This window comes from Sturnira hondurensis, unplaced genomic scaffold (genome assembly GCF_014824575.4).
Source record: "Sturnira hondurensis isolate 20B ecotype Veracruz unplaced genomic scaffold, ASM1482457v3 Scaffold0022566, whole genome shotgun sequence".
Classification (NCBI taxonomy): domain Eukaryota; kingdom Metazoa; phylum Chordata; class Mammalia; order Chiroptera; family Phyllostomidae; genus Sturnira; species Sturnira hondurensis.
In genome coordinates this window covers 5,430,661-5,939,319 of record NW_028095197.1, presented here as the reverse complement: position 1 = coordinate 5,939,319, position 508,659 = coordinate 5,430,661, and the positions used below count along the sequence as shown (strand labels likewise).

The window sequence follows — 508,659 nt, the reverse complement described above, 5'->3', positions numbered from 1 at the left end:
AACACGAAGGCAAGCATGAAGATTTACCAACAAGACCTACTTGGGAATCAGAATGTCTGGTTTGTGGTCCCCAGTCAGTGACCTAGTACAAGTCCTAGCATTTCTGGTAATGGCCCCACTTTCCCCATTTACAAATGAACGGATTGAAAGGTGACCTCTAAATCCTCCAATTCTGACATTCACCCAGTTTAAACCGGGTAATCCGATCCCAAAACTTTATTGCCTTTGGCCTTTATTGGGTGTCTTCTGGAATCAGAATGGAGGATTCATAACTGCACTAGATGAATCTTGGTTCCCAAAAGTTACTAAATGGTAGGGGAAATAGAAGCATAAGCACATAACTCCAGGTAAAGTCAGAGGGTGACTTTTTTCTCCCAGTTTATCTGGAAAAATGGACTTTTCGCTGAGGGATTAGGAAACATCTACATTTTCTGGGTAGGTAAAGAGTGTAAGTTCTTGTGTCTAATTCTCCAGACCTATTTTCCCTCCATATCTCCAAAGGAGATAATATATATACTTTGAAAGATGCAAACTCACAGTGAGAGAGTTCCAGAAAGGGGGTGTTAAAATGAGCGAAAAATAACAAATTATGAATTCTGGATTATTTGCCTATGTAATTCAACAGATAATGGACAGCCACAGATTTGTAGAGAGCAGTGAGCTAAGCAAAGCTCTTCATCAGAATTAAAAAGGTACCAGTGAATAAAATGGATTGGAGACTATATGCTACACTTCTGCACTGAGTAATAGAACTCATGCCTGAACTAAAGCAGAAATAGTGACATGGAGACTAGAGGATGGACTGGAGCAAGATTTAGGAGATTGACTCAACAAAATTAAGAGACATGAGCCCTGGCTGGTGTAGCTCAGTGAATTGAGCACGGGCCTGCGAACCACACAATCGAGGTTCAATTCCCAGTCAGGGCACATGCCTGGATTGCAGGCCAGTTCCCAGCAGGAGACTCATGAGAGGCAGCCATACATTGATATTTCTCTCCTTCTCTCCTTCCCTTCCCCTCTAAAGATAAATAAATAAAATATTTTTTAAAAGATTAAGAGACATGCTACATGGAAGGAGAAATCATGAAGAAGAAGCCAAGTTTTGGGGTCTCCTACTAACAGAAACAAGAAAGACCTAAGGTTTATTAAAGCTCTAAGAGAAATAATAATGAGTTCTCCTGGCCAAACTGAGATTAAGATGAGGGCAAATTTTCTAGAGAGATGTTCAGAGGGAATGTGAGCTTAGAGATCAGGAAAGAGATAAAGAGTACACATGTGTAGTGTATTGCTATTCCTTGAACAAATACCCACTGGGAATACAGCAGTACGTAAAAGAGACATCCCCCATAAAACATCACTGTTCTTATAGAGTCTAGATTTCTCATAGATCTCATATATTTCGGCTCCTTGAGGTTAAGGAGAGGTTACATTTATACAGACCTAAAATGACATTTGGCCCTTTGAAGGCAACCACAAGGCTGATGTGGCCCCTGATGAAAATGAGTTTGACACCCCTGTCATAGAACCTACATTCTAGAGGAAATAACTAATAACAATGATGGTGATAGGTGTTAAGAAAGGAAATAAAGCACAAGAAAGACAATAGAAAGTATCCATGGTTGATCTAACTCTCACCCCACGCCCACCCCGCGCCTTCTTCCCCACTTCCTTCCCTCAGGCACATACCTGTACCTTTGTATCCTCTCTCCCAAACTCCAAGGGCCCTTCTTCTGCCTCTGTAACTTGTTTTCTGAGTCCATACAGCCCAGCTGGCTCACTTCCTCTACCTCAGGGGAAAAAATACAAGTGAATATCCACGGTTGAAATTTATAAAAGATGGCCAGGGAAAGGTGACATCTGAGTAAAGACCTTAAGGAAGTGAGGAAATGAGTAGTCATATTGCTACAGAAGAAGACAATGCCAGGCCAAGGCAAGGAAGTATAAAGGCCCTGAGGTGGAAGCTTATCTTCTATATTCTCGGAAAAGTAAGCAGCTCACTCATGACTGGAATGGAGTGAGTAAAGAGGAGAATAATAGACGATGAAGTCAGAGAGGTGACAGGAGGCTATATCATACAGCGTCTTGTAGATCATTTTAAGGACTTTGACTTTAACTCTAAGTGCATTAAAAGCCACTGGCAAGTTATGAGCAGAGAAGGAAAATGATCTCACTTAGCAGGACCACTGTAGCTACTATACTGAGCAAGAAGGACAAGAATGGAAGTCCTTAGTGATTATTGCAGTAATTCAGGCTGGAAATGATTTGAAATGGTTAGGTTCTTGGTACATTTTGAAGGTAGACCATAAGAATTAGCTCACAAATTAGTTGCATGGTGGGGGAAATGAGAAAACTCAGGATGACTTTAAGGTTTTTGACCTGAGTCAAATTCTTGCAAGTTTGGCTAGAAGAATGAAAATTTAGATTAATTAAAACTTCTGAGGATAGGACCCTTTGGAACACTGACAAATAGGGCATAGAAAGAGGAAGCAGAGGAAGACATAGAAAAGTAGTAGCCAGAGAAGCAGGAGAGGAGTTAGAAGACTATGATGCCATGGAGAATTAGGAAGGAAAAATCTTTGGATGGCCTGTGCCTCTCCTTTCCAAAGTTCTAACTCCCTGAGTCCAGAGACAAGCCTTCCCCATCATACAGGAACTTCCTGAGATTCCCAATCAGCCTAAGTCTCCCAATTCAATAATATGTCTTCTTTTTTTTTTTTTTTTTTTGCCTTTTTGTTTCATGTGTGGACCATGTTACTCACCACCTACTCCTGGGCCAGCCTGCTATGTGCAACCCAGCCACCATGGAGGCAACACATCCTTATAAAATGGGAGGAAAAAGAGGGGGAAAAAAGAAACGGAAAGGAATTGGGAACATTACCTGGAAAAACAAATATTTCTTCACCTTCCTAGGAGTGACTCATACTTGTCGGTTCCCAGGTATAAATCCCAGTAGTACTTCAACATGTGGCCAGAAAAGGTTGAACAGGATGCCAGTTCTCTACTACCCCTGCCCTGTGTCTGGCCCATCTCAGTGCAACTGACAATGGTCTAGAAACAGCATTTTAGGCCACAGAGCACCAGCTGACAACCCTCTTTTTTGTACTCTTTCTCCCTCCTTCATACACTACTAGACTTGCAGAGTCTAAGAGCAGAGGCGGGAACGATAGATAACTAGTTCTACAGTCTTTCATTCATTTAGCCATCCAGCATTAACTAAGTTCTACCATGTGTCTGGCACCATGGGTCGACAAACATGCTCTTAAGGAGGGAATTGGACAGATTAGTCATACAGAGAATGATGGTATCTGGCAGATAATCACCTGAGTTTCCTACATAACACATTCCATGCCTGAGGAGTACCGGGGATAGAGTGTTTAGGTGGACTTGAGAATTCAAGGGAGATTTCATGGAGAATGAAAACATTTAATTTAGGCCTTAAAGAACAAATTGAAGGTGCCCAAAGCAATTAGGACAAAGCGGTTTGAGCAAAGGCAGGTATGGAGGAAAGTTCTAGGAAAATTAAGAATCAGTAAGTAGGGCAAAGGGTATATGCGGGAGAACAGAGAAAGACAAGATTAGAGAGACCAACAGGGAAGAGGTTTGACTTGGATTTAACAGTTCAAAGGCTGTAAACAAAGTCATTGGCATCTTTTCTCCTGTGAAATTCAAGAGGAAAGTCAAGATGAATCCTGAGAACTGTGGAGGTCAGGTTGAAACCCTTTATTCCTCCTCATAAGCTCAAGGTTACTATTAAGAACTCAGGTCTCTGGGTCACCTCTGAGGTTTCTTCTGATTCTAAAATCTATGTGATTACCATCATAAGAAGATGCAATTGTCCTAATCACCATAAAAATGATTTCAAATTCCAAAAGCATGAAAATATAAATGCAACAACAACAACTCTAAAATGTTAGGAAAAAACAGATGGTGTGTTATAGAATTGAGCAATGGAAACCTGTATAATTTTGTTAACCAGTTTCACCTCCAAGAAATTCAATAAAAAATAAAATGTTAGAAGAGAGTATAGAATTTTTTTGAGGAAAAACTCTCTAATCATGACACCAAATGTAGAAATCATAAAGGAAATGGTTGACAGATTTTTTGTTTGTTTGTTTGTTTGTTTGTTTGGCAGGTTTGATGATGGCCAAAGACCCCATGCACAAAGTGGAAAGATAACCCAGAAAAAAATATTTGTGACCTATATATCAGAAAAGCATTAATTTCCAAAAAAGAGCCCCTAAAATAAATAAGAAAAATAGAATGACTCAATAGAAAAATAAAGACGTAACTTTGACAAGAGACAGTTTACTAAAGAAACACAAATAGGTTCGATTCCCAGTCAGGGCACATGCCTGGGTTGCAGGCCAGTTCCCTGCAGGCCAACTCCCAGCAGGGGACGTACGAACGGCAACCATACACTGATGTTTCTCTCCCTCTCTCCTTCCCTTCCCCTCGAAAGATAAATAAATAAAATATTTTAAAAAAGAAAGAAACACAAATAGCTAGTGAACAAAACAGCTGGTAAAAAAAAATGTTCAGCATCACTGATAATTTTTAAAAATGAAACAAGACCCCATTTTTCACCTCACAAAATGGATTAAAAGGATTAATTAATCCTTTTCACCTAAAAAGGATTAATTATTTCCAATGCTGGCACAGATGGAGGAATAAAGCATTCTTATACCCTGTTGATGGCAGTATAAATTGGTGAAACCTTTTTGTAGAGCAATTTGGCAATGATTATCACAATATTTTGTGAAGAAAACAAGTTGCAAAGTAATGCCTATTGTATTCATTTTTATAGAAAGAAAACAACTACATAGATAGTTGTATGTATTTATATGCATGAAAGAATAAACACCAAACTATCAGTTTTGGCTCTGAAGAGAGCAAGGCTTGGGACCAAGAAAGGAGGGGAAGTATAAACCATGTAGAAGATGGCAGCCACTGCTGGAAAATACTTCCACAGTCATATGAAAGAGGAAGAACTACCCTGAATTCTCTCTCTCCCACCCTTCAATCTCCTGCCCATGCCTCCCACTGACTGAATTTAGTTAGTATCCAGTGGCAAAGGAGCTGGAAAATAGTAGTAGTTTTCAGAAAAAAAGAAGAGAGAATGAATGTGAAAACAAATATGTTATTGGGTTGTTTATGGAATCAGTGAAGGAGATGGAGAACCAGTATGAAAAACAAGCAAGGCCCTAGCTGGGTAGTCCAGTTGGTTAGAGCATCGTCCCAATATGCCAAGGTTGTGGGTTCAGTCCCTGGTCAGGGCACATGTAAGAATCAACCAATGAATGTATGTGTAAGTAGAACAACAAATCGATGTTTCTCTATCTCCCTTTTATTTATTTATTTATTGTATATGCTATTACAGTAATCCCAATTTTCCTCCCTTCACCCCTTTGCACCCCTTCTGCTCCCCACTTCCACAGTCATTCCCCACACCATTGTTTATGGCCATGTCTCTCTCTCTCAAAAAAAATAAATCAAAAATGGTTAAGATAGCAATTTTTTTAATAAAGAAAAAAGAAAAACAGGGGAACACCTAGTTTAAAAAAAAAGAAACACAAAACAAAGACAAGAAAACTTAGTAAAAAAGCACAGCAGGAAAGTTGGTAAGAGTCGTCCTATAAGAGTAAAAGCCAATTAGTCAATAGTAAATAGTAGCTCAGTGCATTGAGTGTGGGCCTATGAACCAAATGTTGCTGGCCCATTCTAGAGCACATGCCTGGGTTGCCGACCAGGTCCCCATTAGTGGGGCATGTGAGAGGCAACCACACATTGATGTTTCTCTCCCTTTCTTTCTCCTTCCCTTGCCCCCTCTCTAAAATATAAATAAATAAAATATTTTCAAAAATAGTAAAACACAGCCCTGGCTGGTGTAGCTCAGTGGATTGAGCACGGGCCTGTGAAGCAAAGGGTCACTGGTTCGATTCCCAGTCAGGGCACATGCCTGGGTTGCAGGCCAGGCGACAGATGAGAGGCAACCACACATTGATGTTTCTCTCCCACTCTTTCTCCTTCCCTTCCCCTCTCTCTAAAAAATAAATAAATAAAATATTTTTTAAAAAGAGTAAAACACAATTAATTTTATTTTTACAACAGTATGGGTAGACTATCCTGGCACTGAGCTGAAAGAGCCCTGTCCCTAGTAATTACTGAGTTCATATACTGAGGTCTACTATATACCTTGTGCTGCAATGGAAACAAACATTAAATAAGACCTTAGTAATCAAGAACCTTAGGATGACGACAAATACATAAACAGACAATTACAGTGGAGTTAAAGAATCTCAGTGAGCTCCAGGACAAGGCCAGCCATGACACTAAACTGTGCCTTCGTGCAAGATAGAAAAAGGCACCCTCTGTGTTTAGATGCAGTGCCAAGGTGGACAGTTTGGCAAATTGAGTGTAGCAGGATTTCAGCCCTCTCTACACCCCTAAGCCAGGCACTTTTGTGCAAAGCACAAAGTGCACACTTATACATGGCTGCCCTGCTTGAGGAGGTGGAGAATAGCACCTATGGAAGCAGAGTAGAAGTAGCCTATGGGGATGTGCATCTGTGCAGCACGAAGCCCTGGGAGCCCAGCCTCCTAACTCAGAACGTCATTAAAATCTTAATGATTTCATTTGCTTCTGGTGCTATGACAAGGAGTTGGCAAAAAGAACCCCCCAGAAATTTGAAAAGACTCCTTCAGAAAGAAAAATTGACAGATGGTGTTTACAGTACTGTTTTGATTCTTCCATCAGAGTGAATGCCAGATGTTTTCTTCTGGTTTCCAAGGTAGTATATGAGATCTAAAAACTTCCTTTGCCCAAAGATAATGAAACACTGAAATACAGAGTTAAGTGTGAACACACAGGCAAGGAAATTCGTGTCAGGTCAGCAAAGCTTGGTCTATTCCTATTGTGAATGAATCTAAGGCTTATTGCTACCATTCTAGTCTTTCTTATTTGTTTTATAGAGAGAGGGGATAGGAGGGGGAAAGAGAAGGAGAGAAACATTGATTGATTGATTGATTGATTGATTGGCTGCCTCCAAACTGCAACCCAGGCATGTGCCCAAACCAGGAATCTAACTGGCATCCTTTCACTTTGTGAGACGCCCAACCAAATGAACCACAACAGTCAGGGCTCTAGTCTTTTCTTTAAGTCCTGTAACAGCATCAGTAGATTTATCCAGCCACATGACACAATGATATTCAGCCATTAAAAATAATGTTATAAAAGGCAAAATTATAGACATTGTAAGTGATTGCCAGTGGTTTTGTAAGAGGAACAAACAGATGAAGTACAGAGTATTTTTAGGACAGTAAAACTATTCTTTATAATACTGTAACAGTGAATACGCGATACTACACTTTTGTCAAAATCCATAGAACTGTACAACACAAAGAGTGACCTTAATGTAAACTCTGGACTTTAGCTAATAATAATGCATCAATATTAGGTCATCGATTATAACATTAAATATAAGGTGATTAATAATGTCCACCTTAATACAATGTGTTACTAACAAGGGAAACTGTGGGAGTGGCTAGGAGAATACAGGAACTCTCTGTACTATCTGCTCAATTATTTTTCCTGTAAATATAAACTGTTGTAAAAAATAAAGTCTTAAAAGAGGATGTTATAGAATATGCAAATGTAAAATGATGCTTATATAACATTGCTAAGTTTAAAAACAGTTACTAACAGTATACAGAAGGTGGTCTCATTTTTGTAAAATTATACACAACAATAAAATTTTGAACTTGAAATTAGGAAAGTATATGCCAAAATAGTTACACTGTTTAACTCTTCCTGGAAAGATAATGGGCAATTTCTAATTCATTCTTTTTGCTTGTTTATTTAAAAAAAATTTAAGCATTTTTTATCACACAAAATGCATGAATACTTTCTCAGTGTAAATGATTCAAACAATAGGAAGTGAGGACTTCTGGCCAAGATGAAGACATAGATATACCTTGCTTCCTTGTACAACAAAAAGAAGAACAACAAATTTAAAAACAAAAAACAATCAAAACTACCAAAAAATTTTAACTGTATGGGAGTCTGTCAACCAAAGAGTTAAAGAAGAAACATTCATCCAGACTGGTAGGAGGGGCTTGGAAATAGGAAGCCAGGGTGGAACAGATGCAGAGCAAGGTGGTGGACAAGGTGGCCCCACATTCACATGCAAATAAGACAGAAGAAAAAACTGGGAAGTGAGATAGACAGCTCATGCAACCCAGGGTTCCAGTACAGGAAACTAAAGCCTCAAAACCTCTGGCTGTAAAAATCTGTGGGTGTTGCGGCAGACAGAAAAACTGCCAGCCTCATAGGAGAGTTTATTGTAGAGACCCACGGGATCCAAGAACATACACAAGCCCATGCAACTACACACCTTGGAATTAGCACCAGAAGGACCCAATTTGCTTGTAGGTAGCGAGGGAAGTGAATGAAAGCAGGAGAGAGCCAAGCATGCGGCATTGTTCCCTCTCTAACCACTCCCCCACATACAGCACCACAAAGCATCAAAGTGGGTTTTGCTACCCTGGCAAATACCTAAGGCTCCACCCTTTACAATGTAACAGGTGCGCTAAGATAGAAAATATGGCCCAAATGAAAGAACAGATCAAAACTGTGAGAAAAAAACTAAGCAACAAGGAGATAACCAGCCTATCAGATGTAGAGTTCAAAACATTCAAATCAGAATGCTCCCAGAAATGATTGAACTTGCTTGCAAAATGAAGGACGAAATGAAGGCTATACAAAGTGAAATAAAGGGAAGTATACAGGGAATCAACAGTGAAGGGAAGGAAACTGGGACTCAAATCAACGATTTGGAACAAAAGGAAGAAGTAAGCTTCCAACCAGAATGGAATGGAGAAACAAGAATGCAAAAAATGAGGAAAGCTTAGAAGCTCTGGGACAACTTTCAGCCTTCCAACATCTGAGTCATGGGGGTGCTGGAAGGAGAAAAGTAAGAGCAAGAAATTGAAAACTTATTTGAAAAAAAAAGTGAAGGAAAACGTCCACAATCTGGCAAAGGAAATAGACTTCCAGGAAGTCCAGGAAGCTCAGAGAGTCCCAAAGAATTTGGACCCAAATAAGCACACACCAAGGCACATCATAATTATATTACCCAAGATTAAAGATAAGGAGAGAATCTTCAAAGCAGCAAGAGAAGAGACAGTTAACTACAAAGGAGTTCCCATAAGACTATCAGCTGATTTCTCAAAAGAAACCTTGCAGGCAAGAAGGGGCTGGAAAGAAGTATTCCAAATCATGAAAGTCAAGGACCTACATCCAAGATTACTCCATCCAGCAAAGCTATCATTTAGGATGGAAGGACAGATAAGTTGCTTCCCAGACAAGGTGAAGTTAAAAGAGTTCATCATCACCCAGCCCTTATTATATGAAATGTTAAAGGGACTTATATAAAAAGAAGATCAAAACTATGGGACTTCTGGCCAAGATGGAGTTATAGGTAGATACATGTTGCCCCCTCGCACAACCAAAATAAAGACAACAACAAATTTAAAATAAAAAAATAACCAGAACTGCCAAAACATCAAACTGTATGGAAGTCTGACAAAGAGTTAAAGAAGAAACATTCATTCAGACCAGTAGGAGGAGTGGACATAGGGGGTGGAGAGGACTTGTGACAAGGTGGTGGCTGGTGGACTGGGTGAGGAGGCAGCTGGTGGAGCAGGTGGTCCCAGATCTGCATGTGGATGAACCAGGAGGAACAACTGGGGAGCAAGACAGACCATGCAACCAAGGGCAATAAAATCTCAACACTTCTGACTGAAAATAACTGTGGAGATTGTGGCAGCAGGAGAAATTCCCAGCCTCACAGAAGAGTTCACTGGAGAGGCCCACAGGGTCCTAGAATGTACACAGCCCACACACCTGGGAATTGGCACCAGAAGGGCCAATTTGCTTGTGGGTAGCAGGGAAAATGACTGGAAACCTGGGAGAGCTGAGCAAGCAGCACTGTTTACTCTCAGACCCCTCCCCGACATACAGCATCACAACACAGCACCATAGGTTGCCCTGTCCTGGCAAACACCTAAGACCCCACCCCTTACTAAGTAACAGATGCACTGAGACAAAAAAAATATGACTCAAATGAAAGAACAAATCAAAGCTGCAGAAAAAAATACAACTAAGTGAGTCCTGGCTGGTGTAGCTCAGTGGATTGAGCATGGGCCTGCGAACCAGAGGATCACAGTTCGATTTCCAGTCAGGGCACATGCCTGGGTTGCAGGCCACTTCCCGGCAGGGGACACATGATACATTGTGTGTCCTCGGCAGAGGCAACTATACATTGATATTTCTCTCCCTCTCTCTTTCCCTTCCCCTCTAAAGATAAATAAATAAAATATTTTTTAAAATACAACTAAGTGATGAAGAGATAGTCCACCTCCCAGATGCTTGGTTCATCATCACCAAGCCCTTATTATATGAAATGTTAAAGGGACTTATCTAAGAAAAAGAAGAAGATAAAAAATACAAACAGTAAAATGAGAACGAACTCACAACTATCAATAACTGAACCCCCCAAAAACCAAAAACGAACTAAGCAAACAACTAGAGCAGGAACAGATTCACAGAAATAGAGATCACATGGAGGATTATCAGTGAGGAATCAAAGGGGCTGAATGGGGGAAAAGGTACAGGGAATAAGAAACACAATTGGTAAGTACAAAATAGACAGGGGGAGGTTAAGAATAGTACAGAAATGGAGAATCCAAAGAGCTTATATGTACAATCCATGGTATGAACTAAGGGGGGAAATGTTGATAGGAGGGGGGTGCAGGGCAGAGGGGCATAAGTGGGGAAAAATGGGACAACCATAATAGCATAATCAATAAAATATACTTAAAAAACAACAGGAAGTAGCCCTGGCTGGTGTAGCTCAGTGGATTGAGCGCGGGCCTGCTAACCAGGGGATCGTGGTTCTGTTCCCAGTCGGGGCACATGCCTGGGTTGCAGGCCAGTTCCCGGTGGGGGACACATGAGAGGCAACCATACATTCATGTTTCTCTCCCTCTCTGCTTCCCTTTCCCTTAAAAAAAAAAGTAGGAAGTATACTTTAGTACATTGAGGTATGCTTCCCAGATCTCCATTCTTTTCGTTTTAAAGAAAAATATTAAAGAAATATTTAAAGAAGTATTTATTTATTTAAATAAATAATATTTAAATAAACAATATTTAAATAAAATAAATAAATAAAATATTTATTTATTTTTATTAAGAGGGGAAGAGAAGGAGAAAAATAGGTAGAGAAACATCAACTGGTTGCCTCTCTCACGCCCCCAACTGGGGATCTGGCCCACAACCCAGGCACATGCTCAGACTGGGAATGGAACCAGCGACTTTTCAGTTCACAGGCCAGCATTCAATCCACTGATCCACACCAGCCAGGGCAGCCACACTAGCGGTGCTTCACCCTTCTTCTCATTCTTTTTTTTTTTAAACTAAGGTAAAGATGGCCAATCTAGCAATCAAAAGAAATCAAGGTTGGAAGATGAAGGGGCTGAGTCATGATGCATTGCCCAGTTTCTGGGCCATAACCAGTTTCAGACCTAGAATCCAATCACTGAAGGAGAGGCCACATCTCCAGGAGGAAGTACCCTGCAACACCATGGCAAGTATATATGGCAATGATAGCGCCAATCCTTCCACAAAGGCATTCATTACCATTTGGACAGACATACACAGGGGACAGGGGACTATCATCCAAGCAATTGGAGGACTGTTGGACACAGAGCCTGAGATAAAATTGATACTAGGGGACCTAAAACATCATCAGGGATCCCCAGTTAGAGTGGTGGCACATGGAAACCAAGTAATAAATGGAGTCTGGGCCTAGGTTCAGTTTACAATTAATCCACTGTGTGCACATACACATCCAGTAGTAATTACCCCAATTCTCGAATGTATATACAAAATCAACATACGTGGTAGTTAACAGAATTACATTAGTCCCATAACCTGTAAAATAAGAGGTATAGTAATAGAAAGGCCAAATAGAAGCCTCTGAAACATCCTCTTAAACCAGGCAAAATAGCAATAAAAAACATTACCTCTTATGGGAAACAGTGGCAATCGGTGATACTCTTAAATATTTAAAGGATATCAAGATAGTGGTCCCTATCATGTTTGCATTTGATTCAGCAGGGAATTATTCATCTTTTGACAAACCACCCTAGACCATGGTAGAGATGGAGTGCCTGACCATAAAACATCAACCACACTGACCAAATGACCCATCATGTGCTTGGTTTGTAAGACCCATCAAATCTTAAAGTCAGGTGGGTTCAGAAGCAATTTGCCACAAGATGGATATGGTGCATTCAAGTTCAGACTCAAATAAGGCCAAATAATACAAATACACTGCATGAGCAGGTGGCAAGACCCCCAAGTCATTCACTGCTGTTACATTGGCACCTCTCATTCAGCTTATATCTGTTGTCATATATGCCTTTATGACCCAGATAACAGAGGAAGTTAGTTTGGTAGGTGAGCGCAAGTGGAAAATACTGTAGTTTCCTCACATAGCAGTGATCCTGAAAGACTTTGGTGAAAATAAATCCTCCCCATCAGTGAACTTGGGCAGGTGCAGTATCTACTTTTGATGAAAACGGAAGTAGTCTGAGGTTAGATATATTCAGAATTGTAAACAGTGGTGAGTGAATTGGTTGGTTAGAGACCCTGAATGAGAAAGACTGGAAAAGCAAGAATAAGAAGGCTTAAGGAAGAGGCATGAAGTATGAAGATCTTTGTATCACATGTGTCTTAGTTTGCTAGGGCTGTGTCAGTAACAAAGTGCTATCGACTGAGTGGCTTAAACAACAAATTTATTCTCTCATCTGGGGGCTAGAAGTCCAAGATCAAGGTGTCTGAAGTTGTGGTTCCTTCTGAGGCCTCTTGCCTTGGCTTGGAGATGGCTCCTTCCTTGACAGGTCCCCACACGGTCTCTCTTCTGTGTGTGTACATCTCTGGTGCCTCTTTGTGTTCCCAAATTTTCTCTCTTACAGCATTAGGTTAGGGTCCACCCTAACAACCTCAATGTAAACATAATCGCCTCTTTAAAAGGTCTATTTCCATATACAGTCACATTCTGTGTGGTACTGTAAGTTAGGGCTCAAACATGAATTTGTGGGGCAGGGGAACACAGTTCAGTTCACAATATGTGAATGTATATCTGAGACTCCACTACAGAAGAAGCATCACACAACCAAGAAAATGACTTGGCCAGTGGATAACAGTAAGCCTCTGCCACTGACCATCCCAGAGCAGGAACAGTGGGCACATACAGTAGCCAAAGTGGCAGTAATGGAGGCTTTTCATGAGACCAACAACATAGATTCCCATGCACTGAGGCTTCTCTACTTCCCCAAATTGCCTATCAAAGTAAGTTAATCAATTTACAAAGGAACCAAGGTGTACAGAGGTATCTGTTTTATGGCACTCTTACCAGCATTTTATTTTTTGTTGTTGTTCAAATACAATTGTCTCCATTTTCACCAACATGTTAAATTACCAATCTTTTTAATTTTATGAGAAGAATGATCAATGGTCTATAATTGGATTTTAATTTGCATTTCCTTGTGTTGTATATTTCTTTGTAGGGGTTCAGAGCAGGCCTTCCCCAGCCCTGACCGATGTGGCTCAGTAGGTTGGGCATTGTCCCACAGACCAAAAGATCATTGATTCAATTCCTGGTCAGGTTGGGGGCTAGGTTCCTGGCTGCAGCTGTGCGAACGTCAACCGACTGATGTTTCTCTCCCTCTCTTCCTCCCTTCCCCTCTCCGAAAATAAATAGTCTTTTAAAAAAGAAAAAAGAACATCTCTCCCCCAAATGTGCCTAAGAAAATGTACCACTTTGGCATGTGAATTATTTGGAGCTGAAGGTAATCAAGTCCCTGTGGGCTCAGGAGAAACTTTACCATTCTCTTGAAGAATTTAAGTTTGAGGTCTTATTCACAACAAGAGTTATCACTAGAAATGACTTTTTTGTTTTTAAAGATTTTACTTATTTATTTTTAGAGAGAGGGGAAGAGAGGGAGGAAGAGAGGGAGAGAAACATCAAAGTGGATCAGTTGCCTCCCGTGCACATGTCATGACCACGGACTGAACCTTCAACCCAGGCGTGTGCTCTGACCGGGAATCAAACCAGCAACCTTTCACTTTGTGGGACAAAACCCAACCAACTGAGCCACACTAGTCAGGCCCAGATATATCTTTTTAAAATCTATCTATATGGCAGGGCAAACTCCTAATTACTGAACATCTTGCTCTTCTTGTCACCCTGCAATGACTTTTCTCCTTTCTGAAGACCCAAGGCTTCTTATTTCATCCTTAGCTCAAAAGTCATATATAACTCATTTTCTATTTCTGTCTTTGAACCTCTCATATACGTGGGGTTCCTGTAAGAAGGTATGTAACTAAATTTGGTTATTTTAACCTGTCTCATGTTGATTTAATTATTAGCCAGCTGAAAGAAACTTTAAAGGGAGAGAAAAGTTTCTTCTGCCCCCACACTTGCATTTATTAACAATTTGTGAGTTGCTTGCTATTATTCCTGCCCATTTTACTACTGGGTTGTTTCCCTTTTTCTTATGGATTTATAAGAGCTGTCATATATTCTATACATTAATGACCTGTTAAATGTATTAGAAATGTCATTTGCCATTTACATTTTGTGATGTATGTGTTTTTCCCTTTCTTTTTTTACTCCAACACAATTAAATTGATGAATTAAAGATAATCAAAAAGGAGATTGTAAGTTTCCATAAGTGGATTAAATGTTACTGGACTTGCCTTCTGATGATAAACAATTAGAAAACTGGATAAAATATATGGAACAACTGTTTTCAGATACTAGACTATTGAGCAGTATAGAATTATGAACCCTGAAAGGAAAAAAAATGAAAAAGATGAGTTCAACAACACTGGAATGTTGTTCAACAAAAGAAATGTTCAACAACATTTCTACCTAGAATCATTTTCCAGACTTCAGCTCAGGGTGGGGGGACCCTAGCAGAACACAGCAGTTTTGTTGAGTTGAGGAAGCGGAGATCAACTTTGAGGAGACTGAGGCAGCCGCAGAGCAGGATGGGAGAGAAGAAAGAGCTACATGGGGAAAAAAGAACCAGAAATATACATAGAGGTCCTATTGAGTCTGAGGCTGAATACTAAGCCACATGTGAATCGGGTGAAAGAACTTGTCAAAGTTCTTCACTCCATAAGACTGGTGAAAAAATTTGTCAAAGACAAGCAAAGGTGGACACTAAAGTGGTAAAGACATATTTTAATTGGTAATATACTACTGCAATAAAGAAGATAGTCCAAGGTGAACCAAACTCAGCTTTGACTGATACAGAGGTGATGGCACATATTAAAGAGAGAATGAGGGAGTGAGGAAGCAGGGGGAAGAAGGGGGCCTGAGCAAAGTTAGGGAACTGAAAAATTACAAAAGGTTTGGTCAGTGTAAATGCCGATTAAGCCAACTCTGTCTTTTAGCTAACAATTATCTAAGTTAGGATTCTATCTTTCCACAGAGACTGAAAGAGGAAGCCCTATCCTTGCTGATGATTATGTTTCAAAGAAATCACTTTCAGGTTCTTGAGAAAGACACTTTGGAGTTATAAGAGATATGGGTCAATCTCAAAGGGACAGAAGAAAGATTCAAAATTGTAAGCCCTTTTTAGTAAATACTCTGGGAAATAGTAGTCAAGGGCCTATTGTCAGGTGTTCAATAGAATAAATTCTTTTGGCAGCCTTGAGCTCTCTCAGGCAAGTGCTTTAGAGGGAGTTATGTGGCATTATCCTAGGAATGCAGCCCTGAGCTGTTAGAAACCATGTTAGCGCTGACAACTTTTAAAGAGATTTTTATTTATTTATTTTTAGAGAGGGGGAGAGAGGGAGATAAACACTGATGTGAGAGAGAAACATCGATTGGTTGCCTCTCCTGCACATCCTGACCAGGAGTAAACCCATAACCTAGGCATGTGCCCTGACACAGAATCCAACTGGCAACCTTTTGCTTTGTGGGTTGATGGCTCAACAAACTGAGCTACACTGGTCAGGGCGGTGTTCAAGACTTTTAATGTGAGGGAAGGAGGCCAGACAAAATAATTTTTGCTGAGACTCCATATTTAAATACATTAAAACTAATGGAAGGGAAAAAATGTTGAAGGACTAGTATAGGTCAGTGCAGTTTAATAGAGTTAGCCCTGTAAGCTCAAGCAGACAAAACAATAGATGTAAAATTTAAATGGTACCAAATTATAAGTTGTTGTTTTAGATTTATTTAATATTTATTTTATTTTCTTTTACTTCTGCATGCCTGGATTGCAGGCCAGGTTCCCGGTTGGGGATGTTCAAGAGGCAACTGATATCTCTTGCACATTAATGTCTCTCTCCCTCTCTCCCTCCCTTCCCCTCTCTCTAAAAGTAAGTAAATAAAAATATTTTTAAAAAGATGTTGATTAGAAAAACTAGCAAATTTCTTCATTTTTTATTCCTCTTGGTTCATGTTTAGCTCTATTTTATTTCTTCCCCATATTCTTGGAACAGCAGGGAGGAATAGATGAAATAAAGTTCAAGAAAAATTGCTGCTCAGTGGCAGAAAAAAAATGGAATCTGGAAAATCCAATTTTGCTCATGATATTTCATTACAAGGAATACATTATTTTAACCAGATCAATATAACATCATTACTAAAATTGTTCTATCATGTCATTAAACTGCATTTAAGTATAGAAAAAAGATTCCCATGATCACCCTGATGACTCAGGCTTCAGCTTGAGTCAGGTCTGCAAAAGGGAGATAAAGATGCAAATTCGTCATGGAGGGGGGGAAATACTCCTTCAGCCAGAGTAGGTTTCCACCCAGATGCAGTACTTGGATATTGATTGGTGGTCAAGAGTGGGCTGATGTCAAATGGTACTCTGATGTTTGCCAGTCCCCAGGGTATCAGGGAACAGCTGGGAAGGGAGAATTTCTGCCTAGACCTCCATGTTCCAGCCCTCCTCTGACAAAACTGATCCCATTAGCCAGATGGTAAGGGATGGAGAGTGGAAGGCTGGAGAATGGGAGAACTAGCCAGATTAGCCGTGGTTCCTTCATCCAAACAGGGACTCATTAGTCAAAGTGAGGCACAGATGGTCTTCTGAAACCGGAAAAGCCAGCATTTGTGCTGCCTGTCACTGCCAGAACCAATAAGCAGAGACAAGGATCGAATCTTTATGGGTTCTTTATTCAGATGGCCAGCGATCTGAGAAGGTGGCAGGTTATGTACCCTGAAGACCACTGTCTTACATTTCATTTCAAGCCAATGTTTTTTATAAGGAGAAAAAAAGAGTGTAGGTACAGGGTTTGGAATTTAGGGAAAAGGTTAATCAGATAAAAGCTGCAGTCCAGCAATTCTCCTAGCATTTTTTCATCTGCTGACCAGTGATTCTCTAGCTGTGTCCTGGGCAGCAGACATCTCTTCCTAGAACACATGGCTCAAACATCACCTTGATTGCTTGTAGTCCTCCTGGGGCACAAAAGTTGAATTGCTTGTGATGTCCTGGAGTCAAGGTGAGTCATATGTTCAGTTCCCAAAACAACAGCTTTTTACATGCATAATTACTAAGCTTATTAACTATAACTTAAAACTAAAAATTTTCCAACTGTGAGTTCCCCTATTACTTCCCAGTAATTGGAGAAATCCCCAGCATTTTTAATCCCTGTTCAGACAAACTGCTAAAAAAAAAAAAAAAAAGAGGGNCCCTGTTCAGACAAACTGCTAAAAAAAAAAAAAAAAAAAGAGGGGGAGGGAGGGAGGGAAAAACATGGAAGATATGAAAGGTTCTTGCTTGGGCAAAGTGCTACATCTTGACATTCCTTCCCAGATGCACTAGGGTTGCTCATCTCCCTCTTTTACGATTTCCTGAATCAGGTTTCATACTTTGCCTCTTTCTCTGGTCCGTACCCACTCCCATCTGTCTCACATATTAAGGATAATTGGCTGAAATATGATCTATTGGCTGCAGGCAGAAATTTCTCTCCTATGGGTTCTTACTGATTATTTCGGCTGAATTCCCATTAACAGTAGAAAAACTCCATTATTAACATACTCAGTAATGTTAAGACTTGACCTGGGAGCCTGGAATAGTAATTACTGCTTGATTCTGGCCCCATCGTTAAGTAGTTATGAAGGGTGAGAGAACCCTTTGTCACTAGCACTGACTGTGCACTCATAGCAAGAGGTGTGCAAGATCACATGTAAGAGATACCCCTTGACTCTGACCAAGGACAGCGGCTTTACAAAGCACCAGAGGGATAAATGACTTACCAGAGCTACCTGTGCCTAGAATGACTTCCTGGAGTGTGATGGGGCATTGTATTCATCTCCCCACTACAGAGGGTAAAATGTCCCTAACAGTGTAATGTAGGGGGAAAACTGTTGGATTGGGTAGCAATTGACATGGTTTTCATTCTGCCTCTGCCAGTAATTTGCTATGTGGCTTTTGTAAGTTGCTTTACCTCTTTGAGTCTCAAATTCGTCCTCTCTAGAATGTGGATGACACTGTCTGTTTCTCAGGGTTTTCGAAAGGTTCAAGCAGAACAGGGCTGCGATAGTGTTTTAAGAAGCATAAAGGGTTGTAAACTAGAACAGAGTATGAGGTTCCCTGCCAGAGACTTCTATCTCTTGGCTCTGTTTTCCTCAGCGCTGATTTTACTCACAGATAGGCTCGCTCCATGGTATGGCAAATTGATCCCAGCAGCTCCAGCCTTAAGTTCTCCTAGTGCAGTAATCCCAGTATTTTGAAAGCCTTTTTTTTTTTACTAATACCTCCAGTTTGGGCTAGGACTAGATTACAAACTATATTACGATTCAACCCTAGTCAAATGGCTGGGACAGCCTCAGGTCTAACCACATGAATTATAATTAAGAGTAAAATTAGATTCTGTTACCAAATGTAAGGATACTAGAAAGACCAAAACAATATTACAATACCCTGTAAGGTAATGTAGAGAAACTAGAAGTTTGCTTTTTTAAGGATTTTGTTTGTTTATTTTTGGAGAAAGGGGAAGGGAGGGAGAAAGAGAGGAAGAGAAGCATTGATCAGTTGCCTCTCGCACACCCCAAGCAGGGACCTGGCCTGCAGTCCAGGCGTGTACCCTGACCGAGAATCAAACTAATGACTTTTAGGTTTGTGGGATGAGGCTCAACACACTGAGCCACACCGGTCAGGGTGAGAAATTAGAAGTTTTTGATGCAAGAGGGGAACATAAGGCATTTGGGATTGCCACATTGAAGACTTCCTCAAAATGCCCTTTTATGAAAAGAGAGAAGGCTGCCTAGGAATGATACTGCTCCTCTATTCCCTACAAATCCTACTGTACACAGGAAACAATACCCTCTGCCCACGGTGACCAAAGAGATGTGCCTGTCCACTGGTTGGCCAGATGCCTACTGCCTCGCTGTGATCTGGTGAGAGCCTCCGAGAGAAGACATGGTTTCCCTCCTGAAGGCTATTTCACTGGGATCTGGATTAAGCAGGAAAACCACAAAAGGTATAAGTCTGTTAACATATCTGGAACTAAAAATCTGGAACCAGTGAGATAGGGAGAAGTGTGTGTGTGTCTGTGTGTGTGTACACATACATATAACTTCAGAAAATGAATGATGGATTAGAAGAGAGGTGGGAAAGAAAAAAAGAGAAGAAAAGACAAAGTTTGACTTTCTACATAGGTTTCATTCTTATTGCCTTTCTTCTCTTATTACTGCTTTTATTAGTTAAGATATTGACTAGATGGTGACAAAAGTATCAGTGGCTTAATCAAAGTAGTTCTGTTTCTCTTCCAGGTAAAAGTCTGAACTGACAGACCATGCAGGACTGGTTGGGGCTTTGTTCCCTGGAACTCAGTTCTGTCCAACTTGTTATTCCACTCATGGTATTACACTCTGGCCACAGAGTTAAAGTTGACCCACTATTACTACACTGGGAAGAGGAAGAGAAAGTCAAGCTGCTTCCTAATAAAAGTGTGACCTGAGAACTGCCAACAACATTTCCACTCACTTTCCTTTGGGTAGCCAGAATATAGTCACATTGTCATACATAGCTGCAAAAGAGGTTAAAAATGTACTATAGCTGACTGCCAAGCACCTGGCTAAACCTAGGGGGGAATTTATTACTTCATTACGGGCAGATGGGTATATTGCAATCACACTCCTTCACCCTTACAATTAAAGTCAGCTTCTACCCATTATCCCTTGAAACTCTGCATCCATCAAAAATTAGCTTCTGTGATCTCTTTTAAGAGGCCATTCCAAGAAAGAAAGAAAGAAAGAAAGAAAGAAAGAAAGAAAGAAAGAAAGAAAGAAAGAAAGAGAAGCTATTCCTTAACCTCTTCCCTCACTGAGCTTCCATGGTCCTTTGCATACTTTTTTAAAAAATGGACTTGAGAGAGAGAAATATTGATTAGTTGTTGCACTTATTTGTGCATTTATTGGTTGCTCTTGCATGTGCCGTGACTGGAGATAGAACACAGGACCTTGGCATATCAGGATGATGCTCTAACCGAGCTATCCAGCCAGACCCTTTTCCAAAATTCTTATGGCCCTTAGACTGGTATTTTAGTTAGATGGTTTCCCCTACTAACCCATGAATTCAGGGCAGAAATAAAGTCCAAGTCAAATCTCTGCTGTCTACCACACCTATCACATAGTAGGGCCTAAAAAAGGATTGCTGATTTAGTGAACATTCTCTTTTCTGAACTTTTGAGGCAAAGTTAGAAATACAATTATAGTGTTGGGAAATTAGAAACCCCTAAATGGACTTCTCCTATGTAACTATGTTTTTAAATTATAGTTTAACAGAGACATTCCTAAATGCCTGGAGGACTGGAATGAAGGAAGAAAGAAAAAATCAGAAAAGAAGAAAAAAATAAAACAAAACTCCAGGTCTTGGCTGTGATCTGTGTCAGATCACTCCTTCCACCCTTAGCAAAGTTGTTTGCAGCTCTACCGTGACCTCTACTTCATGTGTGCTCTGAGCCTAAACATCAGACAAAGGTGAAAGCTTATGGTCTTAGTTCTCTAAGGATGTGTCCTTCCTTTCCCATGTATATGACTTTCTAGACTATCCAGTATACACAAAAACCTTTCAAAGCCTTTATGTGCCCCCAAATCTCACTTCTAGAATTTCCTCTCAGGCTTTTGGTATATCTATTTTTGCTGCAATGTTTTTTGTTTTGCCTAAAGAACAGCAATTTGTTCATTTGTCTTTCATGTTTTTAGGGAAAGTCCTCTTATATAGTCCCTCTGCCCTGATAGGTTTTTTTCACCTGGTAGGTGAAAAAAAGGGAAGCCCTTTGCATCAGTCCTCAAGTAAAACCCCAGTCAGGTCAAGAAGACAAACTCTAGTCCTTTGTAACAAGGTCTTCCAGAAACAGGTATCCACACTGAAAACATGGGTTGCCCTCTTTTTTAATTTTTCTTTTTAACATATGAGACTGTTTATTTTCTTTTAAGGCAGTGTTTATTTTATATTTATCTCTTTATTTTTCAATTATAGTTTACATCCAAAATTATTCTGTGTTAGTTTCAGATGTACAGCCTAGTGATTAGAAAATTAATTACTTTAGTCCTGGCTGGTGTGGCTCAGTGGATTTAGCACCAACCTATGAACCAAAGGGTCACTGGTTCTGTTCCCAGTCAGGGCACATGCCCGGGTTGGGGGCCAGGTGCCCAGTTGGGAGTGTGATAGGCAGCCACATATTGAGGTTCCTCTTCCTCTCGTTCTCCCTTCCCTCCCCTCTCTCTAAAAATACATAAATAAAATATTTTTTAATTAAGAAAGAAAATTACTTACATTAGCTCTGGCTGAGTAGCTTAGTTGTTAGAGCATCATCTCAATACATCACGGTTGCACGTCCAATCCCCAGTCAGAGCACATACAACAATCACCAATGAGTGTATAAATAAGTGGAACAACAAGCCCAGTGTTTCTCTCTCTCTCTTTCTCTCTTCTACTCTCTAAAACCAATCAATAAATACAACTTTTTAAAAAAGTATGTACTTTACAGAGTAGTCCCCTCAATGTTTTAAGTACCCACCTGGCCCCATACATAGTTACCATGATATTATTGACTATATTCCTTATTCTATAATCTACATCTCTATGACTATTCTATAACTACTAATTTGTACTTCTTCATCCCTTCACCTTTTCCACTCAGCCCCCAACCCCTATCCCCTCTGACAACTGTCAGTCTGTTCTCTGTATCTGTGAGTCTGTTTCTATTTTATTTATTTTCTTCTTTAGGTTCCACATATAAATGAAATCATTTGGTATTTGTCTTTCTCTGTCTAACTCATTTTGTTAAGTATAATACTTTCTAGATCCATCCATGCTGTTGCAAAAAATAAAACTTCATTATTTTTTATGGCCAAGTAGTATTCCACTGTGTATATGTACCACCGGTTTCTTATCTACTCATCTATTTATGGGCACTTGGGTTGCTTCCATATCTTGGCTATTGTAAATGATGCATCAGTGAACAAAGGGGTGCATATATTCTTTCAGGATAGGTGGCTATCTTTAAGATTGCTTTGACCAAATGAAGAGAGTAGAACAAGGGTAAGTAAAAACAACACAAAAATTTCCTACTTGTTTCAGTGAGCTTCCTCCTGGTTAAACATTCACTTGGTTGAGGTAAACTTTTGACTAGCTCCCAGAGATCTGGAAAGGTTGAAACTCTTTTTGCCAGGTTTTTTCAGTGTTTCTGAGGAGAGATGGGCTTCATACACTGCCATTTTCAATAATGCCACTCCTGTCTTCCATGCCTTTTTATTATACTTTATCTCTGTTATTCTCTGGGTGAGTTTCTTAGAATCACCTTCTAATTTGTTAATTCTCTGCTTGTGTTCATTTAAGACAGTATATCTTTTTAATTGAGATTTTTTCTCCTCAATAACTATACCTTTCCAGTTTAGGAAATCCTTCTTAGGATTCCTTATTGATTCATTTATTTTTATTTTTTAACTCTCCATTTTGAAATGATTTTTTAGAGAGAGAGAGAGGAAGGGGGCGAAAGGGAAAGAGAGAGATTGATTTGTTGTTACACCTCTTTATACATTCATTGGTTGATTCTTGTATGTGCCATGACTGGGGATCAAACCTACAACCTTGGTGTACTGAGACAATGCTATAACCATTTTTAAATAAATTTAGATTTATAGATTTATAGAAGTTACAAAATAGCATAGGAAGCACATTCTTTACCCCACTTGTCCTAATTACATAACCATGGTATATTTATCAAAACAAGAAACTATTTTATACAATGCTATTAATTTTATTCATATTTCTCCAATTTTTTCACTAATGTCTTTTTTTATGTTCAGAATCCAGTCCATGATACCATATTACTTCCAGATGTCAAGTCTCCTTAGACTTGCTTCAGTATGTGACAGTTGCTCAGTCTTTCTTTGTCTCTTATGATCTTGACACTTTTGAAGAGTACTGGGCAAGTACGCTGTAGAATTTCCTCAATTTAGGTTTTCCTGATATTTTCTCACTATTGTATTAGAGATAAAAATTTGGGGGAAGAATGCCATAGAGATTAAGGACCCTCCTCATCACATCACATCAGGAAGTATTAATATCAATGTGAATTAATATTATTGAAGTTAACCTTGATCAGTTGGTTAGGATGTATCTGCTAGGTTTCTCTACTCTAAAGGTTACTATTTTTCTCTTCCCATACTCTATGCATTAGAAGTCAGTCACTAAATCCAGCCTACATTTTTTTAATTCTTTTTTAAAAGATTTTATTTATTTATCTTTAGAGAGGAAGGAAAGGAGAGAAGGAGAGAAATATCAATGTATGGTTGCCTGTCGTGAGTCCCCTGCTGGGAACTGACCTGCAACCCAGGCGTGTGCCCTGACTGGGAATCGAACCGCAATCATGTGGTTCGCAGGCCCAAGCTCAATCCACTGAGCTACACCAGCCAGGGCTAGCCTACATTTTTTTTTTAAAGGAAATTAAAGCAAGCTCTGGTAGCTCAGTTGGCTAGATTGTCATTGTGATACATCAAATTGCAGGTTCTATCACAAGTCAGGGCATATAGAAGCATACAGTAATCAATGCATAAATGAGTGGAACAACAAATCAATATTTCTCTCTCAAATCAATAAATAAAAAAATTTTAATTTATAATAAAAAGATAAAAATTGTTATCCATTAGGTAATAAAAAAGTGACTGGTGAGTCTAAGAGTTCTGGTATGAAGGCAGCTGAAGAATTTTTGGAAACTCTAGATGTGCTGATTGTGGGGGAAAATTACTTGCCAGGACAAATATTCAGTATGGATGAAACCTCCATATTCCAGAAACAGATGTCTGAAAGGACTTTCATCTATTAAGGAGGCCAAGTCCATACCAAATTTCAAGGCTTCTAAGGACAGGACGACAGTCTTGCGTGGGGGAAATGTTGCAGGCTACAAATTGAAACTGTTTGTGACCTGGCACAGTGAGAACCCCAGGGCCTTCAGGCATATCAGTAAGCACATGCTGCCAGTATAGTACAGGAACAGTAAGAAGTCATGGATGACCAAGCTCCTCTTCCAAGATGCTCTTCTGAATTGTTGTGCCATGAAATGGAGATGTACTACTTGGAAAATAACATACCTTTCAAGATTCTGCATATTGTTGATAATGCTTTTGGACATTCTCCTTTTATTGGTGGTCTTTATCCCAAAACCACAGTGGTGGTTCTCCCTCCAAATTGCACTCTTAGATCCAATCAATGGGTAAAGGAGTTAAAGCAGCTTTTAAAGCCTCCCACCTCATTGCCCAGGCTATTACTGAAATCGAGGAAGACACTGATACAATTCTAGGAGTATTACAACATCTATGACTGCATCAGGAACCTTGCTTAAGACATCTCTTCTAGAAAGCGACCAGAGGTGATCCCTGAAGATGATTTGCTATTCACTTGACCCAGAAAACCCCACAAAATCATGCAAATGAAGAAGTTCAAATAATCATGTTCACTTTCAAGAACACTCATGAAACTGCCCAGGCCATCAAGGGTATGCACATTTGAAAAGCCACCAAGTATCTGAAAGATGTTACTTTAAAGAAGCAATATGTTCCACTCTATTGATACAGTGCTGGAGTTGGTAGGTGTGCCCAGGCCAAACAGTGGGGCTGGACACAGGGTTGATGGCCTAAAAAGAGTGCTGAGTTTTTGCTTCACACACTTAAAAATGCAGAGAGTAATGTTGAACCCACAGGTTTAGATGTAGATTCTCCGGTCATTGAGCTCAGGTGAACAAAGCTCCCAAGATGCAGCGTAGAACTTACAGAGCTCATGGGAGGACTAACCCATACATGAGCTCTCCATGCCACACTGTGATGATCCTTACTGAAAAAGAGCAGATTGTTCCTAAACCAGAAGAGGAAGTTGCACAGAAGAAAAAGATATCCCAGAAGAAATGGAAAAAACAAAAGCTTATGGCCCAGGAGTAAATTCAGCATAAAATAAATACTAATAAAAGTAAAAAAAGAAAAGAAAGAAAGAAGAAGAAAAAAAGAACTTTGCTTGAGCTTGGGGTGGTGTCACCAACAAGTGTGAGAATGACATCTGGAAGAAGACCCTCAAGAGGTTCATCTGTGATTTCAAAGGATTTGCCAAGCATGAGAAGGTTGCAAAAACCAACAAGGCTATTGGAAATGGAAAGGCTGCTGAGATGGAAAACAACCTGGGTGTGGATGAAGGTGACAGTGAGGAGCTCCTAGAGGTGGTTTCTGCGGAATTGACTAATGAGGAGTTGGAACTGGAACAGGAACATGTAGCTGAAGAACAGACAAGAGAAAAGAAAATCGTGAGAGAGAAAAAGAACCCCCAAGAAAATCCACAATCCACAAAAAGCTTAGTAAAAGCTTTTGCATACCTTATGAAGCTCCTTAAAAAATTGAAAACATGGACTCCAACACTGCAAGTTTTTCATTCATAAGAATGTTTATGCTACATTATCTGCTTACATGCAAATCTGTGATGGAGAAAGAAACAAACCAAGCAAACCCACATGGACATATTTCTGAAAAGAGTGACACTCCTCAAGCAGAGCCTGTGCCAGGTCCTCCAGAAGTTGGCATTGTTACCACAGGAAATGACAGCTCCACGGGTGTTACTGCCCCTGAAGGCCTTCCAGTGGGACAAGCTGTGGAGGTGGGAGACAGTGATGTTGATGCTCCTGATGACCCCGTGTAGGCGTAGGCTAATGTGTGTTTGTGTCTTACTTTTTAACAAAAGAATTTAAAAACTAAAAAAATAACATTAAAAATGTTTAAATAGGGAAAAGCTTATAGAATAAGGGCATATAAAAATATTTTTGTATAGCTGTATAATGTATCTGTGCTAAGTGTTATTACAAGAAAATAGGAAAGTTAAAAATTTAAGTTAGAGAGTTATAATAAAACTAAGGTTATTTTATAATTGAAGAAAGAAAACGTTTTATTATTTTAATTATTACTTTTTTTTAGAGAGAGAGGGGAAGGGAGGGAGAAAGAGAGGGAGAGAAACATTGATCAGTTGCTTCTTGTATGTGCCTTGACCAGGGACCGAATCCACAACCTAGGCATGTGCCCTGACTGGGAATTGAACCAGCAACCTTTTGCTTTGCAGAATGACATCCAACCAACTAAGCCATCCTAATCAGGGCAAAAAAGAAATGCTAAATAAATTGAGTACAGCCTAAGTGTACAGTGTTCATAAATCCTACAGTAATGTCCTAGGCCTTTACATTCATTCACTGACTCATTCAGAGCAACTTCCAGTCCTGTAAGCACTATATAAGTGTATCATTTTTTATTTTTTATACCATTTTGGGGGTTGGCCAAAAAGTCCGTTTAGTTTTTCTCCCATCTTCAATATTAAAATGGCTACACAAAAACTCATCAATTTTGGTAAGTTGTTTTTTAAATGCACACTGATATGACAGCCATCACAATACAATTTAACAAAATTGTTTCAAATGACGTTAAAGACAACTAAGTGCTACTGCAGCCATCTTACACACACACAAAAAAACTAATGTTTTGGCCAATCCAATACTATGTCTTTTTTTTTTAAAGATTTTATTTATTTATTTATCTTTAGAGGGGAAGGAGAGAGGGAGAGAAACATCAATGTATGGTTGCCTTTTGTGCGTCCCCTGCTGGTAGTTAGCCTGCAAGGAACCAGCCTGCAACCCAGGTATGTGCCCTGACTGGGAATCAAACCGCGATCGTCTAGTTCGCAGGCCCGCACTCAATCCACTGAGCTACGCCAGCCAGGTACTATGTCTTTTATATGATTAGTTTAGATACACAAATATCATTTGTTGCAGTTACTTACAGTATTCAGTACTTTAATATGCTGTACAGGTTTTTCACTAGGAGCAATAGGCAATACAATGAATGCAACCTCGGAATGCAGTAGGCTATACCATCTAGGTTTGTGTAAGTATATTCTATTACCTTCACAAAACTATAGAATCACCTAGTGATGCATTTCTCAGAACATATCTGTCATTAAGTGGCCATGACTGAACTTAAGTACACTTATATAAACTGTACAAATCTTTACATATCTGTACACTAGTATAATCACCAATTACTGTACACTAGTAAGATCAAGATATAGAAATTTCAGCCCTGGCTGGGTAGCTCAGTTGGTTAGAATGTCATCCTGGTACACCAAGGTTGTGGGTTCCATTCCTGGTCAGGGCATATACAAAATGCAACCAATGAATGCATAAATAAGTGGAACAATTCAATCTCTCACTCTCTCCCCTTCCTTTCTCTGTCTAAACTCAATAAAATGTATTCCCGGCACACCAGAAGCCTCCCTGGCTTTGCCTCTCAGTAACCACCAAGGTAATGACTATTTTGACTTCTATTACTGTAATATTGTGATATAGTAAGAAATATATATATTTGGTCTTTGTCACTGATTCCTGGCACAAGAGATTCTAAAACTCTTATAATTTCCTAAGTGATAATGCTGACAGGAGCATCTTTTGTTATTTATAATACATCCCTTTCAACAAAACTGAATTTATATTAATGGAATGACTTGATACAGGCCCCTAATGGTTTCCAAATGGGTTGCCAGAGGAACCACCCATGTGTTTTGAGGGTTGGAACTTTCAGCCTCAGCCCCCACAACCTCTGGGAAGTGGAGAGGGACTGGGGACTGAATTAATTACCAGTGGCTAATGATTTAATCAATTGTGCCTGTATAACAGAACCTCCATATAAACCCTAAACTATGCAGTATGGCAAGTGTCAGAATTGGTGGATGTATCCATGTGCCAAGAGGGTGGAACACCCTGAACATCAAAGGGAAGTCCTGTTCTCGGGACCCTCTGGACTCACCCTATATATCTTGATCTGGCTATTCACTTATATCCTTTATAATATCCTTTATAACCAAGCAGTAATGATAAGTAGAGTATTTCCTCGAGTTTTGTGAGCCATTATAGCAAATTACTGAAACCGATGAGATCATGGGAACACAAATTTACTTTTTCTACTATTGGTTAATATTTGAACTATTTCCAATATAGGACTATTATAAATAAAACTGCTTTAAATATTCTTATAAGTGCTCTTTGGTGGCTATGAACACCCATTTCTGTTGAGCTTATAACCAGAAGTAGGACTGCTGGACCATAAGGTACACATTTAGTTTTAATAGGTAGTTCCACAGATTTTTCCAAATTGCGCCAGTTTATATGCCTACTAGCAATAAATATAAGTTCCAGTCATTCTACCTCCTCCCTAATGCTTGGTATTATCCGTCCTTTATTATTATTATTATTAATATTTAAATTAATGCTAAAATACTTTTAATCTGGATACTTGCATAACTTAAAGTTGGTATATTGACAGCACAAAGCTCTCAAAATGTATTACCAATTTGTTCCGAGTCAGGGCAAAGTATCACTATGATTGTTTCCAACTTACAGACATGGCAAGAGACATCAAAATACCAGTCTTTTAAAACGAATTGCAGCCCTGATTGATGGGGCTCAGGTGGTTGGGCATCATCCTGTAAAGTGAAAGGTTGATGGTTTGATTCCTGGTATGGGCACATGCCTAGGTTGTGGGTTTGGTCCCTGGTAGGGGCACATACAAGACGCAAAAGATCAATGTTTCTCTTTCACATCGATGTTTCTCACTCTCTTTCTCTTTCCTTTCCTCTCTCTCTCTCTAAAAATAAGTAAATAAAATCTTTAAAAGCAACTGTGAATTTTTAAACTTCCAAGTGAATCTTCATTTTATCTCCAAAGAAATGGTGAGCTCTGCTGTGAGGTGCATTTAGAGATAGTTCTTGGGGTGTAAGAGGAAGTGTGCCAACCTTGAGGATGAGTCTGTAGCCTCCGATATGGGTAGAGGAAACCAGAATTCAAGCCCAGCCCAGCATGACCTTGAGATTCTTAAAGGAATTCCAAACTCTTGCTCAATGGACTACTGGGTCATCCAGGGCATTGTGAGGCAAGACAGAACTGGAACAGGCTCAAAAAAGGACAATGAGTCACTGCTGACCCATCCACTGTGTGCATGTCTCTGAAGGAATAGGCCTGACCAAGTAAGATGGGGCTGCCTTTTTCCAAGGTGGCATTAGTGGTTAGTGGCAGTGCTGACTTGTGATGGGGGAGGATCCTGTCTCAATGTGGGTCTCTGGTTCAGCTTGGCAAACAAACCCAAATCTCCTTGGAAACAGAACTTCAAATGGGCCAACAGAGCTCCCTGGAGGTATGAGGCCTGAAGCCTGAAGGGACCAGCAGGTAACTGGGCACTGCAGCCTGAGCCTGGTCAGCCATAAGGAAGCATTTCTGACTCCTTGTAAGGTGTTTCTTCTTTGTTTTGCCTGAGAAATGTAGAGGCTGGCAGTTAAATTCCTATAGAATCTCTTGACTATGGAGGCAACGGTGATTTTGAAGAAATCCCCTTGGTTGGTGGTTAATGCCAAGCCTAACTGGAGTGAAAAAGCCAAAGGCCACTTCTGTATGATTCAGAATTTTAACCCAATCTGCCCTGATGGAGATACACCCTGGGCCCTGAGGTAGAGGCAGGCAGTGGTAGTCCCCTATTCCTCGGTTTAGGACTGAAAGGGAGATATAAGAAACATAAATTACGAGGTGAAACCTATTTTATAAAACAAAAGAGATAGTGTGGCCTTCAGGCCAGGGAATCTAAAGGGAAGCGAGGTCGCAGTAGCAAAGGTGACTGAGGGGCTTGTTTCCTGTTGGGGCTGACGAGGGAGTTAGGCGGGAGAGGAGGCCTGGGGAGGGAGGGAGGAGACTGATTGGAGAATGGAGCCTCAGGGCTCTCCAAGAGTGGGGAGAGGGCGGCCAGAGGCGAGGTATTCGGCCTAAGTTGGTTGCTCCGGGCACGGCAGGTTCTCCGCAGGGGGGAATGTATGTCCATGCTAGCGTGGATTCTGGGCCGGACTCCACCTAGCGGGGCCGAGGAGAAGAGGTTTTATCTCTTCCTGCAATATTCAGTCTTTGGCGCCCCGATCCGCGAGCCATAGGTTCGGATCAAAAGGCAACAAGAGGCACCTGGAGGGAGATACCCAGCGGTGGATGCCGGGTAAAGGCGTGGAAGTCCTTCCCGGAGAGAGGTTAGCTGTCCTCACTTCCGGGCATCTGAAGACGGGCGGCCAGGGGTCCAAGGTTTGACGGCTGGAACCCAGATTCCTTTTGCCTCAAGTCACCTACCTCCCGCGGCCACAAGACAACGGTTAGAAATAGGCAGACTGCCGCTAGGCGACATACCTTTACTCCCCTTTGAGCTCTAAACCCCGCCCCTCTAGTACTGGCGGCTTCTTTAGCGACTTGCTGCGAAGTGCGGCTGCGCAAGGGTGACGGACGAGGAGGGGGGAGGGGGTGTTTTGGTTGTAGCTGCTCGCCGTCCTTTCCACACTCGGTCGTCGGGAAGCTTTTCGTCCCTTCTTTCCTTTCCCGTCCCCTTCCCCTTTCCCAGCCTCGGTCCCCCTTCCCTTTTTTCCTTCTGCCTGCCTCCCCTCTTTCTACTGACGCCCCGGGTCCGGGCCATTTTCCGGGCCGGGCACACTAAGGTGCGCGGCCCCGGGGCCCAGTATATGACCCGCCGTCTTTCTTCCCCTCGCTTCCCCCGCCCCATGTGGCTGCGGGGCCGCCGCGGCGCTGCCCACTATGGCCCGGAAAGCAGTTAGCAGGAAACGGAAAGCGCCAGCTTCGCCGGGAGCTGGGAGTGACCCTCAGGGCCCGCAGGTGAGGGCTGAGAGGTTGGAACTCGGGTGATAAGGTGGAGGCACACCGAGGGGAATAAAATTCGCAGATCAGGGGACCGGAACCGGGATCTGAGGTCTGTAGTCGGGGAGGGGTACCGGAGACCGGAGTCCGGCCTATACCGTCCGGGCTGAGCCATCAAGAGTTCACTGGGGAGCAGGTAGGCCGGGGTGAGGAGCTAAAGGGGAACTTGAAAACGGGGCATGTTCTGCGGAAGGCCTGCAGTCGGTAATGGGGCCTGAGTAGACACCAGAATCTGAGCTTTGGAGGAAGGAGGTCCAGGGGAATTGGAAACAGCCTCCCAGAAGATAGGGAAAGGGAGAGTGAAGTCCCCTTACAAGGACTCAGAGAAGCAGGGATGATTTCGTTTCTAATAAGCAGTCTCGCTATGGATACTCAGGCACTGAGCTGACAACTTGGACCCCTAGAACAAACAGTTCCTAAATTTAATCCCTATATTGCCCTCTTTGGAGGGGAAGACCTTGTTGGACACGTACCCGGGCTCTGGTTTCCCGTGCTTTCCACTTCGTTGATGTTTGATTTTCGAATTCTACAACTGCCTGGAGCGCGGGCCTTGTGACATGGGAGCGGCCATTGATCCTGCATCCTGGAAGACCTGGGATGACTCCTTGGGCTGCATAATTCATGCTTTGTGGGGAATACAGGCTGATAGGGAGAAGGGGACTAGATAGAGATGTAGCCCAGGTCAGTATAGCAATCATTCAGCCCCTCATTCCCTTCCCTATCAAGGATAACTTTAGGAATCTCTATCTTTAAATCCTAAAAGGCCTAGTAAACTTTTTGTCCTACTCTCTGTTTCCATTCCCTTGTCTTTTCATTCCTTCTTTCTCATAGGTAGGGTTGACTATGGAGCAGCGTCTTTTCATGTTGGAGGAGTTCAGCTGGACTGTCTGAGTTGAGATTCCTGTTCTTGTATTTCTTTTGTATGTAAATTCGGTAGGATGAGCTCTTGGTGATTTCTCTAATACAGTAGGATCCCTTGTTCTGAAAGAAGGAAGGTAGCCGAAACCCTGATTTCTAATATTGCTTTCCACAGTTTGGCTGGGATCACTCCCTTCACAAAAGGAAAAGACTCCCCCCAGTGAAGAGATCATTAGTGTACTACCTGAAGAACCGAGAAGTCAGGCTACAGAATGAAACCAGCTACTCTCGTGTGTTGTATGGTTATGCAGCACAGCAACTTCCCAGTCTCCTGAAGGAGAAAGAGTTTCACCTTGGGACCCTTAATAAAGTGTTTGCATCTCAGTGGCTGAATCATAGGCAGGTGGTGTGTGGCACAAAATGCAACACGGTAAGTGTCTGGGGGGATGTGCACTTTATCCTAGGCCTTGGCTATATGACTCTACATGCTATAGAACCTCTTACTGCTTGTTTTCCCCATCAGTTTCTCTTGGGAGGAAATTGCTTTACTCTCATTTCTATTTTCTTCTTTCTCTTAGTGACTTCTTCCTCTCTTTTTTGTTCCTTTTCCCACTTCTACATTTCACCTAAATCTTCTGAGTGTGTTTCTGTAGGCCTCCTGCCATATGGACATGCCAATGCTTCTAGAGTTTTTTGGCTTTATTTTTTTCCTGTGTTGCTTTTTAAGTCAGAGGCCTCAATCGAAAGATGTAAGAAAAAGACCTGAGAGGAAAGACTGAGCATTATTCAGGATACATGATTAGTGAAAATCTAGGTGTTAGCTGCTAACCTAAAGGCATATATATGCAGAAGTATTTAAAATGGTACTTGACAAACATTCACTTTTAGCTAATAGAATCTAAAGATGTATGTATTTATTATAAGAATGGGCAGGGAATATGTACATGTTTGCTCTTTGCAAAGTAGTGTGATTGAGAAGGATTCAGAAGAGAGAAAAGTAGGGAAGTATTTTTTACATAGAATGACTTAGAAGACAATCATAAGTGAATGAAGAGAAAAAAATATCAGTAAGCTGTATAACCAGCACAGTTATAGACGTGGATAAAATAATGATGGATATGATTGGAACAGAAGGGTACAAACAGCATGATGTTAGAGGAAGAGTAAGTGAAAAGAGGCAAAGCCTGGGAGTGGGAAATGATCCTGAATGAAGTGTTAGAGAAAATTAGATGAGGCCTATCTGCTCTCTTCATTTTCACTTCACTATGTGAATAGAAAAGTAATGTCATCGTGGCTGGGTAAATTTACCCTGGACAGAAACATATCTTGGATCCAAAAAGATGGTTGCTGTCAATCAAAAAAGTCTTAAGTACTAGAAGTGTATGATTATGAAGGGCACAGGCAATGATTTAAACATGAGTTTGTGTTGTGTGGAGTTTTTTTTTTAGATACTATTTATTTTTAGAGAGCTAGAAGGGAAGGGAGGGGGAAAGAGGAAGAGAAACATCAATTGGTTACCTCTCATACATGCCCCATCCAAGTATTGAACCTGCAACCCAAGCACATGCACGTGCCCATGCCCTGACAGAATTGAACCGGCAACTTTTTGCTATGCAGGACAGTGCTCTATCGAGTCACAGTGGTCAGAGCTAAACCTGAGTTTTAAGGAAGGAAATAATACCATCGTGGTTGGGACCAAGCTTTCATTTCCTTTTCTGTTGAAGGCTCTTTGTCATATAGAAGAAGCCTTACAAAACTAAGTAGTGGCGGCGAGCCTTTACAAAACTTCATTCTTCTAGTCTCTGAGGCTGCCACTCCCAGTTTAAGAGAACTGTTATTGTCACTTGGAGTCGAAAGAGCCTTATTTGGAGGAGTTCATTCCACTTCCCACACATACCAATACAATGTTTTGCTCAACAAGTGTTGCTGAATTGTAAATTGAAGTAATCATCATAGTCTTCTGCTTCTGGCATTTATTATTTTGCAGGTGAGAATAATATTAAGTAATAATTTAAACTATTGTTAATACCTTCCCCTTTCTGTCTTCCTTTGTCCTTATGACCTTAAGCAGGGGCCTATTTTGTTTTTATAGTTAGTGCTTTTATTTTATTTATGTTTGTTTTTATTTTTTGTTTAGCTTCCAGAAACAAAGCAGGGTATCAGGAACACTGTTCTTCTCTGAACTTTGTTGCATTTGGCAAGTGATTCCCTTCCTTGTGCCTTTGTTTTTCTATCTCTAAAATGGGAGTGATGCCCTGGCTAGTTTGGCTCAGTGGATTGAGTGTCAGCCTGTGAGCCAAAGGGTTCCCAGTTTGATTCCCAGTCAGGGCACATGCCTGGGTGGCAGGTCAGGTCCCAGGTGGGCGTTGCTGGAGAGGTGATAAATAAATAAATAAAATGGGAGTGGTAATATCGAGTGTTGAAAAGGTGGTTGTGGACATTTTGGGAATAATTCAAGTGAGCAATACCTTACTCAAAAATAGTATTAGTGATAGTGAAGCCAAAGTCTTTTCCAGTGCTCTTGGCGTTCCCTGGGACTTACCTCAGTTTGAAAGAAAGAAAAATTATTTAAACAATTTTAGGGAAGGAGAAGTTCATGTTGGATTCTCCAGAGTAAATTAAGTTGGGCTATATATGTCAGGGTGAAGGGTCACAGGTTCAATTCCTGGTTCCGGGCACGTGTGGGAGGTGGCTCCGATCAATGTTCCTCTTTCTCACTTTCTCCCTCCTTCCCTCTCTAAAAATAAATAAATAAAGACTTAAAACAAAACCCACAAACCCCAAATGCTAAGTAGCCAGGTCATTTCCAAGTAAACTGGCTTGGAGCTCTAATACTGACATCTCTGTTGAATCAGTGGATCATCTTTTGTGATACAAGCAGCAGAGATATTTTGTAAGCTTTGCTGTAGCTTATTTCCTTGGGTGGGAATTGCCCTGTGCTATGGACTGACACTTAAACTGGAAAGCCAGTAAGCACAGGAATAACAGCATAGATGACTGGCCTATGTTTTAGTCTTTAATAACATTAGTACAGTCATATTTATACTAAAGTATTTTAAGAAAAAAGGTAGTATAACCTTAATTAGAACATGGATCTGAGAACCAGGATGAATAGGTATATTTTCCTTTTGGGGGATTACAAACTAGATTGTGTATAAAGCCAGAAAAGCTAAACTGAATAAGAGAAGTTTGTCAGGCACAAAATGGTAAGAAGTAGTGGAGACGGCAAAGAACCAGAGAAGGAATTCTTGGCTCCAGCCATCTGTTGCCATGTAGCAATTTGGGTCTAGCATTAATAGATTTTTTTTTCTTTTCAAGCAAAACTAGAAGTCTGTATATTTAGGGGAGAAAGTGTCAACCATTTATGAGGTTTTGGGGGGGTGGGATTTGAGACTATGTTTATTAAAGCGGAGGACAGTGAAACAAGGAAGGGCTTAGGATAGAAAAAGCAAGCAAGTGTAGGGGTGCTGCTTTGGCTCTCTGGGAATGTTATAGGAAAGAAGTGAACCTAGGCAGAACTGCTTTGGCTCACTGAGAAGAGAAAAGGGGGGACCTTCAAGACAGGTTCAGGGGGTTAGCACAGGACAAGCTGTCCATTGCTTCCCTGGTTGCAAGTCTCATGGGGTCCCTTGGAGTTGAGGAGATGCACACCTGTGGGGAGGAAGAAGGGGAAGGGAAGGGTGTGGGTGTGCTCCCAGGAGGGAGAGTGCTTTAAGGAATATTGAGAATCTGGTGTGACAAGAGCTTTGTGTGTCTAGAAGAGGCTTGTGAGATTAAGGTTGGAAATGTCCATTAGGATCAAATTGTGGAAGCCCTTGAATGTCAAGCTCAGATTTTATCCTGTGGGGAATGAAGAGATAAGGCCCAAGGATTTTTAAGCAACAGTGACATCATTGGAGTAATGTTTTTAGGAAGAGAAGTTGTATGATGCTAGTGTTGTGGTATGGTTGAGAGATAATGAGCAGCAAAACCAGGACAGTAATGGGGAAAGGGTAAGGAGGGGCCAGATGTGACATCTTAAAGAGAATCTGTAGATAATGACATGCTCACAGTTAATTGACTCAGAACAATAAGTCAAAATTGATACTGATGTCTTCAACTTGGTAAACTGGCAAGATGGCAGGGTGAGAATTGAGCAGATTTGAAGAGAAAATGAATTTAGTTTTGTGCTTTCATTTAGTTGAAGTTTGGGAAAGGAGTAAAGATTGAAGTTACTTGTTTGGGAATGATATATATATATAAGGTATTATTGTTATATTACCTGGTAGAGAAGGTAAGAATGTCATAATCCTTCCCTAAAATTGCAAATTAATTTTTCATTATATGTGTAGTTTTCTGGGGACAGTATGGGGAAGGTGGTCTGGAAAGCAGTCCACAGTTCTCACTAGTTTTTCAAAGGAAATACTGTGAGCCAAAAGTGGCTAAGAACCATTGATATTGAAAGAGAGGCTAAGAACAGAACCTTGGAAAACATCTGTATTTATGGGGCAGGAAGAACTGCTACATATAGGGGAAGCTGGGAAGTTGGAGAAAAACCAGGAGAGTGCCAAAACCATTTCAACAGAGTGGATATTCTGTGAGGGGGGTGGTTTGAGTATAAGGATGGTGATAGAGTGGCAATGTATGCAAGTTTGAGGTATTTAATTTTAGACATGAATTTTATTTCCCATTTGTTGATGCCCTCTAGCCAAAGACTTAAATGCAGTTGCTCATTGCCACTATGGAGAACCTACATCATAGGGAACCATGGGACCTCTCAGTAAGAGAATGTTAGAAAGGTTTTACAAAGATGACTTGGGAGAACGTTAGGAAATAGGAATTTCAGAGGAAGATTCTTTTTTTACTTTCTTTATTGTATTTTTTGCCATTACCATTTAGTTCCCTTATATCCTCTCCCCACTGTAGTCACTACACTGTTCAGGTCCCTGGCATGGACAGCGTAGTATGAAAATTTATTTATTTTTTTAATAAATTTTTATTTATTGGCCCTGGCTGGTATGGCTCAGTGGATTGAGTGCCAGCCTGAGAACCAAAGGGTCACTGGTTTGATTGCCAGTCAGGGCACATGCCTGGGTTGCAGGTCAGATGCCTAGTTGAGGGTAAGTGAGAGGCAACCACACATCAATGTTTTTCTCCCTCTCTTTTCCTCTCCCTTATCCTCCCTAAAAATAAATAAATAAAATCTTTAAAAATTTTTTATGTATGTTGATTTTAGGGGGGGAGAGAGATAAGCATGCATTTATTGTTCCACTTATTTATGTATTCATTGGTTGACTCTTGTATGTGCCCTGACCAGGGATCACATTCACAACCTTGGCATATCAGGACCTCCCTCTAACCAACTAAGCTCTGGCCAGGACCTCATAGGAAAATTTCTTGTGAAATTATTTTCACCAAGACACCAATAGTGGGACCTGATAGTACCAGGCTGGATGTCAGGGCTATTTTTCTCTTTCTCACTATCTCCCAGAGGTATACTGCAGACTTTACAGGTAGACTTGGTGGATCTTTTATTTTATTTTATTTATTTATCTTTAGAGGGGAAGGGAAGGAGAGGAGAAGTATCAATGTATGGGTTGCCTCTCGTGAGTCTCCTGCTGAGAACTGGCCCGCAACCCAGGCATGCGCCCTGATTGGGAATCGAACCATGATTGTGTGGTTTGCAGGCCCGCACTCAATCCACTGAGCTACGTCAGCCGGGGCAGGCTTGTTGGATCTTAATGAAGCAAATGAGTTTAGGCTGCAGTTTGCTGCCAAATGAGAGGAGGAGGAACTTTAAGGAGCCTAGTTTTGGGGGTGAGCTAGAATGAAAGATACCAGGGTTCAGAGAATAGCTATAATATATCCCTGAGTTTACATGGTCAGGTTCCTAAAATCATAAAAGCAGAATGTGAAACTCAGTTTGAGACACTAGGAGAAGTGTGGGAGCTTTGCTCAGACCAATTTTTTTATTCATTCCTCCTTGTTTTTTATTTTCCCAAAGGGATTACAGCCTCTTAGAAAAATGCTGTAAAATGCTTGCAGAATTCCCTGGGCTGTGTCAGATGTAGAGCTCAGGTTAACAGTGTGCTAATCTATATGATCTTTCTATGTTTTGTAGTTAAGATAGTAACCTGCTATTTATCCATTTTTAAATGGCATGTGGTTCTCCTCTGTCTAATAAGAAATGTTCAGATTTATCCCAGAGTTAGTCTTTATCTTATTTTCAGAATATTTTATTCTTTCGAGAGGAAAATTTTTAGCTATGGAAGTGATAGAGTTGTTATGTTGGCAAATTCATTCTGCTGGGGCACATGTGCCAAAGTGTTCTAGATTGAAAATCATTGTGGAAATGCTTCATAAACTCTAATGTTCTACACAAAGTTAATTGATGTCATAAGGCTTTAGGAAAAGCAGCAGTAGGAATAAGTTTATGTCTCTCATATGTGAATGTGCTGGTGTTGGCTGCTCCTTTCTGACTTGTCTTCATCCTGGGAAGGCCTTGCTTGGACTAGCACAGGCTTGAGCCCCAGAAATCCTGTTTCCTTTAGTGCATTACAGACTTCAGGTCACTCTCTGTACATGAGGAAAATAATTAGACAGATATTAAGGCCTGAGCAACAGTCATATGGAAGGATTCAAGAACTTACCGCAGCTTTTCTCAACGAGAATGGTGCTATTTTGGTGATTTCTTCCTTGTCTGGAACTTCACTTCATATTGTTGGGTATTTCACATTCCTGGCTTCTGCTTTATAGATGCCAGCAATACTCCTATTCCCTCACCTGCACCCTCTGTTATTGTGACAGTCAGGCACAGGCACATAGACACATAGGCACCATGCATGCACTTTCAAACATTAATGCCCTCAGTTGACATCCATGCAGAGGTTGAGGTGGGCAGTTTTTCTCTTAAGTGATCTGAGTCTTGTTTCAGGTTTAGTCTGTTTGAAGCTTGGAACATCGGAGAGTGAACAGAGAAGGAACATTGACTCCTGTGCTCAAGGTTTTTTTCCCCAGCTGTATCCTTGATAGACATTATAGTCAGAGTAAGAGGTCTTTACTTCTCAAGCTGACATACGGACATTTTTCCATTGGAATGGGAGCAGTGGCTAGGTCTGGTTCAACATGAGAGTTATACAAATACGAGTTTTTCCTGGTGATAGGAGTACGGCTTTTCTGCCTGATGCTTAAGTAGACTATTCATGTGTTTGTTTCTTGGTCTAGGAGATAAAAGTAAGAAACTGAATCAAAATTGGCAACTGGGTTCAATCCAGGATTATGGTTGGGCTGCAACCTTTGGCTTCTTAATCTGGCTGCTGATTCTACTTGAATGACCTTATTTGTCTTTGTATCCGTGGTCACCAGTCCCCCTCACACATTAGGTGGGGGTGTTCTCATCAGGACATTTATTAAATGTGAGAGGAATTGGAATAATGTTTCTATATTTCATTAGCTGGAATGTAGTGGGACAACTTTGTAGTTTGGGTTCACTTTTATTAAACCCATAAACATTTATTGAACATTAACTGACTCTTCCTGTGTATAGCAAGACATTACCTTGTGTGGGACCTCTCCCACAAAAAAAACCATGCACACACACAAATCTCAGACAGAGCTGGGAGGAACTATAAAGATACTGGAATCCTACCCAATGAGCTCCATTTTTTATCTTATAGCTGAGGAAACAGACACAAAGGAAAAAAGTAATTTACCTGAGATTTGATAATGATAGCTGCCAAATGAAGTTGGGCCCCAATTTTTCTTTACCAGAATTCTTTATAGTTTACTAAGTACTCCTCAAATTTTTTCACTGAAATACCCCCAAAAAGCAGAGAACTGTTCAGTGAGTAGACAGTACTGAGCAATTATGAAATATCTTTGAAGTTCTAAGAATATCTTTTTTAAAAAATATTTATTTATTTTTAGAGAGAGGGGAAGGGAAGGAGAAAAAGTGGGAGAGAAACATCAATGTGTGGTTGCCTCTCATGTGTCCCCTACTGGGGACCTGGCCTGCAACTCAGGCATGTGCCCTGACTGGGAATTGAACTGGCAGCCCTTTGCTTCACAGGCCCGCGCTCAATCCACTGAGCTACACCAGCCAGAGCCCGAGAATATCTTAAATATTCTCGTACACTTTCTACTTTATACTATGTTTATAATTCTCTTAAGGTAAAATACTATGTTAGGGGAAGGGTAGAAATCTTCATTCCTGATTAATGTTCCAGCAATCTGAGGTACCAGTTTTTCCTTTAAAAAGCATACAGCCATACCTTGTATAATACATGAGTCCTGACCTTTGCTTAGCTTAGCTGGGACAGGATACATAACTGCATGCACAGTTTGTTATAATGTAGATGCCTCAGTAGTAGTTCCAACCAGGAGTGCTCCTATAGGAGGAAGTCATTATTAAGGTTAGGGTATTTAGAGATGATTTCCTAGAGGAGGAAGGGGCTTCAACTGATGGAAAGGAAACAGGGGTGTCCATTTTATAGCAGAGTCAAGAACATAAAGAGAATATCGAGTAACTCTAAATAGACCCATTTGGCTGATGTGTAGCGCACAACTACAGAGAAGGAAACTGACTTAGTTGCTGGGGAGTTGGGTAGCAAGGCTGACTAAATCTCCCTTGGGTAATTTTTTTTCTTTGTCCTTTGGTTCATGTCTAGTCTTTAATAATGAATAATCTTGTTAATCACCTTTCTCATCTGAAGAGTTGAGTCACATGCTCAGCAGCATGGCCCTGGTGAATTTAGGGCCTATTCCCACAGCCCTGTAGCTTTGGAGGATAAGGAAACATGGATCGTAGAAAGCAGAGCTTTGCTGCAGATGCCTGGCAGGCCAACTGCCTGGGGGAGATTAGAAAGAGTCTAGTTACTTCCTTGGAAACCTTCCTGTAGAAACCTGTCTTCCCCACCTCCAGGCCTAATCATTTGAATGGCTGCCGTAATGCCAAAGGAATTTAAAAATGCCATGAGCCAAGCATGGCTTCTTTTGCCAGTCTACCTTTTAAATTGATACATGTTTGATTTCTGGTCATGTAGGCCTTTGTTTCTCAAGCATGACCTGGGAACCACCTGCATAACAGTCACTTGTGGTATGTGTTTAAAATGCAATTTCCTGGTACCTGCTCCATGCTGATTCAGGGTTTCCTTCAATGAAACCTAGGAATTGGCTTTTTTAAAAAAAATTTACTTTTAGAAAGAGAAAGGGAGGGAGAGAAACATTGTGTGAGAGATACATCGATTGGTTGTTTCTCACATGCCCCCAAGGGACTGGCTCATAACCCAGGTGTGTGCCCTGACTGGGAATTGAACCTGTTGCTTTTCAGTTCACAAGCCAGCACTCAGTCCACTGGGCCATGCCAGCCAGTGTGGAATTGACTTTTTAAACAAGCTCCCAGGCTATTTTTATGTGAATCATTGACTTAGACTTTATGCTATACAGCAATGATTTTGCCACCTTGTTAAATATAGACCAGTTGTTTGAATCCTTGTATTTTCTAAGTCATATGCAAGGTATAGGTTGGCGTATCAGATTTGATAAACCTGGAAGCATTTCTTAAATATCCATTCAGTAGCTAGTAGGGTGTAATTAAATCTTATTTCTGAACTTTGAGGAAGGCTTGACAAATGATTTTTTTTTTAATTTGCCTGTTCCTAGTCTCAATAACAAAGCTAGAGATTTGCCCATTATTTTTTTAGGTCAGATCTTGGCTTAAGCCTTTAGTTTGTAAGTTTTTGGTCTCTTTTCTAGAAGAGTAATATGGAAACATACATTGGAAATAGGCACTGCCCTCACTGGTGTGGCTCACTGGTGTGGCTCACTGTGTTGGGTGTTATCCTGTAAATTGAAAGATTGCTGGTTCAATTCCTGTTCAGGGCACATGGCTGGGTTGCAGGCCAGGTGCCCAGTTGTGGGTGTGTGAGAAGCAACTGATAGATGCTTCTCTCACACATAGATGTTTCTCTGAGTCCTTTTCCTTCTCTTCCCCCCTCTAGATAGATAGATAGATAGATAAATAAATAAATAAATAGAAATAACTGGGCTTACACCAACAAATTTGATTAAGATTTTATTGTAATTTCATATTGTATATTTGGATTCATAGGTTGAGTCTGGGTCTCGTTTCTTATTAGTTTTGTGCCCTTGTATAAGCCAGATATATTTTATACCTTCTCTCACCTTTAAAATAAATGGAGAGAGGAGCAAAGTCATGAAGAGAATTAGTGAGATGTTAGCACAGTGCCTAGAACGTGTGCTTAGTAAATTGCTGATATAATTAATGGTGGTGGTGAAGGGGAAGAAGGAAATGTGACAATGGTTTAGTGGTTCTAGGTTCTAGCTGTATTTCTGGCCAAATTTGGGTACACTTAAGAAGAGAGCATTATTTCTCTACCCTATAGATGGCTGCTTTCTGTTTGTCATTTACATCCCAAACAGCTTAGACATTTAAAAATAATTCATTTAGATATCATTGCTATAAGAAAAAGTACAATTTATGCGGATCTGGATAGCTCAGTTGGCAGATGCCCCAGGGTTGCAGGTTCAATCCCCGGTCGGGGCATATACAGGGGTCAACCAATGAAGTCATGAATAAGTGGAACAACAAGTCTGTTTTGTTCTCTTTCTCTGAAAATCATAAATTAAGAATTTTTTTAAAAAAAGGAAGTACCATTTATAAATTATAGGAAATTACATTTAATTTCACTATAAAAGAAATATAGAAAAAAGCCAAATACTTTTTCATATTTTCCCTCTGTAGACCCAACTATACAAATTAAACATAAAGTAAAAACCAGTTCTAATAACAAAGTGGTGGAACAATATATATATTGTCACTAAAACACTTTTGAGAGTAATTTGGCATTATGCTTCAAAAGCCTGGTATGTATTATTTATTGAATGGAGAGCCTAAAAATATTATACCTTTTGACTTGATATTTTCAGACTAGGAATTTATCTAAAGGAAAAATCTTTTTTAACAAGATAATTATTGGAAGCTATTTTATGTAAATGCTAACAATCAAATACTTGAATTAATTTATGGTAAATCAAATGTGCATGATATTATACAGATATTAATATAATTGTGAACACTAATAACATGCAAAGCATTTGCTATATTGAATGTAATGAGATAAAATTCTAGCCCTGACTGGTGTAGCTCAGTGGATTGAGCACGGGCTTGTGAAGCAAAAGGTCGCTGGATCGATTCCCAGTCAGGGCACATGCCTGGGTTGCAGGCCAGGTCTCCTCTGGGAGGCATGCAAGAGGCAACCACACATTGATGTTTCTCTCCCTCTTTCCCTTACCCTCTTTCTAAAATAAATTAATTAAAAAATTCTATCTCTGCTGATTATAATGAATAATAATTATACATGTATGTGGTTAAGGTCTAAACAGAAACTTGACAAATAAAAACATTTGAAAAGAGAGGATCCTGAGTGATCTTTCTTGCACTTTTTATTTCTATTGTTGATAAAGTATTATCAGTGAACTTTCATGTTTAAAAAAGGTTACTTCAGCTAGATAAACCTCAGTTTTTCTTAGCCTAAAGCAATGGTGCAAGTGGCCTTGACCAGTTACTGTTCATTTCTTGTCTTGTTTACTGATAAAAATTGAACACAGTTTTGTATTGCACTTCTTTTCTGGGGAGAGTGAGAAAAGTAGGGACTTGAAAATACAGTGATAGGATGTACAGCAAAAGGAGTTTCCCTTCTTGGTCACACAAGTTTTTTGGAGCTCAAAATAGCACTTAAAGAGATATCTTGCTTTTCAGTGGGCAAATACACAACCATATTGTCCTTAAGTATTTGTGCTGTAATGCTCAGGAAGTAAGACTGTAGCTTTACCCAATCCTCTTTGGTATTTCACTAGTTTAAAATTATTGACTGTAATTAAAACTGTTCACCTGTTGTTATTTCCTTAGCATAAATTCCTGAAATTGAACTTGCAGAGTTTACACATCTTTAAATTTTTGATATGTATTGTCTGACCATTTTCTGTTGGATTTCTTGGTCTTTGCTCTCTGCTTTGCTACTCCCTGCCTTCTGGGCTTGGAATAGAAAATGGAGTCCTTTTGATTTCAGTCGTATTTTCTTTCCCCAACTTCCTGTAAACTTAGGCTACCCACTTGCCTTTTACTGTCTGACTCAGTATAGTTTATCTTGATGTCTGTGTGACCTATGTGGATTCGCTTTCCTTTCTCCATTAGGCTCCATCTAAAATAAAATACTCTTGAGTTTTAGAAACTTTGTGAACCCATCTGTGTTATTAAGCCACCTTGATCTTTCTGTGTACACACATTTGCATTTGTCTTCATACACATTCATGCATGCAGAGATGTACTCACTAGTCTTCCTCATTGTAATGGCTTTGCTTTCCTCACCCTCACCCCCACCCCCTCCTCTGTTCTGGAATGTAAACTGCAGGGAGCCAGTGAGCCTCAAGTTTACCTTGTCGTGCAGCTAGTTTCTGGCAGGGATCCCAGTCGGTTAGTGTAGAATAGCCTGTTCTGGGAGGTGTTACTGGAGCTGCATGAAGCCTTGGTCCCTTGTCTGAGAACTTGGGGAGATACTCTGTGGCATCTCTTCCACATCACTGCCTCTTTTGAAGAAGGAAGAGGGCTCTATCCTTCACATGGTGCTTTGTCACTCCTATTATGCAAGGATAAGGTGAGGTAAACTGTTGGTTTCCTAAGCCCTCTACAGACCCAACTACTACCAATTTTTCTATTGCCCTTCTACCAAATATTTTTTAAAATATTTTATTTATTTGTCTTTTTTAGAGGGGAAGAGAAAGAGAGAGGGAGAGAAATATCAATGTATGGTTGCCTCTTGTGGGTCCCCTGCTGGGAACTGGCCTGCAACTCAAGCGCTCAGTCCACTGAGCTACACCAGCCAGTGCTCTAGCAAATATTTTTCATCCAGTGTAGAAGCTTTTCTTAGACTGTGCAAAACTAAACAAAGTTGAGAATAGTATACTATTAGCTATCACTTGCTAAGCACCTATTCTGTGCTGAGCTCTGTGCTAGACACCTTATATTTTATTTTATCTCTTAGCAACTCTATAAGGTGTAGGTAATATTATTCAAGTTTTATTGATCACAAGATTCAGAAAGTTTAAGTGACTTGCCTCAGATCACATAGCTAATAGGTAACCAGTTTGGAATTCAAAGCTAGACCTTCTCCAGCTCCAAAACTGCAGAGGTTGGACTTTATATTCTCTTGGACGTTGATAAATGAAACCTTTTTTTCTCACCTTTTCTGGATGGCAAAAGTGGAGAGATTGGCAAAGGAATGGACTAAGATAATTGTTAAAAGTTTTAGCCAGCCCTCATATTCCACAAGAGAAACTCAGATCTTTGCAGGTTGCAAGGCACTTTACTCTTGTGTCTTATCAAATTCATTGTCCTCAGTGTACAAAGCCAATTCTCTTCACATCAGTGCCTCTCAAACTTTAGTGGATGAGGAGATCTTCGGAAAATCCATATTCTAATTTTGATCTACTCCAGGGCCTATGATTAGGGAGAGAGAGAGAGAAGCGAGCGCACGCACTTGTGTAAGCTCATACAGACTCTCCCCGGGTTATTGTAATTCCCAAACTGGGATCTAGCTGATCTAGCAGCTAACGTATAGATGCATTGTCCTATACAACACAAAGCTATAAATGGACAATTAATTTTGCTTCATTAAACATTTGTTAGAAGTTATTAAAAGGGTAAGAAACCTTTTCTTTTGGAAGGCCTAGTTCACAAACCTCAAAAGCAGGAAATGTCCCTGTATCTCAGAAGGAAACAACTAGGAATTGGAAAGCCACTAAGGAACGGAGGGTGACCGTACTTCCTCTCTTCTGTTTTCTTTTCTCTGTGGAATGGCTTTGGTAGAAAATGGCCACCCAGTCTACTGCCACCAGCTAGCTGTATGTTTCTGAGAGAATTTGAATGACGTAGTCTAATCTAGCCTTGACCGGTTCTCCCTGAGCCAGGAGGCCACCCTGGACAGTGCTGTGATCTGGCGATCATAGCTACAGGGCCCCACACTGAGTGCAGGGACACAAGCGCTCCCTAACATCACTGGGCAGACTTCCTGAAAGGTTACTACTGCATGTGCTTACTATGTAGCTTTGCATTTCAGGGCAGGATTGTAGAACCAAATATCGAATCTTGCTATGTATAATGTGCACTCACAGTTTTGGCCCAGACTTTCAGGGAAAAAACCTTCTGTTTTAAATATTTAAGTCAATTTTTTATTATATTTAGAAACAAAACTGGTCTTATATTCTAGGGTATTATTTTGCATACAGATATTATTATTGCCTTCTATGGAGTTATACTGTTAATACATATGCATACATAAAATAATTTAAAAATTTATATAGATACAGAATTAGTACCGCCCATGTATAATGGGCACCCTTATTTTTCCCTCAGAATTTTGGGCAAAAATGTGCCCATTATACACAGCAAAATATGGTAGATAAATCGTCTGCTTTTAGAATTGGGAGGGCCTTATTAGCTTAATAGGAAAGAGACAAGATTTCAAGTCAGCATGATATGGTCTAAGCTGTAGGTAGAAGGCTATCCTGGGAGCCTTCAAGAGAGGAACTTAACGAGCCTGGACACTGAGGGAATATTCAGAGAGGACATGTCTGACCTGAATCATGACAGATAAATACAGGTTGGCCAGGTTGAGAAAAGTGTAGGAGAATGCATTTCTGTCATTGTGAATAGTGTAAGCATGAAATGGAGCATATATTTCATTGAAGATTTTTGTTTGAATAATAATTAATAAACAGTTACTAATAGAGCACAAGGTCCTTGGCAGAATGTGAAGTTAGAGAAGAAAGGGTAAAATTGAGGAGAGTCTTTTTTTTTTTTTTTTTAATTCCTCACCTGAAGGATATCCTTACTGATTTTTTTTAGAGAGCGAGGAAAGGAGAGAGAAAGAGAGAAACATCCATGTAAGAGAGAAGCATTGATCAGTTGCCTCCTGTATGTGCACCAACTGGGAGTGGAACCTGCAACCTAGGTATGTGCCCTGACTGGGAATCGGACCCTCAACCTTTTTTGGTGTATGGGACGATGCTCCAACCCAACTGAGCCACCTGGCCAGGGCGAGATTGACAAGAATCTTGGTGCCATGCTAAGGAGCTTGGACTTAAATAAAGGGGAACCGTTAAGACTTTTTTTTTAGGTGATACAAGAGGATTCTCCTTTTTATGAAGAGGACTCATTATAGTGTGGAGAAGAGTTTTGATGGTGCCATGTCTGGAAATACAAAAAATACTTGCAGTTGTCCAAAGGAGAGGTAGTAAGCGAAGATGGAGAGGAGGAGCCAACTGTAAGAATACTTTGGAGACAGACTTGGCAGGTCTGGGTCCGGTGATGGAGGAGGGAGAAAGGGAAGTCCAGGATAATTCCAGGTTTGGGTGACTGGGTAGATTGTGGCATGAGGTGAAATGAGCCATTTGGGGAGGTGGAAGATGCTTACTTTTGGACACATTTAGTTTAAAATGCCTCTGGGGCACATCAGCAATGGTACAAGTTAGGCAGGGGGTTTGCCTTAAGCGCTTATATTACAGAATGGGGGTGGTTGTCCCCACCAGGCTATCTCCTTTGTATAATTTTTCCTCAGTCCTCTCTGTCTGGCACTCTTGTTCCAACTACTTCCGTTTCCCTTCATATATATACATGTGCTCATTGATTTTAGAGAGGAAAGGGCATATAGGGAGAGAAATATTGTTGTGAGAAACAATGACCCTACCAGGAACTGAACCAACAACCTAGGCATGTGCCCTGACCAGGAATCAAATCCATGACCCTTTGGTTTACAGGACAGTGTTCCAACCACTTGAGCCATACAGACCAGGTTTCCTTTTTTTTTTTTAAGATTTTATTTATTTTTAGAGAGAAGGAAAGAGAGGAAGAGAAACATCTATGTGTTGTCACCTCTGGAGCATCCCTACTGGGGACCTGGCTTGCAACCCAGGCATGTGCCCCAGCTGGGAATCAAACCAGTGACCCTTTGGTTCGAAGGCCAGCACTCAGTCCACTGAGCCACACCAGCCAGGGCCCAGGGCTCCTTTTTATATTTTAAGTTTCTCCTTTCACAAATCTGTGCAAGCAGTGGGTTACTTTATACAATGATTGGACGTGATTTGGCTTTGCCACAAAATTGCTGGTAGGATTTTAAATCAACTGCCTAGACTAAAAGATAAATAAAGGCAGAAATTATTTCTCTTATTCATACTCACATCCCTAGTTGGTGCTGAATGAAGGAGTGAATCATTAAATCACATAAAAGTGTTGAATAGTAGACTCTGAAATGCTCTTTCTCTAAGACTTTTTTTGTAAAATATTTCTCTGAGTTGAATCTTGAAGAGTGAAAGGGGTTAGATTGGTAAAGAAGTGGAGAAGAGTATTTCAGACAGAAGCAGCAGCGTGAGCGAAGGCATGGAGGCGTAGAACAGAATGGTGTATGTGGCTAGAAATAAGCAGTGCGATATTAACTCTTACCTTGTCATATGTCTCAGGTCACTCCAGCAAACGTAATAACATTTATAGGTATGTTTAATAGTGGTTGTGATGTGTTCTGGGAATTGTGTTTTGTTTGTCAGTGTCTATGCATGTATAGATAAGAATTTGATATCTAAAATATGCCTAAACTGGCAGAAAACTTGTAGTCAGTTTATTTAGGTCCATAGTCCAATGCAAGTTATCTTTTAAGCTGTCTTTGAATCCTAAGCAAAATTTACTGCTTCCTAATCTGTGTTCATGTAGCATATTGTACTAATCTGTTATATTTTCTTATTTTCATGTTTCATTTGACTAGTAGCCCTGCCTATGCCTTTAATAATTCCCAGTATCTAGCATGTAGTAAGCATTAGTTAAATGTTTGGTGGATAATGAAGTGAATGGATGTTTGTACTCAGGGTCAGCCACAATAAGGAGAAGGTGTTTAGTTTATGTCCCTTTTTTCTTACAGCTCTTTGTAGTGGATGTCCAGACAAGCCAGATTACCAAGATTCCCATTCTGAAGGACCGGGACCCTGGAGGTATAACCCAGCAGGGCTGTGGTATCCATGCCATCGAGCTGAATCCTTCTAGAACACTGCTAGCCACTGGAGGAGACAACCCCAACAGTCTTGCCATCTACCGGCTGCCTACACTAGATCCTGTGTGTGTAGGAGATGTAAGTTTCCCCAATAATTGAGATTAGAGATAGCCTTGTTTTTCAGTAGAGTTGGGTAAGTTACATGGGCCCTCCTCCCACAAGCCCTCTGGGAAGGGATAGTTTCCTCTAGATTTCTGCTGATTCTGGGGGCATGGGGCTGAGGCATGGGGGTGGAGAGATTTCAGAAATGGGGACTGGAGAGTCCCCAAAAAATACGGAGAGTATTTTTTGATGAAGGGGCAAGCAGCGTACCTCAAGGGCCAGCAGAAGAGGGTTAGTGTTTGAGTCCAGTTTCTCCTACTGCCCATAGTCAGAAAGCAGTGTTTATTAAGTCATTTGTTGAGTAACTCTGTGAGTTAATTGAGCCTTCTGTGGCCAGGCATTATTTTATACACGTGGAGCTCAGCAGTGGATAAAACAGATAAAGCCTCTGTCCTCTTGAAGCCTGCATTCTAGTAAAGGGAGGCAACATCTAAGCTATGTAAACCAATAAATGCCCAGCAGTATGTCAGAGTTGATAGGTGCCTAGGAGACAAGTAATGGCAGACTAAAGCAGTAGAAAGTGTGTAGAAAATGCTATTTCAGATGATAACCCCACTGATAGAATGACATGTGAGCAGGGAGACTCAAAGGAAATGAGGGTGCAAACTGTGTTGGTGTCTGGAAGAAGTTCCAGACAGAAGGAACGGCAAAGAGGTCAGTTATGGCTGTTATTCCAGGAAGCAAGGGAGAGAGTGTATGGTGAGGCTGGAGGGATTAGAGGTGGGTGATTGTATGTAGAAGCCCCAAATAAGACGTCCACAGATAGAAGTCCGGTGATATGTGTCTATCAGACACACTTATTTTTCCATATGAATGCCAGTTTCACTCTAGTTTTGTACTCCTTAAGACAGAAGTTAAAGTGGGATCATGCCCTGTGGGTTCAAATAGCCAGAGATTGGCATTGTAATTTTAACAGAGGTAGTTTTAGCCAGACTTGTATGCTTTTTGAGAGTGTGCATTGTAATCCTTATTTTACTAATTTCCTTTTTTTCTCTCTCTCTCTTTCTCTGTATCTGTCATTCCTTCACCTCCAAGGATGGGCACAAGGATTGGATCTTTTCTATTGCTTGGATCAGTGACACTATGGCTGTGTCTGGTAAAATTGCCTCTGGGTGGGGAGTTTTGGTGGGGCGGGGAGGGGGAGAAGCTAGGAGTTCAAAAGGGATAGTAGTGTGAATGAAAATAGCCCAGTAAACAGACAACCAGGAGTCAGGAGATCTTGTTTCTAATATTGGCTCTTTCTCTGATTTACCATGTGACCTTGGATAAGACATTTCCCCTCTGTATTCCTGATCTAGAAAATGGAGGTACTGGCATGCTTCATTTATTATTCATACTCTGCTTTGTCATCCCCCCCCCCAAAAAAAAGCATGTGTGATGGTATATTAGCCTAACATCTTTGTGGGCTTCATTTAAATAATGGTTGTTAACATGTTTTGGAAAAGTTGATTGCTTTATAAAGTATTAGGAGAAATTATCATTTTCTGTACAACTAAGTATATAACATTAAGTTTTTTATTGATAAAAACCATACATTATTTTTTTCCCAGTGGTACAATAGTCAGAAAAAAATATATGGGAATGAGTCTAGAGAAGATAACCTAGAAACATATAAATGCTTTCTGGATACCCACAGTAGCCTAGGAGGTAGGCTCAGAGTGCAAACCATTTTTGCTGGGTACTCATGTGTAAAAATATAACCCCCCCCCCATTCCAGATTCCCAAGTAAAAATAATTTTATTGCTAAAGTGCTTCACATGTGTTATCTTCTATAATTTTCTGAATAGTGCCAGAGGGTTTGCATTATCAGCCGCATTTCATAAATGAGAGAATTTAGATTCTGAGAGGTTATTGCTATAAGTTGCTGTGAACCTCACAGATTGTGAGAGATGGAGTCAAAATCTGAATCCAGGTCTGATTTCAAAGCCCATACTTAGAACTCTTAAAGCTAGGGGAACATAAGTATTTCTCCTTTGGATTTTTTAGAAAATATTTTATTTATTTATTTTTAGAGGAAAAGGGAAGGGAGAAGGAGAAGGTGAGAAAGAAACATCAGTTGGTGGCCCTTCACATGCCCCCCTAGCTAGGTACCTGGCCCATAACCCAGGCACCTGCCCTAACTGGGAATCAAACCAACGACCCCTTGGTTTGCAGGCTGGTGCTCAATCCACTGAGCCACACCAGCCAGGGCTCTTCTTTGGATTCTTTGTGAGGCAGTAGAAAGGAGCCAAGAGGAAAAATGAATCTGATGAGCAAGTATGTACTCAGCAATGGTTAAGAAGTTTTTGATTCCCTTTTATTTGTCTCCCCAAGCAATGAGAGGGCAGAGGCTGTAATGTCACATCTGTAGAGACTATATGTCAATACCCTGCACTAAATTTGGTTGTTGGGAGCCAGAATTGTTTTTATTTGAGATCCTCCCATCTCTTCTTTCAGATACCCTGCTAGTGTCCTATGTTTTCAAGCTGATAACTCCCAAGTGTACATTTCCTGAACTAAAACAGCAGGTTTTAAGAACCCTGCGTCTGATATTAGAGACCTGAATTTGAATCCTTCCACTTACTAGCACCAAATTTTGATCAAGTTACTTAGCTTTTTGAGAGACTTGTGTTTCCTCATTTGTAACATGGATAAAGATAATAATATTTTACCGGGTCACTGAGAAGGTTAAATGAGATAATGCATAGTGGCCACCATATTGAAAATGCTCAGTATTTACAAACCAATGCTGATGTTCAGACTTGTTAATGAGCATCAACCTCTGAACATTCTACCTCAAAATCTGTATATTTAATCTCATCATCGCCCTTTCAAAACTTCCCTCCACCACATTGACATGTATTAGTGAGTGCTCCCTCCTTACCCAGCAGCACAGACAGAGAACTAAGACTCATCTTAGGCTCTTTAGTCTCCTTAGAATAATACTGAGCCATGTTGATACTATTTTCTAAAGTATCTCTGTCCATCAATTTCTTTTTTATCTTCTCCATTTGAGTCCTCATGTATCTCTAGAGTTACTGATGTATCCTATGAGGTCCGTCTGGGAAAAGTCCAGCCATTGTTAACATAATGAAAACACTTTACACAACATGGACATAACCTGGCAGCCAAGGAGAGGGGACTGGGATGTGCCTGCATGAACAATGACAACTTGACTGTACTAGTTGGGGGGCGGGGGGGTAGTAAATGCTGTTGAGTGTGGCCATTGCATTCAAAATGACTGAGCGAGTAGAGGAATAAATTTGCATCAAATTTTGCAGTAAGTTTGAATTTAAACATTCCTCCATGGAAACTATTCAGATGATTCAGAAGGCTTTTGGGAGTGATGCAGTGAGTGCAGCACAAATAAAAGTGGCACAAATGTTTCAAAGATGGTTGAGAATCTGTTGAAAGTGATCCACATTCTGGAAGGCCTGAAACAAGCAGAACACCTGAGAATGTTGAACTCTGTGTGGGCTGCAGTCAACAAAGATTAGTGATTGACAGTGTGGGAACTAGAAGCTGATCTGGGGTTCCAAAAACTGTGTCCAAGGTTTTTTTGTTGTTGTTGTTTTAGATTTTATTTATTTATCTTTAGATGGGAAGGGAAGGAGAGAGGGAGAGAAATATCAATGTATGGTTGCCTCTCATGTGTCCCCTGCTGGGAACTGGCCTGCAACCCAGGCATGTGCCCTGACTGGGAATTGAAACTCGATCCTTTGGTTCCCAGGCCCACGCTCAATCCACTGAACTATGCCAGCCAGGGCTGTATCCATGGTTTTGACACAGGTTTTTGGCATGAAACATGTTATGGGAAAATTTGTTCTGTGGCTTCTGCTGCAGTTGCTAATGACTTGAGTCAAACTGCTAGCAATAAACCAGATTTCCTCAAGAAGGTCATAACTGGAGATGAATTGTGGGTCTATGGCTATGACCCGGAAATGAAGGCCCAGATATCCCAATGAAAGTTGCATGGTTCCCCATGCCTGAAGAAGGCATGGCAACATCACAGCAATATGAAGACCATGTTAACTGTGTGTTTTGATTGTGAAGGTGCCTGCTTTGAAGGGGACTGAGGCATCGTTGTCCTTTGTAGAGTGTTTCTTGTATCTTGAATCTTCTTCAATAAGTATCTTTTTCATATTGCATGGATGGATACTTTCTGGACATACTTTGTATATTTTCTTTCTTTTAATTTTGTCTCCTCGAATTTAATCTTCATGTTGCTACCAAATTCTTTAATTTTTTTTCTTACTGCAAAAATAATGCATATAAGAATTTTTTAATCCTCACATGAGGATATATTTATTGATTTTAGAGAGAGGGTGGAAGGGGAAAAGAGAGATTCCTGTATGCATCCCAACTGGGGATCAAATCTGCAACCCAGGTATGTGCCCTAGCTGGGAATTGAACCCGCCACCTTTTGGTGTATGGAATGATGCTCTGACCAACTCAGCCACTCAGCCAGGGCAAGACATTTTAAAAATACAGATAAAGAAAAAGAAATAAGAATTACCCACATTATCTCCACCCAGAGATAATCACTGTTAACATTTTTAAATGTATCTTGCTAATCTTTTTTTTTAGTAGATATTTTTAGTTGGTTAAAATGGGGGGTCATATAGAGATGGACATAGGGGTAGATGTATGGCATATCAAGTATAAAAAATGATAGAATATAAGTATACAAATTGTAAAATTCAACATTTCAGGATACTTGAAGTTTTTCAGGAAAACTTGTGCAGTTTTATTTTTTTAATTTTCACAATAAACCCTGTGTAGTTCTCCAGCTGTTCCCTGGCCTTTTCTAGATTTCATACATGATGAACCCTCTGCTTTGAATTCCTGCCCGCAATCCTTATGATGCAAACAAATTGGATAGTTCTGCCATTTAGATAAAGCATTCAGGAGATTTAAATGTAGAAAGGGCACCTGGTTTCAAAGGAGAGTTGACAAATTACTGGAAAGGAATTTTAAAACTATGATTTTTTTAATGGTGCTTGATATTCTGTTTTATAACTATGCCATAGTTATATTGTTGGAAATATAAATTGTTCTAAATAGACATCTTTGTATATGGGTCTTACAATGGAGCATTATTCCTAGATGGCAACACAGGCTTCTGTGTCTTGCTGCAGATTTCTTGGTTGTACTCAGTTACCACCAGCAATGTATGTAAGGCTCAATTTAAAGAAAAATGTTCTTAGTTTTTTAAGTTCTTCATTACTGTTTGCTAAGGAAAACTGTCTTCTTAAGCATTTAGCTTATATAGAATAGTCATTCTTAATAGATTTGTGGTCCCTCTGGGTCCATGGAAAGCCTTCAAGAAGCCCATGAATCTCTTTGAAGTAAATGTATAATGTGGTATTTTTGTGTATTTTTCTAGAGAGATTCCTAAGTCTCTTGAATGGCTACGAGACTCAGAAAAGGTTAAGTACCAACTGATGTAAAGTGGAGATTCACAAACCCTGCTGCCCAGTAGAAGTCACCTGTGTGTGCATGTCCAAGTGATCTAAGCATTTGGCTTGGAAAATTACTGAGCTTTATCAAAATCTTCTGTGAAAAATCAAGTTATGCTTAAAGGATATACATAGCCCTGACTGGTATGGCTCAGTGGACTTAAGCACTGGCCTGAGAACCAAAAGGTCTCTGGTTCAATTCTGGTGAGAGCATATGCCTGGGTTGCAAGTCAGGTCCCTGGTTGTAGGCAGCTGATCAATGTATCTCTCTCATGCAGTGATGTTTCTCTCCCTCTCTCCCTTCCCCTCTCTCTAAAAGTAAGTAAGTAAATAAATAAATAAAGTTTTGGGTTTTGTTTTTTTTTTCTTACTGGACAAGACATTTTTTATTGATTTTAGAAACACGGGCAGGGAAAGAGAGAAACTTTGATCAGTTGCCTCCTGTATGCATCCTTACTGGGGAATCAAACCTATACCCTAGGTGTATGCCCTGACCAGGTGTTGAACCCACAGACTTTCGGTGTACAGGATGGTGCTCCAACTAACGACCATGCGGCCAGGATTTAAAGGTTATGTTTTAACTAGTACACCTTAGTTGAATCATCCCCTTGGTCTAGCTATCTCTGTTTTTGGGTGGGCAACCTGACCAAGCTTTAGCACATACGAGGATGAGGCACAAAAAAGTAGACTGAAAGAGCCTATTTTTGGCTTCTATGGGACTATCCTTTGGAGAGTTGTGTATGTCTGACATTTGTGGTCTCCTTGACCTACAGGCTCACGTGATGGTTCCATGGGACTTTGGGAGGTGACAGAAGATGTGTTGACCAGAAGTGATTCAAGGCACAGTGTGTCACAGGTCCCTGTGTATGCCCACATCACTCACAAGGCCTTAAAGGACATCCCTAAGGAAGACACAAACCCTGACAACTGCAAGGTCCGTGCTCTGGCCTTCAACAACAAGAACAAGGTATGAGCTTGCCAAAGGTTCCCTGAAGCCTATTACTCTTGTTCCAACTTCTTGGCTTATGTCTTAGTAGAGGCACTTCCCTTTTCCCCTAAGTCATTGCTTGCTGTGTAGCATGGTTCTGAGCCCCCAGAGCACCTCTTGAAGACGAAGGGATGTTGGTGATAAATTAGAAACTCATTCTTTTAAAAACTCAAATTTAAAAAACTCACTCTTTGTATTGAGCTATGCCTTATTTCTCTGGATGGTCCATATTTTTGAGCCAGCCTTTCAGAGTCTCCCCAGGGCCACTCTGATATGACTGTCTCTTATTTGCATATGCCTTTGCAGGAGCTCTATTTTGGGTGTTATTTTCATATATGTCTCTGAGAGTAATCACTTCTTTTCTCTTTGGTATTCAGTTTATTTTTATTTTTCATTGTCTCTTTGAAACACAGCCACCAAATCTTATCTAATCATTGAGTTAGATCTCCTGCGACTGGGGTATTTAGTGTTGAGATGGAGATGTAGAGCCAGAAGATGAAAAAGGCTTCTTCTAAAATCTGAATCAGGCCACAATTTGAAGGGTAGTTCCTTTAGCCTTTTATCTTCCTTCGATAATCATGTCTTAGGGGTGATTTATCTCTCCTAACTTAGACCCTCCACTTATAGAAGCTCTTACACTGAGACTTATAAAACTATCCTTCATGTGTGTGCTTTGTTCCGTCACTGAGGATGTCATGGGAATAATTGCATAGTAAGAGCTCTTTGAACCATGTCGTTGCTAGCAAATGGACTGACTTCTTGGATTCTCTCAAGAAGCAGTGTGAATTTAATAAGCTGTCCAGCTGCATTCCATAGGCTTGATAATGAGATGATACTCCCTGGCACCCCTGCTGGAATCATCATGGGATAAGAATGAAGAATGGGAGGACCTGAACCTCAAGGTTTTCCCTGCTTACCATTGTATATTAGTTGCTACAGATTGGAATATAACCCGTTCTTCATTGCTCTTATAGGAATTGGGAGCAGTATCTCTGGATGGCTACTTTCATCTCTGGAAGGCTGAAAATACACTGTCTAAGGTATGATAAACATGACTTAGTAGTTTTACTTAAAAATGCACCTTATGGTTAAAATATTTTAATTGTCCCTGGGCTTTTTCCTTATTCTCTAAAGTGTCAGTGCTGCAAGGGTCTGGGCATGTGATTCCATGGTGCATGAAATCCTGACTCTTTAGATCTGCCCTGGCTGGTGTGGCTCAGTGGATTGTATGCCGGTCTGTGGACTGATTTCCATTCCCCGTCAGGGCATGTGCCTGAGTTGTGGGCCAGGTCCAGTTGGGGGTGTGTGAGAGCCAACTGATCAAGGTTTCTCTTACACACTGATGTTTCTCTCCCTCTCTTCCCTGTCTCTCTAAAACAAATAAATAAATAATTTTCAGAACAGTCTTTGACTGTGGCTGGGTAGTTAAGTTGGTTACAGCATCATCCCAATATGCCATGATTGTGGGTTCAATCCTCAGGTTACATACAAAAAGCAACCAATGAATGCATAAATGAATGGAACAACCAACCTGTCTCTCCCAACATCAGTAAATAAACACCTTTAAAAAAAAGTCTTCCCCTGGTTGGTGTGGCTCAGTGAATTGAGCACCAGCCTGCAAATTGAAAGGTCACCAGTTTGATTCCTGGTCAGGGCACATGCCTGGCTCCAGGCCAGGTCTCCGGTTGGGGGTGTGCAAGAGGCAACTGATTAATGCTTCTCTTGCACGTGGGTATTTCTCTCCCTCTCTTTCTCCCTCCCTTTCCCTCTCTCTAAAAATCTTTTTTAAAACCCAAGTCTTTTTTTTTCATCTTTAACTTTTTTTACAAGATTTTATTTATTTATTTACTTTTAGAGAGGGAGAGAAACATCAATGTGTGGTTGTCTCTCGCATGCCCCCTAGTGGGGACCTGGCCTGCAACCCAGACATGTCCTGACAGGGAATTGAATCAGTGACCCTTTGGTTTGCCAGCTGGCACTCAGTCCACTGAGCCACACCAACCAGGGCAAGAAAAACCCCAAGTCTTTAAAAGAGGTGCACCCTCCTTGGGGCATGCCCACTGAAAATCTCCTTTTCAAGTGAGTTTTCTTTCTCCTAAACTCTAAGGGTCCCCATGGGACTTGTAGCTAGGGGAGCAATGAGTGGTAGCAGCACATCCTGGGCTAAACCCCTGAGCCTGTCTCCAAGGTCCCCTTTTCTCCAACTTCCCAGTGAGCTAAGAGCAGCCCTGCCTTAGCTCACTCCTTTCCCATAATGTTTCTAGACAGCCAAAGCAGCCCTGTGTAGGCTTGCTCCTGTTGCTGCTTCTATGCTAAGCCCTTCCTTGTTATATTGTCTCCAGCTTTAATAAGTGTACTCTCAAAATCAAAGGGAAAAAAGGCGTTAAAAGAGATCAGAGGGGCAACTTCTTTCCCATTGCAAGGGCTTGCCGAGAGGCTCCTGTAACGAACAGTCCCCCAATCCACAATACATTTGAGCATTTGCTTATGGATTTTTGACTCTGCCATGTTGTGAGTGCTGGAAAACCTAAATGTTAGGAACCACCGGCAATTGAAGATCAACTAAACTAAGATAATCATCTCTAAAATAATCATGTAATGAGAATATGGATTTTTTTTTTAGAGAGAGTGGAAGGGAGGGAGAAAGAGAGGGTGAGAAACATCAATGTGTGATTGCCTCTTACATGGTCCCCCACTGGGGACCTGGCCTGCAACCCAGGCATGTGCCCTGACTAGGAATTGAACTGGCAACCCTTTGGTTCGCAGCCCAAGCTCAATCCACTGAGCTACACCAGCCAGGGCGGAATATGGATTTAACTTGTGATATTTACAAGCAGTTTTTGCATAAAGTGAAGCCTACTTGTGGATCATTTGCCCTCTTCTTGTCCTAGAGGCCTTTGCTACTTTTACTTCTGTGATAAACTCTCAAGAGTTATCAGAGTCTTGGGAATTATTTCTTTATGTTACAGTAGCCTTTGAGCCCCTCTTGCTTGGTACCTTACCTGCAGAAGGCACCCACAGAGATTTGGCAGAATGGGAAGGGTCCAGGGTTAAGACTGGTTGGGGTTACTTGGGGTTGAACCATGAGTTGAACCCTGGGGTTGAACACAATACCATGAGTGTGCTTTCTGTAATGGACAAGCCCACACATTTGGGGAGTTGGGCTGAGGATGACCAGAATTGAGTCCCTTTGAAGAGCAGTAAGAAGGGTGGTGGCTCTTCCTGGCAGAGAAAACAGAGTGGTGCCTTGGTTGTAGTGCCCTGGGGTTATCCTGGGAAATAGCCTGCAGGTTTTGGTTTTTCTCTCTGCTTCTGATTATTTAATTCCAGCTTGACCTTTTCCCCTAACCAGCCTATACAGTCTATATCCTTTTTATAGTCACCCTCTCTTTCTCTTATATACCTAGTTGTGGGGCAGTGTGTTATTTCCTTAATTGGGACTTGTCTTTTTTTTCCCTCTGACTTTGTATCCTTGTATGTGAGGGGAAAACCCCAAAGTAGGTGTCTAAGAACAATGCCCTGCTCTGTGCTCTCTGGTAATGCTATGGATGCATCTCTTTTCTCTCTGTTTTCAGCTTCTCTCCACCAAACTGCCATATTGCCGTGAGAATGTGTGCCTGGCCTATGGTAGTGAATGGTCAGTGTATGCTGTGGGCTCCCAAGCTCACGTCTCCTTCTTGGATCCACGGCAGCCATCATACAACATTAAGTCTGTTTGCTCCAGGGAGCGAGGCAGTGGTAAGAGTCCCTGTGTTTTGGGTTTGTTTGTTTTCCGTTATAGTTAAGATGCTCACATTTCAGAACAGAGAGAATAATGTTTATAATGGGAGTAGTAAGGGAAAGAATAAATAGGCTTTGTTGGAATAATACCTGCAATGCACAGTTTTGAAAGGTTTTGTCACTGTTACAGGAGTAGGTTTTATACCTCATAAGGAAATACTGATGCCACAAATGTCATTCTGCAGTTTTTATGTGCCAAGAGACATCTTTATATCCCATACACTTATTTGATACACAAATGCGTTTTCTCTGTGACCCAGCGTGGTTGGGTGATTTGTTTTAAATTCACACTGTGAGAGACAGTGTTTCTTTGGGTCCTTCAGTTCTAGGCTGTTTGCCACCCTCATAACACAATACCAGATGAAGACCTCTTGTAATTCTTCAGTAGTAGTTTTAAGTCAAATACAAGGAAGTCTTTATTAATGTAATGATTTGTAAATGTGCCTGTCACCCTCAGTTTTAATATAGGTTGGAAACATAATGGAGAAGAGCTTAGAGTTACGAATGGTGACTCCAGGGTGAGCCTAGGGGAGGCAAGGAGGTTCAAGGCTCACTTATAGTCTTAGGCCAAAACCATATGGTTTCAATTCCGCCAAGATGGTGGCGTAGGTGGAAACACTGTGCCTTCTCCCACAACCAAGTTTGAATACAACAAAGGTAGTAAACAAAGACGCAGCCAAAGAACAGAAAACTGAACTATACGGAAGTCCAACACCAACGAACCCTTCAACCAGGACCAGTAAGAGGGGCGGAGCCAGCAGTGGAGCAGGGTCGGGCAGAAAGGATCCCCTGACCCAGGTGACCCAGGTGACCCCCGGCGCAGGCAGCCAGGATAGCATTGCAGACCCAGTGAGGGTGCGGGGCAGGCTGAGCGCGGTCACACATATTGCACCCAGATAAACCAGCAGAGGTGTGAGCAGTGAGACGGACCACACAGCCCCCACGGGAGGAGGCAGAGGGGACCGCCACTGATTTCCTTTAATCCCGCCCTCACATACAGTGTCACAACCCAGCGACTGAGTTGCCCCTCCCTGGTGAACACCTAGGGCTCCACTCCTCATACGTAACAGGCACGAACAGTCCAAAATATGGCTCAAGAAGAACTCAAAGCCCCAGAGCCTATAACTCTTAAGCGACCAAGAAATATCAAACTTCTCAGTTGCACAGTTCAAAACACTGGTGATCAGGATGCTCACAGAACTAGTTGATTATAGTCACAAATTAGAGGAACACCTGAAGGCTAAACTAATTGAAATGAAAGGAAATGCACAGGAAACCAATAGTGATGGAAAGGAAACTGGGACTGAAATCAATGGAGTGGACCAGAAGGAAGAACGAAATATCCAACCAGAAAAGAATAAAGAAACAAGAATTCAAAAAAATGAGGAGAGGCTTGGGAACCTCCAGGACATCTTTAAACGTTCCAGCATCCGAATTATAGGGGTACCAGAAGGGGAAGAGGAAGAACAACAAGTGGAAAAGTTATTTGAACAAATAATAAAGGAGAACTTCCCCAATCTGGCAAAGGAAATAGACTTCCAGGAAATCCAGGAAGCTCAGAGAGTCCCAAAGAAGTTGGACCCAAGAAGGAACACACCAAGGCACATCATAATTACATTAGCCAAGATTAAAATGAAGGAGAGAATTCTAGAAGCAGCAAGAGATAAGGGGACAGTCACCTACAAAGGAGTACCCATCAGACTGTCAGTGGATTTCTCAAAAGAGACCTTACAGGCAAGAAGGGGCTGGAAAGAAGTATTCCAAGTCATGAAATCCAAATCCAAGTCAAGCAATCCAAGATTGCTTTATCCAGCAAAGCTTTCATTTAGAATGGAAGGGCAGATAAAGTACTTCTCAGATAAAATCAAATTCCAGGAGTTCATCATCACCGAGCCCTTATTATGTGAAATGTTAAAGGGACTTATATAAGAAAAAGAAAATGAAAAATATGAACAGTGAAAGGACAGCAAACTCACAGTTATCAACAACCACACCTAAAACAAAAGCAAACCAAGAGGACAGCTAGATCAGGAGCAGAACCATAGAAATGAAGATCACATTGAGGGTTAGCAACATGGGAGTGGGAGGAGGAGAAGGTACAGAAAATAGCATAGACAATAGGTAGAAAATAGATAGGGGCGAGGGAAAGAATAGGGAAAGAATAGTAGGGGAAATATAGAATCTAAAGAACCTGAGACATGTGGTCATAAACTAAGGGGGGGGGATGGTGGGGGAGGGGTGAGCAGGGTGAAGGGGAATGAAGAGGGGGAATAGAACAACAACTGTAATGGTATAATCAGTAAAATAAAAAAATTAAATAAAAATAAAAAATTAAAAAAAATCTTGAGCATCACACGTATCTGGCCTTTCTCTGAGATTTATGGGGAGGTTCCCATTAGGTGTATGGATGGCAGTATGTCATCAGGGTTCTGTGGCTTTTGATTGAGATACACCTGTTACAGGAAAGGTACACAGGGCTACCATGTGAACCTGGTAGAGAAATTTGGGCTGGCAGACTGTCAAGTGCATCCTCCCCCTGCTCATTGCCTTTTACTCTTCTCTGTTAGGAATCCGGTCAGTGAGCTTCTATGAGCACATCATTACTGTGGGCACAGGGCAAGGCTCCCTGCTATTCTATGACATCCGATCTCAGAGATTCCTGGAAGAGAGGCTCTCGGCTTGTTACGGGTCCAAGCCCAGGCTAGCAGGGGAGAATCTGAAACTAACTACTGGCAAAGGCTGGCTGGTGAGTAAGCCCCTACCCAGCGTGTTTACTGGACAGTGAAAGAAGAATTGTCTTTGCTGTATTCCCAACCGCTTCCACTCCCACTGACATACCACTACCCATATACTTTTTCACTACTGAGAGGCACTCCTTGGACCAGAGGCACTTTTCACTTGATTTTGCTTCTGTGTTGGCATATCCGTGGGAAAACAGATCCGGTAAGACATGCTAGTTAACCTAGGGTTTCCCCCCAGGTAATAATAGAGCAGGAAGCAGAAGGAACCTCCTGTTGAGGCAGCCAGTGAATTATTAAAGAGGTTGGTTCCAGCTGTCCCGGGAAGACCTTTGGTTTGTATAATAATTCCTCAGTCTGCTTAGTTCCTCCCCGATAGTCAGTTGGAAAAGTGAGAACCCTAGCCCTGGCCGGGTAGCTCACTTGGTTAGAGCATCATCCTAATATGCCAAAGTCGCCTAATATGCCAAGGTCAGTCAGAGCACATACAGGAAGCAATCAATGAATGTATAAATAAGTGGAACAAAAAAATCATTGTTTCTCTCTCTCTCTCTAACATTAATTTTTTTTAAAAAAATGAGGCCTCTATTCACATTAGCATCAATCTGCTGGCATCAGGTTATAGATATAGGACCCTCTTCCCTTAAAAAGACCAGAAAGCATTCCTGTCCCTTCCTTTCCCCTTTCCTGCGCCGTGGCCTAGAGGTGCTAAAAGAGTCTCTCTCTCTCTCTCTCCCCACAGAATCATGATGAAACCTGGAGGAATTACTTTTCGGACATTGATTTCTTCCCCAATGCTGTTTACACCCACTGCTACGACTCATCCGGAACAAAACTCTTTGTGGCAGGGGGTCCTCTCCCTTCAGGGCTCCATGGAAACTATGCTGGGCTCTGGAGTTAATGACAACTAACTCTCTCCCAAAATGCAGAGATTTACACTAACTTCCATCCTCTGTTTCCTTGTTTTTCTTTTGATTTTTTTTTTGCAATTGTGTGAGGCCCTCATATTTTAGTGGGAACACCAGAGTTTGCCTATGGTTTAGGTTCTTGACAAAAAGAAGTTCTATGTAGAAATCTGAAGGTTTTGTTTGTTTTTTACCTTTTTTCCCTTTTGGTAATCAGAATTTTACTATATTTTTTCTTTTTGGCTTCTCAACCAAACGTCTAGTTCCTATTTGTATTTTTTTTTCAAGTGACACACACTTTCCTCTCTTTGATTTCTTTAGGCTGACATAGTTGTTCTCACCCTTACTTCACTCTTGAGAGGTAGGGCTCCTTTACAATTACGTGGTTGCTGTCAAACTTTCTGTGAAAGTTTGGGGGCTGTGTGTGTGTGTGTGTGTGTGAACTTGTGTACCTGTAAGTAGTGTGTGTTACTGAAAGTACCTGGAGTAAGGATTACTTGTAATTAAAATATTTATAAAAGAAACAACTTTGTCCACAGAGTCCAGCTTTGGGACTAATCTTTATCTTGTTTTTTAAAGTCTAATAACACTGATTATGGAAAGTAAAAACAAAGAAAAATCACCAGGAAAACCTTTTGAATTAGGTTATAGACTTCCTGGGGACTCTTGTGCCAGGATTCCAAAGTGATCCATCCCCTACCTGTCTTCCATCTGTGTGTCCCCCAGGTGGAGAACACTTCTCTTTATGTGTCACTTTCACTTCAACTTCCTGTCTACTTAGCCAGTGGCCACTCCCCTAAAACATCAGTCTCCATCCAAATACAGCTCTGGAGGCTACAGAAAGCTTGGTAGAACATGGTAAAGGGGATCCCCACCCCAACCTTCCTTGCCCTCCCCTCAAACAAGACCTGATCTGGTATCTCAGGGGCCTGGAGCTGGGGGCTTCAAGTAAGCTAAGATTAACATTCTCGGTCCCCTCGGCTTTGGGGAGAAACTTCTCCTTTGCCTTTCTTCTAGTCTCTGCAGTGGGTTTTGCTTTTGATTTCTGAATGGGATTTAGTCCAGGAGGGTGGGGAGAGTAGGTGCTTTATCTGTGTGTAGTGTGTGCTTCATGTGTGGATGCTTGTTTTCTTAGTACAGTGGGGCTGGGGTTGAAGCCTCCTCTCACACTCTGTTGGCTCAGCCCTGAGGTGGTGATGTGGTGGCCTGCAGCCGCCAGCATTGTGCATGTTAAAAGCATTGGTGTGATTAGTAATTGTTCTTCCCTTGAACTGTCTAGTCTTGAGGTTTTTAAACTTGCAGGCACTAACTGTGATGTCCAGTTATTCCTTGCTCTTTATGCATCATGTTGCAGATAACAGCTGTTTCCACCAATAATTTTCTCCATCAGAAGCACATAACTCTGCTTCTGTCAACAGCCCATTCTGAGGAAAGGAAAAGTCATATTTATTCCTGCACTCCAGGTTGTAAATTGCTCTCCTAGATATCCCTCTCTTCCAGCTGTAAGTGAGAAGACTGAAGAGTGTCTTGATGATGGGGGATGGTGGGAAGGGAAGTCAGCGAGTGACCATATCTTGGTGGCACAATGCAGACACCACGGGTTTTAGAATTCTCATCTTCTAACATAGAGAAATAGGTGCTATACAGGGAATTAAGCAAAATGCTGGATGCTGTAGATCTTTTGTCTTAATTTTTTTTCTATTAAACTACAGGCTGTAGATTTCTTAGTTCTCACAGAACTCCTATCATTTTAAACCAACTTGTATATTTAAAAAAAATTTAAGTAGGGTGTTTTGTTTTGTACTGTTGCCTGACCCTCCTCTGTGATGGGTAGTGTGTTTGAGTTTTCTTTTCGAATATGTAGCACTTGACATTTTGCCAAGTAAAAAAATAAACATTATTCCAGTACAAAGTGGTTTGAGTGAGTATGTACAGCCAAGAGGCAGAGGGAAAAGGCCCTAAGTAACTGGTTGGGGTGTTAGGATTGCTTAGAGCAGAAGCAAAACACAAGTATTCCCTTAAGGTTAATGGCAGGTGAAGTGTGCCCTGCCTGGTTTGGCTCAGTGGATTGAGTGCCAGCCTGTGGACTGAAGGGTCACCAGTTCCTTTCCCAGTCAGGGCACGTGCCTGAGTTGCTGGCCAGGTCCCCAGCTGGGGACACGTGAGAGGCAATGAATCGATGTTTCTCTTCCTCTCTTCCTTCTTCCTAAAAATAAATAAATATATATATATTTTTTAACCTTTAAAAAAATTTTCAGAAGGCAGGTGAAGTGCAAACACTAAGACCTTCCTGGTCTTGGTCCCCAGCTCTGGCCCAAATAAAGTTACTCTGGGATCCAGTTGGGGGTAGATGTGTCCACTGGAAGTACTGTGGTGCTTGAAAAAAATATATAGACTAAAGAAGAGGGAGGGTGCTAGTCCTTGCTCTGAATTGCCATGAATTTGAGCAACCGGACCAGATCCTCTTAGATAAACCAGGATTGGTGATAGGCCCTGTCTGCTTCAGTGGAGGGTATCCTAAGAATGATATGAAAAGTGGGTACACAGTGCTCTGGTAACAGGGTTTTTGTTTTTTTTAGAAAGAAAAACATCAATTGGTTGCCTCCCGTAGGCATCCCAACCAGGAATCAAACCGTCATCCCTTTGGAGTATGGGATGACACATGGCCAGGGCAGAGATCATTTTTTCAACGTTGCAACCATAGCTGTCCTTTGTAAGAGGACACAGTGAGCACTGTGAATGATGCTCTTCTCAGAACCTGTTTAGGACTGTAGAGCAAAAGGCAAACTGCTACATCATTCAACCCTCCTCACGGCCATATCTGAAGACCCATCAGGGCGGGGCCACAGAGCAAGGCAAGGCAGTACCTACTTCTCTCACATGGCACTCCTTTCCAGGGCAAGCTGGATATAGCTGCCTTTTGCACCTGACTTTAAGAGACTGGTTCCAAACATGAGTCACACAGGCACCTACCTATGTGATTAAAGGCTGCAAAACAGGAAGGGGGAGGTGAATAAATGGAAGCAATTGAGAGAGCTACCTAGAGAAGGGTCATTTGGGAAGGGATTGGAATTAGCCTTTGCCAAAATGAGGTTTTTAGAATTCTCAGTCCACGGACCAGTCTTTCTTGGGTGGTTGTGAAATGTTCCATGGCCAAATTATTTGGGGGAAATGCGGGTTAAAACAAAGGCATGCTTCTTCACAGCCTCAGGTTTTTGGTTACTATGGGAGACACGTTCATGGAACATGAGCAGAAAAAGGTGCCAGTGTGTGGGGTGGGGTGGGCTGGCCTGGGCCTCTGGCCTCTGTGGAATTTTGGCCCTGCTCCCATTTTCCAGCTGGACTTTCCAGCAAAGTATGTATTACAGAAGGGCTTTGTGGATTTTATGGGGTCCCTCCCTTTCCTGCCAGCAGGCCCTATTCCCAGGCCATGAAAGAATTTCCTTGTTCTCCCTCAGGCCACATGCCTCATTCCATATGGCCTACTTGGCTCCTCCATCATCCTTTGGGCCCTTTTACAGAGGCTTTGGAACCTCATTTCTGTTCCAGGTTCCCTGTGCTGGGCACTGAAGAGTTGGTTAATATTGATGTGGCGCTCCATGTTTCTAACAAAGGTCAAAACTCCCAGTCCAGACTTCTCTGATCCAGCTGCCACTCAGTTCCTCAAACAGGTACCCAGAAATAGCAAGTTAGAATGTCTGGACCCTTTGCTTAGCATTAGGGGTTAATCTTGTAAGAACCTAGGACCTAGGGGTTCTTTCTTTCCTTTTTTTCAGTTGACTAGTGTCTGGAAAACAACAATATTGGGTGGGGGGAGGTTCGGAGAGAAGAAAGAGGAAGGATTACTATTACGTGCTTTTACATGTATTATATGCTAGTATGTTAAGCTGCCTGGAAGCTTTGGGAGGGAAGAAACATGGGTTTCTAATTCTGGAACTGCTGTGAAGACAAAAGAAAATTTGGGCTTCTGCCCCGGCTGTTTAGGCTCAGTGGACTGAGTGCCAGACTGAGAAAGAAAGGTTGCCAGTTCAGTTCCCAGTCTAGGACACATGCCTGGGCCAGGTCCCCAGTAGTTGGCATGTGAGAGGCAACCGCATTGGTGTTTCTCTTCCTCCCTAAAAATAAATCAATAAAATCTTACCCAAAAATGGTTTAAAAATTTTTTGAAAGGATAATAATACTCATTTACTGAGCACAGAGTCACATGTTTACTATATTTGTTGAGCAGTATTCAGAACTGTAAATAACATCCCTAATTCTGTGGACAGGAAGAAAACAAATGATCAAACTACCTTAAAATAACCCCGGCTGGTGTGGCTCAGTGGACTGAGTGTGGGCCTGTGAACCAGAGGATCGAGGTTCGGTTCCCGGTCAGGGCGCATGCCTGGGTTGCAGTCCAGTTCTCAGCCGGGGGCGCATGAGAGGCAACCACACATTGATATCTCTCCCTCCCTCCCTCCCTTCCCCTCTAGAGATAAATAAATAAAATCTATTTTTTTTAAAAAACTACCTTAAAATAAACTTCAGCCCTGGCTGGGTAGCTCAGTTGGAGCATCACCCCGATATGAGGTTGTGGGTTTGAACCCTGGTCAGGACACATATAAGAATCAACCAATGGCCCTGGCTGGTGTAGCTCAGTGGATTGAGCACGGGCCTGTGAACCACACGATCCTGGTTCAATTCCCAGTCAGGGCACATGCCTGGGTTGCAGGCCAGTTCCCAGCAGGGGACTCATGAGAGGCAACCATACATTGATATTTCTCTCCTTCTCTCCTTTCCTTCCTCTCTGAAAGATAAATAAATAAAATCTTTTTTAAAAAATCAACCAATGGATGTAATATGTGTGGAACAACAAATCATCATTTATCTTGCTCTGAGATTAATAAAATAATTAAAACTCAAAAAGAAAAAAAAAAAACTTCCTTCACTCATAACTACTTTTTTCTTAGCTGGTGGCAACTTGGACAGAGAATGAAGCTTTGTTCTCCAGGGCCAAGGCCATTTGCAGATTGCAGAAGACAGCATGGTGGGTATCATGGCCTGAGTTCTGGTGATTTGGGCCCTGCCATGTGTTGCTTACTAGAGAAACACACCTCATCTTCACCACCCCCACTCCCTGTGCCCTTCTTGGTTCTTCTGTTAAAATTATTGTCCCAACCACCATGCTTAAGGTTGCACCATTAGATCTTTTTTACTTTTAGGGGGATGTTATATTACCTGATTAACGATACTATCACTATTCCCTGAAAGGGGATACATGTCATCCCTGCCCCCAACCCCAGTGCCACCTATTCAAAGTATGGACTAAAGGGGAGGATATCAGTTCAATTCTAGTTCTACTGCTCCTACTTCTGACCATGTGGCTTGGGACAAGTTTTCTCTGGATATCAGTTTCTTCATCTCACACAGTGAAGATAGGAGTTCAGTCATCAGATAATTTCCTGGATTTTTAACATCCACAACTATACTGATACAGGGAAGTCTAAGAATAATTTTTAAAAAATGAATCCTTTCCTCAAGCAGTTTGTCCTCCACCAAGGTGAATATCCTAGCAGGTTTGCTAAATTTTTGGTAGGTCTTATTCTCCTAATGGCCTCCAATAAAACTGGGAATTGTAGTGGGTTGAATAGTGTCCCCCAAAAGTTCATGTCCACTTGGAGCCTCAGAATGTGATGTTATTTGGAAATGGGGTATATGCAGATGGATATATAAGGATTGAGATGAGATCATACTGGATTAAGATAGGCCCTAGTTCCAATGAGAGTATCCTTATGAGACAGACAAGGACATACAGACACACAGAGAAGACTATGTGAAGATAGAAGCAGAGGTTGCAGTGATTCAGCTTAAGCCAAGGGATGACCTGAACCCACAGAAGCTGAAAGAGGCAAGGAAAGATTCTCTCTTAGACTCAGGGAGGAGCACAATGGCCCTTAATTATGACACCTTAATTTTGGACTTCTGGCCTCCAAAACTGAGAGAATTTCTGTTGTTTTTAAATCCTCACTTGAGGACAGTTTAGTTTCATTTTTTCCATTGCTTTTAGAAAGAAGCATCGATGTGAGAGAGAAGCACTGTGCCCAGATCAGGGATCAAACCTGCAACCTAGGTATATGTGACCTGACTGGGAATCAAACCCACAACCTTTCTGTTAGAGGACAGCACTCCAATCAGCTGCTGAGCCACACCAGTCAGGGCAAGAGTTTCTGTCGTTTGAAAACCAAGTTTGTGGTAATTTGTTTTGGCAGGCCTAGCAAACTAATACAGGAGCATTCTAAGGAATTTTTGGATACCAATTTTTATAAAGTCACACTTAAGATTTAAGAAAAGAGTTTTTTTAATAACACAAAGATGAACTATGCTCACACAGCAGAGCTAAGACTTGTAAAAGCAAAAATTAAAGCTCAGAACCACACTTGAATTAATTCTGTGTAGGAAAACCTTCTGTCCCTTCTGGACCAAGGCAGTAATCCCCCAAACTGCTCACCTCTGATTGCTTTCTTATCACAAATTATCTCAACATTTTTTAAATGTTCATTCTAGGTCATTTTTTTACAAATCAGATTATAGAGTCTTCGATGCTTTTCCATCCTGAATTTATTAGTCAATAACATGTACAGCTAGCTATCTACCATTCCCCTTGATAGCAGGAAATAACAGATCTAGCTAAGGCTTGAGACATGCATAAATCAAGGGTGAAGGATACATGCATCAATAATAAAGTCAGCATTGACTTTATTTGTTTTTTTTAGATTTTATTTGCTTTTAGAGAGAGGGAAAGGAAGAGATAGAGGTGGGGAAAGTATTGATGTGTGAGAGAAACACCAATTGGCTGTCTCTTGCGTGCCCCCAACTGGGAATGTGGCTCGGAACCCAGGCTTGTATCCTGACTGGAAATCGAACCAGTTACCTTTAGGTTCACAGGCCAGCGTTCAGTCGACTGAGCCACACCAGCCAAGGCTAGTGGCTTATTTAACTGGTGGCTGTGGTCTCTATTAGGAACCCTTAGCCTATAAAAATGGTGTTTATTATGTTGAAAAAATATTGATTATATCCATTGACCCAGCAGTTTCACTTCTGGGAATTTTAGGAAATATACTAGGCAAGCATGTAAAGATAGACGTATAAGGACAGTTGTCATAGCATTAATTAGCAAAAAAACAAAACAAAAAACTTGAAGTACAGCTCCGGTTCAGTGGTTTAGTCAGAGCATTGTCCCCATGCACCAAGATTGCTGATTGGATCCCTGGTAGGGGCACATACAAGAGTCAACCAGTGAATGTATGGATCGGCAGGGCAATGGGTTGATTTTTTTCCCTCTCCTTTCCTCTCATTCTCTAAAATAAATTAATATTAAAAAACCAACCAAGGAATGCATAAATCAGAGGAACAACAAATCGATGTTTCTCTCTCCCTTCCTCTCTATAAAATTAAAACCAAAAAAAAAGGCCCTATCTGGTGTAGGTTAGTGGATTGAGTGCCGGCCTGGAAACCAAAGGGCATTGGTTCAATTCCTAGTCAGGGCACATGCCTGGGTTATGGGCCAGGTCCCTAGAGCAGGGCACGTGGGAGGCAACCACACATCAATGTCTCTCCCTCCCTTCCTCTCTGAAAACGAAATAAATAAAACCTTTAAAAATGCTTTTGGCCCTGGCTGGTGTGGCTCAGTGGATCGAGCACGGGCCTTCGAACCACACGATCGCGGTTCGATTCCCAGTCAGGGCACATGCCTGGGTTGCAGGCCAGTTCCCAGCAGGGGACTCATGAAAGGGAACCATACATTGATATTTCTTTCCTTCCCTCCCCCTCTAAAGATAAATAAATAAAATTTTAAAATGTTTTTAATGGAAGTATGCTGTCTATTAATAGAAATTGGTTAGCTTTGGCTGGTGTAGCTCAGTGGTTTGAGTGCAGACCTGCAAACTGAAAGGTAGCCTGTTTGATTCCCAGTCAGGGCACATGCCTGGGTTGTGGGCCAGATCCTCAGTGGGGGTGCTTGAGAGGTAACCACACATTGATGTTTCCCTCTCTTTCTCCCTCCCTTCCCCTCTCTAAAAATAAATATATATATTTAAAAGCCTACAATAAAAATTCCTCACCTCCCTATCCTTTTGCATAAATTTCAGCATAAATCTAAGCAGAGGCCAGCGAACTCATCCAATCTTCTGAACTCACACTACACTCTCCTTGTCAAATTGCTTTCATCCAAAAAAGAAATTGCTCATAACGAACTCTTTCTGTCAAAATCATTCAAGGTGTAGCTCAGGTCCTAACTCTTCTAGAATGTCTCCCACGATCACCCCCCTCCTCAGAAAACCCTACTTTCCAGTGTCTTTCCAAGCACTGGCAGATACAGAATTGTTCCCAGAGCCCCAGTGTCTTCTGGGAAGACTGAATAAATTTCTTTGGCCCAGTATATTTATCCTACACCCAATAGGGGGAGCCAGAACTTAGTTCTCAAGCTCTGGAGGTACCACCCCTATTTAAACACCATTAGAAGTATGTCAACCCTGCCTGGTGTAGCTCAATGGATTGAGCACTGGCCTGTGAACCAAAGGGTTACCCCTTCAACTCCCAATCAGGGCACGTGCCTGGGCTGTGGGCCAGGTCCCCAGAGGGGTGTGTGTGAGAGGCAACCACACATCCATGTTTCTCTCCCTCTCTCCCTTCCTTCCCCTCTCTCTCAAAATAAATAAAATCTTTTTTAAAAAGTGTGATCAGAGACATGCTCAAAACATGTTTTTAAAGAGGGGGGGTAAGACTGAGCTATAAGCTCAGTCTTGAAGGAGGTGGGTTTTTTTCTGTAATGAACTTTTCAGAGTAGCAGTCCTTGAACATTTATGTGCAGATCTGCTTTACAAAAATCTATGCACACGATCCCAGCAGGACCTCCAAATATACAGGGTCCAGCAGAAATTAACACCTGCTTAAATGTGGTTGGTAGGGTAATCATATGGATATAATAATTGGTAGTTTTAATTTGAACATTTCACCTAAAATATCATATGCTATGCTTGAGTGATATTGTTATGTTACAGAATTACATGCTTATGATTTTGTAGTAGGTTTTGTTGTAAAAAGAGGTGTTATTTGTGCCAGACCATATATAGGTATGCACATAACTTCTCAAAAGTGTGTGTGTGTGTGCTGTTTAAAGCCAGATAGATTTGTTGTGCAAGGAATAAACAGGATATTGCCATTGGCTCTCCAAATTCAATAAACATTGGTTGGAGGAGTTAGGCAGGAGGCAGCTTTGAAGAAGAGCACTGGATCTGATGTTTCTAGTTCAGTCATCTCTAATTGTCACAGGTGGGCACAGGTAACCAGGTTCTTGGTGATCGGGACAAAGAATTGAACCGAACACCCAGGGTTTATAGCAGAGAACATGGGAGCAGGCCAACTCCAAGCAGAGATTGACCTCAGGGACTGGAGGGACTCTATTCTTATAGGGTGGATCCTTCCTGGCTAGTTTTGGCAGGCTTTTACTGTGACAAGTAGTTGTAAAGATACTGCACATGTAGTCTCCCATGGTTTTCCCTGATTGGCTGCCAGGGAAGGGGGTCCCCCTGTACTAGGTTTGCCTCTCCCTTCGCCAGAGAATTATAGCTCTCCATGTTAGAGACTGGTGAAAAGAAAAGGAATTGTTTAGTCAAGTTATGCAGACTTAAGAGTAATGACTTTGTCTTCATCAAAATCCCAAAGTCCCTTAAAACACCGACAAACACACAATCCTTCCTTCCCTTCTTTGCCTGGTCTAGGTACCGTATCTCAGGAAAAGAAATAGCCTCATGGTGATTCTCTGCTAAGTCTGTGCTGGTGATTCTTTGCCAAAGCTGCATGGCGATTCTCTGCTAAAGTCTTGTGGCAGTTCTCTGGTAAAGCCGAGCGGTGATTGTTTCTCACATGGCTGCAGGGGGCTCCACTCTGCCAAAAGTGCGTGGCTCTCTCCCCAATGGCTGCCGCGTCTGGGTTTAAATCCCCACACTAATCTTTCTCTGCAGCCCCATTTCTGACCCCTCCCACAAGGGGCTACACTTGCTAACACTCCCATATCCTTCCAGCTTTACTGAGCTGCCCATAGTGAGTCTGGGCTGGCGTGGCCCCATGGCGTGGAGCCAATTATCTCTAAGCTCTCACACAGGTGCTGTAACCAGGGGGAGTTGCCTCCCAGTTACATCTTGGGTGGAAGTCACTCCCCTCTCCCTGGCTCAAAGAATGGCCACAGCTATTCAGCATATCTCTGAAACCAATTAAAGGTTATAGATATGCTAAATGACCATTCTAGAGGTTATTGGCAAAACTGTTGCTATGCAAAACAACTCAATGGCCCTGCTCCCTGTATCCCACCCCCAGCTCCGACTTGTGGGGGTGAGGACATCCCATATTTTTAATATTTCCTGGACACCCTGAGTTCTGGACCCCATTACAAATCCTTCTTTTGGCGGCCCCCTGGCTGCACCCTCCTACATAATCATTAATCAGCTTTTTGACTGTAGACTGTATATCTCTGGGATGACTATGAGCTCCTGCAATAAGGGATGTGAAAGTGCTTCGAAGTAGAACATAGCTGTAAAGCATTCTTAGGGCTCAACAGGCTGAGCCATCTGTTGGGATCTCACAGTCCCAGGGAGATGGAAGGTCTCCCTCACTTAAAGTCAGTCCAAATAATTGTGACTATTAACTTTGACAAAAGCATCCAGCCAAGCAAGCTTTTACCCACACAAGAACCTGGAGCCTTTTTATGCCTCCTAGCTGCCGTCTTCCATTTTAACTATGGAGAGGTGAGAAGCTTACTTAGCCAGGCTGCCCACACAGGAGGAAGAAGTCATGTGTGGCTTTTTCCCCAAAATCAGGGGACGTGAGTGGCCCTGGAGAGAAGCTCCCTAAGATGCTGGGAGGCAGCTTCTCAAGGAACACTAAGAACTCTGCCAGCTGAACTGATAAAACCGGTGCAAGGACTCAAGGAAAGAGATGTTGGTACTTGTAGGAGATGCCCTCTCAGGCAGAAGTGGCCACTGCTGACCAGAGTTGGGGGTGATGGGCATTAGATTTGTCCTGCAGGCAAGACCCTAGCATTTACAGGGCCATATGGGGTCCATACATGTTTGGAATCAGGTACTGATTTGTGTTTTCCCCGAGATCTTTCCCCTCCCCGGGTCTCAATCTGCACCATCTGCAGCTGGCTGTGAGGATAGTAGTAGTCGTTTCTGTTGGGGCTATTCTTCAGCAGGGCAAGTCCAGGAACCGGTTCAACCTGCTTCTGAGAATCTTGTCTCCACCTCATACTCTTTTGCCTTCGGGGAAGGGAGGTGGAGGAATGAGGGAGGAGGAGATGAAATGCAGCCAAAAGGAACTGTGAAGTCAGGAGATTCCTGGAGAGGTAACTCTGAGGGAGACAAAGGGTCCCCAGGCTTCCCTGAGCTGCCACCAAGTTATCTCTGCACAGATCCTAGAGCAGAGACCCCAGCCCCTCTCTGACTCTCCTATGGTGACTATCTCTTTTAATTCTCCAGGAAGTCACCCCTTGGAGAAGTCTTCCCTGCTCATCAACTTTGTGCAGGTCGCCAGGGACAGTCACCTACTGTCAGGCCTCACGCTCTGCAGACTAGACTCAGTTCCTTGAGGGCAAGGCCAAAATCCTTGCCTGAATCTCCACCAGATGTGTGTGGAGCCAGCGTTGGGCTGAGGAGCAGAGCAGCCCCTAGAAACTTCCATTCACCCATCCAATCTTCTGCTTCCATCAGCATAAGACTGTGAGATAGAGGACTCAAGAGTTAGAAAATTTTAGTTGAAGGTAAATAGTTATAAGCCTAGTAAATGCATATGTTAAAGCTTTTGTTTCAGAAACTACAGATAAGGCCCATCCTGACTCCTGGGAGAGACAGCAGACCTGGGGCACTGCTAGAGATTACCACCCGGGGACAAGTGGAGGCATCCGGGCCCTTATGTTCCAACGAGAGCAACCACCAGCCTCTGGGAAACAACTAACTGCCCAGGGCAAGAATACTGCAGTTTTGTTTTTGTTTTTTTGTTTTAAGATTTTTTATTTATTTATCTTTAGAGGGGGAAGGAAGGAGAGAGGGAGAGAAATATCAATGTATGGTCACCTCTCGTGCATTCTCTGCTGGGGACTGGCCTGCAACCCAGGCATGTGCCCTGACTGGGAATCGAACCTCAGTCGTGTGGTTTGCAGGCCTGCACTCAATCCACTGAGCTACACCAGCCAGGGCTTACTGCAGTTTTTAAAATCTATTTCTCCCTGAATTTCAAAACCACTCACTGTACTTTGTTCTCTGTTATAAAAACGCTGGCTTGAAAAGAAAATGTAAGATGATTTGTTAGGGTGCGAACCCACCATCTTCTCAGATTGCCGGCTGTCTGAATAAAGCTCCCATAGATTTAATCCCTGTCTCTGCTTATTGGGTTTGGTACGTGACAGGCAGCCAGAACACAGGTGTCTTTTCTGGTTTGAAGTTCAGTGCCCTAACTTGCCACTTTCTGGACTCCTATTAAATCTTATGTTCCTGGTGCCTTACTGTGTTGCACACTTTAGGGCCAAATTACAGGGAATTAACAGCATTGTTTGAAATTTGGGTTCTCCAAATCTGCTTTCCTCCCTGCTCACTCCCTCTAGTCTCTTATCAACAGGCTTCTGTGTCCTCTGGCTTCTGATTAAGTTTAGCCCATGGGGACTAGAAGGAGGGAGAAGGGCATGAGATTGTTTATTGGCCATCACACACCCCATCTTCTTAAAAGTAGGGCCTCTGCAGGACCCTCTCAGGTGGCTCTTTCCATGTTGTCTCCCCCTTCCTCCTGTTGTCCCCTCAGGCCCAGTCTTAATCAAGTTTTCCCACTGTTACAGGCCTGGAGTTTTGGAACATCTCTTCCTTGTTGCCTTTATTAAACTCTCCTCAATTATCCATCCGTTTCTTACTGGGACCCTGAAAGATAGCACAGGTACCACTGAAATATGTGAATCAATACCTAACCTAACTCTGTCAGACCTTGACAAGTTATCTAGCCTCTCTGAGGCTTGGTTTCCTCATATGCCGAATACTGTAGGGAGAGGAGGGGTGCTCTGATTTCAGCTCTTGAAATCTTTGGTTCTAAGTGTATGTAGCTCCTGCAAGGCCCTGGCCAGATAGTCAGTTGGTTAGAGCATTGTCTCAATACACCAAGGTTGAGGGTTTGATCCTGGGTCAGGGCACATGTAAGAATCAACCAATGAATGAATAAATAAGTGGAACAACATATCGATGTTTCTCGCACTAAAAATCAGCATAAGCCCTGGTTGGTGTAGCTCAGTGGATTGAGCGCCAGCCTGTGAACTGAAAAGTTGCCTGTTTGACTCCCAGTCAGGGCACATGCCTGGGTTGTGGGCCAGGTCCCCAGTGGGGGTGGGATGAGGGGGTGTGCAAGAAGCAACCAAGCATGTTTTTCTCCCTTCTCCCCTTTCTAAAAATAAGTAAAGTAATTTACAAAATAAAAAATAAATATAAATATAAAAAAAGATGTTAGGGAAAAAGGCAAGAAATACTTCCATCTGTGCTTCATGTGTATTTATTTTAAATATGGTCCTTTCCAAGACATTCTCCAGAGATGAGACAGGCATCAGCTTTCATTTTGTCTCCGGCTGTTTTTATTTATCTTTTCTTGTTAGAAAATGTAGGAAAAAAAATCTCTTTCTCCTGGTGTTTTTTTTTTTCTCAGTCTGTTTCTATTAATCTAGTCTCTCTGCATTTTTCTTCTTTTTATTTGTTTCTCCCCATTAAAACAAAGAAAAGGAAAAAGGCCACATCCCTCAGGACCTACAGAGCAGGGAAGAATCAGAAAGTTCCCCAACAAAGGTGCCTGGCAGGGATCCAAATGGGAGAGGCAGAACTGACTGGCACCTGGAGCTGTCAGTTAGAGGGAAAGAGTCCCCAAAGCTGCAAACTTTTGGCTGCGGAAAAGTTTTCCCAGGCTGAGACCAAGGCTAACAATTAATTTAACTTTCTACTTTGGACTCAATCTAATTTGGGCAGAATCTGCCTAGCTGTGTCTCGTACCACTCAAGTGTCTTGTACCTATGATTTTAGGGAAAACACTAAAAACCAGAAAAGGGGGCTAAGATTCTTTTTAACCAAAATCACAGATGGCCCTCAGATTTCTAGATCTGGAAGGACTTTGAAGGTTATAATAAAATCTTTTTGGTTTACAAATAAAGGAACCAATATCCAGAGATAAAAAGGTGCCCAAGGTCACACAATGCAAGATGTACAATGCTGGGCTCTGCTCTTAAGTGCTTTCCACATATTAACTCATTTAATCTTTATTAACAACCCTATGGAGGAAGCATTAGTATTATTTTATTTTACAAATGAGGAAACAGGCCCAGAGAGGTAAAGCAACTTGCCTGCACCAGAGTCTTTTACTTTACTCTACCACCTCCAGGATTACACTGTAGCTTGATAAATGCCATAGCTTAAAATAGGGGATGGTGGGATTATTTATGTTACAAATTAGAAAATGCTATAAATCAGGGCTTGTTTTGTTGATTGTCAAGGCTTAAGAGTGATGAAGATGCAAAGGCACAGGAAAGGAGATGCAAAGAGCCCATGAGAGAGATGGAGGATCACCCCAGAAACAGCCTTGGATCTCACAGCTTCCAGATGGATCCCATTCCCACTCATACAACCTTTTCTTGTCTTCTCCCTATCAATAAATGGTCATTTCTGGAGGTGGTGGTGGTAGTGGTGGTGCTGTAAGTGCATGCGTGTTTAGATATAATTTATATAAAATAAAGTGCTGAGATATTAAATATTCACTTCATTGAGTTTTGACCTTATACACCCAGCAACCACCACTGAAAATAAGACATATTTCCAACACCCCAGAAAGTTCATTCAAGCCTCTAACCAATACATTTCCACCATGGCTCCCAACCTGCCCTTCCCCAACCACTTTCTGATGGTTTCTTTCAGTAAATGGTATTTCAGTCTTCCAGTTGTTCAGGCCAAAAACCTTTAAGTCATCCTTGACTCATCTTTTTCTCTTACACCCCAAATTCAATCTATCAGCATTTCCTGTCAGGTAGGCTTCAAAATATATCCAAAATCTAACTGCTTCTCATTGACACCACTGCTGCCTCCTTGGTCCAAGCCACGTCCTCTCTCACCTCCCAGCTGGTCTCCACCTTCCTCACATTCACATGTTCACTACAAGTCTGTTCACGCAGCAGCCTGAGTGATCATTTAAGAATGTAAGTTCAGTCCTGGCTGGCGTAGCTCAGTGGATTGAGTGAGGGCCTGCGAACCAGACGATTGCGATTCGATTCCCAGTCAGGGCACATGCCTGGGTTGCAGGCCAGTTCCCAGCAGGGGACACATGAGAGGCAACCATACATTGATATTTCTCTCCTTCTCTCCTTCCCTTCCCCTATAAAGATAAATAAATAAAATAAAATAAAAGAATCTAAGTTCAAAGAAAAAAAGTAAGTTCAGATTATGACACAACTGTGGGTGAAACCCTGCAATGTTTGCTGTCTCTCAGAGTAGAATAGACCCCAGTGTCTATCATTAGGCTACATGGTCCTCTCTACCTTTTGGATCTCAATCTACCACTCCCTGCTGGTGTACCAGGTTCTAGCTAAAACTGCCTCCTTGCTCTTCCCTGAACATGCAAACACATCCTTGCTGGTTTTCCTACTTGAGACACTTTACATGACTCACTCCCTTAGTTCATTAAGGTCTCTGCTCAGTTATCTTATTATAGACAACTTCCCTGACTGCCCACCCAGAATAGCACATTCCCCTGACACTCTGACCCCAGACTCTGCTTTATTGTTTCTTCCTAGCCCTTAAGACTTTGCATTATGTCTGTTTATTGTCTGTTTCTCCCAGCAAAGTGTGCTGATAAAATGTTTAAAACCCAGCTCTCTGAAAAGCATGACTGCACATACATGTATATACAAATATAATTTTATTTATGAAATTGTTACCAGACAGAGGTCCAAGGGGGTGCAATATTTGGCCCACCCAGGGATGCCAAAAACTGTTACAGAAAACAGGAGCCACTCCCAAGGATGGTATACTAATACCTACTGGGCTCGTCTGTCCACGGCCAATTGGAAAGACATCTCTCACGATCAGAGATTTGTGAAAAGGAAAGGTTTTATTTAATGCTATTCAGACCTAATGCCTTCATTAAAATATCAAAGTCCTTTAGGGTATACACCTACACACACACATAGGGCTCCCTTCTCCCCCATTCTAATTCCGGGTACTGAAAATCAGGAAAAGAGCACACGTCTGTTTTTTCCAGGACGCTGGTACTGTCATCTGGATCACCCTCCAGGCAGGATCTTCAATTAATCCAAAGTCATGCGGCACCTTCTCACGGTCCACTGGCAAGAGTTCTTCGAACCCATTTTTCTAGGCAAAGTCTCTCCTGCTTCCCAGGCCACTAGGCCAAAGGGAGCACCCCAAAGCTGCGTGGGCCTCTTCTACCAGAGCTGCAGGGATCTGTACTCTGACCAAAAGCGTGTGGCTTTCTTTTTCACCTGGCTGCAGGGGTCCCCATTCTGCCAAAGCTGAGTGGTACTCTTTCACCTGGGCAAGAGGGGGCCTCACTCTGCTAAAGCCGCATGGCTCTCTCTTACATGACTGCAGAGGTCCTCACTCTGCCCCAAACCATGTGGCTCTCTACTCACCTGGCCAAGAGGGGATCCTTACTCTGTTGAAACCGCGTGGCTCTCTCTCCAATGGCTGCCGCATCTGCGTTTCAATCCCCGCGCCAGTCCCCCTTTGCAGCCCCACTTGTGACTCCTCCCACAATTGGTTACACCTGCCAGGACTCCCATATTATTACAAGTTTACTAGGCTGCCATCGTGAGTCTCGGCAGGTGTGGCCCCATGGCGTGGAGCCAATCAACTCCAAGCTCTCGCGCAGGCACTGTAACTTGGGGGACCTGCCCCCAGTTATGTCTTGGGGGAAGTCACTTCCATCCCCCTGGCTCACAGCATGGCCACAGCCATTTAACATATCCATGAAACCAGTGAAAAGTTATAGATACGTTAAATGACCATTCCAGAGGTTCCTGCAAAACTGTTGCTATGCAAAACAACTCTCAATGGCCCTGCTCCATTTGTCCCTTCTCCCAACTGACACCTAGGGGGGCGGTGAGGACATCTTAATATTTTCTGGATACTGGACCCCATTCCAAATCTTTTTTCTGGGCCCCCCTCTTGGCTGCACCCTGTTACAAAATAACTGACATAAAGGATGTGTAAAACAGTTTACGAATAATTAACAAAAAATATTCAGTATAGCCCTGGCTGGTGTAGCTCAGTGGATTGAGCGTGGGCCTGCGAACCAGAGGATAGTGGTTCCATTCCCAGTCAGGGCACATGCCTGGGTTGCCAGCCAGTTCCCAGCAGGGGACGCACGAGAGGCTACCATACATTGATGTTTCCCTCTCTCCTTCCCTTCCCCTCTAAAGGTAAACAAATAAAATGTAAAAAAAAAAGACTGCCCCCTCTTCAGCTGCCAATTGCAAGTCCAGGTTGTCACTGCTGCTCCTGACTGACTGGTAGGAAATCAGAAGTTCCCATGACCCCCTCTCCTCAGGTTTGATCATTGTTAAGAACAGCTCGAACATTCATTTATGTCTACCAGTTTATTATTAAGGACATTATTTTTTTAAGATTTTATTGATTTTTCAGAGACAGGAGAAGGGAGGGAGAAAGTGGAAAAGACGAACATCAATCTGTCACGCTTGCATTCCCCACCTGGGGATGTGGTCTGCAACCCAGGCACATGCTCTGACTGGGACTCTTTTGGTTCACACAGTCCAGTGCTCAACCCACCTAGCCACACCAGCCAGGGCAAGGATGCTATTTTTTAAAAAGGGTTTTATAAAGGATACAGACAAACATTGAAATGAAAATGTACACAGGATGAGGTCCAGAAGGAGCTGGAGTGTAGGAGTGGAACTGGGGTGTGCCACCTTCCTGGCAGATGGATGCATTTACCAACCCAGAAGCTCATCAGACCTTCCTGAGGTTGGTTGGTGGGTGGGGCTGAGAGTTCTGACTCTCTAATCACGGGGGTCTCCTGGTGACAAGCCCTAACATGAGATACAAGGCATCCCCCACCCAACCTCATCTCATTAGCATAAACTCAGGTAGGAAAGGAAGGGCTTGTTTTAACAAAAGGCATGCCTATCATTTAGGAAATTACAAGGTTTTTAAGAGCACTGTGACAGGAAACAGGGATCAAATATCAAGGCAAAAGTGTAAGAACTTCACTCATTCATCAGTGAAGTGAGCAACCTCCTTTCTAAATTGACTAGTAACTTTTGAATGCTGAAAAAACATAAAATTTTTGTAGTGTTCACAATGTAACAGCTACATCCATGGCACACTTTTAAGTATAATTTACATTATTAACATTTAAAAATATTTTTTATTGATTATGCTATTATAGTTATCCTTATTTTTCCCTCTTTGCCCCACTCTGCCCTACTCCCTCAGGCAATCCCCCCACCATTGCTCATGTCCATGGGTCATGCATGTAAGTCTTTGGCTACTCTGTTTCCTATACTGTACTTTATATCCCCATGGCTATTCTGTAACTACCTATTTGTACTTTTTAATTCCTTTACCTCTTCATCCGGTCTCCCTCACCCTCCTTCCATCTGGCAACCATCAAAATGTTCTGCATATCCATGATTTTGTCTCTGTTCTTCTTGTTTATTTAGTTCACTTTTAAGATTCAATTGTTGATAGATACATATTCTTTGCCATTTATTTATTTTTTAAAAAATATTCTATTTATTTATTTTTAGAGGGGGAGGGAAGGAGAGAGATATCAATGTATGGTTGCCTCTCGTGAGTCCCCTGCTGGGAACTAGCCTGCAACCAAGGCATGTGCCCTGACTGGGAATCGAACCGCGATGGTATGGTTCGCAGGCCCACGCTCAATCCACTGAGCTACACCAGCCAGGGCCCATTTTTTTATTTTTATTTTTAAAGATTTTATTTATTTATTTATTTTTAGAGGGGAAGGAGAGAGGGAGAGAAACATCAATGTATGGTTGCCTTTTGTGCATCCCCTGCTGGTAGTTAGCCTGCAAGGAACCGGCTTGCAACCCAGGCATGTGCCCTGACTGGGAATCGAACCGCGATTGTCTGGTTCGCAGGCCCGCGCTCAATCCACTGAGCTACGCCAGCCAGGGCTCTCATTTTTTAATTTTTTTAAAAAAGATTTTATTTATTTACTTCTAGAGGGGAGGGGAGGGGGGAGAAAGAGAGGGGGAGAAACAGCAGTGTGTGAGAAAACATGGATCTGCTGCCTCTTGTACACACCCAACTGGGCACCTGGCCCACAACCCAGGCCTGTGTCCTGACCCAGAATCAAACTGGCAACCTTTCAGTTTGCAGGCCAGCACTCAATCCAATCAAGCCACACCAGACAGGGCAAAACCTTAATAAAAAAAAAGAGAGAGAATAGTGAATAACTTCCAGCAATCCAGTATATAACAATACACAACTATAGTTAACAATAATGTATTATATACTGGAAAGTTGATTTAATGTTCTCACTATAACAACAACAAAATTGTAACTATGTGAGGCAAAGCATTTATTAACTAACCTTATTGTGGTCAACATTTAGCAATATATATATATGTTTCAAGTCATTACATCACTTTAAGTTTATACAATGTTATACGCTAATTGCACCTCAATGAAGCTGGAGGAAAAAAAGAAATTGAAAAAAAAAAGAAAAAAAAAGAAACTGACATTTTTTCCCTGCTAGATTATAAAAGCCTCTAAGATAGAATCCTATTGTCTCCTATGGCTTAAAATAGTCACAAGCATTTACTTAGTAGGAAACAATAATTATTTATCAAAGGGGCAGCCCAGGGAGAGGAAGGCACAATAGCTAATCTCTCTAGGCCACAGATCCTTCTCTCTCTTTTTTTTTAAGGCATTTTCATGCACTACTGATAAGATGATACATTGGTCTGCCTTTTCTTTTTTTTTTTTTTAAGATTTTACTTATTTATCTTTAGAGGGGAAGGGAAGGAGAGAAGGGGAGAAATATCAATGTATGGTTGCCTCTCGAGACCCCTGCTGGGAACTGGCCTGCAACCCAGGCATGTGCCCTGACTGGGAATCGAACTGCGGTTGTGTGGTTTGCAGGCCCATGCTCAATCCACTGAGCTACACCAACCAGGGCAGATCCTTCTTTTTAAAATAAGGATGAAAGGACAGCAAACTCACAGTTATTAACAACTACGCCTAAAACAAAAGCAAACCAAGAGGACAACTAGATCAGGAGTGGAACAATAGAAATGAAGAACACATGGAGGGTTAGCAACTGGGGAGAGGAAGGAGGAGAAGGTATAGAAAATAGCATAGACAGTAGGTAGAAAATAGATAGGGGGGGCAAGAATAGTGGGGGAAATATAGAATCTAAAGAACTTGAGACACGTGGTTATAAACTAAGGGGGGGGAGAATGGTGGGGGAGGGAGTGTGTGGGTGGAGGGGAATGAAGTGGGGGGATAGAACAACTGTAATGGTATAATCAATAAAATATATTTAAAAAAATAAAATAAAATAAGGATGACTGTCCTGACTGGAGTGGCTCAGTTGGTTGGGTGTCCCACAAAGCAAAAGGTCTCAGGTTCAATTCCCAGTCAGGGCACATGCCTGGGTTGAGGGTTTGGTCACTGGTAAGTTAGGGCACATACAAGAGGCAACCGATTGATGTTTCTCTCTCACATTGATATTTCTCTCCCTTTCTCTCTCCCTCACTTTCCCTCTCTCTAAAAATAAATAAATACCTCTCGCTGTGTGGCTTAGTGGATTGAGTGCCAGCCTGCAAACCTAAGAGTCATTGGTTTGATTCCCAGTCAGGGCAAATGCCTGGGTTGCAGGCCAGGTCCCCATTTGGGGGCACACAAGAGGCAACCACACATTGATGTCTCTCCCTCTCTGTCTCCCTCCTTTCCCATCCCTCTAAAATAAAGAAATAAAATAAAAATAAACAAATAAGTAAAATCTTTTAAATAAGGGTGGCTGCTATGGTTCAGTGGGTTGAGTGCCAGCCTGAGAACCAAGTCACAGGTTCAGCTCTCTGTCAGGGTGCATGCCCAGGTTGTGGACCTGGTCCCCAGTTGGGGTGTGCAAAAGGCAACTGATTGATGTTTCTCTCCCACTTTGATGTTTCTCTCCTTCTTTTTCTCCTTTCCCCTCTCTCTGAAAATAAATAAAATCTTTAAAAAATAAAGATAAGGTTGCCGGTTTGATCCCTGGTTAGGACACATATAAGAAGCAACCAGTGAGTGAATAAACAGAATAATAGATGTTTCTCTCTCCACCCTGCCTCCAAATAATAATAATAGTAATAAGGCTGTTTCCTTGCCTGCCAGGAAGCTGAAGATGAGCTCACAAGTCATTTCCCAAATCAATGACCTATTTCACAATTTTTCCCTTGAGCAGAACCTGGTAAGAGAAATGTCAAGCATTGTGGCGAAAGGCACAATGTTTTCAACTAGAGGCATTTGAGCTTTAAGAAGCCGCCCTGGCTGGTGTGGCTCAGTGGATTGAGCATGGGCCTGTGAACCAAAGAGTCGGGGTTCGATTCCCAGTCAGGGCACATGCCTGGACTGCATGCCAGTTCCCAGCAGGGGACGCACGGGAGGCAACCATGCATTGATGTTTCTCTCCCTCTCTCCTTCCCTTCTCCTCTAAAGATAAATAAATAAAATCTTAAAAAAAAAAAAGCCAACAGGTGTAGTCATTCTGTTCCTGCAAAAGGCCACAGTGAACTATCTTTAGCCTGGAACGGGGCCCAAACTGCTGGGAGATTATTGTTTGGCTGAGAAAATGTCAGAGATGGTCTGGGCTGATGCTATGGGAGGGGCAATGTTTTCCTCAGGCAGGCTTGGGAACTATGTGCATCCTCATCAGAGCAGATTCCTCCTGGCAACTACCATGTATCCATTCTTGGAAGCTCAACAGAAAAGTTGTACTTATATCCATTCGGTAACTTAAGATTGATATGTGAGCACTCAGTGAAAATATTCTTACTTTAGTGATCACAGCTGGCCCATCCTCAGATGGCAGGAGTGGCACCATATCAACAGATCTGAGAGGGTAGCTTCCTCCTCAAACATATCCGCCCCTCCGCCTGTCACTGCACCACGACAGCTAATTCATCAGGGTCTCTAAGGAGACTTTGCTGCTTCTAAAGACATTCTGCTTCTAGTGACATTCCAATGCCTCCTGAAAAGAGCATTTTAGCAGGGATTAGTAACAGGAAGAAATAAATTCCTTAGCCTAGCAGTCAAGACACTATATAATCAGATGTTACCTCTATAATTTTATCCCCAAAGAACTCCTTTCAGCCAGACAGGTCTTTTAGCTTACACTGCATTTACTGTTCACACAATTTCCTGTGCCTGGAATTCCTGCCTGCCTGAAATATCTGGCCACCCATTTCCCTCTAGTCTGTCTCTTCTATTCTTCAGTGGCCATTTATTTATCACCTGCTATAGTGAAGCACTATGTCTGGGAATTTTTTTTTATTGTTCACAACACTCAGAACAGAGAACAGAGCTGGGCACATAATGGGCATATGATAAACTGCAGGTCAAAGTTGCCTACTATTCCTTCTACGTCTAGAATTTGCTCAGTTCTACTTTGGATATGCAGGTGGGTATATATTACTTTCCACATCTCTCTTGCAACCAAATGTAAAACAGAGACTTTTCTAAGATATCTACTGAAGGCATTGGCTTTCATTTTGTTTACTTATTTAAAGATTTTTTATTTATTTATTTTTAGAGATAGGGGAATGGAGAGAGAAGCTGAGCAGTTGCCTCCCACATGCCCCTAACTGAAGAACTGGCCTGCAACCCAGGCATGTGCCCCAATCATCCTGACTGGGAATTGAACTGGTGACACTTCTGTTCGCAGGCTGGCGCTCAATCCACTGATCCACACCACCCAGGGCTAATTTCCATTTAAAAAATATTTAATAAGTAGGTTTACTATGAGTGAGATCCTATATTAGCTGCTAGAAATAAAGACATGAAATGACATAGTTTCATCTCAAGAAGCTTATAGTGTAGTGTAGGAGAGACAAGCAAAAATACTAATGATGCTAAAGAAAATACACACTATGTATGGAATCAGGGAGACGTGGGTTTGAATCCCGACTCTGAAATTTGGTAGCAGTACAATTTGGAATTAACTTTCTGAGACACGATGATGATGATTATACTTCAGAGTTGCCGTGAAAAAGTAATTTGTATAAAACATTTTGCAATGGGCCAGGCATTTTACATGTCCTCAATTAATGTTAATTTTTCTTCCTTTCTTTTTTATTTTTTTAAAGATTTTTATTTATTTATCTTTAGAGGGGAAGGGAAGGAGAGAGGGAGAGCAATATCAATGTATGGTTGCCTCTCGTGAGTCCCCTGCTGAGAAAGGGCCTGCAACCCACGCATGTGCCCTGGCCTGGAATGGAACCTCGATCCTTTGGTTTGCAGGCCTGCGCCGCTCTCATTCCACTGAGCTACACCAGCCAGGGCACAGTGTTCATTTTTGAACAGAGGAGTGAAATGTTTTAAAAATCTAATTTCTTGCCCTGGCTGGGCAGCTCAGTTGCATCGAGTGCATTGTGGGTTGGATCCCATCAGGACACCTACCAGAATTAACCAATGAATGCATAAATAAGTGAAACAACAAATGTCTCTCTCTCTCTCTGAATCAATTTCTAGAAACTGTAAGATTTTCAGGGGAACATAAATCAGCCCACAACATGAAATTCAGACCACCCATGAAATTCAGTCTTTACTGAAAAGTTGTTTTTTAAATATATTTTATTGATTATACCATTACAGGTACTCTATTCCCCCCTTCATTCCCTTCCACCCTGCACATCCCCCCACCATTCCCCCCCTTTAGTTTATAACCACGTGTCTCAGGTTCTTTATCTCCCCTACTATTTTGCCGTCTCCCCTTTTTTCTACCTACTGTCTATGCTATTTTCTGTACCTTCTCTCCTCTTCTCCTCCCACTCCCCTGTTGCTAACCCTCCATGTGTTCATTTCTATGGTTGCACTCCTGATATAGCTGTCCTCTTGGTTTGCTTTTTTAAAAATTTATCTTTAGAGGGGAAAGGAAGGACAGGAGAGAAATTTCAATGTATGGTTGCCTTCCGTGCATCCCCTGCTGGGAACTGGCCTGCAACCCAGGCACGTGCCCTGACTGGGAACCAAACTGCGATCGTCTGGTTCACAGCCTCGCGCTCAATCCACTGAGCTATACCAGCCAGGGCGGTTTGCTTTTGTTTTAGGTGTGGTTGTTAATAAATGTGAGTTTGCTGTCCTTCCACTGTTCATATTTTTCATATTCTTTTTCTTAGATAAGTCCCTTTAACATTTCATATAATAAGGGCTTGGTGATGATGAACTCCTTGAATTTGATCTTATCTGAGAAGCACTTTATCTGTCCTTCCATTCTAAATGAAAGCTTTGCTGGATAAAGCAATCTTGGATTGCTTGACTTGGATTTGGATTTCATGACTTGGAATACTTCTTTCCAGCCCCTTCTTGCCTGGAAGGTCTCTTTTGAGAAATCTGCTGTCAGTCTGATGGGAACTCCTTTGTAGGTGACTGTCCCCTTATCTCTTGCTGCTTCTAGGATTCTCTCCTTCATTTTAATCTTGGCTAATGTAATTATGATATGCCTTGGTGTGTTCCTTCTTGGGTCCAACTTCTTTGGGACTCTCTGAGCTTCCTGGATTTCCTGGAAGTCTATTTCCTTTGCCAGATTGGGGAAGTTCTCCTTTATTATCTGTTCAAATAAGTTTTCCACTCGTGGCTGTTCTTCTTCCCCTTCTGGTACCCCTATAATTCGGATGTTGGAATGTTTAAAGATGTCCTGGAGGTTCCTAAGCCTCTCCTCATTTTTTTGAACTCTTGTTTCTTCCTTCTTTTCTGTTTGGTTGTTTCTTTCTTCCTTCTGGTCCACTCCCTTGATTTGAGTCCCAGTTTCCTTTCCATCACTATTGGTTTCCTGTGCATTTCCCTTCATTTCAATCAGTTTAGCCTCCATATGTTTCTCTAATTTGTGACTATAATCAACCAGTTCTGTGAGCATCCTGATCACCAGTGTTTTAAACTGTGCATCTGAAAGGTTGGCTATTTCTTGGTCACTTAGAATTATAGGCTCTGGGGCTTTGAGCTGTTCTTGAGTCATAATGTTTGGTGTGTTTGTACCTGTTATGTATGAGGGGCGGAGCCTTAGGTGTTCACCAGGGCCCGCCGACCCAGTTGCTGGGTTGTGATGCCATATGTGGGGGCGGGGTATGAGAGGGGAAAAAAGGCGCTTTGCTCTGCTCACCTCTCTCTCAGATTTCTGTCCCCTCTGTGGCTTCCCACAAGCAAATTGGGCCCCTCTGGTGCTGGTTCCCCGGTATATGGGCCTGTGTACCCTTCAGAACCCTGTGGGTCTCTCCAACGAACTCTCTGTGAGCCTGGGAGCCTCTCTCTGCCCCTCAACCCCGAGAAAATCTTTCCAGTTAGTGCTTTCAGGCTCTAATTCCTGTCGCTGGGGCCCTAGCCTGAGCGGTCTGTCTCACTGTTTGCTCCTTTGCTTGGTTTATCTGTGGGCAAATGTGTGAATGCAGTCAGCCAGCCGCCCTGCGCCCACACTGGGTCTGTCTGTCACCACCCCAGGCCTGGGATCCACCAACTGCCTCCGCCTCTGCTCCTGGGTCAGTGGGACCAAAGGATCTTTACAGCCGGACCCTGCTCCACCACTGCCTCCGCCCCTCTTACCAGTCTGGCTGAATGGTTCGTTGTTGTCAGACTTCCATACAGTTCAATTTTCACTGTTACGGCTGCGTTTCTGTTACAAAAGCTTTGCTGTCTTTAAATTTAGTTGTGGAAGGGGGCAGTGTTTCCACCTATGCCTCCATCTTGGCCAGAAGTCCTAAAAAATATTTTTAAAAGATTTAATTTCTTTTAGAGAAAGGGGAAGGAGAGAAAAGGAAACATCAATGTGTGGTTGCCTCTCACACACCCCACCACTGGGGACGCAGCCTACAACCCAGGCATGTTCCCTGACTGGGAGTTGAACTGGTGACCCTTTGGTTCACAGGTCAGCACTGAATCCACTCAGCCACACCAGCCAGGGCAAATACTTATCATTGTCATAGTATGATTATTTTCTGAGAACTTTCATATGCAGTATCTTTCATGATCTTGACAATGCCTTATAAATAGAATTTAGCTCCTCTATCTAGATGCATAAACAGGCTTAGAAAGGGCAAGTTACTAATTAGTAGAGTTAAGAGGGAACTAGACATGTAGAGAAATGAGGCACAATAGTGCTACTAGTGAATCTCTTTGTCTATGCCACATAGGTCTCATACGGTGGCATTATCATTAACTGTTTACTGCTTCTAAAGGTCTGCACATCCACGGCTCAGCTGGCTTTGGGCATAAATATACCTAAGAAACTGATGCTATATCCCAAATTGTCAGTGTCAAAGTTGTAGCTGTACTAATTTTTAGCCAGGCAAAATAACATATAGTCTTTTGGTCAGCAACAAACTCACACCTCTGGAGGAAAGTCTTCATGAAAAGCCAAAGCCTAATCAGAAAATGGTTAATTACATGGAATACAAGTTGGGGAATCTTCGGTGATTCTTATTGCTGATGGGTATTGAGCACCGATCTCTATTCATTAAAGATAGGTATAGGCCAAAGGGCCCAAAATGTCCTATGTGCTGGTCAGGCCAGTCTTTTCCTGGCATGATGTACATTTTTTCTTAAGGTTTACTTTTTTTGGCGGGGGGGGGGAGTATCCATGGACAATTTATTTGGCTAATATAATACAGTACCAACTTATTTTGTGTGGGTCAAATAGGATACAGTTAATTGTCTGCAAATACTAATATTTTTAAGGTTACATTTAATTAAGGTTTACTTTTTATTTATTTATTTAAGATTCTATACAAATCATTCCCTTTCCATTATCATATTCTTTAGGCAGGGCATAATGCATTTGATTATGATAATTTATTTTACTATAAGTGAGTAGTTTAGACTTAAGTGTAATTTACTTTATCTAGGTTGTAAAATTTGTTTTGTAGTTTCATATATTTTAATTCTATTTTCCTAAGCTTCAGCCATCTATTGCTGATTCTGAGATGGGCCTCTTCAAAGAATGAAAACTCAGGCTTCTGAGAATTTCTCCAGTGTATTTCCTTTTTAAAGCTATTTAAAAAAATTACTCACCTGAGGATATGTTTATTGATTTTAGAGAGAGGAGGGGGGAGTGAGAGAGAGAGAGGGGGAGAGAGAGAGAGAGAGAGAGAAAGAAAGAAATATCATATGAGAGAGAAACATTGATATGTTGCCTCCTGACCCTCACTGGGGATTGAACCCGCAATGTTTAGGTGTATGGGATGACCTTCCAACTAACTGAGCCAGCAGGCCAAGGCCTCCAGTGTATTTTCTGTATTATGTTCTGACTTAAGCAAATAAAAACTGGTCAAAGAGATGGCGACATTCTTTGCAGTCACAGGATGTAAAATCAGTTTTAGAGTCAATGTGTGAGAGTCAGGCTGGAAAAAAGGAGTTAGTGATATCCCTTAGGGGAAATTATTGTGAGAGGATGGTCCCATTGCATCCAGGTGACAATAACTATAGACACTGAGGTTTTAGGACTTTAATACTGTTATTTTTTTCTCTGATTCTAGGTCCTAAGTAGGACTTCTCCCTTGATAAATGATAATTTAATGAAAAAAACCCCAGATTTTTAAAATAATTAATTGATTTTGGAGAGAGAGGGAGAGAAGCATCCATTTGTTGTTCTACTCATTTATGCATTCATTGGCTGATTCTTGTATGAACCCTGTATATCCAAAATTTGAAAATAACTTATAAAACTCAATGCCAAAAAAACCCCCAAACCAATTTAAAAAATGAACAAAACATAAGATTATCAGCTGATCTCTCAACAGAAACTTTGTAGGCCACAAAAGGACTGGCAAGAAGTATTCAAAGTGACAAAAGCAAGGACCTACAACCAAGATTACCCAGTATAGCTATCATTTAGCATTGAAGGACAAATGAAGGAAAAGACAAGAAAAAGCTATAGGTCCCTGGCTGGTGTGGCTCAATGGGTTGAGTGCTCGCCTTCAAACCAACACTTGCTGGTTTGATTCCCAGTCAGGGAACATGCCTGGGTTTTGGGCCAGGTTCCCAGTTGGGGGCATGCAAGAGGCAACCAGTCAAGGTGTCTCTTGCACATCATTGTTTCTTTCCCTTTCTTTTTCCCTCCCTTCCCCTCTCTCTAAAAATAAATAAATTAAATCTTAACAAAGAGAAAGAAAAAGAAAAAGCTAAAGGAGTTCATCAGCATGAAATCAGTATGTTAGTCCTGGCTGGTGTGACTCAGTGGATTGAGCACAGGCCTGTGAACCAAAGGGTCACTGGGTCAATTCCCAGTCAGGGCACATGCCTGGGTTGCAGGCCAGGTCTTCAGTTGGGGATGCTCGAGAGGCAACTGCACATTGATGTTTCTCTCCTTTCCCTTCCCTCTCTCTAAAAAATAAATAAAATCTTTAAAAAAAAGTTAATGGGTCTTCTTTAAGAAGAAAAAAAAAAAGACCAAATATATAAAAAATATGTCCCCTGCTGGGAACTGGCCTGCAACCCAGGCATGTGCCCTGACTGGGAATTGAACTGTGATCTTTTGGTTTGTGGGCCTGTGCTCAATCCACTGAGCTATGCCAACCAGGGACAAAAAGAAAATGTCAATAAATACATATCTAGCAACAACTGAATCTAAAAAACTAAATAAATGAAAAAGTGTAACAGAAACACAGAGAACATTTTGACAGTTCCTAGATAGGCAGGTGGTTTAGGAGAAGGGTGAGAAAGGTGAAGAGATTAAGAAATACAAATCAGTTGTTACAAAATAGTCATGGAGATGTAAAGTACAGCATAGGGAATGTAGTCAATAATATTCTAATAACTATGTGTGATGTCAGGTGGGTTTGAGATTTAACAGGACGATCACTTAGTAAGTTACATTATGTCTAATCACTGGGGTGCACACCTGAAACTAACAAAATAATATATATCAACTATAGAAATATAAAAATGATTTAAAAATGAGGAAAAAGATGGGCAAAGGACTTGAAGATATACTTCTCCAAAGAGGACATACAGATGGCCAATAGACATATGAAAAGATTCTGAATGTCACTAATCATCAGTGAAATGCAAATTATAAAACTACACACTTGTCAGAATGGCTATCATCAATAAGTCAACAAACAACAAGTGTTGGAGAGAATGTGAATAAAAGCGAACCCTTGTGCACTGTTGGTGGGAATGCAAACTGGTGCAGCCACTGTGGAAAGCACTGTGGAAGTACATCCAAAAATTAAAAATGGAATTGCCGTTTGACCCAGTGATTCTACTTTTGGGAATATATCTGAAGAAACCTGAAACATTAATTCAAAAGAATATGTGCATGCACCACTATGTTCATTGCAGTGTTATTTACAATATCCATGATTTGGATGCAGCCCAAGTGCCCATCAGTAGGTGTGAGTGGATAAAAAAGTTGTGGTACATTTACACAATATAATACTACTTGGCTGTAAAAAAGAAGGAAATCTTACCTTTTGTGACAGTACAGATGGACCTTGAGAGTATTATGGTATGTGAAATAAGCTAGTCAGAGAAAGATAAGTACCAAATGATTTCACTTATATGTGAATCTAATGAACAAAATTAATGAAGTGGGGAGTGCAGTTGGGGGACTGGGTGTAAAAGGTGAAAGGATTAAGAAAAACAACAACTACAACAACATAAACAACAGACATAGACACAGACAATTCATAGACACAGACAATGGTATGGTGATTACCAGAGGGAAAGTTGGGTTGGGGGTAGGTGGAAGGAGGGTAAAGGGCCCTGACAGGTGTGGCTCAGTTGGCTGTGCATCTTCCAGCAAAGGGAAGGGTTGTCAGTTCCATAATGGGTTGGGGTCCATGCCTGAGTTTGGCTTTTTTTACTAGGTGGGGGCACATAGAAGAGGCAAGGGATCCATGTTTCTCTCTCTGCCTCCCCGCCTCTAAAATAAGGAAGTAAATAAATAAATACAATATTTAGAAAAGAAGAGGGTAAAGGGGAGATAAATGGTGATGAAAGGAGATTTAACTTGGAGTAGTGAACACACAATGCAACACAGATGATGTGTATTATATAATTGTACACCTGAAACCTATATAATTTTATAAACCAATGTCATCCCAATAAATCAAATTAACCCCCCCCCCCCAACACCAGAACCTCTTCCATGTACAAAATTAAAACAGTACAGATTAGGTTGATTACAGTTCCTTTTGACTAGCGTCCTCAATCACAAACCATCTTTCCTACTCTTAAAGATCAGCAACAACACATAATCAGGTTTGTATATCCTTTCAGAATGGTTTTCTTGTACTCTTTCAAGTTTTTGCCTCTCAAGGGCAGTTATTTTTGACTCTCCCACACATTTCTATAAAGCAGGAATACAATGAAGACTACTGAGAAGACTCAATCCTAGTTCACTATCAAAAGGGGAGAGATAAAATACATCTACACATGAATGGTCATAAATTCTGTTTGTTAAAAGGACAGTATGAGCATTCCTTGATCAATTCAGATGAATAACAAAGGCCTCTCCCGAACTGAGCAGGGCTGTTAAAGGTTTTCCATCGCCTAATTTAACCTACAACTAGTCTAATAGTAACTAGCAGGTTAGTCTGTAATTAGTATAGTGCCTTGCACAAAGATCAGTATGTTAATTTCCTACCCATCTTCCTTAGACCTGTTGTGTCCAAAGTGCACACACAGGGTGTGAAAACAACTACAAATATTTACTGAGGATTTACTATGTGAGAAGCAGCTACTTTACATAACCTCCTTTAATTTTAACCACAGGTGAAGTATTGCTACCACAAAGGAAAGCTGAACTGAGAGGTAAGGCCTGCTGGACTCCAAAGTCCATGTATCTAGCCAGCATGGGATACTGCCTTTGAAGATCAAATAGACCAGTAAATCAGAAAATACTTTAAACTCTACAACACTGCACTACAGTTGTAAACCATTATCCCCCGCTCCCCCTTAATTCCTTATGTTAAAAGAGGTCAGACCTTTTTGAGAGGATTATTCATTGGAGAGAGAAAATCTGGTTTGAGCACTAGGCAGAAAACAACTGAATCCCCTTAACCCTTTTTTCACATTTAAAACGGGGATAGTCCTTTTCTCAAAGGGTCGATTACATGACTTAATAAACACAGTTGTATAAACGGCTGACAACGAGTAGGAGTTCAATAAATGTTAGTCTTTTCAGCAGCAAGGGCTTGGGAATGCAGAATTCGATCCCACGTATAAATAAGACAAGCCGCGAGACCCTCCGCTGCTACAGGTTCCGTCTGAAGCCCGGTGGGTGCCGGCGCTACCATGGTTAGCCGTTGCCGTTTTCCCGCTCAAGGAACGGGGCGGCGCGCGAGCGCGCGACTGTGGGTGTGGAAACCCTCCCCCGCGGGGACTACTTCTCACAGCAAGAACCACGCTCAGCCACCTGGCACAAAGCACCCAATGGTATTAGTTTCAGATGCTAGCCCTGTCCGCTTACCCTTTCGGCCTTCCCTCGGCACTAAGTCTTATACGCGCCACCTGTAAAACTGCTAGGGAAGGGCTGCACTGCAGGGAGCCTGTGCAGCTAGACAGGAGTCGTAACCCCCGCGCAACGTTTGTTAACTTCAGTGGTTAGACCACGTCACATGACTTAAGTAGAAAAAGAGTTGGCAAGCCTTGTGAGGTCATCACAGCGCGACGAGTGCAGTATAGAGCATCCTGGGTTCTGTGGATAGTTCTCCTCTGATAACCTCGGGTGCGAAAAATTCCGTAAAACCTTCCTTATTTGCCCCATACCCGCGCCCCCCGACCCCGCTCCCGCTTCGACGCTTTGGGCCTTCCCGGTTCGTGGTGGGGGTGGGTAGAGGAAGTGATTAGTCCGGTGGGCGGACTGATGAGCCGCGCACTGGAGACGCGTGTAGCCCCTCCTTCGCCAGTGACGTAAGATCACGTGACTGGACGGCTTGCTTCGGCCGCCGCCGCCGCTTTGTAAGAGGCACATTGGCAGGTAACGAGCGGCAGCGGTGGCGGCGGCGGCGGCGGCGGGTGCCGAGTGCAGCGAGAACAGCTTTGGTAATTGGCACTCTCTTTCTCTCTTCTTCCCAGTTCCAGGGCTCTCCGTGCTGCGGGGTGCGCTTTCTAGCCTTGCTTTCAGCTGTTTTTCTCTCTAACCCCCTTTTTCCTCCCCCAGCGCCCACCCGTGAGCACCGGGCCGAGCTTCCTACGCCGGCTTCATGTGTCCTCACTATGCCCAGGCCCGGGCGTCTTCCTTCCTCTCCCAGGCCTGTTGCCTCTTGCTTCTTCCTGCCTACCGGGGTCCTAGTCGGCCCGGCCCCACCCAACCCCAGGGGGGCCTTCCCCTCCTCTCCTCTCCTCTCCGGGTTTCTGCCCTGGAGGGAGTGTTTTTTTTTCTCTCTCTTCCACCTCGGTCCCTTTCTGACTGCCCTCGGGAGCTTCCGCACCACGCTGACGCTCCTCATCCTGACCGTTTTCATGCGTGTCGCACATTAGTCCCGGGACTGGACCTTTTAGAGAACAAGTTCTGCGCTCTCCCCCCCCTTTCCCAGTTTACCCGCAGGCATAGTTCAACTTTACTTCTCCTTTTTGCTCTGGAAGGCTTTGGTGTCCGACTTTTGGGATTCAGTTTTCTTAGTACTGGTTCCTGTTGCCACTTTGTAAACTAAAGCGCTTTCTGTTATAATACATTTAAAGATTTCACTCCTTCCTTAGTGTATTGTATTACATCTTTTTTGTTTCGTGTCTGAATCACTTTCTCACTTGGCTGTCCCACCTTTTCCCCTGGGTTATCAACCTAATTAATTGCTCAGGCTTCTGAAATGCCACTACTGTGGTCTCTTATCCTTGTTCTCTCTAGGAGTTGATCCCATCCTCATTCCTGTTTTTTCCTCTTTGACTTAATGCTGTAGTTTTCTACCACCTCAGTTGGATTATGTTTTTACTTACATCCAAGATATATGGTCTGCCAGTATTTAGGTTTACTTTCCTCAGCACCTGTGTCCTAACAATTGAGAGTCTTTTAAACTTTAAGGTCTACAGAACGTATCCAAAGACCATCTTTTATTCGAAGGGCGTATAATTAACATTTTAAGTGAACAGTTATTTTATATTTTCTTTTCTGTTATTGTTATTATTAAATATTTTATTTGTTTATTTTTAGAGAGAGGGGAAGGGAAGGAGAAAGAGAGAAACATCACTGTATGGTTGGGAAACATCCGTGTTTGGTTGCTTCTCCGCACGCCCCTTGCTGGGGATCTGTTCTGCAACCCAGGCAAGTGCCCTGACTGGAAATTGAAACTGCAACCCTTTGGTTCCCAGGCCCACACTCAACCACTGAACTACACCAGTCAGGGCTTCTTTTCTATTATTATAGTACTTTTTAAACCAAGATATGTGCAAGTAGTGTGTTCCTCACTTTTTGTCATGAAATGTGCATCCTTTTTAGTGTTAGTTTATTAAAAGGTGGTTGGAAGATGGACATAATACCTGAGAACTCCTGTATCCTAGGAATTGGGTGCCTAGATTGGGATGGTAGTTTATTTCCTTTCCTAGTCTTAGGGAAGGAGATAAATTGCACCCTCGGGGGTGTCCAACCTGTGGCCTGCATGTGGCTCAGGATGGCTATGAATCTGGCCCGACACAAAATCGTAAATTTACTTAAAACATTACCAGATTTTTGTGATTACATGTCACAATGTAATGTGTGGCCCAGAGATGCCAAAAGGTAGGACCCCTCTGCATGATAGGGTCTTCCAGTACACCAACATAGCTTATTACCATCTTGCCAGGGCCCCTCCTTGGCTGGGGCTATCCTTTCATTTGTTTGAAGGCTTCCCTTATCTATCATTAGGCAGAAATGATTTACTTCCCACAGTGCTCTTCTGCATGCCTCCAGTGAGCTCCTGGTTTTTCGTTATGGCTAGTTCACATGTGTAATGAGATTTCTCCCCACTGCTGTCCAGCTTGTTCCCCACAGCTCTGATTTCCCCTTTTTGCTTTCTTGTTTCCTCTGATCCTCAGTAATTGGAAACAGTTCAGAGAAGGAAGATTTGTGTTATGATTGAAATGTGGCTGTAAATGGTAGCATGGGAATGAGGCCATGGGAAAAAAGCTTGTGGTAATTGCCTCTCCTGCCTGTTTCCTGCTGCTCTGGCCTCTCTCTTTAAATATGGGCTGGACCGGCAGTAGTCGCATGGACCTGCCTTTAGAACAAGGCTGGAACAACAATAACACCTCTGCTTCCCTTTCCTGGTAACAAACTGGTGCAGCCTGTGCAGTGCTCACTACAGTGTCTCATGGTGTTAGTCTGAGTAACTTATTTTTTGAGAAGAAATAGGAGAACATGAAGAAGAATAGGTGTACTTCAATATGCAATGTGTATTGATGGGAACTGGTTAATATCCCTACACCTTTAATTGTATACTACAAGTGGAAAGTGTAAACTAGTCTTGAATATTTGCACTGGTCTTAGCTGAAGCTTTCACTTTGTAAGGGTTAGTTTTGAAGTGTTGATTCAGTATAGTCTTTATTTATTTATTTATTTTAAAAAAGTATTTATTTATTTTTAGAGAGAGGGGAAGGGAAGGAGAAAAAGTAAGAGAGAAACATCAGTGTGTGGTTGTCTCTCATGTGTCCCCTACTGGGGACCTGGCCTGCAACCCAGGCATGTGCCCTGACTGGGAATTGAACCAGCAACCCTTTGCTTCACAGGCCCGTGCTCAATCCACTGAGCAACACCAGCCAGGGCAGTATAGTTTTTTTTAAAAATGACTTACTCTAAGAATTTTTTAAAAAGATTTTATTTATTTATTTTTAGAGAGAGAGGAAGGGAGGGAGAGAGAAAGGTAGAGAAACATCAATGTGTGGTTTGCCTCTCACATGCCTCCTACTGGGGACCTGGCCTGCAACTCAAGCATATGCCCTGACTGGAATCAACCTGCGACCCTTTGCTTTGCAGTGTGGCACTCAATCCACTGAGCCATGCCAGCCAGGGCAAGATTTTTTTGTTGTTAAAGGCTTCTTTTTGGTGTAAGTGTATTATGAAGGATTAATATCTGCTCAAAAGAAGGAGTCTGTGTGAATTCACAGACTGGTGTTTCTCTGCTCTTAAAAAAATTCATCTAATTTCTCTTTGTGAGGAAACCTGTAGGTCAGCAAATACAGTTAGTTCTTAGTTGTTAATTTGAGTAGATTGAATGTCCTTTAAAAGTTGAGCGTTATGGCACCTGTGGTGGTGATGATGCGGTGGCCTATCTTAGAAGCAGATGTTCCCCCCCCCCCCCAAAAGGGAGTGGAAATGTAATTTGAAGGGAGGCAAAAAGTGGGAAGATTTATAAGGAAATACTACCATGTAAACCTGTAGTAGGTTTTGAAACAGTTTTGGTCCGGCTATCTAATAAGTATTTAGGAATAGAATCCTTTTTCTTTTTTGAGTCCAAGAACCAAATTAATCAGTTTTGATTAGACAGTTATGTTAACTGCATATGCTTTTTTTTGTTTTTTGACATTTTTTCCACATTCATCCTACATATTCTGTACATTCTAAATTGATTTCAGAGAGAGAAGAAGGGAGAGAGGAGAGAGAGAAACATCAGTTTGTTGTTCCACCCACTGATGCATTCCTGGGTTGATGTTTGTATGTGCCCTGACCAGGGGGTGAATTTGCAACCTTGGCTTATGGGGATCTCATGCTCTAACCAACTGAGCCACCTGGCCAGGGCTGTCCTGTACTTTTTAAAGGTATTAAGGTAAATTATTTTAGTTTTGAAATGCCTTTGCATAGGTTTTGAAGACCAGGTTTGTGAATTTCTGGCTGATACAGCATGTGTAGTAGAGCAAGTTTCAATTTTCAGATAACTAATTTTCCTGCTGGAGTTATGAGCTAAATTGAATTGGAGCCCAGTTGGAATTATTTTATTATTTTTAATCCTCATCCATGGATGTGTTTATTGGTTTTTTAGAGAGAGAGGTAGAAACATCGATTTGTTGTTATTTATATATTCTTTGGTTAATTCTTGTATGTGTCCTGGACTGGGAATCGAACCTGTAACCTTGGTGAATCTGGGCGATGCTCCGACCTGCTGAAGTAATTGGCCAGAATGTGTGTTCTGTGAAGGATGGGATTTTTCATTTGATACCAGTGTTTGGCATTGTCAAATTATTAAACAAGAATAAGTGGGCTTAAAAATAGACACGTTTAACTGAGATAGCTTAGGAAAAAATGGCCCTGGCTGGTGTAGCTCAATGGATTGAGCGTGGGCCTGTGAACCACACGATCGCAGTTCGATTCCCAGTCAAGGGCACATGCCTGGGTTGCAGGCCAGTTCCCAGCGGAGGACTCATGAGAGGCAGCCATACATTGATGTTTCTCTCCTTCTCTCCTTCCCTTCCCCTCTAAAAATAAATTAATTAATTAAAAAGAAAAAAGAAAAAAATGATCAGCTCTAGGATTGATTGATAAGCCTAACATTAAATAATTTTCCAGACCAAACCCAGTACCCCTCTCCTTTTCTCAAATTAAATAATTAAAATTTCAATTTAGAGTAAGTTTTTGGGTCAGGTTGGCTGGTACTATTTTGCCTAACAAAATACATGGGGAAAACTTGAAAAAATCAAATAAAGTGAAAATGACTTAATAGTTTAACATTTTGTTGTATCCTTGCTCTTTTTAAAAAAAATAATGTATATACTTATTAAAATGTTAGAGAAAAGCTTTATGAGGTATAAAAACACACATAGAGTTTTCAAAAACAAAGTGACCAGGAAGTTGAACATTACAGCTATCATTGTAAGGATATGCCACACCCTCTTCTATTGTGATTTGTCTCATTTATAGGTTTTTGGGGGTGTTTTGGTGATTACAAATTACAGTTGTCTCCTTGTGAACATTCACATTCCCTCTCTTCCACTAAAACAAACAGTTTTCTCAAGATTATGTATGTATTTGGGAGTGGAATTTTGGGCTATGTGTGGGATGTGTGTAGCTTTACTAGGTAATCCCAAATTGTTTTCCATGGTGTTGTACAGTCATTCTTAATTAGGCTCCTCTTTGGAACACAGATAGTTGAATAACTATTTTCTCAGTTCTCTTGAGGGTATTACATAACTGGTATCATTTTAGTAGTCTAGGGAAGAAGTTTAATTCATACATATAGTGGATACTTTGGACATTGGAACTTAATTTTCAAGACTGAATAGTTGAGTTTCATATCCTTGCCAACGTTGGGTATTGCTTTAATTTTTAGTTTTAACCAATACTAGTAGAATGTTTTAATTAATTTTATTTTTTTAAGAGCGAGGGGAAGGAAGGGAGAAAGGGAGAGAGAGAACCATCCATGTGGGAGAGAAACATTAATCAGTTGCCTCTCACATGCCCCTAACTGGGGTGCTGGCCCACAACACAGACGTGTGCCCTGAGCAGGAATCAAACCTGCAACCTTGTGGTTTGTGGTATGATGCCCAAACCTCTGGTGGGATGTTTTAGATAGATTTTTTTTAATGAACACCACATTGCAGGACTTTGCTTTATTAATACAGGTTGCCAACTTCTCTTTTAACTGGAGCATGAAGGCCGTTCAATTTATTGTAGTTATGGATATTCTGGATATATTTCTACCATCATAATCTTCTACTTGCCTGATCTTTACTGTTTTTCTGTCTTTTTTCATTTTTTGTTAATAGTTTGATATATTTTTAAATATATTCATTATGCTCTTACAGTTGTCCCATTACCCCCCTTCGTTCCTCTCTACCCTGCACACCCCCTCCCATCCACATTCCCCCACTTTAGTTCATGTCCATGTGTTATAAGTTCTTTAGCTTCTACATTTCCCATATTATTCTTGTCTTCCCCCTGCCTATATTCTACCTACCATCTATGCTACTTATTCTCTGTACCATTTCCCCCTCTATTCTCCTCCCACTCCCCTGTTGCTAACCCTCCATGTGACCTCCATTTCTGTGGATCTGTTCCTGTTCTAGTTGTTTGCTCACTTTGCTTTTGTTTTACGTGTGGTTAATAATTGTGAGTTTGCTGTCATTTTACTATACGTGTGTTTTATCTTCTTTTTCTTATCTAAGTCCCTTTAACATTTCATATAATAAGGGCTAGGTGATGAACTCCTTGAACTTGACCTTATCTGAGAAGCACTTTACCTGCCCTTCCATTCTAAATGAAAGCTTTGCTGGATAAAGCAATCTTGGATGTAGGTCCTTGCCTTTTATGACTTGGAATACTTTCTAGGCCCTTCTTGCCTGTAAGTTCTCTCTTGAGAAATCAGCTGACAGTCTGATGGGAACTCCTTTGTAGATAACTGTCTCCTTATCTCTTGCTGCTTCTGGGATTCTCTCCTTCATTTTAATCTTGAGTAATGTAATTGTGATGTGCCTTGGTGTCTTCCTCCTTGTATCCAACTTCTTTGGGACTCTTGGAGCTTCCTGGACTTTCTGGAAGTCTATTTCCTTTGCCAGATTGGGGAAGTTCGCCTTTGTTATTTGTTCAAAGAAATTTTCCACTTGTTCTTTCGCTTCCCCTTCTGGTACCCCTATAATTTGGATGTTGGAACATTTAAAGAGGTCCTGGAGGTTCCTAAGCCTCTCTTCATTCTTTTGCAGTTTTCATTTTCTTTCCATTTGGTTTCCTCCAGCTTTTTAATTTAACATTTCCAAGCTTATAAAAGCTGAAGGAGCATAATAATGAACATGTGTATGCTTAACATTTTGTTCATAATAATGAACATGTGTATGCTTAACACCATACTTAACATTTTGCCACAGTGACTTCTCTCTGTCACACACATTATCTTTTGAGGCTAAATAATTTAAAAGTGCAAACATCTTGACATTGATGCCTAAATATTTTCTTCACAAGCATCTTTTTACAATAAAGAGCTTCTCTTAAAAATAACCAGAATGACATTATCACACTTAGGAAAAATGAATAATGTATAATATCAGTAATTACATCTGGTTTAAATCCACATTCAGATTTTCCTAGTTGTTTACAAAATGTCTTTTTTAGTCTCCCAGTCCAATCAGGGTGTCTGATTTATACTATTTTGTATATTGTCACTGAAGAAGCATGGTACCAAGTGATAACCCATTTCTTTAAAAAAGATTTTATTTATTTTTACAGAAATGGAAAGGGAGGGAGAAAAACATGCATCGGTTGCTACTCACATGCTCCCACCTGGGGACCAGGCCTGCAACCCAGGCATGTACCCTGACTGGGAATCAAACTGGCAACCTTTTGGTTCACAGTCTTGCACTCAGTCCACTGGGCCACACCAGCCAGGTCTCCATTTCTTAAATGAATATTTTTTCAGGTGTATTTGTTCAGATTTTGTTAGATTTGATAGATTGATATAATTTGATATCAAAAATTGATAGATTTTAGCAATATTCTAGAAGAATAACAGTCTGCCTCAGTTTCATGCTTTACATAGTTCAGACAGGTAAATAGGGCATGAAGTTTCAGTGAACTAGAGGCAATTATTGATACAGTAGTTGATAAAGTTGCCTTGTAACTGCTGGGTTGTTTGAGGGGACCGCCAATAAACAGGAATTTATTAATTGTATATTCTTACATGTGTAAACTTCAATCAACTTAAAAGTACTCTCTGTTTGACGCAATACACCTATCTTGGTGTTTTTTCCATTATTCAAAACAGTTTTTGAACTCATCAATTTTGCTGTCTTTTTTAATTTCACCTCTTCCACATAGGCAAAACATTTTCCTTTGAGGACTTTTTAAATTGGGAAACAAAAAAGGGCACTGGGGAGAGTTTGGGTGAATAGGGAGGGTGGGGCACAGGGGTCATGCATGGTGTGGGCAGGTGTGCTCGTAAATCACCCATTGTGAAATGGGCAAATGCACTGAGAGAGTCTTAAAAAAAATTTGCTGAAGCTGAATGCAGCCTCTCACACTGTTAGCTGGTACCCTGATAACAGATAGGTTCCTAGAACACTCACCTAGCTGGGAAATGCTGTATAACAAGGGGCCCACCCTCCAGAAGGTAATTCCAGTGTTTTTTGAGTCCTCTCATATGTGACAGATTGGCATCAAAATTAGTATTGGACAGGGCTATGTAATTCCTTCTAGAAGACAAGGAGGCTTTTTGGTATACAGTTACCTCGCCTAAATTGATGGCAGGGAATGTAAAGGAAGACATAGGTTTTAAAAGCCTTAAATCTTTTGTGACTTAAATGTGTGTGGGAAGAAATGTGGGAATTATTAAAAGAATGGCTTAAAGGTGTTTGGGCTCTGGAACACTTGGCAAATATTGGTCACTTGGAAAATTTTGGAAGTTTTCTTTTTCTTTTTTTTAAAGATTTTATTTATTTATATATCTTTAGAGGGGAAGGAGAAAGGGAGAGAAACATCAATGTATGGTTGCCTTTTGTGCGTCCCATGCTGGTAGTTAGCCTGCAAGGAACTGGCCTGCAACCCAGGCATGTGCCCTGACTGGGAATCGAACCGCGTGGAAGTTTTCAAATGAGATTGATTTTGAATGAGTTTCATTATAGGTACAGGTACCTAGTAGGCTGAATATCTGGAGAGAGACAAAGTCTTTGTCTCTCAGTAGGCTTTGGTTTGAAGTTGGAGGCAATTACTAATGCCAGTAGCAAAATTTCTATAGGGAGGGAGAATGTGCTCTAGAATGTAACATTTTGATGTTTCAGGGGTAGAAGGATGTGATGTTGTTGAGAATTTGAGAACAGAGAACAAGGATGGTGTGTCTGAGAAGCCAGGTGAGGAAAGTGATGAAATATAGTGAATGCCAGAGACAGATGAAAGAATGAGAACAGAAGAAGGATTTAGGGGATTTGCCATTCTCCTAGATTAGGAGGAGGCCGTTGGTGACATAGGGAGTAACATTTTTCCTATTGGGGTGATAGAGTGATGAAAACCAGACGGAAAGTTAAGGGGATGTTTAATGGGGAAATAGAGGAAATATGTGTATCTTTTTGAGAAATATAGCTTAAGTGATCATTGTTTACAAGATAGAACATGCAGTTTCCAAGAGTGCTTTAAAGGTAATATTTGTAGGCCTTTGTTTTTTATTGTTTTTCAAGTACAGTTTTCTGACTTTTCCCCCCAACCCTTCCCACCACCCCAGCCCTCCCTGCCTCCCTCCCCCATATAAGCCTTTGTTTTTGACATTAGTTTGCATATAGAGGATAGTTGTGAGAAGGAATAGGATATGAATACTTTCTTAATAGTAGTGGTAGGAAATTTACTTATTAAGGAATTTTGTACTTGGTAATTGAATGAAAACTGAGCCTAGTGTGTAAGTGATAGGTATGTCAACATTAAATGGATTTTCATGACTATGTTTTGATTCACTCTCAGGTAAAACTGACATTTATTATTATTATTTGTTTTTAGAGAAAGGGGAAGAGAGGGAGAAAGAGAGGGAGTGAAACATCAGTGACCTGGCTCTCAACCCAGGCATGTGCCCTGACTGGGAATCCAACAGGGGACCGTTTGGTTAGCAGGCTGGCGCTCAATCCACTGAGCCGCACCAGCCAGGGCTGATATTTATTATTTAAAAAAATTATTTATTGATTTAGAGTGAGAGGAGGAGGAGAGAGAAACATGTTTGTTGTTCTTCCACTTATTTATGCCTTCATTGATTGATTCTTCTATGTGAATCTTTGGCAGGTGGGGATGATGCTCTAACTACCCACCCACCCATCCAGGGCAACTGAATTTTTTTTTTAGTGTATTTTATTTTACTAAATGGCATGATTATGCCATTACAGTTGTCCCACTCCCCCCTTCATTCCCCTCCCCCCTGTACACCCCTCCCCCCACATCCCCCCCCCTTTAGTTCATGTCCATTTGTCGTAAGTTCTTTAGCTTCTACAATTCCCACACTACCCTTGCCCTCCGTCTATTTTCTCCCCTCCGTCTACGCTACTTATTTTCTCTACCTTCTCCCCTCTCTCCTCCTCCCACTCCCCTGTTGCTAACCCTCCATGTGATCTTCATTTCTGTGGCTCCGCTCCTGATCTAGCTGTCCTCTTAGTTTGCTTTCGTTTTATGTGTGGTTGTTAATAACTGTGAGTTTGTCTTTTCACTGTTCATATTTTTATCCTTTTTAGAAAAAATATTTTTATTGATTATGCCATTACAGTTGTCCCATTCCCCCCCTTCATTCCCTTCCACCCTGCACACCCCTCCCCCACCATTCCCCCCCTTTCGTTCATGTCCATGTGTCACAAGTTCTTTAGATTCTATATTTCCCATAGTATTCCTGCCTTCCCCCCTGTCTATTTTCTACCTACCGTCTGTGCTACTTATTCTCTGTACCTTCTCCTCCTCCCACTCCCCTGTTGCTTAACCCTCCATGTGATCTCCATTTCTATGTTTCTGCCTCCCGATCTAGCTGTCCTCTTAGTTTGCTTTTGTTTTAGGTGTGGTTGTTAATAACTGTGAGTTTGCTTTCCTTTCACTGTTCATATTTTTTTATCTTTTTCTTAGATAAGTCCATTTAACGTTTCATGTAATAAGGGTTAGGTGATGATGAACTCCTTGAATTTGATCTTATCTGAGAAGCACTTTATCTGTCCTTCCATTCTAAATGAAAGCTTTGCTGGATAGAGCAATCTTGGATGTAGGTCCTTGCCTTTCATGACTTGGAATACTTCTTTCCAGCCCCTTCTTGCCTGTAAGGTCTCTTGAGAAATCAGCTGACAGTCTGATTGGCATTCCTTTGTAGATGACTGTCCCCATATCTCTTGCTGCTTGTAGAATTCTCTCCATTTTAATCTTGGCTAATGTAATTATGATGTGCCTTGGTGTGTTCCTTCTTGGGTCCAACTTCTTTGGGACTCTCTGAGCTTCCTGGATTTCCTGGAAGTCTATTTCCTTTGCCAGATTGGGGAAGTTCTCCTTTATTATTTGTTCCAATAAGTTTTCGACTCGTTGCTGTTCCTCTTCCCCTTCTGGTACCCATACAATTTGGATGTTGGAATGTTTAAAGATGTCCTGGATGTTCCTAAGCCCCTCCTCATTGTTTTGAATTCTCGTTTCTTCCTTCTTTTCTGTTTGGTTGTTTCTTCCTTCTGGTCTACTCCTTTGATTCCAGTCCCAGTTTTCTTCCCATCATATGGTTTCCTGGGCATTTCCCTTCATTTCAATTAGTTTAGCCTTCATTTGTTCCTCTGATTTGTGACTAAAATCAACCAGTTCTGTGAGCATCCTGATCACCAGTGTTTTGAATTGTGCATGTGATAAGTTGGCTGTCTCTTGGTTGCTTAAAAGTATTGGCTCTGGGGCTTTGATTTGTTCTTCTGTTTGAGCCATAATTTTTTGATCTGGTTGTGCCTGTTACATATGAGGGGTGGAGCCTTAGGTGGGGGCAACCCACCTAAGGGCGGGGCAACCCAGTGTCTGGGTTGTGATGCTGTATATGGGGGCCGTGTCAGAGGGAATAATGGCGCTTGCTCTGCTCTTCCCTCTGCTGCTTCCCACAAGCAAATTGGGCCCTTCTGGTGCTGATTCCTGGGTGGGTGGGTTTGTGTATGTTCCAGGACCCTGTGGGTCTCTCCAACCAATTCTCCTGTGAGGCTGGGAGTCCCTCCTGGTACCTCAACTCCTGCAAGTGTTTTCAATTGGTACTTTTAGGCTTTATTTCCCATTGTTGGGACCCTGGGTTGCATGATTTGTTTCACTGTTCATTTTTTGCCTGGTTTATCTGCCTGTGAATGTGTGTCTAAGGTTGGCCAACCACCTTGTGTGCCTCACTGGGTCTGCTTGTTTCCTCCCCGCGCCCGGGTTTGCCAACCACCACCTCTTCCTGCTGGGACCTCTCTCTGCTGGCTGCCAACTCCACCCCTCTTACCAGTCTGGATGAATAGTTTGTTGTTTTTGGACTTTGGTACAGTTCAATTTTTCTCTGTTCTGGTTGTGTTTTTGTTTCTAAATCTTTGTTGTCCTTAAATTTGGTTGTGCGGTTGTGCGAGGAGGTACTATATTTGAAAAGTTGCTTTTTTTAAAAGATTTTATTTATTTATCTTCAGAGGGGAAGGGAAGAAGTGTCAATGTATGGTTGCCTCTCGTGAGTCCCCTGCTGGGAACTGGCCCGCAACCCAGGCATGTGCCCTGACTGGGAATCGAACCATAGTCGTGTGGTTTGTAGGCCCTCACTCAATCCACTGAGCTACACCAGCCAGGGAGTGAAAAGTTGCTTTTTGGCCCTGGCTAAGTGGCTCAGTTGGTTGGAGCATTATCCTGTACCCCAAAAGGTTTCAGGTTTGATTCCCGGTCAGGGCCCATACCTAGGTTGTAGTTCCACCCCCATGTGTGCATGGGAGGTGGCTGCAGTGTTTCTCTCTCACATCTATGTTTCTCCCTTTTTTCTCCCTCTCTTCCCCCTCCTCTCTTCATTTCCCTCTCCTTTCCTAATCAGGGAACATATCCTTGGGTGAGGATTAAAAAAAACTAATAAAAATAAAAGTTTCTTTTGGCCCAAGTAAAACAGTAATAAGTATATCATTAGAAAAAACAAGTAGGCTTAAAGAAAAACTATTCAAGATTTTATATCCTGGACTTATGAGGACAGTTTAAGCACTAATGAAAAACTATGGGTCTGAGTACTTTTCTTTTTTTAAGATTTAATTTATTCTTAGAGGGGAAGGGAGATTGAGAGAGAAACATTGATGTGTGAGAGAAGCATGAACCATCCCTCGGTTGCTTCTTGTATATGCACGCGCAGAGGCAACCCAGACATGTGCGGTAGACTGGGGATCGAACCTGTGACTCTCTGGTTCGCATGCTGTCACTCAATCCACAGAGCCACACCAGCCAGGGCCATTCGAAACAATTTTGTTAGATTGTATAGCAATTGTCTGACAATTTTGTTAGACAGCTGTCATATCAGTGTGCATTTAAAAACTTACCAAAATTGATGGATTTTTGTGTAGCCATTTTCATATTGAAGATGGACGAAAATACACAGCATTTTTGGCATATTATGTTTTATTATTTCAAGAAAGGTAAACACAACTGAAATGCTGAAAAATTTGTACAGTGTATGGAGAAGGTGCTGTGACTGATCAGATGTATCAGGAGTGGTTTGCGAAGTTCCCAGGTACTATTGACATTTTGGCGAAATAATTCTTTACTGTGGGGCTGTCTGATGCTTTGGAAGATGTTTTAGCAGCACCCCTGGCCTGTCCACTAGAAGCCAATGGTGGGAGTTAGCCGACATACTCAGAATATCCAAATCAGTCAAGTTATTGGTGAAAATGAAAATGTATCTTATCTTACGGGAAAAAAATAAACAGACTTTTTGGTCACTCCAATAGTATAGGCTTTTAAAAAATTATTTTAATTATTTTTAAAGAAAAAGTGCTGTTAGAAGAAGGGTTAAGGTTGGTCATGAATAATGAGGGATTTTTCAAGGGATAGTAGGGCAAAGAATCATAAGGTAGCTGTAAGATAGGATTCTGGGTAAAGACAAGGTTTAGATTCAAGAAATTATGATTGGAGTGGGACATGTCTGGAAACCACCATAAGCAATTAGATACTTTTTTCTTACTGACTTTTGTTAACTGAAAGGGACATGTGAATATACCAAATAATTTTTGATGTTTTGTGATGCTGAAGAGTTCTCCAGCACTCATTTTCCATTGGCAGATTATGTTCACAGAATAGCGGACAGCGTTGTGGTTCCCTTGTCAGCCAGTCCTGGGTGTAGGAGAGTTCAACCTGGTCCAGCTGCTTGTGACCCTGCCCTCAGCAGCTGTGGAGAATAAAAGTATCAGCTTGGTCAGCTCCTGGCATACAGGGCACAAGCAGTTGAGTAAAATCAGTTGCTTCTCACACACCCGGAACTGGGAACCTGGCCTACAACCCAGGCATATTCCCTGACTGGAAATCAAACTGAATACCTTTTGGTTTGCAGTCCAGTGCTCAGTCCACTGAGCTATACCAACCAAGGCATGGGTATTTTCTTTTAAAATATTTTTTAGTTTTTTAATTACAGTTGATATACAATATTACATCAATAAAGTGTATAACTTATGGGTATTTTCTTATTAGAAAAAGCAAGAACACAGATTGGAAGTTAAATAATAAAACACAACTGGTACAAAACCATTACAATGTAGAGCCAAACAGAGCACCTGTGGGTGTGTTAAAGTCTCTTACGCTAGGTGAGATTCTGACTCAGAATGAGACCTTTTGCATCAGATATGAACTATGTGAGTGATGCCAACAGAAGTTATGTGGCTTTTTGTTTCTTTTTAAAGTTTTTTAATTTTATTTGTTTTTTTAGACAGAGTGGAAGAGAGGGAGAGAAACATCAGTCTGTGGTTGCCTCTCATGCACCCTGCAACCCAGGCATGTGCCCTGACTGGAAATTGAACTGGCAACTCTTTGGTTCTCAGGCCGGCACTCAATCCACTGAACCACATCAGCCAGGGCTTCTTTTTTAAGATTTTTATTTATTGATTTTTTTAGAAGGAGAGGAAGGAAGGCAGAGAGAGAGAGATAGAGAAAAACCAGTTTGTTTTTCCACTTAATTATGCATTTATTTGTTGCTTCTTGTATGTGCCCTGACTGGGTACCTATGTGCCCTGATCAAACCCACATCCTTGACATATTGACCAACTGAACTACCTGACCAAGGCTGGTAGTCGTGTGGTATTAAAGAAGAGGAAGCCGAATTGGGTCTGTTGTATATCTGTAATTGAACAGTTAGCCTTGTAGCATAGCATAGTGGGTTAAGAGCCAGATGGCCTGGGTTTGAGTCTTGGCTTTATCACTTACTAGCTATAAATCTGTATGTCTTAGTTTCCTGTTTGCAAAATGGGAGTAATACTAGTATGTATCTCAGAGTGTTGTTGGGAAGATTAGTAACTTAATAGTATGTACACTATGAAGCACTTCATTGGTGCCTGGCACATGATAAACAGTATGTGTTGTTATTATTACTTAACTGGACTTAGCGTTTTGGGAGTGAGTGAATAAGACTACCTACCTGGTTTTGACAGATAGTCCCAGCACCATTGGCTTCAATTGAGTGAACAGCATGGGATTGTATGCACCAGGACTGAGAAATCAAACCCACATACCTAGGTATGTGCCCTCATTGGAAATGGAATCTGCAACGTTTTGGTTACAGGACCATGCTCCAAGTCACTGAGGCACACTGGACAAGTCACTGAGGCATTTTATCTTTGAAAAAGTAGCAGTTGATAAAACGTTTTCTAAAAATGTTCCTCTCCAGAGAAAGTTGTTACAGTTTAATCAGGTTGGTTTATTCTGCTGGTTTACTTTTTTCAAAACAAGATTTTATTTATTTCTTTTTAGAGAAAGGGGAAGGGAGAGAGGAAAAGAGGGAGAGAAACATCAATGTGTAGTTGCCTCTTGTGCACCCCCAACTGGGGACCTGGCCTGCAATCCAGGCGTGTGCCCTGACTGGGAATTGAACCAGAAACCCTTTGGTTTGCAGGCCAGGACTCAATTCACTGAGCCACCCCAGTCAGGGCTCTGCTGGGTTTACTTTTATGTTACAACTAATTTAGGCCATTCTTGTACTTTAAATAATCTAGGAAGCTTTATATGTTAATTTGAATGTGTTGTCAGTTGACTCAAGTAAATATATGAAAATTTAAAAAAATGTTAAAAGAGGTAGTAGCAGGTCTTACCTGTGTCAAAATCTGTCATATCTTTTTAATTTATTTTGAATGAGGTGAGGTAAATGTAGGTTTTAATACTTGGTTGTATAGATTGGTTTCCCAGTGCTTCCTTTAGCTCAAGAACCTGTAATATGAATGTTTGAATTTCTACTGAGTTATTTTTAGAATCTCTTGCTCTTGTCTGTTTCTATTCTAAGAATTCTCTTGGAACTTGTTCCAGGGTAGTGGAACTCTCAGGGGTGGAGAGTGATAGAGGGGATGGAAAACAAGTGTAAACTGAATTCCTGTGGTCTGGCAACTAGGTGCTTATTGCAGAAGCGTTCCCATTTACTATATGTAACTATTTCCAGAAAAGAGGGCATAGAATTTTCCCGTATAACGGTATGTTAGTTAAAGGTGTTGATTTTTATAGTCTAGATTTCATGACACTTTCATTTTCACAGTTCTTTGGTGGCAACAGTTTTTAAGGGTGTTGATAATTATTTTGGTAACATATGCTCTTTTCATGTTTTATAAATTCACAGTCTCTAGAAGTTTTGAATAAAATTCATATAAAAAATTTGTCAGAACCAGCCCTGGCTGGTGTGGCTCAGTGGATTGAGTGTTGGCCTGCAAACCAAAGGGTTTCTGGTTGGATTTCTAGTCAGGGCACATGCCTGAGTTGTGTGCCAGGTCCCCAGATGGGGCACATGGCAGGCAATCAACTCATTGATGTTTCTCTCCCTCTCTCCCTCCCTTCCCCTCTCTCTAAAAATAAATACTGGAGACAAGTGCACTTAAACAACAGTTAAAAAATGAAAACATAAAATGAAAAATAAGAAATAAATAAAAAATTTAAAATATTGTCTGAACCGTACATCCTGTTAACTTGATATGTTTTCTGGACTATTTCTTCAGAGCATTTTTTAAAAATATATTTTATTGATTATACCATTACAGTTGTTCTATTCCCCCCCTTCATTCCCCTCCACCCGCACACTCCCTCCCCCACCCTTCTCCCCGCCTTAGTTTATAACCACGTGTCTCAAGTCCTTTAGATTCTATATTTCCCCCACTATTCTCACTCTCCCCCCTATCTATTTTCTACCTACCATCTATGCTATTTTCTGTGCCTTCTCCCCCCTTCTCCTCCTCCCACCCCCCTGTTTCTAACCCTCCATGTGTTCTTCATTTCTATGGTTCCACTCCTGATCTAGCTGTCCTCTTGGTTTGCTTTTGTTTTAGGTGTGGTTGTTAATAACTGTGAGTTTGCTGTCCTTTCACTGTTCATATTTTTCATCTTCTTTTTCTTATATAAGTCCCTTTAGCATTTCATATAATAAGGGCTTGGTGATGATGAACTCCTTGAACTTGACCTTATCTGAGAAGCACTTTATCTGTCCTTCCATTCTAAATGAAAGTTTTGCTGGATAAAGCAATCTTGGCTGTAGGTCTTTGGATTTCATGACTTGGAATACTTCTTTCCAGCCCCTTCTTGCCTGTAAGGTCTCTTTTGAGAAATCCGCTGACAGTCTGATGGGTACTCCTTTGTAGGTGACTGTCCCCTTATCCCTTGCTGCTTCTAGGATTCTCTCCTTCATTTTAGTCTTGGCTAATGTAATTATGATGTGCCTTGGTGTGTTCCTTCTTGGGTCCAACTTCTTTGGGACTCTCTGAGCTTCCTGGATTTCCTGGAAGTCTATTTCCTTTGCCAGACTGGGGAAGTTCTCCTTTATTATTTGTTCAAATAAGTTTTCCACTCGTGGCTGTTTCTTTCCCCCTTCTGGTACCCCTATAATCCGGATGTTGGAACGTTTAAAGATGTCCTGGAGGTTCCTAAGCCTCTCCTCATTTTTTTGAATTCTCATTTCTTCATTCCTTTCTGGTCGGATGTTTCGTTCTTCCTTCTGGTCCATTCCATTGATTTGAGTCCCAGTTTCCTTTCCATCACTATTGGTTTCCTGGACATCTCCCTTCATTTCAATTAGTTTAGCCTTCATATGTTTCTCCAATTTGTGACTGTACTCTACCAATTCCGTGAGCATCCTGATAAAGAGTGTTTTAAATTGGGCTTCTGAGAGCCCGGCAATCTGTTGGTCGCTTAGAGTTATTGGCTCTGGGACTTTGAGTTCTTCTTGAGCCATCCTTTGGGCTGTTTGTGCCTGTTAAGTAGCAGGAACGGAGCCCTAGGTTTTCACCATAGCAGGGCAACTCAGTCACTGGGTTGTGACGTTGTATGTGGGGGCGGGGTCAAAGAGGGACAATGGCTTCCCTCCGGCGCCCGCCGCCGCGACCCCCACCAGCACTGCAGCCACCACCGTCACCAGGGCTACTCGCCCTGCTCCACGGCACGCGAGTGTGCCACCGCTGTCAGCCCTCCACCACTGGGTTTGCCCCCTGGGGCCTGCGTGGTCCGTCTCACTGCGCGCGAATGTGCGACCTTGGTCAGTCTGCCCCGCACCCCGACTAGTTCTGGGCTGCCTGCGCTCCTAGTTCTGCCCTGCCTGACCCAGCTCTGCTGCTGGCTTCACCTCTTACCGTCCTCGTTGAACGGTTCGTAGCTGTCGGACTTCCGTATAATTCGGTTTTCTGGCCTCTGGGTGTGTGTTAGTTCTCCAAAACTTTTGTTGTATCCAAACTTGGTTGTGGGAGAAGGCACAGTGTTTCCCACCTATGCCTCCATCTTGGTGGAAGTCCTCTTCAGAGCATTTTGGTAACACTTTATTTCCTGTGCTTGTACTTAAATTAGTCTTACCTCTGAAAGATTTTGCTAAATATCTTAAGCGTTAAGACTTTATTTATGAACAGAAATTCAGCTATTCTGACATTTCTGTATTAGAATGGAGAACCATATTGAGAGAAAATAAGCTACTCTGAATTTGTTTAGCAAGCATCCTTAGAAGCATGTTCTGGGGGTCCTCGTTTTTTTCAAAAAATTTTTTTCAAGGATTGCATTTGAAGTGTTTATTACTACAGTGGCCTGTTGATAGTAATAGTGTATGAATATATAACACAGAGCAGTAAACCTTAATTAGAAGAGAAAACTGATTATTCCCAGTAAACAATATTTAAACTTAAAGTGAGCAGTGTACTTTTTATGTTTCACAAAGCATTTGTCAGGAGCCACAGAACTGGGACCATTATTTATAGCCTAATGACCTGTTCATTATCAAATGTGGATTGATTATTGAAATGGAGATAGAAAGTCAATATTTATACTGAGTGAATAAGTAAAGTTTTAATAGTTTTATAAAAAAGAGAGTTCATGGTTTTTCTGACAAGTGAGGATTCAGGTATATTTTATATCAAAATATTTAGTTGGAATAGCAAGACTACACAAACTAAAAGTTTTTTGTGTAAATCAAAAACACTCAATTTTATTTGACTTTGGGTGGTGGGCACCCATTAAAATATACAGATGATGTATCATAGAATTGTACAGTTGAAGTCTATATAATTTTATTTACCAATGTTACCTCAATAAATTTAACTTTAAAAAAAAAACTTAAGTCTTGGCATCCACTCAACTTAGGTTATTTTCTATACCTGCAGATTTTCATCACCAGATGGCACTCCTACTGTAAGAAATTCTCATTGTTTTATATTTAATGTGCCTAGCTTATTTTCATAAATGGGGCCAGTGAGGAATAAACAGTTTAAAAGATAAATGAGAAAATGGTTACATAATTTAACTAAAAAATCTCTAAGTACAATCATATGCCATCCTGAGAAATGCAGTAGTTAGTGAATTTTATCTTTGTGCGAACATCATTGATTGCACTACATAAATCTAGATGGTATAGCCTTGTACAGCAAGCTTGTGCAGCTTGTTATTATATTGAATACTATAGGCATTTGTAACACAATGGTATTTGGGTACCTAAGCATATCACAGGTACAGAAAAATATGGTGTAAAAGATTTTAAAAATGCTGTACCTGAATAGGGCGCTTACCGTGAATGAAGGAGCTGGTTGTTGCTCTGGAGGAGTCAGTGAGTGAGTGGTGAGTAAATATGAAGACTTAGGACATTACTGTACACTACTATAGACTTTAAACACTGTACACTTAGTCTACACTCAGTTTATAAAGCAACATGAGGTTAAACCAGCCATAAGAGAGGATGATGCAAACAGACATGAGATGCACGATGCTGCTGCCAGTGTAATAGGGCGTACTCTTTTATAGCAAACTTAAAATTTCAATTATAGTTGGCATTCAGTATTATTTTGTATAATTCTAGGTATACAGCATAGTGGTTAGATATTTATATATTTATTTTTTTAAAAATAAATTTTATTGATTATACCATTACAGTTCTGTTCCCCCTTCATTCCCCTTCACCGTGCACACCACTCCCCCACCATTCCCCCCCCTTTATGACCATGTGTCTCAAGTTCTTTAGATTCTATATTTCCCCTACTATTCTTGTCCTCCCCCCCTATTTTCTACCTACTGTCTATGCTACTTATTTTCTGTACCTTCTCCCCACTTCTCCTCCTCCCACTCCCCTGTTGCTAACCCTCCATGTGATCTTCATTTCTATGGTTCCACTCCTGATCTAGCTGTCCTCTTTTGGTTTGCTTTTGTTTTAGGTGTGGTTGTTAATAACTATGAGTTTGCTGTCCTTTCACTGTTCATATTTTTCATCTTCTTTTTCTTAGATAAGTCCCTTTAACATTTCACATAATAAGGGATTGGTGATGATGAACTCCTTGAATTTGATCTTATCTGAGAAGCACTTTTTCTGCCGTTCCATTCTAAATGAAAGCTTTGCTGGATAGAGAAATCTTGGCTGTAGGTCTTTGGATTTCATGAGTTGTCATACTTCTTTCCAGCCCCTTCTTGCCTGGAAGGTCTCTTTTGAGAAATCCGCTGACAGTCTGATGGGTACTCCTTTGTAGGTGACTGTCCCCTTACCTCTTGCTGCTTGTAGAATTCTCTCCTTCATTTTAATCTTGGCTAATGTAATTATGATGTGCCTTGGTGTGTTCCTTCTTGGGTCCAACTTCTTTGGGACTCACTGAGCTTCCTGGAGTTCCTGGAAGTCTATTTCCTTTGCCAGACTGGGGAAGTTTTCCTTTATTATCTGTTCAGATAAGTTTTCCACTCGTGGCTGTTTCTTTTCCCCTTCTTGTACCCCTATAATTCGAATGTTGGAATGTTTAAAGATGTCCTGAAGGTGCCTAAGTCTCTTAAGCCTCTCCTCATTTTTTTAAATTCTTGTTTCTTCATACTTTTCTGTTTGGTCCTTTTTTTCTTCCTTCTGGTCCACTCCCTTGATTTGAGTCCCAGTTTCCTTTCCATCACTATTGGTTTCCTGTGCATTTCCCTTCATTTCAATTAGTTTAGCCTTCATTTGTTCTCTAATTTGTGACTATAATCAACCAGTTCTGTGAGTATCCTGATCACCAGTGTTTTGAATTGTGCATCTGATAGGTTGGCTATTTGTTTTTCGCTTAGAGTTATTGGCTCTGGGGCTTTGAGTTCTTCTTGAGCCATATTTTGGACTGTTCGTGCCCGTTAAGTATGAGGAGTGGAGCCCTAGGTGTTCACCAAGGTGGGGCAACTCAGTTGCTGGATTGTGACGCTGTATATGGGGGTGAGGTCAAAGGGGAGCAGTGGTCGTCCCCTCTGCTGCCTCCCGCCACTGGGGCCCATGCCGTTGGTCCCACTACGTGTGAATGTGTGACCTCGGTCATCGCGCACTCACTGGGTTCGCCCACTGGGGCCAGTGCGGTCCTTCTCACTGCTCACTCCTCAGCTGGTTTATCTTCGTGAGAATGTGTGACCGCCTCAGTCAGCCTGCCCTGTACCCTTACTGGGTTCGTGCTGCTATCCCGGCTGCCAGCGCCTGGGTTGGGGGATCTTTCTTGCCTGTCCCCGCTACATTGCTGGCTCCACCCCTCTTACCAGTCCTGGTTGAAGGGTTTGTTGTTGTCGGACTTCTGTATAGTTCAATTTTCTGTGTTTTGGCTGTGTTTTTGTTTACTAAACCTTTGTTGTCTTTAAACTTGGTTGTGGGAGAAGGCACAGTGTTCCACCTACGCCTCCATCTTGGCGGAAGTCCTGCCATTTACATATTTAATGAAGTGATCCCCCCCATTGGTACCCACCTGGCACCATTCACAGTTATCACAGTGGTATTGACTGAATTACTTGTGCTGTGCTTTACATCCCTGTGTGTCTTTTGTAACTGCCAATTTGTACTTTTTAGTCCTTCTTCCCTTTTTACCCAGGCTCCCAGTGCCCCTTCCCTCTGGCAACTATCATTTTGTTCTGTGTATCTATTATTCTATTTTTGTTTTTTATTTTGTTCTTTAGATTCCACATATAAGCGAAATCATGCTATTTGTCTTTATTTGTCTGACATTTCACATAGTCCAGTACCCTCTAGGTTCATCCATATCACTTAGCCAGGCAGATTTTGATTGGATGCTTAATTTTTTTTTTTAATATATTTTTTACAGACTTTATTTATTTATTTATCTTTAGAGGGGAAGGAGAGAGGGAGAGAAACATCAATGTATGGTTGCCTTTCATGAGTCCCCTGCTGGAAACTGGCCTGCAGGGAACTGGCCTGCAACCCAGGCACGTGCCCTGACTGGGAATTGAACTGCGATCCTTTGCTTCGCAGGCCCGAGCTCAATCCACTGAGCTATGCCAGCCAGGGCGGATGCTTAATTTTAGATACTTAAGATTGAATTATAGAACATTAGTGCTTGAGGTGATTTTAGAAATAATCAAGTAATCCCTTTACTTCAGAAATGCTAATATGTTTTACGTTTGTATGAGGCTTCACAGTTTAAAAAATGTGTTTTCATGTGTATTTATTATAACTGAGACCCCTAAACTCAGAGTTCTAAATAATGACAAAAACAATGAACATTCTTCCATTTAATGCAACAAAAACAAAACTCAAACCAACAAATTCTCAGAATTGTTAAACTTAAAAAAGGATGTGAAATATGAACTCACACTGAGGCAGATTCAAATATAGTAAATTTTAAACCATATTGGACATATGAGATAATTCTGGTTAATTGGTTATTTGCTATTATTATGTATGTAAAGGGTAGTACAGTAATATGCCTGTGGCCTTTATCTAGCATTCCAGTTAACAGGACCTATAGAGATGATAATATTAGGATGATAATATTTTTCTACAGATAATGTAGAAAAAACTTGTCAAACCTTTTCTAGCTAAAATAGGTGGGGGACATAGTTTTTCTTGTGATGCTAGAATTGATATGTTGAATTACGGTTAGTCTCTCATTTAAAATTTTTAAAGATTTTATTTATTTAATTATTTTTTAGAGCAGTGGGAAGGGAGGGAGAAAGAGAGGGAGAGAAACACTGATGTGTGAGAGATACATCCAGATACATCAGTGGGTTGACTCTCACACATGCCCCTAACCCGGGACCTGGCCTGCAGCCCAGGCATGTGCCTTTGACTGAATCAAACCTGCAACCTTTTGGTTCATAGGCCCGTGCTCAATCACTGAACCACACTGGTCAGAGTTGTCTCCTTTATTTTAAGATACACAGGTCCAAAAGATAATCTAGAAATGCTAGTATAATATCATTTTATGAACCTGAAATTTATTAATATATGTAAGTAGGGGAGTATAGTACACGTCATGTGAATGCTAGCTTTGAGGTCTCCTCCATAACTGATTGTTCTGGAAAACAATTTCATTTATTGCTTTGGAATCATTGACTGCTAGGATTTGATCTTTCTTAGGTCATTCTTTTTGTTTGGTGTTTTGTTTTCTTTTGTTGTTTTTTAATTTTCTTTTTTAAATTACTATTTTTATTTTTTAAAGATTTTATTTATTTATCTATCTTTAGAGGGGAAGGAGAGAGGGAGAGAAACATCCATGTATGGTTGCCTTTTGTGCGTCCCCTGCTGAAAGTTAGCCTGCAAGGAACCGGCCTGCAATCCAGGCATGTGCCCTGACTGGGAATCGAACCGCGATCCTCTGGTTTGCAGGCCCGCACTCAATCCACTGAGCTACACCAGCCAGGGCTTTTTTTAAAATTATTTTTTTGATTTTGTTTCTTTTTTCCTTTTTTGTTCTTTCATTTTTTTCCTAGTTTCTTTTTTTCTTTTATGTCATTCTTAATTTCTAAAAGTTACCATCTTCATGGGCTCTCTCTGGAGCACACCTTTCTTCCCTGTCAGTCATACATCCTTACTTTTCTCTCCTAAACTCTTTAAGGGTTCCCACAAGGCTTGCATTTAGGAAGCAATGGCAGTGGCAGCTTGTCCTGGGCATACCCCCTGAACCTGTTTCCAAGGCTTCCTTTTCTTTAACCTTTCAGAGAGCGTATAGCAGCCCCACCATGGCTCACTTCTTTCCTATACGTTTCTGCAGAGCCAAAGCAGCAAGCAATCCCTAGGCTCTCTCCTGTTGCTTCTGTCCTAGACTTTTCAGTGAGCTAAAAGTAGCCCTGCCTTGCCTTGGCTCACTTCTTTCTTTTTAAAAATATTTATTTATTTTATCCTCACCCAAGGACGTTTTTCATTGCATTTTAGAGAGAGGAAGGGTGTGGGGGAGATATACATCACTTGGTAGCCCTTCCAGTGTGTGCCCCAACGGAATCAAATGCAGGACCTGGGCATATACCCTGACTGGGAATCAAACCCACAGCCCGAAGCAGACCTGCTTCAGGCATGGTCCCTTTCCAGTGACACTCCCAGAAACTCCATATATATATATATATTTTTTAATTTTTTTATCACAACCACCCACCCATTAGTGTCCCATCTCTTCTATTAGAGACACACTCTGCTCTAGTCAAATTTGATAACATACACTGTCTCTAGGCTTTTGGCCTGACTCCATCCTCACATACACAAAAAAATAAAATAAAAAATTAATAAAGTAAATAAAAGTTATCAGCTTTGAGAGCATGTCATTTAAACAAATTTATCAAACATCTTTTACATTGGCAGCTGCTGAGAAGTGAAGGGAACAAAAAAATATGAGTTTCTGGCCTTGTTATTAAAATTAAGAAGGGAAGTTAAATATGGAAGATAGAGTAGATAAATAAGCTAGCCCTCGCTGGTGTAGTTCAGTGGATAGAGCTCCGGTCTGTGAACCAAAGGGTTGCTGGTTTGTTGCTCCTTCATGGCCTGAGTTGCAGGCCAGGTCCCCAGTAGGGGACGCATGAGAGGCAACCACACATTGATGTTTTTCTCCCTCTCCTTCCCTTCCTCTAAAAATAAACAGAATCTTAAAAAAAAGAATAGATAAGCTAAAATATGAATCGCATATAGGTGTTGTAAAATTAAAGGACAGTTAATATATGAAAAGTATTTGGAAATATAATCCTAGAAGTGTCTAGCCTCTCTGGAATATTTTAAGTGGACTTTGATAGAAACCTAAAGGCTTGTTAGTGTGATTTCTCCTATTTGAATTATTTGTCTTTATACTTCTGTAGTTCTATGCCAAAATTTAGAATGGTTCTGAAACTTTGCATATTAATATTACATGTTTGAGTATATTATCAGGACAGATTGCTCTTTTTTAAGGTAATGTTTTTCAAATATACACTGCTTTTAATTTTTATTAAATATTGAATATATAGGCAGGATATTTAATGTTAAGTATTGATTATAATATATATTCTGATTTCAGATTTTATAATATGACAAACATGTAATAATTTGATCATTATAAAATGTAAACAAAACAAAGAATATCCAAGTACCATCACTTGGTTAAGAAAAAGATGTGTTTGAAGTTCCTAGGGTGCTACTTGCCAGTCCCAGCCCATGAATTAGGCAAAATTAGCCTTTAACTAGATTTTGTTTTCTCCTTGTGTTCATCCTTTCCTTGTGTTTCTTTATAGTTTTAACATGTATTTTCATAAATAATGTTAATTTTGTATGTTTCTTGAATATTAAATTAATGTAACCATAGTGTACATATTCTCCAAATCTGTTTTCTTTTAAAATTTGCCTTAGCATATGTTCCTGAGTTTCTTCAACGAGTATGTGGTCATTATCCATTTTCATTGCTTTATGGTGTTCTTTTGCAGAAAGTTTTCAAAAACAATGTTTGGATTGTATTGAAAAAGTAAATAAAGTGCCCATAAAGATTTAAAGAAAAAGGGTTTTTGGTTTGAATGTTGTGTTTTATCAGTGCCTTTTTTTTCCTTCTTTTTGGCTGAGATGCTTGTACAATTACATCTCTCAGTGGGAAGGGGAGTGTGGTAGCATTGTCTTTTATTTTAACTAATGCTCCTTATTCCTCTGAATCATACACTTGGAAAGCAGGATCAATCCATAGTGTTATCATTTGTATTTTGTAGTTTTTGTTGGGAAGTACCCCTTGTAAACCCAGAATCTTTTAACTTGTGTCAGGGGCTGTGCATGCAGAGCTGCTGGGATGGTGGGGAGTGCAAAGCTGAGAGAAATAATAATTTAGGGTCCTAGTGATGCCCTGGCTGGGTGGCTCAGTTAATTGGAGCATTGTTCTGTACACTAAAAGGTTGTGGGTTTGATTCCCTGTCAGGGCACATACCTAGTTGCAGTTTTCATCCTGGTCAGCGTGTGTAGAGAGGATCGATGTTTCTGGATCAGTGTTTCTGTCTCCCTCCCTTTGTCCCTCTCTAAAATCAGTATACATATCCTGAAGTGAGGATTAAAAGAATAAAAAAGAATTTAGGGCCATAGTGGTTTATCTGGGTAGAGACAATCATAGATACAGAAGTGCATGCTTGCTTATTATTTATAAGAAAAAGCTCTTCAGAAATATGATTAAGAAATTTTTCTTTTCTCAACCAAAAGAATGTTAAAGAAATTGTTTGCAAGTGAGTGTTCTTGCTTTACAGCTTGTAAAATGATTTGTTACTAAAATGGATTGTTCAAACTTTTCACATGTTCCCTGTAGCCTGAAATCTTATGACCATTCTAAATTAAAAATTTCAGCTTGCCATATATTGCCTCTCTTCCTTTCACCTTTTTCTTTAACGTGATATAACATTTCATATTTAGTCATTGGAACTGGATTTCTGTTTTGCTCTTTTCCAACTCCTATCCCACCCTTTGTTTGGAAGCCTTTGTGTTCTGGGGGGTGCAAAGTTCCTGCCAGTTCAGATGCCTTGAAAGGAGGCAGGAGGCCTTGGAGCACTAACATAGCCAAAGCCAAAATCTTAGTAGGTTTATGACTTTGCTTTGAAAAATACTGGTTTTCTGCATAATGCTTTCCCCATTTTAGGCCTTGTCAGTGGAGGGAAATGTAGCTTTTTAAACAGAGGACCTTGGTGAGGAGCCTCCAGGGTTTCCTGAGAGGAAGGATGTGATGCAGCCTCAAGGAGATGGGTTGGAACAGTTAGCACAGCGTAGGAAGCCTCTTTCCTGGATATCTGATCCATTGAATCATCTTGTAATTGGTAGACAGTGTTAAATTCCCAGTTTTAATTTTCAGTATAGTAGGCTCAGCATTAACATTTTTTTTGGTATAAAGTACATTATTTCATGTGCCATATTTAGGCCAGTTGATTCAAGCAGATATTTTTGGCTATAGAGGGTTAATTTGTATCCACTTTGTGTTCTTAAAATGTAGTCCCAAAGGAAGGATATATAGGTTTTCCCACTAATTACATTCATTTAAAACAGCAGGCCTTTAACATTACAATAGTTGAATGGGTTTGTACCATCTCAGCAGATCTTGATGAGAAACGTTTAGAATACATAGGTAGTATGTTGGTTAAATACCAAGACTAGTGTAAATTTCTCAAGGGTCACAAAAGTGTGTGTTTGCCCTAATTGTTCCTTTGGGAGAAAAGCATATGCCATTTGATTTTAGGGGAGCAGGGAGCCCATTTAAAAAAGTTTGAATTCTAAGATTTTGTTTTATGATCAAATTAGGAGTTATATTTCTAATTTTACCTGATCAGGGATACCTTTAAGGTTTTAGTATATTTTAGAGTTCTCCTAAATTTCTTAGAGCGGGGTGTTTAACCTGGGCGCCCATGGGCGTTTAGGGAGTGGAGTGTGGTCTCTCATGGACTGGCTTTGGGGAGGGATATGGTAGATGTATACCTCATGAGATCTCAGGTAGAATTTTGTGTGGATTTGTATTTTTCTGAGGAGAGAGCCCATAGTTTTCATCAAATTGCCTAAGTACTTAATGAATCAAAAGGTAACAGCCATCATATTAGAATGAAATATCTTTAATGAAAGACATTATTGCATAGTGTTATTTTTACCTCTAGTGAGGTTGCAAAATACAAATCCCGCAGTCAGGATTGCAGTAAGCTGGAGAGCAGTCTTTTAGGAAGGAATGTTTTCAAATATGCATTGAAGTTTAAAGCTTATGGGAAAGGCCTCAGTGAGTGAGCAGCTCTTCGCTTGGCCATGTCAGCTGTTCCTTATATAAATGGACTCTTCCAAGTGTAAAATTCAGATTTTTTTATTGTTTTTGTAGGTTATTTCAGCAAAGGATCTATTTATCTTAACCCACTTCTCACTTGACTATTCAGTTAAGTTGTGATCTTGAATTTCTGACATTCCAGCTGCTTTCATGGTAACATGTGGGTTAGTGCCACTGGCTATTCAAGGTTTCTGCTTTCAGTTTCCTCAGTGTCACTGTTCATTTCTTTTTACTTGTTTTCTGTCCATTTCCTCTCATATTTATCTTAGTAGTACAGACCTTTGCCATTTTCTTACATTCTGCCACCCCCCATTCATCTAGTAGTCATTTTCTGCAGATATATTTTTTAAAGATTTTATTTATTTATGAATCAGTGACCCTTCAGTGATTCAGTGATATCAGTGAATCAGTGATATCAGTGAATCAGTGCTCAATTCACTGAGCTATACCAGCCAGGGTTCTCTGCAGATGTTTTTGTTGTATATTTTACTAAAAAAAGTAACCATAGATACAACAAACTCCATTGCCTGTTTCTCCTAATCTATAAATTTAGCTGCTGCCAGACCTGTCCATTTCTTCATTTTGCTGGACTATGGAGAGGAATCCCTTCTCTAGTCCAAGTGAATCATTTTCCATCATTGCTGTCTTAATTTGTTGCCTCTCAATTATCCCCTCTTCAGTTTCAAGACCTCTTTTATTCAGAGAATTAAGCACACATCCCATATGAAGCCTTGGAAGAACACAGGTGACAGGGGTGATACAGTTGTTCTCATGGGGCTTACAGTATAATAGACTTGGTCAGTGTACCTCATCCTTGGAAGATTCTACCGTGATGCTTTGCATACTACCTCTTGCAAGTACAGTTATTACTGTTTGCCATCTCTCTTCCTCCCTTGCGTTGGCTTTTTCCCTCACCATTGTACTGAAACTATATTGGCAGGGGTTACTGGTGATCTCATTGCAGAGTTCAGCAGACATTTGAATCGTGCAGTGATTTAAAGTTCTTGAAAATATAAAAGTTTTTACTTCTGTATTATTTTAAATGTTCATGTTGTTCAACATTGTTATTTAATTTCTTTGAGTTTATGTGACCAACAGGAAAAGTTAAGGAGATAGATGATGCTTCAGAAGGAGGCTGTAAATTCTAGTGTCTTTAGCCACAGGTGGTCTGCTTTGGAGACTGCATTGTCTGTAGCTGGATGCTCTGTGGCTTGTTTTTATAATTAAGAATTTTGCCTCTTTTAGCCTGGCCTCTGGCCTCTGTTTTGCTAGTTTAGGCTTATGAAGGCAACAGTTATTTTATAATTTTTTATAATTTAGTACCGAGTTAGGTTTGTAGGCTCTGTATCTCAGGAAATAAACAGTTAGGATTCACTCTCTTACTTTATGTCTCATTGATCTGTGTAGAACATCTGATTTCTAAAATGGAGATTATGCCAAGTTCTGTAGAGTATTGTTGAGGATTACAGGAAATCATGTATATAAAATATTCATCTTGGTGCTCAGTACATAGTACATTTGAATAAAAAGTTATTGTTTCCCAAAAAGTTCTGTATACCCACAGCAATCCACTACGCTGCTCTCATTCCTGGAGCTCATTCTCCAGAGGCAGTTACTTTCAAGAAACTCCAGAGTATTTCTTCTACTGTTGATGTTTTCCCTCTCCTTCCCTTGTTTCTCAGTTGTATTTATAATTTCTCCTATTCTCCCAGTATTATATAATAATTTTTGGTTAGATCAGTATTATAACCCTGTAAATGTTACAGTTGAGCTATGTTGCCTTTTTTTGGACTTAATAGTGTTTTTTTTTCATAGTTGCTTAGATTTCTATGTAGCCATCATTGATTAACATCTATACTTTATTTCATATGTGCAATTTAACTCCTTAGGATGATCAAAACCATTTTCTTGGAGGCATCTCTGCTAGCCCTCTCTTGTTCTCTTGCTCTGATTAGATTTGGTTGCTCTAAGGCACAGGTGGCAAACACAAGGCCTGCCGGCTGAATCCGGCCCTCCACCTGTTTTATCTGGCCCAGCACCTTGTTCTACCCACCAGCAGTGCCGAGCTCTCGCTGAACTAATAAGTAGTTACATTTACATAGTCCTAAAATTACACTCAGCCCTTTGAAGGCAACCATGAGACTGATGTGGCCCCCGGCGAGAATGAGTTTGATACCCCTCCTAAGGCCTGCTGCTCAGCTCTCATCTTGATCTTTTTTCACTGTCATTTGTGGGAGCTTCCTCTCCTGTGTTGGATCCCCTTGTTATCCACTGATCTGTTTTCTGTCCCTATATGACATTCTGTCTGTTCCAGAATGTAATAAATTTGCGCCTGACTTTTTTTACTAAGGATAATGTATTTGAAGTTCATCCACGTTGTGTACATCAGTAGTTGATTTTTTAAAAAGATTTTATGTATTTATTTTTAGAGGGGAAGGGAGGGAGAGAGGGAGAGAAACATCAGTGTGTGGTTGCCTCTCTCATGCCCCCTACTGGGGACCTGGCCTGCAGCCGAGGCATGTGCCCTGACTGGGAATCTTAACCGGAGACCTTTTGGTTTCACAGCCCATGATTTCTTTTTATTGCTGAATAATTTTCAGTTGTATGGCTATGCTACATATTATTGACTCTTTGAAGGACCTTAGGCTTATTTCCTTAGGACTGTGTTTAAAGGTGCTATGAGTATTTACATCATTTCTGAGAAAAGTGGCCCATGGCTATTCCAAGTTAAAAGGGAGGCTGAGGAATTGAGTGTTTAGTTTTTTGCCTTCTTTACCAAAGGAAGACAGTATGGTAGTATGTCTTGAATAGGTTGGTAGGTAATTCATGGTGTTAATTGTCAACAACTGCTTCTTGGTTGGCTCTTTTTCTGTCTTGTTTTTCCAACAAGAGCTTCTTGAGTTTGAGATACTGCAATATGTGAACTAAACTTGTTTCTTCATTACATTGATTGGTATCTTTGCTGAGTGTAGAGTTCTAGGTTGGAAATTAAACTAAGGTGTTGCATTGTTTTTTAAATTACAGAAAAATATACTTAACATGAAATCATTAAACAGTAACTCCCCATTCTCCCTTACTCCTAATCCCTGGTGACCACCATTCAACTCTGACTATGAATTTGACTATTCTAGATAACTTATATAAGTAATCATGCAGTAGTTTTCCTCTTTGATTGGCTTATTTCATTTAGCATAATGTCCTCAAGGTTCATCCATACTGTAGCACCTGTCAGAATTCCCATCCTTTTTAAGACAATAATAGACAGTTCATTGTATGCACATACCAATTTGCTTATCCACTCATCTGTTGAGAGAAATTTGGGTGGCTTCCACTTTTTAGCTATTATGAATAATGCTGCAATGAATATGGGCATACAACTATTTCTTCAAGGTCCTGCTTTCAATTTTTGGGAGTATTACTGGAAGCGGGATTACTGAATCATAGTAATTCTATTTAAAAAAATTTATTTTGAGTAACTGCCATATTTTCCATTGTGGCTGCACCATTTTACATTCCTCCTAGCAGTATACAGGGGTTCTAGTTCTCTGCATCTTCCCAACATTGTTATTTTTTAAATTTCTTTTTATTATAATGATCACTTTAATGAGTGTGAAGTGGTATTTCATTGTTATAATCATGTTTTGATGACGTATTTAGTTATATGCTTGACACTTAAGTAGCTATTCAGTAAATATTTGTTTAGTAAATAAAGTAAAAATATGTGCCAATTGTTTTGTCTCCTTGGAAGATTTACTTGTTATAAGTGGCTTTTGCCTTTATGTATAGCTTGTTCTTGTTCTGGGACATCACCTTTTGAATTAGATTATTGCTGGGTAAAATCTTGGCTGGATGCAATTTTTGTCTTTGGGTTCAAACACCAATTGCAAATGGGAATAGTAGAATAAACTACATGTAGTAGTAACTATGTCCAGGGTGGGACAAAAGTAGATTTACAGTTGTTCGTGAAACAGTTTATTCTTGTATTTACTAATTACTGTATTATTTTTTATATGAACAACTGTAGACCTAGTTTTGCCCCACCCTGTATAGTGATAAAATAATTGCTGGTTAAAATTCATGGTATTTGAGATTTTTGTTTAGAATTGCTGTACTTGTAAACCTTAGACTTTTAGCTTGTGTTAGTAAGATTGGCATAAGAGGTGCCAGGAAAATCTAAAATCCTAAAGGGTTGTTTTCTTGAATTTGTGTTCTAGAGAACATTTGATATAGCTCAGGTTTACTCCTTATCCCTATATTTTATCCTTGCCTTTTACTGTGGTTTGCAAGTTTTACTCACCATGCCTGCTTTTTTACAGATTTTCTATATTGTACATACGTTATTTTGTATATACTGTGTATGATGACTTCGGTGAGCAATGACCGTTCCCGAGGTGCTCGGGAAAAACCACAGATTTCAGCAACACAGGCAACACAACTACAGAAACAAGTGGTACAGGTAAGTTTGCCATATTTAGAGTTACAGAAATTTAGGAAGTACACAATGCTGTAGTGTTCTCCTTTATAGGAAACCTTAGAGTTTTAAATCTTATTTTTAAAATGTAGGTAGTATATAATAGGAAAGAGGAAATATTTTTGAATCAGGTACAGTTGAATGTTGTTCCTTAACTATTTAATCCTGAGCTTTTTCTTACTACCTGTTAGCATCTGGGCCGTATTTTTTTATTACAGTATGAATCTGTGTCCCTGGAATGTAATATGAAAATCCAAAGTATACAGAGAAATACACGTTGGTGGTACAGTGGTGATCATAGCTGTCTTCCAAAGTATGCAGAGAAATACTACTCTGAAGTAGAGATATATCTGAATTATAAGAGACTTCCAAAACTTATCTTTCAAGTATTCTTACCTGGAAAGAGTGCTTTAATCTTAGAATGTCTTTATTTTATTTATTCATCTTTAGAGAGGAAGGGAAGGAGAGAAGGAGAGAAATACCAATATATGGTTGCCTCTCGTGAGTCCCCTGCTGGGAACTGGGCTGCAACCCAGGCATATGCCCTGACTGGGAATCGAACCTCGATCGTGTGGTTTGCAGGCCTGAGCTCAATCCACTGAGCTACACCAGCCAGGGCTTAATCTTAGAATGTCTTAATTAACAAGATACATTTATATAAAATAATTAGTGTTAGTTACTCCTCAGTTTATTTATATCATTATTTTAAACGATGTGTGACAATCCATATAAAATGCTAAGCACAGTACATGGTATGAAATTGGGCGTTTTAATGTTATTCATTAGATTGGTAAACATTTTTTCAGAGGCAGTATGGAGTGAATAAACAAACTTATGCAGTCCATTATAATTTCAGATTGATGATTTGGCTGTACTTTAATAGCTAACTTCAATGATGTATACCCAAGTGCTCTGGTCATATTAAGGAACAGAGGGAGTGGACTGTACTTAGTAGTTGCATTATATTTTAAAATACAAGGTTAGCCTGTGTTTTGCTGCTATCAACAGACATATATCTCTGTTATTCAGTCCTTCTTCCTAAATATATCTACCTTGATAGGTATTTATTCATAAGTGATCAAATAAGACTGTTGGAAAAACTTGAATTTTTTTGACTAGGCCCTCCCTTTATAGATAAATGCTTATGAGAATGGTTGATGAATGGCCTATTATCAAAGAAGAAATACAAGTTATGAATAATCAGAGGTTCAACCCTGCTAATGAAAGAAATATAAATTAAAACAAAGATATTTTATTTTTTTGTTCATCAGATCACTAAGGTTTAAATGTGTGGTCTTTTGAAGGAGGGCCAAATGAACTGTTGGGATGTAAGCTGTCTCTCTCCCACCCAAATGAAGTCCTTATGCTGATTTCCAGAGGATCCAAGTGTCTGGACTGGAAGAGGGAGGACTCCCTTCCCCCTAAGGGTTGTCATTAAGAGTTTTTCCACGGGCCTTTTGGGGATGGCTCATTTTGTCTAATTAGAGGAAACAACTGCCAACTGAATTGGGGAAAGGATTCCTAGACCCATAGGTTATTAATTTTTATTTTTTGTAAAAGAATGTGAGAATTTCTCAAAGCAATATTATGCATTAGTGAAATTGTTCATGTTTATGTGTACATTAATCCCATTATGGGAAATATATTATAAGAAAAAGCCTTAAAAGGGAGGCTTTAGACCTGGCCATGTATCTTTAGTAGTTTGAGCGTGGTCCCCATACACCAAGGTTGCAGATTTGATCCTGGGTCAGGGCACATGTAAGAAGTAATGATCTGTTTTTGTTTTTTCTTTTAAATATTTTATTTATATATTATTTTTAGAGAGAGGGAAAGGGAAGGAGAAAAGAGTGGGAGAGAAACATCAGTGTGTGGTTGCCTCTCATGTGTCCCCTACTGGGGATCTGGCCTGCAACGCAGGCATGTGCCCTGACTAGGAACCGAACTGACGACCCTTTGCTTCACAGGCCTGTGCTCAATCCACTGAGCTACACCAGCCAGGATGATCTGTTTTTAATGCATCATATCTTAATGATCAGAACATAGGCTTGTCCTATATACAAGTGGTGATTAATGAGTTTTATAAAGTGGTATTTCTCTAGTATCATGTGGAAAGAGAAAATACTTTGTTTTTTAAACATTTAAAATGGTGTATTCTTTGCAGAAAGTTGTTCTAAGAAATTAGAACTTGCATAAGGTGTGATGAAATGGTAACCATTACTCTTATTGTCTATTTCACATAAGATATGAAGTGACTGCAACAATATTTGAAATTATGGTGGGAAATGAAAGGTGTCTGATCAACAGAGAAAGGCTGCAAAATAATACTTAGAATATAGCACAACTTTTAAGAAAAAAGACTAGTAGACTATGTTAATGTTTATCTTTGGGTAATAAGCATAAGGATAACTTAATCCTACTTTATCGGATTTTCTGAACTTTCTGGGTGACAAAGAAAAAACTTGTGGCTTACCATAAAAAGCTGCCAACATGTTCTTTATTATGGAAGTGGCAGTCCTGTTTCATTCTGAATTTTTTAAAATTTATTTTATTTATTTTTATTTAAATTATTTTATTGTTCAATTATAGTTGTCTGTATTTTCTTCATGCCTAATTTTATTTTATTTTTTCATTCCTAATTTTAATAACTTGAATCTTCTCATTACTTTAGTTTTCCTTGTTATTCTAGTTAAAATTTTGTCAACTGTTAGTTTTGTTGACTACACCCTTCCCCAAGGGCCAAGTTTTGGTTTCTTTGATTTTTTCTGTTTTTTTTTTTTCTTTATGTCATCATTTCCTTCTTTAGGAAACTTTTTTTGGAATAATTTTAGGATTTGCCAAAATGTTGACAAATGATACAGAGAGATCTCTTTAACTTTCACAGTTTCCCTTAACATTTTACGTCAGGTATTGGCAGACTTTCTATAAAGGGTCATGTAGCACTTACTTTATGCTCTGCAGGCCACACATCATCTCTGTTTTATGTTGTTTCTTGTTGGTGTTGAACAACACTTTAAAATGTTAAAACCTTTCTTAGCTGGTACACTGTACAAAATCAGATTCCAGATTCTAGTTTGCTAACCTCTGTCTTACATAACCATTTGTTAAGACTAAGGTAATAACATTGGTACAATATTATTAACTAAATATAGATTTTATTTGGATTTCACTGGTTTTTGAACCAAAGCCCATTTTCTGTTCCAGCATCCGTTCCAATTAGTTGTCTGCTTAGTCTCTCTGGATCTGTCAAAGTTTTTCTTTGGTTCGCAGACCCACGCTGAATCCACTGAGCTACACCAGCCAGGGCCAAAGTTTTTCAATTTTTACTTATTTTTCATGACCATCACACATTTGAAGAGCATATTTATCAGTTTTAAAAATAATTACTTCTCATTTTCCAAAGGTGAACAGTTAGTATTTTTAAAAATCATTTTTAATATGTTTTATTGATTATACCATTACAGTTGTTCTATTCCCCCCTTCATTCCCCTCCACCCGCACACTCCCTCCCCCACCATTCTCCCCCCTTAGTTTATAACCACGTGTCTCAAGTTCTTTAGATTCTATATTTCCCCCACTATTCTTGCCCTCCCCATCTATTTTCTACCTACCATCTATGCTATTTTCTGTACCTTCTCCCCCCTTCTCCTCCTCCCACTCCCCTGTTGCTAACCCTCCATGTGTTCTTCATTTCTATGGTTCCACTCCTGATCTAGCTGTCCTCTTGGTTTGCTTTTGTTTTAGGTGTGGTTGTTAATAACTGTGTGTTTGCTGTCCTTTCACTGTTCATATTTTTCATCTTCTTTTTCTTATATAAGTCCCTTTAGCATTTCATATAATAAGGGCTTGGTGATGATGAACTCCTTGAACTTGACCTTATCTGAGAAGCACTTTATCTGTCCTTCCATTCTAAATGAAAGTTTTGCTGGATAAAGCAATCTTGGCTGTAGGTCTTTGGATTTCATGACTTGGAATACTTCTTTCCAGCCCCTTCTTGCCTGTAAGGTCTCTTTTGAGAAATCCGCTGACAGTCTGATGGGTACTCCTTTGTAGGTGACTGTCCCCTTATCCCTTGCTGCTTCTAGGATTCTCTCCTTCATTTTAGTCTTGGCTAATGTAATTATGATGTGCCTTGGTGTGTTCCTTCTTGGGTCCAACTTCTTTGGCACTCTCTGAGCTTCCTGGATTTCCTGGAAGTCTATTTCCTTTGCCAGACTGGGGAAGTTCTCCTTTATTATTTGTTCAAATACATTTTCCACTCGTGGCTGTTTCTTTCCCCCTTCTGGTACCCCTATAATCCGGATGTTGGAACGTTTAAAGATGCCCTAGAGGTTCCTAAGCCTCTCCTCATTTTTTTGAATTCTCATTTCTTCATTCCTTTCTGGTCGGATGTTTCGTTCTTCCTTCTGGTCCATTCCATTGATTTGAATCCCAGTTTCCTTTCCATCGCTATTGGTTTCCTGGACATCTCCCTTCATTTCAATTAGTTTAGCCTTCATATGTTCCTCTAATTTGTGACTATAATCTACCAGTTCTGTGAGCATCCTGATAGTGTCTTGAATTGGGCTTCTGAGAGCCCGGCAATCTGTTGGTCGCTTAGAGTTATTGGCTCTGGGACTTTGAGTTCTTCTTGCACCATCTTTTGGGCTGATCATGCCTGTTAAGTAGCAGGATCAGAGCCCTAAAGTGTTCACCAGAGCAGGGCAACAAAGTCGCTGGGTTGTGATGTTGTATGTGGGGGCGGGGTCAAAGAGGGACAATGGATTCCCATCTGCCGCCTGCCGCTGCGGCCCCAGCACCAAGGCCACCACCCGTCACCAGGCCCACGCGTTTCGTTCCACTGCACGCGAGTGTGCCACCGCCGTCAGCCCTCCACCACTGGGTTCGCCCCCTGGGGCCTGTGTGGTCCGTCTCACTGCGCTCGAATGTGCGACCTTGGTCAGTCTGCCCCACACCCCAACTGGTTCCGGACTGCCTGTGCCCCTAGGTAGGGGGATCTGTCCTGCCCGACCCAGCTCCGCTGCTGGCTCTGCCTCTCTTACCGTCCCCGTTGAACAGTTCGTAGTTGTCGGACTTCCGTATAATTCCGTTTTCTGGTCTTTGGGTGTGTCCTAGTTCTCTAAACCTTTGTTGTGTTCAAACTTGGTTGTGGGAGAAGGCACAGTGTTTCTACCTATGCCTCCATCTTGGCGGAAGTCCTCTCTCTTTTTTTTTTTTTTAAGGTTTTATTTACTTATCTCACTAGTGACTCCTTCCTTGTTCCTTCCTTGATTCTTCAACTGTTCCCTTAAAAATCATTTTGAATTTATGAATTTAAATTTGATGTCCTAGTTATTTCTAGTTATTGTCCTTTTTGAGGTTCAGATTATTCCATTTTTGGCCATTACAAGTGTTTTCAAGTTGGCTCCTGTTTGTTTTATTTTTTTACTTAAAAAAAATTTTTTTTCGATTTTATTTATCTTATTGGGTGAGGGAAGGAGAGAGAGAGAGAATATCAATTTGTGGTGGCCTCTTGTGTGTCCCCTGCTGGGAACTGGCCTGCAACCCAGGCATGTGCCCTGAATGAGAATCAACCGTGATCGTCTGGTTCACAGGCCTGGTTCACAGCTCAATCCACTGAGCTATGCCAGCTGGGGCTTTTTTTTTTTTTTTTAAAGATTTTAACTCTTAAAATTATAATTGACATAGAATATTAATAGTAGTTTAATTAATATTAATTAGTTTAATTAATATTAAACTAATATTAACTAATATTAATATTAGTTTCAAGTGTACAACATAGTGACTAAACATTTTTATCCTTTACAAAGTGATCACCACAGTATGTTCAGTACTGTGCATAATTATAAAATTATTGACTATTCCCTGTACTGCCTATGATATCCCTGTGACTTCCGAGTCACACTCCAGGGTTTCTGAATGCTTTTTGACTTGGTCCTAATAAATCTTTGATAGTTTCTTCATCAACTGGTATGGCAGGGTATTCCAGACTTACCTTGTATACTTCCTGCATTGCATATGGAACCAGCCATTGCTCTAAGGAACTCTGGCATTTTTTAGTGGGAAAAGTTATGTAGAGACCTCAATCTGCTAACTGATGGTATTTATTATTACTGGGTTGGTAATTATTAGAGGTCTCCTCAGAGGACAGAACTGTGAAAAAATGAATTAATGCTGATAGTTCAAATTCAGGACTACTTTTATTTCACATGTTTATCACCTCCGTACTGAGACTGATTTCCTGATAACTGGAGATGGTAAAATTAGGATATCCCCAAATAACTCATTTGGTTTATCCCACTTTATGTATGTAGTACCACATCATGCTTTCCCCATTCTGACTTTGATTTCTCGTGAGCACAGCCTTTAACATTGTAAAAAGAAGTAGGAGAGGCTCCTTTTTCATTCCAGATGCCTTAGTAAATGTTGGTTTGTTTTTATAAAATATCTCGGTCATTGGCATCAGAATTTGCCACACTAAATATAAATGTTCTAAGTTCTTTGCTGGAGCAGCAAGGTATGCACTAATTTCTGTTTCTGTAAGAACTTTCTGGATTTAAGATTTTCAATTTTACTTTAAAGTCAGTTGATAGAAAAATGTCTAATCAAATACTTTGGGCACACACTTATTTCCAGGAAACTGCTTGGTTCAGTTGATTGAGCTTTTAAACCCATAATAGTAGCATGCAGGATAATAACATTTGTATACTGAGGGCCTTGGTCTTTTATCAATATTGATGAAAAATATCCAACAACCAACAGGTACTTGGTGTGTTGATGTGGGTAGTGTCTACAGTCCTTTTACATATCAGGGATCTCATAGTCATACCTGCTTTTACTGCTTGCTCTCTCATAATGTTTCCCTGTACCTGGGAACCATTGCTAGCTGCCATTCCATTATTCCACAACATAGCCACTGATTTTGGTTATCTAGAATAATTTGGTTATCTAGTCACTCTGTTGAAGTTCAGTAATTTGTTCTGTGCTTCTTTGTGCATCATTTTCCCAAGAGAGCCACCTTAAGAGTCTTAAAAGCATATTTTACTTGATAGAGGTGGCCTTTGGGTGAAAAATTACGATGTGGCAGCCAAATAGGTTCACCCCCTGCTTCGGGATACAGCTTTGGTTCTCATGGCATCTGATCAGCCGTCAGGCCATCTGGAAGTTACAGAGGTTCCCCAGCCCCTCCTTTTCAGTTAGTGCTGTGTCTGTATACTTTGTTCATGTGTGCATTGTGTACTGTACTTTCTCCCGTTGAGACGTTTAGTTTTATTTTGACAATAAGTATATGCTTAATAGTCACCATTAATACTTATGTCAGTGTCTCAAGTGTAGTCATTTTGGTTGATTCCTTAGGAAAAGGCTCATAGGAATAATATTTCCTGTGGACGTGGTGGATTTGGTGCTGGAAACAATGAATGTCCTTTATACTTGAGTGTAAAGTTGTTTTGTTGGCAATAGATTCTAGCCTCCTATTTTCTTTACTTGAGGATCTTAAATGTTACTTTATTTTTTTACAAAACTTTCGACAAGTTTATTGCTACTTTTTGTATAAGAATTTCTTTCCCATATAACTCTTTTGACAGTTCTGCCTAGTACCCAACACTTGTAGTGTGTGTTGGATACTAATTATTTATTACCCAACAAATAATTTCACTTTTGAATCCAAATCTTTTACTAGGAAATGTGCAATGTGGGTTGTTATGGGTTGATATTCTCAAGTGTATGATGTGATTTCTTTCACATTTTTAACATTATTTTATTTCCTTTCCAGACATTTTCCTTGAATTTTAGTTTTAAGCATTTGTGCTGTTGCTCCCTTTCTGTCTTCCCGCCCCCTCCCCCTTTAAGAGATTTGTATTATTCATAGGTTGAGGTTGGGTTGGCTTTTGCCATTGTTCGATATTTAATGCTTCCTTCCCTGACCAGTGTGGTATCAGCTTGCAAAGTGAAAGGGCACCAGTTCGATTCCTAGGAATCGAGGAAGAGCGTGCCTGGGAGTTGGTTTGGTCCCTGTTGGTGCCCATACGAGAGGCAACTGATGGGTGTTTCTTACACTGATGTTTCTCTCTCCCCCTCCCTTCCTTCCTCTCTCACAAAATAAATATTTTTTAAAAACTTAACACTTCTTTATCCCCCATTCCTTCTTTTCATTTCTCTTTTAAAAAATTTTTTTTTACTTTAAAATATTTTCTTTCATATTTCTCTTGAAGCATTAACTGTTAATTTTGTGTTTCTTCTAGTACAGTATTCATTTTTACTTCTGAATTAGAAAAACTTAGACATGTCTTAGTCTTTTTATGTCTTGTAGCATTTTCTTCATGCTCAGTATATTTTGGTATGTTTTGAAACAGAAGTTAACAGTTTTACTTTGTTCTCTAGGTAGATTTTTTTTTTCTTTTCTGTGTATGTAGCTCAATTATGATTCTATCCCTAGTAGCTTCTCTTGATGCCTTAGCTGGTTAGTTTTAAGAGTGTATCATGATAACTGCCCCTTTTGAAACCTTTCCACAGTCCTGGTACTTAGGTTACTATTAGGGTTGTTAAAACCCTACAGTGTCATATGCTATCCTCAAATGACCTACTTTTTGGTGAATACCTCTTAACTACTTGGGGTTTTTCTGTTCCTAGATTAGTCAGACACCTAGTGCTTGCGTCTGCTTACTTTGCATGGACAAATTGATACCTGATAGATCTTGTATGTGTTGGCGGTTTTTCTTTTCTTTTTTCTTTTTTTTTGTTGATTGATTTTAGAGAGAGGGGAAGGGAGAAAGAAAGAGAGGGAGAGAATCATTGATGCAAGAGAGAAACATCCATTGTTTGTCTTTGCTTGTGCTTCGACTGGGGACCATACCCGCAACCCAGGCATGTTTCTTGACCGGGAATTGAACCTTTGGCCTTTTCAGTTCATGGGATGACACACAATCAAGCCCCGTGGGCCAGGGCAGTGGTTTTTCTTCTAGTTTGAGGTTTTTGAAGGGTGTCTTGTCACCTAGTTTTGTCATATGTTACTGTACAAGGGATTGTTGTACAACTGTAAAGTTGCAACAGTAGTTCAGAGCAGCAGTCCGCAGTATTTTTGGCACTAGGGATCAGTTTCATGTAAGACAGTTTTTCCATGGACTCAGGGTGGGAGATGGTTTCTGGATGATTTAAGCTCATTACATTCAAACTTACCTCCTGCTGTGCAGCCTGATTTCTAACAGACCTGGAGTGGTATTGGTCTGCAGCCTGGATTTTGGGGACCCCTGGTTTAGAGAACTCTTAATATACCATTTATCATATTTTTAACATAGTGCCACTTTTGCTGTATTATAATCTTTTTTCTGTATTTTCATATCTGTATATACATATACATACATTATTTGTTCTGAGCCATTTGGGTTTATTGAATACATTTTGTATGTATTTCATAAGAACAATAATGTTCTTGCCTTGGCTGGGTGGCTCAAGGCAAGATTGGTTGGAGTATTGTCCTGTCCACCAAAAGGTTACAGATTTGATCTCAGTCAGGGCATATACCTAGGTGGTAGGTTCAGTCCCCAGTCAGGATGAGTATAGGAGGCAACTGATCAGTGTTTCTTTTTCATGTTGATGTTTCTCCTTCTCTCTCTCCACCTTCCACCGCCTGCCTTTCTTCTCTAAAATCAGTAAAACATATTCTTGGGTGAGGATTAAAAAAAGAAGAATGTTCTTTATACAGACACAGTTGCACCATTAAATTTTGTAAGTTTAGCATTGCTGCAATGTTATCTATGGTTCATTTTCTATTTGTGGTGATGTGAAATTGTTACTTATTCTAATAATGACAATTACTCTAGTAATGTTATTTATAGTGTTTCCCCCTCGCATTATAGAATCATTACATGTCCCATTTGTTTGACATCTCTTTAGTCTCCATTAATCTGGAACAGTTTTTAGCCTTTCCTAACCTTCCATAGTATTGACAATTTTGAGGACATATAGGGGAGTTATTGTATAAAATGTTCTTCAGTTTTAGTTTGGTTAATGTTCCCTCATGATTATATTAAGGTTATAGACTTGTGATTAGACTTGCACATGACTGACCTGAGTGCTTCTCAGAGTGCCACATGTGGAGTCACGTGGTATCTGTGGGCTCCTCACTGAAGGTGGTGATTTTGATCTCTCAGTTCAGGTTTTGCCCATTTCCTCTCACTTGCTATTACTGTGTTTTGTCTAGCAACTAGAAAGCAATCTTTGTGGAAATACTTTGAGACCATGTGCAGATAGCCTTCTCATAAAACTTTCCCTGTTAAGATTAACACTTACTATTTTTTCTGAACTAATTTTTACTCTCTTGGTTGCGAAATAAAGATGTCTAGCTCTTCTTAGTTTTTTATCATTGCCATATCAGTAAGTATATTTTTAAAAGTTTATCCTATTCCAGCACCCCTCTATGGGCTCCTGTAGGGTTAACCTTTCTGCTGCGTGCACCTGTTGGGACCTGGTCCTGACTCCCCCCACCTGAGCTGCTTTCAGTCTCAGACACTGTAGGACCCAGCAGTGTCAAATAGTCTGCAAAGATGATAAATTATTTACTAAAATAAAGTTTACCCTTACTAGTGATCTCAGAAATAAAAATTTAAGCTGAGTAGAGAGCATTGATTAAACTGGCGCTTTTTAAAGTTGGAAAACTTTTTGAGGAAGCAGACTCTTTAAAACTGAAGGAGTATAAAATCTTTGCAGATGTTGTACAGAGTATTTTTGAGCAGATGGTATGAAATTCCTTTTAACATTTTTCAATACGTTTACTTTATATTTTTGCATTTATTCTAAGAAACTTATATCTTCTGGAGGTAAATATCCATATATCATGGATGTATATGCAAATTGGGGGGGACTTCTGGTCAAGAAGGTGGCATTGGTAAATAATGCTTGCCTCCTTACACAGGCCCATCAAAATCACAACTAAAATGTAGAACAACCATCACTCAGAAACATCAGAAACCAAGTTGAATGGCAATTTGACCACTATGGAATTAAAGAAACCACATCCATCCAGACTGATAGGGAGGGGTAGAGACGTGGAACTGGCTGGTCCCACATCCATGTGTGGTGGATAAAATTCAGGAGGGATGTCTTGCAAGTAAAGAGTTCTAGCCCCATACAAGGCCACCAAGCCCAGAATTCCTGTGCCAGGAAGATAAGTTCCCATAACTTCTGGCTACAAAAACCAGTGGGGATTGAGTCAATGGAAGAAACTTCTAGAGTCCCAAGCAGTTTCCCTTAAAAAACCCATACACGAACTTCCTCAGACTCAATGCCCCTGCACACTTGATCCTCTGTGGAAGGTGGAGGTTAGTGGTCAGTAGTCACAGCCAGTCGTTGCAGCTGGCTGGCCTGGGGAAATCCATCCCACTGACCTGCCAACAGCAATCAAGTCTCAGCTACAAGAGGAGGGTATATTCAGCCCACATGAAGGGTGCACCTCAAGTACCCAGCTAGGGTGAAAGGGGAAGCTATGCCACTGGACCCTACAGGACGCCTACTACATTAGGTCATGCTACCAAGATAGGGAGTCATAACAGCTCTGCCTAATCCATAGAAACAAACACAGGGAGGCTGCCAGAATGAGGAGACAAAGAAACATGGCCAAGTGAGAGAATAGATCAAACTCCTGAAAAAGAACTAAGCAAAATGGAGATAAACAATCTATTAGATAGAGTTCAAAACACTGTTTAGAGGATGCTTAAAGAACTTAGTAACTCAATAGCATAAAAAAAATCAAGTCAGAAACGAAGGCTACACTAATTGAAATAAAGGACAATTTACAGGGAAACAACAATAGAGTGAATGAAGCCAAGAATCAAATGAATGATTTGGAATTAAGAAAGTAAAAAATGACCAATCAGAACAACAAGAAGAAAAAGTATCAAAAAAAACAAGGATAGTGTAAAGCAGCCTCTGGGACAACTTGAAGTGTTCTAACATTAGCATCATAGGGGTGCCAGAAGGAGAAAAGAAACAACAAGGAATTGGAAATCTATTTGAAAAAATAATGAAACAAACTTACTAAATTTGGTGAAGGAAATAGACATTCAAGTCCAGGAAGCACAGAGTCCCAAACAAGATGAATGCAAAAAAGCCTACTCCAAGACACATCATAATTAACATGCCAAAGTTTAATGATAAAGAGAGAATCTTAAAAGGAATAAGGGAAAGGAAGCTAGCTACCAACAGGGGTGTTCCTATAAGAATGTCAGCTGATTTCTCAAAAGAAGGTTTGCAAGCTAGAAGAGATGGCAAGAAATATTTAAGTCATTAAAAGAAGGGACCTACGACCAAGATCACGCTACCCAGCAAGGATACATTTAGAATTGGAGGGTAGATAAAGAGCTTCCCAGACAAGAAAAAACTAAAGGAGTTCATCGTCTCCAAACCATTATATAAAATGTTAAAGGGACTTAAGAAAATGAAGATTAAAACCATGAACAATAAAATGGCAATAAACACATATCTATCAACAATTAAATCAAAAAAGAAAGTAAGCAATCAAGAACAAAGACATAATCATAGATAGCGACAGCATTTTGATGGTTGCCAGATGGACAAAGGGTGTAGGGGAAAGGGTGAATCATGGTGAGGGGATTAAGGAATACAAATAAATAGTTACAGAATAGCCATGGGGATGTAAAGTATAGTATAGGAAATGGAGTAGCCAAAGAACTTACATGCATGACCTATGTACATGAACAGTGGTATGTGGATCACCTGAAGAAATGGGGTGTGCTGGGTGGAGGGGGGAACATTGGGACAACTGTAATAGAGCAATCAAAATGTAATTTAAAAAACAAGTTAGGTGTAAGTTGGGTCTTTATAGTGTTTATAGTATATAGTGTATATATACTATACTATGCATCCATATGTTATAGATGCACATGTAAATTAGGTTTAAATTCAATCTCTGTGGTGTCTAGGTAGTAATGAAAAATTTGTAAGTGGGCGAAATGCAGGACCTCTCCAGTGGATTGTTGAGTAACCAATAAACATTATGTTCTAGATACAGTGAATTGTGTGTGTGTGTTTCCCTACAAAGTAATCTGTGTAGCATTGTTTTTTATATCAGAAAAAATGCATGATGTCTGTTCAGAAGGTATCCAGCCATTTAATTTAAAAAATAGAGAAATTTATTGAAAAAGATTCAAGATATAAGAAACATTGTACATAGGACAATGACATCTCAGTCCACTTCAAATCACTGTATTTCTAGGGGACTATAAGACACCCGCCCCGCCACACACACCATTTGGGAGGCATAATGGTTGTTAATGCTGCTGTTGAACTCTGTTTACATTTACATTGGTGAAATATGTTATGAAATATTTTGCCACATTTTTTGCTTCAAAATTTTTTTTTCCTATTTTTCTCTAAAACCTAGGTGCATCTTATGGTCCAGAAAATATGGTAGTCATCTTAGGACTTCACACAGTTCTCTTAATTGCCATTAGCTTCCCTGTCTTATTTTCATGAATCTCAAGGATAGTCTGAAATCTCTTCCCTTTCAAAGATTATTTTACTTTTGGGAAAAGCCAGAAATTGGCGGGGTGCCAATTCTGGACTGTAAGGGGGCAGAGTCACGTGGGTGATTTGATGTCTCGCCACAAACTCTGCATAAGACGTGATGCCTGAATAGGTATGTTGTTGTGGTGAAGCTGCCAGTCACCAATTGTTTAGAGCTGTGGCCTTCTGAATCCTCAAAATAGTTTCCATTGAGGAATGTTCAGGCTAAATGCAAAATTCGATGCAGATTTGTTGCTTTACTTGCTCAGTCATTTTGAATGTGCTAACCACAAAGTACACAAACTCACTCAGTGGCATCTACTGCCCCCACTGACTAGTACAGTGAAGTTGTCACTGTTCACACACGCGCATTCCAGTTCAGTTTCCTGGGCTTCAGGTTACATTGAAGTCACAAACTATTTTCGTTATGTTAACAATGGCTGGACCTTTTTGGACAGACCTCATATGTGTGCCAAATAAATAGTTTTGATACTAGATGGTTATGTGTCACTGTAATTCTCTTGTGGAGTATGTGACAATTTTTTAATTCATGGAAATTTAGTTGGGGAGAGCAATGAGTATAACTGCTTGGAATGGAGCAAGGCTGAATGGATATGAGTAACGTTTTTTAATTTTGATTTGAGACTCAAGAGAGTGGAAGATACTGTTATTAGGAAAATGGCTAAAAATTAATCACGTAGGCTTTCAGCACCAGGGGCACCAATAGTTTACTTTCATTCATAGAAGATGGTCTTTGTCAGTATCCAAATGTGTAATGAGGAAGGGTCATTTTTCCAGAGCTCATCTTGTCCTTTGATTTTTCCTTTTTCAGTTATTTTATGCATTTGGTCCTTTTGGCTGCAGCACTGGGACTTCTCGGTTGGTTATGGGTCAGGGAAATGATTATCTAAAGTGCAGGTAGGTGTAGTGAGAGTTTATGTAAGGTCCTTATATACACTGAGTAGCGTTGAGGTAAAATTGACTGTACATCTGGATACTGAGTTTCTGGTGTAGTGTAGCACTGTAGCAGTTCAACTGAGGTCACAACAGGCAGGCGTAGGTTGGGGTAAAGGAATTGGCCATTAGATTGGAGGGAAAACAGGCCAGAGCTAGCTGGGTCTTTTAAAATCACCCACCCACAGGGAATAGAGATTTTTTGAAATGTGTATATATTTAAAGCAGAGAAATAAAATTGTTCATTATTAGCTGTTGTGGGTATCATTCAGTAATTTGAACTGTTTAACTTTTTGAACATGTATCTTGGGAGTTAGAATAGATTTTAGCTAACAAGGTTAACTTTTGAAAAAACAATAAACTGTATTGCAGTAATTTTAGATTTATCAAAAGTTGCACACAGATAGAACAGAGAATTCCTATATTCCCCTCATCTAGTTTCCCTGTTGTCATAATCATGACACCTTTGTCAAAACTAAGAAAGGAAAGGAGTATATTATGATTAACTCACTGCATAAAAGAATAACCTTTTTATACTTAATTTATTATTACTCAAAATAATACAAAATGAAATCTCAAAAATTGAGGATTTTTTAATCCTCACCTGAGGACATGCTTATTAGGTGTTTTTTGTTGTTTGTTTTTTTACAGAAAGTGGAAGGGAGGGAGGGAAACATTGATGCAAGAGAAAAACATTGATCTGGTCATGTCTTGACTAGGTACCAAACCCACAACCTAGGTATATGCACTAACTAGGAATCAAACTGGAAAATGTTTTCTGAAGACATGACTAATTTTGTGTTTGAAAGTTTCTTTTTAAATTTTTTTGTTAAAACCATTTTTATTGTGATTAAAAAGGTAACTTTAAAAATAAATTTTATTTATATATTACAGTCTTTTCTCTTCAGAACTGACTATGATATCTTTTAGAGTTGATGGTGGAGCTTTTTTGCTTTTCGGACAAGGCTGGTTCGGAGCCTGAATCTAGACAGTTGTTTTCACTGCTTTCTATTCTTCCACTTTCTCTTGTCCTGATTATTCCTGTTTCTCCAGGGGAAGGAAAATTCAAATGAGTCAGTGAAGATGAACAAGAACTTCAGGTCATTTGGCCAAAGAAATAGGACCTTTACATTAATTTGATACTTATTTACTTTATGGATATAGGTTCTATATGTTTGAGAAATCTTAATTTGAAATCCTTTTTGTTTTTGTTTTTTTTTAGTTAATCATTATTTCTATTGTAGTGCTGGAGTGCTTGAGAGCTTTTATCTGTTTGCATCAGATTTTGGCATTAACTTATATTTGGTACTCAAATCTTAAACAATTGTTTTTTTCTAGGCAACAGCTGAACAGATGCGCCTTGCTCAAGTGATCTTTGATAAAAATGATTCAGAATTTGAAGCTAAAGTTAAACAGGTATGTTTCTGGCAGAGGAGGTTATCACTTTTGTAATCTATTTTTATTATGTTCTTAAAATATAATTCTAGAGATTTTAATTTTAAAGTATGCTGCTTGCTCAATCTCAACTAACTGTATTTTGAAGTTGTAATTAGATACCTAAACTGGTGGCTAGAACGAAGGAATTGAGTATGTTCATCCTCTTGGCGGTAGAATTTTTGATGTACTACTGTTAAATGTAACAATCAGCTAGTTTTTTGTGAAAGTACTTCGACATCTATACCTATATGTAGAAAGTATATTTAGTTTTTGGCAAATTCTCAGGAAATTTTGTTTGATGTTAAAGAATTAAATTACCCTTTCAAATGTTTTGGTGATGCCACACATGTGGGAAAAATGTAAAGGTAAATTTCATGGTGATGTCTGCATTTAGAACTTTAATGAGAGGACCTTTTGATAACATAATCTTAATTTTATGTATACTTTTTTCCTGATAAGACTTTCCTTTCAAGATTTTAGAAATCAAACCCTTATAAATCTTACCTCAGTCCAGACCTTGGTAGAGATCGACCAATAGTTGTTCTTTGGAGTGAACACTGCATAGGGAACTCATCATAGCTCTTCACTGAGTAAACTCTTTGTTCTTACTTAGAGTTTCTGTCATCAGACTGGTGATAATATATATTTTTTACGATTTTAGTTATTTATTTTTAGAGAGAGGGGAAGGGAGGGAGAAAGAAAGGGGGAGAAACATTGGTTTCTTCGTGAATGCCCCTAACTGGGGACCTGACCCGCATCCCAGGCATGTGCCCTGACTGGAAATTGAACTGGCCACCTATCAGTTTGTAGGCTGGCATTCAATTCACTGAGCCATACCAGCCAGGACTAGTGATGATATTTTTGAAAGGATATAAAAAGGATTTATTAAAAATTATAGAGCTTATTCTTTGGAATGAGATTTATGTACAGTTTGTGACATACTATATTTTATATTGCATTTTACCTGAATATCATAACAAATACCAAAGAAAGAACCTTGGTCCAGGAGTTTAGGGTTCTAAGTGCTAATTTTAGTTCTGTCTCTTACCCAATCACTGAAGGGATTTGGTACTGATTCTTCATTTTAACGGTTGCATATGACAGATATTGGATTAGGCCAGATCACTGGTAAAAGTCTGACATTATTAGTAGATACCCAAAGATCATAAGTACGGGAAGCTCTAAGGGCGTGTAGCACTTCTGTGTAACACAGGGAGAAGATGAGAGAGACAGATGGTGCAGTGTAAAGAGCTGTGTTGATGAGATCAGGAGACCTGGATTCCAGATGGGCTTTGCCTTTACTTAGTTTTTTGACTGTAGGGAAATCACTTCAAATGTTGGGGTCAAACTATTTTGGACTGCGGCTAGTACATAATAGTTGAACGTAGTTAATACACAACAATCATACTTTTGTTAACTCTTAATGGAGAAACCTGTATTGTGTTTAATCTTTTTGTTCCTTGTGATGAAAAATGTTAAGTAGCTTAATTTGTCTTGTTAAAGAGAATGCACCAAGGGTATTTCTTTGATTACTTTGAACATAGCACCCTGTGGAATCTCCTTCAGAACATATGTCTAGGAGTGAGTTTTGTGATAGCCTCAGAACTCTCTGTGAGACCTCAGGTGTTAACAACTTTTTATGTGTGTTGTAATTCTAGTAGTAAAAGTTTTTGTGGGGAACTCTGTCCCTATGGAGAACAGTTAGACTGGATGTTCTGTTAATGGTAGTCACATACACCTGGTCTTTAGAAACATGGAGTCAATCCCACTTAATATTTGCGTAGTTTAGAACTTTGGGAATCCAAGCCGTGAATCTAAGTTTGAGTAGTCAATAGCTGATCCAGAATATTCCAAGGATGTTGTTATATGCATATGTGTGTGCTGCTGATTAATAATCTGATACTGGTCAGTTTGGAGGAGGGTTGATTTGTAGTTCAACTCTGCCAATATTGGTGAAAAGATGTGGGGTGGCCACAAAAAAATAAAAAATGAAAAAAAAAACAACAGGTAAAAGCTCAGAGTGTGGAAGAGACTGTCTTCATGTGGAAGGATTGAATAACTTCTGTCTTTGTGTAGAAGAATCTTAAAATTAATATCAATGTGTTGTTTTGGTGTCTTCCTAACCATTTTTTATACTTTTAACAGCTTATGGAAGTGACAGGAAAAAATCAGGATGAGTGTATAGTGGCCCTACATGACTGTAACGGAGACGTGAACAAGGCTATCAATACATTGCTGGAAGGGAATTCAGACACAGTAAGACTATTAAGTGATGTTAATTGATTTGCGGTGCTAAGATTCGTTTCCAGTTCAATAATGCATTTTAAATTTCACCTTACATGGGGGTGGGGGTAGAGGGGATTATGAGTGCCATTCCATATTTGTTTTAAGATCCAGAAAGAACACTAACCTAAAATGACTTTTTAAAAAAAATTTTTAAAAATATATTTTCTTGATTATGCCATTACAGTTGTCCTATTCCCCCACTTCATTCCCCTCCACCCTACACACCCCTCCCCCACCATTCCCCCCCTTTAGTTTATGACCACGTGTCCCAAGTTCTTCAGATTCTGTATTTCCTGTACTATTCTTTCCCTCCCCCCTATCTATTTTCTACCTACTGTCTATGCTACTTATTTTCTGTACCTTCTCCCCCCTTCTCCTCCTCCCACTCCCCTGTTGCTAACCCTCCATGTGTTCTTCGTTTCTATGGTTCCACTCCTGATCTAGCTGTTAGATTGCTTTTGTTTTAGGTGTGGTTGTTAATAACTGTGAGTTTGCTGTCCTTTCACTGTTCTTTTTTTTATCTTCTTTTTCTTAGATAAGTCCCTTTAACATTTCACATAATAAGGGCTTGGTGATGATGAACTCCTTGAATTTGATCTTATCTGAGAAGCACTTTATCTGTCCTTCCATTCTAAATGAAAGCTTTGCTGGATAGAGCAATCTTGGATGTAGGTCTTTGGATTTCATGACTTGGAATACTTCTTTCCAGCCCCTTCTTGCCTGGAAGGTCTCTTTTGAGAAATCTGCTGACAGTCTGATGGGTACTCCTTTGTAGGTGACTGCCCCCTTATCTCTTGCTGCTTCTAGGATTCTCTCCTTCATTTTAATCTTGGCTAATGTAATTATGATGTGCCTTGGTGTGTTCCTTCTTGTGAGTCCAACTTCTTTGGGACTCTCTGAGCTTCCTGGACTTCCTGGAAGTCTATTTCCTTTGCCAGACTGGGGAAGTTCTCCTTTATTATTTGTTCAAATAAATTTTCCACTTGTGGCTGGTTTTTTTTGTTTTTTTTTCCTCCTTCTGGTACCTCTATAATTTGGATGTTGGAACATTTGAAGATGTCCTGGAGGTTCCTAAGCCTCTCCTCATTTTTTTGAATTCTTGTTTCTTTATTCTTTTCTGGTTGGATGTTTCGTTCTTCCTTCTGGTCCACTCCATTGATTTGAGTCCCAGTTTCCTTTCCATCACTATTGGTTTCCTGTGCATTTCCCTTCATTTCAATTAGTTTAGCCTTCATTTGTTCTCTAATTTGTGACTGATCACCAGTGTTTTGAACCGTGCATCTGATAGGTTGGCTATTTGTTTTTCGCTTAGAGTTACTGGCTCTGGGGCTTTGAGTTCTTCTTGAGCCATATTTTGGTCTGTTCGTGCCTGTTAGGTATGAGGAGTGGAGGCCTAGGTGTTCACCAGGGCGGGGCAACTCAGTTGCTGGGTTGTGACACTATGTGGGGGCGGGGTCAAAGAGGAACAATGGCAGTTCCGTCTGCTGCTTCCCACTGCTGGGGCCTGTTCGTTCTGTCTCACTGCTCGCTCCCCTGCTGGTTTATCTGCACTTAAATGTGTGACCGGGGTCAGCCCGCCACCCTGCGCTCTGACTGGTTCTGCCTGTTGCCACCCCACACCTGGGATCTGTCCACGGCCGCCTGGGCGCCCACGTCAGGGGGTCTTTCCTGCCCCTCTTACTGGTCCCAGTTGAANGTGGGGGCGGGGTCAAAGAGGAGCAATGGCAGTTCCGTCTGCTGCTTCCCACTGCTGGGGCCTGTTCGTTCTGTCTCACTGCTCGCTCCCCTGCTGGTTTATCTGCACTTAAATGTGTGACCGGGGTCAGCCCGCCACCCTGCGCTCTGACTGGTTCTGCCTGTTGCCACCCCACACCTGGGATCTGTCCACGGCCGCCTGGGCGCCCATGTCAGGGGATCTTTCCTGCCCCTCTTACTGGTCCCAGTTGAATGGTTCGTTGTTGTTGGACTTCCTTATAGTTCAATTTTCTGTGTTTTGACTGCGTTTTTGTTTACTAAAACTTTGTTGTCTCTAAACTTGGTTGTGGGAGAAGGCACAGTGTTTGCACCTACACCTTCATCTTGGCGGAAGTCTTTTTTTTATTTTTTTTAGCTTAGTAAAGGTTTGAGGAAATAAATATGTAGGCACACTAGACCTCATCTCTTAATTTAGGAAGGATGCAGCTAAGGACATACCAGGCGGTTGTCAGCCCTAATCTTTTGATTTCTATGTGGAGATTGCAGAGTATTTCATTTGTATTTTTAAATTGAGGATTAAAACAAATAATGATTTAACTAGCTCAGTGGATTGAGCACAGGCCTGGGAACCAGAGGACCGCGGTTCGATTCCCAGTCAGGGCACATTCCTGGGTTGCAGGCCAGTTCCCTGCAGGCCAACTCCCAGCAGGGGATGCGCAAAAGGCAACCATACATTGATGTTTCTCTCCCTCTCTCCTTCTCCTCTAAAGATAAATAAATAAATTAATTTAAAAAAACTTAAAAAAAACAACAAATAATGATTTAACTAAAAAAGGGTACAGAGATGACCACAGAAAGCAGTGCCTTCCTTGTTGGTGTTCAGGCTTAATCAGGTTCTTTTAGGGTTAAAACTGTACTAGAGTCAGGCTGTATAAAAATGAACTGCCATGACAAGTTCAAATGTAGAATGAGTACCTTTTTATTTAATTTGAAACAAGGAGAATGAATTTTATTATTAAATAATTAGATACTTGGGAAAATATTTGCAGTATCTGTAGATAAAATTCCATGCCAGATAACACCAGTCCACGTGTTACTACCAAAACTACCAAATATGTCTGTCAGTTTGTTGGGAAAATATATCATGTGAAGTGATGGAATAAAATTTTGAATAGCTTTTGTTAGTTGAGAGTCTTGTATTTACTGGGTTTTATAAAATATGGGGAATGTGTTTGCCTCATTAGTAATGAATTTGGTGTATGACAGCTCTCTTGTTATTTTCAAAACAAACTAAGGGCTTAATTTTCCTCTTTATAGAAAAATCATTGTGGACAAATGAAGTATTTCCAATTATTAATTGGAGAGCATATTTTCTCTTGTTAAGGTACGATGGAATACTCCTTTCTGTTGCCTTTTCTTTACCTCCAGCCGATTTTATTCTTCATGTAGTAGTCAGGTGAAGTTTTAAGTCTCAAAAGTTGAGTTCTCTCTTTGTGATTTAATTTATTTATTTATTTATTTATTTTTAAATTTTTATTTATTTATTTATTTATCTTTAGAGGAGAAGGAAACAGAGAGAAACATCAATGTATGGTTGCCTTTCGTGGGTCCCCTGCTGGGAGTTGGCCTGCAGGGAACCAGCCTGCAACCCAGGCATGTGCCCTGACTGGGAATCGAACCGCGATCCTCTGGTTCACAGGCCCGTGCTCAATCCACTGAGCTACGCCAGCCAGGGCTTCTTTGTGATTTATTGAGTTTTAACTTCTTATTGGGACTGAACCCAAGGAAGGTGGTTCTGGCTGAATGTTAAATACATAGCGTTTCTTTTGTTTAAAATTATTTATTTATTTATTTATTTAGAGGGGAAGGGAAGGAGAGGAGAGAAATATCAATGTATGGTTGCCTCTTGTGCGTCCCCTGCTGGGAACTGGCCTGCAACCCAGGCATGTGCCCTCCTGACAGAATTGAACTGCGATCCTCTGGTTCACAGGCCAGCACTCAATCCACTGAGCTACACCAGCCAGGGCTCTTTTGTTAGTTTTTTAAAAATATATTTATTCACTTTTGGAGAGAGTGGAAGGGAGGAAGAAAGTGATAGAAGCTTCTTGTTTCTTTCTTCAGTGTGCGAGAGATACATAGATCTGTTGCCTTTAAATTGCCCCCAATTGGGGACCTGGCCTGCAACCCAGGCATAGGCCCAGAGTGGGAATTGAATTGGCGAGTCCTTTGTTTGTAGGCTGGTGCTCAGTCCAGTGAGTCACATCAGCCAGGACTCTTGTTAACTCTTGAACCCAAAAATCACACAGTGGTAGCTGGATCAGGCTTGTTTTCTTCAAAGATCAAAAAATAGTAAATTAGTGCTTAAGTCTAGGCATAAAAGATGTATGCTTGACTGGAGTTAAGAGGATTTAGGGGAAATGCAGAAGCATTGGGAAAGTCTGAGAGACCCTGTTTTGTTTACGATTATTCTGTGGTGCAGCTTTTCTTTATATTACTTGCCTGTCTGTTACCTGGTTGTTGTCTTCAGCATGGCAACCAGCAGCAAGTCTTGTCCTGTTGGCTTTTACTTTGTGCCAAGGTTTTCTGAAACAAAATTATTATTTTGCAAAAATATCAAATGGAACTCTCTATAATATTTTTAAAGATGAGTTTGTCTTTCTAATGTATAGCTGCTTTCACAAAGGAAAACATTGCATATGATCATAAGTACTAAACTTTCATCACAGTGCTACTTGTTTGAGTGACAAAATACCTCTGAAGTGTCAGTCCCTTGCATTAATGTATTTTTTGTTGTTGTTAATTTAATACAAACAACACATGTAGTTCCTGGCAATTATGAAGGGGTAGGAGAATGATTTTGAATGATCTGGCCTGGAAAGCTGTTTTTCTAATTACTAAATGTGTTGTTTGGGAGAACCATTGCTATTGAAGTTCCTTCTGTCTTCCTATTGTACAAGTAGCCAAGTGCAGATGACAAAGATTGAAAGAAGTTCTGTTGAAAATCTTCTGTCATTTGTTTCACTTTGAAAGCCTGTGTGCATGCTTGTAGATTCTTGTGCTAATGTGCAGTATTCTCTTTAGCATTTAGTGTGGTGTAAAACCAGTTGCCCAATAAAGGTTCCTTTCCTACTTTTCCCACAAAGTTTTTGTTAGGTTATGTGGAATCCAGAAACCAAGATTAGCTTCAGGCTATCCTTTGCTGAATGAAATGGAGTGTGATGCTTCTCTATTTCAGATGTTTTACATAGAAAGTCTGTCCCTTTATAATGATTTAGTCTGGCAGGGTAAAGATATTCTAAATTGTACATATATGTACCTTTTGCCAACTCTGTTTTAATACTCTAGGACCTCTTTGTTAACCTAAGATAAGAAGATTATATCCTACATAGTTGTCTTGTTTATTTATAATAGTGAACATAATAAATTGAGTTTGTATACTGGAATTTTTGCTGGAATAAATAAGCTTTATTGTTTAATTGAAAAAGCAATGCAAAGAGATAAAAGGTTAAATCCAATTAAACATACTTACTTATTTCTCATTTTCTTTAATATGTACACAGGCTTTTATTTGAACTAAAAAATGTAATTCTATTTTATATACTATTCACTGAAAGTGTACATCATGGATCTCTTTCTTTGTATACCTGGATAACTCTTAAAATGGCTATGTACGACTCCCTGTATGGATATTCTAGAGTAGATAGTTTCTTAGCAAGATATTTGGGGAATTCCTGTCCCCTCCCTTCTCTCACTCTGCTCATCATTGTCTGTACACAATTGTCAGATTATTTCCTCTGAATAAAGGCTTAGACAAAGAATTGCTGGGTCAACAGCTGAGAGCTAATTGGAATTTGGAGACCGTTGGGAGGTAGACTTCCAGGAAGGTTAGGATAGATGCATGTTTAACTAGAACTAAAGTACCTGATTATTCTGCTCTAACTGTTGGGTGTTGATTTTTAAAATCTTTATCAAACCTTAAAGGTGGAAAATAATTTGTTTTAATTTTATTTTTTAACGTCCTGTTATTTTATATGTAACTAAATATATAAGTTCATCATAGGGTTATAGATATCAAAAATTTTTCTTTTAAAAATGTTTTAAATCTAGCTCCCATTGTTATAGAAATAATTCAGCTATATTTCTAGTTTTAGTTTAATTTCCAGTGCTTATGTTTATTTGGATATACAATGTTAGTAATTTTCTTCAGGTTTTTTTAAAGCCTAAAATAGTTATATAAGGTAGATTATGGGAGAGTAAATGGAAACAAATTGTCCAGTTTTGCAATTGCCCAGTAACACACTGTGATTGATATCTTAATACTTACATTCACAAGAATGTAGTTACATTGATAAGAACATAGTATCTGATTTTTTTCTTAGCGATTTTTTAAAGTAGGTTTACAGTTGTTCATATGGAAGAGAATATAATAATTAATAAATAATGCTACAAGAATAAACTCTGTGTTTTGTATTTTCACAACTGTAAATCTGCTGTTGCCCCAGCCTGTATTTGGTATGACTTGGTTTGGTATCACCATTTCAGGAGAGGTGGGGAAGAGAGGTTATATAAACAATTTGACTTCATTAGAACAAGTCTTTGAGTTTTAAATTTTTGGTACTTAACTTTAATCCCAAATTTTATTTGTTTACCGTTAAAATTATTATTTTTTTTAAATTGAATTTTTAATTTTTATTTTTTAAAAGATTTTTACCTATTTATCTTTAGAGGGGAAGGGGAGAGGGAGAGAAATATCAATGTATGGTTGCCTCTGGTGTGTCCCCTGCCGGGAACTGGCCTGCAACCCAGGCATGTGCCCTGACTGAGAATCGAACCACGATTGTGTGGTTCACAGGCCCGTGCTCAATCCACTGAGCTACACTAGCCAGGGCTGTTTACTGTTAAAATTATTTTGATGGTTACTTTGGATAACTGAATAGGGAAAGTTGTATGTCTGAGATTTTAGGGCATCATACTGTGTAACTTTGTAATCTTTAAGCATCTGTGTTTTTAATAGGTTTAAGTCCTACTACTGAGGTAAGGTTGGGGTAGAGTGGGAACTTGGGAAAATGACATTTACTTTATTCTCGTCATCATAGGAAAAGTCTTACTGGTAGGACAACATGTAGTTATATTTTCAACTCAACTAGTCACTGTAATCTTTTGTATTCTGTATAGCAAAGAAGCTTAGCAAGAGGTTTGCCTTATTTATCATTGGAAAGTAGAAGTATGTGAAAAGAATTAAAATGGTAGGCAAGCAAGCTGCAAGGCATTGGTAATTATATGTTTAACATGCGGACGCTTTTCATAATTGTACACACTTTGAATGACAACTCTGAATAACAACTCTTATCTTTGGTAGACTTCATGGGAGACTGTAGGGGGGAAGAAGAAGAATTTTGGAAAAGAAAGTTCAGAAAACAAAGAGAATAGAGAGAAGAGGAACGAAAGAGAAGTGAGCCGTGGACGTGGAAACAACCGCAAAGGAAGAGGTGGCAATCGTGGGAGAGAATGTAAGTATAGACCTTCCCCCTCAACTTTTTATGATGAAAATTTTTGTACACATTGAAACTCTGAAAGAGTAGGTCAACAAATGCCCACAAATCCACTTCTTCAATGTATCATTTGTTATTACACTTAACACTTGGATTCTAATGAACTTAGTGAACTTAGTAAGTGATGCAGTTTCCTATCAGTGCTAACCTGGGCTGTAGGTAGGTAGGTAAGACTGCCTGCTGTGGTGAATGAAGTGCATCCTCTAATTTTAAAAGAGGATTTTCATTAACTGATAGATGAAGCTGTGTATTCTTCCCCACTTGTGGATACTCATGATATAGGCAAAGGTTAAATTAAGTGGAAAGTTGTTGAATAGGGAAGGTTTTCTTTGTGCTTAACATTCGACTCAGGTTTTGGCATCATTAACTGAAAGAACAACCTGCTGTATAGACATACCAAAGTAGCTAAATTATGAATGAATAAAATGTAAATATTTAACATGCCACCTTGGAGACTTTCTAGGTTATTCCACGGATATTTATTATGTACCTACTATGTCATCAGTACTCTCACAGGCATACAGCAATGAATAATATAGAAATCTTTGTCCTCCGAAAACTTACCTTTTAATGCAGGTAGAGTGAGATGTAACATTTTGTATTAATATATTTTAATGGTGTTATGTAGAAATTATGCTGTGGGGAAAAACAAAGGCAGAGAGATGGGGATTACAGGGAGGGGGTGTGACAGATTTAAGTGAAATAGTCATCTAGAAAGGCCTCACTGACAACTCACAGGACTTAGTCAGTCCCTGAAAGAAGATGAAAGGAACAAGCTATGCCAATGTCACTCATAAAATTTCTGTGTTGTGTAGAATCATTAATGCTGTTCCATATATGAGGAGAAGAAAAGACTGTGTTGGCATCTTCTGGATACTATCCAGTAAAAACCTGTCTCTAACACTAATTTCTTCAATAATTTAATATTTCCTTGGTGGTGTTATTTTGTTATTGTATGCCTTTGCAGACCTTACACCTAACCGGTGAGCAAATGTGTTGTGTATTATATAGTTGAATAACAAAAGTGGCTTTTTGAAGCAAATCTTACTTTAGGGGAAAGCAAGTCTAAATAGAAAAAAAAAGTATGTCATTTAAATTTATTTCTAGAATTTTCACCTGTGATTTAATAAGGAAATGTGCTACCACTCAGTTTTTGAGCAACTTTGGTTTTGCTTTTTCCTCTTTTTTGAACCCCGTGGTTAAATTTTAGCCTTCTAAAAAAAGACTTTTTGTTTTTGCCTTTAATAAGCTATCTGGTATGATTATGTATAAGAGGTGCTTTTTAATTTCTTAGTTAGAGGCGAAGAGAATGGAATTGATTGCAGTCAAGGAGACAAGCCTTCAGACCGTGGCAAGCGAGCCCGCGGCAGAGGTAAGACAATGAGGGGGAAGGAGATGCTTGTGATCGGAAAAGGAGGCAGGCTGTTCGCTGTGCAAGGCACTAAGACATGGCAGTGTGACTTGAAAGAACAGTTCATCTTCTGAAACCTTTTGATTTGTTTACGGATGTCTACATGAATGAAGTGATTGGATTATGCAATTTTGAGGAAACTTGGTTATTTTCAAATGAGTTATGAAGACCCCTTATATGAATAATTTAAAATTTGAATTTCTGACCAAATGTTATTATTTATTTCTCTACATTGGACTTTAAGAAATGTATTTTAGCCCCGACTAGTGTGGCTCAGTTGGTCAAGTGTCATCCTGCAAAGCCAAACCTCACCAGTTCAATTTCTGATGCATGTACATGCCTGGGTTGTAGCCTGGAATCCTGATTGGGGCATGTGTGAGAGGCAAGGGTAGATGTTTCTCTCACATGTTGATGTTTTTCTCCTTCGCTTTCTCTCACCCTTCCCCTTTATCAGAAAATAAATAAATAAAATCTTTAAAAAATAAAAAAAGAAAAGAAATGTATTTTAGCACTGGCCAGGTGGCTCAGTTCCCTGGAGTGTCATCCTGATACGCCATTGTTGTGGGTTCAAGCCCCAGGCAGGCACTTAGTAGAATCAATGAATGAATGCATAAAGTAGAACAACAAATGGATATTTTTCTTTTTCTCTCTCCCTTTCCCCCTAAATCAGTTTTTTAAAACTTTTGAGGAAAAAAAGTGTTTTACCCACTGGTTTTAAATTAAAGTTATTTGCCCATATATTATCCCTTCCCCGTAACCATGTCCTGTTAGTAATCATTTTTTAACATTTATTAATTTGAGATGTCACTAAGCCACTCTAAGAATGTAGTTTCAGCCCTGACCAGGGTGGCTCAGTTGGTTGGGTGTTGTCCTGCTGAGTGAAAGAAAAATTGCCAGTTCTGTTCCTGGTGGGGCATGTGCTTGGGTTATAGGTTTAGTCCCTGGTTGAGGCGTGTATGAGAGGCAACTGATTGATGTTTTTGATGTTTCCCCCCCTCTCTTTTCCCACTCTTCCTCTCTTTCCAAAAATAAATGAATAAAATCTTAATCTTCGTTAAAAAAAAGCAGTATAGTTTTGTATATCTTAGTTTCATATATCTTAAAGTTGTGACTGAATTTTCTCCAGATTACAAGTATGTGATGTAATAATGTACAGACCCTGTTTTCGTTCAGTGCATGAGCTACCTGAATTGACTGACATTATATTTTATCCATTATCCAGTGTGGTTGTGACTCTTCTCCAAATGAGCATTTTATAGTGGCAGAATTTTTCAGAAATATTAAGTGTAGCAGTAATGTAGGTAGTACTATGCTATCAATTCCCGTTGCTGTTCACTCATCCTATAATACTTTACTAAACTTCCACTCGGTGGGCCAAAGGCAAATGATTCCAGACAAAAATAGCCTGGTCTGAAGTGACTCAGTGAATCGAGTGCCGGCCTGAGAACCTAAAGGTCACTGGTTCGATTTCCTATCCAGGCACATGCTGGGTTGCAAGCCAGGTCCTCATTTGGTGGGGGCATGTGGGAAGCAACCAATCGATGTTTCCCTTGTACTAATTTGCCTTGTGCAGTCAAAATAAGATTAGAATTATCGAGCATATTTTAATTGTAATTCTGCTTTCTTGCCTTTTTTTATTTTATGTCCAATTTTTACAGACAAAAATGGAGTAGTTAAGTGATCCCCATGTCCCCTCACTCTTATTCAACAGTGCTTAAGGATTTTAGCCATATTTACTTTGTCTCTTGTCATTTCTTTCTTCTTTTCTCTGCAGAAATATTTGAAAGTATCAAATATATATTTTTGGGTCACTTACCCCTAATTACTATGAAAAATGTAGACAGTTTCATATGTAACGATAATTCTATTTTCACATCTAAAAAAAAGTCATAGTAGATTTTTGTTATCCAATACTCAAACCATACGTAAGTTTCCCTGGGTATTTATAAAATGTCTTTTCATAATTAATTTCTTTGAATCAGGATCCAGACAAGATGTGTACATTACATATTTTAATTCTCTTTAATCTGGAGTAGTTCTTCCCCATCTTTGTACCTCCACTTTTTTTTTGTACCTCCACTTTTTTCTGTTTACATTGATTTATTGTTAGAACCATGTCATTTGTTCTACAGGATGTCATGTTTTACATTCTGCATTTGTATTTTTGTTTCTTGTGTCATTTAGCTTATTTTTCTAGCCCTCATATTTACTGTGATTTATCCTCAGTTTTTTAGGTAAGCGTAGGTGGTATTTGTTGAGTATTCTACAATATATTGCATTGCACCAGAAGGTACTTTTATGCCTTCCTTTTAATTTTTTTAATATATTTTTTAAGATTTTATTTATTTATGTATCTTTAGAGGGGAAGGAGAGAGGGAGAGATACATCAATGTATGGTTGCCTTGTGCTTGCTTCGGCAGCACATATACTAAAAATGTATGGTTGCCTTTTGTGCATCCCCTGCTGGGAGTTGGCCTGCAGGGAACCAGCCTGCAACCCAGGCATGTGCCCTGACTGGGAATCGAACTGCGAACCTCTGGGTTCACAGGCCTGTGCTCAATCCACTGAGCTACACCAGCCAGTGCTTCCTTTTAATTTTTTAAACGAGTTTATATATCGGTGGGTTTAGAATTAGTGTAATTGAAATTTTTTTATTTTTCAAATATTTTAAAAAAATTTTTGTTTAGAGAGAGGGGAAGGGAAAGAGAGAGAGGTAGAGAAACATCAGTGTGTGGTTGGTTGCCTCTCACACACCCTCCACCAGGGACCTGGCCTGCAACTCAGGCATATGCCCTGACTGGGAATTGAATTGGCAACCTTTTGCTTTGTGTAATGACATCCCACCAACTGAGCTGTAGTGCTTAGGGCCATATCTAGGTTTTTATTTTTTAGTTTTTGAAAGATCTCAGTACTGCAATCAGTACTGATCTCAGTACTCCACAGTGCAAATTTTTTTGTGACAAGAATAGTTTGCTCAGGGACCTTACTTTGTCTCTCAGATGTAGAGGGCTATAGCTAGGCCTGCTACTACTTTATTTTTGGTAAAATAGTTTTTGTGGTATTTATCTACATTGTTAGAATTACTTAATTCTGGAGTGTTTTTCTCTCTGTGAGTTGGCCATAATGGAACAAATATTAGATAGATAACATTTACCGTGAGTGTTTGATTGTATGGTAGGCATTTTGCTAGTAATTTACATGGATTTCCTTTAATTTGTCAGTAAAAACCCATTGAGGATTGTTGTCGTGACTCTCGTTTTACAGATTACAGAGGGGACCAGATTATTTGCTCAGGTTTGAACTATTGGATTGGCCAAAAAGTCTTGTTTAGTTTTTTCCATAAAGTAAAAGACATATTTTTCATTTTCACCAATAATTTTATTGATTTGGGTATTTTGAGTATGTCGGCTGTCTTCCTCATGCTTGTTGAGGTTGTTCTCAATTAATGTCTTGGTTTGATCATTGTCAACCTCAGCTGGTCTGTCTACTTGACCTTGGAGCAGCATCCAGCAAGAAATCTACAGCATGAAACTTTGCAAGCCACATTTGACATGTTTGAGCAGTCACAGTGCCTTCTCCATACACTACACAAATCCTTTTTCTGTGTATTTCAGTTGTTTTTCCTTTCTTGAAATAATAAAGTGTAATATGCTGAAAATGTGTTATTTTTTCTATCTTCAGTATGAAAATGGCTGTACAAAAATTCACCAATTTTGATGTTTTTAAATGTACATTGACATGATAGCTGTCCCAATATAATCTAACAAAACTGTTTTCAATGAAGTTAAAGACAGCTAAACACTAGTAGAGTAACTTACAGGGAAACCGAATGAATTTTTTGGCCAGCCCAGTAGTTCTCTTATTCTGGAACAGGGTTCTTCAGGGAGACAGAGTGGCTAGTAGGTGGTTGTCTTGCCTTGTTGCCACTTTCCCTTCTCAAGGATGACAAACTTCTTAATATTAGAGGTGGAGGTAAATAACTTTCTGTTACGAAAACTGGAAGGACTTAACTAGTGGGTAGTCCTGAAACAAAGTCCATTTTCCTAGTGGGGACTATTGAATAGTTTATGAGAGACTGGATTGATAGGAGCAAAATCAAGTAAAATCTTAATATAGGGATGACATGGGCTTGCCATTAAGATCCCTAATTCAGGAGTGTTTACTTTTAAGGAAGGATGTAAAGTGATGGGTAAAGAACTCAGATTGACTCTTTATAAACCCAGTTAGACTTTAAAAAAAAATCTGTCCACCCTCCCCCACATATAACTGACTTACAGAGATACAATTTTTACATCATAACACATATTAAAATATATTTAAACAGGCTATTGTATTAGTCAGTGTTGGGAGGTTTCTTTAAATCACTCAGTATGCACAAAACCACAATTTTTTTTGCTCAGTGACTATTAGTAAAGTCCAGTTTGATAGTAAGTGAATAATGGTTCAAGACTAATAGTTTACATCACTTTCATAATCAAAAGAATAAATGTTCTTTTTTAAAAAGATTTTATTTATTTATCTTTAGAGGGGAAGGGAAGGAGAGAGGGAGAGAAATACCAATGTATGATTGCTTCTCATGCGCCCCCTGCTGGTAACTGGCTTGCGATGGGTACTGGCCTGCAACCCAGGTGTGTGCCCTGACTGGGAATTGAACCGCGATCCTCTGGTTCGCAGGCTGGTGCTCAATCCACTGAGCTACACCAGCCAGGGCTAAATGTTCTTTTTTTATGTAACATGTTCCTTCCCACAAGTTGGGTGGGCAGTTATTTAATGTCCAAATTTACTCTTATCTCTATGTGGTTAATTTTGATCTCTTGGGTATTAGACAAATTTTAAAGTGTATTTAAAAAAACAAGTACATGCTTTTAAAAGTATATACTTTAGGCCCTGGCCAGGTAGTTCAGTTGGTTAGAGCATCATCCTGAAATGCCAAGGTTGTGGTTGATCCCTGGTCAAGGGATCAAGGGCATGTACAAGAAAGAACCAACGAACATAAATAAGTAGAACAATCTTTCTCCCCCATCTTTCTCTCAAATTAATGGATTAAAGTGTGTACCTTAAAAACAGTTTTTTAGCTCTGTTGCATTTATTCTTTCATTGTGGGCTCCTGTTGCTGGCTTTACAGAGGCTGTCTCTCAGAATGCTAATCTACCTTTGTGATCAAATCTGCTAAAATATTTAGAGTTGATAAAATTTCAGTAAGTCATGCTTTTCCCACTCAATTTTTGCCTTATGTGCATGGTGTTGGCTTAAACATATTTTAAAACAGCATGCCTTTAATATGCTAACCTATAATTTTTTATAATGTGTGCTAAGATGTGATAATCTCTATTATACAAAAGATCATGCATATCACAATATGGGAGTGTGTTTAATAGCATCAAAAATATGTAGTGTGCCCTGACTGGTGTGGCTCAGTGGATTGAGGACCAGCCTGCAAACCAAAGGATTGGTGGTTCAATTCCTAGTCAGGGCACATGCCTGGGTTGTGGGCCAGGTCCCTAGTCCGGGGCACATGAGACACAACCACACATTGATGTTTCTCTCACTCTCTTTCCCTTCCCTTCTCTCTAAAAATAAATAAATATTTAAAAAATATGGACTGTAGTACATACTTTTGAAATTAAATAAAATCAGGTTCCCTTATATCTCTAGTTTTTTTCTACCTTTCCCTGAATGATTGCTATTTGTTTTAGGGGACCAAGAATCAGTGTGACACTTGTAACAATTTTTCTATAATTAAAGTTTGTGGAAAGGAGTCTTGTGAGTTGTGTGTTTTGTGAGATAGTGATGGACTCTTTAAGGAAGAGTGGCAGTTGTGCGGGGCTGGCTTCGGTATTCTGGTCTTTGCTTTTTGAAAACTAAGCTTGATAGTTGGTCTGAAAACCTTTGGAACTTTAGAAATGTTGACTGTTCAAAGGTACTTGGCTATCAAATTGTATTGTGTAGCTGGTATTAAGTATCTACTGCTTAACTAGAAGTGTTCCTGAATTTTACTGACTTAATCTTGAGGATAGTTGAAGACCATGTTGAAAATCCATGAGATTTGGAGTGTTCTGGGTAAAGTTCTTTGTCATATGTCATGTACTAATTAGTAAAAACTAAGTATAGTTCCAGGAGAGCTGCTTACTGTTGTGTATATTTAGGAACATGTTTTTATAAAGAAAATTCCAAATTTACTGTTGTCACACCAAGGATAGGAAGATGGTAAGGAAGATGGATGGCATCTATGCTTCTTGGTTTTTAGGCCTTTGACCTCAAAGTGCCCACCTTGGAAGAGAAAGAAAACAGAAGGTAACAGAAAAGATAGAATGGTTGTTATTGGTGACTAAATTTTATTATGCCTCTTAGGTCAGGGTACTCACAGTATAATACCAATGTCATGTGTCTAATTAATCCTTAGTGCTCTATTCCAGTTAGAAGAAATTGCTGTGGAATTTTTTTGTTTCAAGGTTTCAGGAATACATAAGAATTGGGGTGTCTTATGAGGGAAAGGTTTTTCTTTTCCGGGGTATTTGATCCTTGAGATCCTTCTGGCCTTAATGGGTTTCTTAGAGAAAGGGTCTTCGTGGGTGAATTCCACCACTCCACCCCCTCAGTTTGTCCCTTTGAGAGTAAGGATTGAGTGACAATACTTGTATTGGTTGCTTAGGAACATAGTTAAAAATTAAAGGCTGATGAAAGACTGATTCTTGTTACAAATGGGACAGATTTATTGGTGTAAAAACCCGTCCTACTGGGTAGCCAGTGAGTTGGAGAACATGAATATGGATGGGAGTTGGGTCGATTAGTGCCAGTAACTTGAGATAAAGTTGATATGTTTACTTTGCTTTTATTTAGGCAAATAAAACTAAAAGAAGGAAAACGTAACAGACTAAGTAAAATCACCATAAAATTTTTAAAAACTCATAAATGTCAAAGATGAAGTCTTTGTTTTACCTCATGTTTTTTTCTGGACTCTGTGCTGGTTGTTCACTTAATTTTCCCATTGGTAAATTAACAGGGAATAGGAGCAGCATGCAGACAATCAAAAGATATGGTCCATTTGCACTTGGTAGGTGAAAATGGGAACTTAATTTTTCTAGTCAAAATCTTTAACACTAGCTTGATATGAAACCAGCTCTTGAGACCAAATTGTTTTTTGTCTTCATTCTTTGCTAGATCAATTGGCCCCTCTAGATATTTTTATACAAGAGAGGGAAGGAGCCAGATTCGAGCTGAACCACTGGGAAGATTATTCCTATAGAGTAAATCTTTCATAAGATGTTTGGGTATTGGAATTGAAGTTGAGAATTTGGCCAAGGAATTGGGTTAAGGCTGAAATGCTAGGATATCAGGTAAGTATGTTTGTTAGCAGGCCATTTGATAGATTGTCCATGGTGAAAAGAGAGGCTCCTGGCTGTTGGCAGTCCCACTGAGCTTTCCTAGGGCTTTTCTGAAGCACAGCTCCAGGGCAGTAAAAATCCATTGGAAGGAGTGGGCCTCTGTTGGCATTGGCCATTTGTTTGACGATACAGGGGAAGCAGCAGTTGAAATTGTTCTTTCAACCATTATTGTGAAAAGTGGGAAAGAGATAAGCAGAGAGGAATTAACTGTTTTATAGAGAATAGTGTACGGGTGCTGTTCTTTCTAGTCTACATCAGTGTATTTTTAGAAATAATTTTATTTATTTTTTTTAATTTTTTTAAAAGATTTTATTTATTTATTTATCTTTAGATGGGAAGGAGAGAGGGAGAGAAACATCAATGTATGGTTGCCCCTTGTGCGTCCCCTGCTGATAGTTAGCCTGCAAGGAACCGGCCTGCAACCCAGGCATGTGCCCTGACTGGGAATCGAACCGCGATTGTCTGGTTTGCAGGCCCGCACTCAATCCACTGAGCTATGCCAGCCAGGGCTAGAAATAATTTTAAAAGACTTCTTTCCTTAAGGTAGTTTAGACTTTCAGGCTCTGTATGACATAGGCCTTTATTTCCTATCATATCTTCTTCCATCTTTTATGGATCTATATTTCTGGGTGTATATTTTTTCTAAAGTAAAACTGTTTATTTTTTGTCTTGTATATTTAGGAGCTCCAAAATAATACAAAATTTAAAGTGGTTCATTTGTTTTTCCTTTTTATTGAATTTATTGGGGTGACACTGGTTAACAAAATTACACAGGTCTCAGGTGCACAGTTCATTGTGATGTGCAACAAACACATCATCTGTTCATTGTGTTGTGCGTTCACCACCCCAAGTCAGGTCTCCTTCCATCACCATTTGTCACCTTTGTACTCTATAGAGTAGTTCATTTTCATTGGCTATTTTATTTAGTTTTGTGTTGAATGTGCTTTATGGAGAAAAAGATTATTACACTACTTTTCATATGGGCTATCTGAATTTCTGTGCTATACTAGAATGTGTTTATGTGTTAGAAATGACACTCTCATCTTAAAGGTTAGATTACATGATAGTTATTTTTAAGTTATCTAAATAAGTGAGAAGATACAATCAAGTCATTCCCTTATACTTTTATTTCTATAAATAAATATCTTTATCTTTTTTATTGATGCATTTTTTGGCAGCATGTGTATTGTTTTTGTCTTGTCTTTTCATTGAGATTGAGTCAGGTAAGGTAGTGGATACTTCCTGAGGTTGCGGGGGTGGTTTCTTTCTGGACAGAAGAAAATAATGTGGTGGAAAAGGCAACAGTAGCTCCCCTCTAGCCTTTTTCATTCCTTTGCTTACCCCACTGTTTTATATCTACTTCTAAAACTAATGCATGAATGTGGTCTGTATAATACAATTGAAAAGTAACTATCAAACAACCGATATGTGTTAATATTCTCATCTTAATTTTTTTGCTATATATATTTTTATTTAATTATTGCTCAAGTATAGTTTTCTGTCTTATATTCCCAGCCCTGCCCACCCCCCTCATCTTAATTTTTGAATCCTCTGCAGTGCCTTCTTGGGTCCTGGTACAAAAGAATATTTGACGAAATGCAGTATTCAGAATTAATTGCTGAACAACTAGGTTGTTTCTTGTAATTAAATAGTGATAAACTATTGCACTTCTAAATATGAGTTTAATCCATGAACAAAACTCATATTTATTAGCCCTGGTTGGTGTGGTGTGGCTTAAATGGATTGAGCGCTGTCCTGCTAACCAAAGTGTTGCTGGTTCGATTCCCAGTCAGGGCACATGCCTGGGTTTTGGGCCAGGTCCCCAGTAGGGGTCATATGGGAGGCAACCACACATTGATGTTTCTCTCCTTCTCTTTCTCCTTCCCTTCCCCTCTCTCTAAAAATAAAAATAAAAATAAATAAATCTTTAAAAAATTTCATACTTGTGAAATTGGAGTCACATATTAGTATTAAATATATAATATTTAGGTATTTATTACATTGTAGAAGAAATTGCTGTGACTATGACATGATCCTTTATATCCCGGGTGGGGAAGGAGGGAGACAAAGAAAAGCACTTCTCTATTTACCTAAAGGGGAGGGAGGCGGGGAGCATGGGGTGGGGGGCGGGCAGGGTTGGGAATATAAGACAGAAACCTGTACTTGAACAAGAATTAAATAAAAATTATATTTAAAAAATGATTGGTGATGTGATTAACTGTCAATAGTTGTCAATAGTTGTCAATTGGGTCTCCTTTGAGTGGCCTGGGGTGGTCTATGAGGAGGCCGGATTTAAGCTGAGGAGGAAGGAAACCATGTAAAAATCTGGGTAGGAACATTCTGTGTGAAAAGGCACAACTAGTGAAGACGTGAACAATTGTTTTTTTTTTATAGAATAAACTACTTATTGGCATATGAAATATAGTAAGAAGCAGTCAAGGTTTGGTTTTAACATTTTATTTTGAAATAAATACAGTTTTGTATAACATTCATCTAGATCACCCAAATTTCAAGTCTACAACATTTGCTTTACTATTTTCTCTCTGTATGTACATATTGTTTTTCTAAAACCTTTGAGTATAAATTTCAGACATAATGTCATTTTACCCCTTAATATTTTAGTGTGTGTCTCCTAAGAAGAAAAGATATTCTCTTGTAGAGCTACCTTAAAATAATAGAGTCAGAAAATTACTCTTGAGACAGTGTAAAAGCCTTATTCAGAAATTTTTATTTATCTTGCTAATGTTTTTTTAGCAGTAAAAGAAAACATTTTGGTCCAGGATCTAATATGGGAACACACATTGGATTTTGTTGCCCTGTCTGTTCTAGATTGAAGTTGTTCTTCAGAACAGTTCACCACTCTGGGAAGGTCTTTGTCTTTCATGCCCTTGATGCTTTTGAAGCATATGGGCTCTTATAGAATGTCCTTCAGTACCAATCTGAGAAGCTTCCCCATAGCATTCAGCTTAGTTATTTTTGGGAGGAGTACCACAAAGTGACCATAGCTGTAACATGATGTAGGTTTATCCCGTTACTAGTGATGTTAGCTTTTATTTAAGGAAGGTGGTTTCTGCCTAGTTTCTCTTTTGTAAAGTTACAGCCCCTCCCCCTTTTATAAGTACTCTGAGACTTTGTAACTATCCTTTTTTTAAATCAGACTTTCATTCACTAGTACATCAGACTTTCATTCACTAGTGTTAATATTTTTTCTGAAGTAATTTTTGACACATTTATAATCATACTTTCTTGCTAAGGAAAAAGCTAATATGTATGGAATATAAGGGTGGATTCTAAACTTCCTTCCTCACTGAATTCCAGGAGTATTTTGCTGTTGTCAATTGTCCAATTTATGCTGCTTAGGGCCAGGAAGGTGTATTCCTACGTCTTTGAGAATATAATAGATAATATAAAGATAATCCTTTAATATAATAATAACTCAGGGACAGAGAGTTACAATTTGCCTGACTCCCAAGCCTCTCAGTTACAGAAGCTGTAGAGATGCTCTGCTTTGAGGTGGGCTGAACAGGTCTCTGGGCATGGGGACAGCTCATAGCAACAATTTTTTATCACTGAACCAGCTTTGACTATTTGGGAACTTTTGGTCATACAAAGAACATTAGAACTAGTCATGAGTCAGAGTGTGCAGTGGTGAATTAAAAGTACATGTGCTTTCTGGGTGGGTTTGGCTATCATTAAAGCCCTCTTTATAGTCTTGTGAAGATAAGGGAAGGGGATTGCTTTCTGTCGTCCTAGATGAGTGTTGCTCTCCCACTGGCTTGGCTGTTACTACGTGGCACCAGTGGGGAGGGATGTCTGCAGTTGGTTGATTGTCCTGAGTTTTGGCTTTTTTTGAGGGAAATGAACACCTTTTCTATTCTGGCTCTCAGTTTAAACGATTGAAAACTTGAGCAATCATAAACTATAGATGTAGTGCAGAATCCCTAGAGAAAACTGCTAGGAGAAAAGATACAACGTTTGTCATTATATTGGTTTATTTTTTAAGGTGATCTTTTTAAATCTTGTTTTTGTCTATTAAAAGACCCTGGGTCTTAATTTTGAGCTGTTAGGTGAAAATAGCTGTTTGTACATACAAAACAATCTTACTGGTAACATTACTAGCCAGGGGAATAGGAAAGAACAATTTTGTTATCTTGCTAAAATTTGGGTTCAGTTTTTTGAAAAATCTTAAGACATTTGCCTTGTTTGTGGTTAATACTTGAATGCAAATATTAACTATGTCCATGTAGCCAATACTGACTTTTCTCAGAGGATTTTCAAGATTTTTTGAATTATTCATCTTAGGATATGTATTTCTTTAATAAAATTCTTTCTCCTCTTTATGCACATCTTGCTTTCTAGCTCATGTATTTAGATATCATTTAATGATTTCTTAGCAGAATCCCATTTTAAAATTTTGCTGATAGTAATATTTAACCACTGTTAGTACAGTTTGTCACATGCATACCATTCTCTTGTTATGGGTGCACATGAACCTACTTGCCAAGGGTAGTTGTGTTTTCCTTTTGCTTTCTTCCTTGGTAACTGTTCATTATAACAAAGAAGAAAATATTCTTTTTTTTTAAAGATTTTATTTATTTATCTTTAGAGGGGAAGGGAAGGAGAGAAGGAGAGAAATACCAATGTATGGTTGTCTCTCATGGGTCCCCCACTGGGGACCTGGCCTGCAACCCAGGCATGTGCCCTGACTGGGAATCGAACCGGTGACCCTTTGCTTCAGAGGCCTGTGCTCAATCCACTGAGCTACACCAGCCAGGGCCCTTTACTATATATTTTTCCATTTTCTTTAGTCCCCTTATACCTCTCCTCTCAGCAATCACCACCTTGTTGTCCATGAGTCCTTTTTCATTTTGCTCAATCCCTCCATCCTCTAACCTCTCCCACCCCCCACTAGCTGTCATCTGTTCTCCACCTATGAGTCTGTCTCTGTTTTGCTTGCTAGTTCAGTTTGTTTATTACATTCCACAGATGAGTGAAATAATATATTTATCTTTCCCTGACTGCCTTATTGTTCTCCACATCCATCCACACTGTCACAAAGGGTGAAATTTTCTTCTTACTTACAGCCAAGTAGTATTCCATTGTGTAAATGTCCCATACATGTTTTTTTTTTTTTTTTATTTTAAGGAAAGGGAAGGAAAGGTTTATTTAAAACTATACAGACTTAAAGCAGTGACCCAATGTACCCATTAATATATCAAANCATGTTTTTTTTTTTTTTTTTATTTTAAGGAAAGGGAAGGAAAGGTTTATTTAAAACTATACAGACTTAAAGTAGTGACCGAATGTACCCATTAATATATCAAAGTCCTTTAGGATAACCACAGATGCCTACAGTGCTTCCTTCTCCCCTGCCCAAATTCGGGGTACCGTATCTCACTCAGGAAAAGAACCACACGTCTATGTTTCAGGTTGCTGCCATTGTCCAGTGGGTCCCTGTCCAAGCAGGATCTCCAGTTAATCCAAAGTCTTGTGGCACCTTCTCATGGTCCACTGGCAAGAGTTCTTTGTACCCATTTTTCCAGGCAAAGTCTCTCCTGCTTCCCAGGCCACTCGGCCCAAGGAAGCACCCCAAAGCTGCGTGGGCCTCTTCTACCAGAGCTGCAGGGGTCTGCAGTCTGCCAAAACTGTGTGGCGCTCTCTCCAATGGCTGCCGCGTCTGCATTTAAATCCCCGCGCCAGTCCTCCTTTGCAGCCCCATTTCTGACTCCTCCTACAATCGGTTACATCTGCCAGGACTCCCCTCCCATACATGTTTTATTCCCTCATCTAATGATGGACACTTGGGCTGCTTCCATGTCTTGGCAATTGTAAATAACACTGCTGTGAACATAGGGGTACTTGTATTCTTTTGAATTACTGTTTTGGCTTTCTTTGGATATATTCCCAGAAGTGGGATGGCAGGGTCAAAAGCCATATCCATTTAAAATTTTTTAGTTATCTCCATACTGCTTTCCACAGTGACTGCACCAGTCTGCATTCCCACCAACAGTGCAAAAGTGTTTGACAACATGTCAGCACTTATTTTTTTGATAAGACCCTGTGTTCATTCATATTCTCTTGAGTGGAATTGCAGGATCATATGGTAATTCTGTTTTTAATTTTAGGAGGAATTGCCATACTGTTTTCCATAGTGACTGCACCATTTTACATTCCTACCAAATGGTGCACAAGGGTTTCAGTTTCTCTTCATACTTACTAGTTATTGTTCTGTTCTTTGTTTTAAGGGTAGCCATCATAATAGATACCAGGTTTCCCTAATGATGAGTGATGTTGAGAATCTTTTTGTGTGCTTTTTAACCATTTGTATATATTCTCGGGAGAAATATTTAAGTTCTTTGCCCATTTTTTAATTGGGTGGTTCATTTTGTTGTGTTGTGCAAGTTCTCTCAGTGTTACTCCTTTGTCAGATATGTGGTGTGCCAATGTTCTACAGGTTGCTTTTGTACTGTGTTGATGTTTGTCATCTATTTTTGTTGTTCGTGCCTTTTAAAAAATTTTTATAGCTTTATTCGACAATCAGCAGTTAGTTTTTATCCATGTTAACTGTTTGTAGTTTGTAGTTTTTTGAAAGTAGTGACAGGGACATAGATGATCAAAGTATAGAGCTTATTTGGAAACTCTTCATCCTCATTACATTTTTTGGACTGCCGCACTGGGATATGGTATGTGACATTCCTTATTCCTTTGCCTCAGATGGCGTCATCCTAGCCTGGTGCCAATGCGGGACATCTGGAGTTCCCATCTCCTTCATGGCAAATTTTTGGGTTTAGTACCCTGGGAGCAGGGTTCTTGAAACCTATTCCACGGGTGTGCTTGTGAATGTTCATGGTGTAGTCACTGGTCATTACTTCATTGATGGCACAGTGGCCCATCTTTTTGGGAGCCATTATGCTAGGCCTAAGTTAGAAAGGATAGTAAGTTTTGATACACAAATCTGATGTGACTTTTTCTTCCTTGCCTATGCCTTTCGTGTCATATCCACCCAATCATTAACTCAGTGCTTTGAAGCTTTTGTTCTATATTTTGTTCTTAGATTTATATAGTTTCAGGTTGTTAAGTCTTTAATCCATAGTCCAGGATTCTGATCAAGAAAGACTAAAGAGTTGTTGAATAAAGTTTTCTGTTCTTGCCAGTGGCCTTGCTTGCTGGCACATGGGTTATTGGTTAAAGTCCTAGTATTAAAAATGGCATTTAATAGTATAGTACTACCAGCTTACTTAGCAGTTTCCTCTTTCTGGTTCTCATTTTATTTTATAGTAGAGGCTTGCAATGTCAAGTTGTTTGTAGTAGCTGGTTTTAAAAGAGCCAGAATAGTTTTCATTTTTATTTTTATGTTTTAAAATACATTTTAATGATTATGCTATTACAGTTGCCCCAGTAATTTCCTCTTGGTTCCCCTCCACCCAGCACCCTTCAGTCCCTCAGGCACCTCCCCACCATTGGTCCTGTTCATGGATCACACATATAAGTCTCTGGCTACTCCCTTTCCTATACCCAACTTACATCCCCGTGGCTATTCTGTAATTGCTTATTGTACTCTTCAGTCCCCTCACTTCTTCATGTATTCTCCCACAGTCCCTCCCTTCTGGCAACCATCAAAACGCTCTCCCTATCCATGATTCTCCTATCCATGATTCTGTCTCTGTTTTTTTTGTTTGCTTAGTTTGTTTTTTAGATTCAGTTGTTGATAGAGATGTATGTTTTGCCATTTTGTTCATAGTTTTGATTTTTTTAAGACTTTATTTTTAGAGAGGGTAAGGGAGGGAGAAAGAGTAGGAGAGAAACATCAATGTGTGGTTGCCTCTCACACGCCCCCAGAAACCCAAGGGAGCTGGGGTCCTGGCTCGAAATCCAGGCATGTGCCCTGACTGGGAATTCAACCAGTGACCCTTTGGTTTGCAGGCAGGCACTCAGTCCACTGAGCCACACCTGCCAGGTCTTCGTCTTTTTCCTAAATAATTCCTTTTAACGTTTCATATAATGGTTTGGTGATGATGAACTCTTAGTTTTTTTCTTGTCTGGGAAGCTCTTTATCTGCCCTTTGATTCTAAATTATAGCTTTGCTAGATAGAGCAATCTTGGCTGTAGGTCCCTACTTTTTAGGACTCTGAATATGTCTTACCAATCCTTCCCAGCCTGCAAAGTTTCTTTTGAGAAAATAGCTGACATTCTTATGGAAACTCCTCTGTAGATAACTAACTGCTTTTCTTTTGCTGCTTTTAAGATTTTCTCTTTATCTTTAATCTTTTGGCATTTTATTTTGATGTGTCTTGCTGTGGTCTTCTTTATATCTGTCTTATTGGGACTCTGTATTTCCTGGACTTGTGTATCTATCTCCTTCACCAAATTAGGGAAGTTTTCTTTCATTGTTTTTTTCAAATATGTTTTCAATTTCTTGCTCTTTCTCTTCTCCCTGTGACACCCCTGTGATGTGAATGTTGTAATGCTTGAAGTTATCTCAGAGGCTCCTTAGCCTATCCTTGTTTTTTTTGGATTCTTTTTTTCTTCTTGTTGTTCTGATTGAAATTTTTTATAATATATTTTATTGATTATGCTATTATAGTTGCCCCATTTCCCCCCTTTATTCCTCTCCACCCTGCACACCCCCTCCCATCCACATTCTTTGCCCCTTTAGTTCATGTCCATGGGTCATACATATAAATTCTTTGGCTTCTACATTTCCTATATTATTCTTAACCTCCCCCTGTCTATTTTCTACCTACCATTTATGCTACTTATTCTCTGTACCTTTTCCTCCTCTCTCCCCCTCCCCTGCTGATGACCCTCCATGTGATCTCCATTTCTCTGATTCTGTTCCTATTCTAATGGTTGCTTTTTGTTTTAGGTGTGGTTGTTAATAACTGAGTTTGTTGTCATTTTATGGTTCATATTTTTTATTTTCTTTTTCTTAGATAAATCCCTTTAACATTTCACATAATAAGAGCTTGGTGATGATGAACTCCTTGAACTTGACCTTATCTGAGAAGCACTTTATCTGCCCTTTCATTCTAAATGAAAGCTTTGCTGGATAGAGTAATCTTTAATGTAGGTCCTTGACTTTCATGACTTGGAATACTTCTTTCCAGACCCTTCTTGCCTGCAAGGTTTCTTTTGAGAAATCAGCTGACAGTCTTATGGGCACTCCTTTGTAGGTAATTGTCTCCTTTTCTCTTGCTGCTTTTTTTTTTTTAAAGATTTTATTTATTTATTTATCTTTAGAAGGGAAGGAGAGAGGGAGAGATACATCAATGTATGGTTGCCTTTTCGTGCGTCCCCTGCTGGGAGTTGGCCTGCAGGGAACTGGCCTGCAACCCAGGCATGTGCCCTGACTGGGAATCGAACCGCGATCCTCTGGTTTGCAGGCCCGCACTCAATCCACTGAGCTACACCAGCCAGGGCTTCTCTTGCTGCTTTGAAGAATCTCTCCTTATATTTAATCTTGGGTAATGTAATTATTATGAGCCCTGGTGTGTGCTTCCTTGAATCCAGCTTCTCTGGGACTCTCTGAGCTTCCTGGACTTCTTGGAAGTCTATTTCTTTTGCCAGATTTGGAAAGTTCTTCATTATTTGCTCAAATAAGTTTTTGATTTCTTGCTCTTCCTCTTCTCCTTCTGGTACCCCTATGATTTGGATGTTGGAACGTTTAAAGATGTCCTGGAGGTTCCTAAGCCTCTCATCATTTGTTTGAATTCTTGTTTCTTCGTTCTTTTCCGGCTGAATGTTTCTTTCTTTCTTCTGCTCCACATCGTTGATTTGAGTCCCAGTTTCCTTCCCTTCACTGTTGGTTCCCTGTACATTTTTCCATTGTTTGACTCAGCACAGCCTTCATTTTTTCATTTAATTTGCAACCAAATTCAACCAATTCTGTGAGCATCCTGATTACCAGTGTTTGGAACTGTGCATCTGATAGGTTGGCTATCTCTTTGTCGCTTAGTTGTGTTTTTTCTGGAGCTTTGATCTGTTCTTTCATTTAGGCCATTTTTTTTTTTCGGTTTTGGCGTGTCTGAGCCACAAAAGGTTAAGTGCCTAAGGCAGGTTCTGCTGAAAGTACTGATGCACCTTACTGACTCAGAGCGTGTAGGGAAAAAAGCTGGAGCAACTCATCCCAGGGTTAAAAAGTCCACTGGCATTCACAGAATTGTGGTTCTTTTGAAGAAAGCATGTTCTTGGTGGAAGGGATCACAGCTCTTTTCTTTCCAAGTTTTCCATCTGCTACATTCCTTCCCCCCAGTAGTAGTTGAATTCTTTTCTTATGTTCCAAATCATTGATTTGATTCTCAGCTTCATCCATTCCACTGTTGATTTCCTGTAAATTTTTCCTTATTTCACTTAGTGTAACCGTTATTTCTTCCCAGGTCTTTTTTATGCTGTTGAAGTACCCAGTGAGTTCCTTGAGCATTCTAATAATCAGTGTCTTGAACTCTGTGTCAAATAGTTTGTTCATCTCCATTTCATTTAGTTCGTTTTCTGGAGTTTTGTTCTGTTCTTTCATTTGGGCCGTCTTTCTTTTTCTCCTCAATTTGGCAGCCTCCCTATGTTTGTTTCTGTGTATTGTGTAGAGCTACTTTGACTCCCTGTCTTAGTAGTGTGGCCTGATGTAGAAAAAACTGCATGTCAGATTGGATGGTACAGAGCCTTATGTAATTGCCGGGGCGGGGCAACTCCTGTGAACTAGGGTGATGGGAGTCTCCGATGTGGTGGGGCAGCTCTGCAGCTGTGCTGTAGAAGGCTCAGCGAGGGCTCAGCAACGGCTCAGTGGCTGCTGCCTGGACTCTGGAGTTTTGTCTGGAAGGAAGCTGGCCCCTAGCACTTGCCTCATGCCAGACAACTCAGTTTCTCCCTGCATGCTCTGATGCCCTTCAAGCTGCTGCCGTCCACAGGGAGTGAGTCCTAGTCTATTGTGGGCCCTTTAAAGAGGAGAGTCTGAGAATCCCGCAGCTTCTTTTGCTGCCCCAACCCCCACACTGTTTTCAGCCAGAAGTTATGGGGACTTATCTTCCCGGCACTGGAACCCTAGGCTGTGTGGTCTGGTGTAGGTCTGGACCCCTCATGCCCGACATCCCCCTCCTAATTTTTATCTACTACACGTGGGTATGGGACCATCTCTTCCATGTCTCCACCCCTCCTACCTGTTTGAACAAGTGTGACTTCTTTAATTCCTTGGTTGTCAGACCTCCATACAGCTTGGTTTTTTGACGATTCTGGGTGATAACTTATTTTGTAGTTTAGTTGTAATTTTTGCTGTGGTTGTGTGTGCGAGTAGGTAAGCTGTTTTTACTTGGTCCTCCATCTTGACTGGTAGTCAGAGCCAGAATACATTTTAATGTAATCTGCCTAAGTTAAGTTGCTACATGTGACAAATAGTATACAAGCAGACAATTTTTTTTCTGCCCTTTGAATCAATAGCTGTGTAGGCAGCTGTGTCTGTAGGGACCAACAGATTGGGTGTACTGGAGGGAATGATGGTGCTATTAGGAACAGTGACAGTAGTTTTTGAGTAGCTGCATATAGGATGGAGTTGGTCAAATTGTAATTGTGTAGGACACAAGTATTATTTTACACTATAATTTGTTTTAAAGGATTTGGACGTGGCAGAGGGAGAGGGGCAGGAAGATTCTCAACCCAAGGCATGGGGTAAGTTTAGTCATCCTGTTTTTGTAGTTATTACCTTCCCCAGTTGTTACTCTAAGGTTTTACTTGTTCTTTTCTATACCAAATTTATTCTGGTGAGTCAGATATTTTCTACACTTAAGGTGAGAAAGTAGTAGAAAGGTAAAATAGTGCAAATGACATGGCATTACAATGGGCCTTACTCAGAGCAGAGTTTTGAGCCCTGACTCTGTTGACATTTTGGATTGGGTAATAGTTCGTTGAGGTGGTGTGGTGTCCTTCTCGTTGTAGGATGTTTAGCAACATCTCTGGCCTTTCCCTACTAGATACTGGTAGCACCCCTTCTTAAATCGTGACAATCAAAAATATCTCCAGACATTGCCACATCTTTCCTGGGAGGGAGGTGCACAATCACTCATAGCTGAAAACCACTGTGTAAGAGTTATGTTTGTAAATCCAGCAATAGTCTTTGAGTGGTAAATAAATGCAATGTTTATGTCAAAGTGATAGTTTTTCTTGAATTGTAATGTTGAATGGTGACCATACTATTATTAAATAAGAGGTATAATCAGTAGTTTATTCACTGTTTCCTACTGTTCTTTTCCTTTTTTGCTGCGTCTAAAACATTAGCTTCTCCTAGACATTTAGAAAAAAGTTTTCAAGCATTTTACATAAGCCTTGTGTGGATCACAGTCAAGAAAGGAAGGGAATTGGTTCCAGGAAAAGCCCTTGGTCTCTCCATACCCTTAGAACAGCACTGGTAGGGGTCCCTCCCCTTAGGTGGTACCTCCTGCCATCCGTTTTTTGCCAGAGCTCCCTGTAGATAAAGGGTGAAAACATTGGGAGCAAACTCTTAAAAATTTAGGCCCCCCCCCCCAAAAGTATGCCCAGCCCAGTAGTTTTAAACTGTTTTGTGGATTTCGCTGTTTACTTTCAAAAACATTATTTGTGATTTTTTTTAAAAAGCTAATGATATCTTAATTAAGTCAGAAAGAAAATTCTGTTGTGAAAGTTTCATAGGTAGTACTTAATTTGGTTCCAGTTAGAACTCCGTGTGTTGTGGAAATTTCGGATTTTAATGAGCCAAAGGGAGAGGTATTGAACAAAACATTTTTGTTTCTTTTTCAAAACATTTATATCTGTTGTTTCAATTTTTTAAAAAGGCTCAGACACAACTGTTGTAAAAGGTTCAAAGCCAAACTTGGATTTTGACTTCAAAAGAAAAGACTAGTTGCAATTTGAGTCTGGATTTAGTTTTCAGGGGGGCTTTTCACAGAGCCCTCATGCTGTCTGCAGTGATTATTTAGCCACACCTGTTTTAGGATGCAGAGGACAGCAATTTAGGGAAATAAGGGTATCATATTGTGTAACAGTGCATGGAAGGTTCCTAGGCAACTCTGCTTTCCAGAAGATCTGTGTCCAAGTAGCCAGAAGAATTCAGCTATAATTAAATAGGAGAATAAAGGTGAGGTTCCTTATAGTGGCTCTTAGAAGAGACAGGACTTGTTTTGAGAAGATGATGTACAGTTAATTTTGTGACCTTGGTGATTGCTTCATTTGCCTTTATTCTTTATTTCAAACCCCAGGACATTTAATCCTGCAGACTGTTCAGATTCTCCATCTATAGATGGGTGTGGGACAAAACCAGTAGTTTGGGAAGCTGCTCAGAATGGTGCAGATGAGGGAAGTGGTAAGTGCCTATTCTTATCAGAGATGTGTTTTAAATGTTTGAGTTAACGTGCACACAAGATGACATCAAAGTGTGCTGGTGGAGAATAATGAAAAACAGCCTGCTGTTCTGCCTTTGAGACTACCATTAGCTTGTTCTTACACCTCCAAAGTCTCTCACTTACAAACCTCATTTCATCATAAGGCATTGAAATTTTTTCCTTTATGTACTCTGAGGAAGAGGTTGTAATCAGTCTGTGTAAATCAGCAGAAATTCACACTCAAATCTCAGTGTGTCAGGGATTTTTTTATTTCATTAAAATTCATTTTCCGTTACAGTCAACATTCAATATTATATTAGTTTCACATGTACAGCATAGTGGTTAGACATTTATATAACTCATGAAGTGATTCCTCTGATAAGTCTAGTTACCCCGTCAGCATGTCAGGGATTTATAGAATTTCTTAAGAAAACCCTTCTTATGGAAAGTACTTAGCATTGTTAATAGTGGACACTAAAATTTGGCCAGATAAAGTGGTAGATGATAGATGGGTTTGAGGCAGCAATTACTTTTGCAAGTTTTTCTGTATCCTGCTGTTTTGGGATTATTTCTTTTCTGAAATTCATGGGTAGATAATTGTTAATTGGGCATGTTTATTTAACAGAAGTCTTTGGAAGATTTGTTCATGATAATTCGTGATTGTATTGATTAAGAAGTAATTTGATACTTCTATATAACACCAACTCTGGTAAAAAAAAATAAGACAGTGTATCACAGAAGCACAGTCAGTGAACTGGAAATTGAAGATTGTATAGAGATTATCAACAACAGTTATAAATGATAGTATGAAAAGACTAGGTAAATTTGCAAACATTGTTAGACTGATCAAGGGAAGGAGAAGCAGCATAAATAATTGGTCGGAGGAATGAGAAAAGGAATATTGATATGAATTATTTATTATAGATATTGAAACATCAACAGACACATACTTTATGGCAGTACATTTTGTGCTAACATTTGAAATTAGTCTCACTTTCAACACAGATGTAAAGTCTTAAGCCAAAATGCTAGAAAACAGAATTCATGAAGATAGAAAAAGGATAATACACATCATAGCCATAGTAAATTTATACCTAGTGTTCAAATTTGTTTAACATTTTAAAAAACAGTCAACTCCTAGATATTTATCCAGGATAATAGAAGAATAAGGTTCACAGAAATGTTCTCTATAGAAGCACAACTAATAATAGCTAAAAAGTAGAAACCATATGTCTTTCAGTGGATAAGTAAAATGTCTGCTATCCATACAATGGAATATCCATTCTGCCATAAAAAAAAGAAGGAGGAAGTGCTGATACATGCTGCAGCATGAATGAACCTTGGAAACATTATTCTGAGTGAAAGAAGCCAGTAGTAAAGGACCATGTATTTTATATTGTGTGACTTCATTTATGTGAAATGTCCAGAGTAGGCAGATACATAGAGACAGAAAGTAGGTTGGTAATTGCCATGAGCGTGGTGGAACCTTTGGAAGGAAATATGTTCAAGATAACTTTTTTTCTTTAAGATTTTATTTATTTATTTTTTAGATAAGGGGAGGGAGGGAGCAAGAATTCTTGAGAGAGAAACATCAATGTGTGATTGCCTCTCACACACCCCTTACCGGGGACCTGGCCAGCAACCCAGGTATGTGCCCTGACTGGAAGTCAAACTGGTGACCCTTTGGTTCACAGGCTGACACTCCCCTGAGCCACAACAGCCAGGGCAAGATTACTTTTTGAAATGATGAAAATATTTTGGAATATATCATTGTAATGGTTGCACAACCTGTGAATATACGAAAAACTGCTCAGTTGAATACTTTAAAGGACGGATTTTATGCTGTGTAATTTATATCTCAACAAAAATGAGTTTTATATAATTCCCTTAACAGAATAAAGGAGAAAATTCTCATTGTTTCAATAAGGAAAGCATTCAACAAAACCAATATCCATCTTGTTTTTTTTTAATCCTCACTTGAGAATAAATTTATTGATTTTAGAGAGAGAGGAAGGGACAGAGTGAGTGAAACATTGATGAGAGAGCAACATAAATTGGTTGTTTCCCATATATGCCCCAGCTGGGGATCAAATCTAGAGCCTTTTGGTATATGAGATGACTGTCTAACTAACTTAGCCACCGTTCAGGGCCATTCTGATTTTTTTAAAAAGCCAGGCAAATCTGGACTACAAGGAAACTTCCTTAATCAAATAAAGGCCATCTATAAAACTTAATGTAAACATTACAGTTAATGGTGCTATGTTGGGTGTTTTTCTCCTGGAACAAGATAAAAGGGCTTACTGTCACTCTTTCTATTACTACTCTACCAGAGGTTTTAGCCATTGTAATAAGGAATAAAGGAAACTCATAGGGGTGGAAAGGAAGGAAAAAAACCTGTCATTTCTGATGATATAAAAGAATTTATAGATAAACTATTAAAATTAAAGTGAGTTTTAAAAGGTACTGCAGGCCCTGGCTGGTGTAGCTCAGTGGATTGAGTGTGGGCCTGCGAACCACACGATCGCGGTTCAATTCCCAGTCAGGGCACATGCCTGGATTGCAGGCCAGTTCCATTCATTGATGTTTCTTTCCTTCTCTCCTTCCCTTTCTCTCTAAAGATAAAGAAATAAAATATTTTTAAAAAAATAAATAAATAAAAGGTACTGCATAGAAGCTCAGTGAACATATTTCTACAAACCATTAACAAAGAGGAAATGGAAAAAAATTTGGTGGCTTCAAAAAACACCAAATGTCTCCCTGGCCAGTGTGGCTCAGTGGATTGAGCACTGACTGGCCTGCGAACCAGGGAGTTGCTGGTTGGATTCCTAGTCAGGGCACATGCCTGGGTTGTGGGCCACATCTGTAGGGGGCACATGAGAGGCAACCACACATTGTTGTTTCCTTCTCTTCCTCCCTCTCGTTCCCTCCGTCTAAAAATAAGTAAGTAAAACCTTTTAAAAAATAGTTTACTACATTAAAAAACCTCCAAATGTCTATGAAGAAATCTAATGATATGCCAGATGATAAGACTTGTAGCTATGAAAACGTAAAATATATAAACTCATACTAATATATAAAATCAAGATTCAATAAAATAATAAGTGAAAGGATATATAATTATATATATATTTTTTATTACTTATCTTTAGAGAGGAAGAGAAGGAGAGAGGGAGAGAAACATCAATGTATGGTTGCCTCTTGTGAGTCCCCTCCTGGGAACTGGCCTGCAACCCAGGCATGTGCCCTGACTGGGAATCGAACCTTGATCGTGTGGTTCGCAGGCTGTGCTCAGTCCACTGAGCTACACCAGCCAGGGCTAATTTTATATATTTTTAAGTCCTACTGTTATGAAGCTTAGTTTTTACTGACTTGCTCTTTGAACTTATTTTTTAAAAGATTTTATTAATTTTTATTTATTTATTTATTTAAATATTTTATTTATTTATCTTTAGAGGGGGAAGGGAAGGAGAGAGGGAGAGAAACATCAGTGTGTGGTTGCCTCTCGTGCATTCCCTGCTGGGAACTGGCCTGCAACCCAGACAAGTGCCCTGACTTGGAATTGAACCAGTGACCCTTTGGTTTGCAGGCTGGCATTCAGTCAACTGAGCCACACCAGCCAGGACGCTCTTTGGATTTATTCATCCGTGGTAGTCCACCACATCAAAATTGTCCCCATTGTTTTATAAAGTGAGGTTTAAACTTGTGATGTGTTTCATGTACAGTAATTACCCTTTTAAAGAGATAAGTGAATCCCAACAAGTATGTATGGTTGTGTAAACACCAGTAAAATCAAGATACAGTGTTTCTGTACAATGAACAATCGCAAATTGGAATAAAAGAAAAAAGCCCAGTACCATTTATAGTAGCACAAAAACATGAAATATTTAAGTGTAAATCTGAAAGTACATGCAAGATTTGTATGTTGGAAATTTGACAAAAATCAAAACAGACCTCAACAGAGGGGTGGATATTCAATGTTTATGAATTAGAAGACTCTGTTACTAAAATATTATTTCTCCCCAAATTGATGCATGGGTTTAGTACATGTTCCATCAAAATCCCAGAAAGTTGATTTTGTGTGTAAATTGACAACTTGATTCCAATATTTTTATAGAAAAGTATAGTAACTAGCATAGCCCAAGCAATTTTTTGTGGGGGGAAAAACACCCAACAAAATTCAAAGACTCAACAGTCATTGATTTCAAGAACTTACTCTGAAGCTATAGTGATCAAGACCTGGAATTGACGAAAGCATAGAGGGAGATTAATTATATAATTACAGGTGTAGAAATAAACCCACAGGTACATGGCTAATTGATTTTGGTCAAAGGTTCAAAGACAATTCAGTGTCTTAAATTATACTGTATACAAAAATTAACTGGAAGTAGATAATAGCTCTAAACGTGAAACCTAAAAGCACAACTTCCAAAGAAAATAGAGGAACAAATCTTAGTTACCTTGGATTAGGTAAAGATAAACAAAAGTCATAAAAGAAAAACTTGATTCTTTAGAAGAGAAAAAAGAAAACAAAAGAACAAAGCATAGTTTAGGAGGAAATATTTATAAAACTATTTTAAAAGATTTTTAAACTACATAAAATATATTCTTTTATATATATAAAAAGACTTTTAAAATATATACAGAATATATAAAGAAGTCTCACAACTCATTAATAAAAAAGCAAACAACCCCCCCAAAAAAACAAATGAACAATTAAAAATGAATTTAAAAAATGAAAAAAAATTTTTTGTGGAAATGGGTTGTAGTACATTAAGTACTTTGCAAATGTCCTGAATCCCAGTGAATTCTACATTTCAAAAGGATTAAAGTGGCCCTGACCTGTGTGGCTCATTTGGTTGGGCATTGCCTGGCAAAGTGAAAGGTTTCTGTTTCTGTTCCGGTCAGGGCATATGCTTGGGTTGCAGGTTCAGTCCTTGGGCCAGTCAAGTACGAGAAGCAACTGATCACTGTTTCTCTTTCTCTCCCTCCCTCCCCTTCTATCTAAAAAGAAATAAAATGTCGGAAATAAATAAATAAATTGAAAGGGCTAACATAGTACATTTTGTGTAATGTGTATTTTATCATAATAAAAAATGCCATAGAACTTAACCAGAAATTTGGCATAAATGCCGTGTGTGTCTATTATGTTTTACTATAATTATGTGATATAATTATACAGGATACTGGGTGAAAGGTAACTTCTTATGAATCTAATTATTTCTGAATAAAAATGAATGAAAGATTTGAATACATGTCTCACAAAGAAAGATACTTGAGTGGCAGGTAAGCATACAAAAGCACACTCATTTTCACTGGTCATTGTGGAAATACAAAGTAAAATTACAGTAGGTTACCACCATCCACCCATTAAAATAGCTTTAAGAGAAAACTGACAGTACCAAATATTAGTGAAGATGGCAGAGTAATTTGAACTCATAAATTTCTCAGGGGAAAGAATACATTTAACATGCAATCTGACAATCCCAATACCAGGTTTTTATTGAAGAGGAATGAAAACACATCTACACAAAAACCTGTATGTGATGTTTATAGCAGCTTTATTCATAATCATTGAGTTTTAAATCAAGTGTTGAAACAATGTTGAATTAGTTGATTAACTTATTTTCCTTTTTTCTTATTATCCACCTCTTTTTCTTTCTCCTGTTTTCTGTTTCCACTTTCGCTTCATGCTCCTTTCCCTCATTTTCATTTAGTAGCAGATTCCTTACTGAAAAACATTTGGATAAGCATACTACGTTTGATGCAGAATACAATTAAAGGATGTCTGTTCACCCGATGGGGTGTTATTTCTCTGGAGACCTCACAGAATGCTATTGTCTTGCTGATAACACAGAGTTGAGTCCAACCCTGTCTTATGGTTTCAGAAACATGATTATTGACAGCATAATCAAATCCATTCCTCAGAGTCACACTGACAGTAATTAAAATAGAAAGACTGAAGTATAGTCAGAACACTTTATAAATTTACTAAAAGCAGTATACCTGTTAAATAGTTGGGAATGCTCTCTTTGACGAGTGGGAAGGGAGCTTGGTGAACCTAGGGTACTTGATGCAAATGGAATGTTCAAGGTCCATCTAGCTAATAAGATTCATACTTGAGTCACAGTGGCCTGTCTCAGTATGAATTATATTAAGTTTCCTTCTCATTGGAGCACAGTATATGCTGAGGTTTGATGCATCTCTTTCTGTTTAATTTGCTGACTGATTTCTCTTCTGATGAATACCTTAATTGTTTTGATGCGTTAAAAACTTCCATTTTACATTGCTCTACATAACTGGTATCAAATGCTCAAAATATAGCTCCAGGAAAGGTATGAATGCTTTATTTTAAAAATTTCCTTAAAATTTTATAAGATGCTTATATCTTCCATTTTTATCAAGGTTAACTAATAAAACCCACCAAATAAATGTTTATAATCTATATTTTTGGTAACTATTTGATAAAATAATTGTCAGCTTTTTTTTTAATTGTCGGCTTTTGATTATGGAAGTGTTCTTCAGATTGACTTCTGAGGCACCACAGATTTTTGTATCATTGTTTTCCTTTCTCATACATGGCTGCCTTGTATGTGCTTTTTAAAAAAGTATGTTGTATTGATTATGCTGTTACAGTTGTCCCATTTTTTCTCCACTTTATTCCCCTCCACCCTGTACTTCCTCTCCCTCCAGCATTGCCCCCCACCTTAGTTCCTGTCCATGGGTTTGTACATACCAATTGTTTGGCTTCTCCCTTTCCTGCATTATTCTTAGCCTCCTATTTTGTACCTACAAATTATGCTTCTTATTCCCTGTACCTTTCCCCCTATTCCTCCCCTTCTCCCTCCCTGCTGATAACCCTCCATGTGATCTCCATTTCTGTGATTCTCTTCCTGTTCTAGTTGTATGCTTAGTTTGTTTTTGTTTGCTACATTCAGTTGTTGATAGTTGAGTTTGTTGTCATTTTACTGTTTGTAGTTTTTGATCTTCCTTTTTTTCTTTGGTAAGTCTCTTTAACATTTCCCATACTAAGAGCTTGGTGATGAACTCCTTTAACTATACATTATCCAGGAAGCACTTTATCTGCCCTTCCATTCTAAATGACATCTTGTTTGGATAGAGTCATCTTGGATGTAGGTCCTTGCCTTTCATGACTTTGAATACTTCTTTCCAGCCCCTTCTTACCTATAAAGTTTCTTTTGAGAAATCAGCTGATAGTCTTCTGGGAACTCCTTAGGAGGTAGCTGTCTCCTTTTCTCTTGTTGCTTTGAAGATTCTCTTCTTATCTTTTTAGTCTTGGGTAATGAATGTAATTATGATATGTCTTGGTGTGTTCCTCCTGAGATCCAACTTCTTTGGGACTCTCTGAGCTTCCATTGGGGAAGTTTTCCTTCATTATTTTTTTAAGTAAGGTTTCAACTTCTTCCTCTTTTTTTTTCTCTTTCTGTCACTCCTATGATTTGGATGTTGGAACATGTAAAGTTGTCCCAGAGGTTCCTAAGCCTCTCACTTTAAAAATTCTTTTTCTTCATTCTGTTCTGGTTGAATGTTTTTTTCATTCCATTCCAAATTGTTGATTTGAGTCTCGGTTTCCTTCCCTTCACTGTTGGTCCCTTGTATATCTTTTTCTGTTTCACTTTGTATAGCTTTCACTTCTTTCTCCCTTTATTTTGCATCCATACTCAATCATTTCTGTGAGTGTCCTGAATTCATTCCAGTGTTTTGAACTCTGCATGTGATAGATTTGCTATCTTCTCATCATTTAGTTCTTCTTCTGGAGATTTCTTTTTAAAGATTTTTAAAAATTATTTTTAAAGAGGAGAAGAGAGGGAGAGAAGCATCAATGTCTGGTTCCCTCTTGTGCAGCCTTCACCAGGGTCCTGGCCAGCAACCAGAGGCATGTGCCCTAGATTTGGAATTGAATCAGCAACCCCTTGCTTCGAAGGCTGGCACTCAGTCCACTTAGCCGCACCATTGAGGTCCTTTTTCTGAAGTTTTGATCTGTTCTTTCGTTTGGGCCATATTTCTTTGTCTTGACACACCTGTAATGTTGCAAGGGGCAGAGCCTTAGGTATTCCCTTGGGTAGGGCAACCCACTCCATTGCCCTTGTGATGCTGTATGTGTGGGAGGGATCAGAGAGGGAACAATGCTGCTTGCTCATGTTGTGCCCTGCTCTCAGTCATTTCCCCTGCTACCCACCAGCGAATTAGGCCCTTTTGCTGCGGATTCCCAGGTCGATGGGCTTGTGTACATTCTAGGATGCCATGCGCCCCTCCAACTAACTCTTCGGTGAAACTGGGAGTTTCTCCTGCTGCCACAACCCTCATAGGTTTTTACACTTCAGGCTTTGTTTTTCCTGCACTGGAACCCTGGGTTACACAGTCTGTCTCGCTCCTCAGTTCTTTCGGTTTATCTGCACATGAATGTGNCCATATTTCTTTGTCTTGACACACCTGTAATGTTGCAAGGGGCAGAGCCTTAGGTATTCCCTTGGGTAGGGCAACCCACTCCATTGCCCTTGTGATGCTGTATGTGTGGGAGGGATCAGAGAGGGAACAATGCTGCTTGCTCATGTTGTGCCCTGCTCTCAGTCATTTCCCCTGCTACCCACCAGCGAATTAGGCCCTTTTGCTGCGGATTCCCAGGTCGATGGGCTTGTGTACATTCTAGGATGCCATGCGCCCCTCCAACTAACTCTTCTGTGAAACTGGGAGTTTCTCCTGCTGCCACAACCCTCATAGGTTTTTACACTTCAGGCTTTGTTTCCTGCACTGGAACCCTGGGTTACGCAGTCTGTCTCGCTCCTCAGTTCTTTCGGTTTATCTGCACATGAATGTGGGACCTCCCAGTCAGCCAGCCTCCACCTTTCCTGCCCTGTTGCCAGCCCCTGCCTTGCTGTGCGACCTCTCTGTTCTGGCTGCCCGCCATTGTACCTTCTACCAGTGTGGATGAATGTTTCTTCTCTAAGTCCTTGGTTGTTGGACTTTCATTCAGTTCAATTTTCTGGCAGTTCTGGGGTTTTTTTGTTTTTAAATTTGTTGTTGTCCTTCTTTTGTTTGTGTGAGGAAGCAAAGTGTATATATCTATGCTTTTGTTTTGGCTGAAGTATACATACGTGTTTTTGAGAGAGGACCAATATCGAGTTAGATTGGACATAAAACATCTCAAATTTATTAATGTGAAAATTAATGCTCACATTTTCATATGTGTTTGAGGCATATAGGTCTACAAGCCTGTAATGGAAACCAAGCTCTTATATATAAAATTTTGATATTCCAAAGTAGGATTAGGATTGGACTCTATATTCCTTTATATCTGAGGTCTGACGTTTTTTATAGTCTACATGGGTCACTGCAGCAACTCGGTCCTGGCTTCTGGCAGCTGGTTTTCCCTCGCTGTGGCCTGACGCACCACTTTACCGTGTTGCACCGCTGCTTACAGTAATGTGCGTACTCATAAATCTGCTGGATTCGGACCCTATTCTGTATGTTTAAACTTGTATTTTAATTTTCAGTACACTTTAGAAATGACTAAGATAGTAAGTTTTATGTTACTAGTATTTTACTAAAACTGAAAACTTTTTTAGAAAAAAGGAAATTATGTTTTAATCTTTAGGGTGTTTTTAATATTTTATATGTAGGTTTTTGTAATGCCTGATTGTTTTTCTCTAGAATGTCTCTTTTTTATATATATCATTATGTTCAGATATTTCCCAGCCTTCAAGTTTTTTGCTGTGCTTCATCTAAACCCACAAACTTTCTGTTACCATTACAGCTTTCATTAACAACTTCTTTGTATTGCAAATTTCCAGTGCATTAATCAGCTTCATGTAATTTATCATTCAGTAATATACTACCTTTATCACTCAAAAAAATTTTAATTGTCTTTCCTGTGAGTTATGACTTTGGGAACTAGCATCATGCTTAACTTGTCAGCTTTCAATCCAGTATTGGTTGGTTGATGATTGATGATGAAGGAGTCCTTAGGAAAAGTCAACTGTAAATTATTTCTTTCTATTATAAATTTAGAAGCCTCAAAAGTGAATGCTTTAGCAATGATTTTTGAAGTTTTGAAATTGTTTTCAGTTTCTGGGGGTTTTTTTTGTTTCTTTAATTATATTTTATTAATTGTGTTATTACAGTTGTCCCAGCTTTTCCCCTTTGCCCCTCTCTGCCCACTACCCCCCTTCCCTCCAGCAGTCCCCCCCCTTAGTTCATGTCTGTAGGTCATATATATAAGTTCTTTGGCTTCTCCATTTCCTATACTATTTTTAGCATCGCCTTGTGTATTTTTACTTACCAATTACGCTTTTTAATTTCTGCACCTTTTCCCCCATTCTGCTTACCCTCCCAGCTTTGCTGGATAGAGTAATTGTGGTTGTATGTAGGTCCTTCCTTTTCATCACTTTGAATACTTCTTGCCTGCAAAGATTCTTTTGAGAAGTCAGCTAATAGTCTTTTCAGAGCTCCTTTGTAGGTAATTTACTGCTTTTCTCTTGCTGCTTTTCATATTCTCTATCTTTAACCTTTGGCATTTTAATTATGATGTGTCTTTGTGTGGCTGTCTTTGGATCCAACTTATGTGGGACTCTCTGTGCTTTCTGGACTTGTATATCTATTTCCTTCACCAAATTAGGGGAGTTTTCTTTCATTATTTTTTCAAGTATGTGTTCAATTTCTTGCTCTCCCTCTTTCCTTCTGGTATCCCTGTGATTAGGATGTTGGCACATTTAGAGGTGTCCCAGAGACTTCTTATTCCCTCTTCATTTTTTTGAATTTGTTTCTTCTTTCTGTTCTGGATGAATGTTTATTTCTTCCTTATGTTACAAATTGTTGATTTGAATCCCAGTTTGCTTACCTTCACTATTGGTTCTCTGTAGATTTTTTTGTATTTAACTTATTATAACTTTCCTTTATGTTGCCATATTGAGTGATGCTGTACTGAATGAGTTGCCCTATGAGTGAGTTCTTTGAGTTATCCTGATCACCAGTGTTTTGAACTCTCCATCTGATAGGTTGGCTATCTCCATTTTGTTCAGTTCTTTTTCGGGGGTTTTGTTCCATTCTATCATTTGTCTCCTCAATTTGGCAGCCTTCCTCTGTTTGTTTCTGTGTATTAGGTAGAGCTGCTTTGACTCCTAATAAAAGGCACCTGCAAATTCGGTGGGGCAGAGCCTAAGGTAATCACCAGGGTGGGGCAACTGCCTTCACCCTTTTTTGGCTCTCTGTGTGGGAGAGGGCTCAGAGAGGGGTCTGTGCCTCTAACTAGGCTTCTGTGGATTTGCCCAGCACTCTGTTTCCAGTAACTTCACCCACTATCTGTATGTGACTGGTGCCCTTCCAGCTGTTGCCCTGGTATTGAATCTAAAAGTTTATGGGTTTGCATATGTTTTAAGACCTTGCAAGCCCTTTAAGTGAAGTTTCTTGAAAATCCGGCAGTTTCTTCCATTGCCCCAACCCCCCGCTTGTTTTTACAGCCAGAAGTTATGGGGATTTATCTTCCCGGCGCTGGAACCCTGGACTGTGCAGTCTGACCTGGGGCTGGGATCACTCGCTCCCAAGGTATCCCTCCTGATTTTTATCCACCACACATGTATGTGGGGCCACCCGTGCCTGTTCTGCTATTGCCACCTCTCTGCGCCACACTGTGTCTCCTCGCCTCTCTGCCCCATGTTTTCATCTCCACCTCTCCTACCCGTCTGGATGATTTTGTGGCTTCTTTAAATCCTTAGTTGTCGGATTTCCATGTAGTTTGATTTTCTGACAGTTCTGGGTGCTACTTGTTTTGAGATTTAGTTGTAATTCTTTTTGTGGTTGTATGAGGAGGCAAAGCGTGTCTACCTACGCCTCCACCTTGACTGAAAGTTGTTTTCAATTTCCTCATTAAAATGTTCTAAAACTCCTTAGGTCAAACTTCAGCTTTTTCTAGAATTTGTCAGTCTTTAAATTGTAGTACTTGTCTTCTATGATGAATTTGACAACACAAGCATAGTGTAAGTTGGATGTAGGTGGTACCAGGAACATTGTGTACTGTCTATCTTTGAAATTAGTCCTGTTGGGAGCTTTCTTTCTTTCTTTTTTTAAAAAATAACTTTATTTACTTACCTTTAGAAAGAAATGGAAGGAGAGAAGGTGAGAAATATCAATGTATGGTTGCTTCTCATGCGTCCCCTGCTGGGAACTGGCTCCTGTGGGGAACTGGCGTGCAACCCAGGCATGTGTCCTGACTGGGAATCGAACCGCGATCTTTTGGTTCGCAGGCCTGTGCTCAATCCACTGAGCTATACCAGCCAGGGCCAGTTGGGAGCTTTTTAAACTATACATGTACTTGGAGAAAAGTTTGAAAGGAAATACATTAAAAGATTGGACAGTACCTATTAGTACTTGAAAGAAAGTACCTATTAGTAACTTGAAAGAACGTTATATTGTAGAAAGAAGGTAAGAGTGAAGGGTAGGTGAATGGCTTACCTTAGATTCTTGTATCCTGGTGTAGAGTGGGCCAAGAGGCCTTTGTGGGCCTGGTCCTAGAGTCAAGGTTTCAGGACTCATTTCTAACAGGGACTAACCTCACCTTGTGTTTTTCCGCTATTAATTCTTTCTACTTTTGTGTGAGAAAATATCTTAATTCAAAGAGATGTTATAATTTTTTATGGCATTTTTGGAGAAATGATGGAAACCATTTAAAGATACGATGAGTGAGTGAATACAGAGGATCAGATTGAAATATTTATTCAGTTTTAACTATTGCATTCGAACCCCCTTCCTTTTTTGGAAGAGAGAAAGGGAGGGGAGTGTTTCTTCAATCCATTGAGGTTTTGCTTCCTAGCAGTTGTCATCATTTGTCTTAAATAAACTCATTTTAAAAAATATTTTAAAAACTTAAAAAAAAAGAGAAAGAGAAACATTGATTTGTTGTACCACTTATTCATGCATTCAGTGGTTGATTTTTCTATGTGCCCTGACCAGGGATCAAACCTACAACCTTGGTGTATGAGGTCGACGCTCTAACCAACTGAGCTACCCACCGGGGCTGTTACAGTTGACCCTTGAACAACACAAGGGTTAGGGGTGCCAACCACCCTCCACATATGCAGATTCCCAACTGTGGTTGGAAAATTCACTTGGCTGTTGAATAACGTGAGTTTGAACTGCACGAGCCCACTTATATTCATTGTTCAAGGGTGAAGGTATACATGTAATCCAAAACCATAAAAGAGTGGGGCATGTATCTACCCACATTCTTCTTTCCTTTAATGAATTTACCCTGTGATCCACGATAATAGATGAAGTCTCAAACTGATACTAGGTTTGAGAAACTGATATCTAGGTTTCTCATTCAGGGGTCATGTTTTCAGGTTTGAAACATCTCCCTTTTAAACCTACATGTTAGGTGGTATTTGAATAGGAACCGTGCTCCATAAATCCATAGACTCTATATTTGTTTGCCATAACCAATCCAAAATTAGGGACATCCTGTTGAAAGCATTCTAAAAAGGACTCTCTTCCTGGATAAAAACATCAGTTTTCTTAGGAAATGCTTTGTTACTGGGTTACTGATCTGATTCCCAGGAAATTAGAGCTGGTCACCTGCCTTTTTTCCTCAGGAATGTATCCCTCCTTATCTTCTCTTCTTTTCACACACAAACCTCATTGAAGGTCAGATGCTCAACTCATTTCTTCCCATTGAGGGAACTGAAAACATTCACAATTCCACTTTCTGAGGATGCTTACAGTAAATAATTTGGTGGATTTTCTTTTGAAACCATTTTCTCTGGTTGCATGTTTGCATGTATGGTCTAAAATAGTGGGCCTAAACTTGTACAGGATCTCTTAAATACAAAAGTCAGCATTTTTTAATATCAGTACTTTTCTTTAATCAGTTGTCGTACAGGTGATTATTCTTTTAAGTGTTGTTTGAGCATATCCTCTGTACCTACTCTTCAGGAGTTACAGCACCAGACTTCATACAGTCTAATGTTCAGCTTCACTGGAGACCAATTAGGAAACCATACAGTGGAGTCAATACCTTATGTAAAGGAGGCTTATGGAAAAAAGAGGGGGACACCCCCCCCAAAATGGAATTATCTTCTGGAGGGTGGGCCCCTTGTGTAGTATAGGCTTCTCCTGCTAGGTGAATGTTCTAGGACCCATCTGTATCAGTGTGCCACCAGCTGGCATTGTTGTGAGAGTCTGCATTGGACTTCAGAGAATTTTTTTTAGAGGCTCTATCAATGTGTTTGCCCATTTCATGATGGGCAGTTTACAAAGCGCACCTGTCTACACTGTGCTGAGTGTTCAACAGTTTTTGACTAAAAAGAGCATGTCCCCATGCTCCACCTGCCCTATTCACCCAGTCTTGCCCTGAGTGAACTTTTTTTTTGTTTGTTTCCCTGGATGAAAAGAGTCCTTAAAGGGAAATGTTTTACGGATGTGAAAGAGGTGAAAAAAAATGGCAGAAAAGGCATTAAAATCAGTGAGTTCAAAAACTGTTTCAAGTAGTAGTAAAAAAGTCTCAGTAGGAATATTGCATCAAATGGAGAGTACTTTGAAGGTGACTGAAGTTTAAACATGTAAGAATAAATACACAATGCTTTATAAATTAATTCTAGGGTTTTGGGGGTTCCCCTTGTATGATAATTTGGTTATCCACATGAAAGCGTTCAAGGCAGACTTACCTTCATTGAATTTTGTTCTGTGCTTTAACTTTATATATAAGGAATGATCTCATTGTTTAATGTGTGTATTTGTGTTCTGCCCATACTTTTTAAAAAAAAGATATTATTTTTGGAGAGAGGAGAAGGGAGGGAGAGAGAGGGAGAGAAACATCCATCAGTTGCCTCTCACACAGCCCCATTTAGGGACCTGGCATGCAACCCATGCATGTGCCTTCACTGGGAATTGAACTGGTGACTTTTCGGTTTGCAGGTTGACGCCCAACCCACTGATCCACACTGGTTAGGACTTGTGCCTATACTTTCTTACTCATGGCAGAATTGCCTGGATATTATCTACATTGAAGTAGAATCAATTGCTTTGAGTTTACATGGATAATATCTAGCTAAGTTGCATTTGAAACATGATGGATTTTATTGAGAGTAGATTAAGAGTCCTATAGTTCTTGGAACGTAGACTAAATTGCTAGTGAGACACCAGATATATCTTGTGCAGTACACAGTAGAGAATCATTTAGAATAAAACAGTATTTGACTTTGTGGTGTAAGCTGTGATTGTCATCAACAGGGGCCTGGAAGAATTCTGTGGAAGAGTGGACAACAGAAGATTGGACTGAAGATGTAAGTGTTTACCAGATCAGACCCATGTTTCTTCTGGTTTCTGGTAGGGGCATGTGTATTTTGATGAAAGTCTGATACATCTGTGGCTGGCTGTTAATGGCTCCTTTTCATGTCTGTGATTACCATGTTTTGTTTTGTTTTGTTTTTGTTGTTGTTGTTGTTGTTTGGCAGATATGAGGAAGTTGTTTTTTTGAGATTTTTAAGAAACTTGGTTTTAAAGTCTCTACTTAAAAATTACCAGGTGTTAAACAGAACCAAAATCACTTTTTAGCCTATCTTTGTTTTGCTTGATCTGATAACCAGCTGATACTCTTGCCCTGGCTTATGAACTGTTAATTATTCTTTATACTACTGTCATCAACCGGGAGAGTCTGTGTTTGGGCTACAGTTGAAATTAATCTGAATAAGTCATTCTGGTTCTAGGGCTAATTCTTCCCCTTTCAACTAGACCGGCTCTATTTTGGGTATTCATTTATTCTACAGCCATTTTTGAGTATACTACATTAGCTTTTGGGTACAGTTGATCTCTAAGTTCTGTGTAAGATACTCTCTGATAAAAAATATTTAACTCAAAAAAGGCAAGCCCTATATCATATTTTTTTTTAAATTTTATTTATTTATCTTTAGGGGGAAGGAGAGAGGGAGAGAAACATCAATGTATGGTTGCCTTTCGTGCGTCCCCTGCTGGGCAAAGTTGGCCTGCAGGGAACCAGCCTGCAACCCAGGCGTGTGCCCTGACTGGGAATCGAATTGCGATCCTCTGGTTCGCAGGCCTGTGCTCAATCCATTGAGCTACACCAGCCAGGGCCCTATATCATATTTTATAGCATTTTTGTTTGACTCCCAAGGACCAGAACAGATATGTGTACATGATAGAGAATTGCAGCACACACTGGGAGGGAGGACATAAAGGGGTTGTAAGTACTGAATTTCAAAATCACATAAATTGATTCAGACTTAGAGATTTTGGGTTATTTTTTTTTTGTTGCGTTGTGGGTTTTTGGGGGGGAGGGGGAGATTATTTTTCCCCCGTTTCATTTTGTGCGCAGAAGTATTTAAATGGTGATTTTATTCAACGTGAAATCTCTTATGCTCTCTTTCTTTCTTTCTTTTTTTTTTTTAACCAGTATTACTATGTTGGGTTTCTTAGGGAGTGTGATGGGTAGAACATGAGGAAGGAGACTAGATATGCTCATTTGATTGGAATTTAGAAGCCTTAGGATATATATTTTTTTCTTTTAAAGATTTTATTTATTTTTAGAGAGAGGGAGAAAGAAAGGAAGAGAAGCATTCATTGGCTGCCTCTCGCACACCCCCAGCCAGGGAGCTGGCCTGCAACACAGGCGTGTTCCTTGACTGGGAAATGAACCAGCAACTTTTCTGTTTTCGGGACAATGCCTAACGCACTGAGTCACACCAATCAGGGCTTGTACCCATATTTTCATTTCTTCCACATGCTAACCATAAGTCCTTGGGATATGTCACCAGGTTCTCTCTTATCTCTAAGAGTGCTTATTTGATTCAGTGGAGGGAGAAAGAGATGAATAGAAACAATGACGGGTGAGAGAAACATTAGTTGGTTGCTTCTTGCATGTTCCCAATCGGGGACCTGGCCTGCAACCCTGCATATGAGCCCTCAGTGGGAATCAAATCGGCGACCTTTTGGTTTGCAAGGCAGTGCCCAACCTACTGAGCCACACAAGTTAGGACTCATGCCCATACTTTGTGATATCAGTGATAAGACAAAGCCATAGGGCTTCTTTCTTTTTTGTTTTTTAAAATTGATTTTAGAGAGAAAGGGAGAGAGTCAGACAGGCATCAGTTTGTTGTTGCACTTATTTATGCATTCATTGCTTGATTTATGTGCCCTGACCAGGGATCAAACCTGCAACCTTGGCGTATTGGGATGTTGCTCTAAACAACTGAACCACCCATCCAGGGTGTCAGAGGGCTGATTTCAAAAAAGCCATCCTACTTTTAAATGCTTTGTGTTACTAGAATTTTTGCTGTTAGTTTGTTGGGAGCAAAAAGTGTTTTAGGCTTTATATTCCATTGCTGTTGTCTGGGTCATAAGCAAGTTAGAAAATCAGTATCAGATTAGAAGGAAGAAGGAATGTATTCAGACGTACCTGTGTTGACCTCTTGGTATTGGATGAGGCATCTTTCCTTTCTGAGCCTTCAGTTTTCTTTCTTTTCTTCAAGCCTCCTGTTTTTATCAGTATAATGAGTATTATAATAGTTGGCCTGCCTAACTCACAGGGTTATTCTGTGGATCAGAAACAAACAGTTCAGCTAACAAGCAGTTCAGATGTACATACATACAGAAACATAAATATTCTGCTGTGTAGAGCACATTTTTTGTAATAGAGTGATCAGGCCAGATCACTGAGAGAAGACGGTGTAGGGAGAAAAACCTCAAGGTGGAATTGAAGATTAAAAGCAGAGGGGTTGCTAGAGGATGGAGATTGCCCGAGGCAGACAAGCAGCTCATGACTTAGCAGGAGGGAACTTGGACAGACCATGCATGATTTAAGACTTCTGCCCCCTTATGCAACATGGTTGCCAGATGAGGGGGAAAGGGAAACAGCTGACATTAGCCCTCATTGTTTGAAAAGGTGGACACTCCCACTGCCTTCCGGCACACATGGGATTTTGGGAGAGGACTTTTAAACCAAAGGTGGACAGAAGCCTTGCTCTTGCTTTGCCCTGTGCTGGTGGGAGTGACAAATGCCAGGATTGCTCTGGGTTTTGGCCCACATGGTGGGAAGTCAGCTCCTGGAGTCAGGGTGCCACACTGGGATGCTTGCCTTGCCAGGCACCAGCCCTTGGGATACTGTGACCCAGTGCGGGATGGTGTTCGAGTCCTGGACTGCTTTCATTTTCTCACCCTGAGAGCAGCACACAGAGGCATGAGCTGGGAAGTTCCTTGCGGATGGAGGTTCCCCTGCATGATTGTGTGGAGTAATCTGAGTGTGCACCCCAGACCCTGAGAGAACGAGCTAGCTGCTACGATGCGATAGCAACTACCCTTGAGAGAGGGAGAGAGTGAGAGCGAGAGCGAGCGCAAGAGAGAGAGCGCGCTGCTGTGAGGGGATAATGACTCTGGCCAGAGAAAGAAAGAGCTTGGAGCTGTAGAGTTGGAGATCCAGTTGACTAACAGCCCTGGGCTACAGATAAACAGTGGGTACATTCTGGATATGGATTTGGACTTGAGTCTCCCTGAGGGTGGCTGGTTTTCTGTGTTTTGCAGAGGTCGGTTTGGTTGGCTTGGAGCGTGAATGCTCCAGCCCCCGCCATTTGGGCGCCCTATAATAAAAACCTATTTCTCCACAAATCTTTGTGTTTTACATATTTACGGTGACAAGCAGCCAGACCCCATGCTGCCTGTAACATTTTATCACAATGAAAGTTATAATTACTGGAAAGAATTAGCATAGAGAATTTGGCCATTTTCATTTCTCAGTAGTTCTTTAAAAAATTTGAAAGTTTCCTGAGGTAATACAAAGTTATGGTGATGGAGAGTAATCTAAAATGCAAACCCTAAAATCCTTCTAGAGCTTACAACAATAACTGTTCACTTTTTCCTCTCCATCCCTCTTCTTTAAAAAGTAAAGAAGCCCTGGCTGGTGTGGCTCAGTTGGTTCAGGTGTCGTTCAGTAGATCAAAAGGTCGCAGGTTTGATTCCCAGTTAAAGCACATGCCTAGGTGTCGGTTCAGTCCCCCATTGGGGTTCATATGAGAAGGTAGCCAACAGATGTTTCTCTCTCACATCGCTGCTTCTCTCTTGGCAATGAAAAAATGTCCTTGGGTGAGGATATTTTTTAAAAAGGTAAAAAGGAAACAATTCATTTTCTGTATTGTACCAGGATTAGATAGATGTCAGTGATTTCTGTGGTTCTTATTAACCTCGAACTTAGTATTTTGAAGACTTTAGATCTACTCCTTCATTGCTTTTCATTGAAAAAAAAGAATTACTCTTTTATTGCTTCTCTTAACTATATTTAGTATGTAAGATTCTTGAAGGCAAAAATGGATTACTTGGGACTCTAGATACAACCTTCAAACAGGTTCATCATGAAGCCCTTCTTGTTGGCACACTAATCAATTAGCACTTTTTACTGTGTCCTCTGGCTCCGCCCAAATGTTAGTGTCTGAGGAAATCTGATTTTATATAGCATGTCAGAGTTTTGAGACATTTAGAAATGATAATTAAAGCAATCAGCTTCTGGTTAAGATGGTGATGTAGGCAGACATGGCTCACCTTTTCGCAAAACCACATCAAAATTACAACTCGCCCTGGCTGGTGTAGCTCAGTGGATTGAGCGCGGGCCTGTAAAGCAAAGGATCACGGTTTGATTCCCAGTCAGGGCACATGCCTGGGTTGCAGGCCAGGTCCCCAGTAGGGGACACATGAAAAGCAACCACACGTTGATGTTTCTCTCCCACTCTTTCTCCTTCCTGTCTCCTCTCTCTAAAAATAAATAAATAAAGTAGATTTTAAAAAATTACAACTAAAATACAGAACAGCCATCACTCACGAACGTCAGAGTGATGGTTGAATGGAAGCCTGGTAGCTACGGAATTGAAGAAATCATACCCATCCAGGCTGGTAGGAGGGGCGTGGATGCAGAATGGGCTGGTGTCACATCAACTTGGATAAAAATTTGAGAGGAATGTCTTGGCGGCAAGGAGCCCCAGACCCACACCAGGACCCTCAGTGCAGGCAAGATAAGTCCCCCAAATTTCTGGCTGTGAAAACCAGTGGGATTGAATCAGTGGAGGAGGCTGCTGGAGAGCCCTAAGCAGTTCCTCTTGGGGAACCCACACATGGACTCACCTACTCAGACATGCTCCCTCTGAGCACCAGCACTGGTGGCAGCTGGAAGGTCATCAGTGTGTACAGAGAGAGACTGGAGTGTTTGTCATTGGGCGAGCAGAGGCCTTTGCTGAGCCCTTCCTCCACAGAACCAGTAGGCTGGTGCCATATCTGAAACTCCATCCACCTGGCTGATACAGTGTGACCTACCTTGGAGATCCACAGAGGCTCCACCCCAACCAACTTAGGGGCCCACCCAAGCTGCTTTTCTGTCAGAATGGCTGGTCTTGGGTCCTAAAGCCTATCGAACAAGCAACAGCTGGCTTTAGTGAGCCCTAGTGGCAGTCAGATTAGAGTCACAGCTTGACTTCACCTGGGACTCTCAAGCCCAGCACAAGTAGTAGCCATCTCAGATTGCTTTGCCAGGGTAGCTCATGCAGGGTATCCTGGGAAAAACACAGGTGAGGGCTGGCCTTGGCATGCAGCACCCAGGAAACCCAAGGACCAGTGCATCCAGTGGACAGTTACAGACCACATGGGAGCATCATCACCCTGCCCCTGTACAGCTGATCCTCCATTGAAGATGGAGATTGGTGGTCAGTAATCACAGCCAGGCCTTGCAGGTGACTGGCCTGGGGAAATTCCTCCCACTGATCTGCCAACAACAACCAAGGTTCAACTACAAGAGGGTGTACTCAGCCCACACAAAAGGTACACCTCATTACCCAGCTTGGATGATAGGGGAGGCTATGACACTGGACCCTACAGGACACCTACTTCATTAGGCCACACTATCAGGATATGGAGTCAAAAGCAGCTGTACTTAACACATAGAAACAAACACAGGGAGGCTGCCAAAATGAGGAGACAGAAACGTAGCCCAAATGAAAGAACAGATCAAAATTCCAGAAAAAGAAGTAAACAAAATGGAGATAAGCAATCTATCAGATGCAGAGTTCAAAACACTATTTATAAGGATGCTCAAGGGACTTAGTGAGGACCTCAGCAGCATTAAAAAGACCCATTCAGAAATGAAGGATACACTAATTGTAATAAAGAACAGTTTACAGGGAAGCAACAGTGGAGTGGGTAAAGCTGAGAATCAAATCAGTGATTTGGAACATAAGGAACCAAAAAATTACCAGGTAGAACAACAAGCAGAAAAAAGAGTTTTTAAAAAATGAGGATAGGACTCCCGCCAAGATGGAGGCATAGGTGGAAACACTGTGCCTTCTCCCACAACCAAGTTTGAACACAACAAAAGTTTGGAGAACTAGGACACACCCAAAGACCAGAAAACGGAATTATTCGGAAGTCCGACAACTACAAACCGTTCACCGGGGATGGTAAGAGAGGTGGAGCCAGCAGCAGAGCTGGGTCGGACAGGACAGATCCCCCGACCTAGGCGCGCAGGCAGCCCGGAACCAGTCAGGGTGTGGGGCAGACTGACTGCGGTCGCACATTCGTGCACAGTGAGACGGACCACACAGGCCCCAGGGGGCGAACCCAGTGGTGGAGGGCTGACGGCGGTGGCACACTCACATGCAGTGGATCGAAATGCGTGGGCCTGGTGACGGCAGCAGCTGCGGCACCGGTGAGGGCCGAGGCGGCAGGCGGCAGATAGGACGCCATAGTCCCTCTTTGACCCAGCCCCCACATACAACGACACAACCCAGCGACTTAGTTGCCCTGTTCTAGTGAACACTTTAGGGCTCTGATCCTGCTACAGAACAGGCACGAACAGTCCAAAAGATGGTGCAAGAAGAACTCAAAGTCCCAGAGCCAATAACTCTAAGCCACCGAGAAATTGCCAGCCTCTCAGAAGCACAATTCAAGACACTATCAGGATGCTCACAGAACTGGTAGATTATAGTCACAAATTAGAGGAACATAGTCACAAATTAGAGGAACATATGAAGGCTAAACTAATTGAAATGAAGGGAGATGCACAGGAAACCAATAGTGATGGAAAGGAAACTGGGACTCAAATCAATGGAATGGACCAGAAGGAAGAACAAAACATCCCACCAGAAAGGAATGAAGAAATGAGAATTCAAAAAAATGAGGAGAGGCTTAGGAACCTCCAGGACATCTTTAAACGTTCCAACATCCGGATTATAGGGGTACCAGAAGGGGGAAAGAAACAGCCACGAGTGGAAAACGTATTTGAACAAATAATAAAGGAGAACTTCCCCAGTCTGGCAAAGGAAATAGACTTCCAGGAAATCCAGGAAGCTCAGAGAGTGCCAAAGAAGTTGGACCCAAGAAGGAACACACCAAGGCACATCATAATTACATTAGCCAAGACCAAAATGAAGGAGAGAATCCTAGAAGCAGCAAGGGATAAGGGGACAGTCACCTACAAAGGAGTACCCATCAGACTGTCAGCGGATTTCTCAAAAGAGACCTTACAGGCAAGAAGGGGCTGGAAAGAAGTATTCCAAGTCATGAAATCCAAAGACCTACAGCCAAGATTGCTTTATCCAGCAAAACTTTCATTTAGAATGGAAGGACAGATAAAGTGCTTCTCAGATAAGGTCAAGTTCAAGGAGTTCATCATCACCAAGCCCTTATTATATGAAATGCTAAAGGGACTTATATAAGAAAAAGAAGATGAAAAATATGAACAGTGAAAGGACAGCAAACACACAGTTATTAACAACCACACCTAAAACAAAAGCAAACCAAGAGGACAGCTAGATCAGGAGTGGAACCATAGAAATGAAGAACACATGGAGGGCTAGAAACGGGGGTGGGAGGGGGAGAAGGGGGGAGAAGGCACAGAAAATAGCATAGATGGTAGGTAGAAAATAGATGGGGGGGGCAAGAATAGTGGGGGAAATATAGGACCTAAAGAACTTGAGACACGTGGTTATAAACTAAGGGGGGGAATGTTGGGGGAGGGAGTGTGCGGGTGGAGGGGAGTGAAGGGGGGGTATAGAACAACTGTAATGGTATAATTAATAAAATATATTTAAAAAAATGAGGATAGTACAAAGAGCCTGTGGGACAAGTGTTCCAACATTTCCATCATAGGGGTGCCATAAGGAGAAGAGAAAGAGCAAGAAATTAGAAATCTTTCTGAAAAAGCAGTGAAAGAAAACTTCCCTACGTTGGTGAAGGAAATAGACATGTGAGTCTTAAGAAGTGCAGCGTTCTAATTGTGATGGATGCAAAGAGGCCCACTCTAAGATACATCATTATTAAAAGGCCAAAGTTAAAGGGAGACTCTTAAAAGCAAGAGAAAAGAAGTTAGTAACTGGTAGGTTGCCAGATGGGAGGGGGCAGGGGGAGAATGGGTGAAGAGGTTAAGGTATTAAGAAGTACAAATAGGTAATTGCAGAATAGCCATGGGGATGTAGAGTACAGTATAGGAAACAGAGTAGCCAAAGAACTTATACCTGTGGCCCATGGACATGATACAGGTTGGGGGGATTGCCTGGTGCTGGGTAGGGGGTGGCAAAGGGGGAAAATCAGGACAACTGTAATAGCATAATCACAAAAATATAATTATATTGATTATTAAAAGTTATAAATTTTTGAATAGCATTATCATTAGCTTATTGTCTTATTAGATCAACATTTACTAGCTTTTAAAGCTCACGCCCTACTTTGAAAGTGTTACAAAGAACCTACCTTTCAATAATGTTGATTGAAATTTCAAAAAATTTAATGGTGTGTACCTTAAAAGTGCATTAAAACAACATTCATGAGTCTCGGAGTGATTCTGTTGAGTGAAAGAAGCCATAAAAGAATGAATTTTTAAAAAATTCCACTTCAAATTCCAGAAAATAGTCTAATCTGTAGTGACCGAAAGCAGATTGGTTGTTGCTGGGGGGTGAACGTGAGTGGTGGGAGGGATTGGTTACTCAGGGATCACGGCAGACTTTTTGGGTGGTAATAGGTGTGTTCACTGTCTTGATTTGGCAATGGGTTCATGGGAGCACAGGTGACAGTTCAGGGTGAATTTCTGCAGTTTGTTGTATGTTTCATACCTGTATAAAATTATTCTAAAAAAAAAAAACGAAGAAATTTTTTACTTAGAGATTACTAAGAAAAGAAATACTAAAGCCATCTGTGTGAGGAAAGAAAGCATAAATTATTTTGCCTTTTCAAATCTCTACTCCTTTTTGCCTTTCATGGTGACATTAGCAGTGGTTTTATTGGTATTCTCCTTTTCTGTAACATCAGATAGACCAGGACTTGAACCTGGTGTGAATTTACTTCACTGTGTTCCCTGAAATCCTACTATGTGCTGGCTTACTAATCTAAAATTATTTTCACTTAACACAAGCCCTTGTCATGATCACCTGTGTATTTTCCCTTTAGACAGACTGCCTTTTGGGTGAACTATGATAAGAGTACTAGTGACTAAAAATTATTAGGGACTTGATACATTTTGGGGTTTATGTTATATAAAATAAAATTAAAAGATTTTTTTTATCCCTTTCATACAGCTTTCTGAAACAAAAGTTTTTACTGCCTCATCTGTTCCATCAGAGAATCATGTCACACCTGGACAAAGGTAATACCTTTTGCCCTCTTTCATTTGTTACAGTTGAAATATTTTGCCTCAGGAAAATTGTCTTGGTTCTTGGGTCTCTTGATTATTTTTACCTTTTTTTGAATCTGCCTGTTTTTCCCCCCCTACTTTCTTAGACTTTGTTTTATCCCAAACCTACCTAGTAAGCTGACAGAGCCTCCATCATTTCCTAATAGGTTGTGTCTACTGATGCATCAGAATATTTGTGTTTTGCTACCATTTGTGATGGAGATTATGTTAAACCTGTGTAATAATAATTTTTTACTTTTGTAAACTTGTTTTTTGGCACATGAACCTAACACAAACTACTTTGGTTTCTTCATATAATACTATTAGTTTGGATCTTCTCAGGCTGGTACAAACTTCTTGTTTTTTATGGGTTCTACTAGTTTTAATCCAATTGTCTCATAGATTACAGAAAAGGAAGGAACCTTGGGGGTAATAGAGATGCTGGTAGAATTTGTACAGAACTAAATTACATCCTAGTTTTTATAATAACTCTAAAAGCTTTTCATTATACTTTAAAAGTGCAGTAACCTAGAAGGATGAAAACCCTGATGTGTATTACAACTGAGAATTGAAGACAATTCTGGATCTAACATGCTCAATGTCATGCTAAATGATATGGTGATAGCACTTTGTTGCAGGGAAATAAAAACGATCAAATATTATATCTTGCAATATGTTGTTTTGTGAATTGCTAAGAATTTCTTGTTAAATGGAAATAATTTCTTCATTGAATTTGTTACTCAGTGAATTTGATAGGATCATTCTCATCTTTTAAAAAATATGAAGTGGACTCTTCATGGTTATTTTTTCAGAAGACATTGCTGTAGCATTTTTTATGCATATATCTCATCAATCTTTTGAAATAGAACTTGTTCTGTTCTTATAATGCGACTTTTGGGGATGAGTCATCTATAATTATGCTGGGTTTGTATTCCTGAAGTATCCCATAAGCCAGAATGTTACCTTGGATCCAAAATACTAGTCTGGGACTTCAGCCTGGTTATGTCAGAGTAGTAGTGCATAGGTAGAGGAACTCAGGCCCAGGGACTTTGCTCTGTATCAGGAGTGTGTCTTGAATTATTTTACCTTTTAGCATCTGTGTTACTTGCATTGTGAAAGTTTCAGTCAGGAGACCGACTGGAAACTGGCCTTTGAAAGATTTTAATGGATCAAATTATGATTTTAGGTAATTCTGTACACCGTGCAGGTCTTGTGGAGAAGAGTTAGTAGCTCACTCACATGTCAGGCAGTATATATATCCAGAGATCATTTCTTCCTCATGCTTTCAGGTTTTTAGGTCAAGGTTCTGAAATTGGAATATCTGTGTTTCTAGGGCGTCACAAGAGTTGTATTTAATAGAGTGTTAATGTGTTGTGCACTCTTTGTTGTATATTTAAGGGAGAAAATTATATGAGATTTATATGAACCTAAATATATTATTATATAGAGTGAAGAACTTGCAGGGACATTTATGATAAATACAAAATTCCTTGAATGGTCTACTATCTGTTATCCTCATTACCCCACAATATGGATTCACTGTACTGTAGGAAAGTTTGAGACACTGGTTCTAAGTATTAAAAGGAGCAAAACATCCTAAAGGAAGCAAGCTAAACTTTAGAAACTTAAGTTTACTCAATTGATCTAGCTTTTCAAATCAGTTGTCACTGTCCCATTTCTGTGGAAATATCACAGTGCACCATTTCGTTTTTCTTCTCCGCAGTGCCCTGTCTCAGTCTCTGTGGCTTCATATGGGTGGGTGGGTGGGTGGGTAGGTGGGTGTGTGTGTGTGATTGATGCACTCCTTTTGGCTTCCCCTAATCTCCAGTTTCCAAAGGTTTTCCTTACTTAAGTAATTTTTGGCATGAAATTATTTTATATCGATTCACTTCTCAAATTCATTTATTGGTGAGATTTATTTATGACTTGTTCCTCATTTGCTTTTTGTCTACTTAGCATTGATCTGGTAGCCTTGCTTCAGAAGCCTGTTCCTTCCAATCAAGTCTCAGAAGTCAGCTCCTTTGAAACTTCCCAACAGCAGGGCTTTGGCCAAGCCCTTGTCTTCACAAATTCGCAGCACAACAATCAGATGGCACCAGGGACTGGCAGTTCCACTGCTGTCAACTCCTATTCTCCTCAGAGTCTGGTAACTCACTTTTATTTCACTGTGGGATTTCAAGGGATGTGCCATGAGCACTGTATTCTAGGATGACACGTGCCTTATAACTGTTTTCTAAATAGAGAAAATTTCTACAGCACATCTCAGTCCAGAAAACAATGATGTGTTCCATTTCCAAGCACATATCTGACGATTCCATGTGGAATTTAACTACTCTGAGTTTTCTGGACAAAGATAAATATACTTCTTTTTGAAGTTGAAATCTTTCAGTCATAATCATTTAGGAAATCTTATTAATGATTTTTTCATGGATTTTGTTTGAAGGTCTGTTTCTGTACTTAAGATGTTAAAATTTTTATTTTTCCAGTTTACGTAAATGTAAATGTTTGTCAATATTGTCTTGCTAAAATCATGCAGAAACTGTTCTTTCCAAGTCTGCCTAGGTGCTTACTTTTAAAAATATTTTATCTATTTTGTTATTCCATAAACTTAGTTCATGTTTCTTAAAAGGCCACACTGTGTAGTGGGGACCCTTATAATTTGGATGTGCTTTCATTGAAACAGTTTCATCCGCGGCTGCATCTGTGACTCGACTCCCCATGAGAGTTAAGCTCCCTTTAAAAAGAACTTAAGAAATTTCTAGTGAAGCGTGTGAAGCTAGGCTGATGGAAGTAGAAAAGCAGAGCGAGTAAAAGAATGTAGCTGCAGCCCTGGCTGGTGTAGCTCAGTGGATTGAGCGCGGGCCTGCGAACCACGCAATCGCGGTTCGATTCCCAGTCAGGGCACGTGCCTGGGTTGCAGGCCAGTTCCCGGCAGGGGCCAGTTCCCAGCAAGGGATGCACGAGAAGCAACCATACATTGATGTTTCTCTTCCTCTCTCCTTCCCTTCCCCTCTAAAGATAAATAAATTAAAAAAAAAAAAAAAAAGAATGTAGCTGCAGAGTGGGGAAGTGAAGTCCCTTCTCTGTCCAACTGTAGACCGTTATGTGTTGGCAGAAGGGGGGTTATTAGAAGGACCGTAAACATGGATCCATGGCTTTCACTAATGATAACTATTTTGATTCATTTTTTTGGGTGTGTTTTACCTGAAATCTACGGTGGAAAAACAGAATTTCTTATGAATATGATGCAGTCTTTTCCTTTTATCTGACTCAGAGTCATTTGTTGTACCCTAATAAAACGTAGAATTGAATTAGGCAGATTTTCACTGCCATATTCTATTCTACAGGTGTGTCATGTCAGGTATATCTCATTTGGAACATACCTGGCATTTTAGTGTTATTGAGGATTGTTCATGAGAGGGTGACAGTGCTTGAAGTGGGGCAGTCCCAGCCCTAGTGCCCTGCCTGCTTGGAGAGGGCCTAATAGTACCTACCACTCAGTTTTGGCTGAGCTGTTGTGCCCTTCCCTCCTCTGCCTTTCCATCTGCTGCTGGTATATTGAAGTCGTGTCCTTGCTGACACGCTGGAATCTCGGCCAGGTTTAGCCGAGAGCAGATAGGACCTGAGGGGGTTTTTTTTTGGTTGTTGTTGTTTGTTTGTTTGTTTGTTTACAGTGACCTTCAGGTGTGTTGTTTCTGTCATAAGCAGACACCTTGAGAAACTGGTAAGAATTGTTTGTGCAATGTGTTAGAGCAGCAGTTCTCAACCCTACTGTGCTTTTATAATCAATGGGGAACTTCAGTAAATAACAACAGTAATAATGATAATAGTGAAATAATGCCACAGCTTTAGGGCTTGGAAATTGGGCAGTGTGTGTGTTTGTGTATATGTGAGTGCATGCACACGTGTACCAATACACATGGTTTTTAAGTTGATTGAAATGTATAGGTGGAATTAAGAGATCCTTTGCTGGCGCTTCACTGAGGCAGGATTTCATTGTGTTGTACAGCACACAGAAAGTGCATTTTATAAAACTAGCTGATACAGGATAGAGGTTATGTAGTGAAAGATGAAGAGGAGATGCATAATTCGAGAAGCCTTTGTCGCACAAGTGGGCTTGAGCTGGGTTTTGGCAGATTTGTGGCAATGAAAGAGAAGTGTAATGGATAGCATGAGCCAAGAATTTGGAATGTGGTAAGTAATGTGAGCACAACTTTTCTAATAGGAGCAGATTCCATGATTGATGTGTAACAACTGCTTACAACCTAAAGTTTTACTAACATTGGAGGATTTGGATTTCCTTTGAACAACAACTAGGATTCCCTGTGCCCTTGGATATTGATAACAAATAATTATTTGTTCAGCTTCCCAGATCTGGCCTCTCGAGGGAGTGCAAATCATTTCTGTTTTTGACTTTCTGTTTCAGGTGGTTTTGAAAGTTGTTTTTGACAAAGTATTTGTCTTTTCAGAAACTGAATGATTTTGTTCATGTAAAAAAGCAGTTGATCTGCCATTATGTGCACTAGTCGTAGGCTTTCACTTTCCTCAGGTCTTCACATCTGACCTGACAGGTTAGATAGGGGAGATGTCCCACTGTCTTTTGTGTGCTTGCTTGTGGAGTGTATTTGGTATTCTTAGGCATCTAAACAACTTGAAGTAAACACAGCAGTGTCCAGGGTATTTGCTGAATATACAAATACCTCTGTGTCTGATTTTGGAATACTGACTTTTTAAGTAAGTGCTGTGACCTGCATTTAATCTTGCAGACCTCATGGCTAATCTTTTTGTGACCAAACCTAGTCTAATCATTAAAGATTATTACTGTTCCATGCATTTAAAACACTATTTTTGTTTTACAAGCTTGTGTTTGCTATTTAATTCATGACATTCCTCCTTAATTTAAAAAATAGTATTTTATTTGTGAATTTGTGACATCACTTTTTAAAAATGATAATTTCCTAAAATTTAGGCACTATGTTTCCTTTTTCATTAACCTCATATCAAAATCAGGAAGTCTTGCTGGATTTATTTAGTCAGGTCTTATTGCATAGTAATTTTTCATTTTGTATTTACTCATATGAGTCTTACTAATTCAGATTTTCTGGATCATAGTTTTTAAAATTCTTGTGAAAATACATGGTATGTTTTAAGGCCTGGGTTAAAAATTCTGTATTGTTTAGGATTTCTGTTTTCTTTCCCTTTAAAGTCATCCGTCCTGGGTTCAGGATTTGGAGAGCTTACATCTTCACAAATGACAAATGTCACCAGCTCCCAGATTTTGGACCAGTTGAAACCTGCAAGTCTGGGCCAGTTTACCACCACCCGGAGTTCCCAGCAGAGTAGTACGAGCCCTCCCACAACCACTTCTTCTTGGGACCTCAGGCCCTCGGCTACCCAGTCCTCAGTCCTCAGCCATTTTGGTAAGTGAGCATTTTCTGTGGTGGTTCACAACCTAAACATTAGCAGAGGCTGTTGACTTGTGAACACTAATGTGGAATTTGTCCAGAGATATTTTTAGTAGAATTTCACAAAGTTTCTGAATTAAATCAGTCAGATTTGTATTGTATAAATTAATACCTGCATTTATTTGTTACTAGTAGTAGCAGGGTCCTGCCTTGGAGAGATATGCAAAAGCATGGTGAAGGCATGCGAGTATTAGGAAACACAGAGTTTTCTGAGCTATATTAGAAAAAGGTGGTGACAGAAGGTGGACTATGGAAAACATTTTAAATCACACCGACTACATTTCTCATTCTAACATTTGCATGTATCCACTATGATTTGGTTCAGCCTCACCATCTGTGGTTTATAAATTAAAGGCAACAAATGTAAATCGGAGGTTTTCTAAATTCTGCTTACATAGGTTTTTGTGACATTAAACTACCATTTCCTGCCTTGCCCACGTGGCTCAGGTGGTTGGAGTGTTATTCTGTAAAACAAAAGGTTGTGAGTTTGATCTATGGTCAGGGCACATACCTACGTTGTAGGTTTGATTTCCCGTCGGGGCAACTCTATGGGAGGCAGCTGATCAATGTGTTTCTCTCACATCAATGTTTCTCTCTCTCTTGCCCTCTTCCTCCTCCTTCTCTCTCTAAAATCAATAAACATGTCCTCGGTGAGGATTTAAAAAAAATCTTTAAACTACCAATTTCCATCAACACACATCACACTGTATTAAGGAATAGCAGGGGTTACATTAAACATAGGGTTGGCTGTGTGGACTGGTCACGTTCAGGGCATATCAAGTGACATGAAAACACATTTCGCTGTTGAATGAAATGGCTTACTGTTACGGAAGTACCTGAGACTGTTCCCAGGTTTGAAGTGATGCCTACCAAGGAAATTCATTAGAGATTCAGTGCTCAAGGTTTTTTCGTGGGGTTGATTATTTAGGCACCCTCTGCCTTGTCCGCACCCAAATCCCAGATTCCTAGAAGGGGAAAGCAAGTGTTCAGTGTAAACCATGTTGTATAAGTACGGCACGGAGTCACCTTTAGTGGTTAGACTTGGCACTCTCCCTAGAACATAGAAAAATTCTATGTTCTCAGACACTAGCCAAGATCCAATCTTGTAAGCCAGCATTACTTTTTTTGTTTTAAGTTTTTTTTCTTTTATTGATTCTATAGAGAGGGAAGGGAGAGAGAAAGAGAGGGAGAGAATCATGCATGTGAGAGAGAAACATAGATCAGCTGCCTCTTGCAAGCCCCCATCTGGGTCCTGAACCCGCAACCCAGGCATGTGCCCTGACTGGGAACGGAACCTGCAACCTGCCCAACCAACTAATTCACACTGGCCAGGGCACAAGCCAACATTTTTTGGCAGCTATAGACCTCCTATGTTAATTTTTTCCAGACATTTACTAAGAGATAATGAGGTTTTATATTTAAGAATGCCGTTTATATATTCTTTTTAAAGTCTGTTCTCTTTTGTAGGTGCCTATAATATTAAATCCCCAAATAAATTCATCTAGCATGGAAATACACTAAGGCATGGGTTGGTAAACCTTCAACTCAATCTGCTACCTGTTTTTGTAAATACCGTTTTATTGAACATAACCGCAGCCATTTACATATTGTTTATAACTACTTTCAGTCTGCAGAGGCAGATTTGAATAGTTGCTAACAGATAGCTTTTAAAGTCCAAAATAATTTACTCCCTGGCCTGGCCTTTTGCAGAAAAAGATTGATAGAGGTAACATTTCAAATCAGTGGTGAAAAGGTGCTTATTGCTGTTGGATATCTGGCTGAAAGATGAAGTTGCATCCCTAACATTCACTCTACACCCCTAGTGCCAAATGGGTCAAATATTTAATCATAAAGAGTGCATCTAGAACAATAATAGAAAAGTAGGAAGATTCTGATACAGTCTGTGTGAGGTGGACTTTTCTAAATATGACAGGAAACACCATAAACAAATCAAAGAAGAGACAAACTTTGACAAAATATTTGAAAATCTTATCATAGATAAAGTGATCATATCTTGCTCAGTGTAAAGAATAACTAAAATTCAAGGAGACCAAAAATAACTTAAAAATGGTTGAAGAGGTATGGACATAGCCAGTTCGTAGGCCAAGAACACTTAAGTATATCAGTGATACTTAACTTAGATCATTTTGTTTTGAAATTTTTATACCATTTTTCACCTGTGAAATTAAGAAGGATGAAAGTTTGGTATGTAAAAAAGCACAGGTTCTCTCTATGGATAGGACTTTTAAAGTGTTGGTTATAGTTTAAAATGTAGACATTTTTTTTAACCTGTCCAGCAACTGATTTCTTTTCTTTTTTTTTTTTATAGTTTTTTTTAAGATTTTATATATTTATCTTTAGAGGAGAAGGGAAGGAGAGATACATCAATGTATGGTTGCCTCTTGTGTGTCCCCTGCTGGGAACTGGCCTGCAACCCAGGCATGTGCCCTGACTGGGAATAGAACCGTGATCCTGTGGTTCACAGGCCCACGCTCAGTCCACTGAGCTATGCCAGCCAGGGCTGATTTCTTGTAAGAATACTTACACTTGAGCAAAAATGTCTTAAGTATAGTTATTGCAACATTGTTTTCCATAGCAAGATATTGGAGAACCTAAAAGTCCATTAATACAGTTCTAGTTTTAGAGTGTGATGCATGTGTACACTGGATTTGCTAGGTGGCCATAAAAATGAAGTAGCAGTAGCTCTTTACTCCATTAGTATGAAACACTCTCTGAGACCTGAATGGTTTGTAAGGAAGCAAGATCGATGGATAGGAAGTGGTGTGTCTTTCTCTGTATATTTTGTGTATTGAAATATTATCTCTGAAGATATTCAAGAAAGTGGATCCATTGCTCGCATTTGTGGAGTGAATCTGGGGGCAGGGTGGAAGAGTGATTGGCAGTTATCATATACATTTTTGTACATTTTGAATTTTATAAAACTGCATATGTTATTTAGTAGAAAAAATAGTAAAGTAATTTTCAAAAATTTAGTGGAAAATTCGTAAAGCAACAAAATATAATTTTCTCTTAGCTAAAGGCCAGATGCATATATGCCCACTTCATAGTAACCTTACCCATAAACTGGTCAAAATTAGGTTTAGAGACTTCCGGTCAAGATGGCAGCATAGGTAAACATTGCTTGCCTCCTCACACCACCACATCAAAATTACAATGAAAATATAGAACAGCCATCACTCAGAACTGTCAGAAGTCACATTCAATTAAAGTCTGACAACTATGGAATTAAAGAAACCACATCCATCCAGACTGGTATGGAGGGTGGAGACATGAAACGAGCTGGTCCCACATCTACATGTGGTGAATAAAAATCTGGGATGGGTATCTCAGGAGTAGAGAGTCCTAGTTGTACACTAGGACCCCAGTCCCGGAGTTTCTGTGCCAGGAAGATAACTCCCCATAACTTCTGGCTGTGAAAACCAGCAGGGATTGAGTCAGTAGAAAAAACTCCCAAGTCCCAAGCCATTCTTTTTGAGAACCCACACACGGAATTACACAGGCGCTCTCTCAGCTCTAGCACTGCGGTAGCAGCTCAAAGGGTACTGGTGGCATAAAGGGAGGAACTGAAGTGTCTGACATCAAAGTGGGAGCTAGAGGACAGCTTTCTTCTAGACAGAAAGGTGGGCAGAGGCCATTGTCCATTTTCTGAGCCCCCAACCCAAGGAGCCGCAGAGCCAGCGAGCCAGCAAGCCAGCAAGCCAGCAGGCCAGTGTCATATCTGAGACTTCATCAACCTGGTTAACACTGTTTGCCCTGCCCTGGAGATCCCCTGAGACTCTGTCCCACCCAACTTACAGGCCCAACCAAACTGTTAACCATGACTTTTCCATATGAAGGCTGGTCTTGTTTCATGTCTCACAGCTTCCTAAATCCTATCAAGCAAGCAGTTACCAGACTAAGTAAGCCCCTAGCCCCAGTACCTCTTGCAGAGTAGTCCCAGTTCTGGCACTAGCAACAGCCAGCCTAGATCATCCTTGGCTTCACCTGGGAATCCCCAAGCCCAGCACAAGTAGCAGCCATCTCAGACTGTTTTGTAGCTCATGCAGAGTGGCCCTGGGCAGAACACAGTTAGGGGCTGACCTTGGCCTACACCACCCAGGAAACCCAAGGACCAGTGCATCCAGTGGACAGTTAGAGACCACATGGGAGCATCATCACCCTGCCCTGTACAGCTGATCCTCCATCGAAGACGGAGATTGGTGGTCAGTAGTCACAGCCAGGCCTTGCAGGTGACTGGCCTGGGGAAATTCCTCCCACTGATCTGCCAACAGCAACCAAGGTTCAACCACAAGAGGGTGTACTCAGCCCACACTTCTGTCATTACCCAGCTTGGATGATAGGGGAGGCTATGACACTGGACCCTACAGGACACCTACTTCATTAGGCCACACTATCAAGATATGGAGTCAAAAGCAGCTGTACTTAACACATAGAAACAAACACAGGGAGGCTGCCAAAATGAGGAGACAGAAACGTAGCCCAAATGAAAGAACAGATCAAAACTCCAGAAAAAGAAGTAAACAAAATGGAGATAAGTAATCTATCAGATGCAGAGTTCAAAACACTGTTTATAAGGATGCTCAAGGAACTTAGTGAGGACCTCAGCAGCATTAAAAAGACCCATTCAGAAATGAAGGATACACTAATTGTAATAAAGAACAGTTTACAGGGAAGCAACAGTGGCGTGGGTAAAGCTGAGAATCAAATCAGTGATTTGGAACATAAGGAACCAAAAAATTACCGGGTAGAACAACAAGCAGAAGAAGGAATTAAAAAAAAATGAGGATAGTACAAAGAGCCTATGGGACAAGTGTTCCAACATTTCCATCATAGGGGTGCCATAAGGAGAAGAGAAGGAGCAAGAAATTAGTAATCTCTCTGAAAAAGCAGTGAAAGAAAAATTCCCTAATTTGGTGAAGGAAATAGACATGCAAGTCCAGGTAGCACAAGAGTCCCAATTGTGATGGATGCAAAGAAGCCCACTCCAAGACACATCATTATTAAAAGGCCAAAGTTAAAGATAGAGTCTTAAAGCAGGAAGAGAAAAATAGTTGGCTAGAGTTGAGTTCCCATAAAACTGTCAGCAGATTTCACAAAAGAAACTTTGCAGGCTACAAGGGATTGTCAAGAAACACTCATGTCATGAAAAGCAGGGAAGATTGGTCTACAAAGCATAGAGCATTTAGAATTGAAGGGAGAAAAAGAGCATCCCAGACAAGAAAAAACTAAAGGAGTTCATTACCAAACCATTATTATATGAAACGCTAAAAGGACTTATTTAAGAAAAAGAAGATCAAAGCTATAAACAGTAAAATGGCAATCAATATGTTTCTATCAACAAACTGAATCTAAAAAGCAAATAAGCAAACAGGAAGAACTGAGACAGAATCATGGATATGGATAGCGTTTTGATGGTTGCCCAATGGGAGGGGGATGTGGGAAAATGAATGAAGAGGTGGGGATTAAGAAATACAAATAGTCAATTACAGAATAGCCACGGGGATATAAAGTACAGCATAAGAAATGGAGTAGCCAAAGAACCTATATGCGTGATTCATGGACGTAAACAATGGTGTGGGGATTCCCTCAGGGAGTGAGGGGTGCTGGGTGGAAGGGGACAAAGAAAAAATTGGGACAACTGTAATAGCATAATCAATAAAATATAGTTAAAAACAGGTTTACAGTTATAATACAAATAGATAACACAATAATGATGATAGAAGAACAAATTCTCTTTTGTGTATTCAACTATAAACCTACTTTTCACTGCCCCCCATTTGTTACACACGCCTGCACATGCACACCTTTACAGAGAACACTGATGGGATTCAGCTTGAAGATGGCTGGCAGACACTGGTTATGACTGTAACTCTTTACTGCCAGTGATGGTGAAAGAGGATGGTCTAAGCCCGTGTGCCAAATAATTGATGGTTGCTTGCCCTTTTTTTGCCCCCTCTTTACATATTTCCTAGACTTTAAATCTCAGCCTGAACCATCCCCAGTTCTTAGCCAGTTGAGCCAGCGACAACAGCTCCAGACTCAGTCAACCACTGGTCCTCCTCCTGGGTTGGAGTCCTTCCCTTCCCAGGTCAAACTCCGGGAGTCAGCACCCAGAGCCAGCACCTCCACTGTGAACAAACTCTTGCAGCTTCCCAGCCTGACTGTTGAAAACATTGCTGTGCCTGCCCACCAATCTCAGCCTAAACACATCAAACTCACTAAGCGGCGGATACCTCCAGCTTCTAAGGTGGGTATTCTATTGTGAAGTCACAATCTTGAGGTGGATGTACTGTATTTTGCTGTATATAACGCGTACTTTTTTGCCCAAATTTTTAGGGAGAAAAGAAGGATGAGTATTATACATGGGTATAATTATTACAGACTGTGGGTATAATAATCTCATGTACAATGTGCACAAAAACACGAATGCAGGTTATACAGGGGAGCACATTATACACAGCAAAATGCAGTATTTTAAGTGTTAGGTTAAATCTGCTGAATCTGCTAAACACTTAAGTGTTTAGCTTAAGTGTTAGATTAGCAAGACTCAGAAACTGGCTATACTATGCTTTAAACTACTGCTTTATGAGGAATTAGCTGTGTCTGAATGACTGGGCTAGTATCAGAGGGAATGGGTTTGTACCGAGAGAAGACTAATTGAAATGAGAGGATCCAGCTCACAGAATCTGATGGTCCTGTGAGTGTAGCTGTGTCCCAGGCTTAGAGGATGAGTGGGTCTTTGGCCAGATAATGCTTTAAGGAGTTCTCCTCCCCTTTACTCATCCACAACTACAACCCCTCTCCCCTTTAACAGGCTCAAGGAAGCAGTTGGTAACAGACCATTCTCATGCTAAATTTTGGGTTTTCTTTGCTGTTTTCCCTTCTCTTTTTTAAAAATACAGTTCCTTTTCCTTCTTGTTTAGCTATCTTTCCTTGTTCCTCAGGCTTGCCAGGTGTGCCCTAGGAACCCAGCGTTCATTTGGCTCTGGTATAAGCCTTTGGGACTTGGCATCCATTACTTCTATTCCTAACATGGTGGCTTTGCTTTACAGACCCCAGCTTCTGCGGTGGAAATGCCTGGTTCAGCAGATGTCACCGGATTGAATGTTCAGTTTGGCGCCTTGGAATTTGGATCAGAATCTTCTCTCTCTGAATTTGGATCAGCTGCAAGCAGTGAAAATAGTAACCAGGTTCCCATCAGCTTATATTCGAAGTCTTTAAGGTATACAACTCCCCACTTCTCTGGTTTTGACTGAAGTAAGTCTTTTGTTTGCAAGGTAAATAGAGCTTACCTTTGCAAGGTAAATCACCTGGTAGAGACAGAAAATACACTCTATAGTAGTGGGTTTGGGCAGCCATCACCAGTACCTAATCCAGAGTTTTCCTCTCATCGTCCTAAAAGGAACCAGTAATCTGTCTCTGGATTTGCCTATTCTGGACATTTTCTGTGACTAGAATTGTGGAATTTATGGCTGTTTGTCACTGACGTATTTTGCTTAGCATAGTGTTGTCAAGGTTCATCCATATGGTAGCATGTATGCATTTGTTTACCAGTAATATTTTATTGTGCACACATACCACATTTATTTATTCATTCATGAGTCGATGGACATGTGGATTCCCTCTTTTTGGATAGGATTAATCATGTTGCTATGAACATTCAGTTACAGGTTTTGTGTTCTTCGGTGTGTAACTAAGAATTGCCGAGTTACGTGGTAGCTTATAGTCAACTGTTTGAGGAAGCATCAAGCATCCCCAGTGCCTGCTGCATTTTACATTTCCGCGTGTAGTCTCTGAGGGGTACAGTTTTTCACATCTTGCCAACATTTACTTTCCTTCAGTGGAATATTTTATAATTAGAGAAGCCCAGATTTTAGATTTTATTGCGTTAATTAATCTTTCCACTTTGCAGAGCCCAAACCTGATATTTGCTTGGTTTCCCTTTCTAAAGTTTGTTTCAAGGCATATGGATTCCTTAAATCTTAAAGCTCCCCCCTTGTCTGTTAATTAAATTAGGTGGGTCTAGCTTTTTTGGAGGGTGGAGTTGGACAGGGGGTTGTTTTGAATCTTCATTGTATTGTTAATAAGTTTAAAGAATGCAGTAGTACAAACTTGTGGTTGTATACGTGTTTGATTTTGAGTATGGACAAAGTGATGAAATAGTTCTGCGTCATGAAGCCATGGAAATTGACACAAATTTATGTCTCATACCTTTTATTCTTTGCAGTGATTCTCTGAATACCTCCCTACCAATGACCAGTGCAGTGCAGAACTCTACCTATACAACTTCAGTCATTACCTCCTCCAGTCTGACCAGCTCATCCCTGAGCTCCACTAGTCCAGTAACGTCTTCCTCCTATGACCCGAGTTCTGTGCATAACAGGGTTGCGTACCAAAGCTCTGGGAGTCCATCGGAGTCGGCTCCAGGAACTGTCACAGTACGTGGTCTCTCAGGTCTTTTCTTGTCCTGTTTGGAACTCAGTGTGTAGTTTGGGAAGTTAAGCTTTTTTATTAAAACTTCTTTTACAAATTGTCTAACCATTTGAGTAGCATCCTTGTAGTTTGTTGACTTTGGTAACCGTAGGCATCTCATTTGAAATTTGCCATTCAGGCACCACACACAGGAGTGTGTGTGAGTGGACCCAGAGGTGTGGTATAAGCAGCGGTTTGGATGGGGTAAGAAGAGACTAGAATCTTATCTGTAATATTTTAGTTCTTTGTAAAGCGAAGATATTCAGGCTTTATTGGTGAGAGCCACTTTAAAAAGTGGATAATAATAGCCCTGACTGGGACCTGACTGATGTGGCTCAGTTAGTTGGGCATCATTTCACAAAGCGAAAGGTTGCTCATTTAATTTTTGGTCAGGGCATGTGCCTGGGTTGCGAGTCTGGTCCCCAGTCAAGGTGTGTACGGAAGGCAACAAGTCGATATTCCTCTCTTTCCACCTCTCTCTAAAAAGTAAATAAACAAAATCTTAAAAAAAAAAACAACAACCCTGGCCAAGTGGTTTGTTTGATTGGAGCATTGTCCCATGAACCAGATTGCAGGTTTGATCCCCGTCGGGGCGCGTGTGGGAGGTATGTGCTTCGTGTTGCGCCCACTTTCTCTGTGCCCTCCTCTCACCTTCTTCTCTCTCTGAAGTCAGTAAACATATCCTCAGGTGAGTACTTTTTAAAAAGTGGATGATAACATAAAAATATTAAAAAGAGTTGGATTTGGTGTAGCAAAAATTTGGGTTTTTTTTTTCCTTCCTCCCTCCCTCCCTTTTTTAGAGAAGGGGGAAGAAGGGTGGGGGAGTGAAAGAAATACCAATGTGAGAGAGAAACATTGATCAGTTGCCTGTCATACTTGCCCTGCCTAGGGACCGAACCTGCAACCCAGGCCTGTGCCCTGAGCAGGAATCCCACTGGAGACCTTTCACTTTGTAGGATGATGCCCAACCGAGTCACATGGGTTTGGTCCCCATGTGGAGATATTTGTAGGTCTCTACTTAAAAGATATTTTTTAAAGTAACTTTTGTTTGGTTTTTATCTCTTTATGTTACATATATTCTTCAAATATCTGGTGATTTCAGGCTGCCTACTTGAACTAAAAGGTTAACTACGGGCTCTGGCTCGGGGTGGGTTTGGATGTGATTGACCATGAGCGTTCCTGTGGGAAGCATGGGGACCGTTTCTAATCTCTTCCCTATAGGCCTGTGCCTGTCTGTCAGTGTCACAACCGACAGACTTAGTGGGAAAAGAAGGCTGCCCTTAAAATACTCATGTTGTCCACGTGGACTTGAACTGTTGTTTAGGGTGCCCTGGCCAGGTGTTACCCTCTAGATAAAGTTTAGAGCCTCTGGGAAGTGGTGGGGGGGGGGCGTTCACTGTGTTGTGCAGAGGGTGGGAGGGAGGAGGTCTGACTCTGGTGGTCTTTAAACAAATCCTCCTACATTTAACCATCCCTCCACTCCCACTTCCAGAGTAATTTGATACAGAAAAATATCGAGTTGCTTAGTACGATTTTTTGTTTTTTGGTTTTCCCTACTATTGGCTTAGGATTTGGTCTTACAAGGGCAACTAAGTAATTACCTTTTCTTCGCCTGTATTTGTCTTTCTGGGTTTACTTATTTTTTAAAAGCCACGTGTTTTTGACCTATCATCTTTAACCTAAAATTTATTCCTGTGCTTTCCAATATGGTAACCGCTAGCCACATGTAGTTTGTTTAAATTAAATAAACAAAAATTCATTTCCTCAGACACACTGCTTATTTATTTATTTACTTACTTATTCATTCCTCGCCTGAGGATATGTTTATTTGCTTTAGAGAAAAGGGAAGGGAAAGAGTGAGAGAAAAGGCAGTGAGAGAGAGAAGCATCGATTGGATGCCTCTCCCATGCATGCCCTGACTGGGACTGAAACTCACACCCTATTGTTGTTGTCACAGGCAGATGCTCAACCGTCTGAGCCGCTCTGCCAGTGCTAACCGTATTTAAGATGCTCAGTGTCCAGATACATGGTTAGTGGCTAGAGTATAGGAACATGCACATACAGAACATTTGTTTTTTAAGTATACTTTATTGATTATGCTATTACAGTTGTCCCATTTTTCCCTCAGCTTTATCCCCCTCTGCCCAGCACCCCACCTCCCTTCAGCATTCTCCCTGCCCCTTAGTTCATGTCCCTGGGTCATGCATATAAGTTTTTTGGCTTCTCCATTTCCTATACTATTCTTAACCTCCCCCTGTCTATTTTGTGCTTACCAGTTATTCTTCTTATTCCCTGTACCTTGTTCCCCCACTCTCCCCTCTTCTCCTCCCTGTTGATAACCCTCCATGTGATCTCCATTTCTGTGATTCTGTTCCTGTTCTAGTTATATGCGTAGTTTGTTTTTGTTTTAGGATCACTTGTTGATAGTCATGAGTTGTCAGTTTAGTATTCATAGTTTTGATCTTCTCTTAGATAAGCCCCTTTAACATTTCATATAATAAGGGCTTAGTGCTGATGAACTCCTTTAACTTAACTTTATTTGGGAAGCACTTTATCTGCCCTTCCATTTTAAATGAAAGCTCTGCTGGATAGAGTAATCTTAGATGTAAGTACTTGCCTTTCTTTATTTTGAATACTTCTTTCCAGCCCATTTTTGCCTGTAGGGTTTTTTCTGAGAAATCAGCTGATAGTCTTATCGGCACTCCTTTGTAGGTAACTGTCTCCTTTTCTCTTGCTGCTTTTAAAGATTCTCTCTTATTTTTAATCTTGGGTAACTTAATTATGATGTGTCTTGGTGTGTTTCTCCTTGGGTCCAATTTCTTGGGACTCTGAGCTTCCTGGACTTGCACATCTATTGCCTTTGCCAGGTTGGGGACGTTTTCCTTCATTATTTGTTCAAATGAGTTTTCAATTTCTTGCTTTTCCTCTTCTCCTTCTGACACCTCTCTGATTTGGCATTGGAACGTTTAAAATTCTCCCGGAGGTTCTGAAGCCTCTCCATTTTTTGCATTCTTCATTCTGTTCTGGTTGAATGTTTATTCCTTTTGTTCTAAATCATTGATTTGAGTCCCAGTGTCCTTTTCTTCACTGTTGGTTCCCTGTGTATTTTCCTTTATTCCACTTTGTGTAGCCTTCACTCCTTCCTTTATTTTGTGTCTATATTCAGTCATTTCTGTGAGCATCCTGATTACCAATGTTTTGAACTCTGCATCTTACTGGTTGGCTATCTCCTCATCGCTTAGTTCTTTTTCTGGAATTTTGATCTGTTCTTTCATTTGGGCCATATTTCTTTGTCTAGGCGCACCTGTTATGTTCTAAGGGGCAGAGCCTTAGGTATTCGCCAGAGCAGGGCAACCTACTTTGTTGCGTTGTGCGTGAGGGGTCAGAGAGGGAACAGTGCCGCTTGCTTGGTTCTTGCCCACTTTCAGTCACTACTGTCACTTCCCACAGTGGATTGTGCTCATTCAGGTGCTGATTCCAAGCTGGGTGTGCTAGTATACATTCTAGGATCCTGTGGCCCCCTCCAATGGATTCTCTTATGCGACTGGGAGTTCCTCATGCTGCCACAACCCACAGGTTTTTACAGCCAGAGTTTTTGAGGCTGTTTCCTGCACTGGACCCCTGGGTTGTACAGACTGTCTGACTCCCCAGTTGTTCTTCCCAGCTGATGCCAGTGTAGGACCACCTGGTCCACAAGCTGCTGCTTCCCCCCCCCTGTCTGCCAGCCGCCACATTGCAGCCCCAGCTTCCCATCTCCATCCCTCTTACCAGCATGGAGGAGTGTTTCTTTAACTCCTTGGTTGTTGGACTTCCATACAGTTTAATTTTCTGGCAGTTCTGATTGTTTTCCGTTTTCAAATTGGTTGTTAGCCTTCTTTTTTGTGTGTGAGGAGTGACACATATCTACCTACACCTCCATCTTGGCCAGAAGCCAGAACATTTCTATTACTGCAGAACATTCCCTTGGGCAGTGCTGGTCTGTACAGTTTCTAAACGTGTGAGACTACATTCTATCCAAGCTGAAATCTACCTCCACAATATCTCAATCTCAACTCTAACTTTACCTCTCGTTTTGTTTACACATACCACTGCTCACTCATTCTCTGCTTGGCCAGCTAAACTCAAACCCTTATAGTTTTCTGGTTTTCCTGACCGTTGTTGATACTTTACTCTGACTAACGCCACTCTGCTGCCCAGCATTTCCCCAACACACGATGTGACCCCTGTGCTGTGTCGGTTTGTCTGTTGGTTGTGTTTTAAAAATAAGATGGAATGAAATAGTCCTCGGGTCTGATGACTGCTGTTTCCCATTCCCCTTTTTCTGTGGTTTTGGTTGGTGTCGTTTTGAGAAGGCTTATTCCTATGTCGGGTCTGTGCTGTTCGGGATGCATGTGCTCTGCATCGTGTGTTTGTGTTTAGTGAGCAGTGATTTTCACTGAGGGGCAAAGGTATAGGCTTTGGTTGCTCTCTACCCGGTTTCTCTTTCCCCAACTTTAACCTTTTAAACTGGTGGGGTTTTTTCCTAGCAATTGTTTTATTGTTTACATTTCTTGTAAATAATCTGAAACTGTTTAAAAAATAAAACTTGTTGTAAGTAACATTTCATGAACAGAAATTGTACTGGATTTGGGTTAATGTAGAGGTAACAGCTATAAGGTTTGTCCTTTTCTTTAGTAGTTTTGACATTTGTAAGAAGGAAATTTCTGTTAGCCTCTTTCTGCCACTGGGGACAGTGTCTGCCCTCGTAGACTCCCTTAGCGATCCCTCTGTGCGCAGTCTCCCCTGCTCCGTCTGCGGAAGCAAAGGTTTCCGTGGGAGCTGGCGCTAATGAAATGCCTTATGCTTAAAGCTCAAACCAGCTGTTTTCATGTTCTGCTCTTTTGGGGGCTATCACACTGTCCTAACCCACTCTTCCCCTGCTCACTTCAGAAACGCCTTTTTTCAAAGTTAACATCTCGTTTCCTCTGAGAACCATTTTCTATTAATATAAAGTATCATTCCTTGTTTGAAAACTATCTTTGTTTTATAATTTGGAAACTTTTTTGTTTACTGCATGATTGATACTCAGGAGGCAAGACTATACCGTGAGACTTTTAGAAAGGCTTCTTTCTGCTGGTTTCAGTGTAACGAGAGTTCCTAAGTTCTTCGCAATGCTTAATAATTTTTAGGACTGTTTTCTGTGCTTTGGGTCTCATTATGTTATATCCTTGTTAACTTCTCTAAATTCCCAGTATGATTTTAAAAAATGTCAGCTCCTTGGGATTTATTAGCAGTTTGTCCTATTGCACCTCGTTTTATAAAAAGACAAAGTAAAACAGGCCTGGACGATGATTCACGTGTTTGTGCCCACACCCCAAAAGTCATCTGCGTTTTTCGATTTTCTGGGTTTACTGTGTTTTCTCTTCCTTACAGAATGGACATGGTGGTGGTCGAAGTCAGCAGACAATAGACAGTAAGTGGATAAGCTGCCTAATTTTGTCACGGGCAGTGGGAACCAAGCAAAAATGAGCATTGTTGACTTGATGGGGAACACAATAGGTTAATGTCTAATTCTACAAAAATAGTCCTTTAAAATTTTTTCTGATAGCTACTTCTCATCCATTGTTGGCACCCTTTCTTTGGTGGGGTTTAGAAGTTCACCTAGAGATTCCCGTGGGACCAGGTTGTAGCTGGTGGTATTACTAGAAATCAAGTAATCTCATATTATTCTGCCTTAGTCAGACTACACCTAGAGTGTAGCATTGATTTAAAAGATGCTCTGCTCAGATGCACGGGCTCTAAGATGGTCAGAGGACTCCCTCTCCAGTCATGTGCAAGACTTAAAGCAGACATTGGTGTACTAGCTCAGGAAGGCGTGTGCCTGGCCTGCCGGTTCTGACCGACTGTCAGTAGGAAGAGAGAGGAAACGGTGCTCGCTGTGAAGACTTGGGAGAGAATGAGGGGGTTCTCCACCCCCACCCCCACTTCTGCCAGCTCCAGTACTGCTAAGTGATCACTGGGTGGAGTGCAGGTGAATCCCTGTCAGGTGTTTCTTTTTTTTTTCTTTCTCATTTTGTTCTTGGCTAGCCTATCTGTGATTGTTTTTGGTGATTTTCATTGATCATTCAATAAGGCGAGGGGTGTTGAGTGTGGAAGTCAGAAAGACTCTCTTTGTTTACAATTATGTTTTTGAACAACAGACACAGATTTTATCAGGCCTGGACTGGGCCTCAGTAGGAATGGAAATGACATACATGGTTTGCCCAGAGCTTCGGCATTGCTGGTCTGCCGGCGCTGTTTGGAGAAACGCTGATAGTTCTGAGAACCTTGGATGGCAGAGGAAGTTCTCATTTCAGAAGCCGTGGTAGCAAGTTTCTTCTGTGCAGACATGGGGTTCAGAATACATAGAGGTGTACTAGATTGGTTGGAGACTTTTAAATGAGATGAGATATGAAATGTCTGTAAAATACAGCATGCATTTTAGATAGGTTTTTTTCTCCCACCCTCTCTTCCCCACTACTCTCTCTCTCTTCCACACATACATACATACACACACACACACACACACACACACACACACACACTGGTTCTTCGAGCACCTTTTTGTGGACCTGTTATCCGTGTGATTGAAGGCTTTGACTTTCGGCATCTGAGTTTTGGGTCAGGGTGGTGTGTTCATCTGATTTCTGTAAGAACAGGTGTCACACGTGGATTAGAGTGTCAGTAGTGAGCAAGCCTCGGGAAGGGAAAGGCTGCTCTGAGAATCGACCACACTGTGTGCTGGGACTGTTGCTGCCCACATTGGTTTCCAGATTGTCCTTCTCTTTAGAAGCTAGTGTGTTTTCCATTGGTTTCCAGGGAGTGCTGCAGGAGGGTGAAGTCACTCCTCCTTCCTAACTGGAAAAGACGGTGATGCTTTTTTCCCAAGCACATATCTGACCTGTATGTGTGGATGACACTAAAACTGAGTCTTTTCTGCAGTTAGCGTTGTTGCACTCCTGGTCTTCTAAAAGCCTGATGCACTCTCGGGTTAGTGTCTTCAAGCACAGTGAAGGAAGTGCTTTGTGCCTTTGAAAGTAGGTGTTGGACAGCAGCTGTGTGTTCTTCCTGCAGATTTTAGGTGTATGGAACTCCACAATGTATGTACCCTGGGCTCTCAACCACCCCCCACCCCCCCGCCCTGATTTGGCTTCGAGCTTTCACAAGGTCAGCTTGATTTGGTACTGATTTGATGGGAGCAGAGACCTAGCCCTTGGGTGGACAGATTTTCACTGTTGCTTGTTGTACTTTTTAAGGAAATTTTGCCTCACTTTGTAATTATATATATCTAGCTCAGAGCCTCCTTGACGTGGCTTCAAGGTTGACCAGCTTCCTTCAGTTGGGAGAAGTATGTCCACATCACAGGGCAGTTTATGATGATAGATATGTCATTTCCTGCTCTGCTTGGGTCCTGTGCATTTTACCATCATGTATGTGTCCTTCTGATAGTTGTATCTGGCAGAAGACTGGAGACACACTTGGGCATTTTCTGTGGGGGCGTAACCTTGTATATGTCTCAGCTGAGCCTGACATGTCATAGACATTGAGCTCATTTCAGATTCTCATGGTTGGATCTGGAATTAAAATGGATCTGTTTCTTTCAGCTGCTTCATCCGTTCCAGCTCCAAAGACAACAGACCCTCCCTCCGCCCTCCCATCTGTGGGCTCCGTGCCCAGCACCACCTCCTGCAATACGCTTCTACCCTCTGCGCCTCAGCACACTGCCACTTTGCCCTCCTTGTCCCAGTCTGGTGACCTGTCCAGCAGCCCCCTCTCCCAGCTTAGCAGGTATGAGGAAGATATGGGCCCAGAGTGAGAGGCACATTGGGGCGAAGTCCTGGCGCCCTTAGAGAAGGCTCTTTCCAGGAGCCAAACCTACCTGTTGCCCCTAGCGCGGCATGCTGGCCTTTGCAGTAATGCCGCACAGGTTTGAGCTGGGTGGAGTCGCCAAAGCACTGGACATGAAAGCTTTGCATGCTTGTGATGCCTCTGTTATCACAGAGCGCTCGGCCCCTTGGGAGTATAGGGTGGAGCCAAGGGGTTGAGGCTCCTCTTTTTCAACCCTCAGGAGGGGGCCACTAGCTGAGCCTCTCCTCCCAGCTCTGGGCTCCTGTCACTGACGCAGACTGAGAATGCCCTTGGATTGCCAAGCAGGTCTGCGACTTGCACTTGCTGTGGTTCCACAGATCAAGTTACTACAAGAGGGTGTAGGAGAATGGGTTTTATTTGGTTCTCACCTTGTGTCTCCCCAACCCTGCCCACTATTTTATGGATTTATTTTTAGAGAGAGGGGAATGGGGGAGAAAGGGAGAGAAACATTGATGTTAGAGATAGAAACATCAACCTGTTGCTTCTAGTGCACCCCCAGCCAGGGACCAGCCTGGGTCCCGGCACGTGCCCTGACTGGAATCAAACCAGTGACCTTTCATGTTGCAGGATGAGGCTAAACCAACTGAGCCACGCCAGTCAGGGCATCACCCTGTGTCTTCTAAGGAGAGTTCACCTCTTTCTTGCTTTAAGCCAGGAGCAAAAGCATTTGAATTGAATTCTGGATTTGATGGTGCTTGTGGCTCAGAATCGGGCATGTGCAGTTGAACGTAGGAACTTCTTCCGACACACAGATGTAACGGGGTCTCTGTGGCCCAGTGTTCTTAGTGCCGCCCTATTCTTTTTCCAGTATAAAGAGCAGATGGTTACAGCTGACTGAAGCTGGCCTGGAGGTTTCCCAGGACAGGATGTTCCAGAGCCTTGTGGGGGATGATCCTTTAGATCATTCTAACCACCAGATCCCCTGGACTGGGTTTCCAAGTGATGGGTGTGAAACTGAAGCTTCCGCTGAAGGGACGGGGCAAGCTTATATCCTGCTCACCTAGACATGGGGGGCTCCGTTCCTGTGGAGCGACGCGGGTGGATGTATGTGGTGCTCTGTTTTGTCCTCCAGCTCGCTCCCCGGCCACCAGAGCAGCCTCTCCTCTGCACACGCCGCGCTCTCCCCTGGCACATCACACGCGGTGAGTATCCTCCTGGCTCCCCTCCACCACCCTGCTCAGTGGGCCTGGAGCTTAGTCACCTGCATGTGGGCCTTTAGTTTGTGGGTTTTAAATATCTGGGATATTCTGGAATTGTTTGGCGTGATGTCTCAATCTAAGTATGTGTTTGGAGCACTGTGGAAGACATTTTGCTTTCTAAGTTCATGCCTCTGTGGAGGAGTTACTTCTCCAGACCTGGTATGTGATGGATGGTGAGTTTACTCCCAAGAATTCACTGAACTTCCTGTTCCTTACAGGAGACCTTTCTGCCTAGCAGGGGTGACTTATTTTCTGGGAAATGTTATGTTGAGCTATTTGCAAGCTTTTAGAAGAAAGTGGGCTCGTTGTTAACTGCAGCTTGGGCTCCACTGAAAGTCAGCTTTAATCAAGGCCATTTTTCTTGGCTAACCCTCTGTTAGTTTGTCAGACTGTCAGAATATCCATCCTTTGCCATGTGCACACGCATAGCTCTCTGAGACGGACGGCTCTGGCTCTTACCCTAGTCAGTGTAGCTACACTCCAGTTTGCTGGTGGTCACGGGGACTGTCCTAGTTGTGGCAGTGGCTATTCTGTTCACTGTTAGCTTTGGCCATCTCAGGCCATTTATCCCAACCAAGAGGCAGAGGCTTTCGAGGGGTGATAGTGGTGAACAAAGTAGGAATGTGGAGAGGCCAGAGCGGGGCACAGGCGGGTGCCCACTGGAAGCCCTGATGTGCCAACAAGTAGCCCTAGGTGGTGGTTATTGTGGCTTCTCGAGGTTTGAAGTTGAGAGCGGGTTTCGGTGGTGGGAGTCTGTCTGTCTGGATTGTGGTGGGTTGAAGCATGAGTGGTTGGGAAATTGAGATGCAGCCAGGCGGCGAGATGTTACTTAACTAAATGCTGGGAGAGACTTGAGCATAAAGATTGGTGCAAAGAAAGGTGCCTAAAAAAAAGAACAAAATGTCTCTCTCCAAGTTTGGAGTGGAAGGAGTACCAGTGAATGGAGGGGTCAGAAAATGGGGGAGATTGGTCTCTCCTGAAGAAGAGATCTATTCATTTGCTGCAGAAGGAGGTCGTGGAAAAGGGTCCGTTCCATCCTTCCATTGCGATCTGGGTGACATGCAGGCTTTCAGACACTAGTTTTCTGAGTGAAATGTTAGGAATGTTTTTTTGTCATAAAACACAGCACCATCTTCACACCAGAACACAAGGTGATGCCCCCACATGGCCTGCCTGTGCCCATGTTAGTGGGAGCTGTGAGCCGCCTCTGCTCCCAGGCACTGGTGCGTTGGAGCCCAGCACTGTCATTCGCATGGCTTAACAACCCTCGGTGTCTTGGCAAGAAACTTCAGGTTATACAGTCCAAATCGCCGTGGCCAATATTGCCTTGTCCAGAGTGTCTGACACTTTGTCAATGTGACAGAATGCCACATTGCTACCATAGTTGTCAGAGTCGTTAATGAGGGGTATAAAAAGGTACTGAGTTTTTCAGACTAGGAGACACCCCCCCAACCACCGTTTGGGAGGAATAATGGTTGTTAATGCCGCTTTTGAGTTCTGTTTGAATTTACATTGGTCAAGTATTATGTTATTAAATATTTTACTACATTTTTTGCTTCAAAATTTTTTGAAGACCATAGACTTAGACTTATGGTCTGAAAAATACGGTATATACTGACGTCTTTCTGTCTCTAATCTGCTCGATTCTACCCCTCTTTCTCCTGTTTGCTTGGTCACCTAGAGCTCTTTTTCACCTATAAAAGAGTCACTTTTCTTTGCCCTTTTCTATAACAGAAACGGGATGTTTCGTGTGCCGTGGCCTTCTCTATTTCCCCCACTTAACAGGTGTGTCTTTGAGATGTTTCTGGGTTGAAACAGTTCTCGTTCTCTTTCCACAGCTCTCCTAAGTTACAGTGCTTAATTGTTCCTCCACTGATCGAACTTTAGGGCCATTTTCAGTCTTGACACTACAGTGTTCATTTGGTGACCTTCTGCAGACGGTGTCTCATTATGCAGCACTATCTAGAGGGTAAATCCTAGTGGGGAATTGCTAGGCATTTGTCATTTTATACAAATTGCCAAATTGCTCTATATAGTGATTTCCAACCTGTTTACCTCCCACTGGCAGTGAATGAAATGTCCTGTTTCTCTACTGCCTCCCGAAACAGTGTTATTGAATATTTCTATTTTTCCGTTGTGTTAATAGAAAAATGACCTGACAGTATAATTTTTAATTGAATGAGGTTGACCATCCCCCCCCCCTTTTAACATATTGGAAAGCCATTATTTTTCCTTTTTGTGAGCAATTTTTATTATTGTTTGTCAGGTCCTTGGTGTCAGTTTCTCTACCTTTTGGGGGTCTGGTAAGTAGCCCTGAATGTAGAGGCCTCAAATATAGAGTACAGATGTTTTCCCCACACTTGTCGTTATATAAATGTCTTTGATTTTTATACGGTCAGATATATCAGTCCCTCTTTCCTAGTTGTATTATATAAGTTAGGTCTTCCCCACTTGAATGTTACAGGGGAAGTCTTGTTTTCTCCTGACCTTTGTGTCCTTGTGGAAGGTTTGGTGCGGCTTTACTCTTCTGGGCCCCTCCTGAGGAGCTGACTGCATGGCCCCGTTGGACGCACTGAGCGAGCCCTTTAAATGAGACGGAGGCCCGTTACTACAGTAGCGTGTTGCCCTCATAGGCCTGGGACGTGGAGGGGCAGAGATAAAAGCCCTGTCAGGGTCAGCTCGACGTAGGAGAGGGTTGCTGAATACCTCTTGAGTTCCTTTCAGCAAGCCAGAAACTGGTTCTCTAGAAAGCTGCTCTTGGCGGGAAGCCTGGACCCACACAGAGGACCCACCCATGGGGCGTTCTGGCCTGGTTTGCCCTGCTCCGTGGAGCACTCTGGCACAGCCTTTGCCCTCCTCCTTGGGTTCTTCTCACCCTGGTTCTGTCTATCTAGGCTGAAGGAACAGGAGTCCTGGGGAGTCCCAGGAGAACATGATTTTCCCTATCTTTAACTTATAGAACCGGTTCTTAATGTTAGGGCTCTTAGGGCACTGGGTTGGGCAGCCTGTGGGGACGAGACCTACAGAGCTATCTGTGCTAAGGGAAGCAGATTGTTTGGCGGTCCCGTTCCTCCCGAGGCTTCCTGTTCTTTGGCTTCTTCAGGAGTTTCTGGGATTCTTTGTTCTGCCCACATTCTGGTTTGGAGGCTGGTCTCAGTCTTCCACAGCCTTTCCCTCCCTCTTTGGGCCTTGCTTTGCCCCACCCAGGTGCATCTCTTCCACATTATTGCCAGCCGAAACCAAGCAGCTGGGCAGGGTTCCTACAACACAGACTCTTCAGAGCTTTCTTCTGGTTTCGCCCTTCCTTTCTAGGTGATCGTACTGAGTAGGCATTGGGGCAGGCCATGCCCTTCCAGGTAGGCCCTGGTGGCCTGCAGAGTGTCACCAGGTTCCTGGAGCAAAGGCCTCTCAGCCACCTGTGACTTCCAGATCAGAGTAGCCTAATGGAAGGACATCCCCAGAAGGCTCTGACTTGGGCTGGGCTGCCTGTGGTCTCTTTTTCATCTCTGCCGAGACTACTTGCTTTCTGTGAGGTGGGTTCTCGTCTCGTCTGAGACCGTTCTCAGACAGTCTGTGTTCATTTATGATTCACTTGGGGTTTCAGTGCCCTGTGGCATATACTAGAGCTTGAGCAACTGTAAAAATTTGATTATAAAGTTTTGATTATAAAGCTCAGCTTTAATAGTCCTGATACTTAAAACTTGTGTTCTGATGGCTTCACCTAACTGCCGTGTGAAGGGCTACCGAGGCTGATGTGTGGTCATATAAGCCATGAGCACAGAGCCCCTCAGGTCAGAATCTCAGCCCTGCAGGCCCAGATGCCAGGCCAGGTTCTCCAGCCTCTCATGCTTCCCCCGGATCCATGTGTCCTGCCTTTTTATTTTGCCAGCACGCCAGTGTGGAGAGCTCTCCTTCCCTCCAGTCCTCAGCCACCTTCTCAACAGCAGCAACCTCCGTCCCGAGTGCCACGTCCTCAGGGCTCAGCAGCATGAACACGGGGAATAGCCTCTGCCTAGGCGGGAACACCGTGAGCGCCCCCAGCAGTACCAGAGCCACGCCCTTGGTGACCTCAGGTGTGTGCCCCGGAGGCCTTCCCCACCTGCCCTCAGCCCCTCAAAGGTGCACACTTGGCTTCCCTGGGAGGCCCAGAGGTGGTCAGGATGCCATGCACCTCAGGGGATGGCAGTCTTCCTCCGGCCTGCTGTGGTCACTTTACCTCTTTGTTCCACTGACCTCTCAAAGCCCAGTCCTTCCACCCTGATGTGGGTGGGGATGGGTGAAATTGGTCTTTCTGGATGGGCTCCCCTGGGCAGGATTCCTGGTAGCCTTTGTGCTGCTAGCTCCCCAGTCTTTTCTCATTCTTTCCTGGTGCTGCAATGACATGGTGATGTAGAGGGGCCAGGGGGCAGATATCATTGGCTCCTGGTCATTTTAGGTAACTGATTGCCTGTCAGCCACTCCGGGGCAGTCTGTGTGAGCCAAGCAAACTATAGTTTGTTAGAAACTGCTAAAACCCACCTTTGACATGCCTCATCCCTCTCCTGGCAATGCCCAGCATTCTTTCTGTTCTCAGGACTCTTGTTCTTTATGTTGAGGTTTGTCCAGTACAGTCTGACCTTCGGGAGTGGTGGGGTGGGGGCAGTGTTTCTGTCCCAGCATGGGAACAGCCTGAAGGTGGGACAAGCACAGCCCTTCGTATCTCTCAGCTGCTGCCTTCTTGGCTGTGGCCTCAATTAGGGCAGGACTATGATCAGGAGCTCAACACTTGTAGCCCCACAGTAGCTGAGGAACCTTACTGTTTGTGGTGGCCTCGTTACTTTTCTTGACTTTTCTTAGGCAAAGCGCCTCCCAACCTGCCCCAGGGGGTGCCTCCCCTGCTGCACAACCAGTACCTCGTGGGCCCTGGAGGACTGCTTCCTGCCTACCCGGTGAGTGCACGGTAGCGCTCCTGGCCAGCCCTGGCTCCCCCTGCCCTGTAGGGCTGGTGCTTGGTAGAACCTGGTAGAGGAGGCTGTGGGGTGCTGCTACTCCTTCCTGGAGCCCTTACAGGTCTTCCATTTGTACCCCTAGTGTCTCTCCCCTATCCAGGCTCCATCAGGTGTCTCCATAGGGTGTCTTCTCAGAGCAGCTCATCCAGGTCCCCTCCTGAGTGTCCTATCCTTCCATCCTGTTTAGGCCCCCACATTGGCCTGGCCTTCCCGGGGGTGATACATGGTCCCTAACACCCTTTTTGGTCTTCATCCAGATCTATGGCTATGATGAGCTCCAGATGCTGCAGTCGCGGCTGCCAGTGGTGAGTGGGGTATGGCTGTGGGGGTCGGGGGACTGAGACTCTTTTACAGGTCCTGCCTCCCTTAGCCTTGATTGCCACCCTGCCTGGCCCTCAGAGCACTCAGCCTCAGGCTGAGGAAGCTGCTTCCTTTTACTTGTGCTGGTGCATCTGTAGCTTGGGTGTATGAGTGTCCTGTGCTCATCCTTGGGGAACATAAAGACCACTGGGACCCGGGGCCCCAGTAGGGAGCACCTGTACTAACTGTGGGTCATTCTCTTCTCTCATCTTCCCCTTAAAAAAAAAAGGAGAAGATCTATATGAGACAAGACTGGTGGCGTTTGCCTGCCTGTAGGGTTGTTAGTTTTCTTTGCAGTGCCATTCAGTGTCTTTGGCTTCTGCGGTGGGCATTGGTAAAGCTTGTGAATGCACCTGCTCTTCTGTCCACAGCTGAGTGGCTAGAGCTGACCGTCTTTAAGGGCCCTCTGGGCCTAGTCTGCCATCACTCTTTGCAAGAGTGCTGCCCAGCGTCTCCTGGTTGCTGCAGCCTCAGAAGAGAGGCTGTACATCCCCAGTGAAAGGATGTTGGAAGCACTAGGGGATGTCTGAGCCTTGGGGCTCTGCGTGCAAGCCGGAAGTGGTCCTGGACTCCCTGCTCACACCCATCTGGCCCAGGAGCCCCAGGGCATTAAGGATGGGATGCGAAAGGTGGCCCTGAGTGCCACTGCATGTGGGTCCTAGTCAGACTCCCAAGTAGTGGCTCATTGGAATCCCAGCCCTAGGAGTCATCTGCCTTGTAATTTATTTTATTGTTTTGTGCATTAGAAGAAGTCACTTCTGAGTCTACTTTTTGAGATACAGTGCTTGCCTTTTTTCCCTTGGTCATTATCTCTGGCACTCTTTTGTTCCCACCTTTGGGTTTTCTTTTCTTCTGTGAAAAAGCTCCCCACCCCAGGCTTTCGCCAGGCCTGTTCCCAGTTGTGTTCCTGCTAGCTCTGTGTTTGCCTAGTCCTGCCTCCTCCTGGGGTTCTGGGCTGAGGATGCTACAAGTTTTCTGGAAAATGAGGCTGAAGGAGAATGTAGGTGCCATTCTTCGCCCAGATGGTTCTGACCAGCACTGCAGCCCATGACGGAGAGCAGAAGGGCCTTCCCTCGGCTCAGGCCAGGGTGCGGGATGTCTGCGACTACAAAGTCCTTGGGCAGTAAGGGTCGGGGCAGGCCTCCCCTTTCCCACAGAGCTCCACTGTGTTTTGCCCTCTTGGTATCCGTACTTCCCCTGGCTCCTATGGGGTGTCAGTGTTGCCAGGGCAGAGCGGGTGATGAGAGTCAAGTTCAGCACCTTAACCTGGGGTCCTGCTTGTACTTGTGCCTACTTGGCATTGCTGCCCTGACCCCTGTTAAACCCTCTAGGCACCTCATCTCCTGCTGACTCCTTTCTGGTTTCTACTGCCAACTTTCATAGCTGCTTTTTAGAATCTCTCACGTAGGAAATGCCAGCAGAGTTGTTTCTGCCACTGGCATTCACCAGCCTCCATCTGCAGTGTAAAATGAGTATGTTAGATTGGGCCTCCCGTGGTTCTGCCTGTGGAAGACTGTGACAGTTGGTCAGGGTGTCTGCGTGCTGTGTGGCCGCCACGTTGTACCACTCCATAGAGCACCATTTACTTTGTGAATGTGCATGTGATGTCCCTGGGGCCTAGCTTTTCCCAGGAGTGCAGCACTGCAGAGCACCTATGCTCCCTGTTGGGCCTGCTGTCCAGGAAGTGGGGCAACCGCTTATGGAGCCTCCCTGGTCTCTCCTAGGATTATTACGGAATTCCCTTTGCGGCGCCCACAGCCCTTGCCAGCCGAGATGGGAACCTCACTAATAACCCATATTCAGGTTAGTCTTGGTTCAGGAAACGGGGCTTGGGTGGGGGTGTGCATCAGACTGGCCTGTAGCTTAATCCCAGGCATCTGGAAACAGAAGGGCTAAGAGATGCTTGCTTGCTTCCCAATGTTGAGCCTGTAGCCAGGCCTATTCTGGTTTGCAGGAAGCAGCCTGGCTTTTTTTCCTGGTTGGGTAAGGACAGTGACTAGAAAGTGTTCCTCTTCTCCTAGGTGATGTCACAAAGTTTGGCCGAGGTGACTCTGCATCCCCTGCGCCCCCCACCACACTGGCTCAGGCACAGCAGAGCCAATCCCAGGCCCACCACACCCCCCAACAACCCTTTCTGAATCCTGCACTGCCACATGGCTACAGCTACACTGGCCTTCCCTACTACACAGGCGTGCCCAGTGCCTTCCAGTATGGGCCCACCATGTTTGTGAGTATCTGTGGGAACTGTCATTTCAGCTGTGGGGAGAAGCAGAGGGACAGAAACATGACCCTACTGAGAGTTTCGCCTGGCCTTCAGAATGTTTGGGCTGCATGTGTTGAATCATAACACTGGTCCCTTGAGATTGTGCCACCTGCTGCCTTGCACTAAGCCAGGGGTACCTGATCTGCTTCTCTTATGCCTCTCCTGCTTGCCCCACCAGGTCCCTCCACCCTCAGCCAAGCAGCATGGTGTGAACCTCAGCACTCCCACCACTCCTTTCCAGCAGGCCAGTGGTTATGGCCAGCACAGCTACGGCACAGGTAAGGGGTGCTCTCAGCACAGAGACATGGGTAGGACAGGCTTGCCTAGCTCACACATGCCTCTTGTACCCTGCTATGCTAGGTTATGATGACCTGACCCAGGGGACAGCAGCGGGAGACTACACCAAGGGTGGCTATGGTGGATCATCACAGGCACAAAACAAGTCTGCAGGTTCTGGGTCTGGCAAAGGTAGCGTCTGCCCCTCCTTTCCAGGATTGAGGCCCAGAGTAGTTATCTCCTCCCTGACTCCTTCTCAGGCAAGGCTACCCCAGAGTGCCCCTGGAGGTGGGGTGGCTGGAGCTGCGACCAACTGCTGTGGGAACAACTGCTTTTCCTCCTAGGGGTGTCCGTGTCTTCAAGCACCACTGGCCTGCCTGATATGACTGGTTCTGTCTACAAGACGACTCAGGTGAGGGAGGAACAGGTGGGTGTACTGGTTTGTGGGAGGTGTAACCCAGGCTGGTCCTCAACATTGTGTTTTTGCCCTACAGACTTTCGACAAGCAGGGATTTCATGCAGGGACCCCTCCACCATTCAGCCTGCCCTCAGCCTTGGGTTCCACCGGGCCTCTGGCCCCTGGAGCAGCTCCAGGTTATGCACCTCCACCGTTCTTGCACATCCTGCCTGCCCACCAGCAGCCTCATTCACAGCTGTTACACCACCACCACCTTCCCCAGGATGCCCAGGTGAGCCCAGTGATGGTGGCAGCCACCCTGCCCTGGGTTCGGGGTTCTGCTGCAACCTTGATAGCCTTCTCTCCTTCTCCTCCTCAGAGTGGCTCGGGTCAGCGCAGCCAGCCCAGCTCCCTGCAGCCCAAGTCGCAAGCCTCCAAACCTGCCTACGGCAACTCTCCATACTGGACAAACTGAACCCTTAAGAGTGGGTGGGCTGGGGGAGGGCTTGCCCTGGGCAGGAGAGAACACATGGAGCCCATTTCTGGGAGCCCAGCACCCTTTCCTAGAATTCCTGAGACGTGTAACTGTGTCAGCCAAGCCTCTGTAGGGAGCCTCCCTCCCAGACTTGCTTGTATGTAATGTATTTATGTATGTATTTGTAAATGTGACAAATCTTGGGGGAAGTGGAAGAGTTGCAGGTGCTGCTCCCCACTCGAGCCCCTTTTCACTGTAGCAAAATAAGCCCCCCTCGCCCCTTCTGCCTTCAAGCCTTCCACATAGCCCCTGTGCCAGGGGGTTGCTAGGGGCAGTGTCTGGAAGGGCTAGATTAAGGCAGTTGGGTAATGGGGTCAGGTACCAATGAAGAATCACGACGTATCTCGTGCCCTTGTAAACCATTATTTGAGTTTTCTTCCCCGTGTGATCACTTTATCCCTCCTACGGAGAAACTGGTCCTTTTGTCATCCGTCATGGTTCCCTCTTGCCAAATCTTGGTCTAGGAATAGCAGACACACACCCCCTGCTCAACATCGAAGTGGCACATAGAGCAGGGGCATCTGCTTCTGGTCTAGTCTTGTCCCCCAAAGACTTGCCTTCCTCTGGTTGACCATTTTAATAATAATCTGATTTTGTGCTCAGATGTTCAGCCAGTCAGCTCCCCTTTAAAAAAAAAAATCAAAGATACGCTCCATGAGAGCACGTCTCCACGCAAAGGCTCCTCTCATTCCAGTTGTCCTGAGCCAGGTGGGCAACTGCTTCAGGGGTTTTCTCTTTTGCCCAAAGTCCACCTAATAAAGTTCTGACAGCATGTGCAGTCTCCGTGTGGTGTGATAAAGGATAACCCAGGGTCAAGGCCGTCTTCATTATGGTTCCAGGGACACTCGGACTCCACAGGGCTGAAGAAGAGCTCATGTGGTAACAGTCTTCCCGACAACAGGTTGTGAAGGCTTCAACTGGTGTTCCTCTCTTTGCTTGGCTCTTCTCTGGCCTTGGCCCCAGTCACCATCCAGGGAGCAGAGGATAAATGATACAGCTGAAAGGATAGCAAAAGCTCCTGACAGGGCACAGGAAGTGCTTATCGAAGTTAATATAACTTTGCAGTCTCACACAGATTGCATCAGCAAGAACGCCAGGCAGGGCAGGGTATTTTCTTTCCCAAAGACCAAAGGTAATAATTACTAACATGGTTCTAGTCTTGTGAGAGAGTATGTTTGAACAGCCTAACCTTTTTTTCATCAACAAGTCTTGTGAGTATGTTTGAACAGCTAAACCTTTTTTTCGTCAACCAGTCTTGTCTGACAGGTCTGTGGTGGAACAGGTGACTAAGGAGCCAGGGTGGTATGAAGTAGGGAAGTGGATCCCAGGCTAAATAATCGCATGAAACCATCCACCTGGGACCAGGATTCTGACTCCCCCTGAACTGGTCCAGTCCTCCCTCTACCAGGCTGCCAGGCACAGAGGAGCGAGGGTCATAAACTATTCCTGTGTGTCTGGCAGGAGATGGCTTTCACTATTTGTCTGAGGCACAACTGTGCTACAATCTCGCTAGCAACTCAGACTTAGTAATAAATAGGTAAATAAAGGGAGTATTGCTTCAAGTCAAGTATTGGTCAAATCAATATGCCAAAACCAGCCCAGGGCCACTCTACCTTTTCTGCCTTCGCCTCTGAAATCAATGGTCATTTCATCATACTGGACATGCACTGCTGTTAATCCACAGCTTTAAAAAACAACAGGTAAGTGTCCACAACTGAAGCTAAATGGGAACTTTTATTAAACTGTGATCTCCTGCTTGATCCTTGCTTTTATCAGTAGGAAGTTTGCGAGGTAAGTGACAATGAAAACAAATGCCCTTCTAAGGAGGGCAGTGGAGCACCACTCCATCCCTTCCACTGACCTACTTGTGCAGCAGATTGTGCCCTATTTCAGAATTACGGTTAACAAATGACTGTGTCTTTAATAACCTTTCTTAAAGCTAGGTAAGGATTGGGAATATTCTGCAAGGTGAGCTGAACTGAATGTCATAAAAGGCAGGTCAGCCAGAGTCAAGTTTTGTTTAGTTTATCAGCTGAGTCCTGGGCATAATCTGCAAGGGAACAGCAGAAATACTGAGACCACCTTTAATTTTAACAAAAGGAAAAAAAAGAGGGTCATCCCATGGGGAAGTAGCAATACAGGTATATTTTATTTCACATTTTATTAGTAGACAGATGGGCAGAAAAAGACAAAATAAACCACTAACGGGGAAGTTCAACACAAAATGCATCAGATATTCTTTTCTCATAAGTTAAACTGAAGAAAAACACCTACAATTTCAGCTAAGAAAACTATTAAGTCAGGTGTGACCTGCTGGTTTCAGAAGAGTTGAAAATTGCATCTGAATCTTTTTGTAAATGTAAACTTTTTTTAAAAAATCAGGATGGGAGGAGGGGTGGAGTTAATTTTCAGTAGAGAACGACACATTTTCCCCTTCAATCTCTTACTATAAGTGTCCCGAAAATAAGGAAGTAGCAAATAATTACCAGGGAAGAGGAAAAAAGATACTACCAAAAAGAGGGCAAGGGGGAAAAAAAAAACCCCGTGTGGCTTAGAAAAGAACTCTGGAATGATGTGAAATAGAAAGCGAAAGACTTTGAGAAAGTGAAAGACTTTGAGAAGGAACAACGGAATCATGATACTATATTTTCTCCACCCAGCCTCAAGAAACAGACCTGAAGAGCACCCAGAGAGGCCTCCACTAGAATCAAAAGGGATCTAAAAATGCAGGACTTGAGCTTGTTATACCAAATGAGCACAAGCTTCAAGAGCTCATTGCTGAAAAGAAAGTTAGTTACAAGCTCAAATTTTCTTTTGCCACAGGATGTGTGCTCAAGACAGAGCTCTGGAACCAGCATCTGGGTTTTTTACAAGTCATTGTGAGCCATCAGAAAGAATGTCTACCTGCTAGCAAATCAACATACCCCAGTCTTTTCTGATTGTACTCTTATCAGACACAAACCCAGTCTTAAATAGTGACACCCCAAAGGGCTGAGAGGTACAACCTCCACCTGGGCTCTCTGGCTCCCTGAGTCAACGTGCCACAGGCCAACAGGGCCTAATGGGACAGGGCTGAGCAGCATAGCACCTCCCACATATGCCAAGATGCCTGGCCTGCCCTGGGAAAGGGATGCTTTTGCAGTAAGGGAAAAGCTTAATTTTAGGGCTCTGATAGAGTAAGACCAAGCTACCAGCTGTAAACGTGCACGTGTGCATGTGTGTCTGGGGGTGGTGGGTAGAGGGTACTCAGCATTATGAGACGCGGCTCCAGGAGGTTTGCTGGTTATTTGGAAACATTACTTAAAGAAAGCATTCTTAGCAAAGTCTGCAGTCTATTTTGTCATAGAGAACTGCTGTTTTCTGAATCTGACTGGAGTCACTAAATTTAAGGGTGCAAGTAGCCCTGGCCCCATGGGGATCAGGCTCAATACTGCCCCATTTGAACCTAAGCACGTTAAATATTCTCAGTATTAGATTAAACTTCAGAAGCCAGAGAGTTGCTGGGAATTAGCAAATGTTTGGAGAGTTTGAAGAGCTAATGAAAACCCTGAGATCAGAAAGGAAGGAAGAGCTAAGGAAGTAAGCATCACCTACTCTGTTCTAGGATCCATCCTACCCTGTCCTTCATCAACCCTCTTGTTCTTTCTGAGCTAAAGATCTGAAGGAAAGGAGTTGACACTAGTGCACGGGATCTGCAATAGGATTATGGTCGGTCTTTGCTGTATTTTCCTTCCAAAACCTGTGATTTTACATTTTAATGTTTTTCCCCACTGAAAGAACACTGCTCTTGTATGAACTGGCCAACTCCCTTAAGAAACAAAAATCACCGTCAGGTTCTGAAGTCCCTGGTTGGTGAAGGCCGATGGATCTCAAAATTGATTGATCATCACATGATTGAGACAGAAAAATCAAAGCTGCAGCAATTGCATGGCAAGAAGCTCCAGCATCACCCAGACACTGCCTGCTGCCAACTCCCTCGGCCCTGCCAGAAGTGTCAAAACAAGCCCAGGGCAAGCTCCATGCACAACTTCTTGCGCTCCACAGCCAGAGTACATTGAAAGGAGAGCAAAGTCCAGGCTACATCCAAAGGTAACCCGGTCACGCATGTCTCACATATATCCACAGTTATCACTAGCTCAATGGAAACCAAAATCTTAACACATGCACCTAGTATTAATACTGAGTAATTAAGACTGGCTGGCTACTTAAAGAAATCCTCATGGTGAAAGTATATCTTTGAGGGAAAGGCCTTTTTAAATATATAAAACATGTTCTCTCTCCCAACAGTGGTCACCAGTAGTTTTTACTTTGTTCCCCCCAGCAGCATCAACTAAAATTGGCATAGTGATTTTTAATTCTTTGTTGCCATCACTAAGACTCCACACACATATACACACACACACACTAATCCCCACTCTTTCCCCACTTTTTTTTATGGGGGGGGGGAACTCTGCCTTTAAAATAAATAGCAATCAAGTGCTCAGTTCTATGCAAAGTATGAATATTTATTTCAAGCTTTAGATCCCAATTGATTTCAAAAACCAAAATCTGATTTCTATCCTCAGGGTAGCTGAGGCCTCTGTGTTAGGATGATTTCCTGGAAGCTGAAGGAGCTCTGTGCCCTTAGGAACACATTTCATCAGTCTTCGCACAGAGTCCCTGGTACCCGCTGTACCCCAGACTTTAAAACGAGAAAGAAATAAAATTCACCACCATGGGGTTGAACAAATGCACACACACTAATGTAAATGGAGCAGCTAAACCTTGGCAATTTTTTCTAGTTTGTTTTGTGGGACTTTAATGTTTTTCCCCCATTTTCTTTTGCTACCCAGCATATGCAGCACTTGTGAACTCCCAATGGGTTCCCAGCTTTAATCACATTAAACATCTTGATGAAAGACTATTTAATTCTTCAAGAATCTAAAAACAGACCAAACATGTTTTGCTGTGAACACTTTGTAGAGACGAAGTGAGGCAGGGGTTTGGGTTTGAAGGGAAAAAAAAAGAATCAATACAGTGATGGAAGGGTAAAGAATGCAAGAATTCAGACATTCTGTGGAGGATTACCTTCTCTCCATTAAGAGGTCCATAAAAAGGAGCAAACTGAGATCCATAAGGGGAGTCAGCAGGAGCCGTGTTTGTTTTCCCCACCCCCTGTGATAGGTTTTTGCTGAGGGGCCACTGCTAGGTCCCCATTGCTCCCCTCCCTTTGGCCTGAGGTGGCAGGGCAGTACAGGGGCTTCTCGAAGGAGCACGTCACGACTCCTCATTCCCAGAATCATCATCGTCGTAACAGTCGGCATCTTCCTCCTCCTCATCTTCATCATCAATGTCGTCGTCATACAAGTCATAAAGCAAATCTGAGCTGTTGTCATTGGAAGGCACTTTAGTTTTGATGCAGTATTCCGCCAGGGTTGTGGGGACTTTCACTCCATCTTTTTCTGCTTCGGCTTTAGTGGCTGAAACCTGTTTCCTGAAGGTAGGAGGATAGTTTATAGAAGTATGTCTTGAGGATGGATTTAAAATTAGCATTTCTAAATAATCAAGATTCTTATGACTCAGATTTCTAAACTTTTAGTACCTGCCTGAGAGCATGTGAGAGCCTCTACTACACCAAAAGCTGATCTCCGCTTGTCAGGTGCCATGCCGAAAGACACTTAATAATGACCTTTAGAAAAACAGTGGATCTCAGATTTTTTTCTCCCAGTCATCTCACTTTGATTTTTTTTTTCACTTTGATTTTTTTAAGACCTGATTGAGGTCTCCTAATTTCCCATTCCTTTCCAAATCAGAATTGATGTGCCACACTGTTAAACACCTGTGTTTAGCAACCATGGTTCTGCCTCCCTGAAGAGGCTTTTTCCTTCCCCCCTTTACTGTGAACATTCTTATTTATGAGGCATTATCTCTAAGACTTCCTCCATAGCATTATATATTTCTTCCTACTGTTACCTTACGCTTCTACAGCTGCACTCATATATGGTTACCTGTTTGCTAAGCGTGAGGTCCCCAGGAATAAAGACGGTACAGCTTAATGACTTAGTAGAGTACATGACACAGGCTGGTGCATAATAAATGTGAATTAAATAAAATGAACCCTTAAAAAATACGAAGAATACAAACATCTCAGGAATATTTAGGCGTTATTCACTCACTAAATCCTGCCTTTCCTTCAATATCAGGCTCCAATCCTGTTTTATGAAGCATTCTTATCTTGAATCTTAAACTACTCCTGCTCCTCTAAGGTCCTCACTATTTACACTAATTATCTTCAGTCTTTGGTCTATAACAGTCACCTTGGTGTCTGATAACAAAACAGGTGTCTAGATTCCGTCCCTGTAATCTCATCAAATGACTACTGATTAGGGAGGGGGTGGTTCTAAAGGTGTTTGCAGTGGGCGCAAAACTGAGAACTGTTAATCTACATTATTCAGCTATCAGATGACAAGCATTTCATTGCCTGTTTTTGTTTGTCATTCTTCTTGTCACAAGTACCACCTTATAGGTGGCTTGTTCTGACAACCCAATTTAAAGCAGCCATCTCATCACTCCTTCACATTATCCTACCCACCACTGTCTACTTTACTTTTATCTTCCTCATTTGTATCATGCTGACTAAATTTATAGAGAAGAAACCTATTGTAAAAATTCTGGTTTTTACTAAACTATGCCCATAATGTGCTAGAACTGTCCTTGGAACTCTATTTTAAGGGTATATAAAAATACATTGTATTCAGGGGAATGGAATTTACTGTAATTGAAGTACCAATTCTTGGGTACTGTTATGAAAACTTTGTCCTGCTCAGGAAAGTAGCAAGAGCCTAATACTTTCTACTTTTATTTCCTTTTACACAGAAAAACTAAAGACACAAAAAGTTAACTGATAAAAGGTCACATGAAGGGTGGCATAGGAGTAGATTCCAAGTCTCAAGATTCTTACTCTAGGGCAGAGAAGTGATAGCCAGAAGATGATTGCTACTATGGTCCAAAGGGCCAATAAATAATAGGGCTTTGTTAATTAAAATTTTGAAAACAAAAGTACCTGGAATATCTGGAATACCTTGGGTGCTTGCTATACTTAACAGACATGTTGAAAGTACAGAACAGTATAATCATCCCTAAAATGATTACAAGGGAGAATCTGCAGACTTGACTGGCTCAACCTAATTCTGGTTCCCAGGAAATCAGATTTACTGCAACATTATCTTGTCGTATGTGTTTTCTCAAAAGGCAGACACTCATTAGGCTCAGGCACAGATCTCTTCCCAAACAATAAATCTAACAGAGAAATGGAGTAGACAATGAAGTTCAATTTAAACCCCTGGTTCTAGGATATTTGGTTCTAAGTATAAGGACTTGAAGTTACTAATCAAACCAAAGACAAAGCACCTTACCTAATGATTTCAGCATATTCTTTGTCTTTTCCTTTACTGTCCCTCCATTTCCTGAACATAACTGAAGCATCCACATTGGCTGGGGAGAAGGTGTTGGGCTCATTAAGCAATGAGATTACACTTAACAGTATAGTCCTAGAAACAGGAAAAAAGGGTCAGCTACAAATACTCATATTCATAGGCTTCAAAGTATTCTTTTAAATTTAAGACTACACAATTTGAGACCTTAGAGAAATGGAAATACAGTATCATAAAATTTTGTTTTCAATACTCAGCAGGCTAGGCTGACCAAGAGACAAAAAGCGGAGGAAACATGTGAGTCTAGCATGAGATCACGTTGCTGGGCATCAAACTGCAGAAGGCACTGTCTCAACTGGCTACATGTTCCAATCTGCAAAAAGTAGAGATCTGGAGGATTTTCAAGTAACAGTTTAAAAATTACAAGTTAAGTACAATAGGAAAGAGCAAAAAAATATTTAGCTCCCAGGGCATTCTTTCACAAGAGAAGGTAAAAAGATGCTACTCTATATACCCACTTCTGATCATGCCTGCTTAGGCAATCTAAAAACACTTATTACATACAACTATATTTCTTTTCCATTTTTTTAAGGGAAGGAAGACAGAGTTAAACAGGAGACTAGTGTGAGAAAAACTAGTCTCAATAACAGAAATCTTTTATTCAGAAATTTTTACCAAGAACTGCCGTGGCCAGTGTAGCTCTGTTGGCTGGAGCACTGTCCCACATACCAAAAGGCTGGGGGCACGGCCTTGATGCCTGGTCAGGCACATACCTAAGTTGCAGGTTCCTCCCCCTGATGAGGCACATATGGGAGGCAACCACGATGTTTCTCTCTCACACTGATGTTTCTCAAATCAATAAACATTTTTTTAAATTAAAACAAAAATTGTTTTTTACTAGCACTTCCTAGGTGCCAGAGGCGCCAAGTGAGATATTGGATGTATAATAACAAATGACATAGATATATATCTCTCTCATGGGAGATATATTCTCATTAACAGACAGAAATGAGTAATAAAGTTTCAATTAGATTAAAATAACCAAAAGAGCGCAATATGCTCCAAATTATTCTGACCCCCCACCCCAAAGTTATGTGCATGAACATAAGGAGAAAAATGGGAGGAAAAAGCAAGTTTTTCTACCTTCTTCTCATTGGTGAGAGCTTATAGATTGTGTTATTGCACAAGAGCTTTTTGCTCCTGGCTCCAAGCAAAAAATAAAAGGAGAGAACCAAACAATTGATATTTGATTTGATGAAACCTTTTCCTAAAAAGGGTGAAGAGTTGTTAGGTGAGTATACAAAATTATGACAAAGGCACTTTAAAAAATTTGTAGTTAAAATCCATTTCTCTCTCTCTCTCTCTCTCTCTCTCACACACACACACACACACACACACACACACACACACACAACTTTTCTATTAGGTTTGAAATAACTTCTTCCCCTTCCTGCTAAGATTCTTCTGGATTTCTCCAATAAATACATTTGAAAGATTCAAACTCATAACAGCCAATGGGAAATGGATTGACATAACAGCCTAAGAAGCAAGAGAAAAACATAAGTAGAAAATTCCATAAAGGCTGCTTCAGAAGAGAACATACAAAACCTGTTAGCAAGAAGCAGGATAAGAAGAAAGTATGGTACAAAAGAACAGCTACAATGGTCTAATGCAGCTCTGTATATCCTTCCACCTTTCTGTGATGGTGGGGATGTATCATCCGTGTTACCCAATATGGTAACCACTAGCTACACGTGGCCATTGAGCTCTTTGAAAGGTAGCTTGTGCAACTGAGGAACTGAATATTTAACACTAATATGTCTAAATAGCCACATGTCTAAATGAACTATGTTAATTTAATTAGGGAATTTTCCCCACAAGTTCATCCAGTTGATTTTTCTTACAGTTTGTGTATATTATGAAAATACTATATTGGGAAACATAATTGTTTTCAATAGTAAATCACCCACTTCTACCGAAAAGGAGCTCACTTCTACCTCCATGCACTCCTAAATTAAACTCCGTGATGCTTTCAGAAGTGTCAGTTATGACACTGGACTGCTACAATAGTTAACCCAGCACATTTTCACTTCTTCATCTGGAAAGCAGACTTTTTTGGGGGGTGGTGGTGGTGGTGGAGATTCCATTCCATTGGTTCAGGTGGGGTTAATCTTCCCCTACCATAATGCCACACCTTCATACAAACAGCCTACTTAAACCCACAACAGAAGACATCCCAGCTAGTGATTCCATCCACCTTGTCACGATGACTGGTTTGGGGATACGCATGTGACCCAAGCTGGGGCGATAAGATCCATGGTGGATGGATCTGATCCACCATTTTTCTAACCTAACAGCAGAAGGAACTTTTATTCTACTTTGAGTGTGGGAAGCACAGAGCAGGTGGCTGTCTTGGTCACCAAGTGCCAACACAGAGCAAAACAGAATTGATCTTTTTTTTCCTCAAAGATTACTAGTGCAATTCAAAAGTAATATCCTATTCAAAATTTCCCAACCAGTATGTTGGTGATGGGTTACAAGTTAATGATATCTGTATTCATTCCCTCATCAATAAGGTGGGATGGACTTGAGATAACTTGAGCCTCTGAAACAACTTCTGGCTAAAAAAGCATCCCATGATATATACAAATTACTATCATTTAATTTTTTGTAAGTACCATGACTGGAAAAGGTTTGGAGAAAATGTTGTACACAGTTTAAAATGACTATCACTTGTATGTACCAAAATAATTTAACACAGGAATTATACCTATAGCATGGTAAACTCTGCAAGGTAAGTATTATTTATCCTGCTTTCAAAGAATGGAAAAATTAAACTGCTAAGACAGTACTGCCAGAATGTACAAAATATGCTTTTTGTTGTCATTTTTTGTTACTTTCACTTAGTGTTTTAGAATCTTTATTCACTTTTTATCCCCCAGAAGAGAAAACAGCAGAAGATGGAGAAGGTTAACAGTAGGTGAAAAAGGAATACCAAACAAATGATGAAACTATCAATGAAGAGGTTACTTAAGCCCATTAAAGGGATTGCTTTCCTGCAGACTACAACAAAGGGGAAGGGATCAAGGAAACTACACTCTTCCTTAGTTTCATTCTGTCCATGTAAATTCACAGCTCCCCATGAAGCTCTGCTTTTTAGTACTTGAGAGATGCATTTGTCCATTTAGGCAGTCTGGTGGCACCTGGATACAAATTTGTTGCATTAGCCAATGGACTCTGAGGGCCCATCCCCATGATCTCAGTCCCCATAACAAGAAGCACCACTGCCACGCTCTAAATGTGGGTATGGAGGGTCAGGCCTTGTTCAAATCCAGCGGTGCAAGTGTTTAAGGTGTTACAATACAGAACAGACCTAAACCACTAAGAATTTGGGATAAAACTTAAGAGTTCTTAAGTGTTTTCAACTAACTGCACAATTCCCATAACCACCACCATCATTCACAGACTTGAGCTCCCTCCACCCCTGCTTTAAGCCATGCAAGGAACTGTGGTACGAGTTTTCAGAGAGTAGAGAAGTACTGAGAGGAAAATGGAAGCACAGACAAAAGGGACAGGCAAAAGCACTCTATACAGCCTTCATTCAGGTAGGTTCCTGTTTCAGATCTTTTGCTGTTGTTTCTTTCATAGAGATGATATGGCTATCTTATTTTGAATAAAAAATTAAGTTGTAAACAGAGCACCCTAAGAAAGTGAAGGCCAACTTATCACACACACACGCAAACAGCAAACTAGCAAGTTGTAAAGTTCTTCAGAGCTAAGACATGTTTAAAAACAAAACTTAAGAAGCATTTAAGGGAGCTAGGAAATCAGAATTAGAGACCTATGACAAAACGGGCAACACTGTATTTGCCCCTTTGTACATTTAGAATAGTCAGTGAGATGGGCCTGCCCCTGGCACACAACAAAGTAAGATGTGGCTTATGGGGCTGCCTGGAAACTGAGAAGGAAAAGTTTAGAATTTTGCAGAATTAAAGATGGGCATTTTCCCTCCAGTGTATGCATATACCTTCTCCAAGCAGTGTATGAAGTAGAAGGGTTCACTCTTAAAAACCTAAATTTACTTGATTCTTAAAAATATACACATTCACATACATAAGATGGAGATGCAGAAAGAGAAAGATGGTAACTAACTGAGATTCTTAGGTTTTACAGGCCCAGCATAATTTGACTGAAATTGATATATACAGAAGTGAAGCCTACTGCCTGACCCTCCTAGGTGACCTGAGTTCTTTTAATCTCTCATTTACACTATTTCAAAAGATAAACCAGTACCACCAAAAGATGACCCAGTTAAAACTTAGTCCTCTTTACATGTTTTCAAGATGGGAGAAGAATTTAAAGAGGACACTGTGGCGAAGAAGTCTGTTATAACTATGAAAATGTAGTAGCAAGCCCTGGCGGGTGTAGCTCAGTGGATTGAGCGCGGGCCTGTGAACTAGAGGATCGAGGTTCGATTCCCAGTCAGGGCACATGCCTGGGTTGCAGGCCGGTTCCCTGCAGGCCAACTCCCAGCAGGGGATGCACAAAAGGGAACCATACATTGATGTTTCTCTCCCTCTCCCCTTCCCCTCTAATAAATAAAATATAAAAAAAATTATCACAATTTAAAAAAAAAAAAAGAAAATGTAGTAGCTTAATGGATCACATATTACAAAAAGTTTTTCTTTATGCTGGTAGAGCAACTAATAAATTAAACAATTCTGGCTATGCAGTGCTGAAGCTGCTGCTGACTGACATATCCCTGAGTACATGTGGTGGGAATGAAGGTTTCATTATAATACAGGTATGGTCAAAAGTAGGTTTACAGTTGTTCACATGAAAAATAATATAGTAATAAGTAATATAAGAATTATATTCTTTCATGTACTTACAACTATAAACTTACTTTTGCCCCACCCTGTATATCTATTTTCTCAACACTTCCTATAAGTATATCAGATTGAACAGGTACCTAAATATATGAGTAATGAGCATAATCAATAATTTATTTGATATGTCTTAGCAGACAGACCCTTTGGTATACATCTCAGAAAGTGTGAAATAAATAACTTGGTAAGAACTGGGTAAGAAATCCTGGTGCAAGCCAGAAAGCTTTCAATTCTTTGCTTTTGACATAAGTAGAGAGGCTAATCAAGTTACTAGCCTTCAGACCATTAAAAATGATCAACAAAATTATTTAGTCAATAAATAAATAGGGGAAAATATACCAATCTTCTGTGGAGAAGATTTTGAAATAATTTATACAGATATCCCGGTCTCTAGAAGATACAATTTCCCACTCAAAGTGTGAGCTGTACCCCTGACTTTCTTCCTTCCAAAGAGTACAGATGGAAGGGGGGGGGGGGGGAATAACTTAGGAGAAACCCTAAACACAGAATCTCAACCAGGTATAAAATGATAGTACCAACAGTGATAAATCACATTGATAATATAGGTACCCTTGAACTGATATAATGAAAATGTACAGCTGACCCTTGAACACAGGCTAGAGGTGCGCCGATCTCCGGACAGACATAATCCGCATGTAACTTTTGACACTCCTAAAACTTAAACTGTGTATCCCTCAGTATCCCTGTGTATACCTTGTGGAGGACTGATTCCAGGATACTCCCCTGCATATATGCAAATCTGTGGATGCTCAAATCCCTTATATAAAATGGTGTAGAACAATGAATGCATATAGTTGACCCTCCCACCTGCAAATTCTCCAAAATACTGTTTTTGAGCTGTGGTTGCTTGACTCTGTGGGTGCAAAGCCCAGGGGTACAAAGGGCCAAATATATAGGTATTGAAAAAAATATCCACTATTACTGGGCCACTGAGCTAAAAAACCATATTGTTCCAGGGTCCATCAACTGTACTTTACCTTTGTGGTTTTCCTCCCCTCCACTCATTACCCAAATCTAATAATAAGAAAAGCAATAAAAAAATACCAGTTGGGAGACATTCTACAAAATACTTGATCAGTACTCCTCAAAATTGTCAAGGTAATTAATCCAACACAAGAAAAGTCTAAGAAACTGTCACAGTTGCCTAAGGAAATATACCTATTAAATACAATGCATCTTTCATGGGATTCTGGAGCAGAAAAATGACAGTAAGTTGCCCTGGCTGGTGTAGCTCAGTGGATTGAGCACGGGCCTGCGAACCACACGATCGCAGTTCGATCCCCAGTCAGGAACATGCCTGGGTTGCAGGCCAGTTCCCAGCAGGGGACTCACGAGAGGCAACCATACATTGATATTTCTCTCCCTCTCTCCTTCCGTTCCCCTCTAAAGGTAAATAAATAAAATCTTTAAAAAAATGACAGTAGGTAAAAACTAAGGAAATGTGAAAGAGCATGGTCTTCAGTTAAAATAATGTATCAATATTGGTTTACTAATTATAATAAATGGAGCCACACTAATGTTAGATGTTGATAAATAAAATTGGCAGTTTCAGGGTATATGGAAATTATCTATACTTTCTTCACAATTTTTGGAATATTTAAAACTGTTCTAAGATTTTAAGTGATGTAAAAAGTGGTAATAATAATAAAAAATAGTAATAACAAAACCACAATGAGATACCACATCCACCCATTAGAAGGACTAGAATTTAAAAAGCACAGACAATATGCGCTCGTGAAGCCCCGAAGAAACTGGCATTCTCACACACTGCTTGGTGGAAATGTACCACTTCGTGCAGCAAAAAAACAAAACAAAACAACAAAAAAATCGTGCTGGCAGTCCCTCAGAAAATTAAAACACTGAGTTACCATATGACCCAGCAAGCTCATTCCCAGGTATATATCCAAGAAAAAAAAATACATGTGTACATGTCAAGCCAAGTTCAGGAAGCAAGACATAAAATACTACATATTGTAAGATTCCATTCATAGGAAATGTCCAGAATAGGTAAACCCACAGAGACGGGAAACAGACTGGTGGTTTCCTAGGTGGAAGGGTGGGATGGGGCTGAAGGATAATGGAGTACAAATGCCAACAGGTGTAAGTTTCTTAGGGATGATAAAAATCTTCGAAACTTAACTGTGGTAATGTTTGGACAACCTGTGACTCATACACTTAAAACGAGGCAATTGTATGGTATGGAAATTATATCTCAACAAAACTTATTTTTTGAAAAAGACTGACAACAGATCAATGTGATTTTTGCCAGATAACCCAGAGGAATTAAAAGGACTTGGTTTGACTGCTCTATTTATTCCATTGTCATATAGAAATAAGGGGTCCCACTAATTTCATTTAATATACATTAAGTACATATAAGGCATGTTATTCATTTATATAAAATCAAAGCTGTATTCTGCTTCAATCTAGCAATATAATAATTATTCATGGATACATGAACTAACTGAAAATGTTTATTGATCTGATTAAAAATTCATTTCTAATCATTAAATGTAAAAAGTACATAAAAAGTATAAACATATTGCTTTTAATCAACTGTATACTACTAAGATAATTCAATAGAGGTAAACTTAACTAGGCCTTATTATCACAAGTAAAGAATATCTATTATTTTATTGTATAAAAATATTAAAGGATAAATAATATAAGGCTATCAAACAAAAGTTTTCAAGTATTATATAAATAAAGACAATCACAAGAAATACACCAGCCTTCCAAATCATAAGAAACATCCATATATATACATAAAATAAATAAAAAACAATGAATAATGGAAGTTTGTTTTAAAAGAAGCATATAAGTCCTGGCTAGTGTAGCTCAGTGGACTGAGCGCAGGTCTGCAAACCAGACGATCGCAGTTTGATTCCCAGTCAGGGCACATGCCTGGGTTGCGGGCCAGTTCCCAGCAGGGGATGCACGAGAGGCAACCCTACATTGATATTTCTCTCCCTCTCTCCTTTCCTTCCCCTCTAAAGATAAATTAATAAAATCTTTTTAAAAAAGAAGCATATAAAGTCAATTTTTAATTTGTAAAGTCTTTTCTGCAAAAAGTAGTAAGAATCATAGAATAAAGCAACCAATCCAAACATGGAAGTGATGAGATCCAAGTCAAATGTAACTTCAAACAATGTAAGAGGAAGGATTCAGACTAGAAAATTTCTCCCCAAGTGAACACTGAGAAATGAGTAATATATGCATTATTGTTCCATAAATAAAACTTCAAAATGATGTATACATGCTACTTAAAGCTCTAATGAAAGACAAAATAACCAAATATAAAAAGATTCTTTTGTACTTGCTAAAAAATAGTACCCACTCTTAGGACCACTCAAAAACCAGATTATTTATTAACCCCTTACCTGACATTTTGAGTAGGATTCCACCTTTCGGAGGGCAGTTCACCACTCTGTGGGTCATCCACAGGCGGGTGAAGAATTGAAATGCATACATCTCCATTCTACAAGACACAAAACCACATTCAGTACTCAAAAATATGACATAAAAAAGGGACTGAAATTTCTTCTCCTACAAAACTTGTTTTCTTATCATTAGAAAACAATTCTGCTTTCTTTTCACATTTAGAATCAATGTTAAAGAACTGAACATTTTTTACATTGTAAATATTAACTGACCAATCTCCAAGATATATTTCTTAGTTAAAAAGGAAACACAGTAAGTCTGTAACACCATCCTTCTAAAAAATCAGAAACAGACAAACTTGATAAATCGAGTTTCAAGAGTCTTGGGAAACAACTTAGTATCTCTATTGTCAGATACAAACTGTACATAACGAACATAAAAAGAAACAAAAAAAATCTGTCCTTGCTTAAAATCTGCATAGAGATGCTATAATCATCTTTAATACCCATCACTGGTTTCAATGAATACAATTGATATAAACTGAAAAATACAACGCCCAACAACTTAATTATAACTCCTTCAGTATATGTGATAAAAGAACTCATCACCATGGTTTTAATATTTTGGTTTGTAAATTTCTTCATCCTCACCCAAGGACACACTTATTGATTTTAGAGAGAGGGGAAAGGAGGGAGTAGAGAGAGAAACATCAATCAGTTGCTGCTCTTATGTGCCCTAACCAGAGATCAAGCCTGCAAACTTTCAGGTTTACGGGACAACGCTCCAATTAATTGAGCCCAAACTAGCCAGGGCTGGTTTGTAAACTTACATTATAGGACCTAATCCACAGACTCATTTAAGTCAAACACATGGATTGCTTACCATATGTGAAAATAGACTGCTGTTCAACAGAAAAGACTGTTTGACAGTCACCTATCTCTTGGTCTGAAAAATGAAAGATTCAAACTTAATCTTTAATTCAAATAAGATTTTACTTATTTATTTATTTGAAGAGAGAGGGGAAGGAAGGGAGAAAGAGGAAGAGAAACACTGACGTGAGAGAGGAACACCAATTGGCTGCCTCTCCTACGAATCTCGACTGGGGACCTGGTGTGCAACCCAGGCATGTGCCCTGACAGGAAATCAAAGTGGTAACTTTATGGTTCACAGGCTGGAGCTCAATCCATTGAGCCACACCAGCCAAAAAAGTACAGGTATAACTATATAATGTGTAAAATTCTTGTATATATAACCCAGATTTAGATACACAGAGATATACAACCATATTGAAATAACAGAACTTTTAAAAAAGAATAAAATCAATACTGAATAATGCATTCTAAACTCTATTATTGTTACTAGCCCTGATTGGTATGGCTCAGTTGGCTGGCCGTCATCCCACAAAGCCAAGGTCGGTTCATTTCCAGGCTGGGGCACATGCCTGGGCTGTAAATTTGGTTCTAGTTGGGGCACATATGTGAGGGCCTGATCCATGTTTCTCCCTCACATTGCTGTTTCTCCCCCTTTCTTTCTCCCTCTGTTCCCCTCTGTATAAAAATATAAAAAATACTTTAAAAAACCCAACCTCTATTATTGTTAGATTTCATGAGAAAAGTGGAAGAGCATGACAGAAACCAGGAGGGAGAGAGAAACCAGGTGTATCTGGACAGCAGACACCTGACAGGTGGTATGGAAGAATGAAAGCCGTAGTGGTTAAGGAACTCTGACATGGGCCCTAAATAATAAGTACAATTTTAAACAACCCAAAGGAAATGTGGACAAGAGTTTGCCTGGAGAAATAAACCAACATCAGAAAAGACAGGATAAAATATACTGGGGTAGTTGTATTTGCTTTGTACTGCTTTGTAATGAATTACCGCAAATTCAGTGGCCTGAAACAACTCAAATTTAGTCTTCTTCGGTTTTGTAAGTCAAAGCATGACACTGCTCTCACAGAGCAAAACTCAATGTGTCTTCAGCAATGCATTCCTTCCTGGGGGCATTAAGAATCCTTCTCCTTGTCCCTCCTAGTTTCTAAAGGCCACCCACACTCCTTTAGTCTTGGCCCCCTTCCTCTCATCCTCAAAGGAAGCACTGTTATTTCTTTCAAAGTCACATCTCCTCTCATTCTCATTTGTGATTATGCTGGGCCCACCTAGATAATTCAGAATAATTTCTTTATTTTAAAGTCAGCTGATCAGCAGCAACCTTGATTCCTCTTTAATATGTAACCTAATATATAATAATTCTAGGAAGGAGGAGTGGACATCTCTGAGGAGCCATTAGCCTACCCACCCAAGTAGCAAAGAACCTAGTTTTAATGAAAAATAAAAGGCAAACAAACTGGAAAGGGAAAAATAAAACCATTTTCACTTGCAAATGACAAAAAATTCCAAAAATCCACAAGAAAGCTACTAATAAACAAGTAGAGCTAATAAAGCAAATTCAGCAAAGTTGCAGGGTACAAGGTCAATACTCCAAAGTCTGTTTTATTTCTATACACCAGCAATGAACACCCTAAAAAGGATACTAAGAAAATAATTTCATTTCTTCTTAGGTATATTTTGTACATAGGAAGAAATCTAACCAAGGAGGTTAAGGACTTGTACACAGAAAACTACAAAATATGGCTCAAAGAAATTAAAGAAGACCTAAATAAATAAAAGAACATCTCATGTTCATGGGTAGGAACATTTCATGTTAAGATGAAAACATTCCCCAATTTGATCCTCCAGATTCAACACAGTAACTTTTTGTAGAAACTGACACACTGATCCTAAAATGGAAATGGAAACTTAAGGGACCCACAATAGTTAAAACAACTTGAAACAGAAGAATAAAGTGAGAGGACTCCCATTTCCTGATTTCAAAATTTGCCAGAAAGCTATAGTCAATAAGACCATTTAAAACTGGCATAATGGTGGACATACAAATCATAAATACACCTATACATCTATAGTCAATATTTTTTGACAAGGATACTAAGTCCATTCAATGGGGAAATAAGCTGGGCTCATACTGAACACCATATACAAAATTAACTCAAATGGAACAAAGGGTGAAGAGTAAAAATCATAAAACTCTTTTTAACAAAATGGGTAAATCTTCATGATTTTGGATTTGTCTACAGATTAGATAAGACACCAAATGTATGAGCAACACATAAAAAATAAATAAAAGTTTTCATTTTGATTAAAAACTTTCATGCCAAGGACATCATCAATGAAGTGAAAAACCTAAAGCTATGTGAGAAAATATTTGCAAGTCATATATCTAATAAGGATTTACTATCCATAATATATAAGGAACTCCTAGAAGTTAAAGACAAAAAGACAAGCTAGCCAACTAAAAAATGGGCAAAGGACTTGATTGAACAGACTTTTCTCCGAAGACTGTAAGTGGCAAAAAGCACAAGAAAGAATGTTCAACATCATTAGTCATTAAGGGAAATGAAAATAAAAATGCGGTATCATTTTGCATTCCCTTAGGATGGCTAGAAAGGAAGGAATGAAAGAGGGAGAGGGAGACAGAGGAGAGGGAGGAGAGGAAGGGGAGGGAGGGAGGGAGGGATGGAAAGAAAGAAAATAGCAAGTATTTGTGAGCATGTGGAGAAAATGAAACCCTCATATATTATTGGGGGGAACATGAAATGATTCATCTGCTATATGACAGTTTGGCAGTTCCTCAAAAAGTAAAACATAGAATTACTATTTGTCCCCACAATTTCACCCCTAGGTAGATAACCAAAAAACTGAAAAAGGTCCTTAAACAAATACACATGTACACATGCATAAGGTCATATCAGCACTAATTACACACTCAAAAGCCTACCAATAGACAAATAAACAATCTGTGATACAAACACAATGGAATATTACTTGGCGATAAACAGGAATGAAGTGTTGATATATGCTACAACATGGGTGAACCTCCAAAACATGCTAAGTGAAAACCATACACAAAAGGTCACAAGTATCCTTTATATAATTCCATTTATATGAAATATCCAGATAGATAATACAAAGAGAACACTAACTGGTGGTTGTCAGAGTCTAGGGAAAAATGGAAAGAGGGAGAAACTGCTTACTGGGTAAGGTGTTTTACACTGGAGTGATGGACATGCTGTACAAATACAGGTGGTAGTTGCACAGGGCTAAAAATAAAATCTTAAAAAAAAAAAAGGCCCTGGCTGGTGTAGCTCAGTGGATTGAGCACGGGCCTGTGAAGCAAAGGGTTGCCAGTTCGATTCCCAGTCAGGGCACATGCCTGGGTTGCAGGCCAGTTCCCAGCAGGGGACTCACGAGAGGCAACCATACATTGATATTTCTCTCCCACTCTTTCTCCTTCCCTTCCCCTCTAAAGATAAATAAATAAAATTTTAAAAAAATAAATAAAAATGAATGGTTTATTTTATGTATGTGAATTTCACATCAACAAATTATTTTCAAAAGGAGGAGGAGAAACCCTGACCCTTGGCTCAGTTACTTGGAGCATCATCCCATGTACCAATGAGTTGAGGGTTCAATCCTGTCAGGGCACAAGCACAAGGCTCCAACTGGTCAATGAGAAACTGATCTATGTTTCTCTCCCCGCCACCCCCCAGAAACCAATAAAACATGTCCTTGGGTGAGGATCTAAAAAGGGGGGATGGGGGGAGAATGAGGAAGGGGAGAAGGAGGTAGAGGAGGAGGGAAAGGAGATGATAATGATCATGGGAAAGTTCTAGACCTCCATAAAGGTAGTTCTATAATGTAAAATGAAGACTATTTTACCATGGTCCCACCCAAACCCAATTAAACTGAAATCTCCAGTATTATTTTTAACATCACCACATGATTCTGATATGTAGCCAAATTTGAGCACATCAATGCCTAGAGAAACTTCTTACCCATTATCTTAAATTTAGAATGCAGAAGACCTGCAAATCCATGAACATAATCACAAATATATACATTAAATCCTGCTTGACACAAATTATTGGGCTGGCCAAAAGATTCGTTTTTTTCTATAAGATGGCTTTAATAGTGTTTAGTGGCCTTTAATTTCATTTGAAACTATTTTCTTAGATTGTATTGTGATACCTGTCATATCAGTGTGCATTAAAAAGAAACACCAAATTGGTGAATTTTGTGTACCTATTTTAATATGGAAGATGGGAGAAAATACACATTTTTGGCATATTATGCTTTATTATTTCAAGAAAGGTTAAAGCTTCAAATGAAATGCAAAATAAGATTTGTGCAGTGCATGGAAAAGGTGCTGTAACTGATTGAACATATCAAGAGTGGTTTGCTCAGTTTTGTGCTAGAGATTTCTCTCTGTACGATGCTCCATAGTTAGGTAGACCAATTGAAGTTGACAGCAATCAAACTGAGACACTGAGAAAAGTCAACGTTACATCATATGGGAGACAGCAGACATACTCAAAATATCTAAATCAAGCACTGAAAATCATTTGCACCAGCTTGGTTATGTTATTTGCTTTAATGTTTGGATTCCACACAGTTTAAATGGAAAAAAAACCTTCTTGACTGTATTTCTGCATGTGATTTTCTACTCAAACATAATGAAAACATTCCATTCTTAAAACATTGTGATGGGTGATGAAGAATGGATACTTGACAATAATGTGGAACAGAAGGGATCCTAGAGCAAGTGAACTTCACCACCATTAACCACACTAAATGCTGATCTTCACCCAAAGACGGTATTGTATTAAGTGGTGGGACTGCAAAGGAGTCCTCTATTATAAGCTCCTTCCAAAAAACCAAACGATTAATTCCTGCAAGCACTGCTCCCAATTAGACCAACTGAAAGGAACATTCAAAGAAAAGCATCCAGAATTAGTCAACAAAATGCATAACCTTCCATCAGGACAACACAAGACTACATGTTTCTTTGATGACCAGGCAAAACTGTTACAGCTTGGCTGGGGATTTCTGATTCATTCACCATATCCACCAGACATTGTACCTTCAAATTTCCATTTATTTTAGTCTTTACAAAAATCTCTTAATGGAAAAAATTTCTATTCTCTGGAAGATTGCAAAAGGCACCTGGAACAGTTCTTTGCTCAAACAGATAAAATATTTTGCCTTGGCTGGTGTAGCTCAGTGGATTGAGCACGGGCTGCAAAGTATCAATGGTTCGATTCCCAGGCTGGGCACATGCCTAGGTTGTGGGTCAGGTCCCTTGTATGATGCACGTGAAAGGCAACAATATACTGATGTCTCTCTCCCTCCCCTCTCTAAAAATAAGTAAATAAAATCTTAAAACAAAAAGATTACAGAGTTCATGCCCTGGCCAAGTGGCTCTGTTAGTTGGAACATCGTCTTCTACACCAAAAAGTTATGGGTTCAATCCCCACTCAAGACACTTACCTCTACTGCAAGTTGGGTCCCCAGTCAGGGGCATACAGGAGGCAACCCATCAGTGTTTCTCCCCGCCCCTCACCCTGCCAACCACCCAATCAATGTTTCTCTCTCTGTGTCTCTAAAATTCAGAAACATACCCTCAGGTGAAGTTTAAAAAATAAAAATAAAAACCATTACAAAGTTGAAGCACCCTGCTTCTAGTTATTTAACAACACAATACAAAAATAAATTTGTCTCACCTAGAAGAATAAAGAGCAGCTAAGGACAAGTAATATATGTTTTAAGTTTTCCATTACACACTTTCTTCTAAATAAAGTCCGTAGTTTACTTAATAGTTTTGGTAAACATACCATGGTTGTTTATAACATATTAACATTAGAGGAATCTGAGTAAAAATATATATATGAAAACTTTCTGTACTGTTTTGGAAACTTTGTAAGTCTAAAATTATTTCAAAGTAATTTTTTAAAAGAAGTAGGATTAAACTTAATATTTTTAGTATGCTTTTTAAAATTCCTAGACAGTGAAATCAAAGCATTTTAATAAAAACTACTCTAAATGTTTTGGACTTTAAAATTTTGTATTTAAAATTTATGGGCAAAAAAAAGAAAGAAAAAGAAAAAGAACTCATGGACCAGGACAAGAGTGTCAAGACTGCCAGGGGAAAGGTTAAAGGAGGTGGGGGAGGGTATGGGGACATAAATGGTGATGGATGGAGACTTGACGTGGGGTGGTTAACACACAATACAGTGTACAGATGACATGTTGTAGAACTGTGCACCTAAAACCTATAAAATTTTGATAACCAGTGAATTTAAAAAAAGGAAAACATAAAATTCATAAGAAATGAGTTTAAAATAATGAAGTTAAGCAGTTTGTGCTAGACTTGCAAAATCAGAGAATGCAATACTGAAACTTTATAAACCAATTCTAATGTGATTTCTGTGGCTTCATTATTTGATTCCTGGGTAGAATAACTATTAAAATAAATTCTCTGAGAAATCAAAGAAATACCACACAGGAGCTTGAGCTAATTCCACTAAACAAAGAAGAGAATAAGAGTAATCAAAGAGAAAGATATACGTTGGATGATCAAAGGAGATGAAGCTGTACCAACTAAGCTACCCATTTATTTTACTATCTGAAAAAAATTTAATTGCTATCAAATAAGGAGGGAATAAAACCTTATTATATAAAACATCTTGCTTTTTCAAGGATTCAATATACTTCCCATCAAAATACACCCCCTGTAAACATAATGATGTACATAGAGTAAAGAAAGATGTACATAGAGTAAAGCCATATAAGTGGCTAGCAAGATAGAAATGGTAGAAAAAGACAGGTATCTAAAGGTTAATTAGACTTCTGGCCAAGATGGAGGCATAGGTAGACACACTGTACCTCCTCATACAATTGAAAGGACAACAACATATTTAAAAATAAAAAGCAACCAGGACAGAAAATCAAACTGTATGGAAGTCCAACACCAAGGAGTTAAGAAACATTCACCCAGACCAGTAGGAGGGGTGGAGACAGGTAGCTGGGTGGAGAGGACTAGCAGCAAACCAGTGGCTGGCAGACCTGGTGAGGTGGCAGCTGGCAGACTGGGTGGTCCCACATTCAAATAACCAAGGAGTGAGACAGACAGAGCAACCCAGGGTCCCAGCACAAGGAAATCAAGACTCAAACCCTCTGACTGAAAACACCTGTGGGGGTCCAGGTGGCAGTGGGAGAAACTCCCAGTCTCACCCACCGGAGAGTTGGTTGGAGAGACCAACGGGGTCCCAGAATGTGCATAAACCCACCCACCAGGGAATCAGCACCAGAAGGGCCCAATTTGATCGTGGGAAGCGGGGGAAGAGACTGAAAACCGGCAGAGAGAAGAGTAAGAGGCACTATTCCCTCTCTACCCCTCCCCAACAGAGAGTGTCACAAAGCAGCAACTTGGGTTTTCCCACCCTGGTGAACACCTAAGGCTCCACCCCTTGCTACATAACAGGCAATGACCAAAAAAAAAAAAAAAAAAAAAAAAGGCCCAAATGAAAGAACAGATCAAAGCTCCAGAAAAAATACAAGTAAGTGACAAAGAAACAGCCAACCTATCAGATGCACAGTCCTAAACACTGGTGTGATCAGGAAGCTCACAGAATTGGTTGAATTTGGTTGCAAATTAGATGAACAAATGAAGGCTATGCTAAGTGAAATAAAGGAAAATGCACAGGGAACCAGCAGTGATGGGAAGGAAACTGGAACTCAAATCAATGGAGTGGACCAGAAGGAAGAAAGAAACAACCAAACAGAAAAGAATGAAGAAACAAGAATATAAAAAAAATGCCCTGGCTGGTGTAGCTCAGTGGATTGAGCACGGGCCTGCAAACCACACGATCGTGGTTCAATTCCCAGTCAGGGCACATGCCTGGGCTGCAGGCCGGTTCCCGGGAAGGGGATTCACGAGAGGCAGCCATACATTGATATTTCTCTTCTTCTCTCCTTCCTTTCCCCTCTATAGATACATAGATAGATAAATAAATAAATGAATAAACAAACAAACAAATGTTAAAAAAAAAGATTATAAAAAAAATGAGGAGAGGCTTAGGAATTTCCAGGACATCTTTAAACGTTCCAACATCTGAATCACAGGAGTACCAGAAGGGGAAGAGGAAGAGCAACAAGTGGAAAACTTATTTGGACAAATAATAAAGGAGAACTTCCCCAATCTGGCAAAGGAAATAGACTTCCAGGAAGTCCAGGAAGCTCAGAGAGTCCCAAAGAAGTTGGACCCAAGGAGGAACACACCAAGGCACATCATAATTACATTACCCAAGATTAAAATGGAGAGAATTCTATAAGCAGCAAGAGACAAGGAGACAGTCACCTACAGAGGAGTTCCCATCAAACTGTCAGCTGATATCTCAAAAGAGAGCTTACAGGCAAGAAGGGGCTGGAAAGAAGTATTCCAAGTCATGGAAATGCGAGGACCTACATTGAAGATTACTTTATTCAGCAAAGCTATCACCTTGAGAATGGAAGGGCAGGTAAAGTGCTTCTCAGATAAGGTCACCAAGCCCTTATTATATGAAATATTAAAGGGACTTATCTAAGAAAAAGAAGATAAAAAATATGAACCATAAAATGACAACAAATTCAGTTATTAACAACTCAACCTAAAACAAAAGCAAAAACAAACTAAGCTAACAACTAGAAGAGGAAGAGAATCATAAAACTGAAGATCACTTGGAGGGTTAACAGCAGGGGATGGGGAGAGAGAGGGAAAAGGTACAGGGAATAAGTAGCATAAATGGTAGGTAGAAAATAGGGGGAGGTTAAGGACAGTATAGGAAATACAGAAGCCAAAGAACTTATATGTATGACCCATGGACATGAACTAAAGTGGGGGAATGTGGGTGGGAGGGGGTGTGCAGGGCAGAGGAAAATAAAGGGGGGAAATGGGACAACTGTAATAGCATAATCAATAAAATATATTTTAAATAATGTTAAAAACTACTATAAAAATTAGTGTACTGTAAAATTTTTCAATATATATTACTTTTTATAAATGAATATTAAAGAGCAGTGAGATTGAGCTGCCATAGCTATCATGTTCACAGTGAAGAACAATGTGCATGAAAACCTCATATAGTAACATGGTTTATGAAGTCAATGGAGTTCTAGTTGGTTGTCTACTTCTGAGCACATAACACAAAACCAGAAAAAAAAATTTTTTAACATGTTTTATTGATTATACCATTACAGCTGTTCTATTCCCCCCCTTCATTCAGCTCCACCCGCACACTCCCTCCCCCACCATTCTCCCCCCCTTAGTTTATAACCACATGTCTCAAGTTCTTTAGATTCTATATTTCCCCCACTATTCTCGCCTTCCCCCTATCTCTTTTCTACCTACCATCTATGCTATTTTCTGTGCTTTCTCCCCCCTTCTCCCCCTCCCACCCCCCTGTTGCTAACCCTCCATGTGTTCTTCATTTCTATGGTTCCACTCCTGATCTAGCTGTCCTCTTGGTTTGCTTTTGTTTTAGGTGTGGTTGTTAATAACTGTGAGTTTGCTGTCCTTTCACTGTTAATATTTTTCATCTTCTTTTTCTTATATAAGTCCCTTTAGCATTTCATATAATAAGGGCTTGGTGATGATGAACTCCTTGAACTTGACCTTATCTGAGAAGCACTTTATCTGTCCTTCCATTCTAAATGAAAGTTTTGCTGGATAAAGCAATCTTGGCTGTAGGTCTTTGGATTTCATGACTTGGAATACTTCTTTCCAGCCCCTTCTTGCCTGTAAGGTCTCTTTTGAGAAATCCGCTGACAGTCTGATGGGTACTCCTTTGTAGGTGACTGTCCCCTTATCCCTTGCTGCTTCTAGGATTCTCTCCTTCATTTTGGTCTTGGCTAATGTAATTATGATGTGCCTTGGTGTGTTCCTTCTTGGGTCCAACTTCTTTGGCACTCTCTGAGCTTCCTGGATTTCCTGGAAGTCTATTTCCTTTGCCAGACTGGGGAAGTTCTCCTTTATTATTTGTTCAAATAAGTTTTCCACTCATGGCTGTTTCTTTCCCCCTTCTGGTACCCCTATAATCTGGATGTTGGAACGTTTAAAAATGTCCTGGAGGTTCCTAAGCCTCTCCTCATTTGTTTGAATTCTCATTTCTCCATTCCTTTCTGGTTGGATGTCTCGTTCTTCCTTCTGGTCCATTCCATTGATTTGAGTCCCAGTTTCCTTTCCATCACTATTGGTTTCCTGTGCATCTCCCTTCATTTCAATTAGTTTAGCCTTCATATGTTCCTCTAATTTGTGACTATAATCTACCAGTTCTGTGAGTATCCTGATAAATACTGTCCTGAATTGTGCTTCTGAGAGGCTGGCAATTTCTCGGTGGCTGAGAGTTATTGGCTCTGGGACTTTGAGTTCTTCTTGCACCATCTTTTGGGCTGTTCGTGCCTGTTCAGAGCCCTAAAGTGTTCACTAGAACAGGGCAACTAAGTCGCTGGGTTGTGACGTTGTATGTGGGGGCGGGGTCAAAGAGGGGCAATGGCTTCCCGTCTGCCGCCTGCAGCCTCGGCCACCACCGTCACCAGGCCCACGCGTTTCGTTCCACTGCACTCGAGTGTGCCACCGCCATCAGCCCTCCACCACTGGGTTTGCCCCCTGGGGCCTGTGTGGTCCGTCTCACTATGCACGAATGTGCGACCTTGGTCAGTCTGCCCCACACCCCAACTGGTTCCGGGCTGGGTGCGCGCCTAGGTCTGGGGATCTGTCCTGTCCGACCCAGCTCCTCTGCTGGCTCCGCCTCTCTTACCGTCCCCGTTGAACGGTTCGTAGTTGTCGGACTTCCGTATAATTCCGTTTTCTGGTCTTTGGGTGTGTCCTAGTTCTCCAAACCTTTGTTGTGTTCAAACTTGGTTGTGGGAGAAGGCACAGTGTTTCCATCTATGCCTCCATCTTGGCAGAAGTCCCCAGAAAAAATTTTTTCAGTTCACAAAACATATTACAAAAAAGCAGGAAGGAGTAGTTTGTGCAGCATAATTACTGATGAAAAGGTTCATATTAAATTTCCTTTATTCTCCAATATTCCCGATATTCGTAAATTTCAAAAACATGGAAATGTTAAATAAAGGAAATGTTAAAATAACTGAATTTGGTCATATAACACAGTAGTAGTTTTAACTTTGGAGCTGTAGTGGTGTGTCTATGGATGTATTTAAAAATAGCCAAAGCTTTTGTAATTTTTTGAACTTGATATATTAAACTCTATGTTCAACCAGTAATAGTCTATAATGTTTATTTTTAGTGCTCATTGAGTTAATATACCCAAAACTCTTTTTATCAATTCCCATATTTTGGAATTTGAGTACACATTTGCTTTTTTATTTTTGTTTTGTTGTTACTGTCATTGTTTCCCTCTTGTATCCTCAGGCATAAATAACTCTGCAGTAAACATTTTGGTGATGATAGCAATTGGACGTCAAAACCTATTGTGTTTCTAGCATAGGCAGGTAGGTGAGTAGAATGCAACTTCCAAGAATATCTTTCTGGCCAAGACCCATGAGCCCCCATAATCTCTAAGAATCACAAATACTGACATGGGACCTCGAAAATTTGAATTTTAATGAACATTTCCAGAATGTGTCAAAGGTAAATTAAATAATGTGAGAAAAGTCTCTTATGATTCCTTTGAATCAAAAGAACTACATCAAATTTAAATCTTAACTATGACTTATCACTTATTTTAAAATAAAACATTTACGGTACAGAAAAAAATGGAATATTTATAAGACATGCACGCATTATTTTATTGTTAAAACTTTTATTATAAATACAAAAACTATTTTTAAAAATAATGACACAATGCTAACTCTAATGACACAGAATTCAACAGCCCATACCTAAGTAGTAAAAAACAGTGAAAAGAGTTTATCCACCTACACACTTCCCCTTTTCAGAACTCTGAATCCTTTATTCTGGTTTCTGTTTCTTTCTTTTTTTGAGAGGAGTTTGAGAGTTAGAACACAAGTGAGTATATGGCTTTAAGGTGAATTAGTTCTCTATAGCAAGACAAAAGCTTTGGTCTTCGCAATTCGTTTTGCTATTTAAAATCTAAATATACTACACAGTTTTGAAGGCAAGAACTTCTGATTATTAAATGGGCAGGGGCACAAAAATATTTTTGTGTGAATGCAGTTGAAACTTAAGAAACACTGAATTATTTCTATAATCCCTCTTCTACAACAGGAAAACTTTTTTATACAGAATAATATAAGGTATTCACTATTGTTTATTTGTATTGTGGTTATGTCAAATACTGAAGATACTAAAGAAGATAATATTTTAGGAGCTTTATTTCTAAAAATGTGACTACATATCACCTTTTGAGCAGTTTGTCCTGTTTTAAGAAGAAGGAAGATAACACCTTTCAGAAAAAGCAGGCTGTGAAAAACAGTAAAGCTGTTCCAGCATACTAATTTATACAGACTGAGATCCAAATTCAGACCCTAAATAAAGTCAGTTCTCCATTTCTCGCCCACAAGCATTTTCAAGTCTATAAAATCTGGAGCAAAAGTACTTCCCAATACCCACCAAACCAAAAACGGCACTATATGACTAAAGCTGTAACTTTTAAAAAGCAAATTTAGCCCTGACTAGTGTGCTCAGTGTGTTGGGCATCATCACGCAAACTGAAAGGTCACCGGTTCAATTCCCAGTCAGGGCACATGCCTGGGTTGCAGGCCAGGTCCTCCGTTGGAGGTGGGCAAGAGGCAACTGATAGATAGTTCTTTCATACATCGATGTTTCTCTCCCTCTCTTCCCCCCTCTCTAAAAATAAAAATACAATAAAGATTAAATTTTTTTAAAAAATTTAAAGCAAATTTAATGCTTGGGTCATAGCTACAATAAAATGATATCACTTCAGAGCCCTATTGCAACAAAAAAATTTATAGAATGGTAAAAGAGTGAACTCAAGGGATATTTAGTGGGCCCTGAAATATTATTCTGAGAAACATAATGCATCACTCTAGCATCTGTACAGATTAACACAAGGCTAGGTAAATTTCATCCACAAAACTAGAAATGATTTCCCCAGGCATATGGGTCTTGTCCAGTGAAAGAACCTCACCTTGGATTTATTCCAAAAGGGGCTCTCAATTGCTCTGCAGCAACTCCTGAAAGGAGGGCAGTCCAAATATAGTAGGATAAATCCCCCCAAAAAGCTGAATCTCTGTTCATAGCAACAGGTGACCCTTGCTGTGAAGCTAGAGGACAGGTACACAAATAAATTGGTATGACTTTATCTACTAAATTTTAAAAATGCAAATGTTATTAACACATATGCATTATATCTTAGCAATGAGCAGCAAAGGCCTAAAGCCTCAATCTTAAATTAACTAAACTATATATTGGTATTATAAAACTACCCTTAATTTTGAACAATTAAACTAGAGATTATTATTAACTAAAAGTGGGAAACCATAACTAGTCCTTTGTGGCTGTAGCATTAACTACACCACACCATACTGAATTATAAAGGCAATTTTTAAAAACTATAACTGAAAAACAAATCTTCAGAGAAACTTATGACAGATGTCTCTTACCTCATAAATGTTGGGGTGCCACATTTTGGTCAAGAATCTGAAGGTAGGTGGTGAATATGGGTAGTCAATAGGAAATTTAATATGCGCCTGAAAAGAAAAAAACACACGAAATGCTAGTAAGTGAGATTACAGGTTATTCATTTGCCTAATAATTACCCTATTATACTTCAATGAAACAAAATTCCTTTGTATAGAGTCTGGGGATTAAAAATAGCTCATATATATTTGGTTACCCCAATGCCAGGGCTTTTATTACAGCATCTCTTCAAATATTTCTAAGAGTTTATGTTAAATCAACAAAACTCAACAGTTACATAACTTTTAATTGAGTTCACATGAGTGACAACAATAATATGGACAGGTAAGTCACATTAATTAAAATAATAAACATTATGGTAAATAATACAGAACAAAGTTTTTTTAAGGTTTATTTTATTCTCATCCCAAGAGGAGAAGGGAGGCAGGGGGGGAGGGGAAGTGGGGGAGAGAGATGAAGAAAGAGAGAAAAAAAAAAAAGAAACATCAACTGGCTGCCTCCTGTACATACCCCAACTGGAACTCAAATCCACAACCTAGACATATGCCCTGACCAGGAATCGAACCAGCAACCTTTTGGTTACAGGACTACACTCCAACCAGTGAGACACATGACCAGGGCAGTCTTCTTCACTCACATAATTTAACCACCACCCAGATAACAAATGCTACCATTTTCAAATAGCTCCTTCCAGTAGTTTCTTGATGCATACATATGCTTATTTCTTTACAAAATTTATTTTCAAAGATTTGAATATATTGTTTTATACTGTTTTTCCATCTATCATAAATGTTTTCCTGTGTCATCAAATAAATTCAAATGTATGATTATTAGTATATGCATAATGTTGAATCATATAGATATATAGATAAATCATTCCTTATTTTGAGGCACTTAGGAGTTTTTTCACCCTTTTGCTATGGCAAATACTGATGCATTAAATGTCCTTGTGTAATGGTGTGCAAAACAGGATCCCAGAAAATAGCAGAATTTCCAACAAACCTGGATTGGAGGAAGTGGAAGTGGATGATAGAAGATAATTTGCATAACAAAAGGCAAGTTAATAGCTGTGCTGCCATCCAGGGTAACTGGGAGCTGATACAGCCTCTGTGCAAAGAGGTAGGGAGGTGGAGGCAACCATGCCAGGGGGTACTCCTGCCCTACTAAATATGGCAGACAACTAAAAAAAGAAAAAAAAAGATGCCAGCCAAAAGAAAGTGAAAGATATGGGGGAACGGGCAAAAGTAGTGCATTGTGGGAAGGACTGGATATGAAGACATGTGGGAAGTTCCAGGTCAGCATTTAAAAATAAGGGTAGGCTGAGAGAGGAGATGCAGCCATGAGGAAAGAGCCAGGAAGCATGGGAATTCCACCGTAAGGGCCAAAATAATAGGGAAGCAACCATGCGGACTGTAGGGGGAATTCAGCCATGAGGTCTGAGAGAGAAAGCAGCAAGCAGCTATGCAGTTGGTAGTGAAGTGGTCTGCTGTAAGAGCTGGTATATAAGGTAGATGCCATGCCGGCCAGGAGTCAAGACTGCCATTTGGTCTGGTGTAGTAAGAAGGAGCAGCAGCCATTTGGTTTGAAATGGTGAAGAGGCCGCCCCCTCAACCCCACCCCAGCCATCCACCATGAGGTCTGGTGTGTAAGGATATGCTGTGTGGTTTGGAGTAGGAGATGCCATGCAGTTTTGGATTAAGAGCTAAAGTAAGAAAGAGGAGACCTGCTGGGGAACCTGCTGAACCAAACACAGATTAGGAGAAGACACTTGGAATGCTGAACTGTGACCAGGAATGCTGAGCCATGGACTTCTGCTTTTCTAAAAGACAGTACCTCTGACTGGTGTATTCTGAAACTGGTCTGGTTTAGCAAAGCAGGGGCAGAACTACGTGTTTTGGGGTGTTTTAAAGGGAGTGGGACTTAATGGCAGAAATCAGCCATTATTCTAAATCTGTATAGCTTTTAAGTGAACAACCCCTTTCCTCTTTTAAACAAACTCTTGTATTGGGAGTCACGCTTCTTGGCTGCAGGCAACTGAACCCCACAGCTGTTCCAGAACAGCACAGGCGGGGTTCTGTAACACTTGGCCATACATCATACTTCAAATATAATGAAATCCAGAAAAAGCCTCATCTGACAATACCAGTAAAAGGGAGTGAGGAGAGAATGAAAGAACAAGAGTAAATAAGTTAAAGACATAAATGAAAATAGCAGTGTCAGAACCCTTAAAAATTCTTTCTTCAATAAAAACATTGAGAAAATTGACAAAAATTGTGAGAATCAACTTCTTCGGAATCTAGAAAATAACCAAAAGCTTCCAGCAATTCAGGGATTATCTATCTATTCAAGAAAAACAGCTGAACCTCAATTAGAACAGTGAACTTTGTGGTGTTTTAACTTGTCCTTGTCCCAGTCCTGTTCTCCAGAGCCATGGTAGAGGCTTACTACTAACAGCATACACTTGAAGTAAAGACCAGCAGCCTTTACTTCTTGATACAAAGACTTACTCCCCAAAAGCTGTTATTACTTGATCTTCCTGGTGATTCCCTAGATGAATCTATTTGTCTGTTTGGTCAAACAACAGACTAACCAAAAAATTTAATAGGAAAAGCTGGAATATGAGAAGTCCATAAAAGCTTTGAGAAGCTCTGACAAATTCCTAAGAATCTAGAAGACAAGGTCAATGTGGGGCTGTGCATATGCCCAAACTATATGCACATACTCAGGAAAAGTCGTAAGAAGTAATTAGAAGGCTGAATTTCAAGATCTGCACAATAAGGAAATGGAGGCTAAGGTACAATTTGCAACCACCTAGCCAAGTATTAGAGCCTTGCCCAGACAAATACACAAAGCCTGGGAGAGGGGGGAGGAGAAAAGAGATCTATAGAAATCCCAGTTGCCTTCTTTCCAGAAATAAAAAGACTGGTACTAAATACTAACTCATGGGACCACAGCAATTTAAAAATAACTAGAAAATGCACTTTTCAATTTCAAAACATACAAACCTCTAGTGATCAAGACAGTTTGGTACTAGTGTAAGGACAATTTAATGCAGTTTGAAAAATCCTTTTCAACAAATTGTTTTGAGACAACTGAATATTCACATGCAAAACTAATAAAGTTATATCTTTTGAAATAGCCATAAGACTCTGTTCTCTCTTTTTATCTCACTCAAGGACATGTCTGATTCTAGAGAGAGAAAAGAAGGGAAAGAAGGGGGGAGGGGGGAGAGAGAGGAAGGGAGGGGGGAGAGGGACAGAGACAGAGACAGAGGCAAACATTGATGTGAGAGAGAAACATTGATCAGTTGCCTTCAATAAACACACCAACCAGGGACCCAACCTGCAACCTTTTGGTGCACAGGACAACACTTTAATCAACTGAGCCACCCAGCCATGACCAGTCCAGCAGTTTCTTGAAAGAATAAATAGTCACCATGTGTCCCACCAAGTCCACTACCAAGTAGGTAAATACCCAAGACAAATTAAAAACATTATATCCACTTAAGATCTTGTACACAAATGTTCATGGCAGTATTAACAGTCAAAATGTAGATACCCTGAATGTCCATCAACTGAAAAACAAAAAATGGTTAAACAAAACGCTATATATATTCATACACTAGAATATTAGCAATGAAAGGGAACTGACACATGCCACATATGGATGAACGTCAAAAAAATCAACTATGCAAGAAAAGCCAGTCACAAAAAACCACAAATTTATGAAATGTTCAGGATAGTTTAGTATATGCCTAGGGCAAGGGCTAGGGGGTAGCACTGCAAAGAAAGAGGTGACTGTTAAAAGATATGGGTCTTTTGACAGGAAATGTTTGAAAATTGATTGTGGTGATGGTTGAACAAATTTGTAAATATACTATAAACCAATGAACTGTGTATTCTAAATGAGTGAATTGTATATATGAATTAAAATCACAATAAAACCGTCTTTTTTTAAGGCTATAAGTAGTCACACCCAGTAGCAATAAGCACATTCAGTTCCTCAGATTTTGGTTTCTAAATATTATTCACTCTCTAATAAAAGAAACAAGGGCTTGTGGGAGGAATACTTGATTCTAGAACCAGGGTAGAAAAAATACAAAATGAGCCTGGAGCATCTTAGAATGTCTTTTCAAAGAGTAAGGAAATGCTAAAGAAAAAGATGGAGGCATGTCAGGAGCCAACATGAAAGGGCTCCTTATGGCCAAAACTAAAATCATTAAGAGTACTGAGACCTGGCTGGTGTAGCTCAGTGGAATGAGCATGGGCCTGCCAACCAAAGAATTACCAGTTCGACTGCCAGTCAGGGCACATGCCTAGGTTGCAGGCCAGGTCCCCAGAATGGAGTGCAACCACACATTGATGGTTCTCTCCCTCTCTTGCTCTTTCTCTTCTCCTCTTTCTAAAAATAAATAAATAAAATCTCTAAAAAATAAACAAATAAACCATAAAAAAGAGTACTGAATGATAAACAAAAGTATAAAATATAAATGAGTACACAATGGTATAAATTGCTGAATGAAAAAATACTGGGAAGAGAAATCTTCCATACAACAGTACTCCCAATAATAGATCCCATTTAATTCCCTTTGCCTTGAGTGTAGGCTGCATTTAATGATTCAGTTCTTCAGAATAAAGTATGGAAAGGAGGAACTAGTAACTTGATGGTGGAGCAAACTGGCAGCACCGCCTTAACTGAGTGACCAAGGTTAACATCACCAGTGCTAAATCATGTTAAAATCATGACTTCCCTGACATAATCTAGTGAGAAAAACAGTTCATCCCTGTGGTGTTCTTTTATCCCAAAACACGTAACTCCAGTCTAATAAGAAAAACATTAGACAAACCCAAATGGAGGGGCAGTCTACAAAATACCTGACCAGTTCTCTTTGAACTGATAAAGGTCACGAAAAGAAAAAAGAAAAAAAAAAAAAGGAGGAACCATCAAATACTGAAGAAGTCTAAGGAGACAGTATGGTATCCTGAATTGGATTCGGGAATGATGAAAAGACACTGGGGTCGTAGGAGGAATGGAGTGTGACTGCTGAAGGGGTATAGAATTTCTTTGGAGAGGTGATGAAATATACTGAAATTAGATGGTGGTGATGGTTGTGCAACCTTGTGAATACACTAAATGCCATCTAACTGTACACCTTGAAAGGATGAATTTTATGATGTGAATTGGAGCTCAGTTTTTTAAAAAAAGGGTGGTAGTATAAAAACTAGTGGGCAAGGGTGCAGCCACTGTGGAAAACAGTATGGAATTTCCTCAGAAAATTAAAATGGAACTGCCTTTTGACCCAGCAATTCCACTGCTAGGAGTATACCTAAGAGCCCTGAAACACCAAGCCAAAAGAACCTATGCACCCCAATGTTCATAGTAGCATAATTTACAATAACCAAGTGCTGGAAGCAACCTAAGTGCCCATCAGTAAACAAATGGATCAAAAAACAATGGTACATTTAAACAATGAAATACTACGCAGCAGAGAGAAAGAAGGAGCTCCTACTCTTTGCAACAGCATGGATGGAATTGGAGCACATTATGCTAAGTGAAATAAGCCAAGTAGTGAGTGACAAATACCATATGATCTCACTTTTAACTGGAACATAATCAACAAAAGAAAAAAGCAAATGGAATATAACCAGAGACACTGAAATTAAGAACAATCTAACAAAAGCCTGAAGGGAGGGGGGAGGGGCAATGGGGGGGGAGGGTTTTCAGGAACTACTATAAAGGACACAGGGAAAAAACCAAGGGGGAGGGTGGAAGCAAGGGAGAAAGGTGGGTTTGACTTGGGTAGGGGGGAGTTGTGAGGGGAAAATGCAGACAACTGTAATCGAGTAACAATAAAATAATTTTAAAAAATATAAAACAAACTAGTGGGGAAGGGAAAAGAAAGAAAGCTAGAGTGGCTATATGAATATCAGAGAAAGTATACTTTAGAATAAGGAATATACCAGGGATAAAAAGAGGGTAATTTCACAATAATAAGGGAATCAATTCACACAGAAAATATAATTCTAAATATGTACAATATGCACCTAACAGAGCTTTGAGTACAAAATAACTACAAAATTGTATCACTGAAAAGAAAAGGAGAAAAATCCACATACACCATAACTTTTCTCTCAAAAACCTAAAGTATAAGTTGACAGAAAATCAGTAAGAATATAAAAGACAATACACTACTCAAAAACAGCAGTATACATATCTTTTTCCTGGAAATATAGAACATGCACCAAGATATGTCATATTCTGGGACAAAATACATATCAACAAATTTAAAAGAAATGAAATCACATAGAGCATGTCCTTTGGACACAACTGAATTAAACTAGAAATCAATAAAGGTAAATGGACATCCTAAAATATTTGGAAATTAACAGAATAAGTAATTGATGGTTTAAAGATAAAGCCACAAAGTTAATTAGAAAATATTTGCAATTGAGTATGAAAAAATGACTCATGAAAATCTTTAACATACATCTAAAGCAGTACTTGGAGAAATTTTTGCACTAAATAATTCTTTCTATATGAAAAAATGAAAGGTCTTAATTTAGTGGTGTAGACTTCTGCTTAAGGAAATTAGAAAATAAGAAATTAAAACAAAACAGTCCTGGATGGTGTAGCTCAGTGGATTGAGTGTGGGCTTGCGAACCAAAGGATCCCGTGGTTCAATTCCCAGTCAGGGCACATGCCTGGGTTGCAGGCCAGTTTCCAGCAGGGGACGCATGAGAGGCAACCATACATTGATATTTCTCTCCTTCTCTCCTTCCCTTCCCCTCTAAAAATAAATAAATAAATTTTTTAAAAAAATTTAAAAAGAAAGAAATTAAACCAAAACCAAGCAGAAGAAACAGAAATTAAGTAAAAGCAGAAATTAATGAAATTAAAATATGGGGAAACTGTAGAAAGAAATTAGTAAAACCAGAAGCTAAATCTCTGGAAAGAGCAAGAAAATAAACACCTAGTCAGACTGATAAAAAAGTTGAATACACAAATACCAATATTAGAAATAAAAACAGGGACTTCCGCCAAGATGGAGGCATAGGTGGAAACACTGTGCCTTCTCCCACAACCAAGTTTGGATACAACAAAAGTTTTGGAGAACTAACACACACCCAGAGACCAGAAAACCGAATTATACGGAAGTCCGACAGCTACGAACCGTTCAACGGGGACGGTAAGAGAGGCAGAGCCAGCAGCGGAGCAGGGTCGGGAAGGACAGACCTAGGAGCGCAGGCAGCCCGGACCTAATCGGGGTGCGGGGCAGACAGACCAAGGTCGCACATTCATGCGCGCGCAGTGAGACGGACCACACAGGCCCCAGGGGGCAAACCCAGTGGTGGAGGGCTGACAACGGTGGCACACTCGCGTGCAGTGGAGCGGGGCGAGTGGCCCTGGTGACGGTGGTGGCTGCGGTGCTGGTGGGGGTCGTGGAGGCAGGTGCCAGAGGGAAGCCATTGTCCCTCTTTGACCCCGCCCCCACATACAACGTCACAACCCAGTGACTGAGTTGCCCTGCTATGGTGAAAACCTAGGGCTCCGTTCCTGCTACTTAACAGGCACAAACAGCCCAAAGGATGGCTCAAGAAGAACTCAAAGTCCCAGAGCCAATAACTCTAAGCGACCAACAGATTGCCAGCCTCTCAGAAGCCCAATTTAAAACACTATTTATCAGGATGCTCACAGAATTGGTAGAGTACAGTCACAAATTAGAGGAACATATGAAGGCTAAACTAATTGAAATGAAGGGAGATGCACAGGAAACCAATAGTGATGGAAAGGAAACTGGGACTCAAATCAATGGAATGGACCAGAAGGAAGAACAAAACATCCCACCAGAAAGGAATGAAGAAATGAGAATTCAAAAAAATGAGGAGAGGCTTAGGAACCTCCAGGACATCTTTAAACGTTCCAACATCCGGATTATAGGGGTACCAGAAGGGGGAAAGAAACAGCCACGAGTGGAAAACTTATTTGAACAAATAATAAAGGAGAACTTCCCCAGTCTGGCAAAGGAAATAGACTTCCAGGAAATCCAGGAAGCTCAGAGAGTCCCAAAGAAGTTGGACCCAAGAAGGAACACACCAAGGCACATCATAATTACATTAGCCAAGACTAAAATGAAGGAGAGAATCCTAGAAGCAGCAAGGGATAAGGGGACAGTCACCTACAAAGGAGTACCCATCAGACTGTCAGCGGATTTCTCAAAAGAGACCTTACAGGCAAGAAGGGGCTGGAAAGAAGTATTCCAAGTCATGAAATCCAAAGACCTACAGCCAAGATTGCTTTATCCAGCAAAACTTTCATTTAGAATGGAAGGACAGATAAAGTGCTTCTCAGATAAGGTCAAGTTCAAGGAGTTCATCATCACCAAGCCCTTATTATATGAAATGCTAAAGGGACTTATATAAGAAAAAGAAGATGAAAAATATGAACAGTGAAAGGACAGCAAACACACAGTTATTAACAACCACACCTAAAACAAAAGCAAACCAAGAGGACACCTAGATCAGGAGTGGAACCATAGAAATGAAGAACACATGGAGGGTTAGAAACAGGGGGGTGGGAGGAGGAGAAGGGGGGAGAATGCACAGAAAATAGCATAGATGGTAGGTAGAAAAGAGATAGGGGGGAGGGCGAGAATAGTGGGGGAAATATAGAATCTAAAGAAGTTGAGACACGTGGTTATAAACTAAGGGGGGAGAAGGGTGGGGGAGGGAGTGTGCAGGTGGAGGGGAATGAATGGGGGAATAGAACAACTGTAATGGTATAATCAATAAACTATATTTAAAAAAAGAAATAAAAACAGGACAGCACTACAGATTCTACCAATATTAAAAGAATGGCAACAGAATATTATAAATAACTTCATACTCATAAAATTCAATAAATTTCTATGAAATTACTTGAAAACACAAATAACTAAATCAACTTAAGATGAAATACAGGGTCCAGCAGAGGTAACACCTGCTTGAGTGTGACTGGTAGGATAATAATATGGATGTAATAATTTATAGTTTTAATTTGAACATTTCACCTAAAATGATATGTGTGATATTGTTGTTACAGAATTACATACTTACGATTTTGTAATAAAAAGGGAGCATTATTCATGCCAGATCCTATATGTTTATCAAATAAATTTATTTTGTATTTTAAAGCCTTTACACAAAGAAATCCCTGAGCTAGATGGAAACTTAAATGGCAAATTCTACCAAACATTCAAGGAGGCAGTAACACCAATTCTCAACAAACTCTTCTAGAAAATGCAGTAAGAGGAAATACTTTCCAATTCATTCTATGATGCCAGCAACACCCTGATATAAAAACCAGAAAAAGACATTATAAAAAATTAAACCACAAAACAATACTTCTTATGAACAGACATAAAAATCCTCAACAGCCCTGGCTGATGTGGTTCAGTGGATTGATTGAGTGCTGGCTTGAGCCAAAAGGTCTCTCTAGTTCGATTCCCAGTCTGGGCACATGCTTGGGTTGCAGGCCAAGTCCCCAGTTGGGGATGTGCGAGAGACAACTATTTCTCACAAGACATTTCTCTCCCTCCCTTTGTCCCTCTATTTCTCACTCTAAAAATAAATAAAATCTTTAAAATAAAATCCTCAATAAACTATTTACAAATAGAATACAATAATATATTAATAAAAAGGATAATAAATCATGACCAAGTCAGGTTTATCACAGGAATTTAAGGCCGATTCACATACTAAAATGGTAATTGATTTTACACTTTCTAAAATGTGTACAATTAGGTATAGTAAAAGATTAACAACATTAACAATAAAACATAACAATTATAACAAGATAAGGCAATAAAAGTTATGTGAATGTGGTCTCTCTTGGTAATCAATCTGATAAGTGACATGGCTACTAAGCTACATCTACATAAATAGAATACTGGGAAACACTATATGGTAAAATGTATTATTTGTTTTTAAATTTAGTACACCAACCTGGGGTGCTTAAGCCTTCCAAAAATGCTAGGGTCCAAAAATTTCAAGTGCTTAAAATGTACAGCCATAATATTATGAGGTTAATTAAAAGACTGAAGAACCAATTACCAATCACATTTCACCCATATCTGCTTTATCCAATGGTTTCCCTATATAATAGGACGTTATATCATTTGTGTTTAGTGCTATAGAAATACTGAATTTGATTTTTTTAAAGATTTTATTTATTTATCTTTAGAGGCAAAGGGAAGGAGAGAGGGAGAGAAATATCAATGTATGGTTGCCTCTCATGTGTCCCCTGTTGGCAACTGGCCTGCAACCTAGGCATTTGTCCTGACTGGGAATTGAACCACAATCGTCTGGTTCGCCGGCCCGTGCTCAATCCACTGAGCTACACCAGCCAGGGCTGAATTTGATCTTAATCTTTAAATTTATTGGAAGCAATGATAATAATAAATGAGAATTAAAATTCTTACATTAATAGAATTCAAGTAGCAAATATAGATATCTAGGTGCCCCCTCCTGTCCCTTTCTTTACACCATATGCTTTTAACTTTCCATTTGTTTTGATTCCACAGCTCAGCACATGAATGGGCAAAATGTGACTAAGTAAACATAGGCATGTGTTCCTTGTACTGGAAAGAACAAATACAGATGTTTGCAACTGCTTACATTACAGAATAGTCTCTCAGCAGACAAACTTAAAAGGTGTACAGAGGAGTTAACTTTTTTATTTCAAATATTATAAGTGAATATATCTTTGTTGTAAGGAGATTTGTTTTATCACTCTAGGTTCTATTTCTATTCTCCTTAAACAGTTCCATTTCTATTATCCACCCTAAACATTTTCTATGATTGAAGATTCTTAAGACTCAAAGGTCAAGAAAATTCCCAAACACTCATTGGGACTCAAATAAATAATACTTAGGGTATTCACAAACTACAACTAAGAAGTCTTTAAATAACCAATAATGTGCTTGTTTCCAAATGACCAAGAAACAATACAAAATAAATATAAACCATCTTGGAGAAAAAAATCCAAAAGCACTTCTTACAAGTTTAATTTTAAGTAAGTCCGCTTTCCTATTATTCACCTAAGATCTTACTAAGCATTTCCCAAGTCCCAGGCAGGGTATTGAGGACCTTCATTAAAAAAAAAAAAATCACTCCCCTCTTCCTCTTACAATCAGAAAAATAATTTATTATACGTAGAGAAAACTTATTTAGTCAGCTGGGCAAAAACAGGAAAAGACTTCACTTGTTCAACATTTGCTGAGTACTACTATACATTGGGACTGTGGATAGGCATTGTCTGAGTTCTCTGGATCAATAAAAGCTGAGGAAATAGCATGAAGGCACCAGGTACAAAGAGTGACAGTTAGTAGTAGTAAGGTATAGATAGTAAGATGTTTGCTGTTAACTACAGGAAATAAAACTGGATGAAGGTAGATTAAAACCTGGTATAAGTGCTACCAAAGCTACAAAGAAATATTTAGTTTAAAAAATAACGGCAACCTGTATTATAACAGCTTTCCTATCTTTTCCATTTAATCAGTCTTACCTCCAGAACTGGCATACACTTTAGAAACTTTACTAATTATCACAAAGTTACATAATGTATTATCTGGATAAAATAGGATTGTGAAAATTTCCATACAAAGTTGGAAATCTGGTCATTGGAAATGTAACCTCCTCTATCACATTTCTTTTGGGGAAATTAGATTATTCTTTCTAGAAACAGTAATAATCAATAAAATTTAGTACCACCCATGTAGTTAAAGCTTTAGGCCTCAAAAATGTCTTCACAGACTACTAAATATATTAAAAGAAATCTCTGCAGAGTAACTAGGTATATAGTCACATAAAAATGTATGAAGAATGTATATGCACCAATAGGAGAGACAGCATGGAACAGTAGTAGTTAAAAACATCTGCTCCAAAAACTAGACTGCCTGGGTTTGAATTCTAACTACTACATACTAGCTGTTATTTTAGGTAAGTTGTTTAACTTGTGCCTCAGTTTCCTCATCAGTAAAATGAAGCTTATAGTACCTATTAAACAAGTTAGTGTGAGGATTAAATGAACTAATGTGTGTAAATGCATAAAAGATATAAGCCTATCATTCAAAAAAGATATGAATTTTCTTTAAAAAATTAAATAGGCAAGGGTCATGTCATGAAGCCTTTTATAAAGAGCCCCTTTTTAGACTGCTCATTTTCACTTTGTTGAACTTCTTTTGCTTACTTGTCTTTAAATTGTAACACTACCAGTTTTAGAAAAGACTACTGGAGAGATTTTTACCAACCTGAGGAACTTGAATTTTCTGAAACCCATTTTCTAAGAGCCTTACCAGTCCTAACTTTTAAAAAGATTTTATTTATTTTATTCTTAGACAGAAGGGAAGGGAGGGAGAAAGAAAGAGGGAGAAACATCAATGTGCAGTTTCCTCTCATGCACCCCTCTACTGGGGACCTAGACTACAACGCAAGCATGTGCCCTGACTGGCAATCAAACCAACAACCCTTTGCTTCACAGGCTGGTGCTCAATCCACTGAGCCACACCAGCCAGGGCTCCACATAATTTTTTTTTTTTTTAGGTTTTATTTATCTATCTTTAGAGGGGAAGGGAAGGAGAGAGGGAGAGAAATGTCAATGTATGGTTGCCTCTGCCGGGGACACACAATATATTGTGTGTCCCCTGCCAGGAACTGGCCTGCAACCCAAGCAGGTGCCCAGACTGGGAATGGAACCACGATCGTGTGGTTTGCAGGCCCATGCTCAATCCACTGAGCTACACCAGCCAGGGCTCCACATAATTTTTAAAAGTAACATCTCTAGTCCTGACTGGTGTGGCATCATCCTGCAAAATGAAAGGTCCCCAGTTCAATTTCAGGTCCGGGCACAAGCCTACGGTTTCAGGTTCAGATTCCAGTCAGGACAACATGCAAAAGACAACTGATGTTGATCTCCCTTGCCCTTTCTCTTAAAAAAAAAAAGGAATAATTGACTCAGTTATGCTTATATTACAACGGAAAAAGGTGACATTAGGAGGTATCTTATTAGCTATTATTAAGAACTCCTTCAATAAAATTCACAATCCTAAAAAATTTGTCTAAAGTTAAAATCCAGGAGAACATGCTGCTCTAGTGCTTCCCTGAAATTATGCAGTTTTATCACTATTACTTTATTTTTCAGAACCTTATTAGTATTTAAAGATATTACTTCATATATATGACTTTCCCTTTACACTAAGGAATGGAGAAACTTATAAAAATCTGAACTGAAAATGAGATTCCACTTTCAAAGATAAAAAGATCAAACCTCATCTTTAAAAAGAATCAACAAAATATGACCAATGACACTCAAATACGAAACAGGCTGACAGGGTCCAGAGGGGAGAGAGGAGAGAATCATAGGGGAAAAGGGGATGGACTCACATGAACAAGTATAAAGGACACATGGACAATAACTAAGGTGGGGGGTGGAAATGGGAGGGAGGCGGGGAGCATGGGGCGGGGGGCGGGCAGGGTTGGGAATATAAGACAGAAAGCTGTACTTGAACAAGAATTAAATTAAAAATTATTTAAAAAAAAAGAATCAACAACAGTGGTGAAGATCTAAACAATTCTTTTTTATTTCTTTTTTTGATCTCCCCAAGAATAAAAAGGAGTTCATATACTAAATATCAACTGTTTTGAAGCCATAGTAACAAAGAACCACCAGAACCAGTATAAAATTATTTAATCAATACCTGACAGTTCTATAGCTATGAAATGATAACCAATTTTAAACCCACACAAACAACTTATCTCAGTGACTGTTTCTGCAAGCCAACCTGTCAGTGACAGCCCCTTACCTCTGAGAGCCAGCCAACTGGGAACACATTCACTTCAACAAACATACTTCTGAAAATGAACAAATCAATAACTTTCTCACCCAAGTACCCATGTTTCCACGGCTGATGCCAACCCGCCATGGCTGAAAAATTCACCAAGTCCTAAATGGCACACTTCTCAAAAACCCTGTTAGATAGACAGTTTACTGTATAATTTTAAAAAGTGATTTAGAAAACAATAATATATGTAAATGAGTATATACTGGCCTGAGATGCAATTTGCAGTATTAAAGTAATTTTGTTATACCATTATTTATTTTCATATGGAATATCATCCATGACAATATACAATATGAATAGTGAAATATATTCCAATTGTCCCTGCTACCTGGTTATTAGTATTCTATTAAAACAGGTTAAGAAAAAGTTTCTCAGTCCTAAACACAACTATCCTCAGTAATGGCTCAGCTGACAGTAAATGTAGAGTGTTTACCGTTGCATTTGGAATAGTGCCCAGAGTTAGTGTGAAAAGAGGACATTCCCATTGCTGAGTTTTTTTGGGGGGAGGGGCTATGTCATCAGCTCGCATCTGATACAGAATAACATGCCCAACATGACAGCAAAGCAATAAAAACATGTTTGTTATTAACTTACCGAAAGCTTCAAAAGTCTGTCAACCACCAGTATAAACTTTTAAATAGATCATTAATAGTATGTGAAAAATAAAGTGAGCAACTATACCTAGTGATACTATAATATGTGCCACAGGCTTTAAAGTTAAAAAATTATGAGTCTTTATTGATTAGAAGTCCCAATCTAAAACGTTTAATTTAGAATTACTGTAATACTGAATATAATTATCCTAAAATTAAAATGAAATATAAAAAACAAGATATCCCTCTTGATCTTACTGGATTCTAGCTAGTAAATTTCAGACATTTAAGGAGAAGTAACTCAATACTGATACTGACAATAGTAGTCTGTACTTTTAAAAATATAGTAATAAAAAATGTTTCTTGCTGCTTGGAAAGTAAAACCTTTTATTCCTCCCTCCCCTGCCCCACCAGAATGCTAGAGGAACTCAATGAACCATCAGCTGATTTAATGTTAAATAGAATAGCAGAAAAGACATTTGAACTTTCAGTTAAATATGTCTCACCATGTGTATTTACTGCTGCTTCCTCATAAACTACTAAGTTTATTAAAGGTATTTTTATTTTTTAAAAGTCATAAACCTGGAAGGACAAATGGGAAAAAACCAACATTTTGGAAGCTGGAAACCAGAAGGATAAGTAGTAACTAATTTAGAAAACTAAGCTTAGGTTGGTGATCACAAGCAAAGGAGTAGGCTTATTTCCTTCCATAGAACCATGTAAAAGCTCAGAAACTAAAGGCACCAAGTACAAGTGGTGCTGAAATAGGAAGACTGGCCCAAGGTCTGCATAAAGTATAGTGAGATCCCCAGAACCTCTCCCCACACTAACAGAAGACTACAGGTTAACTCTTTGACATGGTTAAACTGAACAGAATTAAGTGTGAGAAAACCAAACTGAAAACAGAAAATCTCACTACTGAGTGGTAAGATCCTGCACTTCTTTTTTCCACGTGGGTCTCAGAAGACTGGCAATTTGAGCAGGTAGAGAAGAAAGGATTATTCGCTGAAGTAGCTGACCATCCTCCACAGGAAATAAAAGTCAACTACATATATACTTTAATGCAGTGGTTTAAAAGAAAAAACTTAAAAGATATAACAAATGGAGTACCCCAATCAGCCCAGCTCAACCAGATTACCACACAGTAACACCTAACAGTTCACGAATTTTGCCCTTGCACAGAGAGCTAAATTTTCAATCTGCTTTTTAGTACTTCACCCTTAATGTAAGTGGATATATCTTCAGACATTTAAGGGAAACCTAGAGGCAAATAAATAAATAAATAAATAAACCCTAGAACACCTTTAGGCAAAATAAAACCTCAAAAAAATATAATAGCCGCAGAACTTTAAGAAAAGATATGGACTCATAAATTAAGGAAGCCAAAAAGGGAGGAAGAAACATAGAAAAAACAAAAAAAAATATGGCTTTTGAAAAATTAAAACTATGACAGCAAAGAGGAAACATACACACACACATATATGTATAGGGCGGTAAGATAGAACTGAAGACACTTCCTAGAAAATAGAATGAGGGGAAAAAATATGAAAAATAAGGAAAATAACTAATTAAAAGAGCAGTCTAGGAAGATTAACATTGACATAACAGGAATTTTTAAAAGACAAAACAATACATTATTTAGGAGAAAAATTCTAAAACTAAAGGACACATTATTAATGACTAACTATTAATGACTAACACATTAAGTGTGGGGGGGGACACCTACACCAAGGGGTATCACTGTGAAATTTCAGAACACGGGACAAAGGGAAGAGCCTAAACAATTCCAGAGTACTTACACAATGTTATGTGCCAATTACATCTCAATAAAGCTGGAATGGGGGTGGGGAGATTCCACAGAGGAAAAAAAAGTCACCACAAGAAACTTCTGAACAGCAGCACTGGAAACAAGAAGACAATGTCTTCAAAATTCTGAGGAAAATTATTATTATTTTTCAATGTATGGTTGCGTTTTGTGCGTCCCCTGCTGGGAGTTGGCCTGCAGGGAACTGGCCTGCAACCCAGGCATGTGCCCTGACTGGGAATCAAACTGCGATCCTCTGGTTCGAAGGCCCGCGCTCAATCCAAATCCACTGAGCTACACCAGCCAGGGCTGAGGAAAATTATTTTAAACTTCCAATCCTACCCTTAGAAATACTTTCATTCAATTATGTTAACTAAACTTACTGTAGTAATCATTTCACTGTATACATGTATCTAATTATGTTGCACACCTTAAAGTAGTACAATTTTATCTCAATAAAACTGGAAAAATATTACCTAGAAATAAGTCTACAGGAAGACATGTGTGATCCCTATACTGAAAACTATAAAGCACAGATGAGAAAAATTAGAAAGACCTAAATAAGCAGAAAAATGAACATACCCGTAGACTAAAAGTCTCAATATTATTAAGATGTACAATGTCCCCCTTGATCTATATATTAAATACAATTCAATAAAAATCCCAGTAGCTTTCCTGTGGAAATTGATAAGCTGATATTAAAATTTATATGGAAAATGCATAGTACATGGAACAGCCAAAAACAACCCGAAAAAGAACATAAAATTGTGAGCACACACTACTAGATTTCAAGACTTACCACAGGCTATAGTTATGACTGTTATTCATATAAGGCTACAGAAAGACAAATAGAACATAAGTATGTCCAGAAAAATCACAAGCAGGCCAGTTTACAACAAAGACAACAGTGCAATTCAGTAGGAGAACAAACAGTCTTTTCAATAAATGGTACAAAATGGTACCGCAGCAGTTACTAGATATCCACATTGAAAAATTAGCCTTGACCCATAGCACTTCATTTACAAATGAATCACGAACCTAACTGCAAAACTAAAACTATAGTTTCTAGAATAAAACATGAAAAAGTATCCTCACTGCTGGAAGGAATAAAAGGCATCCAAATTTGAAAGGTAAAAAAATCACCTCTTTTCCCACACATGATCTTAAAGTAGAAAACTTTTAAGATTCAACACAGAACAGAAACTGTTAGAATAAACACATTCAGCAAAACTGTAGACTACAAAACATCCAAAAATCACTTGCCAAAAACAGGTTGCATGTCTATATAATAACAATCCATAAAGAAAATCAATAAAACAATTCTGTTTACAAAGGCATCAGAAAGCATCAGTATAGCAAAGAATGGCATCAGAATAAAATACTTAAGACTATTCTTAACAAAGGAGGTAAAAGACTTGTACACTGAAAACTACAAAACATTGTTGAAAGAAATTAAAGACAACAACAAATAAATGAAGAGACATCCCATGGCTCATGGGTTGGAAGACAATATTTTTAAGATGTCAATATTACTTCCACCAAGATGGAGGCGTAGGTGGAAACACTGTGCCTTCTCCCACAACCAAGTTTAAAGACGACAAAGGTTTAGTAAACAAAAACACAGCCAAAACACAGAAAATTGAACTATACAGAAGTCCAACAACAATGCACCATTCAACCAGACCGGTAAGAGGGGCGGAGCCAGCAGCAGAGGAGGGTTGGGCAGTAAAGATTCCCCCGACCCAGGTGCCCAGGCAGCCATGGAAGGATTCCAGGTGTGGGACAGCAACGGGCAGACCCAGTGAGGGAGCTAGGCGGCAGGCTGACCACGGTCACACATTCGCCACATTCACGCGCAGATAAACCAGCAAAGGAGCAAGCAGTGAGACACACCTTGCAGGCCCCAGTGGCAGGAAGCAGCAGAGGGGAAGCAGCAGAGGGGACAGCCATTGCCCCTCTTTGACCCCGCCCCTACATACAGTGTCACAACCCAGCGACTGAGCTGCCCTGTCCTGGTGAAAACCTAGGGCTCCCCTCCTCATAAGAAACAGGCACGAACAGTCCAAAACATGGCTCAAGAACTCAAAGCCCCAGAGCCGATAACTCTAAGCAACCAAGAAATAGCCAACCTATCAGATGCACAGTTCAAAACACTGGCAATCAGGATGCTCACAGAATTGGTTGATTTTAGTCACAAATTAGAGGAACATGTGAAGGCTTAACTAATTGAAATGAAGGGAAATGCACAGGAAACCAATAGTGATGGAAAGGAAACTGGGACTCAAATCAAGAGAGTGGACCAGGAGGAAGAAAGAAACATCCAACCAGAAAAGAATGAAGAAACAAGAATTCAAAAATATGAGGAGAAGCTGAGGCGCCTTCAGGACATCTTTAAATGTTCCCACATCTGAATTATAGGGGTACCAGAAGGAGAAAAAGAAAAGCCATGAGTGGAAAACTTACTGGAACAAATAATAAAGGAGAACTTCCCCAGTCTGGCAAAGGAAATAGACTTCCAGGAAGCTCAGAGAGTCCCAAAGAAGCTGGACTCCAAGAAGGAACGCACCAAGGCACATCATAATTACATTAGCCAAGATTCAAATGAAGGAGAGAATCCTAGAAGCAGCAAGAGATAAGGGGACAGTCACCTACAAAAGAGTTCCCATCAGAATGTCAGCGGATTTCTCAAAAAAGACCTTACAGGCAAGAAGGGGCTGAAGAGAAGTATTCCAAGTCATGAAATCCAAAGACCTACAGCCAAGATTGCTCTATCCAGCTAAGCTTTCATGTAGAATGGAAGGACAGATAGAGTGCTTCTCAGAAAAGAGCAAATTCAAGGAGTTCATCATCATCAAGCCCTTATTATATGAAATGTTAAAGGGACTTATCTAAGAAAAAGAAGATAAAAAATAAGAACAGTGAAAGGACAGCAAACTCACAGATATTGACAACCACACCTAAAACAAAAGCAAACTAAGAGGACCGCTAGATCAGGAGTGGAACCATAGAAATGTAGATCACACGGAGGGTTAGAAACAGGGGAGTGGGAGGAGGAGAAGGGGGGAGAAGGTACAGAGAATAAGTAGCATAGATGGTAGATAGAAAATAGACAGAGGGGAGGGGAGGAATACTATGGGAAATATAGAATCTAGAGAACTTGAGACATGTGGACATAAACTAAAGGGGAGGAAAGGTGGGGGACGGGGTGTGCAGGGTGGAGGGGAATGAAGGGGGACGGAAATAGAACAAAACTGTAATGGCATAATCAATAAAATATAAAAACAAATAAAGATGTCAATATTACCCAAAGTGATCTATAGATTCAATGAAATCCCTAACAAAATCCCAATTATAATGTTTGCAGAAATAGAAAAATCCATCCTAAAATTCATACGAAATCTCAAGGAACTCTAAGTAGCCAAAACAATCCCGAAAAAGAACAAGACTCGAGGTCTCATACTTCCTAATGTCAAAACTTACTACATAAAGCTACTGCGATTAAAATGATGTGATACCAGCATAAAGACAGACATAAACAAGGTCTGTCCGGAAATATTCCAGTCATTGTTAATATAATGAGAACAGTTTTCACAACATCAATGTAACCTGGCAGCCAAGGAGAATGGACTGGAATGTGAATGTGTGAACAATGACGACTTCACTGAATAGTCAGTGGGGACAATATATACTGTTGAATGAGCATGTGTACTGTGTGGCCATCACATTCAAAATGAGTAAGCAAATACAGCAACAAATATGCATCAAATTTTGTGTTAAGCTTGAACATTCCTCTCCAGAAACTATTCAGATGATTCAGAAGGATGCAGCTATGGGCAATTGGTGATTGGCAGCTTCATTATGACAACGTGCCTACTCATGCATCATTTCTTGTGCCGAGTTTTTTTTGTGAAACATCAAATCACCCAAACGACTCTGCAGTCTAGACTTGGTGCTCTGTGACTTCTGGCTTTTCCCAAAGCTAAAATCACCTCTGAGAAGGGAAGAGATTCCAAGCCGTTGATGAGATTCAGGAAAATACAAAGGGGCAGCTGACAGCAACCGGGAGAACTGCGTGAGATCCCAAGGTGCCTACTTTGAAGGGGACTGAGGTGTCATTGTCCTATGTACATTGTTTCCTGTATCTTGTATCTTCTTCAGTAAATGTCTTAACTTTTCCTACTACATAGATGGATACTTTCTGGACAGACCTCATCATATACTTAATGGAAAAGAATAGAGAACCCAGAAATAAACCCTTATGTGTATGATCAAATTATTGTGACAAGAGTACCAAGACTATTCAATGGAGAAGCAAAGAGTCTTTTCAAGAAACGATGATGAGAAAACATGGAAAAGAATGAAGTTGGACCCTTACCTTACACTATATATAAATATTAACGCAAAATGGATGAAAAAATTAAATATAAGACCTAAAATTGTAAAACTCATAGAAGAAACCAGGAGGAAAGCTTCAGGGCATGGGGTTTGGCAATGATTTCTAGGATATGATATAAAAAAGCACATCAACAACAAAAAAAAGACAGTGTATCAAAATTTAAAATGTTTATGCATCAAATGATAATATCAACAGAGTGAGAAGGCAAGCCACAGACTGAGAGAAAGTATTTGCAACTCATACATCTGATGAGGGTTTAATATACAGAATATATACTGAACTACAATTCAACAACAATAAAATTAAAAATTAGACAAAGGACTTGAGGACATTTCTCCACAGAAAATATACAGTGTCCAATCAGGATACAAAAAGACGCTCAACATCAACAGTCATTAGAAAACTCTAAATCAAAACCACAATGAAGTATCTACTGCTTTATGCCCATTAGAATGGCTATTATCAAAACAAAACAAAATAAATGTTGGTGAGGAAATATTGATTGTTCTCAATGTCTCAATTTGATCACTACCAATTTTTACTGGTCTACTTGACTGTGGAGCATCATCTAGAGAGAAATCCACAGCATGCAACTTCTCACACCACTTTTGATGTTTGGTCAGTCACAGCATCTTCTCCATACAGTACACAAATCTTTTTATGCAATTCAGTTGCACTTTTACCTTTCTTGAAATGAAAAGGCAAAATGCCAAAAGTGTTGCTTATTTTCTTCTATCTTCAATATGAAAATGGCTACACAAAAATTCACCAGTTTTGATAGGTTTTTTTAACGCACACTGATATTACAGCTGTCACAACACAAGCTAACAAAACTGTTCTGAAGTTTGGAAATAGATGGTGAGTGTTACAAACAATGTGAAGGTACTAATGCCACTGAACTGTACACTAACCTATACCTATATTTTATCTCACACACACATCACCTTTGTGAGATGGAAGTAGACAAAAATTCATTAGGACACAAAAGGTACTAACTATAAAAGAAAACACAGATAAATTTGACTTCTTTAAAAATAAAAATTTCTGGTTCACCCAAAGACGTCATTAAGACAGGGATCGAGCAAGCCATGGCAGGACAGGGGGGAATGTACTAACAAAACATATATCCAACAAATGATTTGCATGCATAGTATAGGAAGAACTCATGAAGATTAATAAGAAAAATACAAAATGACAAAAACAGGCAAAGACTTGAACTCATACTTCATAAAAAAGATTATCAAAATGCAAGAAATAAATACAAAAATAAAGACAGGTATTCAACTTCATTAGTCATTAGGGAAATATAAACTTAAAACACAATACCTAAACTGAAAAAGACTGGAATGATGCAAAAATATAGTAACTCTTATACAGTGAATGTGGGAAGGTAAACCACTTTAGAAAACCATTTGTTGGTATTACTACAGCTGTACATATGTATACCCTATGAATCAGAAATTCCATTTCTGATATATACCCAGTAAGTTTTTATTTTCACTAAAATCCATAAACCAGGAGGTTAATGGTAAAAATATATAGTATATACAGATAAAATCTGAAGTTATCAAAACAGCCATCAATAGGAGAGTAGATAAAGTGGAACAGTCATTAAATAGAATACTATTATTAGCAATGAGAATAAGTGATCTAAAACCACATATAATAAAATGGATAAATCACATAAATAGAACTTTGAAAGAAGCCAGACACAAAACAGATACATACTGTAAGAATCCATATATAATGAAATTCAAGAACAGGCAACAGTTTTTAAAACTGTTGTTAGAAATTAGAATTATTCCATAGAGTAGAAAGACAGTTCTGAAAGAGAACACAACACAAGAAAGGGCTCTTACAATACTAGTAATGTCATTTTTCTTGATCTGGATGCTACACCAAGATATATGGATGCCCCAGTTTGTGAAAATTCATTAAGCTGTATACAAATGACATACATACTTTTTCTGTATTCATGTAATTTGATAAAATTTAAAATGTCACATTTTAATTAATGAGTTTAAATACAATAACCTTGTGTATTTTAACATTTTCAGGCAAGATTTATACTTCCGGTAGAGTTCAGAGATAAATTACTGATAAGTACTTTAGAGAACTAAGTACAATAAATGGGGTGGGGAGACCAATCAACTCCACCCAAAACAAATAATGCCCAGGGAAGAAAAGGTAGAGGACATGGCTCAAATGAGATTATTTACATAGTCATATTACAACACTGAAAATTAAGCTAAACCAAAATTATAACTAAACTATCAGAAGGATAAGAGAGCTAATGAGTGTGTTTGTGAAATGTGGTATTACCATAATGCAAAAAATCCTTACTTCCCATTGTAAAAATTCAAAAATTAATAATTTAAAAATAAATTTAAAATACAGCAATACAAATATTTAGTAATATAGGGGGAAATACCAAAACACAAGGTTGAAAAGTTTCAAAGTGGCTGTCTTTTAGAAGAGTTCATGGGTAGGAAAGGGACAGGGCACATGATTATAAATCTTGTAGAATTGTTAGACTTTTCAAATCATTTACATGTATTACTTAAACAATTAAAAAAATAGATTTGTTAATAACAATTATGTAGCATTTTGACCTATCAGCTCCTATTTGTAACCATGTGCTACAAGTAATCCATGAATGATTTGTTATGGCTAACCTAAGAATGATGAGAACCTTGCCCCAGGATAAGACATCCTAGGGGTTCTTGATGAGCTCAAAGCTAAAAAGCTTGTATGCTTTCAGTGCTAAGAAATTTTTCCTCTTAGCTCTTTCTGCCAAAGTATCTTTTGCACCTCATATGTTTACATTTATGAACAGTGGCAGATAAAATTACTACCCAGTTTTGGGAGTGTATATAAGATATAAGTTAAAAATGATTATGCATAACCAATTCTAAAACTTCAGTAGATAAGATAAAAATAAGTATTATTATAGTCTTCCTAAATTTTTTCATTAAAAACTTTGATTACATCACATACTTTCTCTAGGTATGACACCCAAAGTTAAAAACCCTGGAGAAATTGGTTAATGAATTTATTAATATGAGAAATAAACAATTACACATAACATAGTAAAATATTTAATAATATAGTTAAAGGCAAGAACCACAAATTGGGAAAACTTTGACTTCTGAAAGGAGGTTCTTAATCAAAGAGTGCTTCTAAGGCATGATGACTAACCTGTCTACAGTAAAACAGGCAAAGGACATGAACAAGCCAAAAAGAAAAAATATACTCTACTACTTAGCTGCTTATTCATGGACTCTCTAGGACTTTGAGGGGCTTATATTAGAAAACCATTCTTGTACACAAAATGAGGCAACAACGTTTTTAAAAAATGTAGGGTAATATTTTTTTGTGTACACCAGTAAGAAAGGAGGATACACAGAATATAATTCAACCAAGCACAGAAAAATATATGCCAAGCATCAACTTTATCAAAACAAAGAAAATAAGGAATTTAATAGCAATCTGCCTATATACTATCTTCTGTACTCCTGTCTAATTAAATACCAAAGAAATTTGCACATTCTTGAGCAGGAGGGCTGATATATAAGTAAACCAGATATTTGGTAAGAGGCATGCAAGACAACTCAGAGGAGTTAAATGAACTTAGATAAGAAGAAAGGGAGATCTAGATTTTAATAGTGTAAATATTTGCAAAAGAGAAAAAGGAACAAATCTCTAATTCTTGGCTCTGTTTACTATATCAAATGACATGCGATGAAGTTTTATTACCAAAGATGAAAGCAGATCAATAAATGATATCCCCAGTAACAGTCATTTTCAGAATAGTAGGCTGAAGATTAAAAAACCCTTTCTTCACTAATCCATATTTTAGTCTGTCAAATGATAATAAAGCTTAAAATAAGTATTTGTCTTTTTTAAAATAAAATATTTCTTAAGTACAGAAAATAGATCTTCATTAAAACTGCACAGGACTCAATAAGATGTTGTTGTCTTGCATTATGCAATTATTAAAGAATAGCTTGGTTTGGCTTTTTTTTAAGATTTTATTTATTTTTAGAGAGGAAGGGAGGAAGAAAGAGAGGGAGAGAAAGATCAATGTGTGGTTTCTTCTCCAACGCCCCCTACTGGGGACTTGGCCTACAATCCAGGTATGTGACCAGCGCTCGCTCTTTTTCAGTTGAAAAAATCTGCCCTGGTTGGTGTGCCTCAGTAGATTGAGAGCCAGCCTGCAAACTAAAAGGTCATGGGTTTGATTCCCAGTCAGGGCACATGACTGGGTTGCAGACCAGGTCCCCAGTAGGGGGTGCATGAGAGACAACCACACATTAACATTTCTCCCCATGCCTCTCTCTCTCTCTTTAAAAAAAAAAAAGGTAAATAAAATCTTTTTAAAAAGTGATACTTTCTCCCATCCTCTTAAAAAAAAAAAACCTTAACACTGAGTCAACTCATATTCTTTCTTACCACACCACCACCGCCAGAAAGAAAAAAAGCATGTGTCAGACATGCCAAATGAGTCAAAAATGGAAATTTTATGTTACACAACCATGGAACTGTGAAAATTCTGACTTTAAACACACATGAATTTTAAAGTGAGCAAATGTGACATACAGAGGACTCATTTAGAAAAGATACTGACAGCAATGGTTTGACTTAGCCAAAAGGTGGTAAGACATACTGCTATGGAATATTATGCCATGTCACCATGGTAAGATGTTACGTCCTCACAGTCAAAAAGGTGCTGTTTACAACCTAATTAATGATAGAAAATGATTGAAAGAAGCCACTAGGCACCAGAAGGAAGGGGAAATGAAATAAAATACAAACTACTACTAAAGGCTAAGATGTCAGGAGAAAAAGACTAAGCTTACATAACGATGTTTGGCCTGTCAGTAAAGTGCTATTCCCAATCAAGAGTACTTTCTTCTGCAAAATTATTGAGAAAATGTGAATTGCTGAAATGCAATTATATTAAAATAAAATAGCTTGAACCCCCACAAAGATTATATGCTAACAATTAAACTTACATTTAAATAACCAAGTGCTTTTGTTTGTTTGTTTGTTTTTTTACTGAACCCAAAACTATCTGGAAAATAAAACAAACTTAATAAGGCCTCAGGTGTTCTGTCACACAAAAATATATATAAGCCCTGGCTGTTGTGACTCAGTAGACTGAGCACCAGCCTGCGCAGCAAAAGGTCTCTGATTCCAGTCAGGACACATGCCTGGCTTGCTGGCCAGGTCCCCAGTTGGGGGCATGTGAGAGGTAATTGATGTTTCACTCCCTCTCTTTTTCCTTCCCTTCCCTTCTCTGAAAATAAATAAAATCTTTTAGTAACTATATATGTAAAATTTTACCTTTGACTATTAAAAAATTCTAGTTCTAATTTTTTTCAAAATAAAGATGAAATCTTTAGTATCTAAGAGTTCACTATAGTATTAAGATTTTATGTTCATTTTAACAAACTTACATAAATAATTTTTGTGGACACTTTGAAAATACAACCTTCCGTGTTAAAACAAACATATTCTTAAGGGTCTAAAACTATCAGACAGGTCAGAGATTCTAAAGCGAACCTGGGCAATAAGCCTAAATAAATTTAAATTTAAACTGTCCTTCCTAGTTCACCTTAGTTTTCATGAGTAACCAAGTATGTCAGCTTATGGCAAATACTAGTCTACCAAGTAATAAAATACACAAAGAGAAATGACAATTACTACTAATGTGGATGAGATAATTAACATTTCCAAACTAAGAATTTATAAAAGACTAGTTGGTTTTCAAAGTATTTGCATTACTCATCCCACATTCACGAACCATAATTCACAGTGTATTTAAAAAAGATATTAAAATGAACTCTTTTGTTAACTGAAATATAAATAAAATAGATTATTATATGGCACAGTCCTAGAGTGAAATGCAATAGTTTAACAATGATTATAAATAGAAATGTAACATTTATACCATATTATAGATCAATTTCCAAAGACCTAAGCTTAACAAAATATAATTACTGCCTTCAGCAATCCCCCCTACTAACTTCATATTTTCTTTAATTTAGAATGTTAACAGTAAGAAGACATTTTATAGCAGAGTAAGGAGTGTGCTCCTGTAATAATGACAAGACAACTTTCTAAATCTAACTTAGTCTTCCTGAGAGGATTCTGAAGATACTTCAGGACACTACATCAAAACTGTTAACATTGCTCAGTGATGTGCTACAGGTAGATATGAGAAAATCTATTTGCATTTTATCTACGAGAATGGATAGAATAGCTTTTCCTATATATGTACTTATTCTGAGTTTGAAAAAATTCTAAATGTATAGAATCAGTGCCTATCAAAGTTACCATCTGAGTCTTATAATACTATAAAACAGAATATGAGCCAAGACTTCCTAACTTATACATAAGAAATCAAAAAAGATATTCCCACCCTGACTGGTCTGGCTCAGCTGGTTGGACATCATCCTGCAAACTGAAAAGTTGCCAAGTCAATTCCCAGTCAAAGCATATGCCTGTATTGCAGGTCTGGTCCCCAGTTCAGGGCAACTGATTGCTATTTCTCTCCCTTTCTTCCTCCCTCCCTTCCCCTCTGTCTAAAAATAAATAAATCTTAAAGTGTACAATTCCATGGTTTAAAAAAATATATATATATATATATATATTCCTTTAGAGCTTTTAGCCCATATTAAGAAATAATTCTGAACAAAAAATTCTCAAGGTACTGATTACTCACATAAGTAAAACAATGTGCCTTTCAACAATTAGTCAAAGCCTATTAGGATCTGAACAGTTGGTACTTTTGAAAGTTAAGATATGAGGGAGGGCTGAAAATAAAAGAATGAATATGTACAAATTTAAAAACAATTAAACACCCAGATCCCTCCCTCCAGCCCTTCAGTCAGGTGACTACTCCCATACTGCAGAAGAAAGTTTTTTATACTCTGGGAAACTTAAGCAAGAGAACCTCTAGCTGAGAGCCGGGTAGCCCAGTTGCTTAGAGTGCCATCCTGATATGCCAAGGTTGCAGGTTCAATCCCTGGTCAGGCCACAACAAATCGATCTCTCTCTCTCTCTCTCTCTCAAATCAGTAAAATATATGGAAAGAGTAAAAACAAGAAGATTAAGAGTCTGAATAGAAAGACCACAGATTTGCCTCTCGCATATACTCAATGCAGATACAAGCCCTTGTACCTGTCAAGTAGATTGGAGGATTCTTTTCCAGAGAAACTGCTTACTAAAAAGGCCTACAGATACTTGGAGGTCCCCCATAAAAAGGACTATGTCCTAATTTGTCACCTAAACTTGCTGAAACCCACTAATCAACAAAGTACACTCACAGTTTCCCACCTGTAGTTTCTCAGAGACTCACTCACTCTTAAGCATCAGCCAAGGGCCAAAGAATATTAAAAAGTTGAGGAAAATGTCTAAAATGAAAGAAGAAATTAGAAGGAAAAGAAAAAGTGAAAAGCAAATAAAAAGAGACAAATGCAAAGAACAAAAACAAAACTATAGTAAATATTAGCCGATGTTTTACAGAATAATAACAGTAAGTAATAAAAACTCAGAGAAAAATAAAACCTTCCAATTAATAATAACATAACCACAGTTAGAGAAGCATACTGAAATACTTATGGATAAATGGCATGATGTCTAAATCTGCTTTAAAAAACTGGAGAGAAATGAAACAACATGGTCAAAATGTTAATCACTAAACTGGGTGACAGGTACATCACAGTTCATTTTAAGATTCTCTCTACTTTTGCTTATGTTTACATTTTCATAATAAAGTTTTTTAAATGATACCAAAATTTAAACCACACATCTAAATACTGTGGGCGTTCAACTTGAGAAAATTATCTCAGTGGAGTAGAATAAAAGACCAAAATGTAGAAATGTAGGAGAATATGAAAATTAGAGGATCGATCTAACTTATTGTCCAAGTAACAGGAGTTCCCAAGGGAAAAAAAAGAAAATAGACGAATGTAATAAAATTTCCAAGAACTGAAGGACTAAAGTTTCCAGACTGAAAGAAGCCTCCAAGTGTAATAATTATAGTAAATGAAAAAACACCTCAGCTGAAACTGAGAAAACTCATTTATCTGACCATATGGACAACAGTATTCATAGTTTTACAATCCAGTTACAGAATCTGGAATCATAAATAAAAGTGAAAAAGGAAACAGAGTAAAATGGGAAAATAAGAAAATTATTAACTCCAAGAAAAACAAAAGATTTTCCAAGAAGGGAAATGTGATTCAACTACTACACAACTGAGGATGGTAGTCAATGTGCGTGTGTATGTATTCAAAATAAGGTAAACACTAGATATTGCTATGACTATTACGAAGAAGGTAGAGGAAGTGAACGTGGTGGTAAAAGGGAGTGGTACAAGAAGGTTCAACTCTTAGATGCCCTGATAGTAAGTTAAAAAAAAAAAGTTAAGCCTTGGCTGGTGTGGCTCAGTGGATTAGGGGCCTCCTCTGAACCCCTTCGATTTCCTAGTCAGGCCACTGCCTGGGTTGCAGGCCAGATCCCCAGTTGGGGGCATGTGAGAGGCAACCAATCAATGTGTCTCACACATCAAAGTTTTTCTCCCTTTTCCCTCCCTTCCCAACTTTCTAAAAATAAATAAAATATTAAGTTAAAAATTTAAAAATCATTAAGTAACAATATCAGCATAATAATATTTAATAATTTGAAGGTGAAAACTGAACCAGAAAACAAGCAAGAGTAGAGAAAGGAAATGTGGGAATGAATAAGTAAAGTAGGTACTACTCTTTAACATCCTAAAACTAGACAAATTTTTTATTCTTAAAACTATGTACACTTATTCACAACAGCCAAAATATAACAACTCCAGTGTCTACCAAAAAGTTAATGGATAAAGAAAATGTGGTATATGATGGCAGCATAGATAAACACAGTACTCACCTCTTCCCATAACCACATCAAAATTACAACTAAACTACAAAACCACCATCATTCAGAACCACCTGAAATCTGGCTGACTCAAAGTCCTACAACTAAGGATATAAAGAAGGAGTCACACTGAGACTTGTAGGAGAGGTAGAGACACAAAATTAAAATAGAAAAGTTAAAGACAAATAAATTTGCTTTGGAAGAAAGAATCCTTTTACATATCCAGAGCAAGTCCTAATAGTAGGTCTTAAATGTCACTTGAAAAATTTTATGTAGTCCTAGAAAACAGTTCCTACATAAATCACCTACTTAATACCATTTCCCTTAACTGTCTTTTTCTATGTTAAAATTAACTTTCAACTTTCATTAAGATTTTATTAACATTTCATACATATAATTTTAAAAAGGTCAAAAATAGATTTTTTAAAGAGAAAATAAAAATTGCAAAAAGTACAGTAAATGTACCTATTCACCCTTCAACCCTCACAGAGGTTAAGATGAAGCCTGTCTTAAAAAGCACGTAGGTAGAGAATGGGGCTTCTCATCTCCAATATTCAACTGGCCCAATCTCCCAGGATTGCGTCAAAGACTCTCCCCAAAATTGCTGCCAAAGCCTGGAGTCCTAAGCAGCCAAATTTGTTCCACATTTATACTTATTTATACTGAAGTGGACAAATGCCACCAGATGGCACCAAACCTCAGCCAGGACCAGGTCAGATTTGGATCAAGCAGCTCCAGGCCAACTAGAAATAACGCTGGGCTCATATTTTGTATGACTAGATTTTTTCACTCCACTTACCTCATTATGGTGGTTCACTCACCACCACCAAGATAATTATTCCAAACATTCTAGAATATGACCCTCTAGATTTAGACCATTATTTTATTACTTTAATGCGTTGTTATATGTTAAAATAAAATTAAGTAATGTCATTTATGGTGATGTAATATGCACTCATGTAAAATGTACGTTTCATACATTACCTATTCAATAAAATACAAAACTCTGAATCCATATAGAAATAAATAAATAAATCTGAAAAGGTGAGGCTCTGGCCAGGTAGCTCAGTCTGTTAGAGCATCATACAGATAGATCAAGGCTGTGGGTTTGATCTCAGGTCAGGGCATGCACAAGAAACCACCAATGAAGGCATAAATAAGCGGAACAACAAATCAATGTCTGTCTGCCTCTGTCTCTCCCTTCTTTACTCCCTCCCTTCTTCTAAGAGAAATTTTTTAAAAATCTAAAAGTTGAGCAGGAATTAACAAAATAGTTCACCACAAAATACAAAGGGGAAGAGTAACTTCTTAAAAGCCGGGCAGACATTCCTAGGTCACCAAAATGAACATCAGTAATGAGACAAATCAAAATCATGTGCCACCTAAAATAAACATGAGAAAATTATACTGACTTAAATTAAGGGACACTCTGCAAAATAAGTCTCCTGTAACCATCAAAACTATCAAGGACTTGAAACCTATCACGGACTTGAAAGTCTAGAAAAGACAAAGGAATGATTACATAGAGTCTGAAAAAGAATACAGAGACACGACAACTAAAACCAACACATGATTCTGAATTAGATCCTTTTGCTACAAAAACAGTATTAAGACTACTGGCAAAATAGAATGGGGTTTGAGGATTAGATGGTACTAATGTCTCAATATTAATGTCCTGATTGTTGATAGTTATAGTGTGATTATGTAGAATAACCTGGTTTGCAGGAAATAAACCAAAATATTCGGAAGAATAGTGAGACACCAGAGACTGGCAACTTATTCTCAAATGGTTTAGGAAAAAAGTCCTTTTGAGCTTTTCTCTAAGTTTGCAATTGTTTAAAAAAATTTTCAATCATTTTTTTAAAGAGTGACTGCCAAAGGATATTCATAAATATATTATTAGAATGATTGCCTAAGGTAGCAATTTTCGATGGGTATGCAGCAAGAGTTTTTAAAACATGCAATACGTGACTATTTAGTCAGGAAAACTGACCTATTTTCCCTTAGATTGTCAAATAAAAAATGACAACAGCCAATATAACAATAACTGTCCAATGTGAATTAATCAAAATTATACCTATTTTTTGTCAGATCCGCACAAAATATATTTTTGGTGTGCCATAGATGTTTAGTAATTAGTCTATGTGCCATGAGATAAAAGAAGTGGAAAATCTCTGGCCTAAATTACTGAAGGGGAAGAGAAGTAAGAATGGGAATAAAAAGAAATGGATACATAGCCCTGGCCAGGTAGGTCATCGGTTCGAGTGTCGTCCCTATACACCAAGGTTGTGGGTTTGATCCCTAGTCAGGACACATACAAGAATCAACCAATGAATGCATAAATAAGTGGTATTAAAAATATTACCCTGGCTGGTGTGGCTCAGTGGACTGAGTGCCAGCCTGAGAACCAAGGGGTTACCAGTTGGATTCCCAGCCAGGGCATGTGTGGTTTGCAGGCCAGGTTCCCAGCTGGAGGCACATAAGAGGCAACCACACACTGATGTTCTCTCCCTCTTTCTCCCTTCCCTTCCCTTCCCCTCTCTCTAAAAAAAAAACACCAAAATCTTTTTAAAAATATGAAAAAAATTGATGTTTCTCCCCTTCAAATAATTTTAAAAGCTTTTTAAATGAGTAAAGGATAAAGAAATGGATACATATATACATACCAACCAACCAACAAACAAGAAAAGATGTGGAATGGGCAAAATAATGATAAAGTGCGATGAATTCGTAAGTATGATTATTAACTCAATCCTTGGAAAGATAACAAAAAATTGTTTAAATAACTATTGGCATGTGTGACTGAATCTGGAGTAGGGCCCACCTCAGGAGTGACTTTGTGCTGGAGGTAACCATAGGAGGGAGAAAGGTAACAAAAGACTTTCTCTCCATTTCTAGAAAGCTGAAAGAGGTTGCTTCTGGGTGGTGAGGAAATGGTAAGGAACTAGTCTTTTTATAAACTTTATAGTGTTTGACTTTAAAAAGGATATAGTTGAATTATTTTTATAAATGAAACAACTTAACTTAAAAGGAAAGAAGTATCAAGTTAGTAATGTGAAAGCAGCAAAGAATCTGATTGGCAGGATTTGGAAGGCCAAGCAAATTCTGAGAGGTAAAGGGTAAGCCAAAAGTCAAGAATCCAGATAGTCAGTTATATATCATCAGCCATCAGGAAACAAATGAAACTTGTTATTGCAAAGGACATCTAAACCATGGGTTCAGTAGCTCGTGAATGCAGCTGGTATCAGGGCACAGCTGGTTTTGTATCATGAGGTGAAGAATAAACACAGGTGGCTTGAGAATGAAGTAACTAATGACAGCCTAGTTACCAGTTTCCACAGTAATCTTCCTTGGAGCTATCCTGAATGATCTAATTACTGGACTCTCCCCTCCAGCCCAAATGCCATGTGAGCCCCAACTCTAATTCTGAAATTCTTGTTCTAAAAGTACACTCAACTTCCGGCCAAGATGGAGGCATAGGTAGATACACTGCGCCTCCTCGAACAACCAAAATAAGGACAACAAAAAAACAACCAGAACTGACAGAAAATTGAACTGCATGGAAGTCCAACAACCAAGGAGTTAAAATAGACACATTCATCCAGACTAATAGGAGAGGCGGAGTCAGGCGGCCAGTGGAGAGGGGTCTTGGCAAAAAAAGCAGTGGTCTGCAGACCCTGGGTGCACAAGGCAGCCGCTGATGGACCCAGGGCATGCACGACGGCAGCGGGCAGACCCCAAGCGTGGGGTGGGAGCAGGCAGACCCAGTGAGGTGCACAAGGTGGCTGGCTGACGGCTGACCATGCAGTCACACATTCGCGTGCAGATAAACCAGGTGAAACTGGGGAGCAAGACACAGACCATGCAACCCAGGGCTGCAGCGTGAGGAAATAAAGCCTCAAAACACCAATGGAAAACACCTGTGGGGGTTGCAGTGCTGGAAGGGACTCCCAGCCTCACAGGAGAGCTCATTGGAGAGACCGACAGGGTCCTAGAACACACACAAACCCACCAACCTGGGAATCAGCACCAAAAGGGCCCAGTTTGCTTGGGGGAAGTGGCAGAAGGGGCTAAAATCCAACAGAGCGGAGCAAGTACCATTGTTCCTTCTCTGACCCCTCCCCATATACAGCGTCACAAGCCAGCAACATGGGTTGCCCCACCCTGGTGAACACGTAAGGCTCTACACCTCACTAGGTAACAAGCTCACCAAGACAAAAAAAAAGGCCCAAATGGAAGAACAGATCAAAGCTCCACAGCAAATACAACTAAGCAACGAAGAGCTAGCCAACCTATCAGATGCACAGTACTAAACACTGGTGTGATCAGGATGCTCACAGAATTGGTCGAATTTGGTCGCAAATTAGATGAACAAATGAAGGCTATGCTAAGCGAAATAAAGGAAAATGTATAGGGAACCAATAGTGATGGAAAGAAAACTCTTAACTCAAATCAATGGAGTGGACCAGAAGAAAGAAAGAAACAACCAAACAGAAAAGAATGAAGAAACAAGAATTCAAAAAAATGAGGAGGCTTAGGAACCTCCAAGGCATCTTTAAATGTTCCAACATCCGAATTATAGAGGTACGAGAAGGGGGAAGAGGATGAGCAACAAGTGGAAAAGTTATTTGAACAAATAATAAAGAACTTCCACAATCTGGCAAAGGAAATAGACTTCCAGGAAGTCCAGGAAGCTCAGAGTCCCAAAGAAGTTGGACTCACAAGAAGGAACACACCAAGGCGCATATAATTACACTGCCCAAGATTAAAATGAAGGAGAGAATCCTAGAAGCAGCAGGAGACAAGGAGACAGTCACCTACAGAGGAGTTCCCATCAGACTGTCAGCGGATTTCTCAAAAGAGACCTTGCAGGCAAGAAGGGGCTGAAAAGTAGTATTCCAAGTCATAAAATGCAAGGACCTACATCCAAGATTGCTCTATCCAGCAAAGCTTTCATTTAGAATGGAAGGGCAGATAAAGTGCTCCCCAGATAAGGTAATGTTAAAGAAATTCATCATCACCAAGCCCTCATTATATGAAATGTTAGAGAGATTTTTATCTAAGACAGAAAAGATTCAAAAATATGAACAGTAAAATGACAACAAACTCACCACTATCAATAACTGAACCTTAAAACAAACAAACAAACAAACAAACAAACAAACAAAACCCCCCAGCCCTGGCTGGTATAGTTCAGTGGACTGAGCATGGGCTGCAAACCAAAAGGACTCCGTTCAATTCCCAGTCAGGGCACATGCCAGGGCTGCAGGCCAGGGGATGTGCAAGAGGCAACCACACATTGATATTTCTCTACCTGTCTTTCTCCTTCCCTTCCCCTCTCTCTAAAAATAAATGAAATCTTTAAATAAATAGATAAATAAAAATAAAAAACAAAACTAAGCAAACAATTAGAACTGGAACAGTATCAAAGAAATGGAGATCTCATGGACAGTTGTCAGTGGACAGAGGGGAAGGGGGAGAATGGGGAAAAATACAGGGAATAAGAGGTACAAATGGTAGGTACAAAACAGAGATAGGGAGGTTAAGAATAGTATAGGCAATGGAGAAGCCAAAGAACTTACATGTACGACCCATGAACATGAACTAAGGGTGGTGAGGAATGCTGGAGGGAGACTAGCTACAGGGCAGAGGGGAATAATGGGGAGAAAAAAAATGGGACAACTGTAATAGCATAATCAATAAAATATATTTTAAAAATACAAAAAACTTACCCACAATAAAGAATTATCAAAACAACAAAAAAACGAACAACCTAATTTAAAAACAAGCAAAAGATCTGAACACACATCTCACTAAGATATACAGATGGCAAATAAACAAATGAAGATTCTCAACATTAATCATCATCAGAATTGCAAATTAAAACAATGAGATTCCACTACATACTTACTAGAATGTTTAAAATCCAATACACTGACACCACCAAATGCTGGTAAGGATGTGAAACAACTAGAGCTCTCATTCATTGCTGGTGGGAATGTAAAATGGTACAACCACTTTGAAAGACAAGCTGGCAGTCTCTTACAAAATGAAACATAGTCTTACCACACAATCTAGCAATTGTGCTTCTTGGTATTTGAAAACTTATATCCACATAAAAACCTGTACATGAATGTTTATAGCAGTCTTATTCATAATTACCAAAACCTGGATGTAACCAAGATGTCCTTCAACAGATAAATGGGTAAGCAAACTGTGGTACATCCAGACAATATGGTATTATTTAGTGCTAAAAATTAAATGAGCTCTCAAGCCACTAAAAGACATGGAGGATCTTAAATGCATATTACTAAGTAAAAGTCAATCTGAAATAAATAAAATGAAAGTTAAAGAAAAAAGGCTACATACTTATGATTCCAATTAAATGACATTCTGAAAAAGACAAAACTATGGAGACAGAATTCCAGTGTGGTTGCCAGTGGCTGGGGAAGTAGAGGAATTAACAGGTAGAGCACAGAAGATTTTTAGAGGTGTGAAAATACACTGTATGATACTCTGATGGATGCATGGCAATATATACATTTCTGAATGTAGACCACCAAGAGTATACCTTAATGTAATTTACAGACTGTACCACTGTTATGTGTCAATGTAGGTTTATTAGTTGTGTAACGAATGTACAACTCTAGTGGGGAATGTTAATAATGGATGAGGCTATGCACGTGTGGGCATGCTGGTGTATGTGAAAACCTGTACTTCCTCTCAATTTTGCTGTAAACCTAAAACTGCTCTAAGAAAATGCCTTCTACAAAATACATTGGGAGGCAGAGGAGAGTATAGAAGAGATAAATGATGATGGAAGATTTGACTTAGGGTGGTGAACACACAATAAATACAGTACATAGATGATGCAAGGTAAAACTGTGCACCTAAAACATGTATACTTTTGTCATCTATTGCCATGCCAATAAATTCAATAAAATAAAATAAATAAAATTTAAAAATTAAAAAAATCCACCCTGACTGGTGTGGCTCAGTAGATTGGTGTTGGTCACTGATTTGACCAGGTCACTGATTTGATTCCCTATCAGGGCACATGCCTTGGATGCTGGCCAGGCCCCCCAGTTGGGGGGCGCTGTACAAGCGGCAACCAATCAATGTTTCTCTTGTGCATTGATATTTCACTCCCTCTCTCTCTCCTACCCTTACCCTCCCTCTAAAAATAAATAAAATCCTTTAAATCTTTTAAAATAACATTTACAAAAAAGGAAAACAAAGTAAGATATCTGAAAGAGACACTAAAACCCACAAAAGATTTGAATAAATGGAATGTCATAGGCCATTAACTACTAACAAAATCAAATCAGTAATCAAAACACTCCCAACAAACAAAATCCTTGGATGAGAGGGTTTCACTGGTGTATTTTATGAAACATTCAAAGAAGAATTAAGACCTATCCTTCTCAAACTACTCCAAAAAACTGAAGAAGAGTGAAGGCTACTGAACTCATTTTATGAGGCCAGCATTACCCTGATACTAAAACCATACAAAGACACTACAGAAAAGTAATTGTACCCCTGGCTAGGTATCTTAGTTGGATAAAGTGTCATCCCATGGACCAAATAAAGTTCGATTCCTAACCAGGGCACGTGATTAGACTGCAGTTTAGTCCCCAATCTAGGCCACCTATGATTCCTGGTCTGGGCACATAGGGAGGCAACCGATTAATGCTTCTAACATTGATGTTTCTCTCTCTCTCTCTCAAAAGCAATGAAAAAATGTCCCAGGTGAGGATAATAAATAAATAGCTTCTGGGTTTAAGAAAAAAAATATTAACAAGCTTAATTCAACAATACATTAAAAAGATCATACACCTTGAGTAAAGGAGATTTATTCCCAGAATGCAGGGCTGGTTCAATGTCTACAAATCAATTAATGTGATATCTCATATAAACACAATGAAAATCACATGATTATATAAACAGATGCAGAAAAAACAATTGATAAAATCCAGCACCCATTCATAACAAAACTCTCAGCAAAGTGGGACTAGAGGCAACATACCTCAACATAATTAAGACCATTTATGACAAATCCACAGCCAACATCATACTCAATGGGCAAAAACTAAAAGCATTTCCCTTAAGATCAGGGATAGGGCTGCCTGTTTTTACTCTTATTTCAACACCGTACTAGAAGGCCTGGCCACAACAATCAGACAAGAAGAAATAAAAGGCATCCAAATTGGAAATAAAAAAGTAAAACTGTCATTATTTGCACATGACATGATAATACATAGAGAGAACCCTAAAGATTCCACACAAAAAAATATGAGAATAAATGAATTCTGGAATTAGCAGGATACAAATATCCAGAAATCAGCTGTATTTTTATACACCAATAATGAACTACCAAAAAGAGAAACTAAGAAAACAATCCCATTTACAATTGCATCAAAATAAAATAACTAGGAATAAATTTAAACAAGGATGAAAGACCTGTACTCAGAAAATTATAAGACACTGGAGAAAGAACTTGAAGATTCAAATAAGTGGAAGAAGTATATACCATGTTCATAGAGAAGAATTAACATCATTAAAATGTCCATACTATCAAAGCAATCTATATATTCAATGCAATTCCTATTAAGATACTAACGACATATTTCACAAAACTAGAACAAATATTTCAAAAAGTTATATGGAACCACAGAAGACCTCAAACAGCCACAGCAATCCTGAGAAAGAAGTCAAAGTTGGAGGAATAATACTACCTGGTATCAAACTAAACTACAAAGTCATAGCAATCAAAATAGCATGGTACTGGCATTAAAACACATAGATCAACAGAACACAATAGAGAGCCCATAAATAAACCCATGCCTATAAGATCAATTAATACATGACAAAGGAGGCAAAAATATACAATGGAGTAATGACAGTCTCTTCAATAAATGTTATTGGGAAAACTGACAGATACAGGCATACAATGAAATTAGACCACTTTCTTACACCATATACAGGAATAAACTCAAAATGGATTAAATACTTAAATGTTTAGACATAAAACTCATTAAGAAAATATAGGCAGTAAACTGACCTTATTTTTATCAATTTTTTATATATTTCTCCTTAGGGAAGGGAAACAAAATAAAAAATAAACAAATGGGATCATACCAAACTAAAAAGTTTTTGCACAGCTAAGAAAACTATCAACAAAACAAAAAGACAACCTACTAGAGACTTCCGCCAAGATGGAGGCATAGGTGGAAACACTGTGCCTTCTCCCACAACCAAGTTTGAACACAACAAAGGTTTGGAGAACTAGGACACCCAAAGACCAGAAAACAGAATTATACGGAAGTCCGACAACTACAAACCATTCAACGGGGATGGTAAGAGAGGCGGAGCTAGCAGCGGAGCAGGGTCAGGCAGGACAGATCCCCCGACCTAGGCGCGCAGGCAGCCCGGAACCAGTCGGGGTGTGGGGCAGACTGACCGTGGTCACACATTCACGCACAGTGAGACGGACTACACAGGCCCCAGGGGGCAAACCCAGTGGTGGAGGGCTGATGGCGGTGGCACACTCGCGTGCAGTGGAATGAAATGCGTGGGCCTGGTGACGGTGGTGGCCGAGGCGGCAGGCGGCAGACGGGAAGCCATTGCCCCTCTTTGACCCAGCCCCCACATACAACATCACAACCCAGAGACCTAGTTGCCCTGCACTAGTGAACACCTTAGGGCTCCAATCCTGCTACGGAATAGGCACGAACAGCCCAAAAGATGGTGCAAGAAGAACTCAAAGTCCCAGAGCCAATAACTCTAAGCCACCAAGAAATTGCCAGCCTCTCAGAAGCACAATTCAAGACACTATTTATCAGGATGCTCACAGAACTGGTAGATTATAGTCACAAATTAGAGGAGCATAGTCACAAATTAGAGGAACATATGAAGACTAAACTAATTGAAATGAAGGGAGATGCACAGGAAACCAACAGTGATGGAAAGGGAACTGGGACTAAAATCAATGGAGTGGACCAGAAGGAAGAACGAGACATCCAACCAGAAAGGAATGAAGAAATGAGAATTCAAAAAAATGAGGAGAGGCTTAGGAACCTCCAGGACATCTTTAAACGTTCCAACATCCGGATTATAGGGGTACCAGAAGGGGGAAAGAAACAGCCACGAGTGGAAAACTTATTTGAACAAATAATAAAGGAGAACTTCCCCAGTCTGGCAAAGGAAATAGACTTCCAGGAAATCCAGGAAGCTCAGAGAGTCCCAAAGAAGTTGGACCCAAGAAGGAACACACCAAGGCACATCATAATTACATTAGCCAAGACTAAAATGAAGGAGAGAATCCTAGAAGCAGCAAGGGATAAGGGGACAGTCACCTACAAAGGAGTACCCATCAGACTGTCAGCGGATTTCTCAAAAGAGACCTTCCAGGCAAGAAGGGGCTGGAAAGAAGTATGACAACTCATGAAATCCAAAGACCTACAGCCAAGACTGCTTTATCCAGCAAAACTTTCATTTAGAATGGAAGGACAGATAAAGTGCTTCTCAGATAAGGTCAAGTTCAAGGAGTTCATCATCACCAAGCCCTTATTATATGAAATGCTAAAGGGACTTATCTAAGAAAAAGAAGATAAAAATATTAACAGTGAAAGGACAGCAAACTCACAGTTATTAACAACCACACCTAAAACAAAAGCAAACCAAGAGGACAGCTAGATCAGGAGTGGAACCATAGAAATGAAGAGCACATGGAGGGTTAGCAACAGGGGAGTGGGAGGAGGAGGAGAAGAGGGGAGAAGGTACAGAAAATAGCATAGATGGTAGGTAGAAAATAGATAGGGGGGAGGGCAAGAATAGTGGGGGAAATATAGAATCTAAAGAAGTTGAGACACGTGGTTATAAACTAAGGGGGGAGAAGGGTGGGGGAGGGAGTGTGCGGGGGGAAGGGAATGAAGGGGGGAATAGAACAACTGTAATGGTATAATCAATAAAATATATTTTAAAAAAAGAAAAAATAAAACCACAAAAAAAAAAGAAAACCTAAGAAACAGCCAAGAACTTTCTAAGAGGAAAAACTGAAGTAATGAGAGGGAAATAACCCTAACAGACATTAAAAATATATCCTAAGACAAAATAAGTAAAACTAGGTTGAGAGTAAGGAAGCAAACAACAGAAATAGACCCAAAGAAACAAGAGAATTTGGATTATGATAAATGGAAATGACATTTCAAATCGATATTCAGACTTTGTTATATGTATCCTTTTATATGAGTTTTGTACTACAGGCTGAACAGATATAACTCTATTTTTGCTCAGTCAAAAAACCCACTAGAAATTCAAATATAGGGACTTTTTCTTTAATAGTATACACCAATGAGGACAAAGACAATAGTAATTAAACTGTGGACAGTAAAATGCAGATGGAAAAGAAATTAATCTAACTGATCAGAGAAAGCCAAATTTCAAACTGGTAGTGGGAAAAGCAGAAAACCAGTATAATTTACACAAACAATACCCCCAAATCTGGAGAAATAGAAGCATCAAATAGTTATGGAAATGGGAGAAGACAGCTAAGAGGAGAAAGACTGCCTGAAAGCTTATTTACAAAGCAGTTAGACTCTCACATTCCTTCCTTGACTTTCACACATGCCAGTAAAGGGACACTTTTCTCTGGAGAAAGTGAAAAACAATCTCTAAGCTGGTCAACATCCAATCAGGCTCAACTTAGGGCAGGAACTCCATTCTGCAAACAGGGGGATTAGGAAAAGTTAATAAAGCTAATGGTTGACAGCCCTGATTCTCCTCCCTGGGTGGCTCACAAAATATACTGACAGTTTGTCCTTTTTATTCCAGATAAAAACTCTACTCTACGAGTCTTCACTGGAGAAACTCACAGGCCCAAGACAAAGGCCTATAAATAGAAACATTGCAAGGTTCCATTAGGAAATTGCCAACCATATCACCCTATAAAGAAGTTAGAAGGTGCCAAACTCCACCCATGCACTCAGAATTTCAACTTTTTGTTCACTACTCAGATATTACTAAGTAGAAGACAGTTATGCTTCCAAGGAGGATATAATAGGTCACAGGAAACTAATACTCCCACCATACTAATGCAAGGGAGGGAGTGTTGAAAAAATCCTTTTAAAAAAAATCAACAACTTTAGAAACCTATGAAAATAACAAAACCATTTGAACTAAAATTTCAGAAAGAGAAGAGCCCTTCTTTGGTGAGCCAGTAACCGATGGCCATTTTTTTCATTTTCTTCTGGGGAGGGTATGGAGAAGGTTTGGCATGAAAGCACTTACCAACTTTGAGGGTAGGCTGAAAAATCAGACTAGGCACAGAGAGAGGGACTCTACTAGGAAAAAGAAACCAGCCCAATTTTTGGTGGTCACACTGGGCTAGAATGAAGAACAAATAGTGCTTAAAACACATTGCCAATTTTCCCCAACAGAAATCTGCTAGCACTAAAACACAATCTCCCTTCAGATTTTATACCTGCATGGTATCCAGGGGTAAAAATATAAACTTAGAATCTCTCAAGGGCAGAATTCAATTTCCTGTAGTTGTTCAAAGCTCAGGAGACAGACATTTACCTCTCACAATCAAAACTTCAGAAAGGGGCCCTGGCCCATATGACTCTATTGGCTGAACTGTCATCACCTAAACCCAAAGATCCTAGGTTGAGTTCCCAGTCAGGTCACATACCTGGGTGACGGGTGCAGGCCCTGTTTGGCCGTGTATGAGAGGAAACCTATCAATGCTCTTACATCGATGTTTCTCTCCCTCTCCCCCGCTCCCTTCCCCTCTCTCTAACATCAATAAGCATGTTCTCAGGTGAGAATAAAAGAATCATAATAAAAAAAATAAAGACTTTTTAAAAAAAAGGCCAGAGAAGGGCACAACAAAAGCACAAAGGCAACTACAGATGGACTCAGTCTTAATAAAACTGTAATCAGGGGTGTCCAACCTGTGACCCAGGATGACTACAAATGCAGCCCAACACAAAATTGCAAATTTACTTAAAATATTATGAGATTTTTTGTGTGATTACATGTTGCAATGTATTTAATGTGTGACCCACGACAACTCTTTTTCCAGTGTGGCCCAGAGACACCAAATGGTTGGACACCGCTGCAACCCAAGTCCCAACTTAAATTCTTGACTGGCTTGAAGAAAATAGCCCACATCCTTTCTACTTAACAAAGGAACAAGGGAAATATCTTTGGAGAAAGATATCCTCCCAGCCTTTCTATGATTTTTTAATGTGCAATGTCTGGCATATAATAAAAAACTGATAAGCAGACAGAATAATGGTTAATAATCAAGATAAGAAAAACAGTATAAAAATAAATACCCAGATGACTCAGTTATTAGAATTAGCAAACAAGGACTTTAAAATGACAATTACTATGTTAAAAAAAAAAGGAAAAGATGAGAATGAATTTTATAATAAATTTTAACAAATAATTTTAAAATCTAAAAAAAATCTAAATCTTAAATATATTATTTAGAATATGGAATTCCATGGGTAGATTTAACAGAAGATTTTGGACAGCATCAAATGGGACTGGTGAACTCACATTCAGATTAACGGAAAACATCCAAACTGAAGCACGGGGAAAAAGGACAGGACAGACATGAGTGTAGGGGATAGAAGCGAGTTATAAAAGGTCTACTACATATCTAAATGAAAGACACAGAGAGAACAGGGCAGAAGCAGTATTTGAAGAGATAACGAACAAGAATTTCCAAAACTGATGAAAAAATACCTACACATATTTAAGAAGCTCAGTCAACCAGAAGCAGGATAAATGGAAAGAACACTATGCCCAGGCACACCATAAACTGTTAAAAACAAAGGGATAATCTTAAAGGTAACCAGAAGAAAGAAGACATTACTATTAAGTAGCAATAATAGTATTGATGACTGACTTGTTTAAAAAAATTAAGGAGCTATGGTGACCAGTATGGTTTGGTTTATTGGGCATCCTGCCAACTGAAAGGTCGCTGATTTGATTCCACGTCAGGGCACATGCCTGAGCTGCAGGTTCAGTCCATGGTCAGGGTACATGCAACTGGCAACTAACTTATTGATGTTCCTCCACCTTTCTTCCTCCCTTCCCCCTCTCTAAAACTAAATAAATAGCCCTGTCTGGTGTGGCTCAGTGGATTGAGTGCTTGCCTGCAAACTGAAGGGCTGCCAATATAATTCCCAGTCAGAGCACATGCCTGGGTTCTGGGCCAGGTCCCTGGGAGGAGGCGCTCAAGAGGCAACGACACACAGATGTTTCGCTCCCTCTTTCCCCTTCCCTTCTCTCTAGAAACAAATAAATAAAATCTTAATAAATAAATAAATAAAATATTTTTTAAAATTAAGGAATTCAATATATATACAATGGATTAATATTCAGGGCATTAAGCTATAAGTGAAATAAGTCAGAGAAATACAAATACTGTATGATATTTACATGTGGAATCTAAAAAAGCTAAACTCAGAATCAGAGTACAAATGGGGAAGGAGGTGCTACAAGAGGATGGAGAATGAGGCGGTGCTGGTCAAAGGATACAAACTTCTAGTTATAAGAGGAGTTAAGTTCTGGGGATCTAATGTAAAACATGTTGACTATAGTTAATAATACTGCATTGTATATTTGAAAGTTGCTAAGAGTAAATCTTAAAATGTTCTCATGTTCCCACCACAACAGCAAAAATGGTAACTATGTGAGGTAAAGAATGTGTTAAATAACCTTACAGTGATAATCATTTTGCAATATATACATGTACCAAATTATCACAGTGTATACCTTAAACTTACACAAGATTATATGTCAATTATATCTTAATTAAGCTGGGGGGCAGAATAAAATAAGGAAGCCAGAAAACAAGGATATGTTAACTTTAGAATGCTTAAAGGGAAAAAAAAAGCCAAACTAGAATTCTATATGCAGCCAAAAAGAAAAGAAAATTTTTCCAAAAATAAAGGTGTCTGCAGGCAAACAAAAGCTGAGAGGTTGTTCCCAGCAGACTCATGCACTACAAAATTTATTGAAAGAAGTTCTTCAGGCTGAAGAAAACTATCTCCAATAAAAATACCACTGTAGAAAGAAATGAAAAACACTAAAATGGAACATACGTAATTAAATACAAAAGAATATCTGTGACACATAAAAATATATACTATAGTCTTGACTGGTGTGACTCCATAGGCTGGGTGTCTTCCTATGAACCCAAAAGTCTTGGGTTTGATTCCTGGTCAGAGCACATGCCTGGGTTGCAGGCCAGGTCGCCTGCTGGGAGTGTGCAAGAAGCAACTCATTGATGTTTCTCTCCCTTTCTCTCTCCCTCTTTTACCCCCTCTCTAAAAATAATAAAATCTTAAAAAAAAATACATACTATAAAATTCAAATTTCAGTGTCTACAAAATCAAGTTTTATAGAAACACAGTCACACTCATCTATTTATGATTGTCTGTAGGTGCAATAGACTATCTGTAGTGACCTCATCATTTCGCAGTGCTGTGTATCACGATGCAGTACAAACTGCAGTGCTGCAGTTATATCTGACAGCATTTTGAGTGTCACACATAGTTGTATTGTGATATTTTTATTTATTTTTGAGTAAATAATCCATCATGTCAAAGCAAAAAAAGTGAGCTTGAAATGCCATACTTGTTAAGGCATGGTGGAGTGTGTTTTTTCATCAAATTAGATGGGAAAGCATTATCTTATTATGCAGTACACTATAACTGTGCTAAAAGAATACACTATATATGGACATTGCCAGATTATACTCATCCCAACGGTCCCCAACTCAGAGGAAAGAAATAGAAAAATCACAAAAATTTAAACTGTATTTCAATACAGCAAAATTTCTTAAATAAAAAAAAAAAAAGAAAGAAAAAAACCTCAGCCAAACTAAATGTTTAGTGGCTCATTCGTCAGCCTGGCAGAGGAAGACATTTACTGATGGCGAGTTAATTAAATCATGCTTGATTACAGCAGTCAAAAATGTGTATAAAAAAACAAGGCAAATAATTTCTAGTGGGTTTCCTTGGCTTTAGATAAGTCAACAGATGTTAAATATTACTACCCAATTGTTTAGTTGAGCAGTCAAAGAGTTTAAAGTGACTAAAGATTTAGCCTTTATAAAAATCTATGTGAAAACTACATAAAAGAATATTTTCAGGGAGTGGGAAGGGGAGAACTGAATAAAAGGAGGTGAAGGGATCAGTCAGAAAACATAATATGCATTAACACAGAGATACAGACAATAGTGCCCATCAGAGGGAAGGAGGGTGGGGACTGGCATCGGAGGAGGTGGGGGGAGGTCTGTAATACTATCAATAATAAAAATAAAGAAAAATAATAAAGGCATAGGAAAAATAGTTTCAAACCTGAGAAAAACATGAATTTAGTACAACCTGAAGTGTACATCTGCTTAGAAACATCACAAGTGATGCTGGTAAAAATGTGTGGAACAAAAAAAGACTTAGTTGAACAAATTAACAAAACGTGTGAAAATATATAATAAGGTTTCAAGCCTATGGTTATTCATTGTATTATTCATCAACAGGTACTTTGTGGAAAATATGTGAATCCATCACAGCTTATGGACCAGTACTGCCAAAAGATAAATTTCATTCACTTTCACAGATTTAACCATCATCAGTTCCAAAACAGAAGCTGAATAACCTGACTTGTCCCACCACACAGCAGTTCAGTGGCCTGGCAGTTCATATTTTATTGCTATTTTTTGAGCTCAGAAATGAACTCAAAATTTTTCTAAAGCAAAAAACGAGCTTCAACCATAATTATATAACACTGAATGACTTTGGAAATAAGCTTTTGCTACAAACTTGATAGTGTTTCTTAATGAATTTAAAGTAAAATTAGAAGGAAAACACTTCTTATATGTGAAACACACTGTAATAAAGTCTGTAGTATTTTATTTATAACTAAAGCTGTTGGAGTCATAGGTAATGTGAAACTGCTTTATATACTTCCTGCTCAATCAAAAGTTTAAAACGTGAAGTCTCCATTCCCACACAAATTTGCAATAAATATTTTCTCAGCTCAAAGGACAGTTTCAGCAGTGTTTCTCAAAACTTAGCCAAGTACCAAAGAAATTTACATAGTATTTTAAAATCCAGTTAACTGGAATTTAGGAGCTCCCACCTAACATTAAAGTGGAAGTGATTAATCTGCACTATGATGACACGTTAATAACAATTATCAAAAGAATCTAACAGAATTTTATGAATGCCTTCCTTCCAAGAAGTGAATATCCCAATTAAAATCACATGGCTTACAGACTTATGTCTGTACTTGGCAGTACCAATCTGGTCAAAAAGACATTTCAAAGAGGAAATCTCATTAGATATCAACATTAACAGATAAGCGTAACTATAAACTCCAATTAGGTGAAGCATTATCTAACTCCCCCAAATTAATTCCATCCTTCAATTACTAGACTTGCATTACAAAAAAATCATACTCAATTACTATAATTTTAATTTTGTCAATGAAGAACTGTAGAAATTATTTTTTTTCTCAGTATATAATATATTTGACTTTGCCTTTTGGCCCACAAAGCCTAAAACATCTTCTATATGGATTTTTACAAAAAAGAAAAATCTCAGCTATCTAGCACTAACTCTGTCCTAGGCACAATGAAAACTCACAGCAATGAGCATCCCCAATGCTCAGATTACATTCTCAAATACCATTTCCCACTAAAACCAGGAAAAAATTAGCTGGTTAGAAATCTAAAACAGGGTATATAAAAGATAAACCTGGAACACTTCGTCATACCAGATAGCAAGATGTTACAAAGACTACATGGAGTGATTCAAGTTATTCAGGAGCCAACTTGAGGAAGTGCTAACTGGCCAAAGATAGGAAAATGTGAGCATTAATTAATATTAATGAATGCGATTGATAAAAAACTCATCAAATATGTTTGAATCCCTGAATTTATAATGATAATTCTTATGGTTCTCTTAAAGGGTAACAGGGAACTAATTTGCTGTCTTGAAATGATAAAGGAAAAGAATCAAGCCTGTATCCTATTTTTTCTATATGAACTGTACCTCTGGATAACTAAACAGACAAATAGAAGCATCTCTTTTAAAGTATTCCAACTAATATGCCCTGGCTGGTGTGGCTCAGTGGATTGAGTGCGGGCCCGCGAACCAGACGACTGCAGTTCAATTCCCAGTCAGGGCACATGCCTGCGTTGCAGTCCAGTTCCTGGCAGGGGACACACCAAAGGCAACCATACATTGATATTTCTCTCCCTTTCTCCTTCCCTTCCCCTCTAAAAGATAAATAAATAAAATCTTAAAAGAAAAAAAAAAGAATGTTCATGCCCTGGCCAGGTGGCTCATTTGGTTGGATCATCATCCCATACACAAAAAGGTTGTAGGTTCAACAATTCCCAGTCAGGGCACATACCTAGGCTGCAGGTTTGATTCCCAGCCAGGGCACACACAGAAAGAAATCAATCCATGTTTCTCTCTCCTTTTCTCCTCCCCTTCTCTAAAATCAGTCTATATCCTCAGGGGAAGATTAAGGGAAAAAATGTTCATAACCACTTTATCCTGAGTGGGCAAAGACTGAAAGCAATCCAAATGTTTATCAACAGGTAAACAAATGAAGGTATAATGATATAATGGAGTATGACTCATCAAAAGGAACACTGTACTTGTAACATGTGAATCTCAAAAACATTATGTTGAGCAACAGAAGCCAAACCCAAGAATATATACTGTATGATTTTATTTATATGAACCTCTGGAACAAGCAAATCTAGAGCTATGGTGATAGGTGACACAAAACAACTGTTGTTGCCTGGGATGGTGTGAAAGAAAGTGACTGGAAATGAATATGAGGGAACTTTCTGAAACGATGAAATGTTCTACAATCTGACTATGGTAGGGCTAAATGAGAGGTGTACTTTTGTCAAAACTAATCAAATCACACACTTAAAATCAATACAGCTTATTGTTACAATAAAAAATTAGCCCCCACTAATGTGGCTCAGTGGATTGAGTGCCAGTCTGATATTCAAAAGGTTCATAGTCTGGACACATGCCGGAACTGCAGGCCAGGTCCCCATTGGGGGCGTGCAGGAGGCAACCAAGCACACACACCAATGTTTCTCATCTTCTCTTTCTCCCTCCTTTCCCCTCTCTCTAATAATAAATAAAGAAAATAAAGTACTACAAAAAACAATGACATTAAGTACTGAACTATATGGGTAAAATGGGAAATTTTATATTATTTTATCATAACAAATAAATTTTTAAAATAAGTTTTTAAAAAACCTCTAAAAGTATGACCCGGAAAATGGGAGAAATTGGTAGAGTAGTAGGCATATTTTTACCTAATATTCCGTATTATTTCTTATTTTGTAAGTACATTACTTACAAAATAAGTATATTACTTACAAAATAAAAATACCACTCAAGAACAGGCTGACAGTGACCAGAGGGGAGAGGGGAGGGAATTTCAGGGGAAATAAGGGAGGGATTTAGAGGAATCTATATAAAGGATACATGGACAACAACAGAGAAGGGTGGAAATGGGAGGGAGGGGGGAGGATGGGGGGTGGGATGGGATGGGGAGTAATAGACAGAAAACTGTACTTGAAAAATAATTAAATAAAAAATTGGAGAAAAAAAAATACCACTCAAAACAGTGTTGCTAACACTAATGGCAACTAAAATTTACTGAGTGTTTTTTACAAAGCAGGCACAGTCTAAGTACTTTTACATGTACTAACATATTTAGTCCTCACAGTATCCCTGACAAGGTAGATGCCATATCTCTGATGAAAAAAAAAACTAAGGTTAAATCATTTGTAAAAGATCACAGCTGTAGAGCATGAACTAGAACCTAGCTGTTTTTTAAACTAATTAATTGATTTTTAGAAAGAGGGTAAAGGAGGGAGAGAAACATTAATGTGCAAGAAAAACAACTGGTTGCCTCTTGAAGATCCCCAAGCGGAGACTCAGCCTGCAATCCTCAATACGACCTGAATGGGAATCAAACCAGCGAAGCCAGCACTCAATCCACTGAGCCACACCAGGCAAGGCACTGACTCAGTATTTTTAACCACTGTATTATACTACCTCTCTGTTAATTAATATTAAAATGAGGATTATCACAATAAAATTCAAAGATGACTAAAATACATAATGCCTAGTCTCTAATTCCACTGAGAAGTAAGTATGAAAAGTGGCACCCTTCAAGCTACAGTCTGTAAAGTTGCTTGCAGACTCTAAAATCATAACCCATAAAAACCCAAGATGTGCCTGGGCCAGGTGGCTCAGTTGGTTGGAGTGTTATCTGGTGAAGGCACATGTCTAGGTTGTGGGTTGGGTTGGTGTCCCAAGTGAAGCAGGGGGGCAAGAGGGAACTGGATTGATGTTTCTCTCCTCACCTCCTTCTCCTCAGGTGAGAATTTTTAAAAAATCTAAAATCCTAGACATCTTTTCCTTTTAATTAAAAAAGCAAAGATAAAATAAAATTGTATCTTTTCATGATATTCTTAACGTTGATCCTGGTAGAGAGCAGTCATAGAGATAAGCACAGGACATAAGGTTAAATGGATGTAGACCCTTAAAATAGCCTCTTTTCAAAATCCCTGACTGACAAAACTCCCTGAACTGCTTTTTGCTTTCATTCAATCTCAGAAATAGGTGTATCTACTAAGTATTCAGAAAATATAACAAAGTCTGCATTTTTTACAAGAACATTTTTTTTTAAATTTTTACTTTACCTTACTTTTCAAAACAAAACTTTTTTATTAAATCTGCAATTGCTTACTTTTAAAATTTATATAGCACAATATTCACTTCTTGGTGTACCCTTATATAAGTTTCAGGATGCACATAAATTCTTGTAACCACTACCATAAATAGAATACAAAACAATTCCAACACCCCCAAAGAATTCTTTCACACTGCCCTTTTGTAGTCAAACCCTCCCTCCAAACCTAACCACTTGCAACAACTGATCTGTTCTGTATGCCAACAGTTGTCTTTTTCAGAACGTCATCTAAATAGACTTATTCAAAATGTAATCTTATGAGACTGCCATAATGCCTTTGATACTCATCTATGTTACTCATGTTATCAACAGTTGCTTCCTTTTTATTAAATAGCATTCCATAACATAAATTTATCAGTTTGCTTATACATTTACCCACCAAAGGACGTTTGGTTTTTTTCCAGCTTGAGTAATTAAAAATAGTGCTGCTATAAATAGCTGCATTCATATTTTTGATTTACATAAGTTTGTATTGTTCTATAAAAAATTCTTAGAAGTGGGATTGTGGGAATATATGGTGATTGTATATTTAACTTTGTAATAAACTGCCACTTTTCCAGAGTCAGCACTCTCATGAGAAGTATGAAGTTCCAGTTACTCCTCATCCTCACCAACACTCAGTACTATCAGTACAATATTTTAGCCATTCTAAAAGGTATGTAAATAGTATGCTTGCTGTGGCTTTAATTTGCATTTCCCTAATGATTAATGATGAGCACCTTTGCATATACCATCTAAACATCCATTTTTTTACTGTTGTTCTATTGCAGTTGTTCCAATCCCACCCCCCCAACACTGTTACTCTCCCTTACCATACCCACCTGCACCCCACCCCACTCCCAGTCAATCCCCACCCTGCTGTCCAAATCCATGGGTCCTTTATACATGTTCCTTGACTGGACCTTTCCCCTTCTTTCCTGCCTGTTACCCCACTCCCCCCTCCCCTCTGGTCACTGTCAGTCTGTTCTGTTTCCATGCCTTTGCTTCTATTTTGCTCATTTGTTTGTTTTCTTCATTAGCTTCCATTTACAGGTGAGATCATATGGTCTTTGTCTTTCACCACGTAGCTTATTTCACTCCATGAGGTCATGAAACGTAGGAGTTCCTTCCTTCTTTCTGCTGCATAGTATTCCACTGTGAAATGTATCACAGTTTTTTGATCTACTCATTTACTGGTGGGCACTTAAGCTGTTTCCAGCACTTGGCTACTGTAAATAGCACTGCTATGAACACTGAGGTGCACAGGTTCTTTTGAATTTGTGTTTCAGGATTCTTGGGGTATAATCCCAGCAGTGGGATCAAAAGACAGTTCCATTTTTAGTTTTTTGAGGAAATTCCATACTGTTTACCACAATGGCTGCACCACTCTGCATTCCCACTAACAGTACACTAGGGTTCCCTTTTTTACACAGCCACGCCAGCATTTCTTGTTTGTTGACATGTTAATGATGGCCATTCTGACCCGTGTGAGGTGGTATCTCATCGTGGTTTTAATTTGCAAATTTGCACTCTTGGGATGGCTAAGGATGTTGAGCATTCCTTCATGTTTTGGGGCCTTCTGTGTGTCCTCCTTGGAGAAGTATCTGTTCAGGATTTTTCTTTTCTTTTTTAAAGCTTTATTATATTTTTCCCATTACCATTTAGTCCCTTTGTATCTCCCAAGCCCGAGCACTCACCACACTGTTGTCCATGAGTCCTTTTTCTTTTTTGTGCAATCCCTCTACCCCCAAACCTCCCTGCCTCATTCAGTCATCTGTTCTCCATCTACAAGTCTGTCTTTGTTTTGTCTGTTGGTTCAGTTTGTTCACTAAATTCCACATATGAGTGAAAACATATGGTACTTGTCTTTCTCTGACTGGCTTATTTCATTTAACATAATGTTCTCCACGTCCATCCATACTGTCGCAAAAGGTAAAATTTTCTTTTTATTTATGGCTAAGTAGAATTGCATTGTGTAAATGTCCCATAGTTGGTTTTGCCACTCATCTACTGATGAACACTTGGGCTGCTTCCAATCTCGGCAACTGTAAATAATGCTGCAACGAACGTGGGGGTGCTCATGTTCTTCCAAATTAGCGTTTTGGGTTCCTTTGGATATACTCCAAGAAGTGGTATTGCTGGGTCAAAAGGCAGATCCATTTTTAATTTTTTGAGTTATTTCCATATGGCTTTCCACAGTGGCTGCACCAGTCTGCATTCCCACCAACAGTGCATAAGGGCTACCCTTTCTCCACACCGTCAACAGTACTTCCCCATTTTTTAATTGGATTGTCTTCTTGGTGTTGAGTCATATGAGTTCTTTATATATTTTGGAGAGCAAACCCTTGTCCAAAGCATCATTGGCAAATACGTTTCCCCAAATAGTTGGTTCCCTTTTCATTTTGCTGATTTTTTTTTCTTTAGCCATGAAGCAGCTTTTTAATTTGATGTAGTCCCATTTGCTTATTCTTTCCTTTACATCCCTTGCTGTAGGAGAAATGCTGGTTAAAATATTGCTGCATGGGGTATCTGAAATTTTAGCCTCTTGCATGCCCCTAACTGGGGACCTGGCCCACAGGACCAGCATGTGCCCTGACTGGGAATCAGACCAGCGACCTTTTGGTTCACAGGCCAGCACTCAAAGATAGTGCTGAGCCACACCAACCAGGGCAAAGATAAGTTGTTTTTTTAAAATGAATATACAGCATGTAATATTTTAGATAAAATATAGCAATTTCAGAAGAAAAAAGATTTTAGAAATTATTTCTGAATAGTTATCATCACAAGTGACTTCCTCCTTCATAGTTTCAGGAACTTTTAAAAGACCCTGGTTGGGTAGATCAGTATGTTAAAGCATTGTCCCAATACACCAAGGTCACAGGTTCTATCCCCAGTCAGGGCACATATCTAGATTGCAGGCTGAATCTACATTTTGGGTATGTGCAGGACACAACTGACCAATGTTCATATCATACATGGATGTCTCTCTCTCTCTCTGAAATAAACATATTCTTACGTGAGGATTTAAGGGGAAAAAAGGAAAAGGGAAATGTATTGATTAAGAGTCTTAGTAAGTACACGAACCAAATGCAATTGTGAGCCTTATTTTGGATCTTGATTCAAACTAACTTAGAAGTGTGTGTGTGTATGTATATTTTTATAATTATATATATATATGCTTCATGCATGTATGTATATACACACATATATGAGACAACTAGGTGAATTCGACTGAGTATTAGATAACATTAAGAAATTATTATTAAGCAGGTACAAGACTAACATGGTTATGTGTTTTAAAAGTACTTATCTTTTTGCCCTGGCTGGCGTAGCTCAGTGGATTGAGCGCGGGCCTGTGAACCACAAGATCGCGGTTCAATTCCCAGTCAGGACACATGCCTGGGTTGCAGGCCAGTTCCCGGCAGGGGACTCACAAGAGGCAACCATACATTGAAACTTCTCTCCTTCCCTTCCCCTCTAAAGATAAATAAATAAAATTTAAAAAAATAAAATAAAAGTACTTATCTTTTAGAGACTTCATTTAGAGATGAAAGAATATGCTGTCTAGGGTTTACTTTACAATAACCTAATTGGGGGAAGAGGGAAAGAACCCAAGAAGTTTCAAGAGGTAATTCAGTAAATTGGGTCTTAAAATAGTATAAGCTAGAGTTCACAGGACTGAAGAAAGGGGAAAAGCTGAAAAGAGCATTCCAGACAGACAACAGCATTTGCCAACAGCCCTATCAAAGATTACCTACCATGCAAGGACCAGATTATAAAGGGCTTTGTATACCAAAGAATTTTTAATTTTGTGAAATATAAACTGATAGATTGGACAGGTCAAGTTAGCACTTTAGAAAGGTTACTTTTATGGCACAGAACACCACAAGGGCATAAAACAAAGTAAAGAAGCTGCTGTCACAGTCCAAGAGTGACAACTGAGTGTGAGCTTACATGAAGGCAGTAGGAATGAAGAGGAGGGAGTAAATACCAGAGACATGAGGTGCTAAAAATAATTGGATATGTGAAAATAGAAAGCAGAAATCATCTGAACTGATTTACAGCTTCTAGGCTTATGTGACTGGGTTGACACTTGCAGTAAAAACCAGGAGAATAAACATGAAAGAGGGCTAACAGGGAGAAGTAGAGTCCAGTTTAGTGTTTAAGTATTCAGTATAAATAGAATATACTAGTGGAAGTATCTAATAGGCAGGCAAAAACTTAAGACTTAAATGTCTTCAAGTCATATTTAGTGGCTGAAACAATCACACAGGAAAGCTTGTTTTAACAATTCAAAACAAAGAAACACCGTATTTTAAAAATTCCCTCCCTACTCCACCTTGGTAAAAGTTGATTCATTCAAGGTACACACAATAACAGAATGGGCAAAATGTAGTTAATTTATATTAAAGATACTTGGGTGGCAATACTGAGTCTGTTCAGAGCAAGTCCAGCCCTTGTTAACATAACAAAAAAGGTTTGCATGACATAGATGTAACCTGCCAGCCAAGGAGAGTGGCCTGGAATGCATACGCATGAACAATGACAACTTCACTGTACTAGTCAGTGAGGGTGGTAGACACTGTTGAATGAGCATGGGTACTATGTGGCCACGGCATTCAAAGTGACTGAGCAAGAGCAGCAAAAAATCCGCACCAAATTTTGCTTTAAGCCTGAACATGCCTCTGCAGAAACTATTACAATGATTAAGAAGGCCACAGCTATGGACAACTGGTGATTGGCAACCTTCATCACAATGTGCCCACTCACGTATCACATGCTGGGTTTTTTTTTGGTGAAACATCAAATCACCCAGGTGACTTGGCCCCCCTACAGCCCAGACTTGGCACTCTGTGACTTCTGGCTTTTCCCAAAACAAAAATCACTTTTTAAAAAAGATTTTATTTACTTATCTTTAGAGAGGAAGGAAAGGAGAGAAGGAAAGAAATATGAATGTATGGTTGCCTCTCGTGAGTCCCCCGCTGGGAACTGGCCTGCAACCCAGGCATGTGCCCTGACTGGGAATCGAACTGCGAGCCTGTAGTTCGCAGGCCCGCACTCAATCCACTGAGCTACACCAGCCAGGGCAACAAAAATAACTTTTGAAAGGGAAAAATTTCAGACTTCCGCCAAGATGGAGGCGTAGGTGGAAACACTGTGCCTTCTCCCACAATCAAGTTTGAATACAACAAAGTTTTGGAAAAGAAAGACGCAGCCAAAGAACAGAAAACTGAACTATATAGAAGCCCGACAACAACGAACCGTTCAACTGGACCGGTAAGAGGGGCAGGGCCAGCAGCGGAGTGGGGACAGGCAAGAAAGATCCCCCAACCCCAGGTGCCCAGGCAGCTCCGTGTCAGGCTGACCCAGTGAGGGCTCCGGGAGGCGAGCTGGCCGAGGTCATATATTCGCACGCAGATAAACCAGCAAAGGAGTGAGCAGTGATATGGACCACGCAGCACCCAGCAGCGAACCCATCGGTGGGCTGACCACGGTCGCACATTTGTGAGCAGGGGGACAGACTGCACATCCCGTGACGGCGGAGGGAGGCAGCAGAGGGGGCCCATCATTGCCTTCCTTTGGCCCCGCCCCCACATACAGCATCACAACCCAGCGACTGAGTTGCCCCACCCTGGTGAACACCTAGGGCTCCACTCCTCATACGTAACAGGCACAAACAGTCCAAAACATGGCTCAAGAAGAACTCAAAGCTCCAGAGCCAATTATTCTAAGTGACCAGGAAATAGCAAACCTCTCAGATGCACAATCAAGACACTGGTGATCAGGATGCTCACAGAACTGGCTGATTTTAGTAACAAATTAGAGGAACATATGAAGGCTTAACTAATTGAAATGAAGGGAAATGCACAGGAAACCAATAGTGATGGAAAGGAAACCGGGACTCAAATCAATGGAGTGGACCAGAAGGAAGAATAAAACATCCAAACAGAAAAGAATGAAGAAACAAGAATTCAAAAAAATGAGGAGAGGCTTAACAGGCTGAGGCACCTTCAGCACATCTTTAAACATTCCAACATCTGAATTATAGGGGTACCAAAGGGGGAAGAGGAAGAGCAACAAGTGAAAAACTTATTTGAACAAATAATAAAGGAGAACTTCCCCAATCTGGAAAAGGAAATAGACTTCCAGGAAGCCCAGGAAGCTCAGAGAGTCCCAAAGAAGTTGGACCCAAGAAGGAACACACCAAGGCACATCATAATTACATTAGCGAAGATTCAAATGAAGGAGAGAATTCTACAAGCAGCAAGAGATAAGGGGACAGTTACCTACAAAGGAGTGCCCATCAGACTGTCGGCTGATTTCTCAAAAGAGACCTTACAGGCAAGAAGGAGCTGGAAGTATTCCAAGTCATGAAATCCAAAGACCTACATCCAAGACTGCTCTATCCAGCTAAGCTTTCATTTAGAATGGAAGGGCAGATAAAGTGCTTCTCAAATAAGATCAAATTCAAGGAGTTCATCATCACCAATCCCTTATTATATGAAATGCTAAAGGGACTTATCTAAGAAAAAGAAGATAAAAATAAGAACACTGAAAGGACAGCAAACTCACAGATATTGACAACCACACCTAAAACAAAAGCAAACTAAGAGGACAGCTAGATCAGGAGCGGAACCATAGAAATGAAGAACACATGGAGGGTTAGCAACAGGGGAGTAGGAGGAGGAGAAGGGGGGAGAAGGTACAGAGAGTAAGTAGCATAGACAGTAGGTAAAAAATAGATGGGGGGGAGGGCAAGAATAGTAGGGGAAATATAGAATCTAAAGAACTTGAGACGCGTGGTCATAAACTAAAGGGGGGGAAGGGTGGGGGAAGGGGAATGCAGGTTGGAGGGGAATGAAGGGGGGGAATAGAACAACTGTAATGGTATAATCAATAAAATATATTTTAAAAAAGAAAGGGAAAAATTTCAGACCATTAATGAGATTCAGGAAAATACAACAGGGTAGCTAATGGCAATTGGAGAACTACGTGAGGTCCCTAGGTGTCTACTCTGAAGGGAACTGAGGCATCACTGCCCTAAGTACAATGTTTCTTGCATCTTTTTTTAAATTCGTTTTATTTATTTATTTTTTAGATTTTATGTATTTAATTTTAGAGAGAGAGAGGAAAAAGAAACAGAGGGAGAGAAATATCAATGTGTGGTTGCCTCTCCCACACCCCGCACTGAGAACCTGGCCCACACCTAGGCATGTGCCCTGACTGGGAATCGAACCAGCAATGCTGTGGTTGGCAGGCCTGTGCTCAATCCACTGAGCCACACCAACCGGGGCTCTTTCTTGCATCTTTTACGTTATTCAATAAATGTCTCTATTTTTAATATTACATGGCTGGATACCTTCTGAACAGACCTCATATACATATGTATTTGGCTAAACAGCAAAATTATTAACAAAATGCATGCATGTAGACTGTCCAAAGTATACTATAAAATGTAGTTTTCTAATTATGCTGTTTCTGTTAATGTATCAAAATCATCTGCTTCCTAAGAAATTCTGTACTTCTGGGGATGTATCAAAATCATCTGCTTCCTAAGAAATTCTGCACTTCTGGGGAATACTTAAGATCTTGCTCTGCAGCATATCATGTCAGTTTAGGCTGAAATAAATTTATAAAAATTCTTTTTAAAAAAGGTCTGCACTTCTAAAATGTACTTCTGGCCTACTTTTAAAAGATCTAATGCCTTTTGATAGTCTAAAAAGTAACATTTTAAAAAACTGAGCCTGTCCTGGCTGGTGTGGTTTAGTGGACTGCCTGCGAACCAAAATATGGTGAGTTCAATTCCTAGTCAGAACACATACATGGATAGCAGGCCAGGTCCCCAGTTGGGGGCGTGTGAGAGGCAAAACTGATCGACATCTCTGACATTGATATTTCTCTCCACTCTTTGCCCCCCCCAAAAAATAAATAAATAAAATCACTCAAAAAAAAAAAAAAGAAGAAGAAACTTAAAAAAAAAACTGGGCTTGACTCTGGCTTATGTGGTTCAGTGGACTGAGGGCCAGCCTGTGAACCAATGGGTAGCTGATTCAATTCCAAGTCAGGGCACATGCCTGGGTTGCATGCCAATTCCCGGGGTCAGAGGCGGGGGCACACATGAAAGGCAACCAACCACACATTGATGTTCCTCTCTTTTTCCCTCCCTCCTCCACTCTCTAGAAATAAATAAATAAAATCTTTAAAAGAACAAATACAAAACTGAGCTTAATTGTTTTGTTTTATTCATTAGATTTTCCAAATGAGGTTAAGCAAACTTCATATTCATGGGATTACAGAAAGCACAATTGCTACAGCTAGCAGATTTTGCTAATTTATTACTGCTTTTTATTACTGCTGATCCAAGATTCTTAACCTCTCCTAAATTAATTTTATATTTAAATGACGAGAAGCCCTTACACAGAAATCCCAATTTGCTATATATTACTAAACAAGAAAGATTTAACCTGAATTTTTACCGAAACCTTCAGCTACCAAGAACATTAAGTGTAATTGGGGCAACCTGGCAATTACAGATAAAATGACATTGATAGAAAAACCCAAATGAAATAGAATTTCTCCCTCCACCTCCCCCTCCAAAATTAGAGGGAACTGAGCAGTTCAAATATTTAGCCACTAGTCCACCACTATGTTATAGACTCAGGGTTGACTCACCTAATATCTATGGAGAATATTCAGATATTAATAATACTGTAAAGTTGCATGTAGAATTTGGAGGGAAGGGGCCTGCCATTCTAAAAGAATATAACCGCCCTTCCCCTCAAAAAATATTAAGTATTATTCTTTTAGGTTTTATGCCAAATGCTAAGGAAATTCAAAGTTATGTAAATTTCTTTTTTTAAAAGATTGTTATTTATTTACTTTTGGAGAGAGGGGAATGGAGGGAAAAAGGGAAGAAGAGAAACATCAATGTATGAGAGATACACTGATTAACCAATTAACCATTGCCTTTCACATGCCCCCAACTGGGCACTTAGCCTGCAACCCAGGCATGTGCCCTGACTGGGAATTGAACCAGTGACCTTTCGGTTCATAGGCCAGTGCTCAATCCACTGAGCCATACCAGCCAGGGCACAAAGGTAGTAAATTTCTTAAAGAACTCATAATTTTAAGAGTTCATACTCACACACAACTAGGTTTCATTGCAACAAAAAAAATTTTAAGCTACATATAATTGTCTTTTTATAATGTTTACAAATCTCTGAGTAACTCTTCCAGTTTTACCACTCACTACCACCTTTTTATTTAAGGAACATCTCTGTACATAACTTACTTCATAATTTACTAATAAAAAGTAACAAGAAAAAAGTTAGCTCTGCCTGGTGTGGCTCAGTGGAATGAGTGCCAGCCTGCGAACTAAAGCGTCACTGGTTTGATTCCCAATCAAGGCACATGCCTGGGTTGCAGGCCAGGTCCCCTATTGGGGATATGCTACAGGCAACAATACAATGATGTTTCCCTCCCTTCCTTCCCCTCTCTTTAAAAGTGAATAAATAAAAATTTTTTTAAAAAGAAAAGAAAAAGAAAAAAGTTATCTAAGACAGGTGGCCCTGGCTGGGTACTTGGTTGGTTAGAGTATTATCACAATAAGCCAAGGCTGCAGCTTCCATCCCCAGTCAGAGCACATACAAGAATCAACCAAGGAATGCACAGATGGGCAAAACAACAATCACTGTTTTTCTCTGTGTCTTTCCAAAAAAAAAAAAATCAATAAAGGCTGAAATTAAACAGTTCAAAACTCAGGAAGTGCTCTCCCGATGTTAAAGCCCTTTTAATACAAGACTCCTTAGACCTTTAATTTATTGATCGATATGAGAGAGAGAGAAAAAAGGAGAGAGGGAGAGAGGTGGAGAGAGGGAAGGAGAGGAAGAGACAGAAACATCGATTTGTTCCGCTTATTTATGCATTCACTGGTTGATTCTTGTATGTGCCTTGACCAGGGATCAAACCCTCAACCATGGCATATAGGGACAATGCTCTAACCAACTGGGCTACCAAGCTAAGGCCTTGCTTAAATCTATTTAAAGTGTACAGAATTTCTGTATCTTTAGTATGATTTTTCTGTCCTTATTTAGAAAATTTTCTATCATTCTTATTTAAATTTTGAAATATAATTAACAAACTCCAAAGAATTCAGGGTAGAACCTGAGGACATGGTTATTAAATTACTTTAATATTTTATTGTTGTTCTATTACAGTTGTCCAAACTTTTCCCCCTTTGCTCTCCTCCACCCAGCCCACCCCCCTATACTTTTTTAAAAAAACTGATTTTAAAGAGGGTAAGCAGGGTAGGGGCAGTTGGGGAAAGAGGGAGATGCAGAGAGGAAGGGAGGCAGAAACACAGACAGACACACAGATGTCATTTTATTGATCCACTTATTTATGCATCCATTGGTTGATTTTTGTATCTACCCTGACTGTGGACTGAACCAGCAAACTTGGCATATCTGGAAGATGCTCTAGACAACTAAGCTGCCCAACTGGGGCTGTACTTTACATTGGCACTGATGTTTTTTTCCACAAGGGTTAGTCCTTAACAGCTGAAATATATCACTATTGCCCTGTTTTGCCAATAGAGGAGAGATTAATTAAGTGAGAAGACCAAGATGGGCCTGTTTAAGTAATTTCAATGTTTTTTTTTTTAAAAAAAACCTACTCCTGGGCCCTGGCTGGCGTAGCTCAGTGGATTGAGCGTGGGCCTGCAAACCAGACGATCGCGGTTCGATTCCCAGTCAGGGCACATGCCTGGGTTGCAGGCTGGTTCCTTGCAGGCTAACTACCAGCAGGGGACGCACAAAAGGCAACCGTACATTGATGTTTCTCTCCCTCTCTCCTTCCCCTCTGAAGATAAATAAATAAATTTTTTAAAAAAACCTACTCCCGGCCCTGGTTGGTGTGGCTCAGTGGACTGAGAGTTGGCTTGCGCCCCAAAGTCACTGCTTCAATTTCCAGTCAGATCACATGCCTGGGTTGTGGATCAGGTCCCCAGTTGAGGGAGAGCAGGAGGCAACTCAACAATGTTTCTCTGGTATATCGTGTCCTCCCTCCCTTCCCTTCTCTAAAAATAAAGAAATGAAATCTTTAAAAGTAAATAAATTAAAAAAAATAAAACCCTACTAAAAAAAACTCAGATCAGTTTTGCCCCCTTCAAAACAAACACACTGGAAGGATGGCTATCTATGCACTCCAACTATGCTACACTGCCACTGCTCACAAAAATTTAGGATTCTTTTTTTGAGAACTGTCTTCAGAGCCTATTGCACAATTTCTTAATGTCCCTTTTAGTGAATCTTTACTTCTGTAATATGTGTTTTGTTTAACATCCAAAAGTGATTTTCAGATTCAATTTGGTGGCAAAGGTAAATAATCTGAGTGCTACCTTCAAATCATATGAAGGATATTCTTTTAAATAACCAATTTTTTATTTTGCTTTATCACACAGTGTATCATGTATGGTTATAAGTAAGCTTAAAAATCTGTTTTCTAAGCTTCTAGTCATTGTTTCTATAAAGGATTATCACAGATTGTACATCTTTTTGTAACTTTACCAATTCTTAATATTATCTTAAATAGAGCCATGGTTACTTCTAACACGATAGTAGTAATCATTCGACTTTTACAATCTGAATTACTATGTACTCTAAGTGAGCCTCAAAATCTGAATTATTTTATGGGACTTATCCCTTAAATTAAAAATCAGCTGAGGACACAGATTAAAAATCTGGCACGCAGAGGACTGAGTGCCAGCCTGCAAATCAAAGGGTTGCCAGTTTGATTCCCAGTCAGGGCACATGCCTGGGTTGTGGGCCAGGTCCCCAGGAGGGGGTGCACAAGAGGCAACCACACATTGATGTTTCTCTCCCTTCCTTTTCCTGTCTCTAAAAATAAAAATAAATCTTTTAAAAACTAAAATATAAAAATAAAAACAGCTGACCGTGCAGCAAATATATAGCAAAGCAGGTTAACTAAAGTATTATAAAATTTGGAAATCTAAATACAGAATAGATATAACTATGGCACTGATCTAAACATGTCTTAATAGAGGTAGAGAGAATACCACTTAACAGAATCAATTGAATGAACCACAAAAAAGTTGTACACTGCTTAAGGTTCCTATGGTGCTTAAATACACTTGAAAAAATATTAACGCATATCATTTTAAAAGCATAAACCAATACTGTATTAAAATATATAACTCCCTCTATCATCCTTCCACACACCCACCCATCACGTCAGAGGTGTTTTCTCTTAATTTCTAATTCCAAGACTTTTTCCTAGATTTGTATTTCTCAACACCAGCACTATCCCATTCTCCCACTTAAACTAATGAGAAAATTGCTATTAAAGTTATCAATTTGCCAATTTAAAAAAATCCTTCTACAATATGACTTATCGCTCTCTAACTTAAGTAGCCCAAGTACAAAAAAATTTTGAATTTTTCCAGTGAATTTAAAAGATATAGACTGAAGTCATAACAATCTCTGCCCATAATAAGGGAAGATATTACTTTTGTGACCTATAAACTTAAGCACAATTTAAAATAGTTCCTTGTAAACTGCTCCATTAATTTGATTTTCTTAAAGCTCCACTTTTATATCTCTAAACATCATTCTAAGTGGTAAAAAATCTCTGTAATAGATAACACAGGCTCCAGAGCCCAACAGTCTGGTATTACAACTTTCTAGCTGACAACCCCTGGGCAAGTTAAATGAATTGTGACTCAGATTCCCTATATAGTCATGTGTCACTTAACAAAGTCACCAGATAATTTTATTGTTGTGCAAACATCAGAGTGCCTTTACAGAAATCTAGGCTGTATAGTGTCTATACTAGGCTATTTGCAGGACTGGAAGTTGCTTTGGGTACATCAGTGAGAGAGTGATGAGTTTATGGAAAGTCTGAGGAAATTACAGTATTGTACACTTTATAAACATTGTGTACTTAGGCTACACTAAACTTACTTTATAAATTTTTTTCTTCAAAAAATTATTCCTAAGATTACTGTAAGTTTTTACTTCATGAACTTAGTTTTTTAAAACTTTTTTACTCTTCTGGAGTAACACTTAGCTTGAAACACAAACACATTGTACAGCTATACAAAAATATCTCCTTTCTTTACATCCTCATTCTATAGGCTTTTTCTATTTTTTTTAACCTCTTGAATTTTTTTTTTTTTGGTTAACAAACTAAGATACCACCCTGTCCAGCATGGATCTGTTGGTGTCATCCCATAACCGAAAGGTTGCAGATTCAATCCCTGGTCCAGGTGCTTATGATCCCTTGTCCAGACTTTTATAGGAGGCAACTAATCAATCTTTCTCTCTCCCCCTTCCTCTCTCTCTAAAAACAAGGGAAAAAAAAAAGGCTTGGCCCTGGCTTGTGTAGCTCAGTGGATTGAGTGCCAGCCTGCACACTGAGAGGTCACTGGTTCGATTCCCAGGCAGGGCACACTTCTGGGTTGCAGAACAGGTCTCCAGTTGGGGGGTGTGCAAGAGGCAAATGGTCAATGTTTCTCTGCCTTTCTCCTTCTCTTCCCCTCTCTTTAAAAATAAATAAAATCTTTAAAAAGAAAAAAATGTCCTCAGCTGAAGATTTTTAAAAAAATTTTAAATACTAAGACACAAGCACACACATTAGCATAGGCCTACACAGGGTCAGGAACATCAACATCACTGTCTTCCACTTCCACAAAGTCTTCAAAGGCAATAGACACATGGACTGTCATCCCTTATAACAATGCTGTCTTATGTAAAACCTCCTGAATGACTTGCCTCAGGCTCTTCCTCAGGTGTCACTCTTTTCAGATATATGTCCATTGTGGTTTGCTTGATTTTTTTATTGTAGATTTGCTGGTAAGTGGATAATTTACCATGAACATTCTCTCTACTAATGAAAACCTTCCAGTGTTGAGGTCCGTGCCTCAAACTTTTTTTTAAAGATTTTATTATTTTTTAGACAGAAGGGAAGGGTGCGAGAGAAACATCAAAAAAAAGGCAAGTGTGGTTGCCTCTCATGCACACCCACAGAGGACCTGGCTCACAACCCAGGCATGTGCGCTGACTGAGACTCGAACCAGCAACCCTTTGGTGTGCAGGATGGTGCTCAGTCTGCTGAGCCACACCAACCAGGGCTCAAACTTTTTAAGAAGCTTACTGATGTCTATAAAAGCTTTTGCTAAACTCTTCACTGTGAATTTTCTTGGAGGTCCTTCTTTTTCTTCTCTCTCCTGCAGTATCCTTTTTCTCTTGCCTCTTCTTCAGCTATGTGTTCCTGTTCCAACAACTGTTCATTAGTCAATTTCTCAGGAACTATCTCAAGGATCTCCTCGATGTCATCCTCATCCACACCCAAGTTAAAGTTGCTTGCCATCTCAACCACAGCCATGTTGATTTTTTGCAACCTCCTCATGCTTGGCAAATCATCTTAAGTCACAGATGAACCTCTTGAGTATCTTCTAGATGCCATTCATACACTCCTTGGTGACAACACCCCAAGCCCAAGCAAGGTTTCCTGATGCAGTCATAGATGTTGTAATCCTTCCAAAATTGCATGTGTTTTCCTCACTTACAATAGCCTAGGCAAAGATCCTCATTGGGCACTAGGCTTTAAAAGCTGCTATGATTGTTTGGATCAAAGTAGTAGTATTTGGAGGGAGAAACATCACATTGATATTGGGATGAGGATCACCAATTAAGAGGATGTTCAGGAACATTATCAACAATGAGCAACGTCTTAAAAGGTATATGAGGTCTGTCCAGAAAAAATCCAACCATGAGAGCAGTTTGTACAATATCAACATAATCTGACAGCCAAGAAGAGTGGACTAGAATGCATATGGGTGAACAATGACGACTTCACTGTACTAGTCAGTGAGGGCAGTAGATGCCATTGGGTGAGCATGTATACTGTGTGGCTGTCGCATTCAAAATGTCTGAGCAATTACAGCAACAAAATCTGTATCCAATTTTGCATTAAGTTTGAACATTCCTCTGCAGAAACTATCTGGATGATTCAGGACTATGGGCAACTGGTGACTGGCAGCTTCATCACAACAATGCAGCCACTCACACAACAGGTATCATGAGAAGTGTTTTAGCAAAACATCCAATCACCCAGGTGACTCAGCCCCCCTAGAGCTCAGATTTGGCACCCTGAGACTTCCGGCTTTTCCAAAAACAAAAATCACTTTTGGAAGGGAAGAGATTTCAAATCGTTGATGAGATTCAGGACATATGTCAGGGCAGCTGATGGTGACTGGGAGAACTAAGTGAGATCCCAAAGTGCCTTCTCTGAAGAAGCACTGAGGCAGCCTTGTCCTATGTACAATGTTTCTTGTATCTTCTTCAACAAATGTCTCTATTTTTCATATTATATGGCTGAATACTTTCTGGATAGGCCTGATATTATGTTTCTCCAAACAGTACTTTTTCATTTCACTGGCTCAGCAATTCAGGAGTCATTTTGGAAGAGGAGCTTGGTCATCTGTGACTTCTTACTGTTCCTGTAGTATGTTGGGAGCATGTGCTTACTGATATGCTTGAAGGTCCTGGGGTTCTCACTGTGCCATATATATTGCAATTTCTAGCCTGCAACATTGCTCCCAAGCAACAGTGTTCTGTCCTTAAAAGCCCTGAAACCTGGCATTGACTTGGCCTCCTCAGCAGATGGAAAGTTCTTTCAGGCATCTGTTCTTGGAATAGGGAGGTTTCATCCATATCGAGTATTTGCTCTGATTTAGTAATTTCCCTCCACAATCAATACGTCTAATATTCACAATAAATCTTCAGCCACCTTCAGATCAGCACTCTCAGATTCACCACTCACTTTTCATTATGTAATGAATAACAACACTCGAATCATTTATTTTTTAAAAATATTTTGTTTATCTTTAGAGGGGAAGGAGAGGAGAGGAGGAGAGAAATACCAATGTACGGTTGCCTCTCGTGGGCCTCTGCTGGGAACTGGCCTGCAACACAGACACATGCCCTGACTGGGAATGGAACTCTAATCCTTTGGTTAGTAGGCCCGCACTCAATTCACTGAGCTACACCAGCCAGGGCACAACACTTGAATAATTTAAACCACCAGAGCTAGCAATAAATTCGACATCACAGTTGGGTCCAGCCTTTTCCTTCAACACTAAACTTTTTGCTTTGGCCACCATCATCATAACGCTGGGAAGGATATATACTTCTGTGTCTGATCTTCAATCTACGTCATTAGAAGTTTCTCCATGTCTGATATAGGGCCTGTCTCAAATTTTTGTTAGTCTCGTTGCCTTCATGAAGCAGCTCCTGTAACACATTCTGTCACTTTGTTCTTGTTCTTCAAGATCATAGCTATGGTGAAATGGGGCATGCCCGAATGGTGAACAATAACCATCAGTGATTTTCTACCTTCCTAGTTCTTAATCACTCTAATTTCATTTCCAGGTCAATGACTCAGCATGGCTTCTTAAGAGCAACATTAGCAGTGATTCTGTAGGCTTAGGGACCATGATGAACAAAACAGCATGAGATTAAATCAAACACAAGTAAAATGATGCAATCAAGAAATGTGGTAAACCTAAGACTTTGAGGCTGCTGCATGTGTAACACGGCATAGTGTTTTATAGCAAACTTTTTTTATAAGTAAAAGTTATATGAAATAGTATAACAAATACATAAACCAATTAACAGTTGCTTACTATCAACTTTTTATGTAGTGTACATAATTGCATGTTATTTTTTTTAAATAGGTTTTTATTTTTTTTAATTTTTTAAAAGATTTTATTTATTTATCTTTAGAGAGGAAAGGAAGCAGAGAAGGAGAGAAACATCAATGTGTGGTTGCCTCTCATGAGTCCCCTGCTGGGAACTGGCCTGCAACCCAGGCATGTGCCCTGACTGGGAATTGAACCGCAATACTCTGGTTCGCAGGCCCACGCTCAATCCACTGAGCTATACCAGCCAGGGCCGAATGTGTTATTCTTTTATACAACTGGCAGTGCAGGTTTACAACAACAGCACCACAAACATGTAAATTATGCATTAGACTATGACATTACTAGACAAGAGAAAAGAATTCTTCAGGTCCATTACAATCTTATGGGACTACCACTATACACGTAAGCCCATTGCTGACCAAAATGTACGTCCTCAAATAATTTAATTTCATTCAACATTGCTTTGTTATTACATTGATGAAATGCCATAGAAACTTAACTCTTGCCTTTATCAGTTAGCCTATGATAAAATTGGTTTCATTATGTCATTTCCCTGAAACTCACAGAACCTATCAAAGATGTTAGTAACCATATCTCACAGGAGGATTATATGGGATAATCTGTGTAAAGTGTGTGGCACATAAGTAAGTACTCAGAAAATGTTAGCTGCTACTACCTACATTACTGTACTAAAGATTACAGTGTATATCTGCAATTAGATATAGTTTTCAAAGTTTTAGTATGTTTTAAGTGCTCATTCTACTTACCTTACCAACAGGTTCACAGCACTAATTAAATTTATTACTTGTGTAACAACAAACACATTTTTAAATTTGTTACTAAAACAAATGAGTCCTGACCAACATGACTCAGATGGTTATGGCGCCTCGTCCGGCAAAGCAAAAGTGGCTGGTTCAACTTCCCATCAGGGCATGCATGTCTAGGTTGTAGGTTTGGTCCCTGATCAGGGCACATGCAGGCAACCAATCAATGATTCTCTCTCACATCAGTATTTTTCTCCCATTCTCCCTCCCTTTCCCTCTCTCTAAAAATAAATAAATAAAATCTTTTTTAAAAAATGAAGTAAAGGTGTTAAAGTGGACTATTCAAAAATAAGTAGTCCTGGCTGGTGTGGCTCAGTAGATTGAGCGTAGGCCTGTGAACCAGAGTATCGCAGTTCGATTCCCAGTCAGGGCACATGCCTGGGTTGCAGGCCAGATCCCAGCAGAGGACGCATGAGAGGCAACCATACACCGATGTTTCTCTCCCTCTCTCCTTCTCCTCTAAAGATAAATAAAATTAATTTTTTAAAAAATAAGTGGACTATTCACTTCCTATCTTATGTACATACTCCAAAATCTGAATTTTCTAATTCTTATATAGAAAAACATTTACCTAATATCAAACCTTGGCAATCTGAACTAAAATAATCTCTTCAACTCTATTCCATTTGCTTCAGAATCAACTTATTTAAAGGTACATTAAGCATAAACTCTGAATAACAATTTGTCCCTGAATAAGGGACAAAGCTGAAATAAAGTAATGACAGGACACATTTAAAGAGGTTCAATCTTACTTGGACATCTACATATAAGACAGAACAGTTCTAAAGAGTTCAGGACATAAAAGAATTGAACCTTTTAAATATCTTTGGAGTTCTGTAATCCTAATCTCTGAATGTATAACTCTTCCTCATTGTTATTTTCCTATAACAATATTAGCAGAGATGGACCATTTTCTTAGATGACCTCCTTTATTTTACCTGTCTCCAACAGATTATTCTACTACAACCTTAGAGTATGGTCACTAATAATAAGTTGCAAAGATGGAACAGAACATTTTATAGTAATAGTGTTAATGTTGACAAATGCTCTAACAGGCCCTAAAATTTAAAAACTTTGATTTTAATTACAATTTACAATTGTATCAATAATAGCTATACCTCACATTTGTAGTTTTAAAGTCTACACAAAGATTTTTATGAAGATCATTTATAAAACCTCTAAGTTTATCAATATCCTTATACCTTTCCTTACTATCTATAAGGTAGTAAACTCTTCCTACACTGTTTTGCCTATTTGATGAGTGTTCAATAAATACTGTTTACTAATACAAGTCTCTGAAACAGGAATCAACATGATGCAAAGAAAATACTAATACTAAGGTCCAAATCCTTTGTTCAAGAATAATCCTTATTGGAGTTCTCCCTCTAAAGAGCTTATCAATGCCTTTTCTGTCCCCCTCCTCCCCCCACCCCAGCCCACAGGCGTTGTTACCTTTACATCTCTCTCCTAAGCTCCAAGGGCCCTTCTTTTGCCTCTGTAACTTGTTTCTTGAGCCCCTTTCTTCCCCGACTCACTTTTTCTACCTCTGTGATTTTCAAAATAAACTTTCTCTTATTTAAAAAAGAAAAAAAGCCCTGGCTGGTGTGGCTCAGTGGATTGAGCACTGGTCTACAAATCGAAGGTTCACCTGTTCAAACTCCACTCAGGGTACATGGCTGGGTAGTGGGCTAGGTCCCCAGTTAGGGGAATGGGAGACAGCTGATTGGCATTTCTCCCACATCCACATTTCTCTCCCTCTTTCTCTATCCCTTCCCATCTCTCTAAAATACAAATACATAAAATCATTTTAAAAATTCTTATATCAAATTTAAGACACTAATGCTAGCTAGCATTTTAAAAAATTACAGAAGATTTCAGTGCACCTTGGCCAGATAGCTCAGTTGGTTGGAGTGTCCTCCCATGCACCACAGGTTGCAGGTTCCATCCCAGGTGCAAGCACATGCAGAAAGCAACAGATCACTGTTTCTCTTTCTCTTCCTATCCCCCTTCTCTCCTTATCACCCTTCCTTCCTTCCCCCCTCTCTAAATTCAATAAACATCCTCGGGTGAGAATTTGGGGTGGGGGGAGATTTCAATGCAAGGTTCCCTCACAACTAGGTCCCAAGTACCACCAAACTGATGTTAAGACTTTACAGTTTCTAAGACACATCCCAATTTCAGAGAAGTTAAAAACTATATAAATATGCATTTTGGAATCGATATTGTAAAAGCACAGTCTATAAAGCACTGAGGTGCCATATTTGGTATGGCAGGGGAGGGGGGAACACTAAAATTAGATTTAATGCCCCAAAATCACTGGACATTAACTGTGTTTCAATTTACAAGGTTGCATTAGTTCACTTTAGTTCTCTCAGGACAACTTCAACTTCCAGAAAAGGTTATAGCTAAAAGCCCTAAGAGATATTCTCAAAGTGATTAAGGAAAAAATTTTTAAAAAATTTTAACTGACTCTTACAGTTGTTGTTTTTATTAAAGAGTATTACCTTTATAATTTTAAAGTTTTTTTTAGTTGCCTATAAAATATCCTAAAAGGGATTCTCAGCTTGTCAGTTAGCTCTCTGAAAATGTACAGAAACTAGTTTATGTATCTGTTTTTTCCGGAGAAAATTCGTAAAGTTCCCAAAATGATCCATATACCAAAAAGACCAACAATCACCTTCTTAAAATAATTGTTTCAACTACATATTAAGAATTACAGTCATAAAATAGAGTATTCTATAATCAGAAAGCCATTACTAGACCAAAAGTTAACTTTGAGGGTTCTTGTTCTTTGGGGAGGAAGGTGCAGAAACGTTTCATTTCTTTTAGAACAAATGAAAATAATGCAACCCTTTATTTTAAAAAAACTATTACAAAGGTGCCTCGTTAGTGCAGTAGGTAGCATGTCTCATAAAAAAATTACTGAAGAGTTTCTTTAGTATAAATCTGACAAGCTCCGATTAAGGAAAACTTTGAGTAGATAACACTTTCTAATTTATCAGTTTGGAGTTTTCTAAAGAATGGAACACACCTATATTTTATATCCTCAATCAGATTATTGAATGAAATCAACTACAAAAAGTTCACTGCTATACTTTAAGCTTTACATATCATTTCAACTTTTATGTTATGCACATTAGGAAAGAGGCACTCACTTTTGGACCTCTAGACTCACTGCTATCATGCTTTTAGATGATTAATGCAGGAGCTCCAAGGAAGTTCACATCCACACTAAGATCGTTATCAGAAATTTTAGTATTTTTAAAAATTTTTTATTTTACTTGATAATTTTATTTGATTTTAGAGAGAGGGGAAAAGAGAGACAAAGAGAGGCAAGAAACATCCATATGAGAGAGAAACACCAATTGGCTGCCTTCCATATGCACCCTGGGGGGCCCAATCTGAATTGAACCTGTTAACTTTAGGTTTGAGGGACAGTGCCCAACCAACTGAGCCACACCCACCCTGGCAGATAGTATTTTCTAAAGGACTGTGGTGAACTTATTAAAAGTCATCATTTTTTTCCAGTAACATAATAAAATTCCAACTTGCTCCAAAACAAGAGCAGTTTTGGTGTTCTTGGTGTTCTAAGCCATCTTCTACTTTGTGTTTTGTAACGACTGACCTCAGAGGGAAAATTCAAAGCAGCAAAGAAATTCACTTGGAAAGTCAATGAAAACTAGCAACTGGACAAAAAAAAAAAAAAATAGCAAGGCCACAAAAGAATTTATAAGAAGCCAAAAAAACAGACACAAGTTACTACCTGTGCCTTCCATACATCCATATTCACCCCCAAGCTAAGAATCACATTGATTCTAGATATTTAAAAAATAAGTAAAAGCAGGATGAATCAAAAAAATTGTGAAATACGGGTATCACAAGTCTCTAGCACAACAGATGCCATGGTTAAAACAGACTGTAGCCGACTACTTCATAGTGAAAAAGATCAGTAAGAAGCATACTAATTTGTAAAAGTGAAGGAGTTACATTAAGAAGAAATTTAAAGAATGACTGATAAGGCCCTGACCAGGTGGTTCTATTGGTTAGAGTATAGTCTCTCTTGATATGCCAAGGTTGCAGTTAGATCCCTGGTTAGGTCACATACAAGAATCAACCAAGAAGATCGGATCAGTGAGTTGGAGGACACAGTAGAAAGAATCTCCCAGAAAGAGCAAGAAAGGGAAAAGAGGCTCAAAAAGAATGAAGATGGGCTAAGAGAAATGCAAGATAATATGAAACGTAATAATATCCGAATAATAGGAATACCAGAAGGAGAAGAAGAAGAACAAGGGATAGAAAACCTATTTGAAAGAGTAATGATGGAAAATTTTCCTAATTTGATGAGAGAAAAAGTTACACGAATCCAGGAATCACAGACAGTCCCATTCAAGAGGAACCCAAAGAGGCCCACTTCAAGAATCAACCAATGAATGAGTAAGAGAAACAACAAATCAATGCTCCTGGAGCTCTCTCTCTTTCTGTACAATCAATAAATGAAAAAATTTGACCCTGGCTGGTATGGTTCAGTGGATTGATTGAGCATCAGCCTCTGAACCAAAAAGTCATGGGTTTGATCCCAGGTCAGGGCACACAGCTGGGACGCATGTGAGAGGCAACTGGCCCATGTTTCTTTCCCTCTCCTTCTCCTTCCCTTCCCCCCTCTTTAAAAACAAATTTAAAAATCTTTAAAAAAAATAATATATTTTTTTGCATTTTATTTATTCATTTTTAGAGAGAGAGGAAATAAGGGGGAGAGAGAGAGAAAACATCAATGTGCAAGAGAAACATGATAGGTTGCCTCTCATATGCCCCCAACAAGGACCTGGCCAGGAACTGGGGCACATGCCCTGACTCTGACTCAGAATCGAACCAGCAGCCTTTCAGTTTGTGGGACAATGCCCAACCCACTAAGCAACAACCAATCAGGGCAAAATAAAAATTGTAATTGGAAAAAAAAAAAGAATAACCTACAGTCCACTGCCTTCAGGAACTATTATGCAAAATAGAGAAATAGTTTAACTTGAAAAGTTATACTAAATGTTGAAGGACTATAATTTGAAGGGAGAATAGTAATAGGGAAAGTTCTCTGCCAACTTTTAACTGCAGCTGTAGTGAAACACACTAAAGGCCTTGATTTAAGACAAAAGCAGTGAAATAAAAAACAATGATTTAATACTTATCACTCATGTTAACTGCTCATGACCACAAATTTGCCTGTTTCCAATGAAGAGTTTTGGGATAAAAGGCCATACAATAAGGGGAAAAATGGAAAAAACGAAATTAAACAAAATTCTCACACAAGACTAAAACATAAAAACCTGCTTAAGAATTTTCATGCCTTTTTATATGTCACAAAGTTAAAACACTCAAAAATAAAGAAATCTCAGGACAAGCTAAGTGGAGGGGGGCAAAGGGAGAAAACTGGGACAACTGTAATAGCATAAACAATAAGACATTTTTTTAAAAAGGAATCTAACACTAGATTACATTTCTAATGAAACTGGAGATTAAACCATTCTTGTTAAATAGGACTAAAATTAAAAAGCATTTCAATCAATGTATGCTACAGGGAATCTTTTTTACATGTTACCTACTCCAAACTGAGAGGGCTCTCACATTCCTTTCACAGTTACTTAAGCATAAATATTATAATTTGGAATACAGAATTTCTTTTACACAAACTCCACTAAAGTGTGATTATTCTAACTAGCACCGTTGACCATTAATGATAGTTTTTGGAAAGCAACAGGTTTTTTTGGAAATTAAACTTTGTTCCACTAAATTTTGGCCAAATTTTGCTAAATATGGTTCTGCTAGAAATTATCACATAAATCCCATTTTGTGCAACTAATTTTTTCGGTATTTGTAAGTGAAAATTTATACTTCACGAGAGACTATTCCTCACCTAATAACTTGTATGTTTACTTAGTGATTTTAAATACCTGCATCTGAAAAAGTATAATTTATGGTGACCACAAAGATAATGTATACTACTGGTAAGGGCACTGCTCTTACATAATATCTTAAAAACGTGTTTGTTTTTTATTAGGTAGTCAGTGACTATCATAGGCATGAATATTAAACATTTCCCTATCAATTAATTGTTCACATTTTCTACAATGTTGACCCAATTTCAAGCCTGAATCAGAGTCTTCTACCTTTAGAAGTGTTAAAAACAAAGGTAATTGGGTAGCCCTATAAATACATGTAACTATAATACATGACTTAAGATACTTACTCATTTAAAACTTTTGCCAAGATAGCACCACCTCCCTTCAAAACAAAGTACGATTGACTCACTCTTCTATTTCACTTAATTTTGGAAATAAAAAAACTAAATGGATTCCTAAGCACTCATTTCCCTTGGTCTCTTACCGACCATTTCAAACCTTCAACCTTCAGCCCTGGCAGGGTAGCTGAGTTGGTTAGGGCATGTCCTGATATGCCAAGGTGGCAGGTTCCATCCCAGGTCAGGGCACATACAAGAAGTAACCAGTGAATACATAAATAAGTGGAACAACAAATGGATGTTTCCCTCTCTCTCTCTCTCTCTAAAATCAATCAAAATAAATGTTTTTAAGAAGCCAATTTTTAAAAAGTAAAGTTCAACCTTCAGACTCTGATTCATCGCTTCAAAAATAGTTTAAAATATAACAAAATAAAAAACAACCTCTGTTACCAAATTATCTACCTTGGAATTAAAATAATAATTTTTTTAAAAACCCACCAGATTCAAGAACGTCCTAAAGTCGTGGAAAACAATGGAAACAATGTGTATGGTCACTGTTTACGAAGCCAGTCCTACTCGGTGAAACCATCTCACCTCATACACTTTTAATCCGTGAGACCACCCATTTGCTAGAGTTAACCACCTGGGCAAAAGGTTTTAATTTCGTCTCACTTAAGTGGGAAACAATCAATTTCCCTACATAACGAGTTCCACCCTCTGTGAATATTTCTCCATGTAGGAACAAAAACAAAAAAAGCCTGTAAAGTTGGTGGCAGGGTGAGGACAAAGGGCATTTTGAAACACCAGAGAAGTAAATAGAGAATGAAGACAGAACGGGTTTCTAAACTAAAGTTCCTTCAAGGGGATAAAGGCGAGAAAAATGCAGGTACCCTTGTAAACACCCCTGGGCTCCTTCCTACCCTTCACTACCGCCCACTGGAATGCAAAGTTGGAACTACCATTCCACAGAAGCCCATCAAATCCTCAAAATGTCAGGTCACCAGGCAGCCTCTGCAATGACAGACTAATACCCCTCCCCCACCCCCACCCCCCCAAAAAAGAAAGGTCCAATCCAATAAGTGCAGGTCACTCTGCCCTCTGGGGCAGTTCCAACCGGCGTAAGGATGGTTCTGATGTGAGGACGAGAGGGGGAAAGACTGACCACCTTTCTTCCCTTACACCCTCAGTTGAGACAACAAAACAAAGACAGTCCTCCTCCTCCCCGGGTCTTCACTACCCTAGCCAGAGAGGCTTTCCCATTTCCCGGTGCAGTCTGGCCTTCCACCCCCGCCCCCAGGACAAAGAAAAGGCCCTGGGTGAGCAAGGCCTTCCTGCCTCCACGGGTGGGGGGAGGGGGCTGCTGAGGTGAGGAGCCCCCTCCGCTCATCCGCGCTCACACTCACTCTCTTGGCCCCGAAAACAGCCGAAAGCGGCGGGGAGCGGAGGCCGCCGAGAAGGAAACCTTTTCTGCGAGGGGTTGGGGGTACCTTAAAGTAGCCGCCTTCGTAGAGGGTATTGGGGGGTCCGAAGATGGCAACCTCCCAGTTGTAGAGGTCGGACTCATCCACCAGGGTGATCCGGAAGCCCTCCACTGGTTCCTCCTGCAGGGATTTCAGCTCCAGCATCAGGGCCTTCTGCGAGCTGGTCATCTGCTGCTGGGCCATCGCGGCGGCGGCGGCGGCGGCGCCGGGCCGGGGCCCCAGTCCTCACGCACCGGCGGAGCCGGACCAGGCCCCTCCCCTCGGCTCGCCCTCGGGCCGGGCCGCACCGGGGCCCGGTCTTCACACACCCAGCGGGCCAGACAAGGCCCAAGACGGCCCGTGGGCCGGCCCGTGTCCTCACACACGACGCGGGCCGGGTCCTTCTCCTCACACTCGGGCCAGGGGAAGGGGAAGGGTTGAGGTTGGGGGAGTTAGGGGAATTCGCTCCTGGTCTCGGTCCTCCCCCCCCGAGGGGGCCTCAACTTGGGGGGGGGGGGGGGGAGAAGAGGTGGAAGCGGAGAAAGGCGGCGGAGGGCCGGCGATGGTAAGAGGAGGGGGCCGGGCCGGCCCGGGAGCGCCGCGCTCGCTCGCCCTCTCGTTCTTCTCGGGGGCCACCGGGGCCGGAGGACGCGCAGGGCCGAAGGCCGGGAGAAGCGCGGCGTGCTGGGGTCTCGCGGCGGCGGCGGCGGCGGCGGCGGCGGCGGCGGCGGCGGCGGCGGCGAAGAGAGCTCCTCGCCGCGGGAGCGACGGAGCCGAGAAGAAGGAGGGAGGGAGGGAGGAAGGGAGGGAGGGATAGAGGGAGGAGGGGCGCGCGCCCGGAGGGGGGAGGCTCTCGGCGACTGGCGGCCCGACGCGCGTGCGCGCGCCCCTCCCTCCTCCTCCCTCCTCCTCCCTCCTCTTCGCCCTTCTCCTCCTCCTCCCGCTTCTCCACCTCCTCCCCTCGGCTCTGCTCTGTGGCGGCGCTTTGTGACGCCGGCGTTTGTGCCCCGCCCTTAAAGAGCCAAGCCACGGCGGGGTCCGCGGGTGGCCTCAGGGAATGCCCTTGGCCTCAGAATGATGGTTGTGCAACTCGACGCTCTGGTTCCTTCGTCACGCGCGCAGAAAAGTAACCTCTGGTTTTAGAGCCATCGGCACTCTCCTCCCCATATCTGGCCTCCTTAGGCATCCTCCCAGGAGACCTGGTCCTCTGCAGGCCTTTCCCTGTGACACACAGTCTTAAATCCGTGCACTCAGGGTGCTTGACAAGGATGTACCGAGAATGTGGGCCTTGTTGGCCGGAACAAGTGTCCCAACACCTTTGCAGGATTAGCTCTCATACAGTGTGTCACCAATTTGGGGGGAGGGGGCGGTGAGTGGGACCAGTTTCCCCCTAGACACGGGGAAGGCAGATAGGCCAGCTTCTACTTCCTTTCTTAACTACAGATAAGAAGCTGTGGGACATAGACAGATAATAAAACTGGCTGAACCTGGGTTTGTGGTCCTCTGTGTGATTTGGAGCAAGTGCTGTTGGGTATCATTCAGTTTAACCATTTGTAAGATGAAGTACAACACTACTTCAGATTGAATTTTGACCCCCTACAGCTTGAAGGTCTAACCTGAAACTGAGGAAATTTTGAGATAATCATGACTGAAATGAGATATGGAAACAGTCTTCAATCCTCATGATTTTCATAGAATACCCTCTTCTCTTAAGGCAAGATAATGTTTCCTTGAAAAGCCAGGATACTGTGAGAGTACCACACAGAATTTGGGGGGCCGAAAAATCCTTGGTTCCAGCCCTGGCTCCACCATTTACCTCTTCCTTTTTCATCAGCCTATGTAAAAGGGGGTGAATTAAACCTACTATAAGCAATTGTAAAGATTAAATGAAATCGTTTATATACAAGATTTAGCACAATGACTGGTACATGGTAAATGATCTATAAATAGAAAATTTAAAGAAAGAAAAAAATAACTCTGGCTGGTGTGACACAGTGGCTTGAGTGCTGGCCTGTAAACCAAAGGGTCACCAGTTTGATTCTCAGTCAGAACATATGCCTGGTTTGTGGGCCAGGTCAGATCTCCAGTATGGGGCATGTGAAAAGCAACCACACATTAATGTTTTTCTCCCTTTCTCCCTCTCTTCCCCTCGGTCTACAAATATATAATACAATCTTTAAAAAATAAAGAAAAATAATTTAAAGGCATAGCTGTGTTCTGGATATAACCCTCTCCAATATCTAATAGAGTATTTTTAACAACGGTTTTAGATTATAGAAAAATTGAAGCAATAGTACAGAGTTCCCATATTTTTCCATAGGCACCCAATTTCCCCTATTATTAATATATTAGTATACTGTACACGTTTTACAATTATTGAACCAGTGTTGGTATATTACACTTAAAGTCTTCACATATTCTTAGTTTTTGCTTAATGTCCTTTTGGTTTCAGAATCCCACTATACACTATACAATTATACAACACACCATATTTACTTTTCATGTTTTGTTAGATTTCTATTGACTGTGACAGTTTCTAAGACTTTACTTGTTTTTGATGACCTTGACAGTTTTGAGTACTACACAATTGTACAGTGTCCGTCAGTTAGAATGTGTGATGTTCTCCTCATGATTAAATTTGCATTGTGGAATTTGGGTGGAGGAGAGCACAGAGGTAATATGGCATTTTCGTTTCTTTAAAGATTTTATTTATTTATCTTTAGAGAGGAAAGGAAGGAGAGAAGGAGAGAAACATCAATGCACAGTTGCCTCTCATGAGTCCCCTGCTGGGAACTGGCCTGCAACCCAGGCATGTGCCCTGACTGGGAATCGAACCGCGATCATGTGGTTCGCAGGCCCACGCTCAATCCACTGAGCTACACCAGCCAGGGCTAAAATGACATTTTCATCACATCATATCAAGGGCGTATAATATCAACATGAGCCCTGGCCGATGTAGCTCAGTGGATTGAGCTACAATCCACTGAGAAGCAAGGGGTCACCAGTTCGATTCCCAGTCGGGGCACATGCCTGGGTTGCAGGCCAGGTCCCCAGTGGGGGACACATGAGAGGCAACCACACTGATGTTTCTCTCCCACTCTTTCTCCTTCCCTTTTCCTCTCTCTAAAAATAAATATTTAAAAAATATATCACCATGACTTATCAGAGTTGATATTGACATCAATCTCACTTGAGTGTGTCAGGTTTCTCCAATGTAAAGTTACTCTTTTTTTTTAATGACAAAGAGGGAGGAAAAGAAAAAAACGTCTAGCCCTGGCTGGTATAGCTCAGTGGATTGAGCGTGGGCCTGAGAACCACACAATCGCGGTTCGATTCCCAGTCAAGGGCACAAGCCTGGGTTGCAGGCCAGTTCCCAGTTCCTGGCAGGGGACACACGAGAGGCAACCATACATTGATATTTCCCTCTCTCCTTCCTTTCCCCTCTAAAGATAAATAAATAAAATCTTTAAAAATAATAAATAAAAAATAAACCATGTATGTGAGACAGAAACATTGATTGGTTGCCTTCTTGTACATGCCCCAACTAGGGATGGAACCTGCAACCTGGTTTTGTGCGCTGACCAGGAATCAAACCCCTCAACCTTCTGGTCCACAGGACAATGCTCCAACCAACTGAGCCACATTGGCCACAGACAAAGTTACTTTTTTTTCCCCAATTTTTTTATTTAATTATTTTTCAAGTACAGTTTTCTGTCTATTACTCCCATCCCCTCCCACCCCCCATGTTCCCCCCCCTCCCATTTCCACCCTTCTCAGTTGTTGCCCATGTATCCTTTATATATGTTCCTCTAAATCCCTCCCCTATTTCCCCTGAAATTCCCTCCCCTCTCCCCCCGGTCACTGTCAGCCTGTTCTCTATTTCAGTGTCTTTGGTTATATTTTGCTTGCTTGTTTGTTTTGTTGTTTAGCTTCCTGTTAAAGGTGAGATCATATGGTATTTGTCCTTCAACACCTGGCTTATTTCACTCAGCATAATGCTTCATAGTTACTTTTTTTACCACCTTTCAAAATTGTACTCTTCAGCCCTGGCTGGTGTTAGCTCAGTGGATTGAGCATGGGCTTGTGAACCACAGGATTGCGATCGCAGTTTGATTCCCCATCAGGGCACATGCCTGGGTTGCAGGCCAGTTCCCAGCAGGGGACTCACAAGAGGCAGCCATACATTGATGTTTCTCTCTTTCTCTTCTTCCCTTTCCCTCCAAAGATAAATAAATAAAATCTTTTTAAAAATTGTACTCTTCAGAAGTAAGTCACTATGCACAATTCATACCGATGGAGCCCCTTTTTTTGTTGTGGTTGTTCTTTTTTTTCTCAGAGATGAAATCTCGGTATTTTTAAATTATTTTTTAGAGAAAGAGAAGAAGGGAGACACGGAGAGAAACATTTGTTGTTCCACTGATTTATGCATTTATTGGTTGATTCTTGTATGTGCCCTGACTGGGGATCAAACCCACGACAAGATTGGCATATCAGGATGATGCTTAACCAACTGAGCTCCTCAGCCAGTGCGAGATCTCAGTATTTTGAAGACTCATTCCTTAGCTCCCAACTCTACCCTGTAGTTCTTGAGGCCAAACTCCACTGGAATTAGAGCTTATTTCAGAGGAGGGGGAGTGTTGGAGTCAATGCAGCCCCTCCTTCCAAAATGATGATGTATGACTGGTTCTGGCTTCTTCTCCTCCATCACTCAATTTAGAAACAAGAAGATTGTTGACCTGGAAATGTGGGAGATGATGTTGACACCTTTAATAACATGACTATGAGTAGACAAATAGGCAGAAAGTTCATCTTCAAAGCATTGCACTCATATAAACTCATCACAGCCCCACCCTGACCCAGAAGATGGTAGGTCTTTAGTAATCTACTGTACATACACCTGGCCCCCAGACCAGAAGCTGCTCCTGGGTTCATATTTACTCACAAACTCATACAAACATCCACAGTGGCCATGGCTGTAAGCTAACAAACATACACCTGACTGGGAGGCTCGCAGCCCAGTGTGTTAATGAGTTGTATACTTAAGGTTCTCCATTCTCAGGTCAAAGGAACTAAAATTGCACAGAATGTGCCTCATGTCTTTAATCTTAGCAGGCAAGACATTGTTTATTAGTAGTTTGAAACTTTTTTTCAAACTATAAGCAAAAGTTTACTTAGAAAGTCACAAAGGTAGAAGTATGCCATAGAAGAATGGGACCAAGGAAACAAGTTTTAGAGGCAAAAGAAGGTCTGTGGCTTAGGAGTGAGAGAGAAAGGCAAAGGTAATGTACTTGCGGGGGTGGGGCGGGAGGAGTTGAGGGGGACAGGAAAGGCACAGGTGTGCTCTGGAGAGGGAGAGTGCCTAAAATGTCTTACCCATCCCTGGATCCTCAGCAACCATCACCTTGTCTAACACAAAGTAGACACTAAGTAATTGTCCTTCCTGGCTAACAACCAAGAGCAGTAAGACAATCATTAACAACAAATCACAAATTGAACTCCCACCTTCCACCTCCATGCCTAATAAGGATCTCTGAGACACATAGTAGGTGTTCAAGATTATAAAGCATATAAAGTGGAAAGGTCTTGTTCATAACCACATACAAGCTCCACATTTGACAAAGAGTAGGTATTCAAAAGATTTATCAAAACAATGAGTGGCAGAAACAGCTTCCTATACCTTTCTCATACTGTTTCATCGTGACATACAGGCAGTGACTTGACTGATTGGTGCCCCCTGGTGGTAAAGAAAACAAGCTATTTACCCTCAGTTTCCGTGGCATCTGGTACTCCACAACTAGGACTCTACTGAAGAATCAACTACCTTTCTTTCAAAGAGAAAAGATGTGGAAGTCTCGGTAAGAAAAATAAAAGGTAGAGGCATTTGCTTTAGAAAAGTTAATTCTGACCCCAGGGGGCTAACATTTTTATCATTCTGTATGTCTTAACACATGTATATCTTGAAAAGTGCTCTTAGGAACCACAATTCCTTTGCTAATAATAGTTAACATTTGCTGTGCAGCAGTACATGACAGGCTCTTTATATACAATATCCCATTTCGTTCTCACAAAAATCCATGACACGGTCATTACTAGAATATCTATTTAACTGCATGTAAGGGTTAGAGAGGTGAGAAAGTCACCCAAGGTCTCCCAGTGAATAAAGGGCAGAACCTGTAGTTGAACCTTAGCCATCCCACTTTAGTTGACTGACTCCTAACCACCATCCTGTAATATTCCCAGTCTAATGTGCCCACAATAATCTGTGCATATCATTACCCCAATGCTATATTATAATTATTTGTTTACATCTTTCTCCCAGCCTTTGAGGTACTCTTAAGAAAGGGCCATTCATTTACTCAACAAATAGTTATCGAGTGTGTGCTGTGTGACAGGCCTTGTGCTAAATTCCAAGGATACAGTAGTGAATGAGACAGAAATCTTTGAGTCCTGCCGTCACGGTGCTTATATTCTAGTGAGTGAGACAAAAACACACGAAAACAAGTAATTGGTAAACAATATCATTGCACATGTTGGTGAATACTAATGAAGATGATTAAGGAAGCCAAGACTGAAAATGTTCAGGTGGGTGCAATTTGAAATGAAGGCAGGGCAGGGACAAAATGAACCTCTGTGGGGTTACATATAAGTGACCAGAGGGACCAGCCTGCAAAATGTGGACAAGAGTATTATTCTAGTTTCTGGCTTGTGATCACCATGCCTCATTTATTCTTGACACTGAGCACAGGACTTGACATTTTTTAAGTGTCACCCAATGTGGAATGAGTGGTTGGTGCTCTTTGGTCTTCCTCAGACTTGAACAGTGCTGCTTCCTCCTCTCAGTTGACTCAAACTCAAATCGTGCTTCAAGAGTTAGCACAAACTCCATCTCCACTAGGAAACCTTCCTTATCAATCAAAGCATTCTTCACCCATAAAGAAAAAGGAAATCTTGCCATATATGACAATGCAGATGAACATTAATGGCATTATGCTAAGTGAAATAAATCGGAGAAAGACAAACACAAATACTCTGTGATCTCACTTATGTGTGGAATCTGAAAAAGCCAAACTCATGGAAACACAGGGTACACTGGTAATTGCCAGGAACTGGGAACTGGGGGGAATGAGATGATCTTGTTAAAGGGTACAAAAGCCGACTTGTAAGAGGAGTGAATTCTGGGGATCTAATGTACATACAGCATGATGACAATAGTTAACAATACTGCATTGTATGTCGAAAGTTGCTAAGAGAGTAGTAGATCTTAAACATTCTCACCGCCATCACCAGCACTGCAACAAACGGCTATTATGTGAGGTGAAGGATGTGTTAAATGTGTTAACTAACCTTATTGAGGTAACTGTTTTTGCAATATACACATGTAACATCATCACATTGCACACTTTAAACTTAATGCTATCTGTCAGGTATATCTCAATAAAGCTGGGGGGAAGCAATCATTCTGAGAAGAAGAAGGAAGCAAATTCTTTGGGTGTGTGTGTGTGTTTTGTCTTCTAGAAGTTCAAAGCTTCAGGACAAGAGAGCAAAATAGAGTAGGGAAACTTCAAGTAATTCAATATGACTGGGCATAAAATTTGGAGACAATGGTAAGAGACAAGGCTAGAAGGTAGACAGTGGTCACATTCATTCATTCAGCAGACATTTATTGACTATTCCAAGTGTTCTAGATACTGGGCACATGTAGACCCCCCACACTTGTTTTTATGGATTTAAAGTCAAGGGCAAAGAGACAGATAATTGACAGTCAAAAATTGTTTTTAAAAGTTCTAAAAAGGAAATAATTGGGGTGATAGGGAAAACCTATTTGAGACTGGGTGGTCAGTGAAGGCCTAACTAAACAGATGATATTTATTCTGAGAGCTGAAGGATGAAAGGAGAAAAAGTCAAGAAAAAGCATTCCAGGCAGAGAAAACAGTTTGGCTCAAATTTCTGCTGCAGGAAAGAACATGATACAACCAAAGAATTGAAAGAAGGCTGATGTTGCCACAGCTAAGCAAGCAAGAGGTAGAGTTATCAAGAAAAATGAGCCCTGGCTGGTGTAGCTCAGTGGATTGAGCACGGGCCTGCGAACCACAGGATCGCGGCCCTGACTCCCAGTCAGCAGTCAGGGCACGTACCTGGGTTGCAGGTCAGTTCTCAGCAGGGGACTCACGAGAGGCAACCATACATTGATATTTCTCTCCTTCTCTCTTTCTCTTCCCCTCTAAAGATAAATAAATAAAATCTTTAAAAAGATGATGGGGTAGTGAGTGAGAGACCGTATCAATCATGGCTTTGTAGAAACTTTTATTTCATTCTAATGGAACAATTGGGAGTGTTGACCTTAAAAATAAAAGTCAGTTTTGCTCCTGGCTGGTGTGGTTTAGTAGATTGAGCGGCAGTCTGGGAACCGAAAGGTTGCCGCGTGAGAGGCAATCGATTGATGTTTCTCTGGAGAATAGATGTTTCTCTCCCTCTCTTTCTTTTCCCTTACCCTATCTCTGAAAATAAATAAATAAAATCTTAAAAAATATTTTAAAAATCAGGTTTTGTTTTTTTTTTAACCAGCAAAAATAGGTTTATTTGGGAATTGCAAAGAATTACAATTCAGGACAAGTAGTTGTAGCAAAAGCTACAGGCAAGTCCCAGAAACAAAGGAGAGAAACATTATTTTATGGAGAAAATGGAGGAAGTTGGGAGGAATTGTTTTGAACAGAAGTCCATTGGAGAAAAGTGAGAGCTCAGGGAGAAGACAATTTTTTATTGGCTGAGTTGCTGGGGTAGTTGATTTCTTGTAGGAGATGCCCCTTATGTGACTTTTATGTATAATGTACTTCAATAAAATTTTTTAAAAGGAAAGCTATTAAATGAAACTGTTCTATATTCCTTTTTTTAAAATATTTTATTTATTTATCTTTTTAGAGGGGAAGGGAAGGAGAGAGGAAAGAAACATCAATGTATGGTTGCTTCCTATGCATCCCCTGCAGGGAACTGGCCCCTGCCAGAAACTGGCCTGTAACCCAAGCATGTGCCCTGACTGGGAATTGAACCGCGATCGTATATTCCTTTTTTAAAAAGATCTTATTTATTTATCTTTCAAGGGGAAGGGAAGGAGAGAGGGAGAGAAATATCAGTGTATGGTTGCCTGTTGTGTGTCCCCCACTGGGAACTGGCTTGGAATCCAGGCATGTGCCCTGATTGGGAATTGAACCACAATCCCTGGTTCACAGGCCCCTGCTCAATCCACTGAGCTACAACAGCCAGGGCTGTTCTATATTCTTTAAAAGGTTGTCATAATAGACCAAAAGGAAAAGGTCAGGAAATATTCCAGATTGAGAGAAGACGAAAAGTATGACTAAATTAATGCATGATCTTTCGTTGGGAAATAAAATGGTACTATTGCAAAGGATATTGGTAAGATAATTGGCAAAATTTGAATAGACTTTATATAATAGTATTCGATCAAGATTAAATTTCCTGAATTTTATAAGTGGACTATGATCATATAGTCTTTCATTATATTACTATTGCAATATTTAAGTAGATTTAGAAAATTTAATAATAAACTGGAGAAAAACCATTACAATAATCTAAGGACAGAATCATGTAACTTGGACTAAAACTGACAGTAAAGACAGAGAAGCATGAATAAATTCAAGATACACTGTGGAGAGAGAACTAACAAGACTGGTTATTGCCGACATGTGGTGGAAGGGAAGAAGACGAATCACTGGGGCTCACAAACATTCTTCGCGGAGAGCCTAAATTAGCTCTGCCCCTCGCCCTTTTGACCCAAGCGGAGGAAGTGAGAAAAGGGAAGAGATCAGGCTACCGGCAAGTTCCGGTCTTGTGTCGCAAAAGAGACCGTAAGTTAAACCCTGTTTGGCTCCTCCCCTATAACGGGCGGTCCGGGGGAGTGACAGAAACCAATGGCGTGCAACTCATTGGCGCACTAGCCCAATGACTTTGGAGGGGGGCGGAATCTGAGGCACGAGGCCTGATGGCATGCTTAGGGGCTTCCTTAACAAAATCTTTTGAGGTTACCGCAGCATAAGTTTTAGAGGGTGCAGACGGTCTACTAGAGGTTTCAGCTTCTACGGAGGGTCTTCGGCAGTTCTGTTGCGGTGGGAAGAAGTGCGGGACGACCTGGAGAGATGGGGCCGGCGCCGGCCGGAGCGCAGCTCTGCGGAGCTACTGGGGATCCGGAGGTGGGTGAGCCATCTGGGAGGAAGAGATGCTGAGCGTGTCGGAGGTAGCAAAGCCTGAGCGCTTGCCAACACGGAGTACGAGGGTGGTACCCTCTGCAGGGTCCATTCGCCCAATGCTTACGGCCTGGGGCACGTGATGGCGCGTCCAGTAAGGATCTCCCGGGTGTGTGTCTGTGGATGGGGTCAGGGTCCAGGGTTGTAGTGGAGAAGATTTGGGATTTCTCAGACCAGGATTTGAAATCTGCTCACGGTGTAGGTATACCAACTGTGGAACCTCGAGCTCACGGGACTTGCTTTAAGTATCCGCTTTCTTTCAGGATTATTGGATGACATACCGAGTTTGTTCTCCAGCGCCAGTAGGTTCAAGCTCTTTCCATCACTACTCGAACATTAATGTATACAGTCTATTGTCAGGGCTTGCTAGGGAAGGTGGGACCTGGCAGGATTTGAATAGAGCAAGAGTGGAAATGGCATTTCCAGAAGTGGAAGCACCCTGGTGCGTGGTACGTGGAAATACAAGGAGTTCTTACGCATTGCTTAGGGAGGGCCCAGTCCGTTACTGCCCCTGCCAACTCCAAACAGTGCTCCATGCTAGTGCTGTCAGGTACACACCGCGCCCTCAGTTCAAGGAGTTTTCAGTCTAGACTCAGTAATGTCCTCCTAAGTAGTGATTGTCTGGAGTTTTACACAATTCGATTTCCATTCAAAAGAGGGACCAGAAGGAGGTAAATCTTGTTCCCACATCCTATCATGGTGGCACAGGCAGTGAATGCTAAACATTTCTGACCTTACATGGCTATTTCCTCTCTGGCCGCAGGTGATGGAGCCAGCTCTGGAATGCACAGGCAAGGAGGGGAAGAAAGAATCCTCAAAGAAGCATACAGTGGCTGGGTCTTCAGTAGATGGCCTTCTGCAGCCGGTGAAGCTTAGCCGAGCAGAACTGTACAAGGAACCTACCAGTGAGGAGCTAAATCGCCTTAGGGAGACTGAGAGCCTGTTCCATTCCAGCTTGCTTCGTTTACAGGTACTGTTTTGTGGCTGGGGCTTAGGTTAGAGGGGCAGGCCTGAGATCCCAAGGCTGAAGGACTCTCCCTCACCCCTTCTTACAGGTAGAGGAGCTACTGAAGGAAGTGAGGCTGTCAGAAAAGAAGAAGGAACGGATTGATGCTTTCCTGCGGGATGTCAACCATCGGATCATGAGAGTGCCCTCAACCCCTGAAACAGAAGTAAGACCTGTGGTACAGGGAACTGGAAAGCCCAGAAGAGGTCCTTAGTAGGAGCATCTAAAACAGGGGCCTTGCTATTCTCTGGAAGGGTTAGGGTGCTGAGGAGCTTATTCTCATAGCCAGGAGGCTCAGCTGGGTGTGTGGTCAACCACGTGTTCGTTCATTTAGCAAACCTGTGTGTGCCTTGCAGTAGTTGTGTTCTTAGGCTACCTCAGTGAACAAAGCAGTCTATGTTCTAGTGCTGGGGTTAGGGACAACAGATCATAATTGTGACAAGCAAACTGTATGGCAGTGCTAGAAGGTAGTAAGCACAATGGAAAAAGGAAAAGCAGGGCAAGGTAAGGGGATTATGGGACTATCAGGATGGGAGTGCTTTGCAGTTGTGTGTGTGTGAGTGTGTGTGTGTGTTTGTGTGTGTGTATATACATGCATATATACTTTATTGATTGATTTTAAAAAGAGAGGGGAAGGGGGAGAGAGAGAGAAACAGCGATTTGTTTTCCCACTTATTTAGGCATCCACTGGCTGATTCTTGCATGTGCCCTGACCAGGGATTGAACCTGTAACCTTGGTGTATCAGGTCAACTCTGTAATCAATTGAGCTACCTGGCCAGGGCACTTTGCAATTTTAAATAGGGTGGTGGAGGTAGGCCTTATTGAAGTGACATTTGTATAAAGGATTGAAGGAAGTGACTTAGCCATATAGATATCTAAGGGAAGAGGAGCATTCCTGGAAGGAGAAACAGCCAACACAAAGGCTCAAGGGCAGATGTCTGGTGTGTTCCTTGGAATGAATGAGGGAAAAGTAGAAGGAGATGAGTTCTGAAAGGTAATGGAGGAAGGGGCATTTCATGCAGGGCCTTGTGTACCGAAACAAAATTTAGGCTGTTGCTGTGGATGAAATGGGGGACTACTTTAGGGGTGGGGTTTGTAGACCAGTGATGTGATCTAACTTCAGTTTTAAAAAGTTCACTCGGCCCTGGCTGGTGTAGCTCAGTGGATTGAGTGTGGGCCTGCGAACCAGAAGATCGCAGTTCGATTCCCAGTCAGGGCACATGCCTGGGTTGCAGGCCAGTTCCCAGCAAGGGGACTCATGAAAGGCAACCATACATTGATATTTCTCTCCCTCTCTCCTTCCCTTCCCCTCTAGAGATAAATAAATAAAATCTTTAAAAAAAAAAAAGTTCACTCGGGCCCTGGCTCAGTGAATTAAGCATCAGCCTGTGAACCGAAAGGTCCCCAGTTCAATTCTCAGTCAGGGCACATGCCTAGGTTTCAGGCCAGGCCCCCAGTTGGGGGTGTGTGGCAACTAATTGATGTTTCTCTCCCTCTCTTCCTCTCTCCCTTCCCCTCTCTCTAAGAGTAAATGAATAAAAACAATTTTACAAAGTTAAAAGTTCATTCAGGTTGTTGTGTTGAAAGCAGAGCAGATTGGAACAAAGGTGAAACCAGGGAAACTAGGTAGGAGCTTCTTACGCAGTGAGATGGTGGTGGCTCAGACTAGGGTAGAGACGTAGAAAAGTGGTCATGTCTCGATGCCTTTTGAAAGTGAAATGATGTCCTTAATTGGCGAGTAAGGTGATTTAAGTGTTTTTGGCTTGAGTAACTAGTATGGAGTTGCCTTAATAGGGAAGAAATGTTTACAAGGTGATCAGAAGTTTGTTTTACAATATGTTGACCTTGTATTTTAGCAGTGTACTAGACATCTGGGAGACATGTTCAGGAGGCAATTAGATCAATATGTCTCTGTCTCCACAGCTGACTGACCAGGCCTGGCTCCCAGCTGGGGTTCAAGTCCCTCTCCACCAAGTGCCGTATACTGTGAAGGGCTGTTTCCGCTTCCTGCCCCCTGCCCAGATCACTGTTGTAGGCAGCTACCTTCTGGGCACCTGCATCCGGCCGGACATCAATGTGGATATAGCACTGATCATGCCTAGGGTGAGACCCAGAGTTCAGGGGATGGAGAGGCCTGCCACTGTACCACCTACAAACCCCAGGGTCCCTTTCTTTTTCCCACCTGCCACTTGTCAGTGGATTAAAATCTGAATTTTAAATCAAAAGAATACACCACTACAATCGTCTTTAGAGGGCTACTTAGATAAGCCCTTGGGTCAGTTGCTGCCCCTTTAAACCTTTGTGAACTGAGTATGGTGTTGCTAGCCCTGACTCAGGTCCTCTGGCCAGCAGAGAATCCTTTGGCTTTATCTGGGCTTCCAAGCTCTCCAACAGTAAGTACTTAAGTGCCTGTCTATTTCTGTCTTTTACTGACCCTCCCCAGGAAATCCTACAGGACAAAGATGGACTGAACCAGCGCTACTTCCGCAAACGTGCCCTCTACTTGGCCCACTTGGCTCACCACCTGGCCCAAGACCCCCTTTTTGGCAGTGTTCGTTTCTCATATACCAATGGCTGCCACCTGAAACCACTGTTGCTGCTGCGGCCTCATGGTGAGAGAAACACTCAACTGAGGGCACAGTATGGGGTGACAAATCCAGTGGGGGAAGCACAGGGCCCTTAAGTCCAAGGCGAGAGGTTTGGGCCTCACGTTTGAAGAGGAAAGTATAGGGACCTCAAATTCTGAAGTGGGACTGTGCGGGGCCCTTGAATAGGTAAGGGCTGATGCAAGGGCCCCTGGCTCCAGTGGCTGCAGGATTTCAGCACCCTCTGTCCCCTCCCAGGGAAGGATGAACATTTGGTCACTGTACGTCTCCATCCGTGCCCTCCATCTGACTTCTTCCGTCCGTGCCGTCTGCTGCCCTCCAAGAACAATGTGCGCTCTGCCTGGTATCGAGGGCAGAGTCCTGCAGGGGACGGTGAGCAGGCACTGGTGTCAAGGTGGAGCTGGAAGGCGGGGTATCATGGGAACTTTTCTTAAGGCATTTTTTTTCCTCCCACAGGCAGTCCAGAGCCTCCCACCCCCCACTATAACACATGGATTCTACAGGACATAGCCCTTGAATCCCACATGCAGTTGCTATCCACTGTGTTGGGCTCAGCCTCGGGGTTGAAGGATGGTGTGGCACTGCTGAAGGTCTGGCTACGGCAGCGAGAACTGGATAAAGTGAGTTAGGAAAGGCCCGACTTGCCTTCTCACTGAGTGGTGGGCTGGCTCTGAGCCTGAGCCTCTCTCTCCATCTCTCAGGGCCTGGGAGGGTTTAGTGGATTCCTTGTCTCCATGCTGGTTGCCTTCCTCGTATCCACACGCAAGATCCATACCACCATGAGCGGCTACCAGGTCCTGCGAAGTGTCCTGCAGTTTCTGGGTGAGATGGCTAGACTCGAAAAGGCCAAGGATTGCACTCATCCTGGAAATCCTCTCATGTTATCAGAGATAGTTTGGTTTCTTACCATCAGGCAGAGGAGCAAGCTGGGTCCCAGGGACAGTTGCAGTTGGAGGGTGTCATTAGTCTGGGTCCCCAGAGAAGGGAATACTTTCTGACACCCATCTTCTCTGGTTCACTTCAGCCACCACAGATCTGACAGTCAACGGGATCAGTTTATGTTTCAGCTCAGATCCCTCCTTGGTGAGTGGGACAGGGCTGAGTCTGGGCAAGGAGACCTGGAGGTGAGTCCCCAACCCTGACTGGCTTCTCTTTTCCCCTCTAAGCCGGCCCTGGCTGACTTCCACCAGGCCTTTGCAGTTGTCTTCCTGGACTCCTCAGGCCGTCTCAATCTTTGTGCTGATGTCACTGCCTCCACTTATCACCAGGTACCAATGGTTTCCCACTCCTAGGTTTCCCAGATGTCCCATGCCACCCTCTCTGTCTTCTGCCAGCACCAGAACCTCAGAAACTCCTCTCCAGAGAGCTTAAGTTAGGCATGACTCTTGGTCTGAGTCCTCAGGTCAATGAGGGGAGGGATGCATTGGTGGCAGTCCCACATCTGAGTCCCTATGGCCTCAGGTTCAGCATGAGGCGCGGCTCTCTATGGTGTTGCTGGACAGCAAAGCTGATGACGGATTCCAGCAGCTGTTGATGACTCCCAAGCCCATGATCCGGGCTTTTGACCACGTCCTGCAGTAAGTTTAGGGGTGATGGAGGATGTTAGCTGGTCTTGTTTCCCTAGGGCTGCAGTGAGGGGCAAAGGTTCTCAGGCAGGTGCTCATATTTCCCTCATTGTGGGGGGGTGGGTGGAGGTAACACTTGAGGCCAGCAGTACCTGATACTTCATCTGTCCCTACATTCCCCACCCCCAGTCTCTGTCCACTGAGTCGTCTGCAGGCAGCATGTCACCGGCTGAAGCTATGGCCAGAGCTGCAGGACCATGGTGGAGACTATGTCTCAGCTGCTTTGGGTCCACTAACCACCCTCCTGGAGCAGGGCCTGAGATCCCGGCTGCAGCTGCTGGCCCATTCTCGGCCCCCAGTCTCAGAGGTGAGATGGAGTGGGTCAGAGAGTTTGTGGGTCAAAAGGGGTTTGGATTCAGGGTCCCAGGACATTCAGAAGACTCACCATCTATCTAATTAGAAAGTGGGCTTCCAGACTAAGCTGGAGGACTTTTGGGTTCAGCTCAGCCTCTCTGCACTCTGCAGTGGGACATCAGCCAGGATCCACCGAAGCACAGAGACTCTGGGACCCTGACGTTGGGATTGCTCCTCCGACCTGAGGGGCTGACCAGTGTTCTCGAGCTGGGTCCAGAGGCTGACCAGCCCGAGGTGAGGAGCCCTGGGGTCTGAGGGGGATTTGGCCCTGTCTGGGGAATCCCAGCATGGGCATTGGAAGGAGTGGGGTGGATTGCTCTCACACCTTCTGGATTGAGGCCCATCAGAGAGATTTGTGACAGAGCCTTTCTTTGTTGATCGCTCCCATCACTCCTTTCCTCTCCTCAGGCTGCTGACTTCCGCCAGTTTTGGGGATCTCGCTCAGAGCTTCGGCGTTTCCAGGATGGAGCCATTCGGGAAGCTGTGGTCTGGGAGGCAGCATCTATGTCCCAGAAGCGTCTTATTCCCCAACAGGTGGTCACCCACCTCTTGGCACTGTAAGTATTAGTGCCCGAATGCCAGGATGGGCTGGGAAATGGGAGCCTTTCAGGAGGGTCTGGCTCAGGCCTTTGGGGTGAGCATTTTGCATCCAGCAGCTAACTCCTAACCCCTAGTGTGTACACTTGTCTATGCCCCGCTTCCAGCCATGCTGACATCCCAGATACCTGTGTCCACTATATGGGGGGCCAACTGGACGCACTGATCCAGGGCCTGAAAGAGGTAAGGAGATCCTGGTTTTGGGCTACAGTCATGGCTAAAGATTATAGAGGAACCTGTGGCTAAATTAGTTGGTTGAGGGTGAGAATGCCCTTACCACCTCAGCCGGGCTGCACTTCCTGAAATGTCCAGCAGAGGGGGCGCTGGCACTGCAGCAGCCCTAGCCATTGCAGATTCTTTGGTGATGGCACTTGGGGTTCTGCAGGTCCTGGCCTCCTGACTGGTTTATTTCTCAAAGACCTTCAGCACAGGTGAGGAGGCCCTGGCAGCTGCAGTGCGTTGCTATGATGAGCTCAGCCGCTTGCTGTGGGGGCTGGAAGGGCTCCCGTTGACTGTGTCTGCTGTGCAAGGAGCTCACCCAGTACTGCGCTACACTGAGGTGAGCTGCAGGAGGGCAAGGAGCCCTTTCTACTTGACGAACCCGCCTCTACTTCACACCCCCCCAGCTATCCTCCCTTCCAACTCCTGCACCCCTTCCCAATGTCAGGCCACTTCTTCAGCCCTCTCTATTCTGTAGGTGTTCCCACCCACGCCAATCTGGCCAGCCTACTCCTTTCATGAGCGCCTTCGAGAACGGGCCTCGCTGTTGCCCAGGCCTGACAAGCCCTGTCCAGCCTATGTGGAGCCAATGACCGGTGAGGGGGCTCTTAAGAGGGAGTGAGAGGGACTGTTCCCACCCCAAGCCTCAGTCTGAGACCTCTCACTCTTCTCCCCAGTGGTATGTCACCTGGAGGGCAGCGGTCAGTGGCCACAGGATGCTGAGGCCATACAGCGGGTTCGAGCTGCCTTCCAGCTGCGCCTGGCAGAGCTGCTGATGCAACAGCATGGGCTGCAGTGCCGGGCCACAGCCACACACACTGATGTCCTCAAGGTTAGGCTGGTGCAGGGCAGGGATACCCCTGGGTGGGGCGAGGGGAGTGTCAGGGTTCCCCACACTGGCATGTACGTCCCATCCCATATCCTCTTCCAACAGGATGGTTTCGTGTTCCGGATTCGTGTGGCCTACCAACGGGAGCCCCAGATCCTGAAGGAGATGCGGAGTCCTGAGGGGATGATCTCACTGAGGGACACGCCCGCTTCCCTCCGCCTTGAGAAGGACACAAAACAGTTGCCCCTGCTCACTAGTGCCCTGCATGGGTATGGCCGCCTCCACAGGCTCTTCTGTCTATAGACCCTTTTCTGCCCCCATGTGGTCCTCCTGGCCCCCTGTCTCTAGGAGGCCAGATGGTATAATAGGGGTATGAGTTCTGGTGTGAGGCAAGTTTTAGAATCTTGGCCTTGCCATTTCACTGGTTAAGTCCCTTTGGGTAGGATTCTCCACTGGACCTATTTCTCTTATCTGTAAAATGGGAATAATGCTAGGACCAACCTCTTGGGTCATTAGTTAGGAAAACGTGAGTTGATGCACGTAATGCGTTAGTGCAGAGCCCAAAGTTGGATAAAGTTTGGATAAAACAGAGGCACTAGGGCTGAACCGCTGCTCTTGAGCCCCAAGTGCCCGAGTCTCATTGCTACACCCTCTGCCCCACAGACTCCAACAGCAGCACCCGGCTTTCTCAGGTGCGGCTCGGCTGGCCAAGCGGTGGGTGCGGGCCCAGCTTCTGGGTGAGGAGTTCACTGATGAGAGCCTGGATCTGGTGGCCGCTGCCCTTTTCCTGCACCCTGAGCCCTTCACTCCTCCCAGGTGATTCCCTCCACCTTTTTCCTATCCAGGAAGTTCCCCCTGGGGCCAGCTTTCACCCCTCTTGCTGTACCTGCAGTCCAAATGGGAGAGGGTGGCTGAAGCAAGTGACAGGAAGGGTTCTAAGATACACCCCAGTCCAGGCCAAGGGGTCTAGAGTTTCTAGATTGTTCCTCGGCTTCCCTAGGAAGCCTAGCGATATGTGGCTGGACTCCACCTTGCTCACTCCTTCCCTCAGCTCCCCCCAGGTGGCCTTCCTTCGGTTCCTTTTCCTGGTATCAACTTTTGATTGGAAGAACAATCCCCTTATTGTCAACCTCAACAATGAGCTCACTGGTAAGTGGTAGGACTTGGTGGATTGCAGAGTATGGCCGGCAGGGGTTCCCCTGTGAATCTGTTAGGTTTTCTCTGTGCCTTCCCCATCCCAGATAGCTACACCTGACCCTTACTTCCTTGGGGTGGAGAATTAGTAGAAGCGAGAGGCCCAGATCAAGTCATTAGGAAACTCTGGGACTGTAGAGATGTGGTTTGCCCACATGCTGACCAGAAACAATGGACTGGGGGTGGTAAGCAGGCTACCTAGAGGGCTGTGAAGGGGAGAGAAGGGCAGGGGCACTCTGAACACCAGGTGAGAAGGCTCATGATGAGGCGCACAGAAGGGTCTAGATGAGAATAGGTACCCAGACATTTTGAGGGTGGGGTAGGAGTGATGTTTTCTGGTTGTAATATGAGGAGTTCCTGGTCTCAGCAGAGAGGAAGGTGTCAGCTTTCTAATTCCCCAGGTGTGTGGGAGCATAGGTGGGAGGGGGCCAGGGGCAGGCCTCAGCTTGTGCAGGGCCGAAACCAGGTGGTTGCCAGGCAGTGGAAAATTGTGCCTCTGGACTGAGGCTGGGAGTTTTAACACCCTTCTGAGTTGAGGCAAAGTTGGTGTCCCTTTCATTGCTTTTGTCACTTGGGGGAAGGGCATTGGAAAATCCTTGTAATGGATAGGTGCAGGGTGTATAGTTGGAGGACCTGGGGCCGTATCTTGGGGAGAGGGGCAAGCTAAGCCAGGGTCCCTGCTTCCTTCTTGTCCACAGTGGAGGAGCAGGTAGAGATCCGCAGTGGCTTCCTGGCAGCCCGGACACAACTCCCCGTCATGGTCATTGTTACTCCTCAGGATCGCAAAAGCTCTATATGGACACAGGATGGACCCTCACCCCAGGTTCAATTCCATCTCTCCTCCCAAATGTGTGGTTTTCTCCCTCAAGAAAAAGGCCTAGCCTGAACTAAGAGACCTGTGGTCAGGTCAGACTTACTTGATAAACATGTGCCCCCAGATCCTACAGCAGCTTGTGGTCCTGGCAGCCAAGGCCCTGCCTGTCCTAGAGAAGCAGCTACTGGATCCCCGGGGGCCTGGAGATATCAGGGTAAGCCATGGACCAGGACCAACTCCAGGGGCTCTGGGGGTTCAGCCTTTGAACCATGGAAGTCCTGAACTCTGGGAGCCCTCAGAGGATGCCCAGTTCCCTTACATGGGAAACAGTCCAGAGAAGGCACTGAGGCTGCCCAGGGTAACTGGCAGTGGTGGCAGGGTCTGGAGGAGAACCAGGGCCCCTGCTCCATCCAGGCCTGCTGCTTCTGGCCTGTGCTCCCCATGCTGGACCCAGGCTAGCACCAGCTGGGTCTTGGTGTTTCTGCCTTCAAATGAGCATTCAGGGCCATAATGGGTGGTCACACAAAGGGAAAGGGAGGAATCAAGGTAGGCCTGTAGAGGGGTTTGTGGTCAGCTCCCTACTCTATGTGGGTACTGTTGACCCTCCATGTCCTTCCTCAGACAGTGTTCCGGCCACCCCTAGACATGTATGACGTGCTGATCCACCTGTCTCCCCGGCACATTCCCCGGCACCGCCAGGCTGTGGACTCGCCAGCTGCCTCCTTCTGCCGTGGCCGGCTCAATGAGCCAGGGCCGTCGTCCCTGATGCCCGTGCTGGGCTTTGATCCTCCTCAGCTCTATCTGGCACAGCTCAGAGTAGGTCCTAAAGGACTGACTGACCCTGGGGAGGGCACTTCCAAGTGGAACTGGGGCCCTGGAGGTGACTGTGTCCTGTAATCTTGTCTCTGTCCTGCCTTTTCCTAGGAGGCCTACGGGGACCTAGCCCTTTTCTTCTATGACCAGCATGGTGGAGAGGTGATTGGCGTCCTCTGGAAGCCCACCAGCTTCCAGCCCCACCCCTTCAAGGTGTGCTGGCTGGTGACAAGCCATCCGTTGCTGAGTGTGTACATGTGGCTCCATGTGGGCATGCATGTCTATGTGTGCCTGCTCCATGAGTGACCTTGTGTCAGGTGTGACGTGTGTGGTGTGTGTGTCTTGGTGTCTCTGGGTATACCTTTGTAACACTTCATCTCCCTGATTCCCCTAGGCCTCCAACGCAAAGGGGCGCATGGTGGTGTCTCAAGGTGGGGAGCTGGTGATGGTGCCCAATGTAGAAGCAATCCTGGAGGACTTTGCCATCCTGGGCGAAGGCCTGGTGCGGGCTGTGGAGGCCCAGACTGAGAAGTGGAGTGTATGATCTCCCGTCTCGGGAACAAGCTGTAGATGGACAGTAGGACTTGCACCTCTGGAGCAGGTGTCAGCAGTGGGACCTCCACCCTCACTGCATATGGACCCTCCAGTGGAGAGCTTGCTGGCCTGAACACTGAATCATCCGCCCCAATTTTCTGTATAATGCCCTGCATTGGGGCAGGGACCGTGGTGTCCTGTGGAGTCCCCTGGACCTGGATGAACTCCCAGAAGATGCGTGGGAGCCAGCTCAGAGAGGAAACTGAACAAACCCAGGAGACTGATCTACATGTCAGCTCTGGCCTGGGTTCCTTCCTTTTTTTTTTTTCTTCCTAGGCCGCTTCCAGAGGCCTGGAGAGGAGGGCATGTGCCCAGGGCAGGGGCTCTGTCCCCTTTTCATCGTCAGGATATGTGTCTGTCCCTCAGCATGTCCTTCAGTGCGTTGTCCATCTTTAAATGGGTCTCAGAAAAGATGTGGCACTTCCTGAGGGCCACAGAGTACCAGCACTTGAGCAGTGGAGGGGAGCTGGTAGATCGCATTGAAGGCGTGTAATGCCCTCCTGTGTTGGTTCTGCTGCTTTCCAGGACAGGAACATGGAAAAGCACAGAGGGCGGGAAGAGGCTAAGTGGGTGAAGGCATGGGGGGAGGGGGTGGCTCTCCAGTCCAGAAGAGATGTCGAAGCCAGAGTGCTGTCCTGGCCTCTCAGTGTCAGACTCCCTCCACTTCTGTGAGTCAGCCCACCCACGGCGCTCGGCACCCTCAGCGTGCCGCAGTGGGGGTGCCGGAGCGGGAGCAGGCTAGACTAAGTCCTGCTCCAGGAGCCCCAGTGCCCTGGGGGAAGGGGATGCCGCTTCCTGTCTCCCTTCTCTATCTCCCCTAATCCTTCTGTTTTTCTTGACTCAGATCAAAAGTGCTTTCTCCTTCCCTGGCTACTGTGACTCAGTGGATTGAGTGCCTGCCTGTGAACCAAAGGGTCACCAGTTCGATTCCCAGTCAGGGCACATGCCTGGGTTGCGGGCCAGGTCCCCAGTTGGGGGTGTGCAATAGGCAATGGCAAACTGATGTTTCTTTCCTTTCTCCTTCCCTTCCCACTTTTTTTTTAAAAGATTTTATTTATCTTTAGAGAGGAAGGGAAGGGAAGAAGGAGAGAAATATCAATGTATGGTTGCTTCCCGTGAGTCCCCTGCTGGGAACTGGCCTGCATCCCAGGCATGTGCCCTGACTGGGAATCAAACCGTGATTGTCTGGTTCATAGGCCCGCACTCAATCCACTGAGCTGCATCAGCCAGGGCCCACTTTTAAAAAATAATTTTTTAAGTGCCTTCTCTTTAAACCCACCTCACTCCCCTAGTCTGAGAGGCTCTTTTCCTCAGAAATGTTAGAGCAGATACTCTGTTCAGTTTGCAGTCCTGAACCGCGTCATGAACTCTGCTGTTGTCTTCAATTCTGGTTTAAAATTAAATAATTTATTTTCCCCATTTCTTGGCTTGTCTGTCTTTTTCACAGGGTTTTAACTTGTCTCCTCTACGTCAGCGCTTTGGGGGCAGGGAACATGATAGAGCGTAAGATCGGTGGCGTCCAGCACAGTGCCGCCCTGCACAGGTGTGTGCAGAAGGGGCGCCTCATCCCAGCAGATGAAAGGCCAGCGAAAGATTTCAAGGGAAAGAGAACCAGTCTGTGATCTCTGTGCAGAATGGGTGGGGTGGTGATGATAAAAGGCAGCCTGAGAGAGCAGAGAAGTTGACGTTTATGGCGTGCCCCGAAACTGCCGAGTCCTTTTGCAGATCTTATTTATGAGAATTTGATCATGTAATCATATCAGTCCTATGAAGGACATACTTTTAATTGTGCTAATTTTCCAAATGAGGGAACAGGTTCAGTGGCGGGCAGGGGCCCATTTGCAGAGGGGCTTTGACCCTTGGCTATGAGTCTTCATCCTCAATGAGCCACTTACGGGAACTCTGGCCTCCAATTTCATCCCAATTCTGTTAGTCTTTGTGCACCTGTGCCAGCCCCTGCCTGCCCCTGTCATGAGACAACTGGGCCTATGGTTGAAATTAACATAGTGAGCCCATCGATTGGCTTTGTAAATGGGGGTCTCCATCTCCCCCTGTGCTGTTCGTTTATGAACTTCAGAAGTCAGCAACGCACCTTTATTTTCTGCGAAAGCTTCAGGCCTGTAGCTTCTGGCCCTTTCAAGAACCCAGCTTTGGATATCCCAGTGAAAGCAGGGGACGGAATCTACCCCAAGGCAAGGCTGTGTAGCAGGTGGTGGCTTCAGGAAATACAGACACTAAGAATAATAGTGTGGGAAATGTAGACACTAAAGAACTTAGAAGTATGACACATGGACATGAACTAAAGGGGGGAAATGTGGGTGGGAGGGGGGTGCAGGGTGGAGGGGAGTGAAGGGGGGGAAATGGGACAACTGTAATAACAATCAATAAAATATATTTTAAAAAAAAGAAGTGCAGACACCAATCTCACACCGGAAATAAGCCCTGGCCTTGCTACATCCCCATGTGGTCCTGGGCAAGTCACTTTTTCCCTGCTGGGCTCAGCCTCCCCACCTTTAAAACAGGTATGAGGATGGCTTTGTCAGGTGCCCCTGCTGGCAGTGGAAGAGAGTGGAGAACTTGGACACCCCAGGAGCTGCACTATTCCTTTTTCCACTCCCTGCTTCAGCTTAGGGAGTAGGGTGGGGTGGGGTGCGGTGGGGGAGACCAGGAAGCCCAGGCTCCAATTTCAGTCCCTCAGATGGTGCTCTTAACCTGTTTTCCTCAGATTTTCTCTGGGAAGTAGGTGAAGAGGCTGGTGCGGTCTAAGTTGACTTTTGGGAAGGAGATGGGGGCGTGAGGAGCTAGAATTTCAGGGGAAGGGAAGGAGAGAAGCCCAGAAGGAGCTCCAGTATGAGCAAGGTTGTGCAGGGTGATGCAGACTACGCGTCCCCATGGCTGTTTTTGCCTCTGGGTCCCTGCATTTACATTGGCAGGTAGATGTGGATGGACTAGGAGCATGATTTGTCTGCTGTGTGTGTAGGGAGGGCATGCACATATTTGTGTGCACTAGTCTGTGTGTGCAGATTTTTGTCTCCAGCTCTTGGTTGCCGTAAAAGGAGAAATCTCTGTTTTTGAAGAGCAAGTCAGGAAGAAAAGCTCTCAGGTAGGAGGCAGGAATTCTGGTTTCCTTTCTGAAGCTTTAAATGGCTTTAAATAAAAACGTCCTACTCTTGGGCTTTCCGTTTTCCCAATTCTGTAGGGACTAAGCCTCGGTATGTAGTTGACTTTAGTGAATTCTCAAAGGGTTCTCCCTTCCATCCATGGTATCCAATAACCTTCTCTAAACCAGAATCCTTTTAGCTAAAGACCCTTTCTTTCTCTGCCCAGCTCCTTACTTTGGAGAAAAAGAAGCAAAGGGTCACCGGTTCGATTCCCAGTCAAGGCACATGCCTGGATTGCAGGCCAGGTCCCCAGTAGGGGACACATGAGAGGCAACCACACATTGATGTTTCTCTCCCACTCTTTGGCCCTGGTTGGTGTAGCTCCATGGATTGAGCACGGGCCTGTGAAGCAAAAGGAGAAAAAGAGCAAGATCCCAAACCCTAGGGGTCCTTGCAGTAGGTGACATTCAACGAAGTCCTGAGGGCTGCTTGGTTCCTGACCTACTGTCAGATTTGGGCTTGTTCCACTGCCCCCCCCCATAAATATATACGTAACCCCTCCAACATCCAGGTGCTTTGTGAGTCAGAAATTAATCCAGGTGAGCCATAAAGGGGAGGGGCACGTGAATCACCCCTACCCTTCTCAGACAAGGCCAGCCTGATCCTCCCCCTACTGTGGAGGAAGAGAAGGAAGAGAAGGAGCATCTTAGATTGCCCCAGGGAACTAAGGGGGACCAGCATGTTCAAAACCCAGAGGCAGACACTTCCCTCTCCCACTTCAGTTACTGGAAGGTGAAAGGGGAGGATAATTTTTTCTGGTTTGCATGGGGCCCAGAGAGGTGTATGGACTTGTCCACAAACACACAGGGAGTAGGGAGTGGAGCTACAGAGAATCTAGGTGTCCTGGCTCCAGGCCTTGCTCCTGAACTTGGGCTTTCATGGAGCCAAGGACTGGGGTGGGGAAGAGTAAAGAACTAGAGAGGCCTGAACAATGGGGCTGGGAGGAGTGAAAAGCCTGGCCCTCTCCCCTGTTCTGGGCTGCCTGCCAGCTTTGCCCCACTCCCTCTGCCTAAGGCAGTTGAATGAAGCTGTTATCAGCAAGACCCAGAGAAGCAGGGTCAAGTATAAGGGTAGGGGATGGGAGCGTGAGCACTCTGTTCCACCTCAGTTCAAGCCTGAATCTCCTCTGTTTGCCTGGGGTTGGGAGCTCCTCAAAAGAAGAACCTGGCTCTGCTCTATTCTCCTGGACTGAAAGCCTCCACAAGATGGGGATGAGGTCTCCTAAAGATGAATGAAGCCAAGGTTGGGCCCTTATTTGAGGTAGTAAAAGAACGTGGAGATCCAAACCCTGTTGCACTTGATGACCGACGGTTTGGATGAAAAAGATAGACAGGATGTCCTGGCTTTTCCCAACCTCCCCCCAAGACACCCTCATCTTTATCTTCCAATCAATGGGGTTTCGCTGGAGCCCAGTTCCCACTGACCCCAGATCTAGAGGCCCTCAAGAAGTCATTCCAGAAGTCTGACTGCAGAATCTCCTACTGTAGCCTGTCTTCTCCTCTGGATCCTTCTCCTGTGAATCCTCTCCCCTAGGGCAGGCAGCTAGTGGCTGCCCTGTAATTAGCACCTGGGCTGGGCTGGGATGAGGGGAGAGGATGTTGGGGCTCATGCACACCCAACACCTTTCTGGAACACCAGATGCAGAGTCCTTCCCCCATCTGTCTCCCTACCCCCAAGCCCTTCACACCACAAGCTTCTCAGAGAGCAGTTTTTCTGGGCCTCACCTCAGCTTCAGGTTCCTTTCAATTCTGCCCACCTCCAATTTCAGCTTCTTGCCTACCTGCCCTGCCCAGTCTGCCTACAAAACCCCAAATGCTAACCTTCCTCCCTCCTTGCAGCCATTGCCCTGCGTCTGGCCTCTTTCTCTCCACTGTGGCCTCCTTTCAGGCCTTCCGCCTCAGTGTCTCCCCTTCTAACCCATCCTTCACCCAGCAACTGGAGGAATCCTTCTAAATGCAAACAGAGACCACGTCAGGCCCCTGCTTAAAACCCTCAGGTCTCCCATAGGCCACTGTTCTTAGCGGTGAAACATTTATCAATTGTTATCTTGTTTGGAACCTTGGTATGAAATGGCTAAGAAGATGCTGTGGTTGAAGGAGGGATGGGGACAGGGCTCAGCCTCCTTGGCTTCCCTCTCGCCATCTCTGGCTGTAGCAGACCCTGTGAGAGCTTCCTTAGAGCCCTTGGGGCTTGAAGAAGCACTGCTTAAATATCTCTGCCCAAACACCCCCCCTCTACCCCCAGTAAGGTCCAGGCCCTTCATATAGAACCCAAAATCCTTCCTGTGCTACCCGTGTCTCCCCCTGGCCTCACTGTGGCTGCTCTCATCAAGTATCAGGCCAGCACCCATTCTACCCAGGGCCTGGTCCAGCAGTCTCTCACCTGCAAGACTCTCCACAAAATCCCTAGTCAAATGTTTCCTCCTCCAGGAAGCCCTCTGATTGCCTCAGCCCAGAGGATGCTCCACGCCCTTCCTGATTTCAGAGACCAGGCAAATGATGTGCCTTGGTTCAGGCCCCATATGAAGCCTGTAAGCTTTCCTTCTTTCTTAACCTCTGGTCCTGACTCCACATCCTCTGAAGCAACCCCATCCTGGTTCCAGGAGCTTTTCTGATAGTGAGGAGGAGACAGGAAATCAGAAAGCCCAGAGGCTCCAAGCCTCCCAGAAATCTGAGCCCGAGGTATGAGCCAGAGCCCTCTAGACACCCTAGGCCTGTTTGCAGGGATAGCCTGGTCTATGTCAGCTTCACGTCACTAACTCCCCTCTTCCCAGTGTGGCTCCAGACTCCTTAACTTCTATCTCCATCTTCTGTCTCCAGCTTTTATAAACACTGGACACAGATCCACGGCCAGTCCAGATAAGAACACACACACACGCATACACAGGCCCTCAGGGATACACATATACACGTGTGGCCACCCACAGGTACACACGGACCTCCCTGGATATATACGCAATCAAGAATGCACACAGCTATTCCCATGTGAGGAAGTGTGGCTCTGATTAAGGAGACAGCTTCTGGAATGAACCTTTCTGCCTATGTTGACCGTGTAATACAGTTTTCAAAGCCTGAAACATTCACAATCTAGTTTGATTGTTTTAGAGGCCCCCCGGGTCTGGGGTTGGGGGAGGATTCCAACTGAAACCTCCAGGTGGCTGATAAAGATACCGAGACTCTCAGGGGAAGAGAGCTGTCCAGTTCACCAGCTGGTCGGTGACCAAGCCAGACTTGGAACTGAGATTCTGGGTCTGCCAGAGGGCTCTGCCCCCATCAGTCTGTCCCTGTAACTGTGGACCCTTTCTCAGCAAGAGGTCTAGGCCTCTGTCCCACCCCTATGCTTCTCCTCTATGACCCTCTGCTGTCCTCAAAGGGTGCCAAGAGCAGCTCAGGGACACCAGAAGGTGGACCCAGAGTCCCCAGGATATGGGTCAAAAGGTAGATTTTCTCAAGGTCCTGCTGCTCATCTGGCTGGAGGTGTCTGAGGTGGGTAGTTTATGTTCCCAGGTTCCCTGCCATCTTGCCTGTCTGTGTGGAGACAGGGGGTGACTGCTGGCACAGTAGGAGGAGATGCTCGCCCGCCCCCCAGTCTGGGGACGCTCATAATAGGGTGATTCATCTCTGTACTCCACTCCTCTTTGCCAGTCTAGAGCCAACCCCCCCACCCCAGCTCTCAAGGCCCAGAGGCAGGGATGGTGGCCGCAGTGGCCTGAGAATGGGGCACGCTCTAGAAAGGGAGACCAAGCACGGAGCGACTCTGAGGGTTCTCGTTCCCTGGCTCCGGGCTGTCCTGTGCCTCCGGCCAGGCCTGGGGCTCCCTGGCCTCTCTGCCCGTTTCACCTCTTCTCCACGTCCCCACGGGGTTTGAATCCCAGCTCAGCATTCACTGGCCGAGTGAGACCTTGGCAAGTCACTGCTCTCCAAATTTCAGTTTTGTCATTTGTGAAAGGAGAAAAATATAACCACTTTTGGGGATTGCTTTGCATATGGGAGGAAGTACATTTTTTCAAAGGTTTTATTTATTTATTTTTAGAGAAAAGGAAATGGAGGGAGAAAGAGAGGGAGAGAAACATTGATGTGTGAGAGAAACATGGATCGGTAGCCTCTTGCATGTCCCCAACTGGGGACCTGGCCAGCAACCTGGGCATGTGCCCTGATCAGGAATCAAGCCAGTGACATTTCGGTTTGCAGGCTGGCACTCAACCCACTGAGCCATACCTGCTAGGGCACTTTTTTTTTTTTAGAGAAAGATTGACTTGTTGTTCCATTTATTTATGCACAGAATCCACAACCTTGGTGGATCTGGACAATGCTCTAGCCAACTGAGTTACCCGGCCAGGGCAGGAAATACTTTTCTAAAATTGAAAACATCTCTGTCTGTCTAGGTTTGCTCCTCCCTCACCCTGCCCCAGTGCTCTAGGGAGATAAGGGGATTCAGGGAGACTGGGGGCATTGTAGCGTTATTCATTTTCTATACTCTTCTTCACCCCACTTGCTGACAGCAAAGCCCAAATCTCCTCTGCGGCTCTTCAGACTGCTCTCATTCAGGGAAAAATGTTTGGGGACAGGACGTGAAGGGCGTGCCACACCCCCCATTCCTTATAGGGCCCCAGCCAACCCCTCTGGTTCAGCAGGCTGGGGCTTGTGTCTGCAACCCTTCCCTTAACTGGAAACCCACATCCCCACTCAAGGAGTCACAGCCTCCCACGGGTGGATGGGCTGTCAAGGTCCCTTTCTAAGCCCAGCCCTCCCGCCCAAGTGAGACACAGACCTTGCTCAAGATGCCCTGGGAGGAGATGGAGTCTCCTCCCAGAGCTGGGTCCCAGCCTGCACTGGGCCTGGGCTTTTCTTCCCAAAGCCCAAGAGAGAGCCCAGAGGGCTCTAGGTAAACTGTGAGACTCAGAGTCGGGACCTCACCAAGCTCATTCTACTCTCTGTGAAGCCATGCTTCCTTCTGCCTTTTCTGCCACGGGGCGCTATTCACATTGACTGCATTGAGAATGATGCCCGCAGTGTCCAGTCCTGCAGTGAAGGCCTGCTTTTGCTCCCCAGAACTACTGCTACCCCGGCATTTCTAGATAGGCATCCTCAGGCCCTGAACCCCCTCAGTCCCAAATGACCGAAAGAGAACTGACAGGAGTAAGGAACCCTTCCTTGCAAGGCATTGCATCCTCCAGGCAAGGTCCTCTTGGGCCCATTAAGTAAAATGAATCACACCCTGGCCAGTGTGGCTCAGTTGGTTGGCCATCGTCCCACAAACTGACTTCCCATCAGGGCACAGGTGTGGGTTGTGGGTTCAGTTCCAGTCAGGGCGCGTATGGGAGGCAGCTGATTGATGTTTCTCTCTCTCTCTCTCTCTCTTTCTCTCCCCTTCTTCCCCTTGCTCTAAAATAAGCGTGTCCTCCTTGAATGCGGGTAAAGAAAAGAAGGATGATGCCTTGCCCACACCTTCTCAGCTCCAACCCTGATGCATCCCAAGGTGCATGTGTATGCACATATATGAACATGTGTGTAACCACTAGTTACAAATGGGTTTGGTGAGAGTGTATGGGGTCATGGTCCTGAAGATTGAGTGCTGATTTGGGGCCATAGAGCACTGAGAACCAGCTTTTGTTCCATTTGTCAAACTATGTGACTTGGCATGGAGCTGCATCCACTAGAGGGGGTCACAAAGATTCTCTGTGGTGGGCTGTAGCCCCAGATTATAGGTAGGCACACATACACATGCACACGTGAGTGAGTACATGCAGGTGCACAAATATATTCATGCTGTTTAATGTGAACAAGATGCACAAACCCACGGTCATGTGAGTGCCCTGGCCCCCGCCCCGGTGTGGCACACCCGAACACCTCTGCGAGCTGAGTGCCAACTCTGCAGGAGCCGTGCGTGCGCCTGCTGGTGGCGGGGCTGCTCCTGTTTTTCTCTTCTTCTCTGGGTCCCAGGCCAGGCCAGCAGGCCCATAATGGGGTGCTGTGGGCTGGAGAGTCCCTTGCTTGTCCCTGCCCTATATTGCCTTTGCAGCCCCACCTGAGGCAGTGAGCGGATGAGAAATACCCCATGGGGCAGGGATAAGAGAGGGCAGCATGTCCCCGCATTCCCCCATGAGCTCTGGCATCAGGACGCTAGGGTTCTGTTCTGAACGAGTGAGTCACACACTGGCAGTGGGGCTGGAGGCAGGCACTCAGTGACGGCTCCCTGATTCACTGTGGGGCCTCCCAGAGAGTGGGGTGCATTGCTATGGGCCAAGGGCCATGAGAGATGTTGTATGTAGGCTCCACATGTATGACTCTGTGGCCAGGCTCCCATGTGAATGGGACCCTGTGAGCATGTGAGCAGAGCTCAGTCTCCATAGGCAGTGTGGCCGTCAGTCTCACGGTACGTGTGTGTTTGCACACATGGGTGCATGGGTATGAATCTACCTGATATGTATTGCTAAACCACATCTCTTTAAGCTTGAGTCACTTTTGGAGCCTTTATTTCTGACAACCATTCCTCAAGGGACAAGTCCCCAAAGCCTGTAGCCCACCTGGATTAAGTCCATCTGGAAAATGTGGTTTCTTTGGCCTCCCTGGCAATGCCACAGTAGGGACAGGGGTGAGGGTATATTTGCTCCTAGTCCTGGGCCCGAGCCACCAAAGGTCAGATTCCTAATTATTGAATGCAGCACAGGGAGCAGGGTTGCCCCAAGACTTCCCTCAGAGGGGGCTGACACTCCAACAGTTTAGCCACTTTAGTCTCTTAAAGGGACAGACTCTCCCTTGGCTGGGAATTCAGCCAGAGTGGGAGAGGGTTAAAAACGGCGGGGACTTACTCTGCTGGCAAGCATGTGGCACGTGGCATGTCAGAACAACTTCAGTTCAGCGTCTGAAGCCATGTGCAAAATGCACTCAGGTACACGTGTGACAGTCTCAGTTACCCCAGCCACATCTGACAGGATGTGCACAGCCATGAGAAATGCCCAGCAAGTGTGACCAAGCACAAAGGACACATGTCCTGTGTGGGCACAACTGTGGACAGAGCTGGTCCAAACAGACAACGCATGACATACGCACAGGACAAGGAGCAAAGGCCCACGAGCTCTGTCTGCAACTCAGCATGCGTTCTGTGTGCCCCGCTGAGTCTGGTCTTTGAGAGGGTCTCTTCTTTGGGACCCACAGCCTCTGCCCTCCAGCCCCCTGCTGAGGACATGCTGGGTCCAGCCATCCTGTAGACCCAGGGCCAGGTTCTTTTTCTTTTCTGACATGTCTCCTCTCACCCTTAAGGTAACGGGGATGATAGGAAACTCATTGTCATGGGCCGAGAAGATCTTTCTGGCAGCTGCATTCTCCCCAGCCATGTCCTGCACCTGGCTGTGCCCCATCACTGGCTCTCAACCCCCTAGACACATCCTCCCTTACGTGCTTTTCAGGGTCAACCCTACTACTCCTAAGACACCTCATATCCCTTGTTTCCCCACCTTCCTCATTAGCTCCTCTCAACCCAGAGTACCCACGAACATCCTCAGGCAAGGTGTGGGGTGGCCGCCCACTCCCGTGGGCGCGGCCCAGGACTGAGTGGGCGGGGCAGCGGGCGGGCCCAGTGCCTACCTCTCCCATAAACGGCGCGGGCCGCGCTCCCGGACTCTGCAGCTGCGCCCGCCGCCCCTCCTCCGCGCTCCACCGTCTTGCCCCGCCGACCCGACCGCTACCTGCCCGCGACATGGATCGACAGAAGGCGCTGGTGTCCCGCTGCGGAGAGCTGGTCCACATCCGCTACCGGCTGCTTCGCCAGGCTTTGGCAGAGTGCCTGGGAACCCTCATCCTCGTGGTGAGTGGGGCGGGGGGTACCCAGAGAAGCTCCTATGTCTCCGGCCCCCACACTCCTCAGTCCTTCCGTTCGACGGAGGGCTGTTGCTTCTCAAGACAGCCCTACCCCTCTCTCAACTCTGATCCCCACCTTGACCCCTTGCAGAGTGCTCTTCCCCCCAGCTGTTACTCCGTCTGTTGACGGCTGTTACTGCCAGTGACAGCTTTGATCCTGCAACCTCCCCCCACTAGTGACCCAGCCCACAGGCTGGAGCTGAGGTCACCCCTGCGATCTGGGACCCCATCCCCTTCTCAAGGCTCCCACTGCTCCCCAAGTTCTCAGAGTCCTAGCCCAGGAAGCAGCTGGGGCAGGGGGTAGGCAGAAGCAAATGGAACCCTTTTAGACTATTTGGCTTCTGATTTCTGGCCCCTAATGAATAATTAAGGCTCAGAAAGTCCAAAAGTTCCCGTGACATGAGGACAGTTTGCCACGGGTTGGGGCAGAGGGTGCAAAGAGCAGCTCAAGAGGGAAGGAGGATCCTGAAGCTAGGAGGTCAGGAAGGCTGCTGGGCTCCAGGCACGGAAGAAGTGGTCTCACTAAAGTTGCTCCCTGCTGCCGAATGGCTCCCAGGCCCTGTCAGTTACCCAGACAGATGCTGTCAGCTTCTGCACAGAAGCACTCTGACGGACTCTATGGGTTCTCTGAGTGGGACACTTCTGCCTGGGTCACTCCCCGGTCCCGGTTACTCCCTGGTCACCTCAGTTTTGCCCCTGCGTGACTCTGTTTGCTCTTCTTGGGTCTGGTGGACACGTACACCAGTTACAGGCTCCATTTCCTGTCCTAGTTACTCTGATTTTCAGCCACTTTGCGGTCACACCTGTTCTCTTCTCGGTTACTTCTGGGTTTAGTTGCTGCATTCTAGTGGATGGGTTGCATTATTCCATTCCTGCCCCAGCCCCAACCCTAGGTAATGCAGGCTTGCCAGCCTCTTGTGGGCTCAGAAGCTTAACTGGAGGCAAACAGGGCTGGGGTGGCCCACCTCAAATGGGTGGTGGTGGTGGAGCAGGCACTGTGGTAGGAGGAGGGCTGAGACTCACCTGGAAATAGGAAGGGGAGAGGGAAACCAGAGGGGCGCTTTATCCATGGCCCCTCACGAGACGAAGGCTCTACCAGTCATCCCCATCCCTTCCTTCCCCTGTGCCAAGGGAGTGGGGCAGGTGCTTATCATCCTCCTGCCCCATAGCCTAGTGTCCCCCACTCTCTTATCTAATTTACGATCCAGACCCCCCTCCCATTGGAGAGAAGCCAGGACCGGGGAAACACATTTACAGAAGGCCCTCCCTGTCCCCTCCCAAGCCTCAGTTCACCTCCCCCACAAAGGAGCAGTCAGGCCTAGCAGGGAGCTGCTCCAGTAAGGAAAGTTTCAGGCTCAGATGAGTATGAGGCATTGGGTGTCAGTGAAAAGCAGAATCTCAAGGGCAGCCTGAAGAGGAAGGGCCAGGCTGGAAGACCCAAGTGATGGGTGAGGGCTTGCCTGCATATTTCTGTAGGTTGGGGACCTAGAGCTTGCAGTGGTAGCAGTGGGGCTGGCTTTGGGGCAAGGGGAGCCCCTTTTTCTGGGGTATCTAGTAAGGGAGGGGCACGGGGGAGGAGGAAGGGTAAGGAAGAGGAAGATTAGCCCCAAGGTGGTAGAACTGGCTCTGACAGCTTCTCACTCCAAGACCTCCTGGGATGGAGCCAGGTTTGGGCCTCAGAGAGGCAAGGAACTGAGACCAGGACTTGCCAAGCCCAGCGGGGTTCCCGGGTCCCCCACGTGCCTGCCCCTCCCCCACCCCCTATATAATTACAATCTCTGATCTTTGCTCTCACACCTTTGTCCTCCATCACTGCTTGCTGACTTCCCCATTATCTTGGTCTTTCTGAGAAAGGATAAAGAAAATGCCTAATAGCAGAACAACAGGACACTGACCTGTCAGAATGGCCAGGGGCCCTAGCATGGCTCTTGGAAATTGCCTGCTGGGTAGATAGAAAACTTTTAATTATGGGAAGGTGAAAGAGGAGCCTGGAGCAAGGGCTGGAGCAGCTTTGGGGGACACCCCAGGGCTCAGGACAACAGCTCTTTACAGCTGATGAGAAGCATTTTTACATTTGAACAAGGGGAATAGACATACAGTGTATTCTGTCCTTGCAGGACATCAGGGATCTTCATCCTCTCAAATGCCTCTCATCCCTGGCAGAAAGCTTAGAACTAATCTCCCTTTTTCCACTGCCTGGGGGCCCAGACCAGGGCTAGTGAGAAGAGCCACTCATCAATGCCGTTAGGATCACCAAATCTGAGTACAGACCCAGGACCCTGTCAGGGTCAGTGGAGAGAGAGGATGCTCTAGGACAGGGACAGGTCGAGGAGGGTGCTGAGAGGGGCTCTGAGAAGAGCCAGGGGCATGGGCAGGGGCTCTGACATCCCAGATTCAGGAGAAGTAGATTCAATCTAACTTCTGGTCTCCTTCCTATTTCTTTGTGCCCCATCCCCCATCACTGCCACAACCATGTAGCTTTTCTTTGGGGCAAAAAGGGAGGCAGCTGCAAGTGGGGAATGAGTGAGAGCCTTCTTACCTCTATGGGACAGGCCTGCAGGGCTAGAGGAGAAACTACTAAGGTGAATGCTGTTCCCCTCTCCCCTGCTCCTGTTGAGATTCAAGAAAAATCAGTGACAGTGGTTCAGATATCTATTGGGGTCCCAGCTGCAGACTCTAATTCCACGGGGACCTGGAATCAGAGTTATTCCAGGGTTGGGACAATGGGGCTGGGAGGGCACATCTTCTCAGGGTGCAATTGCAGCAGGGGGGTTTCGGCTGAGTTCCAGGGTGGGCTTTGTCCTCCTGATGGAGGCAGGCAGAGGTTGCCGGCTTCGCCCTTCCCTCTGCAGTGAGAGCTGCTGGGCCTCAGCTGGGCCTCACCCTCCCGCCCTGTTCTGTTTCCTGATGCAGATGTTTGGCTGTGGCTCTGTGGCCCAGGTTGTGCTCAGCCGGGGCACCCATGGTGGTTTCCTCACCATCAACCTGGCTTTTGGCTTTGCCGTCACCCTGGGCATCCTCATTGCTGGCCAGGTCTCCGGTAAGGCCTTATCCCACCCTTAATCATCGCCCATCAACAGCATTCTCACAAGGGCCCCCCCCCTGGGGGATGGGGTAGGGGACGGGGTGGGGGACATTCCCAAGGACAAGGCATAGCCATGGCCTGAGCTCTGAGCTCCTGGAAGAGGAGAGTGGAGAAGGAACCTGATACCTGGAACCTTTGCCTCTCACCTTGGAATCAGAGATTAGCAGAGTTGTCCTGTTATGCAGTCTAACTGCCGCCTGGTACATGACACCCTTCCCTGCACCCCTGTTCCCCTGGCCAGAGGTGGGGAATATGAAGGTGGTAGGGAATCCTGGCCTACCCACTATGGCAGGCTTTGGCTAATAGGTCCCATCTCCCATCCGCATAGGGGCCCACTTGAATCCTGCTGTGACCTTTGCCATGTGTTTCCTGGCAAGAGAGCCCTGGATCAAGCTGCCCATCTACTCCCTGGCTCAGACACTGGGAGCTTTCCTGGGTGCTGGGATTGTTTTTGGACTGTACTATGGTAAGCATTACCCTCCTCCACTAGCCCCTCCTTCTACTTGGGACCTGCACCAGGCCTTTCAGTGACAGACTGCTAGGGCCTGCCCAAGCCCTGGGCTCATGACTCACGCGCACACAGGCCCCAGGTGCAGGGGATGAGGGGAGTAAACGAGTTGGGCAACATTAGCGTCTCGGGCCCTCACCCCACCCATCCTACCACCTCCGACTCCTGAGTAAAACAACAGTGATTCTACTTACCCACATAACCCCTGGGCAGGCGGGCCAGCCCGAGAGAGGAAACTGGGCCCAGGCCTCTGCCCTCACCCACTTGGGGTTTAACCTGTCCCTAGATGCAATCTGGGCCTTTGCTGGCAACGAGCTCGCAGTCTCCGGCCCCAATGGCACAGCTGGCATCTTTGCCACCTATCCGTCTGGACACTTGGACATGATCAATGGCTTCTTCGACCAGGTATGGGATGGGGACGTGTGAGGGGAACACAGGGAGGAAACCAGGCTGTCTTGGGTATCTGATGGGCAGGCTGGGGGCTGGGACTCCTTGTCTAGAATGGAGTTTCTCGGTGTGTGGGACGCCTATTTCAGAGTCAGAATGGCTGAGACTTTTATATTTAACGGGTTCCCCAGGAGATCCTTATCCCTGAACAAACCCTAGCACCACTGTCCTGGAGAGCAGAGTGCAGGAGGGAAACAAGAGGCCAAAAAGAGGGACCAGAGGGTGGGGTAGGGGCTACTCCTCACCCCGTTCTCCCTGCTTGCCAGTTCATCGGCACAGCCTCGCTCATTGTGTGTGTGCTGGCCATCGTGGACCCCTACAACAACCCCGTCCCCCGTGGCCTGGAGGCCTTCACCGTGGGCCTGGTGGTTCTGGTCATCGGCACCTCCATGGGCTTCAACTCTGGCTACGCTGTCAACCCCGCTCGGGACTTCGGCCCCCGCCTCTTCACTGCCCTTGCTGGCTGGGGCTCAGAAGTGTTCACGTGAGTGCCACCAACACCTGGCCAGCCCTGCTTGCCTTCCCTCTGCTTGTTCCAACCACCCCTAACTACGTATTCTGTCCACCAGGACGGGCCGCCACTGGTGGTGGGTGCCCATCGTCTCCCCACTCCTGGGCTCCATCGCGGGAGTCGTCGTGTACCAGATCATGATCGGCTGCCACCTGGAGCAGCGTCCACCTTCCACGGAGGAGGAGAATGTGAAGCTGGCCCACGTGAAGCACAAGGAGCAGGTCTGAGTGGGCAGGAGCCCCCCCCCTGCCCCTCCTCCTGCAGCATCTACTGACTGTGCAGGGGGCTGCTCTCTAAAAGGCCCTTCACAATCCCTTCCCAGGCTAAGCAGCCCCTTGTTTGCCACCACCCCACTGGACAGCCCCTCTAGGATTTCCCACCAGACTCTGTCCAAATAGGACTTTGGGCCATTGCCCTTCAACTGTGATGGGACAGGGAGTAGGGCCAACATAACCCTTTGTCTCCCAATGGGGAAGAAATGGGCAGTGGGTGTGTGTGTGTGTTTGTGAGTGTGTGTGCGTGTGCGTGTGCGTTTTCCCAGACGTTCAGGGCAAGGGACCAAGTAGAAAGGATTTTTCGTCGTGGGGAGGGGGATCTAAAGGAAGGGGGATGGCGATGCTTCCATCTGTGAGTGAGGGGCCTTCATGTTTCAGGGGCTCCAGGTGGGGAAGGGTCCAGATACATGTGCTTCTGACGACGTGTGTGTGATCGCCCTGTTTTCTAGGCAGGGGGTTAGGGCAGGCTTTGGGGACGATACCACGGGAGTATGGGATGGCTGAGAGGAGGGGCCACAGCCCGGGTGTGGACTCTGGCTAGGTATAAGTAGGAGCCGAGTAACATGTTTCTGTTGTAATGTAGGCATGGGGGGCGGGGCGGGGGGGGGCGTGAACTTCAGGTCGTAGTTTTCATGTTTGCTGTTGTACAAAAATGTAGCAGATTTTACAGTTTGGGGGGTTGGAGTTGGAGACTACTCTAAATAGGGTCTTCACTCTTAATCCTCCACTAAACACATGTACTTTTACCTTTTAAAAAAAAAAAAAAACCCAACCAATAAAATGTATACCTAAACTGCCAATGGTGTAAATATTTCTCTGCTTGTTCTGCTGTTTTCCTGGGGCCAGTCAAGGAGCCTCAGGGTGTCTGGCCACACCCAGGGTGCCCTGCTGGGCTTCAACTTGGCCAGGGCACCCCGGGGGCAGGAGGCCTCTTCCTCTCAGCTTGAACTCAGCGGTCCCACACTTTCCCTCAAGCTTCCGTCTTCCTGGGAGCCCCGGCACAGGGAATGGCACCTCCTTCCTAATCCCTGCCCTCTCCCACCACGCCAGGAGACAGGCCTGAGCCTGGCTGAGGGAAGAACTTTCTCCAGGCAGAGCTGCCTTAAGGGGAGGACTGCCACCCAAGAAATAGTGAGGTCCCTTTTGCCAGCGGATTCCAGCCAGACTGGGAACCTGTATTGTCTCCTACAGCTTGGAGCTGTTCGGGCTCCATCAAACTCCACCCAGAGCTTGGTCACATTCCCTTAGCAGCTTCCCTGCCTCCAGGCCTGTCCCTGTCAGTCTATTTAGCAACCAGAGGGATTTTTCTGGAAACCCCTACTGAAAGTGGGCTCTTTCCACGGCTTTCTTCATGGTCCAGAGACAATCTCATACCTCCCATGCTGCGTTCAGGCCCTCCAGGACCTGGCTCCTGTCCCTACCTACCTGTCTACCCATCCCCTCACAATGTGCCATTCACCCCAGGCTACTCTGTGTGCTCCTGTGCCTGCCTACCCTTGGACCTTTGCTCCAGCCAGTCTAGTCACTACAAGTCTCCTGATCTGCTCTGCTCCTCCTCTTCCAGGAAGCCGTCCCTGTGCTTCCTCACTCTTCCACCATCTTCCGCAGCCAGTTGTCTGAGCCCAGAGACCTCAGCTGCTTTCGTCTTCCTCTCCCCTTCTGTGCCAGCTCTTCCATCTGAGGCACATCTGAGCCCATACTGCTGGGGTTGGACTGACTCTCTGGGACCCTGACTGCCCAGGGAGGCAAGGGATCAGCACGTCTGAGCCCAGGAAGCTCTGTCAGGTGATCACATGCCCCTCCTCACCTTCACTTCCTTACCCAATCCTCCTCAGGTTTCACTATGAATAAAAGGGAAGGTGAAAATAAAAAGGCAAGATGAGAAGGCCAACCCCAGCCCTCCTGCAAAGTTAAGCCGGAGGAACCCTGGGTCTGTCAGGAGAACTGTGGGTTTTAGAAGCTAAAGCAGCTCTTGTTCCCCAGCCATTTCACGGATGAGGAGACCACAGCCCAGAGAGGGTGGGTGGCAAATGCAGGGTCACACAGCTAGGACTCTGGGGGGTGGGGGTGGGAGAAGGAAGTTTCATCTCTGGTCTCCAACCCCTCTTGGTCCCCAGCTCCCAAGGGGAGTGTGTGGCCTGTGGGAGGGAAGCTTGCCAGAGGGAGTGTCTCTTTCCCAGGCCCTGGGGGAGGAAGGGCAAACCTCAGGAGGGGAATGTGTGTGCCTTCAGAGTTTCACTCTAGCCACAGTGGTCTCACCTGTTGTGTCCCATCCTGCTGTCCTCCCTAGCATGGCCCCTGTCCTTCTGTCATCATTTCCTCTTAAATCCTGCCGTTGACTTTGACCGGTCAGCCCTCTGGTGCATTGATTGAGGAAAGTATTCAAACGGGGATTCCAGGCCCAGCTTGGCCTCTCTCTAGCTGTGTGATCTGGGAACGGTCATTTTCTTTCCCTGAGCCTCCGTTTCCTCATCTGTGTGCTGGGAGGTATTGAGAGAAAGAAGTAATGGAAGAGAATTCATGAAAAGGACTTAGCACAAAGACCCGAGCTGAGTCCTTTCCACTGTGGATGGTAAATAGTCAATAAATGTCACCTCAGCTCGTGGTTTTTCCTGCAGAGCTGGGGAAGGGAGGTGGTGGTGGAGAGATGCTGAAAGTTGTTTTTTTAAAGGTCATTGAACTCAACATCCTCTTCCTTGTCAGATTCCTTTCTGGATTCTGGGTTCTGGATTTCCTGAGGAGGGGTGGCGGGGGGGGGGGGGGGGNGGGGGGGGGGGGGGGGGGGGGGGGGGGGTGGAGAAGAGTCGTGGTGATGGCTTGCTGTGCCCTGACTAGAGGAGGCGTTTGGGGTAAGATTGAAGAGAGGCATAAGAGGGGGCCACACACACAGGTGCAGCAGGCAGAGGAGCACACAGCCTAGGGCACGTGTTGAATGGAGGGTCAGCTGGCGTGAGAAAGGGCAAGGCCTGGCCAGGAGCGGTGAGGCAGGGCAGGGGCTCGTAGGGACCTGGGCCAACTGCAGCGTGTGCTGGGGTAGGAGGAAAACTCCCCACCTCCCCGTGCACTTCCAGGCTGTGCCTTTTATTAGCTGTTCTGGCTGATAGCAAGTTATAGAGAGAAATCTCTTCACCTACTTTAGGAGAAGATCTCAACCCGTTTCCCAAGGTGGACTTGGAGGAGAATTACCCTGTGGGAGGGGAGGCAGATCCCTTGGTTCGTCGTTGCCCCCTTCTTTCTGAGCAGAGCCCGCTTTGGTGGAGCCCATGTTTTCTTAAAGTTCTGACCTGTTTGGATTGAAATGAATCTGCCTGAAACCTGAGTGTGGTTCTTGTTTCCTTGTGCGCCTACCTCTGTGCACGCACACATACAAGTGTGTGGTTTCCGGTGTTCCTGAGTGTGCCTGTCATTCTCTCAGGATGTTTGGTTATGTACCTGTGGGTCTGTGCCTCTGGCCCACCACGTCCCTGTCTCTGTCTGCCTCCCTCTCTGTGCCTGGCTGGGTCTTTCTTCGTGTACTTACAAGAAGAGAACCTCTTGTGTACCTTGGAGCCCACCTTGTGTGTACCTACGAGTGACTCTCTGGCCAGCCCAGTCCCACCATCTTACTCCAGGGCATGCCTCTCCCTTAATTCCGGTAATGAGCTCCCTCCTTCTTGCTAACTCTCCCTCCCTGATTTTGTTTGTCTGAAAACCTGGGTGGGGCCCCTCAGATTTGGGGAAGGAAGCATGGGTGGAGTCGAATTGGGTGGGGTGGGAAGGGGAGAGGAGAGAACACTCCACCAGAACAGAGATGTCAGCGGTCAGAGATGCCCTTGATCCCCCAAGGAAGGGTCTGTGAAGGTGCTGGCCTAGGTAGGGCCCTGCACCTCCTCACTGGCAGGAGGAAGCCTCTCCTAGGGTGAAGTTCTGAGTTTTGGGCCAGGGAATGCAGCAGTATGAAGGGAGAAGACACTGAGGTGCTGGGGCCCTCAGGGAGACTGAAGAGGTTCACCTAGAACACCTGAGTCCTAAGGGGAAAGAGGAGTGGGTGTCCATTCAAGGTCTCTGAGTCCTCACACTGGCGCTTCAGGCTGATTTGAGGTAAGGGGGAAAGTGGCAGTGGGAACACAGGCTGTGTCTAGTCTGGGCACTTTGTCTGTCCCTGAGTAGCACCTACCTCCTCTTTGTATAAGGGGGAAACTGAGGCCCATAGTCTCATTCAGGGTCAAAGAACAATGCAGCAGAACGTATGCTAGAATCCAGTTTTCTGTCTTCAACCTGGCTCCCCTCAGCCCCTTTCCCAGACGGCACTTTGCAACATCTCAGGGAGCAGGTCTTTGAATTCAGATCACCTTCATTCCAAACCAGCCCTTCCCAGCCACGGGACCTTAGGCCCGCAGAGTCTCTCTGTCCCCCAGGTCCAATCTCCAGCCTGCTCTGCACCCCAGGAGGCTAATATCTATGGGCTGGATCTCCTTAGTCTCTGGCTTCTAGTTGGATTTGGCAAGTGGGAGGCACAGCTAAGAAATCAGAACGCAGGGAGGGTGGGAGTGGTTGGGGGCAGAAAAGTCAGGGTGTCCAGCCTTTTCCAGGGCTTCCCCTGTGTTCCAATAACACTTCTCTCCTCTTGTCTCCTCCAGCTGAGAGGGAAGTGGCTGCCTGTTGTCAGTCCCCAGACTGTCTCTTGTTGGTTCCAATAACCCTGCCATCACCTCTGTAAATAGTCCTTTTACGAGCTCTTTTCAGTGAAGTGCACCTCCCCCACCCCAGGATCTACTGGTCCTGCTGGACATCACAGAGTTTACCTCTCTGCCGTAGTGTCTTCATCTATAAAATGGGGATGGTACTGGTACTCACCTCATTAGCTTGCATCCATGAGGATTAAATGAGGACATGTGTACAGAACAATGCCAGATGTAACAGTAAGTGTTATTGAATACAGAAAATAATAGCACCATTAGATAGGTACCCAAAGGAACCATTATACTTCCTTCTGAGCTCCCAGGGTAGGTCAAGAGTGGTCATGGTAACTAATTAGAGGTCAGGAGGGTTGTATATGTATATATGGAATCAAGAGAGAGTCATTCCCAGGGAGGTTGCAAGCCAAAGCATAGTTTCAATCTGTGTTTGCTCATTTTGTTTCCCAGCCTTTTCAGGAAACATCCTCAGGTCTCACTGCCATTCCCCTTCAGCTCAAGAATGGGGCAATAATCACGATAATGATGATGACGTTGGAGGCCTTTTCCTGCTCTCAGCAACCCACAGGGAGATCCAGCACCTTTGGGAGTAGGAAGAGGGTCTTTGTTCCTCCGTCTCATCTCTGAGTATTGGCCAAAAACATAGGAGGCTTGGGTGAGGGAAGAACTAACGGAGGTTTTACGGAACAGCAAGGTTGCCAGTGGGGTGAGGTTATGAGCAGGCTGAAAACGAATCTGACTCGGGGCCCCCTCCTCAGACTGTTTTGGTCATACCTTCAGGTTAGAGTGAGATAGGATGTGGTGTGGAGAAGGGTTGGGTATTTCCTTTCCCCATCTCCAGATCTCTCTGGGAATAAAGCCTTACACCAGAGTCGGTTCCCTTACCAGCTTCTCCAAAGCCCTGGTGGAGAGTGATGAGCTTTTGCCAGTCTTCCTCACTGCACTCAGAGCCAAGGAGGCCTGGCTGGGAGAAGCTGGGCAAGGGGAGGGAGGACTCTGGGAACCCTGATAATCATCTGGACATGGGCCACCGCTCATCTCCATGGAGATGCCCCCCATAGCTGAGGGGGCACCTGGAATGTCCTGCCCACCACCCTCATTCTTTGCCTGTCTGCTCAGGGCCACTGACAGGGCCTGGCCGGAAATATGTTGAAGGTGGGGAGAAGGTGGCCTGGCCTAAGGAGCGAGGCAGACTTCAGGCTCAGTCTGAGGGAGCTCTTTCCTTGAGGGCTTGTTCGGAGGTTCTAGCAGGGGAGCCCAGCTTCTCGTATACCCTTGATCAAAGACCAGTCCTCTCCTCTAGTTGCGAAGGTCATCCTCTTTGACCGAGCACACGGCTTCGGGAGGGACACACATGGATTGGTGGGGGAGGAAAGGGACACCTGCCTAGCCAGCCAGATCAGCCGAATTAACCCTGGCGATCAGTGGGTGACGGATGTTGCAGCCAGATCATCCTCACATCCAAGGGAGCTCTTTCCTGTTAGAGGTGATCTTTAGCTGGGAGATCACACCCAGTTCCACGTCAGGGGTGGAGAGTGAAGAGTAATTATGACCTGTGGACAGAGTCTTCCTTTTATCAGACTAAGGGTTTACAGTTTGGTCACCTTCAGCCCTTGGGTGTGTGTGTGTGCCCACATACACGTGAGAGTGTGTCTGCTGTGACTAAAGGACATGTGTGCATGTGCACTCACACAACACATGTGCACACACACTCAATGACACACCCATACACACTTACTTGCTCCACACTCATACTCTGACAGCATCTCACACTCCTCCACACACTCGATGCTCAAGCACAGATATACTCATGTGCACTCCTGCACTTCCATAGTCCCGCTCTGACACACACAGCTGCACTCCATGTCCTTACCCTGATGCACACTCTTACAGTCATGCACACTTAAGCACACATCAACACTCTCGGTGCACTCACACTGAATACTCACTTATCCAGCACTCACACTTGAATACACTCCTACTCACTGGTTGCTAGAAGCCACACATCTGTGCAATACGCCTGAGAGCCTGGAAGTGTGTGGGAGGGAAAAAGCTGAGATGGGGATATAGAAATGGAGGCCACAGGGGTCAGGATGTGGGGTTGAAAAGCCTTCAGGGTTTGAGTTCATGACCCAGATTTTAGAGTAAGGGGTCAGGAAGCAGGAGGTTTAAAGCATGTGACTGGGAGTCCAGTATCTGGGCAGGGCACAAGATAGGTGCTGTTTAATCCCTGCGGAATGAGAGGACAGCAGGATTGAATAATACTCCCCATTTCCAACCAGTATACTGTCTGTATCACACAAGCTGAGAATCCTAGGCAACCAGGGATTCAGGGCCACCACATCCTCTGAAGTCAAGGGGTCCATATCCTCACTGACATTCTACAGAGCAGGAAGCTGAGTCTCAAGTGCAGGTGACTTGTGTGGAGCTACTGGACAAGGCAGTGGCCAGTCCAGGCTGGTGTCCTCAGTCTCCAAGTACAGCTTCTAAGCTCAGAGATATGCAGTCAAAGCCACAGTGGCCCTGGCTGCCGGGGGAGGAGCAGAAAATGATGCAGCTCTGGGCCATTCGAGTGGGGAGGTGGGCTTTAGCCAGGAAAGAGAGGGCCCTGCAGGGATCCCTGAGGTATGCAGGATTGATTAGAGCGGCCAAAACTCTGCAGAAGGGCTCCTGGAAGGAGCAAGGAACTTACGTGCAAGGGAGTTCCTCTGGTCTTTCTGCCAGAGGGCTTGTATTTAATTCGTTTGTTTGTTTATTACTTCATAAATATTTGTTGAGCATCTGTTTAATGCCAGGTTGTGGTAGGTACCAGAAATACTATAATAAGCAAAATATATACAATATCAGGTAGGGAATATCTGGATGCAGAAAAAAAAAGAAAGAAAGGAAGGAAATCTGACTCACAGGCTTGTGCAACAATGGTGATTGGCTCACCAATGATGTCATTGGCTCACATAACTAAAAAAATCAGAGGAAAACTTCAGGTGAGGCTTGATCCAGTATTGATGTCCTTTTGGTTTGTCATTTTTTCCATGGTGTCAGCTGCATCTCAAGCCTGGATCCTCTTGTGTTCCTAAGGAAACTGGCAGTAGCTCTAGGCTACATGCTTCTTGTTCATGTCTGGCAGAGAAGAGGGAGAATCTTTATTCAGCAAACCACAGAGGTAGCCCTGGCTGGTGTAGCTCAGTGGATTGAGTGCCTGCGAACCAAGGGATCTCAGTTTGATTCCCAGTCAGGGTACATGCCTGGGTTGCAGGCCAGTTCCCAGCGGGGGAGACACAAGAGGCAACCATACAGTGATATTTCTCTCCCTCTCTCCTTTCCTTCCCCTCTAAAGATAAATGAATAAAATCTTAAAAAAAATTAAAACATACACACACACACACACACACAAAAACCCTACAGAGGTACACTGTGATTGGACCAGCTTGATCACCTGCCCAGCTCCGAGTCACTAGAACAGCCTGACCTGATTGGGTTAGCCTGAGTCACATGCTCCATCTTGGACCCCAAGAGAGATGTCAGCTCCATCTGAACAAAATGGATTCTCAAATGAAAGCTGGGGACTGTTAGAAAAGGGAAAACCAGAGCCCACCCAATGGTTCCCGTTTTCATGAAACTTGAAGCCTAATTCGTGGAGGAGAGTACAGATACAATCAGCCAAAGGAAAGTGGGAAGTGGGACATTTTACCAGAACAGAATACCTCTACAGGACTGGGGAAAATGAAAAGGAAGGGCCCCTCCTTGTTATTGACACCCGAAGGATACAAAGGAATTAGCCAGGTGGGTCGAGGTAACAGTCTGTGCAAAGGCCTGTTGGCAGGAGATAAGTGCCCTGGAAAAGCTGGAGCTCAGGGGCCAAGTCAGGCAGGGTCTTGGTCAGGAAGGACCTAGGAAACTAAAGCCTCCCAGGGCTCTTGCTTGGTGGCCCCTGTGAGCCCATTCATCACCACGTGAGGGAGGCAGGGGTGAGCTGTCTGGGGGCCAGACCCCACCTTGGATGGAGACCAGATGCACAGTGAACAGGTTAGAGAAGTTCAAGAAGCCTGGATGTCAAGAGCTCAAGGTTGCTCAGACCCAGAGCAAGTTCCATCACTGCTCTGCCTCAGTTTCTCCCTCAGAACCACGGGGGTGTTGTGTGTGATGGTCTGACCCCTAACTTCCCTCCAGCTCCTGCACTCTGTGATTTTCTTCTGGGATTCCTAATAGTCTTACATTCAGATGATGGAGGGAAGGAAAGAAGGAAAAGGGAAAGAAATCCCTTTTTCATAACAGGTCTTTCTTTTTTCTTTAATGTTTAATAGTATTTATTTAAGCCAAACTGACAACATATGCTGGGAAGCAAGAGCTCACAGGCTCCTTATAGCAGGTCTTTATGTTAGTAACAAACTGTGCTGAAGGCTTGGGGAGATGTAGAAAGTTTGTTTGCACAAGACCAACACACTCAAATTGAGTATTAGATGTCCCTGTCTTTGGAAATCATTTTGGCTTCTCCACAGTGGCAATTTCTCGCTGGCATCTTTATTTTTTTTATTTTTATTCTTTTATTTTCTAAAGATCTTATCTATTTTTAGAGAGAGGGGGAAAGAAAGAGAAAGAGGGAAACGACTATCAGTTGGTTAACATCCATCGGTTGCCTCTCACATTCCTCCATTTAGGGACCTGGCCTGGAATTCAGGCATGTGCCCTTACTGGGAATCGAACCAGTGACCTTTTGGTTTCTAGGCTGATGCTCAATCCACTGAGCCACACCAGCCAAGGCTGTTTTTATCTTTTTAGCCTGCAAGGAACCAGCCTGCAACCCAGGCATGTGCCCTGGCTGGGAATCGAACCGCGATCATCTGGTTCGCAGGCCCGCGCTCAATCCACTGAGCTACGCCAGCCAGGGCTTCTTGTTTTTATCTTTTTAAATGATAAAAATAAATTGATTTAGAGAGATAGACAGAGAAAGTTATTTGCCATTGGTTGATTCCTGTGCCCTGACCAGGATTGAATCCGAAACCGTGGCGTATTGGGATGAGGCTCTAACCAGCTGAGCCACCCAGCCAGTGCAGCACCTTTATCTAATTTAGCACTGTTATTTATAAGAGTGTCCAGAACCCTGGCTGGTGTGGCTCAGTGGATTGAGCACGGGCCTGCGAACCAGACAATCGCGGTTTGATCTCCAGTCAGGGCACATGCCTGGGTTACAGGCCAGTTCCCAGCAGGGGCCAGTTCCCAGCAGGGGATGCATTAGAAGCAACCATACACTGATGTTTCTCTTCCTCTCTCCTTCTCTTCCCCTCTAAAGATAAATAAATAAAATATTTTTTTAAAAAAAGAGTGTCTAAATCTGTAGAGAACTTTTCTAAAAAGTTATTTGAGTCAAACAGTGAATATGCTTGGAAGCAAGATCTCAACAGACTGAGATAAATGCTTCCCAGAATAGTTTCCAGTTTCTATTATGCATTTTTGATTAAGAAGAATAGTATGGAAGATTACATGAAGGTGGGAAAAAGCAAGGCAAGATGAGATTACAGGCTAGCTAAGATTATCTTGTCCTGGCCTGGTAGCTCAGTTGGGTGGAGCATCGTCCCAATACCTCGCAGTTGTGGGTTCAATCCCGGTCAGGGAACATACAGGAATCAACCGGTGAATGCATACATAAGTGGAACAACAAAATCAATCTTTCTCTCTGTATCCTTTCCTGTCTTTCTCTAAAATTAATAAATAAAAAAAAAGATGATATGCTCTCTTGAGGGTGAGGGCCTGAAAGAGGGCGTTGCAAAGGTGTGTTAACACAGATGCACAGAAACAATGGACAGGGCTTGTTTAAGGTGAAGGTCAACCTTCCACCAAAGAAGTTGTAATCATGGTTTTAACTAATAAATCCTTAATTATTAAAAAATGTTATAGGCTTCCTGGGGTGTGACTACCCACCATGACCAACTCAGTCAGGAATTTACGATCAGATTGCCCCGTGAGGTTGCTTTCCACAGAACCCCTTTTCCATCCACGGCACCCTAGCTTCTGCGGCCTCGCTGGTTTTCCTTCCCTTCTCATTGCCCCGCCTCACTTTCTCCCTCTTGATTGCTCACTATAAACTACTTTGGAAAGTATTCAGCTGAGCAAATAGCAAAAAGTCACTAGCGCTGGGCCTGAGATTTCCTTCAAAGGGACCCACTTTCCTCAGGTTTTGAAAAGCAATTTGCTCCCCCCACCTCTGCCCCGTCACAAGGTTACAAGGGAGTAGAGCTCTCCACCAGTGGTGACAGCCATTTACATGTCTGTCACCCAGTCTGAGCTTCAGGGAGACAGGGAAACACAGGCCAGGCTGTACAAGCCAGCCCCTCATATGTCGCAAGGGGCTCAATAAATGTTCATAGGATGACTGGACAGCATTATTCAGGACCCTCCCCCACCCCCCACCGGCCTTGAAGCCCACTGTCCTTTTTCTCTCCTCCCAGGAAGTGGTTATGGCGGAGCATTGGAAGGCTCAGGAATGTCTGATGGTGCCAATTGTGGAAGAAGCTGTTGGAACAGACTAAGCCCTGGTTAGGACAGTTGTGCCAAAAGTTGTATTCTCCAAGGAGAGGTTTGAGGTTCTCGGTGGACCTCACATTGGAGTAGGTGTGGACCCAGGAGGAGAAGGCAGAGATGACATTAAGGCTCCATGTCTAGGTCCCCTGATGGGCCTGGGCACAGCCTGGAAGGGCACCCAGCCAGCCCTGCTGGCTATGGCTGCGCCTGGAGATCTTATCTGGGGCCTGGCAGATGCCTGGATGTGCGTCATTGGACCTGAGGCCTAGGAAACCATTCCGATGTTGAAACCCAGGGAGGGGGCGGGGTGGGTGTTTCTAGTTTTCTACCAGTGCATCATTACCACCCACACCTCCTGTCACCCCTAAGTCACTTCCACGGTCATCACTCATCTCTGACCCATTTGTCACCCTCACCGTCATCCCTGCATCACGACCACTGCCCCTTTCCTAACCACACTCTCTCTTAACTCAGTTCCCATCACTTTCTCTGCCATCTCAGCCCCAAGCCCAAAGCTGTTGCTCTCTGAACCAGTCCTGCTTTCAATGGCCTGTACCTCAACCCTGGCACTGCGTAGTTCCATTCCCACCCTCCTGTCACCTTGACTGTCACCATCTGTCCCAGTTTCCTTCACCTCTAGGTCCTCTGAACTGTCACCATCTGCCCCCAGGCCCTGTTAGTTCACCAGCACTGCCCATCGCCGCCTCCTCCCTGTCCCTGTCATCAACATCCTCCTCATCTTCAGTGCCTCATCTAGGTCTTGAAATGGGAGTTCCCCTCTGGTGCAGACGCCCACAGCCTGCCCACCTCTGAGCCCTCGCCCCTGCCTTTGCAGCCTCGGGCATCCTCTGGGCTCCCCTACGTGGAACTGCCATGCTCCCTAACTTTGCTCTCTGCTCTGGCCCGGGGTGCTTCACTTCACCCCTGTGTTGGCTTTACTCAGGCCAGCCTAGACCTAAAGTCTCCATTTATTAAATAAACTATTGTTTCCCTTTTTAGAATTCCCTGGCATCCCCCCAATAAACTTTCGTAACTCTCATAAGATACATCATAACGCTTATTTGAGGGAGGGATAAAGAGAGGGAAACACTGATGTGTGAGGGAAACTGGTTGCCTCCTGCACGCCCCAAGCTGAGGACCTGGCCTGCAACCCAGCATGTGCCCCAACCGGGAATCGAACCAGTGACCATTTGGTTCGCAGGTCGACGCTCAATCCACTGAGCCACACCAGCGAGGGCAACCCCTTATTTTATACATCTGAATCAAAGGGGAAGACACAGGGGGCTATACGAAATCCAGTGGTGATAGATTAGGGAGGTGAGAGGAAGCAAAACGGGAAATCTCGGGTTGGATAAGAAGTAAACTGGAGAGACAAATAATTCTTTTCCACTGGTGGGTATCGGAGAGTTAGCGGTTCACATTAACTCGATAACAATGACAAAGAGGGTTTCTGTGGCCTGTGCTCTGGTGTAGTGATTGTGCCCTGAAGGGTCTGGAGAAAAGAAATTATCATAGATGCAAAAAGCCAATAGACAGGCACAGTTAAAGGCTGACATTTGTCAGGGAAGGTAGGGCCTCAGACAGGACTACCCACCACTACTTGCTTTTAGTTAGAAACTCTTAATTTTAGACCGTCCTACGTGGTTACTTTCTGTGTCTGAAACTGTCTTATGAACTAAGAAATAATGTGGATCTGGCCCTCACAATCGGAGGTGAGTGTGTGTGGTTAGGAACGGCTCTGTGGGAGGGCAGAGGGGTGCTTCGCCTGGGATATTTTATTACTGACATTGTTTAGAATTGCGGCTGATGGTGACAACAAGAAGCACTCTGACTTTTAGTTTTGTTTCTAAGTCCTCTGTCAATAATGTACCCTCTATTGCTTGTCCCCAGGGAGGACTGCTCCCACCCCCACCCCCATTTAGTATGCCACTGGTGAGGAACCCCGGTTACTCTGTGAGCTCATCCATTTTTCTCCCCTCAGCATTGAGCTGGGAGTGATTTCAGAGATGTCCAGCCTCTCAAAATTCTGCAGGGTATTGTTAGGGTGGTCAGTGACACGGGCTGTAAAAGAATTCACAAAGAGAAGAAAGTGTAGAGAATAAAGTTTTTATTCACTCTCCAAGAAAGGAAGGGGGCTCAGTGTGGAGGGACGCACCAGCATTGAGGGGTGGAAGCTTTGAGCTTTTATTGGATTATAATTAGATTAAGAAAGGGTGGGAGGTTGCTGTCCCATGGCCCCTGGGCTATTGGGGCGTGGTAACATGAGGCTGCAGTTCGTCCCAATGTTATCTTCTGCCTGTGGCTATGGGGGGCCTTAGTTCTGTTCTTGCTCCCAGTAATTTCTAGTCCTGGGGACAAACTCAGAAGAGTGAAATGGCATCGTGTTTGATAGGGTCATAGGCCTGCTAGGCAGATGGTGCCACAATAGCAGATGGGGCTGGCTTTGTCCTTTCGTTTCCCTCTCTGGTTCTAAAATGGATTTATTCATAATGACCTGGTTCAGTTCTGGTTTGGAGGAGTAGGGATGGATGGAGTTCTCTTCCTCTGTAACTACTTCAGGTGGGCTAGGGATGTGGAGCTGTCCCTGACTGTGGGGCCGGGTGTGGGTCCGTACGGAAAAGAGGGTGGGATTGGACAGCCCGAAAAGGAAGAGCTGTGGCCATTTAATGTCTCCAGCCCGGATGTTCCGTTAAAGGATATAAGATATTTGAGGAGACATGGCCTAAAAACAAGAATTAAAAAAAAAGGCTGCTATAGGTCCTAGGAAGGGAATTAGCCGGGAAAACCAAGGTAGATATTGAACTTAAAATCCCAAAAAGGAAGAGGCAGGGTAGTCGATGCGTTCTGCATGGCTGGCACTGCATCAGGAGCTCTCAGTAATTCCAAGTCAAAGGACGAAAGAAAAAAAGGAAACACTAGCTTGGAAGAAAACTTAGAGAAACTAGGTTTCAATCAGTTTGTGGGTGACAATTGGAAATTGTGATTTCCATTGAAACACAATTTCTCTCCCTAAGATTACCCTCATTTATTAAACAGACTGAATGTAAGCCTAGTTTCAATTTGGCCTGATTATTTGCATGAACACAACAAGAATGGCGATTGATTGATCATATAGGCTCTTTTAAATCTGCTTTGCTGTAATTTTATATGGAACCTACAGACTGAGCTTTAGTCAGCCCCTCAGGGCAAAGGAGCCAAACCACACAGTTACCACTGGCTTCACCTGTACCATTTGTTTCACTCAAGTCCTCGAGGCTTCCAAAGTGCCTTAGGTTCTTCTAGCCATCTTTTAGGAAAGCAAACTTCGCTCCTTATGTGGAAAGACTGCCATGAACCACGTGACCAAGCAAGGTACCTAGCCACTTCTCCAAGGGGCTCTTATTGGCTTTGAAAGTCAATCTTAATTCCTTAAGGCTTTCTGGGGACATCCAGGGTCCAGGTGTGACTTTCCAGACAAAGACTTGGTTAAGAAAACTTTTGGATACTGGTGCTGTTATGAAGAGAACAGATTCTTATTGGGTTTCTGCAAGCAGACACATTGCCCTGAAAATAATACTTACTCATTAAGAGTTGCCGAGTTTTGGAGGGATTAGGTAGGGAGAAAAATATGAATGTTTCAATATGCTTATGAGGGTATAATTTACAAACTGTCCTAGGGAAAGTTTCCTTATATCGGGAAAAAATGATTAAAAATAAGCAATATTTTGAACAAAGTCATAACAATTCTCTTTAATTCACTTAGTCACATATAACAATATTGTTTGTCATGATTATATGCCAGTATTTCCATGAATTCAGTTATTCTAAGGGCTCTATAAATCTTCATTTTCTTTAAAGATATGACCTACTTACATACCTGTAATTTAAAGTCAGAGAATAGGGGGGAAATGGGACAACTGTAATAGCATAATCAATACAATATATTAAAAATTGAAAAAATATAAAGTCAGAGCCTTTTTCATGCAAATGCATCAGTGTAAAACGTGACTGTCTATAAGGGACCAAATTTAAAATGACATGGTTGTAGATTTGATTAAACTGCAGTTGAGAAAGAACTTTGCTTCTCTGTAAAATATAACATTTCAAGATAACAATCTATTGATAATTAAAAACTACCATGAAACGACATAAAAGAAAAATAAAAACCTAACAATTTTAAAATGCTGTCCAGGACTTACCGGAAGTGGGCACTGAGCTCTCGAAACAATTCGCAACCCCCCACGCAGGTTACAAACCCCCAGAGCACCACTTCTCCACATCCTCACAGGCAACTGTCACTGCCGGCTTGTCCAGCGTCACTGACAGGACACCTGCTCTCCTTAGAGCTTCCTGTTTGAACCCGACTTCAAATCTTTGCAAGTTCTTCCCTAAGGCAAGCTGAAATTTCTAGAAAATCTATTTTGGTAAAAATACATGTATACAAATAAAATACTTGTTATTACTCTGTTTGGCAAAGCTTCCAATGTAATTTTGAGCGTATTAATGGGCCTAATTAGTTCAAAACCTTTTGTTGTGAGGAGAGAACAAATACTTGAGGTATTCCAGGCGTCCATTGGAATAACTCAAAGTCATTACTCAGCTTTTAAAATTTGAACTTTGGAAAGGTTGTCGTATTTAACCAAAAGATTGTGACATAAACTTTTGGTAAAACAACATATTTTTGTAATAACTCTGAAGGACATTAATCAAAGTTAAAACCAGTTTTAATATCAAATATTTTGTCTAGAACATAGGATCCTGCTTAATTTATATAAGTATTTAATATCTTTAGACCAATAGAATATTATACCCTAGTTATGCCAACCAGAGGCAGAAAACACACCACATGTAACACACAGACAAACATGTATCACATAAAGATCACATACATGAAGACTGAACACATAAAGACCATACACATAATTTAAATTACTAATTTTTATAGAGAAAGTATGATTTTTCTTGTGTGCTTTTGACAACATTTAAGACTGGGAGGGGGATGGAAGGTCCTAAATACTGAGCAGGAAGACCCATTGAGACCTTCGGTGAAAACTGTAAGGACTGGTAATGATTGATAGAAACAGTCTGGGCTTCACTGCGTCCAGCAGCAGGGAAGAGCCTGGGCGGGGCTGCTTTGGCCCCCGTCCCCCCAAGGTCAGAAACCTGGCAACGGAAGGTATATGCTCCACACCAGCAGAGAAATACAAAGAGATAGATGTGTTTACCCCGTGCCCTGAGGGTGGCCTTACCAATGACCAGAACACCAAACAGAGGGGAAGGAATAGGTCCCTTTGAACATCAGGGGTGATCGGTTCCTGACTCACTGGACCCCTTGTCCCACGTGTCACCTGGGGATGGTTGTGTAGGGTGACTCGGAGTCCAGAGGCAGCCTTACCTTCTATCTCATCATGGACAAAATACAAATCGATGAAGGATTTATTTCACAGCTGACAGGATTTATTCCCCACACAGACAAAGGCAGGAAAAAGTGTGATGAGGACAACCCGAGTACCACCAAGGTCATCAAAGAATGTCACCGGAGAGAAACTGGGTGGAGGAAGGGGTACTGGGGCCTGAGGTTGCTTTCTTCACAAGTTGCAAACTTTCACAACCTTCACGAACCTTTCTGCACTTTTCACAATCTTTCTTATTCCTTCAGAAATAACCATCTTTAGAAAAATTTACTTTCAACCCCAGTCCTTTAAGATGGCATTTCCATGCCTATGCCTTCTATTATTAAAGCCATACAATCTTGTCCCAACCTCATTTGAACTTAACTTCTAGAAACCATAATTTCCCATAATGACCAAAAGGCAAGCAATCGGCATTCCGTAGATTGACTTTCATGACCACATTTCACGACCTCCAGACACATAGGTTCCTCTATTGGCAAACTCACTCTCAATTTAAAGAAGCACACCCCCAGCAAAGCACAGGGCATTTATCTACAGCTCCAAATCCACTCCCCAGCCTCTTTGTAATGAAAAGCCAAAAGCAGGTCTAGTGGTCTGTGTTTCAGTATTTCATGTTTTATATCAAAATACCTTGAGCCCTAGTTGGTGTAGCTCAGTAGATTGAGTGCGGGCCTGCAAACTGAAAGATTGTGGTTTGAGGTCCTGGCTGGTGTAGCTCAGTGGATTGAGCACAGGCCTGCGAACCAGACGATCGCGGTTCGAATCCCAGTCAGGGCACATTCCTGGGTTGCAGGCCAGTTCCAAGAACAGGATGCACGAGACGCAACCATACATTGATATTTCTCTCCCTCTCCCCTCTAAAGATAAATAAATAAAATAAAATAAATTAAAAAAATACCTAGACATTCAGTAACTTGCGCTAGAATTTGCTGACTCACAAAGGAATAGCTGTTCAGAGATAGCTAAGGCTTTTCCCTATTTGCTAAATAATTTTCTCCCCCCAGTTTGTATTTTAAAAGATGCCCTAGACAAGAATTTCTGAAGAAGACCAGATATTTGCACTTCACAAATGTAGGGAAAGAAAAGCACGCTTCTCCTAGAAGGACTTCGGTTTTACCAGGAAAAGGGGCTTGAGTTTAAAGATTGTATTTATCTATTTTTAGAGAGAGGGAAAGGGAGGGAGAAAGAGAGGGAGAGAAACACTGATCAGCTGCCTTTCACAGTCCCCCCAGCCAGGGACCTGTGCCTTGACCAGGAATGGACCCGCCGACTTTTTGCTGACCTCACAGGCCAGCACTCAGTCATCTGAGCAACACCAGCCAGGGCAGGGATTGAGTTTAAAGGCCACTTTTTCCCTCTGCATTGAGATGCAGGCCCAATTTTTCCCAGGATTTAGCAGCTCTCAAGTCTCTAGTTGGAGAATAAAGTGTTTTATAGTGTGTGTGTGTGTGTGTAAGATTTTCTCCCTCTTTGTAGCCTTGTTTTTACTTAATGTGGGCACCGTGGGGCCCAACCTGATTGCAAACAGGAGTCGAAGGCAGGACTGGGGTTAGGCAGGCGAGGAAGAGCGTCACCCCAGCTGGGTAATAGGGATTAAAGAGCATGGCTTTAAGGGGCTGGAGTGCCGCCCAGCTGAAAACAAACGGGGTGGGAGAGTGAGGCTGGTTTGATTGAAGGGGCGTAGTTCGGAGAAGGAAGCCTGGAATCCCTGCTGAAGGTTAAAGTCTTGTCTCCTCCCCTCGAGGACTAAACCTAAGGAAGGGATTGGGAGGGAGACAGTAAAGGTCGAGTTGGAGGATAGTGTTATAGTTAAGAGATCTGTTCCTGGGCCAGACTTCCTGGTCACGCTGTTTGTACTGAGGCCAGGCTGTGTTGCAAAAAAAATCAGATGCCTGGGCTTGAGGTCAGCGAGTCCCAGAGCCTTCAAGTTCTTAAGTAGACAACCCAATGGGGAGCCCTGGGGTGGGGTCGATCGAGTATTGCCCATGGTGAGAACTATGAGAAAGAAAAGGGAAGGATATCTCAGGGCCGAGAACAACCGAAGGGTGGGGGTAAGTTTGAGAAGGGCATCCCCAACTCAAATGAACAAGAGGTCTGTGGCCAGAGCTGAGTGTCCTCAAGTTCGAGGGCAGATGGAATACAAGTTCTGCCTCAGAGCCAGGCCCTGAAAGCAGACTGAACCAGCAGGGAGACATTTAGAGGCATCCCTCCCCACCAAAACCCCTGCGAAAAGTGATAGACCCAGTACTGGGGTTTACGACTAGAGGAGGAGCTAAGCTATCACTTTCTTTTTTATATATTTTTATTTGTTATAATATATTTTATTGATTATGCCGTTACAGTTGTCCCATTTCCCCCCTTCATTCCCCTCCACCCCACACACTCCCTCCCACCAACATTCCCCGCCTTTAGTTCATGTTCATGTGTCATAAGTTCTTTAGCTTCTACATTTCCCACACTACTCTTGCCCTCCCCCTGTCTATTTTCTACCTACTGTCTATGCTACTTATTCTCTGTACCTTCTCCCCCCTTCTCCTCCTCCCACTCCCCTGTTGCTAACTCTCCATGTGATCTCCATTTCTATGGTTCTGCTCCCGATCTAGCTGTCCGCTTAGTTTGCTTTTGTTTTAGGTGTGGTTGTTAACAACTGTGAGTTTGCTTTCCTTTCACTGTTCATATTTTTTATCTTCATTTTCTTAGATAAGTCCCTTTAACACTTCATATAATAAGGGCTTGGCGATGATAAACTCCTTGAACTTGACCTTATCTGAGAAGTGCTTTATCTGTCCTTCCCATAGGAAGTTTTTTATCCCGAGATTCAGAGAGATTGCTGGTCTTGAAGGTGGGTGAGGAGGAGGCTGTCTGCAGAGTCCAGAGATGGAGAAGGATTAGAATCCTTTCTCCAAACCTCACAGAGATGGGGTTGTGGGGGAGGGCGGGGCTGTGGTCAGCCCAGGTAGAGATTCTGGTGCCTGTTGCTCCCTTGGTAGCAAGTCTCAGGAGGCTGCAGGAGAGGGAGAAATAGAGAATGTCCCCATAGGGGCCACCAACATGTTAGGGTGGTTGGTGACATAGGCTGTGAAAGAATTCACAAAGAGAAGAAAGTGTAGAGAGTAAGGTTTTTATTCACTCCTAAAAAGGAGAGGGGCTCAGTGTGGAGGAATACACCAGCATTGAGGGGTGGGGGCTTTGAGCTTTTATTGAATTATAATTGGATTAGGAAAGGGTGGGGGGTTGCTGTTGTGTGGCCCCTGGGCAGTTGGGGCACCACAACATGAGGCTGCAGTTTGTTCCAATGTTATCTTCTGCCTGTGGCTGTAGGGAGCAGTTATTTCTGTTCTTGCTCCCAGTAATTTCTAGTCCTGGGGACAAGCTCAGAAGAGTGAAATGGCATCATGTTTGATAAGGTCATAGGCCTGCTACGCAAATGGTGCCATAATTGCAGATGGGGCTGGCTTTGTCCTTCCAGGTAAGGGTATCCTCTGACAGAGCTAGAACCTACCTATGACCCGTCTGGCACCTCCAGCTTCCTTGGGGAACCCTCTGACTCTTCTTACTGGTGTCTGACTGCAGCAAGGAAGCCATCCCACTCAGGATGGGAGCCTGTGCAAAGGAGCCAGATCTGGACCTAACTTACCCTGAGTGAGACACTGGGCCAGGTCTCAGGGCCCATACTCTCAAGTCCCTCTAGGGATCTCACCTTGCCCACTCCTTAAACCAGGGTGTTTGGTGACTTGGAGCCTGGGGTTCTTCATGGAACTTCCCAAGCTGGGGAAGGGACATCAGTCTCAAGCATGAGGGAAAGCTGCCACCTCAGGCTTCCTCTTCCTCCTCTTTTCTCTGACCTGAGTGTGACTGACATTCTACTACAGGGGACTGGCAGGGTTGGGTGTGTCAGACGGCAAGTCTGAACAGGTGGATAGTGGAGTCTGGGCCCCAGGATGGGGTGTGTATGTGTTTTGGAGATGGGGTAGACGAGGGTGGGTCCCAGGCAAAGGTCAGTGATGGGAGAGGCGGCTCCAGCAAGCCGGCTATCCTTGCTTGGTGACGGATGCTGGGTTGGGCTGGGTCCTGTCTCTGCTGTGAAGCTGAGGAGGCACTGGAGGGTGGAGAACAGCTGCTTGATGAGGTCACTTCTTAAGTGAGAGCCAAGGTCCCTTTCTGGGGAGGAAAGGCAGTGTCATGAAAGCAGGATTCAGGTTAGACTACCTGAAGGGGTAGGTGATGAAGGGAAGGGAGAATGAGGTGTCTCTTCATTTGGGCTGCTTCCCAGGAGGGAAAGAAAAATCCATGCCACCCAGCCCCCATGCAAACAGTACTATTAGAAGAAAGAGGTAATAGAAAGTGAGACCTGAGAACAAGGTAGCCTACAGCACCCTGTTGTCAGAGTTTTGATGGATGCTGGGTTGGGCTGGGGAATTTGCAGCTAAGGAGACAGCTCTGGGATCTGAAGGCTGGGTCAGTCATTTCCCACCCCGGGACCTCAGTTGTTCCTCTGTGAAATGGGGAGTATCTCCTTGGTCCTTGTCTAGCAAAGACAAAGCATTCCCTGACCTGGTCACTGAAGACCAGGGAGTCTCCCTTACAAGTTCCTTTTGAAGTCCTGGGGAGCTAAGAAAAAACACAGCTGAAATTGGGCTGAATGGGGTAAAGAACAGGGAGCCTGGACCTAGCTGTTGGGGGCAGAGTGGTGCTTTAGGATGCAAGTAAGCTGACCAGACATCCCTACTTGAAGGCCCCCATGACAACTGGGAAACATTCTGACCCTGCCTTCCCAGACATTGTGAGCCCCTGGTTTATGCATGTCTTACCAGAGTCTCATTTCCTTAATCCTGTCTCTTTGCCCCAAGGACCCTCCATAAATCTTCCCTATTTCCTTCCTCAGATATTTCTGGAGTGCCTTCCATCTGCCAGGCATTTTCTAAGGGATGCAGGAGGGGCCGGTGGAGATGGATTAGGGAGGATGCTGAGGTGAACGAGATTGTTGGCCCTTGTGTTTTCTCCCTGAGGGACAACAGGCAAGAAAATGAATGTGGCAGCTTCACCTGTACTGGCTCTGAAAGAGACAAGCCCAAAGAGCTGTGGACACCCAGAGAAGGCACCACGTCCAGCCCAGGGAAGGACAGGGTGGAGGCAGCGAGGACCCCGAGTCTGTAAGGGCCAGTTGGCCTGGGCCGGGGAGGCCACGGGAGGCGGCGAAGGTTTTGGAGCCACCCCACAGGCTCACAAGAATTCATTGTTAAGTTTTCAAAATTTTTGTAAACTGCTTCTTTTTTTTTAAAGATTTTATTTATTTAACTTCAGAGGGGAAGGGAAGGAGAGAGGGAGAGAAACATCAATGTATGGTTGCTTCTGGCTTGTCCCCTGCTGGGAACTGGCCTGCAACCCAGGCATGTGCCCTGACTGGGAATCGAACCACGATCGTGTGGTTCGCAGGTGCTCAATCCACTGAGCTACACCAGCCAGGGCTGTATACTGCTTCTTAAACACAGCCATTATTGAAAATTAAATTATATAAATGTATAAGTAGATAAATTATTGTTTTAAAAAAGGGAATGAATAATCAAACTCATCACTTCCTAATTGTTATTACATTTTACTGTTATCTATGCTTTTGAAATTACACCTATTGAATCTTTAAGGGTGGAGAAACTATTTAAGGGTGTGCTGTTACTCATTGTTTCCCAACTCCTTGTTCAGCGACATCACGTTGCTAGTTTGAAATTGGCCATGTGGCGGTATTTACATCATTGAAATGGACTAACACTACTACAAGTCAGGGCTTAATTGATTGTTTTGATTGATTGCATGGAACATATGTTGACAAACTATATAGCCTGCAGGCCAAATCCAGCTTGTGAGTGAGAATGGTTTGCTTATTTATTTATTTATTTGAAGGAGAAAGAAGAAGGGAAGGAGGGAGAAAGAGGAGGAGAAGGCAAGAGAGAGAGAGAGAGAGAGAGAGAAACATAGAGAAACACTGATTTGTTGTTCCACTTATTTATGCATTCGTTAGTTGATTCTTGAATGTGTCCTGACCGGGGATCAGACCTACAACCTTGGCATATCGGGGTGATGCTCTAACCAGCTGAGCTACCCGGCCAGGGCTATATCAATAAAATTTACAACGTATGTATGTATAGAGATACACACATTTTTTTCCCAGAGACCTAGTTGTTAAGCATTTGCCATCACACCATGGGACAGACGGTTCTAGGCAGAGAGGGTTGAGGGGAGTCTAGATGTCGAAGGCAAAGCGAGAGGGGAGGTGCTGTGGCTTGAGCACTGCGACAGATGTGACAGCATTGTGAGCAGGGCGGGCGGGGAAGCCAGACACCATCCTGAGGGCTGTGCAGAGCCACAGAAGGATTCTGAGTACTGGAGAGACCCGATCAGGTTTGCATTTGGAAGATCACATTGACAGTTGTGTGGAGATTGGATTGTTAGGGACAGATTATAAGATACTGAATTGGTGGAGGGAAGGAGACCAATAGCAAATTCTTAGGAGCACTTAACCACAGGCCAAGCCCACTCCTAAGCCCTGCATGTGTCTTATTAGCTCATTTTATTCACAGCAACTTCATGCAGTAGATAGATATTCTTATCTCCTTTTTACAGATGAGGAAACTGAGGTACAAAAAAATTAAATAATACATAAGCAGTGGAGCTGGGATTTGAACCCTAGATTCAAATGCCTCAAATACAGCAGAAGCTTGAGGGCATTCTTCAGACCCAGCAGGATTTGACTCGGTGATAATGGGATGTGAGGAGCCAGGGTAGGTGGGTCTTACTAGCTTCCCTCACCTGCTGGATAACACTGTCACCCGACCACTTTGGTCTCCCATTCCTCCTATGTTTGTAGACTGTCTCTCTGTCTTCAGGGAGGTCCCAGTCTGGAGGACAAAATCCTGAGCAGGAATACACAGGTGGGAGAAGCAAGAGGGGGACAAGGCCTGTTTGGGCCCTGAATGGGCCCTTGACTTAAGTGTATGTAAGTTAAGAGGGTCAAGAGGTGTGAATTGTTATTAACAAGAAGGGCTTATGTGGAGGAGGCAGAGGTGGGAGGCTTGGGGTTTGGACAGGGGTGAGGAGAGGATGGATTCTGCCACCGTCCTGGTTTTCCCCTAGGGCATCTGTATTTATAGCAAAAGTTGGATGGTAGCCCTCAAGGTACAGTGACAGATGACAGCTCTGCTGCAGATATATGGGTATGAATATAATCACACATATGAATTTGAAAGGAATAGAGGTGTCTTTTTTTTTTTAATGATTTTATATTTTTTATTTTTTTTAAGATTTTATTTATTTTATCTTTAGAGGGGAAGGAGAGAGGGAGAGAAACATCAATGTATGGTTGCCTTTCATGCGTCCCCTGCTGGGAGTTGGCCTGTAGGGAACTGGCCTGCAACCCAGGCATGTGCCCTGACCAGGAATCGAACCACGATCCTCTGGTTCGAAGGCCCGCGCTCAATCCACTGAGCTACGCCAGCCAGGGCAGAGGTGTCTTTTTTAANGGCTTGGGGTTTGGACAGGGGTGAGGAGAGGATGGATTCTGCCACCGTCCTGGTTTTCCCCTAGGGCATCTGTATTTATAGCAAAAGTTGGATGGTAGCCCTCAAGGTACAGTGACAGATGACAGCTCTGCTGCAGATATATGGGTATGAATATAATCACACATATGAATTTGAAAGGAATAGAGGTGTCTTTTTTAAAAAAAGATTTTATTCACTTTAGGGAGAGAGGAAGGGAGGGAGAAAGAGAGGGAGAGAAACATCAATGTGTGGTAGTCCCTCACGTGGTCCCTACTGGGGACCTGGCCTGTAACCCAGGCTTGTGCCCTGACTGGGAATTGAACTGGCGACCCTTTGGCCGGCAGCCTGTGCTCAATCCACTGAACCACACCAGGCAGGGCAGAGGTGCCTTTCTGTCATGAGTCCTGGCTGAGGGCATGGGCAGGAGGCAATAAGGTAAAAGTAGAGGGTTGGGAGTGCTGGTAGCTGGTGGCAGGGCAGGTTCCACTTGGGGTGTCGGTCCCCTGAGGCCATATTTGTCAGCTTCAGGCTTCCTATCCAGCTGGCTCAGCAGATCCCACGGTTTAGCAGGTGACTCACCCTTCACCCTCACATGGCCCTGGTTCAGGAAGGGGCAGGTGTGTGTATGGAATGGAGCACCTATGTGTTCATCTCTATGGGACACGTGCTGTGTTACATGCCTGAGTTTGTGTGTGTGCCCATGTTTGACTGTGCATACAGGACAGAAAGTCCCCATGCACATAGGCTATGTGGGCCATGCAAAGATGTGGGCCCCAGGTGTGGAGGTGCATGTGGCACAAGATGGAGGGGTATAGGTGGACACACAGCTCTTCCCAAAGCACTTGTGCGCGGGTGCTGGTGTCTCCCTGAAAGAACGATGCAGCGTTGGAGCCTGCCAAGCCATCAGAAAAGGAGGCCTGGGTGGCAGGCAAGTGAGAAGTCTCCTGATGACAGCTCATCCTCTTCAAGGAGGGCTTGGCTGGACCAGCTAGCAGAGCTGGGTGCTCTAAGCCCTCGGTGACAGGAGCGGTTTCTCTAGGCTTATCCCTTAAGCCTCTGGCTGCAGGCCAGGGTGGCTCCCTCGTCCTAACCCCAAGAGGGCATGCACACTCTGTGTAGGCCACACAGGCAGGTCAGGAATGTGGCAGACAGGCAGGCATGGAGGCAGAGCTTTCTCTTACTTTATCTCAGGCTGGAAGGACATAAGGGTCCCTGTGGTGTCTGGTCTACGGGGATACAAGAGCAGCATGTTAGCCCTAAGTTGCCTGCGCCCCTGCTCTGTGTGCCTCCTGGGCACCGGCACACCCACATCTGGGTGTTCTGGCCCCTACCATGGCTCCGGCGCCCTGCTGCTGCTTCCCCTCACACTCCATGATCTGAGAGATGCTTGAAGTGGGGCAAAGAGCCTGGGCTAGGAGCCAGGAAACCTGGGTCCGAGATCTCACTTAGTGACTTTGGAGATGTTCCTTTACTTTTTCTGGGACTCAGTTTTCCTACTGTGAAATGTGGAAGGACAATAATCCCCACGGGGGCCCCCTCACAAGGCTGTTGGTGACAGATTTTCATGGGGGTTTTTGGACAGCCAGGAAGGCTTGTCCTTGGGGGCCTCCCGTGGGGAATGGCGGCATTCCCTGGGTTGTTCATGGAAGGATCGGGGTTGAGAGCAGATAAGAATCTCCAAGAACTTGCCTTCTGGGCTCCAATGGGTATCCAAATCTCCTAGAGAAGTGAGGCATTTAGAGTTCTGGGGCTAAGCTTCTAAACAAATTAAAGTTACAGGCCAAGACAAGCCTGAGGTGAGGCTGGGAAAGTCTTTCCCCCCCGCCCCCCCGCCCCCGCCCCCCCCGCAGTGTTGCTGGCCTGCTGGGGGTTAGCAGCAGCACCCCCCAGACTGAGGTTGGGAACTGCCTCACAGCTTTCCCAGCCTCTCACCCCTCCCCACCCACCAGGTCCCCACTCCACACCCACACCTCCAGCTTGCTGTCTCTCAGGCTCACACTTTCCCCAGTTCAGAGTTTTCATCCTGGGGCTGTAGGCTTAGCCAAAGCAAACAGACAGCACCAAAGTCAACAAAACAAGACAGGAGGCAGCATAAGTGGTGTGAAAAAGAAAACTTGGAAGCCGCAATGAAGGTGTGCGGGCTGGGCTGGTATCTCCCCTCAGAGCAGGACCCTGGGGCTGAGGATGATCCTGCCACCCCTTACTGGGAGAGGGATGGGACTCATGGCCAAAGAGTCGGGTTAGACCGCCAACAGGGGGCGCTAGTGCCCAGTCTTATGGGTGCTGTTAAAAAGCGTGTGGTTGAAAGGGGGAGTATTTCGACCCCCCACCCCACTGAAGCCCTAGTCTAGGTTGCCTCAGCTGCTGCAGGAAGCAAGTGAGAGGCTAACTGGGGGTAAGGGCTGTGGGTGGGAGCAGTCAGGGCTCGAGCAAACAGGCTGGAACAAGAGCAGGAGTGAGGAGCTCCCGGCTCTCTGCCCTGCCCAGGCTGTTCGCCCCAGGGCTCAGGGTCTCTGAGCCACACGAGCCAAAACCCCCACTCCATCACACCCACAGGCATAGTCACTTGACCTGACAACCTAGCTCTCTCTCACTCAGGACAGGAGGAGCTGGGTTTTCTCAATATACATTTATTGTGCATCCGCTATGCATAATATGCTCTACAGGCGAGGTCATCACTGGGAGGCTGCCTGCCAAAGACCTTGTCCTGCCTGAGTCTCCCAGCCACTGGGTGAGGTTGCTGATTGAGCTGGTGATTGTAGGTCTGTGCTCGACGCCAGACCCAGGAGGCGCCAGGGAGTCAAGGTCAGTGAGCTGAGTGGCCAGTCTGGAATGGGAAAGCCTGGGAGACCAGATGCACCCACCTGGAGCAGCTTGAGATCTGGGCGGAAGTCCATGGGCTTTGATCTTGCTGCTTGTGGAATAAGCATAGGAATACTCCACCCGCAGCCCTTCTACCTGGCCCTGGGGTCAGACAGGGCAGGAGGGGTTAGGTGCAGGGCCCCCTTCCTCAAACAGGCATCCTCTCTACCACAGAGGGTCGATTCTCCAGCAGGCACTTGCCACACCTCTTACCAGCTCGAGCTACTCTCCCAGCAACCCTGAGAGGTGAGGATTAGTATCTCTATTTTACAGATGGAGACACCCAGCTAAATACCTTGCTCAAGGTTACCCAAGCCAATTAAGAGGCTGAACTGGATTCAAGCACAGATTGCCTGGCTATAAAAGCCTGAGCTATGAACCACAGCTCACCACCTGGTTGGGGAGCCCCACCTCCCCACTCTTGAGAGCCAAACTGCAAACCAGACCCAGACTCAGGTGCCTGGCCAGCAGGGCCCTGGGTTTCCTATTGCTCCTTCTGCCACATTTCACTCTTCCAATATTCTTGGGAAGTCTCTCTGATCCTGACTTCCCTCTTTGCTCTGACTAATCGGGTGTCAGAGACTCCATCATTATTAGACCTTTCTTTTCTGTGGGTTAAGAAATTGCTGTCTAGAACTTCTTTAAAATGCTTTAATGTGAAATAATTTGGGAATTGATTAAGGCAAAAATCAAAGGATAAAACTGGAAGGTGAACAGCTGATGGGGAAACTTGACCATGGGAGAGTCAGGCTGCCACCCTCAGAAGCCACTGACTGGCCTGCACCAGGGAGCAGAGAGCAACTAGACATCCTGTGCCTCTGAGTGGGATGCAAGAGGAAGCACGCAGCACTATTCACAAAGGACTCCCCCTGCCCCCCAGTCTGAACCTAAATAAAATCGCACGATTAGAGCTAACTTCCTGTATATTCCGAGAAATACAGGAGGTAGAGAAAAAGTTAAATGACACCACAAGGAAGCAAACAGACCAATCTAGAACATGGACTTTATATTGAACCTTATTTATTCCACAAGTCAGTGACATGAACAAATAATAGGGCAAAAGGGGAACTGCTCACGTTTGAGAGAGTGCTTAACCTGCCCTGGCTGGTGTGGCTCAGTTGGTTGAAGTGTTGTCCTATAAACTGAAAGGTCATGGGTTCGATTCCCGGTCAGGGCACATGCCTAGGTTTTGGGTTTGGTCCCAGTCAGGGTGCATAGAAGAGGCAACTGATCATCCGGATGTTTCTCTCCCTCATTCTCTCCCTCCCTTCTCTTCCCTTTAAAATCAACAAGCATGTCTTCAGGTGAAGATGACAAAAAAAAAGAAGAGCACTTAACCCTAGTAACTTGTGATTTTGTTTGGATCCTGGCCCAAACTAACAAACTAATTAAAAAAGACATTTTGAAACAGTTGTGGGTACTTGACAATTCCATGGAATTGTTCATTTTGTCAGGTATGGCATTGCGATTATGTAAGAATATGTTAATTTTAGAGATGAATATTGAAGAATGTAGAAGTGAAATGACATAATGGCTGGGATTTGTTTTAAAATGCTTCATAAAAAAAGAAAAAAACTAGAGCAAACAGTTTGGGAGCAGTTCAGATACGGCTGAATTGGAGCAGGTGGAGGCAGACAGTCCGCTTAGACCTATGGGAGAGAGGGATGTTGGGTCATTTGCCCCGCAGCAGTGGGCTGGGGCCTGGGCTGGCCTCAGCACTGGGGAGATGGGCAGCTTTTGTGAGGCCGGAAAGGGCAGGGACGTGCAGGCCAACTTCTCCGGGCACAGCGCCTGCGAAGATGTTCTTTTTAAAGGCCCACAAAAAATGTTTTGTTTTAAATTAAGAAAAAAATGAATTTGTGGGTTGAAAAATGTTTTAATATACAACATTAATATATTCATCTTTATCTCAGCACAGTTGTAAGATAGCATTTAAAACAATGTTCACTTATTGATTTGAAAGAGAGAGAAACATCAGTGAGTTGCTCCGCTCATGCATTCACTGGTCAATACTTGTATGTGCTCTGACCAGGGATAGAACCCACCTGCAACCTTGACATCTCAGGATGACACTCTCACCAAGTGAGCTACCCGGCCAGGGTATAAAATATGCTCTTTATTTCATCTTTTTAAGGAGGAGGGCACCCACAAGGCAAAAGTGGCAAGGGCTATGAAAGTCAGAAGCCGCCCTGGGGTGGAGAGGTGCCTGCTCAGGGACGGACCCTGAGCACACAGGAAGCCACTAAGCCTCCACTTTGGGGGACAACCCCAGGGGGGTCCAGTCTGCATCCTCATCTCTTCTACTCAGATGCATTATGGCATCCTCTCCCTGGGCTAGGAGCCAGGACATCTGGGTTTGACTCACCCTGGATCCTGGGCTGTGCCCAGAGCAGAAGAGACTGTACCTGCCTGCCTAGCCCAGTCTGGCCCAGCCTGCACCCCAGGGACCAGTGCAAGCGTGGGAGGATCCTCCACTGATGCTGGGAGGGGTCCAGAAACTGGCAAGGCTACACCCTGCTTGGGGTCCCGGTGTTCCACCGAGCCTTCCTGGCTGAGATGCAATGCCTGTAGGTGCCCTGCTCCCTGCCCACACAGACCTTCCTGCACAGGCCTTGGTGTAATCACTATGTTCTTGAAAAGCTGTAAATAAAATCCCACAGGATGGCATGCTTTCTGGCTGAAGAGGGATAACTTATGATTGTTTCCTCTAGGTCTCTACTTCCCGTTTGTCCTCAGTGGAACGCCTGTGTTTGGAGAGGCCTTGGGGTTTGGACAAGAGTAGGGAAGTAAGGAGGTAACGAAGGGAGTCACTGGCCTGGTCCATTTGTAGGGAAGAAGGGAGGCTGCCCAACTTGGGGAGACCTCAGTGTAAGTGGGGAGATAGGGCAGTCACGTCACACCAGGGCTGCTAGGCCACTGGGCCTGCCCACTTTCTCAGGCTGAGCAGGAGAGGATAGAAAGAGTAGCTTGCCCTGGGGTGGCTGAGATGGGCTTTGTGCCCACCTCAAGCCCCCTGCTCTAGGCCCATAGCACCCGGCCAGATCAGATAGGGCACGTTCCTGCAGTGAGCTGCCCACTGCCTGGGACTGTGCTGACGCAGGCAGGAAAATATTAACCCAGTGGAATAGGCTAATAGTCATGCATGCAGGACTCTGTGTGTGTGTGTGTGTGTATGTGTGTGTGTGTGAGAGAGAGAGAGAGACAGAGACAGAGACACAGAGAGACAGAGAAAGCAAATATAGAGCAATTTTCACACGTAAGACCAGACAGAGATATGCACGTGCACACATATACCTGCCCATTCACATACTTATTCACTTATACAAAGATGCAAATACTTTTTTTTAAATATTTTATTTATTTATTTACCTTTAGAGGGGAAGGAGAGAGGGAGAGAAACATCAATGTATGGTTGCCTTTTGTGCATCCCCTGCTGGGAACTGGCCCTTGCCGGGAACTGACCTGCAACCCAGGCATGTGCCCTGACTGGGAATCGAACCACGATCCTCTGCTTCACAGGCCTGTGCTCAATCCACCGAGCTACACCAGCCAGGGCTCAAATACTTTCTTTTTATATGTGCAAATTCCTTAAGTGTCATCTTCCAACTTTGTTGATGAGACCTCCTCCTCCGGGAAGCCTTCCCTGAAATCTCCAGCTCATACTAGAATGTAACAGGCCTGAGCTCTCTGCCTGGTTTCTGATGCCAAATTAGGCAGTCTGACAGGAGCTTTAGAGTGGAGCAGAACTGGGTTTGAACTCAGGTTCTTTGGCTTACAGGTGTTTGCCCTTGGCAAGTGACTGTGCCTTCTGGCTCTGTCTGCTCTAGTGTTTGTTTACTCTGTCCTGGAGGCCCAGGCACGACTCACAACTCTGAGGAGGAAGGATAAGAACTGGGGCTGGGGGCCTGCTTATTGCAGGGTCAGGGTTAAAGGTCACCCTGGGTCCTGTCTGTGCTCTTTCCCCTCAGTCCTGCCCCAGACCAGCCCCTTAACGCCCGGTTCTGTCTGGGAGGACCCTGGCCTGCTGGGGTAGGGGCAGGGGCAGGGCCCTGACGGGATGTTCTGGCTCTGGGTGATCTTGGGCAAAGTTGCTATCTTGTTCTGAATCTCAATTTCCTCCCTGAAAAGTGAGTTTGAAAGGGGACACTCACCTGGGTGAGGCTTAAGTGTCTTCTCTGTTTTTGAGCAGAATGAGAGTCTCATGAACTTCAGGCGATTTCAGAGACCAGGGCTCCTTTCCTGCCGACTGAGACCATGGACTCCTCAGTTACACAACGGGTTCCAGGGCTCAAGAGGCTCTGGAAAACCCCGAGTCTACAGTAAGTTGATGGGAAGCAGTTTACATGATGAGGAAGTTAGTCTAGTGGCAGGTTGGTTGAAACAAATAATTAACAAAAGTGATTAGCTTTTTATATATCAGCCTATGAGGGGCATTTTGGGGAAGTTCAGAAAATTTTTAGCATCTTTGGGTATTTTCACCTAATTTTTGAAGTTTCCTATTTGTGTGCTCACCCTTACCGTGTTTCAGCGAGCTGTGTCTGCCCCACGCTGTTTATAGTAGGAAAGAGGTGGATGCATTTAAAATTCTGTGCGCACAGTCCCATGTGTGATGTGGAGGTGGGCCTTGACACCCAAAGTTCTTTTGAACAAATGTTTGAATGAAGAAAGCGCAGTACAAAAACCTGATATAAGTTTCATTCTACTCATTGTTGACGAAGTAGGGAGGGGAGGTTTATACGTGTGCTCGTGGAAAAGGGTGAGAAGGACACTTGCCAACCTGTTAGCAGGAGTTGTCACGGAGTTAGGAGTTGTCACGTCTTTTAATGTTTTCTCGGTTTATTTGTATTATAGGTAATAAAACAATAAAAGGATCTGAGATTTTAAAATCTGCTTTCTATTTAAAAAAATTTCCACTCCAATGAGAGACAACTTTATCTGCTTGACTGGCTTGACTGTGTGTTCATAAATATTCAAATTTTCAGTTAGGTCAAGCACTTATGGTCACCATTCGCCAGCTTGAGTTGTAAGATTTTTAGTGTCATGAATAAGAAATGGGAGATTGATGAGCATGGGGTTATTCTAACCTTTCACTAGTAAAAGCAATGAATTGCAGGCAAAATTAGAATATGAAAACTGAACAATTTCTGAAAGAGGGACTAAATGCCTAAAGAAATATCAGAGTTTGCAAAAATTGCCCTGTAGCATACTAATTCATACTAATTCATTCATTGGAAATGAATATTACCAATTCATTTTCAACCAATTTAGTTTTTCAATTGAATTCATTGGGGTGACTCTGGTTAATAAAATTATATCGTTTTCAGATGCACAATTCTACAACACATCACCTGTACACTGTATTCTGTGCTTACCACCCCAAGTCAATTCTCTTTCCATCACCATTTATCCCCCCTTTACCCTCTTCAACCAAATTAGTGTTTTAAAAAGATTTTATTTATTTTTAGAGAAAGGGGAAGGGAAGGAGAAAGAGAGGGAAAGAAATGTCAATGTGTGGTTGCTTCTCAGGTGCCCCCTACTGGGGACCTGGCCTGCATCCCAGGCATGTGCCCTGATTAGGAATCGAACTGGCAACCCTTTGGTTTGCAGGCTGGTGCTCAATCCACTGAGCCACACCAGCCAGGGCCAACAAAATTAGTTTTGATTTAATGGTCTATTGCTGCCTTCATAAACATTTTCCTGGGGCCCGTCTGGGTGCCAAAGTGGCTAGGTGGGAGAACCACGTACCTGCCAACCCCATTTCACAGACGAGGAAACAGAGGCCCGCCCAGTGGCAGGGACTAAGCCAAAGTTGTGCTGTGAATTTGATGCCCCGTTAGGACTTAAACCCAGGTCAGTGTGCAAAGCATCTGGAAGGGACTTCACTGCAGCTCACGGCTAGGACACCCAGTTAAATTTGAGTCTCAGAGAAACAATGGGTAGTGTTTTAGTATAAGTATGTCCCAAATATTGCAAATACTGTTTCTCTAAAATTTGAATTTTGCCGAGCATCTTGCATTTTTTCTAAAGATTTCATTTATTTATTTATTTTTAGAGCAAGGGGAAGGGAAGGAGAAAGAGAGGGAGAGAAACATCAATGTGCAAGAGATACACACCCCCAACTGGGGACCTGGCCCACAATCCAGGCACGTGCCCTGACTGGGAATTGAACCAGTGACCTTTCAGTTTGCAGGCTGGCACTCAGCCCCCTGAGCCACATCAGCCAGAAAAAGTGCCTTGCATTTTATCTGGTGGCCCTACTCAGAGTCTACCCTGTGAAGATAGGACCCCAGGTGTCTCCTCTTGGCCTCCCACCATACCCATTGGCCCCAGAGGTCACCCCAGGTTCTGCATAGACCCAACTGTGACCCAAATGCCCAAACTCATGGCCCCGTTAGCTGCCTCTCTTCTCTCCACAATTGAACTTCCTGCCTTCTCAGCCACTTCTTCAGCGCTGTGGCCACCCTCTCTGTGCCCCCAGCTCATCAGACTGGCCCCCTGTTGCACGCAACTCTGGGGCCTCTGACCCCCTGAGCACCTGGTAGCCTGTTGGCTACCCAGTGCATGGGCTTCCATCTTCTCCTTACCTGCTCCTTCTCAGTCACCCTCCTGTCCCCGGAATCCTGCCCCTGTCCCTTGCTCCACTACCTCACACCTTCAGGCAATCCCATCAACTCCCAGGGTGAATGCCCAGGTGCTGACAGCTTCTGTTCTCTTTCCTTCTCCAGCTGGATCCCTCTTGCAAGCTCAGGCCCAGCTGTGCCTCTGTATGCGGGAAGTTCAAGGGCCTCAAGGACCTCCAGCTGGCTCCTTTGCTCTTCTCTTTGCTTGGAATTCTTCAGTGGCTCCTCAGGCCCTTGGGATAAAGTCTGATCTTGTGTTCTTCATGGTTTGCCCCTGCCCACTTCTCCCTCCCTCCCTCTGCAGGCCCCTCACCTTTTCCAGAAGACATTAAGTTTTCTCAGAATCCCACTGGGCTTCAAATGGCTTCAAATCATCACCCCATCTCACCCTCCCCGTCACCTGGGTGGACTCCGCTCCCATGTCATCTCTTCTGGAAGATTCTTGACCCCCTTCAGGTTAGCTGGCTTAGCTACTGCCTGTATTCCCTCCCTTATCACAATGCATCCTAAGTCATCTGCCATTTCTCTCTCTCTCCCCCAAGAGACAGATGGGACAGACAGTGTCTTCTCCACCGCTGGTCCCCAGCACCCAGCCTAGTAAATGAGCTTAACCTCTGACTCCAGGATTAGTCTCGTCCCCTCCCTCACCAACCTGACCCCAGCCCTATCCAGCTTTGCCCAAACTCTGACCTCATTCTAGACCTCAGCTCCACTTTTATTTTTTCAAAGATTTTATTTATTTATTTTCAGAGAGAGAAGGAAAGGGAGGAGAAAGAGAGGGAAAGAAACATCATTGTGTGAGAGAAACATCGATCCGTTGCCTCTCACACGCCCGCAAATTGGGACCCAGCCAGCACCCCAGGCACGTGTCCTGACTGGGAATCAAAACACTGACCCACACCAGCTGAGGCCTCAGCTCTACTTGTGACCCTTACCCTACCCTCATCTCAATAGCACACACAAGAAAAGAATAAAAACACGTGTCCCCCGTGCCTGGGATACATCCTCCTGTCCTGAAGGAAGGACCTCGCATCCTGAAGCCACTTGAGTCCGCAGAGGTGAGGGGTGTAGCCTCAGCATGGAGGGCAGTGGGAGGGTTCATTCCTTACGGACGGACTAGTTCTGACTTGGAAGCCCTCCGACTGCAGCTGACCGCCCCCCCCCCCGCCCCCGCCTCTCCCCGAAGAGTGACCTGCAGGGCAAGGTGGGGTGGGGCCCCGGGCAACATGGGCTCCAGACCTGGCCCAGTCTACTGGCACCCTCTAGAGGACAGTTCTATCACCAGAGCTGGCTTTGAGCAACCAACTCTTCTTACTCACACAGCCTTCCCAGAGGAGGGGCTGCCCGGCCTCCGAAGCTCCCTGGACTTACTGACACCATCTTCCACTCCCCATGGTGTGTCTCCTCCCAGACTGCAGACCAACTGTCTTACCAGGGGTCACCCACTGAAATCCCACATTCCTCCTCCTTGGAGGCCCTGTCATGCCCCAGCTCCAGAAGTCCTCTCAGAAGGCAACAGGTCGGTCCCTGGGCATGCTCCTGACCCCACCGTAGTCACTGACCTCCTGTGCCCTGGGTCAGAGCCCCAGACTCTGGTGGCCTTTGGTTCCTTCCCAGGGGGCTTGCTTGCCATTCCCAAAGGAAGCATTTTCAAGGACAGAGCCTACGTTTCCCCCTCGCCTGCTCAGAGCGGGGCTCCCAGAGAATGAGACCCAGGCTTCTCCTCCCGTACCCCAGACTAGAGACCCCCAGAGGTCCGGGCTTGGCTTTCTACCTCCCCTCTCAGACTGGGGTTTCCCTGCAAACATGGCCACGCGCCCTCCTTTCCTTCTGACTGGGGAAGTCCAGGGCCTGAATCTCCCCTTACTCTTTCAGAATGGTGGCTCTCTGAGAATTGACCCAGGTTCTCCTCCCCTGCTCTTCCACCTCGCTGTTGATCTCTAGAACTTTCCAATCCATGTTTTGGGCCGCTCTCCCCACAGCCAGACACTCGGGAGCCTTTGGAGCCTCCCATGAGTCTGGGGCCTGGGAGGGCTTCCTCTGGCCCTGGGCTAGACCCTTGGCTTGGAGGATAGGCCCTTCCTCTGGGACCACGAGGCCGAGTGCCCACCCGGAACACCACCTCTGACCACACAAGCGTTGTCTCAGAACCCGGTTTCCGTGGCACCGCTGGCGGGAGAAGGGATGCTATTTTGGGCAGTTCATCTGGACTTGGCTCAAGTGACACGGGCCAAACCCCTGCCCCACTGACCTCTCCCCTGGAGGAGCAGAGCAGAGCAGCACTTGGAGCCACCCCTGAGGAGGGCTGAGAGGCGGGTCCTAGACTGGGAACACAAGGACAGCAGAGCCCCAGCTCAGGGAGCAGCCAGAGCCTGGAATTGTCATGGGGAAATGAGACCAAGACTGGCTGTAACTGAGAAGCCCCCAAGGCGGACGCTGAGAAACATAAGGCACTTTAGCAGAGTGAGTCTGGCTCTAGGCATGGCTGGGCCAGCCTCCCTTGTGGCCGAGGCCTTGGGATGCCACTCCCTGGGGGCTATTTGGGGACATGACCATGGGACTGTCTGAGGAAGGAGCCCCAGCTGGGAGGTGAAAGCCTGGGTGTTTGTTCTGGTGTAGTCCTGGGTTGCTGCAGGACATTCTCTCTGGGCTTCAGTTTCCTTACCTGTGAATTGAATGTTGGGGGATCAGCCATGGAGCCAAGATTGGGAGGGTGTGTTGCACTGGGCTGTCAGCTGGGCATGGGGTTGTGGGGGTGGGGGGGTGGACCAGGGAAGAGTGGAGACCAGCAGGACTGAAGTGGAAGGGATGCAGATCAGAAAGATGATTTGATTGCGGCTTCCAGGAGTGACCCCTCCCCCGGAGTCCTCCCTTGAGAGACTGGGGCTGGGGCTCAACGGTTTCTGCAGTCAGGGCTAGGGTTGTGACCTGTGCTGCAACCGAAGGAAATTGGGCTGGAGAACAGCAGGGACAGACAGGATGGGGAAACCCAAGGATTGTGTTTGTGCTCCCATTTGCAAAGAAAATGGGAATACAAGGAATTTCCAGGAACAGTGAGAAAGAAACTTTGCTCTGAAGTTGGGGTATGGACTAAATGAATTTTTAAGACCTCATTTTTTGTGTGTGTGTGTGAGCAAAGAAGAGGTCCCAGAAAGTCAAGTTCAAGTCGGCAGCAAGAAAGCTTGAGGTTAGACTAATTAGAGGCAATTATAGCGGCATCTCTGAGGGAGGAGCCACTGAGGAGAGTCCGTGGGCATCTCCACTGTCCAAAGTGGGGTTGCAGATACGGGAAGGTCAGAAGGAGCTCTGAAGGGCCTGGTCCGGAGGTCAGGGGTCCTAAAGCCAGCATGGGTAGAGGGGGTGGGACTCTAGGGCCTCGTCCCATTGGCTGAAGCAGATCCAAACCACCTCCACTCCCTGCCAGGTTGGCTGGGTTGAGGGGTTGGAACTGGCAGCAGCTGGCCCTGTGGCTTCTGCTCCTGGAACCTGAGGTCTGATGAGAATGCAGGGCCAGATTCTGTGCCCCCCACCCCCCCAGCCCTAGTGACCGCTCTTTGGTTCCACAGCATCTAAAAATCTCTGACAGAATATGACTCAAGCAGACAGGAAGAAGCGGTAAGCACACACTCCTCCCCCTATACCAGCCTCCCTCTCCCACCCAGTCCACCCAGTGCCCTCTCTGCCCCACCCTCAGCCTCTCCCTCATGTCAGTTGATGCCCTCAGTAGCTCAGGGGGCCCAGAAGGGCCTCTCCCACCTGCACCCATAGCCAAGCACAGGCTGGACCCTGGGGTGAGGGGAGGCCCAGAAAGACCCAGTTAAGGGTCACACAGTTGTCAGTGAGTTCCAAGTCCCTGTATGGAGGTGGTGCTCAACGGAACTGAACTCACTTCCTCTCATCCTCTCAGGTTCAGGTTTCTTTGGCGTGAAATAACAGCCAACACCCTTGCTATGGCCAAGCCCCTACCTACCTAGTTCCCTCTCTGACCTCCCCCTTCCAACCCCCACTCTGCCCACTCTCCCCACTCCAGTCACGCTGACCGCCCTTCCTTACCTCCAAACATGCTGAGTCCTTCAGCGACTGTTCCTTCTTCCTGAAACACTCTTCCCGCAGTTAATCGCATGGCTCACTCCCTCACCTCCTTCATGTCGTTGCTCAAGCGCCACATTCTCCATGAGGCTTACCCTGACTGCCCTATTTAAAGTCACACCCCACTGCTTTTCCTTGCTCTGTCTTTCCCCGTAGATGTACTACTTTCTAACACACAAATGTACTTGCTTATTACATTTCACCGCTGCCTGCCAGCTGCCCAGGAGCCGCGATGTTTGTGTGTGTGCACGGTCCTGGGTGGAGAGAACAGGCGGTTCCCCCTCTGTGCTCCAGACACCGCTGTCTGCAGCCCAGGGCCCTCCCAGGGCTTTCAGACCCTGTTTCCAAAGACCCGCTGGCGTCCCGCCCGCAACTCAGTCCCAGCTGAAAACAGCCTCCTCCGCTCCCACCAGCCCCCTCCTCTCCTCTGGTCCCAACTCAGTCTGAGGCCCCCTTCTCCTGTGCTGCTCAAGCCAGAAACCAAGACTTTGTCTTTGACACTGCTGTCTCCTCCTCAGCGCACGTCTAGTCACCAGTTTCCCAAAATACGTGAAACCTGCTCGCTCTCACCATTCTTCCTACCACCACCTTATTTCCCCACAGCCACTGCAGGCCATTCTCGGCCTATTTTTTTAAAAAATTAAATTTATTGAGGCCACACTGGTTAATAAGATCATACAGGTTTCAGGCGTGCATTTCTGTGATATATGATCTGTCTAGTGCGCTGTGTGCCTGCCACCCAAAGTCACCACATATCGGACCCTCTTTACCCTTCACCCCTCCTATTCCCCCTCCCCTCTGGTAACTGCCACCCTGTTGTCTGTGTCTCTGAGTTTTTGTTTGTTTTCCTTGTTTGCTTATTTGTCGTCTTTAGTTTTATATCCCACATGCGAATGAAATCATATGGTTCTTCTCCTGTCTGGCTTATTTCGTTTACCATGATATTCTTAAGATTCACCCATGTTGTCGCAAATTCACCTTTTCTTGTGTGCTCCTCGTGTGTGTGAAGCACGTCGTCTTCACCCAATCACGCCCATTCTTCAAAGGGCTCAGGCCACACCTCCTGGCTGGGGCTTGTCACCTGCCATGGGGCTGCCATCGTCCGCCTCACTCACTACACAGAGCATTCCTAGGGTGGAGCCTGAGTTTTTACTTTGTATCTCTGCGGCCTGACTCACTAGTAGATGCTCAATAAACATTTGTCGAATGAATAACTGTTAGTTAGCAGGTTCGACGATTGGCTTGGGGTGAGTTGTATAGTTTACTGTTGGTTGGTTGATTAGATAATTAAATGAACGAGTTAACAGGGGAGTTAGCTGGTTGGTTAAGTTGCCAGATTGATTAATTAGACGAAGGATTGATCGGTAAGTTGTCAGCTATTTAGTGCCTTGGTGAGCATATACTACTCAGGTAATTATTTGGTTCGGTTTTTGTGTCTTTGTAGGTTAGTTTTCTTAGATGTCATTGTCTCATTCTCTGCTCTCAAGCTACCTCATATATGCCCATGGGTCGAGTGGCCATCTATGACTTCATGACCTCCAAGTGTGTAGCTCTAAATGAGACCATGTGACCTGCTGCCTCTTTACAGGTCATCTCCACCTACATGCTTAGTGGGCTCCCCAAACTCTACGCACCCAGAAGGGAACTCCTCATTCTCCTACCTAGGCCTGCTGCTTCCCTCCTGGGCCCCACCTGCCATTCGGCTGCTCCGGACAGAGGCTGGGGCCGCCACTACCTCATTCCTCTGCATTCTCCTCTCTGGCCAGCACAAAGGCCTGTCAGTGTGACTGTGTCCTAGCCATCTTCACAACACCTTGGCACAGGCTGCCATTGCCTCTCAGCCTGTCTGTGGCAGAAGCTTCCAGATGGCTCCCCGGGACCCCCCACCTGCTCCCTCACCCCAGCCTCCATTGAGGAGGCAGCCCTTTTGGTTAAATCTTCCACCTGGCCCCATGACTCTCTGGGACAGGTTCAGATTCCCTAACAGGGGCCCTGGGATCCTCTCTGCCAATCTCATGCTACTTTCGCTCCTCTCCCTAGCTAGCCCCTCCTGGCAGAACTCCTCGACACTTTGACACTTCGCACCCTGTCTTCATGGCGAGCCCTTGCCCCTGCCAATCCAATGCCCAGGATTTGCCCCGCCTTCCCTGATGCTCCTTCACTTGGCCAGCCTTCTATTCTTGACCTAAAATTTCCACCTTGCGGGAAAGCCTCCTACCCCCTCCTCTAGGTCTTTGGCTTCCTCCCCGCAATCTCAGTGCTCACATTTCACCTGCAGCAACAGTCCTCACACTTTACAGTAGTGGCTTAATCATTGTTTTTCTTATTGCGAGCAGGGATCATGCCACACGTAGGAGGCATAGTAGGAATTGAACAAACCTTGGTTCAGTGGCTGTTTGGTGGTTATTTGCCGCTTACTGTATCCTGCCTGCTCCGTGGTGAGGAGGAAGGGGCCAGGATTCCAGACTCTCTCGTGTCCTTGACTTCCTGCTCTGTCCACCTCCCCTCTGCCTCTGTGGCACCTTCCCAGGACTATTCTTAGGTCCCTGCCTGCCTCAGGCTGCTCAGAGGCTCTTCTCTGGGGCTGAGGAGGTCAGCCATGAGGGCAAGGGGACCCTACGTGGTGACACACGGGAGCTGGATTTGAATGGAAGTGACGGGATCGCTCAGGCAACTCTACACCCTCCATATGCACAGCCCTGGGCTTGTTTCCCCAGGGTAAGGAGAGAGCAAGGACTGGGGTGGGTGAGCTACGAACATGGAGGCCCAGCCGGAAAAGCGAAAGGTGTTTTATCCATGGCTGGTTTGCATTTCTCACTCCCTCTGTTTACTCTTTGCTGCTGTGAGGCTGGGGAAATTGGGAAACTGGGGGCAGGGTGGGGGGTGCGGTTGCTATCATGAGTGGGAGGAGGTAGTGGGTGTCTGGTGTCAGCCTCAGGCTGTTGACAGGGAGGACCACCAGTCTTCACAAGCACTAAAGGCCATACTCAGAGTTACTGGTATCTCTCCCCTTCCTTCTCCTCTTTAGCCTCCATACCCATCTCCACATTCAAGCTCTATCCCACCCCACCCCTCAACAGATGATGGAACCTATAACACCTTTTCCTCTATCCGTCCAATCATGAGTTTATGAAATAAATATTTATCAAGCATCTACCTAATGTGTAGAAGGTGCTGGGGAGCTGGTGGAAAGTAAGATAGATGAACTCCCCAGTGTTCATTCATCCCACAGTATGCGCTGAACACCTACTCTGTGTCTGGCACTGTGCTACGCACTGAGAATACACCAGGGAGTACGATCCAGTCCCTCCTTTCCTCTCTCCTCCTCTCTCATTTGCTCATTCATTCATTTGTTCATTCACTCACATGCTCAGTCATAAACATGTTTGAGTTGACCTGGTTACAGAGCCTGATGCACTTGGCAGACAGTTCTCTTCATCTCTGGCAGAACTTGGTGCATATTTCAGGCCTCAGTGCTGTTTATAGAGTCTGGAAGCAGAATTTGCCCCACCCTCTGCTGTTTCCAGAGCACCTTGTGGTTGTCAGGTCCTGCCTGATGTCTTGTCCGTGTCCTCAGAGATCTGGTTCCAGCAGGCAGGCAGGCAGACAGATAGACAGATAGACAGCTGGATTCCACCTTCCTGCCTGCTCAGTCCCACTTGCTTCTCCCCCAAGGCTCACTGGCACCCCAGATGGCATTCATCAGATCCCCAAATGCCCGTTCTGCAAAGTGATCTTGTTGACATGCACTTCCCAGAGGTCTAGTTGCCACCAGAATGGAGAAGGGGCACGACCTGGCTGTCTACCCCCAGTCCCTCTCCACCTCCCTGTGACGCTCAGTTGTCTCTGATCTCAGCTGTCCCAGTAACCCTGGGCAACAAAGGTGTGTGAAGACAGGCTGCTAGGTGACACATTAACTCAGCTGGGAGTGGAAGGGCCGATGGGCAGCAAGTGCACTTGAGTCTCACGGCTGCCCATGGGCTGTGGCTGCTGCTTCAGGTCCTCCCGCAGCTCCAAGATGATCCCGCCACCCATGGTGATGAGGCTGCAAAAAGTACTGCAGAAGGAGATGGTGCGAGAGTTCCTGGCTGAGCTCATGAGCACATACGTCATGATGGTGAGTGGGTGGGCTCTGAGGAAGGGGTGTGAGCCCCAGGACTTCAAAAGAGAGATGCTCAGTAAGGTCAACCCATGACCCCCTCCCTCTGCAGGCCCCCTGGGTCCCATTGTCCATGTCCCAGTCTCTGATCCGGGAAGCTGAGGGTAAAGCATAGGAAAGTAAGGAGGGAGCTCTGTCTGTCTCACCAAGTCTTCCTGGGACATCAAGGGCTTATAATATGTGGGGGCAGAACAAAATTATGGGCTGGGAGGGGGTGTCAGGAGGTGTGGCTGGAAACCAAGGGAGACGGGAAACCAAGAGGAAAGAGTGGAGAGAAGGTTTAGTGCCAGGTATTGGGAATCAATCCCGAGACACTGAAAGCTTACACACAGTGGAATGATGTGGTCAGATTTGTCTTTTAGAAGAAAATTCTGGCCGTTGTGCGGAGTCTCAGCAGAATGGGCGAGGCCAGAGGGAGGGGAACGAGTTAAGAGACTTGCAAAAACCTAGGATAGAGAGAGGGGGGCGAATGGTCCGGAGGTGGAGAAGAAACCGCATGTGCGAGGCAGGTGTGGAAGACGGAATGAAGGTTTTATAAGCCATAGATGTAGGGTAAGTGCCGAGGGGGCCGTTCTGAGCCCAGGGTCCAGAGCAGGGTGAGAGGTGAGGTCAGTTTGGATGTGATCGGGGCGGTGCCAGGGAAGAAACCCAGGAGGAGGTTCGATACGGCAGTCTCAAGCTCCCAAGAGTGGCTTGGACTGGAAGTACAGAGTTTGCCAGAGTATGGATGGTGGTTATCAAAGCTGCCCAGTGAGAGTGTATAGGGAAGGAGAGTCCGTTGGGAACAGAGCCCTGGAACGCGAAGAGAGGCACACAAAGTGGCCTGAGAAGTGCTGGCCAGAGAGGGGGGTGGAGACCAGGCTACAGAAGTGTGTGTGGGGGGGGACTCACAGGAGGGAGTGGTCCGTGGCGTGGGAGGCTGCAGCCAGCCAGAAAAGGTGAGAAGTGACAAGGGTCCGTAGGGGTTGATGAAATGGAAGACACTGGGGACTTGGCAAGGGTTTTTTTAGTGGATGATGGGAGAGAAGATCGCAAGCAGGAGGTGGTTTCTTAGGAACTCCCTCTCTTCAACGGCTTTAGCCCAGCCACCCTCGCCAGCCAGCCCCGGCCCCTAAGCTGCACCATGCTTGTTTGTACCTTGTGGAGGATCCAGGTCCCTGAAAGAAAGGAGCAGCTCCTGGGAAGAGAAATAAAGGCAGCCAGGAGCACGCCAGAGGAAGCGGGGAGAGAGGCAGTGTGTGTGGTTGTGTGTGCGTGTGACTATGAGTATAACTGGTTGTGTGTGTGTGTTGAGCCACAGGGTAGGAGATGATGGGACCTACAGAGCCCAAGGGACTCTAAATATGTGGGTTCTTATCCTGATCCTGCCACTGAGTCACCAGCTGGTGCTGGGCAGATCTCTCTGTGGCTCGGAGCCTGTCTTCTCAGTTATAAATCGTGTTAAATGGGGCCTGTGTGAGCTTTGAAGCTGGGTTTGAATGCTGGCTGTTATCACCTACCTGTGTGATCTTCCATAAGTATCTCAACTGTTCAGAAGTTTAGCTTCCTCATTAGTGAACATGGCACTAACATTGAGCTGGCAGGCGTGTGTGAAGAAGGCCAAGAGGCCGACACCCAGCTCACAAGCAGGGCACATGTGTTGGTGTCTGGTCACCATGACAAGGGCTCTCAGCTGCCCTCCCCACTCTGCCTCCCACCCTTTCCTCAGCCCCCACTACTCATCCTGCTGCTTGGCTCCTGAGCTAAGAAGACAGCACTCGATTCTGCTGTGTCTTAATCCAGGGCAAAGTAATTCATTTATTACATTCCTGCCCCATGAGGGCTGTTAAACCTTGGAACCCGGGAGGCAGGAGGGTGCCTCTTTGGAGAGCTCTTAGGAAAAACAGACACCACCCGTGTACATTGATGCCTGCCCATGTCTGCATTTCTCTTCATTTTCTCAAGGTTATTATTGAGCACCTACTGCATACCAGGTGCTGATGCTAAACCAAGCCCCTTACATGCAGCATCTTTCAAACCCTCACAACAGTCCTGTGAGTGTCTATTATTATTCCCATTTCTCAGATGGGGAAACCGAGTCTCCACGAAACTGTTAGTTGCCCAGGGTCACATTTTAAGTTAATATTAAATCCAGTGCCGTCTAATATCCCAGTCTTGACTCTTAATCTCTATGCTCCGTCCCTTAGCCTAGCTCAGGCAGGATTTCTAGTACCCTGGCTTCTTAACTGTCCCTGGGCCGAGGTAACACCCTCACTTTCAGGCCATAGGTCGTCCATGACCTTACTCTGGGCCTGGTTTTCCCACCTATAGAGTGGAGCACAAACATTGGCCACTCAGATTTGCTGTGAGAATTAAAAAGAAGTAACACATGGCACTGGCCAGACAGCTCAGTGGGTTAGAGCATTGTCCTGATACACCAGGTTTGTGGGTTTGATCCCGGGTCAGGGCACATACAAGGAGCAGCCAGTGAGTGCATGGATGGGTGGAACAATAAATCAGCGTTTCTCTCTCTCCTCTTTCCTTTCTCTCTTAAAAAAAAAAAAAGGTAACACATGTAAAAGAACTTTGGGAAGTTTAAGCTCATATAGGACATTGTATTGTTATTTTTAGTTCCTGGGCCTGTGCCAAGTTGATTAGGAAGGACACTCAGTGAGTCATCAGGGTGAAGGTTTTCCTAGAAAAGCAGATGTGACCTTGGGCTCCCTTTACTGCAGCCAGGATGAGGGAAATGGATTGTTCTACTCAATTCCACTCTGCAGCTCTGGGGGTATTGTCCCTGGGGCTGGCCTTGCGGCTGGTGGACAGGCTGGGCCACCTTTACTGGCCAGAAAGGGGAGGAGCTGGGCCATCCGGGCTCTGAAAAATCAGCTGTAGACGGAACCAAATGACAGGGCAGGGGTGGCAAACTCGCAGGCGCCAGAGGCCAGAGAGCAGTGCAGAGTGGTGAGGCCTGTGGTTAACTCTGCCAGCCTGGCGAGGACGCAGCTGCCGCGGTTCCAGCTGTGGCCGTGCAGGCCGAGTGCAGGCCGGTGTTATCTGGGCTTCTGATTTCTCAAGAGAAGCTGAAACTGATTGTCAAAACCAAGTTTTCCAGCTCTGGTTGTTGCGGCTCAGTGGACTGAGCAACAAACTGTGAACCGAAAAGTTGTCGGTCGGATTCCCAGTCAGGGCACATCCCTGGATTACGGGCCAGGGCACAACTGATTGATGTCTCTCTCACACATTGATGTTTCTCTTCCTTACTTTCTCCTCTTCTCTCTAAAAATAAATAAATAAACACGCGCAAGTTAGCCAAACAAAACATGTGTGCTGGATGAATTAGGCCTCTGAACTGCCAATTGGCAGCCATGGCCACAGGAGATCATGTGGGATTTATTCACTCATTCATTATTTTTAGCAAATGGTTCTGAGCTCCTACTTGGAAACAAGGACTCTTGTTCTTCAGATCCTCTATGCTGGCTCCACTCCCTGTACCCCCTGACACCCCCTAAACCTGTCAGCCTGTCCTGGCCTCACTCCCCACTCTCACACCCCACCTGTTTCTGTCCATTCCTGCCTCATCCTACCCTTGACCCTAAGCTGGCCCGCCTCTGGGCCCCTCTGCACCTGTCCTGGGGCTCTTGAGGAACCTGGTGGGCCCTGCCTACTCCCTCTCCCCTGCTCTCCTGGGCTGTTTCACTTTTCCTCAGGCTTCCCCAAAGCTGCTCTGTACTCTGCCTGTCCTTTCATCAGCGGAGGGCTTCCTTGCCAGCTTGACAGAGAAAACCATCAGACAGGCTTCCCCGCTCTGGCTGCCTGGCTCCTTACCCATCGGGCCCCGTCACCACCAGAACACACCTACCTGNTGGGCCCTGCCTACTCCCTCTCCCCTGCTCTCCTGGGCTGTTTCACTTTTCCTCAGGCTTCCCCAAAGCTGCTCTGTACTCTGCCTGTCCTTTCATCAGCGGAGGGCTTCCTTGCCAGCTTGACAGAGAAAACCATCAGACAGGCTTCCCCGCTCTGGCTGCCTGGCTCCTTACCCATCGGGCCCGTCACCACCAGAACACACCTACCTGTGCATGGTCCAGTCAAGGCAGGGCCCCTCCCTCTGTCCCGGAGGGTCCTGCACTCCTGTGCCCATCCCACCCCTTACTCTACTGAGGTACTTTGCTCCGTCCTTTTCTCTCTCTCCAGCTTCTCCCTCTCTTAATTTTTTTCCAATCCTCACCTAAGGATATGTTTATTTATTTAATTTATTTATTTCAAAGATTTTATTTCTTTATTTTTAGAGAGAGAGGAAGGGAGGGAGGAAGAGAAGGAGAGAAACATTGATGTGAGAGACACATGCCCTCAACCAGTGACCTGGCCCATAACCCAGGCATGTGCCCTGACTGGGAATTGAACCAGTGACTTTTTGTTTTGCAGGATGATGCTCACCCAGTACCAGTCAGTGCTGTTTATTGATTTTAGAGAGAGAAGGAGAGAGAGGGAGGGAGTGTGGGCGGAAGAGAGAGAGAGAGAAAGAAAGAGAAAAAGAGAGACAAACAAACATCAATTGGTTGCCTCCCAGATGTATCCAGACCAGGGATCGAACCCACAATTTGGGTATGTGCCCTGACTGGGGATCATGCAACCCTTTGGTGTGTGGGACAATGCTTCAACCAGCTGAGCTACCCGGCCAGGACACTCTCTCACTCTTAACTTACCAAAGCCTCTCTACTTAAAGCAGCACAACGCAGAACAAATCATCCCTCCCTTCATCCCAGGAGCCCTTTCGTTTCTCACACTCTCGCTCCCTCCCTTCTCAGGCAGGTTCTGAAGGGAGGGCGACAGCGGGGCCCTTCAATCCCTCCTCACTGCCTCCTCCCCTCTCAGTCTCTCGAACAGATTCTGTCCCCATGGCCTAATGACACAGTGCTCACCACATTACTAGTGATGGCTGGATTGTCACATCGAAAGGGATGCTTTCCAGGCCTTCATGCGTTAAACCCAAAGGCTGCACATGACTGATCACACCCTCCTCGGGAAACTCCATTTCTCCCTGGTGTCTAGGACACATTCTCTCTTTGTTCTTTCTCATTGCAACACCCGCTCGGGCTGGGGCTTCTGACACCCGCCGGTGAGGGCGGGGGTGCGGCTCTCCTTGGGTCCTCAGCGCCTTTCCACCCTGCGTCCTCTCACCGGCCTTCATCCTCCATGACAGCTTGAGAGGTGGCCCTCACACCACGATTCGCCACGTTTTCTTTTTCAAAAACTCCAGATAAGAACTGTCCAAGGGAAAACAATATGAGCTACATATATAATTTGAAATGTTCTAGTAGCCACATTAAAAAGGTAAAACCTGATAGATGAAGCTAATTGTAATAATTCTTATATTTAACCTACCTTGACAAAATATTACCAGCTCAACATGCAATAAATATATAATTATTAATAAGATTCTATATTCTCCTTTTCCTACTAAGTCTTTTTTTGATAAAAATTGATTTACTTTAGAGAGAGAGAAATATTGATTTTTTGTTCCATTTAGTTACGATTCACTAGTTGATTCTTTTTTTTTTAAGATTTTATTTATTTATCTTTAGAGGGGAAGGGAAGGAGAGAGGGATAGAAATATCAATGTATGGTTGCCTCTTGTGAGTCCCCTGCTGGGAACTGGCCTGCAACCCAGGCATGGGCCCTGACTGGAAATCGAACCGCGATACTCTGGTTCACAGGCCCGCGCTCAATCCACTGAGCTACACCAGCCAGGCACTAGTTGATTCTTTTATGTGCTCTGATTGGGGATTGAACCCACAACCTTGGCATATTGGGATGACACTCTAACCCACTGAGCTACCCGGCCCTACTAAGTTTTTGAAATTCGGTTTGTCCTTATACTTACAGCAGATCTTGCCCTGGCTGGTGTGGCTCAGTTGGTGAGAGCATTGTCCTGTAGACTGAAAGGTTGTGGGTTTCGTGCCCTGTCAGGGCACATGCCTAGTTTGCAGGTTAGGTCTCCCGTCAGGGTGCATTCAAGAGGCAGCCAATAGATGTTTCTTTCCCTCCCTTCTCCTTTCTCTAAAAAGTCAGTGAGCATGTCCTCAGGTGAGGGTAAAGAAAAAGTGCGGATCTTAATTCGGACCAGCCACATTCCAAGTACATAGTAGCCACACGTGGCTAGTGGCCATCATATCGGATGATACAAATCTAGACTCTGATTTCCAATGGTCTGGAGACCTAGAGGCCCCTCAGAGTTGACATGTCCAAAACAAACAGACTTTCAAAGGAGGGGCCATCTGAGCGTGGCCTTAGAGTACCACATTTCCAGGATCTAGGATCATGTATTCCAGACAGGCAAAACCCAGATGCGTGAAAAAACAAGGCCTGCAGGGGGTGGTGTGGTTGTTTGGTCTGAGGCTGTCTGGCACTGGTGACCGTCTGGACTCAAATCCCGGCACACCATGTGCAGGCCGTGTCCCTTGAACCAGCCACTCCACTTCTCTAAGCCTTGGGTCGCGCATCTGTCAAGTGGGGAGATTACGAATACCTGATGCATATGTTGGTGGAGGGGTTAAAGGAAATGACAGATGTAACTTTTACCAGTGCCTACCGCACAGTAAGTTCTCCATAGATTGTTATTATTATTGAGAAGTAATACTGTTGTTGAATATAGAGAACACTGGAGCAGACAGGAAACTGAGAGGCAGAAATGACCCAGGGTCTTGAATGGTGGCCTCCTGAATTTGGACTTGATCCTAGAAATGAAGGGGAGCCAGTGAAGGCTGGAGTGAGGGGTAGACATGGTCAGATCTCTGTGTTAGAAAGGTCACTCTTGCTACGAGGAGGCTGAGCAAGATCTGGGCAGAATGTGAGCAGAACTAACTGGGTGTGGGCGGAGGGACAGAAAGCTCTCATTGGTGACATTCAAGTCTCTGGTGTGGCCGATGGGAATGGGAACATAGGACGAGGATCACATTTTCTGAGATGGTGAGCTTTCAACATAGAGCCTGAGATGCCCATGGAACACCCAGACTTCCAGTGGGTTCTGGACTCGGGGATCTGGCTCCAGGTGGAGGTTTGGGGACCGTTAGTGCAGCAGACTCGCCTGAAGCTGTAGGCCTGGTAAGAAGACCCAAGAAGGGTGGCTGGGGTGAGATGTGAAAGGGGCCAGGGATGGAGCCCTGGGACCGTCCATATTTATGAGGCAGCTGAGGGAAAAAGATGTGGGAAGGAACTGGAGAGAGAGAGAGGCTACGGAGGTAAGAGGAAAACCAGGAGAGAGAGAGATGCCATGGAGGCCAAGAGGAGGGACTCCCCAGGGGCACAGAGTGGTCAAGAGGGTCGAAGTCAGCAAAGTAAGACAATGCGTGAACAGACCTTTGGGAGATCAGAAGGGTGAGCCCTCAGAGAGAGCTCTGTTGGTGAGGTGTGGAAGCAGAAGCCAGGTCGAAGAGGGAGAGCGAGGGAAGGGATAAAGGAACCCGCAGGCGGGTTCTCTCCTGGAGCCTGGCTGACACGCAGGGGGTGTCCCAGACTCTGCAGGTGGATGAGGGGGGCTGGGCTGAGGTGGGAAGATTTACTTTTAGGAAGGAAGAGACCTGGGTCTGTGGGAGCCAGTCAAGGGGAGCATGGAAGGTGCAGCCAAGAGGGAGGCCTCTGCAGAGGGAGGGAGAGGCTGGGCGCGGGCACAAGAGCTGAGGGATAGTCTGGGGTGGATCCGGGTGGGTGGCTGCAGGGGGCTGGGTGAGGGCCCAGCTTCAGGCCTCTAATCTCCCTGTGAAGGGTGTCACCTGAGGAGATCCAGAAGTCAGGGATGGGCAAGGGCTAGAATGACACCCGAGGGCCGTAGGAATATTGCCGAGGGCAAGAGCCTTAGAGTCCCTCTGGCTTGCAGGGCTGATGAGTGTGGGGGCGGGGGTTGTGGATGGGGGCCTTGGTGTGAAGTCTGGAGATCCCCTGAGGAAACTCCCCTCAGGTTGGGCTGCAGTGTGAGGTGCTCTGAGGGGTTCCATCCACACCAGCCATATCCTCCTGGAAGCCCTGACCCCTCCCCTGAACTTCAGGTGGACTCGGGGTCCAGGACCCTGGATGTGTTTGGAAGAGCCCCTGACTCCGCTGCCCCATGCTGGCTCCTTTTGCTCCCCCCACCCAGCTCTCACTGGTCAGGTCTTAGAGGCCTTGACAAGGGCAAGGGGGAGGGTCATGAGGAGGAAAGCCTACGGAGGAAGACCGCGTGGCAGAGGGTCTCCAAGGGCAGTCTGGGGACTGCCCGAGCTGAGCTCTGAGCCCTCTGCTGAGGCTGGGGCTCCGGGCAGGCAGTCCCTCAGCTGCCCTCCCTCCCAGGTGTTCGGCCTTGGCTCCGTGGCCCACATGGTTCTGGGAGACAAACTTGGGAGCTACCTCGGTGTCAACTTGGGTTTTGGCTTCGGAGTCACCATGGGAGTGCACGTGGCAGGGAAGGTCTCTGGTGAGTGAGCCTGCGCCCTGCCTGACCCGCAAGGCCGGGAATCCCCTGCAGGTTCCTCCCGCCCCCCTCCAGCCAGCCCCTTCTCCCACTCAGCCAGCGCCGCACCCTCCCTGGCCACCTGGAGGGAGAGCACCCTAAACCCCCTTTCTCTGTCTTGCCCAGACTCTTCAGGAGCCTCCTTCACCCACCATTTTTTAAGTTGGGTCAACTTAGGCTGTTTGACTTCTCTACTCTTCACTCTCCTTAATGGTCAAATGGAGATGGCGGTCCCTGCCTCAGCGGGTCCCTGTGAGAAATAAAGGAGAATGTGGCGCATAAATGCTTGCTTCATTATTATTGTTGCTGCTGTCAGTATTACTTGTCGTTGTTGGTTTCTGTTCTCATTCTGGTGACACGCGGGCCCTCCCCGCAGGGGCCCACATGAACGCGGCTGTGACCTTCACCAGCTGTGCACTAGGCCGCATGGCCTGGAAGAAGTTTCCTGTGTACGTACTGGGTCAGTTCCTAGGTTCCTTCCTGGCTGCTGCCACCATCCACTTCCTCTTCTACGGTGAGTGTCCTCCTGGGTTGTCTGCTTCTGGCCTCAGCCTCCTCCTTAGAGGTGTGGGAAGATGCGGTCTCAGCGTCCTGGCCCATGAAAACACCTGGGAGAGCAACGCCCTGGAGTTGCTCCCCACCCCTCCTCCCTACAACCCTTTTTCTGGGACTCCAGTGGGGCTGAGGTAGGGGCAGGCTGACACTCAACCTGTGCCTCCCCAGGAGCCATTATGGACTACTCAGGTGGACATCTGACAGTGACTGGCCCGATTGCCACTGCTAACATTTTTGCCACATATCTTCCTGACCACATGACATTATGGAGGGGCTTCCTGGATGAGGTCAGTGGTTCAGGGTGGATGACCCTCCTCTTGCCCTCCCCATCTCAGGAAGGGACCGGCAGGCAGCCCCTCACCATAGAGAGGAAAAGAACTATGGTGGGAACTGTACAAGACACGTCTCTGCTGGTGGGTTTGGACTGGGGGCCCTGCCAAGGCTTTGCTAGGGGCCCTGGGTAGCTGCCATGGCATCTGCTCCCCAGGTGATAGTTACAGGGATGCTCCAGCTGTGTCTCTTTGCCATCACGGACAATGGGAACAACCCAGCACTGCAAGGGACACAGGCCCTGGTGATCGGCCTCCTTATTGTCGTCATTGGAGTGTCCCTGGGCATGAACTCAGGATACGCCATCAACCCATCCCGGGACCTGCCTCCCCGTTTCTTCACCTTTCTTGCCGGCTGGGGCACACAGGTCTTCAGGTACTACCCCGCCTAGCCCATTCCGTCAGATCTTCTATGAGTTCCCTGCATGTAGAGGGAGGGGTGATGGGAGGAGCATCACTAGAGAGTCCTGTGCAGCTGCCCTGTGGCCTGGGGAGGCAGGAGTGGGTCCCGACCTTCCCTGTGACCAGCATGGATCCTGCTCCTGAGCTGAAGGTAAACCCCTCAGCCCCAGATCCCCCCCTGTCCCTGAATCAGGATGAAGCTGACAGGGCCCCAGCCTCAGGGGGCACTCCAGGGCCAGGGCGCAGCTCACTTACTAGTTCCATCCTGGACATCAGCCCCCTTACCAGGCCTCTGCCTTTTGCCTGCAGGGCCAGGGACTGGTGGTGGGTGCCAGTGGTGGCACCACTCCTGGGGGCTTACCTAGGTGGCGTCATCTACTTGGTCTTCATTGGCTGCCTCATTCCACGGGAGCCCCAGACATTGGAGAGACACACAGGGAGTGAAGAGCACGGAAAACCTGTGTTGCCCAAGGCCATGCCTCACCAAACAGAGATCTCGTCCCTCACCTCTGGCTCTGTGTCTCCCCTCACCTCTGTCTCTGTGTCTCCCCACAGCAGACCTTCAGTCCGGTCTGTCCCCACCTTAAGTGACTCCATCCGAATACAGCAATTCTAAGTAAGGTCTTTTGTGACTCCATCTCCACCCCAATAAAAAAAGGCCTTGTCCCACTGTGGCACCCTCGCTTCCTGGGTGCCTCCTATGGGTGGGCTTCTCTCCCGGTTTCTTCTAGGAGCACTACAGCCCAAAGCTGGAGCATGAAGCCAAGAGGCCTCCAACTCCCTCCCGTCCTGGGAGCTGGGGCGCCCCCTGGGGGAGCTGTGGAGAAGGGCCAACAGGAAGAACAGGAGATCAGAAAGTGCCAGGCACAGAACAGTGGACTTTCAGGCATAGGGTAGGAAAGGGATGGTTTGGGGAAAGGACAACAGCAAACTGGTGGGGGGTCAGCTCTGGGGACACCCCGAGCTGCCCTGAGATAGCACTCGAGACTCTCCCTCAGTTCTGGCCTTTGCACCAGACTAGACCAGGGCCCATATCCAAGTGTATAAATAAATTTTTTTCATTATTGCCCCACCTGGAAGACTTTTAGATTTTTTTTCTTAATCACATGATATTTTAATACCACAGATATACTGTATATCCATATACGTACTTTATGTGTATCTGTGCTTTATACAAAAATAGTGAGATCTTTTTCATTTTCCCCTTCCAAGAATTCATTTTCTCTCCCTAGGGAGCAAACCCACCCCGACCCTTGCCCATGTCGGATGTAGACAGACTGAAAGTATGTAAGGGGCCAGACTCTCCTCCTTCCTCCTGGTGCCAGAGCTCTTCCACACTGAGAAATCTGGAGCTAGAAAGGAGGGTGCAGAGGGAAATCCTTCTAAAAGGCGTAGAGCCAGGAAACAACAGCCTCATGGGGTTCAGGGGACAGGCTCCGAGGCTGGGTGGGCGGGGGGTGGGCAGCCAGGAATCATCCTGCTTCCTGGGATTCGGAAGGCAGCATCACCTGTGGTAGCTGTCACTGCTTGTGCATTTATCCTTTCAGCAATTATTGAGCACCTCCTGTGTACAGGCCTTGTCTGGGCTTAGGGGTTGCTGCAGCGGATGAGGCTGGGTCCCCGCCTTCGGGGAGCACAGTTTAAAGAGACAGGAGGAAAACCTAAGTGGTGGAGAGGGGCCGCATGGAGGCTGTGGGGCGCACACCTTAAAGCCAAGGCCAAGAGGAGACAGAGAAGAGTTGGGGCCGGGGGTACGCTTTCTGGGGCAGGGCGCTGCATTTTACAGTTAGAGCGGTTGAGGGGACTGGAGGCAGAGGAGGCCAGCATTCTTCTGGAGGTGAGAGGAAATTTAGAAAGCGCACCTGAGCTGCTATGTGCAGGTTGGTGGAGGAGGAGGAGACCGGGGCCTGCGAGGAGTGTGGTGGGAGGCAATCATCCTGCAGGAGCAGCAGGGCACCTAATAGGTCGGTCCTGGCGGGTGAAACCCGCAGGACCTGGGCCGGATCGAATGAAGGAGGCGTCCCCACCGAGAGCAGAGCTTGGGAGAGGAACAGGTTTGGAAAGGGAGACCATAAGCTATATCATGGGTGTATTGAGCTTGAGTTGTCTGTCCGATGTGCAGGCCAAGACGTGTGTAGTCTCGGGCAAGTTATTCAGCCTCTCTGGGCCTCCTTTTTCTCATTTGTAAAATTCCCTACCATTTGTGTGGCTGTGAATATTCCATGAAATAAAACACATACGTTGCTGAGAACAGTGCTTGGCGCAGATAAGTGCTCAGTAAACGATTACATTGCCTGTAGAGTCTTCGGTGCAGGGAAGGGCGGGGCGGAGACTGAAGAGCTGTGGCTCTGGGGCTGGGGCCAGGGGCCAGGGACAGGGACAGGGACAGGGACAGCGACAGGGACAGGGTGGGAGGAGAGGGGGAGTCAGAGAGCAGCGCCCTGGGAGCGCAGCTGGGAGGTGGCGCCCAGGGGTGGAGTAGGCACCCCAAGAGGTTTGGGGGAGGAGGGGGCACAGAGTGGATGGGGTGGGGGGACTCTGGAAATGCCCCCAAGTGTCCAGCCACGTGGGAATACAGGCTTACGCCGCAGTTCGGAAGGCACCGCAGCTGCCCACCACAGCACAGAAAAAGGCTGGAGGCACACGAAGCGACGCAGGAGACTGTATGCAGTGTGACACCAGGTACACTGTTGACAAACAAGCAGAGAGGTAGCATATTCAGAGAGGTGGCCTTGGTGCCCCGGCAGCCAGTGGGTCACCCCAGAACCCCTGCTTGCAGGCCACTGCGCTGTCACAGACCTGCACTAGGCCCATTACCCGTAACACCCTGTAGGCTACACGAGCCCTGACCCTGGTCACAGAGCATATCTACACGCAGAGCACAGACCCCTTCCATTATCTTCACAGACACTGGCTGAAAGCCGACAACACACCTGACACCCTCCCAATGCCAAGGATGCAGGCACAAAGATGACACACAAAAGGCCTTGTTCTCACGGAGCTGACATTCTGGGCAAAACATGTGGTTAGTGGTATATGCTAAGGAGGAAGAGCAGGGAAGAGGGATAGTAAGTGTGTGGGGTGTGAAGACAGAGGCCTCCCTGAGAAGGTGACTTTGAGTGAAGACCTGAAGGGGGTGAGGGAGTGAGCCATATGGGTGCCTGGGGGGAAAGCACACCAGGCTGAGGAAGCGGCCAGTGCTAGGATCCTGAGTGGGAACACGGAGGGGCCGTTGCTGGAATGGAAGGAGGGAGGGGATAGTGGGAGAAGACGAGGTCGGCAGTAGAAGGGTAGGGCGAACTGAGACCAGACATGGGCAGAGGTGAGACCAAGGCTTGGGGCAGAGGGTGAGGGGGGTCTCCATGGGGGAGAGGCAGGCCTCATTGCAGGAAGGAAGGGAGGCAAAAAGGAAGGAAGGGGCTGAAGGCTCAGAGGTGGGGTCAGAGGCTGAGAGTGGAGACTCACAGCTCACAGCCAGGCCTACTCTGGCCCACAGACGGTGCCAATAAACCTAGGGTTGCACGTTTGAGTCCTCCAGGGACCCAACCACACCCCTGCTGACTGATACAGAGGATTCCTCAGATGGGAGCCACGACAGATCCCTAGGACAGCCCTACCAAGGCCAGCAAAAATATGTTTCTGCCCTCCCCTGGTCCCACATTCCCCTATTCGTGTCCTGGCTTCTGGGCCCAGGTTAAGGGGCATTAGAGAGAAAATGAGCTGAGGGGGGCCCAATGCTAGGACTGGGGAGACTGGATAGGTGTGGATCCACCAGGAAACAGTTTGGAGGTTGGACATGCTGAATCGTAACTACTTGTGGGATGCCCAGGGAAAGACATGGGCCTGGGCTAGAGAGCTTTCAAGCCCAGGGTGGCATTCCAAGGCTTGTGGATGGATGAAGTGGCTCAGGCAGAGATGATGGAGCCCTATGGAGTACCCATGTTTGAGAGATAGTTAAAGGGGAAGAGGCAGCCAAGTTCCATCATCTCCCCGGGCCCTGGAGTCTGAATATTCTGGGGCCTCAGGACGTTCAGATGGCTCAGGGCAGGTAAGAGAAGCCTACACTCTCCTAGGACACCTGGAGGAAAAACCCAGAGACCACCCCACAAGACTCCCTGCAGCTTCAGCCCCCCAGCGCTGGCTCGGGAAGCTCAGACTCCTGGCCTTTGCTCAGCTCCCTGCCCTCCAGATGATAGAGAGCCCAGGACATAGTCCTTGGACCTTTTCTCTTCCATCACCTGCAGCCCAATACGGTTTCACCAGCCGCCAAACACCACTCTATTCCAACAGCTCCCCAAACTAGATTTCCATTCCAATTCTGTTTCCGGACTTCGGACTCCCATGTACAACCACCTGGATAGATTTTCACACCCCCCCCCCAAGCCTGCTTTTCCCACACTCCTGTCTCAGCAAATGGCCGATTCATCCTCCCATTGCTCAGGCCAAAAACTCTGTAGTCATCCCTGACTCCTCTCTCTCTCACACCCTACATTGCAGCTGTCAGCAAATCCTATAGGTGTTAACCTGCAAAACGTACCTGGAACCCAACCACTTCTCACCCCTCCGGTGTGAGTCACTGTCGCCTCTGTCTTGGAGTGTAGCAGTGGTTTTCTGGCTGGCCTCCCAGCCTCTCCCCTTGCTCTGAATCAGCTCTACAGCTGCTGGAGTGATCCTTTCAGAAAATGAGCTATCGCTTAACATTCACTCCTCTGCCTTTAAGCCTTCCAGCAGCCTCAAGGCCCCTGCTACTCTCCCCCTTTGTCTTTCTCCTGAGGCCTGATGGCTCTGTTTCTCCTTCAAGGTGTGTGGAACGTTTCCTCCATTGAGCCTTTGCCGTGGCTGTTCCCTGACTGGACGTTCTTCCTTCAGATACCTGCGCGTTTGTGCTTCCCCTCCCTGTGCTTACACTGTATCAACTAGCAGAGAAAGTGTTTAAAAAAATGAAAAGGTGATAGATACATTTAAAAGATAATGGTCATGAACACTTCTTTAAATTAAATTTACACTCTTAAAAGTATATACTCCCTAACCCCAGCCCTAGGCTTCCTGTTTCAGGATACCTACTGCCCCCTTGTGGCCATTCACCTGTGGGGGCTGCTGGTGTTCTATGAATTGGTAGAGCATGAACTTTCCTACTTATTTTGACTTCGTGGGCCATGCAATCCCAGGGACTCCAGTGTGAGCTCCGTGAGTTGCTGCTGCTCTGACCGTGTAGTAGAGGGAACACAGGTTTTGAGTGAGACCTAGTAAGAGTATCAGATCCCCAGTTGTTAAGTGAATGATCTTGGATTAGGGACCTAACCTCCAACCACGAGCTTCCCCACTAGTGAAGTGGGGGTAATAACTGCTTCCTGGGGCTCTGAGGAGTGAAAGATGAGCACAGTGTGTGGCACGCACTAAGAGGTCAGATGAGATACTTGGGAAAGAGTGGGCACACGGGGACTTCTGACTCCTTCACCCACATGGCAAGCTCAGGGTGGGTGAGGGTGGAGTAGGGGGGTGGTGACTGAAAGCTCCACCCCCTATCAGAGCAACTCCAAGACAGCTGTCCCTTTCCCCTAAATGAGCTACCTCCCTGAGAGAGTTCTGGGACAGGCTCCAGAGGCCTGACTGTGCTACCCCCTCAATGGTTCAGGGCAGCGCACCAGCAGACACTATTACCCATTAACAGACAGGAGAGCAATAGCCAGACACCGGAAGCAAACTGCACAGTCACAGAAAGAGCTGAGGCAGCATTGGGAGTATGCCAGCAGTTCAGCTGGGTTCTCTGCACCCAGGTCTGAGGAGGCTGTGTGTGCAGCATGAAGCCTGGGGTCAGGACATCCTGGGCCCTCGGACGGACACCCAAGCAATTGTTTGGGGAAGACGGTGCACCTTATCCTGAGGATGCAGGCCTCTCCTGGCCTAGGGCAGCTCTAGATTGGGAACCCAAGGCCTGGATGCCAGTCCCGGCTTGGCACACGTGAATGTGACTCCATGGAGCCTTGTTCCTTGTTTGGGCCTTCGTAGACTGGGGTTGGATTGGCTTAGGGAATGCTTCTGGGAACTGTGAGCTCGAACAACCATGACAGGTATTTGTGCTGAGGGCACGTGGTAAGTTTGGGAGAATTTGCCCGATGGGTGTGACAGATGGCAGGTCTGAGGTGAAGCTCTAGCCCAGTGTTGGAAGAGGTGGCATGGCAGCAGGTCCTCCCCACACCTAAATCTCAACGCCTTCTGTGTGAGCACCTGCCCCGCCCCCCTCACATGCCCCAGGCCTGTCCAGGACACTGCCCAGAGCCACTTCACACAGACCTGCAACCTAGAGGGCTACCTTCATCTTCAGTCCCGCACACAGCCCTCCTCTGCAGGCCAGGCTGGCACCACTGTTGAGCCACCCCTGTCAGAGGTAATTCCAGAGGTGAGAACTTGGTCTCTGGAAAGCTCTGACCCCACAAACTCCTGCTGAAAAGTGTGGGGCTGGAATGCGGAGTGAAGATACCACCTGATCCTTGGTGGGCAACAAACTGGAGTCCTGGTGCCCACGGCTCCCTCCATGTATGGGGTAGAGGGGGAGGGGTATCTTTCCTTTAGTCCACATTCACACAGAGCCTTGTTCAGGGCCACTGCTCACTGGAGAATGAGAAGCAGCTTCCTTCTGCTGAGGGGGGTCTGAGGTCCCCTTGATGATGAGGGGGTGGCTCGCTCTCTGCTGATCCCTGGCACCCTAGCCCACCTCCTGATTTCCTGAAATCTCTTCCCTCTTTGCAGTAACAACTCCCACCACCCTCATCCTCTTCCTTGGGTCTCTCCCAGTTCTTGGCTAGGCCTCTTACCTGTTAGTCCTCCAGTTCCCGGGCAACCTAAGTCCACAGCCACACGCAGCCTGCTGCTGTTTCGTGCAACCCACAAGCTAAGAATAGTTTTCACATTTTTAAAAGGTTTGGCAAAATAAAAAGTTTTTTGTGATGTAAAAACTACATGAAATTCTGAATCCAGCGTCTATAAAATTGTTATTAGAACAGAGTCATGCTCACTCAATTGTGTATTATCTACGGCTGCTTCCACACTACACTGGCAGTTGGTTGCTGCAACAGATTCACAAAGCTTGAAATACTACCTGGCTCCTTACAGGAAAGTTTGCTGGCTCCTGCTCTAGGTCGTACATCCGGGCCAGCCACTCTCGGTTTAAGATCCTTCAGCGGCTCTCAAGCTGACCTGTCTACCTCTCCAGCTTCATCCCTTGTCCTTCTAGCTGTCTGTTCCCTCTGAAGACCCCTTCCTTCCTCATACCCACCACAAACCATACCCCCAGGCTTGTCTCACACGCTGTACCTTCACGTGGCATGCCTCTTGCCTCCAAATAGCAGCCTGCTGTCTCCAGACTCAGCTCAAATGTTTCCTCCTGTTGCCCTTCCCCAAGCACCAGCTAACCCGGTCCTTGTACACCTCTTCAGCTTTTAACAGGACTAATGACCTCTTTGTGCCGGACCAACCAGTTCCCTACTGGACCAGTAACTAAAAAGCAGGCCACATCTGCTCCCTACTGCCCAGCCCCAGTACAAGGCTGGTGCTAAGGCGGCACACAAGCCTTCACCTGAAGAGGACTGCTTAGCATTCTAACCTTTTACTTGGCTAGTATCATGGAGAAAAACGATGCTTGCATATTTTCCAGATATCAAGTATAATTTTTACAAACTTCAACACCTATGATAGATCAGGCACCCCTACGTGTTACTCATTTAATCCTCACCACCACCCTGGGGAGGCAGTTTGATAACCTCCATTCCAAGTGGCAGAGCTGGAACCTCGAGTCAGGTTTCCTGCCTCCTGCTGACTCCGAGATGTTCTCAGTGTACAGTCCACCCACTGAACCACTGACTGAGGGAAGTAACAGATGCATGTGGGCCTCTTAGCCCCTGTGCTGAATGGGCCCAGACAAGGTGGCTTTGTGGTTCATCTGCTCCCTCCGGTTGTTTATTCCATTGCCGTATCCGATGCCTTTCAAGGAGGATTGTCTGGGCCAGGACCACAGGGTGGCCCTACTCTATGAAAATTAAGTGCGGGTTTTGTGAAGTAATTTCTCAAATCTCCTGCTACTCTGGGGCTTGGGGCTTGTTCTGGAGCAGAAGGAAGTTGCTGGAAGTTTGGCCCCCGTGCTGGAGGGGTGCCAATGCAGAGGGCCAAACTAATGTAACCAGTGATGCACCTGCCTTAAAGAAGCCTGAAGAATGCCTCCAGTGGGTTGCTGAGATAAGCACTGGGCTGGCCACATGCTTTGTCCACTATTCAAACAGAAGCCCAGCACTGCTGCAGGCCTGGGAGAGAGCAACACAGGGAAGGTAAGTTTACCTGAGACTCTTTCTCAACCAGAGAGAAGGTGCTGGGGCTACACTGGTCACACCTAGAGGCCACAGTGTAAACCTGGCATGTGGAGCTTGCTCTATGTCCTTTCCCACCATGACGGATGGCTAAAGTGACTGTCACCTGACAGGCTCTGTGACGTGGCACCAGGTGCTCCGTGGACTCCAGAAAATGGAATTCTGTAAAGCCACCCAACCCTCTGCTAGGTCTAGAACTAACGGTGCTGAGAACCACTAAAGTAGTTCAGCCAGACAGGTCTATGAGAGGTTTTGGCAAAAGACTCAGGTAAGATAGCTGGGTTCCACGCAACACGTGTGATGCCAGATATGGTGTACCAATTCGACATTTGGTATTTCAGACTGAGAGGTTTGCTTGTGCCTTTCCAAAGACTGTGATCAGTCTGGATTAGGAGAGGGAGGTGGATCTGATGTGGCATTTTCAGGAGGAAGGGTAACTGGGACAGCTGACGCTATGACCAAGTGCCATAAAGCCAGTTTCAGGAGAAAATTCTGGTTTGTCCAAACCAAGTCCAATGTTCCCCTACACCTCCAAGCAATCACAGGGAGAGCGTGAGGAGCCTATGCAAATACACGACTGAGTTACCAGTGACCATGCAGTCATCACCCAGCCGCACAGAGACTCTTCGTATAGAGAGGGACTAGAGGACGGGATTTCTGACACACTCATGCCTTGGACACATCGATATAAGAAGCATGTGAGGCCGTGAGTCCACCAGGAAGTTGGGAACAAGCATGATTTATCTGCTGGCAAACGAGTCTCCACCACAGCTAATCATTCTTTCATCTAAATGCATCTTGAGCTTCTCAGTCCTGGACATCAAAGTAGTCAATTACAGGCTCCTTGGTTATTTTCTGTAAGTTATTGCTCCCAGGATTCCTGAAAAGCAAAGAAAAAATGATCTATCTTTTCTTTTTGTGGTAAACAGACTCATGTCTTTAGAAAGTTCAGGATTGGCTGACTGTCATTTATGAAGCTTTGATAAGGTAGTGGGGTCTGCATGAGCTGAGAACTGCTGAAATTTGGTGATGGGCACACAGGGGTTCACTATATTAGTATTATTTTCTTTACTCCAAATACTTTCCACAATACAGCTTCAAACAAAAATAAAGCAAGCAAAGGGGAAAAAAGACCGCATGGCATAAACAGGCTGATGACTACACATGGTTATGTTCGGGTGGTACTGGACACTCCACCCATTTCCCAGACCACTGTCCATGCAGACAGGCAACCTGCGCCGACTGAAGTCCAGGCTGCCTGCTTCCCAGGGATGATCGGGGTCGACACCCGGGGACTAAACGGCCTTGACGCTCCTGCTGGAGCTGTGTCCAGTGGGCAACACTGCACTGCTCTATCTGGTCCCAGGGGAACACCAATTGCTATGACCTTCACGGTGACCCTGTAAACTGCCCTACCTGTCCTCCCAGGGGTTTTGTGTAGGGAGAACTGTCAGGCCTTCTGCATGGAGGGCCACAACAGGAGCAGGGGCCCTGCCGTTTCAGAGCAGATTTCAGCAGTGCTGCTCCGTCACAGCAGGGCAGCCAGCTTCCCTCCTGGCAAGGGAGAGGTGGGGAAGGAGGGTCGGTGCTCCTTCCCTGCCCTTGCCTGAGAAAACGCCTGGCAGGCGTGCTGCTGCCTGCCAATGTGGTTTCTCTTCTCTTTAAACCATGAATACATGTGTTTGTTGTGAAAATGATATGGAAGTACAAATCATATGGAAGTACAACAAAACATGAAAGTCCCCCTCTTCACTGCCAAATCCCCCTCCAATCCCACTTTCATCCAGAGTAACTGTTGTGAACCACAAGAGGCTTCTAAATCAGTTGGTGTGACCAGCTGATCCCACTCCCCAGGGACTCCATCTACACCACGGATACTACGTCCAGGGACTGCTCTCCCCCGAGAGTGAGTGAGTGGGCATAACAAGCATCAAACTGGGACCCCACTGGCATGACAAATGTGTCTGACGCCCAGTCAAACCTTATATATTTGAGCACGGTCCCCTAAGGCTGGCTGCAGAAGGCTACAATGGCTGGTGCAGCCTAACAGTTCAGACCTGCCGGCTGCTCTGAACAAACAGGGCCCCTTGGACAGCAGCTGAAGAATCCTTACTTGTCTGACGGTTGTCTGTGATGAGGAATAGGTGGTGGAGGCCGTGACTGCATTTCCTTTTCAAGTACCCCTGTCAGCGTGGTAGGAGGACAAATGGACTTCCCCCTGATAAAAGTCAGAACACGAAACACGGAAAAGAGAATTGTTGTGGACACAGGCAGAGAGCTGGAAATCCGTTTGTGACTCCAGCACTATGATGCTACTGAGTACTCACTCTCTTGACATGACCTGTCTCTGCTTGGGCACAGTCCCCTTCGTTTAGCCTTCATCCCCGTCACTCAGCTCTGCTGGGACCATTACCTGCTTTTTCTCACACACGTGTTTTCTTCGTTGAGGAGTTCTCGCTATTCTCTCAGATTCTGATGGTGATCCTAGGTCCTCCCTGCCCCTCCTGTCTCTCAAGTTACCGTCCCAGTTTCCTCTGAAGGCAAACACTGCTTATAGGGGATGCCTTGAGTCACAGTTTAGCATTCTTTGTTTCCATCAGGCCAGAACAGAAGGGCAAGAGCGACAGGCTCAATGGGCAGGCGCCCGACCCGTGCCCTCAGGGTCTGTTCCCTCAGCCCCAGGAATGCTGCCCATGACTGATGTGAATCTGAGCAGATGAGAGGCTGTGCAGTCTGGTGTGGACCTTCCGATCATCTCAGAATGGCTGTCCCAGAAGCTGATTTTCCAACTATTTTTCTAGTAGAGGAAGTAGGGAAAGCGAATATTGACAGATTCTGCTCCCTGGGTCCAGTCTGCACCACCACGCAGTCCCTCCTGCGATGGCGAGATCAACCCACCTGACTGCAGTGACCACAACGTTGCGCTTCGGTTCACTGTCATAGCTCACGCTCTCCAGGCCATACACCTGGGCCAGGTCGTGGATGATCCGGCGGTGGTCTCTGTTCATGGGAGGGAAGAAGTGGCTCTTCTTACTATTCTTTCCCTGTATGAAGGGAAAAGAGAATGATTGATAAAATCACCTTGAAAAGAGCATATGCTTACAAAGGCCCTTTCCCCAACCACAAAAGCCTGGGTCAGGAAGAGGTGACTGAGTGTTAGAGGCCTCCCGTGAACCGCACTTCACTGACTGGCAAGCAAGCTGAGCGGTTTGGGAGAATGGGGGCTGCTGCACTTCACCTGCTTGTGAGCCACACTGAGGCAGCTGGCCAGGGTTAGGGACAAAGGGTAAACGAACTACGACTGACACTGACAGTGAGTGGTTCCTCCTGAGGGGGCTGTAAGTGAGAGTCCCAAGAAATGACTCATTTTAAGACTTATAAAACAAGAAAACCTCGCTTCCCATAAAAGCAGGTTCTGCCCTAAAAATGAATGTGCAAAATACAGACACACAGTCAGAAAAACACATTTGCTCAGGTTTCCTAATTAGGAGAGAAACAGTGATTCTGTCTGTTCCTTTGGGTTAGTGTCCTGCTGGGAACAAAGGGAGGAAGGGAAGGGGCAAGACAGATGGTGGGAAGGAAACCTTTCATCACTAGGAAGCCGAAGCAGCAGCTCATCCTCACCCAAGTCCCTGCTGAATGAAGGGGGAGCCACTGTGCGGCCGGCTGCTTCTGACCACAAGGCTTGTTTTGTTTAAAGCTACTCCTCAGCCGCACCGCTGCCTCCGGGGCACGGGCCCCACTCTCTCGTTGAGAACGCTGAAGGAGTCTGTGCCACTGCCCTTCAAGTCTAGTCACTGACCTTTTAAACATTACCCCAGGGCAGTGTGTCCTGTTACACAAAGCCCTTCAGAGATCGAGGTCCCAGCATGTCTCCTAATTATTTCACACATTCTTTCTGCTATCACTATTGAAACCCCTCACCCGAGTTCTTCGCCCATTCTCAGGCACTGAGCTAGGATTTTTACTTCCATGTAATTTGACTACAGATAGCTTTCCCAAACCAGGACAGGGCTTCTGTGGATAGTATTAAGGCTAGGCTTTGGGGAAATACAAGGGTCCTCAACAAGAACTTTTTCCTACAATTACTCTATACCACCAGTGTTCTGGGAACTGATTTTTTATTAAGCTGGCCTTAGAGACATGTCCAATTGGGTGTTTTGACTTCAACCTTGTTTACGGCTTCCACAAGGGCTTCCATTTCCTTCTCAACGTCACCGACAAACTTTAAGTCCTTCCTGAAATGAGAAATCGCTACAGTTAACTTCATGTGTTCCTGCTCTTTGCAAATCCCTCCTGCCCACCCCCCCTGCCCGTGAAGTGCAGGCAGTGGACGATGTGGGCAGGAAAACTGCAGAGGTCAGGAACTGTCAGAGAACAGAATACTGACCATGCCTGAACAAAGAAAGAGAAAACAAATATGAGAAAGGACAACATGGAAGGAGAAGCAGCCACTGGGGGGCCAGGAGACAGGTGGACAATAAGGACTGTTACTGCCCAAGTGAGGACCCATGTGATTGAGACCTGGGTGGACAGAGGCAGGATTCGGCCAGAGAATCTAGGCTAGTCCGGCCCCAGGGAGGCCCAAACTCCTACCATAGGGGCCCTCAAGTTCAGTTCTTCATGGGAATAGTTCTGAGAAACTGAGAGAAGGGTTTTTCATTAAACATCATGTGACTTCTTGTAATAGATACATACTCTTCGACTGGGTGAATCGTAGAGTACGTATTAGTTACATCTTAAAAGACTAAACATGCTTATAAGCTACAACTAGGAAACTAGGTAATAAGTTACATACCTGGCATCTTCTTTCAAACTGTCACTGAATTTTGATGCTGAAGAACGTACATTGAAAGGATCAGAATCATCGCTGATATGAAAGGCCTCTGCTAACCGCCTGAAAGTAAGAGAGAGGTATATAAATAAAAGGAAAAGGGGAGAAGGAAAACTCTTATAATAACAGAGGGCTCACCACGTCCTAAGTTCTCTTTTTAAAAATCTTCATTCAAGGATATGTTTATTGATTAGAGAGAGAGAGAAAAACATTGATTGGCTGCTTCCCATATGCACCCCAACTGGGGCCTTAAACTACAACCAAGGTATGTGCCGGGAATTGAACCCATAACCTTTTGGTGTACAGGACAACACTCCGCCCAACTGAACCACCCAGCCAGGGCATGTCCTAAGTTATTTATACTTAATGACCTCATTTCGGTAAACCTGATTTGGCACTCTGATTATTAAGGAAAGAATAACAACGTGAGACAAGATATGGTATTGTCTTTATAGAAGAAAATAAACAAGACAGGTCTACATGAGTCTGAGCAAGCCACAGGCTGACACTGGGGCCTTGGATTTTTCAGTGTAGGGCAGGCTGGGGGACTGAGAGCACTGGAAATGGTCAATGAGAAACGACATTCTCTGAGGTGTCACCTAAACATCAGATACAGAGAGGAGACCTATAAATATTAAAATTAGTATCATGCCTTGGCTGGGGGGCTCAGTTGGTTGGAGTGTTGTCCTGTACACCAAACGAGTTGTGGGTTCGATTTCTGGTCAGGGTATACACCTAGGTTTTGGGTCTGATCCCTGGTCACAGTGCATGCAGGAGGCAACAGATCAATGTTTCTCTCTCACGTCAATGAGTCTCAAATCAATAAACATATCCCAAGTAAGAATTAAAAATATAAGTAAATAAAAATTATATCACATTATAGAAAGTCTGGAAAATAAAGAATTTCATGAGCAACACTAAGCAGTGCACTTTAGGACATTTCCTTTCAGATTTTCCCCTCTATAAATACACTGTAATCAGTGTATATAAAACTTTGCATCTTCTCCTCCCCATCATTACATGATTAGCATTTCTCATATTACTATTTGATTTTCACACATACTCTGTGTGTGAAAATAGCTGCATAATAGCAGCTATGAGCTGCATAATCCTCTAACTATGTATATGCCACAATTTACCTGAACATTCCTCATTTAGGTTTCTTTAACAGTTCTCCAGTTTCTCACTATTATAAGTGACACAATTAATGCCTTTGAGCAAAAGGTTTTAAGATTATTTCTCTGGAAAATGTTTCCAGGTGTGGGACTACCTGGCTAAATGGCATGCGCCACAGACCCTTGGTCACCATGGTCTAAGTGGTGGCCACCGCTGCCCATCTGTGTTTTGACGGACAGTGGATGAATTTTACGGTACTGCACCAACACCCAGTTAATGTCTTACTTTCCTTTTTTTAAAGATAGATAAAATCTGGCTTAGCACTTAGTGCAATTTTCATTTGCACTGAGACAGGGGTCTCTTGCAAGTTTAATGCACATAACAATCTGTTTACTGTTGCTAGACTTTCCAATTTTTCAAGAAAAGCTTAATTTTCAAATTTTCAAGAGAATTCCCAGGGGGAAATTTTTTTGATTAGTCAGCCACTGATTCAAATTTAAACACCAATAATATACATCTGTGGTAAAATCTGGTTTGCCAGTTTTTCATCTGCAGTGAAGTATATATACTACAACTTCAGATGGCATTTTTCTTTTAGATTTGCATTTCTTCCTTTCCTCTTAGGTATTTAAGAAAGAATATATAGTAAGAGTCATTATGTCATTGCTCTAAGACTGAGGAGAAATTCAAAAGCCTTTCAGAAAGAGAGAGCCAGTTTTAATCAATATTACAGGTACTGAGCACCTACTGTGTGCTAGGCTTGTGCCAAGAGCTTTCTGTTTCATCCTTAGTTTCTATATTTTAATTCTCACAACTCTGGGAAGTAGGTACTATTATTGTCACCATTTCTATAGTTTTTGGCGTTTTTGTTTTTTTTTTTAAGATTATTTATTTATTTATTTAACTTTAGAGGGGAAGGAGAGGGAGAGAAACATCAATGTATGGTTGCCTTTTGTGCATCCCCTGCTGGGAGTTGGCCTGCAGGGAACCAGCCTGCAACCCAGGCATGTGCCCTGACTGGGAATCAAACCACGATCCTCTGGTTCGCAGGCCCGCACTCAATCCACTGAGCTACACCAGCCAGGGCAGTTTTTGGCGTTTTTTTAATCTTGCGGGGAGAGGAGATAAGATGGGAAGGAGGGAGGGAAAGAAAAACACTGATTTGTTGTTCCACTTACTGATGCATTTATTGGTTGCTTCTTGTATGTGCCCTGACTGGGATTGAACTTGCAACCTTGGTACACTGGGTCCATGCTATAAACAACTGAGCTGCTTGGCCAGGCCTCACAACTCTTAAAGAAAATCAAAGCTTAGAGAGGATGTGTGACTTGCCTAAGCTCACACAGCTACGTTGTGATTTGTGAAGCGAGACTTCAAATCCAGGCAATCTGACTCTAGAGCTCTGAGGCTCTACCTACAATAAAATACTGTCTCTCTTCGATTCCCAGTCAGGGCACATGCCCAGGCTGCAGGTCAGTTCCTGGCAGGGCCCAGTTCCCGGCAAGGGAGGCATGAGAGGCAACCATACATTGATGTTTCTCTCCCTCTCTCCTTCCCTTCCCCTCTAAAGACAAATAAATAAAATATTTAAAAAAAAAATACTGTCTCTCAATCTACGTGAAGGTGATCTCCATGTTTTTGGATGCCTTCTGTGTTTTCACTACAGCATTTCTGAATACTCAGGACTCTTAGTTCACATTTTGTAGCTGAGAACACTGTGACTGGTGGTTCTTAAAGGGCAAGAGTTTTGAACAGCAGTTATTACAAAGTTACTACAGGGGCCAAACCAAGGGAAATTTGGGCAATGCTATCATATTACCATCATATTACCTTCTACACATATAGCCACTTAAAGAGATACTGTTAACAACTGTTGAAATCTCAACTTCAACATAAAACAGAACTACACTCCGTCTGCATTTCTTTAACTTTTCATCTTGAAAAATTTTCAGTTATAAGATTATAATAAACTCCTATATACCCTTCACCTAAATGCTCCAATTATTAACATTTTTACAGGGCTATCCTTTTTAATCAATCTTTGTTGGAACCAGAAAGACTACTAGTCATTGAATAAATGCTGATTAATCTGATAAGAAGTATCCAGCAAATATTATTTACTGGTAAAATATTTAAAGCTTTCCCTATGAGATTGGGGATAAGTCAGGAATATCTATCATCACCACCTTCCAATCAACATTTTACTGGAGGCCCTAGCCAGTGCAATGAGGCAAGAAAAAAAAAGTTAAAAATTGGAAAGAAATAAAAGTATAATCATTGTAATAAAACTAGTATTACTAGAAGAGGACATGACTGTATACATGCAAAATCTAAAAGAAGTTATAAACTATTAGAAATAAATAAATCTATGGGCCACCTGGACTGCATACCTCCAACCTTGGATGCTCCCCAGCGCTCCAGCTGTACCACCCTAACCCTCCTCCAGTGATGCGGCAGCCCTTGGGTCCAGTGGATGCGGGCCCTGTCAGGGAACTGTGCTTCCACAATGCCACAGGCACTATGGCCCCCCCCCCCCATGTGTGAGGCAGGGGAGGCCCTACAACCAGCTCTGGATGTGAGTAATGTGCCTGATGCTGAGGTACATGTGGGAACCTGGCTGGGGGCTGATTTTCTGTTGTCTCTGGGCCCACACACTTACACCTCAGTGACTTACAAAGGCAAAGCAAAGGCAGAGCTCTGGGGACCCAGCCACCATGGTGGCATGTGCAGAGTCCCCAAGAAGACTGGGTTCCCAACTGATGATACCAGCCTTAGTATCTAATGTAAGCGGTCCACCTCACAGGTGATGTGTGAGCCAAATCAATGCATAAAGGCTGTCCCTCAATCATAATAAACCCCATTCAGAGTTCAAAAAAAGGACAAAAGAAAGAAGTAAATTTAGTAAGGTTGTGAGTCCAGGGCAACAAACATTAACTATACTTCAAAGTGATCTGTAAATAAAATACCATCTCACTCAAAATCCTGGCAGGTTTTTTTGGGGGTAGATGTTGATGAGCTAATTCTAAAATTTAAGTGGAAATGCAAAAGGCCAAGAATAGCTAAGACAATCTTGAAGAAACATGTTTGAAGAGATATACTTAGCAGACATTAAGACTTGTTATATTTGGCCCTGGCTGGTGTGGTTCAGTGGATTGAGTGCTGGCCTGCAAACTGAAAGGTCGCCAGTTTGACTCCTAGTAAAGGCACAGGCCTGAGTTGCAGGCTAGGTGACCAGCTGGGGGTGTGCAAGAGGCAATTGATGGATGTAGCTCTCACACATTAATGTTTCCCTTCCTCTCCTTCTCCCTCCCTTCCCCTCTCTCTTAAAAAAAAAGACGTTATAATTGCACAATAACTATGATGGTATGACATTAGCGCAATGGAACAGAATGAGCTCAGAAACAGACCCACATATAGGTGGCATTACAGAGCACCGAACAAAAGGACATCTTGATAAATGGCACTGGCCAAATGAGGATTTATACGGGAAAACACTGAATCACGAACTGTCCTTATCCTATGCTCAAAAAAAAATCAGTCCAGGTCAACTGTAGATCTAAATGTGAAAGGTAAAATAATTTTGCTTCTAGACAATAATGCAGAATGACATCATGACCTCAGAGAGACAAGTATTTCTTAAACAGGACATAAAAGGCACTACTCACTAAGGAAAAGAATGATAACCTGGACTACCTTAAAATCAGAAACTTCTGTTTATCAAGACATGAAGAGAGTGAAAAGTTAAAGGAACAAAGTATGAGAAAATACAATATTTAAAACCAACGAAGGACTCACATCCAAAATATATAAGAACTCCTACTAATTAATATGAAAAAAACAGACAACACAATTAAAAAATATACAAAAGATGATATACCCAAATGGCCATTACACATACAAAAAAGTGCTCAACTTCACTTCATCAGGTAAATATGAGTGAAAAGCTCACTAACATCTATGAGAATGGACTAAAATGAAAAAAGACTGATGTTTCCAAGTGCTAACAAAAATGCAGAGCAGTGAGAATGATGGCCCTGCCGGTTAGAGTGTAATCCGGTACAACCACTTTGGACACGGTGTGCAGAACTGACTGAAGCTGAACACAGGCATGTCCTCCTAATAAGCAATTCTACTCCTAAGTTTATAGCCAATGGAAATGAATACATATATACAGCAAAGCAAATATAAGAATGTTCTTACAGAGCATTATTTGTAATAGCCCAGATTAATTAATGTCTATTAATCATAGAAAAGAGAAACAGATTATGATACGTTACAATACGTGGGAATAAAAATGAACAAGGTGCTGCTAACTTGCCACAACAGGAATGAGCGTCACGAAAGTAAGGAAAGCAGCCAGGCAAAACTAATACAAACTATATGATTTCATCACTTATAGAAAGTTCAAAAACAGGCAATGCTAATCTAAAGTGTGAGAAGTCAGGATAGAGGTTATACCTTTGTGGAGTACAATAGAGGGTTCTGGTAATTTTCCATTTCTTGACCTGGTGCAGCTTATAACAACACTGTATTTACTTTGTGATGACTCACTGATCGGTTTACTTCTGATGTATATGTATGTCACACTTCAACATAAAAGCTCATTAAAAAATTTTAAGCCTCTTATCTCCAGTGGAATCAGGAAGTCTTAGTCATGAGTAAGTATGCTGTGGCATGTGATGTTTACGCCATGCCCAAACCACAGAAGCTCGTGTTTCAGAAATATGTTGAATCATGTTAAGTGGTTTATCCTTGGACACTTCAATTCTTGATGATCACATTTCTCTTGCTCTCCAATAGCAGCAAAAGACTCAGAGCAGATGCCGAGTCTGCTCTGCAGACTGCTTATGAGTGACTGCGTACAGGGGCTCCCTTCCCCTAGCTTCACCGAGTTCAAGGACAGTTAGATAAACAGCGGCTGACACGACTTACTTTTTCCTTTCCAAGGCTGAACACTCCTCATCACACTCCAGCCTTGAGAAGCAAATGAAAATAAAGTCAGGGCATGGTTCTCACAGTTTCTATTCAGCAATAAGTTCTTAGTCAGTCAACCTGGAACAGAGCAGTCTCTAGGCCAGAGGATGGCTGGATGAGGTCCCTCCCAAGGTGGACAAGCCTTTGGGCTGTCAAAGTCTAGGAATCCTTTAAGGGCCTCAGAGTGTCCCCTGCCTGCACAGCCCCCCGAATGCTTGCAGTGTCCCTCTAACAGCCCCACTTCCCCATGTTGACATAACTACCACTCTGGTTGTTTTCCAGTGGGTCAGGCTGGACACATCTACGCCTCTGCTTCCTCTGGCTACTGGCTAGAATGAGGCCTGGGAAAGTCTCCTCTAGTTTCAGCTACACCCTGAGTAGGATTCCTTGGACTGGATTGGGTGTGACTCAATATCAAATATCTGTTAAACACCTACTCTGTACACAAGGCTTTACAGTGGGAAACTGAAATAAATGAAATGTTCCTGCCCTTTGGAAATTAAGCCTAACAGGAGAAAGAAGGCATAATCGCACATTTAAAAGTTACCTGGCTTGGTGAATTTCCTTCTTGGTAATTAACTTGCTGATCTCTACTGAATCTCCAAGATGCATGTCTGTTATTTTAGAGGCCATGGAAATAGCAGCTCTTCTAAAGTGTTTAAAAAAAAAAGGAAGAAAAGGCATTGCAGTTTCACAAGAACCTCTTCATACTAGGCACACAGAAGACTCCTCTCAAGGCGTATCTACCATTCAACACTTTGTGTGGCTTGAAAGCCCATCTATTACAACTCACACATTAATGTCACATCTCCGCATTTAGATTCTAGGCAGCCAGTTCCACAGGAAGGGAAGAGGCAATCCACTCCTCAGTGCCTCCCTGCACACCCAGGCCGATGCCTGGCACCCTGGGACACTCAAACACACACACTCTGATGCCTGCATACTCCTGAAGTTGTAGCTCCGTGGCACATCTCACATCCAATCAGATATACACAACCAACCATCCCTAACACCTCCACCTCTGTACTCGGATTCCTGTACGAACACACAGGTCCCAAAATTTCAGGAGGCTGCAAAGACAGTCAGAAACCCCACCCCAGGGGAAGAGCACAGGACTTGGTCCTATCTGTGCCACCACAAGTAGTAAAGCATTAAAGCAATTCATGCAACTTCAGGACACCTTCTGTGTGATCTCATGGTATAATAAGACCAAAAGGGAAAGAGAGAGGAAGGAGTAGGAGAAGTAAATAGGTTACTTTACAAATTAAAGTTCAGAAAGGAATGGTACATAGAGCAGTATCATTGCTTTTAACTGGCAGTACCATTGTTTTTAACCACTGCATTTAAGAACTAAATTCAGGAAAATTTATTTTAAAAACTTCCCACCCTGGCTGGTGTGGCTAAGTGCACTGAGTGCCAGCCTGCAAACCAAAGGGTTACCAGTTCGATTTCCAGTCAGAGCACATACCCGGGTTGTGGGCCAGGTCCCCAGTAGGGGGTGCACAAGAGGCAACCACACATTGATGTTTCTCTCCCTCTCTTTCTCTATCCCTCCCCCTCTCTCTAAAAATAAATAAATAAAAATCTTTAAAAACTCCAACTTTTTCCAGAAGTCGCAAGAATCCTACAATAAACACATGTATACTCTTTGCCTAGATCCACCAATTGTTAACATTTAGTAGCACTAACCTTTGATAAGTACTGGATGCTTCAGAGCAAATCATGATTTCTTTTCTTCGTCCACATTCACAGTGCAGCTCAATCTGAAATAAGATTGACATGGAGCGACTTTCAGCATATGGAAACCATGAGAATAGACAACTTTCATTTTAAAAGCATCTTTCAAATCAAACCTTGGCATAAAACAGAGTGGCTGCCCTCCAGGATGAAGTTAACCACATACGCACACTAACTACTTAGTAGCTGACATGCCCCTTTCTGGGAACTACTCCAGTCCTTAATCCCACCTGAGGGGACAGGCCTAGAATGGAGTTTTTGCCACTGAACCAGAGGTACACATTTGACCCAGGACAAGCCAAGGCCTAACCAACTCTGCCTCATTCCATGGCTTTCACCTCCTCAGGGGGCCTTACTTAAGCCCTTAGGGGGCCAGGTTAGTCCCCTCCTCACATACTCTTGTAGCTCCCTATACAAGGGTCTAATACCCCTTCACGACACCATAGCCATAATGACCTGAGTAATTAATGAGTATCTGTCCCATCTAATTAAAGGGACCGCATGTCTCCTGTAAACTGGTATAGCCCCAGCACCCAGCACAACATTTTGCACAAAACAGACCCTCATATACTTAAAAGGTCATCTCAAGCTGGGCTGACAGGACCTATTCAATTTATTTCACCTTGCTCTTGTCAACTTAACTTGCAGTTAGTTCCCTGCAACCAAGACCTCTGATTAGGATGCATGCCCAGGCATTGCTGCAGGCAGTTCTGAACTCAGCAGCAGCCCCAGAATCACAGTCAACCTCCCACCTGGAGCCAGGAATACGCACGTTGGCTTTGCAAGCAGTCACAGGGCAGGGTGAGCTGAGGTGGCAGGGTGCCATACACGGGTGGCCACAGTCAGCTCTGGGAGTGGTGCAGGGCTGCTTGCAGGCCTCATCGAGACACTCTCCTTTGTGACAGAGTCTCTGACACTTGTGCATCCCACACGGTAGTGCAGCATTGCAGGGTAATCCGCAGGAGATATCAACCAGGTGACACGGGATGTTGCTGCGCAACTAGGAGAGACAGAAGTAATCAGATTCTCATCTCCATGTGGGATTTGGGGTGAGCGTTAACTTCCTAGCTAAACATTTCTAAACTTCCAAATAGAACACTTTTTTAAAGTTATTTTTACCTGAAAAAAATTAAGCTGATTTTCAGTGTGAAAGATTAGTTTCAAAATAAATCAAATCTGAACCTTATTTAATGCTTGTTAGGACCCAAAAAGATTTGTAGTAACAGACAAGTATGACTTAGGACATAAACTTCCCAAGGTGAGTAATGAGCACATGAAACCATATTTTTGGACTATAAGATGCACCCCCCCCCCCAATTTGGGAGGAACAATGGTGGTTAATGCTGCTGTTGTTCACATTTACATTGGTGAAATACGAATGTTATTTACGTTATTAAATATTTTACCACATTTTTTGCTTCAAAAATTTACCCTCTATTTTCCTCCTCTAAAACCTAGGTGAGTCTCATGGTCCGAAATATACAGTATTTAAAAATGCCAAGACCACCCTGGCTGGTGTGGCTCAGTGGACTGAGCACCAGCCTGAGAACTAGAAGGTCGTCGGTTAGAATCCCGATTGGGGCACGTGCCTGGGTTGAGGGCCAGGTCTCCAGTCGGGGCACTGCAAGAGGCAACCGATGGCTGTTTCTCTCCCTTTCTTTATCCCTCCCTTCCCTCTCTAAAAATAAATAAAGATAATCTTTTTTAAAAAAATATATTTTATTGATTATACCATTACAGTTGTTCTATTCCCCCCCTTCAATCCCCTCCACCCGCACCCTCCCTCCCCCACCATTCTCCCCCCCTTAGTTTATAACCACGTGTCTCAAGTTCTTTGGATTCTATATTTCCCCCACTATTCTCGCCCTCCCCCCTATCTATTTTCTACCTACCCTCTATGCTATTTTCTGTGCCTTCTCCCCCCTTCTCCCCCTCCCACCCCCCTATTTCTAACCCTCCACGTGTTCTTCATTTCTATGGTTCCACTCCTGATCTAGCTGTCCTCTTGGTTTGCTTTTGTTTTAGGTGTGGTTGTTAATAACTGTGTGTTTGCTGTCCTTTCACTGTTCATATTTTTCATCTTCTTTTTCTTATATAAGTCCCTTTAGCATTTCATATAATAAGGGCTTGGTAATGATGAACTCCTTGAACTTGACCTTATCTGAGAAGCACTTTATCTGTCCTTCCATTCTAAATGAAAGTTTTGCTGGATAAAGCAATCTTGGCTGTAGGTCTTTGGATTTCATGACTTGGAATACTTCTTTCCAGCCCCTTCTTGCCTGTAAGGTCTCTTTTGAGAAATCCGCTGACAGTCTGATGGGTACTCCTTTGTAGGTGACTGTCCCCTTATCCCTTGCTGCTTCTAGGATTCTCTCCTTCATTTTAGTCTTGGCTAATGTAATTATGATGTGCCTTGGTGTGTTCCTTCTTGGGTCCAACTTCTTTGGCACTCTCTGAGCTTCCTGGATTTCCTGGAAGTCTATTTCCTTTGCCAGACTGGGGAAGTTCTCCTTTATTATTTGTTCAAATAAGTTTTCCACTCGTGGCTGTTTCTTTCCCCCTTCTGGTACCCCTATAATCCGGATGTTGGAACGTTTAAAGATGTCCTGGAGGTTCCTAAGCCTCTCCTCATTTTTTTGAATTCTCATTTCTTCATTCCTTTCTGGTGGGATGTTTTGTTCTTCCTTCTGGTCCATTCCATTGATTTGAGTCCCAGTTTCCTTTCCATCACTATTGGTTTCCTGTGCATCTCCCTTCATTTCAATTAGTTTAGCCTTCATATGTTCCTCTAATTTGTGACTATAATCAACCAGTTCTGTGAGCATCCTGATAAATAGTGTCTTGAATTGTGCTTCTGAGAGGCTGGCAATTTCTCGGTCGCTTAGAGTTATTGGCTCTGGGACTTTGAGTTCTTCTTGCACCATCTTTTGGGTTGTTCGTGCCTGTTCCATAGCAGGATCAGAGCCCTAAAGTGTTCACTAGAACAGGGCAACTAAGTCGCTGGGTTGTGACGTTGTATGTGGGGGCGGGGTCAAAGAGGGACTATGGTGTCCTGTCCGCCGCCTGCCGCCACGACCCTCAGCGGTGCCGCAGTTGCTGCCGTCACCAGGCCCACGCGTTTCGTCCCACTGCACACGAGTGTGCCACCGCCGTCAGCCCTCGCCCCCTGGGGCCTGCGTGGTCTGTCTCACTGTGCGCGAATATGCGCCCGCGGTCTGCCCCGCACCCCAACTGGTTCCGGTCTGCCTGCGCGCCTGGGTCGGGGGCCCTGTCCTGCCCGACCCTGCTCACTGCTGGCTCCGCCTCTCTTACCGTCCCCGTTGAACGGTTAGTTGTAGTCGGACTTCCGTATAATTCAATTTTCTGTCCTTTGGTTGTGTCTTTGTTTCTCCAAATCTTTGTTTTATTCAAACTTGGTTGTGGGAGAAGGCACAGTGTTTCCACCTATGCCTCCATCTTGGCGGAAGTCCCCATAAATAAAGATAATCTTAAATCCTCAGACAATGTTTTCCAAACAGCTAGGGCAGAGCTGACAGACACCCCCCTAGAATGGGGGCACCGATGGCCCATGGTTTCAAAACTGCTTGCAGGACTCTTTTATGTAATTAAATACTCAACTTCCCTCCTGTCTCCTAGCTCATGGTCTCCACAGCTTTAGATGGCTCTGTTATACAAAAAAACTAAGAGTCAATAGGCCATGTAACTCCAAATTCATTTTTTTCTTAGAAATTGCCTCCTTCCAGGATTCCTCACTCCAGGAAAAAGATGCTGGAATTTTATTCCTGTGGAACCAAAGGTTACTTTTATATAACTACTCAAATTCTTTCAAGAACCCTCAAAATACAGTCATATACTCTGACTCTGGTGACACGTAACTTCTACTTTTGAAGAGACCTCCAAAGTCTAGGATGTACATGCTTGTAACGCTTTGAAAGCAGTATTTTAGTAGACTGTAGTTCCCCACCATTAAACACCTACTCTACTGCCAGAGTGCTGGGGACAATTTTTGCATATGCTGAGCCCTCTGTTGTCCCCTCCCCAGGAGTTGGCTCTATCCTCACTATCCTTTAGGGTGTTACTTTCTCTACAAATATCGTTGTCCCCGGGAAGAGGCCCCTTGTATCCCCTTCAGTACTTTGTACTTACACTCCACAAGGGCAGGGAACACAACTGTCTTGTTCATTTCTGAATCACCTGAACCTAGGCTTTACCTAGCTAATAGTAGGCACGCGATAAATATTTGTTGAATGAAGTCTGAATAAGCCATCAACACAAAGATAAGACATGAATGTCTTAAGAGTGGTTACTGTCAGAGGAAGTAAGATTTATAAAAGAAGCCCTGGCTGGTGTGACTCAGTGGATTGAGTGCCGGTCTATGGACCAAAGGGTCGCTGGTTGGATTCCCAGTCAGGGCACATGCCTGGGTTGGGGGCCAGGTCCCGGGTTGGGAGAATGCAAGAGGCAACCAAATGACGTTTCTCTCGTTCATCAATGTTTCTCTCCCTCTTCCTTCCCCTCTCTCTCTGAAAATAAATAAGTGAAATCTTAAAAAAGGTTTATAAAACAAGAATAAATACTAAGGACTATGACTTCACAACTACTCATAGGAAATAAACGGAAAAAAAATATGTCTATCAAGATAAGAATACTGAAAGTATGTTGTCATAAATGTCAAGAGTTTCAAGAATTGCTGGCCAAGGTGTTATGAAATAAGAAGAGTACGTTACAAAACAGTATAATCTTCAGACTAAGAGAAAATGTGTATCACACATGACTGGTAATCTACATACCAGAATGTTAAGACTATTTCCTTCTGGGTAGCAGAACTCTACCATGAATATGCATGTTTAAAAATAAACTTTTAAAGTGTTCCAAGGCTCTATAGTCAACAGTTTCAAATAAAGTTTAGAGGCTAAGAACAAGGATGCCCGTCCTTCATGACAGTGGCAGTGTGGAGGTGCAGGTGAGCTGGAGGAAGGCCTTTGGGCCTAGCAGTCAGGATGGGAAGCTGCATAGGGTGTACAGAGAAGAAACAGCGGCTACTAGTGGGGAGCCCACTCCGCCTCCTGGGATGCTCTCCCTGTAACACTTTTTCCCAGGCTGGTAACTTTTCCTCTTGCTGGTTAACCTAGAAGTTGTCTCAGAAAAAAACCAGAGTTTTGATTACTTTTTGTAATCAAAATGCTACTGATTGTATGATTTCATTTGTGTGACACTCTGGAAAAGGCAAAACTAATAGGGCAGGCAACAGATCACTGGTTGTCAGGGCCTAGAAGTGTGGAGGAAGAATAACTTCAGAGGGACACAAATGTTTTCTGGGGGGTGAATGAAGGGTTCTACATCTTGACTGTGGTGGTGGTTACATGAATGGATGAATGGTATTGTCAAAACTCAGACCTGTGCACTAACAAGGTAAATTTTATTTTATGCAAACTATACCTTCATTAAAAAAGAAAAAGAAAAAAAAAGTGTCAACAACAAGCCTGTGTTTCTTGGGAGTGTTAACTTTGAGAAATAGTAAGACTAACAACTCAAAATAATTCAATAAAAATAAATCCCTGGCTGGAATGATAAACACAAGAGAGAAAACTCACCTCATGTTTGCCCATGCACCATTTCTGAGTTAGGAAAGTACAAGGGGGACACTTCTCTTCGCTATGACAAGAATGATATACTGTAGAAAGAGAAAGGTAAAATTAGGAATAGTGTTTAAATAAAGCCACATTGACTAGTATACATGTCATAATGGCAAATGACAGGGAACTTTTAAACTTAGAGCACTTTAAAAATGGTCATAGGAAAGTAAAAAGTGGCTGGCTTTATGCCAAAGTGTTGAGGATAAGCATGAGTGAGAAAAGAAAGCCAACTGAGGCGGACAGACACGCCATGCCCAGAAGCAGAGAGGGAGGCAGCTTTCCTGCCCCATTTCCTGTGGCACAGCCCCGTGGTCTGTCCACTCCACTCAGTCATCCTTTGGGCCCTGCTCCACACAGCGACTGCTCACTTCTGCTCAGACATCACTGTTACTCATCCATCTAACATGCTTCCGCTGACTCCTTTCAGTTTCCTTGCTGCCAGTATGAGGTAGTTCACCCCAACTCACGCTCTACAACAAAGCCTTCCTTAGCTGACCACGCCCTGCCCTGAGCTCTCTCACACTTGCTGATGTCTCAGCTCCTACGCAGATGGCTTGCTGCCATGTTATCTGGCCCACCTTCATGTAATGGTTGGTTGTGTCAGGTGCCTCCCAAGAACATACGAACCTCAAGATAATGGGCTCTTTTTTCACCTTCTCTAAACCTCCCTTTATGGCTGACACCATACTGGATATACAACAAATACTCAAGAAAAGTTAAATGAATGTTGAACAAAAAAGGCTAAAAAAAAACCCTTCACAAATGGTTTTAAGTTCATACTATGGACATTAACCAGCAGGATTTGGACTTCATCTGTAACATCTGCAAAAGGATGCAGAGGAGGGAGTGGGTGAGTACTGGTTTGGGCATTTAACTTATGCCCGTGTGAACACCACAGCAGGGGCCTGCAGACTAAGCTGGGAGGGCCATCCTACGGTCCCCAGGGAAGGAACTTTTCACTTCATAAAGAACTTACTTCACTCTGGTTTATTTATTAACTTAAAAATTGAGAAGCAGTGGCCTACTTGTCAGCCTGAATCAGATGGCCAAACTTCTGTAAGTATCAAATCTGGTGACTTGAGTAATTTCAGGTTTGCCTCTGGGACTTGGTAAATGAAACGATGGGCCGGATAGGGTTCTAAGCAGAGGTGTCCAACCTTTTGGCGTCTCTGAGCCACACTGGAAGAAGAGTTGTTTTGGGACACACATTAAATACACTGTGACACATTATCACAAAAAAAACTCTTAATGTTTTAAGTAAATTTACAATTTTGGGTTGGGCGGCATGTACAGCCATCCTGGGCTGCACACGGCCTGCAGGTTGCAGGTTGAACAGCATCGTAAAGCCAGTGGCTAGACGGGACAGATATGAAAAAACGGGTGATAATATGTAGCACAGGCCTAAGTAGCAGACTGTTGGAGAAACACTGGAAACAACTTAAAAGTCCAGCAACATAAGACTGACTGAGTAAGGTATGGTCCATGTATGAACCAGAACACTCCACTGCCACTGAAAAATCTATTTATAATAAATATTCACTGATAAGGAGAGGGGCTTAAATTATAGGAAGAAAGAAAAACACTAGTAAAAATGAGTAAATTCAGTAGAATCCCACTTTTATTTTAGAAGGGAAAAAAAAAAGGTATATTTTCCCATGAACAAAGGTTCCCAAAATACAAACTAAGTCTCTAAAAGATGACATAAATGATATTTCAATCCTATGACTTTACCTTTTATTTTTTATTTTTTTATGAAATAAACATATAAAAGTTCTGAACTGGAAAGCATTATGCTGAGTGAAATAAGCCAGGCAGTGAAAGACAAATACCATATGATCTCACCCTTAATAGGAACCTAAACAACAAAACAAACAAGCAAAATATAACCAAAGGCACTGAAATAGAGAACAGGCTGACAGGGACGAGAGGGGAGACAGGAGGGAATTTTAGGAAAAAAGGGGAAGAATTTACAGGAAGAAATATAAAGGACACATTGATAAAAACTAAGGGGGGTGGGCTGGGATGGGAGTAAAAGACAGAAAACTACTTGAACAATAATTAAATTTAAAAAAAAATAAAGAGAGAAAAAATAGTTCTGGTCAAAATGGAGGTGTAGCTAGATGTACTTTGCCTCCTCACACCAACCAAGGGAAGGAAACAACCAATTAAAAAACAAATAACAACCAGAACTAACAAAAAATCAAACTGCACGAAAGTCTGACAACCAAGGAGTTAAAGAAGAAACATTCATTCAGACCAGTAGGAGGGGTGGAGACGGGGAGCTGGGGCAGAGAGGACATGTGGCTGGCGGACTAGGCGGTCCCATATTTATGTGTGGATAAACTGGGAGGAACAACTGGGGAGCGAAAGACCATGCAACCCAAGGCTCCAGCGTAGGCAAAATAAAGCCTCAGATCTTCTGGCTGTAAAAACCTGCAGGGGTTGTGGTGCCAGGAGAAAGTGCCAGTATCTTGAAAGCAGGGTGTGAGTCGGCCAAGTGGCATTGTTCCCTCTTTGACCCTTCCCCCACAGATGGAGCCACAAGACAGCAAAGTGGGTTGCTCTGCCCTGGTGCATACTTAAGGCTCTGCTTCTTACAACATAACAGGTGTGCTGAGACATAGAAATATAGCCCAAATGAAAGAACAGATCAAAACTAAAAAAAAAAACCAAAAACTAAGCAACAAGGAGATAGCCAACCTACTAGATGCAGAGTTCAAAATACTGGTAATTAGGATGCTCAGAGAAATGACTGAGTATGGACACAAAATAAAGGAATAAGTAAAGGCTATACAAAGTGAAATAAAAAAAAATACACAGGAACCAACAGTGAAGAGAAGGAAACAGGGATCCAAATCAATGATTTGGAACAAAAGGAAGAAATAAACATCCAATTGGAAAAAGAAGAAACAAAAATTCAAAAAAATGAGGAAAGGCTTAGGAATCTCTCAGACAACATTAAACGTTCTGACATCTAACATGAGGGTGCCAGATGGAGAAGAGGAAGAGCAAGAAATGGAAAATTTACTTGGAAAAATAATGAAGAAAACCTCCCCAATCTGGCAAAGGAAACAGACTTTCAGGAAGTCCAGGAAGCTCAGAAAATCCCAAACAAGTTGTACCCAAAGAGGAACACACCAAGACATTATCATAATTAAAATTTGATTATGTCTTGACATAAGATTAAAGACAAGGAGAAAATCTTGAAAGCAGCAAGAGAAAGGGAGAAATTTACCTATGAAGGAGTACCCATCAGACTGTCAGCTGATTTCTCAAAAGAAACCTTTCAGGCAAGAAGGGGCTGGAAAGAAGTATTCCAAGTCATGAAAGGTAAGGACCTACATTCAAGATTGCTCTATCCAGCAAAGCTTTCATTTAGAATGGAAGGGCAGATAAAGTGCTTCCCAGATAAGGTCATGTAAAAGGAGTTGATCATCACCTGCCTTTATTGTAAGAAATGTTAAAGGGACTTATCTAAAAAAAGATAAAGACTGAACAGTAAAATGACAACAAACTCACAACTATCAACAACTGAACCTAAAAAAACCCCCAAAACAAACTAAGCAAACAACTAGAACAGGAACAGAATCGCAGAAATGGAGATCACGTGGAGGGTTATCAGCAGGGAATTGGAAACGAGGAGTGGAGGAGCATGGGGGAAAAGGTACATGGAATAAGAAGCAAAATCAGTACATACAAAATAGTCAGAGGGAGACTAAGAATAGTATAGGAAATGGAGAAGCCAAAGAACTTATATGTGTGACCCATGGACATGAACTGAGAGGCAGGATTGCTGGAGGGAATGGGGTATCAGGTAGAGGGGGATAAAGGAGAGAAAAAAGAACAGGAAAACTGCACACAGTATAGTCAATAAAATATACTTAAAAAAAAGAAAGAAAGTCATATTGCTTCAACAACAACAAAACCCAAGTTACTTCAAATTTTGTAAAAAGATGCTCAACTTTGAAATATGCAACAAAAGTGGAGGCCACAAAGAAAGAACATCCCTAAAAGACAATACCAGTGAGGGCTTCTCCCAGCCTTTCAGGTGTTTGATGTCCACGGAGTGAAGCACCGGAGGGCACTGTGATTCCCAGCTGTGGCCGCGATCACAGAAGCAGTCCCCGAGCAACTCTGGGAGCAAGGGGTGCCATCCAGGATGACCTCAGAGCAGTGAAGACCATTGTGAAACACTCTAAATGACATGGTGTGAGCAGGTATAAGGTGTGGAGGCAAGGGGCTGGCACCCACCTGGATGGTCACATTCATGGACTCTGGCACAGGTTTGGGTACACTCAGGGGGCCTGGTACCACAGGGAACTGGAGGGTAGATCACTGATGCGCCACAGTGGCAGGTTAATTCATCAAAACCTGGCAGAGGAGCGGGTGAAACAAAATAACCCTTCATGAGTGTGGGATGAAGACACATACTTTACACATTTACATTTTATTTTCTTTATTTTATTCTGGCTTATATTTCTAGAGAATTGGCTACTGTTTTTTTTAAAGTTTGTATTGTGTGCAAGTCGAGCTGATGACAAAGGAGCAGATACTTATGAAGTGTTTCATTTGTACCTACAACAAACTCAAAGACCATGAACCCAAGACAGTTTTATATGTATTTTATAAACAAAAGACCTACAGGCCATCTCTTCTTGAGAGAACAAGGAGACTTCCACTAAAGGCACAGCTCTTTTTCAACTCTTTTGGTTAAGCAAATGGACAGAGATTATGAGAGCTACAGGTAATTAACAAACACACAAAAATATATATCTGAATATAAACTCCAGAGATCCACTGAAGCCATTCAAAAAATTCTTATAGGTCTATGGCACTTGAAATACGCTGAAATGAAGCACAGAACTATACCTGAGTTCATCGGGCACCGTTCATAAGCCAAATCAAAATGAGAGCTCACTTGGATCAGCTCTAACAAGCAGCCCATTTTGTCAAGATCTCTCCTAACCATCAGACCCTAAGAGGAGCCAGTTCTCCAGAGGGCCACGGTAGAGGCCAGGCCCTTAGCCATGGTTCTCAACTGTAGCACCAGAGTTAGGAAACCCAGGGCCCTCTAGGACCCCCAGCTTCCACTGTTCTTTTTCAGTCACCACTTTCCAGCAAACCCTTCAAAGGCTACATGGTGTGGTAAAAAAAAGCCCTGTAAGCCCTGGCTGGTGTAGCTCAGTGGATTGAGCATGGGCCTGTGAAGCAAAGGGTTGCCGGTTTGGTTCCCAGTCAGGGCACATGTCTGGGCCAGGTCCCCAGTGGGGGACATGTGAGGGACAACCACACATTGATGTTTCTCTCCTACTCTTTCTCCTTCCCTTTCCCTCTCTCTAGAAATTTAAAAAAAAAAAAAAGCCCTGTAAACAGTCAGGAGACTTAGGCTTCTAGTCCTAGACCTACCACTTACTTGCTCAGGGACTGTGGGCAAATCTCTCTGAGCTTTCTTTTCGTCAAATGGGGGTACCAAACTTTGACCTATCCACTCCACAAGCTTATTGTGAGGATGAACTAATATATGTGAAATAGCTAGGTAAGGGACTGTGTATTTTTTTTAATCCTTACCCACAGAAATGTTCATTAATTTTTAGAGAGAGAAAAAGGGGGAGGTGGGGTGAGGAGAAAAATATCAATGTGAGAAAGCAACATCAATAGTTGCTCTCATATATGCCCTGACCAGGGATTGAACCTGCAACCTAGGTATGTGCCCTGCTGGGAACTGAACCCACAACCTTTTGGTATATGAGATGGTTCTTCAACCAACTGCACCACCCAGCAAGGGTGCCATGTATGTTTTTCTACAGAACCCTAAAGCACTGACTTAACTCCTTTTTGAAAGGAGGCAAGCTTATTATTCTAGAGAAGACATTTTGGTAAACCCCGATTTAGGACAATCTTTTAGCGCAGCAGTTCTGAAAGTGAACCCTGTTGATCCTAGGGGTGCCTAGAGCCTTTCAGAAAGTCCACAAGGTCAAAACTGTTTTCATAATAACATTACTTACTTTTCCCACCATGTTCACATTTACGCTACTGGTGCAAAAGCAAAACAACTGCAGGCAATGGTGCAAATCAAGGCAGCAGCATCAAACTGTAATCATTGTATTTGTCAGTGCCAAGCATTCACAGTAAGTAAAAAATGACAGTTTCACTTAAGTCCTCGATGAAGCAGTTACAAAAATCCTGAATTTTTAAAACATGCAACACCTAACTATTTACTCAGGGGCACTCACCCTTTTTTCCCTGAGATTGTCAAATAGAAAAATAACAACAGCCAACATAACAGTTGCCATCCAGTATGAATGGCCTGTCTTGAACCATAAATATGCAGGTCATGTAACAGAGTTGCATTTTATTGGTCATGCTGCAAAATAAACTTGCTTCTGATTGGTTAACTTTTGGTACCAGAAATTCTTATATACAACTATAAGCAACTGGTTTTTAAAAAGCCACTTTGGAATAAAAAGGGTAGGTAATTCCTATTATTATTCTTTTGTAAATCAAAATTATACATATTTTTGTCAGATTGGCAAAAATATATTTTTTGATATGTTACAGAATTTTAGTAATTAGTTTATGTGTGCCATGAGATGAAAAAGGTTGAATACAGCTGATGTAGAGAAAGAAGAATTGCTGAGGACAGAACTTGGGTCTATAATATTTAAGAGGCAGGGAAAAGAAGTATTAATTAAGCGGCAGGTAAAAGAGGTATTTATTAATGAACTAGGCTCCATCTTAGGATCTTTGCCTATATCCCGAGTTTCCTACATCCAGGAACAATATAGCACTAGGCATAACTTTAAAAAAACTCAACATATCTGAAATACTAAGGCTTATTAGTAGAGTAATTCATACCAATCTAAGCATATCTTTCTTTCAAAACATATCATGCCTAAATTTCTAGAATATTCTTACAATAAAGTGTACAGTAAGGACACTCACTGGCTTGCCAGCATGTCTGGCAGTTCCCACGATGACAGGGTTCTTCACATCTATGAAGGCCACAGCGGAGTTTCCTCCCACAAATCAAAGGACACTTGTGCTCCTTATCCTAGGAAGAGATGTATATTTGTTTATAATCCATAAACAAGATTAATAACAAAGAAAAACTCCCCACATTTACGGATGAAATGATGTCTGAGATTAGCTCCAAAACAATCACAGGAGGTAGAGTCAGTGGAGATATGGATGAAACATGTTAGTCACGAGCTGATCACTACTGAAGTTGGACACTGGGTATAGGGCCTTACAGCAGTCTCACCTGCTATTCTGTTAGAAATTGCCAGTAACAACAGGAAGTCTTTAAGCCTTCAAACACTGGTTTATAAATAAGTTTGATATACTGTACAATTTCATCACTCTTCACCATGTCATTAAGTTTTAAAAGTAACAATTACGTATTTTTATATACACATATGTGCATGTGTACATATGTGCACTATCTCACTATTGGTACTATGTTATTTGTACACACACACACACTCGACGAGATACTGCAGTACTGACTGCCAGGAAGTGCTTCCTTCAGTTCCACAGAAGGGAATATTTCAGATGACTAAAACTTGCTCTTTTCAAAAATGCCACACTCATTTGCCTACTAACTTGACAAAAGGTGTATTCGAAACCTAAAGCCCCAGATGCTAAGGTCAGGCAGAGGCAGCACACAGTCTCTTGCAGAGGACTGTATTTTCATGTGGTGGTCTTGGCTCTGAGGCCTGAGGCCTCTGCCCTTCTTTCTCTTCCTCCATGTTGCCACTGGCTGGCTTTTTAACCAGGCTGAGATCAGCCTGATCTGGGCAGCTCAAGGGCTTCCTTCCAGTAATTTCTAAATCTGGGCTGCACTCCAAATGGCCGAGGCAATCTGACTGTGCCTAATGACAGGCCCACTTACCACACAGCATATCTCATTGCATTTATGCCGTCCACACAACCGTTTCTTGTTACACCGCTTGTCACACATGAATGTAGCATCTGTTGTGGCCAATTAAACAGGAAAACAAAGCAGAGGATATTAACATTCATTCAACAAATATGTGATTGACTACAGGCTTAAGAAATACAGATGTAATAATGTAAATAAGTGGTAAAAATGTTATGGTGAAAATATATGTTAAAATAGCATACCACTTTTCTCTTGTCAGATAGTCAAATAGAAAAGACAACAGCCCTGACTGGTGTGGCTCAGTGGGTTGGGTGCTGGATCATCAGGGCACACGCCTGGACTGCAGGCCAGGTCCCCAGCTGCAGGCGTGTATGAGGCAGCCAATTGATGGTTCTCTTGAACATCTATGTTTCTCTCCCTCTCTCCCTCCCTTCCCCTGTCTAAAAATAAATACAATCTTTTAAAAAATAAATAACAGTGCATTAATGTTATAATTTTTTCAAATTATGTTTTTAATAACCAACATTCTGACCGAAGCTTTGAGGCAGGTATTTCTCATCAGCTTCCAAACAGCCACTGACCACCTTCGTCAGGCTAGCAAATCCTTCATTTTGTTCAGAAACGGGCACCCATGGGCTCAGTTCAAAAGCTGTCTGGGACTACCTGTCGTGGCAGTGCCACTCCCCTTGTTAGTGCAGGGTTTAGGCAGTATATTGGGAGCCTTTTAGGATTCTTTCTCGCTCTTAAGAAGAGAAGTTTAAGAATCTCCCTTTCTTTCCTCTCTGTGTTGTTGGGTGAGAACCCAATGTGTGGTATTAAAGCTAACTTTATACCCATGAGGGAAAAACAAAAAAAGTCACAGGGAAGCTGACCTAGATCTTGGAATTACTAAGCTTAGAATTAACTAACCTTGGACTTGTTCTGTCTCCATACTGTCTGTTATGTGAGACAGTAAGGTCCCCTATTGCTAAAGTCACTTTTCCTTGGCTTTTCCAATGCCTGCAGCCTAAGAAATATCCTCAGCAATTAGCTTTCTTCCTGACCAGAACAAGATACATTTATCTTCTATCACTTTTCAAAAAAGGTTTCAAGGTGGCCTAAACAAAAGATTATGTGACGGTTAGCAAAGCAGAAACAGAGCCATAATAGAATGGGACATCAGGATCAAGGACAAAGGCAGAAACAGTATTAAAGGTGATGAAGGCTGCTGGCTGAGCCCGTTCCAGGTATCCAACATCCTATCAAGGCTTATGGGAAACAAGCATCAGAATCTGTGTGTAAAAAGTCTGCTCCATTAGATATTATTTACCTTGCTTCCCCCCACCAATACTTGATTGTGAAAATTTTCAAACATATAAACAAAATAAAACAATTTTACAGTGAACACTCATATGTCCACTACCTAGATTCTACCATCAGTTATTTTTTCACATATCTATTTTCTATCTACCCACCAATTTATCTTTTTTTGATGCTTTTAAAAGCTGCAGGCATGAAATATGCTTCCCCTGAACTTTTCAGCACTTCATTAACTAGAATTCAATTCATGATTATTCTTCCTTTTCTTATGAGATAAAAATTATATACAATACAATGCACAAATGTTGTGTTCCTTTGCTGAATTTTGACAGTGCATAATCCCACAGAATGCTACCTTTACCTCAGAAAGTTCCCTCAGGCCCCTTCCCAGTCATACCTTCACTTTTGAGATTAGTACATGGAAGCTCCTATGGAAAAAGAAAAAGAAACAGTAAGTACTTTAAGAGTAAATGAAACAAAACAACTATAATATAATGCTAAATGTAGCATGCATATCCCAAACATGCTGTACTTCTCCGGCAGTCAATTTATTCACCAAGTTTACCTGTCTAGAGCAATGTTAGCCCAGTCTCTATATTGATATGCTTTGCTCACAGCAGGGCCCCAGGTTTACTAACTGTTCATGTAAATAAAAATGTTAACAGTCTTTGTGCCCTGGCCTCCAAATGCATAATAGATTATTATAAAACCTGAATGAAAAAAAGGCTGCTAAAGGTGGGCAAAGCAAAGAGAAATAACTGCCTGGTAGGGGTACATACAGAAAAAGAAAAAAAAAAGAGCAGATATAAAAACTGAAAATACGTAACCATCTGATGGTATTTAACGTAGGGGCAAACAGCTCTACACACTCAGGAGCACCCCTGATAACCTAGCCGGACTGCAGCAAAGTGGAATTACAGCGTACCACTAGCATTTAAAGTTTTGTTACTTTGGTTTCCATTATGCATGAATAGCCCCAAAAGTCTATCACATGGACTTTTGCTGAGGCCTGATCCTGAACAACACCTGTGGTGAGGCTGGTCCACGGGGAGCAAGTCAGTCCCTTCGGGCAGCGTGAGCCTGGCTGGCTGTCCAGCAACAACATCTGTATTTGGCTTTGATGCCATTTACAGGTTGCGTTGTACTCAGAAATTAGCAAAGTGATAAAAACTTTTTTCTTTGTGAAAATGACCCCGAGGAAAAGGAGACAGCTACTAGAGTTGATAACAAATGAAGAAGTCTATGAAACTGAAGCTTTTTGTCTAAGAGATGTTTTAGATAAATTAATGTGTTGGCTGGGTTTGACAATATAAAGAAGTTCCCTGTGTGCTCTGTAGAGATATAAAGCAAAGGTGACTCATGAAACTGCCCGAGCGAGTTTTCCGGTTAATGCAAATGCTGGGTTGCACAGAGGAAATGACATCCTGGAGTTATGCCTACAACTGTAAGGAAAGCCAGAGTTCCTCTTAATTTCTATAATAACTATGAATTGCCAATAAAAACTTAAATACAGTATTCTTTACAAAGAAGCAGTAAGTCAAAGACTTACTTACTTACTTACTTACATACATTGCTCAAAGACTCCCACTAAGGTGATTAAAAGAAAATAGCCCCTGGCGCTTTAAGAAATAAGTTTTATTTATCTAGAAAACTTGTGTCCATGGAAAAATCTATTCCACTACAAAGATATTTCATGAAAAACCTATATTCATGAAAATCTGGCTAAACAATGAGGTGACAATTATCAGCGTTTCAAAAAGGGTTTCCACTTTGTTCAAGGGTTTAATAGAATTCATGTTGACAGTGAACTTGTACAGCAATTTTATAATAAGACTTTTATTTGCAAAAATTCCATTTTCACATAGGTTCTCAAGATTATACTCACTGCCATGGGGTCCACTATTAGAGGGAGTGAAGACAGAGGGTGAATGAGGAGCAAAAAGGCTGAGCACGAATGGGCCTGCTGGGGAGAACAGCACGGCGACAGCAGCCCTTTCCCGCTCACACACCCCAGCACTGCTCACGGCTCTTCGTCACAAAGAGCACGTCTGGACACTATTAGATTGGTGGTTACTAAATCGTAGCATCTCAGTCTTCAAGCTTGCGCCTAAAAGTATAAAGTGGCCCTGCACCTGACATTCACACACCTTTCTGCCCCATGTATTCTGTGGTTTCTTCCAGAAAACACAAAACAAAAAAGATCCCATAATGTTCATATAAATTTTGCATGTAAACTGTGCTTTTACATTTTTTTCTGTTATTCTGAACCTTAACTATTAGTGTAACTCCCAATTTATGGATTATATCCTCAAAATCATTTGCAAGTCAGGAGATACCAAGACCTCGGGCTGTATTTAAGAAATACACCAAGCCGTGGCTGGTGTAGCTCAGTGGACTGAATGCGGGCCTGGGAACTGAGGGATCATGGTTCAATTCCCAGTCAGGGCACATGCCTGGATTGCAGGCTAGTTCCCAGAGGGAGACACATGAGAGGCAACCACACATTGGTATTTCTCTCCCTCTCTCCTTCCCTTCCCCTCGAGAAGATAAAAATGAATAAAATCTTAAAAAAAAAAAAAGAAAACCAACTGCTCAGAATTCTGTCTCCATTGGCCTTTGCTCTGCTGGGACAGGTGCTGATACGCACGGAAATACAGCAGTAGGTCAGAGAGCGAGACAGATCAACACTCAGTTTGTTCACGCTGATCATCCAAAGACTTCCACAGGAAGGCTCACTGCCTCTCCTGGTTACATACACAGGAACTGGCATCGTGGCCTTATTCCAAAATGGTGAGACATCCATTTTGTAAACACAAAGTCCAATCCAAACTTCCAGGGCAGAAAGTAGACAACCTGACTATACTTACCAACTTATAAAACAGTCATATGGTGAATAATCAACATTATACAAAGAGAGATGTGACTTTTGTCACTGGCTTTTGAGAGGTAATATCTAAGTCCTTGGAGCACCATGCCTGACAGGAGTGTCGTTGTATATACAGGGCCTTGGGTCACAAGGGACTTGGGTCGCATAGTCTAATAATATGATGTAAGGTATAGGCTGGCCACACTGGGTAGTCTTAGGTTAGTGCTGACCATATCAGAAAGACCAATGATGCGATTTAGGGTGGAGGCTTTGGGTGACACAGTATAAACAGACTTCGGGAAGGATTGGAGACTGAGATCAGCTACAATAGCAGTCAATTATGTCTACATGACAGAGATCCAATAAAAACTGGGTGAACATCCCTGGCTGGCAATACTCCATTGTACTGTCACACACTGATGCTGAAAAAGTAATGCTGTTCCAACTGCATGGGAAGAGGACAACTGGAAGCTTACCAACTTGGTACTTTCTTGAACTCTGCCCTACGTGCTTTTTCCTTTGGCTGATTTTAATCTGTATCCTTTCCTTGTAATATACTGTAACTGTGGATGTAACAGATTTCACTGGATTCTGTGAGTCCTTCTAGTGAATATCAAACCTTGAGGGTTGTCTTGGGGACCACTTAACTTGTAGTTGGTACTGGAAGTGAGGGTGGTCATGTAGACTGTTCTATCTAATTCAGTAGTTGTCCAAACTCTTGCAGTGGGTGTCAGAAGTGAGGGTAATCTTTCGGACTATGTCCCCCCTAACTTCTTAGAGGGACGTTCCCTCTAACTGCTGTGAAGTTAACTCTTTGCAACAGCGCTATTGTTCTTCTCTTCCAGCATCTAGCATCGTCACATTGCATTTGTTGGAGCCATCTGCATACATGCCTTACACCCATGACTAGACTCTGAGCCTTGAGTGCTGGCTCCCTCCTCCTTCCTAGATACCTACCCTATAACTGGTCCATAGTAGGTGTCAGTATACACTGGCAGGACTGAATGACAGGAAGAAAACTGAGGTTATTTTGATTCCTCCCCTTCTTGAATCACCAATTTAAAAGGCACTGGTGGCAACAACTGTAGCATTTTTAAGGATTTACCTTTGTTCTGAAAGAGCATCTGCAGGAAATGACTGATGTACGAGAGCACGGTCCACAGTCTCCTTCATGGCAGAGCTTTTCACAGGTATGAATAAAATCTTTAATAAAAATAAAAAGATCTAGGAATGAAAACTGCAACTACTCATTTCAGACTCCCAAATTCACTAGCATCATTGGTCTTCTACCTCTGTTCCCTACAGCCCCAGAATCAGAGTTGAGGGAAGGGTATATCGTCAGTGCCCTTCCCCCATTTTCCCTTCTTCCAGCAGGCGGGGCCTTTCCCAGCAAGGACAGGACCCGGCATCAGTCACTGGAATATGCCTTGGACTGCAGGGTGCCGTGCCTATGTAAAAGAACAGGTCTGTTTCCTCACTTAGGCCACAAGTCTCCGGGTTAGACTTAAATGTCCTTAAAATTGTAGCCATAAGTGACTTTACTAACATGCTCTTGACTGACAATCACCTGGGGATCAAAAATCATCAGAAGCCATGATCTATAATTTCTCTGACTAAAGCTCTGTGATCGTTTGTTGACAGGTGGCCCGTCATTCCTTCTGTTAAACTAGGTTTAGGGCAAGTCCTGTTTCAAGGACCCCTCAGGGATCACCCAGAGTCTCTTTAGCCTAATTGGATCTCTGACTCTAGAATCTGCTTCTTGAAGATAACGTATAATTGGATCTATCTTGCTTTTTACTTTCTAAATTTGGTTGGACAATCTGTTTTTTGTTTAATCCATTCACATTGTTACAATTGCTAAAAGGATTTGTGTGCCATTTCACTTAGTTTTTTACTCGTCTCCTGCCTTTATTAAACCTAATCTTCCTTTAGTGCTTCCTTTTGCATTAAGTGAATATTAAGTGTAACATTTTTTTTCTTTAATAGTATTTTTTAACTACATTTTAAAAGTTATTTTCTTAATGGTTACTCTAGGGGCTTATCACACGCCCCTTATCAGAACTGACTTCAGATTTAATTAACTGACCTAATTCGAGTGAGATACAAAAGCCTCACTCCAAATAGCTATACTCCCTTTTCTCTTTTGTGCTATTATTGTTATCCATATGACATATATGTCTATGTTACAAACCTGATAATATAATAATTATTAATTTACATAATGTTATAGTCTACTAAAGAAGCTGAGAAAAGAGAACATTATATACTTAGAGTTTGTTACATTTTCTTATTTACCATTTTTGGTTCCCTTCCTTTGTTTCTGTGAACCTGAGTTCCCCTCTGGTGTCACTCCTTTACTCCGATACCGCGCTGATCCCACTCACCTCCCTTCTGCTGTTCTTATCAGATATATTTCTATATATTATGGGCCAAACTAATTATAAACATATTATTTTATACAAGTGCATTTTAATATCAGTTGAGAAAAGAATATGCATTTATACTATCTTTTATAATTATGTAATACCTTTACTCTTTGTTTTTCTCATATGGATTTGAATTTACATGTGAGTTTACTTGCTTTCTGCCTAAAGAACTTCCTGCAGTATCATTCATTGTAAAGTAGCACCAAATTTTCCATTTGTATTAAGACAGTTTCACGGGATATAAGATTCTTGGTTGGCAGGTCTTTTTCTTTCAGCACTTTGAACAGGTCATTCTACCACTTTCTGGCTGTGATGCAGTATTATCTATCATTTCCCATGAGAAGTCTGCTGTTAATCTCATACAGGTTACCCTGGGTCATTTTTCTCTTACTACTTTAAAGATTTTCTCCTAATCTTGGGCTTTCAACATTTTTACTATTTGTCTAGGTGTGGAGCTCTTTGAATTTACCCTTTCTGAGTCTGCTGGGCTTCTTGGATAGACAGGTTAATGTTTGTTTGTTTTTTTAATAAATTTGGACAGTTTTCAAGTCATTATCCTCTGAATATTTTTCTCCTCTTTTCTCCCCTCCTGGTATTCCCATTACATATATGTTTATTTGCTTAAAGGTGTCCCACATTTCTTTGAGGCACTGTTCACTTTTCTTCATTCTATTCTCTCTCTGTCCTTTGGATTACATAATCTCTATCAATGTATCTTCACATTTATTCATCTTTTTTTCTGCCAGCTCAAATCTACTGTTGAGCCCCTTTAGTGAATTTTTCATCTTAATTATTGGACTTTTCAACTCCAGATTTTCCTTTTGGTTCTTTTTTATCATTTCTATCTCTATTGATATTCTCGATTTGATGAGACAAGGTCTTTATACCTTCCTTTACCTCTTTAAGCATGGTTTCCTTTAGTTCTTTCAGCATGCTACCTTCAAGTTTTTGCTAAATCTGACATAATTCACTCTTACAGAAAACAGAAAATTCTGTTGTCTGTGTTTTTCCCTGTTTCTTTGCATACTTCCTATTTTTTTTTGCTGGAAACCAGGCATTTTTGGTAATACACTGTTTGTAGCAACTCTGGATACTGCTTTCTCTCGCTCTCCCCACAGCATTTTTGTTGTTGTTTACTTATTTGTTTTGTGACTTATCTAGGCTGGTTTAGTGAAGTCCATTTCCCTATGGTATGAAGCCCCTGGTGTCACCCTTTGGATGGCAGATCTTGAGGTATGCAGTCACCCAGGCATGACAATGGTTTCAACAGAGCTCTCTCCAACTATCTCTTTCCCCCCATCTCTCTGCTAAGCCGTCTGCCTCATTGGGTGTTACTGTCAATTCTGAGGCTCTACAATAATTGCTGACTGGTTGCTTTTCTATTTTCAACAATGCCTTGAAGAATAAATAGCTCAGTTTGATCGGAGAAAATATGGGCAGGGGTAGTCTTGGATGTAAGTCTGCGAGGTTTGTTCTGACCCCAAGAAGGATCCTTTTAGTCATCTCTTTCCCTGGTTCTTTCTGGTGAACTAGTTGGCCTGTAGTTTAGCTTATTGTTCTTAATTAAGAGATGTTACTGTTTTCTAAAGGGCCTTAACCCTAAACTTTCCCCTATACTCCATTTTAAATTAAAGTCAGCTCCTTTGGGGAATACTTTGGAGCTTGTTTTCTTTTGGACTGCCTCTCCCCCTGGGAAGTCTCAGAGGTTACTCTGGGTTCTGGATTGGATAGTAGCCTCCGATTTCCTTGGCACAATTTTCCTAGTGTGAAACCTCTGCCCTACAAGTGAGCCAGGGTGAGGGTGACAGGGGTCCCAGCGTTCTCACCTATTGTGATTGGGGTAGAGCCTCTGACTCATAAAGGAAGAGAGCCTCGGACCTCTCAGCTGTGCTTACCGGAAATTTAGCCTCTTTGACTTAGAGTTAGAGGGGATGAGAAATGCTGGCAGTCTGCTCCACCTAGTGAAAAACCCTTGACTAGGAGCTGAGGGCACAGGAAGCCCTGTCTTCTTGGGCACACCCATCCTTAATGGAGCTTCTGTTAAGCTGAGCTGGGGTTGGAGGGAAAGGAAGAAGTGGGTCATAACTCAATAACTACAGACTCTCCTGAGTTTTAGTAGATTTTCTTCAGTAAATATTTCTTAATTATGTATGTCTGTAGGACAATTTCCAGAGACTTAAAGTGGCTGCTTTTTAAAAAAACTAGTTTCACCAGCTCTGCTTATTTTGCTGGGGAGTGGGTCCAAGTGGGTGCTCATGCTACCATCCTGAAAGCAAAACTCCACCTAGTCTGTTGTACTAAAGTGTAATGTCTAAATGTAAATTTCCTACTAGGAGTGATATTAAAAGACCTAATCAAGCTTTATACCGATATGCCAGATCCAAATAAACTTGAGTCACTGTTACCACTAGCCATAGGCTTGCCTTTGGCTGGTAGTAACAGTGACTCAGCCTCCTTCCTTCAAAGTCTGCCACTATTAAAACCCTTGACTTTATCTTATCTCACCTCCAAGTCAGTTCACACTCATAGTTACCATCTTTCTTTTGCTCAAGTCCCTTTGCATTACCCATTTTACACTTCCTCTTTCTTTCATTGCTAGCAAGATATCTTAACCTCAGGGTTGGATTTCTGTTTATTATATATGAAATTCTTACAAAGCTGATTCATGTGCTTTCTGAAAAGGAAGATTTTTACCATCCTTCTTGATTTAGAAGTCATTTGATCTCCATTTCACAGGGTTCATGTGAAGATACATTTTCACAGCAGAAAAGGAGAACTGATCGATGATTGATTTTCCTAATGTGTGTGGAATATGTATTAAAAGATAAGAGAACATTTCTGTTCTGCAAATGATTTTAAAGTTAGACTGAAAAACAGAATTAGGTAGGGTGCTCCTACTGGTTCCTGCTAGTAGTTGGAAGAAATGTGAACTCTCTATTTTCAATAAAAGTGCAATCCCAACTTAGACGTTGGCTTTACCACAGTTAGTTATAGGAACTCTTCTCTTATTCAGACTTTGTTGCCCACTTTCATTTTCCTAAGCACACGGCCTTGGAACACTCAGATAGGAGAGAAGTTTCCAGACCATTACAAAACTATACACATATATTTCCCAAGGCCTGCCTCGGAAAGTCTCAGTCAAACACTCAGACTACTGCTTTACAGCTGATTCCAACGAGCATTTTCTGGTTTCTACATCCAAGTAATCAGAAGCCACAAGTCAAAAGAAAGGGAGAGCCAATAAAGGTAGGACAAGCGTTGACAAGAAAATATACAACAAAAGCTTTGACAAGTAGATAAAACAATCCAAACTGCACACCGGTATAGGGAAACCACCTGAGAAAGCTCAGCAGTCCCCGAGGCCATCACTGTACGTCCACTGTACTTGGCATAATACAGTAACTGAGATTCAGAAAAATGATGACTCTGGGTTGGTAATGGGAAAGAAATTATCTTCAGTCACCTCTGTTTAAAAAAAGATTTGTAGAAAAATGTCTACGTAAAATTATGCTCAGGAGTTATTATCCTCAGCTAGATGGGACACTTAGGTATAAAACAATGACATTTCTCAAGTGGTCCAAGTGGCTAAAGTTTTAGTGTACTTAGACTTTTAGTTAAGATGTTCCTATTATATGAAAATGCTTTTAAGCACTTAACTGGACCCTGGATCAGTAACAAGGGCATACGGCACTCATACTAGTGTAGGCTGCTAAGAGAAATGATAACTCCTTCCACATCCGCCATGGAACAGTATCTCACCACAAACGGATCTGAGTTAGTAATAAAACACCCAAACTAGAAATTACTTGGGCAAATGTGAGTTTTCATTAAGTATATTCTGAGGAGGAAAGAAAATATGTCCACACAAAATTTGATCCTAATATTTAGAAAAACCTCCGGTATTATAATAGAATCTAAAACTATTTTGCTTATTGCTGCCACACATTTATATTCACACGCCTACTAGTTACCTAAGGAACCGCAAGGCAGAGGCTTGCCGCACACTTTTCCACATGCAGGAACAGGATCCACGCACGTTTTCCGACCACCACTTCCAAGGTCTAGCAGTTGGCTGAGAGGAGTTTGCCCACAAGGGCAATAGCGCACCAGATGGGGAAGCCGTGGGCATGGCTGGCAGGGCTGAGGGTGGCACACTTGAGAACATACATGGTTTCCACATTTCAAAACCCTATTTTAAAAAAGGAACAAGACTACTAAGCAATTGTTACATAAAATACAGCTTTATTCTAACTGAGAAGAAAATAAACCTTACTTGCCACATAGCTTCAAACAGCCAAAATCCCCAAATCCGTCAGACTTTCCCACGTCCGTTCCACATAACACATCTCGGGAGGTGCGGCCACAGTAGCATACTGAAGGATACAATTTCAAAAACAGGAGATTAGTAACCTGTATGGGTCCTTAAAATACTCCCAACAATCTACAGGAAAGCACAAAATATTATTCATTAGTGCTGATCAGACCTGAGGCAAAAATTCATATGGCTTATACAGTAGCTCTAAGTCCCACTTAAGAGCTTCATCACTATTAAACTCTGTCAGTATGTCATGGTGCTTCTGAAGCATATCCTGACACAGCATTAACATGAAGCAACCCTCTAAATTAAGAGACTAATATCTGGTCTACAAGATCATGATTGAAAACCAAGATTGTGAGTTCAATTTGAAGTAATCATGTTACACTGAGTGAAAAGTTTCAAATAATTTGAGACTTTTATTTGCTAGATTGAGAACAGAGTCTAACACGGATTTTCCTGTGGGTTCAAGAAACAACATATTCCTTTATTTCTTGGGGTCAGCAATAAATGTGTTATGTTTAAGGAGCTATGGTTCTGATGTATTATTATGTAGTGAAGTCTGATATGAATTTTCACCAACTTAATGTTTCTGTCACTTTACTACTTTTCAATTTATAATGAAAACTTATCTCACTAAAATCAGCTGATGCAAATATGCCAAGCCCCAGAGAAATGCAGACTGAAAGAGTAGGAACTACACTGAAATTCTGAAGACCCAGTAGCGTTTTCCTGCTTCCTCAGTAGATACTCAGGTATCCACTTGCACAGAGAACCAACATCAGAATAGATATACCATTATATGGTCACACCAAAACTTAAATCACATGCTTGGTAAAAAATAAAATAGAATGCTTCTAACAGAACATTAGAAATACTGATTATAAATATTGTACACTTTAAATTGAATTTATTGGTATGACACTGGTATAAAATATTGTACTGAACAGAAAAACTTCTACTGAGACATGGAAAGAGGAAAGCCTCAAATCAATAAAGACATACAAAGACTTTGAGTTTTAAAAAGTACATTCCATAGCTATTTTCAAAAAGATAACAAGTGCTGGAGAGGATTGGCAAAAGGGGAACCTACACACACTGCTGGTGGGATTGTAAATTGGTGCAGCCTCTGGAGAAAATAGTATAGGGTTCCTCAAAAATTTAAGAATAGAACAACCATATGATCCAACTATCCACTGCTGGTTATTTATCTGAAGAATATAAAAACACTAATTAAAAAAAAATAAACACACCCCCTATGTTCATTACAGCATTACTGATAACAGCAAGGACATGGAAACAATCAACAGGTAAATGGATCAAGAAGATATGGTGTGTATACACAATGGAATATTACTCAGCCATAAAAATAACGAACCCTAACTGGTGCAGCTCAGTTCCTTGGAGTCATCAGTTCTATCACCCATCAGGGCACATACTTGGGTTGTGGGTTTGGTCCCTAGTTAGGGTGCGTGTGAGGGGCAACCAATTGACATTTCCCCCATTCACAGATGTTTCTCTCCTTTTTCTCCCTCCCAACTTCTCTAAGAATAAATAAATAAAATCTTTTAAAAAATAAAATTTCCCATTTGCTATACCATGGATGGACCTTGGGGACATTATGCTAAGTGAAGTAAGCCACATGGAAAAGGCTGAAACCTCTGATTTCACTCATGTGAAATATAAAACAAAAAACAAAACAGCCCTGGCTGGTGTAGCTCAGTGGATTGAGCATGGGCCCGCGAACCACACAATCACGGTTCGATTCCCAGTCAGGGCACATGCCTGGGTTGCAGGCCAGTTCCCGGCAGGGGACACACCAGAGGCAACCATACATTGATATTTCTCTCCCTCTCTCCTTCCCTTCTCCTCTAAAGATAAATAAATAAAATCTTAAGAAAAGAGAAAAAAGAGTGCCCAAAGGACCTTAGCAGACTTAAAAGTATTCTTAAAGTAGACACTGATGTTTTAATGAAAGATGTTCAAGAGACAGCAACTGTTGTGCTCCACAAACATTCTGACGAGAAAACCCTGTATGTGGTAAGAGATGAAAAAGATGACATGAAAATGGAGACAGATTTTAAGAGAAACAGTCTTCTAGACCAGCATGGACAGTACCCTATATGAACGAACCAGAGGCAAAGAAAAAGCCTGAAGGCAAAGCAAAAGCAAGGGAAGGGGAAAATCAAAGCAAAAGTAGTGAAGGTGGGTAAGGGTTTTAGGCTTGGTAAACTTGTTAAAAGTTGGCAAAAGCCGGATGTGACAGATCTTGGATTTCAGCTTCCACCAAATGAAAACTTTGTTTCTGTACTTTAACTGGGTCTTTTTCTTCCATTCAAAACCAACATAACTCCTCAAACTTGTTTTGGGAATTGAGAAAAATATCTTCTTTGATGAATGATATTATTTAATATTTTAACTGGATGCTGTCCGATATGCAGGGGTTTTCAGGTATCAAAATCTATCAATACGGATTTTTTGGTCTTAGTAAAGATTAATGATATTATACTAACTCAAACTTAAAAAAAACCTTAGTTATATAGTGTTATTTTAAAATATAATGTCAGTGGATCTTATAAGCAGTACATGTTTGGAGTTTTGATTTTGTATAGTCCATAATAAAAGGCATTTTATAGGGGGGTAAATGGTGATGGAAGGAGACTTGAGTTCACCACTTGGAGTGGTGAACACACAATACAATATACAGATGATGTATTATAGAACTGCACACCTGAAACCTATATAATTTTATTAACCAATGTCACCTCAATATATTCAATTAAAAATAATAAGAGGTATGTTGTTTTTTTTTAAAGTGTATATTTCATCTTCAGTAATTACATGTTTGGTTTCATTCCCTGTTCTAAAACTCATTCATTTATTCATCTATCCATTTACTCATTCACTTGATATTATTAGATTAATTATACAGATGATGAAAAATTCAATCAGCATTTTTGGAATCAATGAATTGATAAAGAAAACCTAGCAAATGGGAGCTTCTGTAAGCAGGCTTCTCTTTGTTCAGTTTCTGCTAAAATAGAACAGAGGCTATTTTCAGAGGTATGAATGGACAGCTCTGAATGAAAGAATCGAGGTCCAGAAAATAGTGACGACAGAAACAAAATGGAGTCCCTAACCAACCAGAAAATAATCTGAGTGCAATACAAAAAAGCTCTGCTATACTTAGGCACAAGAGACAGAAATACGAGCTGGTGACAGAAGAACTGAGTGGAACTGGTTAAAGAATATTAGTGAACCCAAAACAGTCTGGAAGAAGCTTTCTACTGCCAGCCTTAGTCGGTTCAGCATTTTTATCAAGCCAGGAATGAAGACTTAGAAGACTTCCGGTCAAGGTGGAGGCGTAGGCAAACACGGCTTGCCTCCTCGTACAACCGCAGCAAAAATTATAACTAGATGACAAAACAAGCATCACCCGGAACCATCAGAAAATCAAGTTATATGGAAGTCCAACAACCAAGGAATTAAAGATGCCACATACAGCCAGATGGGTAGGAGGGGCAGAGATGCAGAACCGGCAGTCCCACACCCATGTGTGGTGGCTAAAAATCAAGAGGGAATCTTGGGAGTGAGAAATCCCAGCCCCACATGAGACCATCCAGCCCAGAGTTCCAGCACCAGGAAGATAAGTCCCCATGACATGTGGCTATAAAAACCATTGGGGGTTGGAGCAGTGGAAGAAACTGCCTATTTCTCAGGAGTCTTCTTTTAAAAGGACCACCACTGACTTAGGACTTATGCGGACTGACTCCCTCTGGGCTTTAGCACTAAGGCAACTGCTGGAAGGGCACCAGTGGCATATGGGGAGAAATTTAAGTGACCGGCATCAGAGTAAATGATGAGACAGAGGTTCCTCCTGAACAAAACTCCAGAGGCCAGTCAGCAGTACTGTCCCCTCTCTGAACCCTCCCCCACATAGAGCCAGAGAGTGCCGAGAGGGGTGGCCATGCCCTGGTGATTACCTGAGGCTCTAGGCACACTACTAAGATGGAGTCAAAAGACCTCTACCTAATACACACAAACAAACACAGGGAGGCTGCCAAATTGAGGAGATAAAGAAATATGGCTGAAATGAAAGAACAGAACTCCAGAAAAAGAACTAAACAAAATGGAAATAAGCAACCTGTCAGATGCAGAGTTCAAAACACTGGTTATTAGGATGCTCAAGGAACTCACTAGGTAGTTCAACAGCATAAAAAAGATGTAGACAGAAATGAAGGTTACACTAAGTAAAATATGTATTTTTAAAAATATTTATTTATTTTTAGAGAGAGGGGGCAGGAAGGAGAAAGAGTGGGAGAGAAACATCAATGTGTGGTTGCCTCTCATGTGTCCCCCACTGGGGACCTGGGCTGCAACCCAGGCATGTGTCCTGACTGGGAATCGAACCAGCAACCATTTGCTCCATAGGCCTGTGCTCAATCCACTGAGCTACACCAGCCAGGGCTAAGTACAATATATTTTAAGGGAGTCAACAGTGCAGGGGATGAAGCTGAGAATCAAATCAATGATTTGAAACATAATAAAGAACAAAGCATTCAATCAGAACAACAAGAAGAAAAAAGAATCCCAAAAAAAGAGGACAGGCTAAGAAGACTCTAGAACATCTTCAAATGTACCAACATCTGAATCATAGAGGTGCCAGGAGAAGATAAAGAGCAAGAAATTGAAAACTTATTTGATAAAATGATATAAGAAAAATTACCTAATTTGGTGAAATAGACACACAAATCTAGGAAGCACAGAGCCCCAAACAAGATTGACTCAGACAGGACATGACCAAGACACAACATAATTAAAATGTCAAAAGTTAAAGATAAAGAGAGAATCTTAAAAGCAGTAAGATCAGCTGATATCTGAAAAGGAATTTTGCAGGCAAGAAGGGACTGGAAAGAAGTATTCCAAGTGATGAAAAGCAAGGACCTACAACCTAGATTACTCTATCCAGCAAAGCTATCATTTAGAATGGAAAGGCAGATAAAGTGCTTCCCAGACCTGGTAAAGGTGAAGTTAATCACTTACTTAAGAAAAAGGAGATCAAACTATGAACATTAAAATGGCAACAAATTCAAAACTATCAATAATTGAATTTAAAAAGAAACTAAATGCCCTGACTGGTGTGGCTCAGTGGACTTGAGTGCTGACCCCTGAACCAGAGTGAGGAGGGTGGGTTGCCAGTTCAGTTTCAGGTCAGGGCACACGCCTGAGTTGCACTCCAGATTCTCATTGGGTGCATGTGAGAAACAACCAATTGATGTATCTCTCACACACTGATGTTTTTCTCCCTCTCTTTCTTCCTCCCTTCCTCTTTCTAAAAGTAAATAAATAAAATCTTTTTTAAAACAAGAAAAAAAAACTAAGCAAACAAACAGAACAGAAATAGAATTATAGATATGAAGATCATTTGGAGGGTTATCAGTTGAAAAGGGGGGAGGAAATGGGGAAAAGGTGCAGAGATTAAGAAATACAAATCGGTAGTACAAAATAGACAGGACAATGTTAAAAACAGTATAGGAAATGGAGTAGCCAAAGAACCTCTATGCATGACCCATGGACATGAACTAAGGGACGGATTGTTGGAGGGAATGGAGGATATCAGGTGGAGGGGGCAAAGGGGAAAAACTGGGACAACTGTAATAGCATAATCAATAAAATATATTTTTAAAAAGACTTAGAAGGAATGCTTTAAAAGTCTAGATAAAGCTAAAGGGATCCTAGGAGAATTATAATTTGAAAAGATAAACTATACTCATGGCCAAAATACTTTGCTAGATAGTTAATGCAGACAAATGAAAAGTCTTCAACTGAGTTTGAAAAATCAACTACACAAAAACGGAAGAGAAGAGACTGGGAACCATACGAATTTGTACAAAAAGACTTTGATTTACCTGAGTAAAAGCCCCACACGACTCAAGTGCTAAAAATGGTACAGAGATCAAAGGGACTCTCCAACGCCACAGTCTATTCTGCTAAGACCAAACTACCAATGAGTACTTAATTCCTGCCTTATCTCAAAATGATACGAAGACAAATGTAAGGATATATAAAACAGAACAAGAAAACAGATAAAAAATGTGAAAAGAGAAAGAAAAACAATGCTACGGATACAGAATAAATCACAGCTAAAAAAAAAAACATATACTATCAACCTGGCTGGTATGGCTCAGTGGATTGAGTGCCAGCCTGAGAACCAAAGGGTCACCGGTTCAACTCCCAGTCAAGGCACATGCCTGGGTTGCTGGCCAGGTCCCCAGTAGGGAGCACATGAGAGGCAACCACACATTGATGTTTCTCTCCCTCTCTTTCTTCCTCACTTCCCCTTTCTAAAAATAAATAAATAAAAATTTAAAAAACTACTATAAAGACAAACATTAGATCAGTTATACAGGGTTCTTGAGATAAAAAGTGATTACTGCCTCTAAGGAAAAATATTCTTAGAACTAATACCAGATAGGAGTTTTTCCCAAGAGAACCCATAAAGAGAACACCAAGTAATATAAGGCTGGCATGGTTCCTTACATAAAATCCTTATAGCCCTTATAGAACACACCACAAAACATTTCATAGGGCTATTTCTTATTGAAAATGCCATCATAAATCTTGCCCTGGCTGGTGTAACTTAGTGGGTTGAGCACCTGCCTGTGAACCAAAAGGTCACTGGTTGAATACCCAGTCAGGGCACATGGCTGGGTTTTGGGCCAGGTCCTTGATTGGGAGTGTGTGAGAGGCAACCAATGGATGTTTCTCTCCCTTTCTGTCTCTCTCCTTTGCCTTCTCTCTAAAAATAAGTAAAATTGAAAAAAAATCAACAGCATTACACCAAGGTAAAACTTAATACAATAAAACACTATAGCCCTGACTGGTATGGCTAAGGGGTTGGATGTTGTTCTGCCAAGTGAAAGGTCACCAGTTTGATCCCCAGCCAGAGCACATGCCTGGACTGCAGGTTTGGTCCCCAGTCAGGGTGAATACAAGAGGTACTCTTGTACTCTCTGATTGATGTCTCTCTCTCACATCGATGTTTCTCTCCCTCCCTTCCCCTCTCTCAAAAATTAAATAAATAACATCTTAAAAAAATGAAACAAAACACTATAGGGCACCTATACATTGTCACTCAGGATCCTTGCAGATCAGAGGCAGTCATAAAACAAAGGAATCACCTAAGTGGTCCTTTGTGATTCGCTTCTTTTACTTGGCATAATGTTTTGGAGGTTCAGCTATTTCATAGCATGTATTAATATTTATTGCTTTTCTTGGCTGAATAATACAAATGGTCCTGACTTACAATGACTCAACTTACAAATTTTGACTTTATGTTGTTAAATCAATACACACGATGAACTACATGAGATATTCAATGCTGTTATAAAATAGATTTGTGTTAGATGATTGTGCCCAACTATAGGCTAATATAAGTGTTTTGAGCATGTTTAAGGTAGGCTAGGCTAAGATGTCATTGGGATGTAACCTCATCATAAGTTGAGGAGCATCTGTATTCCATTTTATGGACATACGGCATTTTGGTTGTCCATTCAACAGCTGATAAGACAACTGGATTGTTTCCACATTTTCACTATTATGAATAATGCTGCTATAAACATCCATTCACATTTTGTGTGGACATAAACATAATCTCATTGCTTTTATGTATATGCTTAGGCATGAAATTGCTGGGTTCCACAGTAATTCTATGTTTAACCTTTCAAGGAATCAAAGACTGTTTTCTAAAATGGTTATACTATTATACTCATGTGGTTTTAAATTACTTTTCCCTAGTGTTTAAAAATGTTAAGCACCTTTCATGTATTTATTAGCCATGTACATATATATATATATATATATATATATATATAATTGATTTTAGAGAAGTTGGGAGGGAGAAACATTGATTTATTGTTCCACTTATTTTATGCATTCACTGGTTGTTTCTTTTATGTGTCCTGACTGGGGACTGAACCTGCAACTTTAGTGTATCAGGATAATGCTCCAACCAACTGAGCTATCCAGGCAAGGTCATTTATAGATATTTCTTTTATAAAGCATCTGTACAAGTTTTTTGCTCACTGTTTAACTTGTTGATTTGTAGGAGCACTTTAAATACAATCTGTGATTTATCTATTTCCTTAATTGTGCCTTTGGATGAGTAGGGATATTTAGATTTGATAAAATACAATTTATTATTTTCTTTTATGATTAGTATCTTTGTTGCTTCATCCAAAATATCTTTGCCTAAACTCAAAGTCATGAAAATATTCTTATAGTTTCTTCTGGAAGCTTTACCCAGGTACTGATAGAATTAATTTTGTGTACAGGGTGAGATAAGGGTTCAGGTTCACTGTTCTAACAACATTTGTAAAAAGACTCTCCTTTTCCATTGAATCATTTTAACACCCTGGTTGAAAAACTGCAGTCATAATTATTGTATCTTTGTAAGTCTTAAAATCAGGTAGTTTACTTTTTAAAAATATTTTATTTATTTATTTTTTAGAGAGAGGAAAGGAGGGAGAAAGAGAGGAAGAGAAACATTAATGTGTGGTTGCCTCTCACATGTCCCACACTGGGGACCTGGCCTGCAATCCAGGCATATGCCCTGACTGGGAATTGAACCAGCAAACCTTTGATTCGTAAGTTGGCACTCAACCACTGAGCCACACCAGTCAGGGTGAAATCAGGCAGTTTAACTGTTAATTTTGCACTATTTTTGAAGATTATTTTGAACTTTCTAGATCCTTTTCAAGTAGTTACTTTTTACAAGGAGGACATACAGAGGATCCAGAGACACATGAAAAGATGCTTCATATCACTAGCTATCAGAGAGATGCAAATTAAAACCACAATGAGATACTACTTAACACCAGTCAGAATGGCTACCATAAACAAAGAAACAAACAAACAAGTGTTGGAGAGGTTGTGGGGAAAAGGGGACTCTAGTTCACTGTTGGTGGGATTGCAGACTGGTACAACCACTATGAAAAACAGTATGGAATTCTGTAAGAAAACTAAAAATGGACGTGCCTTTTGATCCAGCAATTCCACTATTAGGAGTATATCCTAAGAACCCTGAAACACCAATCCAAAAGAACCTATGCACCCCGATGTTCATAGCAGCACAATTTACAGTAGCCAAGAGTTGGAAGCAACCTAGATGCCCATCGGTCAATGACTGGATCAAAAATCTATGGTACATTTACACAATGGAATTCTATGCTGCAGAAAGGAAGAAGGAGCTCCTACCCTTTGCAACACCATGGATGGAACTGGAAAGCATTATGCTGAGCGAAATAAGCCAGGCAGTGAAAGACAAATACCATATGATATCACCGTTAACAGAAATCTAAACAACAAAACAAACAAGCAAGCAAAATGTAACCAAAGACACTGAAATACAGAATGTGCTGACAGGGTCCAGAGGGGAGGGGAGAGAATCACAGGGGAAAGGGGGAAGAACTCACATGAACAAGTATAAAGGATACATGGACAATAATTAAGGTGGGGGGCGGAAATGGGAGGAAGGTGGGGAGCACTGCGGGGTGCAGGGCAGGGAATACAAGACAGAAAACTGTACTTGAACAAGAATTAAAAAAAAAAGTAGTTACTTTTTAAAAGTTGTCCAAGAAGTTCTTTTTAAATGACATTTTAAAACCTATTGTCTGGCCCTGGCCAAATAGTGCAGTTTTTTAGAGCCTTGTCCCAATATGCCAAGGTTGCAGGTTCGATCCCTGGCCAGGACACACACACATGCAAGTATCAAAAACAATGAATGCATAAGTAAGTGGAACAACCAATTAATGTTTTTCTCTCCCTTCCTCCCTCCCCCCCAACCCCACACTTTCTCTGTCAAATAAATAAATAAAATATATTGCCCAAATTATATAAAACAATGACCTACACTGGTATTATGCAAATAAAATAATGAAAACCATCTAAATGTTAATATACCTCCAGTTCTCTCTACCCGAGGTACAAAAGCTAATAGTCTTTATGACTACAGGTTTGAGATGTCATCAGGACAACCATANTTTTTAGAGCCTTGTCCCAATATGCCAAGGTTGCAGGTTCGATCCCTGGCCAGGACACACACACATGCAAGTATCAAAAACAATGAATGCATAAGTAAGTGGAACAACCAATTAATGTTTTTCTCTCCCTTCCTCCCTCCCCCCCAACCCCACACTTTCTCTGTCAAATAAATAAAAAAAATATATTGCCCAAATTATATAAAACAATGACCTACACTGGTATTGTGCAAATAAAATAATGAAAACCATCTAAATGTTAATATACCTCCAGTTCTCTCTACCCAAGGTACAAAAGCTAATAGTCTTTATGAGTACAGGTTTGAGATGTCATCAGGACAACCATAATAAGGTTCCGGAAAAGTACACTGATTTTACTGGATGGCGTGTTCACCACTTACCTTGGTTCAATATGAGCCGGCAAGGCTGGCACGGACCCCCATGGCACAGCTCAGCACAGTGGTGCTGACCACAGTTTAAAACGTTCTCACATGGGTTAGAACAGTGGACCGAGACAGCCTGACCACAGCGAACTGTGTGCCTGTGAAGGCAGTAGATGTAAAGACAGCATTAGTCTAATGCTGAACACTGAGTTCCTGTTTGACAGCTAAACCAGTACTAGAGCCCAAGCCCTCCCCCAAAACCTACTAAACTTTTCTCTTGGTCCCATTTCCCCCACTTTTTCTCTGTTTTCCTCTCTAATCCTTATTTCCTCAATTACTCTCCCCTTCTCCACTTTCTTCTTTTTCCTTCTTTTCTTTCCTTACTTCCCATTCTGCCTTTCTCTATCACCTGCCTTCTAGCCAGTGAGGAACTAAAGGCTATTCCTAAGTTTCTGTTACGTGCAATTTCTTCTCTGAGTTCCTGTGAGCAGCATGCAGGAGACGACGGGGCTTGGAGCTCCCACAGTAACTTATGGACGTCAACAGGAAAGTTGGGGAGGTGTGGTTATAATGCAGATTCTCAGAATGAACACAATGGCATTCTCCAGGGACCTGGCACTCTGGCATTTTATGCAGCTATAATACTTAAGAACATATTGTCTATGACTTTGATTCAGGATGGGGAAATCATTCTGCCTTTGTTCTAATAAACATCCTGATTCTGCTGAGTTATCAGCTAGAGAAGGAAAAGAAGCCAGGGCGTTAATACATTGTCTTCAGGTCTCTTTCCAGGTTAATGGTTTAGAGCTTGGAGTCTACTCTCCTGCGTGAAGCATTTTATTCTATCCCCTACTCCTACATCAACTACATATTTTGTTTTAAAAAAGCCACTGTTATGTGCCCTGGCCAGATAGCTCAGTTGGTTAGAGCATCATCACCATACACCACGGCTGCAGGTTCAATCCCTGGTCAGGACACATACAGGAAGAAAAAACAATAAACGTATAAATAAGTGGAACAACACATCAATGTTTCTCTCCCTCTCTAAAAAATGAAACAATCAATTTTTAAAAAAATCACTGTTACGTACTTAAGATGATCAGTGCTCAGTTTCCAGTGCTCAGCATCATGGCTAACATCAACCACTTGAGGAAAACACTATCACTTTTACTTTATGATAAGAGAACAAGGCTCAATGAAACCCAGCAACATGCCAAGGTCAACACCTAGTTAGTGGCAGGGCCCAGATGGGCCCAGATATGATCTGGCCTTTCTGACCCAGAGCCACTGCATGTGACCCTCAGGCCACACCGTTACCCTCGTAAGTTCAGTAAACATTAAACAAACGCATATTACTGAAAATCTGCACGATCCCAAGTCACCTTGTGGTCTCACTGGGTTATCAGAGACACTTCGCAGTTATCAGTGATCCTTGCACTGATGATGCAGGAGAACTCGTACTATAATGAAAAGAGGGCAGACTCTGGGGTCACTTATTTCACTCAACAACATTCACTGAAAACCTCCTAGATGCCAGATACTGTGCCGGCCACAGTAATGGTTCCTGTCTTCCGGGCCTATAAAGGCCTGGGCTCAATTCCTGCTTCTTTCACCCAGGAGAGGGTTAAGAAAAAAAATCGCTGTCACCTTGGCTTTTCGGTAAGTAATCTCACCATGTGTATAACTTCTTAATTACTTAGATTGAAAAACTGGATTGAGGCAGAGTAAGAAACTACTATTTATAGAAAAATACTATTTACACTTACCCACTAATCTTTTATTTTAGAAATTCACACATAAATCATCAATGTGGAAAATGAGTCTTCTTCAGAGTACAATTTTAACTTTACCTGGTCCGTCCACATTCACATGTTTTAGTCATAAAAGCGGGACAGGGTGGGCAAGGTCCGGGATGGCAGAGGCTAAAAAAGAAAAACTTGGATGAATAAATCATACCTGTAAATGACAAAGCTGCCCCAACTGACTCCCAGTGTAATATGGCAACATATGAACTGACTTTGGAATGCTTTAGTGTTTGTCTAAAGTTGATTAAACTATTTAAACAAAGATAACAATGTTTTTACATAGAAAGAATTGGCATCATCATCATCTTAGACTATTTAGCCAGAAAAGTAAAGCCCAAGTCAAACTACTGGTTTTATTTGGGTCTGACAGTCAGAGATGCCGTCTCCAAGTATGGCCTTGGCCCACTTAGTGCAGTGTGCAGGCATAAAAACTGCTTGCCATTCAGGTGACTGGGAGGATGGCCAAGGGAGTCCTTTAGAACCTGAGCAAAATAACAGAGCTCCAATCTACTGTGTCCATGAGAAGTATAGACATTTTCTCATTAATCAGTGAAAGAATAACCCAACGATGGGCTCATGATGGGAACAGGGAAAAGAAGGCTGACGTGAGGGGAGGCATACTGGTAAAACAGGGAGAGAATAAAGGGGAAATGGACTCATGGAAAGATTGGCAACATGCTACAGTCAGAATTAGGTCTCTGGATAGAAAGAAGAAAACTACAAAATGGAATTACATATGCAAATAAATACTGCCCTCTTCAAAGCAGACACCCTGGTAAATTACATACCTGTTCAGAAATACCACTACTTAACACATGGTGGGAACTCCTACGGTAGCTCTTTATTTATTTTTGAGATTGGGGACTTCCTGAATAATGGCAAATCACAGTCCTTTGGGAATTAAAAGTCAGTCAAGCCAAGTCTAACTGATTAAGTAGGTTAATTGAATTTGGTATAAAACCAGGTGTGCCTGCCCTGGCTGGATGGCTCAGTTGGAGCACTGTCCCGCACACCAAAAAGTTGTGGGTTCGATCCCTGGTTGGGGCACATACGGGACACAACCGATTGATGTTTCTCACATCGATGTTTCTCTCTCTCTCAAATCAATAAACGCATCTTTGGGTGAGGACTTACAAATATAAAACCAGGTGTGCGTATATATATATAAAGTCTGCTTGGATTTTTTTAATGTGACTTCTGAATTAGTTCTGATAATTCTTAAGTGAGCTTTAAACACTGAAGATAACCAAGAAATAAGTGCCTAGTCTTCTGATGTAACCGACCCATTTTGACAGAACCCACAGAAAACTGAGTTAAAGCATGTGTGCGTGTTTACAGATGAGTACCATTAGTCAGTAACTGCATTTCACATGATATGCCTCAACCCTTTCAGGTTAAACCGTTTTCATGGCTGCATATTTAAATAACTTAAGACTGATAAACTGTTGGTCAGGAATGGATAACTCCAGGTTATTTCAAATACCCATGAAGCATGTACTTAATTTAAGTTTTTATAACCTTTAGCATAGTGGTTCACAATGCTGGCTACATTTTAGAATCACCTGGACAGCTTTAAAAACTACAGATGCTCAGATTCACCCCCAGAAATTCTGATTCAACTGCTCTGAGGTAGAGACTGGGCACAGGTGTTTAAAAATGCTCCCTAAATGATTCTAATGGCTAGCCAGGGTCGAGAACAACTGCTCTAGAGAACTGTGTGATCTATGAGAACAACCCAAAATAGAGAGATGAAGGGGCCAAGTGTGGCTTCAATCCTGATAAGTATAAATTAGAGAAATGCAAAGCTTTCTTTTGAAAGGAAGGTGCTGCTGGGGTACGGCAACCTCTATGGTCCTGACAGGAGTTCCCAAAATCAAGAGTAGAATTTCCAGACCACAAAAAAGAAAATTTATGGCCTCCTTTCCCTTCAGACATGGTGTTAATCACCTGATCTACATCACATTTGATGTTCTCTGATGGTTCAGCGGGGCCCATTTCTACCGTAGGCTTAGGAGAAACAGTTCGTGCAAAGGATTATTTTCTTATTACTGAGTGTACTTAAAATGCCACTTTAGGGAAGTAATAGTTTAAATACATGAGTCGCTGGGCTCGGAGGAAGGACCCATGGAAGCAGTCAAAGGAAGGGGAGGGGCTGACTGCCCAGGTGGCAGGCCACGCTGCCTGGCCCGATGAGTAGCCCAATGACAACTCCCCGGCACCACCCCATACCTTGATCATAAGATCTTTAGGCCAACATTTACTCCTGCTCCATGCAGAAGTATCTTTAATGCAAGATAACACTGATGTGTTTTACTCTTAGACTGGGTAATAAAAGCAAAAATTACCATCTTTCTGACCACTTACCATGTGCCAGGCTATGTACCAAGCCTCTCAGGAATACCAATTCATTTACTAATCAGAACTGTAAATCACTCATATCATAATTATATTACAGGCTCAGAGAAATTAAGTAACTTGTTCAACATCACATAACTGTTATGTGACTTTAACCCAGGAAGTAAATCTTGGTTGGAGGTCAAAGTTTGTAGAAATTTAATTGTAACTGGTCAACTGTTTATTATTGTGCATTTATCTTATTATTTAGAAGCTGATTGGATACATTCTAAAGCTCACTTCTTATTGCAGGGAAGGGATTCACATCCTAAAAACACTGCCCAACAGGACCCTACACAGTTGCCTTTCCTCAAACAGAAGTCCTATACACTCTGTTGGATCTGGGTATAAGTGCGAGATACCGTGTTTTCGAAGCCAGCAGTGTAATACAGTGAGAGGAGCACTGACTTTGAAAATCCCAGCTCCAGCATGTCCTAGCACTGTGATGGCTAGGACATTTGGCCTTTCTGAGCCCCATATGTAAAATGGAGATGACAAATATCTATACATCACTGGGATGTTTTAAGGATTTGGTGAGTTAACTCCTATAGAGTAAGGGCTCAGTAAGTGATACCATACTGCCTTTTATCCTGTCCTGTTACATGCTAACCAGATATGTGGACTCAAAGCCCTGAGTAAAGTGTGTCCACTGGGCATCCCGCAGGGACCTAGCATTCGAACTTACAGGTTACAGGAATGTGGGCAGTCCTGTCCAGGCTGTTTCTTTCTACAAACCTCACCGCAACTATGTGGAATTTCATTTCTGCTCCATTCAGGATTCTTTACCTTGCCTAAAACATAAGAGACCAAAGAGTCAATGATACAAACTTCAAATGCAACCCAGACATTAATGCAATAATACAATATAGCTAGACAGCATGGAACGTCAGTGTGGTTTTCAACAGTTCAACAAATACATTATCCCACATCCTAAAATAACAAGTTGAATGTAATGCTACTCATCAAAAGCTTCACTAAGTATGATAAATCTTAAATTATGAATTGCCTCGAAAAGATATAGATAAAAAGTCATTTTTACTTATAAAAATGCCATTTTGACTAATGAACACATTTAATCCAACAAAAAAACCTATGAAATAAGCCTATAAATGGGCCTGTGAATTGACATGGGACTACCTGCTGTAAGGATCAGAAACAGGGAATAAGGGAAGGGAGGAATGGGGGGAAAGGAGCAGTAAGCCATGGAAAGGACATAAGCCCCCTGCATAGTAAGAACTCACCTCTTCTAAAGCTGTAAAGAAGGCATGAACGGGCTCTATTTTTATAATCAATGTCACTCTGCAAATCTTTAGTAAGCACCTTCCATCAACTTAGCATAGAGGCAGGAAGAGTAAAAGTCAGGCATTGGACAATTTACACCCTAAATGACAGTCTGTTCCCAGTCCTGGGCTCTGCTTTTCCCTCTAGTCTGTCTCTTTCAAAACTCTTATTCATGTCCTGACTGGGGTGGCTCAGTGGGTTGGGAGTCATCCTCCAAAGCGAAACGTTGCTTGTTTGATTCCCAGTCAGGGTGCATGTCTGGGTTGCAGGCCAGGTCCCTGGCTGGGGGTGTGCGAGAGGCATCTGATTGATGTTCCTCTCACATGTCATATTTCTCTTTCACCCTCTCTTTGCCTCTCTCTAAAAATAAGTAAAAAAAAATATTTTTTAAAAAACCCATCTTTTTCATGCTTTGAGGTATAATACACCTAAAGGCCAATTTTCTGCATCGCCCTGAATCCTGTTTCAGTCCTTCTTGTTCAACTGTCTGCTGAACATCTGTGCTTGGGGCTTCAGTCACCTCAAACTGCCCACATCTACCACCAAAGTCAGCATCTTCCCTCTACCCCCCACTCCCCGGTGTTCCCTATTTCTGTCAGCAACACCACCACTCTCAGAGACACACGACAACTAGTCATCCTCCCTTTTCCTTTCCATATTCTACTTCATTGCCCAATCTTGTTCACTGTTCTACCTGTGGTATCTCTCTTCATCTCCTCTGCTCCTGCTCTAGCCTCTCTCCTGCCTGGAACCGTATCTCCAGACTACGGGGAGAGCTTCCTTGTCTGTGCTTTCTCGCTCTGATACAGTGACCTGGTCTTATCCAGCCATCTTTCAGTGGCGCCTCCTCTTTTTTCTGACTCTAAATGATGTTTTGCTTTTCTTTTTTCCCAGGGTTCTAGACCTTTGTTCATTCCTTCCCCACTCAGGTCTCATCTACTACTCTCAACTGTGACGACTATCAGCGCTAAGTCCTGATTGCTCTTCCAATACTTGCAACTGCTTGTTGAGCATCTCTGACTGAGTCTTACACTCCAACCCAATACCTCTAAACTGATCTCACCATCCCCACCAAACCTGGTTCTCCTGACCTGCCCTTTTTTGTTCTTGGTATCACCATTTCCAAAAGCATGAAACTTTGGAACCACATTGGGTTCCTCCCTTTGTCACTGCTATTAATTCCTGTTTACCTTTGAGATCTTGTACTCCCCCCTTTCTGTCCCACTCTAATACCCATCGTAGACTTTTATTATTCTTCACCTGGGTTACTGCAAGACCCCAAACTCTTTAGGTCCCAAAATACTCCACTCACTGCCATGAGATTAAGCTTAATAAAGAATCACACAGACACCCCCCGTGGCTTCCCATGGCCAGCCAAATGAGGTCCCAACAGCTAAGCCCCACCTTTCCAGTCATCGCCCACTCCTCCGCCTTCACAGATCCCGGCTCCATAATGAGACGACTACCACTTCTCCCAATAGATCTGGAGCCTTCTTAGATCTGCTTGTGTTACTCTCTTCAACAAATCTTCCCTCTCACCAAGATTTTACCTAGTTTAGAAGTCATAACTCACCCCAAAGATCTCCTGTAACTTTTTACTTCTAGTAGAATATCAAGTTAATTGTGCCTTAACTCTTAGACCGTAAACTTGAATAAGTCAATAGCCTTAATTCTTTTGTTTCTTCATAGTGCCTGGTACATTCATAAGTTCTCAATAAAGTACATTGAATTAATGGCCTTCTGGAAGAAGAGTGGGGCTAAGTCATCAGGTAAAATAAGGGCACTATTTGCATTTCCATAGCATTTTACCTTATTCAGATCATCTTGACCTTTGCCCTACTTTCTTCTACCTTCCTAGGTCTCATGTCTAATTTTATTAGTGAAGGCTTTAACAAGGACTTTAGTTTCATTGTGGTACTTTACGTTTAAAAGTCCTTGAAGCCCTGGCTGGTATGGCTCAGTTGGTTGGAGTGTCATCCTGTAACCAAAGGGTTGTGGGTTCGGTTCCTGGTTAGGGCACATGACTGGGTTGTGGGTTTGATCCCCAGTCTGGGTGTGTATGATCCCTGGTATGGGTTCGTGTGGGAGGCGGCTAATTGATGTTCCTCACTCATATCGATGTTTTTCTCCTTAAGAGCAAAGAAAGGATGTCTTCGGGTGAGGATTAAAAAAAGTGTTTTAAAATAAGGTAATCCAGACTTGGTACTGGTCCTATTTGTCCAATTTTCCATTGCTCTTTTGTTTCCAGTTTAATGCTGCCTTTCTAGTAGTACATTCTAGAATATTCATTCCTTCAATCAATACTAGTTTAGTATCTAACAGAGCTCAGATTTTGGCAATAAAACATGTAAGACCAGCAGATTCTGAGTAAAAGAGTAACCAGAGTGGGAGAGAATGAGAAAAGGAAGCATTTTCAGAGTGACATTGATTATAAAAATAGAGCACTTTCATCCTGGTCAGGTAGCTAGCTCAGTTGGTTAGAGCATTGCCCAACATGCCAAGGTTGTGGGTTCAATGCCTGGTCAGGGCACATACAAGAATCAACCAATGATTGCATAAATAAGTGGAACAAATGGATGTTTCTTTCTCTCCCTACCCTCCCCAAACCCCCCCGTCTCTAAAATTTTTTTTTACCCTGGCTGGTGTAGCTCAGTGGATTGAGCGCGGGCCCGCGAACCAGAGTATCGCGGTTCAATCCCCAGTCAGGGCACATGCCTGGGTTGCAGGCCAGTTCCCAGCAGGGGACACACAAGAGGCAACCATACATTAATATTTCTCTCCCTCTCTCCTTCCCTTCCCCTCTAAAGATAAATAAATAAAATCTTTAAAAAAAATTTTAAAAAGGAAGCTTCCTTTAAAAGAAAACATTTGGGGTCAGATCTTGAATCACACAATGGATGAGGACTTAAACAAAAGAAGGGGAAGAGCACTCTAGATAGTTAATACATTCACCAAGAGACTGACTCTAGAAGTTAAAGAGTTGATGGCCAATGACTGCCTTAGTAAAAGCTGTTAGGTAATGGGAAAGGAAAAATATGAACCAATTAGTTAGAAAAATAAAGAGAATTTGCAGAGAGAAACAGGAAGAGCTAGTCATTTCAAGAAGGCATAGACAGTCAAAAGTGTCAAGGGCTGTTGTGCTGCCAGAAAGATTAAGAACGTATAAATTGGCCCTGGATCTGGTCAGGAAGGGGTCATTGATGACTTCTGAATACAGTTTCAGTGAGGTAACAAGGACAGAAGCAAAAAGGCAACAGTTCAAGAAGGGAGATATGCTTAAGAAACAAAATTTGAAAAATCAATAACCACAAGGTAAAGGTTAGTTGTTAAAGGATAGGCAAGAAAGTGGTGGGTGGAGGATATGTAAAAAATAGGCTACCAGCAGGAATGAGCATCTGGATCACAGAAAGTTTTTTTCTAACACACAGGGGAACTGAGATATTTAAAAACACGAAGTATTCCATAAAGAGGGAAGGTACAAGGATAGAGTTAGAAACACTGGTCTATAGAAAACCTCTATTATAAACATCAATGACTGATCCCTTCAGTCAAAATAAAATATGCTTTAATACTACTCTTTCCTCAGGCTGATGAAATCTCGAATATCAAAGCTGTTACAGCTAGAAGTGAGAAGAAGGCCAAGTCTATACCTGCCTTTGCCATCTGATCAGCTCTAGTCAAAAAGCGAAGACCAAGGAGACCAGCACCACAGCTGGGAAGTAGCATAAGCCTGGAGGGCCTGATGTAAAGGCTCTTCTCCAGAAGAGCAGGCTGTTCTGGAGACTCTAGCTGTGTGATGGAGGACATGTATATGATGTCCTGTAGATCCCTGAAGCTTTGAAGTCTTATTAGTAACTTCTAAAACATGCCCAGCAGACCACTCCTCCTAAACTGGGAACTGAAGGACAATGTATGAAGTAGAAAAACTCCAATGTATGCAAAAAAACTTACCACAGAAACAAGTGTAGGTATTAGGAACATGTGCAGAAACGTTCTGACAGGCAGGGCACCTCCAACCACTCTGACCATCTGTCAAAACAAAAAAGAGAAAACCAAAATAATTCCTTTTGAAAAACACATAATTTTTAAAAAATCAAAACTACAGAAAGCCATAACATTGACACAGTGGTGGTAATTTACATGTTAAGGATATAGACACTAAAGAAACAAATTCACACTACAGACCCTGGCTAGTGTAGCTCAGTGGATTGAGCGTGGGCCTGAGAACCAGAGAGTTGCTTGTTCGATTCCCAGTCAGGGTACACACCTGGGTTGTGGGCCAGATCCCCAGTAGGAGGCACACGAGAGGCAACCACACAGTGATGTTTCTCTCCCTCTCTTTCTCCCTCCCTTTCCCTCTCTCTAAAAATAAATAAATAAATAAAATCTTTAAAAAAAATTTGCAATACTGAACGCTTTGCTTAAATACTACATTTAGTTTTACACTGACAAGAACTTTACATACAATGAATCAAGTGGGTATCTATTTTGTTCTTTTCAAAAAAGATACAAATAACATACAACATCATGTGAGTTTAAGGTGTATGACATGTTGCTTTGATACACTTACATAATGCAATATGATCACAATAGTGTTAGCTAACACTTCCATCCCAGCCCATAATTATCATTTCACTTTTTTTTGTAGTGGTAATGTTCTATTACAGTATTTTTAATTTTTAAAAATCGACTTTTGAGAGAAACATTGATTTGTCACTCCACTCATTTATGCATTCACTGGTTGCTTCTTGTATGTGACTGGAGAGCGACCCTGCAACCCTGGTGTACTGGGATGACGCTCCAGCCAAATGCCCTATCTGGCCAGGGCCTACTATACAGTACTTCATTTTTTTTTAGATTTTATTTATTTATTTATCTTTAGAGGGAAAGGAGAGAGGGAGAGAAACATCAATGTATGGTTGCCTTTTGTGCATCCCCTGCTGGGAGTTGGCCTGCAGGGAACTGGACTACAACCCAGGCATGTGCCCTGACTGGGAATCGAACCTATACAGTACTTCTAATGTCAAGGTAAACATTATCTGAATTTTGGCTTGGGGAAAAAAAGAAAAGAATAAAATATTTGAGTACATGCAGGAAAACCCAGGTATCTTAAATCAGAAGAGACATAGTTCAGAAGGTATATTATTAATGTTTGCATTATCCATAAACACTAGTATCCTTTGAGAAAAGACCACAAAATACTATGGAGATGTGTTAAAGGCAAAACAAATTTTAACATCCCAAATAACTTTCTAAAAATGTTCAAAAGCAAACTATACAAGACATGTTTTCTATAGTTGTTACTTAGATAAAAGCTACCATTCTCAGTAGACATGACTGGTTTTATTTTACCTTAAATATATTTTAATATTGTTATGTTTACCTGGTTTGAGATCTATAGCTTAATGCTGGCCATCTGAAATATGTAATTGAGACAACATATCTTCCTTGTAGATAAAATATTCAAGAATTAAATAGCATTTAACAAGCTGAACATATCAAATGGGTGAGAATAACTACTCAGAAGACAGAAATGACTGACCTGCTTGAGATGCTGGAGACCTTGCCCACTTCTTTATGCAGTTCAAATGAAACACGTGGTAGCAGCTCTGACAACTCCAGACTGGGGCTGTGACACGAACAAGTTCACAGCACACCATGCACTCATATTTTTCTGTAGTTAGTTGTTCAACTAGAGAACCTGTTTTAAAAACAAACCAGATAAATTCAAACACAGAAAACCAATCCATACAGTAGTCAACCAAGGACAAGCAAGACATCTGAAAGACCCCAAACAGAGGTTTTAAAGGATGTCTGATTCTGAGTAAGGTGTTTGTTCAGAGATAGAGGCCAAGAAGAGGCAGGAATATGCTGAGGTTAGAGGATTTAAGAAGGAGACATTCAGCCCTGGCTGGTATAGCTCAGTGGATTGAGCGTGGGCCTGCGAACCAAAGTATCACAGTTCGATTCCCAGTCAGGGCACATGTCTGGGTTGCAGGCCAGTTCCCGGCAGGGGACACACAAGAGGCAACCACACATTGATATTTCTCTCCCTCTCTCCTTCCCTTCCCCTCTAAAAATAAATAAATAAAATCTTAAAAAAAAAAAGGAGACATTCAGGTGGAAATTACCACAACTGTGGAAACATTACTAAGAAGCTACCCAGGAACAGACCAAAATAGTCAAATGCTTCTCATCATACAGCCTGAGCATCCACAGGAGCAGAGTGTTGTAGGGCCTGGCCTTGCCCTCCTTAATCTGGGAAGGTCTGGATCTACCAGATCCATGGATTCAGGCTAGGAAAGGGCTTGTGAATTGGTCAGCTGCAAGAAACTGAAGCCTGGACAGGTTCTAACAACCCAGGTGGTCAGATGGTTCTAGTAGTTTCCCTGAAAGTCTTTAGTTGATCCATTCACTCAGTAAAGATATGCTCAGCCCTGGCTGGTGTGGCTCGGCTCGGTGGATTGAGTGCCAGCCTGGAAACCAGGGGGTCACTGATTCAATTCCTTGTCAGGGAGTGTGCCTGGGTTGTGAGCTGGGTCCCCAGTGTGGGGCACTCGAGAGGCAGCCACACATTAATGTGTCTCTGTTTCTTTCTCCCTTCCTTCCTCTCCCTCTAAAAATAAATAAATAAAATCTAAAAAAAAAAAAAGATATGTTAGTGACTTCCACAAGCCTCATAGTAGGATTACTAGACTGAAGGAGAAAAAGTCCCTGGCTCCATAAACTCACCACTTGGTGAAAGAGAACGGTGTATAGAATCTTAAGAATCCTCCCAGATTTAGCCCTGGCTGGTACGGCTCAGTGGAATGAGCATCAGCCCATGAATCAAAAGCCTGCTGGGTTCCACCCCCAGCCTAGGCTGCAGGCCAGGTCCCCATCTGGAGGCATGCGAGGGGCAACTGATCAATGTTTCTCTCTCACATCAATGCTTCTCCTCCCCTTCTCCCTCCTTTTCCCTCTTTAAAAAAAAAAATCTTAAAAAAAAAGATTCCTCTCAGATTTATTTCTCAATTGTCTTTATCCACTTCTGGACTTTTCCCTCAAATGTGATCTCAGCAAAGTCTTTCTGTCCCTAGTCAGGTGTTCTCAAAACTGAGTGTGTGTGTGTATGTGTATATATATATTGAGTCCATACTTTTAGCATTTATTTCCCAATTTTATTTTACTTGTTTTCAGGTCCAAATAGGTTATAATAATAAAAGAACTAACCTTAAATACACACAGCCCCGTGCTGTGTTAAAGCATTTTACACATATTACATAATTCTCTTAACGAGGCTGTAATATGGGTACCATTTTACAGATGAAGACACCAAAACTCCCTTATTCAAGGTCACAAAGCTACTAGAAATTAAAGAGTCAAAATTCAAATTCACTGCAATATGACTCAAAAGCTAACATTTTAACCCTTTGGTCATATTAGCTTCCTAAGGTTACTTAGTCCAATTTAATAACACAATAATTCAAACACCCCAAGGCTGTATGCTCTGTGAAGCAGGGTCTTCTCTGCCAAGCTCACTGTAGTATTTCCCGTTCCCGACATACACCAGGTGCTCAATAAATATTTGTCAAATTAGTGGATAAAGAAATAAATGAGTCAAGGAAGTTACATTTTAAAAAAATTCTCCAGTTCTGCCTCAATTCAAAGGACAGTCCAGGATAATAAGGACTGAAATATACATCTTCCCACTGGATGTGGCAAACAGGAAGCCACTGGTGGCCTTACCAGCAGCTCTCTGAGTCAGATGGTAGTGATGGCAAAGGAGAGAAGTGAATCAAAATAGGGAAAAGGAAAAAAAGTGAACAACTCCCAATTTGACTGGAATGAAAAGAAAGGAAACACTACTGGGAGGTCATGTAACAGGATGAGTTTTTCTTGCAGAGTGTAGGATAGCCCTGGGAAGATGTTCAGCCTGAGAACTTGGCAGAGTAAACGTGGAAAGACTGATGGAAAGAAAAATAGATTTCAGAATGAAAGAAAAGGAAGAATGGGCACAGGTGTCTCTGAGCTTGAATAAAGGGAGCAAAAAGTTGAGAAAATTGTATCTGATGATTCCCCCTTTCTCAGTGAGGTAGGAGGCATGAAGTCTGCTGAGACTGAGGAAAGTGAATGTTAAGAAGGTTTAAGAGTGGCCCTGGCTGGTGTGGCTCAGTGGACTTAGTGAGTGCCAGCCTGTGAACTCAAAGGTTGCTGGTTTGATTCCCAGTCAGGGCACATGTCTGGGTTGCTGGCCAGGTCCCCAGCTGGGGGCGTGTGAGAGACAACTGATCAATGTATCTCTTGCATTGATGTTTTTTTCTCTCTCTCTTTCTCCTTTCCTTCCCCTCTCTCTAAAAGTAAATAAGTAAAATCTTAAAAAAAAAACAACAAAGGTTTAAGAGAGAAGAAAGTTTAGACTAGTCTTAGATGAAAATGGAGGGACAGCTGACCAAGGTCATGTAAGAGAAAACGAGCAGTGCTGAACGCTAAATGAGGGGGAAGACCACTATTTAAAAATACTTACTAAAAACTTACTATGTGTCAGGCACTCTTTAGACACTAAAGATACACAGAGAACAAAACAGACAAAAATTTTCTGCACTATGAAGCTTAGTATCTAGTGGGGGAAGGTAAACAATAAACAAATAAATTATGAATACATGTAGCATCATCAAATAGTGTTAAGTGCTAGGGAGAAAAATAAACCAGGAAAGGAGGACAGGGAATGCTAACAGTGAGGGAACAGTTTCACACAGGGTGGTCAGGAGGCTTCCGTGAGAAGGCAAATGAGATCTGCTGCAGCAGCAGGTCTGTACTATTACGTGAGTGCTGGGAACAGCATTCTGTCGCGCAGATCAGAAGGAGAAAAGGTAGATTGTAGCAGAGATGGGATTCTGCCAAATGGTCTGGCAGTAGGATAATACTTCAAGTGACCTACAATAAGGCCTGCCTAGACAGGAAATGAAGATGGGTAGGAGGCTGGCAAAACTAGTAGTGGGTAGAAGAAACTGAGAGCCAAAAGGACAGGAATTTATGGTCGGAAAGCGAAGATTTCAGAGAAGGGGCATTCCCCAGGGTTATTTCCCTGGTAGTGGGTCTGGAGATGGAATGAAGGTAAAAGTCCTGTGGTTAATAAGATCAAAGAACATGAAGATGGCACACTGCATATAATCACAAAAGTCACCCACAATTAACAGCAGGGTTTATGGTAAATCAGTTATCAAATATGAGCACGCCTTAGAGTCACCTGGAGGCTTGTTGAAAGATAAGATAGCTGGGCCCCACTCCCAGAATTTGTTTAATAAATCTGAGGCGAGGCCCAAGAATACGCTTTTCTAACAAGATCCCAGGCGTTGCCGATAGCTGCTCATCTGGAATTACACTGTGAGAACGACTGTGGTAGAGAAAAGTTATGGGCTATACACATTAATGAGGGCTCGGAGGCCTTCCATTTGGAGGCTAATAAATGATCAGAAGATACAGCAGGTGGTATAGCTAAAAGGTGATGTGGCATTAGGTCCAATGAAGGAAGGATTCTGAAACAAAGAGAAGAATGATTTAGAAAAGGTTTCTTACCTCTTCCACCACTACTACCCTAGTCCAGGTCTTTATCATCAACAACCTGAATTATTGCAACAGCTCCTAGTTTGACCCTTTGCTTCCTTACAGCCTATTCCCCACACAGCAGGCTGAGTGTTCATTTTAGAATGTAAGATCATGCCACCCCTTTTCCCCAAAACCTTCCAATTGCTTCTCATTTTCTTACTCAGATCCAAATCTAAGAGCCTCACATAACCCAGCCCCTATGATTTCTCTGACGTCTCCTACCCACCTTCCCATTCACTGCTCACAATGCTGCCCTCCCACCCCAGCCCAAACCCGTTTCTCCCTCCGCCTAGAATGCTCTTCTCCAGAGAACCACAGGGTACACTCCTGCACTTCTTTCTGGTCTCTCTTCAAAGAGACCAACCAACCTATACAAACTAGTGCCCTTGTTATTCTGTCCTCTTAACCTGCTCTGTATTTTTTAGCTTATCAACCACTTGACATATTAAAAATGTTAAGTGTTTTCTGCCTGTCTTCCCTACCAGAATATAAACTTCACCAGGGCTATATTTCTAGTTCCTAAACCAGTGCTTGGTACATAGTATTTACTCAATAAATATGAATAAAGTATTCTCAAGAATATGTAGGGACATGAGACCAAGAGAGATTTCAACTCTAAGATGGCCTCCAAGATTCCCACCACGGGGTATGCCCGTCCTGTACGATCTCCTCCCGTTGAGTACGGTGGGCTGGTCTGATCAGGTAAGCCCTTTTTAAAGAGTCTAGAAGTCAGAGACAGAAGTCAGAGAGGTTTGAAGAATCTATGACAGGGGCTTTCCTATAGGCCAGGGGTGTCAAACTCATTTTCACTGGGGACCAAGTTAGCCTCATGGTTGCCTTCAAAGGCAACTGAATGTAATTATCCTACTGAATGTAATTTTAGGACTGTATAAATGTAACTACTCCTTAACAGTTAAGCAAGAGCTTGGCACGGCTGCTGGGTAGAAACTAGGTGCTGGGCCATATCTGGCCTGAGGGCTTTGTGTTTACCACCTGTGCTATAGGCTGTAAAGAAGCAAACTAGCACATTGTGAAGAGGGCCCATGTGGCAGGGAATTGCAGGTGGCTTCTAGGAGTTGAGAGTGACCCCCAAGCAATAGCCAGCGAGAAAANAATTATCCTACTGAATGTAATTTTAGGACTGTATAAATGTAACTACTCCTTAACAGTTAAGCAAGAGCTTGGCACGGCTGCTGGGTAGAAACTAGGTGCTGGGCCATATCTGGCCTGAGGGCTTTGTGTTTACCACCTGTGCTATAGGCTGTAAAGAAGCAAACTAGCCCATTGTGAAGAGGGCCCATGTGGCAGGGAATTGCAGGTGGCCTCTAGGAGTTGAGAGTGACCCCCAAGCAATAGCCAGCGAGAAAATGAGGTCCTCAGTCCCACATGTATAAAGATCTACATTTTACCAACAACCAGTGAGCATGAATGAGGGTCCTACACCTCCGATGAGACTGCATCTTTGGCCAACTTTCAGTCCTGTGAGATCCTGAGTGGAGAACTCAGCTAAACTGTATCCAGAATCCTAATCCACAGCAACTGTGACGTGATAAATTTGTGTTACCTTAAGCCACTACATTTGTGGAGCAACAGAAACACATTACCCAGCCTTAAGATTTCAGAAACAACTCTGGGATAACATTGCCTGTATTCACACTCAAGTTGAGCTTCCAAGAAGTACTGCCTGGTGAAGTAAATAAGAATGAAAAGAACTACAGGGCAGTGTAAAAACAGGTGTGGGCAGGTGGTGGCTTCATGTATCAGCTTATACGTCATGTTGAACTGGAGGGAGACCAGAATATGCGGGGCCATGAGGAAGAGCTCACAGAATGAAGTTATTTAGCCTAGATGAAGTATATCCTCAGGGCAAAATGAGAAGTACCTTCAAATATTATAAGAAGCTGATATGCAATGAGGGGGAGGGAAACTATGAGGAGAGAGACTAGTGTAGCTCCAGAGGCCACAACTGGAACCAGGGTAGGAAGTATTTATAGGAAGGAAGTTTTCAGTTCAATGTAGGGAAGAACTTTTAACAGTCAGAACTAAGTACCTACTATATTCTAAGAGCTGTGTTAGGCAAAAGGGATATAAAAATGAGAACCAAGATACAGCCTCTGTTTCAAGGAACTTATAGATTAGTGGAGGGCACTGACACATAAACAAATGATGGTTTCCAGAGTAACTGCTGTAATAGAAGCATGTCAGAGTATATGTAAGGTAAAGACACATTACAGAGCTGGAAAAGATTAATTCTATCTGTAGAGGTGAGAAAAGGTTTCCTGGCAATGCGACTAAACTAGCTTTTGAAAAACGAGTAGGAATTCACCAGGAAGCTGAGTGGTAGACATTCCAGACAGAGGGAGCCACATATGCAACAGCACGGGAAGACAAAACGGTACAGAGTCCAGGGAATAAAATGGGATGGAGACCGATGCAGCAGAAGATGGGGCTGTCGGCTAGGGCAGAAGCCAGAATCTATACGCGATAAGAAAAAGTGAACAAAATTAAGCAGGGGTGGCAGTGTGGGGTGACACAGTTCAATGATTTTTAGAAAGGCTGCTCTCTGGTACTGGTGTAAGAGATGAACTGAGAGAAACTGGAAGCGGGGAGGTTAGTCAGGACCCTGGCAGATGAGCAGACAAAGGAAGATGCAGGTTGGACCCAGGAGAGACAGTGGAGATGTTACCACCCCCTACTTGTGCTTTCATAATTCAAAAATAATCTTGCTACCAAATGTCTATACCACCCATATACACATTTTAAAAGACCTTACAAAATTCCTTATCTATTGAGAAAAAAAACCCTTATTTGTATTTGCTTATGATCTGAAAACTAAGTAAATGGTTACCTGCTCTGGGAGGAGAGAAGGTGGTGGCAGAAGCCACGCAGATGATGAACAAGGACAGAAAGAGACTTTTCACTGTGTATCTTTTTATACTTTCGGGCTTCTGAGTTGTGTGAACACATTACTGATTCAAAAACTTAAAATCAGAAAAACAAAACAGCCTGACTGGTATAGTTCATTGGATTGAGCACAGGCCTGAGAACCAAAGGATTGCAGTTCGATTCCCAGTCAGGGCACATGCCTGGGTTGCAGGCCAGTTTCCAGCAGGGGGCGCATGAGAGGCAACCACACATTGATGTTTCTCTCCCTCTCTCCTTCCCTTCCCCTCTAAAGATAAGTAAATAAAATCTTACCCCTGCCTCCAAAAGAAAAAAAAAACAAAAAATTTTTTCACCCATCTAGGTAGGTTACCTGTGTGTGTTTCCACATTCTTTAACACGGGGTTCTGTTTGCCTCGGTGGAAAGATGCTACTTGAGAATCCTGCCTCCTTACAGCACTTTTCTCCAGGTTAACCCTTCTGGAAGACTTGTTGATGACTGCCAAGTTCCCATCGTCACAGGCAGATTTTGCTGGTCTTTCATTCAGATTATCCTTTGGAATAGGGGCCATGCTGTTTCTGGGTCCTACATTTGCATGCCGCTGGCCCTCCTGTTTTGGTGGATTCCTGCCTGGGCGTGGCCTGGCCCCCTCCACTTCCCAGGGAGGCCTTTTCTGTGGATGCCTTCTCTGCTCATTGCGCCTGGCCCCAGACACATCCAGTGCTCCTTTTCTAAAGGCTGCATCCGAAGGATCAGGTTGGATAACCCCCACAGGCTTGGAATTTTCAGGTCCAGCATCTTCCAGTTTGGGAGTCATTCTGTTACCCCACTCACATTTGAGTTTCCCCTTGACTTTTGGTCCTCTACCATAGTTGTATACAAACTGGGTTGCTTTTTTGGGTTTTGCTCCCCTCGGATCTGCGCCAACAATTTCCTTCTCACTTTCAGCAGGGCTGTACTCTCTGGGCTTTGTTCCACTCTCTGATCTGGTCACATTTTCTAAGCCAGCTGCATCTGGGGTCTGGTCAGTTAGACTTTGTACTCTCTTGATTCGGATATGCTGCTTTTCACTTCTCAATTTCTGTCCAGGTTGATTCTGAAGGCTCTTGAGTGATTTATTAGAAGCAGAGGATTGGAAAGAAGTCTGCTGACTCTTAGGCTTGCTTCCTGAAGAATAACTGTGCTGATGAACAGCAGAAATGTCATCATAAGGGACGTGCCTGGAAAGGTGACATGGAGGTGGTGAACTGTAATTTCTTCTACCGATCCTATTAGACTCTAGTCTTCTCTGACTCCCACAATTTAGACCAGAATTTTTTCTCTCCTGAGGAATGAACTCAGAAGCATCTGTACTGAATTTAAAAGTACCTAGGACAAAAGAAACAGACATGTAAATAAAGAAATTAATTGGTCAACCACGAAGCCCATGACTATAAGCCATATCTAAAAGTTATTTTCCAGACTTCCGCCAAGATGGAGGCATAGGTGGAAACACTGTGCCTTCTCCCACAACCAAGTCTGAATACAACAAAAGTTTGGAGAACTAGGACACACCCAAAGACCAGAAAACGGAATTATACGGAAGTCCAACAGCTACAAACCGTTCAATGGGGACGGTAAGAGAGGCGGAGCCAGCAGCGAGCAGGGTTGGGCAGGACAGATCCCCCAACCTAGGCGCGCAGGCAGCTGGGAACTAGTCAGGGTGCAGGGCAGACTGACCACGGTCGCACATTCTCGCACAGTGAGATGGACCACGCAGGCCCCAGGGGGCGAACCCAGTGGTGGAGGGCTGACGGCGGTGGCACACTCGAGTGCAGTGGAACAAAACGTGTGGGCCTGGTGTTGGTGGTGGCTGCGGTGCCAGTGGGGGCCGAGGCAGCAGGCGGCAGAGGGAAGCCATTGTCCCTCTTTGACTCCGCCCCCACATACAACGTCACAACCCAGCGACTTAGTTGCCCTGCTCTGGTGAAAACCTAGGGCTCCGATCCTGCTACTTAACAGGCACGAACAGCCCAAAAGATGGCTAAAGAAGAACTCAAAGTCCCAGAGCCAATAACTCTAAGCAACCAACAGATTGCCAGGCTCTCAGAAGCCCAATTTAAGACACTATTTATCAGGAGGCTCACAGAATTAGTAGAGTACAGTCACAAATTGGAGGAACATATGAAGGCTAAACTAATTGAAATGAAGGGAGATGCACAGGAAACCAATAGTGATGGAAAGGAAACTGGGACTCAAATCAATGGAATGGACCAGAAGGAAGAACAAAACATCCCACCAGAAAGGAATGAAGAAATGAGAATTCAAAAAAATGAGGAGAGGCTTAGGAACCTCCAGGACATCTTTAAACGTTCCAACATCCGGATTATAGGGGTACCAGAAGGGGGAAAGAAACAGCCACGAGTGGAAAACGTATTTGAACAAATAATAAAGGAGAACTTCCCCAGTCTGGCAAAGGAAATAGACTTCCAGGAAATCCAGGAAGCTCAGAGAGTGCCAAAGAAGTTGGACCCAAGAAGGAACACACCAAGGCACATCATAATTACATTAGCCAAGACTAAAATGAAGGAGAGAATCCTAGAAGCAGCAAGGGATAAGGGGACAGTCACCTACAAAGGAGTACCCATCAGACTGTCAGCGGATTTCTCAAAAGAGACCTTACAGGCAAGAAGGGGCTGGAAAGAAGTATTCCAAGTCATGAAATCCAAAGACCTACAGCCAAGATTGCTTTATCCAGCAAAACTTTCATTTAGAATGGAAGGACAGATAAAGTGCTTCTCAGATAAGGTCAAGTTCAAGGAGTTCATCATCACCAAGCCCTTATTATATGAAATGCTAAAGGGACTTATATAAGAAAGAGATGATGAAAAATATGAACAGTGAAAGGACAGCAAACACACAGTTATTAACAACCACACCTAAAACAAAAGCAAACCAAGAGGACAGCTAGATCAGGAGTGGAACCATAGAAATGAAGAACACATGGAGGGTTAGAAACAGGGGGGTGGGAGGAGGAGAAGGGGGGAGAAGACACAGAAAATAGCACAGATGGTAGGTAGAAAATAGATAGGGGGAGGGAGAGAATAGTGGGGGAAATACAGAATCTAAGGAAATTGAGACACGTGGTTATAAACTAAGGGGGGGAGAATAGTGGGGGAGGGAGTGTGTGGGTGGAGGGGAATGAAGGGGGGAATAGAACAACTGTAATGGTATAATCAATAAAATATATTAAAAAAAATTTTAAAAAGTTATTTTCCTAAGAACTTTGTATCAAACAGGCTCTCAGTAAGTCCTACGTTTCCTATGAAGGTGATGGGTTCAAGGTGCTTGTGGAAGACTGATCATCCCATGTGCAGCTGCCTCACCAACAGCCACCACTGAGAGTTGCCAAATAAAACTGCTCACCTGGGACATCAGGCATTATTCATACATGCATTAATTTCATCAAAAAATTTAAGGTCAGCAAATAGTTCAGAGTTGAGAAATCACAGTTCCATGTGGCCTTTCAAAATTCTAATGTAGCACTGCATACTATCAAGTGAACAAGCTTAGAAATCAGCCAAAATCGTTTTAAAGTATGGCCCTCCAACTTATGCTATAAGTTAGGGATATCACTTGATTGCCTTTAGCTTAGTGTCCTTATCCAAGACAAAAGGTGGTAATACTATGCGTAGTACTTAATATAATGAGTACATTAGTTCCTATCTCTTCCCCCCAGGTATATATTAGGTTGGCCAAAAAGTTCATTTAGTTTTTTCCACAAAATAAAAGAAACATTTTTTAAAATAAAAATTTTATTCGCTTATTTTTTTTAGAGAGAGGGAAAGGGAAAGAGGGAGGGAGAGAAACATCAATGTGTGGCTGCCTCTCACAGGCCTCCCACTGGAGACTTGGCCCACAATCCAGGCACGTGTCCTAGACTGGGAATTGAACCGGTGACCCTTTGGTTTGCAGGCCAGCACTCAATCCACCAAGTCACACCTGCCAGGGCTAAAAGATACATTTTTCATTTTCCCCAATAACTTTACTGATTTGGATATTTTGAGTATGTTGGCTATCTCCAGTGTAGTATAACATTGATTGTTCTAGATTAATGTGTCAATTTGATCACTACCAACTAATCTACCTGACTGTGAAGTATTACCCAGGGAGTCCAGCATAAAACTTGACAAACCACTTTTCACACATTTGATCAGTCACAGCACCTTCTCCATACACTGCACAAATCTTTTTTTTGCATCTCGGTTGTGTTTTTACCTTTCTTGAAATAATTAAGCATAATATGCCAAAAATGTTGCGTATTTTCTTCCATCCTAAATATTATAATGGCTACACAAAAATTCACCAATTTGGTTAAGTTTTTTTTTAAATGGATGTGGATATAACAGCTATCACAATGCAATCTAACAAAATTGTTTTTGAATGAAGTTAAAGACAACTAAGCATTACTAGAGCCATCGTATGAAAAAAAAAACTAACTTTTTGGCCAACCCAATATTTTAGGTTTTCCATACATAGCCTCTATAATACAATCCAGAATCCCAGAGTCTCAAAAATTAAGCATATGCAGCTTCCACCCAATCATTTATTCCAATTAGCAGGATGCTTCTTTGTATAATCAATTCAGTTCCTAAACTAAATGATTTGCCTAAAAATACAAAACTAGTTAATGACAAGGTCAGAACTATACCCATAAGTAGTATATAGAATATACCATGAATTGATATAGGCATGAAAAGACATAGGTTTAAGACCCTGCCTATTACTTATTGTGTTCTTATGGAAGTTACTTAACTCTGGTTTTCTTATATGTAATGGAGATAGTAATAATTCCTGCATCAAAGAGTTGCTGTGAAGAGTAAAGCAAGTTAGTAACATGGATAAGGTGGTTAAAATGATGCTTTATTATTGCTGTTAGTATTACAGACTATCTGAAACACATAGACCCAACCACTGATGGATGGGTGCAGTTCAGAGCCTGGGGGTTTCAGGCTTAATAATAAGCCTGTTAGGTACTTTATTAGGTACTTAACATGTGCTAGGCACTATTTTAACCACTTTTCGCATGTTAATTCATTTAATCCTTACATTTCTGTTGAGAAAACGAGACACAGAAAGAGTGAGCAATGTGCTCAAGGCCACAGGGGTATTTTAAGCAGATTCAGAATTTTATCCCAGGCTATGCGGTTCTAGAGACCGTGCTCTTACACTACCACTACGCTACACTGTCAGAGGTTGGGCAGCTGGTACCATAGAAACATACACTAAAGAACTGAATAGGCTCTGGATGTGTGGCTCAGCTGGCTGGAGCATTGGCTGGTAAATTGAAAGGTCATGGGTTTGATTCCTGGTCACGGCACATTCCTAGGTTGCAGGTTCAGTGCCTGGTTGGGGCACGTATAGAAGCAACCAATCAATGTTTTTCTCACATCGATGTTTCTCTCTCTTTCTCTTTGGAATTAATAAATATATCCTCCAGTGAGGATTAAAAAAATAGTTGACTTTCTAATATTAAAAAAATAAAAGAAGTGAATAAGATCATAAAGGTCATAAGGTAACCTCTCCCTCAATCCAGGATTTGTCCTGAGCGCTTTCACACAGGCAGAACTCTGGGGATGGGGTGGAGGGCCTCACAAAATAGCAAGGTTGGACAAATTCAGAAAGTAGCAGAGAAGGTATTCTGGAAATCTAACAGACAAATTAAAGATGGGAATGGATGGATTAGACCAAGTGGGTGTTGTGTAGCTCTTTCCTGCTTGAGAAGCAAGGTTGGAGAGAGGGGCAAGAAAAAAGTCAGTAAATAGCCTGGTTAAGGATGGGGAAAGGGTATTTCATGTTAGGCGGTAAGGAACTGATAGAACTAGAGATTCTACACAGGACAGCACTATTCATACACAGCATATGTTCCACTAGACGAGGTAGTAGGCAAAGTCCTCAGAAAGACCCTTAAGAGACATGAGGAAGGGGAAAAGGGCACATGAATCAAGAAACTGGACCTGAGAAACAGATCTGAACCCCCCCCCCCCATTTAAATGGCTGGAAGTTACTCAGTAAAGGGATGTCTCATACCAAGTGGTACCCTAGATCCAAGATTACATGGCAGCCTGGCAAGTGTCCAACAGGTGTGTGGAGCCGAGTAAATTGTAGATTATAAAATCCAGAAACAAAACTGGCATTAGAGTCTGTCCATAGGCACAAAGATAGGACAGAGGCAGGCAAGAAAACTAAACCTTGACTGTGGATGGAGGTGTAGGTTAGAGTTCATGATGAAATAAGAACATGGAATAGAAAATAAGGCAAAGGCAAACTCAGACAAATGAGAGTAGTAGGGTGATCTTTGGAGTAGTGGACTTTGTCTCAGTAGATGGGGAGGCAGAGGTTGTAACCTGGGACACAACACTGTTGGCTGAAACTATGACTCATAACTAGTCCCACCCAATTCTTCTTCAAACACAGAAGGATGTAGAAATAGGCCAGAAGTGTGCCTGGGGATAGGATGATAAATGGATCCATTTTTTTTAAAAAGTTTTTATTTATTGATTTTAGAGAGAGAGTGGAGGGAGAAAGAAACATCAGTTTGTTCCATTTATGCATTCATTGGTTGTTTCTTGTATGTGCCCTGACTGAGGATCGAGCCTACAACCTTTGTGTGCTGGGACAATGCTCTAACCAACTGAGTTACCCCTCCAGGAATCCAATTTAGTAGAGATAGAAAAAGAATGGGTGGGAAAATAACAAAACACCAGCCTATCAAGATTCCCACCTGCCAAATGACTTAATACTTAAATCAGGACTGGGGTACACCAATGCTGTGTGTTTTCCAACTTTCTGACAGAGATCCACAGTAATAAGCACATTTTACCTGACACCCAGGGCATAAATACATATGTACTCTTCTTAGTACCATAACAGCATTGGTAACTTCTGGTAGGTGACAGAAGACTCAAATCAATGACTGCAAATCTCATGCTGCAAATTGCTGCCTTTTTTCAAACAGAGTGGGTCCTGAAATCAAATCAGTGTAGTGGATTGCATCAAGTATTTTTTCAAAGAAATAGTGTATTGAGATAGTAAGGAAAACCATTGCTTTCTGAAACGTATTAATATTTACATTTACGTATGAGTGCACTGAAGTCTAGAAGTAAAACTTTCCTTTTTGGTCGCTATCCAAAAGTACGCAAAACGAAGCTCTAAGGTACACTCTGAAGAAAAGGGAAATGGATGTTATATTAACAACTAAAAATGAGGCTGTCTCTAAACATGGAGGGAAACGCCGGGAGAGTTACTGAGCTACTTATGGAACAGGTAGACTACGGGGGGGGGGGGGGGAGCTTTCACAGGAATTAATCATCCCTAATTGACAGATGAAGAAAATGAGTCGGTCACACTGCAAGTTCGTCGTAGGCGGGGATCGGAAACCACAGGTGTTCGATTCGCGGTCACGCCGCTGCACCAGGACGAACGAATACACCTTAAGCAGAGCTCACAAGGCCACTACACATCGAGAGCCTGCTAGTCATCGACGCCCGCTTGTGGGAGATCAGTGAGGCAGCTGCTCCGGGAAGCCCGGGACACCCACATTGACTCGCTGGGCACCAGGATAAACCCACTCTCCTTGGAAACGCAGCTACTAGGCTTCGCAACCTAGCCAAAGACAGTCTAGGTCTCCGTAAGCAAGACGCGCGTGGCTTGGCCCTTCCGAGCCACTATCCCAACCCTAGTACGCACCACTCTCGCGATATGAATGGCCGAACCTCTAGGACTCATCACTGGCCAAGCTTCCGCAATTCGAAAGGAGCCCACTCCCACGAGGGCCAGAACAGTACCTGAGACAGGAGGCGCCTCCGCCATCCCGTGAGTGCAGCAACACCTAAAGCGAGCCCTGCAACCCCACGAGCGCTGTCACCCTGTCATGTGCCCTGTACTTCCGGCGCCGCAGGAATAGTCTCATCAAGGGGGCGGGGGAGGGCGGGGCGGAGGGTGGCGGTAGACACAGAGTTTGCGCCGCCCCAGTCAACTGTGCCGCGCTCTCTTGACGTCAGAATGTTGCGCCAGGCGCTGTACGGAAGGAGGACACAAGTAGCCCTAGTTTGCTGGGAACGCGGGCGTTGAGGGGTTTGCGTAATCATTTTTTTTAGTTTTTTAAGATTCACTGTGCTTGCATACCCCTAGTTCCTTTTGGACTGCCACCTAACCAGTTTCACTTGGTCTTCTGCAGTTAACCGAGAGAACACTTTCCTAGAGTAGTTTAGGCTTGCGTTAAAAAAAAAGTCAAAGGCAATCTTGGCAAAAACTATCTGCAAAACAAAGGGTAATATACAAAGAGCTCTTACAAATCAGAAAGAGATAAACCACATATTAAAAGTGGTAAAAAACTTGAACGGGCAGATGAGAAAACGGAGATACAACATGAGAGAAAGTTTGGAGTCACTGGTAATTTTTAAAGTATAAAATTTTAAATGAATATGTGGAGTGTTTGTTTTGTTATTGCATTACTAAATAGAACACAACATTTTAGTGTAAAGTGTCTACATTTGTAAAGTAATTCACTGGTCCAGGCTTCTGCAAAAACACAAAATAGATTTATTCACACATT

The 508,659-nt window shown here is 42.4% G+C and overlaps 7 protein-coding genes, 2 non-coding genes and 1 pseudogene across 20 annotated transcripts; 8 read left to right on the top strand and 2 right to left on the bottom strand.

Moving 5' to 3' along the window:
* The first annotated feature begins 24,979 nt into the window (after positions 1 to 24,979).
* LOC118979734 (60S ribosomal protein L17-like) lies at positions 24,980 to 25,531 on the top strand (annotated as a pseudogene).
* A 5,379-nt stretch (positions 25,532 to 30,910) lies between these two features.
* DCAF12 (DDB1 and CUL4 associated factor 12) lies at positions 30,911 to 65,164 on the top strand. 3 transcript variants are annotated; one of them, XR_005064952.1, is made up of 10 exons: positions 30,911 to 31,308; positions 32,384 to 32,638; positions 49,173 to 49,379; positions 50,439 to 50,499; positions 55,615 to 55,808; positions 56,804 to 56,869; positions 59,405 to 59,567; positions 62,177 to 62,355; positions 62,473 to 62,552; positions 63,090 to 63,166. XR_005064952.1 is itself a non-coding variant. In XM_037035716.1 (9 exons), the coding sequence occupies exons 1-9, from the start codon at positions 31,231 to 31,233 to the stop codon at positions 63,246 to 63,248; spliced, it is 1,362 nt and encodes a 453-aa protein (XP_036891611.1). In that variant the 5' UTR covers positions 30,915 to 31,230; the 3' UTR covers positions 63,249 to 65,164. The 3 variants fall into 3 exon arrangements, 2 of the variants coding, with proteins under 2 accessions (XP_036891611.1, XP_036891612.1); XM_037035716.1 differs by lacking the exon at positions 62,473 to 62,552 and having other exon boundaries at positions 30,915 to 31,308; positions 63,090 to 65,164; XM_037035717.1 differs by lacking the exons at positions 32,384 to 32,638; positions 62,473 to 62,552 and having other exon boundaries at positions 30,915 to 31,308; positions 63,090 to 65,164.
* A 30,240-nt stretch (positions 65,165 to 95,404) lies between these two features.
* On the top strand, positions 95,405 to 232,832 carry UBAP2 (ubiquitin associated protein 2). 6 transcript variants are annotated; one of them, XM_037036189.1, is made up of 28 exons: positions 95,405 to 95,531; positions 127,805 to 127,944; positions 143,770 to 143,847; positions 146,014 to 146,124; positions 153,209 to 153,359; positions 154,696 to 154,773; positions 173,798 to 173,852; positions 175,415 to 175,518; positions 190,775 to 190,827; positions 200,101 to 200,168; positions 202,152 to 202,341; positions 205,402 to 205,615; positions 211,654 to 211,928; positions 212,734 to 212,903; positions 213,909 to 214,119; positions 219,566 to 219,605; positions 221,776 to 221,959; positions 223,113 to 223,182; positions 227,129 to 227,312; positions 228,076 to 228,167; positions 228,485 to 228,532; positions 230,312 to 230,390; positions 230,609 to 230,814; positions 231,029 to 231,128; positions 231,211 to 231,318; positions 231,471 to 231,538; positions 231,621 to 231,815; positions 231,903 to 232,832. In XM_037036189.1, the coding sequence occupies exons 2-28, from the start codon at positions 127,846 to 127,848 to the stop codon at positions 231,996 to 231,998; spliced, it is 3,327 nt and encodes a 1,108-aa protein (XP_036892084.1). In that variant the 5' UTR covers positions 95,405 to 95,531; positions 127,805 to 127,845; the 3' UTR covers positions 231,999 to 232,832. The 6 variants fall into 6 exon arrangements, with proteins under 6 accessions (XP_036892084.1, XP_036892086.1, XP_036892085.1 ...); XM_037036191.1 differs by lacking the exon at positions 127,805 to 127,944; XM_037036190.1 differs by lacking the exon at positions 231,211 to 231,318.
* Positions 202,461 to 202,544, top strand: LOC118979927 (small nucleolar RNA SNORD121A). The gene has a single exon (XR_005065020.1). It is a non-coding gene; the product is annotated as a small nucleolar RNA SNORD121A (small nucleolar RNA).
* Positions 221,030 to 221,111, top strand: LOC118979929 (small nucleolar RNA SNORD121A). The gene has a single exon (XR_005065021.1). It is a non-coding gene; the product is annotated as a small nucleolar RNA SNORD121A (small nucleolar RNA).
* Positions 232,833 to 234,188: 1,356 nt separating the features above from the next.
* Positions 234,189 to 338,723, bottom strand: UBE2R2 (ubiquitin conjugating enzyme E2 R2). 2 transcript variants are annotated; one of them, XM_037036082.1, is made up of 5 exons: positions 337,917 to 338,719; positions 262,239 to 262,325; positions 247,761 to 247,858; positions 239,453 to 239,587; positions 234,189 to 237,531 (listed from the first exon to the last, which is right to left on the bottom strand). In XM_037036082.1, exons 1-5 carry the CDS (start codon positions 338,091 to 338,093, stop codon positions 237,315 to 237,317), a joined length of 714 nt encoding a protein of 237 aa, XP_036891977.1. In that variant the 5' UTR covers positions 338,094 to 338,719; the 3' UTR covers positions 234,189 to 237,314. The 2 variants fall into 2 exon arrangements, with proteins under 2 accessions (XP_036891977.1, XP_036891978.1); XM_037036083.1 differs by lacking the exon at positions 239,453 to 239,587 and having other exon boundaries at positions 337,917 to 338,723.
* Positions 338,724 to 347,812: 9,089 nt separating this feature from the next.
* Positions 347,813 to 359,245, top strand: NOL6 (nucleolar protein 6). Its single transcript, XM_037035896.1, has 26 exons — positions 347,813 to 348,094; positions 348,912 to 349,118; positions 349,204 to 349,320; positions 351,079 to 351,258; positions 351,599 to 351,767; positions 351,999 to 352,133; positions 352,218 to 352,381; positions 352,463 to 352,583; positions 352,786 to 352,844; positions 352,928 to 353,029; positions 353,223 to 353,338; positions 353,516 to 353,693; positions 353,852 to 353,974; positions 354,149 to 354,297; positions 354,445 to 354,520; positions 354,756 to 354,896; positions 355,035 to 355,152; positions 355,234 to 355,388; positions 355,491 to 355,654; positions 356,049 to 356,201; positions 356,437 to 356,534; positions 357,278 to 357,402; positions 357,518 to 357,607; positions 358,015 to 358,209; positions 358,318 to 358,419; positions 358,601 to 359,245. The coding sequence occupies exons 1-26, from the start codon at positions 348,041 to 348,043 to the stop codon at positions 358,748 to 358,750; spliced, it is 3,441 nt and encodes a 1,146-aa protein (XP_036891791.1). The 5' UTR covers positions 347,813 to 348,040; the 3' UTR covers positions 358,751 to 359,245.
* Positions 359,246 to 369,568: 10,323 nt separating this feature from the next.
* On the top strand, positions 369,569 to 375,446 carry AQP3 (aquaporin 3 (Gill blood group)). Its single transcript, XM_037035926.1, has 6 exons — positions 369,569 to 369,767; positions 372,734 to 372,860; positions 373,234 to 373,371; positions 373,700 to 373,818; positions 374,127 to 374,344; positions 374,430 to 375,446. Exons 1-6 carry the CDS (start codon positions 369,660 to 369,662, stop codon positions 374,596 to 374,598), a joined length of 879 nt encoding a protein of 292 aa, XP_036891821.1. The 5' UTR covers positions 369,569 to 369,659; the 3' UTR covers positions 374,599 to 375,446.
* A 35,132-nt stretch (positions 375,447 to 410,578) lies between these two features.
* On the top strand, positions 410,579 to 428,499 carry AQP7 (aquaporin 7). Of its 4 annotated transcripts, XM_037035839.1 has the most exons (8): positions 410,629 to 410,711; positions 411,815 to 411,863; positions 416,337 to 416,454; positions 424,801 to 424,924; positions 425,337 to 425,474; positions 425,684 to 425,802; positions 426,003 to 426,220; positions 426,556 to 428,499. In XM_037035839.1, exons 2-8 carry the CDS (start codon positions 411,838 to 411,840, stop codon positions 426,860 to 426,862), a joined length of 1,050 nt encoding a protein of 349 aa, XP_036891734.1. In that variant the 5' UTR covers positions 410,629 to 410,711; positions 411,815 to 411,837; the 3' UTR covers positions 426,863 to 428,499. The 4 variants fall into 4 exon arrangements, with proteins under 4 accessions (XP_036891736.1, XP_036891734.1, XP_036891735.1 ...); XM_037035840.1 differs by lacking the exon at positions 411,815 to 411,863 and having other exon boundaries at positions 410,672 to 410,711; XM_037035841.1 differs by lacking the exons at positions 411,815 to 411,863; positions 416,337 to 416,454 and having other exon boundaries at positions 410,579 to 410,711.
* Positions 428,500 to 434,180: 5,681 nt separating this feature from the next.
* NFX1 (nuclear transcription factor, X-box binding 1) lies at positions 434,181 to 508,006 on the bottom strand. Its single transcript, XM_037035722.1, has 24 exons — positions 507,890 to 508,006; positions 500,436 to 501,431; positions 493,134 to 493,292; positions 491,543 to 491,620; positions 486,996 to 487,101; positions 483,962 to 484,033; positions 482,130 to 482,269; positions 471,650 to 471,749; positions 471,348 to 471,565; positions 466,056 to 466,153; positions 462,482 to 462,512; positions 460,795 to 460,874; positions 459,846 to 459,954; positions 457,155 to 457,274; positions 452,862 to 452,941; positions 448,040 to 448,267; positions 447,220 to 447,293; positions 446,078 to 446,179; positions 445,489 to 445,530; positions 439,405 to 439,503; positions 438,778 to 438,844; positions 437,505 to 437,650; positions 436,720 to 436,824; positions 434,181 to 435,486 (listed from the first exon to the last, which is right to left on the bottom strand). The coding sequence occupies exons 1-24, from the start codon at positions 507,912 to 507,914 to the stop codon at positions 435,414 to 435,416; spliced, it is 3,348 nt and encodes a 1,115-aa protein (XP_036891617.1). The 5' UTR covers positions 507,915 to 508,006; the 3' UTR covers positions 434,181 to 435,413.
* Between the last annotated feature and the right edge of the window lie 653 nt (positions 508,007 to 508,659).

Bases quoted from the DNA above. Each gene is read 5' to 3' on its own strand.
- DCAF12 (XM_037035716.1), top strand. From the start codon at position 31,231: ATGGCCCGGAAAGCAGTTAGCAGGAAACGGAAAGCGCCAGCTTCGCCG. The intron at 49,380-50,438 runs GTAAGTTTCCCC...TTCACCTCCAAG, and splicing joins ATCCTGTGTGTGTAGGAGAT to GATGGGCACAAGGATTGGAT. The intron at 55,809-56,803 runs GTATGAGCTTGC...TTGCTCTTATAG, and splicing joins CCTTCAACAACAAGAACAAG to GAATTGGGAGCAGTATCTCT.
- NFX1 (XM_037035722.1), bottom strand. From the start codon at position 507,914: ATGGCGGAGGCGCCTCCTGTCTCAG. The intron at 457,275-459,845 runs GTGAGTGTCCTT...CTCCTCTGCCAG, and splicing joins CCAGACATGCTGGCAAGCCA to GTTTTGATGAATTAACCTGC. The intron at 445,531-446,077 runs GTAACTTTTAAA...TTGCTTCTCAAG, and splicing joins AAGGAAATTCACCAAGCCAG to GCTGGAGTGTGATGAGGAGT.
- UBE2R2 (XM_037036082.1), bottom strand. From the start codon at position 338,093: ATGGCCCAGCAGCAGATGACCAGCTCGCAGAAGGCCCTGATGCTGGAG. The intron at 247,859-262,238 runs GTAAGAGACATC...TGTGTCTTGTAG, and splicing joins GGCACCCCAACATTTATGAG to AATGGAGATGTATGCATTTC. The intron at 239,588-247,760 runs GTAAGGGGTTAA...TCCTGTTTCTAG, and splicing joins AATCCTACTCAAAATGTCAG to GACTATACTGTTAAGTGTAA.
- NOL6 (XM_037035896.1), top strand. From the start codon at position 348,041: ATGGGGCCGGCGCCGGCCGGAGCGCAGCTCTGCGGAGCTACTGGGGAT. The intron at 353,339-353,515 runs GTAAGTTTAGGG...CCCCACCCCCAG, and splicing joins GCTTTTGACCACGTCCTGCA to TCTCTGTCCACTGAGTCGTC. The intron at 358,420-358,600 runs GTGTGCTGGCTG...TGATTCCCCTAG, and splicing joins TCCAGCCCCACCCCTTCAAG to GCCTCCAACGCAAAGGGGCG.
- AQP7 (XM_037035839.1), top strand. From the start codon at position 411,838: ATGACTCAAGCAGACAGGAAGAAGCG. The intron at 416,455-424,800 runs GTGAGTGGGTGG...CCTCCCTCCCAG, and splicing joins TGAGCACATACGTCATGATG to GTGTTCGGCCTTGGCTCCGT. The intron at 425,475-425,683 runs GTGAGTGTCCTC...GTGCCTCCCCAG, and splicing joins CATCCACTTCCTCTTCTACG to GAGCCATTATGGACTACTCA.
- UBAP2 (XM_037036189.1), top strand. From the start codon at position 127,846: ATGATGACTTCGGTGAGCAATGACCGTTCCCGAGGTGCTCGGGAAAAA. The intron at 127,945-143,769 runs GTAAGTTTGCCA...GTTTTTTTCTAG, and splicing joins TACAGAAACAAGTGGTACAG to GCAACAGCTGAACAGATGCG. The intron at 143,848-146,013 runs GTATGTTTCTGG...TACTTTTAACAG, and splicing joins TTGAAGCTAAAGTTAAACAG to CTTATGGAAGTGACAGGAAA.
- AQP3 (XM_037035926.1), top strand. From the start codon at position 369,660: ATGGATCGACAGAAGGCGCTGGTGTCCCGCTGCGGAGAGCTGGTCCAC. The intron at 372,861-373,233 runs GTAAGGCCTTAT...CCATCCGCATAG, and splicing joins CATTGCTGGCCAGGTCTCCG to GGGCCCACTTGAATCCTGCT. The intron at 374,345-374,429 runs GTGAGTGCCACC...TCTGTCCACCAG, and splicing joins TGGGGCTCAGAAGTGTTCAC to GACGGGCCGCCACTGGTGGT.